The sequence below is a fragment of the Elephas maximus genome, chromosome 12, assembly GCF_024166365.1.
Source record: "Elephas maximus indicus isolate mEleMax1 chromosome 12, mEleMax1 primary haplotype, whole genome shotgun sequence".
In the NCBI taxonomy this organism is placed as follows: domain Eukaryota; kingdom Metazoa; phylum Chordata; class Mammalia; order Proboscidea; family Elephantidae; genus Elephas; species Elephas maximus.
Genome location: NC_064830.1, coordinates 85,982,715 through 86,559,430, shown reverse-complemented (window position 1 = coordinate 86,559,430; position 576,716 = coordinate 85,982,715). Strand labels below are relative to the sequence as shown.

Below are 576,716 nucleotides of genomic sequence, written 5' to 3'. Positions count from 1 at the left end.
CTGATGATATTGAGCTTTTCCAACATCTCTTTCCACAGATGTAGTCAATTTGATTCTTGCGTGTTCCATCTTGCAAGGTCCATGGGTAGTCACTGTTTATGTTGTTGAAATAAGGTATTTGCAATGAAGAAGTTGCTGGTCTTGCAAAATTCTATCATTTGATCCCTGGCATTGTTTCTACCACCAAGGCCATATTTTCCAACTACTGATCCTTCTTTGTTTCCAACTTTTGCATTCCAATCACCAGTAATTATCAGTGCATCCTGACTGCATGTTCAGTCAATTTCATACTGCAGAAGCTGATAAAAATCTTCTATTTCTTCATCTTTGACCTTAGTGGTTGGTGCCGAAATTTGAATAATAGTAGTATTAACTGGTCTTCCTTGTAGGCATATGGATGTTATCCCATCACTGACAGCGTTGTACTTCAAGATAGCTCTCAAAATATTATTTTTGACAATGAATGCAACACCATTCCTCTTCACGTTGTCATTCCCAGCATAGTAGACTATATGATTGTCTGATTCAAAATGGCCAACACCAGTCCATTTCAGCTCACTAATGCCTAGGATATCGATGTTTATGTGTTTTTTCATTCACTACATGTTAATTCAGCACCTACTATGTGCCCAGCACTGATCTAGGCCCTGGGAATGCAATAGTGTGCAAGAGAACCCTGGTCCCTGCTACTTTCAAAGAGATAATAAGTAATAATCTATCAGTTATAAAGATGATAAAGTTTATAAAAGGCATGGTATATGACACCAAGACAGTTTAAAGCAAGTACACCTCACTGTTAAAGAGGTCCAGCAAATGCCTCCATGAGAGAGTGATTTTCAGATGAGGCTTGAAAGAAGAGTAGGAGAAGGTCAGGTGGAGAGGTGAAGCTCAGAAAATGGAAAGAGACCCATGCCAAATCTATACCTTTATAGCCTACTAATTATACAGTGGTCTTAAAGCGGAAGCCCAAATTGCTGACGGTCTATGTGTTTATCCTGTAGAGATCTGAGGGAATAAACGAGCTTGATCTTCACATAAAGGCATGAAAAGGCAGCCCTGGTGGCTCAGTGGTCAAGAGCTTGGCTGCCAATCAAAAGGTCGGCAGTTCAAATCCACCAGCCACTTCTCGGAAACCCCATGGGGCAGTTCTACTCTGTCCTACAGGATCACTATGAGTTGGAATCAACTCGATGGCAATGGGTTTTTGGGCTATATGGTAAATCACAGTAGTTAAGGCCTCCATAGTCAGATAGACGTGGGTTAGAATTCTACCTTTTCATGCCAACAACTTTTTCTCTTCTCTGAAACATTTGAAATCCAGAGTCTGGGCTGGAGTGTGATGGCTTCTTCTAGCTTATGTCATACGTCTCTAACCAATGACTTAACTAAATTCAGTGAATCTCCCCTTGGATCAGCAGATCAGAATTTTATTCCTGCTTGCTGCTCTAAGACCTCTGTGGTTTGAATGACTTTTTAACCAAATTGGCTACTATTCTCAGCAACCTCCAGGCACTAAATTGTTATTTGTAGGTCAGTCCTCCATCCTGAAGTAAAATGGTGCCTAATCAGTGGGCCCATTGGCTGCAATTCTCTAATAGCCTTATCTCTGTAATTTCTACTGCATTATAATGGATTCAGGAAAATGGACTGTGATTGCACGAATACACACACGCATACATTATATATATAATATAAAAATGTAATATATATTATATATAATATATATTACATATATATATGCATACGTATAATCCTTAAGTCAAAGGCTCAAGTGAATTATGTGGATACCCAGCTTCCTCTGCATCTCTGTAAATGCTTGTTCTATACCATAAAGAAAGTGAAAAGATAAAACCACAAACTGAGAGAAGATATTTGCCACACAAATAACTAAGGAAGAATCTGTATCCAGAATATATAATGAGCTCCTACAAATCAATATGAAAAAGACTAACTGTAGTAGACAAATAAGCTTTCAAGTGAAAGAAAACATGAATAGCCCATAAATACATTAAAATATTTTTTAAAAATAATAATTAATCAAGGTAGTTCATTGAGATACCACTCTACCCTAATCAGACTGCCAATATTGGAAAAAGTCTATTATCAAGCATGGTGAAGATGAGGAAGAAGAGAAACTCATTCCTAACCAGCGGGTGCGTGAACTGATACATCCACTTAAGAAACAATCTGTCCTTCCCTGAAGTTCAACATGCATGTTTTCAGCGGCCTAGCAATTCCACTTCCGGGTATACACTCTTGAGAAACGCTTGCACATGTGTCCTAAGAGACATACTCAGTACTTTTTTCACAGCAGCAGTGGTTTTTAAGAATAATAATTTTTAAAACAGAAATATCCAATTTGTTTGGAATATTCAAAGAAATATATATATAAATTGTGGTATTTTTATGTAGTAGGATGTTATACAGCAATGGGAATGAACTACCAAACAGCTTATATGGCCCTAAAATTATTATTTTAGCCCCCAAAAAAGTAAGCCAAGAAAGGATGCATTCTATGTGATTCTTTGTATATTTTCTAAAAAATTTGGCAAATATATAAAATAAAGCAAGGAATGAATAACAGAAAATAGCTGAAGAGCAGTTACCTCTGAGAAAGAGGAAAATGAAGGAGTGATAAAAGAGGGGAACAAAGATGGCTTTAAAAGTTCTAATAATATTTAATATTCTATTTCTCAAGCTAAATCATAGATACATAAATGATCAAATGTTATTTTAAACTTCACACATTCTTATTGGGTATTCTTGTTATAAGATATATTTTATTAATAATAAGTAAAAGTATTTAAAAATAAAGTTGAGTTATGTGGCAGTAAGATTATTTCTAAAACATCATCAAGGTGGCTATTGTATAGTACCTGCTGGGGAAGGACATAGGTATGAGAATGGGCATTACTGAACTTGCTGTCAGGAATGCAACGAGAGGATGAAATAAAGAGAAGTTTATCCCACTGTGCACGTGGATATCCAACAATTTCCTCAGAGTTATGAGTCCTCTAGGATGCTTTTCCAAATCCACCATTTACAAATAGTGGTTGGGAACAGTAGAAAATCCTGCATTCTTTCAGAAAGGATTGAAGTAATTTTACCCCACTAGTAATAAATTCCCCCACTTTCCTGTCAGTTTGTCATACTGTGGGGGCTTGTAGTTACTGTGAGACTGAAAGATATGCCACAGGTATTCAAAAACCAGCAGGGTCACCCGTGGTGGACAGGTTTCAGCAGAGCTTCCAGACTAAGACAGACTAGGAAGAAGGACCTGGCAGTCTGCTTCTGAAAAAAAATTAGCCAGTGAAAACCTTATGAATAGCAAGAGAACATTGTCTGATATAGTGCCAGAAGACGGGATCCTTAGGTTGGAAGGCACTCAAAACTGCTGGGGAAGGGATGCCTCCTCAAAGTAGAGTCAACCTTAATGATGTGGATGGAGTCAGGCTTTTGGGACCTTCAGTTGCTGATGTGGCACAACTCAAAATGAGAAAAAACAGCCGCAAACATCCATTAATAATCAGAACATGGAATACGGAATGTACGAAATATAAATCTAGGAAAACTGGAAATCATCAAAAGTAAAATGGAATGCATAAACATTGATATCCTAGGCATGAGTGAGCTGAAATGGACTGGTATTGGCCATTCTGAATCAGACAATTGTATGGTCTACTATGCTGGGAATGACAGATTGTACAGGAATGGAGTCCTGTTCATTGTTAAAAAAAAAATTTCAAGATCGATTCTAAAATGCAACGCTGTCAGTGATAGAATAATACCCATACGCCTACAAGGAAGACCAATCAATACAACTATTATTCAAATTTGTGCACCAACCAGTAAGGCCGATGATGAAGAAATTGAAGATTTTTACCAACTTTTGTAGTCTGAAATTGATCAAACATGCAATCAAGTTGCACTGATAATTAATGGCAATTGGTATGTGAAAGTTGGAAACAAAGATGAAGGATTGGTAGCTGGAAAATATGGCCTTGGTAATAGAAACGATGCTGGAGATCGCATGATAGAAGTTTGCAAGACCAACGACTTCTTCATTGCAAATGCATTTTTCACCAACATAAATGACAGCTGTACACGTAGACCTCACCAGAAGGAATGCACAAGAATCAAATCGGCTACATCTGTGGAAAGATACAATGGAAAAGCTCAATATCATCAGTCGGAACAAGGCCAGGGGTTGACTGTGGGACAGACCATCAATTGCTCGTATGCAACTTCAAGTTGAAGATGAAGAAAATTAAAATAAGTCCACAAGAGCCAAAATACAAACTTGTGTACATCCTACCTGAATTGAGAGACCACATCAAGAACAGATTTGACACATTGAACACTGATGACAGAAGACCAGATGAGTTGTAGAATGACATCAAGGGCATCATACATGAAAAAAGCAAGACGTCATTAAAAAGAGAGGAAAGAAAGAAAAGACCAAAATGGATGTCAGAAGAGACTCTGAATCTTGGTCTTGAAAGTAGAGTAGCTAAAGTAAATGGAAGAAATGGTGAAATGAAAGAGCTGAACAGAAGATTTCAAAGGGTGGCTCAGGAAGACAAACTAAAGTATAATGACATGCGCAAAGGCCTGGAGTTAGAAAACTAAATGAGAAAAACGCTGTCGGATTTCTCAAGCTGAAAGAACTGAAGAAAAAATTCAAGCCTCGTGTTCCAATAGTGAAGGGTTCTATGGGGAAAATGTTAAATGATACAGGAAGCATCAAAAGAAGATGGAAGGAATACATGGAGTCACTATACCAAAAAGAACTTGTCGATGTTCGACCATTTCAAGAGGTAGCACACGATCAGGAACCCATGGTACTGAAGGAAGAAGTCCAAGATGCACTGAAGGCATTGGCGAAAAACATGCTTCCAGGAATTGACGGAATATCAGTTGAGGTCTTTCAGCAAATGGATGCAGCACTGATAGTGGCAAGAAATGTGGAAGACAGCTACCTGGCCAACCAACTGGAAGAGATCAATATTTATGCCTATTCCAAAGAAAGGTGATCCAGGAGAAAGCAGAAATTATTGAACAATATCATTAATATCACAAGCAAGTAGAATTTTGTTGAAGATCATTCAAAAGTGCCTGCAGCAATATATAGACAGGGAACTGCCAGAAATTCAAACTGGATTCAGAAGAGGATGTGAAACCAGGGATATCATTGCTGATGTCAGACGGATCCTGGCTGAAAGCAGAGAATACTAGAAAGATGTTTACCTGTGTTTTGTTGACTATGCAAACACACTCGACTGTGTGGATCATAACAAATTATGGATAACATTGAGAAGACTGGGAATTCCAGAACACTTAATTGTGCTCATGTAGAACCTGTACACAGATCAAGAGGCAGTTGCTCAAACAAAGGGATACTGAGTAGTTTAAAGTCAGGAAAGGTTTGTGTCAGGGTTGTATCATTTCATCATACCTATTCAATCTGTATGCTGAGCAAATAATCCGTGAAGCTGGACTCTGTGAAGAAGGACAGGGCATCAAGACTGGAGGAAGACTCATTAACAACCTAAGTTATGCAGATGACACAACCTTGCTTGCTGAAAGCAAAGAGGACTTGAAGCACTTACTTATGAAGATCAAAGACCACAGCCTTTGGTATGGATTACACCTCAACATAAAGAAAACAAAAATCCTCACAACAGGACCAATAAGGAACATCATGGTAAACGGAGAAAAGGTTGAGGTTGTCAAGAATTTCATTTTACTCAGATCCACAATCAATACCCATGGAAACAGCAGTCAAGAAATCAAAAGATACATTGCATTAGGCAAATCAGCTGCAAAAACCTCTTCAAAGTGTTGAAAAGCAAAGATGTCACCTTGAAGACTATGTACACCTGACCCGAGCCATGGTGTTTTTAATTGCCTCATATGCGTGGGAAAGCTGAACGATGAATAAGGAAGACGGAAGAAGAACTGACAGCTTTGAAATGTGACATTGGTGAAGAAAATAGAATATACCATGGACCAACCAAAGAAAGAACAAATCTGTCTTGGAGGAAGTACAACCAGAACGCTCCTTAGAAGCAAGGACAGTGAGACTACATTCCACATACTTTGGACAAGTTATCAGGAGGGATCAGTCCCTAGAGAAGGACATCATGCTTGGTAAAGTAGAGGATCAGTGAAAAAGAGGAAGACCCTCAAGGAGGTGGATTGACACAGTGGCTGCAACAATGGGCTCAAGCATAAAAAAGATTGTGAGGATGGCACAGAACCAGGCATTGTTTCCTTCTGTTTTACATACAGTCGTGTTATCACTTGGAAGTGACTTGACAGCACCTAACAACGATGACAACAACAACCAAGACGGAGGGAATATGGGAGGAGTTTTATGCCAAAACCCGTAACTCTATGAGATATGTAACCCTTTGCAGTCGGTTGATTCCAAATCATAGTGACCCTGTAGGGCAGAGTAGAATTACCCTATAGGGTCTCCAAGGAGTGGTTGGTGGATTCGAACTGCTCACCATTTGATTAGCAGCCAGGCTCTTAACCACTGCATTACAAGGGCACCTACGAAATACGTAGCTACTGCTTAAAGTAGGAGGCCCAAAACAGAAGAGGGTCAATGCATGTATTCCATTGTAATAAAAGAAATAAAACTTTTTGAACTTAGATTCTTATGTTTAAATGTTGAATTATTAAATTGTTAAATTATATAAATTATGTTAAATCAATGATAGAAAATGTGAAGAGACAGTTTAGTGTAGTGGTTAATCATAAAGGCTGTGAGGTCAAACATACACAGCTTGAGTTCAGGCTCTAATACTGCCTTCTTGTTTTTTGACGAATGATCGATCCTTCTGCGCTTCAGCTTCCTCACTGGTAAAACATGTCTAATAATTTGTACCTACCTTATAGGGCTTTTGTGAAGATTAAATAAAATAATTCTTATGAAGACATTTAGAAGAGTGGCTGGAATATAATAAGTGCTCAGGTAATTATCTCTTGTGTTAATTTATTACTGTTGTCGGTGTTGTCGAGTCTATTCCAACTCACAGCAACCCTGTATATGACAGAGTGGAACTGCCAAGTAGGGTTCCTCAAGCCGTAATATTCAAAGGAGCAGATTGCCAGGTCTTTTCTCTAGCTGAGTGGTTAGTGGGTTCAAACTACTGATCCTTTGGCTAGCAGCTGAGGGGTTAACCATTGTGGCACCTGAGCTCCTTAATTTATAACTAACCAGAAAAAAACAAAAACAAACAAAAACCACGTTGCCCTCAAATTGATTCCAACTCATGGCAACCCTATAAGACAGAGAAGAATTGCCCCATAGGGTTTCTAAGGAGCAGCTGGTGGATTCGAACTGCTGACCTTTTGCTTACCAGCTGAGCTCTCAAACACTGTGCCACCATGGCTCCAATTTGTTAATGTTTTTGTTGTTGTTAGGTGTCATTGAGTCTGTTCCAACTCATGGTGACACTATGTACAACAGAACGAAACACTGCCCGGTCCTATGACATCCTCATGATCATTGTTATGCTTGAGCCCATTATTGCAGCCACTGTTTCAATCCATCTTGTTGAGGGTCTTCCTCTTTTTCGACGACTCTCTACATTACCAAGCATGATGTCCTTCTACTGATAACGTGTCCAAAGTAAGTGAGACAAAGTCTCACCATCCTCGCTTCTAAGGAGCGTTGTAGCTGCACTTCTTCAAAACAGACTTGTTCGTTTTTATGACGGTGCATAGAATATTCAACATTTTTCGCCAACACCATAATTCAAAGGTGTCAATTCTTCTTCTGTCTTCCCTATTCATTGTCCAGCTTTCACATGCATAGGAGGCGATTGAAAATACCATGGCTTGTGTCAGGCGCACCTTAGTCTTCAAAGTGACACCTTTGCTTTTCAACACTTTAAAGAGGTCTTTCGCAGCAGATTTGCTCAATGCAAAGCATTGTTTGATTTCTTGACTGCTGCTTCCATGGGCATTGATTGTGGATGCAGGTAAAATGAAGTCCCTGAAAGCTTCGATCTTTTCTCCACTAATCATGATGTTGCTCATTGGCCCAACTGTGAGGATTTTTGTTTTCTTTATGTTAAGGTGTAATCCATACTGAAGGCTGTGGTTTTTGATCTTCATCAGTAAGTGCTTCAAGTCTTTTTCACTTTCAGCAAACAAGGTTGTGTCATCTGCATAATGCAGGTTGTTAATGAGTCTCCCTCTAATCCTGATGCCACCTTCTTCTTCATATAGTTCAGCTTCCTGATTCATTGCTCAGCATGCATATAGAACTGGTGTGGTGAAAGAATACAACCCTGACATACACTTTCCTGACTTTAAGCCAAGCAGTATCCCCTTGTTCTGTTCAAACGACTGCTTCTTGATCTATGTACAGGTTCCTCATGAGCACAATGAAGTGTTCTGGAATTCCCATTCTTCGAAATGTTATCCATAGTTTGTTATACCCACAAGGTGGAATGACTTCACATAGTCAACAAAACACAGGTAAACATCTTTCTAGTATTCTCTGCTTTTAGCCAGGATTCATCTGATGTCAGCAATGATATCCCTGGTTCCACATCCTCTTCCGAATCCGGCTTGAATTTTTGGCAGTTCCTTGTTGATGTACTGCTATAACTGCTTTTGAATGATCCTCAGTAATACTTTACTTGTGTGTGATATTAATGATATTCTTTGATAATTTCTGCATTCTACTGGATCATCTTTCTTTGGAATAGGCATAAATATGTATCTCTTTCAGTCAGCTCTTTCAGTCAGGTAGCTGTCTTCTAGATTTCTTGGCATAGACCAGTAGCACTTCCAGCACTGCATCCCTTTGTTGAAACATCTCAGTAGGTAATCTGTCAATTCCTGGAGCCTTGTTTTTTCGCCAATGCCTTCGGTGCAGCTTGGATTTCTTCCTTCAGTACCATCAGTTCCTGATCATATGCTATCTCTTGAAATGGTTGAACATCGACCAATTCTTTTTGGTGTAGTGACTCTGTGTATTCCTTCCATCTTCTTTTGATGTTTCCTGCATCATTTAATATTTTCCCAGTAGAATCCTTCACTATTGCAACACGAGTCTTGAATTTTTTCTTCCTTTCTCTCTGCTGGAGAAATGGTGAGTATGTTCTTCCCTTTTGGTTTTCTAACACCAGCTGTTTGTACATTTCATTATAATACTTTACTTTGTCTTCCGGAGCTGTCCTTTGGGTGACAACTTCCGTTCAGCTCTTTTTCTTTATCATTTCTTCCTTTTCCTTTAGCTACTCGACGTTCAAGAGCAAGTTTCAGAGTCTCTTCTGACATCCCTTTTGGTCCTTTCTTTCTTTCCTGTCTTTGTAATGACCTGTTGCTTTCTTCACCCATGATGTCCTTGATGTCCTTCCACAACTCACTTGGTCTTTGGTCATTAGTGTCCTATGCATCACACCTATTCTTGAAATGGTCTCTAAATTCAGGTGGGATATACTCAAGGTCCTACTTTGGTTCTCATGGATTTTTTCTAATTTTGTTTAAGTTCGGCTTGAACTTGCATGTGAGCAGTCGATGGTCTCTTCCACAGTCAGCCCCTGGCCTTGTTCTGACTGATGATATTCAGCTTTTCCATCATCTCTTTCCACAGATGTAGTCAATTTGGTTCTTGTGCATTCCATCTGGTGAGGTCCATGTGTTTAGTTGCTGTTTATGTAGATGAAAAAAGGTATTTGCAGTGAAGAAGTCGTTGGTCTTGCAAACTTCTATCGTGCTATCTCCAGCATCATTTCTATCGCCAAGGCCATATTTTCCAACTACCAATCTTTCTTCTTTGTTTCCAGCTTTTGCATTCCAATCACCAGTAATTATCAACGCACCCTGATTGCATGTTCGAACAATGTCAGACTACAGAAGTAGGTAAAAATCTTCAGTTTCTTCATCTTTGACCTTAGTGGTTGGTGTGTAAATTTGAATAATAGTTGTATTGACTGGTCTTCCTTGTAGGCATATGGATATTATCCTATCACTGATAATGTTGTTCTTCTGGTTAGATCTTGAAATGTTCTTTTTGATGACGAATGCAATGCCATTCCTCTTCAAGTTTTCATTCCTGCCATTGTAGATTACATGATCGTTCAATTCAAAATGGTCAATACCAGTCAATTTCAGCTCACTAATGCCTAGGATATCAATGTTTATGTGTTCCATTTCATTTTTTGACTATGTCCAGTTTTCCTAGATTCTTACTTTGTACTTTCCAGATTCCGATTATTAATGGATGTTTGCAGCTGTGTCTTCCCATTTTGAGTCATGCCACATCAGCAAATGAAGTTTCCGAAAGCTTGACTGCATCCACATAATTAAGGTCGACTCTACCCTTCCTCAGTCCAATTTTGAGTGCCTTCCGAAGTTGGGGGCTCATAATCCAGCACTGCATCAGACTATGTTCTGCTGCCATTCATAAGGTTTTCACTGGCTAATTATTTTCAGAAGTAGACCACCGAATTCTTTTTCATAGTCTGTCTTAGTCTGGAAGCACAGCTGACACCTGTCTGCCACTGGTGACCCTGCTGGTATTTGGATACTGGTGGCATAGCTTCCAGCATTATAGCAACACGCAAGCCCCCACAGTATGGCAAACTGACAGACACGTGGGGGCTTGTCTTGGTGTAGCTCTAAAACATAAATGTGAAAGGCAGAATGGGATAAACTTCCTGGGATTTCTTTTAACAACCTATTATTATAAATAATAACTTTATTAGCTTTTCAGTTGCCAATAAATTTTTCATTATTTAGAAAATTAAAAGAAAAAAAGTTTACCTCCTCCTAACTACTCAATTTATTTCTAGGAATTTAACCTAAGAAATATTTAGATAAGTATATTATGGTGTTATTTTCAGTTGCCCAGTATCCATTAAGTAGCCCTGGTGACGTCATGGTTAAGCACTCAGCTGCCAAATAAAAGGTCAGTGGTTCAAACTTACCAGCCACTCTGAGGGAGAAAGATGTGGAAGTCTGCTTCCGTAAAGATTACAGCCTAGGAAACCCTATGGAGCAGTTCTACTATGTCCTATAGGGTCATTATGAATCAGAATCAACTTGATGGCAACAGACTTACCACAATTACTTATTTTTCCAATAAAATCCTTGCAGTTTTATGAGGGAAACTATTCTTTCTCCTTTGTCTTTTATTTTGGTGGGATTATCAATACAGATGACATATTTCCCTTGGCCAAATGGTGGTCACAGGCCCAAAGTAAACCTTATAGACCCACCTTCCTGGAATTCAGTAGAGGTGGTTCAAAGCCAGAAAATGATTGAAGCTGATGCATCTTCATGGTAGCAACCTCAATAGACTTTCCATTAGTTCCTGGGACTTGTATACTCAGAGCCTCCCAGGACCATCTTCTTTCTAATGTCTAGTTTTTCAGTCTGAGATTCAAATTTGTGAATCCTTCCAATTCTTTCTTGCCTCTTTCAAGTTAGCCATGACTAGTTTCTCTTTCTTACAATTAATGGATAACTGAAATGTGGTACAAAAATACATATGAAGACATTCGTTGTTATATTGCTCAGAATAGTGAAAAATTGGAAATGATCTAAATGCCTTATATGAGAATAATTTAAATAAATAAGGGTTTATTCAAGTTCTATAACTATTTAAATCAGTGATGTAGATTTATAATTGTTGACTTATAAAATATTTGCAACAGGCTAAGTGAGAAAACCAAGTTACAGAGTGGGAAGCACAATATGATCCATTATATAATATAGCTATACATCAACACGTATTACTTCATTATATTTTCTAATATAATGTTTCATCAATAAACTTGGATTGTTTTTAAGGGAAATATTATTTCAATTTATACTCATTTGAAAAAGTAACAAATTTTCCTGGAGGAGTTTTTAAGACATAGCTCTAGGAAGTTAAAAGAGAGAATCCAAGTATATTGTTGCTGACAGCTCTAAATTTTCATGGGCCTACATTCCTGTTCCATGTTTTCTGTAGCTTAAGTGATGAGCCAAATCAAAAACAATGAGAATTCCTTGAAAGGTAAGTATCAGTGTCTTAGAGAAGGGATAAACTCCTGGCCAGCTTTAGCACAAATCAGATGCTAATTAGTTAGCCTTTAAAAAGAGTCAGAGTTCTGTGGAGGGAAAATCACCGAACTGGAGTCAAGAGAAATGGGTTTATGTCCTGGATCTGTCACTAACCAGCTCTATATCATTGAGCAAATCACTTAACCTTTTAGTCCTGCTCATATATAAAAGGATTTTAGTCCTGTTCATATATAAAAGGAGGGGCAGAAATAGATTTCCTCTGTAGTCTCCAGACCCTAAGAATCTTTGACTTATAAAAGGATATGTGAACTAATTTATGCATACAAACTGTTACATTATTTATCCAACATCTCTTCTGGTTAAATGACATGGGAAACCACCCCTTCCTCAATCTTAGACCATGAGGTGTTGATAAATCAGGCACAGCCAATAAACTTATTCTTATCTAATGGTGAGTCAATGTTTGGTCATCTTCCCAGCTAAGGGTTCCATTGCCAGTGAAGGGGGGAAATAGGTATTGGGGACAAGTATCAGTACCTACCACCACAGGTTTTTTGTAAAGAATAAATCATTGCAAATGTCCAATATATTTGGCAAAAACTCAATGTTATATGATAAATGTTATATTACAACCCAAAGGAAAAGTGAAACATGAAAACTCAATCTCAGCTCTGTAAACAAGTCTCAGGAGAAACAAATAATTAGAAAATTGTCAATCACTGACCAATCTTTGTTTTTCCCAAAGTAAGGCAAATTTACTTATCTTGGGCAGCTATTTCAAATCATTAAGCCTCATATTTTTAGTCCATAAAATGAAGATAATATCTACTTGCCAATGTTTTTGTGAGAGTGAGGATGAAATGAGTGGTCCCCTAAGCAGGTAGATTTATTATGGTAGAGTTGATTTTTGGAATACATAATTTTCAAATTTAATCCTTACAGAGGTTTTTAGGTCTATTTTTTAAAAACGATGTAAGATTTGTTGTTGCGAGAGTTGTTGTTGTTGTAGGTGTTGTAAGTCAGTTCTGACTCATAGCCACCATATGTACAACAGAATGAAACACTGCCCGGTCCTGCACCGTCCTCATGATCATTGTTACGCTTGACCCCATTGTTGCAGCCACCTTGTCAAACCATCTCATTGAGGGTCTTCCTCTTTTTTCACTGACCCTCTACTTTACCAAGCATGATGTCCTTCTCCAGGGACTGATCCTTCCTGATAACCTGTCCAAAATACGTGAGACGAAGTCTTGCCATTCTCGCTTCTAAGGAGCACTCTGGTTGTACTTCTTCCAAGACTGATTTTTCGTTCTTTTGGCAGTCCATGGCATATTCAATGTTCTTCACCAACACCAAAATTCAAAGGTATCAATTCTTCTGTCTTCCTTATTCATTGTCCAGCTTTCGTATGCATATGAGGCAATTGAAAACACCATGGTTTCACTCAGGAGCATCTTAGACCTGAAAGTGACGTCTTTGCTTTCTAACATTTAAAGAAGTCTTTCGTAGCAGATTTGTCCAACGCAATGCATTGTTTGATTTCTTGACTGCTGCTTCCATGGGTGTTGAGTGTGGATCTAAGTAAAATGAAATACTTGACAACTTCAATCTTTTCTCCATTTATCATGATGTTCCTAACTGGCCCAGCTGTGAGGATTTTTGTTTTCTTTATGTTGAGGTTTAATCTATACTGAAGTCTTTGTCAGTAAGCGCTTGAAGTCCTTTTTGCTTTCCGCAAGCAAGATTGTGTCATCTGCATAACGCGGGTTGTTAATAAGACTTCCTCCAATCCTGATGCCTCATTCTTCTTCATATCATCCAACTTCTTGGATTATTTGCTCAGCATACAGATTGAACAAACATGGTGAAAAGATACAACCTTGTCGCACACATTTCCTGACTTTAAACCATGCAGTATCCCCTTGTTCTGTTGGAAAGACTGCCTCTTGATCTACGTACAAGTTCCTCATGAGCACAATTAAGTGTTCTGAAATTCCCATTCTTCAAAATGTTACTAGTAATTTGTTATGATCCACACAGTCTAATGCCTTTACATAGTCAATAAAACACGGGTAAACATCTTTTTGTATTCTCTGCTTTCAGCCAGGATCCCTCATTCCACGTCCTCTACTGAATTCAGTTTGAATTTCTGGCTGTTTCCTGTCAATGTACTATTGGAACCACTTTTTAACGGCCTTCAGTAAAATTTTACTTGTGTGTGATATTAATGATATTGTTCATTAATTTCTGCATTCTGTTGGATCACATTTCTTTGAAATAAGCACAAATATGGATCTCTTCCAGTCAGTTGGCCTGGTAGCTGTCTTTCAAATTTCTTGGCATAGACAAGTGAGCACTTCCAGAGCTGGATCTGTTTGTTGAAACATCTCAATTGGTATTCTGTCAATTCTTAGAGCCTTGTTTTTCACCAGTGTCTTCTGTGCAGCTTGGACTTCTCTTCCTTCTGTACCATTGGTTCTTGATCATATGCTACCTCCTGAAATGACTGAACATGAATCAATTCTTTTTGGTACAGTGACTCTGTATTTCTTCCATCTTCTTTTGATGCTTCCTGCATCTTTCAGTATTTTGCCTATTAAAAAAAAAAAAATTTTTTTTTTTTTTTTTTTGCCTATAGAATCCTTCAATATTGCAAATGCCGAATGTGTCCATGTGTCTGTCAGTTTGTTGTACTGTGGGGGCTTGTGTGTTGCTGTGATGCTGGAAGGTATGCCACTGGTATTCAAATACCAGCAGAGTCACCCATGGTGGACAGGTTTCAAGTGAGCTTCCAAACTAAGACAGACCAGGAAGAAGAACCTACCAGTCTACTTGTGAAAACAATTAGCCAGTGAATACCATATGAATAGCAGTGGTTGCTAGAGAGGGTAACCCAATTTATACAAACTTCCAAAAAATCAACCAGTGAAACCATTATGGGTCACAATGGTCTGATCCTGTTTCACATGAGGCTTCCAAGCATTGAGGGCCAACTCAAGGGCAGCTAACAACAACAACAAAAGCATGCTTGACAAAAGGGAAAATAATTGATTGGTTATTTTAATGATTTCAGGAATGACTGGATTATTTGTTCACATGGTATCATCAGAGTTTTCTCTCTCTTCTCGTCTTAGACCCACTTGCCTCTTTATTGGTGTAATTTTCATCCAGGCACTCTTCTTGTGGTGGTAAAGATAGCGCCAATGCTACTATCTTGCCAGATTATTAATTCTAGCAGAAAGAAAGTACTTCTTTCCCAATATTTCCAAAAATGCCCTTGGTGTTAGTCTCATTGGCTGTTCTCAGCCTCCCAAGTGCTCTGGGTTCCCATTGCATCCCTGATTTCCCCCACTGCCCTACAATCTCCCTAGGAATTTTTTCCCCCCAGACTAATTGTTCCCTTTAGCTCCTGATATGATTCACGAGGATAATTCAGCTTTGGTGTGGAGCTGGACTAAAGGAAGATTAGTAGTGGAAGCTAAGACGCTAATTAGGACCTTTTAGGGCCATAGACAAGTCTTATAACTTTGTAGAATGACCCTTGCTTATTGAACCTGTTAATATGAATGAATATTGAAGCACACATTGCAAGGCTATTGTGGAAATGAAACTAATGTCATAAAAAAAGAAACCGGCATGTGTCTAGCATGGAATAGGCACTGGCAAATATCATTCCTTCTGCTTCTAAATCTGAGTGGCAGGAAGTTCTGTTGTTATTAGGAGTTAGCTGGGAGTGAAAGAAGGATCGTGTCATAAAGTGCTTTCAGGTATGATATTTTAAGTGCATTAAAGACAGTAGCCTTCCTCTAATCCATCTGTGTCCCCTGTAGTGCCTGGGGCTGTGTTTGGCATATAGCATATAGTAGGGTCAATAATTGTTTGTTGAATGAAAGGCTTCCCAAGGAAGAAATGCCAAGCCCTATCATCTCTCTTAAGTCCCCCTACAATTGCAGAAAGCTTAGTCTAGTGGTCTAAAGCATAGAGTCTAGAGTTAGACCATCTGGGATTAAACCCTGCCTGGGTTTAAAACACTATCTGTGTGACCCGAGGCAAGTTACTTAATGTCTCTGTGTCTCAACTTCTTCATCTGTAAAATAGGGATGATAACATTCCAACATCATAGGGTTGTCCTGAGAATTTAATGAATTCATATTTGTACTATGCTTAGAAAAGTACCTGGTACTATCCTCCACTCATCTATCAGTTCATTGTACTGTGGTGGCCTGCATGTTGCTGTGATGCTGAAAGCTACGCCACTGGTATTTCAAATACCAGCAGGGTCACCTAGACAGACTAGGAAGACAGGCCTGGTGATCTACATCCAAAAATTAGCCAATGGAAACCTTATGGGTTACACCAGAGCATTGTCTGACTCCCTTTGCTTTGGGTATGTCATTAAAAAAAGAAGTTATTTTTTTTTTTATGTCATTTTTTATGTCATTAGGAGGGATTCATTGCTGGAGAAGTAGAGGGCCAAGGATGGTGAGAGAGCCTGGTGGGATGGATTGGCATAGTAGCAGCAACAGTGGACTCCAATATGCCGGTGATTGTTAGGATGACACAGGACTAGGCAATGTTTCATTCTGTTGTTCATAAAATCGCCATGAGTCAGTGTCAACTTCGAGGCATCTATGTACCTGTCTATCTATCTATCTGTCTGTCTATCTATCATCCACCTATCTACCTGTCTCTCTGAAGGAGCCCTGATGGTGCAGTGGTTAACTCAGCTGTTAACCAAAAGGTCGATGGTTCGAACCCACCAACCACTCTGTGGAAGAAAGATGTGTTAGTCTGCTTCTGTAAAGATTACAGACAGCCTTGGAAACCCCATGGGGCAGTTCTGCTCTGTCCTATTAGGTGGATATGAGTTGGGATCAACAGCGGCAGGTTTATCTATCTATCTATCTATCTATCTATCTATCTATCTATCTATCTATCTATCTATCTATCTATCTATCTATCTATCTATCTATCTATCTATCCTCTATCCATCCTTCTATCCACCCATCCATCCATCCATCTATCCGTCCATCTATCCATCCATCTATCTGTCCATCTATCCGTCCATCTGTCCATCCATCTATCCATCCATCTATCTACCTATCTCATGGTACATGTAATAAAAGAGTCCATAATTGTCATGATTTTTATCTTCCCATTCTAAGGATGAGAAAGCTAAGGCTTGTCAAGTTGTCCCTTGGGTCTGAAGAGGTGCTATGGAGTACGGGAGGCAGGGAAAGAAGGAAGAAACCAAGCAGTTCCCAGAAAGGAGCCCCTTTTTCCTGGGAGACCAGTAAATGTTCCCTCTGCATCTTTCCCTGCCTTCTGCCACTCTACACACATTATAAACAGCTATTCTCACAGTCCGCTAGCAGCAGGATGCCAAACACCCATTGAAAGAAATGACCTATGCTAAGCACCCCGGTCTCAACACAGCTTTATTAAAAATTAAGTCGCAAATTATAACACTCACTGGGGAAGACTTGCTTTCCTCCCAATTACAGCTAATAGAAGAAAATTAATGTAGCAATTAATGTAGCTGCTCTTACAGCCCCCTGTAATATGTGCGGGGCCATGGCTCCCCTTCTTACCACGCCTGATAACGAGAGAACTAGGGCCTAGAACTTAATAAGGTTTTGCTTTTCCTGTGTTTAAACTCTCAGACCATAACTTACTTAAGAAACACACAAAAAAGAGATTATTTAACATTTTAGAGGTTCCCGTGAGCCATTAATCATTTTCACACATGCCATATTTGTTGAAAAGGACAGAATACATTCAATTTTACAGTATATTAAACTTCATCTAATTTGAACGTAAGAACAGACCAGCAAAATAAATGACCAATTTCTGAAGCAGAAATTACCATTTGGTTGGTGCCATTACAGAGCTGCTGGTATTTTATCATGTTCTTAACATAATATTGCTTGTCTAGCGATGCATAGTTATAATGCTATTCCAAATTAGAAGGCGGCGAAAGAGAAGCGCACACAGTTTTTTTTTAATAGACGTCATTTGTCAGATGTTATTCTGAGGGCTTTGTGCTGATGATAATATGCAGATTAAACGAAGAAGTAAATAGGGGAAAAAAGAGGTGCCACCAGGACGAAAGAGGTTCCCACTCCCAAGTTTATAGGAGCCTCAGCTGTCAGGAAGGAGAAGGATGGCCAGGTAGCCAGAGCTCCCGGACACAGATAACAGTAATTAATTTGCGCTGAAGATTTCCAGGGAAAGGAAGCCGGCCGTGTTCAACAAAAAGGAAAATGCCGCCTGGACCTCCAATATGGGATCTCAGCCTGCATAGTAACCGTTGTGATAAGCACACCTGGCAGAGTGCCCTGTCTTTTCGGAAACTCTTTCACGGCTGTTATCATGTTGGATGTGCAAAGAAACCCAGAGAGGTACTCACCTGGCTTTCTAATTTAACCTACTTTAGAGAGAAGAAAACCAAGGCCTGGTGGGGAGAAGGAACTTGCTGGAGTGGTCAAGGCTAGGAAATAACAGGGCAGTGAGGCAAAGCCAGACTGGCCAGGCTGTTCATCAACACAGCCATTCATTCAACAAATGGCAATTAAGCACCTAAGAGGTACCATACTCTGTGCCAGGTGCTATGAATAACGCAGATGTTAGGCACTGCCTTTCTGGAAAGCTCATGGTCTAATGAGGCAGCAAAGCCCAAGGTTTAAAAGCATGGAGCCTGGCACTAAACTGCCTGGGTTTGAATCCCAGCTCTGTCACTGAGAAGCTGGGTGACCTTAAGCAAATTACTTAACCTCTCTGTGCTTCATCTTCCTCACTGCAAAAATAGCATATTAGTAGCCACAGCCTTAAAAACCCTGTGGAAAAACTACAGTACACTTCTGTAAGAAACCAAAAGAGGCTTACATAAGTGGAAGAACATACCTTCCTCATGGATGGGAAGATTTAACATTATAAAAATGTCTATTCTACCAAAAGCAATCTATACATTTAATGCAACTCCGATCCAAATCCCAATGACATTCTTTAGTGAGATGGACAAACAAATCACCAATTTCATATGGAAGGGAAAGAGGTCCCGGATAAATAAGGCATTACTGAAAAAGAAGAACAAAGTAGGAGGCCTTACTTTACCTGATTTTAGAACCTATTATATTGCCACAGTAGTCAAAACAGCCTGGTACTGGTACAACAACAGATACATGGACCAACGGAACAGAATTGAGAACCCAGACATAAAGCTGTCGACATATGAGCAGTTGATATTTGACAAAGGCCCCAAAACAGTTAAATGGGGAAAAGACAGTCTTTTTAACAAATGGTGCTGGCATAACTGGATATCCATCTGCAAAAAAAATGAAACAAAACCCATATCTCACTCCATGCACAAAAACTAACTCAAAATGGATCAAAGATATAAATATAAAATCTAAAATGATAAAGATCATGGAAGAAAAAATAGGGACAAATTTAGGAGCCCTAATACATGGCATAAACAGTATACAAAACATTACAAAGAATGCAGAAGAAAAACTAGATAACTGGGAGCTCCTAAAAATCAAACACTTATGCTCATCCAAAAAAAAAAATTTTTTTTTCACCAAAAGAGTAAAAAGACTACCTATGGACTGGGAAAAAGTTTTTAGCTATGACATTTCTGATCAGTGTTTGATCTCTAAAATCTACATAATACGGCAAAAACTCAACTGCAAAAAGACAAATAACCCAATTAAAAAATGGGCAAAAGATATGAATAGACACTTCACCAAAGAAGACATTCAGGTAGCTAACAGATATATGAGGAAATGTTCACGATCATTAGCCATTAGAGAAATGCAGATCAAAACTACAATGAGATTTCATCTCACTCCAACAAGGCTGGCATTAATCCAAAAAACACAAAATAATAAATGTTGGAGAGGCTGTGGAGAGATTGGAACACTTCTACACTGCTGGTGGGAAAGTCAAATGGTACAACCCCACTTTGGAAATCGATTTGGTGATTCCTTAAAAAGCTAGAAATAGAACTACCATACGATCCAGCAATCCCACTCCCTGAAATATATGCTAGAGAAATAAGAGCCTTTACAAGAACAGATATATGCACACCCATGTTTATTGCAGCACTGTTTACAATAGCAAAAAGATGGACACAACCAAGGTGCCCATCAACAGATGAATGGATAAATAAATTATGGTATATTCACACAGTGGAATATTATGCATCGATAAAGAACAGTGAAGAATCTGTGAGACATTTCATAACATGGAGGAACCTGGAAGGCATTATGCTGAGTGAAATTAGTCAGTTGCAAAAGGACAAATATTATATAAGACCACTATTATAAGAACTTGAGAAATAGTTTAAACTGAGAAGAAAACATTCTTTTGTGGTTACGAGATGGGAGAGGGAGGGAGGGTGGGAGGGGGCATTCACTAATTAGACAGTAGATAAGAACTACTTTAGGTGCAAGGAAAGACAGCACACAGTACAGGGGAGATCAGCACAATTGGACTAAACCAAAAGCAAAGAAGTTTCCTGAATAAACTGAATGCTTTGAAGGCCAGCATAGCAGGGGCAGGGGCAGGGGCCTGGGGACCATGGTTTCAGGGGACATCTAAGTCAATTGGCATAATAAAATCTATTAACAAAACATTCTGCATCCCACTTTGAAGAGTGGTGTCTGGGGTCTTAAACGCTAGCAAGCAGCCATCTAAGATGCATCAATGGGTCTCAACCCACCTGGATCAAAGGAGAATGAAGAACACCAAGGACACAAGGTAGTTACGAGCCCAAGAGACACAAAGGGCCACATGAACCAGAGACTACATCATCCTGAGACCAGAAGAACTAGATGGTGCCTGGCTACAACCAATGAATGCCCTGACAGGGAGCACAACAGAGAACCCCCTGAGGGAGCAGGAGAGCAGTGGGATGCAGACCCCAAATTCTCATAAGACCAGACATAATGGTCTGACTGAGACTAGAAGGACCCCGGTGGTCACAGCCCCCAGACCTTCTGTTGTCCCAGGACAGGAACCATTCCCGAAGCCAACTCTTCAGACATGGATTGGATTGGACAATGGGTTGGAGAGGGATGCTGGTGAGGAATGAGCTTCTTGGGTCAGGTGGACACTTCAGACTATGTCGAGACTATGGGAAGATGAGAGGGTGGAGGGGGTTAGAGGCTGGCGAAATGGACATGAAAAGAGAGAGTGGAGGGAGAGAGCAGACTGTCTCATTACGGGGAGAGTAATTGGGAGTGTGTAGCAAGGCTTTTGTGTGAGAGACTGACTTGATTTGTAAACTTTCCCTTAAAGCACAATAAAAATTATTAAACAGACAAACAAGCCCTGTGGAGCAGTTCTGTTCTGCACACATGCGGTCATCATGAGTTATAATCAACTCCACAGCAAGTAACAGCAACAACAGTAGCCCCTACTGTTTAGACTTAACCCTTTGCTGTAGAGTAGATTCCGATTCATAATGACGCTATAGGACAGAGTAGAACTGCCCCATAGAGTTTCCAAGGAGCAGCTGTTGGGTTCAGACTGCCAACCTTTTGGTTTGCAGCTGAACTCTTAACCACTATGCCACTAGGGCTCCTACTGCTTAGACTTGGGAAGATTAAATCAGTTTTGAACAATGCTGGCATAGTAAATGCAGCTGTTATTATCTGCTTTATGCCTAATCTACAAATCCTATCCTAACCTAGGTCACCATCATCTCACCTGGCATACTCTGTCTCCAACCTGATCTTCCTGCTTCCTGCAGTATATTCTGCATAGAAAAGCCACTGGGAACTTTCTGAAGATCACACCATGCTCCTGCTTCAATAGCTTCCCATTGCCCTTTGACTGAAGTCCAAACTCTTTGGTACGGCTTAAAAAGTTCTCCACAAACAGGCTCCTGCTTGTTCCTCCAGTGTTTTCCCTCTCCACTCACTCTCTCTAATTCTGTTCTGCAGCTGTAACAAATGATCTGTTCTAGAATGTTCTATCTTCTCTCTCTTATGCTCTCATTCATTTCTTCAATTTTGCAAGTGCTATTCCCTCTTCCTAGAAGTTTCCTTCATGCCTCCACTTAGAGATTTCCTTTCATGGCCCAAGACTGGCTTCAATGCCCCTCCCCTGCCCCGACAGCACCTGTCTCCCTCATTCCAGCACTTCTCACACTCTAACATAGCATATTGGCCATCTTGTTGAATGCTCCCTACAGAGTATGAGTACCAAAAGAGTAGGGACTGTGTCTTTCATGCTTACCATTTCTACCACAAGTAACAAGCCCAGGGTCTGGCACATAGATCAGGCTCAACAAATACTGGCTGAAGAAATGAATGAATATATGGGACTCAGTGGCCTCAGAGCTGGGCCTTGCCTCTAACCTTCTGTAAGATCTGAACCCTGCTGTAAGGTGAGAAGGGACTTGTGCTTGGTGTTTTGCCAAAGTGTGCCAGACCGAATCAGGGTTCCCTGCAAACCTCAGATTTATGCTCTGTGTTCGGTGCTGTGGGGCCAGCCTCCCAGATCACATAAATCACCATGCCGCAATCTGGCTTCTGAGCTGGGGAGCCTCCTGAGCTCACAGCACTTTGCAGAGGAGCTGCTGGAATTAGGCATAAATCCACTTCTTGATTGAATAAGCAAACACCCCACCGCTTGGAATGATTTACTAAATTACAATGGATAGTGACAGACTTGGGAGATTCGAAGCATGGGTCTGCTTGCTAATCGGAGGTCTTCTCTACCTATGCTACTTCCTCCACCTCTGTCTGTGACTTCTATGCATTCATTCACCCATTCCATCAACACTCACTGAGCACTCACCCTGTGCCAGGCGCATCTGAATTATCTCAATTAAATGTAACGTCTGCAGCAATTCCAGAAAATTGTTTCATCTTTCTTTCATTTTTTAGGTGAGAGAACTGAGGTTCAGAGAGGTTAAGAAACTCATGCAATATCACACAGCCCATAAGTGTCAGTGTTGGGATTCAACCCTCAAAATATTCATCGACAAGTTCAAGGATTGGTCTGCCGCAATTTAGGTTCTCTGTGGCCATATTTCCTTCTTCTTTGTCCACAAACAACTCCTCCTGCTTCCTCTTTTTATGCTTCTCCTTTCTCATCTTCAACTTGTATGATTCAGGGTAGGGTAGGTTATACTGAGGTGACAAATTCTTCAAATCTCAATGGCTTAATACAATAAAAGTTTGTTCTATTTCTTGCTCCTCCTCCATGTTCAACACAATCCAGATTGAGGGCTCTATTCCATACAGTCATTTAGGCCCTTGGGCTGATAGACTCCTGCAGGGCTTCATCTCGAACACGGGGCCATCTTTGTTATTGCAGTAGAAAAAAAGAGAGAAGATGGAGGGTTTACACTGGCAATTAAATGCCTTTGTTTGAAAATGCCATCTGACCCTTCTGTTTACAGACCACTGAGCAGAACTAGTTACATGGTCCTGGCTAACCATAAGAGCATTAAGAAATACAGTCTTCCATGTTCCCAGAAGGTTATGATAACTGGATATTGGCAAGCACTACAATACCACCTTCATCTTCCCCCTCTTGCTGTCATTCACTTATATTCATTCATTCAACAGATACTTACTGAGCTCATGCAATATGCCAAAGCACTGAGCTGAATACTGGAAATACAGAGATGAAGCAAAACACACATGATCCCTACACTTAAGAAGATTTCAATAAGAGCTCAAAAGACAAAAAAGGCCACGTAAACCAAAGACTCCTTCAACCTGAGACCAGAAGAACTAGATGGTACCTGGCTACCACCAATGGCTGCCCTGACAGGGGACACAACAGAGAATCTCTGATGGAGCAGGAGAAAAGTGGGATGTAGAACTCAAATTCTAGTAAAAAGACAGACTAATGGTCTGACTGAGACTGGAGGGACCCTGGAGGGCATGGCTTCTGGACTCTCTGTTAGCCCAAAACTAAAACCATTCCCAAAGCCAACTCTTCAGACAAAGTTTAGACTGGACTATAAGACATAAAATGATACTGGTGAGGAGTGTGCTTCTTAGCTGAACTAGACACATGAGACTATGTGGGTAGCTCCTGTCCTGAGGTGAGATGAGAGGGCAGAGGGGGACAGGAGCTGGTTGAATGGACACAGTGAAAACAGTGTGGAGAGGAGGAGCGTGTTGTCTCATTAGGGGGAGAGCAGCTAGGAGTACATAGCAAGGTGTGTTTAAGTTTTTGCATGACAGACTGACTTGATTTGTAAACTTTCACTTAAAGCACAATAAATAAAAAGAGAAAAATAAATAAATATAAAAAAGATTTCAATCTGATTAGACATGTGTATTAATCGAATATACATGCAAATAATTTGGAGCTGTGACAAGTGCTATGAGAGCAAGCAAATGGTTTAGAAAAGTCTGTAACAGAGGCATCATGATGGCCAGTTTTACATGTCAACCTGGCTAGGCCGCAGTCTTCAGTTATTCAATCACGCACTGATCTAGGTGTTGCTATGAAGGTATTTTGAACGAAGCTGACGTTAAGTAGGGGAGATTATCCTAGATGATCTAGGTGGGCCTTATTCAATCAGTAAAAAGGCCTTCAGAACAGAGTTGAGCCTTCTCAGAAGAAGAAATTCCATGTGTGGAGAACAGCTTTGCGCCATCCTTAGAGTTCCCTTCCTGCCAGCTTGCCCTATGGATTTCAGACTTGCCTAGCCAGCTCCCACAATCACCTAAGCAAATTCCTTGCAATATGTATCTTGTACTCATTCTATTTCTGGCTGAAAACTTGACTGATATAGGAATGAACTAACTGGGAGTCAGAGAAAACTTTTGTGTAAGAATCCAACTCTGGCCAAATTAAGCAGACAAGGAAATTAATCAGAGGATATTGGGCAGCTGTGTAATTCCTAGGAGAGATAGAACAACAGGAGGGTGGTTTCATAACTAGGTGCAATGCCGACAATCACAGTGCAGAGTGGCCCAGTGGAGATACTTTTTTTTTGCTACTGATGGGCACAGACACTACAGCTCTCACCATCATACCAGTAGCATTGGACGTTGGACACCCCTGGTGGGACCTCCATCCCTGCTACCTCTGGAAACTCTTATCCATTCTGAATCTGCACAGTCCCTGACTCTTTTAATTTGAAATCTCGAGCAAGTGCATTTGTTTGGTGCCATCAGCATCTATGTCTCCTCCCTATCTGCAAGGAGTGCTGGAAACAAAAGCATGTGGCTTTTTCAGATGCCAGGAAGTAAAAAAGAATGACTAAAGTTCATTGCAACTACTATGAGAAAGTAACAGTTGAGCTGAGATTTAAAGGATTAGAAAGAATTAACAAATGGAAAGAGGAAAGGGAGGAATCATCTTATACCTTGCTTCTCACTTCATATATTTTTTTTTAATTCAAATACATACAAAAGCAGAGAAGATAACACTGAAACCCCATACACCTGTCAGCCAGCTTCAACAATTATCAACTCAATCTGATTTCATCTATATCTTTACCCACCCTTTAACCATTTAAAAAAATTTTTTAAATAGATAAAACCAAAACCAAACCCACTGCCATCAAGTCGATTCCGACTCATAGTGACCCTGTAGGACAGAGTTTAAAATAGATAGTTTAGTTTATATTTATGAAAGAAGAGGGCCTATTTAGAAAAATAGCATAACTATCATACAATTATCACAAGTAAAAAATAGCAATAATTCCTTGATATTACTGAACACCCAGTTAGTATTCATATTTCCCTGATTGTCTTAGAAAATGTTATAGTTTGATTAAATCAGAAGCCAATTTAAGTCCATAGATCATGATTGATACGTTTAAGTTTCTTTTAATATATTTTTCCTCCTTTATATTTTTCCTTGCAATAGATAAATAAGAAGCCATAGATAAAGTCAGTCATAGACAGAGACATAAAGCCACAGACATAGACATAAATACAGAGATTGATATAGACACATAGACATAGCCACAAAAATAGGCATAGATATAGAAATTTTTTATAGACATAGTCATAGTCCTAGGTATAGACATAGACACACACACAGTCATAGTCTTAGGTATAGACATAGACATAATCATAGATATAGATATAGACATTGAATTAGTCATAGACTTAGTCACGGAGACAGGCATAGACATAAACGTAGACAGCTACAAAAAACTGGATCATTTGTTCCCCAAGTTATTCCAATTTTTTTTCTAAGCTTGCCAGTTTTTCCTCTGTCTCCTGTATTTCCCACAAACTGGTGGTTAAATGGGTCTAACCACCCATCCTGAACAGATTCAGGTTCAAATTTTGGCAACACTACATTGTGGGAGATGTTGTGTACTTCCATTAGAAGGTACATAAGGTCTGGTTGTCTCCATTTTTGTCATGTATCAGCCATTGCTAATAAGGGACTAGATCCATTAATCCACCGGGAATTGCAAAATGGTGAGATTTGAATTATACCATTCCTTCTTTTTTTTATTGGCTGGGATACTTTTATAAAGACAAACATTCCCCCATTAACCAATTGATTGTCTGAGGCACAATTAACATAGCAAAGACAGGATAAATACTTGATTCTTACCTTTATTTCTAGATTTCAAAACAATGAGTTGGTCCCTTCATAGTTTCCACAGTAGTCAATGAAATCTTCATGTGTTTAGAACAACTCTCATCTCATGAATTTAAACACATCTGGAGCAGTTTACTCCATTGCAGTTATTCTAATTGATGCTCAAATTGCGCCATTTTTGGCTGTATTTGATCTTATTCCCAATTATTTCTGAGTTAACCTAGTAGTCTCTGACAGCTTCCTCACTTTCCAGAATGACCAGATGTTGCTCATTTTTTACTTCTGGACTCAACCATTTTGCCAAGACCTGGTAGTGAAAAATGGTATCTAGAGATCACAATATCATACCAGGCATGTTCGTTTCTACTGAGTTGGTCATTGTTTCTAGGCTTTTTCGGTAGACCCTTCTTCATACTTATTCTGCCTCTCCTCCCTTCTTCTCTTTAATCCACACTTCCTTTCCCTCATCACTTCTCGCCTTGTTGAGAGTAGAGAGAAGAACTTGTTTCACACCGCAGAGATGACCACCCAATATTTACTTCCTTCTGTATCATGCAGAAGACCATGTTTTTTTTTTTGAAAAAGAGTTAAGGATTCAATGAAGAAATATGGACACAAACTCTGGTTAGAGACAGTATTCAGAGTAGAGTCTGATAGTTTCTTACAATGACTAAGTCTCTATGAGACAGAAATTTTTAACATCCTGTATAACCTCGTGTCATCCCAGGTGGCTCAGTGGGGGGAGTTTTACATATAAATAAATCAACATAGTTCAGTATATAAGTGGTATTACAGAGATCTCTACAAGCGTATGGATTTAGCACAAAGGAGTGAGGGTCTGATTGGATGAGAGAAAGGAAATCCAGTCATTCCTCATGAAAGAAGTGATTTATACCATATTTAAGAATTAATGGAAGTGTGCCAAACACAGAAAAAGATTGATCGTCTAGGTATCAGTCAAAGGATTGAGTCAGGATACAAATTAAGTCTATAGATTGTGATTGATTGATACATACCTTAAGTCTTTTTTAATACCCGTGTGTTTACATATATATATATTTTTTTCCATGCAATAGATAGGAGTAGAGAGAAAGGAAGAAGAGAGTTAGCACAAAGAGGAATCCGCTGAAAAGGCCTAGAAACAATGACCAACTCAAGACTATGTCAAAAGAATAAAGTAATGAATAAGTATAATGGTAAAACAACAACAACAACAACAAAAAACCAAACCGGTTGCTGTCGAGTAAATTCTAACTCATAGTCACCCTATAGGACAGAGTAGAACTGCTTTGTAGAGCTTCTAAGGCTGTATAATGTTTATGGGAGCAGACTGCCACATTTTTCTCCCGTAGTATAATGGTATTTGTGTATAATGTGAGCTGGACAGGAATCAGCAAGATCATTCAGATTCTATTGCAATAGACCAGATGTGGAATGATAAGGGCCTAAATAGAGACAGTTGAATACCTGAGGCTGGAGCTTGGCTAAATTGGAGATGAGTTTAGGAACCTCAGAGTGTCCCTTGCATCTGTAGGTTCCTGCCAAACGGCCAGACCATAAGCAAATAGCTATCAATGCCGAACCATGGCCACAGATGATAGGATCAGGATTTGGCCATTTCTGACCAACAGCCAATGAAGTAAGTAGCCAGTGTGAGAATCCTGCCCAATGTGGACATTCTATATTGCAGAGTGACTAATTGGCTGTGCTTGAGAGTGATCAAATGACTCAATTAGATTGTTTTTCTTAGAGAGTTCACCTAAAAGATACAGACACAAAGGAAGTAAGAAGTCTAAAAATCCATAGAGGGAAGCAGTAAAAAGAAACAGAGACAGTGAGTACTGGGATGAAATCAAACAGATGCCCAGTAGACAGCACAAACAGAGATGGAGAAATTTGACTCCAGAGATCAATGAGACCTCAGAGATGCTGCTGAATTCTGAAAGGCCTTCCTGTTCTCTACAAGTGTTTGGAGGGGCAACTGCTGAAATGACTTCCTAATGTAGCAGGGCTGGGCTGGAACCGGAATTTAAATGCCTTTAACCAGTAGTAGATTTAAGCAAAACCCACCACATCCGCTAATACTCAGTATTCATTAACATGAATTGGCATGCCCAAGGAGGACTCATGGAAAGGTGGAGAGTAAGATTTCTGTGTACGGGGGAAATAAAGGGCATAGCGTGGTCTCAGCCCCTGGTGGATGTCAAAAGCTGAAGGATGTCAAAAGTTGAAGGACTCTGTGAAATACTGGGCACAGGCAGGCTGCTTTTTTGTTCAAAGCAATGTAGTCTGGCACAGAACTGGGGACAGAATTCTTACCAAACTTGCAGGGACTCCAACACTTCTTTGAAAACTTGAGAATGGGCCCTTTGGGGAAGATTAGGAAATAGTTCCTGAAAAAATTGGCTTTTCTCATATGTAGCACCAACTGTAGAAGACGGGACATCAGCCTCTTTGAGGGAAGGAGTTGACAGACCCTTTCAGAACAAGTCGAAGTTGCCCAAGGATAGATCAAAATCTGGCAAAGATCCTGTGGGGCGACCAAAGCATGGAACATTAACATGCTTATTTCCAAATTCCTTCGAGATGTGATCTCTCTAAGGGATCTGTGGAAAGGAGCAGTGCTTCCAAATACTAGGTGAGGCTGAGAGTCAGGGAGACTTGGATATTGTTCATGTGCTCTCATTTGTAATCACGGGATGGTCAGACCTAGGGCTTTATTGTTGCATGTACTTCGCTCGCATCCTTACAATAAGCTCCCTTGTCTCTACAGGGCCCTTCCCTTTGTAGTCTTAATGAGCCTAATTAACATCATTAGAGGAAATGAAAATATAGATTTGACTGTCACTGTCAGCATACAGGTTTAGCTAACAACTTTTCCAGTTAACTCTTTCATGCCTGACGCTTGATCTACTCTGGGCTTCCATTGATAGCTCAGGAATCTGACAGCTCAATTTATTGGGCCCTCTGCTTTGTAATACTTGCCCTCAAGCTCACTGATGTGGCAACCTTTGTACTATACTTACTCTTAGAGTTTCAGTAACGGTAGGCCTTTTCACGTCTTATTTTCCTTCCATAACATTTCTAGCACAGTAACAGGCCCAAGAAGATGTGAAAAAAATGTTTCTTGTTGATAATGAATTTTTCTTTCTTTTCTTTTTCCTGTACTGTTCTATGCTTTTTTAAAAATCAGGTAATCAGTCAGGTACCAGGTGCATGCAGAAAATTCTGGTCTCAAGTTAATTTAGCATAAATTCAATGTCTTTTCCATCTGTGCAGAGATTTCCCTTCCTCAGCATTTAGATTTGGAATACAGGTACTTGCTGGGGTATTTCTGAATTTCCACTGGTGCCTGTGGCACTGGCCAAAGCTGATGACAGGAGCAGCCTTTATTCTATTTTGTTACTTGGTGTAATTTTTCTTGTTCCCCTCTCGACCTCTCTGAGACATTCCCAATGCATTAGCTCTGAGCTGAGTGGCAGCTCTGTCAAGCTGCAGCTGGATTTGCATTCTGTGCCCTTGGGGAAAAAGTGGTGGGGTAGGGGGGCAGCCATTTCAGCCTGGAAAACCTGCCAACATATTTCAAAAGCTTCTACAGTCCAGGTGTTTTCCTTATGTTAATCCAAGCTCCCATCATCACAGTCAAACTAAGGCAATAGAGACACCCTGTCAAAACAAGTCTAAATTGCCCAAGGATAGGTCAAGATCTGGCAAGTATTCCATGGGAGGAGGGAGAAGAAACCAACTTTGTCGTGCCGGTATTTGATCAAATTATCTCACTTGGTCCACAGAACAACCCTGGGATTTCAATACTATTACTCCCATTTTACAGACTGGAAAATAAGGCTCATCCAGCCAGTAACTAGTCAATCCAATTCCAGATCTTCTTGACACCAAAAACCAAAAAACCAAACCAGTTGCCACTAAGTCGATTCTGACTTAGGGTTCCCTATGTGTGTCAGAGTAGAACTGTGCTCTGTAGGGTGTTTTGGTGGCTGACTTTTCAGGAATAGATTGCTAGGTCTTTCTTCTGAGCTAAAGACTGAGCTTTTACCACTAAACTGCTTATTGCCAGAACTCAAGCACCAGGCAGTAGCAACTCTAAGGACTTGTGGTAAAGATATTGCAGGTATCCTTATCATCCAAAGCACATCCCCACCGAATGAGAAGTGGGGGTAGGATTCAGACTCTTTGAGAGAAAGGGTTGGCAAGAAGTTAAGCACAGGTCCATTCTCCACCAAGCAACTAGAGTTCAGGGGATGGATGGAGACCCAGAAGAAACTTGAAGTCCCTGGCTGGGAAATAAGGCATTCCTCACCTTTTCTCACCACCACCACTGCTAGTTCCTGATCCAACCATCTGTCATTTTTCTCTGAGATATTATATAGCTGCCTAATTGTTCTCCCTATAGTCTATTATCAGCAGAGCAGCCAGAGTGAGGATTTTAAAAATTAGTGAGATCCTGCCCCTTCTCTACCCAAAACTCTCAAAAGGCTCCTCATCTTGCTCAGAGTAAAAGCCAAAGCTCTCACAATAATGTACATGGCTGTTAATTATCAGCATCGCTCCCCCCTATTTTCTCTATGACTTGGTTTACTGGCTTGTAGAAAGCACTCAATAAGTGTTTGTTCAATGAAGAATAAATGAATAAATGAGGAAGAAGTCCCTGTGGATCAGCATCTAAGGTTAATGTGGCAGGCTGCTTCTAGAATGGCTCTCAATTATTCTTGCCTCACGATATTCATGCCTTTTTGTAATCTCTTCCACTTGAGTGTAGACGTGATCTGTGACTTGCTTCCAACCAATAGAATACGACCAAGGTGACAGGATATATGGGATTACACATACATAATTGTGTACATAAGATTATAGTGCCCACCAACACTCATTCCTGATAAAACTCTCAGCAAAATAGGAATAGAAGGGAAATTCCTCCACAACATAATAAAGGGCATTTATACAAAATGAACAGCCAACACTATTCTCAATGGAGATAGACTGAAAGCATTTCCCTTAAGAACAGGAACCAGACAAGGATGCCCATTATTACCACTCTTATTCAATATCATACTAGAAGTCTCAGAGTAATAAAGCAAGAAAGGGAAATAAAGAGCATAGAATTCAGTAAGGAAGGAATAAAACTATCCCTATTTGCAAATGTATGATCCTATACATAGACTAACCCAGAGATTCTACCAAAAAGCTACTGTAACTAATAGAAGGATTCAGAGCAGTGGCAGAGTCCAAGATCAACATACAAAAATCAGTCAGATTCCTTTACACTAACAAAGAAACTCCAAAAAGGAAATTGTGAAAACGATATCATTTACAATAGCCCCACGAAAAGATAAAATACTTCAGAATAAATCTAACCAGGGATGTAAAAGACTTGTGCAAAGAAAAGTATAAAACTCTACTGCAAGAAAACAAAAGAGACCTACATAAATGGAAAAATATACCATGCTCATGGATAGGAAGACTTAACATTGTGACAATGTCAATACTATCCAAAGCAATCTATAGACATAATGCAATCCCAGCCCAAACCGTAACAACTTTCTTTAACGAGATGGAAATCTAATCACTAATTGTATATGGAAAGGAAAGAGGCCCTGGGTAAGCAAAGCATTACTGAAGAAGAACAAAGTAGGAGGCCTCACACTTCCCAATCTTAGGACCTACTACATAGCCATGGTAGTCAAAATAGTCTGGTACTAGTATGACGACAGACACATAGACCAATGGAACAAAATTGAGAACCCAGAAGTAAATTCATCCACCTATGGAGAGTCGACCTTCCACAAAGCATTGAAATCCATTAAATGGGGAAGACGTTGTCTGTGTAACAAAAGGTGCTGGCAAAATTGGAAATTCATTTGCAGAAAAATGAAACAGGATCTATATCTAGTGCCATATCTGAAAACTAACTCAAGATGATCAAAGACTTAATTGCAAAATCTAAAACTGTAAGATCATGGAAGAAAAAATAGGGCAAATCTAGGGACTCTAACTGTGGCATAAATAGACTATCAAACATAACTAAAAATGTACAAACATCAGAAGATAAACTAGATGCCTGGGACCTCCTAAAAATGAAATGCTTATGTGCATCAAAGGAATTCTCCAAAAGAGTAAAAAAGAACCTATGGACTGGGGAAAAAAAATTTCATAGTGATATATCTGACAAGTGACTAATCTCAAAAATTTATAGAAAACTTCAATAACCCAACAACAAAAACAACCCAATTAAAAATGGTCAAAAGACATGAACAGATGCTTCACCAAAGAAGACATTCAGATGGCCAACAAATACATGAAGAGATGCTCGCGATCATTAGCCAGAGCCACAAATCAAAACTACAATGAGACATCATTTCACCCTGGCAATAATGACATAGACTAAAAAAAAAAAAAAACAGAAAACAACAAATGCTGGAAGATTATGAGGAGATGGGAACTCTCATACACTGTTAGTGGGAATGTAAAATAGTATAACCACTGTAGAAAATGGTATAGCACTTCCCCAAAAAGCTAGAAATAGAAATACCATGTGATCCAGCAATCTCACTCTTAGGTATATATCCTAGAGAAATAAGAGTCATGACACAAATAGACATATGCACAGTCATGTTCGTCATTGTTGTTAGGTGCTTTTGAATCGATTCTGACTCGTAGTGACCCTAAGTACAACAGAAATAAACACTGTTAGGTCCTGCACCATCCTCACAATTGTTGTTGTACTTGAGCCCATTGTTGCAGCCACTGTGTCAATCTATCTCGTTGAGGGTCTTCCTCTTTTTCACTGACCTTCTACTTTGCCAAGCATGATGTCCCTCTTCACGGACTGGTCACTCCTGATAATATGTCCAAAGTATGTGGGATGAAGTCTCGCCATCCTTGCTTCTAAGGAGCATTCTGGCTGTACTTCTTCCAAGACAGATTTGTTCATCCTTCTGGAATTCCATGGAATATTCAATATTCTTCACCAAAAGCATAATTCAAAGGTGTCAATTCTTCAGTCTTCCTTATTCATTTTCCAGCTTTCACATGCATATGAAAAATGCATATGAGGTGACTGAAAATACCATAGCTTGAGTCAGTCACACCTTAATCCTCAAAGTGACATTTTTGCTTTTTAACATTTTAAAGAGGCCTTTTGCAGCTGTTTTGCCCAATGCAATGCATTGTTTGATTTCTTGACTGCTGCTTCCATGAACATTGATTGTGGATCTAAGTAAAATAAAATCCTTGACACTTGCAATGTTTTCTCCATTTGGCATGATTTTGCATATTGGTCTAGTTGTGGGGATTTTTGTTTTCTTAATGTTGAGGTGTAATCCATACTGAAAGCTGTAGTCTTTGATCTTCATCAGTAAGTGCTTCAAATCTTTTTCACTTTCAGAAAGGAAGTTGTGTCATCTGCATATTGCAGGTTGTTAGTGAGTCTCATGCCAATCCTGATGCCAAGTTCTTCTTCATATAGTCCAACTTCTCAGATAATTTGCTCACCATACAGAGGGAATAAATATAGTAAAAGGATAAAACCCTGATGCACACCTTTTCTGATTTTAAACCATATAGTATCTCCTTGTTCTGTTCGAATGACTGCCTCTTGTTCTACGTACAGATTCCTCATGAGCATAATTAAGTGTTCTGGGATTCCCTTCTTTGCAATGTAATCCACAATTTATTTTGATCCACACAGTCGAATGCCGTTGCGTAGTCAATAAAACACAGGTAACCATCTTTCTGGTATTCTCTGCTTTCAGCCAAGAGCCGTCTGTCATCTCATGTCCTCTTCTGAATTCGGATTGAACTTCTGGCAGTTTCCTGTTAATTGTACTGCTGCAACGACTTTTGAACGATCTTCAGAAAAAATTTACTTGTGTGACATTTATGATGTTGCTCGATAATTTCCACATTCTGTTGGATCACCTTTCTCTGGAATGGGCACAAATGTAGATCTCTTTCAGTCAGTTGGCCAGGAAGCTGTCTCCCAAACGTCTTGACATAGATGATTGAGAATCTCCAGCACTGAATCCATTTCTTGAAACATCTTAATTGGTATTCCATCAGTTCCTGGAGCCTTGTTTTTCACCATTGCATTTAGTGCAGCTGGACTTCTTCCTTCAGTACCATCGGTTCTTAAAGGAAAAAGTCCAAGCTGCACTGAAGGGGATGAACTTATGTTCATTTCAGGATTATTCACAATAGCAAAGAGATGGAAGTAACCTAAGTGCCCATCAACAGATGAATGGATAACTGTGGAACATACACGCAATGGAATACTACACAATGTTAAACAATGACAATGAATCTGTGAGATGTCTCACTACATGGATGAATCTGAAGGACATTATGCTGAATGAAATAGACAATCACAAAAGGACAAATACTATATGAGATCAGTATTATAAAAACTCAAGAAAAGGTTTACACAGAAAGAAACATTCTTTGGTGGTTAGAAAGTATGGGAGGGGAGGAAGTAAAAATCACTAACTCTCTAATAGACACGTATTAACTTTGGTGGAGGAAAAGACAATACACAATATGGGAGAAGTCAGCACGACATGAACAAGGCAAAGGAAGACACCGAGAGGTACACAAGAGTAAAAGGCAACAAAGGTAAATACTATTGCATATATAATCCTGCAATAAGAGTAATAACAAACAATAAATTATGAGTGGTTACATAGACTGATAAGCAAGCTGGACAAGTGTGAGATGGTGTATGGGAGTACACACTTGCATATATAAGCTTAGCAGTAGAAATTACTACATAAATATTTGTATGTGTTGCAAATATATCCATCTATACAATAAAGAATGCAGTTATGAAAACCTCTTAGTCAAAACCAAACACCTCTTGGGACCAAGTCACTGGGCTTGAGGGCTTAGGACCATAGTCTTGAGGGACATCTAGGTCAATTGGTACAACATAGTCTATAAAAGACAATGCTCTACATCCTACTTTGGTGAGTAGCAACTGGGGTCTTAAAAGCTTCAAGCCGCCATCTAAGATACTACTATAGGTCTTTTCCTGTCTGGAACAAAGAAGAGGGGAGAAAAACAAAGACCCAAGGAAACAATTAGTCCAAAGGACTAGTGGACCACAAGAACCACAGGCTGAGACCAGAAGAACTAGACAGTGCCTGGCTACCACTACCTGCCACTCTGACCAGAATCACAATAGAAGGTCCTGGACAGAGTGGAAGTAAAATATAGAACAAAACTCAAATGCATAAAAAAGACCAGACTTACTCGTGTGATAGAAACTGGTGGGACCCCCAAGAATATAGCCCTTAGATATTCTTCAAACTTGAAACTGAAAGCACTCCCAGTGATCACATTTCAGTCAAACAATAGACAGGCCTACAAAGTGAACAATAACACCTGTGAGAAAAGTACACCTTACAACAATCAACCATACAAGGCCAAAAGGGCAGTTGTGCCCAAAAGCAAATTTCAGAAGGCAGGAAAGGGCAGGAAACCTGGGCAAATGGAAATGTGGGCCCTAGGGAGGAAGTGGGAAAAGTGCTGACACATTGAGGGGATAGCAACCAATGTCACAAAACAAGCTGAGTATAAATTGTTGAATGGAAAATTAATTTGCTCTGCAAGCTATCACCTAAACCCCAATAAAAGGTTTAAGAAAAGACTACAGTGCCCATCTTACTGGCTTTAAATGAGCAAGTTGCCATGTTTTGGACTACCTGTGTTGGGAAGCCCCCATGTCAAAGAATTGAAGGTGACCTGTAGATGCTAAGGGAAGCCTCTACTGAAAGCCAGCAAGAAAGTGAAACTCTCAGTCCTATAATAGCAAGGAATTATAATACGTCGACAAAAGCAGATCATTCCGCAGTTTAGTCTCTGATGAAGCTGCAGCCCCAGCTGATATTTTGATTGAAACCTGTGAGATGCTGAGAACCCAGCTAACCCATATCAGACTCAGAACTGTAAGATGATAAATGTGTGTTGCTTCCAGCCACTAAATTTGTGGTAATTTTTTATGTAGGAATAGAAAACTAATGTTAGGCTGGCTATGCACATGATCTTTTACTCATCCATGACATGGAAGATTCCAGGTCTAAGGTGATGTATCAGTTAGCTTTTGCTGTATAACAAGCCACCCTAAGATTTTAGTGACTTAAAACAGCAACCACATTTAGTTTAGAATTTTGTGGCTTGGCTGAGTGATTCTTACGGTTTGGGTCAGCAGGACTAACCTGTGCTGAGCTATTTCTCACATTTGTGGGTAGCTAGCAAGTCATCTGAATGACCTACAGTGGCCTCACTCACGGGTATAATGTTTGGCAGCCTGTTGCTCATGTAGAGAAAAAACTGGGCCACATGACTTTCGTCATCCGGCAGGCTAGCTGGGGCTTCTTCACATGGTAGTTTGTGGGTTCCAAAGGCAGTAAAAGGGCGCAATCCCCAATGCCCTATGTGATGGTTAATGTCATGTGTCAAATTGCCTAGGCTATGGATCTCAGTGGTTTGGCATATACTGGACTGATTGCTCTTGCAAATGTAATATAATTACTTCCATGATGTGATTGGACGTCATTAGCCAACCAGCTGAAAGGGGAGTTTCCTTGGGTATGAGGCCTGCCTCCAGTATACAAATGGATGTTCCAGCAGGACTCTCTCTCTCAACCCCGCACTCTTCTCATCACCTGACCTCTGGTCCTTGGGACATAAGCCTGCAGAAGTCTTCAGCCTGACACGTGGCCTACAGATTTTGGATTCACCAGCTGCCACAACCCCTTGAGCCAGCAGAAGTCTTTAGCCTACCACCTGTTCCATGGATTTAGGACTTGCCAGCCCCCATAAAGGAGCCCTGGTGGTACAGTGGTTAAAGTACTTGGCTGCTAACCAAAAGATCAGTGATTCAAACCCACCAACTGCTCCACGCAAGAAAGACGTGGCAGTCTGCTTCCATAAAGATTTACAGCCCTGGAAATCCTATGGGAAAGTTGTACTCTGTCCTGTAGGGTTGCTTTGAGTTGGAATCAACCTGATGGTGGTGGGTTTGATTTTTGTGGTTTATCCCCCACAATGTGTGAGCCATTTCCTTCAAGTACCTCTCTCTAAATATATTTACATATACACTTCACTGGTTGTGCTGCTCTTCAGAACACAGACTAAGACACCCTGCTTACATCATATTTGCTAATATCATTTAGCCCAAGCAAGCCACGTGACCAACCAGGCTCATGTGTGGAGAAATAGACTCTTCCTCTTAATGAAAGGAGCTTCAAAGTCATATTGCAAAGGATCACTAGGATGGGTAGAATTTGTGTCCAGTTTTGCACTCCACTTCAAGAGGAAGAATTGTTCTTGCTTCCACTCACAGGTGGATTGAGACTAATATTTATTTACTTTTCCAGGTGAGGATGAGCTGAGATAGGGTAGGCTTTAATGGAAAGGAAGGGGCTAGAGCAGAAGCCAGCTTGGTGGTACTACAGAAATCTAGGATTGACTCTCTTCTTAGTTCTTTACCATGTTGTCGCCTCAGATGGTACCTCTTTCAGAACTTTCCATTCATCTATGATTCATCCTTCTCATCCCTCTTGCCTGTCTAGCCCAGGATCTGGTGCTCCTTCCTCCACATTTCCTTCCCCATTCATCATTTCATTCATTCATTGGTTCATTCATTTAATAAGTGTCTACAATGAACCAGACAGTACTCAAACCATCTTCACTTTCGCATACATAATAGCATGAGCACATGTAGCAAAGAAATTCACAAGCATAGAAAGATACACAGACATGCATATACACACACACACCCCTTCTTCTTTCAGACCCCCTTCTCTTTTTACATTTCCTTTCATACTTGACAAGTGAATCTGAAATAAAAGTAGCCTTTCAAAACCTGCTGTTCATTTGCAAAATTGCTGTGTAGGTGGAAGGAAATGCTTACAAGACAAAACATTCTGGAATCCAGGCTTCAGGGGGTAAAGATAGAACATCTACTGTTAGCCACCCTCCTTAGTATGCAGCAGGGAGAAGCCTGAGCTATAGCCATTATGATAGGGAGCATTCTAGACTGGGTCTTCAATTTTTTATTTTCTTGGAAGAATAGAAGCTCTGGTTGCCAATGAGACTTTCTGTGGGGGAGATAAGATTTGGGATTACTGAATTAACTCATTCAACAGATAGGTATTCAGCACTGTGCTGGGTGTTGGGGAGGTGGTGGTGAACTTGGCAGAGAGGGCCTGCCCTTGTAGAGCGTATACTCTAATAGAGAGAGATAGATGTTACATAAGTAAACACATTAGCTACAAAAGACACCTTTAAAGTGTGGTTAGTGTTATTTTGGAAATAAAATAAAGGGGCCAAGTGTGACAAAGGGAGAGTTTGGGGTGCTGTTTTTGCTTGAGGGGTCAGGGATGGCTTCTTTCTATGTTTATGGTTCCTATTCAGAATCTCTCTTTGAAGCAAGATAGTCCAGGCAAGGAGAGGTAATTTCTCCTGGACTTGGGTCTCCCATTCACACGGAACCTCATGGTAAGCAGCATAGAAAGAGTGGGGCAGGTACAGCTAAGGCATGTGGCTGAACAACGCCCAAGGTCAAGAAATAAAATACTGGGGACCTGGGGAAATAGACAGGGCCCAGTAGAGAGTCTCAATCCTGGCTTCCTGCTGGCTTCACCTGAGGAATTTTAAAACACACCACTATGTAAGCTCCATCCCTCAGTGAATCTGGGCAGTCACTGGTAAGAACCCTGGGTCAGGGAACATCCTGAAAATGTAACCTGTCTTGGGACAATCCAAATGAAATTTTGAATTCTTGGCTTGCCTCCCTTTTCTTAATGTCCCTTCATGTGTATCTTGTTTCCCTGACTCATTAGTCCTTCCACACTCCAGAAGGGTCAGTTCTCGTCTCTCCTCTCGTGGTTTTTTCATCCACTGCAGTCCAGTGTTTCTCATTTTCTTTCATAACCCAGTTAAGTAATATCACAATGCATGATGGAAAGAACAGGAATTTTGGTGACAATACGGAGGAAGATATGATAAAAAGCTAGCAGGGAGTTCAAAAGTGTAAGTACTATGTAGCAATTTGAAATAGGGACAAAAATCTAAATTATAGAGTAGTAAAAAAATTTTTTTTTTTTTTTTTATCATCTTGCTTGGTAAAATAGAGGGCCAGCAAAAAAAAGAAAGACCCTCAACGAGTTGGATTGATGCTGGCTGCAACAATGGGCTCAAGCATAGCAATGATTGTAAGCATGATGCAGGACCGGGCAGTGTTTCGTTCTGTGGTATATAGGGTCGCTATGAGTCGGAACCGACTCGACGACACCTAACAACAACAACAATATCATCTAGTACCCAAAACCAAACCCACTGCTGTCAATTCGATTCCGACTCATAGCAACCCTGTAGGACAGAGCAGAGCTGCCTCATAGGGCTTCCAAGGAGCAGCTGGTAGATTCGAACTGCCAACCTTTTGGTTAGCAGCCTGAACTCTTAACCACTACACCACCAGAGCACCATCATCAAGTACAGTGGTTCCCAAAGTATGATCCCCAGACCAATACCATCAGCATCACCTGGTAACTTGCTAGAAAGGCAAATCCCCTACCGCAGACCCATGAAATTAGAATTTCTGTAGGTGGGGTACAGGAATCGGTGTTTTAACCAATCTCCAAGTAATTCCAATGTGAGCTCAAAGCTGAGAACACATTGTTCTAGCAGATGTTCAAAATGATGGCTATCTAAGTGAAAAATTACATTATGCTCTGTGAAACCTGTATGTGTGCGATACGTTTTCACAAGACTTCCACCAACACATCTGAAGCCTACAATTTGGTGGCTATGATAAAGATGCTGTCCTATTTCCTTGGCTTCTATTCAGTTTTTCTCTTCATTCATTGAATAAGAAATGACTGAGCACTGACTTCCTCCTGGGCATGCAGTCCCTGTCCTCTTGTAGCCCGAGAGACTCATACACAAATGATCATAACACAGCAAGTAGAAGTCACTGGACCAGGGCTGTGCCTTTGAAGCCCAGTGGCTAGAGAGTCTGAAAACTCCGCTGCAGTGCTCCAGCAAGATCCACAGAGGAAGTCGGTTTGACCTGTGTCTTGAAAGGTGGGCCAGCATTCACAAGGCTCAGAAGGGGGCAGGGAGTCCAGGCAGCCAGAGCTGGTCAGGCAAGGCTTCAGAGACATGAAGGAACACAGCAGGCTGGAGGAGCAACCAGCCCCCTACTTCAAGGGGTGCCAGTGTCAGAAATAAGATGGAGAGCCTAGAATTCTGGGATGTGAATGAACACCAGAACAAGTTTTAATCAAGATTCTGCTGCAGTCAAATTTTGCACAGGGCAAGTGTAAGCTTCTCAGCCCAGGCTCACCCTCTCCTACCATTGGATCATTCGGTAAAAGCTGTCAGCTCCTGAGATCAATATTTCTGTTTCTTCTCCTCAGCCTGTCTACCAGCTTCTCTTATCACGATGCTTCAACCAGGGCTGTATCTTCCTTAACTCCCACCTGTCAGTGCTTGCTATGGAGGAGAAAGTCTGCATGGAAAGTGGGTCAAGACCTTAGAGGTGTGTCTCTTGGTGCTGTCTGTTCACAAGGGGTGTGTGTGTGTGTGCAAATTTAAAGCTGGCACAAGGGGACTGCCATAGTGGCAGACTTTTTGAGCAGGAAGTCCACTTGAAAATCACTCAGCCCTCCCTCTTTTTGTTGTAGACAAAGAAAAAGGTGACTAGAGACATCAGCAATTGTCTAACGTCACACAGCAATAATCACATTAGTAGGCAGCACGGAGTAATTAGTTGTTCCAAATCTAACTGTCTATTAGAAACACCTGAGAAACTTTAAAAATACAGATTTCTTGCCTCACTTAGGCCCGGTGACATAAATTTTTTTTTTTAGACAATCTGTATTTTTTATACCACTCCCTAGAAATTCTGCTGTGCAGGTGAGTTTGAGAGCCATGGTATGGAGAAAAAGCAAGGGACTTGGAATGCGATACATGAGGATGGATTTCATTCCAAGTTCTTTATTTATACTAGCAAAAGCCAAAATAGGAATTCATTGGCTCAGGAAACTATTCCACTATTAATGACTTCAGGCATGTCTGGATCCAGGAGGTCTGTATAACGTCTTCAACAATCTCTCTTCGTCTTTCAGCTCAGCCTCATTCTCAGGTGAGCTCTCCCCAATAATGGCAAGAATGGCCACTAAGGACTTGAAGTTTTCATTTTATCTTAGCAACCCTGGTAGCATAAGAGCATCTCTTTTACAACTCTGACAAAATTTCCAGGATCAGCTCTCACTGGCCTTCCCGTCTCAAGTCATATGCCTCTCCCTGAATCAAGCACTGTGGTGGGAAAAAAGAAATACTGCGATTCACCAGGCCTAAACTACATGCCAAACCCTGGAGACAAAGGTTACTAAACAAAGGATTCAGTGCAAGTCAAGAAACAAACAATAGATATTCACTACACATGGGTCCAAATATGGGGCCATATATGGGAGAACTGGGGCCATAACCCATGTTTCCTGAGTAGGGTCTCCCATTATAACACCAGGAGGAGGTGGGGTACTTAAATATCATCTTCTGTCATCACCAAACAAGATGCCAACCCAGTGTACATTACCTTTAAGTGCTGTATGAATGATTGGACTTTCAGCCTTGTCTGCTTTAAATAGATCCTGAACACCCGTCTCATATAATTCCAGTTTTAGATGTTGCCTCCTCACCCTCCTTGAAACAGCTTTCTAGCTGTCCTCCACTATCCATTCTGCCTTCCTAGTAATAGAATTTCAGCTGGACACATTTCCCAGCCTCCTTTGCAGCTATGCGTGTGGTCAGGTGACTAAACTAACCAATGCTAAACTAGGCAGGGGCTTCTCTGATTTCTTATCCTCTCCCCTCTGGCTGGAAGGAGAGAAAAAGAATAGCTTGATTTGAACCAGAAATAGAAGCCTTGTGTTGTGGGTGGTAGAGCTGCCTGCTCAACCTGTCTGCCAGCAGTCTACCCCTGGATTGTGATGTGAATGAGAACTAAAACTATTTTGTTTAAGTCACAGTGATGCAGGGTCTTTTTATATATAACTGAAATATCATCCTTGTAATTCATCCAAATCATGTCCCTCTAGGCCCTTTTAACATGCCAATCTTCATTCCACTCTTTGTTGTTGTTGTTAAGTGCCGTTGATTCGGTTCCAACTCATAGTGACCCGATGCACAACAGAACGAAACACTGCCTGGTCCTGCACCAACCTCACAATTGTTGCAGTGCTTGAGCCCATTGTTGCAGCCACCATGTCAATCCATCTCATTGAGGATCTTCCTCTTTTTCATTGACCCTCTACTTTACCAAGCAAGATGTCCTTCTCCGGGGACTGATCCCTCCTGATAACATGTCCAAAGTGTGTAAGACATAGCCTCAGTGTCCTTGCTTCTAAGCAACATTTTTGTACTTCTTCCAAGACAGACTTGTTCATTTTTCTGGCAGACCATGGTATATTCAATAGTCTTTGCCAAACCAAAATGCAAAGGCGTCAGTTCTTCTTCGGTCTTCCTTATTCATCATCCAGCATTCCTGTGCTTGTGAGGTGACTGAAAACACCATGGCTTGGGTCAGGTGCACCTTAGTCCTCAAGGTGACATCTTTGCTTTTCAATACTTTAAAGAAGTCTTTTGCAGCTGATTTGCCCAATGCAATGCATTGTTTGATTTCTTAACTGCTGCTTCCATGGGTGTTGATTGTGGATCCAAGAAAAATGAAATCCTTGACAACTTCAATCTTTTTTCTGTTTACCATGATGCTGCTTATTGGTCCAGTTGTGAAGATTTTTGTTTTCTTTATGTTGAGCTGTAATCCATAGTGAAGGCTGTGGTCTTTGATCTTCATCAGTAAGTGCTTCAAGTCCTCTTCAAATTCAGTAAGCAAGGTTGTGTCATCTGCATATCACAGGTTGTTAGTGAGTCTTCCTCCAATCGTGATGCCCCGTTCTTCTTCATATAGTCCAGCTTCTCAGATTATTTGATTAGATCAGCATACAGATTGAACAGGTATGGTGAAAGAATACAACACTGACACACACCTTTCCTGACTTTAAACCATACAGTATCTCATTGTTCTGATCGAATGACTGCCTCTTGATCCATGTTCAGGTTCCTCATGAGCACAATTAAGTATTCTGGAATTCCCATTCTTGACAATGTTTTTTATAATTTGTTATGATCCACACAGTCAAATGCCTTTCCATAATCAATAAAACATGGGTGAATATCTTTCTGGTATTCTCTGCTTTCAGCCAGGATCCATCTGACATCAGCATTGATACCCCTGGTTCCACATCCTCTTCTGAATCTGACTTGAATTTCTGCCAGTTCCCTGTTGATATACTGCTGCAGACACTTTGGAATGATCTTCAGCAAAGTTTTACTTGTGTGTGATATAAATAATATTGTTCAATAATTTCTGCATTCTGTTGGATTACCTTTCTTGGGAATAGGCATAAATATAGATCTCTTCCAGTCATTTGGTAAGGTAGCTGTCTTCCAAATCTCCTGGCATAGACAAGTGAGCACTTCCAGCACTATATCTGTTTGTTGAAACATCTCAATTGATATTCTGTCAATTCCTGGAGCCTTATTTTTCATCAATACCTTCAGTGCAGCTTAAACTTCTTCTTTCAGTACTGTCAGTTCTTAATCATATGCTACCTTTTGAAAGGGTTGAATGTCGACCAACTCTTTTTCATATAGTGACTCTGTATACTCCTTCCGTCTTCTTTTGATGCTTCCTGTGTCATTTAATACTTTCCCGGTAGAATCCTTCAGTATTGCAACTTGAGGCTTGAATTTTTTCTTCAGTGCTTTCTGTTTGAGAAATGCTGATCGTGTTCTTTCCTTTTGGTTTTCTTTCTCCAGGTTTTTGCACTTGTCATCATACTTTACTTTGTCTTCTTGAGCTGCCCTTTCAAAGCCTCTGTACAGCTCTTTTACTTTAACAATTTTTCTTTTTGCTTTACCTACTCGACGTTCAAGAGTAAGTTTCAGAGTCTCTTGACATCCATTTTGGTCTTTTCTTTCTCTCCTGTCTTTTTAATGGCATCTTGCTTTCTTCATATACGGTGTCCTTGATGTCATTCCACAGCTCATCTGCTGTTCGGTCATTAGTTTTTAACGAGTCAAATCTATTCTTGAGATGGTCTCCAAATTCAGGTAGGATGTACTCAAGATAGTACTTTGGCTCTCCTGGGCTTGTTCTAATTTTCTTCAGTTTCAGCTGGAACTTGCATATGAGCAATTATGGTCTGCTCCACAGTCAGCCCCTGGCCTTGTTCCAACGAATGATATTGAGCTTTTCCATAGTCTCTTTACACAGATGCAGTTGATGATTCCTGTGTACTCTGTCTGGCGAGGTCCACGTGTATAGTCACTGCTTATGTTGTTAAAAAAAATATATTTGCAATGAAGAAGTCATTGATCTTGCCAAATTCAATCATGCGATCTTTGGCGTCATTTCTATCACCAAGGCCATATTTTCCAACTACTGATCTTTCTTCGTTTCCAACTTTTGCATTCTAGTCACCAGTATCGATGCATCCTGACTGCATGTTGGATCAATTTCATACTGCAGAAGTTGGTAAAAATCTTTAGTTTCTTCATCTTTGGCCTTAGTGCTTGGCACATAAATTTGAATAATAGTATTAACTGGACTTCCTTGTAGGCATATGGATATTATCCTATGACCGAGAGCCTTGCACTTCAGGATAGATCTTGAAATGTTCTTTTTGACTATGAATGCAACACCATTACTCTTCAAGTTTTCATTCCTGGCGTAGTAGACTGTACGATTGTCCAATTCAAAATGGCCAGTACCAGTTCCCTTTCAGCTCACTAATGCCCAGGATATTGATGTTTATGCATTCCATTTCATTTTTGACAATTTCCAACTTTCCTGGATTCATACTTCCTACATTCCAGGTCCAGGTTATTAATGGATGTTTACAACTCTTTCTTCTCATTTTGAGTCATGCCACCTCAGCAAATGAAGGTCCCAAAAGCTTTACTCCATCCACATCATTAAGGTCGACTCTACTTTGAGGAGGCAGCTCTTCCCCAGTTGTATTTTGAGTGCCTTCCAACCTGAGGGGCTCATCTTTCAACACGCTCCACTGCTATTCATAAGGTTTTCACTGGCTAATTCTTTTCAGAAGTAGACCGCTGGGTCCTTCTGCCTAGTCTGTCTTAGTCTGGAACCTCAGCTGAAACCTATCCGCCATGGGTGATCCTGTTGGTATCTGAATACAGTGGCACAGCTTCCAGCATCACAGCAACACACATTCCATTCTTTACGACTATCTAATTCACTGGCGGGTTCATTTTATCTCATGGTATGCATCTCAGGGCCCTAGCTCTGAAGATCTGTTTTCCAGATGGGCAAACTAAGGATCAAAATCGTATGACCATTTAGTGCTAGAGAAGAAACAGAAGGTGGATTCCCTGCCTCCAACCAGTTCTTGGAATTTGTTTCTAAATGGCTTCCAATCACCTCAAGAGACAACACATCCCCGGGCACCTGGCTGATGTTCCCACATTCATAAGGATGTAGTTAGGAGGCCCTCTAACCACAGATCAAATCTCTATCTCTATTTAACACATAGTAAAATGAGGTCCCAAAGCAAAATCAATGGATTCATCTAAAGTTCTCTTTTGGGGTTTTTCTGAAGAGTGAATAAGAGCAAGGGGTTTATCAGCTGGGCCTTAGGGGTTTCATGAATCAAAAGAAGGGGAGAAAGGGGACAGAGCAAAAGGGGAGGGGTAATCTGGGAAGATGGTCTCTAGTTTTCATAAGATTCTTAAAGACAGCAATGATCCCAAATGTTTAAGTTCAATGATTAAAAGCAATATTGCTGAGTTGAAGTCCAGGACACATCATTTCTTTCTGTAATCTTGGATTAGTAATAAAACTCCCTCGGCCTCAGTTTTCTCATCTGGAAAGTGGAGAAAAAGGCACAACCATCCTTTATCCTGAGATTAAATGAGATAATGTAAATGAAAGCATTTCATTTGCTGGAAAACAATTTAGGTATTAGCTGGTTTACTGTCTCAAACGTATTCTTTCTGGTAACACTGAGCCCTCAGGGAAAGCAAGTCTATGATTTCCTCTAAAGTGGGTTGGGGAGACCCTACAGGGAACCAGGATGTTCTGTTTGCATCCCGCTGAAACAAGCCTGGCCACCATTCTCCCAGAAGTGAGTAGACTGTGAAGAGCAGGCAGAGGGCATGGGGAAGGTCTGCCTTCATGATCCAACTCTGCCCCTCTACCTGAAGTTTGCCCTCCTAGTTTTAGAAGCACCCAACGTTTAATTTTAACCAATCTGGATGGAAATGTCTCTCAGAGAATAGCACATGTAATGAACATTACCCAGTTTTTGTTTGTTTTTTTCATGTACATACAGTGGTTAAATAGACAAAATCTGAACATGGATGCCCTGGGTTCTAATTCCAGTTTTGTTTTTGTTTTTTTCACTTAAGACAAGTAAGTCAAACTCTTAAACAAGTGGCTCAAACAAGTTTCTTCACTTGGACAAGCTACTTAAACTCTCTGAGCCTTACTTTCCTCATCTGTAAAATGGGGACAACAAGATGACCCAGCCCACTGGCTCATTCATTCGTTACTAATACATGCTAATCACTTTTCATGTTCTGGGCTGTGTTCTAGGCACTGGTGATGCTACAGTGAAAGAGAAAAGATAAAAAGTCCTGCCCTTCAGTTCTTGAGAGGATTAAATGAGCTGTTACGTGTAAAATAGTTATACAATAGAGGCTATGTAAGTGTTAGCTGTGTAACTGCTGTTACGGCTGTTACAATTGCTGCTGGTGCTGCTATTTCTACTAATATCACTACTACTGTTACTACTCTGTGAGGGAAAGATGTGGCAATCTGCTTCCATAAAGGTTTACAGCCTTGGAAACCATATGAGGCAGCTCTACCCTGTCCTATAGGGTCACTATGAGTCGAAATTTACTCAATGGCAGTAGGAACTACTACTGCTACAGCTACTACTGTACCGCTACTACTGCTGCTACTACTATAGCAACTACTTCACTTACTACGATTTACACTGCCGCTGCTGCTATTGCTACTATGACTGTAACTATTACCACCACTACTAGTAGTAGTACTTCTACTACTATTACTACTACCATTATCACCACCACCACACTAATGCTGCTTTATCTACTACTACTACTACTACCACTACAACTATTTCTACTATTACTGCTATTGCTACTGTTACTGCTACTATATTAACAACAAATACTATGACTAAATACTGCTGCTACTACTAACACTACTGATTCTGCTATTACTACTACTATTGCTATCTTATTCCTATTGCTACTGTCAGTACTACTGTGACAACAACTACTACTACCATGATACTACTGCTACCACTGCTATTAATGCCATGACTACTACTGTTATGACTACTGCCATTAATGCTATTGCTACTACTACCACTGCTACTACAGTTGCTACTATTACTACCACTGCTACTGGTATTACTACCATTACTACTACTTCTACCACTGCTATTCCTGCTACTACTGCTACAACAAAAACTACTACCACTATGACCACTACGCTACTGCTACTATTACTTCTATTATTACAGCTACTGCTGCTATTGATGCTATTAAATCTACTGTTATTACTACTGCTATTGCTACTACTGCTGCTGCTTCTAATCCTGCGCTGCAATTACTACCACTACTCCCTCTACTTCTACTGTTACTATTATTGCTACTGTTTGACCACCTCTCAACGGAATCAAGGACCTGCTTCAGGAGATTTCCCCATATTTTGAGACAGAGTCTGCTTCCCAACCCTGAAATCTGAAAATGCCTGAGCTGCTTCCTCAGTCCACTTAGCTGCTCAGGTATGGGCATGCAGCCTGCACCAGCCACTCAGGGGGCATCAGTGATAACTTCAGAAGGAAAGCACTGTAATAATTTGGAGCATTCTTCTCTGACCCTCTGGAGAGCCTGACAACCACCTAAAATCCTTCAATACATTGTTGTCTGCTTAAAACAAGAACCTTGACAGAAACCTTATCCTATGTGCTCCCCTCTGTTGTTCTTTCATTGCTGCCACTATTGTCTGCTGGAAACAGTATAACCAAGACTACAAATCTTGACAAGCGGCCACTCATAATCCTACAACCACAATCAACTATTTCTACATTATGATCTTTCCATCCATTTCTCGTCCATGAACACATATATTTCATCACAATTTCAATCAATGTATGAATTGAATTTTACATTTGTTTTTTACATTTAACATTATATTATAAACACTTTACTATGTCTTGATCTATATAACTATTATTTAAAGTATACTTATTATTGGATCCAGTTGATGCACCATAATTCTTTAAAAACTCCCCTAAGCGATGAGCATTTCCATATCAAGGTTTGACTATTACAGTGTTTGCTTCGGCACCACATATACTAAAACTGGAATGATACAGAAAAGATTAGTCTGACCCCTGTGCAAGGATGACACATAAATTCATGAAGCATTCCATATTTTTTGAAGGGAAAGACAACACACAATATAGGGGAAGTCAGTGCAGCTTGACCAAGGCAAAGTCGTAGAAGCTTCCTAGACACATCCAAACACCTTGAGGAACTAAGTTGCTAGGGCCAAGGGCTGGGGACCATGGTCTCTCGGGGGACATCTAGGTCAATTGGCATAACATAGTTCATAAAGAAAATGCTCTACATCTGACTTTGATGAGTAGCACAAGGGTCTTAAAAGCTTGTGAGTGGCCATCTAGCATATATCTACCGGTCCCATCATGTCTGGAACAAAGGAGAATGAAGAAAACCAAAGACAAAGGAAACAATGCAAAGGACTGATGGACCACATGAATCAGAGCTTCCACCAGCCTAAGCCCAGAACTAGATGGTGCCCAGCTACCACCACTGACCACTCTGACAGGGATCATGATAGGGGGTCCCAGGCAGACTGGGAAAAAATGTAGAACAAAATTCAAATTCACAAAAAAAGACCTGACTTACTGGTCAGACAGTGACTGGAGGAACTCCGGAGACTATGGCGTGCAGATGCCCTGCTAACTCAGAACTGAAGCCACTCCCAAAGTCCACCTTTCAGCCAAAGATTAGACAGGCCTATAAGACAAACAGTAACACATGTGAGGAACATGCTTCTTGGTTCAGTCAAGTATATGAGACCAAACGGGTAACACCTGCCCAAAAGCAAAGACGAGAAGGCAGGGATAGGAAAACTGTACAGATGGACACGGAGAACCCAGGGTGGAAAGGGAAAGGGGGCGAGTACTGAAACATTGTGGGAATTGCAACTAATGTCACAAAAATATTTGTGTAAAAAATTTTTGAATGAAAAACTAAAAAAAAAAGATTTGACTATTATAGATGATATCGTAGTAAGTATATTTGTGCTGGTATATTTTTTATACAGAATTTTTTGAGAACTGAGATTATCCAGCAGGAATATATATATATATAGTTCTCGTTAGGCGCCGTCGAGTCGGTTCCGACTCATAGCAACCCTATGCACAACAGAGCTAAACACTGTCTGGTCCTGAGCCATCCTCACAACCGTTGTTATGCTTGAGCTCATTGTTGCAGCCACTGTGTCAATCCACCTCGTTGAGGGTCTTCCTCTTTTCCGCTGACCCTGTACTCTGCCAAGCATGATGTCCTCCAGAGACTGATCCCTCCTGACAACATGTACAAATTATATAAGACACAGTCTCGCCATCCTTGCCTCTAAGGAGCATTCTGGCAGCACTTCCTCCAAGACAGATTTGTTCGTTCTTTTGGTAGCCCATGGTATATTCAATATTCTTCGCCAACACCGCAATTCAAAGACGTCAACTCTTCTTCGGTCTTCCTTATTCATTGTCCAGCTTTCACATGCATATGAGGCGATTGAAAATACCATGGGGTGGGTCAGGTGCACCTTAGTCTTCAGGGTGACATTTTTGCTCTTCAACACTTTGAAGAAGTCCTTTGCAGCAGATTTATCCAATGCAATGTGTCTTTTGATTTCTTGACTGCTGTTTCCATGGCTGTTGATTGTGGATCCAAGTAAAATGAAATCCTTGGCAACGTCAATCTTTTCTCCGTTTATCATGTTGTTGCTCATTGGTCCAGTTGTGAAGATTTTTGTTTTCTTTATGTTGAGGTGTAATCCATACTGAAGGCTGTGGTCTTTGATCTTCATTAGTAAGTGCTTCAAGTCCTCTTCACTTTCAGCAAGCAAAGTTGTGTCATCTGCATAACGCAGGTTGTTAATGAGTATTCCTCCAATCCTGATGCCCCGTTCTTCTTCATATAGTCCAGTTTCTCATATTATCTGTCCAGCATACAGATTAAATAGGTGTGGTGAAAGAATACAACCCTGATGCACGCCTTTCCTGACTTTAAACCAATCAGTATCCTCTTGTTCTGTCTGAACAACTGCCTCTTGATCTATGTAAAGGTTCCTCACAAGCACAATTAAGTGTTCTGGAAATCCCATTCTTCGCAGTGTTATCCATAGTTTGTTATTATGATTCACACAGTTGAATGCCTTTGCATAATCAATAAAACACAGGTAAACATCCTTCTGGTATTCTCTGCTTTCAGCCAGGATCCATCTGACATCAGCAATGATATCCCTGGTTCCACGTCCTCTTCTGAAACAGGCCTGAATTTCTGACAGTTCCCTGTCGATATACTGCTACAGCCTTTTTTGAATGATCTTCAGCAAAATTTTGCTTGCGTGTGATATTAATGATATTGTTCTACAATTTCCACATTTGGTTGGATCATCTTTTTTGGGAATAGTCATAAATAGGGATCTCTTCTAATCAGTTGGCCAGGAAGCTGTCTTCCATATTTCTTGGCATAGGCAACTGAGCACCTCCAGTGCTGCATCTGTTTGTTGAAACATCTCAATTGATATTCCATCAATTCCTGGAGCCTTGTTTTTCGCCAGTGCCTTCAGAGAAGCCTGAACTTCTTCCTTCAGTACCATCGATTCCTGATCATATGCCACCTCTTGAAATGGTTGAATATCGACTAATTCTTTTTGATATAATGACTCTGTATTCCTTCCATCTTCTTTTGATGCTTCCTGCATCATTTAATATTTCCTTATGGAATCCTTCACTATTGCAACTTGAGGCTTGAATTTTTTGTTCATTTCTTTCAGCTTGAGAAATGCCGGGTGTGTTCTTTCCTTTTGTTTTTCCATCTCCAGCTCTTTGCACATGTCATTATAATACTTTACTTTGTCTTCTCAAGAGGCCTTTTGAAATCTTCTGTTCAGTTCTTTTACTTCATCAAATCTTCCTTTTGCTTTAGCTGCTTGACACTCAAGAGCAAGTTTCAGAGTCTCCTCTGACATCCATCTTGGTCTTTTCTTTCTTTCCTGTCTTTTCACTGACCTCTTGCTTTCTTTGTGTATGCTGTCCTTGATGTCATTCCACAACTGGTTTGGTCTTTGGTCATTACTGTTCAATGCGTCAATTCTATTCTTGAGATGGTCTCTAAATTCAGGTGGGATATACTCCAGGTCGTATTTTGGCTCTCGTGGACTTGCTCTGATTTTCTTCAGTTTCAGCTTGAACTTGCATATGAGCAATTGATGGTCTGTTCCACGGTCAGCCCCTGGCCTTGTTCTGACTGATGATATTGAGCTTTTCCATCGTCTCTTTCCACAGATGTAGTCAATTTGATTTCTGTGTGTTCCACCTGGAGAGGTCCATGTGTATAGTTGCCATTTATGTTCTTGAAAGAAGGTATTTGCAATGAAGAAGTCGTTGGTCTTGCAAAATTCTATCATTCGATCTCTGGCATTGTTTCTATTACCAAGGCCATATTTTTCAACTACTGATCCTTCTTTGTTTCCAACTTTCATATTCCAATTGCCAGTAATTATCAATGCATCTTGATTGCATGTTCGATCAATTTCAGACTACAGCAGCTGACAAAAATCTTTAGTTTCTTCATCTTTGGCCCTAGTGTTTGGTGCGTAAATTTGAATAATAGTCATATTAACTGGTCTTCTTTGTAGGCATATGGATATTATTCTATCACTGACAGCGTTGTACTTCAGGATAGATCTTGAAACGTTCCTTTTGACAATGAATGCGACACCGTTCCTCTTCAAGCTGTCCGATTCAAAATGGCCAATACCAGTCCATTTCAGCTCACTAATGCCTAGGATATCGATGTTTATGCATTCCATTTGATTTTTGACAATTTCCAATTTTCCTAGATTCATGCTTGGTACATTCATTCTAGGGTAAGTATGGAAAATGGAGATACTAGGGGTGGAAGCACAGGGGGTAGAGAATTCTGACCTAGGCAAATTCACCTGGTCTCAATATCTTCAAAAAATGGCAAAGATGGCTTAGAAAAGAGAGAGAATTCACATCGATTTACTCTGAGGAAGAAATAGAAGTTGAAAAATGTAGTTGAAAAGTCAAGTCTTTTTCCAGTTGCAGTTGATAAAGATCCAATTCAAATTGACTTAGGCCAAAAGGGACTTTATTTGTTCATGTAACTAAAAGCTACAGGAATGGTTCAGATTTGAGCCAAGCTTAATCCAAGGGCTCAGACAATGTCTTCAGGAATCTGACCATGTCAGCACCAATTTCCTCTGCATTACATCCATTTGATGTGAACTTTCTCCTCATGGTGACAAGATGGCTGCCAGTAGTTCCAGACCTACTGTTTGCTCTGAGACTCCAGCCAAAAGAGTGATTCTGTTCCCTAATATTTAAACAAAGTTTTCAGAAGTCTTCATGTAGTCAACTCCATTTAATCAAATGTACTGATGAGGGTGGAAGAGAAATGGTTCCACAAGGAAAATCAGAATGATGCTGTTTTTTTCTAAAACCAAACCAAACCCATTGCAGCTGAGTCAATTCTGACTCATAGCGACCCTATAGGACAGAGTAGAACCGCCCCATAGGGTTTCTAAGGAGGACCTTGTGTATTCAAACTGCCAGCCTTTTGGTTGGTAGCCCAGTTCTTAACCACTGTGCCACCAGATCTTCTTTTTCACTAAAGGAACAGAAAATGGATCCCCAATGAACAAAATGAATAAACGTTCTCTACAATGATTCCCACATTTTATTGGTGAGATATGGCTAGACCAGTGTTTCTCAACTGAGTGCAACGATTTTGTTTCCCAGGAGACATTCGGCATCTGAAGATATTTCTAACTGACACAACTGGGAGGAGTGCTGCTAGCATTAGAAAGTAAAGACTAAACCCTCTACAATGGACAGGACAGCACCCCTCCCTCCAACACACACACACACACACAACAAAGAATTACCTGGCCCAAAGCGTGAATCATACTGAAGCTGAGAAGCCCTGGTCTAAGTGATGCGTTGCTTTGGAACGTATGCAGTTTATCACCAAGAAAGGTGGTCAAGCAGAAACCATTTGGCAGTTCATCTGGCAGTTATGTGTTAGGGCTTCAAGGCCCCATGGAAGGCCAGAACACTCCAGAATTTCTCATCTCTTAATTTCTCCTCGGTGTGACATGCAGGCTGCAAGGATCCTGCAGGAGGAAGCTTGAACTACCTGTAATTCCCCACCCCCCACCCTACTTCAGAAACTACACATTCTCCCTCTTCCATCACGTATACAAAGATACAGACAGGTTCTTCCTCCCTAAGAAAGCATTCTCATCAAACAAACTTGAAAATCACTGGCTTATTACTGTAAGGTCCCTTCCAGCCCTGATGTTTTATTTTTCTGGAGAATGGCTCTTAAAAAGTGAGGACAATTTAGTGGAATTGCTTAAAAGGAGAGACTGTCAGCCCCTGGAATTCATTCATTCATTTATTCATGCATCCATTCCATCAACAGAAAGTTACTAAGCACTTTCTAAATGCCGTGAGTCCCTAGGTGGTGCAAAAAGTTAAATGCTTGACTACTAACAGAAAACTTGGCTGTGCTAAACCACCCAGAAGTCTGGAATCTTCCAAAAGATTACAGCCTTAAAAATCCTCTGGAGCACAGTTCTATTCTGCAACACATGGGGTCACCATGAGTTGGAATCAACTTGACAGCAACCTGCTTAGCTTTTATGTTTTTAAATCTATTTGCCAGGTGTTGTGCGAGGTACTAGGAGTCCCAGAGTGGTGCAAATGGTTAATGTGCTTAGCTGCTAACTGAAAAGTTAGTGGTTCAATTCCAGCCAGAGACACCTCGGAACAAAAGCCTGGCAATCTACTTCCAAAAAATAAGCCATCGAAAACCCTATGGAGCATACTTCTACTCTGATGACACACATGAAGTTGTCATGAGTCAGAAATGACTTGACAGCAGCTGGCTTGTTCGTTTTTGTTTTTCTTATGCTAGGTACTGGGGAAAAAGATAAAATATAAAAGGACCTTGCCCTCATGAGTATTTAGACTGGTAGGAGAGGCACATAAAACAAGTAAAACAAGAAAAATACAAGACACTGTGATCAGTATTTTAATAACCCACTCTTAGGGTCAGGGAAGGTTCCAGGGAAGTGACATTTAGGCTGAAGAATTTGTGGGAGTTGTCTAGGCAAAGTGAGGAAGAATGGCCAGAGGAAATGTGGGAGAAATGGCTTGGAGGTGAGAGAGATGCCAGTGGCGTGTTTGCCAACTTCCAAATCAGTACTGCCTTGAGACAGGTGGGAGCGGAGAAGGTACTGGATTTCCTAGCTCTGCCTGAGCTGCTCAGGAATCCAGAATATGGCCTGACCCATCCGTCTCGATATTTCCATCTCTCCAGAAGTGAGTAATTTCCCCCTTACTTTTGGGGTGACATTTTCTTCTCCAAAACCGTGATCTGTAAAATTAGATGTCTCAAGCAGCAATTCTCTCTGAAAGGAAGAAGGCATGCTCTGAGCCCAGGCTGGAAGATGTGTGTGTTTCTGCCTTCTGCCAGGAGAGCTGGACTAAGCCCAGACACAGCAGTTGCCAAAGACATTGGAGGAAAGAGAGAGCACGAAAGACACTGGGTTTTAGTAATGGGGTAGGCTTACATCTCTGACGCAGTAGGTATAAGAACCATTGGATGAAGAGTGGCTGAACTGGCAATAAATTGGGACCTGGATGTTGATTTTTTTTTAATTGCACTTTTTTTTCTTTTTATTTATCATTTTATTGTATTTTAGATAAAGATTTACAGAACAAACTAGCTTCTCATTAAACAGTTAGTACACACATTGTTTTATGACATTGGTTAAAAACCCCATGACAGGTTAACACTCTCCCTTCTTGACCTCAGGTTCCCTATTATCAGCTTTCCTGTTCCCTCTTGCCTTCTAGTCTGCCCCTGGGCTGGTGTGGCCTTTTAATCTGGTTTTGTTTTATGGGGCTGTCTAATCTTTGGATGAAGGATGAACTTCAGGAGTGACTTCGTTACTGAGCGAAAAGGGTGTCCAGGGACCATACTTTTGGGGTTTCTCCAGTTTCTGTCAGGCCAGTAAGTCTGGTCTTTTTTTGTGAGTTAGAATTTTGTTCTACATTTTTCTCCAGCTCTGTTTGGGACCGTCTATTGTGATCCCTGTTAGAGTAGTCAGTGGTGGTAGCTGGGCACCATCTAGTTGTACTGGACTCAGTCCAGTGGAGGCCGTGGTAGATGTGGTCCATTGTTCCCTTGGACTAATCTTTCCCTTCTATCTTTAGTTTTCTTCATTCTCCCTTGCTCCCGAAGGGATGAGACCATTGGAGTATCTTCAATGGCCACTCACAGGCTTTTAAGACCCCAGACGCTACTCACCAAAGTAGAATGTAGAACATTTTCTTTATAAACTCTGTATGCCAATTGAGCTAGATGTTCCCCAAGACCATGGTCCCCATAGCCCTCAGCCTAGTAATTCGGTCCCTCAGGGAGACTGGATGTGTCTATCGAGCTTCCATGACCTTGCCTTGTCCAAGTTGTGCTGGCTTCCCCAGTATTGTGTATTGTCTTACCCTTCACCAAAGTTACCACTTATCTATTGTCTATTTAGTGTTTTTCCATTCCCACCCCACCCCTCCTTTCCCTCGTAACCATCAAAGGTTGTTTCTTTTTGTGTGTAAACCTTTTCATGAGTTTTTATAGTAGTGGTCTCATACAATATTTGTCCTTTTGTGGTTGACTTATTTCACTCAGCATAATGCCCTTCAGATTCATCCATGTTGTGAAATGCTTCACAGATTCATCATTGTTGTTTATCATTGCATAGTTCTCCACTGTGTGTATGTACCATAGTTTGTTTATCCATTCATCTGTTGATGAGCATCTAGGTTGTTTCCATCTTTTTGCTATTGTGAACAATGCTGCAATAAACATGGGCACGCCTATGTCTATTCGTGTGATGGCTCGTATTTCTCTAGGATTTCAGGATCATATGGTATTTCTATTTCTAGCTTTCTAAGGAAGTGCCATTTCACTTTATGAAATGTTTGTACCATTTTGCATTCCCACCAGCAGTACATAAGAGTTCCAGCTTCTCCAACATTTGTTATTTCCTGTTTTTTTGATTCCTGCTGGTAATGCTAGGACGAGATTGTATCTCATTGTGGTTTGCATTTGCATTTCTCTAATGGCTAGTGATTGCAAGCATTTCCTCATGTGTCTGTTAGCCACTTGGATATCTTCTTTGGTGAAGTGTCTGTTCATTTCCTTTGCCCTTTTTTTAATTGGGTTGTCCTTTTTGTTGTAGAGGGGTTGGAGTTTTCTATAGAGTTTAGATGTTAGGCCTTTGTCAAATTTGTAATATCCAAAAATTTTTTCCCAGTCCGTAGGTTCTCTCTTTACTCTTTTGGTGAAGTCTTTTGATGAGCATAAGTGTTTAATTTTTAAAAGATCCCAGTATCATATCATCCACAACTACCCACCCACTGCCATCCAGTCGATTCATCCACAACTAGGGACAGTTTTACTTCTTCCTTACCAATCTGGATGTCTTTATTTCTTTTTCTTGCTTTATTGATCTAGCTAGGACTTTCAGCACAATATTAAATAGGAATGGTGGTATAAATGGCATCTTTGTCTTATTCCTGTTTTCAAGGGGAAGGTTTCCAGCCTCTCTTCATTAAGAGTGATGTTGGCTGTTGGTTTTCTACAGATACCTTTTATTATGTTGAGGAATGTCCCTTTTATACCTATTTTATTGAGAGTTTTTATCAGGAACGGGTGTTGGACTTTGTCGAATGACTTTTCTGCATTGATTGAGATGATCCTGTGATCCTTTTATTTATGTAGTGGATTAAGTTGATTGATTTTCTAATGTTGAACCATTCTTGTATACCTAGTATGAATCTTACTTGGTTGTGGTGTATTATTTTTCTGATATGATGCTGAATTCTATTGACTAGAATTTTGTTGATAATTTTTTCATCTATATTCATGAGAGATATTGGTCTGTAATTTTCTTTTTTTGTGGTGTCATTGCCTGGTTTCGGTATCAGTGTTATGCTAGCTTCATAGAATAAATTTGGAAGTGTCCTTTCCTTTTCTAAGTTCTGAAATAGTTTGAGTAGTACTGGTGTAAGCTCTTCTCTGAATGTTCGGTAGAATTCTCCAGTGAAGCCACCTGGACCACGGTCTTTTTTTTGGTTGTTGTTGGGAGTTTTTTTTTTTAATTGCCTTTTCAATCTCTACCATTGTTATGGGTCTGTTCAGATTTTCAATGTCATTTTGTATTAGTTTGGGTAGGTAGTGTGTTTCTAGAAATTTGTCCATTTCCTCTAGGTTTTCAAATTTGTTGGAGTATGGTTTTTCATATAATACTTTCTTATGATCCTTTTTATTTCAGTTGGGTCTGTTGTAATGGCCCCCATTTCATTTCTTATTTGGGTTATTCTATCCTCTCTTGTTTTTCTTTTGTCAATTTGGTCAGTGGTTTGTTGATTTTTTGATCCTTTCAAAGAACCAACTTCTGGTTTTGTTGATTCTTTCTATTGTTTTTCCATTCTTTATTTTTTTCGGCTCTGATCTTTATTATATCCTTTCTTTTGGTGGCTGTGGGCATCCTTTGCTGTTCTCCTTCTATTTGTTTGAGTTGTGTAGCTAATGTTTTGATTTTGTCCCTTTCTTATTTTTTGATGTGTACATCTATTGCTATAAATTGACCTCTGAGCACTGCTTTTGCTGTGCCCCAAAGGTTTTGGTATGATGTGTTTTCATTCTTGCTTGATTCAAGGAATTTTTTTATTCCATCTTAGATTTCTTCTATTACCTGGTGGTTTCTAAACAGGGTGTTATTCGGTTTTTATGTAATTGAATTTTTTTTCCCCTTGCTCTTCCTGTTGTTAATTTCTACTTTGATGGCATTGTGATCAGAGAAGATAAGTTGTATTATCTCAATGTCTTGGATGTTATTGAGGGTTTATTTGTGACCTAAGATGTGTCTGTTCTGGAGAATGTTCCATGTGCTTTGGAAAAGAGTGGGTACTTTGCAGCTATTGGGTGGAGTGTTCTATACATGTCTATGAGGTCAAGTTGGCTGATTATGCTCTTTAGGTCTTCTGTATCTTTGTCGAGTTTCTTTCTAGATGTTCCATCCTTTACTGAGAGTGGTGTGTTGAATTCTCCTACTATTATTTTGGAACTGTCAATTTCTCTTTTCAGTGCTGTTAGAGTTTGTTTTATGTATTTTGGAGCCCTGTCATTGGGTGCATAGATGTTTATTATGGTTAAGGCTTCATGATGGATTGTCCCTTTAATCATTATAGAGTGCCCTTCTTTGTCTTTCATGGTGGATTTTGTTTTAAAGTGTGTTTTTCTGAAATTAGTATTGCCACTCCTGCTCTTTTTGGGTAGCTATTTGCTTGATATATTTTTTCAATCCTTTGATTTTTAATAATTTATGTCTTTGTTTCTAAGGTGTGTCTCTTGTAGACAGATATTGATGGATCCTATTTTTTCATCCATTCTTTCACTCTGTGTCTCTCTATGGGTACATTTAGGCCATTTACGTTCAGCTTAGTTATTGATGGGTATGAGTTTATTACTGCCATTTTGTAGTGGTTTTTTTTGTGGTGCAGGCGTTTTCTTTGTTCCTCTTACTCTCCTGTGCTGAATTCCTTTGTTTGTGGATTTTCTTTTTCATTTCTTTTGTTTTTGTAGATTTTCTTTTTACTGAGGCTTCAAGTTTTTCTTCTTTATTTTGATGAGTAGGCTTGCTAACTTTCTTTGTGGTTACCTTGAAGCTTACCCTTATATTCCTAGGTTTGAACCAGTCTATTATTACTTGGTATTGTCTTACCTTCGTCTCCATTAGAAGGTTCCATACCTACACCGTTTATTCCCTCTTTTATTGTTTTGACATTGTTCTCATTTATAGATTAACCCCTCTGGTTCCCTGTTGTAGATCTTTTGGTTTTGAATAGTCCTTGAGAGTTCATTTCCTAGGTTGGTATCTGACTGGTGTGATCTTGCATCCTAGATTCAGGCTGTTGTTGTTGTTGTTTGCTCTCAAACTGAAGGACTCCCTTTAATATTTTTTGGAAACTTGGTTTAGCTTTTACATATTCCCTTAATTTCTGTTTATCTGAAAATGCCCTAATTTCACCATCATATTTGAATGAGAGTTTTCCAGAATATATTATTCTTGGTTGGCAATGTTTTTCTCTTTCGAGGTTTTGTATACATCATCCCATTGCCTTCTTGCCTGCATGATTTCTGTCGAGTAATCAGAGTTTAGTCTTATCTTTTCCCCTCTGTATGTGACTTTTCATTTTTCTTGAGCCGCTCTCAGGGTTCTTTCTCTGTCTTTGGTTTTAGCACTGTGATTATGATATGCCTTGGTGATTTTCTTTTGGGGTCTATGCTATATGGGATTCTTTGAGCTTTTTGGATGGTCACCTTCTCATCTTTCATGATATTAAGGAAGTTTTCTGTCAGCAATTCTTCAATGATCCTCTCTGTGTTTTCTGTTTTTTCCCCCTGTTTTGGAACTCTGATCACTCACAGGTTTTTGCTTTTGATTGTATCGCACATAATTCTCATGCTTTCTTCATTCTTTTTTCTAATATTTCCTCAAACAAAGTAGTAGCAAGTATTTTTCTTCAATTTTACTGATCCTGTCTTGCATTGTTTCTGACCTTCTATGACACTGCCCATTTCTGAAATCCTGTTGCTTATCTTTTGGATTTCTAATTGTTATTTTTGTATGATTTATAGTTGTGAATTTATTTTCACATTTTTTACTGTATTATTTTCCTGAGTTATTCTATTGTTTTGTCTGTATTTTCCCTGAATTTGTCTGTGTTTTCCATTGATTTTTCTATTTTTTTCCTCATTTTTGTCTGCTTTTTGCTTCAACTCTTGGATAGCTCTGAATATGGGAGATTTGGATTCCCTACCAGGTAGTTCCAGTGACTTTTCTTCTACTGGAAAGTCATCTGGTGTTTTATTTTGGATGCATACTGGAATCATCCTGTCCTTTTTAAAATATGTTTTGATATTGTCTGCTATCTTCAGGACATTCAGTAGTTATTTTCTTCATTTATTGATCGTAGATTTGATTTTTTTTTTTTTTCTTTTGCCCTGCTTTTTTGTTTTATTTGGTTACGTCTGAGCAGGTGGTCTGTGTGTTCTTTGCTGTTTGCTCATCTATGGGCACAATACTTTTCACCTCCTTGTCAAATGGGTTGCTCAGCTATTGTGCAGCAGGTGATATCTAGCTGAAGGGAAGGGGCTGGGATAGGTTGTTTGTGGTACATAGTGGGACCAACAAAGCCAGCCAGGGGTCATTGCAGGTCCAGTAGGTCATGCCTGTGCTGCTTGAGGGTGCAATGTTCAGCACATGGTGCAGATAGGTGGGGGGGAGTGTTGTAATGTGTGGAGCTAAGCTTAGTATGGGAAAGAAGAGAGAGGGGAGACGGAAATAGGAGCCAAAAAAAGAAAAAGTTCTAAGGGAGCCTGCCATTGGAGTGGAGAAACAAGAAATTGAGAAATGAAGAAAAACAAAAAAGGAAAAAAGAAGAGAAAATAAATAAAAGAAATGCCCCCAGAGATCCCACTAGTGACTGGATAAGTGGCTCCCAGGTCTCAGGGCACAGCTGTCTACAAGGGGCAGGGATGGAACACAGCACAACTACTCAGGAGACAGGAAAAGAAAGAAAGTAGAAAGAGATGAGAAACTGAGAAATGAAGGAAAAAATAAAGAAGGAAAGAAAAAAAAGAAATGCACCCAAGGATCCCACCAGCAATCAGGGAAGTTGATCCCTGGACTGTGAACAGAGCCCGTCTAGAAAGGGTAAAGATGGCACACAGCACCAGGAATTCAGGAGACAGAAAAAGAAGGAAAGTAGAGAGAGAGAGACAGGAAATAGAAATGAAGAAAAAGGAAAAGGAAAAAAGAAAAAAATAATAAAAAGAAAATAAATAAATAAAGGCCTCTGGGGATTACCTGTGAGGTTGCACAGACTGGGGGAGTGGCTCCCAAGCTGAGCAGTATAGCCTGGCTAGAAGGAGCAGAGATGGCACACAGTGCCAGGTATTCAGGAGACAGGAAAAGAAGGTGAGTAGAGAGAGACGAGAAATGGAAAGATGAAGAAAAACTAAAAAGAAAAAAGACAGAGAAAACAAACAAAAAAAGGCCCCAGGGAATGCACCAGAGTGGTGGCTCAGAACTAGGAAGCAGTTCCCCAGCCAAGAGGTGCTTCACAGCCTGTCAAGAAGGAGCAAAGATGGCACACAGAGCCAGGTGTTCCAGAGAAAGGAGGAAGAAGAGGTGAGAGGCAGGGAAGAAACCAAAAGAACCTGAAAAAAGCAACACCAGCAACAGAGAAATGGCACTGAAGGATCGGGCCAGTGTGAGTGGGAAGAATCCAAGCAGCATGGAGCTGACACCTCCTGGCCAAGCAACCTTGGCCTGCTGGGAAGCAGTGGAGGCAGAGCAAGGGGAGGAAAGTTGGGGGTGGAAAAGTGTGTATTGCTGGTTACCGGGTGCTCTGTCTTCTGCTGGGAGCTCCGTGAAGCTGCTTTCCCATATCCCTGTCCACCGGTCTTTGACAGGAGCCCAATATCCTGAATCTGTGCTGCATTAGCTGATAGGGGACTTCCGCTTCTATCTCTCCTTACTCTCTGTTCTCTGTCAGTTCATTATTCCATTTAGTGCTTGGTTGAGTTCTTTATCTCTTCATTTGACACTTAGGGTTCCAGGATTGATGTTTGTCTCATTTTATTTAGTTTTTTGGACCTTTGCTGTAAAGGGATGTCATGGTGTTTCTGTCTATAGCACAACATTGGCTTTGCCTCTCTGGATATTGAATACTGAAGAATTTTAACATGGAGTATAAGACCCTTGATGATCCAACTCCTCTTTGCATCTTCAGTCTCATATTCTGTCACTGCTCCTGAAATCCTTTGTCTTTCTTCAAACCACCATATTGTCTCCTTCTATTTTCTCATTCTATGCACCAGATATTGGAATATCTTTTCTGTGTGCCTTTACTAAACCAGCTCTTCTCAGCTCAAATGATTTCCTTGGACCTGCCCATCTCCCTAAAGGATATTATGCTTTATATGTTCATCCATGGTACACTCAATTTCTCTAATCACAGTATTTATTACATAACATTACAATTGCTTTAAAAATTGTCAATCTATCTTACTAGACAATACATTCCACAAAGACAAAATTGCATCTATCTTGCTAACCTCCATATTTCAGGCAAATAGTAAAATGCCTTATATATGTTCTCAATAAATATTTGATGAACAAACTAGTAAAGGGATGGGTGAAAAGATATGGAAGGAAATTTAGAGCTAAAATAAGTCAACTGCTCATGTTAAATATGGAGAAAGTGAAGTCATGCAACCAGTAAATGAAAGCCACGATTCAAACTCAGACCAGGCCACTTTCCACTAAAATGTGCAATTTGGGCCCAAGATAAGTTTTTCCCAGGATATTGTCATGTTTTGGTGATAGGGGACATGGTGTCTACCAATGGTAACTGGAGAATCACAAGGCTGTGGAATGAAGGCCTGAATAAGTTGCTGTAAGATGCACTTGATTATGGTCCATGGGATCCTTCCTCTGAGGAACATGCATCATTTGCATCTACCAGCCTTTGCTGCTCATGGCTTTACCATTCCCATTAAATCCCCACCAGGAGCCTCAGTGTCTCCACCCACGAGGCCAGTCTTCCTGCCCGAGGTACAGCACACATCAGCAACCTCAGCACTTGCCTTTTCCATTCAGAATGAAGTCACTTTCTCCCACATAGGCATCAAAAGCATATCGTTTTAGGACTTTCCAACCCCATTTATCCTGCCAATATTCTTCATGCCAAAAAATATATGAGTAGGGCACAGTAGGGATGTCTATGTAAGCACCATTCCTGCAATGGAAGTAAACAAATTAACTTTCCCATAGAACTTTCAAGCAATAAGTTAAAAATATTTATTGAATATTCATACTATGAATCTATCATAGTACCAATCCAGCATCTACAATAGTCCTATCCCAGGTACTATGATAGATGCTGAAGATAGAGGAGGGAACAAGGCATTCACAATCCCTGTCTTCATGGTGGTTCCAATCTAATGATAGCACATTTCAGCCTCTGCTAGTTACCTTCAATAGTCATGGCAATAGTAGCAGCTATCAGCTGTTGGGTACTTTCCCTGTGCTAGACCCAGTGCTAACCACTCTAACACAGACTGTTTCAGCATTCTCATAACAACACTATTATTCCCAATGTTGCCTTTATTGTAAAGATGAGAAAACAGGGGCCCAGAAAAATTAGTAACTTGCCCATGTCACACAGCCAGGCAGTGTCTGAATCCATGTGTATCAGATCTTAGAGCCTGGGCACTTTCCGCTATGAAACACTGTTCATTCCTCCACAAAACAGAGACACCCACAAGGTGGCCATAACGCTGGCTCCCTGACTTATGCCTTTCCTTCATAATTTCCAGCTCTTGCATCTTCTGAGGTGCTTGTGTTAATAAAATAAGAAAACAGGTAAATACCAAGCATTATGCAAGCTTATGATAGGCTAGAAGAATGTTAATTAGCTCTGCACTAAAAAGATCCATCAACATAGGTATACTAACTAGTCAAGTGAATCATTTAGATAGTGTCATGTAATGCTGAGTCACAAACTACCACAATACTCAGAGGCTTAAAATATCAAGCATATATTTAACTCATTAGTCTGTGGGTGAGTGAGTCAGGGTGAGCTCAGCAAATCTGCACTTCTTGTCTTAACTCATCTTCACTTACCTGACTTGAAGTTGGCTAGATGATCACGCACTAGGTGTTGGAGGTTCTGCCTTAGAGTGACACATCACTTCTGTCATATTTCATTGACCAAACCAAATCAATGGCAAAGAGGCAAGGAGAAGAAATATTTGGAGGACAGCACTAACAGCGATTACTATCACATCTGTGGTCTCTACAGGTAGGGTCTGAGTGGTCTGGGCCCCTCCCCCAAAAATAAATTTTTTTGCATCAGGCCTAATTCAGGGGGGAAAAAAAGATAAATTTATCAAAATAAATTATATCATCATATAAGAAAATTCAGTGTGTACAAATCTCCTTCATCATTTGTTTAGTCATCCCCATTATTGAAATGTTTTTAAAATTTTAAAAGATAAATATCAAAAATGATAGCTAGCGTGTTCTGCAGTACCTTGTTATAATTCCACGCCTTTGAAAAAAAAATTTGTTGATTAAAATATACTAAGCTGGTTTATTTTATAAATCTTTACTTGACTGTCTCTGTGATCTTATAAACTTAATGCAAAATAAGGTTTGATACACCATGACTGTCAGTATTACATTACAGACGGTCCCCAACTTACACCAGGATTCCATTCTCACAGCTCCTGTTGTAAGTCTGTTCTGACAAAAGCTAAAACTTCAATTTTTTTTTAGTTTTTTCGTTATTGCCATTTATTATCAATATCTTTATAAGTCATAGTATCGAATATCTGTGAGTGAATATCTGAGAATAATAACATCAGCCAATGACACGCTACAATGTTGTACAGAGTACGTATTACTAAGAATAAGATGTTCAAAAAAAAAAGAAGATGGTTGTAAATGCGATTTATCCTAACTTGAATCCTTCATAAGTCAGGGACTACCTGTATTTAAAATAAGGTATATCTTTTCCCATTGAGAGTAAAAATGGGAGTGCTTTGACACTCACAAAGGTTTAGTCCTTGATACACTTTCATTGAAACTTTCTTTCATTCATCCCATTTCTAGTATTGGCATTAACCGTAACAAATTATCAGACCAGAATCACTCTTCACCTTTCCCAGGTGAGATCTTCTTACTTCATATCTGGGCTTAGTCAGACCTTTCAGGTCCTGCATGATCTAGCCCCTGACTACTTCTCCCAACTCGTTCCCCTCTACCCCTTCTCTCAAAATACTCCAGCCACATTGTGTTTACTTCTGTTTTTCGGTTCATTTCCATTTCAAGTCTTTGCATCTGTCAGCAGTGGTTTTCCTCTTGCACTTCCCACATTTCTTCTCTTTATCCAGATCTCAACTCACTTATGAACTCAAGAAATCCCTTCCTAGCTGCCTTATCTACTGTAGCTTCCATTTCAGGTCACACTCATTTGCATTATTATGTCTATTCTATCTGTGAAACTTAGTACTTTCTCCAAGTATCTTGTTTATTCCTTTGCTTATGCCCTTTATTTTCTCCCTCTCCCCACTAGAGTATGTGCTCCATGAAGGCAAACAAACTCCTTGCACTGGTCTAGCTCCAGTGTCTTAAGAGTTCCTGGCACACAGTGTGTTTCCAATGAATAAAATAATCATGCTCCACTCCTCTGTGGGCATCTATCCAACCCTGGATATTCTAGAAGACTTCCTAAAGGAGGTGGCATTTGAGCTGAGCCTTTAAAAATGAGAAGAGTTTGTTGGATAGGAACAATTGCAAAGACCTGGGAGAAGGATTTACCATTGGATGGATTTGTGTCTGGGAAATACCAAGCAACTCCAGGCATCTTGAGTATAGCGATTGCCATGTGCCAAGCAAAGTGCTAAGCACTTTAGCAACATTACCTCAATTAATCCTCATAACAATGTTAGAGATGTGATAATACTATCATTACCATTTTCTAAATGAGGAGATAGATTACTTGTCAGAGGTCGCATTCAAGCCCAGTACTCTTATGTACTGTGCTTTACTGACTCTGTGAGTAGAAGCAGCAGGAAGAAAGAGCAGAAAGGTTGGGGGAGCTACATGGTTGGAATCTTTGTATGCCAAGCTAAGAAAGTTCGATTATTCTATCAGGAATTGGGGATCCTTTAAAGGTAAACAGCAGATAAATGTGACCAGTATTTCATTTTAGACAGATTGCTGTCCAGTGTGGCGATAAGTTGTGTGGCGGCAGAGATAAAATTAAGCTGTTAGAAAGCCTAGAAGAGAGATATAGTTTTGTCCTAAATAGTGGTACTAGAGCTACAGAAGAGGGTATGCATTTGTGTGATATTGGGAAGGTGGTTTGAAATCATCAACAGAACTCAGTAGCTTGTTGGATGAATAGGGAAATGTCATCCTTAAAAGGAAGAATTAAAGACGGTCAGTCTGTAAGAATCAGACTTCAGCGCTCAGCATCAAGTAATAGCCTGGTCACCCCACTCTCTGAAAGGCAGAGCCAAACTGTCACAAGTCCAGAAGATGCAGTCAGGCCTGTTATTTCAGTGCGGTGAGAGGTGCCATCCACCCACTCGCTCAAGACACTCCCTGCTTTCCCTCACTTCCCACCTTCAATTAGTCATAGTGCCCATCCTATTCTACCTTTGCTTAAATCTTCTAAATTCTTTCACACATCTCAATTTCCATGTCACTGCCACAGGCAGCTGCCATCACCTCTTGCCTGAGCTGAGTGGTCTCTCTTGATTCACTCAAGCCCAACATCTTTCAGTAGTTTTCAATTACTCCTACCTAAAAGTTGTAAAATGATGTATGAGGGCCTGCCTGATCTCTGCATTTGACAATGCCTCCTCTTTTTTTACTCACTATGAGTTGGAATCGACTAGATGGCAACAGGTTTTTTGTTTGCGAGCTCTCCAGTAAAGATTTCAGCCTAGGAAATCCTACATGCAGTTCTACTTTGCCATATAGGGTTGCTATGAGCTGAAATTAACTCCACAGCATACAACAACAGCTCTCCAGTTAAGCTTGATTTTGTAACTTTTTGTTTTGGTATTTTGGTATAATTTCAAATTCATAGAAAACTGTAAGACTAACACAATGAACTTTCATATTCTCTTCACTCAGGTTTATCAGTATTTCCACTTTGCCCCATTTGATTTATCATTTTATCTCTCCCTGTCTCTCTCTCTCTCTGTTTCTCTCTAGCTACACACACGTAACACACTTTGTTTCTGAGACATTTTATGTATTTTCAGTGTGTATTTCTAAGAAAAAGAGCATCATTTTTTTTTTTATTTATTGTGTTCTAAGTGAAAGTTTACAATTCAAGTCAATCTCTCATGGTAAAATTTATACACACCTTGTGTCATGAATTGAATTTTGTCCCCCCCAAAATATGTGTTAGCTTGGTTAGGCCATGTGTAGTTGTCCTCCATTTTGTGATTTTCCTATGTGTTACAAATCATAATCTCTACCTGTGGTTAAAGGGGATTAGGGTGGGATGTGACACCCCTGCTCAGGCCATATCCCTGATCCAATGTAAAGAGAGTTTCCCTGGGGTGTGGGCTGCACCACCTTTTATCTCCCAAGAGATAAAAAGAAAGGGAAGCAAGCAGAGAGTTGGGAACCTCATAAAACCAAGAAAGCAGCATTGGGAGCAGGGCGCGTCCTTTGGACCTGAGGTTCCTGTGCTAAAGGTGCTCCCAGGCCAAAGGAAGACTGATGCATCACAAGGACCTTCCTTCAGACCCAACAGAGAGAGAAAACCTTCCTCTGGAGCCAGCGCCCTGAATTTTGACTTCAAGCCTACTGGGCTGTGAGAGAATAAACTTCTCTTTGTTATAAGCCATCCACTTGTGGTATTTCGGTTATAGCAGCACTAGATGACCAAGACACCTTGCTATGTAACCCTAGCTGCTCTCCCCTTAATGTGACAGCACACTCCTCTTCTCCCTGTGTCCATTTAACCAGCTCCTGTCCCCCTCTACCTTCTCATCTCGCCTCCAGGCAGGAGCTGCCCACATAGTCTCATGTGTCTACTTGAGACAGTAAGCTCACTCCTCACCAGTATCATTTTCTGTCTTACAGTCCAGTCCTAACCCTGTCTGAAGAGCTGACTTTGGGAATGGTTCCAGTCTTGGGCTAACAGAGGATCCAGGGGGCCATGACCTCTGGGGTCCCTCCAGTCTCAGCCAGACCATTAAGTCTGGTCTGAAAAAGAACATTCTCTTATAAAGCTAATATCAAAATCAGGAAATTTAACACTGACTCCTTACCACCATCTACTTCACAGGCCATATTCAAAATTCATCAATTGTCTTAATAATGTCTTTTTAAGCTATTTTTATTTCTCAGTACCGGGTCCAATCCAGAAGCATCCACGGAATTCAGTTTTTGGTCTCCTTCAATCAAGAACAGTTTCTTGGCTTTGTCTTTCTTGACCTTGCCATTTTTCAAATGTGCAGCGCCGTTGTTTTGTAGAATGTCTCTCAATTTGAGTTTATCTGATGTTTTCTCATGACTGCATTTGAGTTAAGAATTTTAGTAGGAATTCCACAGAAATGATGTGTTCTTCTGAGTGCCTAATGTCAGGGCCACACGATGTCAGTTTGTTCCAATAGCTGTGATGCTAATTTTGATCAGTTGGTTAAAGTGGTAGGTTTCTCTTCTTTAAAGTTTCTATATTTCATTTTGTAACTAATAAGTATTTGGGGAGGAGATATGTAAATATCCTGTTCCTAATAATAATATTATGTGCTAGTTTTAGCATTCATTGATAATTTTCTAGCTCCATCATTGTTTCTCCACTTATTAGGGTCATTCTTCTATGAGGAAGAATTTCTCTCCTCTCCAGCATTTGCTTATTTGCTTATTTATTTATTCATCAATTTATATCAATATGATCCATAGATTTGTACTTCTTCTGGTGGGTTAGAAGATGTTTATATCATCATTTTGATGATCGAATTGCCCCTGACTTGGCCAAGTATTTCCCCTTGAAGTTGACACCTGTGTCTTTTCAATATGAATAAATGGTTACTGTTGCTATATAGGGTCCTATGAGTCGGAATCAACTAGACAGCACTGGGTTTGGTTTTTTGGTTGCTATATAAAGGAACCCTGGTGGTGTACTGGTTAAGTCACTTGGCTGGAAATCAAAAGTTTGATGGTTCTAACCCACCAGCAGCTCTGCAGGAGAAAGATGTAGCAGTCTGCTTCTGTAAAGATTAAAAAGTTCTGGAAAACCCATGTGGCAGTTCTACTCTGTCCTATAGGGTTGCTATGAGTTGGAATCGACTTGATGGCAATGGGTTTGATTTGGTTGCTATATAAGTGACATTGAGCAAATCACTTAAGCTCTTTGAACCTTATTCTCTACATCTATCAAACTGAGTGATAATAATACTTATCTCACACGGTTATGTTGAGGCGTCATTGCACTGAGGCACGTATAGGATCCTAGCTTACTGACACGCTCTGAGTAGATGATCAGTTGTGTTGATCAAAATTTAATCTGATGTGCAGCAACCTCTACAAGAGGAAAGTTTAGATTTTAGCAATATGGTGCTCTTTTAATTAAATTCTCAGACCGAAGATTGGCAAAATATGTATATATTTTTTCATGCAGCCTTTCCATTTACAAATTCATATCAGACAGGGCTTAATTGAAAAATACCTCTTTCTATTTGGTTTCCTAAATACGAAAGTAGCTAAAAGGCTGTGACATTTTTAAATATTTCTTATCAGACTGGGAAAATATTTTTCAATCCCAAGTGCTTTGGGCTTCTTGTTTTTACTAATGAGATTGCACTGGATGATAGAAATTGCTTTTGTGACAAGTCCGGGGTTGACTTGTCCTAACCTTCTTCCCCACTCTCCTCCCCGAGCCTGCTCTGTCCACAGACAGTGCCCTGAAGAATTCACCAGGCAGCTTGAAGTTGTACTTTGGGTTCTGTATGTAGTATGGGTCCCATATGTACTTTAGGTCTGAAATGTCCACTTCTACCACATTTCATAGGACTTACCATCCCCCTAGAATGCCCATTCTTATTGCCACTCCACTCATCTCTGTCCTTCTGGAAAATTCTTACTTTTCTTTCAAATCCCAGCTCAAGCAACTAACAATCTTTCCATAGTTTATTAAGCTTGAAAAGGAGTTTCAAAGTATACTGCTTGGATATGCAGAAGAGACCAGCTGGACTTAACAAGAATAGTGATACACCTATACAGGGAGAAAAGGAAGGGGTGAGAAAGTTTGTGTGTGGGGGTGACACAGATGTGTTATATTGCCATCTGTCACAGTGGGAGCTAATAGACGGTGTGTAAAGTTGATAGATCAAGAAATAATAGAATGAGATTGCTATTTTAAAATATGGAGGTAATAACAAAAATGTTTACAAGTGGTAGAAAAATGGGGTAAAGTTTCAGTAAATGATTGTTATTTTTTATTAGGGGCTATTCTATTATTTTGTACTTTTTATCCATATTCATATATTGCTAATAAATAAAATTAATAAAATAGAAAAAAATAAAATGTTAATAAATTAAGTCACTTCTCTCATGTCCCCAGGTAGTCACTTCTGGGTGCCTCTGGGCTCCCCAGATACTGTACCACATTGTCTCTAATTATGTTTTTATGTTTATCTCTTTTATCAAACTGTAAGGACCTCGTGGATAGGTATGATATCTTAGTTAGCTCAGTAGCTCTAATGTACCCAGTACATAGTAAAAACCAAAATCAAACCCATTGCCACCAAGTCGATTCTGACTCTTAGTGATTCTATAGGACAGAGTAGAACTGCTCCATAGGGTTTCCAAGGAGCAGCTGGTGGATTCAAACCGCCGACCTTTGGGTTAGCAGCAGTAGCACTTAACCACTATTCCACCGGTATATAGTAAGTATATAGAAAAAGTTTGTTGAATGAATTCCAGGACACTCAGGTGACAAAAAGGAAGTTAGACTGACATGCGGGTTACATTTACAATATGCATTAGATAATCATACTAGTGAATATGCAACAATGAACTGATGAACAATCTGGAGGTACACGCTGCTAGGTGACGGTAGAACAAAGGACTTGAGTTAGCTAGTGGTGATGGTAAGGATGGCCAGCAAGGTCTTCCTTAAGAAAATGATACCTGAACTGAAATCTGAAGTACAGCAGAGCCAAAATGAATAGAACGTACTCACTTGAAAGAAGGGAACAAAGGAATGGACACAAGTTTAGACTTAATAGCCTGCTCTCATTGTAACTGAAGGTTTTGAAACAGAGAAAAGGAGCCTTCAGCCAGATGTTTTCTGGTTTTGTTTTGTTTTAATTTACCATTTGCCATCGAGTCGATTCCAACTCAGGTTGACTCCATGTGTGTCAGAGTAGAACTGGGTTTTGTAGAGTTTTCAGTGGCTGACTTTTTAGAAGTAGATCACCAGGCCTTTCTTCCAAGGTACCTTTGGGTGGACTCAAACCTCCAAACTTTCATTTGGCAAGCAAGCACATTAACCATTTATACCACCCAGGAATTCCATATCATAATTAAAATAAAAAAACAAACCTGTTGCCATCAATTTCAACCAATGGCGACCCCATGTGTTACAGAGTAGAACAGCTCCATACGGCTTTCTTGGCTGTAATCTTTATGGAAGCAGATTTCCAGGCCTTTCATCCATGGTGTCACTGGAGGGGGGGGCTCAAACCGTCAACCTTTAGGCTAGTAGTTGAGTGCAAACCTCTTGCACCGCCATGGGACCTCTGTCATAACTAAGTAGGTTTTGTTCAAGGAATGCAAGGTCAGTTTAACACCTTTAAATCAATTAATATAACTCACCATATTAGGAGAAAAAAAGGAGGAAGACCATGCTCATTTTAATAGTTGCGGAAAAATAATTTGATAAAAATCTAACACTCATTCATGATAAAAACCTTCAGCAAGTTAGGAATAGAAGGGAATTTCCTCAACCTAAGAAAGGGAATCTATGGAAAACCTATAGTCAACATCATACTTATTTTGAAATACTGAGGGCTTCCCTCTTAAGCTGAAGGACAAGACAGGGATATTTGCTTTCACCACTTCAACATAGTCCTAGAAGTTCTAGCCAATGTAATAAAGCAAGAAAAATACATAAAAGTCATCAATATTGGAAAGGAAAAGTTAAAACTATCTCATTTGCCAGAAGAACTAAAAGTTAAATTTAGCAAGATTGCAGCATAAAAGTTAATATACAAAAATTGATTGTATTTTTGGTACTAGCAGAAAATACACAATAAAATTAGAATAATAACCCCATTCATATTAGTGTTAAAACTTAAAAGATTCAGAAGTAAATTTATCAAAAGATTCATACAATTCTTCTCTAAAAACTATAGAGCATTTCTAAGAGAATTAAAGACAATCTATATAAATAGTTACATACTGTATTCACAGATGTAAAGACTGAATATTGCTAAAATGTCCGTTCTCCCCAAATGTATCTATAGAGTTAATGAAATCCCAATGAAAATTCCAAAAGCCATTTTGTAGGACCTGTCAACATGATTCTAAATTTCGTATGGAAAAGTGAAGAAATTAGGATAGCCAAAATAATTTTGTAAAAGAGAGAACAAAAGTAGAGGTCTTATACTATATGATTTCAAGACTTAAGCTTAATTAAGACAGTGTAGTGCTGACAAAATGGGGAAGATATAGATCAGTGGAACCAGATGGAGAATCTGGGAATAGACCCGCACTTATACGGTCAACCAATTTTTGATCAAGGTGCTAATGCAATTCAATCAAGAAATGATTGTCTTTTCAAGAAACAATGATGGAATACCGGGATATCTGTATGGAGGAAAATAAATATCAATCTTTATCTCATGCCAAACACAAAAATAATTTGAAATGGACTGTAGACTGAAATGTCTTGTAGGGAAAAAAAAAATCACAAAGTTTAGTAAAGCAAAAAGAAAAAGTTTTATTCTGCATATATTCAAAGTGTCAAAAGTGAGAAGAAGACAAGCACGTTGCTAGAGCCATGTCTGCCCAAGTCTAAGGAAATTACAGAATAGACAGAAGTGGCAAAATGGGCAAGTATGCTGCCACAGTCATGTTTGTCTGAGTCCAAAGAAACGATAGAATAAGCGAGAATAACAGCCACGGCTAGCCCAAGTCCAAGGAACGTTCCAGAATCATTACAAACATTACAAATAGGCAAAACCATTGAAATCTTCACCTTTTCACAGATTGGCTAGAAACTGTGATCCTACATTTTGAATTGTCTTTCTTTAACAATAGTTGGTACAGGTTTCAGTAATGACAGTCAGGAGAGTCTTCACTGGTCCAACAAATCTTCTGTTCACTAAATGTTAATAGAAAAAGATAAGACTGGAAAGTATTCTGTGTTCGTCTGATTGGCTTATGTGAAAGGTTCCCTAAAGGATATTCTCCAAGATTACCCTAGCTATTGTCTTTACACCTCAGGGCCCAGTTGCTGTGTCCTTGTCAGTCCTTGTAAGCCCAGCTCCAGCTGGGTCACATTCTCTATGCTCAAGGACAGGGGATAATGATTCCTATATTATTCTCTAAATCAAATGTAAAAGCTAAAACTATAGAACAAAACAGCAGAAAATATTTCTGACCTTAGTTTAGACAAGGCTTCTTAGATAGAACACAGGAAATCAAAATCTTATCTCAAGCAAGCAGCAGTGATTTGAAGGAAATGCTCAAGTCCCAGTCACTTCAAGAAGGCATTTTTCAACTGGGGATTCCCAAAGAGCTGAGGAAGCTGGCAGACCTGAGGTATAAACTAAGAGATCTTCAAAGGGCTTTGAAGAAAATGTCAGCCCCACCCAAAGTTCTGGCCCACCTTCTTTTTGTTTCCTGCAGGTGGGACTTAAGACTCCCTGGGGATTAAACTTGATCCGGGAGCTAATTATTTCTCAGTTACTGTCTACTGAGTTCAGTTCAACAAATATTTCATGATGTCAATGTTGTGTTTGTGCACTAGGGTGAGCAAGCACCTGAATCACCTGGAGGGTTTGTTGAAACACAGATCGCTGCATCCCAACCCCCAGGTTTTCCAATTCTAATAAGAATTTCTAGTTCTAACATGTTCCTAGGTAAAGCTGATGGTGCTATTATTAGTCTGGGGGTCTCACTTTGAGAATTCCTGCTTTAAGGTAAGGATGAAGAGTTTATCAGACCAATGGTGTGCTGCAGCTGGCTTCCACCAGTCTGCAAGAGCCCGTTGTATGCATTTCTTTCCAACTGCACATCAGGGACTTCACATAGATTGGTTGACATCAGCTATGATGGGAGAATTTACACCACAGAAACTGGCCAACTCTACAAAGGAGGGTGGTTTTTGCTTCCTAAAAAACCTGTTATTTGCATTTGCCATCATATTACTGAGTCAGACACACCTTCTTCATTGTTCAAATCCTGTTTTTTCTATGTCTGTCACTATGTGAACCCTTGAGCAAGGCATTTAACTTTACTAAGCCTCATTTCCCCACCTACAAACAGGGACTACAATACCTATCCCTACAGCATCGTTGTGAGGATTAATTGATAATGAAGTAAAGCATTTAGCACAGTGCATGGTACATATTTATGCCATCATAATGGAGCTGTTGTTGTTATGTGCCTTCGATTTGGCTCCAACTCATAGCAACTCCACATATAACAGAATGAAATGTTGCCAAGTCCTGCACCATCCTTACTCGCTATGTTTCAGCTCATTGTTGCAGCCACTGTGTCAAAACATATTGTTATTATTCGTGGAGCAAGCTGAAATGTAAATATACAATGGAAATACAGTTTGACACATGCCCTCATAGAAGGACATGCAGGGTATTATCAGAGCACAAAGGAAGTCCTCTGCCTCCAGACTGAGGTGGGGAGTGGTCTGGGAAATCTTCCTTTACCATTTCTTTAGAATCCAGCAGGTTGGGTGTCTGGGCAAGCTGGAGAGGAGGGATTAGATACCCTGAGCTATCATCGAGCAACCTTATGAAATTAGGCAGTGGGAACTGATTCCCACCCAGCAAAATCCAGATTCTGCACATCGTTAAGCATGTGTCAGATTCAGTTTGTCATCTTTTATCACAAGGAGAGCCCTGTTCTTGTCACCTCAGGCTTCATAGCTGGTTGCTCCAGCATTACAGCTGTCTGCTCAAGACTTTAATAATGAAAATGAGTGGGGTTTGTACAACACTTTACAGTTTGCACAGCATTTCCACTTCCTTATCTCACTTTCACAAACAACATTGTAAGAATTATTTATTCATTTTATTTATTTAAAAAATATTTTTTGAGTACCAACAGTGTGCCACACACTATCCAACACACACATCTTGCAGGAAGGAACAAGAAAGACATGGTTCTTGCCCTCAAGGAATGTACAGATTTTAACCTAGTATTTGTTCTATCTCCTTACTTAATGAATGTTTGGAAAGTGCAATGTGAGCTCATAAATGGAAAACTCATATAGCCTGAGAAAATGACATTTAACCTGGTAGTGGAAAGATGAGAAGGAATTAGCCAGTAATGTGGGGTGGGAGATACCGAAGGCTTAGGAGGAACCTTATACCAAGGCAATGAGGCAAAAGGAGATTGGTGCCATCAAAGAACTAAAGTAAGGGCAGTGTGGCTGGAGATCAGCAAGCAAAAGCAAAATAGTGTGGAATGAGGCTAGAGAGAAAATTCCTAGGATGATTACACGTTGCCTTATAAGCCATGTTAAAGATTTGAGTCTTCATCCCAAGAGAATTAAGAATTCTAAGCAGGGGAGGGACATGAACAGATTTGCATTTTTAAAAACTCACTAATGCAACATTGAGAAGGGAAATGTTGGAGACAAAGTTGGAAGCAGAATTCGGAAGACTTGTTTATTCTTTGGATGTAGGTAGTGAGTGAGGGGGTATGGTCAAAGATTAGTTCTAGAATTTTGACATGAGTATCTTGGTGGGTGGAAGGGTATGTAGTGGTACTCAGAACACTGGGGGAAGACAAGTTTGGGAGGTGGATGTATAGGGGCCTGGGGTTATGAGTTCAATCTTGGCTCTACTGGGGGGCCTATGAGATACACAAGTAGTAATCATTATCAGTCAGTTGTTGTTTTTGTTGTTAGGTGCTGTTGAGTTGGTTCTGACTCATAGCAACCCAATGTACCCCAGAATGAAACACCACCCAGTCCTGTGTCATCCTTACAATCATTGTTATCCTTGAGCCATTTGTTGCAGGCACTGTGTCAATCCCTCTTATTGAGGGTCCTCCTCTTTTCTGCTGACTCTATACCACCAAGCATGATGTCCTTCTCGAGGGACTGACCCCTCCTGACAACATGTCCAAAGTATGTAAGACGCCGTCTCGCCATCCTTGCTTCTAAGGAGCATTCTGGTTTTATTTCTTCCAAGACAGATTTGTTCCTTCTTTTGGCAGTCCATGGTATATTCAATATTATTTTCCAACACCACAATTCAAAGGCGTCAATTCTTCTTCAATCTTCCTTATTCGTTGTCCAGCTTTTGCATGCATATGATGCAATTGAAAATACCATGGCTTGGGTCAGGCACACCTTAGTCTTCAAGGTGACATCTTTGCTTTTCAACACTTTAAAGAGGTCCTTTGCAGCAGATTTGCCCAATGCAATGTGTCTTTTGATTTCTTGACTGCTGCTTCCATGGCTGTTGATTGTGGATCCAAGTAAAATGAAATCCTTGACAACTTCAATCTTTTCTGTTCATCACGATGTGGATTATTGGTCCAGTTGTGAGGGATTTTGTTTTCTTTATATTGAGGTGTAATCCATGCTGAAGGCTGTGGTCTTTGATCTTCATCAGCAAGTGCTTCAAGTCCTCTTCACTTTCAGCAAACAAGGTTGTATCATCTGCATAACGCAGGTCGTTAATAAGTCTTCCTCCAATCTTGACACCTGTTCTTCTTCATATCAGTCAGATAATGGAAATGACTTCAGACTAAAGATCTCAGCTAGAATTATAAACCTTGGAGTTATCAGCAAATAGAGGACAATTAAAACTATGGATATAAATGATATCATCTAGAGAGAACAGATAGGCAGTGAGGAAACGGCTCTGAGATCGAGCTCTAAGTAATTACAATTAATGACCTGAAAAGAAGAGTCAGAGAGAGAAGTAAGGGAAGTGTTGCAATGAGTGTGGTGACAAGTAAGCCAAGGAAAGATACTATTTCCAGAAAGAGAAAGTGGTCAGTTATTCCAAATCAGCTAAGAGGTAAGTAAAATCGGTGTGGGAAGAATTCCTTGAACCTAGCCAAATGGCGATAACTGCTGTCCTCAGAGAGAAATCTTCTGGTGGGTTTTTGAAGGTATATTGGAGTAGATACGTAGTAAATGGGGGTGAAGAAGTGATTGTTGTTGAGTCTATTCCAACTCATGCTGACCCCGTGTGGTGGTAATTAATTAGCTAAGACCCTTCTTTTGAGTGGTTTGGCTATGAAGAAGAGGTAAGAAGTCAGTTGCTAAAGAGGAACTTGAGGGTCAGCATATTTTTGTTTCATGTTTCCATTTTGTATCAGTTGGTGTGCTTTATGCATCAAGTAACAGTGGCAAACTGGTCATTCAGTGAATTGATTTTTTTTTTTTTACTGTTTGGTTTTCAATGATTAGCTTTAGGGCAACTGATTTTCAGTAAACTGACCTACAGCCAAATAATAACCATCAACTATTGAGTACTTACATGTCAGGTGCCCTGCTGGGTACTCTATTATCTTGTTGTTCTGACTCATGGTGGCCTTACTGTTAAAAGGGTTAAAAGCTCGACTGCTAACCTAAAGTTTGATGGTTAGAACCCATCCAGTGACTTCACGAAAGAAAAGACCTGATGATCTGCTCCCATAAAGATTACAGCCTAGGAGACCATATGGGGAAATTCTACTCTGTCATATGGAGTCACTACAAGTATGAGTTATCTCATTCATTTTCCACAAAAAACTAGGAAGTAAGGCATTCTTTGTCCTAATTTACCAGCAAGGAGACTGAGGCACAAGAAGGTTATGTAAGTTGCCCAAGATCATACAGCAAGCAAGAAAGGAGCTTGGATTCAACCTGGACTGCCTGTGACCAAACCCACGGCTCTTATCGACAGGCCTCAGCGTGGTGCCAGGGCATAAGAGGGAAGGCCTGAGATGCCATGCCAACGAGGGTCAACATTGAGCAGCCACTTCAGATTCCTAAGTGAGATTTTGATCTTATGAAAACAATATTTTAAGATTTCTCAAATATCTGTGAGAAGAGTGGATTTATATCGGGGAGCTCTTCCTTTTTTTTTCACCTTTACTTACATATACTACTTCATCCGCCAGGTTTCTGCATGACTATCATTTTCTCAGGGGCACCTCCGCTGATCTTACTGTTGTTGTTAGGTGCCATTGAGTCGATTCCAACTCGTAGCAACCCTGTGTACAACAGGACAAAACATTGCCTGGTCCTGTGCCATCGTCACAATTGCTATGCTTGAGCCCATCTTTGCAGCCACTGCATCAATCCATCTCATTGAGGGTAGTCCTCTCTTTCAATGACCCTCTACTTTACCAAGCATGCTGTCTATCTCCATGGACATGTCGCTTCTGATAACATGTCCAAAGTATGCGAGACGAAGTCTTGCCATCCTTGCTTCTAAGGAGCACTCTACTGTACTTCTTCCAAGCCAGATTTGTGTGTTCTTTTGGCAGTCCATGGTATATTCAATATACTTTGCCAGCACCACAACTCAAAGGCATCAATCCTTCCTGGTCTTCCTTATTTGTTGTCCAACTTTTGCATGCATATGAGGCGACTAAAAATACCATGGCTTTGGCCAGGCACATCTTAGCCCTCAAAGTGACATCTTTGCTTTTTAACACTTTAAAGTCTTCTGCAGCAGATTTGCCCAATATAATGTGTCATTTGATTTCTTCACTGCTGCTTCCATGGCCATTGATTATGTATTCAAGTATGTAATCACAAATTCTGACCTCACTAGCAAGGGGGAATCCCATTATTAGTGTGGAGTCTCATTGCTCTGTGTTTCACTCCTTTTTCAGCACTTATTACAGTTTTCATTTTTATATTTATGTGTTGGCTATGAGGGAAGGTCCTTGTCTCCTTTCAACATCTGTAGGCCCAGCTTTCCTTGGAAATCTCCGTGCATTTTGGCATCAATCTTCCCCTGGGTCTACGAGGTTCTCAGCATAGGAACCCCAAGTCCAAAGGACAAGCTCCACTCTTTGGCTTTTCTTTCTTGGTGGTAGTGGGTCCCTCTCTCTCTGTTCACTTTTCTCTCCTTTTATTTCTTGGAAGATAAAAGGTGATGCAGGCCACACCCCAGGAAAACTCCCTTTATGTTGGATCAGGGCTGTGATTTGAGTAAGCGTGTTGCATTCTACCCTAACCTTCTTTAACATAACCTAATCTTGCCTCATTAACCACAGGCAGGGTTTAGGATTTACAACACATAGGACAATTACATCAGATCACAAAATAGAGGACAAGCATGCAATACTGGAAATCATGGCCTAGCCAAGTTGACACATATTTTGGGGGTACACAGTTCAATCCATAATAGGGATGGAAAGGTGGAGGGATGGCTCAATTATATCCAGAGATCTGTCTTAATGAATCAAATAGGCCAAACGGCCAAGCCATTGAAGGAGTGATTTAAACTCCTTGCTGTGGACTGCTAGATGATGAAATTTGCCTTAGAATCAAAAGGGTATTGAAAGGAAATAATCAGAGGTTTCTGCTGTGCTTTTTAAATTGAAGGACCTTTGGCATGTTTGATGGACTGTTTATACATACGTAAAATCTCTATTTGAGTGGGTGGAAGGGCCACTCCCAGGGTATCTGAGTTAACCTCTTAGTCATGCGAGAATTCTCTCTCTCCCTTCTTCCCTTTCCATGTACCCGTGTCTACGTATATTCACTGCACACTTATGGATTCTTCCTCATAAATCTCTTGCAAATATATCCTCTCTAAAACCCCATTGCTTTAGTTCAGAAACTCAGTATCTCTTACCTAGGCTTTTGCCTCAACCTACCACTGGTGTCATCTGCCACCAGGCTGTAGCCATCCATTCATTCAGCAGCAGTGATTTTCTGAAACACCAATCTGATCATGTCACTCCTCTCATAAAACGCTTCAGTGGTTCTCCATTACCCTTAGGATAGAGTGCAAACTCCCTAGACAGGCAGTAAAGTCTTCCCACAATCTAGTTCCATTGGACCCCTCCCACCTCATATCCTGCTGTTTTTCTAAAGTAGCCCTTCTGCTTTAGCCACAATGTATCTGCTACCCCCTGATTGCCTGCACTGTGAATATTTGAGTTGCTATGCCTCTGAAGAGGCTATTTCTTCCACCTAGAAAGCCAAGTCTGTGTAGCAAAATCCTGCTAATTTTTCAGGATTTAAGTCAGATGTTATCTTCTTTGCCACGTCATCCCCAAATCTCTAGGATAATTCATAGATCCCCTCACCTGTGTTCTCTTGGCACCTTATACAATAGTCTCAGAGCTCATAACACATCCTGTTGTATATACCTGCACATCTGACTCCTCCACTGGACTGTGGGAAAATTATGAGAGTTTCAAGGCACTGTAGCCCAGAGGTTGAGAATTCAGACTATGGCTTAAATCTAGGCTCCATCACAGTATGACCCTGAGGACTTATTTAAACTCCCTGTGCTTTAGTTATTTATAATCCATAAAATGGGCACACCAGCAACCAGTCTGCATTCTTCCTATGGATGATGTGTAGAGTGCTTAGCAATGAGAATGCATGGTTTAGCATGTGGCACGTAGCAAATGTTCAAAGGTAATCAGATGAAAATGATGATCAATGATAGGTTTCATGTCTGTTCTTCTCATCCCCATAACACAGTGCCTGGAACACAAAAGGCATTGAAAAAATATTGTTGAACAGATGAAGTAAGTTTTCATAGGGGGGTTCAGGGACTAGGAGATATCCTCTCATTTATTCATCTGTATCCACAGGCTGGAATTTTATTATCCGTCTTTGTGTTCCCCCAAGCACAGAGGTTGAAAGATTTGGCATTTTTCTAGACAACCGTTATTGAACCTTGTCTATGTTTCCGGCAATCTTCAATATGCTTTCAGGAGTAAGCTAGATGTGAACAATCTGTTTTTGACAAACCAGAAAACTGAAATGCAAAGAAGGTCAGTCAGCAAATGGCACTAGAAGGGTTTGAACCAGGATTTGCCTGAAATCCAAATTCTAAACTCCACCTTCTATAGCCAGCAGCAACATTATTATTCCCAACTGGAAAGCTCTCCCAGGTTTCCCAGGCAGCCTGGTATTCCTATGCAGAAAAAAGATTCAGAAGAAAGTCCATTACACTGATGCCATTGCCTTGAAACACAAATATTCACCCACTGTGGAACTGTTTGTTATGAAGAATGTGCAAGCTGGAGAGAAGTGAGACATAAAATCATTATTTCATGCAGAAAGACATTGCCAAAGGGATAGAATTACTTACTATATCAATTCTGTCCTTCAGTCCCCAGCTCATCTCTCTGCATAATGACTTAGTCACAGAATGTATTGCTGGCAACATTTTGGGACATTTCCACTATAATTTTTCGGAAATTTAGTAATCTAAGATTCTCCATTCTATTCCTTTTCCCTCTACCTCCCTTCTTCTTCTTCTTCTGTCGGTTCTTCCACTTTTTCCTCACCGTTCTGCCAGTCCCCACTTCTTCCTGTCAACCTCTGTTCCTTTAACCATCCACTATTAAAAAACCAAAAAAACCTGTTGTCATCAAGTTGATTCCGACTCATAGCAACCCTCTAGGGAGGAGTAGAACTGCCCTATAGAGTTTCCAAGGAATGACTGGTGGATTCGAACTGGCGACCTTTTGTTTAGCAACCATAGCACTTGACTACTACACCACCAGGGTTTCCAACTATCCACTATTATGCCACATTTATTCCCCCTTTACTTCCTCCAAACCCCTCTGTCAACCCCTTACTTTGTCTTTCTCACTTATCTAGTTGGCAACTGTCCATTTTATACAACAGGTTGGAGTACCTCCCCATGGAAATTCCACACTGGTCTTAAAACTGGTACCATGGAGAGAGTGCTCAGAGCTCATCATTTAGAATCACTATATAGAACCATCCTATAGAATCACCACATAAAATCACCATAGAGAACCATTATATAAGATTAACAGAGTTAGAATGGCTAGGATTAAGATGGTAGGGAGGTAAATAGCATCTGTTTACCCCTGTACTTTAATATTCATGAATCATATTTAATGGCCAAATCACATTTAATGACAAAATATGACAGGCATTTCCACTTCCATCAGAAATAAAACAGTTTTCATATGTCATGGATTGAATTATGTCCCCCCAATAATGTGTGTATCAACTTGGTTAGGCCATGATTGCCAGTACTGTGTGGTTGTTCTCCATTTTGTGATTGCAACTTTATGATAGAGAGGATTAGGGTGGGATTGTAACACCCTTACCAGGTCACACTCCTGATCCATTGTAAAGGGAGTTTCCTTGGGGTATGGCCTGTACCACCTTTTATCTTACAAGGGAAAAGGAAAAGGGAGCAAGCAGAGAATGAGACTTCATACCACCAGGAAAGCAGTGCCAGGAGCAGAGTGGACCTTCCTCCAGAGCCAACAGAGACAGAAAACTTTCCCTGGAGCTGACGCCCTGAATTTAGACTTCTAGCCCACTAGACTGTGAGAAAATAAATTTCTCTTTATTGAAGCCATCCATTTGTGGTACAACAGCTCTAGATGACTAAGACAACATACATGGTAGTGAACGTGAAACAAGGTTTAGCAAAAGTTGGAGCCACTATATCCCAACTTTGATTGTTGTTTACTCATTGTCTCATTGCCTCAGTTCAAAAGATTTATAGGTTAAATCATGGCCTAGAAAGTTGCCATGTGGAAGAGAAATTTTCTTTATGGTCCAGTATCATTGCAAGTATCAAATACTGTTCTACATTTTCTGTTAAACTAACAACTCTTACTACCACACGTTGAACACCTGGTGTGATGAGAACTGTGCTGGGAGCTATAAATTCACCACCTCATTTAATCCTCATAGCACCCATGAGGGGCTGGGGTGAACACGTCCAGTTTAAAGATGAACAAAGGGAATTCAGAGAGGTAGAACAATTTCCCTGTGATTACAAAGTATGGAATATAAATAGTAGTTGTATGTGTTGTAAAGGAGAACTCAAAATGCTCAAGACCTATTTAAAAGTGCTACAAATATTTACAGGGCGTTGAGAAAAGAGACTCTTTTTTGGACAAAAAATAATTTTTTAAATATTAACCCCCATGATTAATAGGTATAGATAATTTCCATCAAAATCCTAATGATTTTTACATCTTGACAAAATAATTCTTAAATTAAAAAAAAAAATTTAAAGGTCTGAAAGAGCTAAAAAACATTAGTAAGTAGTGATAAAATGTGTATTAATAAACTAATTGACTAATGTAACAGTGGAGCTCTGGTGGTGCAGTGGTTAAGAACTCAGCAGCTAACCAAAAGGTCAGTACTTTGAATCCACCAGCCGCTCCCTGGAAACACTATGGGGCAGTTCTACTCTCTCACATAGGGTCCCCATGAGTTGGAATTGACCCAATGGCAATGTTTTTTTTTTTAATTTGGTTTTGTTTTAGTATAGTAGTATAATAATAACTAATATACTAGCAAATTATAATGTTATATACTCATTAATAAGTATGGGATCTGGTTCAAGAATAGATAGCTTGATCAAAGAATAAGTATAGATAGCTTAGGAGGAGATCAAAATTAAATAAAAATATACAATATAATAAATATGACATTTCACCTTAGCAGAGAATGGAAGAATCTTTCAATATATGGTCTTGGGAAAGCCACTATCCATTTATAAAATAATAGTAAAAAGAAGAAAAGATAGAAAGAGAAGTGATTACTTTGAATAGATAAAATGAGAGATGGATTGAAACACTTTGTTAAAAATAATGAAAGATACTTAAGATAGGCAAACTTGATATACATAGGAAACACCTTTCTTAGCATAACTCAAAGGGGAAAAAAACAAAGGAGTATATTGATAGATTTTATTACATTAAATATTTTCTAAATGAAGTACTTACATCAAGAACACCATAAACAAAACTGAAAGACCAATTACAAACTCTGAAAAAGTATTTGCAAACTATGTAAGAGAAATAAGATATTTAAATTTGTTTAAATTTATGCTATTCCATTTTTATTTATATGTAACAGAAATAGAATATTTAAAATATCTATAGTGCCTATAAACAAATAAAAATTATATATGCCCAAATGGGAAAATGGGCAAAAGGCTTTTTGTCGAGGGTTCCTAAAACTACTCTCAGGCTTGATGATTCACTAGAAAGATTCACAGGACTCAGAAAAGCTGTTATACTCGTGGTAATGGTTTATTACAATGAAAAAAAGATACAGGTTAAAATCAGCAAAAGGAAAAGGTGCATTGAGACAAAGTCCAAGAGAAACTAAGTACAAGATTCCAGGGGTCCTCTCCCAGTGTAGTTGCAAGAGAACATGCTTAATTCAGCAATGATGTGACAATGCATGCATGTCAAGTGTTACTAACCAGGGAAGTTCATCCCAGTCTTGTGGTCCAGGGTTTTTTGGGGGGGCCAGTCATGTAGGCATGCAGCAACTGCGTGGTTAACCTCAACTACTTAGACTCCAGATACCTCCCATGCCCTTCCCACAGCAAAAACAGGAATTGAAGATAAATCATATTGACAGGATAAATTTATCTGGTGCAGCATGGCCCAAGGCTCAGGCATACAAATACGCTCTTATCAGGCAGAATATTCCAAGGACTCAAAGGTTATTTCCTAGAAACAGGCCAAGGGCCAGTCCTAGAGATGGACATCATTTGGTGTGTAGAATTTGAGCAACCCAGGCCTGCCAAGTTAATCCTTTCCTATCCAGGTATGAACTTAGCTGTTCACATAAAAAAAAAAAAAAGAAAAATTCTAAATTGTCAATAAATATATGACACATGTTATATCACTGTCATAGTTGTTTTTAGTTGCCATCAAGTTGATTCTAACTCATGGTGACCCCATGTGTGTAGGGTAGAACTGCTCCACAGGGTTTAAAGGCTGTGACCTTCTGAAAGCAGATCTCCAGGGCTGTCTCTTGAGGTATTTTGGGTGGTTTTGAACCATCAGCCTTTTGGTTAGTCGAACACTTAACTGTTTGTGTCACCCAGGGACCTATTATATCACTAACAATTAAAAAATAAAAATGTATTGTGATCTATGTCTTCACTCATCGAATTAGGAGTAAAGAATGATGAGTGTGTGGGGGAAAGGACATGTTCACACAGTACTGAAAGGGGTGGGGTACATGGCTACATCATTTCTGAAGGCATTATAGATTTATGTCAAAGAGCCTTGGTGGCAAAGTGGCTAAGTACCGGGCTGATAGCCAAAAAGTTGGTGGTTCGAACCCACCAGCTGCTCTGTGGGAGAAAGATGTGGCACTGTTTCTGTAAAGATTACAGTCATGAAAAGCCTGTGGGGCAGTTCTACTCTGTCATACAGGATCGTTATGAGTTGGAATTGACTTGACAGCAATAGCTTGTTTTTTATGTAGATTTATGAATCAAAAGCCTTACAAACATGCGTAACACTTGGCCTTGTGCAGCCTAAAGCATATCTGTAATTTAATCCAACAATTCTTCTAGAAAATGTATTCTAATTAAGCGATCAAAGCAGTCCTCAGATATATATGCGGATGTATATAGCTCCAGCAAAAAAGATACAGATAGTCACATTAACCTGTGGTAGGCAGCTTCCGAAATGGCTCCTAACAATCCCGTCTCCTGGTATTCAAGCCCTTGTGTAATCCCATTGAGTATGGGCTGGATTTAGGGACTTACTTCTATAACAAATAGAATACAGCACAGTGATGGATGTCTCTTCTGTGATTAGGTTACAAAAGACTGTAACTTCTGTCTTGATAACACTTTCTGTCTGGCACTCTCTTTTCCCCAAAGCCACCATGTTGTGAGCTTCCCTATGAATAGAACCATGTGGGAAGGAACAACAGTCAGCAAGGAACTGAGGCGCTCAGTCCAACTGAAACAGGTTGGTCGGCCATATCTTGAACAGAACCTGCGCCATTTTTCCTTTCCCTAGCCTGTCTCTGTCTCCAAGTATGATTTTACTGTTAATTCCCCTGAAAGTTAAATGTTAACTAATGTTTCCCCCAGGACCTTGAAAAACAAGTGTTACCTATCTAAGCCTGTCAAACAGGACGAAGGATGGCACCCACCACCCCCTCAGCTGATGGGATAATGGCAAGAAAAAAATCAACATGTTTGATATATGACCACTGAAACCAAACAGAAAGATAATGGACAGTCCACAAGTTCCTAAAACCCATGTCCCCCTTTCTCCTTAAAACTCCAGCTGGACTGCAGTTCCTCGAGACAGATAGTTTTAGGAGGAGGTCATTCCCCTCTGTCTCCATTTACCAGTATGTGTAATTAAGCTCTTGCTACCCACCTCACCCTGTCTCAAGAATTGGCTGTTTGAGGCTGGCGGCTCTAACTTACAAAATTGAGGTAACACAATTGTCCACGAGGAACTGAATTCTGCCAATAACACTGTGAATATTCTAGGAAGCCGATTCTTCACAAACAAACTTTGAGATGACTACACGTCCAGCCAACACCTTGATTACAGTCTGTGAGAAACCCGGAACCAGAAAACCAACCTGAACCACGTCCACATATTTGACCCAGCAAAACTGTGGGAAAATAAACGTTGCTTTAAGCAACTAAGTTTAGGGGTAATTGTTACATAGCAATTGATAACAAGTACGAAGCCTTGCTTATAAAGCGAGAAATTAGAAACAACAAAAATAATCATTATTCATCTTCCCTCCCCTCTTCCAGGCTGTTCCGTCAGTGTCTGATTTTATCCTTCTATCGCCTAGATTGGATTCTCCCTGATGTTTGGAGTCCCACCCAGGTAGCACTGTTTCCTGGTCTATACAGCCGTGCTTTCCCTCCAAGGCTGGCCTCTAAAACCGAATCTGCTACAATCCACCCACTGCATCCCTGCCAGGCCTGGCTTACTTCTTCCTCAGCCCTGCTATTCCTGAGCTTTGAGATAATAGAGGTGCAGTGGCAGTGCAAACCGTCGAGTGCAGAGTATACGGGGGCAATCCTCTGGGTGATGTGCACCACACAAGGTTTTTTCCCCTGAGTCCGTGTGTACAGCTTGTTGTTCAGTGCACAACCTGTGCAGCCCCATGTGGTGGCCCTGCCTCCCCTATTGGAGGTTTTGAGGTCTAATCCGTTGGTTTGCCAAAGCTAGGCTACACAGCAGAATCCTTTAAAATGCTTGTTTAAAAAATGAAACAGAATTCTCAGATCTCACCCAGACCCAGAAAATGACAATTGGAGAGTGGAACTGGGAATCTATAATTCAAACAAGCATTGCAGGAGATTTAAAGAGACCTCTCTGTGGTCAGACAATTCCTTTGCCTAAAGGGATGACGTGTATTGTGTAGGTCAGGTGACTGCACAGAGCTGATTATCCAGGAGGTGAATTGCCCAGACCCTCCCTCATTTTCCAGCCGTCATCCCCGGCTGACGGAGGCTTGCATAAGTCCTCTCTGGGCCTTCAAAAGAGACCGCAGAAGATGGATTCCTGGCTTGGTTAGTGAATCTGTGGAAGGTTGTGCTAAGATACTTGGGATTTTTGCTCTTAAAGGATGATTATTAAACAGACAGGTGGCTTTACTCCTGAGCTTCTCTTGTTCCTGAGTCCAGCCAGGAGTCCATGTTGCTCAGGGGCCTTAGAGACGTAAGGAGAGGGGCACTGGCTTCTCTGGAGGTTCTACTTTGCGCTAGACACTGGGCTGGGCACATTCACCCTTACGGAAGAGCTCAGAGGTAAACCCTGTGGTCTGCATTTTAAGGTGAGAAAACTGAGTCCTGGAAATTCAGCATCTAGTCATAATCCCAGGTAGAATGGGAAGGGCATACGAGATAAGAAGTTCTTCACAAGTTATCCCAGGGCCAGCCAACCAACCTCTTTTCCATCCATTTCCAACTCCAACTTTAATCAGTTTTGACAGAAATTGTGATACTAATGGGACCAAGCTCTCAGGCTTGTTGCGGCATGAGATAACCATGCCAAGCACTTAGCAAAGTGCTCTAAGCAGCGATGGCTTTTCTCATCATGATTATTTTTAAGCCTTGAAAACTTTAAGTGCAAGAAAAAGAGGCTATGAAATTGATTATTTTACCATCTGATTCTAGGCACCTAGGCAAACTCCAGGACACTGTATTGGGGCTGTTTTCAACACATTAGCCTCCTTGGGAAGGAAGCATCACTATTGTCTTTGATGTTGAACTCTGGTTTTACTTTTCCTAAACCTGTGGGGGGCCCAAGTGAAATGGAAAGTCTAAGGTTTATTATTTCACCTGAACAGTATCATCTAAATAGAAGTAACCCCTAACCTCTGGTACTATACCCTCCCCATCCCCACCCTCCCCCCCCACCACACACACACACACACACACACACACACACACACCACACCTCTAAGATTCCAGACTGTTCATTAGGCTGCTGCTCTGTAACACATTCCTGGAAACAGTAACTCACATTAAGGCTCTTTGCACCTAGGGAAAAGAAGTCCTCACCTTCCATTCCACCTCGAATCTTCCTTCAAATTTTCATTGGTCAAAGATTCTTGGCCTTGAAAGGTCAGACTCCTGCTTCAAGTGTCCCTGAAGAATCTCCAACATTGAGGAGAAGGGGGTAAACACCTAATAGACATTATTAGGCCTATGGTGGACCCTTCACACACCACAGTCTTTACTGTTTACAACTACTCTGTGAGGAGTCAGTCAGTTAGGTCCCTATTTTACAGAGGAGAAAAATGAGGTGGAAAGAAGGTCAGTAACTTGCCGAAGCCACCCGATCCGTAAGGGAAGACACAGGTAAGTCTAATTTCTAAATGCCCTACCAGTCAGGGCTCTCTGGCCTCTTGTGTACAGTACTAACCACTGATCTGGCCTACGACACCCATCTTTCCAGAATTTTTTGTTTTTGTTTTTACTGTATATAATTCTTAAATTTCCAATTAATTTTGCAGATAAGAAAACTGAATTTTGGATTAGCGTGGGACTTGATCAGTTATGTCCTAAGGCAGAGCTGGATTCTAAAACTGGTTCTTCTAATGCTAAATCCAACAGTCAAATCAGGAGTCACTTATTTATTCAACAAAAATGTCCTGAGCACCTACTATGCACCAGGTACTCTTCCGGACACTGAGAAATCAATCAGTGCCATCCTTCTCATTGGGAGCTTCTTTTCTAGTAGTGAGAAACAGACGATAAACAATAAAAATAACTAACAGTCTTAGTTATCTAAAAAAGTGCTGATATAATAGAAATATCACAAGTGGATGGCTTTAACAAACAGAAATTTATTCTCTCACAGTTTAGAAGGCTGGAAGACCAAATTCAGGGCACTGGCTCTATGGGAAGGCTTTCTATATCTGTCAGCTCTGGGGGATGGTCCTTATTTCCTTTCAACAACTGTGGGCCAGGTGCTCCTTAGAGATCTCCATGCGTCTTGGTATCAATCTTTCCCTGGGTCTAGGAAGTTCTCAGCACAGGGACCCCATGTCCAGGATGCACTCTGCTCCTAGCTCTTCTTTCTTGGTGATAATGAGGTCCCCCTCTCTCAGCTCAATTCTCTCTCCTTTTATCTCTTGTAAGATAAAAGGTGATATAGGCCACACCCCAGAGAAACACCCCTTACATCAGATCAGGGCTGTGACCTGAGTAAGGGTGTAGCATCCCACCTTAATCCTATTTAATATAACCTAGTCTTGCCTCATTACCCACAGACAGAGCTTAGAATTTACAACACACAGGACAATTACATCAGATCAAAAAATGGAAGACAACTACACAATATTGGGAATCATGGCCTAGCCAAGTTGACATATTTTGGGGGACACTATTCAATCCACGACACTACCTAACTAACTTACTAAATAAATAATCTCTACAGTATGATGAAAGGTAGTAGGTATACTATGGAAAGAATGGAGATGAGTCAAGAGACCTTGGAAGGGCTAGAGGCAGCACTGCCATTTTGAATGAGTGAGAGGATAGCCTTTGAGCAAAGACTTGGAGGAGAAGGAATGAGGCTTGTGGATGCTGGGGAGCAGGGCATTCCAGCAGAGGAAAGAGAGCATGTGCAAACACTGGGGCAGGTACATAGTGGTGTGCATGAGGGGCACCCAGGGGGTCAGTGTGATTGAAGCAATGGGAACAAAGAGGGTAGTTGGAGAGAATGTAAGAGAGAAAGTTGAGAGACAGATCCCTTAGAGCCATGTAAGCCATTGTAAAGATTTTTGCTTTTTTAACATCAGAAAAATAGGAAAGCTCGTAATCATAGACTTGGGTACACGTATGGGTCAGGCAGGTAATGTAATGAGCAACATAGCTCAGGGTGGACTGTGGCAAACAGGTGTGCCTGCATCATTTGAATGGGGTAGCCTGTATTTGACTTTGTCATTGCCACAGGACAGTCTGACGTTGCTTGATCTACTTTTCAAGAGAAGCCAGAAATCTGGACTTTTACACAAAGCCTCCTATTTTTTTTTTTTTAATATTAGCAATGAATTCCATTTTGTCTAAAAGTACTATGCCCTTCTGCTTCCAACTCCCCCCCCTCCAAAAAACCCTCTGCTTTTAGAATTGTGACAAATCACCCAGTCTGAGGTTTTCACATTATACCATGTTGCCATGTGATTCTAAAATCACCAGGTCTGGCTGATAGATTTTGAGGCATTAGGAAGAATCAGTCCATTATCTTCATTATTTATGTTCGGGAGTAAGACTGAACGCAGTTATTTTGTGTTGAAATGATCTGTGTATATGTCTGTTTCCCCAAATAAATTGTGGGTTAACCAAGGCCAGGGACTGAGTCTTCCTCAGCTTGACCCCCTAGCAGAAGGTTACACACATAATAGAGGTCCAGTAATTGCTTATTAAATAAAGTGATAGATGGCAGTTGTGTAAAAATAGTCTGCATATCTATTGTGGATGGAAGGGAAAGAAAAGATACAAACATAAAATCTGGGTTGCGTTGGAGGGTGGTATTAAAAGAAGTCATTTGCCTTTATTTTCCAAACTTCCCATATTGTTACTCTATTGCTTTTATAATATTTAGTGGGAGAAAATATTAGGATAAAAAAATCAATCTGTTAGACTGCTCCTTTGTGAGCAGTTTGCCATTGATACAGACCCTGATGGGGAGAATTCACTACCATATCCTACCTGCTGTCCCCCAGCACCCACTCACACTACTGAAGCATTTACAACCAAGGGATTTACTATTTGATATCACTATTGTATATGGGAATGTACATGCTCTCGTTGGTCTATATGTGTTATTAAAACTTGATGCCTCCCCTAGCACCAAAGACCCAGCCCTGCCCAACTCAGCCCAGGCAGTTCTCACTGATATTTCCAGGATCTACCTTATAAAGTCATGGTTAAGGAAAAGTGGAGCTTCTGAGGAAAGGATCAACTGGGAGAAAAACAGGGTCTGGCTGAATGGACAGAATGGATGACCGGTTGGCCTCAGAGATTATAACAGTGGTCCTGGCACCATGTCTAAGAGGGCACATTCAAGCCCTAATTCTAGAGAGTTGTGGGAGTCCAATTCAGCCACAAGACATGGCCAAGTGATGATCAAACACTTAAGGGCCAGATGCAGAGTAACCATCCATCCATTCCTCACCACTTTGTCCATCCTCATCTATTCAGAAAATGTGTGAGTTGGGTATTTATAATGGTCTTACAGTAGGAAATTCCCTACGTATGAGGTCCATTCCCTAGGTACTCTGATGCAAGAATAGAGGACTATTCTTGATCAGTCCTAACTGAGAACGCCTATGCAGAAGCTCTGTTATGTGGATTGAGCCAATAGAGTGAAAATGAAAATGGAATCAACTTGCTATGATGGATTCCGGTACTTAAGACCCATCTCACCAGTTCCTCAGGGTTTGCCTAAAGAAAATAAAGAAACTTACAGTCAAGTGAGAAGTGAGCCATCAGCTTTATTAATGCTCAAATCCCTTCTTGTTTCCTTCTGCCCAAAGAGGTAGATCATCCGGAGACCATGGTTTGGACCTGACCTCTCAAAAGAAGGCCTCTGATTCTATTCTCTATGGTTATGGGGCAGCCTTGTTTGATAGAGCAGACCCAGAATTGACATTACAGTTGAATGCAAAAAAAACCCTGAATTACAGTTTCCAAGAGAGCAAAGGACCAGGGTATACATAAGCACTGGCCACACCTACTAGCAAATGTTGTGCAAAAATGTCATGTTCACATCATTTATATTGGCTACTCTACCTCCTTTGGGGAAGAATAAGAAAGATGGGTGCAAGCTCCCCTTCCACCCTTTCTTGGAAGTTTAGAAGTATTGACAAAAGTTTTCTTTTCTGTGGAAACACAAAGCTGAGGAGGAAATTACCTACTGTGGATCAGATACTGTGGTGCACGCTCTCTATGGCGATTAGTATTGATTGAACTCATATGAGGTAACTAAGATGAGATGGAAACCCTGGTGGCGCAGTGGTTAAGAGCTATGGCTGCTAACCAAAAGTTCGACAGTTGGAATCAACCAGGTGCTCCTTGGAAACTCTATGGGGCAGTCCTAGTCTGTCCTATAGGGTCGCTATGAGTCAGAATAGACTCGACAGCAACAGGTAGGTAGGTGGGTAAGATGAGATAAGAAACTGAGGCATGCTGAGGCCAAAAAATACAGCTCTCGGGTGGCAGAGTCAGGCTACAGCAGAGCACACACTCTGAAGCTCTGCACGAGTGCTGATGCTTGCAGCCCTTCATTGTTTGACAGGTGAGGGACTTGAGATAGAAACAAAGATGAGCCTAGATAGAAATAAAGATGAGCCTAGAGCCTGGGCTTGCCAGAGCCGACAGCATGTTCAGTTCCGCCATGATCCAGTACTGCAAACAAGCAGTTATAAAGGCCCACAAGTCTTGCATTCTTGCATCTGCTAGCCAGATGGAGACTCACCTGAGAAGACCCCACAATTATAGTCGAGCCAGCAGACCATGGTTCTGGGTTGTTAGTTAATCCTAAACTTCAGCCAAGTGGAGGTTCAGGAGACAGCAGGAAGGCAAATGTTAATGAGCTGCCTGTCTCTCTGGTCTGGGGAGGCTGAGCCTGCAGCCAGGATGGCTGAGGCTGCAGTTGTCATACTTGGCTGAATGTTAGAATCACTTTAGATATGTTTAAAAACATTTTATTTTTTTTAAGGTTCCAATGTAATTAGTCTGGAGTGAGGTCCTGGCATAAAGGTTTTGTTTTGTTTTGTTTTTTTTAATGTTCCCCATGTGTGATCATCATAGAGAAACTGGGACACACACCCCAAGCTGACAATTAGAATTAAAATTTTCCCCTAAACTAACCTTTATCTAAGACACCTGGGGTTTGACTGAGCAATGACATTTGAAATGGAAACAATCTGTCATTATTTATGGAGTTTAATTTCCGCTCTTGATACTTATGCCGTGTTTATGAGGAGGGCTGGGGAAGGGGAGCTGAGGGTGAACCAGAAAGACAAGCCATACAGATGGGACAGGATCAGCAATGCACTGCTCTTGTTTGGTAAACACACCCAGTGCTTAATGGTGCCTAATGGCGCCTGTAATTGATATCTAAAGTTATTTAAAAGTAAATTTACTAGAAAATAATTAGCAATTTTATAGTTCACTACTTCCTAATTTTGTGGATAAAATTTCTTTTCGATGGTTTTGTCAGACACCTGTCCCAAAAAATGGAGGTAAACATGGTTCCCATCAAAAGATAAATAAAATATTTTGTATTGTTTGATTATTCAATTTCATCCATTGGAATGTAGGCTTCTATTTTCCCCCACTGCCATCCCCCACCCTCCCAATCTCCCATTTGAATCTGCAATAAATTATCCTTAATCAACACCAAGGGAAAGTTCCAGAAAGGCAGCTTTGGGATGGCTTATGTTTGACCTTGGGAGCTCTTAACCTTAGCAGTGGGAGTAGAGAAGAAAATTATTTCCTCATTAGGCCTGATACATCTTTTCTTAATGAGCTGGTAGAAATATTCATTATAACACATTAGTTCACCTCTTCCTCTCTCCATCCAGCCAGCCCAAAGCTACGAGGAGAAATGGAGTGTTGGGAATGAATGTACTAAAGGCAATTTGCTTGGATGTCTCTTTCTGGATACCCCTGCTCAAGACCCACAGGGAAACAAGATACAGGTACTACCGGTTTCAGCGTAGATGGAGGCTCTCAGTGTCCTTTATATACCTTCTGTAGGTGGTAGTCGGTTTCTGCATCTGTGAAATGGTATGATAAAAGTGTGGTCCTTGGACCAGCAGCACCAGCATCTTTGGAATCTTGTTATAATTGCAGAATCTCAGTCCCCACTTCAGTACGACAGACAAAGAATCTCTAGGGATTTGGGTTTTAACAAGTTTTTGGTCATTCTTAAGCATGTTGGAGTTTGAGAACTAATGTTTTACATGGATACTGTGAGCAGTAAGTAAGATAATACAACAAACAAACAAACAAAACCCAAACCTGTTGCTGTTGAGTCTATTCTGACTTACAGCAACCCTATAGGACAGAGTAGAACTGCCCACTAGGTTTTCCAAGGAGCAACTGGTGGGTTCCAACTGCTGACCTTTTGGTTAGCAGACAAGCTCTTGACTACTGAACCATCACGGCTCCGTAACAGGTGAGAATACACTATGGGAACAAAAAAAGGAAGAAGGTACCAAGATTCTGGGAATTATTGTTTCAATTCATAGTATTAAGTGTAAATGTCACAAAAATATTATGAGGCCTAGAAAATGGATCCTGTAGCTTCATGAAAACTCCCTATATGTGTTGCTAAATCTTGAACCGTTTAGAGGCAGGCACCTGTCATAGAGGCAGCTGGTGGAACACTAAGGATTTGTGGAAGTTGGGGGGAAATGGTGACCCACACCCTATCTACAAATATTCCATTTCAGTTTAAAAACAACAGAACCATTGAGGTCAATAAAATAATTCAGTGAGCTGAATTTGGCCCGAGAACTACTAATACTATGTATCCGGCAAACTTTTGGATGTCAAACAAAACATGTCCCCGGTATCCCTTCTACTACTTTAATTTTTGATATTATAGGAATTAACTGTTTTACACTCTGGTGTAGTCCAATAATTTTCCTCAGTGATAGATTATTTGGGTTGTGTTCTCATGGTCCAATAAAGTCATCTCTGATGAGATGCAGTCATTTCTCTCATGGTGTCATGGATTGAATTATGTCCTCCAAAAAAATGTGTGTATCTACTTGGCTAGGCCATGTGTAGTTGTCCTCCATTTTGTGATCATAATTTTATGTTGAGAGGATTAGCATGGGATTACAACACCACTCAGGTCACCTCCCTGATCCAAGGTAAAGGGAGCTTCCCTGGGGTGTGGCCTGTACCACCCTTTATCTCTCAAGAGATAAAACGAAAGGGAAGCAAGCAGAGAGTGGGGGACCTCATACCACCAAGAAAGCAGCATCAGGAGCAGAGCACGTTCTTTGGACACAGGGTCTGTATGCCTGAGAAGATCCTTGACCAGGGGAAGATTGAGGACAAGGACCTTCCTCCAGAGCCAAGAGAGAGAAAGGCTTCCCCTTGAGCTGACACCCTGGATTTGGATTTATAACCTATTAGACCGTGAGAAAATAAATTTGTCTTTGTTAAAGCCATCCACGTGTGGTATTTCTGTTAGGGTGGCACCAGATGACTAAGACACCTGGGTAAGAAGGCACTGTTCACTCTTTCTGGTCATAAAGCTCTTTAGAAGATCAAGAATCAAGGAGTTAGCTAGAATAGTGTCATGGGGGGACAGGTGGGGGACTCTTCCTAAGGTCATCCTTAGCAACACTAGCTATTCACAAAGACCAAACTCGCTGTTTACATGTAGTACAATGATGTAATGACTGTTTTAAAAAAGGAGTAACTCTGCAAAGGGAATGGGCCATATCCAGGAAGTTGAGTGCTATGAATTGAATTGTGACCCCCCAAAATGTGTGTTAACTTGTAAAAGCCATCATTTCCAGTATTGTGTGGATGTCCACCATTTTGTGATCTGATGTAATTTCCCTATGTGTTGTAAATCCTAATATCTATGATGTTAATGAGGCAGGATTAGAGGCAGGTATGTTAATGACGCAGGACTCAGTCTAACGGATTAGATTGTATCTTGAGTCAATCTCTTTTGAGGTATAAAAGAGCGAGTTGACTAGAGAGGAGAGGGGTCTCATTACCACTAAGCAAAAAGATCCAGGAGCACTGATGGCAATGGGTTTGGTTTCTTTTGTTTAAGTGGCATTGTAAAGTTTTAAAAGTATGTGGAAACACAGAGAATGGGACAACTAATTTCAGCCAGGGAATCACGGAAGGAACATTTTGACCAGATCTTTAAGCACGAGTAATGTTTTGCTGGAAAAGAAAGAGTTGGTACAGGAAGATACTACAAGTACAAGATGTATGCATAATGTGTGTAGGGAATGGTAACAAATCAGAGTAACAGGAACATTGAGTAGTGAGTAGTTCTCAGAGAGGAGGTCAGAGGGGTGGTTTGGGGCCACACTGTAAAAATCTTTGTGTGCTAAGCTGAGGAAATTTATCATGTAGGCAGTAGGGGACCATGAAAGACATATTGGTCTCCCCAGCATCTCTTATTTATAACCTTTTTCCCCATTCAATAATTATATTTCCCAAGCAATAGGAGTAGGTGCTGGCTGTGCCCTGTCCTTAAGTTCTCTAGCCCCCTGACCACAGTGATTGCTTCCTGAGAGGCCATCTAACCCATTCAATCCAATCCATGTTCTCCCTAAGAGCTTTGATGGAGCTCTTAGAAAAATACTTATTCTGTGGAATTGTTAAGGTGGTGTAGTCTGGGCTTCAAGCAGCTGTAATGATACCATGTAAAACAGATTAGTAGATGCAAAATATTGGAAGTTATTACTAATCTTCTGGATTCAGCTCTAACTGAAGCCACATCACCTTTTGGAAATCTGTTACATGAGCCAATAAACTTCCTTTATTTCTTGATTTTGTTTGAGTTGTACTGTCTCCATCACTTCTGTTAAAGAAAAAAAAATGGTAGACTAATAAGAGTTTATTAGAGGATGATGTAATCAGTTTCCTGTCAGTTAACATGTTCCTGGATTCAAGATGGGTTACAAATAGGAAAAGGACTAAAGGGACTGAAGACAGGGAGACCACTTGTGGAGAGACCTCGGAAGACCTAAGACCTAAATTAGGGCAGCGGCAGGGGAGATGGAGAAGAGGTCATGACAAGATACATTCCTGAGGCAAAGTGAACAGGTCTTCATGATTGGATAGAAGGCTGAGAAAAGGGACAGAGTCAAGATTGTCATGAGGGTGACTTGCTTAGGAGACAGTATAAATGGTGATGTCATTTTATCATTTACTAGGATCAAGGAGAGAGAGGATGGGGTATATCTGGAGTAAGAGGAGTCAAAGAAGTTGGATGTGTTGAATTTACTGTGACCAACAGATCATCCAGGTGGAAATGTCCATAAGCAGGAAGAAAGTAACTCACAAGAAAACTCAGTGCTAAATATGCATGCAAGCAGGGAATGGGGGATTAAAAAGGGAATGCGTCAACAAAACTGTGGTGAATTGGGTGTCAGGGAGATAACTTCAGGAGGCTTTACATTCACACAGAATCAGGAGGACTATCATCTCCTTCTTGCCACAGTGCAGTGGTTCTCAACCAAGGGCAGTGTTGCCCTTTCCCCTCCAAGGAAAACTGGCACTATCTGAAGACAGATTTGATTGTCACAAGTGGGGGGCAATGTGCTACTAACATCTAATGAGTAGAGTCCAGGGATGCTGCTAAACATCCTGCAATACACAGGACAGCTTCTCATAACAAAGACTACCCAGCTCCAAAAGTCAGTAGTGCTGAGACTGAGAACTTGTACACCTAGCTAAAGGCAACCATGATGAATAATTGCTTTTGCCAAGGCCCAAGATCTCAGTGTCATTTTTGCCCTATTAAAAAGCTTTCAACACTGAGAATAACTTACCATATTACAGGGTGGGAGGTAAGAGCTTAGACATGGGTCACACAGGTATGGGTTCAGATTCTAGCTCTACATTTACTCTGGGGCTTTGGGGAAGGTAGTTCATTTCTTTCTGCCTCCTTTCTGTATCAAATAAATGGGGCACTAGGCTTCATAAGAATTTTGTGAGATTCAAATGATTTAATATATTTAAGTGTCTTATCCTAATAATATTGAACTATTGAACACATATTATTTGGCTACATATGTGTCAGATGGAGTCCCTTGGTAGTGTAAATGGATAACATGCTTGACTATTAACTGAAAGATTGGAGGTTCGAGCCCACCCAGAGGCACCACAGAAGGAAGACCTGGTGACCTACTCCCAAAAAGTCAGCCACTGGAAACCCTACAGAGCACGGTTCTACTCTGAGACACGTAGGAACACGATGCATTAAAATTGACTTGATGGCAACTGTTTTTTGTTTTTCTTTTTTAATGTGCCAGGCACCATTCTAGGCACAGGAAGCAAAAAAAAAACAACCAAATAATAATTATTTTAATAACAATAGATAACACAAATAATGCTTATGATGTATCTACCTTGTTCCAAGTGATTTATGTATATTAATTGATTTAACCTTCACAACAACTGTATGAGGTAGGTACTCTTATTAGTGCAAATGGGTCTAAACTGAAACACATGGATCTTAGGTAATGTGTCCAAGGACACACAGTTAGGAAGTGGCAGAGCTGGGGACAGTGTGGCTCCAGAGACTATGCTCCTAACCACTGTGTTCTGTTGCTGACAACAGTGAACAAGTAAGACAAAAATCTCTGCCCTCCTAGAGCTTACATGCAAATAAGGAGAGACATAAATAATAAAATGTATATATATATTTTATTAGAATGCAATTAGACCTATGGAAAATAATGAAAGCTAGGAAGGGAGATGCAGAGACTGAGGGGGTATGGTAGATAGAATAATGCCCACATACCCATGATATCCACATCCCTGGAACCTGTAACTATGTTAACTTATGTGACAAAAAGTGACTTTGCAGATGTGATTACGTTAAGGATATTGAGATGGGGGAGAGTATCTTGAAATATCCAGGTGAACCTAATGTCTGCAATATGATGAATTTGTGTTGTTTTATGTCAGTAAATTTGTTGTAACTTGTTACAGCAGCAATAGGAGACTAATTCACTGGGGAATGTTATACTAAATTGGCTATCAAGAGCATTCGTCACTAAAAAAGTGCTATTTTAACAGATTTCTGAGGGAATAGAGTGGGCTAGCCATAGCCATTTCATTTTTGTGAAGAAAACAAAAATTCTCACAATTGAACTGATAAACATTATCATGATAAATGAAGAAAAAATTGAAGTTGTGAACTTTTTCATTCTACTTGGATCAACAATCAGCATCCATGGGAGCAGCAGTCAAGAAATCAAGTAACATACCGCATTGGATAAATCTACTACAAAAGACCTCTTTAAAGCTTTAAAAAGTGAAGATGTCACTTTAATGACTAAGGTGTGTCTGACTCAAGCTGTGGTCTTTTCAACTGCCTCATATGCATGTGGAAGCTGAACAATGAAAAGGGAAGAAAAAAGAAAGACGGATGCACTGAAATTGTGGTGTTCGTGAAGAATATTGACTATACCATGGACTGCCAGAAGAACAAATAAATCAGTCTTAGAAGAAATACGAACAGAATGCTCCTTAGAATTGAGGATGGTGAGACTTCAGCTCATTTATTTTGGGCACATCATCAGGAAAGACCAATTGCTAGAAAAGGACATCATCTTTGGTAAAGTAGAGAGTCAGCAAAAACAAAGGAAACCCTCAATAAGACAGACTGACACAATGGCCACAACAATGAACTCAAACATGTCAAAGATCATGAAGACAGCACAGGACAGAACAGTGTTTCGTTCTGTTATACATGAGGGTGTCAAAAGTATAACCTGATGACAACTTGTCAACATCAACAACAATAAGCCATAGAGTATTTGGAGGAAGAGAGATCCAGCCTGAAGCAAAAGTCAAGACTTGAGGCTAGAGTGGGTTTGGCACGCTCCAGGAATATCGAAAAAGAGGAAGACTTTCAATGAGATGGATTGACACGGTGGCTGCAGCAATGGGCTCAAGCAAAACGATTGTAAGGATGGTGCAGGACCTGAGAGAGTTTCATTCTGTTGTACCGTGAGCCAGAACTGACTCGATGGCACCTAACAACAACAGGAACAGCAAGGTTGTTAGTGTGGCTGGAGCACTGGTCATTGAGGAAGAGGGCAGGAAAAGATGGAGCCTGAAAGATAGTGAGATAGCAGATCAGCTAGGGGCTTATTGACAATTGTAAAGACTTTGACTTTTACCCTTAGTGAAATGAGATACCATTAGTGGGTTTTTCAGTAGAGGAATCATATGACCTGCCTACTGTTTAAAACAGGATGCTGTTTTGAGAATAGTCTGTAGGTGGATAAAGGAACAAGAAAAAAGACAAGTTTGGATGCTACTGCAAGAATCCAAGGGAAAATGATGGTGGCTTGGTCCAGAGTGGTAGCAGCAAAAGTAGGAATGCCAGATAAAATAGAGGACACCCAGCTACATTACAATTTAGTGAAAACAATGAATAAATGTTAAGTATAAATATGTCCTATGCAATTATTAAAAGACAGGAAAGAAAATACCAAGATGGATGTCAGAAGAGACTCTGAACCTTGCTCTTGGACACATAGTAGCTAAAGGAAATGGAAGAAACGATGAAGTAAAAAGCAGAACAGAAGATTTCAAAGGGCAGCTTGAGAGGAGAAAGTATTATAATGAAATGTGAAAAGGCCTGGAGTTAGAAAACCGAAAGGGAAGACCACACTCAGAATTTCTCAAGCTAAAAGAAACGAGGAAAAAATCAAGCCTCTGGTTGCAATTTTGAAGGATTCACGGGCAAAATATTGAATCACTACGGAAGTATCAAAAGAAGATGGAAGGAATACACCGATTCACTGCACCAGAAAAGAATTTGTTGGCATTCAACCATTTCAGAAGGTGTCTTAGTCATCCAGTGCTGTTGTAACAGAAATACCACAAGTGGATGGCTTTAACAAAGAGAAATGTATTTGTTCACAGTAAAGTAGGCTAAAAGTCCAAATTCAGGGTGTTGGCTCCAGGGGGAGGCTTTCTCTCTCTGTTGGCCTTCTCATCAATCTTCCTCTGGACTAGGAGCTTCTCCACACAGGGACCCCGGACCAAAGAACCTGCTCCACTCCCAGCACTGCTTTCTTGCTGGTATGAGGTCCCCCGTCTCTCTGCTCACTTCTCTCTTTTATATCTCCAGAGATTGCCTAAAAACACAATCCAATCTTGTAAATTGAGTCCTGCCTCATTAATACAACTGCCTCTTTAACATCATATAGGCAGTATTTACAATATACAGGAAAATCACACAATACCAGGAATCTCGGCCCAGCCAAATTGATACACGATTTTTGGGGGGGACATAATTCAACCTATGACAGAAGGTAACATATGATCAAGAACTAACGGTATTGAAGGAAGAAGTCCAAGCTGCACTGAAGGCACTGGTGAAAAACAAGTCTCCAGGAATTGACAGAATATCAACTGATATGTTTCAACAAATGGATGCAGCACTGGAAGTGCTCACTCATCTAAGACAAGAAATTTGGAAGACAGCTATCTGGCTAAGCTACTGGAAGAGATCCATATTTGTGCCCATTTCAAAGAAAGGTGATCCAGCCAAATGTGGAAATTAGTGAACAATATCATTAATATCACATGTAAGTAAAATTTTGCTGAAGATCATTCAAAAACATTTGCAGCAGAACATCAACAAGGAATTACCAGAAATTCAAGTTCAATTCAGAAGAGGGTGTGGAACAAGAGATATCATTGGTGATGTCAGATGGATCTTGGTTGAAATCAGAGAATACCAGAAAGATATTTGCCTGTGTTTTACTGACTGTGTAAAGGCATTCAACTGCGAGGATCATAACAAATTATGGATAACACTGAGAAGAACGGGAATTCCAGAACTCTTAATTGTGCTCATGCAGAACCTCTACATAGACAAAGAGCAGTTGTTTGAACAGAACAAGGGGATACTGCACGCTTTAAAATCAGGACAGTTGTGTTTCAGGGTTGGTTTCTTTCACCATATTAATTCAATCTGTATGCTGAGCAAATATCTGAGAAGCTGGACTCTATGAAGAAGAACGGTACATCAGGATTGGAGGAAGACTCCAATATGCAGATGATATGCAGATGACACAACCTTGCTTGTTGAAAGTGAAAAAGATTTGAAACACTGGTGAAGATCAAAAACTACAGCCTTCAGTATGGATTACACCTCAACATAAAGAAAACAAAAATCCTCACAACTGGACCAATAAGCAACATCAAGAAAAGGAGAAATAATTGAAGTTGTCAAAGATTTCATTTTACTTGGATCCACAATCAACATCCATAGAAGCAGCAGTCAAGAAATCAAATGACTTAGTGCACTGGGCAATTCTGCTGCAGAAGATCTCTTTCAAGTGTTACAAAGCAAAGATTTCACTTTGAGGACTAAGGTGTGCCTCACCCAAGCTATGACACTTTCAATTGCCTCATATGCATGCGAAAGCTGGACAATGAATAAGGAAGACCGGAGAAGAATTGATGCCTTTGAATTACAGTGTTGGTGAAGAATGTTAAATATACCATGGACTCCCAGAAGAATGAACAAGTCTGTCTTGGAAGAAGTAAAGCCAGAAAACTCCTTGGATTGTGAGGGTGGCGTAGGACTGGGCAGTGTTTCGTTATGTTGGACATAGGGTCACAATGGGTCGGAATTGACTCGATGGCACCTAACAACAACAACAATATAAGTATGTCCTATGCAATTATTTGCTGAGTCTGATAGCCATAAGTGGAGGTGATGAGATGTAGCTGAATTCTGGACATATTTGTTTTGAAATTGTTTGCAGGGTATAAGAGATAGAGGAGCAAGGATGAATATAATAAGGTTTTCGGTTTGGAAAGAGAGAGTAGCCATTTACTCAACTGGAGAAACACTGTTTAGGTGGGTTAGGAATCTCAAATTTGATTTGAATGTATTAAATTTGAGATATCTATTATACCCTCAAATGGACAAGTCAAGGGAAGTTTGATATATGAATATAAAGTTCAAAGGAGAGGTCTGGGGTAAAAATATGACATTGGGAGCCACCAGCTTAGAGATGGTGTTTAAAACCACGAGAGTGTATGAGATCACCTACAGTGAATGTAGAAAGAGAAGGCCTGAGCCCTGAGCATTCCAAAATATGGAGGTCATAAAAATGAGGAGCAACCCACAAGTAAGGGTAAAGAATGGCAGTGGTGTAAGGATAAATAAGGAGAGTGTGTTCTGGAAAGCCAAGTAAGATAGGTATTGCAAGGACAAATGAGTGATCAACTATATGAATGTTGTTGATAGGTTGAGTAACACGAATACATGATTGCTTAAGAGATATTAAACATTACTATTCTGAATATTTGGCCTTAACTCAAGATAGAATATTTGCATACTTTACCTTGAGGGGAGTTGTTTATAGTCTCATTTGCATTTAATAGAATTCATATATCTTGGGATGTTCTGGAGCCCTGGTGGCACAGTGATTAAGTGCTCAACTGCTAATGAAAAGGTCAGAGGTTCAACCATACCAGCTGCTCCACAGGAGGAAGATATGGCAGTCTGCTTCCGTAAAGTTTACAGCCTAGGAAACCCTATGGGGCAATTCTACTCTGCCTTACAGGGTCACTATGAGCTGGAATTCTACTCCATGGCTTCTGTTTTTTTTATCTTGGGATGTTAGATGTGCTGACCCTACATTTTGGAAGAAATCTATCTACAAGTTTGAAGTGGTATGTTAGCTCCCCAATATTTGAGAAATGTATGGGGAATCTGGTGGCACAGTGGTTAAAGCAATGAACTGCTAACCAAAGTGTCAGTGGTTTGAAACCACCAGCAGCTCTGCAGGAGGTACATGTGGCAGTTGGCTTCTGTAGAGATGTACAGCCTTGGAAACCCTATGAGATCACTATGAGTCAGAATCAACTCATCGGCAGTGGGTTTTTTTGTTTTTTCTGGAGAATCTCAAACATTTATAACCTTGATGGTTATGCCCATTGCCATTGAGTCTATTTCGACTTATATGATCCTACAGGACTGAGAAGAACTGCCCCATAAGGCTTCCAAGGCTTTAAATCTCTACAGAAGCAGACTGCCACATCTGCAGAGCAGCTGGTGGGTTCGACGTGCTGACCTCTCAGTTAGCAGCCAAGTGCTTAACCACTGTAGCACCAGGGATCCTTTCGATGGTTATAAAAGAAAAACAAACAAAAAAACCACTGCCATCGAGTCTATTCGGGCTCATAGTGCCCCTAAATGACAGGGTAGAACTGCCCTATAGGATTTCCAAGGATCAGCTAGTGGATTCGAACTACCAACCTTTTGGTTAGCAGCTGAGCTCTTAACCGCTACGCCACTAGGGCTCCTTGATGGTTAAAGAGGGGTAAAACTGAGAGAGGATGGGAACATGCATTATAATGTGAAAAAGAAGGCAAAGTCTATGTGTACCTGAGGCAAATTCTGCTCCTTTAATACATCTTTGAGATACCCTAAGCTGGTCCCTTGATGTCAGTTAGCCACATGAGGTTATAATGAGTTCCCCCAGATAATGAGGTCTACTGGCCCAAGCATTTTGTTTCTTGTCCTGTGGGCTTATCCTTTAGGATTTTTACATATGCAAAAAAATATGAACTGAGAGTACCTCATGCAATGAAGATATTTATTCTCTCACTTGAAAAGAAGCTTGGGGGTAGGTGACTGCCGGGTGGGATGATTCAGTATCTCAGTAATGTCAATAGCTCTTTTCTTCAGTCTTGCTCTGACATTCCCAGTGTTGGCCATGGTTGCCCTTATGGTCACAGTATGGCTGCCACAGCTCTAAATATGTCTCCTTCTCACAATAGAATTCAAATGAAGGAAAAGTGAATCCCCATCTTCTCATCACTGACCACTCTTTTTTTTTTTTTTTAATCAGCGAAAAGCCCTGAACAAGCAACTGCTCATGCCCCACTGGCATAAGCAGATCACATGCCAATTGGCAAGGGGAACGAAATGAGCATAATTGCTTAGACGATTACGGTTCATTCCTTGGGGGTGGGAAAGAGGTCCACTTTCCTTGAGTACCTCCCACTTCTTACCATGTCAAAACCAAGGTTCTGTTAATAAGGAAAAGGGGGTAGACAACTGTCGATAGGAAGCCAACAGTATCTGTCATAGGTATTACAATCATTAACAATATAGATTTGAGAGTTAGCTTGTTATTGGAGCCATGTGAGTAAATGAAGCCATCTAGAACATCCACATAAAATGAGAAATGTACCAAGGATACAATTTTCACCATTAATTAAAAATGAAAAATAAAACAAACAAAAAACAAAACAAAGAGGAGAAGGAGTCGGCAAAGAGAAAGGAAGAGAACAGAGGTGGGAAAAGTATAAGGGAGAGGAATACTATGGAAAAAGAAGCAGGAATACTTTACAGAGCAAGGGAGAGAGTGGCCAATGGTATCGAATGCTAAAGAGAGATCAAGTAGATGAGGCCTGCAAATAGCCTCTATATTTGGCAATTGGGACATTACTAGTGGCCTTATCAAGGATTTCGTTAGAATGATGGATGCAGACACCACGATGCAAGGGCGTAAGAAGAAGAAAAAAAAATCGAGTGGAGAGAGGATAGAATCTACTTTCAAAAACTTTACTATGAAAGGGGGATGCTGTTTGATATTTTGGAAAGTACTATGGCACATTTTTGTGTATTTTTTCTTAAATTAAGGATGGAATGATCTGTTTTGGACTGATGTTAAATATAAATTCCAAGTGAGGAGAGGGATAAATGAATAAATCACACAATTGTGGAGGAGGTTAATAGCTAGGGATCTAACACAAGAGTAGGAAATAATGAGACATGAGCAAAGGAATTAAGAATTCATGCCGTAACGAGTAATTCTTGACTTGGCTGCCCATCAACATTTTGTGCCTCTCAGGTTTATCGGGAAGATACTTTCCCACTGACAGTGAGTGCTACTGCAAGGCAGGACCCTTTATGACGGCTTAAAACCAAAGAAACAGGTGTGTGCCACAAATTACTGTCTCTATAAGATATTGCATGAGACTTGTACATTTTTGGTAGGAAAAATAGAAAATTTGAAAAAAATATCTGGGATGCATACATCCCAGCAGACTCTGGGGAGGACTTTGGGAGGGTAGGGTTAGTGGGACAAAGTTGGTCCCTCTGAACTCTAAGGGTAGTCTTGTGGGAGTTGGGAAGGAAAAAAAGTCCATACTGTCTACCAAAAATTCAGACACACTCAGTGATCCAGCATGTTTCCATGAATGAAAACACATGGTCTCAACAAAAAATTCAAAGCAGAAAATAATTAGGACTTGAAAGGGTTTAAAGTTTATAATAATATTTATAATAATTGCAGCTTTGTCGGGCTCTTTCTTTTCAGCAGTTCATCTATGAGCTCCTCACTTAGGCTTCACACTGCCCTCTGAGGCTGGTGCAGTCACTATTGCCATTGGATAGATGAGGGGGCACAAGTCTGGTGAAAGGCAGAGAGAGACCTCAACTTTTCTATGAAGGCCACTCACTTGGCCATAAGAACAAGGGGGGTGGATTGCGATAGAAAGCTTAAAAAAAAAAGGGGGAAATTTCTAAAACTAAACGGCCTGGGAAAGGGAGATGCCCAGGAATAAATAGAAGGAATGGATACCAAAACTGAGGGTCTTGCTGAAGTTACAGACCAGAAATTTATAGAGACCTCAATCAGCGTTCTCTGCGTAAGCACCAGAGCAAAATAAATGGATGATGGGATTCATCCTGGCTTGGGGACTGGTCTGTGAGTCTATGATTTAGACTCAGTTTTTGGCCTGCTGCATATGGCATAAACAGTTCCTATTTTATTCCTTGTCTTTCTTGCCTCTCAGCAGAGGTCTCACAAATGCCCGTTGTAATGAAAGTCCTTATTTCCAAAGTCTTGTCCCTAAAATTCCCAAAAGTGGTCCCTTTTCCCTGGCACAATTTCTAGGCAATTCCACTGGGATAAAAGCTAGGAAATCTTTTCTTCCTGAAATGGCAGAAAAGAGGTTCTCTCCTGCTCAGTCAGCAAGTGTTGCATTTGATTGTCAAAGCAGCAATGGATTCTGCTGGTGTCATTTCGAATGCTACCTGAACCTTTTCTCTGAAGACAGAACGAACCCAAAACCAAAAAACAAACCCGTTTCCATTGAGTCAATTCCAACTCATAGTGACCCTATAAGACAGAACTGCTCCATAGGGTTCCAAGGCTGAAATCTTGCCAGAAGTAGACTGCGACAACTTTCTCCTGTGGAATGGCTGGTGGGTTTGAATCACTGACCTTTCAATTAGCCGGTGAACACTTTAACCTCTGTACCACCAGGGCTCCTTAGAATGAACCCAAATGAATGCTAAATATCTACTTGTTCAGGAGTTATCAGAAAGAATGCACATTACTTTTTTTTTCTTTTTACCATTTATTGTATTTTATTGTCCCAAGGCTGTTCCCGTGTCATAGAGACAAACTGATAACAATGCTCATCCCCCCAAAATGTGTACATTTAGGGGGAAATGTCCGTTGTTCCAGACACAGGTGTAATTGAGTTGTGAGCAAACTTGACAGAAGTAGGTCTGCTACGGGGATTGCGGCTCCTTGAAATATTTTCGGCGGGAGAAGACCACGTTCTTCCAGCCAGCACACAGCAGTGTGAAGGCTACCGTGTTTTTACCCCTTTGCCTCTGCAGACCTACTGTAGAGACAAGTGGGACATGAACTGATGGACTCTCAAACTTTCAAGAACAACAATTTGCCATTTTCCCCAACGTGGTTCCAGCCTAACCCTGCAATTCCAGCTAATCTCTCTCGCTTACTTTTTTCTAGGACACTTTGTGTTTCTACCAGGTAGGGGAGGAGTTTAAAAAAAAAAAAAAAGTTAGAAAGTTTCAAAAAGCTTAATATCAATTCTTTTCTCAAGTTGAGATTTAAAGAAACATCCAATATCTTTTATAACCCAAGATCCTCTAATAATCAAATTCCAGAACTTTGTGTCCCCTGGGAAACCATCCTATCCATTCTCCCTTACTAGCAGGACTGCTTTTGCCCATTCCCATACAGATGATAATTTTCTTCTATTAAAACTTCACTACTCACAACTTTTTTCTAGCACCTAGCATAGTGACGGGACGTAAGTCCACAATAAACGCAAAATAAGCGAAGGAATGGAATCAATGGTGGAAATTTCCAGACTTCTTGCTTTGCTTTAACAACGATTACTGCCTTCAATTTCTTCCTGTATCTAACTTAGCTGATTGTGAAGATGATTCCCAGTGGCATCCTCAGGACCCCATCTGCCTACTTAGGCAAAGCTGCCTCTCTGAGTCCTGGTTGACGGATTGGATGTAGAGTTGGGTAAGAGCAGTGAAAAGGTATGTGCATTGGTCATGTATACAGAGGTCTAGTTTAACCCCAAGGTGTGCTCTTTGCAGAGCTTTGAAACATTCTCATCCCACCCTAGTCTATATCTCATGAGGTGGAGCCTCTGTCTTCGGGCACACCATTAGAAAAGTCTGGACGGCATGCAGGTGAGAAAGACTGGGGCATATTTGTATCAAACACATAATTACCTTTTGTATCCTGAAAAGCCTCCCTCTTAGCATTTGTAGAAGCATCTCATTTTTTAGACCAATCTGTCAGGCAAAGCTATTTTTAAATAACCTTTGTTTGTCTTTTGAATCTCTGCCATGAGATGCAGTAGGAAGTGTACTGGACAAGAAGTCAGTAGCTCCAGATTGGAATCCTGGATCTTCTATGTTACCTTAGGCAAGACAGGGTGCTATCTATTTCTATGTCTATAGAATGAGACATAAGACATAAACTCTGAGAGCTCTTTACACCAAATTTCTCGGTCTACCCTATTGAATTTTACCTGGATTCCTGGATCAATTCTTTCTAGTCCTCAGAGCAACCATAAAGGTTCTTCCTGACTCTTTCATTACCTTTTCCTCAAAACATCCTGTCCTGGCAAAAAGTCTAAGGAATCAGGTTCCTAAGGCACATGGGATAGCTAGCCTGGCATCTTTGTAAGGGAAGGTGTCTCTCACTAGAAACAAGGAGGGTGTGGGTACTAGAAGGCAAGAGGGAAGAGCAAGAAACTGAATAGGAAAATGAGCTGCCCAGGACTGATCCATCCAAGAGGCTAATGAGAGAAGTCTTTATTACTCTGACTGGGAGTCCAAAAAGTCTCAGTTTAAAGGTTAATCTCCATTTTCTCTTGGAAGAGGACCAAGAGATGAGTTTGTGATACTTGAGACTGGCCAGAGGGAGAAGTGAGAACTCAAATGAGCTCCATTTCTCACATTTAGTCCAATTTATGCCCCATACAACAGGGTATTATGGGGCCAATAAGAGCTAGAAAGCACTGTGATGAAGATCTTCCTTATCCCCAAAGATGAGTGACTCTTCTACTTCTAGTCCACTTGTGACCTCATGGACGATTTCTCAGCTGGTCGTTATTCTCTGCAACTAAAACCCAGTGCCCATTCTTCTATCTATTTCAGAACCATCTTTTTCCAAATGGCCCAGAATGATTAAATGGGATCACAGCTATACAAACTGACCTTTTCTGGGCTTAGAGAAACAATTATGAAAATACCCTTTCAAACCATGTTTACTGCTATTATTTAGGGCAGGCTGTACTGGCACTTCCCTCCCCGACCATCCCCAGCTCAGCAACTTTTGTTCTGGTTTTACAGTCATGATGTTTCCGTGGAACTTGGGAAAGTTACTTAAATTTTCAAGCCCTCAGGTACTTCATCTGTAAGACAAGGCTAAATCTTATTGATCATCCCTGAGCTAGTGAACAAGTCTATATTATCTTATAATCTAAGATGGGTGAAGGTGTTTGAAAGTATGATTTAATTGTAACTATTAATGATTTTAGCAAATTTTCAGAAAAGGTGAATTTCTGTTACTTTGGAGTTTCCCTCTTGATATATATTGATCAGTGAATGGCTGACAGCTAAGGGAAGAGGGTCACTCCTTTGGCCTTGGCCCTGGACAAGGCCAAGAAAGCTATCGGTGGCAGGGACCTCTGGAAGGATTTGTGTTTCCTATTGGCTGTGGTCTTTGTTATGGATTAAATTGTGTCCCCCAAAATATGTGTTGTAACTCCTAACATCTATGCCTGTGGTTATAATCCCATTTGGCAATGGGTTGTCTTTGTTATGTTAATGAGACAGGATTAGAATAGGGTGTGCATTGAGTCAATCTCTTTTGAAATATAAAAGAGATTTAACAAGCAAGCAAGAGAACCAGAGATGGGGGAAAGCTACATGAAGATTGCCCAAGAGAAGCTCAAAGAGACAAGGACCTTCCTCCAAAGCTGACAGGGAAAGAAAGCCTTCCCTTAGAGCCAGCACCCTGAATTCAGACTTCTAGCCTCCTAAACTGTGAGAAAATTAACTTCTGTTTGTGAAAACCACCCATTTATAGTATTTCTGTTATAGGAGCATTAGATAACTAAGTCACTTAGAGAAAACAGACAGCAGTTTCCTTTCTGGGGCAAGGTTATTCTTTGCAACAATATCTGTCATTCATACTTCTCTTTCCCAGGCACAGAGCTCATAGCCTGGAATCTTGAAAACTTCACCACCACTTCCATTCCAAGATTTCTGTTTGGCTCTGTATGAATGAACCTTGGCATGTTGTTTCTAAAAGAACCTTGAGCATGGAGTGAAGGAAAAAGCCAGAGTGAGGAGAAGTTGTTCATGTATAATGTAGGAGAAGGGCTCTGCCCTTGGGTAGAGGGGAGCTTTTACATTTGGATGTCTACAATTTAGCTAGTTTAGTGCTTTTCTTCCGGCCTGGCTCTGAACAAAATCCAATGGTGGTTCCGTTAGCACTTCCAGAGTTGTTCAGTCTCAGTAACACTGAAGTCACCCCCGAAGATACCTCCTTTGGAACACTATAAAGGTATATTGTCCTAGAAGGGGTATGCAAAACCAGGCCTCTTCTTCATCGTCATGATCATCATCATCATGACCATCATCATCTTCATCACCATGAGCTCTGCAGCATCAGCATCATCATTATCACCATCACCATCATCATCTTCGTCACCACTGTTTGTGTCAATCATTTTATTCCTTTAAATTCCTTCCCATCTATTAACTCATTTTAATCATCACAGCAACTCTGGGTGGTAGGCAGAGTAGCGGTTAAACAGACTCATTTTTGAGATGTAAAAACTCAAGTTCAGATTCATAGTGCTGCTTGTCTAAGACCCAAATAGAGGCAAGAATAAATCCCAACTACGTTTTTACCTGGAAACCCTGGTGGTATACTGGTTAAGTGCTAACCAAGAGGTCAGCAGTTTGAATCCACCAGGCACTCCCAGGAAACTCTATGGGGCAGTTCTACTCTGTCCCACAAGGTCGCTGTGAGTCAGAATGGGCTTGAGGTCCGTGGGTTTTTGAACCTGTCTCTTGCTGGTAGTGAGGCAATGGAGAGGGTTCTTTGGAGGATAACGTGGTTGGGGTAGGAAAATGGGAGGGGAGGGGGCAGGAAACTAGAAGAACCTAAGAGCTGAGGTTTTAAAGATATGAGGCTCAGATCAGGACTCCTAATACCGTGGGGCAGAGCAGGTCACAGTCTTCTGAGTATATCATTCTATCTGAAGGGGAGCTGAAGGTTTCAGGGAATTCCCTGTGATTGGCAACAGCCTTACTGCTCTGAAATTGTGGTTTTCATACGCAGTCTAAAGACAAATGGGGACACAGAAATGCGGCTGGTGAGTGTTTTTGTTATTGTTGTTTAAGCTAGTAGGTTTAAGTTGCAAGGTCAAAGTTTTCTTATCTGTCTAGTACGGAATGATACTGGCAAAGGGAGATGAATACGGGAGCGATGGCAGCTGCACTATTTGTAATTCTCCTGTTCTCATCTCTGAACCATGTGCAGCAGCCTTTCCTGAGCCATGAATCATCCATTCGAGGGAAGGGAGGGAGGTAGAAAATGAAATATAATTTATGCTTTGCTAATTGAAATCAAATACGAAATTCAATCTTCCGTGAGTTGCAATGCTCACGTTTAAATAAGGCAGACGTATTATCAACCTGACTCTTATTTTCACAGGTTAACTTAGATTTCTGGAATAGAAAATAATTCCTTTGTCAAGTTTCCCCACTGCAGAAGGCGACATGGTTTAGTGGTTCACTCCCAGAATCAAAAGGATCAAGCTAGTGTAGACACTGCAAAAAATAGGGCTTAAACATGTCAAGCTTGCTTTTCTTTACAGAACCAAGAGCTTTCAACCATATCACCAAACAGGCCCTTAAAAAGAAAAATTCTTAAGATCCCAAGGCTTAGGCCTCTGCTCTCTTTCTATAGAGAATTTCAGACTACAGGGAAACCCTGGCGGCATAGTGGTTAAGAGCTACAGCTGCTAACCAAAAGGTCGGCAGTTTGAATCCACTAGGCGCTCCGTGGAAACCCTATGGGGCAGTTCTACTCTGTCCTATAGGATTGCTATGAGTCGGAATCAACTGGATGGCAGTGGATTTTGGTTTATTTATGTGACACATTTACGTGACGAGAGTAGTCTCTGTCCCTCTCAGGACACATGCTTACCAGCTTTCTCTTGAAGCAGCTCTTAAGGTCTTGATGTCCATTCTTGAGGGGATAGCCTGAGAGATGGAAAATGTGATCAAAGGATTGAGTCGATGTGTGTCCACCCAAGATGGAAATAAGGGCAATAGTAATAGTCATTCTTAGCTGATAGGAAACATCTTTAAAGCTTTCGTATACCTAGACACTCCTTTGCCTGCCTAATTTATCATGTTACCCTTTAGCTATTTGCCATTGAACTACAAAAGAGACCATATTCCCCAAGGAAGCCATAAAACACTGGCGGTCTCTTCCCTTGCAAGTAATTCCCACAAGAGCATGAGGAAGGTAGGAGGGAGGAAGAGAGAGCAAAGAATACACACACACACACACACACACACAAACTATATGTATGTATATATGTGTCTGTATGTTTTTTATGCGTATTTTGATCTATATCTTCTTTTGCTTTGGTAGTGAAGTTGTTTCTGTAGCCTTCGGCTCAAATAACAATGTTCTTAGCTGAAAAACAGTTTTTATTTGTAAGGCCATTTCTAAATCTGGCCTGTAAGTCCATTCCTTGCCAGGACTGGTTAAGATCGGGAAAGTGGCACCCGTTTGGGGAGTGACATTCTTTGTGCTGTTCCAAGACCCATCCTGTCCTGCAGACAAAATTCTCTCAGGGTCTTTGGGCTTGGTCCTTCCGGCCATCTCAGAAAGTGTGCTCCCAGCAGTCTAGGTGAGGGGATGGGGGTGGAGGTAACCAACACAAACACGCCATCAGAACCCATTAATCAGGTTGCATTAAGCTTTATAACAACACAGTTTTCATTTAGCGGGAGAAATGACAGTTTAATAACAGCTGAACAAATTTAACTCCCCCCCCCTTCATACATCTTTCCAATTTTACGAGAACAATTCCTGGTTTTGGAGATTTGTGAACAAGTGCTTTATGTCAAATGCTGCATTTTAATTGAATCAAACTAATGGGAAGGGACACTATTTGGCAGCCCTTGATGGGGGTGTCTGCAGACAGCCCTTGTCCTCCCCCGCCCTCCCCATAAACTAGATCCAACAAATGGAGTCAGCTTCTAGCTGTGTCCCCATACATGCCATCTCTGAACAGGGCAAATGGAGCATGAGATGAGCGTGAGGGGCCATGGGTGGGGCAAATAGAAGGGACTACAGAATGGTAACTGCTCCCCTCCCCATTGTGTTCTAAGGGTTATTCGGGACAAGAGATATGCCAACTCTCTGGTCCTTGCCCCTCTGGGGACCCTAAGGGACAGATCCCACACGAATCGCATGACTCAGAATCATGGCACTGAAGGAGAGGGTCTTGAGGTAAGGACATCTCTCACCAGGAGGACTGGCTTTCTTCTTTCACCCTCATCTTTGCCAGCCTCAGGGCTCAGGTGCAATCAACCACTCTTAGATCAGCCCTGTAGGCCTGATTCCAACCTTAGGGCAAATGCTAAACATCTCCACAACCCAGGATACTTATGAGGAGAGAGACCCAACCCCCTTAGAGGGCTCTTAGAAATAGACTTATATGGTGTCAGCTTTTTTTTTTTTTGGTGAAGAACGTGCATGTCTCTGCCTTCATACTGATGGGGGACATGGGGCAAGTCAAGGAGTTGTGGGATAAGGACTTTAAGGAGAAGGCTAGAGACAACTTAGAGGGAGGATCTTTCTCCCTAGGGGTCCTAGAACACTCAGCCACAAATAGCATTCTGGAGAGACGCCAAAGCAGAGGTTTATACAGCAGGTAACTGTGCCAGGTACAGGGCTAGAACCCAAGCTCCCCAAACCGAAGTGAGAGCTCCCACCAAGGAGACCTTCCTTTCTAGCATTCAAATAAAACATTCATGGTACTGTCTCTGACCTTGACAACTATTTATCCTCTGTCTTCAGACTATTAACTAGCAGAAGACAAACATTAGCAGTGGGTTCTGGTGGCCATCTGGTCAACCAGATGCTGTTGTCCAGTTTTAGACAGCCCTGGGTCCTCTATGGGGATGTCATGGGATTCACTCCGGTGCCTAAACCAACAGCATTAGAGGCAATCCTGCTGGGATGAGAGAGGAAATATACTTGGCACTCCAGCAAGGCTGAGGCTGCAGACCCTGGGGAGTTTCAGGACTCAGGTAAGGAACCTCCACGGCTATTCACTAGCCTTCTCTCCACATCTCTAGCCTCATTTGTCACTCTCTTCCTGCTCCCACTGGAAATCTTGACCAGTCATTTGGTAAAACATCATGTTGAAGGGTTTGTAGAATTTCCGTAGTCTGTGGATCACATCTGGGTCGATGCGGGGATGAGTCCGACCTTTGCTCTTGCCTAAGCATCTTGGGGCGCTGCTGTCTTCTGGCTTCTTTAGGCAAGGGAACCCCTTGGTTTTGTTGAAATAGAAATGTTTATCAGTCACAACACGCTTGAGGCCAAGGAAATCCTGTACTTTGGCCATTTCCCCCGCGGGGTCTACTATGAGTCGCTCACCACTGACAAAGAGGATCTGAGAGAGGGGGAAATACTGCAGCCAGTTTTCCAGGTGCAGCGCATAGATCCCTATTCGAATGGCACTCCAGGATGCATCGATCAACCCCAGGGTCCTGTTTTTGAAAGCCAGCACCTCGAAGGTGGGGATCTCGGGTTTCTTTGACAGTGTCTGAGTGTAGTCGGAGATGGCCCTGGTCACGGGGTTTCTCACCACCACAATCAGTTTGATGTCCTTGGCCATGGAGTGGATGCGCTTGGGAGCTTCATTTGTCACAAAGTAACTTGGTGTCTTCTCCATGGTTATCTGCCCATCCAAGGTCTTAGGCATCACATTTCTGGAAGAGGGAAGAAAAGAGAAGTGAGTGGTTATTTCTATCTAGAAATATTCTAATGTTTTGCCTGGCACAAAATGTTTTATATGACCAACCTAGTGGTTAATTAAATTAATGGAAAACAGTTGTAAGGTCTTCCTAACGCTATGTCCTGACTATAGTTCTAACTATAGTGTTATCAGAAAAGGCAGCAAAAAAGCTTATGCATTCACTCTTGGGAACCATATACACCTATTACCAGTTATGTTTAACCTGGACATGTTCTTAACTTCTCCATTAGTTTTATAATCTCTAAAGCAGAGATAATAACAGCACCTACTTCACACTCTAGCATAAGGATTAAAGGAAATAATACCTGTAAAGCATTTAGCACAGAATGGGGTATGTATACGAGCTCAATAAACTAAACAAACAAAAAACCAAACCCACTGCCATTGAGTCAATTCTGACTCATAGTGACCCTATAGGAGAGAGTAGAACTGCCCCCATAGAGTTTCCAAGAAGTGCCTGGCGGATTCAAACTGCCAACCTCTTGGTTAGCAGCTGTAGCACTTAACCACTATGCCACCAGGGTTTCCCAATAAGCTAAGGCTATTATTATTGTTACAGTGGCTTTCAGAAAACGTTTGAGCTCAACAAGACCTCAAAGATGATCTAGTCCAGGGGCTGACAAACTACTGCCCAGCTCAGAATGATTTTTCCATCTTTCACTAGTTGAAAAAAATCAAAATGATAATTGTCTTTTGGGAGAAAGGTAAATTAAAGAAAATTCCAATTTCAGTGTCCATCAATCACCTTTCATGGGAACACAGCCATCCTCATTCATTTGTACATTGTTTATAGTTGGTTTTACACTACAATGGCAGAGTTGAGTAGTTGCAACAGAGACAGAGATCTTCCTGGACTGCAAAAAAACCAATATTTACTATCTGTCCCTTTAAGAAAAAGTTTGCTGACTTCTGATCTGGTCTGAAGGCAGAAGGCATTGCTGTGCAAATGAGGAAGCTGAAGCCCAAGAACAGGAATGAATAGGAGAATCAGACAAGCTTTGTGACCTCAGTATGTTGAGTCACAACCCCAGGCTTCAGTATCCTCATTGTAAAATGGTAAAACTGCCCTCAAGATGAAGCTGAGGAGAAAATGACAGACAGAGCAAGAGCACTTAACACAGGTCTGGTTAAATGCAAGGGAGTTTGGGAGTTGCCTTCTTTCTTTTCTCCTGAGGCGTCCACTCAGCCAGTGACAGATCTCACATTAGGGATCAGGTCTCCTGCTTCCCTTGCCAGGGTTGCTTCTTCACACCCACCCTCCATATGTGCCCATCTTCAGAATGGTCTTGTCTCATTTGGGAACTTCAAGATGTTAAAGGGGTTTAACACGATTTGTCCCCCAGTCCCAACTGTGGCAGGTCTCTCGATGATAACACAATGTCCAGTATCCTATTATACAGTCAATTTGCTATAGGCATATGTAGACCAAAGTTAATTGACAATAAACCTGTTCGATACCTGTTGCTACGGCAGACCATCTGCTACCACGTGCTCCATTAAGTCTATTCACTTCTAAGCCTTGCACCAAAGTGGTACATTTAGGATTATACAAGACCTCTTTGTTATGATGACATGCTTTTAAATGTCTCAGCTAATAAAACTTAATACAGACAAAGATCCCTTAGCTTCCCCTACCATAATTAAATTTATTTACTATCGCGTGTCTGGAGAAAGAATGACTTTTCTTTTATCTGTAATTCACATGCTCGGTCAATAATTAATTGCTACTGGGTTTTGAGCTTTCTCTGCAAGCACTTTTATTAGGCAAGAGGAATCAGCCTGGTTGAAAAATTAACATAGAGCTAGATGCTGTTAAAGTATAATGGTTGGGCAGCATGGACTTTTCGGATCAAAGCAATAGCCCTAGCCATTCACAATCATGCTTGTCTTGGACTGATATGTTCTCCAAAGTATTTTGAGGGTCTCTATGTGTGCGGAAACCCTGGTGGCATAGTGGTTAAGAACTACAGCTGCTAATCAAGAGGTCGGCAGTTCAAATCCACCAGGCATTCCTTGGAAACTCTACGGGGTAGTTCTACTCTATCCTATACGGTCGCTACGAGTCAGAATCAACTCCATAAAAATGGGTTTTTTTGGTATATGTGTGTGCCTGTCTGGCACTTGCCAGATCTAACTGTCTCCTTTGGAGTATCTGGCCTAAGGAGCACAGTTTTTGGGGGGTCAGAATTCCAGATTGAAGAGTCCTGACAACTCCCTTATCACCCCAATAAAGTCACTTAGCCAATTCTAAGCCTCAATATTCTTATCTAAAAAATGGGTTTAATAAGAATCCTTCCCTCGTAGGGTTGTAATGAAGATTAAATATAATGAAGTGTTAAATTATTATTTGCTATTTCTGTTGTGTGCTGTAGAATCAATTCTGACCCACAGAAACCCTATATGACTAAGTAGAACTGCCCCATAGGGTTTCCTAGGCTGTACTCTTTAAGGGAGCAGATCACTAGGTCTTTTCTTCGTGGAGCAGGTGGTAGGTTTGAACCACGGACCTTTAGGTTAGCAGCCAAGCGCTTATCCATTCTATCACCAGGGCTCCTTATTAATTTATTAGGGTGCCAAAACAACAAACCTATTGTCAGCAAGTCGATTCTGATTCGTGGCTACCCCATGTGTCATAAAGCAGAACTGCTCCATAGGGTTATCTTGGCTGTAATCTTTATGGAAGCAGATTGCCAGGCCTTTCTTCCACAGTGCCACTGGGTGAGTCCAAACCTCCAACCTTTAAGTTAGTAGTCAAGCACCAACTGTCTGCTCCACCTAGGGACCTAAAAATTATTAGGATGTTGTTGTCGTTACTCAATGCCACCTTACATACAACAGAACAAAACACTGCCCAGTCCTGTGCCATGCTCACAATTGTTGTTATGCTTGAGCCAATTGTTGCGACCACTGTATCAATCTATTTTGTTGAAGGTCTTCCTCTTTTTCAAGGACTCTCTACTTTACCAAGCATGATGTTCTTCTCCAGGGACTGCTCCTTCTTGATAACATGTCCAAGTACGTGAGATGCAGTCTCACCATCCTCACTCCTAAGGAGCACTCTGGCTGTACTTCTTCCAAGACAGATTTGTTCATTCTTCTGGCAGTTCATGGTATATTCAATACTCTTTGTCAACACCATAATTCAAAGGCATCAATTCTTCTTATTCATTGTCCAGCTTTTGGTGCATATGAGGCAACTGGAAATACCATGGTTTGGGTCAGGCACACCTTAGTCCTCAAAGTGACATCTTTGCTTTTGAACCCTTTAAAGAGGTTTTTTTTGCAGCAGATTTGCCCAATGCAATGCATCGTTTGATTTCTGGACTGCATATGAGGCAACTGGAAATACCATGGTTTGGGTCAGGCACACCTTAGTCCTCAAAGTGACATCTTTGCTTTTGAACCCTTTAAAGAGGTTTTTTTTCAGCAGATTTGCCCAATGCAATGCATCGTTTGATTTCTGGACTGCTGTTTCCATGGGTGTTGATTATGGATCCAAGTCAAATGAAACCTTTAACAACTTCAATGTTTTCTCCATTTATCATGATGTTGCTTATTGGCCCAGTTGTAAGGATTTCTGTTGTCTTTATGTTGAGATGTAATCCATATTGAAGACCGTAGTCTTTGATCTACACCAGTAAGTACTTCAAGTCCTCTTTACTTTCAGCAAGCAAGGTAGTGTCATCTGCATATTTCAGGTTGTTAATGAGTCTTTCTCCAATTCTTCTTCATATAGTCGAGCATCTAGAATTATTTGCTCAGCATACAGACTGAACAAGTATGGTGAAGGGATATAACCCTGATGCACATCTTTCCTGACTTTAAACCAAGCAGTATCCCTTTATTCACATCTTTCCTGACTTTAAACCAAGGAGTATCCCTTCATTCTGTTCAAACAAATGTCTCTTTGTCTATGTACAGGTTCCTCATGAGCACAATTAAAAAAAAAAAAAAAAACAATTAAGTGGTCTGGAAATCCTATTCTTCTCAATGTTATCCATAATTTGTTATGACCACATAGTCAAATGCCTTTGCATAGCCAATAAAGCACAGGCAAACGTCTTTCTGATATTCTCTGCTTTCAGCCAAGATCCATCTGACATCAGCAATGATATCCTTCCACATCCTCTTCTGAATCTGGCTTGAATTTCTGGCAGTTCTCTGTCAATATACTTATGCAACAGTTTTTCAATTATATTCAGCATAACTTAACTTGCATGGGATATTAATGATATCGTTCGACAGTTTCCGCATTCTGTTGGATCACCTTTCTTTGAAATGGGCATAGATATGGATTTCTCCCATTCGGTTGGCCGAGTAACTATCTTCCAAATTTCTTGGCATAGACAAGTGAGTGCTTCCAGTATTGCATCTGTTTGTTGAAACATCTCAATTGGTATTCTTTCAATTCCTGGAACCTTCTTTTTCAACAATGCCTTCAGTGCAGCTTGGACACTTGCCTTCAATTTAATCGGTTCTTAATCACATGCTACCTCCTGAAATGGTTGAAAGCCTACCAATTCTTTATGGTATAGTGACTCTATGTATTCCTTCTATCTTCTTTTGATGCTTCCTGTGTAGTTCAATATTTTGCCCATAGAATCCTTCAATATTGCAGCAGGATGCTTGAATTTTTTCCTCAATTCTTTCAGTTTGAGAAATGCTGAGCATGCTCTTCCCTTTTAGTTTTCTAACTCCAGGTCTTTACACATTTCATTATAATACTTTATTTTGTCTTCTCAAGCCTCCCTTTGAAATCTTCTATTCAGCTCTTTTACTGTATCATTTCTTTCATTTGCTTTAGCTACTTTACATTCAAGAACCTTTTGCTTTCTTCATATATGATATCCTTGATGTCATTCCACAACTTGTCTGGTCTTCAGTCATTAGTGTTCAATGCATCAAATCTTCTTGAGATGGTCTCTAAATTTAGGTGGGATACACTCAAGGTCATACTTTGGCTCTCATGTACTTGTTCTAATTTCCTTCAGCTTCAACTGGAACTTGCATATGAGCAATTGATTGTCCCGCTGTCGGCCCCTGGCCTTGTTCTGACTGACCATATTGAGCTTCTGCACCGTGTCTCTTTCCACAGATGTATTTGATTTGATTCCTGTGTATTCCATCTGGCAAGTCCCATATGTATAAAACCAAAACCCACTGCCATTGCATCAATTCTGACTCACAGCGACCCTGTAGGACAGAGTAGAACTGCCCTGTAGAGTTTCCAAGGAGCACCTGGCAGATTCGAACTGCTGACCTCTTGGTTAGCAGCCGTAGCACTTAACCACTATGCCACCACGGTTTCCCCCATATGCATAGTCACCATTTATGTTGTTGAAAAAAGGTATTTCTAATGAATAGGTTGTTGGTCTTGCAAAATTCTATCATTCTGTCTCCAGCATCATTTCTATCACCAAGGCCATATTTTCCAACTAGTGATCCTTCGCTATGAGTCAGAATCGACTTGACAGCAGTGGATTTTGGTTTTGGATCCTTCTTTGTTTCCAACTTTCGTGTTCCAATCACCAGTAATTATCGATGCATCTTGACTGCGTGTTTGTTCAACTTCAGATGCAGAAGTTGCTAAAAATCTTCAATTTCTTCATCTTTGGCATTAAAGGTTGGTGTATAAATTTGAATAATAGTCGTATTAACTGGTCTTCCTTGTAGGCTTATGGATATATCCTATCACTGACAGTGCTGTACTTCAGGATAGATCTTGAAATGTTCTTTTTGACATTGAACACAATGTCATTCATATTCAATTTCTCATTCTCGGCATAATAGACCATAAGATTGTCTCATTCAAAATGGCTAGTACCAGTCCTTTTCAGCTCATTAACGCCTAGGATATCAATCTTTATGTATTCCATTTCATTTTGACAACTTCCAATTTTCCTAGTTTCATACTTTGTACATTCCATGTTCCAAATATTAATGGATGTTTGCAGCTGTTTCTTCTCATCTTGAGTTGTGCCAGATTAGCCAATGAAGGTTCCAAAAGCTTTACTCCATCTGCATCATTAAGGTTCACTTTGAGGAGGTGGTTCTTTTCAGTCGTATTTTGAATGTCTTCCAATTTGAGGGGCTTATCTTCCGGCACTATATTGGACAATGTTATTCTGCTATTTATAAGGTTTTTACTGGCCAATTTCTTGGAAGTAGGCCACCAGGTCCTTCTTCCTAGTCTGTCTTAGTCTGGAAGCTTCACTGAAGCCTGTCCAGCATGGGTGACCCTACTGGTAATTGAAATACCAGTGGCATAGCTTCCAGCATCTCAGCAACACACAAGCTACCACAGTATGACAAACTGACAGATGAATGGTGTGGTGCTAATAAAAATTATTAGGATGGTGCCCAATTAATTCCAGAATTTTTTTAACAGGGTAGTTGCACAGGATCAGTCTCATCACAATTCTTAAAGAAGGGCAAGGAAAAATATTTACATTTCACCAAATGGAAAAGCTGAACCACACAGGAACTAAAGGACTGGCTGAGAACAAAGCATGTTTTGTTTCAAGCCAATATCATCAACTGTACTTCCTGATCTGGAGACTGGTGAGCAACAGGGGAGCCACTTAGTTCAATCTGAGTTTAGGAAGGTACTGATGTTCTACTTTTATTTCAACTGGAGAGATGACTTCCCTTATTTTATTATGAAATTCATATCCTAGCATAAAAATATTAAGTAAATGTTGATGTAAAAAATAATCACCCGAAGATAGCTATTTTCACATGGCCTTTCCAGATTTTAGTGTCTCAAATGTGCTTCTGTTTATTTTGTTGCATTTTCCTTTAGCACAAGCGCAGCTGCGAGGCTTTTCTTCTCACCCATTCTTTGCCATTCACTTCTTACACCTCAGTGTTTTTCTTTACATTGAGCCTCGTCCAAGTTCATCTCCTTCACATCAACTAATTGCTGCAGCCTGTCAAGATCTTTATGGGTATTAATGAAATGGGATGAAATGGAATCCAACCTATAAGCCAGTGGGTGCAGGACAGTAGGTGTGTTTCTAGCTCAATGCTGGGCTTAAAAGGGAGTGAGAGGGAGGATCACTGGTGAAGGTAGAGGGGAGCAGAGGGATCTAAATGGCTTTGTTTATTTTATGGACGAACGTTAAACCATGTAATTTAGGAGTGTTCCTGTATTTGGGGCACAAACGGTAAGACAAGATCCAACTGTTGTGGCGTGATTTACCCAGGATATTTTGCCAATTAAGAAGATACTCAGTAGCTGCTCAAAATCTATAAAGTAGCAGTTCACCCCCAAAACTAATTCTGAATCAGTTATATTCATTCATTTTATGAATGTGTAATGCTCACTTACTGGCAAACATGTTTCCTGCCTCTACATGTTATATAGAGAGAGCTCTTTATAGTCACATTGAGGTCCTGGGTGGCGCAAATGGTTAAGTGCTTGGCTACTAATAGAGCGGTTTGAATTCACCCAGAAGCAGCTCAGGAGAAGGGACTGGTGATCTCCTTCTGAAGGATCAGCCATTGAAAACCCTATGGAGCACATTTCCACTCTGATACTCGTGGGATTGCCATGAGTCGGGATTGACTAGACAGCACCGGTTTGTTTCTCTATAGCCAAAAACTTATTGAGAAACTGGCTCAGAACCTGTCATTTTTCAAGGTTTCACTAAGTATGTCACTTGGTTCTAAATCCAGGGGCCACGCAAAAGGAACTCAACTCCAGAGTCAGTGCCTAAAACCAGTTCCTGACAAATAGCAGGTGCTTAATTAGTATCTGGAAACCCTGGTGGCGTAGTGGTTAAGTGCTACAGCTGCTAACCAAAAGGTCAGCAGTTCGAATCCACCAGGGCCTCCTTGGAAACTCTATGGGGCAGTTCTACTCTGTCCTATAGGGTCACTATGAGTCAGACTAGACTCAAAGGCAATGGGTTTTGGGTTAAATTAGTATTTGTTGATTGAATGTATGAATAGCAAGCCAATTACCTCCTTTTTCCTGTTCTAGGGTGGAATCTTCCACATATCTGTCCTAAAGCTAGGTTTTTGTTATCACTGGTTTTGTTACTCTGCCTTTTCTTGGCCCTTATTCCCTCACCAGGGCTCTCACCTAGGCCCCAAACCAGTCTCAATTTCCACACTCATCCTAGTCTCTGTTTTCCTATAAAGCTTGAGGAGGCAACTCTCCTACTGTCTAAGGCCTCCACTTGGATTTTGGATCTCATCCCTCTACCTCCTCAGGAATTTCACCCCAATTTTCCTTCTCTCTTGGGTTTTAATTAAGTTTTACTCAACTGGATCTAACATTTGAACATGCTCATGTTCACATATCTGTGCTTGAGGATAAAGAAGATGACCAGTTTTGCTGGAGGGGAGTCAGTCAAGGCAAGAATGTTGGAAAGTAAGGTCAGGGAGATGGGCAGGGAACAGATCTTGGATGGCCTTCTAAGAAATGGGAACGACACTGGGTTTTATTCTAAATGGGATGAAAACTACTGAAGAATACTGACCAGAAGGGTATGACATGATTTATATTTTACAAGACATATTGTGGGGGTATTCTGTCTGATTTGATGACAACACAAGGGAGTGTGGTAAAAGGAGAAGGAAAGCAATCTGCTAAAAGTCCTTTTCAGGATGCCATGTTAGAGATGAGGGTGGCATGGAGGCGGTAGGGTGGGCAAAATGATAAAAAGCATTTAAATGTGGGATATATATTTTGAAAGTAGAGCCAAGAGGTTTTAATGATGGATAGAGCATAAGTGTGAGAAAAAAAGAGCTGTCATGGATAACTCCAAGATTGCTGGCCTGAGCAACTGGTTAAATGGTTAGTGTAATAATTGATATAGGGCCACCACCCATCTTTGTCATATTGCAGCGGCTTGCATGTTGCTGTAATGCTGGAAGCTATGCCACTGGTATTCCAAATACTAGCAGAATCCTCCATGGTGGACAGGTTCCAGTGGAGCTTCCAGACTAAGACCAGGAAAGGAATGTCTGGTAAGGTGCTTCTGTAAAATTTCCAGTGAAAATCTTATGGATCACAACAGAAGATTGTCCAGTGTAGTGCTGGAAGATGAGCCCCCTAAGTTAGAAGGCACTCAACAATGGACTCTGGACTCAAGAATACCAATGATGGAGTAGATGGCACAGAACTGGGCAATGTTTTATTCTGTTATACATAAGGTCATCATGAGTCAGAGCCAACTCAGCAGCAACAAACAACAAAAAAATTAATATGGAGAATGCTAGATAAGAAGCAGATTTGGGGAGAAAGATACCAAGTTTGATTTTAGGCTTGTTATTATGAGATATCTGTTTCACTTAGGCTCAAGTGGATCCGTTACGTAATCATCTTGATACAAGAGTTTGAATTCAAGGATGATACAGGTTGGAGGCGTACATTTATGTCAAGTGGTCACATTCCAGTTACCAGGCAGTAGGGAGAAGAAACATCTTCCTCTCTTTACCTTCACTAGTGGAAAATGAGACTTCTTTGCCTATTTTGGGAGTTCTTTTGTGTAAGAAGAGTGTTAAGTTGCTGGGTGTGCAAATCTTATTTTTAAATGTCCATTACAAAGATTAAGTTACTAATCTTTATTCCTAAAGTCCTTGATAACTAACTACCTGTGTTACAGAACTTAGCATAGTGACATAATATGATTCTTCTCCTTGCACTTCATGGCTAATCTCAGTCCCTTGAAGCCACGAGCAGAGTTCTATTCATTGCATCTCCAGTGCCTAACACTGTGCCTCCCACATGGTAACCAGACCCAAACCCAACTGTTGCCTCGAGTTGATTCTGACTCATAGCAACCCTATAGGACAGAGTAGAACTGCCCCATACAGTTTCCAAGGAGTGCCTGGTGGATTTGAACTGCTGACCTTTTGGTTAACAGCCATAGCACTTTAACCACTACACCGTCAGCCACATGGTAGATGCCCAATAATTTTTTATGATTATAGGATGGACAAACGAATGACAGGCAAATGCATAAATGGTCCCTGGAAGTCGAGAGAATTGGGGAAGTGTGGAGGATGGCCACTGCTCCTCTGAGTAGATTTTCCTTGGAGTGCCTGAGTCCCATGCCATTCCTGTCTGAAAGACCATGCACTTCAGTGTGGACCATATGGTGAGAAAACACTGCATCTGTGCTTGGAACAGCTCGTTAACAGTATCTTGGGTGCTCAGAGAAACCGTGACATCAGCGTCATCACAGTCCTGATGCGAGAATCATTCCACAAGATCACACAGCTGCTCTCACAGCCCCAAATGTTTATGAGACACTATCCAGCTCACTTCCTCCCACCTCCCCTGGTACTGGTGCTCTGCGAAGCACTAGCTCCATCTGAATGCAGGGCAGCATCTGGGGACGTCCTAGAAACAATGGTGCAATAGTCTTCACGTGGCATAGAGTGAGAGCCGCCATTCAGTGACTGCTCACTATAGGGTGTGCTCTGCAGCTGAGAGTTCAAGTTCTGATCTTAGATCGACTTCTGTAAACACTTTCAGAAGTTAGACTCTACAGCCTAGTGGTTAAGAACATGGACTCTCAGCCAAACTTATTGAGTTCAAATCTACCTACTACCTGTGTGACCCTGGGCAAATTACTTAACCCAAGTAATTTGTGTCACAGTTTCATTATCTGGAAAATGGGCATAATAATAATAATACCTTCCTTATCAATTTTTTATGAAGATGAAATGAGTATACTAGAAGGTTCTCAGTATGCTGGCTGTTAATTTTCACAACTGCTTTCTTAAAATGACACTATTATTATCCGCACTTCTTACCACTATTATTACCCTCGGGAAACTGAAGCCTGGTGTGACTGATTCGCTTGCCCAAAGTAACAAGAGGTAAAGTCCAGATTTGATCCTGGGGCTGTCTGACACCATGGCTCAAGACCTTAATTACTGCCCAATAATGCTTAACCAAACGGAAACAGACACTCAGCCCAGTTACATGTGTCTTGTCCAAGGTCACCCTGCTAGTAGGTGGTAAAGCTGAATCTTGAAATGAAACTCATTCTGTGTGCTGTAAAGGTGGGCTGTCACAGACATACCACTGAAAGTTACAGAAACACAGGCCAGAATCTCCAGAAATTCTTGCCAGATCAAGCTGCATCATTCAATTTGTGATATCTCTCTCCGGGGCCTCCTCAATCGAAGCAAATGGATATCATCATGAATGCCCAGGGAGAAAGCAATCACCCGTGTTAGCTATGAAGTGCCCGTTCTCTCTAGAAGGGTCACTGGAAGATCTTGCCTTTGGCTTGTCTGAATTAGAGGTACACAGGCCCCTTTCATTTTCCCAAATGTATTAATGGCACATAAATTACCAATCTTTTCTGGGCCCTCCTGATGAACTGTAGCCCAAGAGAATGGTGGTTAGAGCAACGGCATGAGATGAGTGAGGCCACTTCATCTGCATTGAGGCAAGAAACTTACTTAGAAATTCAGTTGAGCACGTCCTACTTGCCAAGCATGGGCAAGGCAGTTTCACATGTTATACTGGTTAAACCTCACAAGTAGTATATGTTTCACTGAGCACTTTATAGAGATGCGGAAGTTGAGGCTCAATGACACAATGAACCCTGTCCAAGGACGTGTAGCCAGGACCTTGTCCTGCCCAGTTATGATGAAAATTTCATTGTGCTTTCCAAACCCGAATTCATGTTCTTGGATCCATGAGGGAAAAAAAAAAAAAAAAAAAAAAAGCCATTTGGAAACCACTTTGCTTATATAGGGACCCAAGGCTGGAATCATGCCCCAGGGCCACATGGCTCTCAGCCAAACTGGGCTAAGAAGTGGGGATTCCTGAGTTGTAGTTCTGAATGAACAACTAACTTGCTGAATGACCTTAGGAAAGGGACTTCCCCTCTATGGACCTCAGATTCCTATACAATAAAGGACTGTTAATATTAAATCCCTAATTTATTACATTAAGTATTTATTATGCATCATATATTGGGTATAACCAAACCAAACACATTGCTGTCGAGTTGATTTTGACTCATAGCTAACCTGTAGGACAAAGTACAACTGCCCCATAGGACTTCCAAAGAGCAGATGGTGAATTCGAACTGCCTGCCTTTTGTTTAGTAGCTGTAGCTCTTAACTACTCTGCCACCAGGGCTCCTGTATGATAAAGGACTGTGTTAATAATTACTCCCTAATTTATTACATTAAGTATTTATTGGCACTTATGCAAAAAAAAAAAAAAATTTTTTTTTTTTATGCACTGCCCTGATGGCATAGTGGTTAAGAGCTTGGCCGCTAACCAAAAGGTCGGCAGTTCAAATCTACCAGCTGCTCCTTGGAAACCCTTTGGGGCAGTTCTACTCTTTCCTATAGGGTCACTATGAGTCAAAAACGACTCAACGGCAATGGGTTTAGTGTTTGCTTTTTGTTTTATTATGCACTATATGTTGGGTATATGTTGATGATAAAACAGGCATGATCCTTGCCTTTCAATAGACAGTCCGTTTTTTGAGGGAATGGACTGAATGTCCCCTTCTGTAAAGCAGTCTGTGGTTCAGATGGAACCTACATCTCTTGTGGGCAGAGATTTCTTCCAAACAGAGTGGTATCTGCTGAATCTCAGCCCTTTTCTAGATGTCAACAAGAGAGAGAACGAAGTGACAGAATTGTGTGGGACAGGAGAGGAAAAAGGAGGAAGGCGAGAGAAGTGAAAGATGAAGGAGATTAGAAAGGAGAAGTAGGAGAAATAAAACGGAAGGAAAAGAGTGAGAAGGAAGCAGGAGAAGAAAGAGAAGGAGTTAGGCTTGAAAACACAAACACAATTTAAATAACTGAAAGAGAGTGACAGCTTCATTCAAGTTTTTAAAAAGCACAGGACCAACGTGGAGTCCCAGGGTGGTGCAAACAGTTAACGTGCTTAGCTGCTAACCAAAACGTTGGAGGTTTGAATCCACCCTGAGACACCCCTGAAGAAAGGTCTGGGGATCTACTTCTGAAATATCAGCCACTGAAAACCCTACGGAGCACAGTTCTCCTCTGAGTCTGGGGTCACCAGGAGTCAGGATTGACTTGATGGCAACTGGAACTGGAAAACGAAAAAGTTGCAGATGAGCACAGCATACCTAGGTCTCAAGGATTATTTATTTCTTTATTTTTGCATGTTTATTTTAAAGTTGGTGCCAGGCAGGCACAACAGCTAATTTAGGATTAGAAGATTTATAATGAGGCACTAGGGAAAACTGACATTTGCCTCCCCTGAAGAGACATAATTATATGACAGACAGAAAAAGAGAAATAGAGACAGAGAGGGAGAGAAAGTCAGGCAGACAGGAGAAGAGAAAGAGATAGAATCTGAGAATTTACTATACTCTGAGGGGATGAGGAAAGAATACCCTGGAAAAATGATTCACGTCACTCACCATTCTCCTCTGAGGCTGCCCTAGTGCCTTGAACCCTGTTTGGTTGGGGTTTTTCTCGAAGGATCAGAAATGAAGGACACAGCCTATCCCATGGGGGAAACTTCCTCATATTTTGTGGCCAGAGACACAATAAAAGACAAAAATGGAAAAAGAGAAAGCCCATTTTCAGGCCATTTCCAGCTCTACAACAGGTTGTCTCACTGCTTTTCAAAGGTAGTTCTGCCTTTCCAAGTGAGGATGATAAGGACTTCATAATTTTCATCAACTCTAATGGCGTCTTCACTCCCTGAATGATCAGGAGCTGGTCACACAGAATATTAAGGCTCCCACATTTATGTCCTTGGGGCAGGTGGGATGAGAAACTGGCCTGGTAGGTTCAGAGCATGTGGTACCTTTTCTAGAGATCAGAAGAAGGCTTAGGTGTCACAGGTGTGTCCAACTACCCCTGGAGAGTATCGGAAATGCCAGTCTGTCACAGAGGGTTGAATGTCTTCACCCCCATGCTCTTAATAGACTTCCATATTAATCTCTTGTACTTTATATGTTTCCTTTCATGGGATCTAAATTTTGGAGTCAACCTCACTAATCCGAGTAATTATAAATGAGTTTTTCTTTATTTGTTTTTATATCAGGAATATGTACAATTGCTTATTAGTGTTTCTTACCAGGAGAAAACTACGTGACTATACTGAGACAAATTTGAGCCAAAAAAAAAAAAAGGAGACCGTTAATGGGGCAACTGAGGTGTGCCAGGCACTATGCCAGTATTAGGAGACAAAGTGAAGAGCAAGATCCTGCCCTCAAGAAGCTAGCATTTCCTGAAATAGTAAAAATGGTGTGAAGGGGTCTATGCTTATGCTTTAGGGCTCCTAGAGGTCCATGAGCTCCAGGCTAGGAATTACTGATTGAGGGCCAGCTTGGTTCCAGAGTCCACAATCACCTCCATCAGAAGTTTGCCAAGTTCATCATCCTCGCAAAAGGCATATGGCTAAGAGCTGAGCTTCTGCGTCCCATCATTCAACCATACTCACCTTGAGCTACTTTTATGCTTTCGATCCTCAGTTCCATCACCTGTCAAATAGGAATTACAACATCTCCTACTCATTCACAAGAAAAATATCAACACCCTGGCACAGAGCAGGTACTGGTAAATGTTCCCTCTTGTTGTCACAGCTAGTGTGATGTATCACTAGTAAGTGCAAACAAATGTATCTGCTGAGTGACTGAAGAATTGTTGTTGTTGTTAACGGAGTCGGCTCTGACTCTTGGAGACGTTATATATAACAGAACAAAATGGTGCCCAGTCCCGTGCCCTCTTCGTGATCACTGTTATTTTTGAATCCATTGTTGTAGCTATCGTGTCAATCCATCTCATTGAGAGTTTCTCTTGTTTTTGTTGACCCTCTCCTTGACCAAACATGATGTCCTTTCTTAGCAGTTGGTCTTTCCTAATAATCAAAGTAAGCCAGTCTCACCGTTCTCCCTTCTTTTAAGGAGCATTGTGGTCATATTTCTTCTAAGGCTGATTCGTTTGTTCTTCTGGCAGTCCAGGGTATATTCAATATTTTTGCCAACACCACAATTGGAATGCATCAATTCTTCTTCTGTCTTCCTTATTCATTGTCCAGATTTCAAATGTATATGAGGCTTGAATCCAAATGACTATTACTGGTTGCCTAATGTATGTACTCATATGTAAATAATAATGACTCTAGTTCACAGAAACTAACCTCTCAGTTTGGCATACATTCCAGTGAATTACTAGAAATCTCTGCTTGTGACTCCAGGTTGTCCAAGTATGTGTGAACTCTCATTGCTGGGCAGAGCTTGGCCAATCTATGGGGCAATGCCTCACACCACACAAGACACATGACTTTTATTTCTCCCTGCCGTGTCTGACCTACTCCAGTGTGATCCCTGGTTTTTAACATCAGTAGACCACCATATGACAGAAGTTAACTTTTTCATATGGTTTGATTTAGAAAACACATATGGACAGAAAGTAACTATGAATTCAACAAACCTTTAAAATAAATTTGTGATTGAGTCATCACCATTGCATCTACATTTTTGAAAAGCTGTCGTGTGTGTGTGTGTGCGTGTGTGTATGGGTGTTTGTATGAGATTTTTATTGGTTTAGTTTACAGTCAATGTTTGGTATCCATAGGGATATGGAGGCCTTCTGCAATAATTCCCAAGCCCACAGGTTGGGATGCATAAATCTAAAATGTGAATCACTGTCTGCCTACAACCTCAGCTTCCATCAGGGGCTTCATACAAACAATTCTCTTTCCACCCCTTTTTGTGTGTGGGTGATTGGACCAACCCACCCCAGAGGTTCTAAGGCAAGACTCTCCCTGATTTTGAATTAACAAGATTATGAAACACACTTACCTGACCCTGGCTGGGCATTCCACCTGGAGCACACCTCTCTGATACTTTATTCATATGAATTCAAAGAGTGCAGAGCCTCACGCACTGGCTTCTATTAGCTATTTTATTGTATTTTCTTTCCTCAGGCTCAGTGTTTCAAAGGGCAGGTGCAACAATTAAATGATGATTATGGAGGTGTCAGTATGTCTGCACAAGGCACCTTGTGCTCACAATTTAACCAACAGTGACAGAAGAAAGGCTCCTCTTGGGAAGCCTGCACTGCACTCCAGGTCTCTACGTCTCCTGCTTTACTCCCAGCTGTGTGTCAGCCCATCCCTGCCTCAGGGATGCTGCCAGCCCTGCTTCCTTCTCACCTGCATCCTGCTGCTGATCCAAGCCTGTTGGCTCTTGCTGAGTCTGCCTCTGTCACCCTTACGCATGTCAACCTCGACAGTCTCCAACTGTGTGGGCCATCACAACTCTCAGCCTTAGAATGATGAAGACACTGCTCTTTCTGACCATGACCACCAATCCACCAGGTTTTCACTGAAGTCTTGCTTTTTCTTGGACTACTCTTTGCTCTGCCCTACCTGCCTTTCAAGACATTCCCACATCCTCTTGATGGAGACCCCATCACCAGTTGCTTGCCTAGAGCATCGCTACTTGTTGACCACTTGTGGCCATGCCTCCCGAGCAATGTGTTCGCCCCACTTGGGTGCATGTCCCTCTAACTACAGCAGCTGGCTGCACTCACTATCTGTCCTGGATCCTGACTCTGCCATTCTCTCTCTAAATGACTGGAAAATGCACTTAACCATCTCAAACCTCAGTTCCCTCATAGTATAAAATAGGGAAGACAAGCAAGACTGATCTCAGAGTATGCTTTATGAGGGTTGAAAGGTCTGGCTCTGCTGAGGCACTAAGCACAGAGCCCAACAGGAATTAACTGCTCAGTGCAAGTGTTCATCACTGCTATTACACACAAAGCTTGCTGTCATTCTGCAATCTCAGAGAAGGCTGCCCAACGACCTGTGTTGGTGGTGAGCTCATTTTCTGTTTACCTCATGTGTGTCCTTAAAATAAACTTAGCTTTTTTGTAAGTAATGTGTTTGTGTTTCTTCCTTATGATCCAAGCCACCTGGTCAGCTGGACAGATAATGTTTAGTCAAAGCACTTGATGTTTTTTTGGTGAAAGAATTATTTGGGTCAACTCATGGCTGGCCAAGGAAACTTGTAAAAATGATTCAGTCAATATATGATCCAGCAATCCTGCTCTTAGATATATATATACTCAAAGGACCTGAAAGCAGTGATGTGAACAGACACATGTCCACCAGTGTTCATTGCAGCACTAGTCACAATAGCCAAAAAGTGAAAACAACTGCAATGTCCATCAACCGATGAATGGATAAACAAAACGTGGTACATACATATAATGGACTATTACTCAGCCATAAAGAGAAATTAAGTCCTGATGCATGGCACAACATGAATGAATCTAGAAAACATCATGCTGAGTGAAATAAGTCACAAAAGGGAAAATACTGTATGATCTCCCTTATATGAAATAAGCAAATACATAGAAACCAAAAATTATTAGTTATAATCGGGGGTGGTAGGGAGGGAGAAAGAGGGAGTTTTTCTTTGGACACATTGATACATGTTCCTGGTGGTGGGATAATTTGGAAAAACATCGTGAGAATGGTTGTACAACTAGAAGAATGTAATCAGTATCACTAAACGATACCAGGGCTTCGAACCAGTTCTTCCTGGTATAATCATGGCTGAGGAAGCAACACTGGAACAGATCTGACTTTTTAGAATTTGGGAGAACTGAACCATAAACGGAGTAGAAAAATTATGGGTGGGAGCCCTGCTAAAAACTTTAATCTCCCTCTTAGAAAACAGGGGCAGTGTACATGTTGCATCGCAACCAAATCTCTGGCCTGTTAGATTTGGCGCAAACAGTGGTCCCCCGCTCAAAGATGGCGGCTGAGCATGCTGCTTTGTGTGTAGCTTTCCTCAGTTCTGGCAGTAATCCAATCTCACACATGAGGCTCCTGAAAGGGCTCACTATGCCTCTTCTGAGTCTTCCATTTCAGGGCTTCAACCTGTAACTTTCCCCGTTCTGGTTATGGGTCCAGATAATCCAATCAAAAAAAAAAAAAAAAAAAAGGATCTGTTCCCATTTCGCTTCGTTGGCCACGACTGAATCGGTTTTAACCAGTTTGAAGCCCTACATCGTATATGTAGAAATCGTTGAATTGCTGTATGTTTTGTTCTGTATATTTTCACCACGATCAAAAGGAAAAAAATGGGTCAATCGAAATAGAAATATCCATCCATACGAATGGACAGGTGAGAATGATACCATGAAGAGAAGTGTGTTTTGACATACTGGCATGTACCAGCTCAAGTGTTTGGTTGCAATTCAGATACGGTGTTGAAGAGAACATGTACTCTCTGGTCTGTAGATGTAGCCCAGAAGCCCCCTTTTTCTATCCTTGGCCAGAAGGCAAGGCAACCTCTCCTCAAAAGTGCCCAGACAAGCACCTTCATGTTGTCCTTGAGCTATTTCCTTCAGAAAGTCACATCTCTGAATCAAGAGCTCTAGCTTCATTGATGTAAAATACAATCATAAATTAATTAGTGCATCCTACTGTGCCTGTATTTAGACCTGACTGTCACAGCTTGGGGCACATAAAATACTAAACAGATTTTCAAACCAATCAATCTGATCACCTAACAGATGGAGGAATGACAGACAGATAGGAAAGAGGACCAGTGCACACACAGATATACACGAACGTGCATATATGCAATCCTATGAAAACACAGTATCAGATACTCATGCACACCAATCCTCTAGAGTCTCTGTCTCCCTCTCTCCATCTCTTTCTGTTTCTTTCATCTCTCTCTGCCAATTGGCTTTACTCACACACACACACACACACACACACAAAGAAATACACACATATACACAAATTGAAGAATGGAAATACACATGTATACAAACACTTGTATCTCCTCTTCCCAACATCAGCTCCTTCTCATTCAGGTATCAGCTCTAATGTCACCTCCTCTGAGAGAAATGCCCTTATCTTACCCCAAGTATCCTTTCTAAAGATCACCTCCACATCTGTCTGTTTTGTTTCCTTCAGAGGGCTCAGTGTTATCTGCAATTACCTTGTTTTTATGTTAATTATATGTTGATTTTCTTGTGCATTGTGGGTCTATTCTCCAAAGAAGGAAGATAACTTTGCTCTTTTGTAGACTGCTATCTCCTCAACATCTCACGTAGTGCCTGGTACCAAATAAACCCACTGCTGTCCAGTCGATTTCGACTCATAGTGACAAAATAGGTCTCAATAAATATTTGTTGAGTGATGGAAGAAATGAAGGAAAGAAGAATAAGAGGGAAGGTGGTAGTAAGAACATAAAGTAGTAAGAAAGAAGGGGGAAAAGGTGGGGAAGGAAGGAAGGAAGGAGGGAGGGAGGGAGGAAAAGAAGGAAGGAAGGAAAAAGGACTGAGGGAGGGAGGGAGGGAGGGAGGGAGGGAGGGAGGGAGGGAGGGAGGGAGGGAGGGAGGGAGGGAGGGAGGGAGGAAGGAAGGAAGGAAGGAAGGAAGGAAGGAAGGAAGGAAGGAAGGAAGGAAGGAAGGAAGGAAGGAAGGAAGGAAGGAAGGAAGGAAGGAAGGAAGGAAGGAAGGAAGGAAGGAAGGAAGGAAGGAAGGAAGGAAAGACGTGCCCAAATTGAGACACAAAATTATGCCCAATAGATTTTCCAACACATCTCATTGTCTCTTCCTCTAACCTAGGTCTTACTCACCCACAGTCTTCCTAACCTCAGGAAAGGGTACTACCATTCACTAGGTTGCTCAATCCAAAACTTAGCAGCTATCACTGATTTCTTTTTTCCTCCTGCACCATATAGCACTTCAGTAAATCTTATCTGTTGCCTCAAAACACATTCTAAACTTAACCCCTTTTTCTCATTGCTCCATCATTCCTTTCCCTTGCTCCAAGGGCTGTCATTTCTAGTCTCTAATGTTTTCACCACTTGCTCCTCTCAGGTTGCTTCCTTGTACAGCATTATCCACATTGAGAAAGAGTTTTTAAAAACTACAGTAGCTAAGAGGAAGGCAGTGTTGTACGGTGGTGAAGAGCGTGGACGCTGGTGCCAACTTCTTGGATTCAGGTACCAATCCTGCTACTTGCGGACTGTGTGATGCATATTATTTGACGTCTTTATGTCTCAGTTCCCTCATCTAAAAATGAGATTTTAATAACAGTAATAGTTCATTAGTACTATTGTGAGGATTGAATGAGCCAATACACAAAGTCCTTATAATAATTTAAGCATTAGTTATTATTACTACGCTTATTGCATCACTATCCTTAAAAGGAGCCCTGGTGGTGCAATGGTTAAGCGCTAGGCTGCTAACCTAAAGGTCAGTAGTTTGAAGCCATCAGCTGCTATACAGGAGAAAAACCCTGGTGATCTGCTCCGGTAATGATTATAGCCTAGGAAACCCTATGGGGCAGTTCTACTCTGTCCTATAGCGTCACTATGAGTCAGAACTGTCTCGATGGCACACAACAACAACCCTGTTTAAATCCTTTCAATAACCGTTTATTTAAAAAAATCTAATCCCCTTCTAGTGGTCTACAAGGCCCTGTATGTATGCCCGCCAATGTCAAATCCATTTTGTCAAAGTCCCCCACCATTCTAAATTCTTTCCCTTCTAGGCACCTTGTGTTTTCTCTTTCCTCATCTTGGAATGGTCTCTCCCTAGAGTTTTGCAGAGTTAGGGTCTTCTTATCATTCAGGTCTTACATTGAATGTCTGGACCTGTGCTATTCAACATGGTAGCCACTAGCCACATGTGGCTATTTAAAATTTAATTAATTAAAATTAAAGATTCAATTCTTTAGTTATACTAGCCACATTTCAAGTGCTCCATAGCCACAAGTAGCTAGTGGCTGCTGTGCTGCAGATACAGATACAGAACACTTCCATTATCACAGAAAGTTCTATTGGACAATGCTGGTCTATGATATTTGTGTCATCTACGTAGCACCTAAAACAATCTCTCAGAGAGGCCTTTCCTGATCATTCTATTAAAAACAGCAACTGCCCAATTCGCTTGCTATACCATTGTTTTGCTTTATTTTCTTTATGGCACTTTGTGGTACTGGTCAGTATCTGGAATTATCTACTTATTAGTTTACATGAATGCCTCCCGGTCTGGAATTAAGCTCTATGAGGGCAGAACAATGTCTTTTTTTTTTTTTTTTAAATAATATTTTATTATGTTTTTGGTGAAAGTTCACACAGCAAGTTAGGTTTCTGTTTGACAATTTCCACACTAATTGATTAATGATATTACATTTTCCATATTGTGTCAACACTCCCTTTATTGCATTCTGGTTGTTCCATTTCTAGTAAGCTAGTTTCTCTGCCCCCTGATCTTCCCATCTTTGCTTTGGATTAAATGTCGACCTTTTGGACTCATACACATTTTTTTTTTAGTAGAGCACCAGTCTAACGGGTACAAAAAAAAACAAAAACAAACCCATTGCCATCGAGTCGATTTCGACTCATAGTGACCCTGTAGGGCAGAGTAGAACTGCCCCATAGGGTTTTTCCAAAGAGTGGCTGGGGGATTCAAACTGCTGACCATTTGGTTAGCAGCAGAGCTCATAACCATTATGCAACAAGGTCTAACAGGTAATAGCCTTTATTTTGTGTGTCACGCTGCTTTTCTGCTAAAAAATGACCTGAGGGGATAGTTTTAGTTCAAGGTTTGAAGAGTGTCTCAGGGCTATAGTCTCAGGGAGTCCTCTGGTCTCAGGTGGACCAATTAGTTCGGACTTTTTTAAGAATTTTAGTTTTGTTCTGCATTTTTCTCCCATTCTAACAGGGGTCATCTATTATGCCTCTAGTCGGATTGGTCAGTGGTGGCAGCCAGCCACCATATAGTTCTGATCTCAAGGTAGTTGAGCTCGTGGCTTGTGTAGACTATCACCCTTGTAGATTTGTTTCTTCTCTGTGACTTTGGTTGGTTACCTTCTTATTCTTTTGCTCCTGATGAGTAGAGACCAATAGTTATACCTTATATGGCTGCTTGCAAGCTTTTAAGACTCCAGATACAACTCACTTCGCTAGGATGCAAAACATGAACTTTGTGAGCATATCATGTCAATTGACTGAGTAGTCCCATGAGACTATGGTCCTAGGCTTTCAAACCTAGAAAATCGATCTTGGAAGGTGGTTGGTTATGTCTGACGAGTATCTGTAATTGTGTCTTTAATGAATATATGTGCCTGCCTACACTACATATGTGTATTTGCATGTACATATAGATAGTTCCGGAACTCTAGTGGCACAGTGGTTAAGACCTTGGCTGCTAACCAAGAGGTTGGCTGTTCAAATCTACCAGCCGCACCTTGGAAATCCTATGGGGCAGTTCTATTTTGTCCTATAGGGTCGCTATGAGTCAGAATCGACTCGATGGCACCAGGTTTTTTGTTTTTGTTTTTTGATAGATAGTTCCATCTGTGGCAGAATAATGTCTTGATCATTGATATCTCTTTAGTACTATTAATAGAGCGTGGACATAATAGGTGCTTAATAAATGAGCAGATGAATTAATTAGTGACCCTTTCTGGATATGCACATTCATGTCTTCAGACACAGACACACTCACTTGCTCTTTCATGCACTCAAAGGGGCCAGAAGTAGGCAGGGAAAAGGAAAGCAAGGACCGAGCTGGTGGTAGGTAGGTAGGCCTCCCATCTCTTTGCCCTCAGGCTGTGAGAAGGCAGAAAAGGCTGAGACTGATCTGCTGAAGATGCAGATGTCTACTCTAAGGCCTATCCAGGGCAGCAGACAAAGAAGAATTAGTTAGAAATGTAGAGACATCAACCAAGAAGTGCAGATGCAACACGGAACCACTTGCCTCCTTCCTCTGGGAAGGCAGAGCAGTAGAAGAGCAGGGGTCAGAGTTTTAACTAAAGGTTAGTTCTAGAGTTCATGCTGGAGGTCAGGTTACAGGCTAGGGGTAAAGTGAAAGAATAGACTGGAGTTCAGTGTAGGGTTCAGGCTATTTCCTTCTTAAATTCAACCACCTCCCTGGCGTCTGCATTCTCTAGAGGAGAAATAGGTTGAACTTGCTGGTTTGTTTGTGGTTGTGGGACTTACTGTCTTGTCTCCCACAATTCCTCCGTCTGCAATTCTGCTGCAAATAGATCAATGCCCTGAAGTCACCATGCCAGTGATCTCAACTCCGGCTGCACATTAGAAGTCCTTGAGTCCCACAGCTGGGGATTTGGATTCAATTGGTCTGGGATGGTGCCTGGTTATTGGTATTAGTTTCTAAATGCTCTCCAGGGGATTCTAATACGCAGCCAGGGTTTAGAAACACATCACTGAAGCAAATTCCCTGAAAGCCTTTTCCATTTCTATACCTCCCAGAGGACAGGGCAGGGCTAGACCTGGATTTATGAATAAATTGATGGATAGATGGATGGTCAGATGAATAAATGAATGAAGGAATTAAAAACCACTATGATTAGCACAGGAGTCCCTGGGTGGGGCAAACAGTTAACATGCTTGGCTGCTAACCAGAAGGTTGGCATTTGGAGTCTGCCCTGAGATGCCTTGTTAGAAAAGGCCTGGTGATCTCCTTCCAAACAATCAGCCATTGAAAACCCTCTGGAGCACAGTTCTAGTCTGACATGCATGGGGTCACCATGAGTTGGAATCCACTCAAAAGCCACTGGTGCTGGTATGTTAGAACATCCTGATAATCTTGAGTATTTCTCAATCTCTGGATGATATACCATCATTTCTGGGTATCAACCTACACTTGTGCTATGTGGATTCAACATTTTTTTTAAATCATTTTATTTCTTATTTGATTAAGTAAATCTATTTGAAGCAAGTATTGTATATCACCACCTTGAATGGAAAAGCAATTATTGTCAGTCTGTGGCAGGCAAACTCTAAGATGGCCCCCAATTGTCCCCACCTTCTGAAACTTAATGTCCTCTGTAATCTCCTCCTCTTGAGTATGAGGAATGGGACCTGTGACTTGCTACTTACCAACAGAATTTGGCAAAGAGGATAAAATGCTACTACCATAATTTATTACATAAGATTGTAACTTCTGTCTTGCTATCTTACTCTCCCTATTGGCTCTCTCCCTTGCTGGCTTTGAGAAAGTATGCTGCCACAAAGAGAGGTCAACTTGGAAAGGAACTGAGGGTGGCCTGTAGCCAGCAAGGGACTGAGGTCCTCAGTCAACAACCTGCAAGGAACTGAATCATGACAACCACCAGATCAGCTTGGAAGTAGGTCCTTCCCTAGTTGAGCTTCAGATGAGACCCCAATCACAGCAAACATGTTAATGGAAGCCTCTTGAGAGACTCTGAAGCAGAGGACCCACAGAAATTGTGTTCTTTCAAGCTCCTAAGTTAGTAATGGTTATACAGCAATAGATAACCATAAAACAAAGAAACAATAATACAGGTGCCTAGTAGTGCAGTGGTGAAGCACTCAGCTGCGGACCGAAAGGTCAGTAGTTTGAACCTACCAGCTGCTCTGTGGGAGAAAGATATGGCAGTCTGCTTCCATGAAGATTGGAGACCCTATGGGGGCAGTTCTACTCTGTCCTATAGGGCCGCTATGAGTTGGAATCATCTTGATGGCAGTGGGTTGTTGTTGCCCTAGACTCTGAGTTCGATATCTCCTTTTGATAAGGAAAATTAGCAAACGTTAGAGAGTTATTAAATAAGTAAAAAGAAGCAAACAAACAAACAAAATACAGTACAGTTAATCCTGACTCAGTGATCCTATGTGTACAGAGTAGAATTACACTCCATAGGGTTTTCATGGCTGTGACCTCTCAGAAGCAGATTACCAGGCCTTTCTTCAGAGGTACTTCTGGGTGGGTTTGAGCTGTCATCCTCTCAGTAGCCATGTGCTTAACTCTTTGCACCACACAGTGACTCCTTAAAAAAAAAAACAACCAAAAAAAATCCGCTGCCGTTGAATCGATTCTGACTCATAACGACCCTATAAGACAGAGTAGAATTCCCCCACAGAGTTTCCAAGAAGCACCTGGTGGATTCAAACCACCGACCTTTTGGTTAGCAGCCATAGCTCTTAACCACTACGCCACCAGGGTTTCCAGTGATTACTTACTAGCACTAAAATAAGATTTTCTCCTTTGACTTTAATGAAATCTTTTCAGAAAGATTGAAATAGAATCACTTTCTCTCCAGTATCTGCCTAGTTACATGGTTCTAGTCTTTCTCAGAAGTCCCTTGGTGCTGCAAACAATTAAGAGCTAGCCAAAAGGTTGGCAGGTAGAACACACCCAGAGGCATCTTGGAAGACAGATCTGGTGATCTGCTTGCAAAAGTTCACAGCCTTGAAAACCCCATGGAGCAATTCTACTTTGCAAACATGGGATTTCCATGAGTCAAAATTCACCTGATGACAACTAATAAAAACAACAGTCTTCCTTATTTCCTACAGTCAATCACACCCATCAAAGGGCCTCAGGCCACCAGGCAGTAATCCAGCTCGGTCAGGCTGGGAATATGTCAGCAGGCTCAGTGCCCCCACCAGATGGAAGCTGGAGACAATGGATGGGCTCCAACTGAGTACCTGTCACACCTACATAGAGCTCCTCCACCTGAGAGATCCTGTATTTCCTATATTTCCACCATTTGGACTCTATCTGTAGGAGGGGGGTTTTTAGTTTGTGCCCCAGTTTTTCTGCTCAACATTTCGGCCCTCCACTGGGTTGGAAGCATATGTTGACCCGATACTCCTTAACTGAGGTCCTACATATTTTGCCAGGCTCTTTTCAGGGGCTGGACTTGAAATCCTAGCCAGGCTTAGCACCTAGGAGAGACAGCCTCTGGAAGATCCAGTCCCGGAGGGTGGGACTTGTGCTGGTGGCTGGTGGGGGAGGGGCACACTATTATCATCTCACCTGGCATGTCAAGGAAGCTCCACTTGTTCTCAGGGTGAATAACTATCCCCTGGCGGTTCTCTTCCCAATTCTTCCTTCCCCAAAGTGCTGCTTCCTGGCCCTCTCATAGTAGCCTCATTCTACTTTGGCTGAAAGATCACAGGGAAGCAAGCCACTGCCTCTAGCTGGCTTGAGATCTCATCTTCTACCTTGACTCACTCTGCATGGTCCACAGGTTTTTTTTTTTTTTTTTTTGGTCCCATTCCAGAGTTCAGCACACCTTTTATATGCTGCCTTGGGGACTGGCTTCCTCTCCTCTTTGTCAGCGGATACATTCTCATTAAGCCTCAATCCTGTCCACCCTGAGTTTGGACAGAAATGCAACTCTTAACTTAGGTGAATAAAGTGTTGCTCTTCCCAGGTTCCAATGACTGGGTTAGCCCACAGAGTAAATAAATACCCATGGACTCCTTTCTGGATAGGCGTTTCTCACCTTCCCAGGGTTCTGCAGGAGCCTTCAGACAAACCTCTATCCCTGACCCTCCTTTGTCATTAGTCTTACAGCTTGCCACTTCTTCCTCCAAGCTCTGGGTCTGAGTTAAAGTCTCCTTTGAAAAACTATCTCCCCATCTCTGTGCACTCTTCAGAGGAACTATGGGTCATCATTTTGGCATCTTTCTGGAAATTCTTCCTACGTATTTACATATATATGCATGTGGCCACAGAAACTACATAGAATACATACTATTGTTTGGTATGACAGAGTGTGTGTAGGAGTGCTTTGACACAAATAGTATCATATTCTACGTAGCATTCTACAACTGGGATTTTTATTTAATAATACTTCTCAGTATCTTTCCATATCAGCACACATTTCTTTCTTTCTTTTTTAGCGAATGTTGCATTCTATGGCATATGCACACCACCATTTACTTAGCTATTCGCCTTTAGTTTTAACCACTTTTCCCTTATGACAAATAAGGGTATTGACTAAACTGAACACCCTTGTACATGTCTCTTTATGTACTTGTTTGAGTGTTTCCTTCTCTAACTAACTATAGAGATGTTGAATTGCTAGATCATGGGGTTTATGTATTATACGTTTTGATAGATACTGGCCAAGTGCCCTCCATGGTGGGTATGTCAAATTATGCTCCCATTAACAATATATGATAATAGTATTAAACCTCTTTATTTCTATCAATCTGGTGTTAGTCATCCTTCAGGACTCAGATCAAGTGTCCTGTCTTCCCCAGCTTGACGGGACACACTCCCTGCTCTGGTCGCTACTGCCTATGGCTAACACTCTAATTCCATCATAGACCCATCACACCATATGCTACTGGTAGATTTCCTTGTCTTCTCTGCTAGACTGGGAGCTCATTGGAAAGAAGGCCAAAGTAGACTTCCAGGAAAGATTTGCATTGTTGGACCAGATTAATCCCCTGCTTTGTCCAGATGCTGTAATATGTCTTCACCAGAAATTCTTGTGCCCCTGAAAGCATCAAGGACAGGTGGAGCTTCATGTGAGCTTTTTGGAAGTGAGAAATATTGATGTGAAAATAATTGTATGTGGAAATTAATATGGTCTGGTGTATCTGAGCAGAAAGAGCAGAAATGGACTCCCTTCAAGTTGATTAACAGACCATTTTTCTCTCCGCAAGGAACTTCTAGTCTAGTGGAAGAAGACAGTATCGATAATCAAGTAGGAATTATGTCAAGTGGTGATGATTATTAAGAAGAAAAATAAAACAGGATAGAGCAGTAGGGTACTGTTTTATGTAGAGTAATCAGAGAAAGACTCTGAAAGGGAACATTTGAGCAGACTGAAGGAAATGAAGGAGCAAACGATGTGGCTCTCCAGGGGAAACTTGTTCTAAACAGAGACAACCATGTTAAGGTCCTCCGGTAGGAGAGTTCTCAGTGTGTTCACAGACAAGAAGGGAGGACAGTGTGGTTGAAGAGGATGAGGGATGGAAAAAGTGGCAGGAGATGAGGTCAGAGAGGTAGTGGAAGGCCAGATGATAAAACTTTATTCTGAGTGAGATGAGAAGTCATTGGGGGTTTCTGAGCAAAGGACTAAAGTGTTATGATCTGAACTGCAGCTTATCGGGAACCCTTTAACTGATGCACTGGAAGTTGACTTGTATAGGGAAACAGAAACTGGGAAACCTGTGAGGAGGCAATTGCAGCAGTCCAGTAAGAGATGACGGTGGGAGTGGTGAACTGGGCAAATTCTGGACATATCTGGGAGAAAGAGCCAATAGAATTTTCTGATGCATTATATGTGGAGTGTAAGAGGAACGGCGGTATCAGGGTTGACTCCAATGTATTAGGCCTGAGATGTCACCTTGAAGACTAAGGTGCACATGACCCAAACCATGGTATTTTAAATCGCCTCATATGCATGTGAAAGCTGGACCACGAATAAGGAAGACCGAAGAAGAACTGATGCATTTTAATTATGGTGTGGGTGAAGAATATTGAATATACTGCCAGAACAACGAATAAATCTGTGTTGGAAGAAGTACAGCCAGAATGTTCCTTAGAAGTGAGGATGGCGAGAGTTCATCGCATGTACTTTGGACATGCTATCAGGAGGGACCAGTTCCTGGAGAAGGACATCATGCCTGGTAAAGTGGAGGGTCAGTGAAAAAATGAGATGGATTGACATAGTGGCTACAACGATAGGCTCACGCATAACAATGATTTTGAGGACGGCACAGGACAGGGCAGTGTTTTGTTCTGTTGTACGTAGGGTGGCTATGCCTCGGAGGTGACTCAATGCCCTTAACAGCAACAACAACTGGAAAAATAAAGTTGTTATTCACAAAGGTGAAGAAGGAGGCTTGGGCGTGGAGTGGGATGAAGATCAGGAGCTCTGATTCAGAGATGCACACATCAGGTAGGCAGTGAGTATACAAGTCTGGAAGAGATCTGGGCTGGATAAATATTTAGGTGTTGCCAGCACACACAAATGATATAAAACTGGAGTGTACATTTAGAAGAGAAATGGTCCAAGGACTACATCCAGGGGAACTTCTACATTGATCTCATGGGTTGTAAGTGTGGGGAGAGACACATGGCAGGAGATGAGCCTGGGAGAGCAGGTGCCTCCAGGTGGATAGGACATTTCTTCCCAAGCTGCTGATTCTCCATTCCAGGTTCCTGATATACTGCCAGGGAACCAGTGCCATGCTTGGTTGCTCCTGCCCTTCTCTTCCTCCACCCCTAGATGAATTCTAGCACTAGTAAACGTTTGCTCTGGCTCATAAATGCATAATGCCTACCACACAAACCTCAACTGCCGGTAATCAAAACTCACGTACAAGCAGAAAAGATTGTGTGTGTGGAAGATATAAATGACGCCGTCGCCCGAGGTTGCTGCGGGAAATGGGGCCACAGAAATGGAAATTGCATCCTGCATTTACTACCCAGAAAACCAGCTTCCCTTTGCCACCGCCACCCTGGAAGGGAGAGGGAATTAGTTGTAAATATTTTACAGTTGGTAATTGCTAGAGTAAATCACAGTTCATTTTACTGGAGAGTGCACTGAGTGAGGGTGAGTTTCTGTTGCTTCTAGGAATTATTTGTGATGTCATCTTCCTGGTTTCATCCAACACTTAATTTAGTCATCAACAAGTTTATGTTTTTGCTAACCAGGTTACCACATGCTTCTAGGATGAGCTTGGTGGAGGTGAGGGCAATATTCCTCTTAGCGCTCCAAGGCCAGGGCCCACTGGGTACCAAAGGGTTTAGCTCATTGCCCAGGACATAGTTACTTACTCTTTTACTAAGCAGTGCCTGATTGTTCACTGTATGCCTGATACTCTGCTAAATCCTAGGATATAAAGATCAATATTACACAGTCACTGTCACCAAGGAATTCACAGTCTATTTGAGAGAGTCCTGATAACAACAAACACTTACTCAGACCAATAAATATTGTATATCAATACGTTTACTGTATGTCAGGCACTGTTCCAAGTGTTTTACAAGAATAAACTCATTTAATCCTTACAACAAACCTCTGTGATGACAATCACTTTTAACCTTATTTTACCAATAAGGAAACTAAGGCCCAGGGCAGTTCAGTAGCTGGTCCAAGGTCACACAGCTGGGAGGGCTCTAAGGGACCATTTCACCCAATCTCTTCACTTTAGAATTCTCACTTTCCATACGGGAAACCCCGGTTGGATTGCTGGCCAATGCACGTCATGCGTAGCCACCACTCATCTATCAGTCTGGCAGTGGAGGTTAACATGTTGTTATGATGCTGAACAGGTTTCAGCAGAGCTTCCTCACTAACACAGACTAGGAAGAAAGGCCTGGCAACCTACTTCCAAAAATCAGCCAGTGAAAACCCTATGAATCACAACAGTGTGGCTGACAACCAATCCTGGGGCTGGCACAGGACTGGGCAGCATTTACTTGCATCGTGTGTGGGGTTGCCACGAGTCTGGGGCTAACTCAACAGCAATTAGCAACAACTTCATTTTATAACCTCTTTTCTCTCGTACCTCCATATGATTGCACATGCTGTGCCATCTGCCTAGAAAGTCTTTTCCTCTCCTCTGTTTTAGCAAAGTTATCCTTCAAAACCCAGTGTCACTGATACTTCTTTAATAACCGTAACAATGATAATGACAGTAATAATTGCTATTATTACTATTATTTATTGGCAAGGCATTTCACAGCTGATCAAAACACACTGGGGTAGTTCCCTTGGTTGTCAATTCCTGCTTTCTTCTGGTTAAAAGTATCCCAGTTTGCACATGGGGAATTGCCTCTATCCCACCATGTGTAGTTTGGTGGGACTGTCATGTACTTGGAACCTAAACTAGGACAATCAGATGTTTTCTGCCAAGACTTTGAATCTGTATCAGAGTGGTGCAGAAAACAAACAAGAGGGGAAAGAATAAGAGATAAACAAGGTAAGAAAGAAGGATAAAGTGAAAGAGAAAGGAGCCAGCTGAAACTGGCTCATCCCAAGGGTGGTGTACCCTAACAAGACTGTTGATCAGGTCTTGCAGCCTCGGTTCCCAGAGGATCCCCATTTCCCAACTCTTCCAAGCCTATTCATAAGCTATTCCTTAGGAGTCACCTCTATGTTCTTCCAATAAATTTCTTTATACAACAGTTAAAACAAGAACAATAACAAACAAAAAAACTCACAGCCGTCAAGTCGACAAGTAGAACTGCCCCATAGGGTTTACAAAGCTGTAATCTTTGCAGAAGCAGACTGCCACGTCTTTCTCCCATGGGGCCTCTGGTGGGTTCCGACTGATCTTTCAGTTAACAGCTGAGTGCTTAACCACTGTTAACTACTGGTTGGGGTAGGCTAATGCTAGTTAAAACCAAACCAAAACTCATGATGAGGTAACTAGAGTCCCTGGGTGGCACAAACAGTTAAGTACCTGACTACTAGCTGAAAGCCTGGCAGTTCAAACCCAGCCAGGGTGCCTCAGAAGGCAGGCCTGGCAATCTGCTTCCAGAAGGTCACAGTCTTGAAAACCCTATGGAGCGGTTCTACTCTTCACACATGGTATCATCATGAGTCGGAACTGACTCGATGGCAACTACCAACAACAAAAAAACCATAAAAGCACTGGAGTCCAGGTGGTAGAGTTGGACTAGCTACTCTCTAAAACCCACTTCCTCCGTCTCCTGGACACATAACTATACTATAGGACGTGATCATGTAACTGAGCTCTAGCCAATGGAATATGAGCCAAAATGATGTGTTCATTCTCAGGCCTGCCCCACACAAATGTCCCACTCATGAACCCCCATCTTCTCTCCTCTTTGGCATGGCGGATGTTTACACCCAAAGAAATCTTGGAAGCTAGATGTTTAAGATGTCACAGCCTGTATCACCCTGGGCTCCTGAATCCCTGTGTGGAACAAGCTCCTTGACAATTTATGTGAGCTAAAAAAAAAAAAGAAAATTCCTGCTGCGTTAGCCTACCCCAACCAGTAGAAGGAATCTGACACCTCATAAATGCTAAATAAATGTTTATTTCCTTTCACATTCATCCTTATGGAAGAACATGGGCAAATGAGCTAAAACCCAGAGAGAGTAAATCTGTAGGACTATACAAGAGAGATGGCAGGTAGACATAGTGAACGGCAATTCTTGGGAGGAGGCGTAATGTATTTGTTTTGTACATGAGAGATCTTGAATGAGATAACGAGCTTCATGCTTCCCAAAGGACAACTATTTCAAAGAATGGTGCTTTACTTTGATTTGTTACCATGTGAGGGAGTGGGTGGGAAGAAAATGGCAACACCAAGGGAGAAAGAAAGAAAGAGAAACTGTAGTGGTACTGACAAGAAACCCATAGGGTTTTCCCTCAGCAACTTGGAGAATTTGAGGGGCCACCACTTGAGGGCCTGCGGGATTAATGAGAAATGCCACAGCAGGGAATATCAGAAATAGGATTCTGGGTGATGATGGTGTCAAATGCATTGGAGGTCATCTTGATAGGAAAGATCTTTCCTGTGACTGCATCATGGGACCCTACAAAGACTGAGTTTTTGCATGATTTTAGGTTTTTGTGTCCTACGTGCCAGTTTCAGAATTAATGTTTGTTATAGTGATTCCCCCTACTTCCTGTACCCATACACTAACAGTGCTTGTAGGAAGGATACACTTTTGGATCACATAATTTTTTTTGGTCTTTTATATGACTGAAAGAAGGTAATTAATGTCAAAAGAAATGTGGCACATTTAGAAAACAACTTGTGATATGTCCTTTTCTGTCTGGGTCCCATTGCCTATAAGGACAATACAACCCTGAAACAGGCTGCCAAAGGGAGGTGGTGGGGGGTGGGTATTATAAAAGGGAGGGGTGATCACAAAAGGAATACGAGTTTGGTTAAAAAAAAAAAAAAAACGAAGAAAAGAAAAAAAATCTGTGAGAGCAAAAAGTGAGAAGCATATATTCAATCAATCACTTATTTATTCATTCATTTAAGAATCACTGGTTGTCATTTTTTAATGTGATGGAGAAACAAATCACTAACTTCATATGGAAGGGGAAGAAGCCTCGGACAAGTAAAGCATTACTGAAAAAGAAGAAGAAAGTGGGAGGCCTCACTCTACCTGATTTCAGAACCTATTATACAGCCACAGTAGTCAAAACAGCCTGGTACTGGTACAACAACAGACACATAGACCAATGGAACAGAATTGAGAACCCAGATATAAATCCATCCACATATGAGCAGCTGATATTTGACAAAGGCCCAGTGTCAGTTAATTGGGGAAAAGATAGTCTTTTTAACAAATGGTGCTGGCATAACTGGATATCCATTTGCAAAAAAATGAAACAGGACCCATACCTCACACCATGCACAAAAACTAACTCCAAGTGGATCAAAGACCTAAACGTAAAGACTAAAACGATAAAGATCATGGAAGAAAAAATAGGAACAACCTTAGGAGCCCTAATACAAGGCATAAACAGAATACAAAACATTACCAAAAATGCCGAAGAGAAACCAGATAACTGGGAGCTCCTAAAATTCAAACACTTATGCTCATCTAAAGACTTCACCAAAAGAGTTAAAAGACCACCTACGGACTGGGAAAGAATTTTCAGCTATGACATCTCCGACCAGCGCCTGATCTCTAAAATCTATATGATTCTGTTAAAACTCAACCACAAAAAGACAAACAACCCAATCAAGAAGTGGGCAAAGGATATGAACACGCACTTCACTAAAGAAGATATTCAGGCAGCTAACAGATACATGAGAAAATGCTCTCGATCATTAGCCATTAGAGAAATGCAAATGAAAACTACGATGAGATTCCATCTCACTCCAACAAGGCTGGCATTAATCCAAAAAAGACAAAATACTAAATGTTGGAGAGGCTGCGGAGAGATTGGAACTCTTATACACTACTGGTGGGAATGTAAAATGGTACAACCACTTTGGAAATCTATCTGGCGTTATCTTAAACAGTTAGAAATAGAACTACCATACAACCCAGAAATCCCACTCCTCTGAATATACCCTAGAGAAATAAGACCCTTCACACAAACAGATATACGCACACCCATGTTTATTGCAGCTCTGTTTACAATAGCAAAAAGTTGGAAGCAACCAAGGTGTCCATCAACTGATGAACGGTTAAATAAATTGTGGTATAGTCACACAATGGAATACTACACATCGATAAAGAACAGTGATGAATCTGTGAAACATTTCATAACATGGAGGAAACTGGAAGGCATTATGCTGAGCGAAATTAGAGACAAAAGGACAAATATTGCATAAGACCACTATTATAAGATCTTGAGAAATAGTATAAACTGAGAAGAACACATACTTTCGTGGTTACGGGGGGGGAGGGAGGGTGGGAGAGGGTTTTTTACTGATTAATTAGTAGATAAGAACTGCTTTAGGTGAAGGGAAGGACAATACTCAATACATGGAAGGTCAGCTCAACTGGACTGGACCAAAAGCAAAGAAGTTTCCGGGATAAAATGAATGCTTCAAAGGTCAGCGGAGCAAGGGCGGGGGTTTGGGGACCATGGTTTAAGGGGACTTCTAAGTCAATTGGCATAATAAACTCTATTATGAAAACATTCTGCATCCCACTTTGAAATGTGGCGTCTGGGGTCTTAAATGCTAACAAGCGGCCATCTAAGGTGCATCAATTGGTCTCAACCCACCTGGATCAAAGGAGAATGAAGAACACCAAGGTCACACGATAACTATGAGCCCAAGAAACAGAAAGGGCCACATGAACCAGAGACCTACATCATCCTGAGACCAGAAGAACTAGCTGGTGCCCAGCCACAGTCGATGACTGCCCTGACAGGGAGCACAACAGAGAACTTCTGAGGGAGCAGGAGATCAGTGGGATGCAGACCCCAAATTCTCACAAAAAGGCCATACTTAATGGTCTGACTGAGACTAGAGGAATCCCGGTGGTCATGGTCCCCAAACCTTCTGCTGGCCCAGAACAGGAACCATTCCTGAAGACAACTCATCAGATATGAAAGGGACTGGACAGTGGGTAGGAGAGAGATGCTGATGCAGAGTGAGCTATTTGTATCAGGTGGACACTTGAGACTGTGTTGGCATCTCCTGTCTGGAGGGGGGATGGGAGGATAGAGAGAGTTGGAAGCTGGCAAAATTGTCCCGAATGGAGAGACTGGAAGGGCTGACTCATTAGGGGGAGAGCAAGTGGGACTACGGAGTAAGGTGTATATAAACTTATATGTGACAGTTTGACTTGATTTGTAAACGTTCACTTGAAGCTCAATAAAAGTTAATAAAAAAAAAAAGAATCATTGGTTGCCACATGCTAGGTCACAAAGCAAGTCTTGATAAATTTTAAAAGATTGAAATCATACAAAATATTTTCTCTGACCATAACAGAGTAAAGCTAGAAATCAATAACAGAAAAAAAAAAGACTTGAAAATACGCAAAAATATGGAAATTAAACAACACACTATTAAACTACCAATAGGTCAAGGAGGAAATCACAAATTTCTTAGAGTCAAATGAAAATGAAAGCACAACATATCAAAACTTATGGAATTCAGTGAAGGCAGAGGGAAATTTATAGCAATAAATATCTACATTAAAAAAAAGAGAGAAAGAAAACGATCACAAATCAACAGCCTAACTCTACAACTTGAGGAACTAGAAAGAAAACTAAGCCAAATTGCCAGAAGAAACGAAACAACAAAGATCATAGCTGGTAACAATAAAACTGAAAACAGAAAGGCAATAGAAAGAATCAACAAAACCAGAAGTTGGTTCTTTGGAAAACATCAATAAAATTAAACATTTAGCTAAAATGACAAAAGAAAAAAAAAAAAAAAGAGAGAGAGAGAGAGAAAAGATGCAAATAACCAAAGTAGGAAATAAAATAGGAGACATTACAATTGACCCGATTGAAATAAAGAAAATTATGATGGAATATTATGAAGAACTATATGGCAACAAACTGGATAACCTAGATAAAGTCGAAGAATTCTAAGAAGCACACCACCTACTCAAACTGACTCAAGAGGAAATAGGAAATCTCAAGAGAACCATAATAAATGAAGAGATCGATGCTGCGATCAAAAACCTCCCGACAAAAAAAGTCCTGGACCAGATGGCTTCACTGGGGAATTCTACCAAACATTTACAGAATAACCAACACCAATCCTGTTTAAACTCTTCCAAAATACGGAGAAGGAAAGAATACTCCCTAATTAATTCTATGAAGCAAATATAACCCTGATGCCAAAACAAAACAAAGACAGTATAAGAAAAGAAAAGTATTGGCCAATATCCCTTATGACTATAGAATAAAAAATCCTCAACAAAACACTAGTGAACAGAATCCAACAACATATTAAAAGAATCATACACCATAACCAAATGGTACTTATTCCAGGAATGTAGGGATGGTTTACCATTAGAAAATCAATCAGTGTGATATACCACATCAATAGAACAAAGGAAAAGAACCACATAATCATGTCTATTAAAAACCCATTGCTGTCCAGTCAATTCTGACTCATATTGACCCTATAGGACAGAGTAGAACTGCCTCACAGTGTTTCCAAGGCTGTAATCTTCACAGAAGCAGAGTCCTGCATCTTTCTCCCATGGAGCAGCTGCTAGGTTCGAACCACCAGCCTTTTGGTTAGTAGCTGAGTACTTAGCCACTGAACTACCAGGGCTCCTTGATCATCTTTATGGATGCAGAAAAAGCATTTGATAAAATCCAATGCCCTTTTTTGATGAAAACCCTCAGGAAGACTGGAATTAGAAGTTCCTCAATATGATTCAGGACACATATGAAAAACCAACAGCCAACATTATACTTCATGGAGGAGGATTGAGAGCTTTCCCATTGAAATCAGGAAAAAGACAAGGGTGCCCACTCTCACCACCTGTATTCAATATCATATTAGAAGTTCCAGCCGAAGCAATAAGACAAGAGAAAGAAATAAAAGGATTGGGAAAACAAACAAACAAAAAAACAAACCCACTGCGGTCGAGTTGATTCTGACTCACAGTGACCCTATAGGACCTCATAGTGACCCTAAAGGACAGAGTAGAGCTGCCTCCATGGTTTCCAGTGGTTTCCAAGGCTGTAAATATTTACAGAAGCAGATTGCCACATCTTTCTCCAATGGAGTGGTTGGTAGGTTTGAATCACCAACCTTTTGGTTAGCAGTTGAGTACTTCAACCATCACTCCACCAGGGACCCTCATATTAGAAAAAAAGTAAAATTATCTCTATTTGCAGATGATCCTATATATAGAAAATCACAAAGAGTCTGTAAGAAAGTTTCTAGAGCTTATAGAGGAATTCAGCAAAGTTGCAGGGTACAAGGTCAACAAACAAAAATCAGCTGGGTTTCTATACATCAGCAATGAGAAACCTGAAAGGCAAATTAGGGAAGCAATTCCATTAACAATAGTATCTAAGAGAATAAAACACCTAGTAATAAATTAATCAGGGATGTGACTGATATAATAAAAATTACAAAACACTGCTTAAAGAGATTAAAGAAGACTTAACTAAATGCAAAGATGTTCCATGTTCATGGATTAGAAGATTTAATATTGTTAAGATGTTAATATTACCTAAAATGATCTAGAGATTCAATGCAATCCCAATCAAAATTCCAACAGCCTTCTTTACAGAAATGGAAAAACCAATCCTCAACTTTATATGGAATGGCAAGAGGCCCGGAATAGCTAATGCAATGTTAAAAGAGATCAAAGTAGGAGTACTCACCATTCCTGATTTGGAAACATATGATACAGTAATCAAAACAGCCCGGTACTGGTTTAACAATAAACAGACCAATGGAACAGAATTGAGCGTCCAGAAGTAAACCCATACATCTATGGTCAACTGATTTTTGACAAGAATGCTAAGTCCATTTGATGGGGAAAGAAGAGTCCCTTCAATAAAAGATGTTGGGAAAACTGGATTTCTACCTGCAGAAAAATGAAATACGATCCATGCCTCACATCATGCACAAAAAACAATTAAAATGGATTGAAGACCTAAGTGGGAAAACTAAAACAATAAATTCTTAGAAGAAAATGCAGGGGCAAGGCTGTTGGGCCTAGCTTTTAACAATGAATTATCTAATATAATGAAATAAAAGCATAAACAGCTGGAGAAAAAAAAATCAATGGAATCTCATAAAGAGATTCAAAAGACTTTCAAAAAAAGTGAAAAGACAAGCTACTGACTGGAAGAATGTCTTTGGAAACCACATATTTGATAAAAATCTAATAATCAAAATGTATATAAAACTTTGACAACTTAACAACAAAAAGACAAATAACCCAATAATAAAATGGGCAAAAGACTTGAATAGACCTTTTACCAAAGAGGACATTCAAATGGCCACCAAACACATGAAAAGGTGCTCAACATCATTAGCCACCAGAGAGATGCAAATCAAAATCACTGTGATATACCATTTCACTCCTACTAGGATGGCTAAGATAATAATAAAACGGAAAACAACAAATGTCAGCGAGGATGTGGCGAAACTGGAACCCTTATTCATTGCTGGTGGGAATGCAAAATGATACAGCCATTTGTGGAAAACCGTGTGGCAGCTCCTCAAAAAACTAAAAATAGAACTACCGTAACCCAACCAACCAACTCACTGCCGTCGAGTTGATTCTGACTCATAGTGGCCCTATAGGACAGAGTAGAACTGCCCGATAGAGTTTCCAAGGAGTGCCTGGCAGATTCGAACTGCCGACCTCTTGGTTAGCAGCCGTAGCACTTAACCACTACACCACCAGGGTTTCCAGAGCTACCATGTGGCCCAGCAATTTCACTCCTACATATATACCCCAAAGACTTGAAAGCACAGACTCAGATACTTGTACACCAATGTTCACTGCCGTATGATTCACATTAGCCAAAAGGTGGAAACAACCTAAATGCCCATCGACAGATGGATGAACAAAATGTGGTACACACTTAAAATAGAATACTACTCAGCCTGTAAGAGAAATGAAGTCTTGATACGTGCTACAAAGAATCACTAGTAGAGGACCTTATATGTGTAGGTACTACGCATACAAGTGCAAAAGTATCAGAAAAAAAAATTCATTAGGTATCTTATGGAAAAGGACATATTGATGTTAATACATATAACCCACTTAATGTTTCATTTCACCCATTTAAGTTTCTTCATTTATTCCATAAGTGTTCACTGAGAACCTCCTGGGTTCTCGGCACTGAGTTGATACACAAGGTCCCTGTCCTCATGGATCCTACACTCCAGTGGTAGCAGGTGTGTGGTGGACTGACCACGAACAAGTAAACACATTGCAGAAAACAGGACTGATAAGTTATAAGCTTTATCAAGGGAATAGACATGGTGATAACATGGAGATAGTGCTGTCAGGAAACCTGCTTTCAGATGTGATATTTGTGCTGATATCAGAAAGATGAGAGAGCCAACTACAGGAAAAGCGAGATAGGGATTATGCAAGAGCATGTGTTTAGGCTCTGAGTCAAGAAAATAAAGAGTAGCCAACTGGCAACAGCATAATCGTTAAGGAACAAAATTATGCCTACTGAGGCTGGAGACAGGGGCAGACGCCATGTAGGGCTAAAGAGTTTGGATTTCAACGGAAATCCCTTTATATATAGGGATGACTACTTGATGCGTGTCCATTTTTAAGAGTTCTCCCAAGCTCCTGTGTGTTGGAGAGGGGTGTTGAGAATGGAAGCTAGAAGACCATTTAAGTGAGAAATGATAGTGGCTTAGACTGTGGTGGTGGCAGAGGAGCTGATGGTAACGATAGAAGATGGTTTGGAGGTACATATCAGAGTAAACAGAGTTTTCTGAGAGGCTGGATATAACCAATGAGGAACATGGTGACAGCAAGGACAATTCCCAGGCTTTGGGCGCTTGTTACAGGGCAGATGGTAGTGACATTTACAGAGCTGGGGAATACGACAAGGCTCAGCTCTCTCATCTGCTACCTTTGAGCTTTGGCTGAGTCGGTGCATCGCCATAGCCTCATCTGTAAAATGGGGATAATAATAGCTTCCTTTTCTACCTCATAAAACTATTATTATTAAGAGGATTGAATGAGGCAACATAATAATAACAAAAACACTAATAAAAGAGTTATGGGAAGAACAAAACTCTCTACAAATGCCAAGTGGTGGCTCAAGTCAATTTCTTTTAGTCCTACTAATGACTCCTGTTAGGTTGGAGGAGATTTAAGAGGCCTGGAAATAAGGCTACGGGACTAATTTTCATAAATCAGAGTGAAAAAAATTTCTTATTACTTCACAGTTGCACCACGGATTCAGAACAGGTGTAAAGGAGGGTACAAATAGTGACTCAACCACACTGTTATGAGCCCCTGTAGTTCTAAAAATCTAGGGCAACTAACCAAGTCATCTTTAGAAGCTTCATAAAGGGAACTGAGAAGGCACCTGCATGTGAGCATGAACTTGGAGGGTCTGACAGGGCCCCACACTGAATTTGTGGCTAAGAGTGGGCAGGCTTGTTCCAAATACACCACTGCTCTGTGACCATTACTAATCACACCGTTTCTTACATTACACTAAGAATAACAATACCTTCCAGGCACCACTGTGGTGAGAATTAAATGATATAATAGGTAGGAAGACCCTTCCCCCAGATGGCCACAGGGCCTCTCGCGCTTTTCCTTCTCAAGGAGCCCTCTCTCGTCTCTACTGAATAGCTCAACCCCTACAGTCTATATTTTCTTCCTAACATTTAACCATTGACTATCACATATGTGTTTATCTATTCTTTGTCTGCCTCCCCCACTAGAATGTAAGAACCATAAGGACAGGGATCTGTGCCTCTGTTCATGAATCTAGTCCCGGTACCTGGCACCGAGTTGGCCCTCAGTAAATACCTGCTAAATGGATGAGGAACTGAGTGTGAATAAACCTCCCATGGAGTGTGAAGATGACAGGTGTTCAGTGCATGCTGGTTTTCCCTCTTCTTATTCCCCCATTGACTGTCAGCAGTGTTTACTCCAGTTCACCCCAGATCTGTCTTTAATCTAACGGCTTAAATGCAAGGATAGAGCCTGACTGCCGAGGTTCAAATCCTAGCTCTGCTACATACCAGACTTTTGGCCCGAGACAAATTACTTAACCACTCTGAGCCTCTGCTTCCTCTTCTATAAAATAAGGACGATGATAGTACCTACACAGTAGGGTGGTTGTGAATGTAGGGGTTCAGAAGCCACGGGCAGGGTTTCCTCCCACTGCACTTCCATTACACTACCTGTACCCTTTCTGGTCTTTATGGAGTCCTTGCATGGCACAATTGGAGTCCTGGTGGCACAGTAGTTAAAGTGCTTGGCTGTTGACTGAAAGGTCAATGACTTGAACCCACAAACTGCTCCACGGGACAAAGACGTGGCAGTCTGATTCTGTAAAAATTTAAAGCCTTAGAAACCCTGTGGGGCAGTTCTATTCTGCTCTATAGGGGTTGCTATGAGTTGGAATCGACTTGAGGCAACGGGTTTGGTTTGGGTTTGGGTGGCATAAATGGTTAACTGCTTGATGACTAGCTGGAAGGTTGGCAGTTCGTACCCATTTAGAGGCACCTTGAAAAAAAGGCCTGGCAATCTGCTTCTGAAAACCCTATGGAGTGCAGTTCTACTCTGCACACATGGTTGCTATGAGTGCTTTTAGGTTTTTTATGTTTGGTGCCCTTGGATTCCTATATCAGCCATTAGCCCGAACCATAACTAAAAATCACCTTGGACAGAATTGACTGGCTTGCTAACTCTCAGTAGTTAGATGTATCAACCGCTCCCTTCTCTCCTCCACCCATCAGTCTTTCCATTCATCTGTCCATCTGTATATCCCTCCATCCATCATCCACACACTCAAACTTCCATACGTCTGTCCTTCTTATGTTTCATTCATTTATTTAATAAACATGTACTGAGCACCTACTGTGTGCCAGACCCTGGGTCATATCTTGGTGATTCAGAGGTACATAAGACAATGCTCCCGCCTACATGATCTACAGCCAGGGCCTAGTGCCTCCACCCTCTGGGTCTGACAAATCACCATATGTTATACCTTGGGGCTGTGTGGTAAGTGGACATCAGGCAGTGGGAGCCACATTACCTACCTGGGGCATGTCTCTTAGTGACATCCTCACAATTCCTGGCTGGTCAAATACATAAAACTTTTCTCTCCAAGCCAAATGGAGCTGAGAATTGTCCTGTAGAGAAGCTTATTATGGCCAATTCTCTGCCATATTTTTCCTGTTTGGGGAAGTGCACTATTTATAGGGTCAGGAACAGGCCAAAAAAACACAAACCCTTGAACAATACTCAGGAGGAGGGTTTTGGAGGCTCTAGGATACCATTTCCTGTGCCTGTCTCTTTCTGGCCTCTTTGAGAGGACCCAGGCTGTCCCACACACTGGTGCTAGGAGAATGCAAATAATCACCAAGGACCTTAGTTTGGCATTTCCAGGTTTCATCCAAAACTTCTTCCCCCTTGCTGTTCTACCACTCTTAATTCTAGAATGTGATCCCCCAGTAGAATGTAACAGAGCATGGATTTTCATCTCTTTTGTTCACAGCTGTGTCCCCAAACCTAGAGCAGTACTTGGCACGTAGCAGGCACTCAATAAATATTTATCGAAATAAAGAACTTCTTGAATTTTTTGCTTCCTGGATCCTACTTATATTTGGAGTACTGAGCCTAAACCCTCTATGGGTAAATTTCTTGGAACAGGGTGGGCACTTAATACATGTCAATTTCTTCTTGGTTTCCTCCCTAAATGATCATGATACTAGTTAGTGTCTGGGATTCCTAGTGTCTTAGAATGGCGAATGGGTTTGAATGTGCCATTTGCTGACTTCATTTGACATTCCTGCAGGTTATGGTATTTTCCCTCTGTATCTGCACCTGTGGTTCAGTAGCACCTCACTTCATTCTGACCCTTGCACAGGGGTCCCTAGCAATAGAGGCCAAAGGAGGGCTGGGCATCATAGTGTATCAAAGGGTTCAAGAAGCCAGTATCCAAGAACATGAAAACCCATTGCTGTTGAGTCAATTCCAACTCATAATGACCTTATAAAACAGGGCATAACTGCCCATAAAGTTCCCAAAGAGCACCTGGTGGATTCGAACTGCTGACCTTTTGGTTAGCAGCCGAGCTCTTAACCACTGTGCCACCAGGGCTCCAAGAACATGCAAGAGGGGTCACAATAACAAATCTCACCTTGGAAAGGCAGAGAGCACGTGACCAAGTTTTTCTCTGACACTTTAAAAAACAGTATGTATATGGATCCTATCAAGCAAGATTCTTATCCAATAGACATTCATTGAATATCCATTATGTGTCAGGCCCTATGTTAGATGGTTTCAATATATTGATTGTTTAATTTACCCAACAACAAACCCGATAACGCGTATTAAAGTTATAACCCGTTGCCATCGAGTTGATTCCAACTCATAGCGATCATATAGAGGCTTAATATTAACACAGAACAGAGTACACATTACAAGTCAGCAAAAAATACTTCATCATCTCCATCTATCCTCCTTTTTTATTAGGCATTGGTGGCGACAACAACAATTATCTTGAAGGCAGACTGGTTGAAATGTCCAGCCATCTGCATAAAGGCCTTGCTTTTACTTCTTTCTGTAGCCCATCTTAGTGGTTATCAAACTTTAGTGTACCTAAGAAAAACTTCACAGGGTTGTATAAATAAAACCACACAGACTGTACTTTATGGGCGATTTAAGGAATGCTCAAGGGTGATATTGATTCTATATGCTGAGTTAGCCTCATGTGTTGACTTCAGAACTTAAACGTAGCCTAGGAAACTGAGACTCTATTACTAGTGGTCTAGACACACACCTCATCATTCCACTCTGGGCTCCTTGCTCTTGACATGTTCTCAGGGTCCAGGGGAAGGGTGGGGAGAGGGCAGGGTGGTGAAGAACTTTCCTGCTCTCTCTGGCATGATGCCACCCTTTCCTATAACTCAGTTTTACTGATTTTCTTTGTTGTTGCTTGGAGGCTCAGCATCTCCAAATTAAAACCTCTTATGACTATTTATGATTGTCTGCCCTTTGAATGGTGGTACAAATCTTCCATATGGCCCCCCTGGGTCTCCATGGGGAAGGCTACAGTGCAGTGGTGGAAGATTTGTAGGTCACCTTTATGAATCTAGTTGCTTTGATGGGCTCAGCTCTTTGGTTCTCATCAGTTCTCAAGAACTATCCTATTCCCGGGGGAAAGTTGGTATACCCTTCCCATGCTTCTCTGCAGAACAGAAAGAATCACGGTCCTCTAGCGAAGGTCCTGAGTGCTTTATAGACCATCTCCCCCAGTGTCTGCCAGCCCATGTACCTTGGGAATCCTGGCCAATATGGACATAGATCAATGATGAATGACTTCTGGAGGAGGTATGAAAGGATTATAAACATGGAAACACTGGGAAGTTTTGTGTGACTTACTCAACTCCTTCCTCTCAAGGAGAACACTGGCACCGAGGAAGATGGATATGGGTTTCAAATCCAGTTCTGCTATCTCCCAGCTCTGTGCCCTTGAAACAGTTTCTCAACTAACCTGAGTCCCAGTTTCACTTTCTTTTAAATTCCCTACAGAATAGTTGTGAAAATTTGGGGAAGGGAAAAGAAGGAGCTGACACTTATTAAGATCCTACTACGTGCTTAAGGGGAAACCCTGGTGGCTTAGTGGTTAAGAGCTATGGCTGCTAACCAAAAGGTCAGCAGTTTGAATCCACCAGGCACTTCTTGGAAACCCTATGGTGCAGTGCTACTCTGTCTTATAGGGCCACTATGAGTTGGAGTCAACTCAACGGCTACGGTTTTTTTTTTTTTTTTGGTTTTATGTGCTTAAGGAGCACTGGTGGCAAAGAGGTTAAGTACTCAGCTGCAAACTGAAGTGCCAGTTAGTTCGAATTCACCAGCCACTCTGCAGGACAAAAATGTGGCAATCTGCTTCTGTAAAAATTACAGTCTTGGAAACCCCATAGGCAGTTCTACCTTGTCAGATAGGGTCACTATGAGTCAGAATCAACTCAATGGCAACAGGCTTTACTACGTCCTTGACAAGGTCCCTGGGTGGTGCAAATGATTTGCATCTGACTACCAACCTAAAGGTTGGCAGTTCGAACCCACTCAGTGGTGCCAGGAAAGGAAACCTGACGATCTACTTCTGTAAAGACTATAGCCAAGAAAACCCTGTGGAGCAGTTCTACTCTGTAACACGCGGGGTTGCCATGAGTTGGGGTTGACTCAGTGGCAACTGGTTTATGTGCTTGATACTTCATAAACATAATTTCACATGAGGCCTATTAACAAAACTGTAAGAATTAGTAACATCATGATGAGAGCAAAAATAGATTGCTTACTATGATCTTGGTACCAGGCTATCTATGGTTTTTTTTTTTTTTTTTTTTTTTAAATATAGTTTACAGAGTGCTACAAGATAGATAGGGCTATTAGTCCTGTTTTACAGAGAAGACTGGCTGAGGCACAGAGAGGTTAAAGGACTTGCCCAAAATTGCCTAGTCCAAAAGTAGAGGAGCCAGGACTCAAACTCACAACTCACTGGCTCAGAAACCCACGTGTGCTATGCTATGTCATCCTATCATTGCTTCAATTTTGTGGATGTGGAAAATGAAGTTAAGAGGGGCAGAACAAATGGCCTCAAGTGACACTGCCTGCAAATCGCAGATATGGCACCCAAACCCAACTCTGCCTGCTCCCAAAGCATGCTACCTCTGGGATTAAATAAAGCCAAGTGTGTGAATGCCAACAGACCAATTCCTGACATTAAGGGAGCACTCAGCACACGTAAGGATCCTTCCCTCTTTCCTTCAAGTGTTCTTGGCTTTTTATCTGCTCTTCAGACCTTCTCTGCAGTGACACTTTACATCTAGTCTCTTTTCACAAACCCTAAAGCCTCTGCCTCCTATATCACACCCTCCTCCTCTGCCAGGCTGGATAACAGACTATAACCATCAGGCTGGGCGCACCCTCCATCATTACTGTCAGGGTCGTAATACCCTCTCTTCTCAGCTGCCACAGTCTGGGAGCTGCCCTCCCACCTCCCAGCTTGAAGGAGTCAACCTTCACAATCTGGAGACCTACATGGTCCTGTTCTGATTTCTAGTTGTCCTTAGGTTGCTTCCTCATATGTCCTTCTCTGGGAGATGCTGCGGGTCTCTGGCTACAGGTCTTCTGGGAGCATAGTGAGGCTGAGACCACTACATTGTATCTTCTCAGAAAAACTGCTGCTGCTAGGTGCTCAGGTGTGCATACACACACACACACACACACACACACACGAAGCCCCAGCAAGAACCCTGGAGCCACTCTACAGGCAGGCAACAAGCAAGAGGAAACATGTCCTCTGGGCAGACTATCATTCAGGGACAACTAAGCTCTAGCTATTTGCCTGGCTGAACCATACCAGAAAAAAAAAAAAATGACGGTGGATTTTACAGAATTTTCAGGGTATATTTTGAATTATGTGACTTAAAATACAGTATATATAGCCCATGAAAAAATGAATGTCAGGGAGCCTAGTAAGAACCCCAAATAGAAAGACAACCTTTCTCCAGAGCAGCTGAAACTGAGAGACAATGAGAATCCTATGTGATTGCTAATTGGAGGAGACATGGCATACATGGTAAGATGCCAAGGACAAATAAAACAAGCTGCAATTTTACATATGAGATGAAGTTCTGAATCCCAGGCGTTGGGTTGTGATGAGCTGCCTTTCACATGCACAGCCACCCACTGCAAGTTCCTTTCTTGTTCAATCATTGAGCGTAACTGAAGTGGGCATGATTTTTGGATTTGTACCTTTAGAGCTGTGTGAGCTCATCAGCCTCCCATTCACTCCAGTGAGCAACCAGTGAGCAACCACCACAACCAACCAACCAACCGACCACCACAACCAACCAGCCACTACCACAACAAATCAGCCAATCAGTAACCACCACAACCAACCAGCCACCGCAACCAAACAACTGCCACTACAACCAACCAACACAATAATCAACCACGATCACGACTAACCATCCACCATTAAATCCAATTAAGCATCACAACCAAGCAAATACCACACAAAACCAGCTATCACCACAACCAGCTACCACCTCATCCAACCATCTACTACAACCAACATACAACACCACGAACAACAACGACCACACCAATCACCACAACAATCATGACAATGACAAATCAACCACTATCACAGCTAACCAACCACCACCACAACTAACCACCAACACAACCAACCATCCACTACTGTATTCAACCAGTCACCACAACAACCATCCACCACAACCATTCACCACCACAGCCAACCAAAAACTAGCAATATCCAAGAGCTACCACTATCAGCTAACTTTTACTTAGCATTTACCACGTGTCAGGAATGTGCTACGTACTCTCTATAGATTGACTCCTGTTACCCTCACACTGATCCAATCAGGTAGTGTTGCTACTGCTGCTGCTGTTACTTCTGCTACACTACTATATTATGTTACATTATATTACACCCATTTTGTTGTTGTTAAGAGTCATCCAGTTGATTCTGACTCCTAGTGACCCTATGTGACAGAGTAGAAATGCCCCACAGGGTTTTCTAGTCTGTAATCTGCATGAGACCAGATTTTCTGGTCTTTCTCCTACAGAGCCACTGGGTGGGTTCAAAGCACCAACCTATTAGTAAGCAGCTGGGCACTTACCCATTGCACCACCAGGGCTCCCATGCCCATTTTACTGTTGCAAAAATTGAGCTGTAGAGAGGTTAAGTAATTTTCCCAGGGTCACACAGACAGTAAATGGTAAATATCAAATCCAGCCAGTCTGGCTTGAACCAAAACATTTATCCACAAAATAAAACTACATGGCAGTATCATTTACTGAGCATCTACCCATTGCCAGGTGCCATGTTGTTGTTGTTGTTGTTAGGTGCCGTCGAGTCGGTTCCAACTCATAGCGACCCTATGCACAACAGAACGAAGCACTGCCTGGTCCTGCGCCATCCTTACAATTGTTGTTATGCTTGAGCCCATTGTTGCAGCCACTGTGTCAATCCACCTCTTTGAGGATCTTCCTCTTTTCTGCTGACCCTGTACTCTGCCAGGCATGATGTCCTTCTCCAGGGACTGATCCCTCCTGACAACATGTCCAAAGAATGTAAGACGCAGTCTCGCCATCCTTGCTTCTAAGGAGCATTCTGGTTGTACTTCTTCCAAGACAGATTTGTTCGTTCTTCTGGCAGTCCACGGTATATTCAATTTTCTTCACCAACACCACAATTTAAAGGCATCAATTCTTCTTCAGTCGTCCTTATTCATTGTCCAGCTTTCACATGCATATGATGTGGTCGAAAATACCATGGCTTGGGTCAGGCACATCTTAGTCTTCAAGGTGACATCTTTGCTATTCAATACTTTAAAGAGGTCCTTTGCAGCAGATTTACCCAATGCAATGCATCTTTTGATTTCTTGACTGCTGCTTCCATGGCTGTTGATTGTGGATCCGAGTAAAATGAAATCCTTGACAACTTCAGACTTTTCTCCATTTATCAGGATGTTGCTCATTGGTCCAGTTGTGAGGATTTTTGTTTTCTTTATGTTGAGGTGCTATCCATACTGAAGGCTATGGTCTTTGGTCTTCATTAGTGCTTCAAGTCCTCTTCACTTTCACCAAGCAAGGTTGTGTCACCTGCATAACGCAGGTTGTTAATGAGTCTTCCTCCAATCCTGATGCCCCATTCTTCTTCATATAGTCCAGCTTCTCGGATAATTTGCTCAGCATACAGATTGAATAGGTATGGTGAAAGAATACAACCCTGACGCACACCTTTCCTGACTTTAAACCAATCAGTATCCCCTTGTTCTGTCTGAACAACTACCTCTTGATCTATGTAAAGTTTCCTCATAAGCACAATTAAGTGTTCTGGAATTCCCATTCTTTGCAATGTTATCCATAATTTCTTATGATCCACACAGTCGAATGCCTTTGCATAGTCAATAAATCACAGGTAAACATCCTTCTGGTATTCTCTGCTTTCAGCCAGGATCCATCTGACATCAGCAATGATATCCCTGGTTCCACGTCCTCTTCTGAAAGTGCCATGCTAAGCACTTTCTATGCATTACATCAATTAATTTCTTTCCTACCCTAATATAAAAACACCAGGATCCAGTTTTTTAGGGTGAAGAAGCTGGAGATCCCAGAGTTAATGAGACTTGCTTAAAACCAAACCAAACCCAACCCACTGCCATGAAACTGATTTTGACTTACAGTGACCCTGTAGGACAGAGTAGAACAGCCCCACAGAGTTTCCAATGCGGTACATCTTTACGGAAGAAGACTGCCACCTCTTTCTTCTGTGGAACAGCTGGTTGGGTTCAAACTGCTGACCTTTTGGTTAATAGCCGAGTGCCTTAACCACTGTGCAACCAGGGCTCCCATGCATAATGGTCTGTTTAAAAGGACAACAGGGGTCGCACCAAATATTACCAAATATTATAGACTGGGGTTTGGTCACAGTGTTATGGTCCTTTTATCACAGCCTAGTGGAGTCAGATAGCTGGAAGAAGAAGAAACAGCTTAAGATGTGGGCTTGGAGCTAAAGACCTTGATCTGGTTCTGGAGGGGTAGGTTATAGGAAAGGCCCAAAGTCCAAGGGGAGACATCAGGCTCTGGCATAGCTCCAGAAACACTCAGCACCTGAAGATTCATAAGAAAGAGGTCACAGGAGTGTCTTGATGGCCAAAAGCATCAGTCAGGCCTGGATTCAAAATCTGGATCCTGGCTCTGTTACCCATTAGCTGTCTTGACGTCTCTGAGATAGTCTTCTCATCCATGAAGTGCATCTAATGATACCTGCTCCACAGGCTGACTTCCTAAGTGTGAGGGTTTTGTCATGCTTCCTGAAGGCTATGCGTCTTGGGCACTCTAGGAAAACCTGATTGGAAGAGTGGCTTTCAGTCATTCTCTCAGCCAACAAACACCATGTGAGCACCTATTTTGTTTTAACAATGAGATACATATTCACATCACAATTTTAGCTATTCAGCAATATATCTGAAGCTATGGATTAATAAGGTCAAGTGATTTGTTCAAGGTCACACAGGCTATAAGCCTGTGAGCTAAGATTTGAACCTTATCTCCTGAGTTTCAGGTGCTCTGCACTGTGCCACTTTGGTTCAGGAGTTTGAAGCTGCCTTGGGGCTCTGCCACCTCAAGGAATATCTGTTCACTTGGTGGGGACATTGTCTCATTGAATGCTATGGTAATGCTGTCACTATGGTAGGTACTGGGTGAGGCAGCCCGCCATGGGTCTTGAGCAACCCTGAATGTTCTTGCCGAGTGTCCAAACCGCAGGACTTACCTGCTACTGCTTGGATAATGAGCAGTTTCTTTATTTAGCAAGTCACACAAACAACTAAATAAGTCAAGGTGACTGCAGTGTGACTACCAAGCACCTGCTCATTCTCCAGAGGACGGGATGGCATTGTTGACTGCTTCCTTCTAAAGGTGTTTGGCCTTGGATCTTCGGTTCCTCAGTCATGGCACAACTTGGGCAGCATCTATCCGGGCCCAATTACATTGCCCATGGGACTTGGGGGCAAGGGGAACCCATGTAGATATACTGACACTCCTGCGGTTCACAGTGCTGTGAGTAATAAATTGTCCTGCTCTGATCTATTAAGGCTCATTGTCTACTCTCAGCACTTCTGAAAATGAGTCAGGTTTACTCCTTCCAATCCATCTTAAGGTTGGGGTTCTTCCTTGACAGTAGACATTGTAGATAAAATATGGGCACAAATGGTACAGTCCCTGTCCTCATGGAGCTTAAAGTCTACTATGGGAGACAGACATAAAATCAAAATAAGTAAATAAATATAAAACCATAATGGTTAAAAGTGCTGCAAAGGTGAAGTACAGTCAACTGTAAAAGCCTATAGTTTAGAGATTTGACTAGCCAGGGAAGACAGTGAAAGCTTTCCTGAAGAAGAGCTTCAGTTGAGCTGAGATTTGAAGGATGAATGGTATTGACTAGAGGAAAAGGAATACATGTCCCCGAGAAGGAAACAGTACTTGCAAAGATTGTGCAGTCACGGTGAACAGGGCCAAGGTGAGTGGCTGCAACCAAGAAAGGGCCAGTGTGGCTGCAGCCAAGAGAGCAACGTGGAGGCAGGGGCTGACTCTTGCAGGACCTTGGAGGAGGACATGCTCATTAAGGAATTTTATCTTTATCAAACATGTCACTCTGAGGGATAAGGTGCGCCTGACTCCAGCCATAATATTTTCAATCGCCTCATATGCATCCAAAAGCCGGACAATGAATAGGGAAGATCGAAGAGGAACTGATACATTTGAATTATGGTGTTGGCAAAGAATATTGAATGGACTGCCAGAAGAACAAACACATCTGTCTTGGAAGAAGTACAGCCAGAATTCTCTTTAGAAGTGAGTGTGGTGAGACTTCGTTTCACATACTTTGGACATATTATCAGGTGAGACCAGTGCCTGAAGAAGGATATCATGCTTGGTAAAGAAGAGGGTCAGCAAAAAAGAGGAAGGCCCTCAAAGAGCTGAATTGACAGTGGCTGCAACAATGGCCTCAAATATAGCAACGATTGTGAGGATGGCACAGGACCAGGTGACATTTTGTTGTGTTATACATAAGGTTGCTCTGAGTCAGAACCAACTAGATGGCTCCTGACAACAACAGCATCTTTATCTCGAGGGAAATGGTAAGGCGTCATAGGGTTTTAAGCAACAGGGGATATAAGAGGTATAATTATTGTATGTGTTTAAATCATCAGTCTAGCTGCTGTGGGGAATGGACTGGGTGGCAACAATGCCAAGGTGGAATGGATCGAAAGGATGGGAGGGACCACAGCTCTTGCAATAATCCAAGCAAGAGGTGTCCTCAGCTTGGCCTAAGGTGGTGAGAACAGAAGTGCGGTGGTTTTAGCAGAATTTAAGAGTTTAAATCAGAGGAGCTGCTGATAGCTTGGATGTGGGGGAACAAGGGAGCCAGAGGTGTGACAGCAGGTCCTGGGCTGCAAGTTTGCTCAACAGAGTGACAGGTGTCCCTGCTAAGGAAGCCTTGGTTTGGTTGAATCCCAATTCCAGTGCCAGCGTGTCCCTTAACAGGAAGGAAAAAGCCCCTGGTGAGCAGGTGGCTGATTGTTTACCTTCCAGAGCAGCTTAGGGCTTGCTCTAACCAAGTCAAGGTGATTGAAATCCTATTCATTGTAAGTAAATACATCTGAGCTGCACGGAGGGGCCTACTCTGCTTGGCCAGCCAATGTGCCTGCAGCTGACTTTAATGGTCACATTACATAAGCCTGAACCCCATCAGGAGCTTGGGAAAGAAATGCCAGCAAACTCTTAATTACCACTGCTTTCCCAGGTGTCACAATAACAAACAGATGCGAGAAATGGAACCCAGAAGTGTTTAAAGAACAATTAATCAGCGCATTTCACATTAAAGGCTAAAAAAAAAAAAGGAAAATACGGAAGAAATATTTCACTTAACAGTGACAGCAGGGAAGTGGAGCAGAAGGGAAGGAAGGCGACAGCCCAGGCAGTGCCTACTTTACATCTGGGTTAATAAATGTCGATGCTCATGATCCAACTAAATCAGGGTCATGTTATCAGAAAATGCACAGAAAGGACTTAGAAGTGCAGTTATGAAAGAAGCAATCATAGATGGACTGGGGGGAGGATAAAGATGTGAAGGAAGATGTTGTTATTTTCTAAGGGTAAAATGGCTTTCTGCACTTCACTCATTCATCAACTATTTCTTGTACACATTCTAAGTGTCAGGCACTGTTCTAGGTGTTTGGAATACACCCAAACAAACAGCAGTGACCAAAACAGATGCAATCCCTACCCTGTCAGACAATAGACAAATAAGCACATAGGCATAACGTATTGTTGTTGTTGTCGGGTGCTGTCCATTCTGTTCCGACTCATAGCGACCCTATGTACAACAGAACGAAACACTGCCCAGTTCTGTGACATCCTCACAATGGTTATGCTTGAGCTCACTGTTGCAGCCACTGTGTCAATCCCTTTTGTTGAGGGTCTTCCTCTTTTTCTCTGACCCTCTACCAAGTGTGATGTCCTTCTCCAGGTACTGATCCCTCCTGATAACATGTCCAAAGTATGTGAGACATAGTCTTCCCATCCTCGTTTCTAAGGAGCATTCTGGTTATACTTCTTCCAAGACAGGTTTGTTCGTTCTTTGGGCAGTCCGTGGTATATTCAACATTCTTTGCCAACACCATAATTCAAAGTCATCAATTCTTCTTTGGTCTTTCTTATTCATTGTCCAGCTTTCACATGCATATAAGGTGATTGAAAACACCAAGGCTGTCAGACAACAGACAAATAAGCACATAAGCATATGATATACTCTTACATAATTGTATGGACTATAAAGAAAAATAAAAGCCAGAGGTTAGAGAGTGAGGGTGTTATCTTAAACAGAGCAATGGGGGAGGTAAGGTTTGAGCAGAGGCCCTGCGTGAAGTGAGAGAATGGGCCTTGCGAAAAATCAGGGATAACATTCCAGGCATATTCCAGGTAAATTCCATTTAATGTAACAACCACAGGTTTTATTAACCCCATTTTTCAAATGAGAATATTAAGGGCAGGTGGAATGAGTTGATACGTTGAGGATTAGAAAGCTTGTTATTAGTAAAACTGAGGTTTGAACTTGGGCTGGCCTGACTTTAAATCAACTACCCTTTCAGCTATACCAAACTAGCTATCTGCTTAAGTTTCATTTAGATTTATGTCAGTTGATGCAGGAGTTTAGTTTTTTTTCAAATAACTAAACATGGTCAGACCAGTCTTTTAGAAATTACTTAGTAAAGAACCAGGTTTCAACTGAGGAAAAAAATAGAGGGGAATGGAGATGGGCAAGGCAGACAAGGAAAGAGGAAGTCCCTGTTCTTAATTTCATTCTCAGGTAAACTCCTATGAGATTCAGTCCTTACACTGTATAATGTACCTACCTCCTAGGGTTAGAAAGAACATCAAGGAGATCACGAATGTAAACAAAGTGCCCATTGAACGATAGCTACTGCTATGACTAGAAAACATTTTATGCATCAAGACCCAAGCCAAATATCACCCCCTTTATGAGATTTTCTGGATCCCTCCAAACAGAATTAATCTCTCCTTTTCTTTTTTGTTGTTGTTGAAAATGCACACAGCATAACATACATCAATTCAACAATTTTTACGTGTATAATACAATGACTTTGACTGCATTCTTCAAATTGTGCAGCCCTTCTCATCCTCCTTTTCTGATTTGCTCCTTGCCTAATGACGCAAATGCGCTTCCCCTTAAACTTCCTATCTAACCTTTTGAGTTGCTGTTACCAATTTGATCCCATATAATAAGTTTTTTAAAAGAGCACAATGCTCATGGCAGACATTCTTTACCAGTTAAGCTAGACTGTTGTTTGGTTTAAAGAAGGCTTCAGGGGATATTTTTGGTTTATGGTTTCAGGGTTAAAGATGATCTCAGGGCAGTAGTTTAGGGAGGTTCATCCACCTCCTTTTCTTGTTTTACTAATCATTATCGAAATTTCCTTTTCTTTAAATAGATGCATAAAGTGTTTCCAGAGGGGGAGACCTAAGATTTCTACATGGCTTTGGAGGCCTCCGTGATACCCTGGGAGCCCTGGTGGTACAGTGGTTATGAGCTCGGCTGCTAACTAAATGTCAGCAGTTCGAATCCACCAGCCACTCCTTGGAAACCCTATGGGGCAGTTCTACTCTTTCTTATAGGGTTCCTATGAGTCGAAATCAACTCAACAACAATGGGTTGGCAATGGGTGATACCCTGTGGAGTTCTAATAAATGCCATTAAGGTTAATATATCATATATAGTCCAACATGCTATAAGACGCCCTTATGCATGGTATACATGAATTTCTGAAAATAGGAAGAACTGGGGCATGAATTAAAGACTCTAAATAATCATAAGGATCATTTAAGAGGAGTCCGTCCCCACCCTAGAAAAGCAAGACAAAATAAAACAAAACCCTAGTGCCAGATACACAAAGCATGTTTTCCAGGAGTTTAATTGGAATGAAATACCTTCCTATCCTGCACAAAGTCTTCAGTTACAGTAAGTGAGTTCTATCACATTTTTGACTCTAATTAGGCAGCACATCTTATTGGTTAAGGGCACTGGTTTTAGAGACAGAAAGATCGACCTGGGCTGAAATCCTCACTCTGTCCCTTATTATATGTTGAACTTGCCCAAGTTCTATATTTTCTTTTAAAATCAATTTTCTGATACATACACAGAGGCTAATACATACAATTTATAAGATTGCTTAAGGATTCCTTGTGATGATACATGTGCTAGCACAATGCGTGGTTCAAATAACGTTCAAGAATGGCAGGGTATCGTTATTCTTTCCTCTAAGAGTGGAAGTCTCATAAAGGGCGTGACTGTGCCCATATTGTTCACTGATAATCTATGATACTCCTTGGATATCTGGATACCAACAGACCAAACCAAACCAGTTGCCATCTAGTCACTTCCGACTCATGGCAGCCCCACGTGTTGCAGAGTAGAACTGCGCTCCAGGGTTTTTAACACTGGGATCTTTCAGAACCAGATCGCCAGGCCTTTCTTCTGAGGTGCCTCTGGGTGGGTTCGAACTGGCAACCTTTCAGTTAGTAGTCGAGTGCTTAACCATTTGCACCACCGAGAGCCTCCTTTGGAAACGAATACAGGTCTAGCATATAATAGACATCCAATAAACATTTTCTGAATGAATAAATGAGTGAACTCACTTTTACACGTCCAATCATAATTACTCACCACCCAACTCTGTGGCTGCAACAATGGGCTCAGGCATAACAATGACTGTAAGGATGGCGCAGGACCAGGCTGTGTTTCGTTCTGTGGTACACAGGGTCACTATGAGTCGGGATCAACTCAATGGCATGTAACAACAACACCCCTGTGAATGGGTATTATCAGTATTATGGATATGGTCCCCCATGTTAGAGATGAGATAATTGAGGTTTCCGGAAAGGCGTGAATTAACTTGCTCAAAATCACAGAGTTGCTAGGGAAGAGTCAGGATTGGAGTCTAATTTTTCTGGACTCAAACCTCAGTCTCATTTCACCATTCTGAACTCTCTCCCGCAAGTTGCCAGAACACTGGATAAGAGAGAAGTCAACAGACACAGCTTTTCATCAAAGAGTCCTATCTGGGAGGGCCCCATGTGTGCGTCTCACTGTGCGAGCCACTGAATTGATGAAAGGAATGTTCAGAGGCAGAGTCTGTGTGGAGCATTACAGAGCCATTAGCGCTCAAGGGATTTGTAAAGAAGAAAGAAAATGCTAACAAACTCCAGCTCTCTGGTTGGCAGAATAGGGACCTTAGGAGACAAAGACTGTGATGGAGGCATGATCACTGTTTAGACTGGGACAAATTTAATTCCTCAATCCCTACAACCTTGTAGGAAAAAGACATTGGAGATGAGCTGGGGTGTGAGCTTTGAGGCTTAGCTTCAAAAAGAAAAGCAAGAGGAAGAAAGGCTAGGGAGAGGGAATCTCAGTGGGCAGGCTATTTCTGAAGGACCCTGGTGGCCTTAAGAAAGAGAAATCCCCTAATATCTCTGTAGAAAGCACATGGCTGGAGGCCCTGAAACATCAGCAAGGGATTAATCAAGTAACATCTGTTCAGCTTCGATAAACAGGGCCCAAGGGAGGGTGTAATAACCACTTTGCCAACAGCTGGAGGAAGAGATGCTCTGAAGGAACAGATGTTATAGAAGCTAGCACATGGGAATGGCCAGAAACAAAGGGCCATCAGAGCAAAGTCCAAATTTGTCAGGAAGACCATCTCACCAGGAACTACTTGCCCCCATTTGGTTGCTCAAGATACTATGCTCATTCCTATCTCAGGGCCTTTGCACTTGCCACTCCTCTGCCTGTAATCCTCTTCTTCCCAGATACCGCAAGGCTGGTTAAGGTTTGACTTTCAGGCATAATTCACATGTTTATCTCCTTTAGAGAGGCCATCACTGACTTTACAGTCCATGTAAATACTTCTATAACCTCTCCACACCAATTGTCAACTTATACTCTGCTTTGTCTTATTCAGGGCACTTGTAACATGTAAAATTATTGTACTTATTTAACTCGTTTCTTTTTATCTTCCTGAACAAGAAGAATGTAAGCTCCCGTTTAGACCAGGGATCAGCAAACTACTTTCCATGGGCTAAATTCGGCCCATTGCTAGTTTTTGTAAAAAAAGTTTTACTGGGACATAGGAACACCCCTGCATTTACATGTTGTCTGTGGTCACTTTCACTCTACCTATCAAATCTGAGTAGTTGTGGCAGAGAGCTTATGGTTTGAAAGCTTAATATATTTACTACCTGGCCCTTTACAGAAAAAATTTGCTACCCCTAGTCTAGATCAGCACTGAATACTCAGAACCTAAAACAAGTATTGAAATCACACACACACATAAACATACCCACACATATATACACACATACCTATATGTCCACTGTCCATAATGGGGGCAGACTGGAAGTGCCTTAGAGTTAACACGCCCAAGGAGCGGTCATCTACCAATGACTGGTGAGTGCTGGTGAATATACCAGACTCCTCATGTCTTGGTTGGAATAACTCTGAGCCATGCTCATTGGTGTCTTTCAGAGTTTCCCAATGGGATCGTGCTTCTGTTGTCCACGTGGTAATCTGCTTGACAGCACATCTGCTCTTTGCTTTCTTCCCTTCTCTGTCTCACTTCCATGCTCTACTGATCCTGGGATCAGTACCTAAATAAACAACGTCCAGTTACATCATTGTCTCAGGATCTGCTTTCAGGGGAAAGAAACCTATATATTTGAGATGGGTATTATTAGTATTATTCATATACTCCCCCATAACAGTAGGACAATAGTTCTAAAACTTTAGTTACCTGCTTTGTCTGCCCTTAGGTTTCTATTAGGTATTCATTCATTCATTCATTCATTCCACAGGTAGGTATGTGGTGAAAGATCAAGCAATACTTGAGGGTAAGGACTCATTTTTTTTCTTTTCTGTGTTCCCAGTTCCTAGCAGAAGAAGAGGCAAAAAATTTCTCCAGAAAATGTTGGTCAGCAAAGGAAGGAAGGAAAGAAAAGAGGGTGGGAAGAAAGAAGAAAGGGGAAGAAAGGAAAGAAGGAATGAAGGAAGGGGGCAAGGAAGCAACGAGGGAGTGAAGGAGGGAGGGGAGGAGGGAGAAAGAAAGGAAGGAAGGAAATGAAGGAAGGAAGGAAAGGGCTATTCTTCTCTGACTTGAATCCTGCCTTGGTCATGGAGGGTTGAGCTATGCAGGTAGTAGGTGGGGCCATGATGAGGAGCATTTCTGGAGAGGCAGAGTCCATAATAATTAGGGCCATCAGGCAGATGAGTTCAAATTTTCCTTTTTCCGGTAACTCACAAGTTACATGAATTCTCTGTGCTTTGGTGTCATCTTTAACATGAGAAGGTCAATTAGAACCTAGTTTTTGGTAGGATTATTATGAAGATCAAATGAAGTAATGAATGCTGACTTCCTAAAACATACTGACACCCAGCGCTCTGAAAGTAAGAGATCCTATTTCTGTTGCTGTTCTCATTGGCTGCCTCCAATAAGCTGCTCCTGTGTCTAAAAGCCTTTATGACTATTTTGAAACAGAGTCCAGGACAGAGACAGGCAGCCGAGCTACATGCATGGACCCCAAGAGGATGCTTTCCTTTCCTCCAGAACTTGACCAAGAATCACTCTGCCTATTTCCGTGGGGGTTCTAGAACCAGCCATGCCTGTGCTCAAATCCCAGCTCTGCTACTGGTGACTTGGAGCAATTAACCTCTCTGAGTCTCAGTTTTCTCATCTGTATAATGGGGATAACATTAATGCCCACCTCATAATAATCAGGTTATTATGATGTTTAAACGGCATAATGCATACATAATCCCTGACAAATAATAAGAGTTGAATAAATGCTTGCAGTTGACATGGCACTCATTGCTGTTATTATTATGTGATAGATCTATGAAGCTACTGGGCTTTCAGTATTGCCAACATTTGCACCTAAACGTATCCAGGAATGTAGGCTTGACTAGTTTTCCTTGACTGCCAGCTTCAAAAGACCTCTTCATTTTCAAAGAATACATTTGATAAGTCTGTGAATTTGCATGCTGCCAAAGGCCCCCCATGGTTTCTGTAAGTCCAGATTATTCTGTTTATTTCTTCAGTCACAGCTGTCGTTTATCGTGTGGAGGCAGCTCGTTTATTATGTCTCCGGCCTCCCAGGCGCCTGCTCAGGAGAGCCTTTCTAAACTCTGCCTGCCTCCATCACTGAGTGAGACATTGATAGTGGCTCCCTCGGTCCTGGTCACCAGCAACTGGGCCTGAGAACATGTTGGGGCTGAGGAGTCCCTGAGGAAAGCCCCATCTTTTCACCCCGCTGGGCCCACACACAAGGAGCATCGTCTGCTTTGCTATCATTTTTCCAAATAGGGACCAGCAGCTGCTTTCATCCTCATACAAGACAGTCGTTTCCCTATTTTATTATTAACACATTCTGGCGTAATTGCCTGGGCTCTCAACTGTGACCTGTTAGAGATTCACTCAGCCGTGGGATTTTCAAAGGGAATACAGCATCGCGGTTAAAGACTGCAATATGCCTTTTCCCCAAACAAATTTATTTGTCTGTAAGCCCCCAAGTCAAATCTCTTGTTGAATTTGTTCAAACATAAATTAATCGTTGAATTTACATAGATTTAATGTCTTATAATCGTTCTGGGCTGGGAATCTATATTCAAGACTAGATGCCGTCGCTCAGATACATCACGTTTAATACTGAAAATAATTTTAATCCCTCTAAAGTCCAATCCTTTTGCACATTACCAAGCCAGAGCAGCCAATCCTTTCTAATAAGATACACAAAACCTGCTGCTGCCAACTAATAAACACACATTTCTAGGATTGGGGCCATGTGCATGGGTCTGTTAAAAAAAAAAAAAAATGAAGCACAAACAACTTTTGCAAGAGAAATGATTTGGTCACTTGTTATCCCTATGGCCCTCCAACTGCTATTTCTGTGCTTCGGTGCCCCGTCCCCCACCCCCGCCACAGAAATGAACATCATTCATTTTTTAGGGTTATTGAAAGTGCTTGGGCTATCACGTTCTTTCAATCAAATCCACACAAATGTCACTTGAATGAACTCAAGTCATGGATGCAATCAATATTCACTGAGTCCCTGGTATGTGCCAGGCACTGTTTTGGGTGCTGGACACATAGCAGTGAACAAAATTGACAAAAAAAAAAAACTCACACTCTTGGAGGTGACATTTCAATGGGGGAGGCAAACAAACGCAAGTAAATGTGTAACACGTCAGGTAGTGATAAGTGCTCTGAAAAAAAGTTCAGCACAGTAGTAAGAGGTTAGTGTGAAGTGGTGGTGGGGCCTGGTAGCAATGCAGCCTATTCTATCAAGGGTGGTCACGGAGGGCCTCCTCGAGATGCTGAATGGAACGCGGGAGAGATCCATGCAGATACACAGGCGTTACAGATTGTTATAATCATACCGCCAGTTGCCTTTGAGTTGACTATGACTCACGGTGACCCCATGTGTGTCAGCGAGGAACTGTACTCCACAGGATTTTCAATGACTGATTTTTGGGCAGTAGATCACCAGGCCTTTCTTCCAAGGCACCTCTGGGTGAACTCGAACCTCCAACCTTTTGGTTAGCAGCCGAGAGCATTAACCATTTGTACTACCCAGAGACTCTTGTTATAATTATGGCCTCTGATAAATCACACCTGTTGCTGCTCTTCCATCAAGAGGTGGAGTCTATGTCGCCAGTCCCTTGAATCTGGGCTGGCCTTATGACTTGCTTTAACCACTAGAATGTAGGAGGAATGATGTTATACAAATCCATGAGCCTAGGTCTTAAGAGACCCAGAAGCTTCTGCCTCCACTCTCGTGGAACCTTGAAGCCACCATGATGTGAAGAAGCCTGCTGGAGGCTGAGATGCCCCAGCAAAGAGCCAGCACAATGCAAAGAGAAGTGAGGCCATGATGGAGCCTCCAGTCACACCTGAGCCATCAGAGGACGTAGCTGCATGAATGATTCCAGGTGAGAGGAGCAGAAGAGCCATTCGGGTGCCATCCCACAGAAACATGAGGAAATAATAAATCAGTGTCGTTGCAAGGGAACCCTGGTGGCATAGTGGTTAAGAGCTCGGTCACTAGCAAAAAGGTCGGCAGTCTGAATCCACCAGCCTCTCCTTGTTCCTTGGAAGCCCTATGGGGCAGTTCGATAGGCAACAGGTGTGCGTGCGTGTGTGTGTGTGTGTGTGTGTGTGTGTGTTGGAAGACGTTAAGTTTTAGGATGGTCTTTTATGCAGCAATAGCTAACTACATCCTCAGGGAAAGAACATTCCCAGAAGACAGAACAGTATAACACAAAGGTCTTGAGGCAAACTGTACTTGGCAGGGGTGGGGTGCAGGGATTAGGGAACCACAAAGTGCCTTATGTAACTAGCATGGAATATGCAAGAATTCTTAATCAATCTGAATAATGTCTAAGAAATTCAGAGTTTCTACTTTACGAACCTATAAAAGTTAAAAGCAGTGGCTACCCCTGTCTCCTACCATCCTATATTCTAAAAACAATAGCTGCACTGATTGAGGTATTTTTGGTCACCTCATTTAATCCTCGAAGTAGTCCTATATAAAACATATCATTATTCCCAATTTAGAGATGAGGAACCTTTGCTTGGAGAGAAGTTGGTGCCCAGCATTACCCAGCTAGCATCGAAGAACCAAAAATTGAAGTTGTTCTAACTTCAAAGCCCATGTACTAATCACTGTGATTGTCTGGTGTTCCATCCTCAGTTCCTCTCCATGCTCAAACACTGGAGTAGTTTCTGCACTGAAGGAGTTCTCACAATACTGATGAGCCTATGACACTCCTTGTCCGCCCAACACTTCATCTGATACCAACACATTTAGCTATTTGAATGCAATTTTTCAGGTATAGCAAGCTCAGCTCAACCAGTTGGATGGCTTGAATATACTCCGAGTCACTGCTCTAACCATATAAACCCAAATATTGTGTTCCTACTGAATAACTGGGATACCCATCCTCCATCCCACCAAATCCACATAGCCATAAGCAAGTTATGCCACCCTCTGGTTCCTGCCCTGGGTCTCTTGTTTGTACCTAGAAATGCTTTTGTACTTTAACAAAGGTTGTAGACTCCAGCCACCACCTCCAATGCAACCAAGATTGCTAAGAAGATACTATAATTTAAAGTATATCCATAAAAATCAGCCTGGGACTGACAAGGGGTGAAGGTTGGAGGATTTTTTGTCATTGATGGAGAAATGAATTATACTCACAAAATAAGGCTAGAGAAAAATGATTAAACTTTTAGATGACAATACATAAGCATCACAGACCTCCCAGGAAGAACTATTGGGACTAATCAGTTTAAAATATTGCAAATTATTTCAGAAATGAAAATGTCCAATGTTGTAGAAAATAATACATTCCTTTTAGTATTAAAAAACCAGGCTGGCATGGATGAATAATTGGTGCGTGTGAGATAGTGTGAGGATGCCTTTTGGAAGGTATTAGGCAGTATATTTAAGGAAAAATAATTCCAACTACACTTATGTTGCAGCCAGTTGAGAAAGGATCTGAACTTCATGGTATATTGTCTCCTGAGCACTTGAGTCTAGTTTACTGCTGTGTTCCCAAAGGTCCACAGGGTAGTTGCATGAAACTGCATGAGACCACATCCCGGGATAATGAGTACAGGTCTCCAGTCAGGTTTGTAAGTGGCAAGAAGGGGTTCCAGTGGAAAATATTCAGATACTTATTCATTCTTTTAGGACACCTCTGTTGAACATCTGTTATTAATCAGGATCTATGCTGAGTAGTAGAAATGCATTGCCCCTGCCCTCAGGGAATTGCCCTCTAATAACAGAAGAGACAAGTATATTAGTGATTATAATAGAGCGTTCTCAGTACTGTGGCTGATATGAATAGATGCTATGCAATCACGTAGGAGGGATGCTAACACCTATTATGAGCAAGAGAGTAAGCAAAGAGGGTGGTCTGGAAAAGTTTCCTGGATATAACAGCACTTGATTTGAGTGCTGAAGTAGAAATTAGCCAGACAAAAAAATAGGGAAGGCATTCCCCCAAAAAGAGCAGCTTGCTTACAGGCTCAGACTTAGGATGCTAGCATAATGCTTATAGGATGAATAATTCAAGGATAGCATGCAGGAGATAAAATGCTTTGAGTGCTAAAGCTAAGAATTAAAAGGCTTTATTCTGATGTCAAAGATCAGGAATTTTACATTAAGAATGGGTATGCAGCTGCTAAACAATGCTGTTATAGATTGAATTGTGGCCCCCCAAAATATGTCTATCAGTTTGGCTAGGCCATGATTCCCAGTATTAGGTGACTGTCCACCATTTTGTGGCGTGATGTGATTTCCCTACGTGTTGTAAATCCTATCACTATGATGTTAATGAGATGAATTCTTGACAGTTATATTGATGAGATCTACAAGGTTAGATTGTGTGTTAAGCTAAACTCTTTTGAGATATAAAAGAGAGAAGGTAGCAGAGAGACAGGGGAACCACCAAGATAGCAATGTAGGGAGCACAGAGTGTTCTTTGGACCTGAGGTTCCTGTGTGGAGAAGCTCCTAGACCAAGGGAAGATTGATGACAAGGACCTTCCTCCAGAACCAACAGAGAGAAAGCCTTCCCTTAGAGTTGTCACCCTGAATTCAGACTTCTAGCCAATTAGACTGTGAGAGAATAAACTTCTGTTTGTCAAAGCCATCCACTGATCGTATTTCTGTTATAGCAGCATTAGATAACTAAGACAAATGCATTTTAGGGATCTAGCCTCTTTCTACTCTCCCCTTCACCATTGCTGGCATGTTGGCTTTTCTCTCTGTTGCCTATCATTGCAAGATGGCTACTCTAGCTCCAGACATCCCATCAGCATTCAAAATAGGAAGATGGCAGGAAGGAGGTGGCACCATTCCTAAGTGTCCTGTTTATCTAGAAATCAACAGAATTCCCAGAACTGCCCCCAATAGCTCTGGGAACTGCCACATTCTCCAGAACATACCACAGGGCCTCTACCTAGTTGCAAAGAAGGCTGAAAAGGTAGTAAGTTTCTGCAGCCACAAAGTAGAAAGACAGTTGTTTGGGAGTGGTTCAAACAATTGTGTCTGCTGCGAGATTTTAAGCAGAATTTTTTATTTTGAAAAAAATAAAGCTCTTCTGGAAGCAGTGGGGAAGCTAAAAGAAGGGTTCCTGTCCTTAGAGAGTCCTAAGACGTGATGTAGGAGTGGGAGAGAGATGTATAGAAATGCCAACAAGAAAGTAATGAGTTTTTAGTTTGGAAACTAGAAGGCTGAGAAGGGATGACTAAAATATTCAGTTAAAATAATCGAAATTGGAAAAATAACACAGGCAATTGATGGCGAAAACATGGGCTTCTCTACCAATTTCTGTAATTAAAATACCTACGTAGTACTTTAGATAAGAAGCAAAAATGTCACTTCGGTGTCACTAAGGTGTTCCTGACCCAAGCCACGATCTTTTCAGTTGCCTCATATGCAGGCAAAAGCGGAACAATGAAAAAGACAGATAGAATAAGAATTGATACATTCGAATTGTGGTGTTGGTAAAGAATATTAAATGTACAGTGGACTGCCAGAAGAAGGAATAAATCAGTCTTAGGAGAAATACAGACAGAATATTCCTTAGAAGTCTTGAACTTGCTTACTTTGGACACACCATCAGGAAAGACCAATCACTGGAAAAGGACACCACGTTTGCTAAAGTAGAGGGTCAGTGAAAACAAGGAAAACCTTCAGTGAGATGGGCTGACAGAACAGCCACAAGAACGTACTCAAGTGTACCAAAGACCATCAAGATGGCACAAGACTGGGCAACACTTTGTTCTGTTACACATAAGGTCACAATGAGTTGACGCTGACTTGATGGCAACCAAAAAACAACAGGACTTTAGAGCTTACAACAAAAAAATAGTTCTGTGTTGTATTTTGTTAAGTCCTAGCTGAAGGCTGGTGATTCAAACTTACCCAGAGGTGTCTCCGAAGACAGGCCTGGTGATCTGCTTCTGAAAGATCACGGCCTTGAAAATCCTATGGTGTGGTTCTTCTCTGCACACATGGTGTCACCACAAGTTGGGATCAACTCAAGGGCAACTAACAACCACAGCAACATGACAACCCCAGATTTGGTAAATGGCATCTACATCAGAATTGGTACATGGCATCAAACCAGTGGTCTCTATAACCTCTGCTGCGGTCAGAAGGAATATCTGTGTGATGGTAGCTTCAGTCCGAGCAATGTAGAGAAAACTAAGGAATCAAAGACTGGAAGCAATAAAATATCCACCAAACGGTGACACAGCTAATAATTAAAAAAATAAATAAATAAATAATAATTAGCAAAAGCCAATTCAAAGCCAGGACTTGATACCATATCTCTTTGATAAAACGTCAAGGAAATGTAATGATAAGTAGAGTTTGTATGATATTTAAGAGTATTTGGATGTTAAAAGTATAGGTTTTGGAGTAAAAAACAGTATAGGTCTCCAAGTTTGTGTAATCCTAAGGCATTTTCAAGGGTAATTTTGTCTACACAAATGTCACTCCCAGCATTGACATCAGAACTTAAGCTCCGTGTAAAATGGAACTAGACTCTTTACAAAGGCCACTATGAAGATGAGATAAAATAGTGCATTAAAGGGCTCAGCATAGTGTCTGGCATAAAGTAGGTGTGCCACAATGTCTATTAAATAAATAAATGGATAAAAAAGTAAGCACTTATATACTGTATACTATGTGCAGACACTACTCTAAGTCTTTAACATATATTATCTCATTTAAGCCTATGAGGTCAAAACAAAACAAAACAAAAGCCTGTGAGAAAATAGTAATATTTTGCCTCATTTCATAAATGTGATTTAATCAGTATTCTATACTGCCTCCCATGTACAAGAAGGGGAAGTTACCGTCACTAGGGTGCCATCTTAAATCTCTAAGACTGAAGCTACCATCACACAGGTTTTTCTTCTAATCATAGCAGAGGTTGTAGAAACCGCTGGTGTGATACCATGTACCAATTGTGATGGTCCGTATCTCATACCAAAGCTATCAACAGCTCATCCTCTAGAATACAAGATTCCAGATGGAAGATAGAAGGTGGAACATACTTCTTCCTAGGTTGCCTTACTCTTTTAAAAGCTAACCACATCTCAACTAGGATTGTGTTGTTATGTGCCATTGAGTTGGTTCCAACTCATAGTGACCCTATGTGCAACAGAATGAAACACTGCTTGGTCCTGTGCCAACCTCAAAATCCTTGTTATGCTTGAGCCCATTGTTGCAGCCACGGTGTCAATCTATCTCATTGAGGGTCTTCCTCTTTTTCACTGACCCTCTACTTTACCGAGCATGATGTTCTTCTCCAGGGACTGATCCCTCCTGATGACAGGTCCAAAGTATATGAGACAAAGTCTTGCTTCTAAGAAGCATTCTGGCTGTACTTCTTCCAAGACAGGTTTGTTCATTCTTTTGGCAGTCCATGGTATATTCAACATTCTCTGCCAACACCACCACTCAAAGGTGTCAATTCTTCTTCCATCTTCCTTATTCATTGTCCAGCTTTTGCATGCATATGAGGTGACTGAAAACACCATGGCTTGGGTCAGGTGCAACTTAGTCTTCCAGGTGACATCCTTGTTTTTTAACACTTTAAAGAGGTTTTTTGCAGCAGATTTGCCCAACGCAATACATCGTTTGATTTCTTGACTGTTGATTCCGTGGATGTTGATTGTGGATCGAAGGAAAATGAAATCCTTGACAACCTCAATATTTTCTCTGTTTATCATGATGTTGCTTATTGGTCCAGCTGTGGGGATTTTTGTTTTCTTTATGTTGAAGATTCTAGATAATCAAAATCAGAATGGCTCGAAGAAATAGTTCATTGCAGTCTTTTCTGAGAACTGAGGACACAAAGGCCCATGAAGGAAAGGTCCTTGCCCAAGGTCACACAAGTGAGTGGTCCAACTGCATCCAGAACCCAGGCCTTCTGGTGCTGAAGTGTCTACATCACTCTGCTGACTTTTTCATGCAATCCTCTCCTCCATGTCTGACAGTTCTTCCTTCAGCTGCATTAAAACTGAACAACAGCAAAGGTGGGGCCGTTGAAGGGGAAGGCAGGAGGCCCAAGGCACACATTTTCAATTGGCCTCAATTTTAGACTTCTGATGAATATTTCATATGGGATTATGCATTCAGTAATAGTGACATGCTAATATGAACAAAGAAGTAAGGGTACACTCCAGGGAAGGAACGAGGGTGAGGACAGTGAAGTGCCTAAATTTAAGGAGATGCCATCCTGAGAGTGACCACCTCCTTAGATTATGCATCTGAGGCACCTCACTTGCCTCATGCTAGTCCTGGCCCTGGTGTATCTGACGTCTTTAAACCTGAGTCCTATGTATTAGACAGAGATATATAGATTGCTGTTGAGTTGACTCTGACTCAGGGCCACCTTATACACAACAGGACAAAATGTTGCTTGGTTCTGCATCACCCTCACCCTTGCCAGCATGTTCTAGTCCATCGTTGTGTCTACTGTGTCATCCATCTCACATAGGGTCTTCATTGCCCTCGCTGGCCCCCTGCTTCACCAAACATGATGTCCTCCGCTAGCTATTGATCCCTCCTGATGATGTGTCCAAAGCAAGTGAGCTGGTCAATGTTCTGTTGTGATCTGTACAGTTTTTATTGGCTAATTTTCAGGAGTAGGGTACTGGGCCTTTCTTCCTAGTCTGTCTTAGTCTGGAAGCTCTGTTGAAACCTGCCCCCCATGGGTGATCTTGCTGGTGTTTTAAATACTGGTGGCATAGCTTCCAGCATCACGGCAACACATGAACTACCACAGTACAACACACTCATAGACAGGTGGTGCTACTAATTAATATATATATTTTTTCCTCTAAATTTTATTTATTTTGCTTTTGTTGTTGGAAATATACACAGCGAAGCATACACTAATTCAAGTTTCTACGTGTATAATTTAGTGACACTGATGATAATCTTTGAGTTGTGCAACCATTCTCACCCTCTTTTTCTGAGTTATTCCTCTCATTAACATAAACTCACTGCCTCCTATCTAATCTTTTGAGCTGCTGTTGTCAATTTGATTCTGTATAGGTAGATCTTGAAGGATCCTGATGCTCAAGGCAGGGCTTTCTTATCAATTAAGCTAAACTATCGTTCAGCTTTAAGAAGACTTCAGGGGATATTATTGGTTTAAGGTATAAAGATTATCTCAGGGCAATAGTTTCAGGTATTCATCCACCCTCTATGGCTCCAGAAAGTCTAGAGTCCATGAGAATGTGAAATGCTGTTCTGCATTTTCTCCCTTTTGATCAGGATTCATCTGTGGAATCTTTGATCAAAATGTTCAGTAATGGTAGCTGGATACCATCCGGCTCTCTGGGTCTCATGGCAAAGGAGGCAGTTATTCACTGAGGCAATTAGCCACACATTTTATATCCTACTCCTATTCCTGACTCTTCTTCTTCCTCTGTTGCTCTAGGTGAATAGAGACCGATTGCTTTGCCTTGAATGGCTGCTTATAGGCTTTTAATACTTCAGACTCTACACAAAGAAGTAGGAATTTTTTTAAATATACTTTTTAATTAAAAAATCACACTCTTGTGAAGAGTGTGATTATATTGCATCATATTTTTAGGAATAAAAGCATTCTATGTAAACATCTGATATATGCCACCATAGGACAGAACAGGACTGCCCCTTAGGGTTTCCAAGGAGCAGCTGGTAGATTTGAACTGCTGACCTTTTGGTTAGCAGCCAAGTGCTTAACCACTGCACTACCATGGCTCCTTTAATATAGCATAAGCCTCAAAAAATGTCAGTGCCCTGGGCTTCTCGGAAATAGAGACATCCCTAAGCACAGAAATACTTTATTTTCACTCTGGGGTCTACTTTGGGCTTAGATTCCTCCGCCCCTCGCTCCCTTCCCACACTCTGCTCTCCTAAATTAGTACTTTTGGCCTCAAGCTCCCTCCCCTTCTGTGGCCCATAGCTCCTTCCCCTTGGCCTTCCACGCCTGACCTTCTTTCTCCCTAGCCCCGCACCTATTCCCGCTGATGTTTTCACAGTGGGATCTGTTTCATGTACCTCCTCCTCAGATCACAAAGAATTTCATCTCCAGGGTTTGTGGAGCTCTGTGTAGGGATGCCTATGGGCTTCATACATAATTAATGACAATTCAGCTACACATGTTTTCTATTAGCAATTCAGACTCTTTTAGGACTTTTTAAAACATACTTTGCGATTCACCAAAATTCCAAGAGGCATTTAAATAGGAAAAATCCATAAAAGCACAGAATGTTGGAGGTTTCTGGAAGGAGGCTTTAATGAAGAATTTCTCCCCAGAGAGGCGTTTCCTGAAATGCTTTGCTCTGTACCACGAGTTTCTCCAGATGAGTACAAGACTAAATTGCAGGTCTCCTCAAAAACAATGTCAATGGAACACATTTTTTAAAAAATGGTCCCAGGTTACCATAACAACCAAGGTTCCAACATCATGTTGACTAACTGCAAAGTGATATGATCAGGAAGACCAGAGCAGGGAACAAAAGTATCAGGTTGCTATGGCAACTGGATATACAGAAAATAAGAGTTGTTTCAATAGGCAAGTTTTCAGTGTAAAAGTAAATGTAAAGCATCTTTCTGGGGTGAATGATCACCCAGGAAATTTTTGCATTAGCCAAGAGTTATCCCATCATTTTCTTTGGTGGCCAAAGCTCTAAGAAGCTGTATCAGTTAGCTATTGCTACATAACGAATTGAATTTAAACAATAACCACATATTATTTCTCATGAGTCAAGAACTTGCTGGCGATTTCTGTGGATCTGGACCCAGCCTGGGCTATCTGGCCATGCTCAGTTGGACTTGTTCGGGAGTCTGCAGTCAACTAGCAGGTCAGCTGGGCACTGACTCATCTAGGACTTAGCTTTGTTCCATGTACTCTTTCATCTTCCAGCAGGCTAACCTGGATTTGCTCTCATTGTGAAGCAGGGTTCCAAAAGAAAGAGCCGAATTTTCAAGACCTCTTCAGGCATAGGCTCAAACAGGCATACCATCACTTCCACTACTTTCTACCAGCTAAAGCAAGGTACAAGGGAGACAGACTGCATTTCTTGAAGGGAGAGGGTAATGCCCCAGTGCAAAGGGAGTGGATACAGAGAAGAGTAGAGAACTGTGGTCATTTTTTAAAACAGTATATCGAGGTGCCAACTTTTGTACATAAGATTCTATCGCAATAACACAGAAAAGTTGAATATACAAAAATCAAACAATACACCTAAATACCAAAAGGTCTCCCAGAGAGCAAAATACATCATAAAATGTCAAATTGTAGCTCATGTACCAGACATGATTTTTGACAATGTATTTTTAGGATTTCATACTTGTTCTTTCATTCCATTCACTTCCTTCAAAACTGAACAGAGTCAAGTGACCACTTGAGCCCCAAAGGGAATATAATTGAGGCTGGAGATAAGATTGCCTGCAACATTCATCAGCTTATGCAAGCAGTTTAGTTGTGATTAAAAGTGCCAGTTTTGAAGTCAAATTGCCTGGTTTCAAATTTTCTCTCAATCTCTGACTAGTTATTTGAATAGGTAAGACAGTGACCTCTAATGAACCCCAATATGCTCATTTATAAAAGGAGGGTAAAATATTACAGTATTTTTTTTTTATCCTAAAATACACTTTCTACTTTTTAACATATCTGAAATTAGGGTGCACCATACAATTGATGCTACGTTACAGTCATAAATAAAAGAGTTGTGTATCCTACAACTGATGGCATCTTAGGCTCAACGAATATTGTGGTGCTTTCCTCATGTTGTTGTTGTTATTGTTAGCTACCATGGAGTCAGCCTGCCTCAAATGGTTAATCTATGTCCTGATTAGAACAGTGCCTGTCCCAGTATTTGTTTAGTAAAAGTGAGTTATTATGATAATGAGGAAGAAAGTTCACATTGGACATATATATTGGAGGTTTAGGAAAACAGATATACAGTGTATGTACATTCAAGGTGTCCACAGTTTGAACATTTGCAAATGAAGGATAGGCTATGTCTTCTTTGAATAGGGTCTGTCTTAGTCATCTACTGCTGCTATAACAGAAATACCATAAGTGAATGTCTGCAACAAACAGAAGTTTATTCTCCCACAGTCTAGTAGGCTAGAAACCTAAATTCAGGGCATCAGCTCCAGGGGAAGGTTTTCTCTCTAGTGGCTCTGGAGGGAGGTCCTTGTCATCGATTTTCCCCTGGTCTAGTTGATTCTCCTGCATAGGGACCCTGAGTCTAAAGGATGCACTCTGCTCCCTGAGCTGATTTCTTGGTGGTATGAGGTCCCCATGTCTCTTTGCTCACTTCTCTCTCTTATATATCAACGGAGATTGGCTCAAGACACGATCCAATCTTGTAGATTGAGTCCTGCCTCATTAAAATAACTGCTGCCTTTCATACCTCATTGACATCATGGACGTAGGATTTACAACACAAAGGAAAATCACATCAGATGACAAAATGGTGGACAATCACACAATACTGAGAATCATGGCCTAGCCAAATTGATACACATATTTTTGGGGGACACAACTCAATCCATGACAGGGTCTTTTAGGAGAAGTGAAGAAAACTGAACTTTCCTGACTACTGGTTAGTGCCAGCAGCAATTTTGCTTGATTGGCTTTAATTATCACTTAACCCTGGAAAAAGAGTATCATCTGCCCATTTTATTGAAGAGTAAACTGAGAATCAATGAGGTAAAAAAGGCACACTTAGAGTCACAAAGTTCATTAGTGCAGAGAGAAGCTGAACTCAGATATCTCTGACTCTAAAGGTGTTCATTCAACTCCCTGGAGGCAAGACCTAGAAGAGAAGGGAGCAGCAGAGGACCATGCCAAGCATGAGAACCCTCATGTCCAGTGTTCAGAATTATTGGGTTAAAGAGTAGAAGCAGCTGGTCAATGCTAACTCAGAAGTTCTCTCTAGGAGGAACTCAGAGACACCAATTTGGTTGGAAGAGGGCTAGGGACTTTGTCTGGAAACTGCATAGGAAGCACATGATTTTTATTTAGATTGCATGTTTCTTTGTAGGTGGCTTGGAAGAGTTGTTAAGAGTGATTATGAAGGGCAAACCACCTTTCGGGGCAACCACTGCAATCTGTGAAATGCTGCTGAGTTCTCTCTACCTCCTGGATCCATATGCTTAGAAGAACCTTCCTACCCAATCAAACTCCTTTGAGCTCTCCACCGTACATGTCTTCATCCATATCTGCATCCCTGGTCCTTGGCACAGACCTTCCACTGACTACTAACTACATAAAATTTGCTGATGCCTAAACCATCCCACAGGAACTTATTCCATATATAGACTTCATGTCCAAGGAAGAGATATCCCTAAATTTTCCACGCAAAGGAATCCTCTTCCTTTGGTCATAGAAAGCCTCTAGAGTGAGATCCTCATTCTAAAGTGAGAAACAAGAAATCATTTGGAATTTTGTAGTGCCAATTAGGTAAGAAGAACACAGCACTTTACTCCAACTCCACTTCTGCCAGTGTACACTGTCTTTTTGTAATTAACCTCTCAGGCATCTCAACATTGCAGTTGCTAGTAGTGACTCTCATATCAGTTAGATGTCCATATACTTGATGATCAGGTTTCTGTTGGGAGCCAGCCAGGTTTTTAGCAGATGCTCAGTGACCGGGTAGAAGGAAGAAGGAAGGGAGGAAGGGATGGATGAAGAGAAAGAAAGAAAAAGGGAGGTAGGGGAAAAGGAAGGGATTAAAATGTCCAACTTTGCTCATTTCTGATGTAGAAAAGTTTCATTTTTTTCAAATAAACAGGTCATGCAAAATGATGCAGTAATAATATTCTTGCTCTGAATGGAACATCCGACAAGATGTTCAATGTCTCTTGCAGAGAAAATGCCTTTCCCCCACCCCTATCTCCTTTGTCAAACACTTTTTGAAGCAGAGGGTCAGGAAAAAGCAAATCTCATGTGATGGGCATGTATGACTTCTTTTATCTAAAAATTAGTTGTGTTCCCTTGCATTGCCTGTGAGAACTCTTAACCATTTCTGCTGTTACCCCATTGTTGTTAGTTAGTTGCCATTGAGTTGGCTCCGATTCACAGTGACCTTATGTATGACAGAATGAAACATGTCCTAGTCCTGCACCATCCTCATGATTATTGGAGCTTGAGTCCATTGTTGAGGCTATTGTATCAACCATCTCATGAGTTTTTCCCTTGTTTTTGCTGACCCTCTACCAAACATGACATCCCTTTCCAGTGACTGGTCTTTTCCATGACATACCCAAAGCAAGAGAGTAAAAGTCTTGCCATCTTCACTTCTAAGGAGCATTCTGGTTGCAGTTCTTCTAAAACTGATTTGTTTGTTTTTCTGATGTATTCAATATTCTTCGTCAACACTACAATTGGAATGCATTGATTCTTCTGTCTCCCTTTTTCATTGTCCAGCTTTTGCATGCATATGAGGTGATTAAAAAGACCATGGATTGGATCAGGTGCACCTTAGTCATCAAAGTGACATCTTTGCTTTATAAAACTTTCAAGAAGTCTTTTGTAGCCAATTTTCCCAATGCAATGTGTCATTTGATTTCTCAACTATTGCTTCCATGAATGTTGATTGTTGATCCAAGTAGAATGAAATCATTGACAACTTCAACTTCTTCTTTAACTCATCCATCAGGACCTACTTAATGTCCCTTGTACAGGGAAGACTTCTCAGGTTGCCATCAACTATATTAAAATAACCTTACATACTTTCTGCACAGGACTGTGGCCTTCTACCCTGGACCTCTAGCAAAATGTCCCTCTCTAACTCCTCTAACATACTTCCCATTCTTGCTTGGTTCCAGGTCTCTGTGTCTTTTCTCTTCACACAGACATATAAAGACTCAAATTGTTCTACCTGTAAGACACTAGATCACAGTACCCAGACACTAGATAACTAACTTAATCTTCCTGAGCCTTGATTTTCCCTATAATCAAATGGGGATAATAACAACTTAACAAGGGCATTGTAAGATTAAATATGACAATATAATGTAAACTACTTAATAAAGTATACTTGGTGCTAATTATAAATATTAGTATGTTTTATAATAATAATAAAGATACAGATATTGAATTTGTAAGGTCTAAGATATCGACATGACACAGAATGCCAAGTACAGGTCAATCTTTGTTACCACGAAAATCAAGAAAAAGCAATAAATGAATAAATGAATGCCTGTGTGTCATTATTGGGGCGGGGGTAGAATACAATGATTCTCTTTATGATTTTTTAGGAGTCTGGGTGGGAGAGCAGTAGCAGAAGCTCTGACTAGTGAATAAGAGGAGAAGAGGCTGAGCGATGCATAAAGGGCAGTCAGAAAAAGCCACCTCATCCTAGAGAACCCTGCCTGAACACCCTTATTTTGCTCCCTGAGAGAAGGCTCTCACAGCATCTCTGTGCTTCTGCTCCTATCTATGCACTCCTGGAACCCATGACCACACACCCCCAGACCTCAGCTCAGGAACACTCTTGGATCTTTGGACAGATAACAGCGGCTGATCCACTGTAGCTCCCAGTCCTCACTTTCAATTTCATTTGGTGAGGATAGTCATTCTTCTTGCATGACCCGTTTAATACTAGATCTCGAAAATCTCCACCTTGGTCCACTGGCCATTGGTTCTGAAATTCACCCACCATCTTTCCTTGCCCTTTGATAGAAATTGACAAGGACTCATGGGAGGGAGATGTTTGGCTCTTGTGCTGGTAGGTAAACCAAGTCAACTGAGAAACAAAAAAAACAAACCCACTACCATCAAGTCAATTCTGACTTAGAGCGACCTTATAAGTCAGAGGTGAACTGCCCCACAGGGTTTCCAAGGAGTGACTGGTAGATTCCAACTGCTTACCAGCCAATTGGGAAGGGAAAGTTAATTTGAGTAGACAAGATTTAGCATCCTTCTGAAAAATAAGAGATCTTCATATATTCTCTGTCTCTGTCTTTCTCTCCCCACCTTTAAGTTGAGGATACATTAAGATGTAAAATTCAGCCTGTCAGGTACGGTATAATATTTATATTCTGAGGGGATCTTTATCAAATGTCCAGTGAGCCTGAAACATTTAGATAGACAAGTGAGGTAATTTAGAACTCTTGGCCCAAACTGTAAAGCTTCACTGTTGACATGAATCAAATCAATTAGATGGTTAGCATGTCACTTCTTTTTGGTCATTGTATATTCAATCATTGTGGATTATAATATATTATTATATTATCCATCCCCAGACCTTCTGAGAGGAAACGAAGGACACAGATATTCCATATGCACCCTCATACAATGGTCTACAGAGTAGAAGACATTTAGTAAAGAGACAATGACCAAGCTCAGGGGATTTGAACAGTTTGGTGATTTGTAATGTGGGAAAATTTTCTTGAAAACTATAAGCATTGCCATGTATTTGCAGCCTCAGTTGTGAATTGGTAACATCTAGAACTAAGCTTCCTGCCATATTCCAGTAGCAGTTGTACCTGGGCCTTCTCTGATAGCCACTGTGCCCACCAAATCATTGCGTTCCCTCATTCCTGGCCAAGACAACCCAGCCAGTGTGTATGGGCTTCTACCCAAGTTTCCCCTACTGGCACCCAAGCTCCCTTATTATCATCACCATTGCTTGAGTGCCTGTTATGAGCTAGGCAAAGGACAATGCTTAACAAATAACATCTCCTTTGGTCTTTATAACTGGGCATTGAGCCTCAGAGAGACTAAATTACTTAGCCAAACTTAATACCAGAGTTGAGATTTTTGGCAGGCCAGTCCAACTTCAAATTCTGTGCACTCCTCTTCCACCTTAGCAAGCTGTCCCCCTTCCCTACTGGGAGCCCTGCCCCTCTCATTAGTGATTCACATTAAAGAGTAATTTTGGATGACCAAAAAAGACCAACTCAACAAACTTAAGAAAGGATAATGGTGACCTGACAGGGGTGAGTAACCCTGAATTCAATCTTATTGGAAAAAATAGAACAATCAGATCTAATCTTTGTCAGGTCCTCAGATAACATCTAGTCCAGGGTTTGAAAATGCCCCTGAATTTAGGGGCCAGCTGTGAGGTAATGGGAGCCCTGGTGGCACAGTGGTTAATAGCTATGGCTGCTGAACAAAAGTCTGAACCCACCACCCACTCCTTGGAAACTCTATGGGACAATACTACCCTGTACTATAGGGTCACTATGAATCGGAATCGACTCAATAGCAATGAGTTGGTTTGGGAGGAAAAAAATACCCTGCTGTGGCCACAGTTAGGACCCTTCACAAATATGTGGTCTCTCGCCCTGGGCACAGGTAAGATCACATATCTCCAGCCTACTTAAACTCAGGCATGGCCATATGACTTGCTTTGACCAATGGAATGTGGGAGGAAGTGACTTGTGTCATTGAAGAGTTCATGAATTTTCTGCCCTGCTTTCCTTGCCTTGCCTTTATGGTAGTAGAAGCCTGTGCTATAAGGTCATTTATGTCAGCCTAGATCCTTAAACACCTATGCTGAATAGTTCCCCTCTGCTGATGCATGGTAGGCAGTGAGAAATAAATGTTATTTTAAATGGAGACTTTGTCATGGTTGTTACTGCAACATAATCTAACCCATACTGACTGTGATGGTCCCTGGGTGGTGCAAGTGGTTTGTGCTCAACTACTAACCAAAAGATTGGCAGTTTGAACCCACCCAGCAGCATTGCAGAAGAAAGTCCTGGCATTCCACTTCTGTAAAGATTACAGATGAGAAAACCCTATGAAGCAATTCTACTCTGTAACACATGTGGTCACCATGAGTCAGAATTGACTCGATGGCAATGTGTGACACTTTCTTAAGCATCCATAGTAAAGGATACTCAAAACATAATAAATAAATATTAAGTAAATAAAGAATTATGTTGGCTAAAAAAAAAAAAAGCATATACATGTTAGATTCAGTTTCTGGGTCTCCTGGCAAGCAAATTGAGCTCAGAGTGGTAGATTACTTGACAGGGTCATGTACAGTTACATACATGGTGGGCCCAAATCTAGAATCAAGATCTCCTTATCCCAGGTGGATTAAAACCAAACTTTCTAGGGTTTCAATTTATGTCTTCCCGAAAAAGAATGGGGCATGTCCCCTTTCAGAATACTACCTATATTATTGTAAGATTTCTTGGTGGAATCTTCTTGAACCCACAAAAAATTTTCTTTGTATGATATTTCTGTGACTTTGGAGGTTCATGCTAGATAATAATAGCAACACGTATGAACATTAATTAGCTGTTCTCTGTACTGTGGTAAGCATTTAAAATGACTTGCTTCATTTTGTCTTTGTCATTGAGAGATCTGACTTTTGCCTTCTGTCACAGACCATTGTAGAAAGGCAAAACATAGTCAACAATTTATGTGGGAATGTGAATTTTTCAGAGGAGTGTCTTACGTTGCCAGGGTAAACATGTAGATTGCAGAGTTGGAAGGATTCCTAGAGAGCGCCCCCTTCCTTTACTGATGGGGAAACTGAGGCCAAGAGAAGGGAATAGTCTTGCCCAAGGGTACACAATGAGCTACTGACCTACGACTTGAGCTTAGGTGTCCTGTCTTGTGGTCCAGATTTCCCTCTCCCTCAAACTTCATGGAACCATCTGAAGGTAGCTAACAACATATGTTACTTAAGAGGAAAAAAGTTAAAGAAACTAGACAAAGCATATTTTTAGCGAATCGGAAGTTCCCACCCCAAATCAGAAATGGTCTACAGAGATGAAGGCCTGCCCATGGAGGCAAAGCAGCACAAACAGCAAAGAAGAAGAAAGAACTGCACTCTGGCCCCAGGGTCTGAGGAACATTAGGGAGTGGTGAGGATGGGGGCAAAGCACACATCCCATTTGAAATGGTCTGCACTTACATGCTGTAACTGACTGTCACCCTGAAGAAATACAGCCTCAACATTGGCAGATAATTTGAGTTTTTCAGAAGAAGGCAAAAATCTGGATTTTACGTTTTTTGTTTTTTTAAACAAAGGTTCCTGACTTTTAAAAGTTGGCTAAAAAAAATAAAACAAAACAAAAACACCATTACGTAGGCCAAACAAAACATTTGTAACATCTGGGAAGCAGAAGCCGGGTTGGGCTGGTTCACAGCAAACCAAAGGGGAAGGTGCAGACAGTAGGGTCTCCAAGTGCCCTGTCTTATCTAACAGATCCCACCCAACACATGCAAGTTCCCTCTGCCTTGGCCCACAAGGCTGTAAGTGACCTGCTCCACAACGCATCTCCCCATTGCTCCCTCTGGTCCAGCCACACAGACCTTCTCGCTGTTCCTCAAACACAACAAGTTCATTCCTATATCAGCATCCCTGTACTTCCTGCTTCCTCCACATTCGGCTCTCACAGTGCAGACTTCACAGCATAGCTTATTCTGTTACCCTACTCGGACCTTGGATCACATGTCGCCTTCACAGGCAGGCCTTCTGTGGCCCACCACTCTAAAGGAGCTTGCTTGTCTTCGCTCCCTGGAATCCCTGAAAGGCGCCAATGGTTAACATGCTCAGGTGCTAACCAAAAGGTTGAAGGTTCAAGACCACCTAGAGGCACCTCGAAAGAAAGGCCTGGTGACATAAAAAAACATACTTCTGAAAAATCAGTTACTGAAAACCCTACAGAGCACAGTTCCACTCTGACACACATAGAATCACCATGAGTCAGAGTTGACCCAGTGGCAACTGATAACTGGTCTTGGCTCCCCATCACATTACATTTTTCTGAACTTATTTTGCATGTTTATTTACTTATGTTATTTTTGTTGATTCCTCATCTATTTCCTCCAATTACAATGCAAATTCATGAAAGCAAAGGCTTGGCACGTGTTTTTTTTTATTTTTTTATTTCTGTATCTGCTGTGCTTACACTAGCGCAGATAGGCGTCCAGTTAACATTTGTTGAAAAACAAAGAAGGAAAAGAAACAAGAAAGGATGGGTGAAAGGACTGGAGGAAGGGACAGAAGTAGGGAGGGGTGGAAGGACAGAGAAAGAAAGAGAAAAAAGATATTTACATATATATAAAAATAAACACAAGACAAGAGGAAGAGGAAAGGAACTAGAAGAAAGGAGGGAGGGAAGGGAAATTAAGTTTGGCACTTTGGCTACATGGGATACTGGAACAAATGTAGTTTTGTGTTCAGACAGACCTGAGTTCAACTTCCAGCCGTCCTACTTCCGACTTGTGTGATCCTGGATGTATCATTTAACGTCTAACCAAAACCAAACCAAACCCAGTGCCCTTGAGTGGATTCCGACTCATAGCGACCCTATAGGACACAGTAGAGCTGCCCCATAGAGTTTCCAAGGAGCGCCTGGGGGATTCAAACTGCCAACCCTTTGGTTAGCAGCCGTAGCGCTTAACCACTACGCAACCAGGGTTTCCATTTAACATCTAGAAGCCTAAATTTCTTCCTGAGTAAATAAACACAAAGATCTTGCCCTTGCAGGGTTTGTTGTGATGATGAAAAGAGACACCCTATGAGAAAAATGCCGTTTGGTTCCGTTGTCCTGTGTAAGTGTTGGCTTCCTGGAATAGCACTGTTGGTCCTAGTCACAGAAGCTTGTGGGAGGGCAGCTGTGTTCTCTGTGGGGAGCAGCCCAGGAAATCTGCATATGACTCAGAGAAGTGTCAGCCTCTGCCTGCAGTGTGCAGGGTAATTAAAGGCACAGTAGGCAGGTGTCATTAACTTGTTAACCTGAAGCTTTCTCTCTCCCCACCCCCACCCCACTGGGAGAGAGACTGCAAAGGAATTCAGATGAACAGGTCTGACTTAGATAGCTCCCTTTCAATTATTCTCCCTGGAGCCCTGTGCATTTGTTGGGCTCATTATTAAAATTCTGGGGCTGGGATGTATCAATCCACAATTCCTCTCTAGATGAACACACCAGGTGCCTGTCTCCTTAAAACTCACTGCTCCCAAAAGAGGACTCTGACTTCCTGACTGCGTGGTCCCAACCCAGCTCCTAATTCTGCTGGGAGGGTTTTTAACATTTCCATCTAGATTGCCAAATTATGCAATTAGCTCTTCCCAGTAGTAGCTGTATCCTTTCAAGCTTGTGAGGACCAGAAAGGCAAGGATTCTCTGAATGGCACCTCTAAATCCCTGAGTGTAACGCTCATAGCACCTTGCAGTGTCTGGCACACGTGGTCAGTGCTCAATGACTATGTGTTGATAGCTATTTTCTTCTGGAGAAACAAGGAGTATTCATATCATTTTGTATTTCAGAGCATGTAGATATACTCAATTCTGTACATACAGAGAAAACAAAGGCATAACCAATCTTCCTCTTTCATCTTGGGTGATGAGATGATGCCAGGGAACGAGAACACACACCCACACTGCATACCCTCACACAAAGGCACACAGGCCCCCCACCCTACAGACACACACACAGGTGACATGCACAGGCGCTTGTATGAACACACACACGTTTATTCACAACTACATCACTGATTTTCCCAACAGTTGGTGCCATTTTTCTCCCTCCCTTGCCTTGCCTTAGTTCTCAAGTATTTCCTAGGGTTTAGGTTTTTGCAACCTTCACAATTTTTGCCACGGCTTATAAGACTGGTTCTAGTTTTTCCCCAATATTTTATTTAAATTAATGCACTTAAAAAAAAAAAAACAGAAAAAACATCATCAACCTAGCTACATTTAGGTAAAAACGGGACTTTTCTATCATTATTGCAAAACAAAGTTCAGAATCACTTGCCGTAAATAAAGGGCAACCTTAAAAATCAAGATGACGATATGTGTATAAATTTTTGTATGAGAAATTAACTTGAGCTCTAAACTTTCACCTAAAGCACAATAATTTAAAAAAAAAAGAAGAAATTAAGATAAAACCAAAGGGTATTATCAAATTCTAGCTTGATACCATTATCTTCCAAGGCCCCTAGTCTTCCTCTTTGCTCAGTCGTGGACTTAAGCAATTGCTGAATTCAGCTTCTAGTCCAAAACCAAAACCAAACCCACTGCCCTCGAGTCAATTCAGACTCATAGCGACCCTATAGGACAGAGTAGAACTGCCCCATAAAGTTTCCAAGGAGCACCTGGCGGATTCAAACTGCCAACCCTTTGGTTAGCAGCCATAGCACCTAAGCACTACACCACCAGGGTTTCCTTAGCTTCTAGCAGCTGCCAGCAATCCTTGTAGATTCTTGTGTCTCTGTCTTCTGTCTTTCTCTTCCCCTGTCCATGTCTCTGTGTATATTCTGGTCTTTGTGTAACTCAGAAGAAGTGGTTGGGTTTAAGATTCACCCTATCCTGGTATGGCCTCATTACCATAATAAAAGAAAAACTGTATTTCCAAACAGGAATCCATGGATACAAAAAAAAAACAAAAAACCCGTTGCCGTTGAGTAGATTCCAACTTAGAGTAGACTTGCCCCTAGAGGGTTTCCAAGGAGCAGCTGGGGGACTCAAACTGCCGACCTTTTGACTAGCAGCCGAGCTCTTAACCACTGCACCACCATGGCTCCATGTCCATGGGTACAGGGGCCATGAATTCAACACTTATTTTGGGGGGACACAATTCAATTCAAAACACCATCATTTTCTATCTCTTCTTTTTGTGAGTTTCTTGAGGGCAAAACCCGGGTCTTGCTCATAAAATGCATCTTCAATAAGACTGAATAAAGTAAAATGGGCTGGAAATTGGAGGAAGTAATAGCTGAGAATACAAGGACTTTGGAGACAAGACCCCTGGCTTGGATTCTGCCTTTGTCATTTGCAGACTGTGTGACCCTCAGTGACTTCCAAAGCACTCAGAGCTTTTCTTTCCTCGCCTGTAAAGCAGGGTTAATAACAACACCCTGCAAGGTTGTTTTAAGGATTAAACTAGATAATGGGAGCTTCCAGGGCAAGAAATCAGCTGGCAAATGACTAGATTCACTTTCCACCAACTTCCCACTGAAGAATTCATGAAAACACACACACTAATAAATGCAAAGTTGCTGCAACCCTGGGAACAAGAAATACTGATCAAAATCTTTCAGACCCCTGAGGAATTTCCACTAATCAAAGAGGGGCTGGGTACCCAATGCAGAAAAGCGAGGCCAGGTACTTCCTTCACAGCCTCTCAGCCACAGGGGCTCAGAGAAAGGTGCCCTTTGCCAGCTGAGGCAGGGGTGTTCCCCCCATGGTGTGGGACTCTTAGAGGAAATGGCCGGGGTCTATTTTCTCCCTCCGTTCCTCTAACTAGTGCATCACTTTCTACACCCATTCAAGACCATGATCCCTAGTATGGAATACAGCTATGATCCGATTTCTTGTACACTGAAAAGGACAGAGACAAGAAAATTAAGGTAGCTGTAGCTTTTCACACTTTTTTGCTGCTGCTGCTGCTTCTTTTTTGTTGGCAAAAAAGGAATCAAAAGGAAGCATCTCCTAATAGTTTGGAGCTCAGACTCCAGCACCAGTTTGCTTAGGCTTAGATGCTGGCTCTGATAGTTACTAGCCATATGACTGAAGACCTGCTGGTGCAGTGGTTAAGAGCTCAGCTGCTAACCAAAAGGTGGACAGTTCGAATCCAGCAGCTGCTCCTTGGAAATCCTATGGGGCAGTTCAACTCTGTCCCACAGGGTCACTATGAGTCAGAATTAACTCAACAGTCATGGGTTTGATTTTTCTTTTGACTTCAGCTATATGATATTGGGCAAATTATAGTGACTCAGTTTCCTCATCTGTCAAATGGGAATACGGAGAGTATCAACCTCATAGCGTTACTGTGTGAATTAAATGTATGCAAAGGGTTTTGAAATAGTGTCTATTACCCCAGTAAGCACCCTGTAATGCTTGTTAAATAAATAAAACCAGTTGTCATCAAAATGATTCCGACTTTTGGTGACCCCATGTGTTTCAGGGTAGAACTGTTCTTCATAGGTTTTTTAATGGCTGATTTTTGGAAGCAGATTGACAGGCCATTCTTCTGAGGTACCTCTGGGTGGATTTGAGCCACCAACAATTCGGTTCCTAGCCATATGCTTAACTATTTTTGCCATCCAGCAAATGATACACACACACACACACACACTCTCACACATTTTTCTACATGAAATAGAGGTAGGAAATTTCTTCCTGGGTCTTCAAGAACCACAGAGGCTAAAAGACTTCTAAGATAATAGAAATCTGGTTCAGAATTGTATCACTGGTATAAAAGGAAGGTTCTAGCAGCAAGCAGGAGTATCCTGTGAGAAATAAAGATGAATCCACAGAGCCTAGCATGAGCAAACAACAGGCTTGAATAAGAACGCTTCTTGTCTTTCTGTGAGGAAATACAAGTACAGCCAAAACATTTACTGGATTTACTTGCCACCAACTTCCCACTGAAAGAAGATAGCACCCATGATGCCCAGGTAGAATACGCCTCTGGAGAAGAGGTACTATAGGAAACCAAGTAAATTTTTGAAGGCATATTTTTTTGGTCTCTACAAAAATTCAAAAACATAGGCTCAATGAAATAAGAAGCTGAAACGATGAAACAACGGACTGAAATGAAAAGAGAGTTGTTCGAGATAAGCTAGATGTTACAAAAATCAAAAATAAAATAAGACAAAATACGCATTAAATGTGGTAAAGGAAAAGGTAGCCTTCGATGCACAAAAAATATAATCATTCAAGTGAAAGGAAAATTGGAATGGAGGTACAGAGAAACCACAAAAAAGATGAAAATGTTGAAAACCTAAAACCTATTGCCATTGAGTTAATTCTGACTTATAGTGACCCCATAGGACAGGCTAGAACTGCCCAGAGGGTTTCCAAGGCTGTAATCTTTATGGAAGCAGACTACCACATCTTTCTCCCTACGAGTGGCTGATAGGTTTGAGCCACCGACCTTTCGATTAGCAGCCAAGCACTTTAACTGCTGCATCACCAGGGCCCCACCGAAAATGTTGAGATGTTGGGAAATTCACGAATAACAGTCATTCCAGAAGAAGAAGCCGCAACACAAGAAATCAGCAAAGACTTAGGAAGATTCAACAGTGAACAAGTCAGACACGATGCCTGCATTAACAGCCCTCACAGTCTAGTGTGGGAGAATTCTGGGAATCAGGTAAAACTCACCAGGGGAGAGAATCTACACCAGTGAGCCTGCTAATTATCTTCTTCCTGTGTTCTGCCAGTTCTAGTGTTATGTCAAACTAGCCTAAGTGTTCCCCAAACTGAATCCTGAGGGACAATGTCTGCCATCTTACTGGGTGCTCTGGCAAAAACGGTTCTCCAGTCAGCTAAGTTTGGACAACGACAGGTTAAACTGAACTAAAAGAGAATTCTTTAAACCAGAATGTTCATGCTAAGACTCATTATGAATGTTGAAGAGAGTCACAGGTTATGTTGTATTTTTAAATTCAGAAAGGGTAGAGGTCCTTTGTTTTTTTTTTCTGATACTTTTGACCATGATGCCAACTCTCCCTTTCCTTCTCATCTCTTCTAATAGTGACTGACATCACTCAGACACAGTTGAGAAATGCCAAGGTAGACCCTGGGCAAGCAAATGCCAGGATCATCGTAAGTTAGGCTCTCGCTAGTGTGCTGTCAGCAACCCCCACACACACCCTTCCAAGCCAGCTGATACACAAACTATACACCCACACGAGCTCTCAGTGTCTTTTGCAAAATCATGGTTGAGGAGACCATTGTCAGCTTCACAGGAGAACATTGAGAGCCAAGACTTGTCAGCAACTAATCCTGACCAGAACCGTAAGTAGCTCAGTTTACTGAGTGCTGGTGACCACAGGACTTGGGAAGTCCTGGGCCTCTACTTCCATCAAGTTGCCCCTTACACTAGGATATGGATGGTTTGTCCTTATGGTACTAGAGTATGGCATCTGTCTACCTGGGATCTTGCTCCAAACAAGCAGCCTGTGCTACCCTGCAGTATCCAAGAATCACCCCAACTTGGAAAACCCCCACCTACTGGGCTACATCCCTCTCCATGTTCAAATTGATTTGAATTCCTACTCTGTCCATCCTAGTCCAGTTGCCTCCTTTTTGTACCCGACTGAGGTCTGCTTCTAGACAGCATGCCCACAAGGAGAGAGTCTCCACGGGAGCCCATTTGTGGACTCCAGGCTCTTCCTGGAGGGATGGCCACTCAGCTGTTCTTGGAATTCCTGCAGAGCCAAGGTAAAAATCAGAGCAGCTCTGATGGAAAATCTGGTGAGGGAGAAATAGGGCTAAAGGGAGATGCAAGTAGGAGGTCTTCCTCATCTAAATAATGTACCATGCCCAATATCTCAAGGTAAGAAAGAGCAGAGATCAAGGAGCCAGACTGCCTGGGTTGGAATCCCAGTAACACCACCTGCTAGCTGTGTGACTTTGGGCTATTTATTAAGCCTCTCTTTGTATCAACTTTCTAATCTGCAAAACAGAGCTAATAATTAATCATAGAAACACCAAGCTGAAGACAGTGAATTGGTTAGAAGGTTCTTGCAGCAATATAGACAAAAGCTAATAAGGATCTGTCTTGGTTTCTTAGTGCTGCTGTAACGAAAACACCACAAACTGGTGGCTTTAACAAACAGGTATTTATTTCCTCACAGTTGAGGAGGCTAGAAGTCTGAATTCAGGGTGCCGGCTCTAGGGGAAGGTCTTCTCTGTCTGCTCTGGGGGAAAATCCTCGCCTCAGCTTCTCTAGCGTTCTTCTCAGCATTCCTTGGAGATCTTCAGGGGGCATCTGTCTTTTCCCCATCTGTGCTTGCTTCTCTGTGCCTCATCTGCTCTTTCTATATCTCAAAATCGGGTTTAAAATACTCTACTGATAAGACCTCTACTGATATGGCCTCGTTAAAACATACCAGAGAAAACCCTATTCCCCAGTGGGATTACATCCACAGGTATAGGGGCTAGAATTCCAAAACTTATTTTTGAGGGACACGATTCAATCCATAACAGGATCTGAACTGAAACAATGGTAAGGGGGATGAAGATGAGGCAAAATTTGAGTGAGATTTAGGACGTTGAATGGCAGAATTTGGTGGCCGATTGACGATGGGGCTGAGGCACAGAGAGGAACGGAGGAGTAGAACGAGAAGCAATTCACGCGCAGCTCAAGGATCTGAGTAAATGTTGGTACCGTTACCCAAGAGTTCATGAACGAGGTATATAATTTGCTGTGTGCCACAGAGGAGGGTATGTTCCAAAGGATGGCTAATGTGATGATTACTTATTTCATCCTCACAACCACACAGTGGTCACAATCAGCAGAAGAGGAAACTGTGTCTGGGGCTTGACATCTGTTTCCTCATTTAATCCTCACAAGAGCCCCAGGAAGTAAGTCTTCTACTATTATCCTTGTAATGTAGCAAAGCCACCATCTACCTGCTTGTTGTACTCTGGTGGCTTTTGTATTGCTGTAATGCTATGCCACTGGTATTTCAAATATCAGCAGGGTCCCCCATAATTGACAGGTTTCAGCAGTGTTTCCAGACTAAGACAGAAAGAAAGGCCCAGTGACCTACTTCCTCAAATCAGGCAATGAAACCTTATTGATAACAAAAAAAAGGCATTGTCCAACTTGCTTGCTTTGGACACACCATCAGGAGGGATCAGTCACTAGAGGAGGACATCATGTTTGATAAAGTAGAGGGCCAATGAGGATGATGGAGACCCTTGGTGAGATACACTGGCTTGGTAGCTGCAAGAATGGACTCAAACATGCCAGCAACTCTGAGGATCACAGGGGACCAGACAACGTTTCCTTCTATTATACTTGAACTTGTCATGAGTGGGACTAGACTCATACCAACTAACAACAGCAACAATGTAACAGGGCAGCTAAGCCTCCGAGAGATAAAGCAATTTCCCTGAGATCACACAGTGCCTAGGCTGGGATTTAAACCCAAGAGGATTTAACTCCAAGTGTTTGTGGTACAGTAGTTAAGAGCTCAGGCTGGTAACAAAAAGGCTGGTAATTCTAATCCACCAGCTGCTCCTTGGAAACCCTATGGGGCACTTCTACTCTGTCCTATCGGGTTACTATGAGTTGGAATCAACTTGATGGCGATGGGTTTGGGTTTTTCAGGCGCGGCTACCCCACTTCTAGTATTGCACACTATTCCCAAACACACACTACCCGAGAGGCATTCCAGGTATTATCATCTGTGCAGTCTTTCTGCATGAAATAGCTCTGATTCTTCTACATAATTTTTCTTTGAACTCTCTTTGTGTACTCTAGAATTTGCCTGAGCTAGTGCAAAGGTGTTTTACCATATTACCCGTCTGTCACAGCTGCTCTCCAAAACTGTGTGTGTGCATTCTGTTTGCACTGTGTGGCTTCTGTGTCTAATTGCAGCTTTGAAAGCTACTACATACACAATAGATATGTATACAGAGATTAGGAACACACAGCAACACCATTTTAACATAAAAGGGTATGTGCTTCAGAGGAAGAATAGCATATTTTTAACTCTTGGGCACTATTTGCTTTGCTGATAGCTAAATGAAATTGGGGGGTGTTAGAAAGCTGTGACTAATGTTCAATATTAATATTATAGGCTACCTGGGAAAAGGGGGTTTTATGATGTAAAATGATACTGCCAAATTCCGGCAAAAGGCTTCAAGTCCAAATCACTCTAAATATGGATTTGACTCAATTGTGCAATTTAGAACATTCCTCTTTCCCTGGAGAAGAGTCATTCCCGAGGAAAATTGTGAAAATGGAATGTAAAAAAAGAGAGAGGAGAAAAAGTAATATTGCAGATCTCTGCTGAACAGAGTTCACTTTCATCTTCTGGGAAATTTATTTCCACCCTTCTCCCCCCAAAAGAGAGCTGCAAATAACGGTTCTCCCGATGAAACCACCCCAGCTGGATCATGCTAAAAAGCTTTTAGGAGGGAAACAGTAAGTAAATTCAACTGCTCAGATGCATTTGGATGTAATCCTAAAGCGGTAGCCCAGGTAATCGGCAAACCATCAACAACTAAAAGCATTGAGACTATTAGATGCGGACAACAGAGAAATAATGGATGTTAAAGAGGTCGGGAAACAGAAATGATTGCATTCACCCACCACATAGCTCGAAAGCGGATGACGGGAGAATGAAGGCTCCATTTTGTAACTACTAAACTATTAAAACACACACACACACACACACACACACACAGCAGACTGAAAAATGCCAGCATCAGTTTTATTATGTAGGTAGTTAAACAGTCACTTTCTTCTTCAATGTTTCGAAATATACAAGGACCTTGTCCTTTGGCTAATTCCCCAGTTAAAGAGGAAGGGTAGCTGTCAATGCTTAGTCTGGGAGGGTTTGATGCTGAGGCATCAAAGTTTCCAGAACCTTGGAGGCAGGATGCTGGAACATAAGGCAGGCAGGGACACGCAAAATGTCTATCTGTGATCTTAAGGAATTTGGGGATAAAAGCCAGCTCTGCTTCCCCAGCCAAGCTTTCGCCACTTGCCGAGAACATCATGCATGCTTCAGTAGAATATCATGACCCTTCCAGTGTGGCCATGAAGCCTACCTGCAGCAGAATCACCTGCCCTGCTTGTTAAAATGGCCAGTAAGCCTAGGCCTAGAAGCAGAATCTCTTGAGATGGGACAGAGAATCTTCACTAAGCCTTGAGAATTACTGCATGATCAGCTACCATGGTTTGGATGGGACAATCTTAAATTGCAGACTTTTCCAGATATCATGATATAGACCAGGGGTCAGTCAACTATATATAGCCCATGGCCAAATTTGGCTGCCACTTGTTTTTCTAAAGAAGGTTTTATTGGAACACGGACATGCTCATTCACTCTGTCTGTGGGTGCTTTTGCCCGGTAACAGCAAATCTGAGTGAATGCCGTGGGGACCATATGGCCTGCAAGGCCTAAAATATTTACCCATTGGCCCTTTGCAGAAAAAGTCTGCTGACTCCTGAGGTAGACCAATAGTTTTCAACCATTACGGTGGATCAGAATGACCTACTAAACTTTAGAAAAAAGCCTCTTCCCCAACTTTATTCCCAGAGATTCTGAGTCAATTGGCCTGGACTAGTAGTATGAGGATGTAGGCATCTTTTAAACAGCTGTTCAGGGGATTCTAACGCACAGCTGGGATTGAGAATCACTGCTGTAAAGAGGTTTGCTCATACTTTGGAACCTGGCTGAAAAGGACTTGCTTTTCCTGTAAAACAGAGATACCAGTGATCACCTTGTTGGGTGAGGCGTTGTGAAGATTAGAGACAATGTACATCAATCTCCCAGGACAGGGCTTAGCATACAGTTGGTCTAAATAAATGGTGGTGGCGGTGATGATGCTAATGATAACTATGACAACTATGATGGGGGGCAATGCTTATGGCAGCAACAGTGCAATTAGATATGCATTCATTAAGCACCAGCTGTGTGCTCTGGAAGGGGGGAGGGAGATAAATAGGATGACCACTCTGAAGGAGCTTACAGTTTAATACGACAAATAGCAAGTACAAAGGTATCGACAGCAATAGAAAGGAAAAAAGGGACCAAAAAACAAGCAAGTCACAGAAGACGAGAAACTAATCTCCAATAAATACACAAAAACATGTTCAACTTCACTAATAATCAGAGAAATGAAAAATAAAACTTCAATGAGATATCTTCTCCCAATAAATATTCAAATATTGCAAATATTCTGCTTTCATGAAATTGTAATTTTTACAGGCTTTGTAGAGGGCCAATTGGCAGTTTAAAAGCTGTACACCTTTCAAACCCTCTATTCACCTTCTGGAGTCCCTGGGTGGTGCAAACAGTTAATGTGTTCAGCTGCTAACTGAACTGTTGAAGGTTCGAGTCCACCCAGAGGCACCTCAGAAGGAAAGTCTGGTGATCTACTTCTGAAAAATCAGCCACAGGAACCCAGTTTACTGTGACACACTAGCAACTGGTTTAACTGGTATTCCCCTTCTAGATACCTAGTCTACAGAAGTATATAGGCACTTAGAGATTGATGACAGAGCATCACTGGGGCATTGTTGTACCAACGGAAACCATCTAAATATCCATAGATGGGTACAACTAAATAAGTCATCAGGTCTCCATCCTATTCAATTTCATGTCGACGTTTTTAAAAATGAGGAATCTACATATAGGTGTAAAATGGACAGTCATCGGAACCATTTTGTGGAGAAGTTGTAAATAACCGAAAATGTAAGAACACACATCTGATAAGGCACACGTGCACGCTCACAACAAAACACTACCTTTTTATGCCCACGTATGTATGTAAATTCCCAGACAATATTACTCTGGAAAGGAAAGGTAGATTTACAGTAGAATAGAGGAAATCTTTCACTTTACCTACATTGCTGGAATATTTAATAACGTGAATATATTCATGTACTACTTAGATCCATTTTTTAAAAGAAGGAAAGCAGGATAATAATTTAATATGATGAGCATTATGATAAAAATATGTGTAAATTATTATGGCAATACCAAAAAGAAAGTGAAGACTCCTGCTGGGATAGGATGGAGAAGAAGGGACGTCAGAGAAATAAGGTAACACTGAAGGATGAGCCGTTGGAGAAGCGTATGATGTCATTCCAGATAGAATGGAGACCAGGAGCAGAGGCTCAGGGGCATGGACAGGTTTGCTTTCATTCATTCATTCATTGAACAAACATTCTTGGAGTGGGCTCTGAGTCCAAGACTGTTGTTGGTGCTGAGGATACAGCTGGGAACAGATGGACAAAAGACTTTGCCCTTGGGATGCTTCCATTCTAGTCTGTCTAGACAGACAATGTACAAATAACAAGTAAACTACTCATCAGTATGCTGATGAATGCTATTGGGGAGAACAATGCAGGGAAGAGGGGTGGGAAGTGCTGGGGTGGGGTGGGGTCTCCTACTTGAGTTGGGGTCATCAGAGAGGACCTGACCATATTCAGAGAACTGAAGGAGCTGTGAGAACTGGCCCTGGGGACACTCAGGGCAAGAACAGGACACAGCAAGTGCAAAGGACCTGATGTAGGACTGTTCTTGATGGGTTTGAGGAACAAGCAGGAGGACAGTGCAGCTGAAGTGGAGTAAGCCGGGATACAGTGGTAAGAGAGGAGGTCAGAGAGTGGGTGGGGGCTGAGGCAATACTGCATAAGGCCTTATAAAATATGAAAAGGACTTTGGATTTTTCTCTGACAGAGATGGGGAATCATCGGAGGCTCTTGAGCCAAGAAGTGGCTTGATGTCTCATATTTTCAAAAAGATCTCTGTCATGGATTGAATTATGTCCCCCCAAAAATGTGTGTATTAACTTGGTTATGCCATGATTCCCAGTATTCTGTGGTTGTCCTCCATTTTGTGATTGTAATTTTATGCTAAAGAGGATTAGGGTGGGATTGTAATACCCTTACCAGGTCAAATCCCTGATCCAATATAAAGGGAGTTTCCTTGGATTGTGGCCTGCACCACCTTTTATCTCTCAAGAGATAAAAGGAAAGGGTTGGGGACCTCATACCACCAAGAAGGCAGCTCCAGGAGCAGAGCACATCCTTTGGCCCTGAGGTTCCTGCGCCGAGATGCTCCCAGACCAAGGGAAGACTGATGCATCACAAGGACCTTCCTCCACAGCCAACACAGAGAGAAAGCCTTCTCCTGGAGCTGACGTGCTGCATTTGGACTTGTAGCCTACTGGACTGCGAGAGAATAAACTTCTCTTTGTTAAAGCCATCCACTTGCGGCATTTCTGTTATAGCAGCACTAGATGACTAAGACAATCACTGTGGCTGCTGTGCTAAGAAAAGATGCTAGGGGCCAAGAGTGGAAGCAGGGAGAACAGCTGGGAGACTACTGCATTTCCAAGATATGCTGAGTGTCAAAGTGATGGAGTATGTTGGGGGCGAGCCATTAGATTCGGGTCTGTGGAAATGAAATCTGAGCACCCTATCTATGAACACCTCTGGTGCCCCTTCTTTAGTTAAAAAAAAAAAAAACCTATTGCAGTCAAGTTGATTCTGACTCATAGCAACCCTATAGGGCAGAGCAGAACTGCCCCATAGGGTTTCCAAAGAGCAGCTGGTGGATGTGAACTGCCAACCTTTTTGATTACCAGCTCTTAACCACTATGCCACCAGGGTTTCCAATTCTCTTTGAAGAGTCTGCCTATAACATTTTCAGGGCTTGGGATAAAAGCACAAATGAAGGACCATCTAGCACATGCGTAAGTATTTAAAGTTATAAATCAATCTAATAATCTGTTAAATAAACTATGCACCACCCTCCTACCTTCATAATGACAGGGAACGCCAAGTTCAAATTTAGAATTCTCTGACTTCTCAGATTTCCTTGCCAAAACAGAGCAGCACAAGGAGAGCTAGTTCTTGGCTCATGGCTCCTGGCTCCCTGCCCTCAACCTGTTCCCACTTCTCTTCCTACCCCCAGCTCTGACCCTCACTGGGAGTGGCTTTTTGCACATGTGTAAGCACACCACAACACACACATTTAAAATGGTCAACAACAGCTCTACAAACAGCCACCCCTTGTCCATCTGCTCAGACCTTGACACACAGTCTCCTCTGGAGGGCAAGTCCAGAGAAGAGGTCACTCAGCTGGGAAGTCAAAGGCTCTGCTACTGAGAGAATGGTCCAGCAGGGAGAGTGAAGGTTCTGGTGGGTATGTGCCCTTGGCTTGTGGCCTCCTTACCCTATGAGAAGACATGGGGTAGTGAAGAGCTTGTGTGGAGTCCATTAAAGTGTGTGGTCCAGGGCACAGGAAATTTTTGCCTGGGCAAAAGAATGGAACGGTCCTTCTTAATCAAGTTGGTCAAGCTTAGGTTACTGTTCTTTACCCAAGGGAAGTAGGATAACTTGATTGATATCCCTCCCAAGAAGCCCCACAATGAGGGGGAAAAAAGAATCCTAGAAATTGGAATCATGACTGGAAGGGCTGAAGAAAAAGTTCTTGGAGCTGGTTCTTGTCAGATCCAGGGTCTGGAAGAGACTGTCTCTTAATTCTTATTCCCTGGCTGATTGGAGTTCCTCTCTATCCTGTCTTTTCTCAGATATCTTCATTCATCTTTTTCTTCCTTTCAGTGAGCTTTCCCCAACTCATTCTTTTAAGGCTTGCATCGTTCAGAAATAGTCTCTGTGGTCCGCAACCAAGATGGTCTATGAGATGTAAGACATTGTCTTAGTCATCTACTGCTGCTATAACAGAAATACCACAAGTGGATGGCTTTAACAAAGAGAAATTTATTTCCTCACAGTAAAGTAGGCTAAAAGTCCAAATTTAAGGCGTCAGCTCCAGGGGAAGGCTTTCTTTCTCTGTCGGCTCTGGAGGAAGGTCCTTGTCCTCAATCTTCCCATGGTCAAGGAGCTTCTCAGGCGCAGGGACTGCTCTGCTCGTGGTGCTGCTTTCTTGATGGTATGAGGCCCTTAACTCTCTGCTTGTTTCCCTTTCCTTTTTATCTCTTGAGAGATAAAAAGTGGTGCAGGCTCCACCCCAGGGAAACTCCCTTTATACTGGATCAGGGAGGTGACCCGAGCAAGGGTGGTGTTACAATCCCACTCTAATCCTCTTTAGCATAAAATTACAATCACAAAATGGAGGACAACCACACAATACTGGGAATCATGGCCTAACCAAGTTGACACATATTTTTTGGTGGACACAGTTCAATCCATGACAGTCATGTTATAAAAAATCTGATACATTAGGACACCTGAAGTTTAGTTTGTAGAAAATTAGAGGCTGTTGAACAGGAGAGTGTCCTAATACCTATCTACCTATCCTCCTTCCTTCCTTCCTTCCTTCCTTCCTTCCTTTTTTTAATTTCCCTATAGAGGCATGGAAGATGGGTTGGAAGGAAGGAAAATATGTCTGAACTTGCTTTTTCCCCCAGCACTTCTAACAGTGGCTTAAACAAAGGAATTCATCATTAAATTTAAGTTAAACTTGAAAAAAAAAAAAAGGAAAGAAGAAAAAAAATTAGGGGTAGGTGGGTGAGAAAGATACCAGGAGATTGGAAATGGGCAAATGAGTGCATTTTCAGGTAAGACTAAACCACAAGGCTGAATCCCAGGAATTATAGATCGGGCAATGCAACATCAAACCCCAGTTCAATTCTAGAAGACATTACAGAACAGATAGTTATTGAGCATGGAGAAGCCAACAGAGGTTCAATATGACCAAGTCATGCCAAACTCCTGTCAGCCCCAGCTTTCTCCAGGCCTGTTTAGCTCCATGAGCTGAAAGGCTTCAGCAGCAGGGTGTACGTTAGGTGCCTTGACCTCACCAGGTAGTTCAATCTAGACTTAACGGGGCTGCCATAGACTTGGTATTACGTGCCTGATTTCACTTAGTCATAACTTTTCCCTAACTCCTAACAGTATCTCAGCCTGCCTGTATAGTTAATCCCTTGTAAGGTTCTCCCTTGAGAGATTCTATCCACCGAGAAAGTGCTCTTATAGTGGATGTCTCTTGTATTTATCTCTCCAGCATCCGCTTCCCCTTGTTCTGGCTTTGAGGAAAGACACTTGTCCACTCACAGTACCCATATTCAGTCAGGTGAGATTGACTTTACCTCCAGCTACAGTGCATGCGGATGTACTTTTGAAGAATCCATCATTGAAAACTATGGAGCATAGTTCTATTATGACATACACAGGGTTGCCATGAGCCAAAATCAACTCCACAACAATGATCTAAGAGACACCACTGGAATTTTAAGTCTGTATCTCTTGAGGACAGAATCAATGGCAGGATGATGGGATCAGCTTAGCATTTGGGAAAAATCACTCTGGCTTCAGTGTGCAGAGATTGTATGCAAACAGACCAACTGGGAAACTACTAAGAGTTCTGGTGAAAGAAGATGGCAGTTTGGACTAGGGTACTAGTAGGAGGTGGAAGAGAAGTAGATAAAGTCAAATGACATTTAGTCATTAAAATCAGCAGGCTAGTGATGAACTGGATAAGGGGGATTGAGGGAGAAAGAGGTGTCAAAGCCATTCCTAAGTTAGTGCTTTGTGTAAGTGAAGGGATATGGTGGGAAACCGGTTAGTGAAGAACGTTGCTTCAATTTAGGATATTTTGAAACATTGAAGAGGAAGTGTTAAGAAGCAGTGGGGGATACAAATATGGTACACTGAGGATGTGTCTGAGCTGGAGATATTAATTTGCTAGTCCACATAACAGTGGTAACTGAAGCCAAAGATGAGCGTAATATCAATGAGAGAAGAAAGAGCCAGAGACCAAGCCAACGATCGCTCCCTCTATCTTCACGTTGACAAATCTCTCATTCTATTTTATATTCTTGCTGTTGGTTTTCCTCCCTCTCAAAACGTACCCGCTCATGACTTGTTCCTGCTTAAACCCAATTTTCCCCACTCTTAATTTCTGGGAATGGTATTTTAAGTTTGTTAGATATTTTGCACAGCATGATTATATCATTGTCTTACATAGAGATGATCTGGGCAGATGATGACGCTAACTCTGTTTTTTGAATGGTTCTTCTAATGAAGATACCAAGCATCTCTAATCTGAAACCCTGTACTCTGTGCTGGTGAGACCCCTTCTCTTCCCCCCATCCACTTCATGGAACATCTCCAGTTCTGGGTGGGGTTATAACGTTAGGGCAGAAATGGATGAGCAAGCGAGATTATGTCTTCTGGACTGGGGGCAGTCTGGAAGCTGTGTTGGATGGGGGTGAGATAATGTGGGGATTTTATCACTCCCTCAATTATTAATATGTCTGGTAAGGAGAAGAGAAAGCAAATTTATTCTGTGTGATCCCTAGAATGTAGAACCAGTTTAAATGGGCACCATTTTTAATGAAGAAATGTGCAGGAAAAAGAAATTCTATTTGAACAAAGCTGTGATGTAGTGAGCCCCCTGTCCATGGTGAACTTCTATTTTTTCTTGAAGACACTGCAAGAATTATCTTCATGAGAGCAGGATCCACGACTTATGCCTCTCCTGTTCTCAGGCCAGCCCAGGTCTGGCACAAAGCAGGCTTCAGTAAAAGTGTGTAGACACAATGGATGAATGTACGGAGCACACAGTGATCGCGCTGAAGATACCATTCAGGCATCGAGCGTGTGCTGTGGTTAGCTGCTGCTGAGTCAGCCCCGACTCATGGCGACCTTGTGCACAATGGAACTAAATGCTTCCTAGTTCTGCATCATCTCCATGATTGGTTGCAGATCAGACAATGTTCCATTATGATCTGTAGGGTTTTCATTGGCTTATTTTTTGGAAGCGATCATCAGTTCTCTCTTCTGTCTTAGTCTGAAAACGCCACTGAAACTTGTTCAACATCATAGCAACATAAAGCCACCACTGACAGATGGGTGGTAGCTGTGTATGAGGTACATTAGGCAAGAATCGAATATGGGTCTCCAGCATGGGAGGCAAGAATTCCACCATTGAACTACCAAAGCCTCACATCACAAGTGTACATTGCCCTAAAGTGCTGCCTGGGTGGCTGGGCACCTGCATCTAGAACGCACCATATTCTTGCTCTGGATATCATTATGTCCATGGGACTGCCTCCAGCCAGTTCCTTTCTCTGATTGCTCTCCTCCCAGGAACCTGTGGGAGCCAGAGTCAGACAGCAGGGACCCCAGAAAGGTCCTGGAGAAGAGGCAACTGGAGTGGAGAAGCTCTGCATCATTTGTTGCAGCTCTCATTGTCTTTCCCTGGATCACCCAGAAATGAGGGAACTGAAGCTCAGAGAGGCTGGGACTTGTCCAGCTTGCAAGCCATGGAACATGGATCAAAATCCAGGCCTGCCCAACTCTACAGTCTGTGTTCTTCCCACTCAACCTTACACTCTCAATTCCAGGTCTTAATGAGTGGGTCTCCCATCACATACACCCTCCAGTGAGTGTAAAAAGGTGCCTGAGCTAGGGCCACATTTTTCCAACTTATTCTGAGGGTGCTTAGGATCAGAATCTATACCAGGGCTAAAAGCACACCTCACTCTTCAGCTGTGCTGTGCTGCTATTGAACCAGAGGCCCTTTATTGACATGCTTTCTAAAGGATCATTCTTGCCTTCTGGTTTTTTAATTTGGAACCAATTTGCTCCTCTCTTCTGCATTAGGATCTAACACTTGCCTAGTCAAAATAAACCCAACAATCATCAGAACCGGCTTTTGTTGAGTGTTTTTCAGCCCCCTCCCTGGCTGGAGTACAAACGTCCTCCTTGGGGAAGCTACATCCTACCACAAGTCTGATAGAAATCAGTGAGTCAGGAGCCTCGTCCTTGCCAGAGAGAGTGGGGACTGGACTTGTTCCTGCTGCTGCATAGCCAAGTGCTCTGCAGCTCTCTCTTTCCCCTGGTTCTACTAGGCTGGTCCACGTGCCTGGGTTTCTGCTTCGTGCCCCTCTGCTCACCATCGCTGTGTCAGATACCTGGGTTGCATCCTGCTTAGGATGGAGCACCGGCTGCAGCCACAGTGTTGCACACACTGCACTTAATAATACCCAGAGCCATTGCTTTACTGGTTTCTGCTATGCAGGTATCCATCTCTACGCTAGGTATTTTACATAAGCGATCTTATTTAATTCTCCCATTTCCTTTGTGCCGGACACTGTCCAAGAGACGCAGCAGTGATCAAAGCAGGCACAAACCCCTGCTCTTATGGAGCTAGCTGCCGCTCTCTAATGAAGTGAGCATCCATCTGAATGAGTATTACTATCCCCATTTTTTAAAGAGAAAAGTAAGGCTCAGGGTTTTTATAACTTGGAATTTCACATGGCTCATAAGCAGATGAGATGAAATTCAAACACTGGTGTCTAAGAACAATGCCCATGTTTATTTTATTATATCCTACTACTTTCAGCTGGCCGAGGGGTTAGTGCGTCAGTGGTAGAATCTTTGCCTTCCATGCGGGAGACCCGGGTTCAATTCCTGACCGACGCACCTCATGCACAGATATCATCCATCTGTTGGTGGAGGCCTGCATGTTGCTGTGATGCTGTACAAGTTTCAGTAACGCTTCCAGACTAAAATGGACTAGGAAGAAAGGTCTGGTGATCTGCTTCTGAAAAATCAGCCAATGAAAACCCTATGGATCACACAGTCTGATCCCTATCGGACCATGGGGATGGTGCACGACCAGGTAGCATTTCATTCCATTGTGCATGGGGTCCCTGTGAGTCAGGGGCAGACTCAACAGCAGCTAACAACCATAACAGCTCATGGCATGTTTTACTCCTGGAATTCCTAGGAATGAGGTGTGAGACTCAAGATATACCACAGCTTGTGCCTAGGCTACAGAGCTCCAAGCAGAGGTTGTGAACTGGCTCTGAGTGGCTTAAAGGTCTTTCATTAATCAAGTTACAGAGGGAAAAAATAAGCATATTAATCATAGCTTATAAATAACAGTGCCTACTATGTACCAGGTAGGGCTCTGGCTGCTTTATTTACATTGATTGCTTTGGTCCTTATAAGTAACATATGAATATAGGTAATTTTAGTATTATTCCCATTTTACAAATGAGGACACCAAGGGACTGAGTGTTTAAATAACACTTCCAAAGTCTCAGAGCTAGAAGTGACAGAGCTGGGGCTTGAATCCAGGCCAGCTGGTGCTGGAGTCTAGTTCTTCGCCACCTAATTGCAATGAATTGCATAAATAAGAGACAAAAATCAATTTCGCATTGAAGGAGCCTGAATGTCCAGCTGTACCTAGAACCATGTTACTGTATTACCTGCTCACAAGTTTGATGGATCTTGCTCTTAGAAAGAACAAAAGTTGTGGATGACTAGGAATCTGGTCTTGACAGTTGCTCAGAGGGAAGGTGTTGTCAGCAGAAGACTGCGTGTGCAAAGGTACAGGGGTAAGAAAGAGGATATCTTAGCTTTCAAAAAACCAAGCCAAAGTATCACTCACCCCTTTGGACACTGGATGCGGGAACAGCGGCCACCCCATCAGGAAAGCCTTTTGCTGGTTAGTTCCGTCTTCGGGGCAGCATCTTCTCCTGGGACCTGGGCAGCAGGAGCACCAACCACTGTCCCAGGCAGAAGCAGCTACATGTTTTGCTGGACCCAGTGCAAAATGAAAATGTCGGGGCCCTTGTACCAACATTATTAAGATTCTCAAGACAGCAGCAGTACATCATTAAACCAAGCACAGGGCCCTTCTAAGAGCAGGGCTCTGTACAACCCCATAGGTCACATGCCCGTGAGGCCAGCCCTGCTCCCAGATCTCCCTGAGCAATGACAATGGCACATCCCTGATCTCAGGTTTTTCTTGTGACAATTCTGGAAGCTGAGTATTAGCGTGCCTAATTTCAGGTTGAGAAAGCTGAGTCTCTAGGGCAAAGAGTGATTTGATCAAGTTCTCATAATTAGTGAATCACTGTATCAGGGCTGGAGCCCTGGTGGCATAGTGGTTAAGAGCTCAGCTGCTAACCAAAAGATCAGCAGTTCGAATCTACCAGCCGCTCCTTGGAAAGCCCATGGGGCAGTTCTGCTCTGTCTTATAGGGTCTCTATGAGTTGGAATTGATTCAGTGGCAACCGGTTCAATGGGCGTCAGGGCTGGGATAATAACAAAACAACAAATAACACTTAACATTAGTGAGTGCCAGGACCCAAACCTAACATTCTCTGCCACCAAAACCCACGTTTTTACCCATTCTGCTACCCTGTCACCTGCCTGTAGCTCTGGGCTCCTAGGTCTAACCCAGAGCTTAGATGGTTATTGCCTGAATGATAGAAAGTGCTCTGGGCCAGGGATGCTCTTGCCCAGAGATGGAATCAATACACATATCAAAAACAACATGTCCAGTGCCATAAATATCTTCCCCAAAGCCCCGATGGAGATACTGGATGGCTTGGGCTTCTCAACAAACCATGTTGCTGCTACCAAGTCAACCTCATCCCCAGGCTGGCACACATACCCAGCCATCACTCTGCACTCAATGAATGGATCAGAAAACCTCTCTCTTTGGTAACTCAACACATCCACTCAAGGGAATCGTTTCTTATTTAATTATCATGATTTTTTTAGTTGTTCAAAAAAAATAGTCCTACCTCATATTTTCTTACTCTTTTACCCTATGTAATCTTTCCACAAAATTAAAAAGAGTCTTCATTATCCAGATTGTTTTCTTGCCTGTGTGATAGAATACAATCCAGCCATCATTAGTTCTGCAAAGTGCTTAAGACTGTGAAGTCCCCCATTACTCAGTTTAAGGCCCACTCCTCATGTTACTAGGTGCCAACTTGAGCCAGTATTGAACCTCCTGAACCTCAGTTTTTCTATCTGTAAAATCAGAATCATAAAAGAATGCCTACTTTGTAGGGTTGTTGTGAGTATTAAGTGTCTGGCATATTAGTAAGTTGTGTAATAAATGCTAACAATTTGTGGTAGTAATTGTCAATAGCACTAGCAAGTTGTTCCTATCTAATTTCTCTGCTGGCTCATTCACTTATTCATTCTTTTATTCCACATAAAGAAATATGGCTGCATACTTCCCATGTGCCAGACCCATATCATAGTTTGGAAAAACAGATTGGGACAGAGGCACCGATCTAGAGGGGCTCACACGCAGGGCAGCCAGGAGGAGGTAAATGTGGACCTCCTCAAATAATCATACCACAAAATAGACAGCATTCACCAAGTGATACAGGAATATGAAGACAGCAATTCAGGCTAGGTAAACCAAGGAAGGTTTCTTGGAAGAGGGAGCATTAAGCTGGAGCTTTAGATTGAATAGTATGTAGCTCACTGGCTAGTGTTTCAGCTACTGAAACACTACCCAGTGACACAGACACTTTCTATGCATTGAACTCTCTCTGGCTTCCTGATAGCAGAGCTACAGTCCAAATTAATTCCCAGTTCAGAGTGATCAGAATGTCTGCCCCTTCAGGCTTTACTTTTGAGAGTAAAACAGATATTTCTTCATATTCCAAAGGTCTGCAGTTGGCACTTAACCCATTGCTATCACATCCATTCTGCCCCATATCAACCCTACAGGATAGGGTAGAACTTCCCCATAGGGTTTCTCCACATCTTTCTCCCACGGAGTGGCTGGTGGGTTCTAACCGCTGACCTTAATCACTGCACCACCAGGGCTCCTTTGTTGGCATTTAGGCAGTAGATATTTATAAGGGGCACTATGAAGGTGGTGGAGGAGTCCTGGTGGCGAAATGGTTAAGAGCTCGGCTGCTAACCAAAAGGTTGGTAGTTCTAATCCACCAGCTGCTACTTGGAAACCCTATGGGCAGTTCTACTCTGTCCTGTAGGGTCGCTATGAGTCAGAATTGACTCAATGGCAACGGGTTTGGTCCTTGGTTTTAATGATGTCCTGGTGAATGACACGGACTGCCCATGCCAGGCTGCTGACCCGAAGCTGCTCCCCATCCGCCTCCAGGGTCGCCTCCGGAGAAACCCATCCCTCGGCACTCCTTGCCTCCACAAGCACGTGGCGTTCTGTTCACTTGGGCGGCAGGTCAGTCTGCCTCACCTCGGGAAGATTCAACACAGCTGATATCCTGAATTTAGACTTTCAGCCTCCAGAACTGTGAGACAATACATTTCTGTTTTTCAAAACCACCCACTTTGTGACATTTTGTTATGGCAGCACAAGGAAATGAATATGTGGAATGGGAGAAGGGGACCCACAGAACAAAGACAAGTCATATCCCATAAATAGGCTCCTAGTTAGCTGGCCACCTAACTCTAAGCAGACCACTTAGATAATCTGACCTTTGGTTTACCCACCAAAGCTAGGAATGCTACACTTGACTCATGGGCTATGCTGGGTTATGTTTTATCATCTTGGCTAAGACTGAGAACTCTGAAGATGAACTAAAGAGGTGTTGATGTGCTTTATAAACCATGAAGCACTACGTGAAATAAGACTTGCTTTAAAAAAAAAATAAAAGAACGAACAAAGAAAATAGCTCTAGGGTGCTCTTCCCATATGTGACTCTGATAGCATAATTCTGGACGGAAGTTGGATGATTTAACTGGACCATGATATCACGATAATTCGTGGCCTATTGTAATAATCAGGGAAACCCTGGTGGTGTAGTGGTTAAGAACTGTGGCTGCTAACCAAAAGGTCGGCAGTTCGAATCCACCAGGCACTCCTTGGAAACCCTATGGGGCAGTTCTCCTCTGTCCTATATGGTTGCTATGAGTCGGAATTGACTTGAAAGCAATGTTTTTTTTTTTTTTTTTTAAATAATAATAATCAGAACTCTCACTAATGGACACCTCTGAATGCCAAGCACTGGGCTAAGCCAAGTGCTTTATACACATTGTCTCTAATGCCAAGAACCACCTGGCAGGGGAGGCATTTTCAGATAAGATGACTGAGACTCAGGTTAAACAACTTCAGGAGGTCACACTGTGCCTAAGTGACAAAGCCAGGAGGCAAGCTCACCTGTGTCAGCTGCAAACCTCGTGTTCATTACTCTACTGTGCTGTGTCAACTAGAATGTCAGAGATAAGAACTGGCTACGACAGCTCCTTATGCATACTGGATTTTCAAAGAAGTCAAATTTTTTTTTAATCCATTTCAATGTCCTTTCTCTTAAAAGACTGGCCACGCCAATGTTTGGGGCAGAAAAATGTGTGCGTGTGTGTGTGTGTGTATAGTACCCTACATATGACCTATGGATATATACATAGTCTTGAAGGGGGAGTAAGTGGCACAAATAGTACATCCATATGACATAATCTGCAGCCACTAACAATGAGCATTGTTAAGATGTTTTAAAAGCATGGGAAAGTGCTTGAGAAATAAAGAAAAAAGAAAGAAAGAAAAAAAAAGCCAAATGGTATGTACACTGAAGTAACTATAATTATTTAAAAAGCGTTTTCATAGAATAGAAAGTACTATGCACAAATGGACCTTCTTATTGACTTTGAGCAAAGTTGGAAAACTAAGGGCCATGGGCCAGATCTGACCTGCCGCATCTTTCGTACAGCCTGTAAATATCACCACACTCATTTGTTTCCAGATAGTCTATGACTGCTTTCAAGTTACAGTGGTAGAGAAGGTAGCCCCGTGGCCTGCACAGCCAAAAATATTTACTACTTGCACTGTACAGAAAAAGTTTGCTAACTGAACCCATGACTTAGAGGAGTTGGATTACAAACACGTTCCCTCCCCCAATTTTCATGTTAGTACTATAGTAACGGAAGGAGAATTGATGAGTTCAAGCTGTGGTGTTGGCAAAAAATATTGAATATACCGTGGACTGCCAAAAGAACGAATGAATCAGTCTTAGAAGAAATACATCAAGAATATTCCTTAGAAACAAGGATGACAAGACTTTGGCTCACTTACTTTGGGCACATCATGAGGAAAGCCCATTGGCTAGAAAAAGACATCATGGTTGGTAAAGTAGAGGGCCAACAAAAATAAGGGAAACCCTCAATAAAGCAGAATGACAGAATAGGTGCAGCAATGTACTGAAACATACCAACAATCGTGAATATGGTGCAGGACCAGGGAACGTTTCATTCTGTTACACATAAGGTCACCGTGAGTCGAAGGCAACTAACAAAAATAGAATAAGCCAACAGAGACCATCTATCACTAACGCTTTTAGATTTAGTGTTATTTACTTCACCCAAGGTTCACCCATGATTTTACTGAGAACTTGGATTGGATGGGTTCAGAGGTGGTCTATTTAGAAGGTTCAGAAGGTTGCCGCATGGCCAGTGCGTGAGTCTAGTGCACTGCCGAGCACCTTCATAGCATTCTTGCTCTTTGGGTCCCTGGTGCAGACACATAACTCTCACAAAGGGCCATTGTACATCACTTTCAGGGAAACTTCCATTACAGTGTGCAGGGATTGCTAACTCAAAGGTGTACAGGGTTTAGACGGGTAATGCAAAAGTGAGCTGTGTATAAGACAACAGGGAGTGGTGGGTACAATGGCGAACCAGAAAGAATGCCCATTCCGTCCCATCTAATGCTGGCGGCTGCTACAGATCCCCAGCTAGTCACTGCTGTCAGGAATGCAGGTCCAGTGTGGTCAGATCATCTAACGTTTCTGCTGAAGCTAAAAATCTAGATATTTATGTAAAACTCCCCATATTTAAAAATTGGCAAATAATTCCATTTTGTTTCAAGACATCACTGTATGGAATAAAAGAAATTTGGCAGATAACTTTGGCCCATGGACTGACAGTTGTCCATCTCTGCTGAAATTAAACTCACAAATATGCGAGTTTGCAATGGTCTTAGAAAGTATACCTTTATGAATATTGGTGAAGTCCTTATGCAAGGTCTAGTTTGAAGTTTTAAAGACCTAGACACAAATAAATATTAGCAATCATATTTAATTAATGCTTACAACGTACCAGGCACTGCTGCAAGTGCTTTACATATATCGACACATTTATTCCTTTATCAAGCAAGGACCATCTTCACCACCCCCACTTTACAGATATGGAAACTGAGGCACACAGATAGGCTCATTGATTCACCAAAGGTTACACAACTATTAAGTGTACAGGTTGGGTTTGAACCTGGGCTGTGTGGATCCCAGAGTCTGTTCTTAGTCAGCATCTCTCACACCTTAAGGTGTACATGTATCTCCTGAAGGTCTACTTAAACGCAGTTTCTGGCTGAGAAGTTCTGGGGTGGGGCTTAAGAGTCATTGTTTCTAACACTTTCTCTTGTGATTCTGATGCTGCTGGCCCATGAACCCCACATGGAGTGGCAAAGCTCTTAATCACTACACCCAACCAAACCCACTGCTGTGGAGTCAATTGTAATTCATAAAGGACCCTATAGGGCTAAGTAGAACTACCCCATACTGTTTCCAAGGATGTAAATCCTTATGGAAGCAGACTGCCACTTCTTTCTCCCAGGGAGCGGCTGGTAGGTTTCAACTGCTGACCTTTCGTTAGCAGCTGAGTGCTTTATCCACCGCACCACCAAGTCTCCAGTAGTGGATTGAACTGTGTCCCACAAAAGTGTTTGTCATCTTGGCTAGGCCATGATTCCCAGTATTGCATGGTTGTCTTACATTTTGTGATCTTATGTAATTATCCTGTGTGTAAATCCTAGCCTCTGTGAGGTTAATGAGGCAGGATTAGAGGCAGTTATGTTAATGGCCAGGATACAATCTACAAGATTAGGTTGTATCTTGAGTCAGTCTCTTTTGAGATATAAAAAAAAAGAGAAGTGAGCAGAGAGAAGACAGACTTCATAAGGCCAAGAAAGAAGAGCCAGGAACAGAGGGTGTCCTTTGGACCCGGGGTCCCTGCCCTGAGAAACTACTAGACCAGGGGAAGATTGATGATAAGAACCTTCCTCCAGAGGTGACAGAGAGAGAAAGCCTTCCCCTGGACTGGCACCCTGAATTCGAACTTCTAGCCTCCGAGACTCTGATAGAATAAATTTGTTTGTTAAAGCCATCCGCTTGTGATATCCCTGTTATGGTAACCCTAGATAGCTAATATGACAGCTCCTATAGGGTTGCTGAGTCGGAATCGACTCGACGGCACTGGGTTTTTGTTTTTAATCACTACACCAGAGGACCTGAAAGTGTGATCCCTAGAGCAGCACCTCGGAGCTTGTCAGAAATGTGATTCATTAGGCCCTACCCCAGACCTCCTGAATTGGAAACTGTGGGTAGTGCCCAGAAATCTGTGTGTCTAACAAGCCTTCCTGAGCCATTGCTGAAATACCAGGTCTAGGGCCCTGCAGCCCTTCCCTTTATGACCATCCCTAGTTTGGCTGCTAGAATAGTCAGAGTGAACCCTCCCTCTGTCTTAGGACAGTTATGCTTGCTTGGGAAGGGGAGACATAGTAGAGGGTGCCAGTGACTCCTAGTCTGTCTGTACTTCCTGGTGCCCAATAAGGAGCAATGCATATTTGAATAGAAGCAAGGTCTGTGGCCCTAGGCTCTCTCCTTTTTGCACAGTTACATTCCATTCAGGTAAAGGTCAAGAGAGAAAATCATCCCAGTTCGACCCAAGTCACCATTTTGATTCGTTCACAAGTGTCGAAGGTGACGGCCACTGTGTTCTCTGGGCTTGACACACCTTCTCAGGAGGTCCCCATGTCCTGGGCCTTAGGCACTCATAGCCTTTGGAAGCTGGGTGTTGGTGGGAGTATGGGGGAAGCACAGAAAGAGCACAGCTGTTATCTGCAGCACCAGAAGTGTTTTGACAGTTTGCAAGACGGACATTAAATCACTCGCTGGAGAGAAAGTGAAGTGGGTGTCAGTCAGCCTGGGAAGGGGGGAGGCGGCTGGTGAGTTGCAATCGCGGCGGCTGTGTGATGGGAGTCAGAATGAGAATCATAAATCTTGATTATTCTCTGTCTCAGCCGATTTGAACCAAATGCCTTGGACAGGGATAGAGTTCACATCTCGCAGAATACGGTAAAAAAAAACCTGATTAAATGTACAAACTGATATAAATAGCCCTCGATCCCTGTTAATGTCCAAACTGTCACCACTGAGGGAAAGGGGTTCCATTTTGCAAAGTAGGGATCTGTTGCGATGAAAAGTGGCATTTCTGATCCCTGGGAACTAGAAGGACCCAGTGGCCCTTCCTGTTGCTTCTGCTCTAGACCCCATGAATGTATCTCATGCTGCTGTCAGAGTGCTAGCTGCTCGTATAATAAAGGCAATTAGAATTAGTCCAGCCAGTCCTCCTGATGTTGATTGCCCTCCTGTTAAAATTAGGCACCCTATAGGAAAATGGAAATGTAGAGTCGTTACCATAAAGCAATAATAAGTAAACCATTCAATTATGGATGGAAAAAAAGGCACTTGGATTAATAAGAATATTGTATGCTTAAGAGCATTAAAATACTGGCATATTACCATTTTTGCATACATAATCAATGAACTTAGAGATCAGAGTGATTAGGATATAAAAATATTAAATGATAGTGCCCTTTCTCAGAAGCCAAAGCTGCTTCTTGGGGCCTGGGGTTGGAGGGACATGTGAACACCACGGGTCCTGCCTGGGCAGTCATGCCTGGACATTCATGCCACTGGTTGGAGGTAGGGATTGAGGGGCTAGACGGAGGGGGAATGGATGGGAAAGAAGGTTGGGTAGCTGGCAGCATCCACTCGCAGGATGGGAAAGTGATGTTTTCTACCCTTTGTTAAAGATCTTGAAGAATCCTTAGCATCAAGGTGAGAAAGTGAAGGCTAACAAGGTATAGAGCAGGGATCCCAAAATCATATAACCACATCAGACAGGCAGGTAACATAAACAGGTAAACTGCGCCCACCAGTTGCCATCCTGTTCATTCCGACTCATGATTACACTGTGAGCATCAGAGGAGAACTGTACTCCATAGGGTTTTTCAAGGGCTGGTTTTGTGGAAGTAGATCACCAGGACCTTATTCTCAGAACCTCTGGGTGGAGTCAAAGCTCCAATCTTTTGGTTAGCATCATTGTACCACCCAGGGACTCCTGAAGTGGGCCAGGAGCAAGGTATTTGAGAATGGCCTGAACTGTAGTGAAAGCCAACAACTGCTTGTTAGTTAGCTCCAGCCCTTTTTTACCTTGAGAAAGCATGAGTCCAGTGTGGCCAGATGTTCTGATTTTCAAGAAAGGGTAGAAACGTTGATGTTTGCTGGAAATTTCCCTATGTTAAAAAGATGATGTGACCAAACATAAGGTTTGTGAGCACCAATATGGCTCCTGGGTCATCGGTGTGTGGTCCTTGCCGTAGCGTCACATACTTAAAAGTAAGTGGTCGGAATATTGTGTCCTTTCCCGACTTTGTCAATATGTGGTTGTGTTACTCTAGATAAATCACATAGCTGGCCCAGCAGTTAAAGCAAAAGTTCGGTGGTTTGAAACCACCAGCAGCTCCTCCAAAGACAGATGTGGCAGTCTGCTTCCATAGATTTACAGCCTTGGAAACCCTAAGGGGTCGCTCTGAGTCAGAATCGACTCGATGGTAGTGGGTTTGGTTGTTTGGTCTGAGACTGAGTTTCCTTGTATGTAAAACGTCTTCTGGGCTGTAAATGCTTTAAGAAAAACTACTCTCTTTTGCTTACCCAGTATCCTCAGAAATAGCAACATGCCTGTAACATAGTAGGTGCTCAGAAAATGTTTGTTGAATGACTGAATAAATGAAAGACTGCATGAGGGTTACCATGGAACAACTAGTCCTTCTCTGAATTCCCATACCCAGTCTCCGGGTTTCTTACTGCTATTTCTGACCTCTCACTCCTGTTCTGTTGACCAACATGTAAAACCCGGTTCCTAGCTGGGATGAAATGAGTTCCTTTATGTAGCCTTTTGCCTTTAATCTTTAGAAAAACAGCCTTAGAAATTTTTTCCCTAAGCCCTGAGGCTCCCCAAACCTTTACCCTGGTTTTCTACCCTAGAGGATTTGTTACTTTTGTCCAGGCTGATTTACATGTCTTGGGTAAGCTGTAAACAACTTGTGGTATGATACTTTTGTCCAGTCCTGGGCTGCAGTCTGCTCTGTGATTGATATGCACCTTGCACTGATTGATCAATAGACTATGCAAAGGAGGTGACTATAGCCTACTATGCAAATGAAGTGTTTGTGGCCTACCGAGAAGAGATTGGTCAACTTGTGGCCTCTGCTGAGAGGCCTATGCCTTGAAATGGACAAGGAGTTGTGAATATATGCAGCCAACTCCACAGTGGTTTTTGAGACAGAAGGAAGCAGGAAGGAAGAAAGAAGAGAGAGAGAAAGGAGGCAAGGAACCTCCTAAAAGAGCTGTAACACGGGTCAAGGGTTGGAACACTGAAGACAAGAGGCCCAGAAGGGATCCAGTGGCAGAGCCAGCAGTAACAGGCCTGGCAAGGGCCCAGCAGGAGAGCTGGTGGCAACAGGCCTGTGGCAAAGTTGATGGTGACAGCATGGCCAAGAGGAACCTGTCCTGGAGGGGCAGAGAGGAGCCTGTCCTGAGGGGACTGAAAGGAGCCTGTCCTGAGGGGACTGAAAGGAACCTGTCTTCAGGGGGCAGAGAGGAGGCTGGTCCTCAGGGGGCCAAGGAAAGGACTCCATGGCTGAGAGAGCCGTCTTGCAATGAAGAAGACTACCTGCATGCTTCCTGATCCTGATCCCAGGTTGTACCCTGCTGCTTCCTTAATAAACTACTTAACTATAAGTATGTTCTGTGAGTTCTGTGTGGCCATTGCAATAGATTACTTAACCCAGAAGAGAAGTAGAGAGTACTGTGGGAGCAACAGGTGGTGTCAGAATTGATAAAAAGTTTGGAGGGTGGAGGTATATCTGACCTCCACCTCATAAGGATAAGCCTTGCGCTGATTTTGATTCCATTTTCCTCACTGAAGTTGGAGAGGTTTTGACGACGCTACTACTACTCCTACTATTTCATACTAGCTCTGTCGCTCACTCAATTTATACTTTATTTTAGCCACTTTTGTTCATTGAGTCATTCATTCATCTGTGAAACATTAATGTAGTCTCATTGTGCTGGCTTAGGTCCTGAGCTGGGCAGTGGGCATTCCGAGATAAAAAGGTGTTAGCCCTACAATCAAGCTGCATCCAAAATAGACGGGTCAAATAGCAAGTGAACATAAAAATGGAATACAATGTGATATGCCCTCTAATGGAGATGTGTGCAAAGGGCCATGTTGACTTATCTCTTTGATGCATATGCCTAACTCACCTCTAATCTCGCCTTAGAAAAGATTCTAGAATCCTGTTGCTGCTACCTGACTTCCAAATATTCATGTCAGAACTTGCTCTCTGCCCTTTCCAGATAGTCTTTCTCACCCTAACTCTGGCTATCCCAAATCTCCCACTTGTGCCATCTGTGGGGTCTGCCTTTCCTTCCAGATTGTTTTTTTCTGGGCTCTTTCCTCCAGTTCTTCATATGTAAACATCCTGGACCTATATCCTAGCCTTAGTCCCTAAGGACTCTTTCCAACTTGAAAATGCTAATAACTGATATTGAAGAAGTGGGGATATAGGGGGATTTTCATTTAACAGAAACTCCTAGACAGAAAGTGTTGCCGTGGTACAGTGTTGCCATTAAAGCTTTTCAATTTTTGCCAGCTCTACTGTTTTATCACTATGCAAACAATTTCTGGAATCTATTTTCTGACGTTTATGACTGCAAACGGGACAATTTTTTTTCCTAGCTCATTTCTTTCATGTAATACATTGTCACATGCAGGCAATATCATCAGCTAATGCACACTACTAATGTCCTACTTTACAGACTCTTTCCTTAGAGCCACAAGCTAATCAGGCACATAGCCTACCTCCCAAGTTATTGTAAGGGGCAGTTTTACTAAGTATTTGTCACTGCATAACATGGATTAGTGGTTAAGTGCTACGGCTGCTAACCAAAAAATGTCGGCAGTTTGAATCCACCAGGCGTTCCTTGGAAACTCTATGGGGCAGTTCTACTCTGTCCTATAGGGTCACCACGAGTCGGAATCAACTCGATGGCAGTGGGTTTGGTTTTTTGGTTAACATGGATTGCCATGGAACTAGCCTCCAGTTGCAGTTTCCTTGCCCCTCACCTGTGACTGCAAAACAAATGCTATATATTTTGGGTTTCTGTTATGACATCACCCCACTCCTGGTACCTTTTTTTTTTTTTAATGTGTGTATCAGTTGGGCTGGGCCATGATTTCCAGTGCTGTGTGATTTTCTTATATGTTGCAAATCCTGCCTCTATGATGTTAACGAAGGAGGATGGGTGGCAGTGGTGTTAGTGAGGCAGAACTCAACCTACAGGATTAGATTGTCTTGAGGCAATCTCTTGAGATATAAAAGACAGAAGCAAGCAGAGAGAAAGGGAGACCTCATACCACCAAGAAAGCAGTGCCAGGAGCAAAGCGTTTCCTTTGGACCGGGGGTTCCTGTGCAAAGAAGCTCCTAGTCCGGGGCAAGATTGATAAGAAGGCTGACAGAGAGAGAAGGCCTTCCCCTGGAGCTGACACCCTGAATTTGGACTTTTAGTCTACTTACTGTGAAGAAATAAATTTGTCTTTGTTAAAGCCATCCACTTGTGGTATTTCTGTTATAGCAGCACTAGATGACTAAGACACTATGTTAGGAAGGAGGCTAGGTTATGTTGTGCGATTCCAGTCAAAAAAAACCAAACTCATTGCCATCGAGTCAATTCCAACTCACAGTGACCCTATAGGAGACAGTAGAACTGTCCCATAAGGTTTCCAACGAGCGACTGGTAGATTCAAATTGCCAATTGAGCTCTTAACCACTGTGCCACCAAGGCTCAGGTAGATAATGCAATAAAGGTTTATTTATTGCCCATGCTATATGCCCAGTGTTGGTTGGCAAGAGGCTTTATTCTACATTCCTGCTCTTTTCATATAGGCTGGTTAGAAAATGCCCAACTTGGGAGGGAGTGTTTGTGCAAAGGCCCTGAGATGGGATCATGTTTGGCATATTTGAAGTACAGGAAAACATGATCATTGAGGATTAAATGATATGAAGCCTATGGGATGGATGAGCTTACTGATGAATTTGATAGGCACTGAAGTGCAAATTTAAGCAACAGTAAGGGGACTATCTCTATAAATGTATGCTGAATATTAACTGGAAAACATCCCCAGGAATAATAATGTGAATTATTAAATAATAATAAATGTTGAATAAACAACGCTGAACTCTGTTGTGCGCTCACCACATATTTTATGTTAATTAACTTATTTGATGCTCGCAACAAACTCCTGAGGCAGATAATGTTATCTTCGTCATTTTTATAGAGGAGGTAATTGAGTCATACAGTATTAAGTAAATTGCCCAAATTCATACAGCTTCTTGGTGGTAAAAAACAGGAATTTGTTTTAAAAACAATGTCTCTAGCCTATGATCTAGTCTCCTTTATCTGAACTCTGAAAACACACTTGAACCTTTCCAGTGAATTCCTTATTTAATAAATGTATTTATTCCATCAGCATTTATCAAATACCTGCCAAGTTGCTGGCCCTTGAATAGGTACTGAGAATATAAAGAATGTGACCCAGCCTCTGTACATACTAAAGTGTGGGGAAAAGACAAGTGCGAAATTATAATGCACTCTTTCAAAGCCTGAAAACCCATTTTGCTGTCTCATGTGTCTTCAGCTTGTCTCCCCAACAGGGACGTGTCAGCAGAGGTTGTGATGTATAAAAATTATTGCTAGTGTATCTGAACATTTTCATAAACAATGGAAAAAATATGAGTGGCTCTGGGTAACCAAAAAACTACAGTAATGGAATTACAAATTACCAGGAAATTGTCAATGTTGCTTAGAAGAGACTCCGCTAGCCAGGTATCCTCAGCTGCCCAAATACTGGTTTTTCTCCCTTCATCGTTCCTCTTTGTTGGAGTATTTGGTTGATTGGGTAAGGAGCAAACCTTTCTTTTTTGGTGTTGTTGCATATAATTTTGGCTTTCCCTGGTCTTCACGCTTGTACGCTCTGACGGGAAGATGCTGAGTTCTTTTCCCATACACCACACGAAAGGAGGTAGGACATGCATCTCTGCCTTCTTGTTTTACAGTAAAACAGGACTGTCTGCAAACCGTACCCTCCTGGCTTATCTATTGAGACGGAGGTCCTGTTGCCTGGTTGATTAATTCTTGAAATTGATCTGGAATTTGTACATATCTCCTTCACAATCATTAAAGAGTAATTAATTGATTATTCAGGTATAGAATCCATTCTCCTCTCCAACTTTATAGCCCTCTCAATCTCTTCTACAAACTGCAAGGTCTGTTTGGCGCTGGCCTGGCTTTCATTAATCTTGGCCTGAGTAATCCATGGGAAGGGAAGCCTAGCCTCTCTAGACTACATATCCTCATTTCTGTAACTTAAATCTCAACCTCAGATCCCTGGTAATATTTTTAAGAGATTAGTAAATCATAGATTTGGCTTCCCCTTCTATTATAATTTCCACAGTGTCTCTATTTCAACCCCCTTTCCTGCCAGGTGCATACAGATACACACATTTACACACACACACAATCACACAACTCTTGCTCACCAATGGTTGTAAATGACAGTCCACCAGCCAAACCCAGACTGAAGTCGTTGGAGTTATGTTTTATTGAACCTGTACATGTGGTTTAAGCCATTAAATTTGAATGTCTGTAAGTAATACCAGGGTCTCCAGTTTGTCCTAGTCTCCACCTTTCCTTATTCTCTGGTTTCATGTATTTATCTGACCTGCCTGACCACTGGAGGAACTTGAATTTGCAATCTCCATCTCTAGTCGCATGGAACTTGTAGTGGGATGAATGGTGGCCCCCCCAAAAAGATATGCTGACATCGTAATCCCCAGAATCTGTGAATTTACTTTATATGGCAAAAGAATGACTATTGTTTAATATGACAATAGGTGTGATTAAATTAAGGATCTTGAAAGAAGAAACTTATCCAGGAATACCCAGGTGGACCTTCAATGCAATTGCATGTATCTTTAAAAGAGAGTCAAAGGGAATTTAGAGACTGAAGAGAAGACAGAGAGATGCACAGAGGAGATGGTGTGAGAAGATGAAGGTAGAGATTGGAATGATGTGGCCACAAACCAAGGATACCAATGGCCAGGCAGCCACCAGAAGACAGAAGAGGCAAGGAAAGATTCTCTTCCAGTCACTGGAGGGGAGCATGGCCATGCTGACACCTTGATTTCCGACTTTTGGCCTCCAGAACTGTGAGAGAATAAATTTTTTTTTTTTTATTAACTTTTATTGAGCTTCAAGTGAACGTTTACAAATCAAGTCAAACTGTCACATATAAGTTTATATACACCTTACTCCGTAGTCCCACTTGCTCTCCCCCTAATGAGTCAGCCCTTCCAGTCTCTCCTTTCGTGACATTTTTGCCAGCTTCCAACTCTCTCTATCCTCCCATCCCCCCTCCAGACAGGAGATGCCAACACAGTCTCAAGTGTCCGCCTGATATAATTAGCTCGCTCTTCATCAGCATCTCTCTCCTACCCACTGTCCAGTCCCTTTCATGTCTGATGAGTTGTCTTTGGGGATGGTTCCTGTCCTGCGCCAACAGAAGGTTTGGGGACCATGACCGCCGGGATTCCTCTAGTCTCAGTCAGACCATTAAGTATGGTCTTTTTGTGAGAATTTGGGGTCTGCATCCCACTGATCTCTTGCTCCCTCAGGGGTTCTCTGCTGTGCTCCCTGTCAGGGCAGTCATTGATTGTGGCCGGGCACCAACTAGTTTTTCTGGTCTGAGGATGATGTAGGTCTCTGGTTCATGTGGCCCTTTCTGTCTCTTGGGCTCTTAGTTGTTGTGTAACCTTGGTGTTCTTCATTCTCCGTTGCTCCAGGTGGATTGAGACCAATTGATGCATCTTAGATGGCCGCTTGTTAGCATTTAAGACCCCGGACGCCACATTTCAAAGTGGGATGCAGAATGTTTTCATAATAGAATTATTTTGCCAATTGACTTAGAAGTCCCCTTAAACAAATTTCTCTTGTTTTAAGTCACAAAGCTTATGGTGATTTCTTCCAGCAATCATGGGAAACTAAAAGGAACTGTTTCCAACTTTCTAACTATGTAAATTGTGTCTTACCTTTATGCCACTGTACATGTTCTTACCCATGCCTGGGCCCTGTCCTTCCCAGGCTAGTAATAATACCTGAGGACATCATGGCAGGGCACTAGGCTAAGCCCCCCATATACATTTGCTACTGTAATCTTCATGACAAACCTGTGGCAGAGGGACTATTGTCATCCCCATTCTATAGAAGAGGAAATTGAGGCTTAGAGAGATTAAAAGAATCATTCAATATCACATAGCTAATAAGTAGTAAATCCTAAATTCGAAGTCAGGCCATCAATTACATAGAACATATTCTCTTTTGTTTGACTGTTTAAGCATAAAAGCTATCCAACAAGCTACCTGAGTAATTCTGTCTTACCGTTCAATGCTCAATTCACACAATCCCTCCATTGTGAAGCCTTCTTTGAGTTCCTAAAAGCAGAATCAGTTATTTCCTCGAGTATTCCCTAAGCATATACACAACGTCTCTTTATGAAGTTACCAGACTCTATCGCATTTACTGATTCCATGTAAATATTCCACTAGATCAGTATTTCTCAAACTCAAAAATTGCAGACACCCAAGAATACACACACAAATTGCCAGGTTTCTGTGTACCTGAGTTAAAAAATCATATCCTAAAAAAAAACCCAAAAATATATCAACAATAAATTATTCAAACTGTAAAGCCACTTAGACTACAGAAAGATTGAAAACTCCTGCCGGCCCTACTACAGACTTCTTGAGGGCAGGGATCATGTCTTACTCATCTTTGTATCCTTACTACTTAGCATAGGGCTAGCCCAGAATTCAGGTTCTGTGATAGTTAGTTAAACGAATAAATTTATGGATGAAAGAATGAGTGATAATCTGATCTGGTCCCTCTGAGAACACAAGGAGATGTGGCCCAAGCTGCTAGGATAAACTACGCTGCAAGGCTGACTTTACAGAGCTGATTCTCGAAGGTCAGTGGTTGTAGTTCGTGTACATCTTATGGCTGGAACAGCTGAACTAGTTCTTAGACACATTTCTGGTTCTCCTGCAACATAGTAGAATTTCACTTCCCAGCTCCAAGGATGTTAGGTGAGAACATGTGACCTGCTTTAGTCATTGAATTATGAGTGGAAGTGAACTATGTCACACTTGATGGAAGGCCTTAAGAGCATGTGTACCATTTCTCATTCTCTTTCCCTTGGAGACCACGACTATGCAAAATTCCAGATGGCAGAGATGGCATCAGCCTACGTACCTGAGGAGAATGACAGGAGGAAGAGGGTCCAGTCTACTGCTATGGATGTGAAGCATGAGCAAGAATGCCCCTTTGCTGTGTTAAGGCCCTGGTATTTGGAGACTGTTACTGCAGCAGCAAAACTTAGCCTATCCCAACTGATACGAAAGCCTTATGTGTGTTCATTTACCCCCTCATTTAACAAATACTTATTGAGCACCAAGTATATTCTAGGAGCTAAGAATATAATGATGAGCAAAAGCATTTATGGTCGACCTCAGAGAGGTCAGACTGTATCGGGGAAGACAAGACATTTATCAAAGAAAGACACATATTTAAATTTACAAAAGTGACAAATGCGTTGGGAAGAGAAGCATGATGCCATGAAATAAGCTAATATAATCACGCCATCAGGGAAGACTTTCCTGATGAATCAAGGAAAAGAAAGAGCAACTAGGTAAAGGATTTATGGGAGGAGAGAACATTTGAGACAGAGGGAAAAAATCGCATGTACAAAGACCAGATGAGAAGACCCCACGGGCTCAAGGAACAAACTAAAGGTCCACGTAGCTACAGCAAGACTAACTTGGAACTTCCCTACTTCCTCTGACCACCACCAAGATGGACCCACTAGCATGCTATTCATAGATGCTTTGTGAGATGGTACATGTGAAGTTACTGAAGGCCCCAAGGGTGACTAGAACCTAGTAGGTACTTAACATATGCCAGCTGGATCTGAATATGTGGCTGCGTGTACAAAATTCCTGACTTTTTTTTTTTTGCCATACTAGCCCTGTTGAGACCTGCGGCCTGTCTGCCATCTTAAATAGGCAAAGGGTGTGCCTGCCATCTTCTCTGATATAGGAACTAACTCCCTGTCTTTAAACTATCTCCTTATGTGGGTATGCTTCCGGTTCTGCCCCAGTTAAGAAAAATAAGAGACTGGGGTCTCGAGACCAGTCAAAACCAGTCTTGAACCAGGTCTGGCCCACCTGACATGTACAGTACCGACAACCATGTCCTTTGGATGACGTATTGAAGTCAGAGGCCAAAAAATACACCCCTGTCTAAGCCGTGGAAACTCTGGTGGTATAGCAGTTAAGTGCTATGGCTGCTAACCAAAAGGCTGGCTGTTGGAATCCACCAGGCACTCCTTGGAAACCCTATAGGGCAGTTCTATTCTGTCCTATAGGGTCGCTATGAATCAGAGTTGACTTGATGGCAATGGGCTTGGTTTGGTTTTGGTTGGTCTAATCCCTGGACATAGGCAAAACGCCATCTTTGTGACCCCTCTTCCAGCCTGAACAGGCACAGAAGACCACATTGCCCCAGGAACGCCTTTTCAAGCCAAACTAATCAGTAAGCTGGCTCCACCTTGAGGCATTCCTGAAGACCCCCAGACCCAATTTACTTTCCTCATATAAAACCCTTGAGTTACTGTTTGGGGAGCCATCTTGGCGACACAGTCCCAGCGTGTTCCTTTACTTCACCGACTAAAGCTTCTTCTTTCGCTTTCATTGGCTTTGTGCCTTTATAGCTGCGACAAACAGACCTGGATGAGTCTGGTTACAGTGTATCTAAATGCCTTGGGCCCCATATGTTTATGTCCTTGGGGCGAAAGAAAAGCTGCGTGGTGAAGCAGCCTCCCTTGATATTGCTTCATAAACCCCCACTTCCACTCATAGTTCATGAAAACAAAGTGTGACGTCCCTGAAGGACATTGTCATCTGATGGATAGAGGCGGCTGCCTTCATTGCCTGAAATTGCAAATTAGAGAAGAAGGAAATGACCTAGGCTGTGCATCTGCACACCCTGTGAGCTGGTATGTGAGCAGAACTCTGGGGAGATTCGCAAAAAAATGGAACAGGGCAGCAGTATTTTATTGAATGCGAGGGCACTTTTCACATAACACTCTTTTTAATTCCCTAACTTCCCTAAAATGTGTATGTTAGCACTCCCATTGTGCACATGCTTGCAGAGGCTAAATGAGGCAACAGATAAGGAAACTGAGGCACAGAGAACTCATAAAGCTGGTGAAATAGTAAAGCTAAGATCCGAATCCAGTTCCATTTAATTTCGAATCTTCTCTTGTTTTCCTGGTGCAAAGGGACGAGCTTTGGATTCTACAAAGGTTAACCCCACTGCAGTCAAGTTGATTCTGACTCATAGCGACCCCACAGGGTTTGCAAGGCTGTAAATCTTTATGGAAGCAGACTGCCACATCTTTGTCACACGGAGCTGCTGGTGGTTTCAAACCACCGACCTTTTGGTTAGCAGTCAATTGCTTTACCCACTGCGCCACCAAGGGCTCCTTACAAAGTTTAAAGCAGGAGTTATAAAGGCACATACTTCCAGGAGCTTGTGCAGGGTAAATAAGGGTCACAGATAGGGAGAAACTCAGTAGGGAGGGGTGGGAACCGTGGGAACCTGGAGGACATGCGCCTTTTCAAAAAGGGGCAGCTACTTATTGGCTCCTATTAGTAATGGCTGTGTGCCATTGAGGATCCAGGTTTCCTAGATATCCCTATTTTCAAAAACATCCCTAAATCCAGATAATTATGTAAAATCTCCATGCCGCTAAAATGCTAGTATCCAATTAAGCACACACACAACTCTGCACATACCAAACAAAATTGCTGTTATGCCTCATTTAACCCGGTGATTCTCAAACTGGATTTACCCCTTTTCCTCCAAGAGCTATGTGGAGCCCTCGTGGCCCAGTGGTTAAGAGCAAGGCTACTAACCAAAAGGTTGGCAGTTTGAATCCACCAGCTGCTCCTTGGAAACCCTATGGGGCCATTCTACTCTGTCCTATAGGATCACTGTGAGTCGGAATCAACTCGACGGAGTGGTTAGGTTTTTAGTTTGTAAGAGGTATGTGACACTGTGTGGAAACATTATTAGCTGCCACAAGTGGGAGCAGGAGGTGCTAGTGTCGTCTGGTCGGAAGAGGCCAGGGATGCTTCCAAGCATCCTACAGTGTACAGGAAAGGCCTCCACAGAGAGAAATTATCCAGCCCCAAATGGCAACAGTGCCAGAGTTGAGAGACCCTGGTTTAACCTGTGGTTCCTCAAGCTTGATCTCTGATTTAAAGGGGTCTTCACCCAGCTCAGTCTCCTCAAGTCTCATATCCCCTCACAGCTGTCCTACACTGGAATGCCACAATCTTCACTTGCTTTTCATTTGGCTCGTCTTGTTCCAGACCTGGGCTAATTCTTACTAATGCTGAAGGTCTTGAGTTATATTTGCAAATCCAGCTTAATGTTCAAGTGTATAAGAAACAGGGGCAGTTCAACGCCCGTCAATAATGTAAACAAAGCCTGGTTTAGATAAACCCCATTACTAGGCCTGAAGTGGCCCAGGGCACCCCTGCTACTGCTGATTAGCGTAAATGCTAAACACAAACCAATTAACACACTCCAAGGCTGCTAATCTCCTGTCACTGAGTGTGGAAATAAAGCCCAATGCTAAATACACATATTGATTTAGCCATTAAATCCAGCATCACTCAAAATAAAACTCGTTATGTTATAGAGTAAAACAAAGTCACCTTAGTTTTCAAGATGGACCGTATTATAAAGAAATTTCACTTTTCAACTTTTCCCTTGATTTCCCAAACCAGACTGAGCACTTCCTCCTATTGTGGGTCTTAACCAGCTCTGGGACCAACCGAGAAAATTCTAGCCAAATTACACATTCATTTTAACATGATCTTTGCTTTGAGCCCTAAAAACACACACTTAGATGGGAATCCTTTTTCTTTAAGATGTTATTTCAGTGTACAAGAGGAAATTTTATGCTTGGGAGAAAGGACATTAAATGGGAAGATGAACTGGAATATTAAAAAACACCAACAAATCCAAAAACCACAGGCAGTATAATAAAAATGGGTTAATGTTGAATACCATGCGTACCGATTTGGTGCTTGTAGAGACAAAAACTAGAAATGTTATCCCAGTTCAGGTGTAAACAACTGACTGAGAAGTCTAGAAACATGTAATCATGAAATGATGCCAAATAACTATTTTAATTTATTCCACATAAGGTGTTATATGCCACATGGCACATTGTACATCCTACCATCAAGGCAGCAAATTACATTTTACTCAAATCACTTGTTTCAGTCTTCCCAGTTGGAAACAGTGCTTCACTGAAGGCTGTCTTATTGACTTTCATATCCCCCAGACGCTAGCTCAGGGTGCTGGCATGTAGAGGACATTACTGTATATGTGCAACACAGAAACATTGGCCATTAACGCTCATGAAATGCATGCTTCTAGAAATTTCCATAGTATTTAAGTGTCTGTTCCTTGTGTTACAGCTCCCCATAGACTTTACTTGATTGTCATTGTTCTTCTTTGCCATATACATGGTCTTCCCCGTTGCAGGTGTCTCTACCAAATGCTGTCCATACTACCACACCTTCTACTTAATAACCAGTTTATTTATCAGCTGCTCTTAAAGCATGGTTCTGGTGTGCTAAAGATCAATGGTGGAGAAAAAGGTATACTTACTGCTCAACGAAGTATATCTAATCCATAGTATCTTCTATTTATCTAGCACATCTTATGGATGGAAATCCATTATGCCCGAGGGCATGCTTTGTCAGAATGGTTAAGAACCGCTGCCTTAAGAAAACCCTCTGTAGAGACTAAGGAAGGAACCCTGGTTGCATAGTGGTTAAGTGCTTAGCTGCTAACCGAAAGGTCGGTGGTTCGAACCCACCAGCTGCTCTGTGGGAAAAAGATATGGCAGCCTGCTTCTGTAAAGATTACAGCCTAGGAAACCCTGTGGGGCAGTTCTACTCTGCCCTGTAGCATCACTATGAGTCAGAATCAACTCAAAAGTAAGAGGTTTGGTTTTCTTACAAATTTGGGATTACAAAGTGGAGGGAGCACATGCATTTGGCTCCTTTTCCTTGTGGAAGACCACTAAAATGACAGTAAGTAAACACTAAAAGCCACAAATACACAGGGACAAAGATAACTGGAGAAAGATAAGAGTGGATGAAGAAACCAACTTGGCAGGATGTAAAAAGCTGTAACTAAACAGGCGCGGTGGTGGATACCAAGGAGGAGCTAGCAAATTTGTTCCAAAGAAACATAGAATGCCCAGGCGCTGGAGGCACCAGCACCCTAGAAGGGGTGGGGAACATGACATGAGGCTAAATACAGCGGCGTTGGTTGAAAGTCCATTTCGCCTGCTCTGCATTGCCAGGAGAAACCCTGGTGGCGTACTGGTTAAGTGCTACAGCTGCTAACCAAAAGGTCAGCAGTTTGAGTCCACCAGGTGCTCCTTGGAAATCCTATGGGCAGTTCTACTCTGTCCTATAGGGTCACTATAAGTCAGAATTGACTCGATGGCAATGGGTTTGGTTTTTGGTTTTTTGCATTGCCAGGCAGTTACCTGCACCGCCCCCACCTCCAACCCACCCTCTCAAATGCCATGTTGAAAACGCCTCCAACATGGAAGAGATCAAAACAAACACAGTCCATGGCTTCAGAGTGTGGATGCTATCAGTCTGGTTCATCCCACTGCCCATGGTGACTGGTTCAGGGATGGCCATACTAACCAGCTGTTTCAATGAAAGTACCCCTTGGAACTTTTGCTGGAATTATTAGGCAAAAGACATACTCCTGTTGGAATTACTAAACTGGGTGCATCTGTGCCTGTAGTTCCTAGTGGTCATCTTTCCTCAGGGGAGAGCTTGGCTGTGAATAAAGTCCACAAGGGAGTAACTAAAAAATAGAGAAAGGCAGATTTATGTTGGACTTCATTTGAGCACCAGGATCCAGCCATGCCTGAAACCAGCCATCCTTGGATAAAGTTAGTTAACACTTATTAAGTAGATGCTACATGTCAGACATTGTTCTAAGATATTTACTTATATTAAATCAATTTACCCTGACTGCAGCCTGATGGTACAGGTACTATAATTATCTCTGTTTTACTGATGAGAAAGCTGTTTGGGCAAATTAAGTCAGGATTCCAACTCAGGAAGTCAGACTCCAGAGCCTGTAAGTTTAAACATTGTGGTTGTTAGTTCTGTAAACCAATAAATTCTTTTTTTACTTCAAGCTAGTTTAAGTTGAACTTTGTCCCTTCTACTCAAGACAGACTTAACCAATCCACTGTCTTGTCCACCCAGCAATCCTACTGATGGGAATCTGCTAAGCTTGTAAACACTTTTTGTCTGAAGGCAGAAGCCACTGCCTTTATAAACTCTTCTATGAATTGTTTTCAGTAAGGAATTCTAGACATATACCTGGGAAGCCTAAGTCTTTTCCCTGAAAAGCCCTGTAGAGGATGAATAATGTCAAACATCAGATAACCCAAATAGTACGTTCTTTCTAAAGTCCAAATGCCTAATATCTCTTATTTCTGGATTTCCCCTAACATCGAGGCCCACCCATCCATCATTCACCTGTATTTGTCAACTCATCAGATTTCTGGTTAGCTACAAGTTTAGGTTTTAATCTCTTCCAGTATTTCTGGTTTACTTCCTCTATAATGAACAATCAAGAACTTTGTTCAACTTTGTCCCACCTGATCTCATGAGATATATTTTAATTGTGAATATTGTCCCAGGTGCTCTGGGGTGATCCAGTAAAAAAAAAAAAAAAATACTCCCAGGGCCTTAAATTAGCCCACCTCTTTTTTTATCCTCCTGGTTTTTCTAAGTAATCCCAACTATTTCCCAAGATTTTCGTTACCACTTATGCACTGATAGGAGCCCTGGGCACACAGTGGTTAAGGGCTCCACTTGTAACCAAAAGGTGGCTGTTCGAATTCATCAGCTGCTCCTTGGAAACCCTATGGGGCAGTTCTACTGTGTCCTACAGGGTCACTATGAGTCAGAATAGACTTGATGACAACGGGTTTTATGCACTAATGATTCCCGCATGTCCCAGGAAGCCTTCGTTCTTAACACCATACCTATAATTCGGATTTCCTACTAAAAAACCAAACCAAACCCATTGCCATCAAGTCAATTCCGACTCATAGAGACCCTATAGGGCCAAGTAGAACTGCCCCATAGAATTCCCAAGGAGCACCTGATGGATTCCAACTGCCGATCCAATCCTATGGTTAGCAGCCATAGCGCTTAACTACTACGCCACCAGGGTTTCCAATTTCCTACTAAATATGTGAAATTGGAAATCCCATAGAACTGACACCACCGAAACATCTCATTCTCTTCCCTGATGCTCCTGAAGCCCCATCCACCTACTCCTCTACCTGCATTTCATTTCTGTTATACATATTATCATTTCTAAAGCAAAGAACTTGGCTTGCTCATCTTCCTCACCCTGACCCCCATGTTCAGTTAGTTATCAATCAAAGCCTGACAATTCTCCCTTAAAATACTTCCCAAAAATGCCCTATCCTTACATATATTTCCTCCTATGTTTTCTTCTAGAAGTTTAATAGCCTTTTTAGGTCTAAGATCCAATTCTTTTCTAAGATATGAGGTTCATTTTTCGTTTTTGTTTCTTTGCATACAGAAGTCCAATTATTCCAGAACTATTTGTTGAAATAATTTTAATTTCCTTTATTAAATGTTACAACTACCAAAAAAGAAAAAATGGCCTTATCTTCTCTTTTCCTTATTCTTTCTTGTACTAACTACTGCAATAGCCCCCTCCCCACCACCAGGTTGTCTCTCTTCCAATCTGTCCTCCGATTTTCAGAGCCTTGGAAAAAATGGCAAAGTAGGTGCAAGAAGTGAGGACACCCTTTCTCAAATTCCCTTAAAAATGCCCTCAGACGACCAATAAGAGAATGGCATGACATCTCTGCTAACAGGATAAAATCAATCGCGTTCTCAATCAGGTACGGCCTTACATTAATTATAGGATCTTCTGAAATAGATTTAAAAACATCTCTCTTTATAGCAGGAGCTTATTGGAAAACTTCAATTACTTTGCTATTGCCTAAAGAAAGATTAAGCCCAAATATTTTTAAAATATTTATTTGGAAATAATTTCAAACTTACAGAAAAGCTGCCAAAATAAGAGTAGTACAAATAATGAATGTATACTCTTTACCTGGATTCACTTATTGTTAACATTTTCTCTCTTTTGCTTTATCATTAATTCTATATAAATGCATACACACACGCACATAATTTTTTTTCTAGAACCATTTTAGAGTACATTGTATATATTATGGCCTTAATACATTAGCTTGTATTTCTAAAAATAAGAAATGTTTTTATACAATCACAGTATGGTTATCCTCTTTCCTAAACTTAACACTGATACAATATTATTATCTAACCTGCCATCCACATTCCAATATTGTCAATTGACCCAATAATATGCTTTATTGATTTTTTTGCCTCCAGTACAGGAGCCAATTGAGGATCAAGGACTGCATTTAGTGGTCATGTCTCTTTAGACTCCGTTATTCTGGCACATTTCCACAACCTTACTTTATCTTTTAGGACATTGACACTTGGAAGAATACAGGGTTATAATCCCTTTTTTCTTTTTTAAAAAGAACTGTCCTCATTTGGGGTTTGTCTAATGTTTCCTCATGATTAGGTTTAAATTCACCATTCGCAGATGGAATATTACATAAATGACATGGTCACCTCAGGGTATCAGCTATATATTTAAAAAACCTTAAATGTGACATTGAAGGGCCTTTAAATTTTGACCCTTCCAAGTGTCCATATGCCCCTCCTTTTGACATTATCTACTGAACCTGTGCGGCTGCCGTCCTAGAGAAAAGCCACTGTAGAACCTGTTTCCAGAACCAACAGCCACACCTTTGGGGAGCAATCCCTCCACCCCATTCCTTACTAACACTGCTTAATCCTCATGGTTCACATGGAGCTGATCCCATTTTTCTGGTTCTAGGGTTATTATTAGGGACCTGACTTCAACTCCTTAGTCACAGAAATGCAGTCAAGAATGGGCACATATCCCAAGTTAGGCCATCCTAGACTTTCTCTGCATCTCTCTGGACATAGCCCTTTTTCTTTGAGCTTTGTGAATTACGAGGAGCACATACATTTCAGTCTGTGCAGTGGAGGACATCTTATTGCAATGAGGGAAATGCAAAGGAAAATGTAGTTTTAGGGTAAACTGTGTACATGTGAAGCGGAGGGGGGAAAGATACCTGATGGCATCATTTAAGCACCTGATTCCTGGTATACCTGAAGCCCTCTATAACCAGGACTTCTCAATTTCAGTGACTTTTAAATGTCTGCCACTGCTTAAACTAAGATTAGGTATCTATGTCTTAAAAGTGGCAAGGGTCTGACTTTTATCTTTTTCGCACTGATCTGTGTTGGTGAAGGCCCAGGATAATGGTTGACTGAGCAATAACACAGCATACTTTGTTAACATTTGTTGTACACATTTATCCTCAGAATAGATCAACATTTCTTAGATTCTGTGTTCACATATTCCTGTACGATATAACTCAATATGACTCAGAAATGTAATGTGGTTAGCAAAAAGGTGACATGATCTTAGGTCACATTAACAGGAGTGTAATATCTAGAAAGAAGAAGGTGACAGTATCGCTCTACAGTGCTCAGTTCAGGCCAAACCTTGATATAGTACTCAGTTTTGAAAGGAATATATATATTTAAAGAGAGAGTATTCAGAGAAAGACTAGGATAACGGGGAGGTACTAGATGAAGTCTGTTGTTTTACTTAATCCTGTTCTTTACAAAATAACAACTCAGTTCTCCTTAGGGAAGCACTCCCCCCCCCCTCCTTTTTGAGCCCAGCTGAGGTCTCAAAAATCAGAGCAGTAGGTACATGACCCAAGCATGTCTAATCACTGTCTTTTATCTCCATGCCAAGAGTGACTGATTCATTTTTAGGCTCATGACCACCAAATTAAGTCAGGATTTCAGTTGGAGCTATTAAGAAAAAAGATGACTTTCTGCTTAGGTTGCAAAGTTGAGACGAAATAAGTCTGGGGATACCAGGCAACATAATGACCATAAAACCAGTGGAGTAAATATAAGAGAATAAGGGCTTCCTGATGCCCTTGAATGAGGACCTTAATCCAGTCTTTCTTGAAGCCGTAACCTCTGAATGTTCCAGTTATGTGACTCTACAAATGCTCTTTAACTAGTTTGAGTTCTGTTTCTGTTACTTGCCACCAAAAGATATCTAGCTAACTCAGCCTTAAAAACATGTTTATGGGAAATAATTAAAGGAATTCCTGGTTTTGAAATTGAAACGGCACGTGGAATCATGACTGCTATTTTTAAACTCTTAAAAACCATTTCATTGAAATCAAGAACATGGCAAGAATGGCCTACATTTTCTCTGAAGGCTTTATAAAATAAGCCAAGAAAATAAATTAATTGCTGAAATATTGGGAAAGAGGTAGCATTTTTTTTTCTCTTTGCTGATATGATTGTAAATCTAGAAAGTCCAAGAGGCTCCAGTTAAAAATCTTTTTAATTTGACAAAGTAGATGAATGTAAGATAAATAAACAAAAATTAATATATTTTCTAATTCAGCCACTCACGAGCTAGAAATGAAACTGAAAAAAGCAATAATATATTTATAAGCATGATAAAAGCTAAAAATTACTTAGAAATGCATTAAGTTAAAAAGATATAGGACTTTATATGAAGAAACCCATAACCTGTATTTAGACCATCGATCAAAATATCAGTAAGTGGGAAGATACATCATGTCCATGGATTGGATGATTTAATGTAATAAAATATCAATTATCCCAAAATTTTCATATTAATTCAATGCAATTTCAATTAGGATACCATTTTTTTGTTATTTTTATAAAATCATGTTCATTTTCATATGGGAGAATAAATTTCCAAAGATAATAATATGAGTAAAGAAGAACAGCAAGGAATGACTTGCTTTGACAGATATTAAAACACACTGTGAAATTACTGTAATCAAAACAACATGGCATTGATACAAATAAATAGATTGGTGGGGAATACAAACTCTGAAATAAATTGCCAGTAACTAAAGCAATTATAAAACCAAACCAAACACCAAACCCACTGTCATCGGCTCGAGTCCAACTCATATAGTGACCCTATAGGACAGAGCAGAACTGCCCCATAGGGTTTCCAAGGAACAGCTGGTGGAGTTGAACTGTTGACCTTTTAGTTAGCAGCGGAATTCTTAACCTCTGTGTCACAAGGGCCCCAAAGCAATTATATATAATATAAATACCAGTAACTAATTATTCAATAAATGGTGCTGGCACAACTGACTATTATTTGGAAGAAAATAAAAAGGAACCTACTACCTCATAAAAAATAAAAATTAAAAAAAAAAAACAAAACTGTTGCTGTCGAGTTGATTTCAACTCATAGCAACCCTATAGAACAAAGGTAGAACTGCCCTATAGAACAGAGGTAGAACTGCCCCATAGGGTTTCCAAGGAGCACCTGGTGGATTCGAACTGCTGACCTTTTGGTTAGCAGTTGTAGCTCTTAACCAGTACACCACCAGGGTTTCCTACAACCTCATACTATATATTAAATTCTAGCTGGATTAAAAACTCAAATGTAAAATACTGAAGTAGTTAAAATCCCAGATTATAATTTAAAATTATATGCATTTATACAGATGTTTAAATTATACAAAAACATCAGGAGCTATAAATGCCTCCCCTGGCACTCTCTCTTGTCCTTAGTCTTACTTTGGCCCTCAATTGGTGGTGGGGGGGGGTACGTAAATGCCCCTCTTCTGAACTCCAAAGGCCATGCTCTTCCCACCGCGCCATTCCTCCTGGAGAAGCGTCATTGACTAGCTGGAGAAACAGCATGATTCACAAAACAATCTGATGTAACATCTGACAAGTCCGTATCCACTGTGAACTCTACTCCATCTTGGATGAGTAGAATTAGGAAAACAACATTTGGGAAAGGAGATGGAAATGAGACAAGAACTATTTTGAAAAAAGAAAGAAAGAAATTTAGTTTGCAAAGATTGGTCTTATTGAATAACTACATGGTAGTTGAACAAAAGAATGTGTTGAAGCAGAATGCACAATGGGATGTGAGTCCAAAGAGCAGAAACATAATTCAGCATCTGCCTGGCTTCAGGCAAGAGGGTGTAGTTCCCTGAGTCTCACTTCTTTCATCTTTAAAATGGGTATCAGACTAACTTCTTTGCACAGCTTTTGGGAGACGAAAAGGAAATCCTGGCTCTGAAAGTGCTTTTATTTTCTTTTAAATTTTTATTGTGTTTTAGGTGAAAGTTTACACAGCAAATTAGTTTCTCATTCAACAATTTATAAACAAATTCTTCCAAGACATTCGCTGCTGTCCCCGGAATGTGTTAGCACTCTCCCTATTTCCACCCTGCCTTCCCTGTTTTCATCCCTCCGGTTTCACTGCTCCTCCCTGCTTCCTCATCTTTGCTTTTGGGCAAATGTTGCCCATTTGGTCTCTTATAGTTGATTGTCCTAAGAAGTGCATTCCTCCGGGGTGTTATTGTTTATTTTATAGGCCAATCTGTTATTTGGCTGAAAAGTGGCCTCTGAGAATAGCTTCAGTTCCAGGTTCAAAGCGTGTCTTAGGGCGATAGTCTCAGGTATTTTTTTTTCTTTAATTGCAAAGGGATATAATGTAATATTATTAAATGTTGCTTGGGCACATTTTAGATTTCCTGTGCCATTATTACAACATAAAATGGTGAGTCTTTTGACTCGGCATTAAAAACAAATAACATGTTTAAGGAAATGAATATTGGTTAAAAAATAAATAAGATCAAGTTAATTGCATTTACCAATAGAAGAAATTAGCTAAAAGGCAGTGTTGGGAAGATAAAAACGGCGACTCACAAATAAACAGTATATATTATGTTACATTTACCAATATTACATGAAATGGTAAGATAAGTAGATAATGTTACATTTACCAATATTACATGAAATGGTAAGATAAGTAGATAATGTAAATAAGATAAAGTAAGCAAACAAAAAGAATAAATTATGATAAGGTTTAAAAAATAAATCTCAAGGGTTAAAAATGCCAACCCAGTGCCGTCGAGTCGATTCCAACTCACAGCAACCCTATAGGACAGAGGAGAACTGCCCATTAGAGTTACCAAGGAGTGCCTGGAGGATTTGAACTGCCAACCCTTTGGTTAGCAGCCATAGCACTTAACCACTACAACGCCAGGGTTTCCTTAAAAATGCCAAACAAGACTATACAGAATAAGAATAAAAATTAAAATAAAATAAAGTGATAACAGGTGGAAAGGCAGCATATTGTAAAGCTAAAAGAGTTAAATAAAATCATGGACTAAGAGGAATGGAGGGAATCCAAAGCCAGGTAGCAATCTGAATCTGTTGGAGGTACCTGACGTTTACTGAGTGCTTACTATGTGCCAGGTGCTAGATGTTTTCTATTCAGTATCTCATTTAATCCTGACAATAACACTAGAGCTTGGTATTGAAATTCGCATTTTACAAATGTGAAAGCTGAGGCCCAGAGCAGTTAAGTAACCCTTCAGAGGTCACACAGCAGGTATAGGTAGAGCTGAGGCTGAAACTTCTTCAGTCTTTCCATTCTGAAGCACGAGTGTTTTCCTCCACACCACCTCCTCAGTAGGGTACCCCCATAACCACTCTCTTAAGGGCTTGCTGTGGGTATCACTGGGATTTCAAAGCAGAAGGGAAGACTGGACATAGCCTGGAGCCAGCCCACATTATTTCAGTAATAGCCCCAGTTTTTCCTTTGGAATTCACCCCTATTTCACTCTCAGCCCAGGATGCTCACATGGGGCCTCATCCCAGCTCTGGAGGGAGCACATACCCAGGCTTCAGCCAATCAGCCAGTCACATTCCCCTGACAACAATGATTGGTTCCATGGTGGGCAGCTGACTCCAGCCAGGCCAGTCAGAACCAGCAAGCTTGAATGTTGAGAATTGTGGAGCTTTGGTTTGAGTCCACAGAGGATTAGATTCTCACACCCATCCCAACCCACTCCATGTCCATTTGGCTGAATTTGAACCTAAAAATAAGCAGCACCACAACTGTGGCAGCCATCTGACCACCACATAGGTAGACCCTGTTTAGAATGGGGAAAAAGAGCAACCAAGTCCTGATGGCATTGCTTAACCCTTGATCCATCCAAGCCTAAAGCAAAGTTACCCCTGAATCTTACAAGGACTTCAGCATTTCGTGTTATGCTTAAGCTCTTGTGGTCTGGGGTTTCCATTCCTCACAACCTAAAATTTACAAATGGACACATCCACTTGAAACCTTATGACCCTATTGTAGAATTCCACGTTCCCACATTCAAATCTCCACCGAGATGTTGACTCTAACGTGGGGCCAGGGTGTCGTTGTCAGACCACTATGGCCCTGGCTGGGGGCTCCAGCATACCTCAAACTACTTGGATGCTACCTTTGAAGATGGGTGTTTTATGTACCTAGGAAGATCACAGATTCTCTTTCGTGTTGGGTATCAATAAACAGAATCAGATAAACCTGGGTTCAAATGCTAGCTTTGTTACAGGATAGAAGGGTGATCACTGGGAAAGTAGTGGCTATCTCCTACCTCTGTGCCTTCATAATACTTTCCCTCTACCTGGGATAGTCTTCCATCCCTCTTCACCTCCCCCATTTACGTAGCTAAGCATTGGTCATCATCCAGGTCTCAGCTCAGACATCATTTCCTCCAGGAAGCTCTCCTGGACTTCTCATCCTAAAGTCTAAATCAAGTTCACGTTTTCTAGGTTCCCAAAGCACCTCCATTCCCCCTAGTCCCAGCACTTATCTCATTACAATTATAAACATTTGGTTCACCCATCAGAATAGAAACTTTGAGAAGAAAGGGGGTGTGTCATATTATTCACCAACGGATTGCCAGCACTTAGCACAGAGCAGGTAGTGGGCACTTTAGAAAAATTTTGATGACTGAAGACATACCCCGCCATTCCATTTCTCACATGTATCATGGACATAATTATAGCCAGCCTCATGGGATTGCCAGGAGATTAAATTCAGTAGGTAGACTGCTCAGCACAGCCTGGCACACAGTAGGTGTAGTTAAATGCTGGCTCCATTTATCCATTCCAAGAAACGTGCTTCTTAGAGCGCCCTCTTTCACTCATCACTAACTTGATGTCCCTGATGGTCATCACTATTTCCTCAGGACACCATGACAATTCAGGGGTTACTGACGATCTGTCTCAGCTTGACAGTAATTCCTGGGTCACAATCACCAGAGGAAGCTCTTTTTCTCTCAGTCACTATCAACATGGAAATAAAATGATTAAAAACGGTAAATATCATATATAACAAAAGATGCCAATATAAAACTTAATGCCCCTAATATTTCCTTTAAGTTGCTACCTTTCGCATTAATTGAAGCAAGAAATGGTCCACTTAGTTAAAATATCTACTTAGTGTCCTGCTCATGAACACATCTGCAGCCCCAGTTCACCGGTTCAGTGGGTTTAAATTAGTTGGTATCAATGTTTATTGATGATACCAGGACTCAGAGAGCATGCTGAGGCTGGAATGAGGCCGGTGAAGCTCTGGGCTCTGTCTGAATTCTCCAACAGGCATGGGGTCAGGGTCAGGGCTCTGTTCTGTGTGCAGCTGAGCAGACTGCAGGGATCTGAGAATAACAAAAGTTACAAGGAGGACCACAACAAACCCCACGGTGACAGGTAAGAATTAAGAACTTTATGAAGAATCTGAATTCCTGGGGACTGCCTTTGCTGAAATGAGTGGAAAATGGTCCTGCTGGGTGTTCGGGACAGAAGAATGACATTTTTATTGAGCATCTATTATATATGATGTAATGCATAGCACAGCAGCTAACGGCACTGGCCCTAGAGTCAGGCAGTTTTGGATTTGAATCCAGCTCAGCCACTCCCTTGGGCAGTGTACTTAATGTCTCTAGTCCACTGTTTTTTATCTGCAAAATGGAGGTAATTATAATACTTGAGTCATGGGATTATCATGAGAATTAAAAACCAAAAACCAAACCATTTGCCCTTGAGTCAATTCCAACTCATGGCAACCCCATGTGTGTCAGAGTAGAACTGTGCTCCATAGGGTTTTCAATGGCTGTGATCTTTCAGTAGATTGCCACGCCTTTCTTCTGAGGTACGTGTGCATGGACTCAGACTGACAACCCTTTTGGTTAGAAGCCAAGTGTTTAACCATTTGCAATGTGAATTCGCCTAAATCAGCACAGTCCCTGGCACACGGCAAATGTTAAGATACTATCATTATCATAATACATGTAGGATGTCACTTAATCTTCACATTGGTCCCGTTTGATATGGATCCTTACGCTCCTAGAAGGGTCACTGGATTTAGACCCAAAACATCAGGGTCTAAAATCTGTCCCAGAGGTAAAGTAGCTGTGTCACCTTAGACCATGTATTCAATCTCCCCAAAAGTCAGTGTTCTTATCCATAAAATGGAAATAAATCACACATGTGAGGTCACCATGACGTTAAATGAGGTCATGCATGTGAAAATCCCTGGCTCACAGCAAGCAATCAACAAGTAATTGTTAAACCCAGGGGACTAACAGCACCCAGGGTCCCTCCTGGCCTCTGGGGGAAAGTGTCTGTTTCAAGAGGCTCAGCCCTGAATGGGGGGAGCCAGAGGTGGGCACCAAGCCAGCCCTGACTGAGGAAGCCAGAGTTGTTTACATTCCTAATTACAGGAACCAAGGCTTCAGCACAGCCAGGTGTCATTCCAACAGACAAGGTTAATAGGATGTAAGCGGGCCCAGCTGCCACCACGCCGCTCAAGGACGACAGGCGTGGAGGCGAAGTCAGATGAATTAGCCCACAGCCTGGACATACTGGTCAGCTTCAGCCGTTGGGAGACATAGGGTAAAATTCAATCTTGCAGATTCTGAGCTTTTCCTACAACCCCCTCAAGGTTCTGGGGGGAGTCCATGGAAGGCCACAGGGAGGCAGTGGCCGAGTCAGACAATTGGTGGCTTCATATGTTGTCCTCCCACTTCCAGGATGTAAAGCTTTGGAAGGAGGAATGGGTGTGTCCATTAAAAGCACAAGGTTCTGAGTCAAAACACTTGGGTTGGGATCCTGACTCAACCACTTTCAAGTTATATTAACTACAAAAGCATTCTGGCATTCAACTTCAATTCTGGAGTTCAATTTCCTCATCTGTAATATGGGAATGGAGTCCCCGGGTGGCACAAACTGTTAAGCACTTGGCTGCTAGGTTGGTTGTTTGAGTCCACCCAGAGGTGCCCCGGAAGAAAGGCCTGGCAATCTCCTTCTGGAAGGTCACAGTCAATGAAACCTCTATGGGAGCATAGTTCTATTCTGACACACATGGGGTCACCATGACAGAATCGACTCGAAGGCATTTTTTTTTTTTTTTTAATATGGGAATAGTCCTTTTAGGGTTGCCGTGAGGATACAGTGCTTACAGGCGCACAGGAAGAGGGCTCAATAAATATTAGTGAAAATTATTAGCACTATTGCTTTAACGGGCTACCTGGGCAAGTTCTGAGCCCAAGCATCCATCAATTTGCAGTTCGTGCCCTGCCAGCCGGCAGATACTTTAGCCAGAACTATTAACAACCTGTTTCTGATCAATGATTTATGGCTTATGTTGCTCTGTTAATGAAACGTAATTGCCAAGCCTGAGATGTAACGCAGTGGCAAAACAAACCACCATTCGAAAATTATATCCTGAGTCCCCTAAGTAAAGTTGCAGCCACACACTGGAATGTCTTATTATCAGAGTCCACTGCCACCAGTCACTCCTTGGAGGAGCATGTTCTGTTTGAAGGTGGAAAACACACTCCTTGCCAGTGTCTTCTTCTCCATAAAAATTAATGCCGTGACAGGACGCCAAATGGCTTCAGCTAACGTGCTTTTGAAGGAGGACTGAATTTTATTCATAAGCGTCAGTGTCAGGACTAAAATAACATTTTTATGGGCACTCTGAGCACAAACAGCAGCGCAGACTCAACGAGGGCTGCCACTGAAATTGACTTGTTTCCCTCAGTGTGGTTGCTGGGAGACACCAGGGGATTGGCGACAAGAAAAGGTAGGGATGCCTCTGTCTGCTTCTGGCTTTGTGACATTGGAGGCGAGTTAACTAAAAACAAAAACATCCTCCCCCTGACCTTCAGGCTCATCATCTGTTAAAATGGGGATAATAATACAATCAACTTCCTGGAGAGGTTATAAATATTAAGCTCATTTTTTCATTCATCCATAACGCCAGTTTCTATTTTTTGGTTCTGGGGATACAACAGTAATCAAACAGAAAACAGCCTGCTCTCGTGGAACTTACATTTTAGTGGTTAGAAGACAGAAATAGAACAATGAATAAATACAGTGCATACTATGTTAAATGAAAAAATCAAAGCCATTGCCATCAAGTTGGTTTCAACTCATAGCTACCCTATTGGATAGAGTAGAACTGCTCCCTAGGGTTTCCAAGGAGCGACTGGTGGATTCGAACTGCCAACTTTTTGGTTAGCAGCTGTAGCACTTAACCACTACACCACCAGGGTTTCCACATACTGTATTAGGTAGAGATAAATGTTATTGGGAAAATAAACCAAAAGAAGGAAATTATTAGTGCTGAAGGAGTTTTAGGAGATGCAGGCAATTTTTACTAAGGTGGTCAGGGCAGGACGTACTGAGAAGGTGACATTTAGGCAAACCTGGACAAGGTGAGACCATATAGATCAGGAATTCAGCAGAGCTGGCCTCACATAGTACACACCCTATTAATGGTAGCTATGGCTGACTTTGATGTGTTGTTGTTACCAGTGAGTATGTATGTGAAGGACCTTTCAAAACAGCAAAGATTCATGCAAACCAAAAAAACCCAAACTCACTGTTGATTCCGACTCATAGCAACCCCGTAGGGTTTCCAAGGCTATAAATCTCCGCGGAAGCAGACTGCCACATCTTTCTCATGGAGCTGCTGGCAGTTTTTAACCGTCCACCTTTCAGTTAGCAGTCAATCGCTTTAACCACCGTACCACCAGGGCTCCCTAAACCAAAACTTTGTTGTCAAGTTGATTCTGGCTCGTAGCGAGCTGGATGGTGGATTTGAACTGCTGACCCAAGTCAGTGGATTAATATAATTAAATGTCCCTGCTATTAAGAGTAAATCTAAGACTAGTGCAGTTGGCACAAAAAAAGCTATATCGATCCATCAAAGCCTAGGGTGTCTTGATTCATTTGGTTAACACTGGATCCCCTCCACCACTAGCACGTCCTGTATGTGGTGGGCATGCAGATAATTACCCAATGGCTAAAAGAAGCCAAGGGCTATGGGGAAGCCAGGAGGAGGTTTGGTTTCCCAAAAGCCACCTAAATCCTTGAGGGCGTTTAAGGACGAAGTTGCATATACCTTGTTATTTTAGTCCTTGAATATCTAGTCTCCTAAAGAGTTGAAACTCTTAGGTTGTGGTTTTCCCCTTCTGGAATCAGAAGTCCAAAGTTCATATCTAGGCTTTGACACTTCCTAACTATATGGTCTTGGAGAACATCACTTACCCTAACATGTGAATTAAAGAAACTTATGTGAAACGGTGCACTATAGATTAGTATGTAAACACGAGTACGCCTGTGGTACCTTGCTTACTGGTTGGTTAATCAGCCCCTGACGTTGAGTCAATTCAGACTTATGGTGACTTCATGGGTTACAGAGTAGAACTGAGCTCTAAAGGGCTTTCTTGGCTGTAATCTTTATGTACATATTATCAGGAGGGACCAATACCTGGAAAAAGGACATCACGCTTGGTAAAGTAGAGGGTCAGAGAAAAAGAGTAAGACCCTCAATGAGACGGCTGCAACAATGCACTCAAACATAGCAACGATGGTTAGGATGGTGCAGGACTGGGCAACGTTTAGTTTTGTGATACATAAGGTAGCTGTGAGTTGGCTCTGACTTGATGGCACCTAACAATGATCTCTGTGGAAGCCTATTACCAGGCCTTTTTTCACGGAGCTACTGGGTGGATTCAAAAGGTCAACCTTTGGGTTAGTAGTCAAGCACAAACTGCTTGAGCCACCCAGGGACCTATTTCAACACAATATCCTCCATGTTTATCAAGGCTCAAGAGATCTACTTTGTCAGTGAAGCCAATAGGGATTATAATGGGATTACTAGGTTGAACTTGAAGTCCAAATATTCTACCTGTCGTGGACATTTGTATATGTGTTTGTTGTTTTATTGCTTGCCTATTTCCTTTTCTTCTGGAAACTACTCTTAATTTTCCATCCAAATTTCAGTTCCTGTGGTTGATCTATCTGAAATTAAACTCCAACCCCAGACTCCAAGAATGAGCTGGGCCAACCAGTGTACCTCAGGACATATGCTAAAATTATAGGTAAACAACCACAGTGTTTCTGCTGGTTGGACAAGCTGGTAGAGTATAAAGCCAGGAAATGCCTCTGCCTATCTTTTCCCTTACTGAGGAAAGCCTTCCTGAGAATCAAGAGTAAAAGAGAAGATACATATCTGATGATATCATTTGAACTCCTTGATCCAGCCATACCTTAATCTCACTAAGTAGAAATTCCCAGTTAAATGATCCATTATATATATATATATATTTTTTTTTTCAGAACCACTCTGAATTGAGTTTCTGTCACTTGCAGCTAAATGAGTCTTAATGCACACATTTTTGACCGTTTTAGCCCTGAAGACTAATCTTTTATAATATTCTATTACAAAGAATACATTCTACTATCCCAGAAATTTTACAGACTCCTTAAGGACAGCAGCAGATTCCTCTCCCAGAGCAGTGAGAACTTACCAGAGATTCAAGGGTACCCTAACCCTAACCAAGTTAATTAAAATAACTTGTTGAGCAGCCTTGAGACTTGATGCTTATAGCATCTATAGTATTATGGACAAAGACGGGAATACAGAATTGAGTTCTAGTTCTGGTTCTGCAATTTACTAACAGGAAGTCCTTTCACCTCTCTAAGTCACAGCGTCTTCATATAATTTGGAGAAAATAACATATAGGCCTGTGGGTGTAAAAAGTGAAGGGATAGGACTGATTTCTTGAGAAAGGAAGTTTCTCCCACTTCGTTCCTCCTTTCTTGGCCCCTTCCTCTGTCTCTATCCACACTGGCAAATGAACCTACTGTTGCAGGCAAATGAAAGAGTGGAAATTAATTTACCCAGACAGACATGCCAACTCTGCTTGGAAACACAATGGAGGCCTATTGGACTGTTGTCTATTGTCCAACAGGGAAAGCACCAGCAACACCTACCACAAAGGGGTCTTCTGAGAATTAAATGAAACGATGCTTGGGAAAATCATTTGCTAGCTGCAAATCATGATACTGACACACATCAAGAGAATTAGGTAACTAAATGGCTTAAGCTTTCTGTAGGTCAGCAAGGTGCTATGAATGAATCTTACCAACAGATAAAACAAATCCATGAGTACATTTTTTCCTTCCCCAATAAAGTGCAGTAAAATAAAATTTAAAAAAAATCATAGAGCACCTTCTAAGTGTTAGACACCATGCTAAACATTTATGTATATCTCTAATCATCACAATGCATTCATTTAAAAGACATGTGCTAAGGACTTATATGATCCTTACTGGCGAGATGAGATTAAAGTAATGGCCCCCAAAAGCTCACAGACTAGTGAAGGAGGGAAGAAGAATGTATAAACTAATGCACAAACAGAGGCCTGTTCAAGGTACAGTGAGGTCCCTGTTTAGCAATCCCTGTTAGTATTTGCTCATATCCCTGGGACACACCAGCCAGGACCAGTGGCTGATGGGAGTTGATGTATAAATACCTCAGCTCCTTCACCTCTCAGGAAGGATAACCTTGAGGCACAGGTTCTACATGGGCTGCCAGAGTTCCCCAGAGGGATTAAGCCCCCAAAACCCACAATGGTAACTTGGTAACACACCTATATCAGCTGTCTTCCCTTTCTTCTCTCTCCCTTCCCCACTCCCCTCTCTGGCCTCCTGGAATTACTTTCCAAATATAATGTTTGCACTTGCGTCACTGTCTCAGAGTCTGCTCTGGGGCAACTCAAATCGACACCCTATGAGGTAAGAATCATTGTCTTCACTTTCCAAATGAGGGAACTGAGGCTCAAAGTCACACAGCTGCTTCCCCTACCCTCTCCCAGTTGGATACTGAGGTTCACAACCAGGTTTTTCAATTGCATGCACACTCAGCAAGCTGTAGGGCACCTTCAGATGGGAGGATCTTTCCTGGAATTCGCCACCATAACTCCAATAATGGCAAATATTGTTCATTTCTCTTCTACAGACAAAAAACTAGGTAGCATTAAGTGGTGAATAATTCACTTTAATCATCTTCATTAATATGTACTGAAGGCCCACTGAATATCAAGCACTGAACCATTTCATGTAATAAATATTGACTCAGGTCGATGCCTCGATCATTACCTCAGACACGTGGTTGTGGAAATGGAGGCAGACAGTTATCACCAGATTCCACAGCTCTGAGGAAGCAACTGAAAAGGGTGATGAGAACTGGTTTTACAAAGAAGGCAAGAATGCCGAAGGCCCGCAAAGGGTGTCTTCCCATGCCCTCCTAGAGTAGGTCACCACCATTATCTTTTCTCAACAGTCCCAGCCCCAACTGGGCTCTGAGTCATTCTTGAGCAGCCTCATTTCCACCAACAGGGAGTCTCTGGAATTACTGCTGCTGCTGAGGCAGGTGGCTTCTACGATGGCCCCAGTGATCCCCGCCTCCTGGTGTTCATGCCCTGGTGTAATCCCTAGAGTGTGGGCTGGACTCACCAACTTACTTCTAACAAACAGAATACAGCAGAAGTGATGGGATGTCTCTTCTGAGATTAGGACACAAGCGACGGTGACTTTTGTCTTGCTCACTCTGAGGAAAGCCATGTTGCAAGCTGCCCTGTGGAGAGGTCTATTGGCAAGGAACTGAAGACAGCCTCTGGCCAACAGCCAGGGAAGGTTTCTGCTGGCTATGGTGGAAATAAAGCTTTCTCTTTTCTCTCTTGTTTTTACTGGCCTTACTTTAGGACCCACCCCACCATATCCACCGCCATGGAGTTGATTCCATCTCACAGCAACCCTACAGATCAGAGTAGAACTGTCCCATAGGGTTTCCAAGATGGTAAATCTTTACAGAAGCAGACTGCCACATCTTTCTCCATAGGAGCGGGTGTGGGTTCGGATGGCTGAACATTTCTTTGGCAGCTGAGCACTTTAGCCACTGCAACACCAGGACTCCTTTACTTTAGGACAGTGGTTTCCAAAGGTGATCCCAGCATCACTTGAGAGCTTGTTAGAAATTGAAATTATTGGCCCCCAAGCCTGACTGACTAAATCAGAAACTGCCGAGAGGGGCCCAGCGATCTGTGTTTTAATAAGGCCTCCAGGTGATTCTGGTGCATGCTCAGATTTGCCAACCAAAGCCCAACAATAGACTGACTATTGGACTGGCCCCCTGCACCACAGCGTCTCCCCAGGCAGAGCTGTTCAGCAGAGGATGCTAGCTTCAAGAAAGGGTTTAGAGATCACGACTGGGATTAGTGGCTCACTCTCTGAGCAGACGAGTCCTGGTGGCAAATCATTAAAGGCTTGGTTGTTAACCAAAAGGTCGGCGGTTCGAATCCACCAGCCACTCCTGGAAACACTATGGGACAGTACTACTCTGTCCGATAGGGTCACTATGAGTCAGAATGAACTCCATGGTAATGGGTTTAGCTTTTTGTTTGGTCTCAGAGCAGAGAGTAAAACCAAGATCATGGATGAAATTCATGAAGAAGAAAGGAAAGAATGAAAAAAGAGAACTGTATCTTGGCAGATGTACCCTTTAAGGGGAAAGAAAGAAATTAAATAGATACAGAAAGATTAGCCAGAGAGTATGAAGAAAAGCAGGAGAGTTGTGTTGCATTATGGAAGCAAAGGGAGAAAGTGGACTTGAAGTGAGGGAATGATGACCTCAAGAATCTCTGCCTCCTGGTGTTCACGCCCTGATGTGACCTGTTCCGTTGGAGGTGGGCTGGACTCACCAACTCACTTCAAACAAACAGAATATAGCAGAATATCCAGGCTCCACCCTCTGCCATTACCTATCTGGTGAACTCAAGAAAATGCTTCACTTCTCTGGAATGTTTTTTACAACACATTTTTTTTTTTTTTTTACCACTTCACTGAAGTCACTCTCTATAGAACCACAAGCAACCATCTAAATTCTGCCTAAGCCAATAATCTTGATACACTTTCCATCTTACTTGAACTCCCCTTCTTCTACAACCACTGACCCCCTCTTTGCTTCACTGAAACTCTTCCTTTACATTGTCTCAATTCACTTGTATTGGGCAACTCTTAAATACCAAACACTTAACTAGGTATTTTCACATGTCTGATTTCATACAGGTTCCACAGCAGCCTTTTGATATAAACATGAAATACCCATGTGTAAATGAAGAAAGTTACGCAGAGAACACTTAAGTAACTTGCCGAATGTCATAGGATGGTAATTGGTGGATCTGGAATTTGAACCCAATGGCATTGGTGGTTCAGCAGTAGAATGCCCACCTGGGCTTGATTCCTGGCCAGTGAACCTCATGAACAGCCACCACCCATCTGTAAGGGGAGGCTTACATGTTGCTATGATGCTGAAAAGGTTTCAGTTGAGCTTCCAGACTAAGACTATGAAAAAAGGCCTGGCAATCTACTTCTAAAAATCAGCTAATTAATAGGTTTCCATTCACCTGAAGCAGCAAAGGAAGAAGGAGAGTCAGGAATTAGAGGAGAAAACAGATTGCATGTCTAGTTACCTCCATAAATAACTGCCTCCTTTGCCATGAGACAAGAAGAACTGGATGGTGCCTGGCTACTGTTATTGTTTTGATTAAAGATTCTATAGACGAATCCTGATCAAAAGGGGGAAGAGTATGGAACAGAATTTTGAATTCTTAATGGAGTCCAGACTTTCTGGAGTCATTGAGGCTGTATGAACACCTGAATCTATTACCCTGAGATAATCTTTAAACTTTAAGCCTTAAACCAAAACTATCCCCTGAAGTGTTCTTTGAACCAAATACAGTTTACCTCAACAAGTAAAGTACATCTACCTTGAATATTGTGCTATTTTAAAGAATTACCTGTGTGAAATGAAGCTGACAACAGCAACTCGAAAGGATAGATGAGAAGCTTAGGGGGCAGTGAGTTTAAGTCAATGGTGGTGGAACAATTTGGAGAAGGATGGACAGAGTACATACACAACTTGAAGAATGTAATCAATGTTACTGAGTTGTACATATAAAAATTGTTGAAATCATGAATGACTGGATATTTTCACATACACACAAAAAAATCTTATTGATCACAGTGGTCTGACCCACAACCTATCATGAGGAAGGCACAGGACTAAGCACCATTTCGCTCTGTTGTACACGGGGTTGCCATGAGTCAGGGGCCAACCTGAAAGCAGGTAACAACAACAACAGGCTAATTTCAGAGGCTACACGTTTAACTGCTCTATCTATCCTACCTCCATATTATGATGCCTACGTGGCACTGAGATCTTCCACCCTGAGATTAAGAGTCTCCTTCTCTACTGCCCAGCTAGGAGGTAGGTTAGCAATGTTCACCTGCTGTGCCTTGTTATCTTAGAACAATTCCAGGCTGCAGTTCTAGTTAATTTTGAAGCAAGCTGTGTGTCCCACTGGAATCCTAAGTCACCTAAGGACTGAAGATAAAAGAAGCCACACAAGCCCCACATCTGACGCTTTCCTTTAATAAACCACCATCTCTGAAAATACTAGCTATTTGAGTCTATTCTTCGGGGTTTTCAGGAACTCGATTCACAGGCCGGTGAATCATGTGCCTTATACACGCATTTCACGCTTTCATTCATTCAACACATGGATAGAGCCAAGCTTGGTGTGTACTAGACTCTGCTAAGACTGGGGAGTCAGAGCTGAATCAGACAGAGTTTCTGCCCTCTGGGGACTCAGGCATCCACCAAGAATTACAACACACAGAGGGGACTGCAGCAAGAAAAATAGTTAAAGGATGTTTAGGGAGCTTGTAGTAAGGAGCGGCAACCTAAGGGAGATGAGAGACACTGCTTAAGGAGATAGAAGAGTAGGTGTGAGGATTCCAGGTACAGGATGAGAAGATATGAATGGTATGAGAACATGAATACTGAGGGCAAATGAATGACTGGCCAAGCCTGGCCCTAAGGATTTTACATGCTTCACCCAAATTATCATCCCCAAAAATGACAGGATGTAGGTATTATTATTCTCCTCATTTTACAGATGAGGTTAAGTCTAAAGTCATATAAGGCAAGGAGAGCAGTTCTAACTCATTCTACCACCTCAGCATGCTTGAGGAAGGGGGAAAATGTTGGTAAGGCTGGAGCATAAGCAGGTCAGGGTGGAAAGTGGTGAAGAAGGACGTTGGGCTCTGTCTTAGTCATCTAGTGCTGCTATAACAGAAATACCACAAGTGGATGGCTTTAACAAAGAGAAATTTTCTCACAGTCTAGTAGGCTAGAGGTCCAAATTCAGGGCATCAGCTCCAGGGGAAGGCATTCTTTCTCTGTCGGTTCTGGAGGAAGGTCCTTGCCATCAATCTTCCCCTGGACCAGGAGTTTCTCCGTGCAGGAACCCAGGGTCCAAAGGACGCGCTCTGCTCCTAGCACTGCTTTCTTGTTGGTATGAGTTCCCCCCTCTCTGCTCGCTTCCCTTTCCTTTTTATCCCTTGAGAGACAAAAGGTAGTACAGACCACACCCCAGGGAAACTGCCTTTACATTGGATCAGGAATGTGACCTGGGTAAGGGCGTTAAAATCCCACCTTAATCCTCTTTAACATAAAATTACAATCACAAAATGGAGGACAACCACACAGTACTGAGAATCATGGCCTAACCAAGTTAACACATATTTTGGGGGGACGTAATTCAATCCATGACAGGTTCAGATGGCGAAGGGACTTGAATAGCAGCCCCCACTCCCTATCCATTGCTCTCTATTCACCCTATTCATTTTTCTTCATGGCACTTACCATCATCCACCACAGCAAACATTTACTTATTTATTTGATTACACGGGTGTGTAAGCCCCACAAGGGCAGGATTTTCACCTGTTTTATTGACTCTTGTATCCTTAGTGCCTAGAACAGTGCCTGGCACCCAGGCAGTACTCAATGAAAATTTGTTCAATAAGTATATGGCTGCATCAAACTAAGTCCTGGGACTTTATCTGTAGACACAATTTTTTAAACAAGGATTGAAGGTTCTTTAACATCGAGAACTTCAGAATCCAGCAGGGCGAACGAAGAGCATAATGAAGATGGAATCGTCAGTTTATCTCTCCTATGTGCTCTCGATTCTGACTCATAGCGACCCTATAGGACAGAGTTGAACTGCCCGATAGAGTTTCAAGGAGCGCCTGGGGGATTCGAACTGCCAACCTCTTGGTTAGCAGCCGTAGCACTTAACCACTACGCCACCAGGGTTTCCTTTTTATGTGCTCCAGAAGCCTCAGGTGGCTCGTGGGCCAAGATGGATGCTCCTTATTCTTCTGGAGAAGCTTTCCTAATGTCAGGGTGGGTAGGTGCAACAAGGACCAATGGGCACATGGAGGGAAATCCTGTATGTGTGTGCATATGTGGGTACACACACATGCCGGTGTGCTCTCAAGTACATTCTCTTCAAATCCACATTAAGTGTGACTGCAGCTGTTAATCAGGTGAAATTATACCAGAGGCCATTTGTTGAGCACTAGCGGACATTGGTGGCGTGGTAGATAAAAGCTACGGCAAGCTACGGCTGTTAACGAAAAGGTGGCCAGATGCAATCCAACAGCCGCTCCTTGGAAACCTCATAGGGCAGTTCTACTCTGTCCTATAGGGTTGGTATGAGTCAGAAATGACTTAATGGCAATGGGTTAGGGGACACTGGTGGTTCAGTGGTAGAATTACTGCCTTCCATACCATACACCTTATGCACAGCTACCATCCATCTGTCAGAGAGTATATTGATTGTGTGTTGTCATGATGCTGAACAGGTTTCACTACAGTCTCCAGACTAAGAAAGACTAGGAACAAAAGCCTGGCAATCTACTTCAGGAAATCAGGTGATGACAGCCCTATGGGTCACAATGGTCCAATCTGCAACTGATCACGGGGATGGTGCACCTTCAGGCAGCATTTCTTTCCATTGTGCATGGTGTCACCATAAGTCAGGGACCAACTCAGTGATGGCTAACAACAACAAAAAAAACCCAACTACATGCCACAGTTATGCTGGGCATGTTCCATTTACTACCTATAAGATAGGTATTATTACCATTATCCTCGTTTCGTCAATCAGGGATTGGGGCTCCAAGATGTGTAGTGCCTACATGGAGAACCAGGACTCAAAGCTGTTCTGCCTTACTCCAGAGGCCAAGCCTTTGAAAAGCACACATACTGCCTCCTTGTGAGGGCTTGGCTCCTTCACTTCAGTCTTTCTTCAATCAGAGCCACCACTGTGATGTGTCCAATGATGTGGCACAGGAAGCCTGTGGACCCCATACCATCTACACAGCAGCACTGGACAGATCACAGATCAAAGCTCTGAGATCCTGAAGCCTTGCTACACAAGGACCTCTGGATTTATAGGGCTCACTCTGCCCAAGTTTGGCCTGTAATCTCTGAATGATCGCCACCATAGTGTCATCCTTACTCTCCATAGCTGGGGTCAGCTTGTTTTTGTAAATAAAGTTTCTCTGCAACACAGCCACACTCATTCATTTGTATATCATCTGTGGCTGCTTCCACACAACAACAGCAGAGTTAAGTAGTTGAGACAGAGACTGTATGACTGCAAAGCCTAAAATATGTATTACCTGGCCCTTTAAGATAAAGTTGGACAACCTTGATCTATTGGATACTTCCCTAGGACGGTTGGAGATAAGAATGGGAATCAGTGTTTTCTGAGCACCTATTGTTTGCTATGAGCCCTGGTGGTGCAGTGGTTAAAAGCTTAGCTGCTAACCAAAAGGTCATCGACTTGAATCCACCAGTCTCTCCTTGGAAACCCTATGGGGCAGTTCTGCTCTGTCCTATAGGCTCACTATGAGTCGGAATCGACTCAGTGGCAACAGGCTTACTATTTGCTAGGCCTTTAAAAACTCATAAGCAATAGCGGATTTGTTTGTTTTAAACAAAGTGAATTTAACACTTCTAATAAAATGGCCACCTGTTCAGTGTTGAAAATTCAAATTAAAAAAAAAAAAAGAATGAGATTATATGTGTATATGTGAAATTACTTATCACAGGAATTTTCACCATCCAAAAATATTGTTAACATTTTGTTGAAAAATCATTTTAGAAACACGTGTGGTTATTGTTGAGTACCACCCAGTTGATTCCAACGCATGATGACCCATGTGTGTTCAAGCAGAACTGAGCTCTGTAGAGTTTTCTTGGCTGTGGTCTTTATGAAAGTAGATCACCAGGCCTTTCTTCCACAGCACCCCTGGGTGCTGGGTGGGTTTGCAACACCAACCTTTCAGATAGTAGTCGAGTGCAAACCATCTCAGCCACCCAAAAGACTCTTTAGATAAATTAATAAGATCATACTAAATATGCTCTTTTGTAACCTGCTCTTTGCACTTAACACTATATTTCAGAGCTCTTTCCATGTGGATGAATATAGATATAACTGGATTAAATTAAAGCAGAAGAAAGGCATTTTATCGCCATTTTGCAGATGAAACAGAGGCTACAGAATTTTAAGGTCCTTGATTGAGATTGGAGCCCTAGTGGTACAGTGGTTAAAGAACTTGGCTGCTAACCAGTTCAAATCCACCAACCACTCCTTGGAAACCCTAAGGGGCAGCTCTACTCTGTCCTATAGGGTCTTTATGAGTTGGAATTGACTTGAAGGCAACAGATTGCTCGAGATTATCACAGCTGATAAGCGGTGAGGCCAACTGCACACACAGGTCAGCCTCTCTCCAAAGGCCTTGCGCTTTCCTTGCTCTTGCCGACCTCCAAGAAAGATCTCTGGCTGGAGGCTCTGGGCTGGGGGAGGCGATCTGTGTCTAACATCACTGGACACAGCAGGACACCCATGCGGAAATACCTGGATCCCCACTTCCTTCCCAAGGAGTTTAAATTAGACTGCCAAGAGCTGTAGCTGTGATTGCTTTAATTAAAGAATAAACAATGCCCTTCTATTTTCCTTTTTAGGCCAAGTATCATGGGACTGGAGTTTTGAATTCCAAAGAAGCCAGCAACTTGCTACAGTGTTCCCTTATCATGTTTGGGGATGGGGTCTTCAAAATCATTCAAGGGCAAGTTTAGAAAACTTGGATGTAACTCTTCGTCCGTTACCCCTTCTTTATGAACCAAAAAAACCAAACCTGTTGCTGTCAAGTCAATTCTGACTCGTAGCCACTCTATGAGACAGAGTAGAGCTGCCCCATAGGGTTTCCAAGGAGCGGCTGGTGGATTCAAACTGCTGACTTTTTGGTTAGCATCCAAGGTCTTAACCACTGTGCCACCAGGGTTCCACCCCTTCTTTACATCGAGGTTTGAACGTTCCCTTTCATATTAAACCCACTGCCATTGAGTCTACTGTGACTCGCAGCAAACCCACAGGATAGAGTAGAACTGCCCCATAGGGTTTCCAAAGCATGCCTGGTGGATTTGAACTGCCAACCTTTTCGTTAACAACCGAGCTCTTAACCACTGTGCCACTAGGGCTCCCCTTCCATATTGGGAACACATTGAAAAAAGAAAGAAAGAGAGCAAGGGGAGTGAAAGGGAGAGAGAGAAGGAAGGAAAAAAAGAAAGGAAGAAAAAGGAAGGAAGGTAGAAAAGAATGAAGGGAGGGACGGATGGAGAGAGGGAGGGAAGGAGGGGGGAAGGGAAACTTTGGGTTGGATAATACAAGGCTGGATGTGTAAGGTCCATGTGTGTGTATTTAGGTCCTAGGGCCCAGTTAGTATTAAACATTAAGAGGTAACTGGTTGGGCCATGTTTGAAGAATTAAGACCTAGAATGTAAAGAGAATTAAAAACGATTTCAAAAAAGAGGGCATGGTGTGTTCAGAGAGCTAAAAGGGTTTTAATACAGTCAGCATAGAATGCAACAGGAGAGCAGCAAAGAATTAGGCTGGGGACATATTAGCTGCATTCACACAGGAAAAAAGAAACAAAATCATTAAATGCCTATGATGTACCAGGCTGTCCACACAAATTATTCTAGCCATGCTCCAGTAAGTAAGGTGAGAATTAGCCCTCGTTTAAAAAATGAGAACTTTGATATTACAAAAATGCATTAATACAATAAAGATAATAATGATCCATGCTAATGAATGCTAAGCACATAGTCTGTGCCAAGCAATGTGCTGAGTTACTTACAGATATCTTCTCATTCAATCTACCCAAGACTATGAGAGGGGTTGGCAAACTACAACCAATGGGCCAAGTCCCACCTAGGAGCTAAGGCTGGTTTTTACATTTCGAAGAGTTAAAAAAATCAAAACAAGAATATTTTGTGACATGTGAAAATAAAATGAAATTCCAATTTCAGTGTCCATACGTAAAGTTTTATTGGAACACTGCCATGCTCATTTGTTTACAGATCATCTATGGCTCCTTTCGCACCATAACAGCAGAGTTGAGCGGTTTTAACAGAGACCGTCTGGCCTGCAAAGCTGAAAACATTTACTCTCTCGTGCTTTACAGAAAATGTTGCTAACTCTGGCCCTATAAGACAGGTGGGTACTGTTCTTAGCCTCATGCTACCAGTGAGGGAACAAAACTATTGGAAGGGTAATCTGACCAAGTTTGCCTAGTCAGCATGCAATAGAGCAGCGGTTTGAAACCAACAGGCTGATTCTAGATGCTGCATGGCTAAATAAACCCCATTCCCTGCTCCCCACAAGCACTGCTCCTTAGTGAGGATAAGTTTCACAAAGCACCAGAAATTCTTCAGGCGATTCAGGGAGAAGAATACAGTAAAGAAATACAGATACTCCTGGAGAAATATGGGCAAACCATACCAATAGACAATCCGCAAAATGATCAATAAGGGATTGACAAAAAAATGTACATGAGCCAACTCGTAATAAAATAAACGCAACCTTTAAAAACCAGAGACTTTTTTAATTATCAAATTGGGGTTCTAAAAAGACAAACAAACCTGTTGCCTTTGAGTCAATTCCAACTCATAGCCACCCTATAGGACAGAGCAGAACTGCTTCATAGGGTTTAAAAGAACAGCTGGTGGATTAGGACTGCCAATCTTTTGGTTAGCAGCCTGGGCTCTTAACCACAGCACCACTAGGGCTCCAACAAAATAAATGTAATCTTTAAAAACTAGAGTTTTTGGTTTTTTTTTTAATTATCACATTGGGATACAGGACAAATTCATAAAATTCACTGCTGGTAAGGGTACAGTTTTACAGATATTCTCATACAGTTTGGGTGGAAATATGAACAAGGACAATCTTTCAGAGAAATTGAGCCGACAACATTCATTAACTTCTCTCTCTCCCCAGTGAAGTTAATATTGTTTTATTTAATGATTTTACTTCTACAAGTTCATCTTAGATAAATCTATCATTGGTAGAAAAGGACCAATGCTGAAGGATGTGCATCCTGGCACATTTTTTGATAAACGAAAAAAAAAAAAAAACTAAATGTCCAACATTGGTGAGTAATTAAATCAATTATGATATGTCACACAATTTCAACATTATAGCATTTAGATCATCATGTTTTTGAAAACCATTAAATGATATGGGGAAATGTGCATAATATAATGTGACATCAGAAAAGCAAGATACAAAACTACATATATGGCAAGTCACCAATTTTGTTTTAAAATAATATATACATATAAATGAGCATCGTGTGTGTGTGTGTGTGTGTGTGTGTGTGTGTGTGACTAGAGGGGAAAATGCAAAAACGCTAGCAGTGGCTATCTTCTGGGATCAGTGGGGAGTGACAGTACATGCCACTTTTTAAATTTTTCTTTGTTTTCTAAATTCTCTAAGTGAATTAGCTATTTTCTAACTTTTATAAAATTTTAAATAAAAAAATTATTATTAAAAATGATATACTTTTGGTCTTTAAATAACTTGGAGATCACAGACATATTCAAAATTACAGAATCACATGAAAGGACTATAATAATCATTTTGAGCCCTTGTGGCTCAGTGGTTAAGAGCTACAGTTGGTAACCAAAAGGTCGGCAGTTCGAATTCATCAATGGCTCCTTGGAAACTCTATTGGGGCAGTTCTAATCTCTCCTGTAGGGTCACTATGAGTCGGAATTGACTTGATGGCAATGGGTTTTGTTTTTTTTTTTTGTATCCAAACCAAACCCTTTTTTTTTTCCCCTTACCAAATCTCCCCCATGCCAGTTTCTCCATTTCTGTAAATGACCACTCCATTCATCCACGTGCTTAGACCCAATACCTTGGACTCATCTGTAACTTCTCTTACCGTTTACCTTCGGCAACTACATCAGCAAATCCTGTCATCTCTACTTTTGAAAAATATCCAGATAATGACTTCTTTCCACTATAATCACTCTCGTTCAAGCCACCATCATTTCTTGCCTAGAACGTTGCAATGGCCTGTGAATTGGTGATCTTGCTCCTCCTTCAATTTATTCCTCACATGACAGGGAAAGAGAGCCTTCTTAAATGTCAGATCCAAGCATGTCCCTTCTCTGTCAAGATTTTCGATTGGCTTCTCACCTCACTAATGGTATTATCATTCGAAGTCCTTAGTCTACACGGTCAAATATGGATGGGTTCCTGGCCACCCCCATCTCTTGCCCATGAACGCTGGCCTCCTTGCTAGTCCTTGAACAACTGATCATACTCGTACCTCAAGGTCTTTGCACTTTCGGTTTCCTCCTTCCAGCCCCCATTCTTCGTTCAGATAGCCACATACAACAACCTCCATCATGGGATCTGGGTTCTACTAAAATGTCACCTCCTCACTAAGGTCCTTCCTGACCACCTTACACATAAAAGCAGCCCATCATTTGTTACCCACATGCAGTGTTTCATCATAGCAGTGTTACCAACCTGGCATACTGTCTGTTTATTTGCAACAGAAAATTAGTGACTTTGTCTTACTGACTTCTGAGTTTTCTTCCTTGCACAGATTGGGGAATTTTCACAGAGTGTGACCCTGGGTTGGGTATTTGAAAGAGACAGGAGTCAAATCACACACACACACAAAAAGACCAGGCTTACTGGTCTGACAGAGACTGGAGGGACCCCTGAGACTATGGCCCCTAGACAACCTGCTAACTCAGAACTGAAATCACTCCCCAAGTCCGCCTTTCAGGCAAAGATCTGACAGGCCTGCCTGTGAAACAAACAATAACACACATGAGGAACAAGCTTCCTAGTTCAATCAAGTACAGGATACCTAACGGGCAACACCGGACCAAAAGCAAAGACGAGGAGGCAGGAAGGGACAGGAAACCTGGATGAATGGACACTGGGAACCTGGGATGTAAATGGAAAGGGGGAGAGTGCTGACACACTGTGGGGATTTCATTCAATGTCAGGAAACAATTTGGGTATACATTTTTGAATGAGAAACTAATTTGCAACTGTAAACTTTTACCTAAAATGCAATTTAAAAAAATGTATTAAAAAAAAAAAAGAAGAAGTATTTTTAGGTTTGGAGGGAGAAGAATGGATTTCTGAGCATGGATAACCTATAATAATTTATGTGACTTCTGTTTATGATAGGATAATAAAGATTTCCAATATTAATATACTTCTTAGAATTAATTACATGCCCAGAAAATGAAGAATTTAACTACACTTCTGAGGATAATCGTTCTGTCCACTTAGCCTCTTGCCTCTGGACAAGACCCTCCATCCTACCTTCTTGGGACATGATCCTCCAATCACTCCTGCCTACAAACACCTTCAAAGGAGAGAGTTTCTCATTGTCCTGAGCTTTCAGGATCTAGCGTCTTTCTTTGCTGGCTCCTCAACCAGGACGTGTTTTCCATCCTCAAATCCAGATTAAAGGGCCCCTCTGCAGGAACTTGCATTATTTAGATTCTGAGCCTCACTTTCAACCTCATTTTCATGTGATAACAGAGGCCTTCCCAGGATGCAGTGTTGGAAAGTGACTAAGAAGCTTAGCTCCTCCTGCCCCATAATGCGATCCAAGACATCACAGAGGGGGAGTTAAGATAGCTTTAGAGGCAAACAATACTGGAGACTACTCAGAGCCCTCTGATGTCTTATCAAACCTAGTGTCAGATAAAATAGTAACAACTAATGGCTGGGTGATGTGATAAAAAGGTATTTACATAAATACAGCTCAGAGAGATTTAAAGGCAAGGTTTCAAAAAGAGATGCTGGCAGATTATGGAGAATATACACCTTTTAAATTCATTCAGTCATGAACGAAAGCCTAGTCTGTGATCAGAGCTGGGGAAGGAGCTGGAAGAAGTCTGATCTGGCTGGCCCTTGCACTAACAAAGCATACCGTCTTGTATGTAACATTCTTAGGCAGATACAGAGATCTCTCCTTTTCTCTGATAGCTTGTTTGCAGAGAGGGAGGGACCATTTGTTAAGCATTGAGATACCAGCACTACAGAAGAGAGTTTAGGAACTTAGACTACGAAGTCAAACAGCCTGGGTTCGTGCTCTGCCAATTATTAGCAAGTTACATCTCTCAGTTTTCTTACCTGTAAAATGGGAATAAATAGGACTTCTTTAAAAAAAAAAAGCACTCAATAAATGCTTGCATTTGTGTGTGTGTGTGTGTGCGCGCATGCACGTGGGTGTTTGTGCATGCACGTGGGTGTGTGTGCACACGCATGCACCCATACGTGATTGTCAAAGTAGTCAAGACCAGCAAAATCATCCCATTTTCAGTTGAGAAATTTGAGATGCAAGACGGTTAAAAGGCATGCCCAAGATCACAGAAGTAGGAGGAGACTGACCCATTAATGTTAGCCCTGGGTTCTTGGGGTTATTTTCTAGGAGTCAAGCAGTACTCAGCTGGGAGGAAAACAATGGTGCTCTCTTTATGGGCACATCTTGGAGAAAGGTATTAAAGGAGAGATGGTCAGGCTTCTTGTGCTGGATTTTCTCCCACTGGATTGTCACCACCAAGAAAGATCTCCCCTTTTCTGAACTTTAATAGGTGGCTTCAGAGCCTCCCATCTTGTCCCTCCCCTCTAGGTTACCCCGCACCTATGCCTATGAGACTCATCTTAAAAATCCTTCCTGGCTACCCACTTGGTAGGACATGGAGCCCAAACTCCTGTCACGATGTGGCACTAACCTAATTCTCCAACCTTGAAGTGTCCTGTTTTCACACAAACAGAGCCATTGCTAATCCCTGTGCACACCCAGGACCTTCTAGCTTGCATCTCTGCCGTCCCGTGACAATGCAACACTCATTTTCAGTTATGCAGTCTTTATTCATTTAATTAGCCTCCATCCCCCAGTGACTTTTGAGGAAGGACTTACTTATATTCCATCTGCTCCCAGGTGTTGTTATTGTTGTGTGCTGCCAAGTTGATTCCACCTCATGGCAACCCTACAGACGGAGGAAAACTGCCCTACAGGGTTTGCCTGAGCTGTAATCTTTATGGTAGCAGATTGCCAGGTCTTTTCTTCCACAGAGCTGCTGGTGGGTTCGAATCACTGACCTTTCAGTTAGCAGGTACGCCTTGACCATTGCACCACCAAAGCACCTTTCCCTTGAATAATCCCCAATAGTTATGAGCATGGTGCCTTTGATATAGTAGAAAACTCAATGAGTATTTGCTGGAAAAAAAAATAGTAATAATAACTAAGAGCTATTAAGTATGAACAGTGTCTAATTGCTTTCCATGCATAACTCATTTAATCCCCAACCGCTGTAGAAGGCAGCTTATACCATATTTCCTAACGATCCCCACCTCCTGGTATTCAAGCTCTGTGTAACCTCCTCCCTTGAGTGTGGGCTGGACCTAATGATTCGGTTCTAATTAACAGAACACAGCAAAGGTGATCGGATGCTGTTTCTGAGATTAGGTAACAAAAGACTGTGATTTCTGTCCTGCTGGCACTCTGTCTTCTTCCTTCCTTCTTCACTGTTCACACTGATGAATCAAGCCAACATGTTGTGAGATGCACTATGGAAAGGCCAGCGTGAAAGCCAGTGCCACTAGCTAACAGCATGTGAGGAACTGAGGTCCTCAGTCCAGCAACCCACAAGGAACTGAAGCCTGACATCGCTCTCTTGAGTGAGCTTGGAAGCTGGTCTACCTCAAGTCTTAAGATGACTGAGGTCCCAGGTGACACCTTTATTGCAGCCTTAAGAGAGACCTACAGACAGAGGACACAGGTAAGCCAGGCCTGGATCCTGATCCATAAGAACTGTAAGATGATAAATGTTACTGTTTCAAACTACTAAATTTTGGGGTAGTTTGTTACACTGCAATGGATAGCTAATACAACCATCTTAGGTACCTTCACTGCCCTCATTGTAGATTAGGAAACCAAGGCCCAGAATGGTTAAGTAGTTTGATACAAATCATGAACCTAGTAAGTAGCAGAGCCAGAACTGGAACAAGGCAATCTGGCTCCAGAATTTTCACTCTTCACCACTGGGCTGTAATAACAACAGGGGATGGCTGGATGAATGAATAGTTGGATGTTTTTCTCCTTTCCCTCACTGAGAGAGCCAAGAGAACTGGTGATCTTACTACTGATCTCATCACACTATACCCACAGACCCAGACAGAGCATTTCACTAAAAAATAGCCTCTGTGAGAACGTCTCAGTCTTGCTGAAGGCAAAGTTTGGGCAGGAGAGGAGTAGACAATGAGTGGGAAGCCAATTTTCTGAGTTGAGAAATGATGCAATTGTGCAACACTGGCAAGCTTGGGGCAGACTTCTATTAGATATTCTACCTTATAAATTTATAGTATTAGTCGCTATTTTCTTTCTCTTTCAAAAGAATGCCAAGTTCTCAAGCGAAGAATTTGGTATTAGGAATGTTTACATCCCCAGTGCCTAGTAAAGAGCTTATTGTATAAAGGGTGCTCAGAAAGACTTGTCAAAAGTATGAATAAGTAAACAGATGAAAGGAAAAATGAATGAATGAATGAATGAACGAAGGATATGAGCATATGATGATTAGCACATGGAGGTATCTAGCCATGAGCTTCTTTACTATCTAATCCAATTCATGAATATGGTGACAATTCAGACACCTAAACTCTCCCTTCACTTTAAAAAAACTAAGGAAAGGGGAGAAGGAAACCAACATTTGTTGAGCACCTAGTAAGTTCCAGAGCCCTAGTGGTACAGTGGTTAAGAGCTACTAACCAAAATGGCTGGCAGTTCGAATCCATCAGCTGCTCCTTGGAAACCCTATAGGGTAGTTCTCCTCTGTCCTATAGGGTCACTATGAGTCAGAATCAATTCAACGGTAATAGGCTTTTTTTTTTTTTTTTTTTGGTTTTACTAAGTTCCAGGTCTTGTTGGAATCATATTTAATCCTCAAAATAGCTTACATTTTTTAAAGGGGAACATGAGGCTCGGACAAAGTAAAGTGGCCTAGCTAGAGTCACACAGAGTACCAGACTTCTGAATCCTCCACCTCAGCCTCCAAAGGCCATTCCTTTGCCTACCCTACTAGGAGAGCTGTGTGGAAGGACTAGCTGGGAAAAGGAATATGTGTTGATGTTTAGAGTGAAGGAGTTTCATGCTAGCCTACTCCTGATGGTAAAGATATTGTTTATTTACTTGCTCACATATTCATTCGGTCCACAAGTACTGCTCTAGGCACTGGGGCAATGTGCTTGTTTTGGCTCAAAGTGTAGGATGGATCCTCCCATGAAAACTCAACATGGTGGCTGAGCTTAGAGCTCAGCCAGAGTAGAGCCCGTATGCTGAATAATTAGCTCCGCTTCCCAGGCTCCTAGATGATCTGGAATGGAGACCATCTGTTCCTTATCAGTACATGATGAGCTCAAGTTCAAGCACATGCTATGGCAAGCCCTTTATTTTCCCTTAGGAAAGAGGGAAAGGGCCACAAAACGATCACATCTGAGTGTGTCAGCCTCCTGCATGCACAGGTCTCATTCACCACTGACAAGAGCTGGCAAGTTATCACCGCTCTCATTTCACAGAGGAGAAAGCTGGCACTCAAGGAGGCTAAGGGACTGAACCTGGTCATAGCTAAAGAGAAGGGGGATTGGAATAAAGTAAAGGCCATGTAGTTCCAGAGCCCAGACTCTTCCCCCAATGCTATAATGCCCTTCAATTGCTTTGCAAAGCATATTAACATATATACACACACTTCAGACCATGTATCGACACCCACCAGTTCTGTACAGGTAGATTTCCAGGGCCCCCACCAGGGCCCATGCCAGCAGAAGAGGATGACATTATTCTTGAATGAATTAAGTTGTATACTCCATATGGCCAGGATCCCAGAAAACTCCCTGTCTGAAGGAATAAAATGTCTATTCCAGACAGGAAAGTGTCCCAAGCTTTGCACTCAGAAGGCGTTGGGCCCGTGGTGTGAGCACATGAAGGGAGCACTAAAAACAGACAAAATCCATAGTCAGTAACCCAAATATTGATGTGGCAGGTATAAAATGCAAATAATGAATAGTAGTGCTAAAAAGCAAAGATGTCACTCTGAGGACTAAGGCACGCTTGACTGAAGCCATGGTATTTTCAATTGCCTCATACACATGCGAAAGCTGGACAGTGAATGAGAAGACCAAGGAAGAATCGATGCCTTTGAATTATGGTGTTGGAGAAGAATATTGAATATACCAGGGGCTGCAGAAAGAACAAACAAATCTGTCCTGGAAGAAGTACAGCCAGAACGGTCCTTAGAAGTGAGGATGGCGAAGCTTTGTCTCACTCACTTTGGACATGCTATCAGGAGGGATCAGTCCCTGGAGAAGGTCATCATGCTTGGTAAAATAGACGGTCAGCAAAAAAGAGGAAGACCCTCAACCTCTCAACAAGATGGAACGACACAGTGGCTGCAACGATGGGCTCAAGCATAGCAACAATTATGAGGATGGTGCGGGACTGGGTAGTGTTGCGTTCTATTGTACGTAGGGTGACTATGAGTTGGAATGGACTCAAGGGCACCTCACAACAACTGCAGTGATCAGTATCAACGTCCATGGAAGTACTAGTGAAAAAAATCAAGCTATGTATTACACTGGGCAAATTTTCTGCAATAGACATTTCTAAAGTTCTAAAAAGCAAAGACATCACTTTCATGACTAAGGTGTGCCTGACCCAAGCCATGGTCTTTTCAGTCACATCATATGCATGGGAAAGCTGGACAATGAAAAAAGAAGACAGAGGAAGAACTGATGCATTTGAATTGTGGTGCTGGCAAAGAATATTGAATATACCATGGGCTGCCAGAAGAACAAATAAGACTTAGAAGTTCCTTAGAAGCAAGAATGGGGAGACTTCATCTTGCTTACTTTGAATAAGTCATCAGGAAAGACCAATTGTTAAGAGAAGGACATCATAGTTGGTAGAGAGTCAGCAAAAATGAGGAAAACCCTCAGTGAGGTGGATTCACACATTAGCCTCAACAACAGACTCAAACATATCAAAGATCACGGAAACAACCCAGTACTACTCAGTGTTTTATCCTGTTATACACAAAGTTGCCATCAGTAGGAGCCAACTCAATGGCAACTAACAATGACAAAGTAGGGATAATAATCACTAGTGGTAATAATTATCTACCAGCCATCTGTCAGTTTGTCATACTGTGATGGCATGCATGTTGCTATGATGCTGGAAGCTATGCCACCAGTATTTCAAATACTAGTAGGATCACCCATGATGGACAGGTTTCAGTGGAGCTTCCAAGACAGACTAGGAAGAAAGGCCTGGCCAAAGAAAACCTTATGGATCAGAACAGAATATTGTCCAACTGGGCTCAAAAATGCTAAGGACTGTGAAGATGGTGTGGGATGGGGAAAATTTCTTTCTGTTTACATAGGGTCACCATGAGTTAGAACCAGCTCAACGGCAGCCAACAACAGTGATAATTATAGACTTTGTTGAAGAGTGAGTAACAACCAGACACTGTTCTATGCTCCTCACCTATATTAATTTGTTTCTCATGTTCTATTAATTTTTTAAAATAATTTTTATTGTGCTTTAAGTGAAAGTTTACAAATCAAGTCAGTTTCTCACATATAAACTTATATACACCTTACTACATACTCCCACTTACTCTCCCCCTAATGAGTCAGCCCGCTCCCTCCTTCCAGTCTCTCCTTTCGTGACCATTTTGCCAGTTTCTAACCCCCTCTACTCTCCTATCTCCCCTCCAGACAGGAGATGCCAACATAGTCTCAAGTGTCCACCTGATACAAGTAGCTTACTCCTCATCAGCATCTCTCTCCAACCCATTATCCAGTCCAATCCATGTCTGATGAGTTGGCTTCGGGAATGGTTCCTGTCCTGGGCCAACAGAAGGTTTGGGGACCATGACCGCTGGGATTCTTCTAGTCTTAGTCAGACCATTAAGTCTGGTCTTTTTATGAGAATTTGTGGTCTGCATCCCACTGTTCTCCTGCTCCCTCAGGGGTTCTCTGTTGTGTTCCCTGTCAGGGCAGTCATCGGTTGTAGCCAGGCACCATCTAGTTCTTCTGGTCTCAGGATGATGTAGTCTCTAGTTCATGTAGCCCTTTCTGTCTCTTGGGCTCAGTTTTATTAATTTTTAAAGGAGGAATTCCAAGGCATAGAGAAGATCCCAAGGCCACATAGCCAGCAAGGGCCAGGATTTGAACTCAGTCAATCTGGACCTAGAATCCACATTCTCAAATGCTGCATCATGCTGTCATTGTGTTGTTAGGTGCTGTCAAGTTGGTTCTGACACATAGTGACTCTATGTACAATAGAACGAAACACTACCTGGTCCTATGCCATCATCACAATCTTTGTTACGCTGGAGCCCATTGTTGCAGCCACTGTGTCAATCCATCTCATCGAGAGGTTAAGGGTCTTCCTCTTTTTCGCTGACCCTCTGCTTCAAGCATGATGTCCTTCTCCAGGGACTGGTCCCTCCTGATAACATGTCCAAAGTACAGGAGATGAATTCTTGCCATTTTCGCTTCTAAGGAGCATTCTGGCTGTGCTTCTTCCAAGACAGATTTGTTGGTTCTTCTGGCAGTCATGGTATATTCAATATTCTTCACCAACTACATAATTATGCTACTGACCATTAATATAAATACAGGAAGGAGGCCGTGTGTAGGACAAAGACACCCAAATCAAATGATAATTGGCACCTGTCAGTCAGTGTCAGGGAAACGAGCAACTGGTGAAAGTTGGGGAGGCAAATCGGGGGCACATGCCTCATCTCAAGGGACATCCCTTGCTCCCTTTCCTGCTTGTTGCTGCGTAGGGATATAGCTGCTGTGTTTCCAGAATGTCTCTATTTTCAAGAGACACCAGAAATCTGGAGTTTCAGGTGAAATTTCTGGATTTTAAATGCTGGCACTGTGCTGGCCATCCAGAACACATTGGGAGGTTACGTTTAGCTTGCGTGCTGCTAGTTGGTAATTTATGCTCAGGAACAATGGGCGTCTGGTAACGGGGACTCTGCTGGACTAATCTCAGGGCCATGAGCCCTTGCTCCAGGAGCCAGCCATTCTGTGTTTAATTTTGATTTCAAGGGTTCTTCTTGAGTTAGAATTGGCCCCATCCAGCATCGATCCCTCCTCCTCCTCCCCTCCACTGAATGAGCCTCCCACCTCTCCAGCCATCAAGCTGAGAGATTAATCCCTCTTCCCCATGACAGCCCTCCACATATTTTGATCACTGGGATGATTTCTGAACTGACATAAATATTAGCCCACCTAAGGAGAATGATAAAGAGAGGGATGCACTCACAGCAGATTACAGCTGCTAAGGGCCAGTGGCCCTGGGCAGGGGCAGATTAACCAGTAAGCACAGGGCATACCGGTTTACATTAAGCAGGGTACAAGCACATTAAGCAAAGTACAAGCTTACTTGTGTTTACTCACTAATCTGTAGTGAACAATTTCACATGGGTTTCACCACAACTCCGATGTGGTTTCATTGCTACTGGTGTTTTTATAGTTGCTGATATTGTCAAATTTTCTGGTGTTTTAGCTATAGTATTACGGTAATTAGCATTTGTGAACCTATATCAATAACATTTTTGAGAATGGAGTAGTAATTAAAGGAAAAGAAGGAGTGATATACAGGAATTACAATTTACGAGTAACATTAGTACAAAAGACACTACTAAGGATTCTGTATGGTCTGGTACAGGAGGAGGTCCATGGTGGGCGGGAAAAACACCATGAGTTACCGCACTGGGTGACACCAACCCTAGTAACACCACTGTGGCTGATACCTGTAGGAGCTTATGCTACCCCATTTGACTCAAACAATCCCCCAGTGGCAGACCACAGGACACCTCAGGTCACGATTAGTGGGTGGGAATGCCAGAAGAAGTCTCCAAGGAGCAGTGAGCATGATGCTTGGCATGGAACATCTGGCCGTGTTATGAGTCAGAAGATGGTTTCTTGGGCTTATTGCTGGGAAACGTACTGGTTCCCAGTAGCCTTACAATGGGGAAGAATTACAACATAATTGTAGAGTGAGAGGCAGATAGAGCCCAGTGGTTAAGTGTGCACACACTGAAGTCAGAACTGCATGACTTCAAAACAACCTACTCCATTATCTTTTAGCCATGTAACCTTGGGCATGTCCCTTAATCTCTCTGGGCCTCAGTTTCTTCATCTGTAAAATAGGTATAATAACCATACCATCTTAATGGATTACTGTGAGAATTAAATGAGTTACTCCATATAACACTTTAGAACAGTGCCTTGGTCCATGGGAAGCACTCAACAAACGTCAGCTGCCATTTTCAAAATAGGGACCCAGTGTTAAATAATATGTACAGGGGATGTACCTGTGAAAAGGTCTGTATGTAAACAGGCAGAATGTTACAATCAGGTATATTTGTGAATGTTTTGTCTATTATGATTTGGGGTAAAGAAAAAATGATTTGGGGTAAAGAAAAAAACTATCTCAAGTCAGTACAGGTAGGTGAACGTGATGTGGAGAGTGAGAAGGAAACGACTCAGTTAACAAGAGATTTGAAGGTAGGCATGATACAAAGGAAGGGACTTGCCAGGAGGGGGTGTCCAGAAGACAGTGATGGGAGAGTCAATGCCGAAGGGTCGGAGTCATCCATAAAAGGTACACGCTCATTAAGTTCTTGGGCACAAAATACTACAAATTAGAAATTCACACTGCCCCACCTGTCCTGACTGTTGACGTCACTGTGTGAAAGGAATTCTGGTCTCAGAGACAGCAGAGTCCCCTCTGCTCATGGCTTCATGATCCTGAGAGGACTGGCATTACCAAGGGGCCTGGATGCTGAAGCCAATAGTCTACTCCTTCTAGCTGCACCTCCTCCAAAGGAACCAGCCTCCCTGAGTCTGCAGGGCAGGGAATCCTTCCACCTCCAGCTTCCTCACTCCTCTTCTCTACAGAATACTCCACGCACAGGTCTAGATCCGAACTCACTGCCCTCTTTTATCTGTTACAATGTCCCTTATGAACTTGTGAATGTCTTTTGAACAGACTCTTTCTAATTCGTCTTTGTGTACCCAGTGCTTAGCCTATACCCTGGCACATACCTACTACCCATTGCCATTGAGTCAATTCTGACTCATAGTGACCGTATAGGACAGAGTAGAACTGCCCCACAGGGTTTCCAAGGAGCACTTGGTAGATGTTGAACTGCCGACCTTTTGGTTAGCAACCATAGCTCTTAACCACTCTGCCACCAGGGTTTCCTTTCCCTGGCATATAGTAGGGCCTTATTAAATATTTGAGGAATAGGTGAAAGAAAATGAATAAATGGTTAAATAACTGTAATACTGTAAAGCCTGTGAAAGCCAGAACCTGTGTAAGGCAGAACCTGTCAGAGAAGGAAAACATAAATGTTCTCCACTACAATGAGCAATAGGAAAGCGGTAAGTGGTTTGACAGGTGGAAAACTTTTGAGTCCTGCAAAAACCAGGCAGTCCTGCCAAGTTCGGGCTCTCACAGGTTTCACTATACAGGTAGTCCTCGACTTACGACAGGGTTCTGTTCTGATGAGTCCGTCGTAAGTCAGTTCTGACGTAAGTTGAGTATCTCTCTCTTCTTTTTTTTTAGTTTTCATAGCCTGCCATACGGCAGTGTTTTGAACAGTAAATCATAACACTGAACATCTTTGAGTGAACATCTGAGAATGATAATATCAGCAAATTATACTTTGCAACACTGTATACAGTACATGTTACTAACGATAAGATGTAAAAAAACAGTCTTAAGTGTGATTTGCTGTAACTTGAATACATCGTAAGTCAGGGACTACCTGTATATACATTTTGAGAATATCATGTAATCATTTAAAATAGTATCAGTGAGATAATTAGCATTACTAACTAATGTTTACTAGAAAATGTTAATTAAAAGTATAAGAAACAAAATAAAGTGTGCACTATGATTGAACCGATGGGGAAATGTTTACTTTTAGAGCAAAACTAGAAAAAGAATATTCGAAAAGCATGTATTGATGAGTGATTGCTTACTCAGTGGCAGTAATCGCAGAGTTAAAAGTACGGGCTCTGCAGCCAGCCTTCCTGTAATCAAATCCCCGTTCCACCATTTCCTAGCTGTGGGACTTTGGGCAAATATGCCTCAAACATGCCTCAGTTTCCTCTTTCGCAAAACGGCAATAACAACACACCAAAACCAAATCCGTTGCCGTCAAGTCGATTCCAACTCAGAGCGACCCTGTAGGACAGAGTAGAACTGTCTCATAGGGTTTCCACGGAGCACCTGGTAGATTCAAACTGCTGACCTTTTGATTCGCAGCTGTAGCTCTTAGCCATTATGCCACCAGGGTTTCTGGCAATAACAATAGAGCCTACATTATAGGGTTGTCATGAGGATTAACACTGAAACCTGTTACACACTTAAAACTATGTCTGTCACATGGTAAGGACCCAATGTCACATACATTTTTTTTGCCTTTCATATGCTTTTTTTTAATTGCAGTGCAAATATACACAACAAAACATTCACCAATTCAACAGTCCCTACATGTACAATTCGATGACACTGATTACACTCTTCATGGTGTCACATACATTTTCACGGCAGGAGGGTTTGGGACTTTTTTTTTAATTTAACGTTCTTTACTTTCGCTATATTGACTGGTCCGTTCTCAAAAGTCTATCCTGCCCACAAAGAACTCGCCGACTCCTCCTCTCCACTGCAAGCTCTGCATTTCCCCAGCAGAGCTGTCCTGACTCCACTAACGTGTCTCCAGGTCTGCTAAGGACAAGGCTGTAGAGCTAAAACGGAAGGACGTTTGCCTCCAGCATTACAGCACTAACTTCTTTGATGATTTTGAGAATAAAATGCTGATGAAATCCCTATGGGAGTACACACCGTTGTGTCAAAATCACTGAAGATACTTGGTCTGTCATGGAATGGAGAATTCACAGGCCAGCAAGAAGTAGTAAAAACAGCCCTGGATGGGAAGTCAGAGGACAAGCTTCATGCCTGGCTGTACCAATAACTGGCTGGGTTTTTTTTTCTTTTTTTTTTTTTAATAATATAATGGGCATAGTTCCACTATTCCAGGGCCATACGTGCCAAGATTGCCCATGGAGGAGTATTGCGGATAGTCAGTCTGAGATACTAAATAAGGAAGGGATAGAAAAGTTAGAGTCCCTGTGTGGAGCAAACAGTTAACATGCTTGGCTGCTAACCAGAAGGTTGTAGGTTCGAGTTTACCTAGAGGCCACTTGGAAAAACGGCCTGGTGATCTATTTCTAAAAAATCAGCCACTGAATACTTTACGGAGTACAGTTCTCCTGTGGCACACATGAGGTACCATGAATCAGTATCAACTCAACAGCAACCGGTAGTAATTAGAAAAGCTACAGGCTGGAGGAGAAGGTTAATCAATTGCTGCAGGCGTAGTGGTTTAGCAATTAGGAACATAAAGAACTGCAGTGAGGTTAGGAAGGGGCAGAGATGGGTGAAGCTTGCATGGGGGAAGGGTATAGGTTCATGAGCAAAATTTCTAAAGTTCAAGGTTCAGGCTGCTGCATCTCTCTACTGGCAACTTGGGGTGCAAGGGTGAAGCCCATGCAACATCATGTGATTTTGCATTTGTCTGGGAAGTCCACCATTGCATTCTATAATGGATTTTTCTCTTTTGTTTCCGTTATAGAATGCGATGGTGGACTTCCCAGACAAATTATGGGGCATCTGCTACTGATGCCCCAGAATTTGGCCCTGGGATTATCCCAGTGTTGATATTACAACACTCTCCCCTATACCTTGGATAGCAGTAGTAGTATAGTAGTTATATTAATACAGTGAAACCTGTGAAAGCCGGAACGTGCCGGGACTGCCTTGTTTTTCTGGGTCTCACAAGTTTTCCACTTTTGACAGGGTGAAGTCTTGCCACTTTTCTATCACTCTCTATTAGCGGAAAATATAGTAAAACCTGTGCAGGTTGGAAACTGTGTAAGGCGGAAACCTGCCAGAGAAGAGAAATGTAAATATTTTCCACTAAAATGAGCAATAGAAAACTGCTAAGAAAAATGGTAAAAGTGTTAAAGGAAGAAAACTTGTGAGACTCAGAAAAAACAAGGCAGTCCCATCGAGTTCCGGCTCTCACAGATTTCACTGTATTTGAGTTCTCCTTCTCTGACACGTTTCTGCCTTACACAGGTTCCAGCTTTCACAGGATTTACTGTAGTAGTTATTTTAAGTGATTGTACATGTGTTAAGTCATTTAATCATCACAATCACCCTATAACGTAGTGTGACAGAGATTCTTTGTGTCCACTACTAACTGCCTGGAGTTACGTTGACAGTGTTATCTTATGCTGGAGGGAGCAGAACAAAGTGTGTGACCCCAGGTTGAGCTGGCTAAGAATTCAACTTGCTTCCCCATGTCTTCACAGCTGGAGTTCATGGCTAAGGATTCCAAAGTTTAAAAAAAACCTTGCCATCAAGTCGATTCCAACTCATGGTAACCCTGTGTGTTACAGCGTAGAACTGCTTCATAGGGTTTTCTTGGCTGTAGTCTTTATGGAAGCATATTGCCAGGTCTTTTTTTCCGTGGAGCCACTGGGTAGGTTTGAACTGTCAACCTTTCAGCTAGTAGTTAAGCGCTTAATCATCTGCACTACCCAGGGACTCCAGGACCTAAATGGTGAAGCCAAATGATGGAAAGAGCTGGATCCCTGAGTTACTACTTGAAGGGGAGCCATCCAGGAAAGCTGTAAGACCCTCGTCAGTTTGTATGAGCAAGAAGTAATATGGTAAGGCACTGACATAATTCAGTTTGTCTGCAGTGGCAATTAGCATCAACAAATTACTCTGACTAAATTAGGTAGGTACTGTTGTTATGCCCACTTTACAGGTAAGACCGCTGAGGCCAAAGAGGATAAGCAACATATTCACGGTCACACGACCAGTGAGTGGCAGAGCTGGGATTTGAATGCAGGTCTGTTTGGCTCCCAAATCTATGTCGTTCCTTTTTTCTTTCCTTATTCCTATCTGTGGCTCTCTTCACATTTTCCATAATGGATTAATCTTGTATCATCTTCAACAGTTAAAGCAAGACCTTGGGCTAATCCTGCCCTTTTTTCCTGGATATTTTGGAATGAGATCCATGACATTCTACCTCGCATCCACTTTGGGTGTGTATGAGAGCTTCCCACACCAGACATTCTAACTGACATGCTATTAGTCTTTAAGAACTATTTGTCAGAAATATCCTTCCTTCATAATCACAGACTATATCACCCCTGACTAAAAAAGAGAATTAGCAACCAAATTGTCCTGCTAACTGTCTCAAAGCCTAAAAAAGTTTGGTTTTCTAAATATCATAAAATCATCATATCTTGAATATTACACATTCATGGTAGAGAGCTGAGAGGTGGCATAGAGGATCATGGCAACTTTTCGAGTCCGGAAAAGCTATGTTTGTGTCCAACTCTTTTATTTAGCTGCACTGTGACCAGAGGCAAGTCACATAATCTATCTGTGCTTCAATCTACTCCATTCTAGTAACAAATTTATCTCACCAGGTTGCTCTGACAATTCAACAAAATAAAACTTGGGATCACTAGGCTTGGGTGAGGGTAAGCTGGAATGAAATCAGCAATGTGCACAGGCATATCACTCCTTCCCCAAGGTCAGAAATATGCTCTGTGTAACTATTATCAATTCTAATGATTAGTTATTCCTTGAGGGTAGGAAACACATCACGTTCTCTCTGTAGGTCCATTGTCTATCAGAAGGTGGGCAGAATAAGTGTTTAATGAATGTTTTGGAAAAGGGATGGCTGGATAAATCACAAGGGTATAAAAAAAAAAACATGAGTATAGACAGAAGGAATTCTACTTAGAAAAGCAAAACAGGTTGGGGTCACAAACCCTAAAGACAAAAAAAATGCTAACGGACATTTTCAGCATGTTCTTATCACGGCTAGCTTATATAGGAGAAGTTTCCGTATTCTTCTCCTTACCTCGATTTAACACTCCCCTGGACTAATGATGAGTATTAGGGGTAATTATGCATTTGACAGTGTCATGGATTGAATCGTGTCACCCCAAAATATGTGTCAACTTGGTTAGGCCATGATTCCCAGTATCGTGTGGTTGTCCTCCGTTTTGTGAGTTCTCTATATGTTATAATCTCTACCTGTGGTTAAAGAGGAGGGTTGCTATGAGTCGGAATTGACTCAACGGCACTGGGTCTGGGTCTGGGTAACACCCTTGCTCAGGTCACATCCCTGAGCCAATGTAAAGGGAGTTTCCCTGGGGTGTGGCCTGCACCAGCTTTTGTCTTACAAGAGATGAAAGAAAAGGGAAGCAAGCAGAGAGTTGGGGGATCTCATATCACCAAGTAAGCAGCACCAGGAGCAGAGCGTGTCCTTTGGAGCTGGGGTTCCTGCAAGGAGAAGCTCCTAGTCCAGGGAAAGATTGATAAGAAGGACCTTCCTCCAGAGAGAGAAAGTCTTCCCCTGGAGCTGATGCCCTGAATTTGGACTTCTGGCCTACTATACTGCGGGGAAATAAATTTGTCTTTGCTAAAGGCATCCACTTGTGATATTTCTGTTATGGCAGCACTAGATGACTAAGACAGACAGATTGCAGGATACTAATTGGTGCACTTTTGTTAGCGGGGGTGGCCATTGTCCATACACTAATGGGTTAGCTCGAGAATGGACCTTGCTCTCTCCTCTCTTCTAGCCATGCAGAGGATGGAAGACATGATAAACTACCCCAGCAACTGTCCTGCGATCAGCTCAGCACCCTGTAAGAAGTCTGAAACTGCCATGCTGTGAGAACCCAACCTCGCCATGAAGAGAAGAGCCACCCTGCCAAAAGCTGAGCTCCCAGCCAACAGACAGCATTCACCTGCCAGCCTCTGAGTGAGACCATCTTAGCAGTAGCTGCTCCTCCAGCCCTGACTGAGCTGCCCTAGCTGATACCAAATGGATCAAAGCAAAGTCTTCCCACTGAGCCCTACTGAAATTGCAGAACCATGAACAAAAAATGATTGTTATTATTTAAGCCACTAAGTTTTGAGGTGGCTTGTTATACAGCAACAGGAAACCATAACTTTCCATGGCATTTGTCCCATCAGAGCAGTTACTATTCCGAACATTTCTTGTTGCCTCATTACTTGTTTCTCCCTAGTTTGACTCCCTGTGGGCTTATTCCCTGTGAAGCATGCAGGTTCTGGAACAGGGTCTGGCACATAGTAAGCATGCGTGGAATTCTTGCAGAAAGAAGTACACTGTGGCTTTGAGCAAGGTTTCACTCTGCTTGGCCTGTGGCATACACACCACGGTGATAACTGCAATATCACTGCCTGGCTCTGACCGATGGCTGCACGGTGTTTTGAAGCTTCCTGAAAAAATGAGTCTAAAAAAACACAAATACTTGGTGATCCCCACAGCCACCAATGACCATCCAACAGTTTCCACTGCTACCTGAATCTCAGAATTCACAGCAGGCTCATAGAAAACACTGGACTTATTAAATAACCAGCTTCTTTCCTTCACGTGGCGCTTTGTGATTTAGAGCGTGTGTGTTAAGTACGCTGTGGAAGGTTCGCTGATTTTTCATAGGCTTCCTAGCTGGAGATAAAATTTAATTAAACAGATCCCTGCAGTGTTGGGCCCACTGCTCCAAATCAAGTACAATTATTTTCCTTTCCTAGCCTTTACCACAAGAGATACAGGGGAAGGGTCTCAGGCTGGTGATACACTGTGTGGTTGAGACAGGGAGGGGCCCTTCTCTCCAAAGGAGGAGTGGGGAACCCTACCCAGGCCTGGCCCCAATGTATTCACAATGTATTCCAGAGAGTCCTCATTCTCTAACCTCCTCACATTCTCACCATTACTATCTGCATCCAAGCCCTGATCTTCTCTCACCTGAAGAGCTGCAATAGCCTCCTTGTCTCTAGTTTCACCCAGATCCAAAACCAAACCCATGCTTAAGCCAGATTTTCCTGTTTTAAAGACACAAATCTAAGCTTTCCATCCTCTTGCTTCTGGAAGGAATCCACAGGAAATCAAGGTATGTCATATTCTGGCCTGCCATTCTCACCAAAACCACATATAATGAACCCTCCTGCCCTTAAGCCCCCCAATCCATCTCCTATCACTCCCTCCTGTGTTCACTCTACTCCTGCCATACTGGTCTTCTTACTATTCTGCAAACATGCCAAGCTTATCTCCACCCCAGGGCCTTTGCACTAACTGTGCCTTCTACCTACCAAGATTTTCGCATGGCTTGCTTTGTCACCTTATACGTGCCTCTGCTGAAATCTCCCCCCATCAGACAGACCTTTCCTGGCCACCCAATTTAAGATAAGACAGTCACTCCTGTACTCCAAGCAGTGGCTCTCAACCTTAGCTGAGCATTAAAATTCACCTGGGAAACTTTTAATAAATCCTGATGCCCAGGATTGCTTTCCAGACGAGCTGAACATGAATCTCTGGGAACAATCCAAACATCTGTGGGTTTTTTGTTTTGTTTTGTTTTAATCTCCCCCATGAGATTCTGATGCACAGAGAAGGTTGAAAAGCACCAAGGACAGGAACTTTGTCCATCTTGTTCACCACTCTATGCCCAGTACTTAAAATAGTGATAAGCACACGGAAAGAATTCAACAATTATTTGTTGAATCAATGAATAAATACGTGGCTTTGCTTATCTCTCTAGATGCAGGCTCATAATATGCCTCCCTTGTAACACCCTACCCTAAACATTTCATCATTCTTCAAACACATCTATGCCTTTGCACATATTGGTCTCTTTGTCTAGACACCTTTTCTATTGTTCTTGCCAAAATCTTACTCATATTCCAAGACTCTGACAGCCTATATTGGTAGCCTATGCAACAGTTTTTCCCCTTTCTTCCCTGATTACAGAACCTTGTTTGGGGAGAAATGGCGGCACTTCAGGGAGGTCAAGCTCTGGTGATAAAGCTTGGTTGAAATAAACAAAACATAGCATCCAATTCCCCTTGGCCAACTAAGAATTGGCCAGTGAGACTTAAGAGTTGGCTTCTAAGAAGGGTATGAATCCATAATAAAAAGAGAGACAGCAGGGAGGCCTGTCTCTTCTTCCTGCCATGAGTACAGTTGTGTAAGAGTGTGATGCTCAGACTTGAGGCAGCCACCGTGTCACTATGTGACAACAAGTCAACATTTGGGAGGAAGGCAGAGTGGAAACACAGACAGAGAGCCCTGGTGCTTAATGACATGTCTCAGCCGCCGTAATAATTCTAGAAATTTCTACCTCCAGACTTCACTTTATGTAAGACAATTCAATGTCTTTGGTGTCCAAACTCCCAACGGCCATGTGTTTTGCAGCCAAACACAACTTTACTAATAAAGTATAACATCACTTATATAATGAATTCTCCATGAACCCTTCTCTAACTTCTTCAGGTAAACTTAATTACTCCTTCTTTTATACAATTCTATAGAGTTACCATGTCTTATTCATATTGGTGTCATCTTCTACTGTCCAGTGCCTAAGACACAATAACCACTCCAGTAAATTCTTTTTGAATAAATACATGAATGGCATTATAGTAGAAGGCTCAAAAATATTATTAGAAATGCCCTGGAGTATAGTTGTCACTGAGCAACCTGTGGTCAAATTTTTAGAGCACAAGGACTAGAATGGTGATCACGCAGGACAGCAATATAATTTGGATAGTCATCTGTCTTAGATATCTAGTGCTGCTCTAACAGAAATACCACAGATGGGTGGCTTTGACAACCAAGTTTATCCTCTCACAGTTTAGGAGACCAGAAGTCTGCATCTAGGGTGCTGGCTCTTCAGGAAGGCTTTCTCTCTCTGTGGGCTCTGGAAGAAGGTCCTTGTCTCTTCTGAGCTTTTGTGCTTCCTGGTTCCTTGGAGCTCTCCATGTGTCTTGGCTTCTCTCTTATCCCATCTCTGATTGTTTAACCTATTTTATATCTCAAAAGAGATTGACTCAAAATACATCCTAATTCTGCATCATTAACATGATAAACATAACCTAATCCTTATTGATATAACCCAATCCTGCCTCATTAACATAACACAACCCATTCACAAATGGGATTATAACCACAGGAAGAGTTTAAGGTTTACAATACATATTTTGGGGGGACACAATTCAATCCATAACATCATCTATTTACACAGCCATTGTAAAGCTTCCTAACGGGAAATGCTAACAGTACCAGCAACTGCTTAAAAATCTAGACTTGAATGGGTTTCCTGGAGACAAACTATGAGTGAATGAAAACTTGGACTAAGCCAAAAAGGAGGCCTGTCTTTTTTTGTGGACTGGAAAGTCATTCTAAGGCCATAAAGCTACAGATGAGGTTTGCTGCACCTTTAGGACATCCTGCAGAGCCTGTTTTTCTAGTCCAGTGTCATAACCCTGTACAGCACCCCTGACCATTTGCCAACCTAGCCTTTGTTTTAATAGTTCTAGGGTGAACACCACTGTGTTAATAATCAAGAGTTGTCTTTGTGATTGTCTGGCCAGAGATTCAGCAGCTCAAAAAGAGGAGCTTCGAGTGCTTAGAGTGGAATGTACAAGGGCTTCCAGACATACTTTGTGCCCAGAGCCATACTGCTAGACAGCAACACCCTGAACGGGACTACGTGTGCCTAGCTTCACGCTGGCCTTTACAGATCCTTCAGGTGAAGAGCTGCTGCCACCCTTTACTTCAAGCCTCTGATCCAGCTCCTCATAAAAAAGCTATCAAGTTCACAAGTATGTTCATTGCTTCATCCCACCCCAGGTTTCTATCTTTGTCACGATTCAGTCTCTCTGGCATTATAATGGATTCCTTCAATCACTCGCCTACCAAGGATCACTTTGAAAATAACCTGCTCTCAAATCTATTCAGGGTCTGCTTCTGGGTTCTAAGGCGGTCATACATGATATGGTCTAAAAGATGGTCATTCAGGTTCCAACCCTTCCATTCACATTCCATCCCACAGGAAGGAGGAAACAGGGAAAATCTGTGAGTCCTCCTCCCTTTAAAGAATACTTCCTGGGAGTTTCTAAAGGACACCTCTGCTGACATGCCATTGGACAGAATTTACATACGTTATTGAGTAGCAAAGGAGGCTAGGAAGGGGTGTTTTTATTCTGGGTGGTCCTGTGCCCTGCTAGAAATCGGGCATCCTATAACTGAGAAAAAGGGGATAACGATTATGATAAGCAGTTTGTCAATGTCCAGCAGACGGAAAGCCAAAGCCTTGTGGATTCAGCTGAGGAACCATGAGCAGGTGTTTGAGTTCCAGACGAACCATAAATAGCACTACACAAAGATCCTCCCTGGCAGCCCCTCTAGCCATCACACCTTGGTGCCTGCCTCTGCACCTGCTCCCCAACACGGGCTAAGCATAACTTACTCAGTCTCTCCAATACAGGAAGAAAAACCAGGGCTTACCTACATCAAATCCTGCCAGGATGCAATTTGTATATTAAAATCATTCGAGGTGGCTTTTATTTCACCTTAATTTTAGATTAATAAGAAATACCACCCAGGACCCCAGCTCTGAAAGGGCTTTGATGATCCATAGGGAGGCATGATGGACACAGTCAATAAGATGTGGCATGGCACATGACTAGTGACAACAGGTGGTCCAGAGGTGAAGCCATATGAGGATGCTCTGATGACATTGCAGACTCACAGAAGCTCAGAATTGCAAGGAAATGGGAGGTTTAAGAAAATATCCACTGAAAGCTGATGGCACATGCCAATGTGCTATGAAGACATGTAAACTTCCTAACTGCTCCATTGAGTAGGTTTCATTATTGGTACCCATTTTAAAGATGAAGAAACTAAGTCTTCAATAGATAGAATATCTTGCTCACAGTTACACAGCTGGTAAGAGACAGACTGAGAATAATATTAACAAAATATTAGTAACAACAATGAATACCTGATTTAACTCTTTGCTATACCAGGAACTGTACTGGGTGCCATGATAACGCAATTTAAATCTCACAGGAGCCTTCAAGGTATGTTTGTTATTTGTGTTTTATGAATGAAGAAACTGAGGTTTAGAGAAATTAAAAAGCTAGTAAAGAATGACTGAATTCCCTTTATGGAATTGTCTACATGGCCACACGGCCATCCTCTAAAATGTCCAAGGTTGAAGGATGCAGTTCCTCCTAGACCCGTCCATTCCTTTCCTGGATGTGGCCAGATGGATAGTTACTGCTTTTGATGCCCTGGATTGTGAGCTCCCATGGCAAAGACCATTTCTTATACTGAATAAATATCCCACAGAAGATCTGTCCTAAGACAGGCTTGACAAGCTTTTCTGTAAAAGACCAGATAGTAAATATTTTCAGCTTGGCTGCCCATGTTGTCTCTGTTGCAACTCAGCTTGCTATTGTAACACAAAAGCAGCCATAGACAACACATATACAGATGGGCATGGGTGTGTTCCAATAAAACTTTATTTATAAACTCTGAAATTTGCATTTCATACGATTTTTATATAGCAACAAAACACTATTCTTCTTTTATTTTTTTAGCCATTAACACATGTGAAAACAATTCTTAGCTCATGGCTTAGCTCTTGGGCTGTACCTTGCTAACTCCTAGGATCTAGAACTGTGTATGGAACAAAACCGGTGCTTAGGAAACTGATTTTCCTTCACGTTTATAGAGGCACTGAAGGATATGGAACTGCATTGCCTTTTTTTTTTTTCTGGAATGGGAAAAAGTTTACATAAATGGAGTACGTTTTTGGCCTAGCCCCCCCCAACTCCACTTGGTTGAAGTAATGATGCCTGCAACCTGCAGACTAGAATAAAAAGTGGGGTCCATATAGTGAGGGCCCCATTAGCCTTGCTAAGGAGGGTGTATTTCTTTGTTTTTTTTATTAATTTTTATTAAATGAAAGTTTACCAATCAAGTCATTCTCTCATACAAAAATTTATATACACCTTTTTTGCTATATACTCCTAGTTGCTCTCCCCCTAATGAGACAGCACACTCCTTCTCTCCACTCTCTATTTTCATGTCCATTCAGCCAGCTTCTGACCCCCTCTGCTCTCTCATCTCCCCACCAGACAGGATCTGCCCACATAGTCTCATGTGTCTACTTGATCCAAGAAGCTCACTCCTCACCAGTATCATGGTTGTATTTCTTTAACTTGTCTTTTGGGTGCATAGTACCATGTGACAGTTACTGTGATAGGTATGTTAGTGTTTTGTTGCATTGTATCCTCATCACAGCTCAGTCTGGAATGTATTCTTATCTTCATTCCACAGGAAAGGAAACCAAAATGCAGAGAGGTTAAGTGACTTGCCTGCTATCACTCAGTTCAAAGCAGGAACTGACACCCAGGGTTGCCTAACTCCAGCTTCTATGCACTGTGTATCTTGCTTTGGATGGGCAGAGACACCAAACCAAGTCAGCTTCCCCAACAAGACTGACAGTGACTCCAGCTAGCCTCTTGCATATTCATTGCTTCAGGCATGATCGAGGCATACCCACTGCTGACTGTAGCCTCTGATCTAAATCCCCTCTCATCTTTTTGAGTTCAGCCTAGCACCAAATGATGCTGGGAGGCCTAAGCCCTACCAGCAGGTTCAGGTCAACATTTGTAGGAGGAGGGATTAATTAGAAGACCTGCTGGGACATCCCTGGCTATAATCATTGCTTCCTACACAAACAGCATGTGCTGGGAGTCCACCTGCTGCTCAGGACAAGGAGTGCCTGGTGGGGTGAGGGGCAGAGGATTTGACTCACAGGCTGTGTTTTCAGTAATAATGGGAACAGTGATCAAAGCTAGCATCATGGAGTGCCCATCCCATGATGGGCCTTGGTCAAGGTGTATCACATATGTTATCTTATTTAATCCTCGTGACAACTCCATAAAGCTTATTGCACTTACTTTGCAGATGAAGGAACTGAAGCTCAGCTGATCAATATTACATGCTGAGCAAGTCTGTTGGACTCCAAAGTCCATGCTCTTCAACCTGCACTGTGCTCAGGAATGTTGCTCCAATGTGTCAAACCCGGACCTTTATCTTCCTTCAGCTTGCAATGGCTCAACAGCCATTAACCCAGATATGTTTGAGATGACCCAACAGAACTGGTTGAAATAAACATGTAAGGTAAAGAGTAGTTGGATCTATCTGGCACCGAAGAAGCAGTTAGACAGTCATAATTCATTAATCTCTTCATCCATTCACCCAATTACCCATCCATCCATCCATCCATCCATCCATCCATCCATCCATCCATCCATCCATCCATCCATCCATCCATCCATCCACCCACCCAGCCATCCAACCATCTAATGGCTCAATCATTCATTCAATTAACCAATATTGTCTATGTGCCCTCTGTCAGTTAGGTTCTACGCTAGGCCTTAGGGAGGAAAAGTATAAAGGTGAATAAGACCTAGTCCCTGTCTGTTCAAAGGAGGCATCCATATGAGATAACATTAAAAGTACAACACTTCTGAGTGTATTTATGGGAGTGAGTTGTGGGAAAGAAAGGCTGGTGAAGACCCTCAGAGAAGGGTCACTCAAGTCCCGGGAGTCAGATGGGTGGTTTACCTGGACATCAATGAATTTGTGCCTTTTGATTACTTTCATCTCTTCTCCCTCTAGCTCACTGCTCTCACTGATGCCAAAGTTATTTTTCTCCAAGCATAATTTGGTGCAGTGAGTAGACGTCATAAGTTTGCAAAACACAGTTCACTTGGGAAGTTGTGAAAAAGAATTCTTAGTCAGAACTGTCCTGCAATGGGACACGCACTCAGAGGTGTCACGTGCTCTGTCGCCGGGTGTGTTTAAGGGGACTCTAAGAACCATCCCCACGGATGCCATGGAAGGAGGGGTCCCATGAAAAGAGGATCATTCCTCTATTCCAAAACCTATTTGGAAAAGCAGTGCATCCCAGTGGTTCTGACTCGGAGGGAGTAACAAGTAACATCTGGACATGTAAAGCTTTTGTGCCAGTTGTCAGTTCAATGCTATCACCCCCAGACTACAGCATTTATTAAATGGCAAAGCATTAAGTTTTTCTTTCTTTCATTTTTCTCATCTGTAAAATCAGCATAACAGCATTACTGCATAGGACCGTAGTAAGGATCAAAACGGGTACTGAGTGAAGTGCTTAGCACAGTGGATGGTATACTCTAAGTGTTCAGTAAACACTAGCAATGGTAACTACAAACCCATTGCAGTCGAGTCGATTCCAACTCATAGCGACCCTGTAGAAGAGAATAGAACTGCCCCACAGGATTTCCAAGGAGCTCCTGGAGGATTCAAACTGCTGACCCTTCGGTTAGCAGCCAAGCTCTTCGCCACTGCGCTACCAGGGCTTCAATAGTAGTAAAAAAAAAAAAAAAAAACACAGAAACCATTACTTTCTAGTACTAGTCATTAGTATTCGATGTGAGAGAAGGGCCTAGGTGATGGTGGCACATAGAATATGAGTCAAAGAACGTGTATGGTGCACCTGGAGTATTACACAATCCCCAGACTCCAGAATCAATGCAAGTAACTAGAACAAGGGAGTACAGAGTGATGAATGCTGTGAGAGTACAACAGCAGGAGAAGTTATTTCCAGCTTGGGGAGAACACGTCTGCAAAGGATGAAGTGACGGCTGGGCACAAACCGCAGCTAGAATTCATACATGAAGGATCTGGAGGGCACGTCAGGAGGGGAGATCAGCATGCACAAAGGAAGATCCACCAGCACACACGTGCACACGAGCTTCCAAGCTAACACTGGCCACCATCCTTTATCCATGAATCTAAAATCCAAAAATCTACAAAGCTATGAAACCCCCCAAAAGGGTCACAATTAATTCTGTGACAAACCTGAGATGATCTGATACAAAAGTGTCTATAAATTTTTTTTCCCCCACTTTGCGTGAATGATCATGTTTCCTGGCAGAATATTCAAGGGTTTGGTTATGGGCTATTTTCTCAGGCCCTACTGGGATGTTATGTGTTATATAGTATATGTACCATGTTAACTTTCTAAAACAGGAATAATTCTGAGTTTCAAAATACACTTGGTTTTGGATAAGAGAGTTCGATTGTATTAATAATAGTTTCTATTATTAATCTGTTAGTTTGTTGTACTGTGGTTGCTCGTGTGCTGCTCTGATGCTGAAAACTATGTCACAGGTCTGTCAAATACCAGCAGGGTCACCCATGGTGGACAGATTTTAGCAGAGCTTCCAGGCTCAGACAGACTAGAGAGAAAGGCCTGATGATCTGCTTTGGAAAATGACCCAAAGAAAATCTAATGGATAGCAACAGAATGATGCGGGACTGGGCAATGTCTCATTGGAGGTGACTTAACGGCAACTAACAACAACAATGTTGACTGAGCACTTACTATATTCTAGGCACTGCTCCAAGCACTTAAATAATGCAATCTTCCTAATACACAGTGAGGTAGGTATCTCTCTTTTACACAGATAAAGAAACTTACGTACAGGGAGGTTAATAACTTGCCAGATGCACACATCTGGGGAGCTGTAAACCTAGGATTCAAAGCCACAAAGCCTTGCTTTAAGCCCTATACTCTTAAACACTATACGCAACCATCTGTATATGCTATGTTTTTAAATAAAAGCAAGTACGGTTGGTTTATTATTTACTCACCTTTCTTCCTTCCCCTCTCTTCCCATGGTCCCCTTCAAAGGAGGACAATACTTATCATCCCATGGTTGTTGGGCGTGCATCAGCCAATGGAATATTAGCAGTGGCAATATGCGCAGAGGATTTAAATGTGTTTTTGTGGTTCGGCTTGGTCTCTAATGTTCGTGTGATTATGAGAAAAGCACGTCTCAGGTAGCTGCATGGGTCTCAGACATGACCCCAGCCCACAGCCTGAAGCAGAACTGCCCCAGCCAACTTGCACATTCGTGGCAAAGAAAAATAAACGTTTGTGACTGTAAACTGCTGCGATTTGGAGACTGTTTGTTATCCCATATTATCAGCAAACACAGCAAATCATCTGAATTTCGAGGATATGCAATGGATAATGGAGTATGTTCTGAGATGTGGATGTAAAGTTGGGCCTGGCCATTTGGGGAAGTGGCCTGAAAACAATGTGAAGGATTTTGGATTTCATCCCAACAGCAATGGAAATTCTTCAAATGCTTCTATGCAGGGGAATAAAATTATATGACTTCTGTTTTCTACATGGCAGTTGGAATCATTTTTTCAAAACATAAACTGATCACCACCACCCCACAAACACTTGCCTAATACCTATCAATGACTTCCCATTGCTCTTAGGATACAACCCCAAGCCCTTAGCATAACCCAAGACCTGGCTCAGCTCCCCAGCCTCATCACATAGGTTGCTCCCCCAAGCACTGTGCTTCTAACCATACAGGCCTTTTTTCAGTTCATTGAATGTACACTCCTCTCTCTTGCCACAGGACTTTTGCACATGCTTTTCTTGCTATCAGAAATGCTCTTCCACCAGCTCTTTGCCTATTTCTCAGTTTAATTGTCACTTCTTTCTAGAACCCTTCCCTTCATCACTTTAAATCAATGGTCCCAATCATATGCTCTCTTAAAAACCAAAAACCAAACCCATTGCCGTGGGATCTATTCTGATTCATAGGGGCCAGTGGTTAAGTGCTCAGCTGCTAACCGAAAGGTTGATAGTCCAAACCCACCAGCCGCTCCATGGGAGAAAGATGTGGTGGTCTGCTTCTGTGAAGATTTACAGCCTTGGGAACTCTATGGGGCAGTTCTACTCTGTCCAATAAGGTCGCTGAGTCTATGAGATATGCTCTCCTAGTACCACGCATTTCTCTTTCATTTTACTTATTACCTTTGTAATTTTACATTTGTTCATAAAGCTTGATTAGTGTCAATCTCTGCCACTGAACTCTATTTCCTGAGACAGTGTCTTTCTTCCCTTATCTTTGTATCCCCAGTGTTAGCACAGCCTCTGATGCATTGCTGATGCTTTAATAAAGTCTGCTGAATGAAAGAATGCTGTAGAATGATTGCTTAGATAGCAGTGAGGACAATGGATTATTTTGGTTGCCTAAAGCACACCACAACAGAACTAATCCTTCTTCCTTACATCAGCCCTTTCAACTCCTGTTTGATTTTTCTGAGACTTTGCCAAGACAGATCTCTCACGAAACAACGGTGTGGTGGGAATGCATTATCAATCTGTTATGACCAAGCGGGAAATATGACCTCAACACAGTGCAATATGGTCAATCTAGATGGCAGGTGTTCATTCCATGTCCCTTAAAATCCACACTGTAATTATACAATCCAAAAGCTTTCCATAATTGGAAGAGGATGAAACATCTGGATGTTGCAAACTCTCTCGACAGGTTGTCTATACCATCACCTTCAAAATCGATAAACAAGAAATGAGAGTTTCTTGAGCAGCAGAAATAGCAGCTGGCTGCTGAACATGCTGTATAAGTCCCTTCCTGTATTAAGCAAAAGTTGTCTGGATTTCCTTTGGCAGTGACTGGGAATCTGGGATCCAACAAGGAAAGAGGAATGTGGTTAAGACAAAATGATGGCTTCATTTTGAATGTACTTCTATGGGAAAAGGACAACCCATCACCCACATCATATTTATAAGATGATGAAATCAATTCATTCATTCATTCATCAATATCCTAGAATCATAAGATGGAAGAAAGTATCTGAATAAAGGTGAAATCAGGAAGAGTTGAGGGTGGGCGTAAGGGCAACATGGAGAAACTGGATGGAAAATGGGCAGTAGGCAAGTAAAGAGCTGGGATCTATGATCTAAACTCATTACGACCCCCAGATCAACTGCAATGGTACCAAAGGGTGACTACATTTAGGAGAGCAGAACAATCAAGTTGGTGATATGCCAAGTTGGTGAGGATATCGTGGGAGTAGAAATTGGTCGTATTGGAAGACACTTAAAAAGTAAGACACATATATACTGTGACATAGCAATTCTGCTTCCCAGAATATACCTAGAGAAACACTCAGGCAGGTGAAAAGGAAGGCACAGTGTGAGAAGCCTCGCACAGTACTGTCTGCCACAGCAGAAAGCTGGAAACAACCTAGCTACCCATTATTAGACGATAGGCTAAACCAATCTGATGCAGTCATCTGTGAAACGCTGTGCAACAATGAAAAATGCATTTGTGATGGTTAATTTTATGTGCCAACTTGCCCAAGCTATGGGTCCCAGTGGTTTGGCCAAATACTAGACAAGCTGCTATTCCACAATGTAAGCCAATACGGAGAAATCACCTTTCATAATGTAATCAAATGTAATGTAATCAATCAATCCATTGAAAAAGGAATTGTTTTAGGGTGTGTTCTGCCTTCAGACAGTAAAGAGATATTTTGGCAGAACTTGTTCTCTCTTCATTCTACACTCTTTCATTCGCCTGACCTACAGGTCTTGGGATGCAAGCCTTCAGAATTTTTCAGTTGCCTCCTGAACTATGGATGTTAGGCTTGCAGCCCCTATAGCCGCCTAATCTAATCCCTTGAAGTAAATTTACACAGGTATAGATGGTAGAGCTAATGGTAGAGGTGAGAGGTAAGAGGCAAAGGTAGAGATAGAGATATATAACTGGTTCTGTTTCTCTACAGAACTGTAAGACAGCATTCACACATTAAGTAGGTCCAAAATATATCATTGAGAGAAAAAAATGCAAGTTGCCAAATGACATGTCAGGCATGTTGAAATTTTCTTAAACACACATCTTTAAACTAACAATAGTGTCAGGGCTTCGAATTGCTTTGTTCCAGTTTGAACCCCTGCTGAGAATTTGCATTTCCACCCCAGATATACTGAATCAGAATCTACATTTTAACAAGATCCCCAGGTCTTTCTTAGGTATAACAAATTTTGTGAACCACTGCTCTACCTGTGGTTCTCAGAATTGGTCCCTACCAGCATCATCAGCACCGCCTGGGAACTTGTTAGAAAAGCCAATTATCAGCAGGGGTTTGAACCATAATAAGTCAGTTCAAAGCCCTGAACAGTGTGCATTGTTTGTTTTCTGCTGTGTAAAGGTGTAGCAAACAGTCTAACAGATTACACCCCAATTTGTTAACAGTAGTCACCTTTGGGAATGGAGTGGGGACTGGAATTGGGTGTGGGGGCAAGGGGACATTTTAGCACTCTCTAATGTCCTGTTTTGTTTCATTTGGTCAAGGACAATAACTTGTGGAGTTAACAATAAAAATTTTAAAAATCAAGTTTTTCAAATCAACATGAACCAGTAACAAGGAAGCTGAGAAACTGAGCTGAGTGAAAATCAGGGACATTTGAAATCACAGCCAGGGGAAAGGGAGTATTGCCCCGAACGACACAAACTTTACTGATGCCTAGATGCAGTTCTGAGGGCTTTTATAGATGGCTGGTCTACCTGTGGAGCCCTGGTGGCACAGTAGTTAAGATCTCGGCTGCTAACCAAAGGCCAGCAGTTCAAATCCACCAGCTGCTCCTTGGAAACCATATGGAGCAGTTCTACTCTGTCCTATAGGGTCACTGTGACTCGGAATCGACTCGATGGCAACAGGTATGGGCGTTCTTGGCCCTGTGTTACTTCCAGTATAAAGAAGAGTCTGACAATGTAGAAAAGGAGGCTGTTTTGTTATGGATCAGCAACTTGGGAGGAAGAAAGGCAACAAGGGGTGGGGAAATTACCACATCTGTTAGCTAGAAAGAGAAGTTTCTCCATAATCATTTCTGACATTGGGCTTATTTAGTGTTTCTATAAATCATCTGAAAGAGATTTACAGTTAAATACCTAAATGTACAAGCTCTGGTGTAGGAAAACGTCAAGCAGATAAGGATAAATCACTGAGCAGAAGTGACCGCAGGCCTGACCCAGTCGAATAATTCTCATATCTCACCAGGTTGTTGTGAGGATTAAATACCACTGCTATGAATGCCCTTGGAAAACTGTAAAGAAGTATACAAATGTTGCTTATTACTATGATTATGCGGTAGTTGGTTTTACATCAGAATTAGGTAACAGAGCTAAAAATGGAATCCATGATGGAGTCTGATATTCTATTTAGCATCTACCCTGACTGTGAGAACTTTATGAGAATGATTTTATTTCTAAAAGGTATCATCCTTTTTTTTGTCTTCTTTTTTAACAAAAGTATTATATCCAAATTTAAAAGTTTGGCAAATAGAATAGAAATAAAGCTATGCATATTTTCAGTAGCCCCCAAATGTCACAAAATATTTGCTATATGAATGATTAAATTAATGAAAGAATGAATCCATTTTTATCATGGTGCTGCCCTCCCTTCCAGGCTTTTCTCAGGAGCATGTCCTACATGGTGCTAAGTACAGTGTAGCTCTCCACTTTTATACCCTGCACTTTTCACTGATATTGTAAACAGTTTTTCATTTCGCACCGTAGTCCTTAGAACCATGCAGTATTTCATGGATTTGACGTACTATAACATCTTTAACCCATCCTCCACCTTGGAGCTCTGCTGGCACAGCGGGTAGGTGTTCGGCTGCTAACCAAAAGGTCAGCAGTTCGAATCCACCAGCCACTCCTTGGAAACCCTATGGAGCAGTTCTACTCTGTCCTATAGGATTGCTATGAGGCAGAATCGACTTGACAACAGCAACAGGTTTGGTTATTTATTTATTTTTGGTTTTCACCTTGGAACAGTTGGATGGATATCCTCCATATACTTTTTCAGTGGATATCTTCGTACACAAAGTTTTCCATGCTTTGACCTGCCCTTTTACTTAAGAATGTTCCAATGCTTAAAAGATGGTGGATGGTTTGCCATTGACAGGGGCTTCATTTTACAGACTTTATAATTAGCGTTATTGTTATGGTTATTCAGCTTTAATGAAGTGGGTTGTTTCCTGAACTGCTTAGTTTATTTGCCTTTTTTTAATATAAAGAGAGAAAACACTCTTTAGCTACTACAAAGTTTATTTTAAAAAAAAAGGAGATAAGGCAGAGATTGCACATTATAGTAAATTTTAATATAAAATAAAGGTTAAAAAATAGAACTCTATGGAAAGGCAGTCCATTTCAAAGAGTAAATCAGCTCTATTCCTCAGTGCTTTTCGAGAAAGACTATGGAATGATGAAGGGTACCTCTGTACTTGAAGATGACTCTTCTCCTTCAGGCTGTCTCAGAGAAGGCAAATGCAGTAAAGCGTGTGGTTATAACCCAGTGAAACTAATTGCCTAGCAAACATTCAGAATTCGTTTATTGATGACATGTTTCCTCCAAGGATCCTGTTATTGGCCATGTTTTTCAGGATCCACTCTTTATATCGCCCTACTTCTCATGACTATGGATATGCCTTAAAAGGAGAGCTCTCCCAGCCCACAGCATAGCCTGACTTGACTACAACATTCTGGTCCATTCTGTAATCGCCTGCTCATACTGGGCCTCTTGAACTATGTGCAATTCTGCTTTGTCTTTTGGGCTTAGCACTTGAAGTACTTTGGAACCAAGTGAGCACACCCCTACCCCATTTCAGATCCTTAATAAGCAGGATTCTACCTGGCCCTGTTTCCTTCCTCACCACTGACCCCGTGCCTGATTCCAGCATGCCTTGCCCTGGCCCTACTCTTGTTAAGGGTTAATCTCACATTGCAGTGGCCCCAAAACGGTACTGTTGAGCTTAATCATCGGACTAATTCACTGAATTTAGCTCCAAATAACACTTGGCCGTTTCGGAAAATCAAATCTGGAGATTTGTCACAACTGAGGACATTTAAAAATTATGTTCCAGGCTCTGGTGACAATTTTCAAAGAGCAATTCCCAGAATAGCTGGGCAATTGCCATGTAATTGCAATAAAGCTATGACCTCCTCAAGGGTCTACTTGGAAGAAGGACCACATCCACGTGGGTACATAAGAAGTAATGTATTTGTTAATAATTGGCCTCATTACCTACCTACCACCCTGTGTGTTTGTGGTCATAAATCTTGAGGCACTTTGGGTTCCAGATTCTTATCTTGTAAATTAGGCATCAAACTGGGAGAGCCAGGGCAGCAAAGCTGAAAAGTAACATTAAATATTTGCATTTTGGCCAACAGCTCCTTTCATGGCATGATTTCCAGACTCTTCATCATTCTGGCTGCCCTATTTAGCTTCTGGTTTTCAATAGCACTTTTAAAAATGGTACCAAGGGCTGAATTCTCCTCTCCTAGTGAGGCTGGAGGCAGGCAAAGAGGCATGCATGGTGACTTCTCTCCAAGAAGGTAAGCCAGTGATCCACAGGCCAAATCCAGCTCCCAAATGTGATTGCTTTGACCAACATAGTGTTTACTTTTTAAAAATACCGCTGTCCACATCTTAGAATCAGTTTGTCATACTGTGGGTAACTGTGTGCTGCTGTGATCTGGAAGCTATGACACTGGTATTCAAATACCAGAGGGGTCACCCATACCAGACAGTTTTCAGTTGAGCTTCCAGATTAAGACAGGCTACGAATAAGGACCTGGCGGTCTATTTCTAAAAGAAGTAGCCAGTGAAAACCTTATGAATAACAGCAGAACAGTGTCTGATATAGTGCTGAATTGGTTAACATTCAACCATTTCAGGAGGTAACATATGATCAGGAACCGATGGTACTGAAGGAAGAAGTCCAAGCTGCACTGAAGGCGTTGGCAAAAAACAAGGCTTCAGGAATTCATGGAATACCAATTGAGATGTTTCAGCAAAAGGATGCAGTGCTCACTAGTCTATGCCAAGAAATATGGAAGACAGGTACTTGGCAAACCAACTGGAAGAGATCCATATTTATGCTTATTCTCAAGAGAGGTGATCTAACCGAATGCAGCAATTATCAAACAATATCATTAATTTTGCTGAAGATCGTTAAAAAACAGCTGTAGCAGCATATTGACAGGGAACTGCCAAAGACAAGCCAGATTTAGAAGGGAACATGGAACCAGGGCTATCATTGCTGATGTCAGATGGATCCTGGCTGAAAGCAGAGAATACCAGAAAGATGTTTACCTGTGTTTTACTGACTATGCTAAGGCATTCAACTGTGTGGATCATAACAAATTATGGATAACATTTCGGAGAATGGGAATTCTGGAGCGCTTAATTGTGCTCATGAGGAGTCTGTACATGGATCAAGAGACAGTCATTTGAACAGAACAAGGGGTACTGCATTATTTACTGTCAGGAAAGGTGTGCTTCAGGGTTGTATACTTTCACCATACCTATTCAATCTGTATGCTGAGCAAATAATCCAAGAAGCTGGACCATATGAAGAAGAACGGGGCATCAGGATTGGAGGAAGACTCATTAACAACCTGTGTTATACAGATGACACAGCCTTGCTTGCTGAAAGGGAAGAGGACTTGAAGCACTTACTGATGAAGATCAAAGACCACAGCCTTCAGTATGGATTGCACCTCAACATAAAGAAAACAAAAATCCTCACAACTGGACCAATAAGCAACATTATGATAAATGGAGAGGGGATTGAGATTATCAAGGATTTAATTTTACTGGGATTCATGATCAACACCCATGGAAGCGGCAGTCAAGAAATCAAAAGATGAATTGCATTGGACAAATCAGCTGCAAAAGACCTCCTTAAAGTGTTGAAAAGCAAGGATGTCACCATGAGGACTAAGGTGCGCCTGACTCAAGCCATGGTGTTTTCAATTGCCTCGTGTGTACTCGAAAGCTGGACAATGAATAAGGAAGACTGAAGAAGAACTGATGTCTTTGAATTGTGGTGTTGGGGAGTTGGGGAAGAATATTGAATATAACATGGACTGCCAAAAGAATGAACAAATCTGTCTTGGAAAAAGTACAACCAGAATGCTCCTTAGAAGCAATGATGGTGAGACTACATCTTACATACTTTGGATGTGTTGTCAGGAGGGATCAGTCCCTGGAGAAGGACATCATGCATGGTAAAGAAGAGGGTCAGCAAAAAAGAGGAAGACCCTCAACGAGATGGGTTGACACAGTAGCTGCAACAATGGGTTCGAGCATAGCAACAATTGTAAGGATGGCGCAGGACCAGGCAGTGTTTCATTCTGTTGTACATAGGGTTGCTATGAGTCAGAACTGTCTTGACAGCACCTAACAAAAAAAAAATCTTAAAATTGGGATACTACAGCCTGAGAGGCGGAGCCAAGATGGCGGACTAGGCAGACGCTACCTCGGATCCCTCTTACAACAAAGACACGGAAAAACAAGTGAATCGATCACATACATAACAATCTACGAACCCTGAACAACAAACACAGATTTAGAGACGGAGAACGAACTAATACGGGGAAGCAGCGATTGTTTCCAGAGCCTGGAGCCAGCATACCAGTCAGGTACGGCACAAGCACAGAGACCTGCTCCACCCCCCTGAACTAACCCCGGGAGGGGGACTAGCCGGTTCCACGGGCGGCGTGGGACGCAGCCGTTAGGAGAAGTCCCCGGGAGGCAGTGACTGATCTTGGAGCAGAAAGAGCAGCATCCGAGCCGGGGAACCGTCCCACAGGGATTTGGACTGCACGCAGGCGGCTTCATTAACATCTGAATAGCCTGAGCCAGAGGGAGAACTCTGATAGGGATCTGACTGCAGTTTTTTTTTAGCGGATTTTCTGGAAAAACTAGTTTCCCAGTGATGGCTCGGAGACAACAATCCATATCAAACCACTTAAAGAAGCAGACCGTGACAGCTTCTCCAACTCCCCAAACAAAAGAATCAAAATCTTTCCCAAATGAAGATACAATTTTGAAATTATCAGATACAGAATATAAAAAACTAATTTACAGAATGCTTAATGATATCACAAATGAAATTAGGATATCTGCAGAAAAAGCCAAGGAACACACTGATAAAACTGTTGAAGAACTCAAAAAGATTATTCAAGAACATACTGGAAAAATTAATAAGTTGCAAGAATCCATAGAGAGACAACATGTAGAAATCCAAAAGATTAACAATAAAATAACAGAATTAGACAACACACTAGGAAGTCAGAGGAGCAGACTCGAGCAATTAGAATGCAGACTGGGACATCTGGAGGACCAGGGAATCAACACCAACATAGCTGAAAAAAAATCAGATAAAAGAATTAAAAAAAATGAAGAAACCCTAAGAATTATGTGGGACTCTATCAAGAAGGATAACCTGCGGGTGATTGGAGTCCCAGAACAGGGAGGGGGGACAGAAAACACAGAGAAAATAGTTGAAGAACTTCTGACAGAAAACTTCCCTGACATCATGAAAGACGAAAGGATATCTATCCAAGATGCTCATCGAACCCCATTTAAGAATGATCCAAAAAGAAAAACACCAAGACATATTATCATCAAACTCACCAAAACCAAAGATAAACAGAAAATTTTAAAAGCAGCCAGGGAGAAAAGAAAGGTTTCCTTCAAGGGAGAATCAATAAGAATATGTTCTGACTACTCAGCAGAAACCATGCAGGCAAGAAGGGAATGGGACGACATATACAGAACACTGAAGGAGAAAAACTGCCAACCAAGGATCATATATCCAGCAAAACTCTCTCTGAAATATGAAGGCGAAATTAAGATATTTACAGACAAACACAAGTTTAGAGAATTTGCAAAAACCAAACCAAAGCTACAAGAAATACTAAAGGATATTGTTTGGTCAGAGAACCAATAATATCAGATATCAGCACAACACAAGGTCACAAAACAGAACGTCCTGATATCAACTCAAATAGGGAAATCACAAAAACAAACAAATTAAGATTAATTAAAAAAAAAAATACACATAACAGGGAATCATGGAAGTCAATAGGTAAAAGATCACAATAATCAAAAAGAGGGACTAAATACAGGAGGCATTGAACTTCCATATGGAGAGTGATACAAGGCGATATAGAACAATACAAGTTAGGTTTTTACTTAGAAAAATAGGGGTATATAATGAGGTAACCACAAAAAGGTATAACAACTCTATAACTCAAGACAAAAACCAAGAAAAACGTAACGACTCAACTAACATAAAGTCAAACACTATGAAAGTGAGGATCTCACAATTTACTAAGAAAAACGCCTCAGCACAAAAAAGCATGTGGAAAAATGAAATTGTCAACAACACACATAAAAAGGCATCAAAATGACAGCACTAAAAACTTATTTATCTATAATTACCCTGAATGTAAATGGACTAAATGCACCAATAAAGAGACAGAGAGTCACAGACTGGATAAAGAAACACGATCCATCTATATGCTGCCTACAAGAGACACACCTTAGACTTAGAGACACAAACAAACTAAAACTCAAAGGATGGAAAAAAGTATATCAAGCAAACAATAAGCAAAAAAGAAGAGGAGTAGCAATATTAATTTCTGACAAAATAGACTTTAGACTTAAATCCACCACAAAGGATAAAGAAGGACACTATATAATGATAAAAGGGACAATTGATCAGGAAGACATAACCATATTAAATATTTACGCACCCAATGACAGGGCTGCAAGATATATAAATCAAATTTTAACAGAACTGAAAAGCGAGATAGATACCTCCACAATTATAGTAGGAGACTTCAACACACCCCTTTCGGAGAAGGACAGGACATCCAGTAAGAAGCTCAACAGAGACACGGAAGATCTAATTACAACAATCAACCAACTTGACCTCATTGACTTATACAGAACTCTCCACCCAACTGCTGCAAAATATACTTTTTTTTCTAGCGCACATGGAACATTCTCTAGAATAGACCACATATTAGGTCATAAAACAAACCTTTGCAGAGTCCAAAACATCGAAATATTACAAAGCATCTTCTCAGACCACAAGGCAATAAAACTAGAGATCAATAACAGAAGAACGAGGGAAAAGAAATCAAATACTTGGAAAATGAACAATACCCTCCTGAAAAAAGACTGGGTTATAGAAGACATCAAGGAGGGAATAAGGAAATTCATAGAAAGCAACGAGAATGAAAATACTTCCTATCAAAACCTCTGGGACACAGCAAAAGCAGTGCTCAGAGGTCAATTTATATCAATAAATGCACACATACAAAAAGAAGAAAGAGCCAAAATCAGAGAACTGTCCCTACAACTTGAACAAATAGAAAGTGAGCAACAAAAGAATCCATCAGGCACCAGAAGAAAACAAATAATAAAAATTAGAGCTGAACTAAATGAATTAGAGAACAGAAAAACAATTGAAAGAATTAACAAAGCCAAAAGCTGGTTCTTTGAAAAAATTAACAAAATTGATAAACCATTGGCTAGACTGACTAAAGAAATACAGGAAAGGAAACAAATAACCCGAATAAGAAATGAGAAGGACCACATCACAACAGAACCAAATGAAATTAAAAGAATCATTTCAGATTATTATGAAAAATTGTACTCTAACAAATTTGAAAACCTAGAAGAAATGGATGAATTCCTTGAAAAACACTACCTACCTAAACTAACACATTCAGAAGCAGAACAACTAAATAGACCCATAACAAAAAAAGAGATTGAAACGGTAATCAAAAAACTCCCAACAAAAAAAAGTCCTGGCCCGGACGGCTTCACTGCAGAGTTCTACCAAATTTTCAGAGAAGAGTTAACACCACTACTACTAAAGGTATTCCAAAGCATAGAAAATGACGGAATACTACCCAACTCATTCTATGAAGCCACCATCTCCCTGATACCAAAACCAGGTAAAGACATTACAAAAAAAGAAAATTATAGACCTATATCCCTCATGAACATTGATGCAAAAATCCTCAACAAAATTCTAGCCAATAGAATCCAACAACACATCAAAAAAATAATTCACCCTGATCAAGTGGGATTTATACCAGGTATGCAAGGCTGGTTTAATATCAGAAAAACCATTAATGTAATCCATCACATAAATAAAACAAAAGACAAAAACCACATGATCTTATCAATTGATGCAGAAAAGGCATTTGACAAAGTCCAACACCCATTTATGATAAAAACTCTTACCAAAATAGGAATTGAAGGAAAATTCCTCAACATAATAAAGGGCATCTATGCAAAGCCAACAGCCAATATCACTCTAAATGGAGAGAACCTGAAAGCATTTCCCTTGAGAACGGGAACCAGACAAGGATGCCCTTTATCACCGCTCTTATTCAACATCGTGTTGGAAGTCTTAGCCAGGGCAATCAGGCTAGACAAAGAAATAAAAGGTATCCGGATTGGCAAGGAAGAAGTAAAGTTATCACTATTTGCAGATGACATGATTATATACACAGAAAACCCTAAGGAATCCTCCAGAAAACTACTGAAACTAATAGAAGAGTTTGGCAGAGTCTCAGGTTATAAAATAAACATACAAAAATCACTTGGATTCCTCTACATCAACAAAAAGAACACCGAAGAGGAAATAACCAAATCAATACCATTCACGGTAGCCCCCAAGAAGATAAGATACTTAGGAATAAATCTTACCAAGGATGTAAAAGACCTATACAAAGAAAACTACAAAGCTCTACTACAAGAAATTCAAAAGGACATACTTAAGTGGAAAAACATACCTTGCTCATGGATAGGAAGACTTAACATAGTAAAAATGTCTATTCTACCAAAAGCCATCTATACATTTAACGCACTTCCGATCCAAATTCCAATGTCATATTTTAAGGGGATAGAGAAACAAATCACCAATTTCATATGGAAGGGAAAGAAGCCCCGGATAAGCAAAGCACTACTGAAAAAGAAGAAGAAAGTGGGAGGCCTCACCTTACCTGACTTCAGAACCTATTATACAGCCACAGTAGTCAAAACAGCCTGGTATTGGTACAACAACAGACACATAGACCAATGGAACAGAATTGAGAACCCAGACATAGATCCATCCACGTATAAGCAGCTGATATTTGACAAAGGACCAGTGTCAATTAACTGGGGAAAAGACAGCCTTTTTAACAAATGGTGCTGGCATAACTGGATATCCATTTGCAAAAAAATGAAACAGGACCCATACCTCACACCATGCACAAAAACTAACTCCAAGTGGATCAAAGACCTAAACATAAAGACTAAAACGATAAAGATCATGGAAGAAAAAATTGGGACAACCCTAGGAGCCCTAATACAAGGTATAAACAGAATACAAAACATTACCAAAAATGATGAAGAGAAACCCGATAACTGGGAGCTCCTAAAAATCAAACACCTATGCTCATCTAAAGACTTCACCAAAAGAGTAAAAAGACCACCTACAGATTGGGAAAGAATTTTCAGCTATGACATCTCCGACCAGCGCCTGATCTCTAAAATCTACATGATTCTGTCAAAACTCAACCACAAAAAGACAAACAACCCAATCAAGAAGTGGGCAAAGGATATGAACACACATTTCTCTAAAGAAGATATTCAGGCAGCCAACAGATACATGAGAAAATGCTCTCGATCATTAGCCATTAGAGAAATGCAAATTAAAACTACGATGAGATTCCATCTCACACCAGCAAGGCTGGCATTAATCCAAAAAACACAAAATAATAAATGTTGGAGAGGCTGCGGAGAGATTGGAACTCTCATACACTGCTGGTGGGAATGTAAAATGGTACAACCACTTTGGAAATCTATCTGGCGTTATCTTAAACAGTTAGAAATAGAACTACCATACAACCCAGAAATCCCACTCCTCGGAATACACCCTAGAGAAACAAGAGCCTTCACACAAACAGATATATGCACACCCATGTTTATTGCAGCTCTGTTTACAATAGCAAAAAGTTGGAAGCAACCAAGGTGTCCATCAACGGATGAATGGGTAAATAAATTGTGGTATATTCACACAATGGAATACTACGCATCGATAAAGAACAGTGACGAATCTCTGAAACATTTCATAACATGGAGGAACCTGGAAGGCATTATGCTGAGCGAAATGAGTCAGAGGCAAAAGGACAAATACTGTATAAGACCACTATTATAAGATCTTGAGAAATAGTAAACCTGAGAAGAACACATACTTTTGTGGTTACGAGGGGGGGAGGGAGGGAGGGTGGGAGAGGGTTTTTTTATTGATTAATCAGTAGATAAGAACTGCTTTAGGTGAAGGGAAAGACAACACTCAATACATGGAAGGTCAGCTCAATTGGACTGGACCAAAAGCAAAGAAGTTTCCGGGATAAAATGAATGTTTCAAAGCTCAGCGGAGCAAGCGCGGGGGTCTGGGGAACATGGTTTGCGGGGACTTCTAAGTCAATTGGCAAAATAATTCTATTATGAAATCATTCTGCATCCCACTTTGAAATGTGGCGTCTGGGGTCTTAAATGCTAACAAGCAGCCATCTAAGATGCAGCAATTGGTCTCAACCCACCTGGAGCAAAGGAAAATGAAGAACACCAAGCCCACATGACAACTAAGAGCCCAAGAGACAGAAAGGGCCACATGAACCAGAGACCTACATCATCCTGAGACCAGAAGAACTAGTTGGTGCCCGGCCACAATCGAAGACTGCCCTGACAGGGAGCTCAGCAGAGGACCCCTGAGGGAGCAGGAGAGCAGTGGGATGCAGACCCCAAATTCTCATAAGAAGACCAAACTTAATGGTCTGACTGAGACTGGAGGAATCCCGGCGGTCATGCTCTCCAGACCTTCTGTTGACACAGGACAGGAACCATCCCTGAAGACAACTCATCAGACATGAAAGGGACTGGTCAGCGGGTGGGAGAGAGACGCTGATGAAGAGTGAGCTAATTATATCAGGTGTACACTTGAGATTGTGTTGGCAACTCTTGTCTGGAGGGGGGATGGGAGGATAGAGAGAGAGGGAAGCCGGCAAAATTGTCAAGAAAGGAGAGACTGAAAGGGCTGACTCAAGACGGGGAGAGTAAGTGGGAGTAGGGAGTGAGATGTATGTAAACTTATATGTGACAGACTGATTGGATTTGTAAATGTTCACTTGAAGCTTAATAAAAGTTATTATAAAAAAAAAAAAAAAATTGGGATACTAGTAGTCAGTTTTGACTCATGGCGACCCCATGTGTGTTGGAGTAGAACTCTGCTCCAGAGGGTTTTCAAAGGCTGATTTTTCTGAAGTAGCTTTCTTTCGAGGCATCCCTGGGTGGCCTGGAAGCTCCAATCTTTTGATTAGCAGCCAAGCGCATTAAACCGTTTGTACCACCCAAGGATTTCGAACTTGGAATGGTACCCATAAAATCAAGATTTCAAAACTTTCTTATCAAAATCATAAGATCTTATAACACTGGGTCCACTTTGCTTGTAAGGCAATAAACAGCCAATGCACTGTACCATCTTCTCCCCTTGGACAAGGGCATGAGTGTCTGAGCTCCCATTTGCCACAGTCACCACCTGGTCCAATGAGGTCTATGTGTTTATGACATCTGTATTCAGATGTGGCAAGCAAACAAAAATAGTGGCAAGAGCACTGCTAACTTCATACATTTGACCAAGAAAAAATATATACATATATATATATATCATTATTGACCACTTATTAGGTGTGGGACATCACACTAGACTCTATGAATGCAGCCATGAACAAAAGGCAAAGCTGCCACCCAAGCAGAGCTTATAGTTTAGTATGGAAGAAAGGCCATACACAAATAGTTTCCTGGTTTACCTAATAATTGCAAAGGTGAGTAGCGCTTCAAAGGAAAACCAGAGACCACCATTAAAATAAATAACAGGGAGATGTGCCTTTTCCAAGAGATTGGGGAAGACTTCTGTGGTAGGTAGACATTCAAGCTGAGACAAGAAGGACAAGTGCAAGGAGAGAGGAGATGTGGAAAATGGAGGAAGGATGGCTAGAGGCTGAGGGAATAGCAGGTACACCAGCACAGAGGCAAGGAGGAGGCCAGCACATCTTGGAAACTAAAAGATGGACTTTTTCTTTTTATAATACTGTAGATAAGACCTTGGAAGGATTTTATTACTATTTCTTTCTTAAGAACAGGCACCGGCTCCCTATCACAACTGCAATCTTTCCAATGTACTCAGAGCAGCGTTGAACAAGAGATAGGTGTGTATGTTCCTGCCTGTGTTTTGACACAAATGCACCCTGACAGAAGATGCACACTTCTTTTTTGTATTCCTAAAAAGACAATGAAATATAAGTAACTCATAAGTCCCCAGCCTCATCAGCCTGTGACTACAAAATGAGATTACGCCTCTCTTTCACACACAAAGTATTATGGCCTGAGGCCCTCCAACTGTCTTCCAGCTGTTTCTGAGAGTTTCCCCGGGTCTCTTGTGTGTCCAGAATTACACTCTTCCTTTCTTTTTGCTCTGAGCTTCTTGTCTTGCTGGGGCCAGCTGTTCTCATTGGTGACTATTGCTAATCCCACACTCGGCTTTGGGGAGGACATACAGTTGTTTGACTCCACAGGGAGAGCCCTGGTGGGTTTCAACACTTCCTAGTGGAGTCTGAACTCAGAATCACTCCTGAAGCTGGAAAAGTTTGCCACTGCTGCTCCTAAATGCTGGCTGACCCTAGAAAGTTCACGAGCCCATGCAGATGTGATGCCTCCATCAATGCTTACACCCTCTCCTGCCTCCTTGTGGCCAGAGGCAGCTGGCTTCTACCAGTGGACCTGTCAAGCCTGATGGCTGGCAATCTCCCCTAGGTAACCTTGGGCTAATTGCTAAATCTTTCCACTCCCGTTTCTGTGTTTGCAAAACTGGTAAACTCACCCACATCACTATGTCATTGGGAAGACAGAATGAGCAAAGGAATGTAGAAGCATTCTGTACATTCTGAACAATAGCCATATAAGCCTCATGCAACAGATCAGAACTCTGCCCCATTAAAAGCTGCAATTAGTGCCTCAGTGCTGACCGGACAACAGGGGTCCATGCAGGTCATCATAACTTTGCCTTTACCCATCTCTGCAGCTCCATCTCCCACCAATACCCTCTGCACACCCATAACACACAACCGCCAGAGATTTCATGAATAGACAGTGCTTTCCTGTACCTCCAATTTTCACACAAGCTGTTCTTCTGCCTGGAATGTCCATTCCTTCCTATGACCACTACTGGTAAAGAGTATTATATAGGATTCTTTTTATTTGAAAATGACAGAAAATGCATATAATAAGAGAAAATCAAATTGACAGATCTATGTAACTAAACATTTGATGGGCACTATTTCAAGCACAACTTTCTCTGGCATTCAAATGGTATCAGTGGGACAGGGATTCTCTTTCTTCATCTCCTGTCTCTGTTTTCTTGATATTAATTCCATTCTTACCCCCCATACAGTCACCATATGGTTCCAGTAGTTCCTATACCTATTTCCTCTCTTGTTGGCAATCAATTGGACAGATGTTCAACTTTCCAATTAACCCCAAAAGTAGTCCCAGAAAACAATCTTTCTGACCCTGAATGGTCCAACCTGGGTCATGTACCCATCTGTGAACCAAGAATAAAGATCAAGAGATGGAATGCCTCGACTGTCTGAATTTAGTCGTGCATTCTACCCTGAGGCCCAGAAGCTGAGTTAACTACATCCAAAAGCCCAAAGATTGGATTATGCCCATGTTCTCCCAAAGTCAAATGTGAAATACTGGGTGGCAAAAAGCACAACTATCTACTACTACTGCTCCTGCAACCACACTGTCCATTTTTTTCTCCTGAAAAACTCCTAGATTTCCTTCAGAACCTCTATTTTTCCTCCTATGTGAAATTATATAGCACTACAAAGTCAGGCATTGTATATTCTGGACTTCCATAGCATGCTACAGAAACCTCTTCTGTAGCATTTATCCTTTTGGACTATAATGTACCCAAATCTGTTGCTGGGAGTTCCTTAAGGGCAAGGGCCTAGACTTATTCATCTCTGCATTTCTTGAATGTAGCATGCTTCTTGGCACAGAGAAAATGCTAAGTAAGAGTTGATAAATGGATGACCACCTATATATTTTCAGCCTCACTCTTTAATTATCTTTATCAAACTGCTGGATATATTCAACTCGTGGTCACACAAAACCTTCTAGATCTTATGTTTTCCCTTTTACATAAACACATTCCAACTTAGTTTTTTTTTCTTGGCAAGAATACAATTCATATTTTAAGCCTAAACACAAGACTTTGCCTTAGCCCCTATGAAATTTCAACTTACTGATGTTTCTCTAGCTCTCCAAACTGATCAGATATTTTTTAATTCTTATTTATCATTCATCTTAGTAACTATCATACCCAGCTTTGCATCATCTGCATATCTGATTAGCAGTCCTTGTAGATCTTCATCAAATCATTGATTAAAATGTTTAGTAGGACAGAACCGAACACAGATTTCCATGGATCATTTATGGAAGTCTCTCCAGGTGCAAAAAGGACTATCCATCACATCCCCGTATTCAACCATCTGGAAATACACATAATGGTATCATCATCAACTAACTACAAAGCTGTCTAACCAACAAGGGCATCATGGGGCTCCTTCCTCAGTTATTCAGCAGAAGGTAAAAGATTCCAGTGTCTCAATATATTTTGTTGATCTCACACATTTTTTTTTATTGTGGTAAATATATATGTAACAAATCATTTGCCATTTCAACACTCTTCACATGTCCAATTCAGTGAGATTAGTTATATTTATCTTGTTGTTCAACCAACACCATTATCCATTTCCAAATTTTCCCATAACCCTTAACAGAAACTCAGTGTTCCCTAAGCAGTGAGTTCCCCCTTTTTCCCTCCCTCCTCCTGCCTGCCACTGTTAACCACTAATAAACTTTGATCTTTACACACTTGCCTATTGAAAACCCTATCGAGTGAAGTTCTACTCTGACACACATGGCGTCACTATGAGTCAGAACCAACTCAATGGCAACAGGTTTAGTTTTGGAGTCTCTGGGTGACAACAACGGTTAAGCCCTCGGCTGCTAACCAAAACAGTGGCAGTTCAAGTCACCCAGAGGCATCTGGGAAGAAAAATGTGGCAGTCTACCTTTGAAAAATCAGCCATTGAAACTCTATTGAATGCAGTTCTACTCTGACATACATGGGGCCACCATGGGTCAGAATTGATTCAATGGTAAGTGGTTATCTTAGAAATATAAACCACATATTTTAAAAACTTAAATAATTTGAATTTTTTTTTTTTTTTTTTTTTATGTAGAAGATTTCACATGAAAGTCTCCATTTTGTGTTTTAAGAAAAGTCCTGAAGTGTGGCAACATGGGGGACATGTTACCACATTGTAGCAATCAGTAAAGCTCAGTATTGAGAGAAATGCTTTCCAGTTTGCCATAGTCCACAGCCTTCCTCTCACTGGTTGGCCCATGTCAGCACTGGAATTCATAAGCCCTGCTCTTCGGCCTTTCTCTAATATGCTAAATTGACTACGGAGGACTTGGGGGATCACCATGTCCAGATTCCCATGCAGGTACCTCAACCAAGGCGCCATCAAGAAGTCAAACATCCTCAGCCTGAGCATTCCCAGTATGCAGGTGGCCACACCACCACACAGCAGGCTGTGTCTGTTCTAACAGAGCTGACCATTAATGGTCTTTCTCATAATGAGTTAAAATTGCACCCTCAAAATCTCTTTTTACCCATTAGACTTGATTCTGTCCTCTGGAGCCATACTGGAAATAATTACCATTTCTTTCACATGACTGAGCACCTATTTTATGAAGATTTGTTCTCCTAGGGCTCCCCAGGTAAGAGTGGGCCTTTTCTTTTCATGTGTAAACAACCTCCATTCATTCAATAATTTTTAATGGGTAATGGTTTCTAGAAGAAGTCCTGGCGGTGCAGTGGTTAAGCACTCAGCTGTTAACTGAAAGGTCGGGGGTTCGAACCCACCAGCCGCTCTGCAGGAGAAAGATGTGGCAGTCTGTTCCCATAAAGATATCAGCCTTGGAAACCTTATGGGCAGTTCTACTCTGTCCTATAGGGTCTCTATGAGTTGAATCGACTCAACAGCAACGGGTTTGGGTAATGGCTTCTAGGGGGGCAGGGGTGGTTCAGTGATAGAATTCTCACCCACCATGTGGGAGGCTGGGTTCAATTCTTGGTCAATACACATTATGCACAGCCACCGCCTGTCTGTCAGCCACGGCTTGTGTGTTACCATGGTGCTGAACAGGTTTCAGTAGAGCTTCCAGACTGAGACAGATAAGAAAGAAAGGCCTGACAATCTATCTTATAAAATCAGTAAATGAAAACGCTATGAATTGCAATGGCCGAATCCCATTGTACATGGGGTCGCCATGATTTGGGTCAGATTGGACAGGAGCTAACAATAACAATGGCTTCTAGACCCTACATACCATCCTGGTCACCTACTCTTGACCCATGAACGTTGGGCAGTATTCAGAGGACAGAGTGGCATAAAGGACTGAACCGGAAGCAGACACTTACAGACAAGTCAAAGAATACCTAACTGAGAAGCAACGACCTCGTCCCAGGAATCAAGAAGCCTCAAGCTTGGAAGGATTCTCAGCAATCACCCGGCTTTTTCTAAGATAAACTCTAAGAGACTCACAGGCATAGGGAACGATCTGTTGTGATCTACCCTCCTTCAGGTGGGCAGAAGAAATGGCAGGCAGAATTTGACAACAAATGTCCTTGTGGAAACTACCAGAGAGTTCATGAAGTGGGGTCAGCCTTTACCATGGAATCCAAATGTTGTTTTCTGCCTCGAGAAACAAACAGAAATACAGATTTTTCAACTGTGATAAACTTCACGTCAAATGCAACTGAAGGTGGAAAACCAATGCAAGATGCTTCTGTTGGGAAGATGTCTCACCTGGGAGGCAATTATCACCAGGAAGAGTGTTAGAGAATTAGGGAAACTAACCTGCTCTAATCCCCTGTCTAACAGAAACCTCTGGGCAGCCAATCAATAATGACTGTGGTGGAGAGTCACACGTGAAGTCTCTCTTCATCTCCACATCAGTAATTAAAGCCAGTTTAATGAGATTGCCCGAAAGCCGGGTGCCTGAGTGCAGGAGAGAGAGACAGCAGCATTGAGTGAGTCAGGCTTTTCAGGAAGAAGTGGATATTGAAGCAAAATATGATGAATTGGAACTGTTGGGTGTGAAAACACCTCAAACCTTTCAGGCAAAATGTGGGATGAGAGGTTGTGGAAACAGACACCTGAACAAAGATTACCTGTGATTAAAAAAAAAAAAAAAAAAACTGCTGTAAAGTTGATTCCAACTCATAGCGACCCTATAAGACAGAGTAGAACTGCTCCATAGGGTTTCCAAGGAGCGCCTGGTGGATTCGAACTGCCAGCCTTTTGGTTAGCAGCTGTAGCACACCGTAGCTCTTAACCATGTGCCACCAGGGCGAGAGTTAACAGCAAAAAATCCAAATTCAAACCAGTTGCCATCGAGCTGATTCAGACCCACAGCGACACCATGCATTGCAGAATAGAACTACATTCCATAAGGTTTCCAAGGCTGTGAACTTTTGGGAAGCAGATCTCCAGCCTTTCTTCTAAGGTACCCCTTGGTAGGTTCGAACAACCAACCTTTCAGAGAGTAGTTGAGAGCTTAACCATTTTCACCACCTAGGAATTATGTTAACAGCAAAGTAGAAATTGAAAAAGAACTATGTTGTCCGGAATCTGTTTCCTTTTCCAAAGTTCGGAGAAAACCCAATTCCCAAATATCCCTCTCCCTCTCTGGGAAGAGCCTGGGTTTAGAAAATAGGCTAAACTGAATATAGAGGCCAATTCTTCCACTTAGGAGCTGTGATGCCTTGAGAAGGGAAGTCCCTTCAGTGTTTGAAGCCTCAGTGCCCTCTTCCGTAAAATGGGATAATAACACTAAGTACCTCTTAGCGATTCTGTGAAGGGTACGTGGAGATCACGCATTTAAAGTGCACAGTGCCTGACTCCCAGAGAGTATTTAATAAATTATCAAATATAGTTATTAGCTGTTTTTGTCCCTTGGAGTCCTGGGTTCCTCTTCTAGGTAACAGAAGCAATAATATCTCTCTTGGGGATGTTGTTAGCCTGACATGAGATGCAAGCATGAAGATCTCAACCATGCTCAGCATGAAAATAAAAAAATAAAAAAAACCCGTTGCCATCGAGTCAATTCTGACTCGTAGCGATCCTATAAGGTACAACTGTCCCATAGAGTTTCCAAGGAGTGCCTGGTGGATTCGAACTGCTGGCCTTTCGGTTAGCAACCGTAGCTCTTAACCACTATGCCACGGAGGATTTCCTGCTCAGCATGAAGCAGGTGTTAAAAATGGCTGCTCCCATACCTTCCCTGGGCTAAAAATTGCAGAAAGGGCATTAGCAAAGTACTAACAGTTGCTCAGCTATTTCACAAGGTCCCTCAGTGGTGTAAACTGTTTGAGCTCCCCTACTAACCTGAAGGTTGCAGGTTTGAACTCATCCAATGGCATCTCGGAAGGTGATTGGCTTCTGAAAGATTACAGCCAAGAAAACCCTATGGAGCATTTCTACTCTGTAACACATGGGGACACCATGAGTCAGACTCAATGGCAACAAGGTTTTTTGTTTGTTTTGTTTTTATTTTAAGGGCTTTAGCCCTGGTGGCACAGTGGTTAAAAGCTGGGTTGCTAACCAAAAGGTCAGCAGTTCGAATTCACCAGCGGCTCCCTCGAAGCCCTACAGAGCAGTTCTGCTCTGTCCTGTAGGGTTGCTATGAGTTAAAATCAACTTGACAACAACAGGTATGGTGGAACTTGTATGTTATATATGTGAGGGTGGGGAGTGGGGAGATGAACTTTCAAGGAAACTTTTAGCTCTTTTCTTTTCAAAAACCTCCCCTAGAGGGAAATGCAGTCTTTGGGGACCAAGTCCCTTCCCATAGGATCATTTCCCATATTCCACCCACTGGAAGCAGTGAGGTGGCCCTCTGCCATGATGCTACTCAGCACTGGAAGCCTGGGAGGTAGAACGACAGCAGCCAGGGGTGCTGGCAGCCCCCCGACAGGACCATATGGCTTGCTACACGTTACACATAAATTACCTTTTGGCACTGAGCTAAACCAAAGGACTTAAAATAATTCTGCATTTTAATAACAGAATCCCTTTCTGCAGCACTGTTTCCCACCCAGCAGAATCTATCTGCATATGTGTGCCAAATGCATCCTGGTCAGCTGCCCTGTGATTTAAGACCAGCTCGCTCTTGTCTCCATCCTACATAATGAAGTCAGTCACATTTTATTGCCAAATGGCCCTGGTAATGCCTCTGTAATTGACCATCAAAGGTGCTTTTGCTTTCGAGAATAAAGCAGGAATCTGAATTTCACCAAGATAAACTTGTGAGTGGGTCAATACATTGAATGGTTATTGTTCGTGCCCTGCACTTTATCAATTCTTAGGCCTTGTTCCAGCAAAGAAATAAAAATGTATTACCTGAGTGCATAAAAGTCACAGGCCTGGGAGGAGGGGAGGAGCATTTGTTAACTGTTCTCTGTAGTGCAGGGGAGAGCAGGGAACAAGCTTGGCTTCACTGCTGGAAGAAAAAAAATGCAGCAGGGGTTGGGGGTGTCTTAGTCACTTAGTGCTACTGTAACAGAAACAACACAAGTGGATGGCTTTAACAAAGAGAAATTTATTCTCTCACAGTCTAGGAGGCTCGAAGTCCAAATTCAGGGTACCAGCTTCAGGGGAAGGCTTCCTCTCTCTGTTTGCCCTGGGGGAAGGTCCTTGTCATCAATTTTCCCTTGGGTCTAGGAGTTTCTCAGCGCAGGGACCCTGGGTCCAAAGGATGTGGCGTTCTCTTGGCTCTTCTTTCTTGGTGGTATGTGGCCCCTCTCTTCTCTTTTCACTTCTCTCTTTTATATCTCAAAAAAGATTCACTCAAGATACAACTTAATCCTGTAGATTGAGTCTTGCTCATTAACATAATCTTGCCTCATTATCGTCACAGAGGTTAGGATTTATAACACATATGATAATCATATCAGATCACAAAATGGTGGACAACCACACAATACTGGGAATTACAGCCTAACCAAATTGACACACATTTTGGGGGGACGGGGGCAATAGAAAGATGGAAAAATCACTTACAGCAGCTCCAACTTTGCATTTTACACAGCCCTCTGTGTTCATGGATAACTTCTAATCCTCTAAGGGTTTCCTGTGATTATCCCATGTTATACAAAGGGAAACTGAGGAGCAGAGGTAGAAACGGACTTCTTCAAGGTCACACAGGGATGGTGGACTATAAATGAAAACCACATTTTCGGTCTTCTCTCCTTTCGGATACATGGAAGGTCACACTCCCCTGCCCCTTTCGAGTTAGGTGTGGTCTGTGACTCACTTTGGCCCATGGGGTGTGACCAAAGGGAAGTGTGTCACTTCCACCAGAAGCTTTAAGAGCCAGGGTGCAATGCCCAGTTTCTTCTCCATGGTGGCAACACCAATATTGCAGATGGTGGCTAACCTATTCGCCTGGGTCTGGAGTGGAGATGTGAAGCAAAGCCCCAGGTAAGCCAGGATGGACAAGAATGAGAGTGTGAAATAGCACTTTTTAGATCATTACACTGGGATCCAGTGGCTATTTGTTACTGCAGCACAACCTAGCCCATCTTGACTCTCCAACTTCAATGCTGAGGCTTTTACCCCACAAAGCAAAGCCAGAACTTGAGCTCAGGTCTCCCAAATTCAAGCTTACAATTTTTCTTTGGTCTCTCTTCCATTGAATCCCTCAATTTTTTTATCTCCTCTTTGTAGAATGAAGTCACAGAGCCAATAAGTAGCCTCCCAATGTCTTTCTTAGTATCAGAGCTTCTCTGAGCTTCCTCCCCTTTGACTTTCTATTCCTTACCTCATGGGAAATCACATAACTTAGAGATCAGTAGTACTGTCTTTACAGTTAGCCTGCCTAGATTCAAATGTGACTTTGACAAAGTGTCTAATCTTTCTGAGCCTTAATTTCATCATCTATAAAATGGGGATGGCAGCAATAATAGTACCTACCCCATGGTGTTACCATGACACATGTGAACCGCTTATTGCAGTTCATGGCATATATATTAGGCACACAACGTATGCTAGCCATGATCATTTCTCCTGCTTCAGTCACCAGTTCTCTAGCACTCATAGAGTATGCCAGCTTTCTTTGATCATTGCTATTGCTAACTCAGTTCTCCCCTTATGTCCGCCAGTCTGTACATCTGAGATGACAGCTAGACAGTCCCTAAACCCCAATTAGCATGGGACGGGGGCCTTGTTTCCAATAAGCACCCTGGGTTAGCATGAACAGGTGACTTCTGGCCTTGGGCCAAGTTTCTCCAAACTTTTATCCATCATTGCTCATTAAACTTCATAAACGATAGTCATTTGTCTTAACACTGTTCTCATTACTTCCAGATATCTAAGAACTTTTATTCTTTTTTTATTCTGCTTTCATTTAAATATTTACTGAGTGCCTACCATGTACCAGTCAGAGTGCTAGATGGCAGAAATACAAATGGTGATTAAGTCACAGCCCTCAAGGACTCCCAGTGTGGTGATGGAGGCAGGCCCATAGGATAAGCAATTCTGAAACACTCTGATTACCACTTATGAGGAAGGGAGTATAGAGTACTATGGGGACACGTTGCTTTATTTGACAAATTTATGGAGCAACTATTTTGTGTCTGCCATTTTGCTTGGCACTAGAGGTAGAGTGGTATAAAGGTCAAGCACTACTCATTCTCATATGGAGTTTAGAATCTCTTATCTGTACCAGTATCCATTCTCCTCACCCTGTTTTCTCCTATTCCCAATCTATATGGCTCAGGTTGTGACTGAATGCACTATGAATCCCAGATTGAGTTTGTAACCAAAGCTTGGCCAATGAGAGTTTGTTCAGTCATTGGTTCAGTGGTGGGTGTATATTCTAAGCTGCTTCACTGAGAGACAGCACCAGGACTTTTGCAGGAGCTGCTGAAAAAGAGGCCACCTCAAAATGGGGAAAATGCAGAACAGAATTTCAAATTCTCATGGACTCCAGACTTTCTGGAGCCATGGGGGCTGGATAAAGCCCTGAAATTATTGCCCTGAGATAATCTTTAAAACTTAAACCAAAAATATCCAATGAAGTCTTCTTAAACCTAAACAATAGTTTAGGCTTGCCTAGGAAAAAATGTCTGCCTTGAACATTATGCTCTTTTAAGAGCTACGTATACAGGATCAAAGTGACAACAACAACTCGAAAGATTAGATGGGAACCTTAAGAAGCAGTGAGTTTATGTTAGCAGGAGAGGACAACTCAGAAAAGGAGGGTGAGAATGGTTGCACAACTCGAAGAATGTAATTAATGTCACTGAATTGTACATGTAGAAATGGTTGACTTGGTGTATGTTTTGCTGTATATAGTCTCAACAACAACAACAAAATTAAAAAAGAGTCTACCTCTTTTTGCTGGCATTGCTATGTTGGTAGGATGTAAACCTGGAGTGACCCATGTTATCTTTATTAATATTTAGGAAGGACCAGGCTACGAATGAAACCAGCAGACAGGAAAAGAGGGGCATCAGACGAAGAAAGAGATATTTCTGCTGATAACCTCTAAGCTGCAGTCATCCTGAATTATACTGGCACTGAATCGACTCGACGGCAGTGGGTTTGGTTTTTTTACCATTCCTGAAGCCACTATTACACTTCAGGCTTTTTTAGTTAATTGAGCCCTTTTTTGCTTAAGTTAGTTGGAGTGGGTGTCTGTCACTTACAGATAGAAGAATCCTGATAGACTAGGCAAAGAAAGAAGAAGTAGAAAGTTCTGTAAAGAGATGACAGCATTTCCCAGACCTGGATTTTAACAGATCTCATGGTGGATTTGGGACTGAATTCCATTTCAATATTTCTGTAGCATAACGGACCAGGAGAGGAGTGGTTAGACTGTGGACAAGGCAGACCCAGAACTGTTTGTGGAAAGTAAAAGCCTCACCCAGGCTTCATCCAAAAACACTGGCTTCCCTCAGGTAAGACCACTGCCACTTGGCTTCGGAAATGTCGGCAAATAGGAGCAAGTTTTTGTTTTCTCTAAGTGGACAAAGCTGAACACAAAGTGGTGCCAAACTTCTCTGTGGTCCCTCTGGCTAAGCCTTTGAGATTTTAGTGTTGAAAACTGAGCTTCCAAGTGCTTCCTTGGAATCTAGCCCAAGTCTCCTGAGACCCGCAGCCTCAGAGACAGCCTACTCTCTTCTTGCCTTTGGTCTTCATGTTGGGTAAGGGGGCCAGGCAGGGGGCCTACTGCACTGGTGGATGGGATACGAGATTAGAAATCGGGAAACCTGGGTATAGTTCAGCCCCCTTCTGTGCGCCCTTGAAGGTATCCTTTAACCTTCCTCAGACTCAGTTTCTTCATCTGTCATTTGCCAAATGGAGATGCTTTCACCATCTTTCCCCTTTCTATTTTTTCTGTTTTTGTTGTCCACTTTTCACTCCTTCACAGCCTGGGCTGAAACTTTCCCTGAATTATTTGCTGTTCTCTAAAAGTTCTCTCATACTTCTCTGACTTCTGCCATCTTCAAGCACAACACAAAACATCTACCACCACCACAGTTAGCTTTGTTCTTCACCTTCTCAGGCTCCATGTAGAATATACCTAGGCTGGATCAACTTATAACTCAGGAATGCTCATGTCCTAGGGTGGACTACAAGGGACATTGACTGGGGGCATTCCTTATGGCTAAGTGGGAAAGCTAGAGGTAAGTATTGGGAAATAATGTTTGGACCCTGGGACACTGGACTAAGAACCTCTCAAAATGTACCAGTACCAGTGCCATCAAGTCAGTTACAACCATCTAACTCTTCCCTATGAGTCGGAATTAATTTGATGGCAACGGTTTTTTGTTTTTTAACTCTTCCCTGCTGTCCTCCTCCTCCAGGAAGCCTTCTCTGGCTGATGTTCCTGCTTTGGCTCCCTGTCCTTTCCATTCATTCACTCATTAAACATGCATTAGACACATTGTGTGCTAGGCCCATGTGTGTCAGAGTAGAACTGTGCTCCACAGGGTTTTCAATGGCTGTGACCTTCTGGAAGAAGATTGCCAAGGCTTTCTTCCGAGGTCCCCCTGGGTAGACTCAAACCACCAACTTTCCCTTAGCAGCCAAGCACATTAACCTTTGCACCACCCAGGGACTCTCCAAAAGTAGGAGTGGGCAATTATTGCTCCCAGGTTCAAAGGAGATACCTGGGGAGTTAAGAGAATACGCAGCTTGAGAGAAAATATTTAAGTTATTAAGGTTAGAGGGTTCAATCTTGGAGCAAAAGATAGCAGGCCACTTGCATACTTTGGGAGATGGTGCATGGTTTGGAGGTGTGATAGTTATATTAAAAAATTTTCATATTTAAAATTCTGCATCTACATTATAATAGAAGTTTTTTGTTGTTGTTGTTGTTATTTCATCTTTGGTTTTGTGCCAGTCCTGGTATGACCAATCTCTTTCATCTGAAAATTGGGTCCTTTGATGTCTGTTTAAAAAACAGCAAAGTTAAGTGTGTGCAGTCCTTTTTGCAAGCTTTACAATGGACTTCCTTTACTAAGTTTTCTTTTTTAACACAGCATCTATGTTGACGGCAGTGGGTTTTGGTGGGTCTATGCAAGCATAGAGCTGGAGTTTGCAGAAAGGCACGTTTACCAAGGTGAACACATGCATTATGGGTGATTTGTGGTCAGTGGACAACATAGTATGGGTGTGAAATGGGGCTGTCCTGTAATTTCTCGAGAGGGCGCTGTAGAGCTAGACTAAGCTCTATGGAACTGAAAGGACACGCTGTGAACAATGGTGGGGAAAGAGCCCTACCCCCTCACAAAGTACACAGTTGTTAGAGACCTTTGAGTGTCCAGGGATTGACACCCCATGTGGGTAGCAGAGAAAGCACCCATCAGCCCTCAAGTACATGGCAAGGAGAAGCCATCATGTTCCAGTGATTCCACTGAACGGGCTCTAGAGCCTAAGCCAGGGGCATGGCCCATGGGCTGAATCTGTCCTGCAAATATAACTCATTTTTCCTACATGTTTCCAATTGACTTAGCAGGATAAAGGCTTTGTCTTTTCTGTTTACAGTTTACATCCTCAGCACCTAGAACAGAATCTGGCACATAGTAGGTGTTCAATAACACTTACTGAATTGGTAAACGAATGGATAAAGCAATCTCATCAACATCCAGATTTGCAGCTTCTCTTGAAAAATCAAAAGGTCTGGCAATATTGAGCCTTCAGGTGGGGCTGAGTTGTGATTGCCCCTGAAGACAGGAGCTGTTCTCTCTATTTCACCTCAGTCTTCACCACTCCCTATTGTGTTATACTGGGCCCACCTCACTTATATGCATCACCTGTCAGCATGTAAGCGTTTATGTTTATCAACCATGGCCTAAGCCACTGTGGAAATTACCCATGTCAAGTCTACTCCGGTCCCTGAAGAGGGTACAGCTGGAAGAGTCAAGGTCATAACTCACATTGCTAGCCCCTATAAGCATTCCTCCCAAGAGAACTGGGGCCTCCTCTCTGCCAATGTCTGAGGACCACAGGAGCACAGGAACAGGTCTCCTGAGAGGTCAAAACGCTACACACCACATCCCAGCCTGCCTTGCTTTTACCGATAACTGTTTACTTCCTACATTCCAAAACATTAAACATGAATCCTCCAAAAATTCAAAAGAATCCAGTTCAGTTTTTCTAGTAAGCACTTGGGCAGTTGTTTTATTTATTTATTGTTTCCTCAGAATGCTTTACAAATGCTAAGTTCATTATCATTACTTCATATTCCACTGGGTCATGGCCTGCAAGGAATCAATGGGGAAGGAAAGCATGCCATTGATTTAGCTGATCAGAAAAAGCAAATGGCTTCCCACTAAATTAAAGACCTTCAAGTATTCTGAACAGCCCCACCTCTTTCAGAGGGACCCCACAGTGAATGCAGTGGGGGGTGGGGGGGGGTTCACTGACCAAACCACAAACTAAAGTCTAAGGGGCACAAACCTATTGAGATAGAAGGAAAGCTATCAGGAGTGGTTTTCATGGACACACACTCAGCAGCTGGGAGGCAGTGCAGCTTTGTGGTTAAGAGAATGGATTTCCAGGTTAATGGAACCAGGTCAGTGGTCTGGCTCTGTCGTTTGCTATCTGCAAATTCTTTGCCTCCCTTAACCTCAGCCTCCTCATCTGTAAATGCCAATAATAATAAACAAAACCCAACCCGTTGCGGTCGAGTCGATTCCAACTCATAGCGACCCTACAGAACAGAGGAGAACTTCCCCCATAGGGTTTCCAAGTCTGTAAATCTTTACAGAAGCAGACTGCCACATCTTTCTCTCATGGAGCGGCTGGTGGGTTCCAACTTCCAACCTTTCCTTTAGCAGCCGAGTGCTTAACCACAATAATCATAGTAACTACTTTTTCAATTAAAGCGAAGGTTAAATAAGACCGTGAGGTTTCAATATTAAAATAAACACTTCATGAAGAATCCAGTATATACTGAATGCTCAGTAAATGTTAGCTATGCTATTCTAAAAAAGAAATGGTACGAAAAAACGGTATGAAGATCAAGCTAAAGCCTTAATTTAGGTTTGTGTTCAGGCACACGTAGACTGTTGTAGTCTACCACCAGACACAGGGATTCTGCTAAGCCCCCAGGGTAACACAAAGTGGTCAGACAGCAGCCCTGATCTCTTGATATTTTAATTCTAGTTGGAGAAATGTACACATAAGCAACAATCCCCAGATCATTTTACAGTTACTTACAAAAGACTTTAGAAGCCTAGAGGACAAGAATTACTCTGCCAGGCAGACTCAGATCTACAGAGACAAAGAATACATCGGTGGTTGCCTGGGGCTGGGGGTAGGAATGGGACTGACTGCAAAAAGGCATGAGACATCTTTTGGGGGAGAAAGAAACGTTCTATACTGGATTATGGTGATGGTAGCACAACTCTTACCAATTTACTAAAAACCACTGGGTTGTACAATTAAAACCAGTGAATTTTATAATATGTAATCATAGCTCAATAGAGTGGCTAAAAAAAAAAAAAAAAATTCCCAGAAGAAGTGCCATTTGAGCTAAAGGTGGGTAGGATTCACAAGAGAGAGAGAAGAGGGATTTGGTTTCCTCCCAGAGAGAGGGGGTACTGGCATAGGGGCAAAGGCGGGCAGCTGGTAGTACTTAACCTGATCAGAGAACAGCCACATTGCAGGTGGGAGGAGAGACCGAAGTTGTGGATGAAGAGGCTGGGTGAGGTGTTCTAAACCTATAAATGAAACCCACTGCCATCCAGTTGAATTCTGACTCATAATGACCTTATAGACAGAGTAGAACTGCCCCATAGGATTTCCAAGGCTGCAATCTTTATGGGAGCAGACTGACACATCTTTGTTCCATGGAGTGGCTGGATGGGTTTGAACTGCCAGCCTCTCAGTTAGCAGCCAGGCACTTAACCACTGCACTACCCAGGCTCCTCCCAGGGTTAAACCTTACTGTGTGGGGCTTCCAGCAGCATGGTTTGTTTTACTCCCCCTTCAGCAATGCCTGGCCTCTGCTCTTACACATTCTATCTCCTGCATGAATGGTGGGCATTGGTTTTACAAGCAACACATCTGAGCTCACTGTTCCAAACCAGAAATCCCTCACAGAACATGAGAACAGAGTGAAGTGTTTGATTTCTCGCATGTTTCCCTAGCCGAAGCTTCCCCTTCACTGGCACTTAGGGGATTTGTAGCTTCTTTGCTGAAAAGGCACAAGAGGTTTCTCTGCTTAATCCCCAGATCTTTAGAGTTTGGGCTGCATTTGGTTTGTGTTTCAAGAGCGTCACAGTGTAATCTGTGATAGCGAGCTCCAAACTCTTTGCTTGGGAATCGAGCTGTAAAAAATCAAAGCGCTCAGAAAGCTTTTAAAGGTGAAAAAGCTGAGGCCAAAGCAGGTTTCTTCCCAGACCATAATTTCCTTTCCAACAGCCCCACCTTCCACCTTAGCCCACAGGGTCATATTCTGTGACCCCATCCTCCTGGCCTTAGATGCTCAGGATCCCTGGCCCCAGCTGTGCCTACCAGTTGATTTTCCCCAGAGTCTGGAACTGAACTGAGGAGTATTAGTTATTCTGAGCTGGTCACTCAACATGAGCTCTTGTAGAATTGGGAGCTGTGTGCATCCCAAGCACTGAAGTCCGGTCCGGAGAGACAGAGAGATGCAGGTGACCTCCACCCTCCGTCTTGACTGCTGTCTGGTTTCTGGGTCTAGTCCTCCGAGGCTGCATTCACTTTATACACCTGGGATCTATTAGGTGTTCTTATACACGTCCATCCAGTAAATTCCTATATTTTTTTTCCTAAAGCAAGTTGGAAATGGGTTCCTGTTACTTGCAATCAAAGTGTTCTAATTGAGTCAAAGAGTGGTCTGCCCAGATCATAATGGAAAATTGACACACGAGCCCCATCCACCTGCCAGACCAGGGACCTCAATGTTCCTAACCCACAGTGGCAGAAGATTAGTGGTTCATCAATCTGGGCCCCTCTGCAGAATCAACATGGTCATTTCCAGAAGCAAGTCCACTTCAAGTCCAACATGAGAAGGGACCGTTTTCCACAGTAAAGAAAAATGTTCCAGTGTGAAAATCAGAAATACAAATATCCAGTGTGGAAATCACAAGCACAAAAGAATGAGACAAGCCAGGAGAGGCGAGCTGGGGCCATGTCTTCAGGAACTGATGATCATGGCGAGGATTTTGGTTTTGCATAAATGGGCTAATATATGAAAATGGGTTAAAATATGTAAAATACTTAGAACAGTGCCTGGTACAAAATAAGCAGTAGTTCTATTAATAAGTAACAGTATTATTATGTTGAAGATAATGGGAAGCATTTCAAGGATTTTTAGCAGGGATTTTAAAATGTTCTCCTGGGAGTGGGGTTGAGAAAGGATTGGCCAAGAGCAACAGAGGGTACAGGAGACAGAAGGTTGCTGGCATCCTCAAAATAAGAGAGGATAGTACCTTTTAGATAGATTAGTAAGTATCTACATAGACAGGAACATACATATATACACACACACACACACACAGAATCTGATGGATTGGAGACATTTGGAAGGTGGAATTGACAGGACTTGGTGATAGATGGCTAAATGGAATAAAGCAGCGAGCAGGCTCAAAGATGACTCTGATTTTGGAACGAACAATTGGATAAACAGTGGTGTCACTTAACTGAGGCAGTGAACACTGGAAGAGAACTAAGTTGTGTAAAAAAGGTTATGAATTTAGCATTTGAGCATGCTGAATGTCAGGTGAATTTAAGATATCCAAATGACAATGTCAAGTAAGCATTTGGATATTGATGTCTCAGGCTCAGAGAAGAATCCTAAAAGGGAAGCATTTGGAGTCATCGGAGTTCCAAAGTTGCAGCCCTGGGTGCACATAAGATGCTCCGGAGGGATTGTCCAGGGTCACCCTCCCAGAGAAAACCAATGGGATCGGCTTAATCATGACAAATGCTATAGCTCACCTAGAAGGATCATCCCATGCCTCGGACCAGAGCTCAATAAATATTTACTTGTTGAATAAACAAATCAATCAATCCACGAACAAGACTGAAAGCTAGACTTGCACTTCAGACTACAAACAATGAGAGGGCCCGTGGCCTAGAACACGCTTTTATTTCCTAAATCCTAGACTCTCCTTCAGGGCCCTGGTGGTGCAGTAAAGAGCTTGGCTGCTAACCAAAAGGTCAGCAGTTTGAATCTACCAGCTGCTCCTTGGGAACCCTATGAGGCTGTTCTCTACTCTGTCCTATAGGGTTGCTATGAATCAGAATCGACTCAATAGCAATGGATTTTGTTTTGGTTTCTTTTAGACTCTCTTTGACTACCTTCTATATATTTGTTTTTAATTTTTAGAATAAACATAGAGCCCAAACTTGCAGGTAAATAAAACATATTTGAAACCTCATTCTGAAAAAAGAAACAACTTCAGTTATAAAAATCTGTTCACTACTATTTCTGCCAAGATTTCTTCCTCTTTGATGGATGCCTTGAATTGCAGGTAATGGAATTCCCTTAGGCAGTCCCTGTTTAGTAGTCCTGGAAGACTTGCAGAGCTAAGCCCTGCGCCTTCCGTAAATAGAAGAGGATCACGGCAAGCTTGGTTGACAGTAGGCATTTACTAACTTTGTTTCATAAGAATAAGAAATATATGCCTGGAGTTTTGTGGCTATCTTCCAATTAGCACCATTTTTTTTTTTTTCCTCCCAAATCAAGAAGGATTTCTCAAGAAATCCTAGCACCTCCTCAGAGGAAGTTCCAGTAAAGGGAAAATTGGAATTTGAGGAGTCATCCTAGAATATCCTCTTTGAAATTCTCTTAGTATATGCATTTATGCAACAGTGGTTAAGAAATAAGCAAAAGTAATAAAATCAACGTTGGTGAACTTTATGTAGAGGAGTTAGAAAACCTAATTTTTAAGGGTGGCTACTGTCGTCACCGGAAACCCTGGTGGTGTAGCGGTTAAGCGTTACGGCTGCTAACCAAAGGGTCGGCAGTTCGAATCCGCCAGGCACTCCTTGGAAACTCTAGGGGGCAGTTCTACTCTGTCCTATAGGGTCGCTATGAGTCGGAATCGACTCAATGGCACTGGGTTTGGTTTTTTTTGGTTTTACTGTCGTCACCAAGCAATTGTGTTTTTATCAGAGAAGTTTATATTATGTTCTAGATGTCTGTCAGTCCAACAGGCCCTTCAGAGAGAAACTGACCAACTTCCCTGACGTGTAACAACAGCTAACTGAACCAGGGAGGCCCTACAGGCCAAGGGAAGTCATTCTATATGGCAATGGTTCTTAAACTTAAAAATACAAAAGAATCATCTGAAAAGCTAGCTAAAACATAGTTTCCTGGGACCCATGCTTAGAGAATGGGTATCAGTAAGTCTAAATGCATGAATTTGCATTTGTAATGAGCTTCCAGGTAACACTAATGTTGGGGGTCCCCAGAACTATTGCAAGCATTTTACTTAACAGCCATTATCGCTGGAAGGACAGAAATATTCATGTATCCAACATGCTTGGAACAGTGCCAGGCCACATTGATTGCTCAATAAATATTTGTTGAATAAGCAATCCTCTCTCTTGAGGAGTTTCAATATTTAGAGACGGCCAGTTAACAGAGAGGAGAAAGCCAAAAGACATAAATAGAGAAGACAGTATGACAAAGATTTGAGGCAGCAGAATCCATAAGGCAACCAAAGGCATGAGTCTGCTGTAATCATGAAGGACCCAAAACTCAGAAGAGGGAAATTAATCACAGTATCCAGGGTAGTGGAGGCAGAAGCTAAGATTTGTTGAGTTGCCATATTTCCAAAAGGTTACAACAGGCACCAAAAACCTGCTGATGAGGTGACAAGAATACCAGATTGCATTAAGTTCTAGTTTTTGAAAAATCTGTCATTCTCCATAAGGGATGGTCACAATGGTTTCTTGTCTTCTTGTTTTCTCCACATGTCCTTACTATCCTCCCTCCCCCAGTAACATGGAAACTGTGCCCCAGTACCAGAAAGAGCCTAACATCAACCCAACTTAGGCCAGGAGACCTAGATTCAAAGCCTGAGTTTATGACTTATTTCTTGAAAAGCCAGGAAAAAAAAAATCAATAAATCCTTCAAATCCGAGTTCGTTCATCTGTGAAGTTGAGATAGGACTGCAACTTCACAAGACTAATGGACATTAGATTGCAAGATACAATAGCTAACACACAGTGAGAACTCAGTAATTGTGGATTCTGGATCTCTTTACCGAACCTTGCACAACTTTGAGATTTTGAGAACACATTGTAATCAACTCATTCGTTCATTTATTTTCCAATTGATTTTTGAGGAGCCCTGGTGGTGAAGCGGTTAAGAGCTACGGCTACTAACCAAAAGGTGAGCAGTTCGAATCCACCAGCCGCTCCTTGGAAACCCTATGGGACAGTTGTACTCTCTGAGTCGGAATCGACTCGATGGCAATGGGTTTTTGTTTTTTTTTTTTAAATATATAGGACACTTTTAAGTCCCCATTTCCCAGCAACATTCAGGCATAATCAATTATTCTATCCTTTTCAACACCATCTTCTCTTGTCTTTGGTGGCACCAGCTCTCCCAATTTTCCTCCAAAGGATCTGGTCATTCTCAGTCTCCTAACCTGGCTCCACCTCTTCTTCCTAGTATATCAGAATTTGCAAAGGCTCAACTGGATCTCTTCTCTTCTTACTCCAAATCATCTCCTTAATTAATGTCATCAAGTCTCATGGCTTGCCATAACACCTACTGCCAGTGTTTTAGTTATCTAGTGCTGCCATAAGAGATACCACAGGTAGGTGGCTTTAAAGAACAGAAATGTATTGTATCACAATTTTGAAGTCTAGAAGTCCAAATCAGGGTATCAACTCTAGGAGAGGATCCTTCCTTGTCAGTCCCAGGAGTTCCTTGGTGTTCCCTGATGTTGCTTGTACCTGCCTTCCCCCAGTATGTCTCTGTGTCTATTCTGCTCTTTTGATAATTTACAAGTGATTAGGTTTCAGACCCACCCTATGCTGGTATGGCTTCATTACATAAAAAACAAAATTCCTATTTCCAAACAGGATCATATCCATAGGCACAGGGACCAGGATTTCAATACGTATTTTGGAGGGATGCAATTCAATTCATAATAGCCAGTAATTCCTCAATTTATATTTGTGCTCTGGCTGTAGACTGATATATATAACTGTTTTCTCAACCACACTATTAGGGCATTTAATAGGCCCTGGTAGCACAGTGGTTAAACTTTTGGCTGCTAACCAAAAGGTTGGCAGTTCAAATCTACAAGTCGGTTCTTGGAAACTCTATGCGGCAGTACTACTCTGTCCTACAGGGTCGCTATGAGTCAGAATCGACTTGATGGCAGTGAGTAATAGGTATCTCAGACTTAACATATCCGAACAAAATCCCTGATATCTATTCCACCCTGATATCTATTCCACGTCCCATCTACTGTAGTTACCTCCTGTAATGACAACTTCATTGCCAGTCTTTAAAAATCATGAAAGTTCTTGGAAAAAATGGAAAGATTTGCTAACATCTGGCCCCTATTCTCACATAGGGTGACAGTTTGCTATGAGAGGCCCACATGTGGCTCATTTTTCAAGTTCCTGGCTGGTTCATTTCACTCAAATTTATCACCTACCTGACCCCTGTAGGCATTTGGGATGACAACCCTTACACTAGCCTTCTCTTAAATCTTTCTCCTTCAGATTTCAATCAAATGTCACTTCCCATTATCCCCATTACTAGATCCTGTCTAAATTACCCTTGTCATATGTTCCTTCCTAATACTCATTACAACTTCTGATTCTATGCCCATGTGTGCTTAACGATTTAGTGCCCTCTCCCCAGGCTCAGGCTGTAAACTCCATAACTCCATTATAGGTGGTGTTCCTCACTGGATACCCAGTGCCTGCCATATAATAAGTAACCAATAAACATTGCTTTAATGAGTGAATGAATGAATGTCACCTGCTTTATAAAATGCTGAGAATCAGTTTCCTCATCTATAAAATGGTGACAATGATATTTGTCTTTCTGTATGCACATATTACTTGATGGACCAAATAAAATCATGAGGTAGCATACCATTTTATTACATTTTTATATTCCAGGAGACAAAGACTCTTCTACCTATATTTGCATCACCAGCACCTGGTATAGGGTTACTGTCCGACAAATAATGTGTTAAATTGCATTTCTGTTAATATGTCTGCAGAAAAATTAAAAAAAAAAAAGTTGATGTCAGGTCCCTGGTTCACGGTCAGTGCTCCCTCAAAAAGATGCTTTGACCAGATCATAAAGCTTAGAGATATCAGAGTAAGTATGTTTGGGGTGGATCAATAAATTTATGACCCAGGGCAAAGTTGTTTTGCCCTGAACAAGTTTTTGTGTCTTACCTGTTTGCTTTATTTTTTGAAAGGTTCCTGAATTTGTTGATAAAGGTGATGCTTACTGAAGGTTTGGCAGGCAAAGGGAAACAGTTGCAGATCATAGAAAATCCATCTTCAACCAAAACCAAAAACGAAACCCAGTGCCATTGAGTCGATTCCAACTCATAGCAACCCTATAGGACAGAGCAGAACTGCCCCATAGAGTTTCCAAGGAGCACCTGGAGGATGCGAGCTGCCGATCCTTTGGTTAGCAGCCGTAGCACTTAACCACTATGCCACCAGGGTTTCCTCTTCAACCAAAGAAAGCTAAAAATTTCAAGTGTCTACTTCACACATCCAGCAAAGGTTAAGGTTAGTGATGGCGCAGGGAGGCACAAAGCTGCTGTCTGTTGGTGTAGTCCGTGGAAGGATACCTGCATTATTCTGAAAGGCGTCCAAAATCAACCTCCACAACTCTCCCCCCCACACACACTCAGTAGTCCACACGGATTCATTCCACGGGGTTTAATCTATGTCCCCCTATCCAATTCACACCCTGATCTGTCTGGGAGGATGATAATAAAATGAATGTTTATTGAGCTTCTGCTATGAACCAGAACTAGGCTAGATGCCCCCTCTTACTACAAGACATTGAACTCCCACTTAGGAGGAACTGTTATCTCTTTTTAGAGGTGCAGAAACTGAGATTCAGATGTAAACACGATATCCAAAGTCATAAAATTGGCAAATGGTGGAAGGCAGTGATGCCTGCATTGAGCAATGTATTCAAAGAACAACAGGAACAAGAAACTAGTAAACTAGGCACATGTGAGTTTCACAGTTTACGCTGCTGCACAGGGCGGCAAATATCCAATCGTTTATCATGCAAGTCTGCATCACCATATCCTGAGAATTCAACACGATGTTGCTGAAGGCACATGAGTATTGGAGTCAGGCAGATCTAGATCTGCATTCTTCTGCTGCTACTGAGGAGCTATGTGATGTCAAGGGATTTGGCTTAATTTCTCTGTACCTTCCCTTTACCTTCTCCCCATCCCAAACAACTGAGAACCACTGTGATGTTTATCTTATAAACTGATGCCGATAGCTTTCCGTTTCTGAGTGCGTGCTACCTGCCAGGTGTCCAGCTGAGCCCTTTACATGCTGTTCGCCATTTAATCCTCACGATAGCCTCTTTTTCTTCCATATCATGAAACTCTGAGCCTTGGAGAAGTTAAATAGCTTGGAGCCGGGACTCAAATCTGAGTCTATTTTCAGCTGAAGCCAAAACTTTTAACTATTATACTACCTCCCTCACTACACTCTAAAAACTAAACTCTAAGACAATAAATATTAAGAAAATATAAGCCCTTTTTGTTACAATAGCTTTGTGGAAGAGAATCAGCATAAAGCCAATTCCCAGAAGGTGGCGATCAATCTTATCCCTGCTTCCCCACTTCTCCATTGTTTGACACCAGCCACCCACGTGGCACACTCCCTCTCTCTGACCTTCACCACCTGGAGACAAGGCAGATCTCACAAGTTAAGATAACACCGTCCTTAGGTTCATCTATTCACTTGAATGACTCATAGAGCTCATGCAAGATACTATGACACCAATTTCGTTATAGTAAAAGGACATAAATCAACACCATCATAAGGAAGAGATGCCCGGAAGAGGTCTCCTAAGGTTCTCAACGCGAAGCTGCTGTGTCTTAGAGAGGGCATGTCGTCCTCCCTTCGCTAACGAGGAAGGTCTGCAAACATTAGTGTTCTGGGCATTTATCAGCCCGTCCTGCATGATAGACTAAATCCTTCCTCGTAAGTTGATATGAGTCTCTCAGGTGAGTCTCTTCTAGTCTGCCCAGTCCCCACTCGCCAGCACAAATCTTCAGGTGTAGGCTGGAAGTCCCAGACCTCAATTACTCCAAGGGTTCTCTCTCCAACGCCAAGGACAAAGGCCACCTTACTTAGGGCAAAATCTAATCTTTTACTCCACACTTGTTCATTCATGTTTTTCACAGTCATATTCTCTGACCTATTTTTTTTTATACATGGCATTCTACATTTATGCACAAACACCAGAAACAATGACAAAGGTAGGAAGTTAGGCCAAGTGACATCAGCTCAGGCCATGTAAAACTCAGTCAGTCTGATCTGACACCGTGGTGGACAGGAAATTACTAAAAGTTCAGTATCATCCGTGCAAGTCTACTTTCTGTATTATTTTACTTTGAAGAGATTCTTAGCGATCCAAAAGCATCCACAGGTGGTAAGCGCTTGGAATCTTCCTTATTTTCAACTGCATTTCCCTCAACAATTCCTTGAGCATCACGAAGACAGAAAAGGTGAAGAAATGGAGAGCAGTAAATAATTTCATTATTTTTAAAATGGAATTTATAAGCCGGTGTGCTTGCGTTTCTCTCTCCAGGCCAGGCTTCTCTTCTAGCTGCTGCCTCAGAGAACCAGCAAACGGATCAATATGGCTCGGAGGTGATCTCTTCCAGCACATGTGTACCAGGAGTCTTGGGGGCTACTGAATATTTGAAGGGTCTTGGCTTTGATGAAGCAAATACAAAGAAGAATGAAGCATTTCATGCTTTAGAGCGGTGGTTGTCAGCCAGGAGTGGTTTTGCACCCCCGGGGGACATTTGGCAATGTCTAGAGTCCGTTTTGGTCCTCACAATAATGGGGGAGGATGCTACTGGCATTTAGCATGGAGCTGGTAGTAAACATTCCTAATGCCCAGGACAGCCCGGACCCCCCAGAACAAAGCATTATCCAGCTGAAATGTCACCAGTACCAAGGTCAAGAAAACCTGCTTTAGAGCGGATGTTTCCGCTTTTGATTTTTCTTGATTTTATCTTTCTGAAAAGCAAATTGTTAACCGTCACCCAGTCAATAACATAATTTTTCTAAACATACTCCATGAGATTATTTCCCTTAATGAATCTCCATGGATCCCTGTCCCTTACAGGATGGTGTGAATCCCTCAGCACAGCATTCAGGAATCCCTATGACCTGGTTTCTGCTACCTTCCTACTCTCACCGTCTACCACTCTAACAGCCCATCGTGTTAGACTTCCTACAATTCCCCCAAACCAGCCTTGAGCCTTCACGCCCCCACTCCTTTGCACACCATTTCCTCCTGGCCAGGTGACTCTCTTTCTCTACTTTGCAAAACTCTAGGCTTAGTCACATGTCACTTTCTTCTTTGAAGCCTTTCTGAAAACATTCACTACTGAAAGTGGGATTCTTGGACTAACAGCATCAGCGTCACCTGGGGGCTTATTAGAATTTCAGGCCCCACCCTAACCCATTGCCGTTGATTCCGACTCATAGAGATCCTATAGGACACAGCAGAACTGCCCCATACAGTTTCCAAGGAACGGCTGATGGATTTGAACTTTTGACCTTCTGGTTAGCAACGAAACGCTTAACCACTGTTCTACCAGGCCCCACTCTAGACCTAGTGAATCAAAACATGCCTTTCAACAAGATCCCTAAGTCATCCATATGCACGTTAAAGTTTGAGAAGCACTGCTGTAAACAATGTTAGGTACCACATCCTCTACCCTCTCAGAACACCCAAACTAGTACTCCAAACCAAAAACCAAACCCACTGCTGTCCAGTCAGTTCCAACTCCACCCTGTGTGACAGAGTAGAACTGGCCCATAGGGTTTCCAGGACTGCTAATCTTTACAAGCAGACTGCCATATCTTTCTCCCTCAGAGCACGTGATAGGTTTGAAAAGCTGACCTTTCAGTTCACAGCTGAGTGCTTTAACCACTGCACCACCAGGTCTTCTTTAACTAGTTCTAGTTTCCACCAGTTTGACTCTGACTCATGGTGACCCCATGTGTATCAGAGCATAACTGTGCTCCAAAGGGTTTTCAGTGGCAAATTTGGGGGAGTAAAAAAAAAAAAATTTTTTTTTTTTTAGATAGCCAGGACTTTCTTCCAAGGTGCCTCTAAGTAGACTCAAACCTCCCATCTTTTGGTTAGTAGTTGAGCACTTCAACCGTTTGCATTACACAGGCACTCCAATAGACCCCTAAGCAATTTTCTGTTTGTGTGTCTGTCTTTCTCTCCACTTTGGGATCCTGATCAGGGAAAGAACGATATTTTATTCATCTTTGTGTCCCTGGCATCAAAACAGAACTGACACATAGCAGGCGCTCAATATATCATGGCTAAATAAATCTATCAACCTTTTCCCCAATCCCTGCCAGACAGAAACATTGATGTCCTTCTCCAGATGCTGAATCCAGTGTAGCTCCAGGGACAGCCACAGGGGTATGTTAACATCTTCAGCACCACTACTGATGGTGCCCAGAATTAAGAAAACCCAGGACCCATTCTGTAAAAACCCACTAAAGCTACTCTGTACCACGCCCTGTGATTGGCGCTGGAGATACAGCAATGAATAAAACAGACCTGGTTCTACTTTTGCAGGGGCTGATATTCTGGTGGGAAGGCAGTGAATGAGGATGTAATCATGAGGGCGGTGAGTGCTATCAAAGAGGAAGCTTGGGGTGCTGTGGGAGTGGGCGTGATATGTGTTAGGTGGTGGCGGTGTTCCTGCTAGCTGCTTGACTTCATTGAAAAAGTGAAATTTTAGTTTAAGGATGAAGAGCGAACAACAGCTAGCCAGAAGAAATGAGGTAAAATGCCATCCAGGATGGCATCCAAAGAGAAGAGACGGCAAAATGGGTTCACAGAAGTTCAAGAACAGTAGCACGGCTAGGGTTCCTCAAGATGGACAGAGAACTAAAGCAAGACACAAGCCTGTTGATATAGACCAGACCTAGGAGAATTTTCACCATGGAGACAAGGCCAATCTCCTAATTACAATAATCTCCACTCCCACCTTTGCTCCCATCTGATCTACTTAGTAAGAACGAAGATGGGCTTTATCTCCTCTGCTTGACTACAGATTTCTTTGCTGGCTGGACGTGAGAACTTCTGAATCAACAGCCTCTTAGCCAAGGTCTTCCCACCCATTCTAGGCTCTTCAGAAGACTGGGTCTTGAGTTTTCTAAGCCCCATCATTTCCCTGTTACCCACTGCATCTAGGTAAGTGTCTCAGGCCATTCACTCATTCATATTCTTTCTCCATCACTCACTCACTGGTTCAACATTGAGTTCTTCCATATGCCAAGCATGAGGCCCTGGTGGTGCAGTGGTTACGAGTTTGGCTGCTAACCAAAAGGTCTGTAATTTGAATCCACCAGCTGCTCCTTGGAAACCCTATGGGGCAGCTCAACTCTGTCCTATAGGATCGCTATGAGTCAGCATCGACATGATGGCAACGAGTTTGGGTTTGTTTGGTTTGGGGACAAAGAGGTAAACTAAAGAGATATGAAGAAAACAAAACCAGATACCTGCCTCCCTCTGGACTCCACCAGGGCTAGGGAATGGGGTATAGAGGAAAGAAGGGCAGAATCCCCCAGAGATGCCAGGCAGGCTTGGACTCAGTGCCTGAGCCAGCCCTGAAGACACCCTACCTTCTCACACTGAGCAGGCTGTAGTGGGCCCTCAGACCCTTCTCACCATCTCCTCCAGTCCCCACTGCAGAAATCCCCATTCCTGCATCCCCCCCGCCCATAATAAATGGGGGTGAGGAGACCCTCTCATGGGACCTGATTCTGTGATTCTTTAGTTGTTATCAGGCATGGGAATCACCCAGGACAGAGCAGCCAGCTTGACTGATAGCACTTATCTGGTGTACTCTGCCTCAGAGAGATTCATGCTGTAATTCTGGGGCCTCCAAGGGAATGTCTTCATATTTCTCAATACAATAAACTGCAGCCATGTCGCTATTCATTGGCCCTAACAGCTCCATTTCCAAGGAGTCCGATATTACCGGGCATTAAGTTACCTACAATTATTTTGTTTTATTCTTCATTTTGGGGAGATAAGCCGTTCAGACAGGGCAGAACCAGAGCATCATCTGCCATTTGTATGTGAGTGAAAGAACGCCTCTCTTTAGCATAGACAGTTATTTACCTCCTCCCTGTCTCTCTCATCTGACCTCTCTCTCTGCCACCTTCTTAGAAAGGGTATGATTATAATAATACTCTATAATGGGGGTCAGCAAACTACGGCCCACAGGCCAAATCGGGCCTGTCACCTGTGTCTGTCAATGGGATTGTACTGGAACACAGGCCCACTCATTCGTTTACTTATCGTATGCGCTGCTTTAACGCTAAATCAGCAGAACTGAATAGCTGTAACAGAGACACTACAGCCTTCAAAGCCTAAAATATTTACTAGCTGGTCTTTTTACAGAGAAAGTTTGCCTACTCCTGCATAATAGCTCACATTTTTAGGGTGCAAACACCATGTGAAAAACTTTACATGGTTTGTATCCTTTAATCCATATAGTACCCCATTTTACAGGTGGGACAAGGAGCCCTGGTGGCACAGTGGATAAGCGCTTGGCTGCTAACCGAGAGGTTGGAGGTTTGAACCCACCAGTAGCTCCATGGGAAAAAATACCCGACATCATGGGAGAAAATACCCGGTGACCTGCTGGTGTAAAGATTGTTGTTGTTAGGTACTGTCGAGTCGGTTCCGACTCATAACGACCCTATGCACAACAGAAAGAAACACTGACTTGTCCTGCGCCATCGTCACAGTTATTGTTATGCTGGAGCCCACTGTTGCAGCCACTGTGTCAATCCATCTCGTTGAGGGTCTCCCTCTTTTTCACTGACCCTCTACTTTACCAAGCATGATGTCCTTCTCCAGGGGCCGATCCCTCCTGATAACAGACGGACTGTAAAGATTACAGCCTATGAAACTCCATGGGGCAGTTCTACTCTGTGATATAAAGTTGCTATGAGTCGGAATCAACGCAATGGTACACAACAACAACACAGATGAGACAATCAAGGCTCAGAATGGTTAAGTGATTCCCTAGAGTCCCATAGCTGCTAAGTAGCAGAATCAGGGTTCATACCTACTGTTGCATGGGCTTGTCTGATTTATACTCCACATTCTGCTGTTGCTGAAATCTTGACATGTGAACCAGCACTGACCCTTACTAGCTAGGGGACCTTGTTAAATGAGGCAAGTCTCTTTGCCTCAGTTGGCACATTTGTCCAAAGGGGTTAATAATAAAACATACTTGGCAGTGTTGTTATGGAAGTTAGACAAAGTATGGCGGGTAAAAACATGCTCAAAAAATAAAATAAAATAAAAACATGCTCAGTTTGGGTTAAATATTCCCTGGTAGCCACTTCACAGATGATACTATAGATGGTGGGTTATGTCCTCTAGCCTGTCACAGTTACATCTTTCTGATATGACTACTCCCTCGTGTCTCAAAATGTGGTTCACAAACTACTAGGGAGCTTGTCAGAAATGCAGACTCTCAGGCCCCATCCCAGATCTACAGCATTTTAACAAGATCCCCAGGTGACGCGTGTGCACACTAAGGTTTGCGACGCTCTGTTCCAATCCCTGCCCTGATGAAATCCTGACCTGAACAGAAGGATGCCATCAGCCTCAGCCCAGTGTTGGTGGAGTGGGGGCTTATGATGAATGTTGGCTCTGTGCCCCAGGACAGCCCGGTACACCACGGAGTGTCTTGCCACCTCACCATTTGGCCAAATGGACTTCTGTCTTGCTTTCCTCTCCTTAACCCTTTGTAAAAAGGCACCCCATTCTGTCTCTCAAGGTCATGTGGTTGGACTCTGATGTCTTCCTTGGGTCTTACAAGCCTCCTCTCTTAAGGACCTACTCCTTTCCCTATATCCCCTTCACCTTCTACACTGTACTTCCTGACACTTAGTGACAATACACTCTTGGCATGAATATCATATTAGGTCACGCCAGGGAAAGATATGTCCCCTGGTCAGTCATAGAGATAAGCTGATCCTGCTCTCCTACACTTGGGCTTGGGGGCTCGTCCTCACCCTGGCTCATGTTCCTGATACCCTAGTCAGCTCCTTATGACCCTAATGACCCTAGTCATTATCCTTACTGGATAATGGAAGGAACACGTACTCTCACCTTATGGTGAGATGCCTTATCTGTGAGGATCTGGAATATGCCTTATGCCATCCATGTTCCCAGTGTGGGGCTGGGTGTATAATAGATGCTCAAACATGGCTTGTTGATTAGCCAACTGACCTCCATACTCTATGAATCCTGAAGCTGCTATTTCTGACCTCAGATCTCCTACTACCCACTTTCATCCCCGTATCTCTTAAGAGTGTCAGAAGGTAAGTGTCAGCTAGTGGCCTGAGCAATTGGGCAACACCAAAGTCAGGTCAGTGAAAGAGAGGAAGACCCTCAGTGGGAAGAACTGACACAATGGCTGCAACAATGGGCTCAAGCATAACAATTGTGAAGATGGCACAGGACTGGGCAAAGTTTCATTTTGTTGTACCTGGGGTGGCTATGAGTCGGAACCGACTTAACTGCACCTAACAACAAGGACAAAGTCAGACGATGCCAGAAAACCTGACATCATTCTATAAATTTGACCCCTTCTTTGCCCCGTTATTTGGCATTTTGGTTTCCTTGGGACTCAGCTGTAGCAAATGCCACAGATCCAAACAGACCCAGCCTGGCTGAGCTTGCACTGTTTGCCAACCTCCTAAAATCAGTCAGATGTTCCTCCGGAGATGCCAGGAGGTTTCACATATCTCTCCACACCTATGATTCATTCCCTCCTCCCCTTTTTCTATCACAAACACACATCTGTTCCGACTTAGGATAACTAAAGGAAAATTAAATGAATCTGTTTTGTGTGTCGCCATGGTTATTTATAGGACTTTAATACAGGCTGATACAAAATAAAGGCAGAAATAAAAATAAGTTATCTTCTCAGGAAGCCAAGCAAAGTTCAAGGAAGAGGAAAATAAGTCATGTCCTTTGGGTTGATGAAGCTGTAAGCATCTTTGGTTTATTACAATCTTTCTTCCAGGTCCTGTGAAAATCAATGAGGCTTGTTGGATTGTGAGAGATCAATATTAAAAATATACACTTTGCAATACAGAACATGTGCACCCTGCGTGTGTTTCAAGGGGCTGGTGTGCTGATGGAATTATCCTAATCAAGCACTTGGAGGAGTGTAAATATTGACTGTTGGGATAAGGGCACTGCCAGGTCCTTCTCTGCATTGCCCCTCAGACTTCCCTCTGTGTGTTTTGTGCTGCTAGCAATAGAGGTGACTAAGGCTTTGGTCATTTGATGAACCTTCAGCTTTCTTTACCCCCTGCATTTGATGATACCTTTCAGACATAGCTCAGAGAATCATAACCTCCAAAGGAAACGGCTGGAATGTGAGAAAATAGGTAGCAGGCCCACATCTACATTATCTTTGACTTGCATCCCTTCCTCTTCTCCTCCCCTTGGCCATTCATTCACCAAGTTTCCCTCCTGAAGCTCCGCTGGAACCAGCCCCCAAATCCCAGTCTCTCCATCCCTTCTGCCAAGGGCTTGGCCAATTCTTCCATTGTGTCCACAACTTCCATCTTCTGTGTAAGTGCCAGCATAATCTTTTAATAAGACAGGCATCTTCTCATGTCTCTCCCTTGCTTGAAATCTAAAATCATTGGCAATTCATTCGGAATCTACTTCATTTCACCCTTTGGGAGCTCTCTCCAAACAAACTCCCTGGATATCACTCACACTGGCACTTAGCACGTCTTGTATTTTCATACCCCTGTACATTTGCTTAGTAAACAACTAGTTATCAATGCCCAGTTCTACTGCTTTTCTCTGTTCTCAGTTCTTGATTTTCTTCCTACTCAATGCCGTGGAATCGATTTCGACTTATATTGACTCTATAGAACAGAGTAGAACTGCCCCCTAGGATTTCCCAGGAGTGGCTGGTGGATTCAAACTGCCAACGTTTTGTTTAGTAGTTGAGCTCTTACCCACTATGCCACCAGGGTTCCTTGATTTTCTTAGGCATAGAGAAATGTTTATTTATTTTTCGTGTGATTCCCATAGGAAATAACTCCATTTCGGTATTTACTACATCACATTATATTTTATATTTATCTGTTTATTTGTTTTATTATGTCTTCCTTCACAGGAAAACAAATTCTTCGAGGACAGGGACTTTGTCTTGTTTACTGTTCTAACTCCAGCAACCTGGAATTAGTGGCTGGCATATAATGAGCACTCATAACATATTTGCTGAATGAATGAAGTTTACTTCCCAGGCTAGATTATAAGTTCACTGAAATCAGAATTCCTTGTTCGTTTTGTATTCTGTGTACACAGTTAAGTGCCTGGCACAGGGTTAGAGTCAAAAAATTGTTTTGTTGAACTGAATTGGCTTGAAAAGTACTTTGTAGGAGGAGCTTATCAAGTGGTTCTCAGACTTACATCTTCGTCTCTGTGAAGAAAGCCAGATAGAAAGATAAAAAGTGAGACTGTCTCCTACAGAAAGAGAAGGAAGGCTTGCCATGAGGATCAAGGACAAAAGATCCCCAAGTCTCAACACCCCAAATTGCCAATTATGCTTCTCAGGCTTCACAATTCTATTTATGAACGTAAATCCTCACCTTATCTCAAGGAAACATACTGCAATGTCAACTCGATTTTAAAAGACCTTTACAGTCGCCACAACTTTGATATATACATTTTATTGTGGCACCATGTGCACTGCCAAAGTTAAGGTTGAGTCAGCACTTCCAGTAAGAAATCCATGTTCTGGGGATTTATAACTCAGCCATAAACACTTAGCTATGGCTTTGGTGATAAAGAAATAAAACTCACCCTGATGTGGAAAGATGTATATATGAACCCTTTTTTTTTTTTTTAGGGCTGTGACCCCACTGGGCTCAAGGAGAAAAAACAGGTCTCTCTTTTGTAACTCTAAATTAATATCAAGGAATTAAAATCATTAATGAGGGCTATATCCTTCCACCATTTCTCAAGAAGCAAAATCCAGTATGTGTGTTTGGAGCCCTGGTGGCACAGTGGTTAAGAGCTTGGCTGCTGACCAAAAAGGTCAGCAGTTTGAATCCACCAGCTTCTCCTTGGAAACCCTATGGAGCAGTTCTACTCTTTCCTATACGGTCACTATGAGTCAGAATTGACCAGGTGCTTGATTTTGTGAACTCCCTAATTCTTGATTAGTTATTATCTCTTTTGCCCCATGTCTAGGAGGTCACTAAATCCTATTGAGCTTACCTACAGTGCTTCTCAAGCCTTAATGCACCTACAATGCATATGGAATCTTGTTTCCATGCATTTTATGGCCCAGGAGGTTTGGGTGGAGAATGAGAGTCTACATTTCTAACAAGGTCCCAGGGGATGTTGATGCTGCTAGTCTGAGGACCACTCTTTGAGGGGCAAGATTAGAGACCCTCCAATGTGTCTCCTCCTCTGCATCCCCCCACCCATCTCTCTCAATGCAGGTCCTTTTCTTTTCATATCTGGCCTGCTGTAACACCTGTCTACCTGATCTACTTTTCTGTAACCCCACCTGCCTTTATTTCATCCTCCGTTATACTTCTAGGAAAGCTTTTAGGAGAAAATCTAATTACACTACTTTCCAGCTTAGAGCATTTTGATAATTCCAAAGTTACCATCCCTACACAAGTAAGCCAGAATTCTTTAGCTCTGCCCAGCATGCCACCCACCTTCCCACAGAGAGGGTAAGTCACTCCCTTCTTTGTCCTGCCACTTCCTACACCCACCAGTTTTCTAATTATTGACCCTGGTATCTGTCGACCTCAAAGGACTGTGAAGTCTTAAAAAGCAAGAGCATGTTTTATTCAGCTCAAGGGCTGGTGTTCAATAGGCGTTCAATAAAGGTTTGATGACAGGAGGAATTAATGAATTAGGGAATTTCTAATAAGAGCATTTACTCTGTACCCTACAGTATGCAATGGGATTTACCTTTATTAACTCATTTCATGCTCGGGAACAATCCCGAGAGTTAAACACGGTAAGCCCAGCTTACACCTGAGCAAGCCAAGGCCCAGAAAAGCTACCAAACTGTCCAGAGGATGCACGGCTGGTAAGTGGCAAAACAGAATCTGAACTCAATTTTATGAAAAGTCCGAGGTCCTTTCTCTTAATTATCAAGCTATATTGAAAGGCTGACTGGAGAGATGAATGAGGACAGGAGTGAATGAATGAGTGACTACTGTTGCCCTTGAGGGCCTGTGAAGCCAGGCAACCTCTCCCTACAATTCAGTGAAAGTACCCCATTCAGATGGCCAAGTGTTAATAAATGAAAACAAAAGGGGTGATTTATGCCTCCGGTTTACTGCTCTGACCTCTGGCAGCTCAAAATAAGATTTGATTTTAAAAGCAAATGCCTCCACCTCTTATTTCAGCTCCTTGAGAATGAGATGAAGGACGGCTTGAAGATGCCTGACCAGCAAAGTTGGACCCAAGTTGTAGAACCGTGAATTTTTTTACGTCACAAAGGCATGAAAGGCCAGAAATGCCAAGCATCATTCATTCATTCAGTCATCTGTCAATTCATTCACTCATCTATTCATTTATCCATTCATTGATTCATTCTGACACGCATTCTTTCACTCACCAAATATTTATTGGGCCTTGGTATATTTTATGGGAGCCCTGGTGGTACAGTGGTTAAGGGCTTGGCTGTTAACTGAAAGGTCAGTGGTTGGAACCCACAAGCTGCTCCACAGGAAAAAGAAGTGGCAGCCTGCTTCCATAAAGATTTACGGCCTTGGAAGCCCTATGGGGCACTTCTACTCTGTCCTACAGGGTCAATATGAGTTACAATCGACTCAATGGGGATTGAGGGATTTTTGGTTTTTAGTATATTTTAGAAGTGCCTGGATGGTTCAACCAGTGAATGTGATCTGCTGCTAACCCAAAGGTTGGCATTTTGAGTCCACCCAGAGTTGCCTCAAAAGAAAGACCTGGCAATCTACTTCTGAAAAGTCAGCCATTGCAAACCCTGGGAGCACAGTTCTACTCTCACACCTGGGGTCACCATGAGCGGGAACAGGCTCAACGACAATATTTTAGGAACTATTTCAGGTGCTAGAAATACCTCAAGGTTCGGAGGAAGTGAATTTCCTGTTGAAAATTATCTCTCAACTGAAATCTAAAGGATAAATAAAAATTATTCAAGTAAACAAGTATGTGGATCAGTGTGGACGTGGTGTAATGGGTGGGGGCAGGGGCATGGAGGTCATTTAGACAGCAGTGACAACATGTGTGCAGGCTGTGTGCGTGAGTCTAGTGTGCTCAAGACACTGAAGGCAGTTCAGGACGGCTGAGCAGAGACTCAAGCATATGGGAGAAAGATGGAGTGAAGACATAAGCCAGGACAAGTATGCCTGGTCCTCACTCTTACTCCTAATAATTAAGGATGTCAGTGGCTATGTGGATATGAAAAGGATGCCTCGAAAAAGGATGGTGCAAAACCGAATGGACTTAATACAACTAGATCCGTATCTATATCCATGTACATATCTGTAATGGCTAATTCGATATGAATTACATCACTCTAATATCGTTCTGTAAAGTAGCTTCAATTCTAACCATACGCCACTATTAATGCACAGTGTGGAAATAAATTTTTTTTTATTTTTGGTGTAGTAGGGAAAAATTCCTACTTCTTCCTAAGGTCTTCAGCCCACCTTGAGGTTCAATGCCAAGCAAGGTACTGGAGCTTGGGGCAGGAAGCTGTGAACTTCAGATAGTAACCAAAAACCAAACCTGTTGCCCTCGAGTCGATTCTGACTCATAGCGACCCTATAGGACACAGTAGAATTGCCCCCTAAGGTTTCCAAGGAGCAGCTGGTGGATTTGAACTGGTGACCTTTTGGTTAGGAGCTGAATGCTTAACCACTATACCACCAGGGCTCCACTCATATGGCTGACATAAAAAAAAAAAAACCCTCAAACTCGTTGCTGTCCAGTCTATTCCAGCTCATGGTGATCCTATAAGACAGAGTAGAACTGCCCTGTAAGGTTTCCAAGGAGCACCTGGCAGATTTGAACTGCTGACCTTTTTGTTAGCAGCCGAGCTCCTAACTACTACGCCACTATAAGAAAAACCAAACCCAGTGCTGTCAAGTCGATTCCGACTCATAGCGACCCTATAGGGCAGAGTCGAACTGCCCCATAGAGCTTCCAAGGAGCGCCTGGCAGATTTGAACTGCTGACCCTTTGGTTAGCAGCTGTGGCACTTAACCACTACGCCACCAGGGTTTCCACAGACATATGAAAAAATAAAGCAATGTTAATTGTGGGGTTTTAAACATATCCAATATGGATACTGTCTATGAAGTACTCTGGGATTGAACAAGAGTAACTAACTGACTGGACTCAGTTAGGCAGGGACATTAACCAGACTCCTCTCTCTTCCCCCTCCCTCTGGGACGAGCAGCTACTGATGATGGGCCTCTAAGTGGAAATCCAGCTCTCAATTAGCAAAGTAAACTTCTTGGAGGCTATCCTTCACTCCAGGTTCTCAGACTTTACTTCCCCGTCCCTTTCCCTTGGGATACCAATGCCACATTCTTTCCCCCTTTGTAATTCACCCACTCTTTGAATATATAATTGTGAGAACAAAAGCCCTTGAGGTGTGTCAATATCACAATGTAGGTTAATTGTCAGTGTTTTGCAGTGGCTTCGCAGGATTCAGCCCTGCCCCATCTACGTAATTTTCTCCTTATTAAAAGCCTGTAGCCCAAACAACATGTCTGTTACTGCCTTTGTTGGGAATTGGAACAAGCCTTTCAGAGCATTTCAGGGCTGCTTTACCCACCCCACCAGCCCACTCCCCACCCACCCTGTGACTTCAGTTTACACCTTTAGTGCTGCCCTGACTGCTGGCCAGACAGGACACTGTCATTAATATACTTGTGTTTTCAAATTCCCTCCAGCCCCTGCAGGCTAAAGAAGATGCCAGTTTGAGCCAATTGCTTTTTTTGTTTGTTTTTCATTTCCCAAATCTCTAAGGTCCTGCGCTGCCAGAGAGTTGTTTGTTCTTGTTTGTTTGTTCTTGTTTCTGGGAGGTAGGGGTTAGTTGTTATGGAAAAAATGAAAGGAGGGGGTAGAAGACAAGTAACAAAAAAGTATGAAGGAAGCAAGGGCCAAAGAACACTGGTAAGTACTGTAAGCAGTCAGGTGCTGAAACAGTTCTTTTGTGTGAGAACAGGGAATGGAAAAGGGTGAAAGGCATTGAAGAACTGTTGCTGGACATTTCATTTTACTCCCTGGATCTGGACGTGGGATATTGCACTGCCAGCTCCCATGGGATTGGTTAGGTTTCCAAAGATGTTGAGAGTTTCTCTCAGACATATTTACACGACTCTGGGCCCTACGGACCCAGAGCTACTAAGTAAAGATATTGCAACAGAAACTAAGAAATGTTTTGGGGGTTAGGGGTGAATTTTGTCTCACATATCTTCACCAGGAACCTTCAAGAGAGGAAGGAAAGTAACTCCTGCTAAAACCCGTTGCCATCGAGTCAATTCTGACTCATAGTGACCCTGTAGGACAGAGTAGAGCTGCCCCATAGAGCTTCCAAGGAGCGCCTGGTAGATTCAAACTGCTGACCTTTTGCTTAGCAGCTGTAGCTCGTCAGTACGCCATCATGGTTTCCATATTTATATAACCTCAAGGAAGCCAGAGATTTCCTTGCAACACCACATAGGCACATACTCAGCCCCTTCACTCCAAGAATGCGCCAAATGGGTCCTTAGTCCTAACTCCCTAAGATGTCAGATCTAATTTCATTGGTGGGGATCTCAGCAGCTTCCCACCAAAACCAAATCAAACCCACTGCCATCGAGTCAATTCAGACTCACAGCAGCCCTATACAACAGAGTAGAACTGCCTCATAGGGTTTCCAAGGAGTGCCTGGTGGGTTCAAACTGCCGACCTTTCGGTTAGCAGCCATAACTCTTAACCATTGTGCCACCTGGGTTTCCAGCAGCTTCCAAGCAGTTGTTTTTCCAGTGATAGAGTAGGAGGAACATGGAACCCAGAGTGTCACAGGACTGCCTTAATATCAACCTCTCTAACTCTGAGGTTACTCTTCAGTAAAAAGAGAGTAGTAACAGCTACACCCAATACCGTTGCCTTACGTTAAGCCACATACCTAACACACCCGGCACATAAAGTAACCTAAATACATCCCAGGTGTCTCCCTTGAATGACTTTCCCCCCTTGTAAGCTCAAGAGTGAAAATATTCATGGGTGAGAATAAAGGAAGTAAAATTTTGTTTAAAAATAAAGAACAAATGACAGAGCTTCATTTTTCATACTAATACAAATTCTAATAAAGTCCTTGAATAAATTGGCAAAGAAACCAAATTCTGCAAATCCTCCTGCTGATGTGTTATTCGTTCCTTTATTAGTTCATTCCACTTGAATCAACTGACCAGCATTATACAGTAGGGGTTAAGGGTCCAGGCTCTGGAACCAGGCTGACATGGGGTTTGAATAAATATAAGCTGTTTTTGCTGATAACAATAATAATAATAATTGCTATAATTTGCCATGTCCTGTATGAGGTGAGAGGACTACAAAGACAGAAACACCATCTCTACTTAGAATTGCTCAAAACCCAGGAAGGGATAGAGACTGATTAAAAAAACAAACAAAAAAAACCCTCATTCTGTTAGGAATGTTTTCAATGGCAGCTGACAGAACTTCTGGTTAACAGGGGCTAAAACCATGAGGGCATTATTAATTTAACAAGAAGTTTGGAGGTTGGTGGCCCCAGGGATGGTGTGGCAGATACATGATCTCCTAATGCGGTACATGTATCTTTCTACTTCTCTTTCCTCATTACATTAGCTTCTTATTCTTAAGCTAGTTGCCGTGTGACCACATACCGCTGCCGCTGGGGCAGATACCATGTTTACTTTTGAGACAGGAAGAAAGAAGAAGGGACGGTTCTAGTGGTGGCATCTCTCATGTTTATCCTTACCACCAAGAAGCGAAATACCTTTCTAGAAGTCACTCAGTAGACTTGTCCTGAAATTTCTTTGGAGAGAAATGAATGTGTCACAATACCCATCCCCACAGGTTTAAGGGAGGCTAGGAAAGTGCATCTTGGGGTTTGCGGCTTCTACAGAGGAAAGCAGCAAGACAGAAGATGGTTGGAAATGGCTGTTGGGTTAGCCAACAGTATCGTTCTCCGATACTTGCAGCATATAGTAACAATTGATATAGGGGGAGTGCATTTAAATTGAGAACAGGGGAGTGACCGACTTACTCTACTATGGGTTTTGGAAAAGACTTCATAAAGAAGGCAACATTGGAACGACACCTGAAAGAAATGTATCTAAGTGTACCAGCTGAAGTTGGAAGAGCAGGGCCTTCCAGCCACAGAGAACTGTATATGCAAAGGCAGGAGGATGCGAAAGAGCTAAGATACAAAGGGAGAATGGTATGGTTGGGGTACAAAAAAGAAAAACCAAATCTGTTGCCACAGAGTTGATTCCAATCCATAGGGCCCTGTATGACAGAGTAGACCTGCCCCATAGGGTTTCCGAGGAGCACCTGGTAGATTAGAACTGCTGACCTTTTGACTAGCAGCCATAGTTCTTAACTACTGTACCACCAGGCAGAGAGAAAAGCAGCCATCGTTCTTAACTACTGTACCACCAGGAAGTGGAAAGAGATCTGGACAGTCAAACAGGTTAGGGTCCAACTGTACATTATCTTGACAAATAGTATTTTCCAAATGCGGTGTTTAAGAACTACGGCTGCTAATCTAAAGGCTGGCAATTCGAATCCATCAGCCCCTCCCTGGAAACCCTGAAATAGATTCCTATGAGCTAGAATCTATTTGATGGCAATGGGTTTGGGTTTTTTTTTTGGTGAATCTGAGACTTTAGGAGGCAGAGAACACAGCATTAAAGAACACTGGATCACACTGTGAGAAAGAGATTCCCTTGTAAATTCTCACATAAACCCAAACCCAGTGCTGTCGAGTCAATTCTGACTCATAGTGACCCTATAGGACAGAGTAGAACCACCCCATAGAGTTTCCAAGGAGCGCGTGGTGGATTTGAACTGCCGACCCTTTGGTTCGCAGCCATAGCACTTAACCACTACACCACCAGTGTTTCCAATTCTCACATTAGTCTTGTTTTTGAATCAAAGAGAAGTCTTGGTTTGGAGCTGCTATATCTGAGTTGGAATCAACTTGATGGCAACTAACAATTCACATTCATCTTCCTTTATAGCACAGAGAGAGCAAGCCCTAGGCAGACAGCCTTACTAACAGTACCCAGCTAGGATTTAATAACACTGCTTGGTTTTCATTGTATCTATGCTTATGGTTACCACCTATTGATGGCAAATGCCACTGTGCATTTGAATGAGTTAATTTTCAAACATTTTTCATCTATGTAAATTGTTTCAACCATGAGTTCAGTTACAGAAGAAGCTTGAGTAAATGACATAGATGGTATACAACACGAACAAAACCCATGTAATTGCCCACAGTGATGGCCATAGATGGCAAAAGCCATGAAGGTGATGTGCATGCGAGGGAAGTTGGGGAAATCTTACTCCAGTATATTAACCAGTTGCCCTCAAGTCAATTCCAGTTCATGACAACCCCATACATGTCAGAACAGAACTGTGCTCCGTAGGCTGATTTCCCAGAAGTAGATCCCCAGGTCTTTCTTTCGAGGTCCCTCTCAGTGAACTCCAACCTCCAACTTTTCAGTTAGTGGCCCAGCGTATGAACTGTTCCACGACCCAGGGGCTCTGGTATGTCAGGAGATGCTCCTGTTTTTGCAGTTAGGGAGGGAAATGATCAGATCTGTTTAACAAAGACTCTCTGTGCAGAGTAAACAAGTTCATACATGTAAAGACTCTTGCCTGGCACATCAAAGAAATATTAGCTATTAGAATACTATTGGGACAATTACTATTATCATTTTAGAAGGAATATGAATTTGAGGGTGGGAGACAGGACTCAGGAGATGTATCAAGAGGTTGGTAGACAAAATAAGCAAAATCTAGGAACCCAATCACAGCAGTGGGGATGGTGAGAGACTGGGAGACATTTAGGGAGAAGAATCTGTAGGTCTCCGTGATACAGAAGCCTGGGTGAGCACCTCCTCTCCTTCTGTTGGGGCTTAAAGCTGTCTGAGTCCCAGGCAGCTCGTTGTGACATACTGCCAGGTCTCTCCTGAACAGACTTACTCAGATGAACGCTGTGCACACACAGATAAAAATCCCCAAGCACATTCTGTCCCAAATAGGGTGCCTTGTCATTTTCAGAATTATCAGCTTTCTACACAGCAAGAGTCCTCATCTGCTAAAATCAGAAAGGATGAAAGGGGGAAAAAAGGACAATAAAAGAACCTGAACATCAACTAAAAAAAGATCTGAAACATAAATCTGAAGAACAGATCATCAGCCACAGAGCCCCTTCAACAGGCAGCCTACCCAGAAAAATAATCCAATGCTTAGCCAATGCAGGAGGAGGGAGGAATGGAAGAAAGAGGAGAAGGGAAGAAGCCTAACTGAGAAGACTCTACTGGGCCAGGAGTGGCCCTACCCACTCACTCTTTACGTTTTCTCTGACTTCAGCTCTTATCAAGGTCTTGCAAAGAAGACAGAGCTTGCTGAAATTAGGTAACTTGTCAATGGTCACACAGCTAGCTATATCTGATCAGCCCACATTCTGTCCAAAGTGCACCAGTGGGCCAGTATACAAAGAAATCTAAAGGTTAGGTGAAATAAGGGCTTGAAAGGTAACTGTTGCTATATTTTTGTATGCTGTGAAATGGATTCCAATTTATAGCGACCCTATAGGACAGAGTAGAACAGCCCCATAAGGTTTCCAAGGAGTGGCTCATGGATTCGAACTGCCAACCTTTTGGTTAGCAGCCAAGCTCTTAATGAATGCACAATCAGGGCTTCCTGAAAGGTAGTTAGAACCCCTTAATGTTATTTCTGACTTGACTATATTGGATTGAAGGAGCCCTGGTGGCTCAGTGGTTAAGCTAACTGAATGTTCAGCAGCTTGAACTCACCAGCTGCTCCATGGGGGAAAGATTTGGCAGTCTGCTTCCATAAAGATTACAGCCTTGGAAACCCTATGGGGCAGTTCTACTCTGTCCTATAGGGTCCCTGTGAGTTTGAATGAATTCAACAACAACGGGTTTGGTTTTTTGTTTTGGTATATTGAATCACTCAAAACATCCCCGCACTTCTCTGTAACATAATCACAACACCCTTTAGTATTTTCGTAGTTAAGTATGTGGTAGGTTAGATAAGCAACAGTGTACTGGAATCAGATAACACTGGTAGAATTCTCGCCTCCCATGCAGTAGACCCAGATTTGATTCCAGGCTAATACACCTCATTCATAGACACCACCCATCTGTCCATGGTGGCCTAAGTGTTGCTATGATGCTGAACACATTTCAGTGAAGATTCAAGACTAAGACAGAGAAGGAAGAAAGACCTAGTCTGAAAATCAGTCTGTGAAAACCCTATGGATCCCAGTGGTATGATCCAGAACCAATCATGGGCATGGCACAGCACCGGACAGCCTTTTATTTCATTATGCATGGGGTCCCCATGAGTCAGGGGCCAACTCCAAGACAGCTAATAACAATTTCAGGAGACTCTCTAAGAAGAGACTCAGATTCCATTGTTCTGGGGTGGAGCCTAGAAGGGATGAGAAGTGCAAAGTGTAGCCCACCACCTCCCACTCCCTCTACCAGTCACCCACCAAGGCTGTTGATGTTACTCTCACCCCATCTTGCAGCAGTCTCTCCTCATTCCCCTTTCCCCTTGGCCACTGTCTCCACTTTGTCTCATCCCTTCTCTGGTCTACTGCCTCCTCACGGAGCTCCTCTTGCCCATCTTTGCTCACCCAGCTTCCATCCACCCTCAACTAATGTATCAGAGTGAACTTTCTAAAACACAACTCTGATCAAGTCATCGTCCATGGTTGAAATCTTCAATCATTTCCCCACTGCCCTCGTATGGCATCCCTGGGCCTACATTGTCTGATCCTTGTCTACTGACCAAGCTTAATTTCCAGCTATATCCCATTCATCTGTCCTCCCAGTCATACATTAACTCATATCACCCTTTTCTCTTGAGCCTCTGTGCCTTTATAGGCACTGTTCCCACAGCCCAACACACACACACAGACACCCTGCCTCATCTATCTATCCTGCTCTCTCAGCCCAAGTCACATATACCTTCTACGAGGATCCCCCCCATAGCATATACTCTTGTTATAACCCAGATCACACTTACTTGCCATTACTGATGTTCTGATCTCTCACACCAGACTGAGTCTAGGAGATTTATTTGCTCATCTTTACATCTCTGTTGTCTAGTGCCTGGTACGCAGTAGGTGCTCAATGAATATTTGCTGAATGAATGCGTGATTGCCAAACATGAAGAATCCTATACCGGAGGTGAACACAACATGATATGGGGAAGAATATTTCTACCAACATTTCTCCTGTTTAAAAAAAAAAAAAAAAAGATCTACGACTACAAGATGTCACAGCAGAAAACCCAAAGGGACTCAGGACTATTTTCATGCTAGTAACTTCCCATTCTGCTTTTTGAGCTGCTTTTTTGCTCATCTTGCCACCCCCAACATCAATGATTTATTGACTATTGACTTCTTTGCCTAGAGCTGGAAACAAATTCATTTGCATACTATACTGCTTATTTCGACCTAAATCAGGCTGAAACTGAGAAATTAATCCAGTTCAACCAGGAATGCACTCCCTTGCACAGAACACTTGAAAATCTGATGATGTTCAGAGCCTTGAAGGAAAGTGTCTGGAATAGCAATGGAACCATGACCTGGGTAGAGAAAGCCATGAATTGAGTTTATTTAGGGTAAAAAGATAACTACTTGAGGGAGATGTTGCTACTCTCTTCAAAGGGGCTATGTGAGATAATATTTGGACCTGCCTAAACAAGTTCAGAAGGTTGACTAAGGAACAAATAGGTGGGAGGTAGCCTGGTTTAAAACCTGGAAGAAATGCCACACCATTCAAGCCATCCCATAGTGCTGCCCTGGTGTATGGTGGGGAGGGGACCCATTGTGGAGGAAGGGGTTCCCTACACATCACTGACTGTGCTGAAGCAGAGATGATGGGGTATCTACACTTCAGGGATGTCATTGAGGGGCACGAAGAACTTTTGTAATTTTTTTCCTATCCAGTATCCATCATCTCATTTGGTAATTTTACCCATAAATTTTCATTTGGGGAATTACCCTTTCTATTTTCAGTGGATAAGGGACTGGTGGCCCCATCTCCAGGCTCCAAGAGTGAGCATGTGACCTTAGCTGGGTCACTCAAAATACCACATCACCCTGGCCAGGTGATTGGTTCATGAGTTTGCATGTAACTTGGAGGCTAACCAATGAGATGTCTCCCTGGAACTTTTCCTGGAGGTGTTGCTAATCTGGAGAATGTCAGCCTAGACCAAAGATTTTCTGTCTTTGCCACGACATTCTACACAGAGCTGCAAGAACAATCTTTTGAATAGGCAAATAAAATCATACTGTTACCCTACTTAAAAACCAGCAATGACTTCCAACTATACCTAAAATACAAACTCTTTATCATAGCCCACAATCCCTGACATCTTTCTTTTACCTCTCTGACTTGTTTTCACATGACTTTCCTCTTTGGTCACTAAATTATGGTCCATTTCAGTCTCCTTTCAGTTATGCCAACACAGGAAGATCATCCTTGCCTTAAAGTCTTTCCAGGTGTCATTCCTTCTGTCTAAAACTTTTCCCCACATTAGTGCATGGCATGCCCCCTCTTACCACATCTCTGCCTTCCCAGATGTTACCGTCTCAGAGGGATTTTCTATGATTATTCTCTTTACTCTTACTCTATATCCCCTTACCCAACTTTATTTCTCCATAACACTAACTGAAATTATACATATGTTTTCATTTGTCTCCTTATTTGTTCTACCTTCTCCCTTAGAAAATAAGTTCCATGATTTAAAAAAAAAAAAAAAAACCAGTGCCACTGAGTTGATTTTGATTCATAGTGCCCTATAGGACAGAGTAGAACTGTCCCATAGGGTTTCCAAGGCTATAATCTTTACAGAAGCAGACTGCCACATCTTTCTCTCATGGAGCAGATAAGTTCACTTCTGTATCCCCAGTGCTTAAAACATGCCTAGAGTATGTTGTTGTTGGGTGCTGTTAAATCGATTCCAACTGATAGCAACCCTATTTGACAGAGTAAACCTGCCCCATACGGTTTCCTTGGCTGTAATCTTTATAACAGCAGATTACCAGGTCTTTTCTCCCACGGAACTGCTGGGTGGGTTCGAACCACTGACCTTTCAGTTAGCAATCAAGCATTTAACCATTGTGCCACTGGGGCTCTTATCAAAACCTGTTGCCGTCGTCGATTTCAACTCATAGTGACCCTATAGGAGAGAGGAGAACTGCCCCATAGGGTTTCCAAGGAGCAGCTGTTGGATTCGAACTGCTGAGCTTTTAGTTAGCAGCTGAGCTCTTAACCACTGCACTACCAGAGCTCTGCCTAGAGTATAGTAGGTCCTTAGTAAGTAGTCAAATGATGAATGAAGAATGAACAAATAAATGAACTTATACTAGCTAAACCAAAAAGAGAGAGAGAGAGATGGGTAAGTGGCTCTGAAAGAGAGAGACAGAATTCCTAACATCATCTGAGCATGTCAACCCAGCTAAGCCTGTTTCCTTGGACTTTTCAATTAAGTGAGCAAATAAACGCCCTTTTAGCATACTGGGTTTCTGTCACCTGCAACCAAAGAGTTCTGACTTATGCCAGAGATTCGTAAGCCCAGCAGCGGGGCCCAACCATGTGACTGATCTCTTCAGTCTCAACTCGTATATTTTCTAAACAGATTTAAACAAAGCTTTGTCACAAAGGCCTATTTCTCTCTGTCACTCACTATTGACTGAACATAGCTTAGTCTTGTGCCTTTCACCTGACAAGTAAGACGAGGTAAAATGCGATTCGGAGGGGCTAAGACAGCTAGGCAGAGATCAGGCCTTGTAGATGTGACAGAAGCAGGCCCTGTACTCTTCCTGTCTCTGGGGCCCTCCTCGCCCCTACAGAGGCCACTTAGCCTTGTTCCTTACCACATGCTAAATCACAGGCCCCAACTCTGGGGTCAATTCTGACCCAAAAGAGAAGTAATTAATCAGCACTAGCCTCACATTCTAAGCTTTAACCTCAGGTCATATTTTCTAGTAAGTTGGCCTTGAACCTGCTTTCTTGGTTTTGGTCACTGGATTCCTAGCTTTGCCCTAAGTCTGAGTATCTGTCTTGGTAACCTTCTTAGTGATCATATTAGTAGATGCTTGCCTTTATTGGGTGTTCCTCGTGCGCCAGGCTCTGTTCTAAGCATTCTTTGTGTTATGAGATCATTTCATCTTCACTGCAACACAATAAGGTGGATACCATCATTACTCTCATTTCACAGATGAGGAAGGCAAGACATGAAGAGTTGCAATGACTTTCCCAACATCACACAGCTACTAACTGGTACAGTTTGACTGCAAACCCAAGCAGTCTGGCTCCAGAGCCTGTGCTATTAGCAATCACAGTATAATAATTTCATAAGTCTGCAAATACCTGTGGTGTCACATTTTATGTCTCAAAGATGGATACGACACTATCTCCCATCCCACATGCTCTTCTTACAATGTGACTTTGACACATTAAGTAGCAGGGCCTATGTCCCTTTGCCTTGAATCTAGAGTACGTGATGCTATGCAGTTTCTGAGGCTAGATCATAAAAATGCCATGCATTTCTGCCTAGCTATCATGTAACACTCTGTCTTGATATCTAGTGCCATGCTGTGGGGAAGCCCAAACTGGCCCACGTAGAGAAGCTACAAGGAGATACCACATGTAGGTACTCTGCCTGACAACCCAGTTTAGGTCCCAGCTGATAGCCAGTATCTCCATTTGTCACGTGAGTGAAGATGGCTCCAAATGATTCCTGCTTCTAGTCGTTCAGTCTCCCTTACCCTTTGAGTCTTCCATCCAAGACCTCAGACATCATGGGGAAGTGATAACCCCTTCTAAAATGCTGACCCACAGAATGTGTAAGTATAATAAAATGGTCATGCTATAAAAAAAAAAAAAATTTTTTTTTTTTTTTTTTACCACTAGGTTTTTTAGTGGTTTGTAACACAGCAATAGTAACTGGAGCATCACCCCCCATCCACCACCTAGTATATACCCAGTCTATAGAGTTCTACCTCTGAACAGTATCTGGTTGAGTCCCTAATACCCACTGACAGGTTCATCATATTCTGCCAGCCTGATATGTCACCTCATCATTTCTTGAACTTCTTGAGTGCCAACAGCCAACCTCAATTACCACTTCTTGTCTGTAACCTGATCCTTGTGACACCAAGTGTTACCAGACTGAACTTGCCTTCACTTTCTAAAGCTGCTGCTGACCTCTCGGAGCTTGCCTAAGAGCTCAGTTTCCTGTCTCCCAGACAGCCCAATTCATTTTCAGGTGACCTAGTCAGAGTTCAGAAGTGGAGTTGATCCAACTTCTTCATTTGAGAGAAACAAAAATGGAGACCCAGCAAAATAGCCCTACAGAGCAGCAACTGACAAATATTGAACCCTTTATTGTACATCACTGCATTCAACTCCTGCAAATTATTCTATATAGGTGGTAACATTCTTGGTGCCATTACAGATGAAGAACCTGAGATTCAGAGAGAGTAAGTCATTTTTGGAAGGTCACGTAATTGTGTTAAGCTGCCTCAATTTCCCCAGAGAGGTCAGATTTTGGAAGGTTGAAGACAAGACAGATCATGGATCTCCAAGATAGAAAAAACCATCGAGTTTTTCTTTAAGCAGAAAGTTTACCTGAGAGTGGTGTCTGGGGTCTTTAAAGCTTGTGAGGAGCCATCTAAGATGCATCAATTGATCCCAACCCACTTGAAGCAAAGGAGAATGAAGAACACCAAAAACACAAGGAAAATATTAGCCCAAAAGACTAAAGGTGCACATAAACTCCACCAGCCTGAGACCAGAAGAACTAGATAGTGCCCAGCAACCACCAATGACCACCCTGACAGGGAACATAACAGAGTCCCAGATGCGGGGGGAGAAAAGTGCAGAGCAGAACTCAAATTCATGTAAAAAGATTAGCCTTAATTATTTGACAAAGGCTGGAGGAGCCCCCAAAACTATGGGCCCTGGATGCTCTGTTAACCCAGAACTGAAACTGAAACCGTTCCCAAAGCCCACTCTTCAGACAAACATTAGACAGGACTATAAAACAAAAAATAATGCACACGAGGAGTGTGCTTCTTAGTTCAATCAAATACACGAGACCAAATGGGCGGCTCCTGTCCGGAAGCAGGATGAGACGGCAGGAAGGGACAGGAACTGGTTGAATGGACACAGGGAACCTGGGATGGAAAGACAAAGGGTGCTGTCACATTATGGGAATTGCAACTAATGTCACAAAACAGTATGTGTATAATTTTAGGTGACAGTTTACAGCTCAAGCAGAAATTAGCTTGAGCTGTAAACTGTCACCTAAAGCACCATAAAAAGAAAAAAAAACCAAAAGAAGGTCTACCTGATGTCCCAACAAGCTAACAGTTCTTGTCCAGATCTCTTCGTCCTTGAAAACACAAATCACATCATAGACGCATCTAGGAAATGAAGATGGTCCTTCCCCATGAGTTGGTATGGCAGATGCGGCTAAGGATATTTGTATTGTCAAATCCCTCCAATTTTTATTTCTCTCCACGTGTCACAGACTTTTTTGTCTTTTTATGCTCCATAGAATCTAAAACTGTAATATCTTCTGGATCCTTATCCTAGGATCTAGTAACAAATCCATTTTTGATGAGTGCGCCATGGCTTCTCAGGGAAGGAAATATATGTCGTGGTGGTTAAAACAACAATCTTGGAGTCAGACAGAGGTATAAATACAGGCCGTGCTACTAGTGAGTGTGACTCGGGCAGGTTATAAAACCTCCATGAGTCTCTATGCCCTCATGGAGTGGGGACAATAACAGGACCCATCATGGGTTGTGATGTGAACAAAATTAGATAATGCTGAAAGCCTGGAATGTAATAAAAGCTAAAAAATTGACCATATCATTGTTACTGCATAAGGAAATGGAATGGATTCTTACAAAACAGGAGAATTTCACTCTCCTCTAGAAAAACCATCAATTTATAAACAATCTCTCAAACCCCACTAAGTGGCAAGAATGACAGATAACCCAAGTTAAGTATTCATTGACATGATTCCCACCACTGATCGCTCTCAAGTGGCTAAGACACATTTTGACACTAATCGTTCTCGGCAATCATAAGATGCTGATTTCTAAATTTCAATCTTCCCTAGTAAGTCTGGTGGCTGGAAGACCATACTTCTGATGTGAGGGCTGGACGTGGGAACCTTGACTTCCTTAGTCTCCAGTCCAAAAAATAATTAGAGAAATGATGAGATCAGAGTCCCATCCTTCTGGTAAAGAGGAGAGTCCATAAAAACAAGGGAGAAAAGATTCAATTGTAATCTGACTAATGCATCTCCAGAAGGGTTGCTATCTGCTGCAGAACACTCCCCATTAGAGAAATCAATTTAGCATTCAACTTCTCCTCCTGTGGCACATATTGAAGTGGCATCTGACAAGGGTGGAAAGCAGATTTGTGTTAAATACTGCCAATAAAGCCTGTAGCTCAAGGTTACAGCAGTCAACAGAAATCCAGTGCCTGGGAAACCCTGAGACCCTCATCCATCAGCTAGAACCAGTAGCTTTGAAAGGGAGCAGTAGATCTGTGTCATGAATGAGAAAAGTAATCAAGATGAGATCACTGGGGCCACCATAGCCTGAGATGGTGGTTTTGTATCAGTCCTTTGAAATAGGCCTGAGCTTCCAGGCCCCCCCGAATATCTTGTTGGTTTTTCTTGGTTGTAGTAGATATCTCTTGTCTTTGCTTGCCCAGTATCCATTCTGTCTTCTTTTTTCTATCAATAGCACCCACTTTACCTTGGGCAATAGTTCCTCTTCTACTTCCAGTCTATTAGATTTTGGTGGAATTTGTTGTTGTTGTTGTTGTTAGGTGCCGTCCAGTTGGTTCCAACTCATAGCGACCCTATGCACAACAGAATGAAACACTGCCCAGTCCTGAGCCATCCTTACAATCGTTGTTATGCTTGAGCTCATTGTTGAAGCCACTGTGTCAATCCACCTCGTTGAGGGTCTTCCTCTTTTCCGCTGACCCTGTACTCTGCCAAGCATGATGTCCTTCTCCAAGGACTAATCCCTCCTGACAACATGTCCAAAGTATGTAAGATGCAGTCTCACCATCCTTGCTTCTAAGGAGCATTCTGGTTGTACTTCTTCGAAGACAGATTTGTTTGTTCTTTTGGCAGTCCATGGTATATTCAATATTCTTTGCCAACACCACAATACAAAGCTGTCAAGTCTTCTTCGATCTTCCTTATTCACTGTCCAGCTTTCACATGAATATGATGTGATTGAAAATACCATGGCTTGGGTCAGGCGCGCCCTAGTCTTCAAGGTGACATCTTTGCTCTTCAACACTTTAAAGAGGTCCCTTGCAGCAGATTTACCCAATGCAGTGCGTCTTTTGATTTCTTGACTGCTGCTTCCATGGCTGTTGATTGTGGATCCAAGGAAAATGAAATCCTTGACAACTTCAATCTTTTCTCCGTTTATCATGATGTTGCTCATTGGTCCAGTGGTGAGGATTTTTGTTTTCTTTATGTTGAGGTGCAATCCATACTGAAGGCTGTGGTCTTTGATCTTCATTAGTAAGTGCTTCAAGTCCTCTTCACTTTCAGCAAGCAAGGCCATGTCATCTGTATAATGCAGGTTGTTAATGAGTCTTCCTCCAATCCTGATGCCCCATTCTTCTTCATATAGTCCAGCTTCTCAGATTATTTGCACAGCATACAGATTGTATAGGTATGGTGAAAGAATACGACCCTGACACACACCTTTCCTGACTTTAAACCAATCAATATCCCCTTGTTCTGTCCGAACAACTGCCTCTTGATCTCTGTAAGGGTTCCTCATGAGCACATTTAAGTGTTCTGAATTCCCATTCTTCACAATGTTATCCATAATTTGTTCTGATCCACATAGTCGAATGCCTTTGCATAGTCAGTAAAACACAGGTAAACATCCTTCTGGTATTCTCTGCTTTCAGCCAGGATCCTTCTGACATCAGGAGTGATATCCCTGGTTCCACGTCCCCTACTAAATCTGGCTTGACTTTCTGCTGTTCATAAGGGTTTCACTGGCTAATGCTTTTCAGAAGTAGACTGCTGAGTCCTTCTTCCTAGTCTGTCTTACTCTGGAAGCTCAGCTGAAACCTGTCCTCCATGGGAGACCCTGCTGGTATCTGAATACCCGTGGCATAGCCTCCAGCATCACAGCAACACGCAAGCCCCCACAGTACGACAAACTGACAGACAAGTGGAGTGACAAGTGGAATTTAGCCTACTTCAAACTCCAAGGGTAGGTAAACATGTGACCACAACCTGACCAATCAGAGGACCCTGCCCTCACTGAGAGCTTCAAGGATGGGCATGTGACCCAATGAAGGTCAATCAGAGTCAGTAAAACTCAATAATGGGATATATTGTAACTGGCTGTTACAAAGAAATCATCTTCCACTGGGGTGGCTAGGAAGATAGGATATAAACCAGAAGCTTTTGGTGGCAATTTTATTACCACGAAGATAGAATAAGACCAGAAAAACAGAAATAGGAGATGGAAAGAAAGAATTCAAAATCTGATTAAATCATTTGAGCTCCTAGACCCAGCTATGCCTGAATACCATCCCCTAAACTTTTCAGTTCCAAGAACCAGTAAGTTTTATTTTCTTGTTTTAAGCCGATTTGAACTGGGTTTTTGCCATTGTGACTAAGAAAGATCTGACTATTCCAATGTAATGTCACCCAGAAGAGGCAGGCCTGCTTGGACAACACCAGCTCTCCATGGAGCCCAATCTAAGGTCACACTCAGCAATTAGTCACATACAGATCCAATTTGCCAATGCATTAACAAGAAATGGGCACGTGATTGAAGATTTCATGTGATTGATGAGAAATGGGATACACATTCCAACCACACACAGCAGATGCTGGTGATGCTCCACCCATCTCCCCTCAGACTTCTCACCATTTCCATGCTCATCATTCTGACTTTCAACAATCAGAACCTCCATCTTTGGGCGAAGGCTGCCCTCAGGTGGCAGAAACCCTCTTTGCCCATGCCCATGACAGGTCAGGTTGTTGTGTGCCATTGAGTTGATTCCAACTTATAGCGATCCTGTAGGACAGAGTACAACTGCCCCCATAGGGTTTCCAAGGCTGTAATCTTTAAGGAAGCAGACTGCCACATCTTTCTCTCCTGGAGTCGCTGGTAGATTCGAACCACTGGCCCTTTGGTTAGCAGATGAGTGCTTAACAACTGTGCCACAAGGTCGGGAATTCCTGAGAATTTGTATCTCCCTGGGGGAATTAATATCACCCATTTTTTTTTTTTTCACCAGTCACTAAAAGGGCCTTCCCTTCCCTGTATCATCTCCCCACTTCCTTGATGGCGTTTGTACCTCCCAAAGCAACTACCAGTTAGCAGTTACTATTGAGTGAGTCAACTTCAGCTCGCGTGTGTCAGAGTAGAACCGTGCTCCGTAGGGTTTCCAATGGCTAACTTTTTGTAAACAGATCACCAGGCTTTTCTTCTGAAGCACCTCTGGGTGGACTCAAACCTCCAACCTTTCAGTTAGCAGCCCAGCATGTTCACCGTTTGCACCACCCAGGGGTTTCCCGAAAAAACTACACGTGCTCAGTCGTCAGTCTCAGTGTCTTCCTCTGAGAACAGAAACTTCACCAATTTCCCAGCAGACATCTTTGCTATTGCTAACTGAAAGTTCCTTCCCCTAACAGCCTCCTCATTGTGCCTTTTTTTCTTATGTCACCCAACCTTTTACAAATCCCCTTTTACGCTCCTTAGAAATCCATCTCTCGTATCAGCCTACATATCCCGTGAAGCAAATCGAAATCCTAGAAGCTCTCACACCCCTTCCACCTGCCCCAAAAGCTTATCAATATATTCATGCACCAAAAATAGATTCCTTCCAGAAGGGTATACTGTTGCCACTCAGATATGACTTACCTATAAATATCAGTGTAAATGACAAGCAACAGTTGAAAGTCAGGGGCACAGCCTGCTGGGTTTCCCCCTGGCTGGCTCATGACTACCCATCCAGCCTCCACTCTCCATCCTCCCTGCTTCCACCTTTTGCATTTTATTCCATTCCAGCCATACTGGATTAACTACTTGCATTTCCCCTAAAATAGGCCATGCTGTCTCTTTCCTTCTGTCTTTTTAAATGCTGTTCCATCTGCCTGAAATATCTTGTCTTCTCAGGGGTTCTTCAGGAACTTGTCTCCTTCTCACCCCCAACAAACTCATGTAATTCCAGGACTTTCTCACCCTAAAGGGTGAGAACTTGGAGTGGACTGCTTCAGAAGACTACTTTCATTGGAGCAGGTGGTAACTCGGCCAGCTGCTATAGACGGGATTAGAGGTTTGCATAATGAAGTGGTTCCCAAAGTTCAAGACAAATGCAGACACTATTTTAGGTATCTGGCCAGATGCTTCTAGGTGGCACATAAACACAGCTGTAGATAATATTAAATACACAGTAAGAAAGTTACTCTTTCCAATTTTTCTTCATTCTGACTACTTTAAAAAAAGAGAAAGTCTAATTTTGGATATCCCTATGTCTTTAACGCCTCTCTAGTATAGACTTCTCGCCTTCCGTGTTGGAGATCCGGGTTCAATTACCAGCCAGTGCCCCCTCATGCATAGCCGCCACCTGTCTGTCAGTGGAGGCTTGCATGTTGCTATGATGCTAAACAGGTTTCAGAGGAGCTTCCAGACTAAAATAGACTGAAAAAAAAAAAAAGGCCTGGAGATCTACTTCTGAAAATTCGTCAATGAAAACCCTATGGATCACACTAGTTTGATCCACAATCAATTATGGGGATGGTGCAGGACAGGGTATGGGCAGCATTTCTTTCCGTCGTGCATGAGTTGGGGCATTTGCTAAGCTCTCATTTATAACAGGCAAAATAATTCACGTTAATAATATTGTTTTCTTCTTATTTTATTGTTCTTATTCCTTCCTACTTACTGTAAGTCATGCAATTTGTTTCTTTTTCATTTATATTAATGATGTAAAGTTTTCCTTTAATAACTGATTTACTGAAGTGCAAAGACTCAAAATAAAAAAGATATTAAGTAAATATTTGTACACACACATTTATGCATATAGTCTTCCAAGCTCACTCCTTTTGCTTTCTGGACTCCACACCCCATGGAGTCCTAGGGTAGTATAAACAGTTAAAGTGCTCGGCTGCTAACCAGAAGTTTGAAGGTTCGAGTCTACCCACAGGCACCCCAGGAGAAAGACCTGACGACCTACTTCCAAAGAATCACCGTTGGAAACCCTGTGGTGCACGGTTCTGCGCTGACACACACAGGGTCCCCCTGAGTCAGAACCGACTTTTCGGCAACTGGGATAAAACCAAACCCGTTGTTGGCTCTGACTCATAGCAACCCTATAACATATTAAGGTGGTGCTTGGATATGACAAAATTTTACGAAAGTAATACTCAAATGAGTCAAGTTTGGTTTTAAAAAAAGCTAGAATAATGGTTGGAATACTTAACCTTTAAGATTACTTCCTCCCCAGATACCCAGTCATTACAAGAAGCCTTCCGGTGGGTAGTGATCTAAATCAAGTACATTCCCAAAAGCTCTGAAGACGCTGAACTAGAGAAATTGACTCAAGTTGGTCTTGCCACCTGCGTAGAGGGTTTTAGAAACCAACCAATAATTGAACTTTTCTCCCTATCCCCCTCCTTTCAGGGTGTCTAAGCTGAATTTTCACATTCCTGGATTATTTCAGAGTTGAAACACCACTGTTTTAACTAAATTTGGTTCCTCTGAAGTACAGGGCAGAGGAAGTTCCCATCTTGCTGAATCCCAGCTGTGATGTAGGACAAAAGCTTTCCTGTCTTTGATAAACAAATGAGGCTGAACATTAAAGGAGCTTTCTGATCCTCACTGAAGGAGGCAGCCCCAAAGCAAACCTTCCAGACCCTCCTAAGCAGCTTTTGATGCAAATGTTGAAAAGCAACAACTGCTTAAGCTTGTCATTTTTATTCTGAAATGCGGCTTAGAGCTATCCAAGAAGGGCTTTTCTCCTCCTAACCTTTCTGATTGCTCCTTCTCACACAACCAAATTCATTCAAATATATTTATCAAGTACCTTCCTGTGTGCCAGACTCTGTTATAAACACTGGGGATAAAGCAGCAGCCAGAACCTACAAAGTACCTACCCTCAAAAGCCCATGTTCTATCCTGGTCAAAAAAGGGGGAAATGTAAAGCAGAATCTCAAATTCTCAATAGAATCCAGACTTTCTGGAGCCATGGACGTTGGATGAACCCCTCAAAATATTACCCTGAGATAATCTTTAAACCTTAAACCAAAACTATCTTCTGATGTCTTCTTTGAACCAAAATCTAGCTTATCTTAATTAGTAAAACACATCTGCTTTGAGCATTGTGCTCTTTTAAAGAATTATCTATGTGAGATCAAACTGACAACAGCAACTTGAAAGGCTGGATGGGAAGCTTAGGGGGCAGTGAGTTTAAGATAATGGTGGTATAAAAGGTTTGGAAAAGGATAGCAAGAATGGTAGCACAACTTGAAGAATGTAATCAATGTCACTGAAAGGTACATATGGAAACTGTTCAGATGGTGTGTTTTTGGCTGGGTATACTGTCACCAGGGGAGATAGTAAATACATAAACACACCAACAAAATAAAGGGTGACTACAGTGGACATAATGCTATCTATAAGACAGAATTTGTCAGATGTATTTGTATGTATGTGTGTATGTGTACACGTGTAAGACGCAGTGGATGACCAGTACCAGGGTGGTCAATGATGACTTCTCTAACAATTTGATCTCAGCCTTGAATAATGAAAGCAGCCAGCCTTACAAGATCTGAGGACATTCCTGGTAAAGGGAACAGCAGGTGCAATTACCATGTGATGGAACTCCTTCAGTTTAACTCTTCCTCAAGTATTGGCCCTTTCCTATATTCTCTCCATTTTATTTTATTTTTTTTTAACATGGCTTAGCCATATAGTTCTGAACTGGGTTTCAGTCCTAGTTCCATCACTAACTAAACATGTCACTAAACCTTTTGAGTCTAAGTTTTTTGTTTTTGTTTTTCCATCTGTAAAACAGCAACAAGAATACTGGTAATAACACCTATTTAATAGGATTACTATGAAAATAAGATGATGTATGTAAAATGCTCAGCTTACTTCTTGGGTAAACACTCAACCACAGTTTCTCATCACTCTCATTTTACAGCTTTCCTTGGACAAACTCCAGGAGACATTTTGGTTCTCATGGGCTAAAGAGCACCTGGTGGATTCCAACAGCCGACCTTTTGGTTAGCTGCCGTAGCTTTTAACCAGTATGCCATCAGGGTTTCCAAAGTACGCCTAGTTCATGCAAAACCAGATCAAAATTTGAATTCTGAGCCTCTTCTTGTTTGAACAAGTTCGTGACTGATTGTTGTGAAATAGAAGCTGGTGTATTTTTTTGGTTCCAGGTATGTGCTGCTACCCCATTCAACAGAGCGGCTAGAACATTCCATGCTCACTGTCTTCAGCGTAGGGCTTTGTGTTTTGTTTTTTTTTTTTTTCCAGTAGGGATCCAAAGAGAAAAAGAGTCAGTACTTGTCCTTTGAGGTTCAAAATAAGCCTTTGAAACTCAAGGCAGGGGATAAGGTCTTCAGCAAAAAGGCCTTTTGAGTTTCAAGCACCTGTATCTTTTGAGTTTCCAAAGACCAAAATCCCAAGCTAAACAATAGGCATAGAAGAATACCTTCATTGATCTGTGAAAATGATTTTCGTCTGCCACAAAAAACCCCACAGGCTGGGGAGAAGAAGTGGAGGAGAAACCTAAGTGTTATAATCTGGTCAATGTACCCGGTGAAGCCGAGTCCAGCGGAAGATAGAGGTTAAGAATAAACCTACAGATATGAGGGTAAAGGAGAGTTGCTTCTTACTTTCCAAGTGGGGACCAGGAAAGTAAGCAAGGTCTGGGAGTTCTCCATCACCCTACCAGGGTCAGATCATTAGAGGAGAAACAACAGCCTGGTGTGATGAGTGTAAGAAGTTGGGGTCCCTGGATCTGGAGGAGCTATGTGGATAGAGACAGAAGTCAGCACCTACCTTCCCCCATTCACATGTGCATCTATATTACCATGTTATCTACTCTTCTCACGGGCCCGGGGTAAGGACAGCAGTCTGCATGTCTCCTGGACATGGTTCAACAAAGAGGTATCTGCCTGTGCCCCAAGACTTTGCTTAGCACCATTTGAATTCCCCCAGGTGGACAAAACTCTTTACGATGGCTCAGAGTAATCATGAACCCTCAAGATGGAACAGTGGCCCTAAAACTCTAGACAAATAAGCCCCAGCATCAATACTTCAGGGGGATAGAAAGGAATTAGCTTGAGTTCTCCCTGGAGCAAGAAGGGTACTAAAACACGCCTTCATTATACACTTGCAATCGAAAGAGATTTGCTGGAAAGACAACCCACCATCAATAAACTAATGGTCCAGGGAGAAGGCAGCCAACCACTGCCTGTCATGAAGTTTGCACAGCCCTCTGGGTTTCCTCCCATTCACCTTTTCTCTTAGAGCTGAAATGAAATTCCAGGGCCATAAACTTTTGCAGAGTAGAGCCAGACCAGGGTACGATGCCCCAGGGCCTTCCAAGCTCATTGCTTTTGCTTTCCTGATTCCAGACTCCAGAAAACTTTTACAAACAACTAACTTGACAAGGAAGGGATGGAGAAAGCTTCTCAAAGGTGTGTTCGATTCAGGAACTATATGAATCCTGGGCTGTCCTCTGAGCTCTGTGGCACACAGAAAACAAGCCACTAGCCACTCACTTGCCTGAATTTACAATAAATCTGTTTACATATAGACCAATAAGAAAGAAGGACCGAAGTAACTGCTTGAGTTTCCCCAAGGGGCTTGGTCCGGGGGTTTCCAAAAGCGAAACAATCTGGAGATTCCAAAAGCAAAATGGTAAGAAACGAAAGGTTAATCAGCTACCTCTGCTCAAAGGGAACTTTCCATCAAAACTGTCCCCCAAAAGAGCTGTTGGAGCCCAGCCTATGAATCTGAGGGTTTTTTCCTTCATAAAATAAAGTGTATCATCAATCTGGAGTCCCTGGGTGGTGCAGTTAAAACAGCTCGGCTGCTAACTGAAAGGTAGGAGGTTCTAGTCTACCCAGAGGTACCTCTGAAAAAAGGCCTGACAATCTACTCTTGAAAAATTGGTCACTGAGAATCCTATGTGAAAACCCCAATCAACACCCCTTCCCACCTATCCCCTCTTTCTTTGTCTCACTAACCACAAGCTTGTTTTGAGCAATATTTTTCAGGAAGTCGCAGCAGGTAGCTGCTCCATCCACTGAACTAGCCCAAGCTACGCTTTGAATCATGCGCAGATTGAAGAGATCACGTCCTTCAACCCACCCCAGATCTGACTGTCACCGGAGAGAACGATATTTCCCAGCCCATGATTTCACCAGATTCCATTTTAGAAGCGAGGACAGAAGATGATTTAATATCCAAACCTCCAAGTATGGGCATGGGAGAGCTAAGGGCAGAGAGTTCTGGGTACCAAACCCAGCCCCCAACGCCACTGGAAACAAAAAGCTCCCCAGCCCCCTTAGATGGTGAGCACGTGGCCTTATCATCACTAGACCCCACGTTGCTCCTTGTCTGAGCAGACAATAAATTTCCACTGTTTCCCTTGCAACTGGTGGTGTGGTGTCCGTCTTATTTCAATCGGCCACTAGGACAGGACTAGAACCCTCGTTCAGTTACACATGGAGCACTGTTCTCTCTGACACACATAGGGTCGTCACGAGTCAGAGTGGACTCAACAGGAACTGGTTGGGTGGTTGGCTGTAGTCAGTGTGGCCTGTACCCAGTATGCTCAAGCCCCATGGATTATTGAGTTCGTTCAGGTCCAACTTCTCAGTTTACCTTCTAAGGTCCTGATGTCCCAGGGAGTGTGTCTGCTCCAGTCCAGGTGTGGGCACTGAGATCCCACCCAGTGCGGCTGCCCCACCCAGTCTGAGACAGCATGGCAGAATATGTGAAGCTCGACAGTTCAACTTCTAGAAATGTATCCAAAGGAAATAACCATGCATAATCATAGAAGCAGATATGAAGGTATAGCTATGAGGATGTTCATTCCAGAATGAATTATAAAAATTAAAACAGTAAATAACTTAAATACCCAACAACTGGGGAGCGCTTAGGGAAATTATGGGAGATGCATGAGATGTTACATTGTCCTTAAATGTTCTGTTTGTAAAGTATCTAATAATGTGGGGAAATGCTTAATGTATCCCATAAACTACTGTGGAGTCGATTCTGACTCAGTGACCCTACAGGACAGAGTAGAACTATCCCATAGAGTTTCCAAGGCTATAATCTTTATGGAAGCAGACTGTCACATCTTTCTCCTGTGGAGCTGCTGGTGAGCTTGAACAGCTGACCTTCCATTTAGTAGCCGAGTGCTTTAACCACTGTGCCACCAGGGCTCCTTGCTTAAGGTGTAACATTTTTTAAATTATGTCACATATCACTGTATGTAGTGGGTACTGCACGGTTTGTAAATATTCATGCATACAAAGAAGTTCACCAATTTAAAACACTGACTCTGATGGTTGGCAGTTTTAATTTTTGCTTTATACAGGCAGTCCCTAAATTAGCATGAGGTATGTTCCTAGCTGTGTCTTTAAGCTGAATTTGTAGGTAAGTCGAAACAAGTACATACGGTTCTTGTTTAGCGTCAGTTAGTCAAACGTTTGTCTTAGTATAAGGCAGTCCCTGGGTTACAAATGAGATCCGTTCCTGACTGCGTCTTTAAGGTGAATTTGTAGGTAAGACAGTACAGGTGTATATAGTTCTTCTTTAACCTTACTTTAGTGCAAACAAAGTCTCAAAGCCTTTGCAATGATTTAAAAGCTGCACTTGCAGTAAGTGAAGGTGATTGTAATGAATAATTTGTGTCCAGTAGGGGTTTGTTCGGAGCCCTGGTGGCTCAGTGGTTAAGCGCTGAGCTGCTAACCAAAAGGTCAGCAGTTCGAATTCACCAGCTGCTCCTTGGAAACCCTATGGGGCAGTTCTACTCTGTCCTATAGTGTCGCTATGAGTTGGAATCCACTCGACGGGAACAGGTTTGGTTTAATTTAGGGGCTGGTTCAGTAATTTCAAAGTGAGGGCAAATTTACAGAACCTTAAAGGGCAAATATGAGTTATCCATAAGTCCGATGCTCGTAACTCAGGCACTTGCTGTACTCTTCATAGTTTCCTATCATAAACCATAAAAGTTTTAAAAATAATAATATTAAGAAGTATTCCTGCATGAGGTAACCAGTGTGTTTGACATCTGATCCTGACACCCAGAAAACCCTAGGAGCTGCCTCAGTCCCACCCCCACTACTTGGATGCTGTCTAAACAGGCTTCTGTCTTTCTATGGGCCACACCTGAGTTCTCAGTGGGGCTCTGACCCAGTTGCCGTTTTGGTGTTATTATATCACAACTTTAATAATATCAGTTATAATTACAGTATTCATTGCTATCATTTATTGATCACTGTGTTCCAAGTACTGGGCTGAACTTTTAACATACACAATCAAATATAAGTCTAATGAAAACCACTTCTGAGGTAGATGCTATTTTAGCCCCATTTTTCAGATAAGAAAACTGAGGAACAAAGAGATTTAAGCTCATTATCCCAAAGCTCACTGTTAGGAAGAGACAGAGCTTGGATTCGAGCTCAAATCTGTCTCACTCCAAGTGTTCTTGACTTTTCTTCTACACTGACAGCCCCTGCTCCCTTCTGGCCTGTTGATACAGAGTCCTATATCAACCCAGGAGGGCATTGGTGGTTCATTCGTAGAATTCTTGCCCTCCATAAGGGAGTTCCGGGTTTAATTCCAGGGCAGTCCTCCCCATGTGCAGCCACCATCCATCAGTGGAGACGTGTGTTGTTCTGATGCTGGACAGGTTTTAGTGGAGTTTCCAAACTAAGACACACTAGGAAGAAATGTCTGGCAATCTACTTCCAAAGGCCAGCCAATGAAAACCCTGTAGATCACAACAGTCCTAAATGTAACTGATCATGGGAATGGTGAAGGACCAGTTAGCATTTTGTTCCACCGTACACAGAGTCGTTATCAGTCAGGAGACGACTCCATGACAGCTAATAACAACAGATTACGTCAATCTAAGATGACCATGTAGAAAACCAGGTAGCCACTCAACTGAGACCAAGGATGAAGTCTCCTTTAACATATCAGATCCTTTTTGTAAGAAATCCATGCCAACCACAGGCTCCTTCAGCCTTGTTATCAGGACATTCGATGCCAAGGAGCAGCTCCCTGTCCACTGCACCCCAAAATCACTTCATCTGGACCCAGTTCGCCCCTCAAATTACCAATTCCTTCTGAGTGTCTCTCCATTCATCCAGCTGTCCTTTGCTAATCTCTGACATTCTCGGGACTGTTATAAAAATTAATTTGTCTAAGGACAGTTTCATCTAACTTTTACATGTCTAACACAAACTGAACACATTTCAAATAAGTTTCAGGAACGTTCCACATCCTTAGCGATTTCTTTATTTCCTTCCTACTTTGAGTCTCTAAAGAGTCAAGTTTTCACTAAGTTCCTTCAAAATTTATTCTAATTGGCATTGACACACAAAAGGATGTGAAAACACTCAAAGTGGGGTTGAATGTCTTGGTCATTAAGTGAGATGGTTTAGACAAGGCAGGCAGCTTTCACTAGGTGAGCTAGTCATCACCCCTGCCCCCTGGCTTCAACTGATCTTACATATTTATCTTTCCCACCAGACCAGTCCCTCCGTGAATTTCCAGGATATTTTTAAATCATTGGAAAGGCATCAGCAGCCACCGTTTTATTCCTGCACAAGAAGCCAGCTGTACCATCCATGTCCCTCTCTGTAGGTAAGCCAACTGTACTTTGTATCAGAGAGTGGGTGAGGACTCCCCCCCTCATCCCACAGGACTTCAGCCAGAACTAGAAGAGACCACCCATCAAGCACAGCTACTACATCCTCCCAGAAAACCACTGAACTATCCCAAAGTCTATAAAAATCCATTCTTGCAATCCTAGCTGGAGTCACACTCTATTTAAAAGACATACAAGCAGGCACAACCTCTGTGTCAGGATGTCTCTATTCATTCCACGTGCCTATTCCTGTTTTCACTCTATTATTTCATTTCTTAATTTAGCAACCCAAGCACTCTATGAGTTATTTAGCAATTACTGGGGGATGCACAGGTCTAACACAAAGTGGCAGAAGGAGGGGACTATGACAAATGCCCATTAGCACCAGGCCCTGTAATGGCCCCATAATGCTGCTTTGCACTTAGCCGGATGAAAGCAGCTATATATTGTAAGGAATTTTAAAGGGTGTCACAAACCTTAATTAATTCTCAATGCTCTGGGAGCAAAGTATTTACTCTGAATTTTACTCAAAAACTATTGCACAGAGAGGGTTACATGTCAAAATAAAAATATCTAAATCAAGTTCAATTATACTACAGAGAAGCGGTTGGAAGCACAGTTACATCTGGAGCCATTAGTTCATTCAACAAATTCCTACTGAAGTGTTAACACGTGCCAGAGGTAACTGGGTGATACAAACGGTTAACACTCAGCTACTAACCAAAAGGTTGGTGATTCAAATCTACCTAAAGGCTCCTCTGAAGAAAGGCCTGGCAATCTACTTCCAAAAGATCACAGCCATGGAAAGCCGTATGCAGCCCAGTTATACTCTGAAACACATGGGGTCATCATAAGTCAGAATCAACTTGACAGCAATTGGTTACTGGTATCCATGTGCCAGACATTTTGCTAGGCTCTGGAGGAACAAAGATGATCTAAACATACAGGGTCCCTAACCAAATGTAGCTTACAGTTTCATGCGTGAAACATCATTTCATTTATTGAATAATCACACAAATCTGTTGAATAACATAAAAGTTGCTTGATGATAGGTTGGAGAATTGCTTGTTCCAACCTGAAATCTCAAGGAAGACAAGCCTGGGTGTGAGTAACTGTACCAAGAACTATTAGCACTTACCCTTAGACTACCTTCTTAACCTTTCTTAGACTCGGTTTCCTCATCTGCCAACTAGTGCCCACATCAAAATTTTGTTCAAAGGATTAAGTGAGGCAACGCCTTATGTCTGCCCCAAAGGAAGTGCTAAATAAAGGTGAACAATTACAGCCATGACTATTATTCTCCAATAACCTCCTAAATGGTTGGTCCACTGTTCATCCAAAGATACATCAGTTAAAGCTGCAAAAGTTCTGGAATCATTCAGAATCAAATGTACCTCGAAAGGTCTGCTAAGTGCAGCTGTGTTTAGAGTTAACCTTTAATTAGATCCTGGTATCAGTGTCACTACCATTCCCTCCTGGGGCTGCCTGGGGGGTTTCCCTAGAGTATCAGCTGGGAGAGAGAGAAAAGGGGAATAGTTTCTTTCTGAAGCAGAGGACAGGCATTCTTGTAGTCCTTTCCAGACCCTACCACCAGGGGCCCTAAGATACTGCCAGAGGAGTGTCTTCTGTTCACTGCTTTAGCCAGGAGGGAGGGCGGTTTCAGCCTTTGGCCTGATATTCAACGTTTTTATCAAGGACTTGAATAAATGCTGATAAAAATCTGTAGATGATACAAAATTGGGACTTTATCTTGTAGGCAATATGCTCCATAATGGAATCAAGATCCCAGAAGACTTCTACCAGCTGGTGCAGAAGGCTGAGTTACACAACATGAAATTTAACAGAGATAAACACAAGGTCCTGCCCTTGGGGCTCAACAACCATCTGGACAAGTCCTTAATGGAGAAGCAGGTGCAAACACACCCGGTAGGTTTTCATCGCCTACAAGCTCAATACCAGTCAACAGTATCACGTGGCTTTCAAAGACACCATTTTGGGTTACATTACCTGAAGCAGAGGACAGCAACAAGGGAGGTGATGTGTCTGCTCTGCTTTGCCTTTTACTCTCATAGGTTTGGGCACAGTTTTGATAGATGGCACCCTTGAGCATCACTGAATAACGTAACCAGGGACATGATGAGGGCTTAAAATCATGCCTTTTGTGACTGAGGAAACTGAGAAGGACTAACAGGGAGAAGAGAAGACTTGGGACTGACATAACTACTATTTCCAAATTCTTAAGAAGTTATAAAAACAACAGCTTATGATGGTTCCTCAGGACAACTCCATTGTTACCCCCAATTTAAGATGCAGAAACTGAGGCAGACAGAGGTTAGAAGACAACTTACCGAAAATCATGGCTGATAAATGGTAGATCTAGAAATTCAGTTCAGGTCTTCTTGACTCCAGTTTCAGCATCTTTAATCATGACACTATGCACTATATGGAAGGAAGATTCCTTCCATGGAGACATATCATAGAATATGGCAAATAAATGTCTGTTTACCTGCCTGCCTTTTCTACTGGACTGGAAGCTCCTGGTAGGTACAGGCACTGACTTTTCATCATATCTCAAGTGCCTGACATGGAGTAAATACCTAATAAACAGTTCCTGAAGGAATCAATGAATTATCTAGCAGGGACAAGCTGCAGAGCTGCACAAGGAAGAACTCTCTACAATAAGAATCATCACTGAAGAGGATGAGCCATGTTAAGAGGCAGGACGTGGCTGAACCGTAGGAATGATCAGGCAGAGGTTTCAGAATTCAATACTGGGGACTCAGGCCATAAAATGAAAGGTCAATCTAGGATATTATCCTTTCATTCAACACACATTTATTAATGCCTACTGTGTACATATGGAAACCCCGGTGGTATAGTGGTTAGGAGCTAACCAAAAGGTCACCTGTTCGAATCTACCAGGTACTCCTTGGAAACCCTATGGGGCAGTTCTACTCTGTCCTATAGGGTCACTACGAGTCAGAATCAACTGGACAGCAACGGGTTTGGTTTTTGCGGGGTTTACTGTATACCTAGCACCAGGTCATAGAGTTGGGGCTTTCCAACATGACTAAGACACAGTTGTTCTCCTGATGAGTCTCAAAGCCTGGTGGGGTAGACAGGCCCAAAAAGGAACAACCAAAATATGATATAAGGAAGTTTTCTATGAAGAGCCATGGAAGGACAGAGGTTAAAGTAATTAACTCAGTGGTTAAGAGGTTGGCTGCTAACCAAAAGGTCGGCAGTTCGAATCCACCAGGCACTCCTTGGAAACCCTATGAGGCAGTTCTACTCTGTCCTATATAGGGTCGCTATGAGTTGGAATTGATTTGACAGCAACAGGTTTGGTTTCTGGTTGTGGAAGAGATAGGCAAAAAATAACCAACGTGTCAATGAGTGGAGTTTTCCAGACAGAAATCTGTGACAAAAATATGCTGTCTCCAGCCCAGCTTCCATTCCTCCTTCTAATAAAATCACAAAAATATTTTCTTTGGGAGGCCATCCTTCTCCATTTTCAGACCTGTGGATAGAGTGGGATGACCTCACTCGAAATTCTAGGGCTTTAAGCCAGTTGGTATATTCTATGTCTGTGTCTAATTAGAGCCAAGGAGAGATCAGGGGACAGTTGCTAGAGTTGTAGGAAAGAGAAGTATGGATTCTAATGCATTCGGTGCTATAAGAATGTGAGATTTGCAGCTGCTGGAACAATCCTGCAACCATAAGGGGAGAGCCTGCAAGCTGCCAAGAACACCATGCAGATCCTGGGAATGGGGCCATTCAGAAGAAGCATCACCAAAGGCTGAATGCTATTGGCATTATTTATGTCCTGAATCAAACCATACCTGAAAGCCAGACCTACCCATGGATCCTTCATTATGTGAGTCAGTAGATATGTTTTATTTTGCTTAAGTCAGTGTGAGCTGGATTTATTGGTACCTACCAAATGATTCCTAATTGATACAGTGGTTCAGGTTGCAAAAATGTCATGTGAGAAGTAACAGAGGTAAAATGAGCAGGGTGCATTCTGGAATGGTCATTCAGTGTGGGTGGTGAGTAAGGAGTGACTGAAGAGACTGATGGAGGTCTCATTAGAAGGGACTTTGGGTCAAGTTAAGGAGTCTAAATTCCATTGTGTAGGATATATCCCTTCCAATTCTGAAATCTCTTGGTTTTCTGAGTCTGTGTTCCCAAAATTCTTTGCACAAGAAAGAGAACATTAGCCCAAGAGTAGCAGCCTTGCCTGAGTTATGGCCACAGGTTCTAATGTGCCTGCTCTTGGGCATTTTATCTGTATCCATCAATCTGCAAAGAAGCAGGGAGTCAAGGGTAGGAATTACTGCCCTGGGCTCTGGGAGCCCATGATCCCTGGCTGATCATCCACCTGGCAATAACCCTCATAGACTTGCTTATAATCAGGTACTTGCAATTTAGTAATACTTAGGGCTGCCAGAAATTTCCACTTCTGAACTCCAGATCATTTGTAAGAGTAAGAAACAGAGCTGCAGCCTGAGGTCACATTGTAATGTGCACAGTCCCCCAGCCTCATACTGGTCTTAGAAGCTGTGAAACAGAGGGGTGACACTGCCCAGGGATTACCAGAAATTCATTCTGCCCACTCTGCATGGGGCACGCTGGTGTATCTTTCTAGGGCTGGGGCAGGACATGAAGTCTGCAGAGCCTGTAAGGACATGCATGCTGGAGTGGACACATGGACACCAAGAGACTACCTGGCATTCTCATCAGAGCTATAGATGATGAATGCTACCAGAAGGGGCAGTATCCCTTTCCTCCTCAAATGGGACCAATGAAAAGAGTAGCAAGGCTCCTGTGCCACCAAGCTTACAACCAGGTATCTATGAAGCAAGGGCAGAGACAAGGGAACAGTTTCAGATAAAGCTGAAGCTATAGGAGAGTGTGCTGACCTGGAATTGCCTGTTAATAAACCACTCTCAAATGTAAGATCTATGAGAGCGGTGATCTTGTCTTTTTTGATCAACACCGCACCGCATTTTTTTAATGATAATAAGTTAGCAACACTACAATGGGCCAGGCAATATTCTAAATATGTTGTACATACTAATATGCTTGATCTTCTCAATAATTCCATGAGGTAGGTGGTATCACTAGCTGTATGTACAGATGAGTAAGCTGAGGAAGAGGTCAAATAACCTGTACAAGACCAGTTAGTATATGGTGGAACCAGGATTTAAGCCCAAATCAACTGGCTCTAGAGTCAATATTCCTATTTTCACTACACTTATACTGCTTCCCAACTACCTGGGACATTCATTCAAGAAGTACTTACTGAGTATCTACTACATATCACACACTTTTTTAGGTGCTGGGGATTCAGTTGTGAACAAAACAGAATCAGGAGATCATTAAACATTGGATGGATGGATGCATGGACGGACGGACAGATGGACGGATGGACAAACTGATGAATGAATGAATATAAGGGCCTTGGCTTCTGGACCACTATGCATCCATCAGTTTGTCATACTGTGGTGGCTTGCCTGTTCCTGTGATACTGGAAGCTTTGCCATCGGTATTTCAAATATCAGTAGGGTCACCCTTGGTGGACAGGTTTCAACTGGGCTTCAAGACTAAGCCAGACTAGGAGGAAGGACCCGGCAGACTACTTCTGAAAAAAGTGGCCAGTGAAAACCTTATGAAAAGCAGTGGAAAATTGTCTGATATAGTGCCAGGAGATGAACCCCTCAGGTTGGAAGACACTCAAAGTACGATGGGGAAGAGCTGCCTCCTCCAAGTAAAGTTGACCCTGATGATGCGGATGGAGTCAAGCTTTGGGGGCCTTCATTTGCTGATGTGGCACGACTCAAATTGAGAAGAAACAGCTGCAACCACAGCTTCTGAAAATAGGAAGATGGGATTCACAGATATAGAAAAGACCTGCTGAATATCATGGATGAATCACTGATGGAAGACACGGTGGGTCTCTATTTCTCAGGGTTTTTTCCAGCATTCAGTTGTGATTTGTCAGTGGAACACATGCCGACCCTACAACCAGAAGCCCGGCTCCATCCTATTACCATCTGTGTAATCTGGAATCAATCACTCAACTTCCCAGAACCTGTTTCCACACTTCTAAAATAAGAATAACCCCAGTTACTCACGCAGTTACTCTAGATTAAATGTCATTTGCTATTGTTTGGAGCCCAGTTTAAACGTCATATCTTTTCTGTAGCTTTCAATTCAACAAATGTTTATGAAATGTGCCCCTATATACAGACATTGTGTGTGCTGGAGGCAGGGATACAACAACAGTAAGTAAGACAAATACGGTCCACGCATTCAAAGAAATTTTAATTTAGTAGGGAAACAGGAAAAAAATAACAAACATGAGTGTTGAGTAGTAAGTGTTGAGAAGAGGGATATTTGGGATTTTATGGGGATGTGTGACAAAGGTATATTCAAGCTCTCCTCTTTGATGTTTTCAAACTGCTTCCTTTGGGTTGGCTACTATTATGTATCCCTTGTCCAACATGGCTCTTAGAGAGGGGTTCATACAACCATTAAAGAAGAAACAATTGCACGAAGTGGATGTAAGGATGGATTAGGATAGATGAATGGATGAGTAAGTGGGTGGGTGGGTGGGTAGGTGGATGGACGGACGGATGGAAGCAAGAGCAATAGTCCATGTGAAAGGATTTAGGACTTCAAAACTATCAAGTTTAGGGGTAAAATACAGGCCATTCTGAGTTGATGTTCACATATTTGAGAACTAGAAGGAACAGGAAGCATCAGGGTCAGAACTCAGGTACAGCCAGTAACTCTAATTGAGATGACATGAGAAAGATGAGAAACAAGATCTAATTATAGGAGATGATGCTGGCAAAAAGAAGGATTCTTTGGATTGCTAGACCCAGAGTAACTGGTGTTGTATGCTGTTTAAAAAAAAAAAAATGGCCACAGATGCCTCCCACCCCTAAACATGCAACACTTTAAGATATGGCTTTGCAGCTCTCCCATCAAGAGGGGGAATTTATTTATCAACACTTGAATCTGGCCTTGCACATATTACTTGCTTTGATCAAAGGGGCTTTAGCATATGTGACACAAAGCAGAAACTTAAAAGCACTTGTACATTGAGGTCTGCTCTCTTGCTGCTTCAGGAGTCATGAGACCACTGCCATGTGAACCTCCATGTTAAGCCTGCTGGATGGTGGAAGACACGTGGCCTAGTTGTGCCTATTGCCCAGCCGACACTGAGCCAACTACCGGACATATGTGGGGCCATCCTGAGATCAGCTGAGCCAGCCCATAACCAGAACTACTCAACCAATCACAGAATCATGATAAATAATAAAATAGTTTTAAGCTGCTAAGTTTGGGGTGGTGTGTTATGGTCCAAAGGAGAACTGAAAAACAGGGAGTCATGAGTAGCCATGAACGCTCCCGCAGACTGAGTGAACACAGAGGAGTGGATGAAGCTACTCCTTCGTGTTTTCCAGTCCTTGAGCCAGAGGGATACTTTTAGCAGATACACTTCTCATCATTACTATCACAAGCTAACCACTGCCTGGAATGTGATAAACAGTTTCCCAGTGTGTATTTACTCAATCATTTTTAAAATAATTTATTCAACAATTATTGATTTAGCACCAATATAGTTTAAGCCCAAGACTTCCATAAAAAACCCGTGGCCGTGGAGTCAATTCCACCTATAGGATAGAGCAGAACTGCCCCACAGAGTTTCTAAGGAGTGGCTGGTGGATTCCAACTGCCAACCTTTTGGTTAGCAGCCAAGCTCTTAACCACTGAGCCACCAGGGCTCCGAGCCCTAGACTAGGCATTGCAAATACAGCAGAAGGTATTAGAGATATGGCTAAGTGATCATACTAAGGATTGGAATGGGGTTAGGTCAAGGTGGGGATACACCCAATCAACACCCACCATCACTATTCCTCTTTGTGCCCCTCAATGACAGGGGCCCCAGCTTTATATCGCCATTCCCAACACACAGTAGAGAAAATAATCAGGCTTTACTGACAGGACCACTGGAGAGTTTTTAGCAAGATGTGGAATTACAACAATTGTTTGGCCTGATCCTGTGCATTTATTCACTAAATTCCACCCACACACTGCTTGACCAACACCCATTATGGAGGAACTACAGCTGTCTTAGGTCTTAATACAGTTGTTAAGAGGGCAGACTCTGGAGTTACACTGTCTGAGTTTGAGTCCAGGATTTAGTATTTTGTTACTTTACTCAATCTCTGTGTTTCAGTTTTTGCATTTAAAAAACGGGAATAATATTAGTTGCTACCTATACGGTTGCTATGAGTTGGAACCAACTCAACGGTGCTTAACAACAACAACAACTCTGTAGAGTTGTTGGAAGTATTAAAAACATGTACAAAAAGTACCTGGCTCATTGTAGTGAGCACTACATATAGTACATGCTATTATTTTATTGTCCTTCTTCCTTGTTCTTATCCTGCTCTCAACCCTGACTCTATCAAACTTCTGATATGTGGTCCTGCCCTTTTGCACTAGGGTGGATCTGCCTTTGCAGATTTAGACCCTGGGAATCCTCTTTGTCTCAGCCATTAAAATATGCCTCTCAGGGAATGCACAATGCTTAGGGAACACTGAGCTTCTGTTAAGGATGGTGGAAAAAGCTGGGAAAGGATAAGGGTAATAGCTGAACATGATGGACATAAGTTAATGTCATTGAACTGTACTATGTTGAAATGGTAAATTTTTTGTTACATATACATTTACCACAATAAAAAATATACATATGGTTCTCAGATCCTCTCCTGCAGAAGCATAATTGATAGGCAACCCTGGTTTGAGGACTCCCCATCTGATCTGCCCGGGCAAAAATATTTTTAGAATTGTGCTGCAATCTATGACTCTTCCTATTCAATCCTCCATCCACTGCCCTCTCCTTTGCAAAATGTCAGACTCACACTGCAGTCTGAAGACACCCTGTCTCTCTACCTCCCTTCTTCAAGCACCCCCCAGAATCTCATTCTCATCCTTTCTTGGCATTTGCTTCTGTACCTTAGAGGACCCAAACTAACATACTTTTGGACAATGGATTCTACCTATGTTCTTTGAATTAATTCCTCTGCTTGTTGCTCCCCAGGCAAAATTCCCTCATTCACCGCCCAAGACCTAGAACATCTGTCTTCCTTCTCTATGGTACAGGATAGACTGGAACAGGAAGAGGTACCGTCTCTTCCTCACATCCCACAACCAGTCCATCAACAAACCTGTTTACCTTTACCTTACATCTGGAATCTGACCACTTCTCCCCATCTCCACGGCTACCACCTTGGTCTGGGGTGCCATTAGTCTTGCCTGGACTATTTCAGTAGCCTCCTAGCTGGTCTCCCTGTTTCTGCACTAGTAGTCTGCTCTGTTAAAACTAAGTAAGATTATTTAGTAGCTCTGCTTAATGCCTTCCAATGGATTCCCATGTCGCCCAGACTAAAAACCAAAGATCTTCCAACGGTCTAAAAGGCCCTACCTGACCTTCCCCCACTGTCCTTCTTGCTCATTCCACTATGTCTACAAAGGGCTCCTTTCTTTTCTTAAGCATCCTTCTCAGGCTTTATACACTTGCTATTCTCTCTGTCTGTAAAGCTCTCCCTGAAGACAACCCTTTGATTCACGCTTTCACCTCTTAAGTGTTTACTCAAATGCCACCTTCTTAGTGAGGTTCCCTCTGGCCACTCTCTCTGAAATTTCAAACTTCCCCTCCCAGGACTCATCCCTATATTGTGTTTGCCCCTTCCCTAATTTTTTTTTCATAACACTCATAGCTATGTAACATAGTTTATAATTTACTTATAAAATCTTAGTTATTATCCATCTCTCCCCCATAAAAATGTAAATTCTATGACAGCATATCATTATGTCTGTTTTGTTCATTGTTGTACTAATAGCACATGGAATGATATGTGACACGTGGGTATTGGATGGATGGAGGGAGGGAGGGAGGGATGGCTGGATGGTTGGATGGTTGGATGGTTGGATGGATGAGAAAAGGCCAGACCAGCTACTTGGAATGCCACTTGGTTCACTAGGGAGAAGAAAATTGACATCAGCAAGGACATAACTCATGCCCATGGAGGCTGAACTCATGGATTTATCCTGAAAACAAACACCCTGTTCTAACTGAACTTAATTCATCTTTCTAAGCCCTGAGTTGAATGGGACAACATAAGCTTGATGGCTTGTGACTTCTGCCTATGGGTATCCCAAAGATGGAGATGAACACACCAGGAAGACCTCGAGCTACAGAGTAAGGCAGACTGAGCTCTGAATCATGGTCCTGTGCAGTGTTCACCAAGTTACCTAACTTCTCTGAGCTTTATTTTCTTTCTCTCTCAAACTATGATAGCAATAACACTATGCTTATATGGAGATCACAGTTGAGCTGTTCTGAGAATTAAATGAGACCAAGTCCCACAGCTAGGGTAGAATAAGCAATAGGCTCCCTGTAACTTCTATGAGGCAGGTATAGTCATTATTTTGCATCTGAGGAAAAAACATGTCATAGAGGTTAAATAACCTGCCCGATGCCACATAGCCTACAAGTGGTAAAACCTGGATTTGAACCCAGGTGGACCTGCCTTCAACGTCCATGCACTCCCCAACCCCTTGAGGTCACTGTAACCATTCCCAGGCTGCATGGTGAAAGTTGTCACAATCTGTCGTTCTCCACTTAAAAGTGAGTGACAGTATTTTACAGTCCAGGCTTTCTCTCCCTCAAGGGGAAGCTCTGAACCCACATCAGTGTTGTTCCTCCATGGGAAGTAAACCACCAGCCTGGTCCCTCAGGCTGTGGCTCCGGATGCAAGCCCCTTCTGCTCCCCAGTACCAGATGGCTGCCTCTGAAGTCATCTTTCATTTAGCTCCTTCCTGGTACTCCAGGAACCTTCGGTAATTACTGATATTATTCTTACATTAAATAAGAGTTAATAACATTAGGATTCCAAAGGTACAGTATGAGAAATACACACACACATGCCCACGCATACATGCACACACACGCATGTACATGCACACAAACATGCATGCACACATGCACACACACAGGCACTTAGATGCCACAGGGATTTTTAGAAGCACTGTCCCCATCAGTCAACCTGCCTACACAGAAATCTTTTGATCTGATTTTCTCTCCCAGGCAGATGTAATGTTTATTAACCGCCTCATCCCCACTTTCCCTGCAAGGAACATGGCAGGGTTAGGCAATGACTATTGTTTACAAGGGCCATCTCTGCTTCTCTTGATTCCTAACTGGTTTTTAAAGTTGACAATCTGAATTATAACATTTGCTCCTTAAGGAAATTACTCACAAGGAGTTTAGCCTCCTGATGAAACACTGGGTTTTTCCTCTGTTTGTTTGAATTGCAAAGCTCTTCAAAGCAAGGGCCCACCAAATGGTCTCTGTTTACAAAATATTTCCTTCTCCAACTTAAACAGTGGTTGCATTTCTTTTTCTTTTAAAGCAACCCTGAAATCTAGGAGACTGCCGCTCTGTGTCAAGGTGCTCCGGGGCGTCTGCTGTGGGCTGGTGGAAGGGACATCTGTTGTCAGGGCCTTGGACTCCTACAGAAGGAAGGGGGAAAGAAGAGAAGGGAGAAGCAGGTTGTAGTGCCTGCTGTTCCATCCGGATTTAGTATCTTACAATGAATCTTCAATTAAAAAAAAAAAAAAAATCAGCTTTTGGCATAGAAGTCGTTACAGCCGCCAAAGTTCTGAGTCTGTTCCATTCCTTTAACAGGATTCTGAAGCAAGTGGTTTGGTCCTGGTTTTTCCATCTTGGTAGCACCCATCTTCCTTCAGGTGTGTCAGGGAGAGGGCGCGGGGGTGAGCAGAGGTACAAGAAGCAGGAGAAGCAAGACAAGCAAGGTGGGTAGAGATTCAAATTTAGTAGACACATACGCATCTAATATGAACTATCCTAGGATCACGCTTGGTAAAAGAGAGTCAGCAAAAAGAGGAAGACCCTTAACGAGATGGATTGACACAGTGACTGCAACAATGGGCTCAAGCATAGCAACAATTGTGAGGGTGGCACAGGACTAGGCAGCGTTTCGTTCTGTTGTGCACAGGGTCACTATGAGTCGGAACTGACTCAACAGCACCTAACAACAGGATCTTTATTTAACTTGTTGTCTTGATCATCTAGTGCTGCTACAGCAGAAATACCACAAGTGGATGGCTTTAACAAAGAGAAGTTTATTCTCTCACAGGCCGGTAGGCTACAAGTCTGAATTCAGGGTGCCAGCTCCAGGCAAGGCTTTTTCTCTCTGTTAGCTCTGGAGGAAGGTCCTTGTCATCAGTCTTCCCCTGGTCTGAAAGCATCTCAGCACAGGAACCTCAGGTCCAAAGATGCGCTCTGCTCCACACACTGCTTTCTTGGTGGTGTGAGGTCCCCCTGTCTCTCTGCTGGCTTCTCTTAAATCTCAAAAGAGATTGGCTTAAGACACTATCTAATCTTGTAGGCCTCATCAATATAACTGCCACTAATTCATCTCATTACATCACAGTGATAGGATTTACAACACATAGGGAAATCACCTCAGATGACAAAATGGTAGACAATCATACACTACTGGGAATCATGACCTAGCCAAGTTGACAGATATTCTGGGGCGACACAATCCAATCCATGACACTTGTCTAAATTTATTAATGTGCCAAAAGAACACTCTGAGGGAGACATCCTGGGTAGCACAAATAGTTAAGTCCTTGGTTAATAATTGAAAGGTTGACAGTTCTATTCCACTCAGAGGCATCTAGGAAGAAAGGCCTAGAGATCTAATTTTGAAAGATCACAGCCATTGAAAACCCTAGGGAGCACAGTTCTACGCTGACACACACAGGGTCGCCATGAGTCGAAATCGACTCAGTAGCAACAGGTTGGTTACTTATCTATCCATCAGTATGTATATTTTACAGCTGATTAAACTGAGGCTCAACCAATATTAAGGTCTTGCTACATGTCAGGCTCACTGAGGTTGAAAAACTTGCTTGTATATGAGTGAGTGGAGATTAACCCAGCTGTCCTGACTTCACTCTCATTGTTCTTCATCAGGACCCCACTGACTTAGTAATTTTTGGTCTTAACTGTAAAAGATTTCAGCATTTGCTCAACCTACATTTATTGAACGGATTGCTGGTGGTGCAGTGGTTAAGCATTCGGTTGCTAACTGAAAGGTCGGCGGTTCAAACCCACCAGCTGCTCGGCAGGAGAAAGATGTGGCAGTCTGCTTCCATAAAGATTACAGCCTTGGCATCTGGGGTCTTAAAGGCTAGCAAGCGGCCATCTAAGATGCATCAGTTGGTCTCAACCCACCTGGAGCAAAGGAGAATGCAGAACACCAAGGACACAAGGTAATTATGAGCCCAAGAGACAGAAAGGGCCACATAAACCAGAGACCAGAAGAACTAGATGGTGCCTGGCTACAACCGATGACTGCCCTGACAGGGAACACAACAGAGAACCCCTGAGTGGCAGTGGGATGCAGACCCCCAAATTCTCATAAAAAGACCAGACTTAATGAGTGAGACTAGAAGGACCCTGGTGGTCATGGCCCCCAGACCTTCTCTTAGCCCAAGATAGGAACCATTCCCAAAGCCAACTCTTCAGACAGGGATTGGACAGGGTAATGGGATAGAAAAAGATGCTGGTGAAGAATGAGCTTCTTAGATCAAGAGGCACTTGAGACTATGTTGGCATCTCCTATTCATGGAGGTGAGATGAAAGGGCAGAGGAGGTCAGAAACTGGCGGAATGAACATGAAAAGAGAGAGCGAAGGGAAGGAGCGGGTTGTCTCATTGGGGGAGAGCAATTAGGAGTATACAGTAAGGCGTATATAAATTTTTGTATGAGAGACTGACTTGATTTGTAAACTTTCACTTAAAGCACAACAAAAATTAAAAAAAAAAATTAGAGCCTTGGAAACTCTATGGGGCAGTTCTACTCTGTCCTATAAGGTCACTATAATTCAGTAACTGACTCAATGGCACACAAGGATGATGACATTTATTGAGCACCTAATAAGTGCCAGGCCCCACGGCTAGTGAGAGAGACATTGTCCGAATCCTAGGAGTTGAAATTCTCACAGAAAATGCTTTAGAGGCCCTGTATGCATTGAGCAATAGTGTGTCTGTGTATGGCATTATTTACTGACGATGAAGATGAAGATGTGAGTATCTAATGCAGAGTGATTACGCTGCAGCAGGACTTGACTGGATTAAAGGAACTCAGTCTTAAAAGTCTTACTAAACCCATGCCTGGGGCACTATAAGGGCAGCAGACTCACCTCTTAGAGACACTTTTAAATCTAGGTGTTGACAAAATTTCTCCCCTTTCAATTCTGCCAAGTCAACAACATAAGAGAAATAGTCACATTTGCTGTTTCCTTCAAGTGAATTGTTAACATCTCACTTAGCCTCTTTTCCCAGCCCCTCTAACCTGATTATCTTCTGTGATAATCGGGTATTTCGTAAAAAGATGGTAATTGCTCCATAAACTAGACCCTAGGATTCAAGGTGGACACAGAATTTAGAGTTTTACAGTTCTTCTTTAATCTCAGTGGATGGTAGGGTTTTAAGGATGGATTTTATTTATACTTTGTTTTAACTGTGTCAAAGAAAAGATAGCCTAGACTAAGATACATTCTCTGTGACTCATGGCCTGATAAGGTTCAACCGCACCCATCTTCTATGTGAACACTTGGATGAGTCTTCCAGAACATTAGGTGTTTTGGATTGAGTTGTGTTCCCCAAAAACATGTGTTGGAATGCTAACCTCATACCTGTAAATATCATTTCATTGTGGAATATGGTTTTCTTTGTTATGTTAATGAGGTCATGTCAGTATAAGGTGTGTCTTAAATCTAATGATTTTGGGGATATAAAAAGAGCAGATTTGACACAGAAACAAGCACAAACAGGAAAAGATAGATGGCACGAGGCAATAGCAAAGGAACAGAAGAACAAAAGCTGAAACATACAAAGATTCTCCCCCAGAGCCGACACAGAACGAGCCTTCTCCTAGAGCCTGCAGCCTAAATTCAGACTTCTAGCCTTTTGAGCTGTGAAAAAATAAATTTATATTCTTTAAAATCACTCACTCGTGGTATTTCTTTTATAGTAGCACTGAGAAACTAAGGTGCTAGGATCCCATAAGCATAGCATTATCAAGTGATGAAGGTAAGATTCAGAGAGGCCAATGATGTAGATATTGACCATGAAGTTTCTTCTATAAGATCCCAGTACATGGAAGAATAAACCTTACTGCTTCCTTGGCAATCCATGTTATTTTTGCCATAGAAGAATAAACCTTCTAAGCACCTAATATCTGTGTATTACTTAGAAGTACAAGGAATCTTCAACCAATATATGATATGTACGGTGTTTAGGGTTACTAGCTACTCAAAGATTTGACATCTTAGGTAAAATAAGGTAGTATCATTGGAGAATTTTACACCCAAAGTTTCTATGTTCAGGTCATCTTAAAAGACATTTTAAAACCTCTCCTGATCCAGATGAGAAGCCCTGGTGGCACAAAGTTAAGCATTCAGCTGCGAACTGCAAGGTTGTTGATTGGAACCCACCCAGCGGCTCCACAGGAAAAAGAACTAGCAATCTGCTCTTGTAAAGACTACAGCCTAGAAAACCCTATGGGGCAGTTCTACTGTGTCACGTGAGGTCCCTATGAGTCATAACTGCCTCAAAGGCATGCAACAACAACTATCCAGAGTAACTATCCAGATTAAATCTTTTTTAGCCCAGAAAAACACACTATATGATACTTCTCTATAAAATCAACATAAACCAAAAAACCCAGTGCCATCGAGTCATTTCCAACTCATAGTGACCCTACAGGACAGCGTAGGACTGCCCCATTGAGTTTCCAAGGAGTGCCTGGCAGATTCGAACTGCCGATCCTTTGGTGAGCAGCCATAGCACAGCACTTAACCACTACACCACCAGGGTTTCCAAAATCAACATATGTAATAGCTAATAACAAACAACCAAACAAAACAACAACCCAAAAATATATATAGAATATATAAAATAGCCTTTATATATATATATATATATATATATATATATATATATATATATATAAATTCCAACAACTTAACAACAAAAAGACAAATAACCCAATCATAAAATGGGCAAGGACTTGAATACACATTTCATCAAAGAGGAAATTCAACTGGCCACCAAACACATGGAAAGATGCTCAGTGACATTAGCCATTAGAGAGATGCAAACCAAAACCACAATGATACCACTTCACTCCAACTAAGATAGCTAAGATTTAAAAAAAAAAACTGAAAATAACAAATGTTGACAAGGATGTGGGGAAACTGGAACCCTTACCCATTGCTGGTGGGAATGCAAAATGGCACAGCCGCTACGGAAAACAGTGTGGCAGTTGCTCAAAAAACTAAAAATAGAACTATCACATGACCCAGCAATTCCACTCTGAGATATATAACCCAAAAGACATGAAAGTAGAGACTCTAACAGAGACTCGTACACCAATGTTCATTGTAGCACTATTCTTAATAGCTAAAGAAACAATCTAAATGCCCATCAACAGATGAATGAATAAACAAAATTTGGTACGTACATACAATGGAATCCTACTCAGCCAGTAGGAGAAACAAAGTCTTGATACATGCTATACTATGGATGGAACCAGAAGACATTATGCTGAGTGAAATACGTCAGTCACAAAAGGACAACCATTGTATGACCTCACTTATATAAAAAGATAAGAAAAGACATATGTATAGAGAACAAAGTTTATTAGTGGTTACCAGGGGAGGGACAGAGGTAGGGAGAAAGGGGGGGTAAACAGTGATGGAAATTGATTAAGGGTAGGGCTGCACAGCTGATTGTTATAATTACTGTCAATAAGTTGTATACCAGTAAAAAGTTGTGTGATAGATATAAAAAGAGCAGCTGCTAAGGATGCTTATGTAAAACCAAAAACCTCATGTGATTTGGTTTCCTGGTTTGGAGATTTAGGGTCATGGTTACATGGGATATCCCAGTCAAGCGGTCTAGTTTAGTGGTCATGTTTAGTGCCTCTATTCTGCCACCTAGTTTGCCAATGAAGTAGAGATTCTGACCAAAGTTTCTCTGTTCAGGTCTTAACATAGGAGACTTAAAAGCTTGCAAGCAGCCATCCAAGGCACAACAATTGCTCTCTATTTGCCTGGAGCAACAGAGAAAGAGCAAGCATCGGGAACAGAAGGAAGATACGGAATGTGTGGCTAATTGCCTCCATGAACAACTGCTTCCTCTGCCATGAGACCAGAAGAACTGGATGGTTCCTGGCTACTATTACCAAACATTTTGGTCAAAGATTCTATACAAGAATTCGGATCAAAAGGGGGAAAATGTAGAACATACTTTCAAATTCTCATGGCCTCCAGATGTCCTAGAGCCATAAAGGTTTGATACTGCCCTGAGATAATCTGTAAACCTTAAACCAAAAATATCCTCTGAAGTCATCATAAAACTAAACAATAGTTTAGCTTAAGCAAAAAAAAAAAAAAAAAAAGTCTGCTAAGAGCATTAAGCTTTTTTAAGAACTTTTTATCTATATGGCATCAAACTGACAATAAAAGCCAACTTGAAATATTAGATAGGAAGCTTACGGGGCAGTAAATTCACGTTAATGGGGGAGAAACAACTCAGAATGTAACCAATGTCACTAAATCATAGATGTAGAAACTGTTGAATTAGTGTATATTTTGCTGTGTATATTCTCAACAATAAAATAAATAAAATTACAAAAAAATAAAAATAAAGTTTAATTCTAATGAATGAACCAACCTTTTAAAGCATGATTCAATATTTTAAAAAATTCATTTGCTCAAAATTTTAAGGCTTTTAGAGGATAGTATTTATAGGATAATACCTTCTTACCCTCAGTGTAGAGAAACAATTCTTAAACAAGACACAAAGAGCTCTATTCATAAATTAAATAATAATAAATTTAATTACATTAAAATTAGTAAGTTCTGTTGCTGGTTTTGTTAGGTGCCACTGAGTCAGTTCTGACTCATAGTTACCCTATGTACTGCAGAAGGAAACACTGCTCAGTCCTGCGCCATCCTCACAATTGTTACTATGTTTGAGCTTGTAATGGGTAGGGTTGTGTGTCAGCTTGGCTGGGCCATGATTCTCAGTGCTTTGGCAGTTATGTAACGGTGTGGTTTGTCAATTACGCAATGATGTAGTTTGGCAGTTATATAATGATGTAGCTTGGCAGTTATGTAATGATGTAATTTGGCAGTTATGTAATTACGTAGTCATCCTCCATGATGTGATTTGATGTAATCAGCCAATCAGTTGTAAGGGGAGTTTCTTCAGGGGTGTGGCCTGCATACAATATACATATGGGTGTTTTAGCAAAGCTCACTCACTTGCCCTAGATCCTGCATCCAGCTCGTCATCATATGACCTCTGGCTCTTGGGACTGATCTGTGAGCTAGTAGTCTACTATTTAACCTGTGATCTTGGGGTTGCTGGCCTCTGCAATCTGTGAGCCAGCAGCCTGCCATCTCATCTGCCTATTTTGGATTCACCAACATCTGCAGCTGGTGAGCCATCAGCCTGCCATCTGACCTGCTGATCTTGGGTTCATCAGCCCCTGCAGTTATGTAAGTCAGGAGGAGACTCCAACCTGACACCTGACCCATGGACTTGGGACCTGCCAGCCTCTACAACCATATGAACCATTCCTTGAGGTAAATCTCCCCCCTCTCCCCCTAAATATATATATATATATATAATGTACTTCACTGGTTTTGCTTCTCTAGAGAACCAGTCTAAGACAGAGCCCATTGTTGCAGCCACTGTGTCAATCCATCTCATTGAGGGTCTTCCTCTTTTTCATTAACCCTCTACTTTACCAAGCATAATATTCTTCTCCAGGGACTAGTCCCTCCTGATAACATGTCCAAAGCACGTGAGATGAAGTCTAAGGAGAATTCTGGTTGTACTTCTTCTAAGACAGATTTATTCGTTCTTCTGGCAGTCCATAGTATATTCAATATCCTTAGCTAACACCAATGATTCAAAGGCATCAAATCTTTGGTCTTCCTTATTCATTGTCCAGCTTTCACATGCACAACGAGGAAAGTGAAAATATCATGGGTTCGGTCAAGCACACCTTAGTCTCAAGCTGACATCTTTGCTTTTTAACATTTTAAAGAGGTCTTTTGCAGCAGATTTGCCCAATGCAACATGTCATCTGATTTCTTGATTGCTGCTTCCAGGCACATTGATTGTGGATCTAAGTAAAATAAAATCCTTTTATTTCATTCCACCCCCATTAGATTGTCAAAAACTAATGTCTGATAGCTCCAAATTTTAGTTAGCATGTGAGGGAATAGGTACTTTTATATTGCTGACGAGAGCCTCAATTGTTGCAATCACATGGGAGAAAAAAAGGTCAATATCTGGTAAAAAATAAAATTGTGTCACCATACAATTCAACAACACTTTCTGGTGTCTACACTAGAAAATGTTCACTTGTACACACAAGGAAATATGTATAATGCTGCTTAACTTGTTTGAAATTTCAGCCCAAGAATGGCCCACACATCACTTCCACCTCCACTCCATTGGAACGTAGTCACATGCCACACCTTCCTGCAAGTTGCTTAGAAACATAGCCTCAATGTGTGCCCAAAGTGAGAAGGAAAACAGGATTTGGGTGAACCGCTAATGCCGCATTTTTACACAAATAACGCGTACCTTCTATATTTGTTTGCCAACCACACCCTCCCCCCATGAGGTATTTTTATAAGTGCCGCTGTGCCAATTATTTTTCACATGTTGCTGTGAAAACAAATTATCATAGAGTGCTCATGAATATGTCTCGCAGGGGGAGGCACGGTTGGCAGAAAAAAAACAGAAGATGTGCATTATTTGAGCAACAATATAGTAGTCTGTTTCATAACTAAGAATTTGAAATAATTAAATGCCACCTATGAAACCATATTAACTCCCTCAATATAAATTATCCAGCTTTTACCTTCAGCAACTCTCAGCTTTCATCTCACCTAATTCCTGCTATAAAATTCCAAATTTTAGACTCATTATTGTTTCTAAATTACTATTTTAACATTCCTATCTTTCTAAACCCTGATAGCATAGTGGTTAAGTGCTATGGCTGTTAACCAAGAGGCTGGCAATTCAAATCTGCCAGGTGCTCTTGGAAACTCTGTGGGGCAGTTCTATTCTGTCCTATACGGTCGCTATGAGTCTGAATCAACTCAACGGTAGTGGGTTTGGTTTTTGGTATCTTTCTCATCAGCAGCAGCTTCTTTTATATTTGCATGTATTTTCAACTCCTTCCATTGTTCATTCCAGCCTTTTTCCCTTCCCATGATGGTGTTATTCTGTTGCTCACATTGCAAAATGCCCACCACATAAGAGGTAATGTGCATTTCTTCATAATTCAGTTCTTGATGACATGTAGAGACTTAAGTCTAAAGCAATGTATAATTTTTATGAATGATCTGCAGGTCCATACTTGGTTCTCACATTGTGGAATCTGAATAATTTTAGTCCTTCGTTCACCAAAACTCACTGAGCACCGATGATGTTCCTGTATATTAGCACAGACATAATAAGAAGGAGAACTTTAAACAGCTGGTGCTCTTGCTCACACTGTATGGGTTGGCCAGGGACTCTGTCCTATGTGTCTTCTCTCCAGAATCCATCCTACTAGTCACCTTGACAGAGGAAAAAATGGGAGAAGTGTGAATATCTGAAATGTGTTATGTGACTGTGTGCCATTTAAAGTGGTTGGCTACAAAGCTAATAGCCAAAAATGGCCTCAGGACTCATTTTGTCTGGGTTTGAATCTCTACACCACCTCCTACTAACTGTATAACCCTGGAAAAATAATTTAACCTCTCTGTCTCTATTTTCTTATCTATAGAATGGGGACTATAATAGTAACTACTTCCTGAAGATTCAGGGAATCAATGTTCAGTGAATTAAATATGTTCTGTTCTCACCAAGGAGCACTGATGGCGCAGCGGTTAAGAACTCAGGCTGCTAACTAAAAGGTTGGCAGTTCAAATCCACCAGTCGCTCCTTGGAAACCCTGTGGGGGCAGCTCTGCTCTGTACTATAGGGTTGCTAGGAATTGGAATCGACTTGACAGCAATGTTTTTTTTTTTGGTATACTCACTGAAGAAGAATTGATTCATTTAAATTATGGTGTTGGAGATATTCAATATACCATTGACTGCCAGGAAAATGAACAAATCTGTCTTGGAGTAAGTTCAGCCAGTATGCTCCTTAGAAGCAAAGATGGCAAGACTTCATCTCACATACTTTGGACATGTTACCAGGAGGGGCCAATCCCTGGAGAAGGACATCATGCTTGGTAAAGCTGAGGGTCAGCGAAAGAGAGGGAGACCCTCAACAAGATGGATTGACACAGTGGCTGCAACAATGGGCTCAAACATAGTAACAATTGTGAGGATGGTGCAGGATGGGACAACGTTTTATCCTGTTGTACCTAGGGATGTTATGAGTCAGACTCAACTCAAAGGCACTAACAACAATACTCATCTGTTAGTGAAGGCTTGAGTGTTGCTATGATGCTGAACAAGTTTCAACAGAGCTTCCAGACTAAGATAGACTAGAAAGAAAGGGCTGGTGATGTACTTCTGAAAAATCAGCCAATGAAAACCCTATGGATCACAATGATTCAATCCCATTGGGCATGGGATTGCCATAAGTTGAGGGCCAACTTGATGGCAGCTAACAACAGCATGTTAAGTGTTTGTTAGGATCTTAAAAGTGATAGAGGACCATTTAAGGGTTTTAAATATGGTGTTATTTGACAATCACTGTAGATTTTAAAAAAAAGAAAACTCATTCTAGCTTTGCTGTGGAAAATGGCTTTGGTGGGGCACAGTGGATATTAAGTAGAGGCTAATTCGCTGTCCTTTGTCATGTGTGTGGATATGTTGGAGTAGTAAGGGAGTTGGGGCATCTAGCATGAATTTCAAGATTCTAACTAAGAAACTCCATGAGTCAAGACAGTTACCTAAATTTTGAGTTGAGGCTCTGTAGATCACCCAGATAAGGGAGCCCAACATACACTGGCTATATGGCTAGCGGAAAGTTCTAGGCTGTGGATATCAGTCTGGGCACAGTCAATATGTATGGGGTGAAATGAAAGAGTCTTCTAGAGTTGTAGAATGGGACATGAGCACATACATGTAAGGACTTTCAGAGGAAAAGGAGTTGTAGAGGAGATAGAGAAAGAGGAATCACAGAGAAACAAGTAAAACTGAGGGAGAGTGAGAATTTATGTGTCATGGGAGCCCCTGCTGCTTTTTTCACTTGGAAACATCTTAGCACACTGGCGTTAGACAGATCTGGTTCAAATCCAGGTACACCACCTACTTACTGGAATTTGGATAAGTCCTTTAAATTCCCTAGATATCACCTTCCTCGTCTATAAAATCAGACAACATAGAACCCACTGAATATTACTGTCACTGATGATTAATGAGTGAACGTATAAAGTGGACAAAGCACCACACGTAGCACATGGTCCTTAACTACCCACCATTGTTATCATATCATGGCCAGGTCCATTAGGAACTTCTCCAAAGTGTCTATAGGCATTTTTCATTAAAAGATCGTGTGTCACTGTCAAAACTGAACAACTGAATGGTAACTTTTGGAAGTAGTCTCAATGTATGATGAATACTGGGTCTAGTGCGAGTATTTGAAACACACTAGCTCCTGATACAGAGTCCCAGGGAGCACAGCTCTACTCTGAGACACGTGGGGATGCCATGAGTCAGAATCAACTGGATGACAACTGGGCTGAAAGGTTTAGCCCCTGATGTGACTGTTCATGCCCACCATTCTTCCGCTTTTACCCCACTCTCCCTCATTTAGGACAACAGAGATTATCTGCTCAGGTGCTCTCATTGTGCCCCACCAGCATAAGGTCTCTTTCAGAAGAGTGTATTTTTCAGGTAGCTCTGGCCACTAGAATGTGCAGAGGGAGAGGGCAGGCTCAAAAGTACCCATGAATAAGAACAGTGATGGGCATCATTTTGAAAAACAGAGAAGGTCATATGGTGACAGGAGTGAGCATGCAACAGAGACAGTGGAAGCTGGTTCTCTGCTGCAAAGGGCAAATGGGAGTCTCTTTACTCAAACAGTCTATTCTGTAGCATCACTGAAGCTGTAATGTTCATAGAGATAGGAAGGATGGGAAACAGTGGTGACAGCCATTTGCAACATGTCCTCCTCCATAGAATCAAGGACAGCGTACAAATAATAAACAGAAAATAAATTGTGCCCAATCTGCCAGGCAGCCACATGGAAAACCCAACATATAGTATCAACCTCAGTGGAAGCAAATGGTAGTACGGGATGGGGCTGAAAAATGGGGAAGTATTACATTATTTAATAGTGTCACAATTCTTGGCCATGCTTTAGTTAAAAAAAGGAAAAAAATGCCGACAAGTCCATTTGGACTCATAGCAAACCTACAGTACAGAACAGAACTGTCCCATAGGGTTTCCTAGACTGTCATCTTTACGTAAGCAGATCACCAGGTCTTTTGTCCAGTGGAACAGCTGGTGGGTTCGAACTAAGAAATTTTCTGTTAGCAGCTGAGCACTTAACCACTGCACCACCAGAGCTCCTTTGTTCCCTTAACAAAAGTTTCCTTCAGGAATTTCTCCAAGTCGACTTTCACTCTTTAGGACTCCAAGGATAACTAGGAGCTAAACTTTGGCAGTGAAATGAGAAATCCCTAGCTGAAAAGTCTAGGTGGACTTCCAAGAGACTTTGTGATGCACCAATAGACACAGTGTCTTCCTTTATGGGAAAAGAATGTTTCCACATGAAAATCTATTTCTTCTCCTTCCTCACCTCACCACTCCTTGCTCTCTCCCTCCTTAATGCAAAACAGATTCCAGTCACTTTGACCTTCTAGTAAAATGCCAAACAGGACCAGCACTTCCCTGCTTGTGTGCCTCTGTATAAAATACCCTTCATTCTCTTACTTTGAAATTCTTACAGAGGCAGCACAAATATACTTGGAATACTTAAGAGACTTCAGGGACTTTTTAGAGGTTACAAAACCAAGAGTAAAAAACCAGTTGTCGACAAGTTGATTTCAATTCATGGTGACCCCAGGTGTGTCAGAGTTGAACGGTGCTCAGTTGGGTTTTCAATGGCTGGATCTTTTGAAAGTAGATTTCCAGGCTTTGTTCTGAGGTGCCTCCATGTAGACTCGAACCTCTTGCCTTTTGGTTAACATTTGATCACATTAACCATTTGCATCATCCAAGGACTCCAGAACCAAGAATAGCAGTTGTAATTTTGGAGGGAGATAGGGTCAGGAGCAGAGACATTAAAGAAACAAAGAAATATGATTTGTTTTCCTTTTTCATGAATCAAGAAGAAAGTTAGGTGAGTAGATACTACAATACAATATCTGAGAGCAATGATTTAGATGTAATAAAGGGGCCTGGAAATAGAGAGGTGGGTTCCACTCATTTTCCAGGCCAGGAATTTCTGGAAGTGTTTCCCATTAGAGATGATATTTGAACTTCATCTTGAAAGCAGAGTAGAAGTTGTCAAGCAGCCAAGATGTGGGGTTTATTTCAGCCCCCACGGAATTTTCACATTTCTGATGCTCAAATAGGTGTGTGGGAGGGGAAAAAAAAAGCATCTATATGCTCATTATAAGACCTACTTCCAAAACAAAGTAAGTAAAAACTATTGAAAATAAAAGACAAAATGTCAGTCATATGTGAAAAAAATACAATGGAATTTGTAGTGTAAATACAAGCAAAAATACAATTAGAGCTGAAAGACATCGTAAGGGGCAGAGGAAGATATTCTATTGATAAAAGATATGAACCATTCAGAAGCTATAAAAGTCACAAAAAGTTATGCCCCAAACAACAAAATCACAAAATGAATACATCAAAAACATTTGGAATTTCAAAGAGAAACTGAAATGTTTCTTAATCAGAGATTCACAGATCAACAGAAAAATAAAAAAGGATTTGAATGTTGAAAATTAACAAGTCCAATTAAACACAGATTATGTTCATATTACATATGTTTATAAAGAGTGTATATTCTCTAGATTTATATACATATATATCTATATATAGATTTTTTTTTTTTTTTGCTACTGTTAGCTACCATCAAGTTGGCCCCCCAACTCATGCTGATTCTGTTGTCCATAAACTGCACAATGGAAGGAAACGCTGCCCAGTCCTGTGGCATCCCCATGATTGGTCAGTCCATTGTGATTCATACGCTTTCATTAGCTGATTTTTGGAAGTAGATCACCAGGCCTTTTATCCTAATCTTAGTCTGGAAGCTCTGCTGAAATGTGTTCATCATTACAGCAACAGGCTGGTGGTGGATGCACCATGAGGTACATTGGCCAGAAATCAAACCTGGGTCGCCCACATGGAAGGTCACCAGAGCCCACACACACAGAGACACACACACAGACACACACAACACACACACATCTATCTTATATGTAGGTTACGCACACATACAAACACAAAGAGTTTGTTCCCAGAGGACATACATTCTTTAAAAAATAAATTTACCAAAAAATTCCTACATTCGTATTGGGCCACAAATAAAATCTTAATAAATTCAAAGAAGTCAAAATTGTAAAGGGCATATACAAGCATTAATGTGGTAAATTTAAATTAACAAATAGATGACCCCCCCACAAAAAATTTAAGTAAATAACACCACCACAAAACTATCCATCTGGAGATGTGAAACAGTTTTCCAAATAACTCTTGGGTTAAGCAGATACTCAAAACTGAAATTACGACCTGTTTAAAAATGTACAACAACAGAAACACTACATACCTAATTTATGGGATGTGGCAGTACTCTGTGCGAAATTTACAAGTTTAAATGCTTGTATTAGAAAACAAGAAAGATTGAAAATAAATGAACTAAACATTCGACTCAGGGAAAAGAACAACAAAAACAACAATAATAAAACTAAAGAAAGTAAAAAGAAGGAATGAATAAAGATAAAAGCGTAAATAAATGAAATAGAAAACAAAAGAAAAACAAGTGACGGCAGCAATAAAACTAAAACCTAGCTCAGTAAAAGAGCAATAAAATAAACTTCTGGCAAGATGGATCAAGGAATATAAACAGCACAAATAACAGTTCTTAAGAATGATAAAGGGAGCACAGCTATGAATGGAAGAGCTTTATGCTCTATATAAATTTATATCAATAAATCTGAAAATCCAGATTAAATAGACTATTATTACAGATATTTAAATTACCAAAGTAAGCTCAATAAGACTTTAAAAAAACAAGTCCAAAAAAAAAAAAAATTAGCAAAATAACTGACCCCAAATCACCAGATCTGGAAAATTTTATGGATGAATTCTACCAACACTGTCATGACAGATAATCTGCACTTTATTCTGACACTTTCAGAACACTGGAAAAGATTAAAAGCTTCCCAAATCATTCTCAAAGACAAACAAAAAACTGATCCTAATACAAACTGTATTTCACCAGAAATAAAGAACCTTAAAAGCAACAGACCAATTTAATACATAAATATGGATGCCAACAATTATAGCCTAAGATAAGCAATTTTAATCTGTCAGGACCAAGTAGGGTTTTCTCAGGAATGCTATCATGGCTCACCATTAGGATTTCTGAATTTAATCACATTCATGAAATAAAGGAGAAACCCTATATGCTTACCACAATAGACAATTAAAAAAACTGATACATATTTACCTAAATTTCTAGAAATAAGCCCACTGCCATTGAGTTAATTCCAACTCATAGCAACCCCATAGGTCAGAGTAGAACTGCCCCATAGAGTTTCCAAGGAGTGGCTGGTGGATTCCAACTGCAGACCTTTTGGTTAGCAGCTGAACGCTTAACAACTGTGCCACCAGGGCTCCAAATTTCCAAGAAATACCCAACCCATTGCTATCGAGTCGATTCCGACTCCTAGTGACCCTATAGGACAGAGTAGAACCACCTCATATGGTTTCCAAGGAGTGCCTAGTGGACTTGAACTGCCGACTTTTTGGTTACCAGCTGTAGCACTTAACTACTACGCCACCAGGGTTTCCTTCCAAGAAATAAGAGATTTTATTTCATCTGATAAAGGGTATTAAGCAGAAACCTACTACAAACATTACACTTAGGAGTGAAACATTACAGGCATTCTAATTAAAATAAAGGATTTGAAAAAAAAATGTTGATCATCATTGCTATTATTCTGGATATTCTAAACAATGCACTGAGTCAAAAAAAAAAAAGGCAGCTGAGAGGAGTTAAAAATGTAAACAAAGCTGCAAAATGTCATTATCTGGATGTGTTATAATTCTTTACCCCCAAAAGTTTGCTAAAATCAACTTAATTTTTTAATTAATAAGAAAGTTATTAAGGTGGTCAATTAACAAACAAAAATTAATAGCTCCCCTAAACATCAATAAGAATTTACAATGGGAAAAAATTTCAATTATAATGATATAAAATTTCAATTAGCATAAAATACCTAGTTATAAATATAACAAAAAATGTACAAGTTTACTGAAGCGCATTAAAAATACTTAAATAAATTAAAAGATATACCGTGTTTCTTGCTTCGAAGATTATATATTAATCTTATTATTTCAATGCAATCCCCTTAAAAATCCTAATGAGATATTTTAATGAAACATAATAAACTGATTGTAAAATTTATCTGGAGAAGCAAATATGAGATGATATGTACACCCATTTATAAAAAACAAAACCCACTGCCATCAAGTCGATTCTGACTCATAGCGGCCTTTTAGGACAGAGTAGAACTGCCCCCACAGGGTTTCCAAGGAACAGCTTGTGGATTCAAACTGCCAAACTTTTGGTTAGCAGTCGAGCTCTTAACCACTGTACCACCAGGGCTCCAATATGCACACACGCACATACACACACGGACACAAATCCTGGAGTGGGGGAGGGAAATACAGGTAAGGATATTTGCCATCCCACATATTGTTGTTAGTGTGTGCCATCATGTCAATTCCAACTTAAAATGACCCTATAGGGCAGGGTAGAACTGCCCCTATAGAGCTGCTTCCATAAAAATTATAGCCTTGGAAACCCTATGGGGCAGTTCTGCCCTGTTCTATAGAGTTGCTGTGAGTCAGAATCAACTTGAGGGCAGCGGGTTTGATTTAGTTTTGGAATCTTTACAGGAGCAGATCACCAGGTCTCGTCTCTCAAGGAGGGGCTTGTGGGTTGCAACTACCAACCTTTCGGTTAGCAGCTGAGTGCCACCAGAGTTGGTAACTAACCAACAGTGCCTTCCACTTTGGAACTAACATCTTCTTTGTCATTTATGTCATATTGTTTCCCATCAATACCTGAATTAAGTTTATAGTATCTTTCAGCTCATAGGTATCTATGTTTTGAAAATAATATACTTATTAGTATATATAATAAACATACGAATTAAGTAATAGTATACTTATTAGTATATATAATAAGCTATAGAAATTTAAAAATATATACTTCTGTTACTGAGATGGATGAGTGGAACAGAACAGACAATACTGAAACACATCTCGAACGTATGGAAAGTTTGATAAAAGGGGCATTTCACATCAACGCAGAAAAAAATAATATATGATATTGAGAAAACTCAGTATCCATTGCAGGAGAAATGAAAATTATTTTACCACATTAGACCATAAATAAAATTAAATTCCAGACTGATTAAAGAAACAAACATCAAAATCAAAGCTACAAATATATTAGGAAATAAAAAATATATATATATTTTCAGAGCAGAAAAGCGTAAAAGCTAAAATCATAAACTATTATAAAACAGAATTTACTATCTTCAAAATGTCGATACCTGTGAGCTAAAAGATATTACAAACTTAATTAAGGTACTGATGGAAAAAAACACAACATAAATGACAAACAAGATGTTAACCCCAATGTGGGAGGCACAGTTGGTTAGTTACCAACTTCTTTTAACGTTTTTTGCTGCCACTCCAGACATAAGCAACTTCCTTGAAGGCTCTAGGAAAACTTTAACTTTCTGATAAAGGGACACATGTCACTGGCATGCCATGACGTAATCAAGAGGAAAAAGCCAAGAGACTTAACAGAGACACCACTTCTGACACCACTGAGCCACAGAGCCAATGCCAATAGCCTCATGTTTCTAGCCTACTTGTTATGCAAAACAAAATAAGCCCTTAACTTGCTGTTACTCAGGCTCCCTGTCCCTTGCAGGGGACACTTCCAAATACTATCAGTAACATAAAGAGAGCACAATCACTAAATGAAAGATAAAACAACTCAACAGAAAAATGAGCAAAGGTTAGGACAGGTAGTTCAGAAAAAAAGAGATACAAATGTGTATTAAACTCATAAGAAAGTGAAAATCAAAACCATGAGATAGTATTTTCAGACTGGCAAAAAAATAAAATGAAAAAGAGGGAAAATATAATACTCAGTTTTGGCCAAGATGTGCAGAATCACTGTTACCACACGCTTTTCCTTGGCACAGCCATTTTGAAAGTCAATTCTTAAGCATCATTTAATCAATATTTTAAATGTACCTTCCCTTTGACCCAGAATTTCCACTTCTTGGACTCCATGTTACAAAAAAAAAAAAAAAAACCCAGTTGTGCAGATCACTGTTGAATGTTTGCAATATCAAAAAAAAAGAAAAAATTTACATGAGCATCGTTAAAGGAATGGCTGAATGATCAAACATCTCTACTATGAAATCTCACACAGCAATTAAAAAAGAATGAAGGCAACTACAGTACCGATATAGAAGATTGGCCAAGACATTGCTTTAAAATAAAATTTCAGACACACTGGCACCCAGTAAATAATTTCTGAATGAATTAAAAATGAATTTGTAGTTGCATGAATGATTGACACCAATTTTGTTTAACGGGCAACAAAAATATATTTACTTGCAAATGCACAGAGAACAGTTGTAGAGGGTGCACATGTAGGTTTTGAAAACAGATCCATCTCAGTCCATCCGTGATGGACCAGGAGGGGAGTGAGAAGGGGCTTTCTGCTTTTACACTTCTATTTTGCTTTATTTTTTTAAATAAGCCCATATCAATTTGGGTGATTTAAAAATAAATATTAAAAAAATCTTCCTTGCTTGTTCAGCAGTTGGGAATTATTACTTTAACTCATCTGCAGGTGAGCTCAGGAATACCAACCTAAAGCCTACATGGGGCAAAATTCTGTTTCAAGAATCCGCGTGGTGGGGCCACCTGGAGAGAAGATGCCATTTCAAACCCATTAGAATGAAGCTGAAGAAGTATCATGGCAGATCACCTTGAATCCAGTGATCCTGATTCTTCACGTGATAACACAGCTCAAGGCTTGCATGGTAATCAGAGAATCCTGCATGCTATGTGCTATCGCCATGTATGCAACAGGACTCATTACAAGCCCCAAGGGAAAGATTAAAGCTGATTACAGGTATGAAATGTAGATATCATTAGCCAGATCCCCACTATGTTTATTTCCAACAATTCCTGGCCGAGAGGAGCTGGGTTCACTTTGTTCCCTGGTCTCTGCTCACTGCCCTTCCCCCACCCCCGTGAACCATGCCTCCCACTATTCAAACCCTGATAAAGTTCCCTCCTTTCAAAGCTGAGCTGGTCCTGGAGTTGCTTTTGGCCAATGGAATACTTCAGAATTGACACTGCAGGGCTTCTAAGTCTGGGTTATAAGAAGCTTTGTAACTTTCACTGGGTCTTTTGGAACGCTCCCTCTTGGAAATCAGCTGCCCTATAAAAAGGGCAACTTCCCTGAGAGCACCATGCTGTAAAAATCCCGAAGCATATGGAGAGGCCACGTGTAGACACTCCCCATGAACAGCCCCAGCTGAGCTCCCAGCCAACAGCCAGCATCAACTGCCAGCTGCGTGAGCTCAGGAGCTCAGTCTTCAGGAGATTCCAGCTCTAGCAACCATCTGACTAGAACCACTTTGGAGACCACAAATGAGAACTGCTCACCTAAACCAAATTAATCCACAGAACTGTGAAAAATAATAATAAATCATTGTTGGAATCCACTAAGTTTTGGTGTGGTCCATATATAGCGATGAATAACCAGAACAATCACTCATTTTCTAAGAAGACAATGGTTCTACAGGAGAAGTTAATGAAAGCTATGTTGTGGTGGCACGGGGACGTAGCCACCCTTCTTGTCAAGACTTAGTAAATAGTTTGTATGTACTAATATATTGTTAATAGCTTTATATGCTTCATCTCACGTAATCCCCTACTTCAGAGGTAGGTACTATTATTATTCCCATTTTATAGATAAAGAAACTGAAGATTTAGAGAATCTAAATAAATTGCTCAACGTCACAAGGCTAGTAAACAGTGGTGCCAGGAGATTGACTTATTCTCTCAGGAAATATAAATAGAGTCCTATATAATTTTTTTTTTTTTTTTTTTATAATTAGGCAAGCACAAATGGCACTAAGTCCCTTGAGTTCCAAATAGCTCTCGGTCCCTGATGATCTACGATTCTGGTGGAAGAGCTGTACGTCAATGACTGCCTAACAATGGCATTAATAAAGCACAAACTCAAAGAAAGGTTTCAGGGTTAACTCAATTAATTCACTGAGTATATAATACGTGCCAGTCCAGGTGCTGGATTTTGGGAATTAAAAAAAAAAAAAAAAAAAGGCAATTTCTGTCTCTCAGTCCAAGGTGATGGGGGAGACAGGCAGGAAAGAGAAAAGTCACAGTAAAGTGTGACCCTTACAATAATCGAAGACTGTACGATGTGTTTTAGAAGCAGTTTAGAAAAAGTATCCATTGTTTCAGTCTATCAATTGTCTCAGTTCTTTTAAATAAGAACTCAGATCTTTCAGTGTGACACCATTAGATTTCTACATCACCACTGCCAAGTATTTTGCTCAGCCTAAAAAAAGTGGCTCCTAGTACCCTGTGTAATTTCCAAACTTAAGCTCAAGCTTTAAGACTCCCTGAGGTGACCTTTCATTCAACAAAAGGCAATGTCACCTGAGCCACTTCCCTGCCCACTGGAAAAGGGCATGCTTTGTGGCTGGACTTGCCATATGATGAAGGGTCCAAAATGTCAAGGAGCCATTGACTTCCATGTTTCTGCCAATACATTGCAAATATGGCTTCTTGTAGTGTTGGGGCTGGGCTCAGCCCCAATGTGCCAGATGGTACCGAGTACTCAAGAATAAAGCCATCTGCAAAACAACTCCTTCTACGGCCGTTACAATTTGTACTGATTATAAGCCTCTATCAGAATGTCTTTAGGACTCTTATCCATGGATTATCCTACCCTCTTCATTACAGCTCTGGGTTTAAGACTATATTTTCAGCTATAAGAATGGGAAAAACATATTGAATGAATACTCCCAGCATTCTCCCTGATTCAGGTCCTAATTTGCATTATGCCACCTTCACTGGAAATACATAAGCTAGAAGACAACTTAGTTCCACTTTTTAAGGCTAATCTAATAATGCCCGGAGCTACATGAGGTTGACTCTGTTTTAGAAACAAACATGAAAGAATAAAATGTTAGAAGAATTAACCTGGATTTCATTTGACCCATTATAAGTCTCTTCTATATTAGGAAAAAAAAAAGCCCGCTTGACCACAGATGGCCTATGGATTAGAGTTAGCACTCCAGGCTCATTCGTGCTTAATATTTACATGGGTGTTCCCAGCATGGATAAAAATTCTGCATTGTTTATTTGATCCAGGCTGTAAGCATGTGGAATACCTTATAAGAGGATATTCGGTAGTTGATGAAATTCTTTTCTGAATCAATTCTGGCCCCAGTAGGTTGATACATGACTACCTCACAGTGCTCAAAGCGTTAAGGTACTCATAAAATGAGTTAATGGCCCATTTAAAAATGCCCTTTATAGTAAAAATCACTTTTCTATTCCAGGAAACTGACATTACATTATCTTTACCATTATAACGTGATACCATCTAAGAACTGTTTACATGGAATCACCAGCTAGGCTAGAAGTTAATGATGACCAACAATTTATTTGATATTGGGAGTAAAATAAAATATGGAAGTCATTATGAAAATACTCCCTAGTGGAATGGACAAGGCACCATACTGACATCACAGATCTATACCATGTGGGAAAACTTCTGGATTGTGGTAGATTGTGTCTCAAACTGGCTCAAAGGAATTTTAAACCCATCTCAAATTTCTACTGCAATGACTAAAGCTCTCTGTCAGCTATTTGCAACAGAGGGCTACCCAGGAATATTTTTAGGATATTTATGTCAAAGGGATTTAAGAAATTTGGGGCACGAACCTCACCTGACCTGTCTCCATCATATTCCATCACACTCTATCAGTCCAAAAGGGAGGCGCACGCGATCAAGGATGCCCTTTGTGGTTTACAAGAAGAGACCAACCAAAAAGAACATTCTGGCTTCCACTGATCAACAGGCCATGGCCAGTATAACTCAACCATATCACTCTGGGCTTAACCAATATATTAGAAGACAAATATTTCATAATGAAAACATTCCAAATAGGGTTTTTCTTTGCCTATAATTTCCACCTTTTAAACAGTAGAGCTACTTTCTTCTAGCAAAGGGCTATGTTGTTGTTAGGGCTGTTGAGTCAGCTCTGACTCATAGCAACCCTATGTACAACAGAACAAATGGTTGCCCAGTCCTGTGCCATCCTCACAATCATTGCTATGTTTGAGCCCATTTTTGCAGCCACTGCTGTAGCACGGCAGGGCCCTGATGAAGCAGTGGTTAAGTGCTCGGCTGCTAACTGAAAAGTCTGAGGTTCAGACCCACCAGTCATTCCATGGGAGAAAGATGTGGCAGTCTGCTTCCGTAAGGATTACTGCCTTAGAAAGTCTATGGTGCAGTTCTATCCTATCCTATAGGGTCTCTATGGGTCATAATCGATTCACCTACAATGAGTCTGGTTTAAAGGGACAATACCTGCCTTAAAATTGAGTCTCTAAAAGCCCAATGCCACATCAAATTCAAAGTGCTGATTGACTTTCAGGATCATTACTTTACTGATCAAATTAGATGTTCTACCAAGAGGGACATGACAAGGGAATAAAATCCTGTCTAGGGTTGCTTATGGTTGGTTGGTCTTGTAGCCCCTCACTCTGCTGCCTTATCATAGACAAAAAGTGAGGTGCCATAGTTCACCGGCCATTAGAGTTACTGAAGAGGCACCTGTATTTTCATAAACACTAGAATATAACAAATATCCTCTTGTCAGAAAAAAAAAAGAACCACGCAAATAACTCAAGGAGGAGTCTCCTGTATGTTAGAGATCACGGGTTCAATGATAACACTGTGTGAGCGTGTTATGCTCCTGTTTTCCTGTTATCCCCTCATAATCACTAAGAAACCATTACTAATTTTTACAAGGTAGAAAATTCTGAGACTATTCTGAGAAATAGGAGAAGGGAGGAGCAAATGGGTAGGTGTTAGGATCAATGCCATGTTTTATCTGTGTGAGTTGATGGTTCCCTTTGTCTCTCAAAGAGAAGGAGGTCACTGGTAGAACGACAAATAGTCTTCTCATCTAAGATTTCCTTTGTTTCCTTACCTGATGCCTTGATGTAACCAGATATTTCTTCACAAACAGCTACATAAATAATAAAGAGATACAGTCCCTACATTCCATAAATACATTATCTTTGTTCCAAGAAGTTAATCTTTAAAGACCTGTTTTTAAAGGATCAATACCAAAGAGGATATACACAGAGTACTGGATTTACGTGTCTCAGATACTTTAATTTCAAAGTCCTTTTTATGCAGGGTTGGTTCCTATACTACAGCCAGTCTTTAGGTGGCAGTGATGGTGACCTGACAACTCTGAAATGAGGAAGTACCTAAACCTGCCAGATCTCCTTAGCCAAAGGCCAAATTTCACAGTGCCATGGCCAATTTGGTTCCATTTTATTTATGTAAAACAGTGACACCTAGTGGCAGGGAAAGCAAATCACAAAAGAGAATTCTTTGGTGGCACCTCCCACTACTCAAAAAAAAAAAAAAAAAAATCCCACTACTCAAAAAGGGAGCCTTAATTTCTCATTGGGATTGGTGAAAAGAGTGGGCCAAAAGGGGCTTAACTCTTCTGTTGGCTCAGTACTGGCCTTCTCACGAAGATATCCACTAGCTCATGGTCAAGAAGCCATTTCAGTGGACCGGGCCTAGCCCAGCTTCTCTGAGATGGAACAGGAACGATACAAACTACTGGGGTGCTCAAGAAGGGTAGGGTCTATGAGAAGATACAAAAGGTTGTTGTTGTTAGCTGCCATCGCGTCAGCCCCAAATCATAGCAACTCCATGCATAATGGAACAAAATGCTGCCAGGTGTGATCCGTGGGGTTTTCATTAGCTGATTTTACAGTAGATTGCCAGGCCCTTCTTCCTAGTCTTAGTCTAGAAGCTCTGCTGAAATCTGTTCAGCATCATAGCAACATGCAAACCACCACTGACAGATGGGTGGTGGATGCCCATGTGGTTCACTGACCGGGAATCAAACTTGGGGTCTCTGGCACGGAAGGTGAGAAGTCTACCACGAATCAACATAGAAGGTACTGGTGTTTTAAGAAGGAACATGAGGAATTAGGGTACTGAAAGTCCAACTGAGAATACTGGGAGATTATCCAAAAGCTCTGGAGTAAATGACATGCTAAGGAAATTTTATCAGTAAAGGCAGAAGTGGAAAATGAATTGCTAATATGAATCACAATCATATACTCATTGGTTTTCTGACATTAGACGGTGAGTTCCCTGAGAGCTGAAATTATCTTTTCCTTTTGTTAGAACCAGCTACATACGTCTGATAAATGGCAGGTACACAGTAAACATTGAATGAAAGACAGAGAATAGAGAGAATGAATCAGGCTAGATAAGTACTTCTGGGAAGACTGAATAAGATAAGAAGCCTGCCATGCACTTCCACAAAAGCTAGGACAGCTTTTAGTAAACTTGATGTAGTTGAATAATAGTTGTATTAGTTTATATCCACTGAGTACTTACAATGCACTAACTCTCTATTAATATTCCCATTTAGCATGTGGGGAATCAAAGCATACTTTCACAGCTATTGAGCTGCAGTGCTGGGATTTAAACCGAGGTAAAAAAAAAAAAAAAAAATTCTTTTTTTTTTTAGCTATCTTAGGCGTAGTGGTTAAGTGCTACGGCTGCTAACCAAACAGTCGGCAATTCAAATCCGCCAGGTGCTCCTTGGAAACTCTATGGGGGCAGTTCTACTCTGTCCTATAGGGTCACTATGAGTCGGAATCGACTTGACAGCACTGGTTTTTTTTTTTTTTTTATCTTAGCCATCTAGTGCTGCTGTAACAGAAATACCACAAGTGGATGGCTTTAACAAAGAGAAGTTTATTCTCTCACAGTCCAGTAGGCTAGAAGTCCGGATTCAGGGCACCAGCTCCAAGAGAAGGCTCTCTCTCTATCAGCTCTGGAGGAAGGTTTTCATCATCAGTCTTCCCGTGGTCTGGGAGCATCTCAGCGCAGGAACCTCCGGTCCAAAGGACGTGCTCTGCTCCTGGCACTGCTTTCTTGGTGGTATGAGCTTCCCATGTCTCTCTGCTCACTTCTCTCTTTTATATCTCAAAAGAGACTGGCTTAAGACACAATCCAATTTTGAAGACCTCATCAATATAACTGCCACTAATCCATCCTGTTACATCATAGTTATGGGATTTCCAACACATAGGGAAATCACATCAGATGATAAAATGGCAGACAATCATACAAGGGAATCATGACCTAGCCAAGCTGACAGATGTTTTGGGGGGACACGATTCAATCCATGATACTAGGCAACCTGGCTCCAGAGCCCCAGCTCTTAACCATCATACTATGTTGCCTCTCTTCAATAAAAGTAGTTATTTAAAGTTCAAAAGAAGTATTTACACAACAGAACTTCTCTAAAGGGTGAGACCTATTGGTGCATTGAAAATACAATTTAAACACATTTCTTCAATGCCTCCATTGCATAGGGGGGGCCTACTCTTCCATGCTGTGTTCAATGGAATGTCCTAGCCAGAATAGTCACAATAAACTCAGCTGTTTTTTATAACTCTGACATGTTTGACGTGAGATGGATTCCCCTTTCCTCTACTCTCCCCCAAGTCTTTTTAAGACCAGGAGTCCATCATTTCTCATAAGTTCCCAGGAAATGTTTGGAAAGTGGCCTTCATCATTTTTTTTTCCACACACTCCTTATTCAGCAAAGACTATTTCCTCCTGTGAAATACACACAATCCAGGTTTGCCTTCCCAGTGCCTTGGTCAATCAGAGTGAAAGGAAAGCAGGCTCTGGTACATGCTTGCAGTCTGGTCCCTGTGTGTTTCTGAACATCAACAAGCTGGGTGGTATCCAACAAGAGGTATTTTGACTCATCAACATTCTGAAGTGGAAACTTCTCACCTGGCCCTAGTCCCCAAAATACAGCTAGCTAATATACCGTGGACTGCCAGAAAAGCAATTAAATTAGTCTTACAAGAAGTACAACCAGAATGCTCCTTAGAAGCAAGGATAGTAAGACTTTGGCTCGCTTACTTTAGACACGTCATCAGGCAAGGCCAATCACTAGAAAAAGGTATCATGTCTGGTAAAACAAGAGAGTCACTGAAAATGAGGAAATCCTCCATGAGATGGATTGACACAATTGCTACAAGAATGGACTCAAACATACCGATGATAATGAAGATGGCACAGGACTGGGCAGCATTTAGTGCTGCTGTACCTGAGGTCGCCATTCGTCAACGCAGACTCCACGGTAACTAACAACTCGACCATTATACTCGAGAAGGAAATCTAGATATCACCTAGGCTCCATCTGAAATCATCCATGAACTGCAGATTTGAGAATCAACCATGATTGGCACCAATCCGTACGGACCTGAGAAGATCTGGGAGTAAGAAAGGCCCCAGAAAGGGGGGGTGAGCACTTAACCCCAGAACAACTTCTCCTTAAATACTCTGTCTCCTTATCATCAGATCCAGTTTTACTGAGGAAGAACAGCTGCCAAGTGCACTTTTGGGGCACCTAGAGACCAGATCAATAGTCTTCAGGTCACCTTAACTGGAAATTGTGTAGGCTTCCTTTAATCAGAATTCTTGCTACCTTGGGTTTTCTGTTCCTCATATCCTTTATTCAAGAATTATGCAAGGTTAGTATTGTAATTTAGCATTTATACTCCACGGTGCCTTTGGGACTAGATTACCTCCCTGCATGATATTGTTTTTCATTTCTATGCTGACAAACACACCATTCCAAGCGTCACTTTAGCAGCCAGTTCAAGCTCTACAGTTATTTTAGCTCCATATTGTCAAATAGGTGGATTTATAAGTGTGTTACCTGAAGGAAATGTTCCCCCAAATAGCAGAAGTGGAGACTTTACTTATTTATAATTATTTGTTAGATTTGTAAAAATGTTCCTGTGGCTTAGAAAGCCTCTGGCTAAATACAAATTAAAACGCTTTTGCATGTAGTAAAAACAGCAGTGGCATCATTTTAATTACCCATTGGGGGACATCAGCTAGCAAAGACGTATTTCCTTCTTTCTTTCCTTAATGTGGCTGCCTGCTTAGGGATATGAACTTCCTGTCTGCATATCTGTGACACTGGCTACCTGGCCACCTAATACATCTTTGTGTAACTCAAGCATCAGTTTGGACCCCCACATCTGGGCTGAAGTCCAAAGGGAGACAGAAGGAACAGTGGATATTTATTTCATTACATTTTTGGCTCCCCAGCACCTGTTCCCTTCTTCCTAATAAAATCCTGATTGGTGGGAGGGGTGGAGATTATCTTGATGCATTTTGTAGGTTTGATAGGAGGGCAATTCAGGATGACTATCTCCCACCTACAAGTTGGAATTGACTCAATGGCAGTGGACATTTTTGTTTTTGTTTTGTTATCTCCCACAACAGAAGAGGGATGGATCAGCTCTTTCTTCTTCCTGGTCTAGACACAGTGACGGTTTTTACTGCCCAGCCCTCCAGAACACCCTTGGTTTCTGTCCATTTCCAAGAGTGGTCTTCCGGTCTTCCTTCTTTGGTCCCCTTGATATTTTCTCACTAAATTCTCTTCCACTTAAAGGAGCCAGCGTCAATTTCTGTTGCTTTCATTTAAGAAGCCTGACTTATATAGAGGGATAAAACAAAAATGAGGCAGTGGTGGTTCACTGGTAGAATTCTCACTTCCCATGCAGGAGACCCGGCTTCAATGTCCAGCCAATGCACCTCATGCATAGCCACCATCCATCTGTTGGTAGAAGCTTGTGTGCTGCTGCGATGCTAAACAGGTTTCAGCAGAGCTTCCAGACTACAATAGACCAGGAAGAAAGGCTTGGTGATCTACTTTGGGAAAAAAAAAAATTAGCCAGTGAAAACCTTATGGATCACAACAGTTCAATCTGCAACTAATTATGGGGATGGTACAGGACCAGGCAGCCTTTTCTTCCTTTGTGCATGAGGCCACCATGAGTCAGTGGCCTACCTGACAGCAGTTAACAACAACAAAACAAAAACAAGTGTGGCTCGCTCCTTGGAATAAGGGGGAACACGTAGTACTGTTTCAAATCCAAGTTATGGCAAGTGATGGAACCACACTGTTCTTCAGTGAAAAGAGACAGCAGAAAATAAATTGTTAAAGCCAGGTCCTGGCCTCATACAGACCTGGTTTTCACTTCTGGCGCTGCCACTTACTGGCCAGGAGTAAGTCCCTTAACCTCTTCTATGCCTCAGTTTCCTCATCTGTCAAATGAAGCCACTGGTGGCTATATGAGAAAATGAATGCAGAGCATTCCTCTCAGTACAACATACATGGTACAGTGCTCAGTAAATGTTAGCCAACGTTTTTTTTTTTTATCATCTGTCAACTGAGGAATAATAATATCCATACTCACTACAGAGTTATTTTCAGGATGAAATGTGTGAGGCAATACTTTGAAATATATAGAGAGACTACAAATAGAAAACCAGAAAAAAAATACATGAGCCGCCCTCTGGCTCATGCACGAAATTGAACTGGCTCATGTAACAGGGCAATGTTTGCCCAGTGGCTCTTCTGGTAGGGGATGGTTAGCAAGTAGATGGAACTTCTGATGCTCAAACAAAGATGGGGGATAGGAAGGTTCCCTGGACACTAAGAGGCATACTTTTGGAAGCCATCTCTTTTTTAAATTAATTAATAATGATATATTGTAGATATTCAAATAAGTATGAAGAATAACATAATAAAAACCAACATACCTATCACTCAGCTTAAGAAATAAAATTTTGCTAATGGAGATGAAACTCTTTGTATAGCTCCTCCTATCCAATTCTTCTCTCTCTCTCTTCTAATTTCTCTACACACATATACATCCCTAACTTATGGGTAACATTCATATATGTGTGTGTATGTATATATACACACACACATACATATACATATATTGTTTTACAGTTTTAAAATTGTAATATAAATCATGGCATACTACATATATTTTTATGCAACTTTTCTTTCCCTCTGAACATGGTATTTTTGAGATACAACCATGGTGATAGTCTTGTTCAGGGCTGGACACTATGATATTGTAGGAATATATCCTAACTATTCACATATCCTCCTGGTGAGGGACATTCAGATCACTTCCAATTCCAACACTCTTTCATCTACCTCCTTCGTGCCTCGGTGTGTCTCAATTCTCTGGGCCAGCTCTCAGCTTGAGTATTGACCAGATCGCCTGAAGGGCTTGTTATAATAAAATTGTTAGGCCCTACCCCCAGAGTGGAAACCCTGGTGGTGTAGTGGTTAAGTGCTACAACTGCTAGCCAAAAGGTTGGCAGTTCAAATCCACCTAGGCGCTCCTTGGAAACTCTAGGGGGCAGTTCTACTCTGTCCTCTAGGGTTGCTATAAGTCGGAGGCAACTCGAAGGCAACGGGTTTTACAGGTTACCCCCCAGAGTTTCTGATTCAATAAGTCTGAGGTGAGACCCAAGAATTTCCATTTTTAAGAAGTTGCCAGGTGATGCTGATGTTCCTGGTCCAGGGACAACACTTTGAGAACCACTGCTCTAGGCTATACCGAAGAAGGGAAATGCTGAGTCATAGAGTATAAACACTTTCAGTTTTGATACCTGTTGTCCTTGAGCTGACTGTGCCTCATGGTGAACCCATGTGCATCAGAGTAGAACTGTGCTCCAAAGGGTTTTCAGTGGCTGATTTTTCAGAAGTAGACTGCCAGGCCTCTCTTCCAAGGTGTCTCTGGGTAAACTCAAACCTCCAACCTTTCAATTAGCAGCCAAGTGCATTAATTATCTGCACTACCCTAGGCAAGATATTATCAAATCACTTTCTAAAGCAGTTGACCTGGCAATGTACGGAGTTCCCATTCTCTGAATTCTCTGCCACCTTGGAAAGCCTTTTTGCCCGCATTTTTTGAAAGCCACTAGTTAGTCTTCCCCACCAGACAGTAAGCCTTTCACATCTTATTAGTTTCATCAGACCTAGCACACAGCACACATGCTCTACAAACTTCGTTATGAATGGGTAAATGGTTGGCCAACTCTCTGAGTTCCCCCCACAGTGTCCTCACTCTGGGGATGGAGAAGATTTGGGTCTGTGAAGCAAGAATTGGAACGCCTCCGTCAACGAGGCATGTTTGGTGACTCTACTTATTAATTTCCTTGGATTTCAAATTTTGCCTGTGCTTCCAATAATCTTTTGTGCTTAACAAAAATGGAGCACGTGCTAGCTGATCCCCACCTGTCCCTTGGAGTTCATAGTAAATAAGCATCAAGTGCTCTGTCATAGGGGGGATTAGAGGAAACCCACACATACTGAGTTTCTACTATATGCCAAGCACATGATCTCACTTATTTTTCACAGAATTTATGTTGCAGGCATCATTATCTCCAATCCAAGTAACAACAATAAAAAAACAACAACAACATGTACAGCTACCAGTTAATGAGGGCTTACTGGTAAGGCATCAAGCACTATTCTAAGTTCCTTTTTTGGATTGACTCATTTAATTCTCACAAAAATTCATAGTATAAGCACTATAATTCTTGCCATTTAACTGGTGAAGTAAAGGGTTAGAGAAATAAAATAACTTGATCCAAGTCACACCACCAATAAAGGAAACCCAGATCTGGTTGACTCCAAGCTTGATATTTGTTCTTTTTGCAATCAGTCAGTATCATTCATTTCACTTTTTCATGGATAACATGGAATCCCAACTTTGGGGGATGACACCTCAGCACTGTTTCTATCAATTCTGCTGAAATTAGTCCCAAGGATCCCACACTATTAAAGGGAAACCAGAGAGAATTATTTGAACAACCTATTTTTTTCCCCCCAGAGGAAACTAGCTAGGTTCAGTGGACCAAAACTTCAACTGGAAAGCTGTTAAAGAGGGCTGAAAATAAACATGAAATTTAATTTGAAAATATATTTACCGACACCCCTCTGTCAATCAGATGTCCATCTGGTGTGCGCCCAGGTCTAATAGCTGTGAACTTCAGCTGAAGAGAGGCTTTATACCTCCAGTCAGGATTACTATAGTACAGACCACTCACATTCAGAAGCAGTTGCCTTTCCTGTACCTTATTTATTTATTTATTTTGTTTTGTTTTAGAAAATATTGAGAGAGTCTTGGCTGTAAATTGTGCTACTAGACAAGATAAATGATCATCAAAATACAGTCAGCAAAATTTAAAAATATGGATAAAGGGAAGATATTAATATCCTTTCTAAGGTAATCAGTACTTTTTGTTTGACAAAGAAATTGCACACTGTTTATGGTTTATGCAAATAATATATGTTAATGTCGAGGCCGCATAGTATATAGCTTTGCATATAAGTGTTTGTGGAAAATACATGCCAATACATTTTAAACCTCTCCCTCATATAAACACAACGCTTTCATAAATATACAGGACCTTGTTCTTAAAAACATTTATTATAATTTTATGCAATGCAAATAACGTTAGAATAAATTATTTTTTGCTAAAATGGCGAAGTCAGCAAAATTACAGGAAAACATAAAGCCTCAGCCATTGTGTGCTTCTCAATTACATCAAAATGAGCTGACACCTTCCCTGGGAGTCATTCCCTTGGATGTTCTTAGCCACTGGGGCCCCTGGCCTTTCAGCCAACCCAGGGACTCTCTGTGTTCACGTATCAGGCTTTACCCTTGCTGCTTGGAACACCTGAGAACAAATTTTCTTTATCACGAACTAGTAACAACAACTTCCAGTCAACATGATTTTCGAAGATGTGAAAACCAACCCTGATAACCAAGGAGCAGGCCCTGATGGAGTCTGTATTTAAAGGGATCAATAAGCAAGCCCTAAGACCATGTGGTACAGTGGTTAAAGTGCTCAGCTGCTAACTGAAGGGTGAGAGGTTTGAGCCTACCAGCTGCTCTAGGGAAGAAGGATGTGGCAGTCTGCTTCTATAAAGATTACAGGCTCTGAAATCCAGTTCTACTCCATCCATTAGTGTCCCTGTGAGTCAGAATTGACTCAATGGCAAAAGGTTTTGGTTTAGGACCACGTGGCCATGGAGGGTCACTAGTACCAACTCTAACCCTATCTTTGTTCATGTATTCACACACTTATTCATTCAACGAATAATTATTGAGCACTTACTATGTGCCAGGTAGGATTCTATCACTGGAGACAGAGTAATGAACATGACAGACAAGTCCCACGCCCTCATGGAATTTATACTCTAGAGAATATAGACCTCACGTAAGTGAGCAAATAAACATGATTATTTCATTTAGTGATAAGAGATGTACTTCATAGGTAAATTGAATGCCTGGTGTGGAGGTGGCCTGATGGGGTGTTAAGCGAAGGCTTTTTTGAGGAAGTGACATTTGAGGTAAGACTTTAATGAAGACATGGAGTCAAACATATCAAAATCTGGGGGAAGTTGCTGAAGACGCAGCAAAGTAAAAGCCTGCAGTAGGAATGAGGGCCACAAAGGTCCAGGTGACTGAAACAGAGTGAGGCAAGAAAAATGGGAAGAATATGGGGTTGGAAAAGTTAAAAGGGGCCAGGTTAGTGGAGTCCACAGGCCACAGTATGGAGTTTATTCTAAGGGTAATGGGAAGCTACTGAGTGTTTACAGAGGGGGCTGACATATTCTGAAACGTTATTGTAAGAAGAATGGATGGAAAAGTCAAAATGGTGAGCCCAACTGGAAGGCCATCACAGTATCCAGAGTGAGAGACAGTGGCGGGCTGGACTAGGGTTTTGACAATGGACAGTGTAAAATAAAAAAAAAAAAAACAAACTCGCTGCCGTCGAGTCGATTCCTACTCATAGTGGCCCTACAGGACAGAGTAGAAATACCCCATAGGGTTTCCAAGGAGCACCCGTTGGATTCAAACTGCCAACCTTGTGGTTAGCAGCCGTAGCACTTAACCATTATGCTACCAGGGTTTCCATGGACGGTATAGGTGTAGATAAATTGGAAATATATTTCAGCCCTAGAAAAAAAAAAAAACTGAAGTCACTGATAGATTGAAGGTGGACCTTGAAGGAAAAGATGGAATCAAGACTAATTTATCTACGCTTGACATATGACACATCAGACAACGGGGGCATCATTTACTGAGGAAGAAACAAGTTCGGAGGAAATCAAGACATCTGTTTTGTGATGCTTATGACATCTTGGAGTGCAAAGGTCAAGTCAGTAGTTGGATATACATGTGTGAACTCGAAAGAGTAGTCAGAGAGAGCCAGAGATTTTAATCTGGGGTGTTAAGAAAGAGAAAAGGTGAGTCCCTTACCTGTAGAGAAGGGAAGCTGTGAAAAGAAAATACAGGGAAAAGAGAAGTTTATTATACTCACACTTTCTAGTTCAGACAAGGAATCTTCACTAAAGTGACAAAATTCGCACAAGTCAAGATGACAGAAAAGAATGAAGTGAGAACAAAAAAGGGCCGTAACTGTGGTAGAGTAAATGTGCACTGATCTGAGACTTACAACTATTTTGGTTCTGTTTTTAGCTAACATTTATTGAGTGTCTACTATCTGCTATCACAACCCATCTGTCAGTGTGTCATACTACAGTGGCTATGTGTTGCTATGAGGCTGGAAGGTATGCCACCGGTATTTCCAATACCAGCAGGGTCACCCACGGTGGACAGGTTTCAGCAGAGCTTTCAGACTAAGACAGACTAGGAAGAAAGGCTTGACGATGTAGTTCAGAAAATTAGGCAACAACAGGATATTGTTTGATATAGTGCTAGGAGATGAACTCCTTAGGTTGGAAGACACTCAAAATACACAGTGGCCATGACAACGGACTTGAGTATATCAACAATCGTGAAGATGGTGCAGGAATGGGCAGTGTGCCATTCTGTTGTGCTTGGGGTCACCATGAGTTGAAGCTGACTCAATGGCAACCAGAACTATGACCACTACCTGCTTGGCACTGTAAAGGCTAACACCTTATCCCTTCTATTGATACTCCCTGCCATGTGGAGAAGGCTCAGTCCATGTGACACTCCTGGCCTCTCTCCACCCTTTTACTCACTCTGCCCTTAGAGAAATGGAGTGACTTTTGCTTGTTACATTCAGGAAAAATAAACTGAGCAGGCTCAGCTCAGCTCTGCCCTTTGTCCTCTCAGAGGCAAGCTGCCTACAGGATGCAGGACTTCCCCTCTGCCCCTTCATGCAGTAAAGCCTTATGGGGCAGGTTTCTATGAAGGGAGGCTTGTTCCAACCCAGTGTTATCCATGGCTGGTTGGGTGTTATTGTTGACATGCAGTAGACTCCAACTCACACGACCCCATGTGTGCACAGTAGAACTGCTCCACGGGGTTTTCAACGATGTGACCTTTTGGAAGCAGATCGTCAGATTTGTCTTCTGATGCATCTCTGGTGGGTTTAAACTGCCAACCTTTCAGCTAGTAGTGAAGTGCTTAGCCATCTGCGCCATCCAGGTAATCTGGGTAGGTATGTTAAAAAAAAAAAAAAAAAAACCCGTTGCCATTGAGTCGATTCCAACTCATAGTGACTCCATAGGACAGAGCAGAACTGCTCCAAGGAACAGCTGGTAAATTCCAACTGTGGACTTCTTGTTTAGCAGCTGAACACTAACCACTGTACCACTCCAGCAGGTAACTCAGTTTACTTCTGGGATTCAGCCAACAGACCCATTTGTCTCAAGCTAAGCTATGTTCCCCCACTTAGCCTTTATCATTAATAAAGGTGCCTCACTGGCCTCTGTCTACCTCTCCTTGGTCTTTGAACAGAATGCAGGCAAAAAATAAGGATGCGATTTGTTGTCCCTCCCCACCATCTCGAAGACCCCAACAGGCATTTTCACATGCATTAAATTCTCACATCAACTTTATACTGTGAATCCTATGATCTACCTTAAAGATAAGAAAACTAATGTCCAATGAGGTTCATTACTTGTTCACAAAGCTAACCAATGCAAGGGCTCTCAGAATCCAGAGCTTCTGAATCCAAAACTTGATTTAAATATCAGCTTTGCTGATTGCTAGTTCTGTACCTTGTGACAAGTTCCCTCATCTATTAAATGGGAGGTAATCATTTTGCAGAAGTTTATTCTGAAGATGACTGAGATAATGTACACAAAATCAATCTGGCACATAGTAAGCAACTAGCATTTACTTTTGAAAGAGGTTCCTATGAATTCATTTTAAATCTTTAAAATTATCCATACAGGAGATATCAGAATGCACCAAAGGTAGCATCTTCAATAGTTTTAATTCCTTTTTGCTAATTAACATCCAGTCAATTTCTTGGTTAAATAACGGAGTTCCATAAATATAGAAACAAAAAGACTGTTTTTTTGGGTTTTTTTGGATGAGCACTTTTTTATGTTTATTATATGGATAATTAACAGTAAGCTTAAAAGGCAGAAAAATCTTCAAAGGAATTTTAGAACTGCAGTTGATCCCAACCTCTCAGTAAATGTGGTGGCCACCCCCTGCTCCACCTGCATGATGTCTGCACCAGTGGTAGACACCTGGAGGTACGGATCAGGTAGGGTTGATAGTCACTCTTTGGATGCTGCTACAACAAAGGGTGTGCAAGCTCTGAGACTACTGCAGGGTCGATCTGCATGTAGGTGGACAAGGAGAAAGCCAATCTGTAGGAATAGAAGAATGTGGCTGACGCACAGAAAGAAACAAAATAAGGAAAGACCAAGTGGTTCAAAGAAAGAGGCTGAGAGAGTAGCTACCTTGACAGAAGTATACCTAGGATATGGTAGGTATGGTACGTGCCCTGGGTGCCGCATGGGATGGGAGGGCAGAAATGAGCAGTTTCTACTGACCATCCCAGTTTCCATCACCAGCTGTGAGTGAGCATTCAGCCATTTAAAACTAATGGCCATAGATGCTATTTTCCATAAATAAATGCCACTGATCCTTGGATCTAGTGGCTTTCTGATTCTTATTCCTGCTGAATTTCCAACTCCTGAGTCTAGCTTCTTGAGAGGTCTGGCTCTATTTCTCAATCTTCAGTTCCACTGTATACCTTGAATCCTTACAGTAGATTTCCATTTAATTTTCTCCTAATCTACTGTGAGTGATCCGTTATTTGCAAATACAGGCACCCTAAGGAATAGGAATACAGATTTTAATTGGGGTTGGAGGTGATACCGTGGATCATCACTGTCTTGAAAACCACTCATTCTGGAAGGCTTGAAAAGGCAAGCATGTTTGTGCCTTATGAAGACATAAGCCCACTTGTGGAGATTATATACCATGGAAGGTATTAAAAAATCACTTCTGAAATCACTAACATAATCACTCCATTTTTCAACCAGATCCTCCTATCTCTCCAACTTGCCTCTTCAACTACTCCCTCTTTGACCTCACCAAGGCATTTGGTCATTGATGCCTATACTATTCTGTTAGTGTCCTCCCCCACTCCCCATTCTTCATCTCTCTCTCTCTGTACATTAGGTCCGTGGTTCTTACTTCAGCATCTTCCCACTCTACCCATTTCTCATTCCACTACACCCACCAGGCAAAAACTCAGTCCTGAGTGAACCAGATCCTCCCCTTTTCCATACATGCACCTGAGCATCTAAGAGTTGCTGGATAAAACTGTACAACCAGGCAGAATGGCTTCACATTAAATTTATGATCACCACTTTAACTGGACCCTTGGCACTGCCTAAGAATCCTCCTACATCTCAAATTCTCGTAAAAATGACAGACTTAATGGTCTGACTGAGACTAGAGGGACCCTGGAGGTCATGGTCCCCGGACCCTCTGTTAGCCCAAGACTGGAACCATTCCCAAAGCCAACTCTTCAGATAGGGATTGGACTGAACTATAAAACAGAAAATGATACTGGTGATGAGTGAGCTTCTTGGCTCAAGTAGACACATGAGACTATGTGGGCAGCTCCTGTCTGGAGGCAAGATGAGAAGGCAGAGAGGGACAGGAGTTGGTTGATGGAAATGGGGAATATAGGGTGGAGAGGAGGCATGTGCTGTCTCATTAGGGAGAGAGCAGCTAGGGATACATGGCAACATGTGTATAAGTTTTTGTGTGAGAGACTGACTTGGTTTGTAAACTTTTACTTAAAGCACAATAAATAATAGTAAAAATAAAGAATCTTGCTACAATTCTCTGGGTAACTTTCTTTCCCACTCTTCTTAATGGCTATTTTCTAATTTTTTCCCATCTCTCAAATCTCCAAATGTTCCCCTTCTTTACTTCCCATCATTTCCACTGATGATCTTAACTCTGACATGACACCCAAATGAAGGTCACCAGAGGAAACCTACTTAAACTTCCTGCCCCTACACCTACTACTTACCTGCATGTGTTTTCTCTCCATTACTCCCTCCTTACACCTACTACTTACCTGCATGTGTTTCTCTCCATTACTCCCTTCTTCCTGCTGTGGCTCCCATTCCCTATCCCCCAGCCCCCACACCTGCCTTTTCAAAATTGTCCCTACTTTCAACCATGGCCTCTCTACCAGCTCATTCCCATTGATATAAAAAAATAAAAAAAGTGCTTCAGTTTCTCCCAGTTTCCTTTAGTGTAAAATGAGCACAGTCACAGCTACCCTGAATGGCTGTTATGCGTTGTGATCATTAAGGTTGTGTGTCAAGGTGGCTAGGCCATGATTCTTAGTGGTTTGGCATTTATGATGTAGTGTGGCAGTCAGATGATGATGTGATCACTTCCATGATGTGATCTGATATAATGTAATCACCTCCATGATGGGATCTTCTGTGAGTAGCCAATCAGTTGAAAGGCAGTTTCCTTGGGGGTGTGGACTGCATTGAACGTAAGTGAATTTTCTGGCAAGGCTCATGGGCTTTTGCTTGCTCTTGATCCTGCGGCTGGCTCCTGTTCATCTGACCTCCATTCTTGGGACTTGAGCTAGCAGCTTACCTGCCTTCCTGCCTGCCAGTTGTGGGATTTGTTGATCTTCACAGCCTGTGAGCAAGAGCCCTGCTGTCTGACTTGCCCACCTTGGGTTTGCCAGCCCCTGCAGCTATGTGAATCAAGAAAAGCCTCTATCTTGATCCACAGACTTGGGACATTTCAGCCTCTACAATCATTTGAGCCATTTCTTTGATATAAATCTCTCTCTATATATATTTATATGCTTTACTGGTTTTGCTTCTCTAGAAAACCCAGCCTAAGACATGCGTGTTATGTGCAAGTATCTAGCACATGCCCGTTACATCATAGACATACATGATCCTGGCTAAATTTCAATCAGAATTATTCTTTGATCAATACATAAAGGAGAAAAGTACATCATAGTTTTTTTTAATTAATTAATTTATTTATTTCAGATAAGGGAGAATATATAAACACAGCTCTTTCCTCGGAGGACTTTAAAGAAGTTAAAAAAATTTTTTTTTCCTCTCTGTACTCTGCCACTCTGATGCACCTGTACTTGATGAGACCCCCAGAGAATAAACAAGTTGAGTTCATATGAAGAAACCAAAGTGAGTTGTTTAGCACAAAATCGGTAAGGTTGCTGGTATTTCTTCTAATGATTTACATGCAGAGGTTGACACTATAAAGGAAATGCTTCCTCTGTTAAAATAAAGTACAGGTCCTTTTCCACATAAAGTGGAGGCAGCAAAAGGAGAAGGGAAATGGGAGGTACTGCTCTGGGGCAGTCGTGCTGGGAGGGGACCACCCACTGAAGCATGTGCCTCAGCAACAACTATCACCATCAGGAAAGTAACCTTCGCTTCCCTAGTCAACATCATCAGGAGAACCAAGAGGACCAACATACACAAATGTCAGTGCCGATGTCGTCCTCCTCTAGCTACTTTCCCCTGGAGGAGAAAGACAGTATGTTCGCTATCATCTATCCGTGCTGTTCTGACACAGCCAGTTTAGTCCACTCCCTTTACATCGAGTCTAGCATGCCCTGTTTCCCAAAGAGAGGGAGCCATTAGTGAAGTTCTGTGGCCAACTACGTGGCAGGGTGTGCAAGGACTAGGTGGTCACCACTGTGGACACATGTTCTATGGCAGTTGCACTTTGAAGCTAGAGCTATGTCCCAGGGCAACACCAGGCTGATGGTAGTGGTGAAGAACATCATGGTGGCTGAGCAGACTGAGGAGTTCTTCATCCACTGTAGACATGGCTGCTGGGCTGTGGAAGGTCAGCCCATGCAAATACCCCTCTGCCATCAAGCTCAATGCCTGGAAGGACCACAAGGGCACCTGTGAGTAAGGACCATCCTCTGTCCGAACAATACTGACTGCTTATCTCTTCTTGAGGTGTGCTTTGAGGCTCACCTCAAGGAAAACAAGCTCATTAAGTATCCCCAACTCCAAAGATGGGTGCAGGCTCATGGGGAACAAGGACACCTACAAGAGGAACCTGGACACATAGCTGGAGGTAGGTTGCTCTGAGGCTCTAAGAAGTTCTTGAGGTACTGAAGTAGACTCTGTAGTAGACAGGGCCATTTCTACAAGATGCACATAGTCCAGAAGGAGCAGAAGATTGGCTTTATGAGCTCCACAATGGACAAGCTCTTGGAGAAGCTCAGTCAGCTGAAGAAGAGCCTCAACCCAAGTCTGTCATCTTGGGCAAGATGCCAATTAGGCTCAGCAAGGACCTCATGGAGTTCTAGTGGGATGTGTCCAAGTTGAACAATGAACTACCCTAGAGCAACCTGTACAGGGAAATCCCTAGGATCCTATGTCCAAAGAATCCTTGCTTGGGCACCGGTGCCCCACCTGTTATCTCTAACCCAATTCCATGAGTGGCCTTCTCTTCAATGTCTCCTCTGACTAAACTACCAATGTATGGGACTCATGTACTACCTACAAATGGAAGAATACACCAAACAGCAATGTCAGCATCATGCTGGAATTCTACATCCAGGATGGTAAACACTAGAGCAATCTGCAGACTACACCGTCACCATCTGGGACATCTAGAATCTGAAGGAGGTAAACACAGCCTGTACCTATGAAAGTCTCATCTGCACACTGATCTCTGCACACAACATGTTCTTGAGTGGCTCCCTAAAAGTCAAAAGATCATGAATACCAATGTGAAGCTGAAGAAGGAGTTGAGAAGCCTCACTCAGTGACTCCTAGCCAGACAATCAAGATTTGACACCCTGGATCCTCAACTGCTTCCACGTCCTGCAGACATCCAGCAGGAATGTCTGCTGTATCACCATCACAAATCATTGCATAGTCTATGGACCTGCAAGAACCTCATCCATGTGTGAGATATCAAACACAAGGAACAGCAGCACAGCTGACAACCACTCGGGCACCACGTATGGCCTGGCAGTCACCTCCATGCCTGAACAGAACGCAGTCTACCAGTATGTTCTGCCCCGGAGCATGGACAATGTGATCCGCACACAGACCCACATTTGGCACCAGGCAGGATGAGGGCTGGCCGTCTCCCACATCTGGCTCTTCTCAGAGGCCATAAATAGGATCTAGAAAGTTTGGATTTGCTCACAGAGCATCCAGGCCAGGCCGCGGCTCTCCCTGAAGGGTCCTGAGTCTGTCTGAGCCAAGTCACCCATACCACCAGGCCTCCAGGTTTTTGTCTCTGCCCTACAGAAATGTGTACGGAAAGCTTAAGCAGGGCCCTGTTGTTGTTGTTGTTAGTTGCCATTGAGTTAATTTCAACTCATGGCAGCCCCATGTTTTGCAGAGTAGAAATGCTCCATAGGGTTTTCAAGGCTGCGACCTTTCAGAAGTAGATTGCCAGGCCTGTCTTCTAAGGCATCTCTGGGCGGGCTCGAACCGCCAACCTTTCAGCTAGTAGTCAAGAACTTAACCATCTGGGCTACCCAGGGACTCTACCAGCCTCAAACCCAGTGAGCTGCACTCCACACTCAACCTTGTTTCCCTCAGTGCTGCCAAGACAACACCAAGTTGCCTACACCCTGCTTGCCAGGTGCAATGCTAGTTCAGTCCACTCTTATTCCCCTCCCCAAATGGACTTCAAACCTCTTTACTCACATTTTCTACTGTTCTTTAGACTGTATATAAATCTGAATATTTCTGATTTAAATACAAGCTAAGAAGACAAAAATAAGCAAGTATATAAAGGACAGTGGTCTTGAAGAAGACTTCCTGAAAGTCTTCCCTCCCAATAAATCATCTCAAATGATTAAAAGAAAATCAAGATTGGGAGGGGTTGTGTAATGAGATGCACTCTCTCTCTGTATTTCCTTTTACCTATAGCCTTTCCTCCTTTCGGTCAGGCAAGCAGCCATTACCTTAGGGAGGTATGGTGTAACATAAACAGACAAAGAAAAATAAGGAGTCTTAATCTGGCTTTTGTCTTGCAAAAGTTTAGACCTTTCAATTTCATAAACCTAAGCCCTGAGGGAAATACGGGAAGCAGAAAATACACATGGTGTAAGAACATCCCCCAAACAGAAAGAATTCCCTGAACCAAGAGCACCTATTCCTTGGAATGACAGAAACATATTTATGGAGCCCAAATTTTCCAGGAATTTTTCCTAAACAAAGCAGGGATAGGACCAGATGTTACAAGGAAACTGGGCCCTGAATTGCTGCAAGTCCCTCCCTACGAAAGCAGTATGCTGTCACAAAAAGTAGAATTGAGAATCATAGTGGAGCACCACAGTTTCTGCCCCCTCCACTCCATATCGGGGAACCGGACAAGTGTTGCAGATAACGGCACACTATGGGGGGGTGGGGAGGGGTCTATTCAACTCAGTGGTTCTCAGCCAGTGGCGATTTTCTCTCCCAGACATCTGGCAATGGCTGGAGACATTTTTGGTATCACAACTGGAAGTGGAAGATGAAGTTTGCCAGTAGTGAGCCTCCGCTGGGGTAGGGGCCAGGGATGCTGCTAATCACCAACAATGCACAGTACCACCACCACCACACCCCCATCCCCACAACAAAGAGTGATCTGAACAAAATGTCAATTTAGGATAAGCTAAATTGCAGAGTACGTGTAAAATGAAAATGTGGGTCCCCTTGGTTAAAATGATTAAGAATTTCAAGATAGCAAAGCATTAAACCAAGCACATGGTCCTTCTAAGTGTGGATCTTGTGAAACTACATAGGCTACACATTCATGAAGAGAAACACTGTGCTGGAAGCTCTTTTATCATCAAAAGGCCAAGAGGCCATCCCAAGAAGATTGTGTGAGAAAGCTAGGCTTTCCTTGTCAGTCTCCTTCTGGCCTAGCTGCAGAAGCTCCAAGGAGGAGACTGGCCCTAGAGGACACACACACACACAAAAGACAAGAAGATCTAGAAAGCCAGTCCATAGGCATCAGATTCATCAAACTAGAAAACAGGCAGAGCTCTTCAACTGTGACTGCCCACAAGTGAAAGCCTCTCTAAAAACAATTACAAAGAAAGAAAGTATATCATAAAGACTGACATATTTAATCACATAAAAATCAAAAACATCTATATCCTAAAAGAAGAACTAATAAATACCTTTAAAAAGAAAATGACAGTTGAGAAAAATCTACTTGCAACATATCTGACAAATGCAGAGCTAAGACTATTACTATGCAAAGAGTTCTTACAAATCAATAAGAGCAAAACATCAGGAAAAAGAGTAGGTAAAGAACATGAGTAGAACTGTCAACCAAAAAATATGAAAAGACCATAATCAGATATGTAAAAACAAATTTAGCAACACTAAAAAATCCAAAGGTGCACATTTTAATTATAAGGAAACATTTTTCAGCTCTCATCTTTGCAGAGTATACAAAAATAATTATAATCTCTAGGGTTGGTGAAGAAAATGAAATTAGAACTTCTTATAAACTCTGCTGGTAAGTCTATATGACAGGAAATTTCTGGAGGGCAAAAAGAGAGTATGTATCAAAACCCCAAAATGAGTAAACTCTTCAGTCAACAGTTTGACTCATTTGAATTGGTACTGAGGAAATCACCAGGCAAGTGAATAAAAAATATAAATATAAAAATGTCTCATCACAGTATGATCTAATAACAGCAACACACTAATTAATCTCTGCCTTCATGGAACAGAGCCTGGTAGAAGAGAATTAGGTAAATATTATCACAAATATGTAACTATAAACTACAATACCACACAATAAAAACTAAGCATCCGATGTCAAAGTTTTGAGTTCATTATGATTTAGCGCATGTAATGGAATAGTTTGGAGATATTAAAAATACGTCTTAGAAAAATGTGTAATGACATGGGAAAATGTTCACACTGTATCACTGTGTGCAGGGGTAGGGGAAAGACGTGTAAAATTTTAAACATAATTTTTGTTAAAAAAAAAAAAAAGGCCAATGGTTCTGGGTGGCACAAACTGTGCTTGGCTAGTAACTGAAATAAGTAAGTGAAATAGTAAGCAACTATAGGGTCACTATGAGTTGGAACCGACTCGACGTCCATTGGGTTTGGTTTTTTTTTTTTTAGTAACCTAAAGGTTGGTGGTTCAAACCCACCCAGCAGCACCATGGACGACAAGCCTGGAGATCTGCTTCCATAAAGAATACGGCCAAGATAACCCCATGAAACACAGTTCTACTCTTTAATACATACGGTTGCCATGAGTCAGAATCTACTCTATGCCAATGGGTTTATACAACAAACATCTATCGGTGTTAAAAAAAAAAAAAAGATTAGAGGAAAATAAACCTTTTTCTTCCTTATAATCAAAGTTTTCCAAATATACACGCATTGATTTTTTTAATTAATAATAATAGTAGCAGTATCTATTATGATAACCCAGATAATAATAGCTAAATAACTAAGCGCCATGCACAGTGCCAAGTATTTTGCATTCATTTCAATGAACAGTCCAAAGCAATGCTATACCAGTGTTATCCCTATGTCACACAAAAAAGGAACTAAGGGTCAAAGAGGTTTCCTAACTTGCCTGAGTTCCCTCACCTGCTAAGTAGCAAAACAGGAGTTTGAACCCAGATTTGTCTTCTCCAGAACCCTGATCCTGACACATCAACAATAAATGGGCAAGACACAACACAAAGTTAAAGTCAACAAGCCACCGTCAGTCAGTCAAACTCAGGACTTCTACCATCCCTCCCTCTTTACGTTACCTGCGAATCATCGCGAGCTGGCGGGTTTGAAGAATGGTACATTTCTAGGGATCAAAACATTCAGGTGTAGGAGGGAGATACTTTAAACGTTTTCCTCTCCGTGGGCATCTCTTCAGGCATCTCAGTATCAGACGCTCCAATGAATGTCCAATCCCCTGGCCTGTTTGTTCTTCTACAAACAGCCAATACATGGTGTGACTAAAAGACATCTCTCCCATTAGGAAAAAGTCATTGTCTTATGGATGACAAATCACTTCCTTCCAGAGCAGCCCACTGAGTGCTCGCTTAGTGGAGATGAAATTTCACCGAGGACCACAGCTCTGTGAGTAATCGCTGACATCTGTGGAGTAATGACCCAAGAGCCTCCAGCACAAAACAGACAGGCCACACATATATTATTTCAGACAGAAGCAAGTCCAACAACCCCATTAAAATTAGAAAGGAATGGACATGAATCTTATAGGAGGAAATCCACAATCTCTTGGTGCATTTTGACTATGGAAGGATGCCTCCCAGGTGATCAGACACACATCGGTATAAACCACAAAAGGCTCTAGTGGAATCCTGATCCTTTGTGGTTTGAGACTTCTCCCCAAGGATATTTGGTTTGAAGGATGAGAGTGAAGGCCCAGACTGCAGTGGGCTGAGGGAAGAGTAATCTTTGTGCAGTAATACCCTGTACTTGTATCTGTTCTGGTTCTTCCCAGTCGCGCAGGTTTACAGACTCAGGGCCCTTACTGATGGATCAGACTTACTATGTTTTTCAAGCCAGGCCTTCAAGGGAAGTGGATGATCCATCCACCCAAGAGATGGGAATCGGAGACCCTGGGCTGATCCTTCCTGGCTTCCTTTCTTCTGCCTCAGTTTCCCTGCATCCATGCTAGGCCTTGGAGAGCCTGGAGTCATGCATGGAACCTCAGTCTATATGCCTGGAAAGTTCACCCCCTGTACAGCTCTTTGAAGTTATATTCTCCCAGGGAATTTGTATTCTGTCCTTTCCACCCCTCCCCTTTCCTAACTACAATTGGACCAATAAACAACATCATGGTAAATGAAGAAGAAACTGGAGCTCTGAATGATTTCATCCTACTTCAGTCAATAAACAAAGTTCACAGGAGCATCAGTCAAGAAATCAAATAATGGATAGCTCTGGGAAATCTCCTGCAAAAGACCTCTTTAAAGTGTTAAAAGGCAAAGATAACTAAGGTGCACGGACACAAGTCACAGACTTTTGAATCGCCTCACGTGCCTGCAAAACCTGGACATTGAAAAAGGAACACAGAAGAACTGATGCATAAGAATTGTGGTGGTGTTGGCGGAGAACAGTGTGTATTCCACAAACTTCTAGAAGAAACAAATCAATCTTAAAAGAAGTACAACCACAATGCTCCTTAGAAGCAAGGATGGTAAAACTTTGTCTTGCTAACTTTGCACACATCATCAAGGAAAAACCAATCACTAGAAAAGGACATCATGGTTGGTAAAGGAGAGGGTCAGCAAAAACAAGAGAAACCCTCAATGAGACAGACTGACACAAATAGCCACAACAATGAATTAAAACATACCGATGATCCTGAAGATGGTACAGGACTGGGCAATATTTACACAAGGTTGCCATGAGTCAGACAGAGCCCACTTGGAGGCAACTCACAACAACAACAACGCCTAGATGCCAACACAGGCTGTCTTCAGGTATCATCACTGCTGGGAATATCTCAAGATGGAAAAAAACCAAAATGGGCATGAAAATAGAAAAATAAAATAAAATTTAATTGAACAATCAAATGGGATATTAGGAGCGTCTACAGTGTCACATAGTTTTGATTTTATTTTCTAACTTTTCCAATTGTTTATCTAAGACTTTCATGGCAGCACTGTTTACTCCTCTATTGATATAGAACCAACATCTCTCATAGGAAATAGGCATATTCTCTCCTCGGCTAGCACGAACATAAACAACACATTAAGCCAAAAATAATGTCTAGTCACTCTGGTGATACATGAGATTCATACAGCAGTGACCTTGCAGTTTCCAAAGTCTTTTTACAAACCTCAGGCCATTCACCCCTCACACCATCCTGGATCCACATTTTACTGGTGAGGAAACTGTGGTTAGAAGAGGGTGACTAACTTCCCAATATGGTAGTGTGTGTTAGTTGGGCGAGAATTTTGATTTTGTATTTTACGACTCTTAAGTTCCAGGCATGTCCTGAGCAATACACATGAATTCCTGCCTTCATGAACCCTACATTCTGGCGGGGAGAATAGTATTAAGTAAATAAGGTCACAGAAATGTAATTATAAACCACCAAAAGGAAAATTGGATCTCTATCTCTAGCAACAGATGAATAGCTAAGTGATGGTTGGTCCACATGTAATGAATTAATAATGCAGGCAATAAAAACAAGGCTCTATAAATACATTTATTTACCTAAAATAAGTCCTTTATATGTTCATAAATAAAAATAAAACAGGTTACAGAACAGATTGCAAGATATGATCCTATTTTATTAAAAGAAAAATAAAAGACTGCTAGATTAAATTGCCTCTCTTCTGAGTACAAACATCCTAGGATCATACATATCCTTTAGCACTGGGTAGGCAAACAATGGCTCGTGGGCTGTATCCAGCCCACTGCCTGCTTTTGTAACTAAAGTTCTATTGGAACACAGCCACATCCACTCAATTACATATTGTCAACAGCAGCATTGAGAAGTTGCAGCAGAGACCAGGTAACAACAAAGCTTAAAATGTTGACTATCTGGCCCTTTACAGAAGAAGCTGGCTGACCCCTGTTCTAGTCTACCCAAGAATCTGGGAGTACAGACATTCTGAAATCACAGCCATTGTCACTAGGTGCCAGATCTTGTGTAATCACTTTGCAAGCATCTCTCGTTTCATTCTCTCAACAGCCCGCTGCAGTGGGAACTGTTATTTACTCCATTGTACAGATGAGGAAACTGAGGCATAGTGAGTTAACCTGCCCAAGGTCACACAGATGGTAAAGAAAGGAGCTTAGATTCAAATACCAGAGGAAAAAAAAAAAAAACATTGCCATCGAGTCAATTCCGACTCAAAGTGACCCTATAGGACAGAGTAGAAAGGCCCTATATAGGGTTTCCAAGGAGCACCTGATGGGTTCAAACTGCCAACCTTTTGGTTAGCAGCTGTAGCTCTAAATCACTACACCACCAGGGTTTCCTAGATTCAAATAGATTTTAAATGCAACGACATACGGCCTCTGAGGTCAACATAACAGAGCTCCACACCATGGCTTCTTGTCATTCTCTTTTCGCTTTACCATTCTGGGATCATAAAGATGGTTCTAAGGACTTTGTCTTACCTCTGCGTGAAGTCTTGCAATCTCCCACTGCCTCTGCCCATGGACATAAATAATGGATAATATTAATCAGAGCAGACATCAGGAGGAACAACGTGGTGCAGCTAGGGCAAACCACGAATCTGGACAGATGGCAAAGGTATCGATCACTTCTGGAGCACTTAGCTGTCAGTGGAAGCTTTTAGAAGGAGTGAGACAAGGGCCACTGTCTGGGCCTTGGTTCTGGAGGATTTTAGGAGATAAGACAATGGGAAAAGGCAGTACAACGAGAGAGTATAGGGCATGCTAAAAACCTGAATCCAAAATGACCTTTTGCAATGCTTCCCAATCCTGAAGGCAGTACGCCCTGGAGAGTTTGGTAATTCAAGGGGACATATTTGGCCTTTTGGTGTATCATGACCAAGTATTTGCATATTGCTCTACATATTATTTTATAATAAATTACTTTCATTTTACTTCTTTATATTACAATTAGATCATTATATTGATTTTTAAAATTATGCATGTGGATTGGTAATATTATCTATGAATTTCATTTCAGAAGGTCCAACAAAATATTTATTATTAAAAGGGGCATTGGGTCAAACAATGTTGAGAACCATTAGCCTAGTAAATTCAGAGAGAGTGGAAAGTTCCATGAAGCTGGAATTGGGTGGAGAGCTGGGGATATGAGCTATAAGGACACTAGTTGAGCAAGACAGGAACGAAGTAGATTATCTGAAAACCCTTGAGCACAGAGAACTTCACCTTAAAGGTTATGAAGCTGAAGCTCCAGGTAGCCCCTTACTGGGTTATAGGAGGGGCACTAAAGCATATTCGTACGGTCATATATGTCGGTATTTAAAATATATATATGAAATTTTTATCTCCTTTTTGCTTAGAGACGGTCCCCAAAATTGTTTTCAGAGGGCTCCACAAAACCTGGGTCCAACCCTGCTTGGGTGGAATTCACACTTGGACAATGGTAACGGCATGGGTGTCTTAAAGCAGAGAAGCAACACAACCTCTTGGGTAGAAAAATCACTGGGCACTCCTCCTTCAAGGAGAAACACTTTCTTGTTTCTAGCTTCCATCTTATAGTGGTGAAAGTGGAGATGGATTTCGATATTGCATTTTGCACCATTCACATGTAAGCCCATCCACCACCAGGTTCAATCCAACAAACACTGAAGTCTAACTGATTGAGGCACATTTCACTCACGGAACAAATGAACTATTTCTGGGGTGGGATTTCAAGGCCAGACTTTGCATCAACCATTGCATGAGGATGGTGGTATCGTTGTTAGATGCTGTCAAGTCAACTCATGGTGACCTTATGTAGAAGAGAAGGAAACATTGCCCAGCCCTGTGCCATCTTTATGATCACTGGTATGTTTGAGTCCATTGATATGGTTATTTTGTAGCACCTTCCAAACTAGGGGGCTCATCTTCCAGCACTATACTAGATAATATGCTCTTGTGATCTATAAGGTTTTCATTGGCTAATTTTCAGAAGTGGATTGCCAGGCCTTTCTTCCTGAGCATGAGGATACACCTCTATATTTCTTTTACCTTCATGAGTTTGTGATTCTATTACCTGGGTAAAGCACAACTATACCAGCACTCATCTGAAATGTGTTTATTCACTCTACAACTATTTATTGTACATGCACTGTGTGCCAGGCCTTATGATAGATGCTAGAAAGATGGGGTAACATTGGAGTTAATGCATAGTTGTCGGAGTCTTGCTCGACCACTTACTATGCTAACTTTCGCAAGCCATATGACTTCTCTGAGTCCAAACTTTACCCTAAAATGGGCATAATGACAAGAGCATGCATCTTCTATTTTTGCCTGTTCAGCAAGTCTTTCTCTTTCTTGTTTTATTTTCCACTGTACTCCTTAATTATTTTTTGAGGAACATTTTCCAAATAATAAAATGTACAGTTAAGTGTTCAGTTTGATAAGCTTTGGTAATTGCATATATCCGCCTAACCTCCAACGAAAACAAGATATAGAATGCATCCATTACTGCCAGAAAGTTGCTTTGTGCCCCTTTCAGATCAACTTCCCAGTCCCTCCAAAAATAAGCACTTAGGAATTTTATCATCATAAATGTCATCATGTTGTTGTTGTTGTTAGCTGCCGTCGAGTTGGTTCCGACTCATAGCGACCCTATGCACAACAGAATGAAACACTGCCTAGTCCTGTGCCATCCTTACAATCGTTGTTATGCTTGAGCTCATTGTTGCAGCCACTGTGTCAATCCACCTTGTTGAGGGTCTTCCTCTTTTCCGCTGACCCTGTACTCTGCCAAGCATGACGTCCTTCTCCAGGGACTCATCCCTCCCGACAACATGTCCAAAGTGTGTAAGACGCAGTCTCCCCATCCTTGCCTCTAAGGAGCATTCTGGCAACACTCCTTCCAAGACAGATTTGTTCGTTCTTTTGGCAGTCCATGGTATATTCAATATTCTTCGCCAACACCACAATTCGAAGGCGTCAACTCTTCTTCGGTCTTCCTTATTCATTGTCCAGCTTTCACATGCATATGATGCGATTGAAAATACCATGGCTTGGGTCAGGCACACCTTAGTCTTCAGGATGCCATCTATGCTCTTCAACACTTTGAAGAGGTCCTTTGCAGCAGATTTGCCCAATGCAATGCGTCTTTTGATTTCTTGACTGCTGCTTCCATGGCTGTTGATTGTGGATCCAAGGAAAATGAAATCCTTGAAAACTTCAATCTTTTCTCCGTTTATCATGATGTTGCTCATTGGTCCAGTTGTGAGGATTTTTGTTTTCTTTGAGGTATAATCCATACTGAAGGCTGTGGTCTTTGATCTTCATTAGTAAGTGCTTCAAGTCCTCTTCACTTTCAGCAAGCAAGGTTGTGTCATCTGCACAACACAGGTTGCTAATGAGTCTTCCTCCAATACTGATGCCCCGTTCTTCTTCATATAGTCCAGCTTCTTGTATTATTTGTTCTGCATACAGATTAAATAGGTATGGTGAAAGAATACAACCCTGATATACACCTTTCCTGACTTTAAACCAATTGGTATCCCCTTGTTCTGTCCGAACAACTGCCTCTTGATCCATGTAAAGGTTCCTCATGAGCACAGTTAAGTGTTTTGGAATTCTCATTCTTCGCAGTGTTATCCATAGTATGTTATGATCCACACAGTCGAATGCCTTTGCATAGTCAATAAAATACAGGTAAACATCCTTCTGGTATTCTCTGCTTTCAGCCAGGATCCATCTGACATCATAGATAAGTATTTTTGTCTGTTTCTGGATTCTTTTGCTCAACATAATGGTTTTACACTTCATTCATGTTGTATACATCAGTTGTTTGTGCTTCTTGTTGCTGACAGGCTTTCCATTGTGTGAATATAGACCATACTTTTTTTTTACTTATCCACTCACCCAATGATGGACCTTTGAGTTGTTTCTGGGTTTTAAGGATTGTGAATAATCCTGTTATGACCATTTGCATAGAAGTCATTTTGTGGACACATGATTACATTTCTCTTAGATAAATACGTAGGGAAATTCTCGGTCATTGATTATAAGGGTATTTAACTTCACAAGAAATTTAACAAAATAATTCCCCAATATGGTTGTATCATTTCACATTCTTACCAGCAATATAAGAGGGTTACAGTTGCCACCTGCTCCACATCCTAAACAACACTTGTTTTGACATTTTGGTTTTTTGGGGTTTATTTTTAGCCATTCTTGTAGATGTGGGGAGCCCTCGTGGCATAGCGGTTAAGAGCTCAGCTGCTAAACAAAAGATCGGCTGTTTGAATCCACCAGCTGCTCCTTGGAAACCCTACGGGGCAGTTATACTCTGTCCTATAGGATAGCTGTAAGTCAGAATCAACTTGATGGCAATGGGTTTGATATGGTTTTTTAGTAGATGTGGACTGGTATTTCATGGTACCAGTATTAGTATTAGTTTGCATTTCCTTTACCATTATGATGTTGGGCATGTTTTCATGCACTTCTTAGCTATTTGTATATGTTATTTTATGAAGTGTTTGTTTAACCCTTTTATCCATATTTTAATGAGCTTGTGTATTTGTATTGCAGATTGTAGGATTTGTAGACATTCTTTATATATTCTGGGCAGTAGCAGTAAGACATGGAAAGTAAGATGGTAGAGGAGGTATAATTTCTAATCAGTAGAAAGGGCATTGAAAAGTTCAAAGGCATGCAAAGAGTGCCTGTGGCATTTAGGCACAGCTGCAGTGTGTGGTGTGGACTGCGGCATGATGGAAGATGAGGTGAAAGACATAGCTGTCCAGGTTATTGAGGGTCTCTGCCACATATTGTTTTTGTTGTTAGGTGCCGTCGAGGCAGTTCCAACTCATAGCGACCCAATGCACAACAGAACGAGACACTGCCCGGTCCTGTGCCATCCTTACAATTGTTGTTATGCTTGAGCTCATTGTTAAAGCCACTGTGTCAATCCACCTCATTGAGGGTCTTCCTCTTTTCCGCTGACCCTGTACTCTGCCAAGCATGATGTCCTTCTCCAGGGACTGATCCCTTCTGACAACATGTCCAAAGTATGTAAGACACAGCCTCGCCATCCTTGCCTCTAAGGAGTATTCTGGCCGCACTTCTTCCAAGACAGATTTGTTCGTTCTTTTGGCAGTCCATGGTATATTCAATATTCTTCGCCAACACCACAATTCGAAGGCGTCAACTCTTCTTCGGTCTTCCTTATTCATTGTCCAGCTTTCACATGCATATGATGCGATTGAAAATACCATGGCTTGGGTCAGGCGCACCTTAGTCTTCAAGGTGACATCTTTGCTCTTCAACACTTTGAAGAGGTCCTTTGCAGCAGATTTGCTCAGTGCAATGCGTCTTTTGATTTCTTGACTGCTGCTTCCGTGGCTGTTGATTGTGGATCCGAGGAAAATGAAATCCTTGACAACTTCAATCTTTTCTCCATTTATCATGATGTTGCTCATTGGTCCATCTGTGAGGATTTCTGTTTTCTTTATGCTGAGGTGTAATCCATGCTGAAGGCTGTGGTCTTTGATCTTCATTAGTAAGTGCTTCAAGTCCTCTTCACTTTCAGCAAGCAAGGTTGCGTCATCTGCATAACACAGGTTGTTAATGAGTGTTCCTCCAATCCTGATGACCCGTTCTTCTTCATATAGTCCAGCCTCTCGTATTATTTGTTCAGCATACAGATTAAATAGGTATGGTGAAAGACTACAACCCTGAAGCACACCTTTCTTGACTCTAAACCAATCAGTATTCCTTTGTTCTGTCTGAACAACTGCCTCTTGATCTATGTACAGGTTCCTCATGAGCACAATTAAGTGTTCTGGAATTCCCATTCTTCACAGTGTTATCCATAGTTCGTTATGATCCACACAGTCGGATGCCTTTGCATAGTCAATTAAACACAGGTAAACATCATTCTAGTATTCTCTGCTTCAGCCAGGATCCATCTGACATCAGCAATGATATCCCTGGTTCCACGTCCTCTTCTGAAACCGACCTGAATTTCTGACAGTTCCCTGTCGATATACTACTGCAGCCATTCTTGAATGATCTTCAGCAGAATTTTGCTTGCGTGTGATATTAATGATATTGTTCTATAATTTCCAGATTTAGTTGGATCACCTTTCTTGGGAATAGACATAAATATGGATCTCTTCCAGTCAGTTGGCCAGGAAGCTGTCTTCCATATTTCTTGGCATAGGCGAGTGAGCACCTCCAGTGCTGCATCAGTTTGTTGAAACATCTCAATTGATATTCCATCAATTCCTGGAGCCTTGTTTTTCGCCAAAGCCTTCAGAGCAGCTTGGACTTCTTGCTTCATTACCATCGGTTCCTGATCATATGCCACCTCTTGAAATGGCTGAATATCGACTAATTCTTTTTGGTATAATGTCTCTGTGTACTCCTTCCATCTTCTTTTGATGCTTCCTGTGTTGTTTAATATTTTCCCCATGGAATCCTTCACTATTGCAACCCGAAGCTTGAATTTTTTCTTCAGTTCTTTCAGCTTGAGAAATGCCAAGCATGTTCCTCCCTTTTGGTTTTCCATCTCCAGCTCTTTGCACATGTCATTATAATGCTTTACTTTGTCTTCTCGAGAGGCCCTTTGAAATCTTCAGTTCTTTTACTTCATCAATTCTTCCTTTTGCTTTAGCTGCTCAATGCTCAAGAGCAAGTTTCAGAGTCTCCTCTGACATCCATCTTGGTCTTTTCTTTCTTTCCTGTCTTTTCAGTGACCTCTTGCTTTCTTCATGGATGATGTCCTTGATGTCATTCCACAACTCGTCTGGTCTGTGGTTACTAGGGCTCAATGCGTCAAATCTATTCTTGAGATGGTCTCTAAATTCAGGAGGGATATACTCAAGGTCATATTTTGGCTTTCGTGGACTTGCTCTGATTTTCTTCAGTTTCAGCTTGAACTTGCATATGAGCAATTGATGGTCTGTTCCACAGTCGGCCCCTGGCCTTGTTCTGACTGATGATATTGAGCTTTTCCATCATCTCTTTCCACAGATGTAGTCAATTTGATTTCTGTGTGTTCCATCTGGCGAGGTCCATGTGTATAGTCGCCGTTTATGTTGGTGAAAGAAGGTATTTGCAATGAAGAAGTCGTTGGTCTTGCAAAATTCTATCATTTGATCTCCGGCATTGTTTCTATCACCAAGACCATAGTTTCCAACTATGGATCCTTCTTCTTTGTTTCCAACTTTCGCATTCCAATCACCAGTAATTATCAATGCAGCTTGATTGCATCTTCGATCAATTTCAGGCTGCAGCAGCTAATAAAAATCTTCTATTTCTTCATCTTTGGCCCTAGTGGTTGGTGCGTTAATTTGAATAATAGCCATATTAACTGGTCTTCCTTATAGGTGTATGGATATTATCCTACCAATGACAGTGTTGTACTTCAGGATAGATCTCGAAATGTTGTTTTTGACAATGAATGCAACACCATTCCTCTTCTAGTTGTCATTCCCAGCGTAGTTGACTATATGATTGTCTGATTCAAAATGGCCAATATCAGTCCATTTCAGCTCACTAATGCCTAGGATATCCATGTTTATGTGTTCCATTTCATTTTTGATGAATTCCAATTTTCCTAAATTCATACTTCGTACATTCCAGGTTCCGAATATTAACGTATGTTTGCAGCTGTTTCTTCCCATTTTGAGTCGTGGCACATCAGCAAATGAAGGTCCCGAAAGCTTTACTCCATCCATGTCACTAAGGTCAACTCTACTTTGAGGAGGCAGCTCTTCCTCAGTCATCGTTTGAGTGCCTTCCAACCTGGGGGGCTCATCTTCCAGCACTATATCAGACAATGTTCCGCTGCTATTCATAAGGTTTTCACTGGCTAATGCTTTTCAGAAGTAGACTGCGGGTCCTTCTTCCTAGTTTGTCTTAGTCTGGAAGCTCAGCTGAAACCTGTCCTCCATGGGTGACCCTGCTGATATCTGAATACCAGTGGCATAGCTTCCAGCATCACAGCAACACACAAGCCCCCACAGTACGACAAACTGACAGACACGTGGGGGTTCTGCCACATAGAGTGTTCTTTTTCTTGTAGACCTAGGTACTAATGGAAACCCTGGTGTAGTGGTTAAATGCTGCAACTACTGACCAAAAGGTTGGCAGTTCAAATCCACCAGGCACTTCTTGGAAACTCTATGGGGCAGTTCTACTCTGTCCTGTAGGGTTGCTATGAGTCGGAATCGACTCAACAGTGAACGGGTTTGGGTTTTTTGTTTTTAAATGTTGAAAGTGCAATGCTCAGAGCAGCAGCGTCACCTGAGAATTTGTTAGAAATGAAGAATTGTGAGCCCCACCCCAGAGCCACCAAATCAAAATCTGTGTTTTAATAATACCTCGTATGATTCAAGTGCACATTAAAATCTGAAAAGCACTGCTGTAGACAATGGGAGCTATCAGAGGCTTCTGAGCAGGGGAGTGATGATCAGATTTACAGGTTAGGAATTTCACCCAGGTGGCAACAAGGAGAATGGTTTGGAGGGGCTAGACCACAGGCCATTAGTGGTTCAGTGGTGGGATTCTCTTGCTTTCCATGGAGGAGACCCAGTTTCCATTCCTGGCCAACACACTTCATGGACAGCTACCACCCATCCATCAGTGGAGGCTTGCATATCGCTATGATACTGAACAGGTTTTGGCAGAGCTTCCAGACGAAGACAGACTGGGAAGAAAGGTCTGGGGATCTACTTCTGAAAAATCAGCCAATGAAAACATTATAGATCATAATGATCCACAGCTGACTATGGGGGATGGCATAGGTCAAGGCAGCTGGTGTCGCCACGAGTTGATGGCAGCTAACAACAATAGGCCACAAGTAGAAAAATCAGTTGAACGCTCATAACACTAAGAAATTCTTCAACCATTTTTCATAAAAACTCTTTCAGGACTCAATGTACCTTGCAGGTATCCCTGCAGTATTGTCATTCTAAGAACTTAAGACATTTACTAATATTATTAAACTCTACAATAATCATCATCATTATAATATCAAGAGTTATTTGACATGTAACTAATAATGCCAGGAACTATAAAGGGTACCCTCTGCATTTTATTTCTAATCTTCATAAGAACCTTGAAAGATTGGTAACTGTGACAGATATGTGTTATGTGCCTCCCCAGCAACGATTCCCCTCTCAGACTCACAAAGGTCCCTATTTGCAGTCAAGTGGTTTGACCAGGACTTACACTAGCCTTAGCTCCATCTTGGTAGCCATGGTGATTGGTTAGAGAAGGTCCTGTGATTTAGGAAAAGCCAATGAGAAGAAAGAAAATATAGTGCTTCTGAGGAAGAAGCTCCTATGAAAGCTACTCAGAGACATGTTCACCCTTTCTATGTAAACCATGATGGGAGGGTGAGAACATGGGATGATGGGAGTCATTTTTGCTACTATGAGGGAAGCCACTCTGAGGATAATACTAGCACTGAGGGGAGAGCATAATCAGAGAATCACAGAGACAAAACAAACCTCTGGACTAGATCAAGCTGCACCTGAAATGAATTACTTCTGAAACTTACTGTTATGGAAACCAATGTTTTTGTCGTTTCAGCCAGCGGTTCTGTCACTTGCTGTTGACAGCTTTCTAATTGATAGAGTGCTATCATTCTCAATTTCCAAACTAAGAGCTGCAAATTAGAGAGACTAAGTTATCTGTTTTGGGCCACACAGCTGACATTCAAAACCGAATCTGTCTCACTCTAAAGACCATGCTTTTTCTACTAAGTTTAGAACCTTTTCAAATTTAAGAATTTTAAATCAACACTAAAAAACATAAATGAGGAACTAATAAGATTTAATTGAAAACTATATGACGCATAATTTATACAACCAGGAGGAAAATCACAGCTTGAGAAAGTGAAATATTTCCCATCTTCCATTTATGTACTTATTTAATTTTAACTTGTTAATTTATTCAGGGAATATTTACTGAGAACCTACATTATATGCTAGGCACTGTATTAGAAATACAAAAATGATTAAAAGAATGATTTTAAGTGTGTAATCACCAAAAACATAGCCTGGGAACAAATGAAGCAAAGACAGATAGCACTGAAAGGAGAAATAGGTAAATCCACAGTTAAGAGTTGGGACCGTGAACATACTCCTCTCAGTAAATGACAGAACTGCTAGACAGAAAATTGGCAAAGATATTGGAGAGCCAAAAAACATAAACAGCCCATACCACAACCTGGCAACAGCAGAATATCTATCTTTTTCAAGCACCATTGAACATTCACCAGGATAGATCATAACCTGGGATATAAAATAAACCTCAAAATTTTTTAAAGAATTAAAATAATACAGAGTATTTATCTGACCATAATGGTATCAAACTAAAAATCAATAACAGAAAAAATCTCTAAACACTTGGATATTAAACATCACACCTCTAAATAATTCATGGGTTAAAGAGGAAGTCCCAAAGGAAATTTAAGAAATATGTAAACCTAAATGAAAATTAAAACACAGCATATCAAAATGTATGGGATGCAGCTACACCAGCAACGACAGTGAAAATCATAGCACTAAATGCTCGCTTTAAAAAAACGAAAAGATCTCACATCAATACTCTAACTTCCTACCTCAAGAAACCAGAAAAGAAGAAGAAAATAAACCCAAGGCAAGCAGAAAGGAAGAAATAATAAAGAACAGAAATCCGTGTCATTGAAAGTAGGAAAACAATAGAGAAAATCAATGCAATAACAAGTTGGTTCTTTGAAAAAAAATCAATAAAGCTGATAAACCTCTAGCAAAAGTAACAAAAATAAAAAGAGAGAAGACACAAATCACTAATATCAAGAATAAAACAGGGATCCTGCAACCATTAAACGGGTAATATGGGAATTTCAGGCACTACTTTATACTCATAAATCTGACAACTTGGAAGAAATGGGCTAATTCCTCAAAAATCACAAACTACCAAAACTCAGACAAGATGAATTAGAAAATGTGAATAGTCCTATGGCCATTAAAGAAACTGAATATATAAAGTAAAAACTCACAAAAAAGGAAATCTCTAGACCCAATTGGTTTAACAATTGATTGTGTGCAATTAATAGCAATTGTACACAATCTCTTCCAGAAAGTTCATGAGGAGGTATCACTTCCCGACTCATTTTATGAGGCCAGTATTACCCTGATACCAGAACTAGACAAAGATAGTATCAAAAAAAAAAAAAAAGAGCAATATCTTTCAGGAACTTAGACATAAAAATTCCAGAATAAATATTAGCAAATTCAACAATGTATTAAAAGAATTATATGTCATGACCAGGCAGAATTTATTCCAGGTATGCATGGCTGAGTCAACATTCTAAAATCAATCAATGTAATCCATCACATCAACAGGCTAAAGAAGAAAAAAACTGATGGAGAAAACCATTTGACAAAACTCAGCACAATTCATGATAAAAACTTTCAACAAGTTAGCAGTAGAAAGTAACTACATCAACTTCCTAAGGATCATCTACAAAAAAAAAACAGCTAAAAATAATAATAATTTTTATTTTTTTAACGACAACGGCAATGGGTTTGATTTTTTGTTTTTGTTTATCATCATATTTAGTGGTGAAAGGCTACATGCTTTCTCACTTATATCGGAAACAAGGCAAGGATGTCCACTCTCATCACACTTTTTTAGCATAGTACCGGAAGCTCTAGCCACTGCAGTAAGATAAGGAAAAAAAATAAAGGGCATACAGATTGGAATGAAAAAACTAAAACTACTCCTATTTGCAGATGAAGGATTGTCAACATCGGAAATTCGAAGGACTCTACCAAAATACAGAACTTCTAAAACTAATGAGTGAGTTCAGCAAGGTCACATGGTACAAGATCAGCTCACAAAAAAATCGCATTTCTAACTAACAATGAAAATTAAAAGCACAATATCTCTTAATACTGTTTAATAAAATGTGCAGGATCTGCATGATAAAAATTACAAAATTATGGATAAGGAAATCAAAGAAGGCCTAAATAAATGAAGACATATATCATGTTCATAAACTGGAAGACTTAAGATAGTACACAAAAACCTGTGAAAGCTGGAACCTGTATAAGGTGGAAACCTGTCAGACAAGGAAAACTCAAATATTTTCCACTAAAATGAGTGATAAAAAACTGGTAAAACTGCACCCTGTTGAAGGCTGAAAAGTTTTGAGACCTGGAAAAACAAAGCAGTCCTGTCAATTCATCTCAAATTGATCTAAAGATTTAATGAATTCATATCAAAATGCCTACAAGTTTTTCTTTTTTTTTTTTTGTAAATGTAGACAAGCTTACTCGAAAACTTATATGTAAAGGTACAGTCATAAAAAAAAACTCGAAAACTTATATGTAAAGGTACAGTCATAGGACAGTTAAAACAATCTTGAAAAAGAAAAATGAGAGGAATCACTTTACTGGGTATTAAGGTTTACTGTCTAGCTACATAAATAATGACAGTTTTATGGTATTGGTGGAGGGATAGGCCCACTGATCAATGGTACAGAATAGAGAACCCAGCAATAAACACACACAAATATGCCCAAATGAATTTAGACAAAAGTGTAAAAGCCATTCAATGGAGGAAAGATAGACTGTTCAGTAAAGAGTGTTGAAACAAACACTCGCAGGCAAAAAAAAAAAAAAAAAAAGACCTAAACCTCACACCGTATAGGTAAATTAACTCAAAATGGACAATGGACTTAAAAGTAAAATGTAAAACTTTCAGAAAAAAGTAGGAGAAAATCTTTGGGATCTAGGCTAAGCAAAAAGTTCTTAGAATTGCCACCAAAATCACAAACCATAAAAGGTTATTTTGATAAACTGAACCTCATCGAAATTAAAAATTTTAGCTCTGCAACATAAGCTGTTTAGGGGATGAAAAGACAAACTACAGACTGGAAGAAAATATTTTCAAACCACCTATCAGACAAAGAACTAGTATATACAATATATAAAGAACTCTCAAAACTCAACATTAAAAAATCAAACAATTCAACTAGAAAATGGGCAAAAGACATGAATGAACATATCACTAAATAAGATATATAAATGGCAAATGAACACACGAAAAACTGTTAAACATCATTAACCATTAGGGAAAGGCAAATCAAAGCCACAATGAGATGTAACTACACAACTCCCAGAATAGCTAAAATAAAAAATAGTGACAACACCAATGATGGCAAAGATTGCACTCTAGGGCATTTATTCCATGTAAATGGTGTATCAGTCAGGGTTCTCCAGAGCAACAGAACCAATAGGATATATTGGTTCTCTCCCTCCACCCCCTGTATATAATCTGTATATAAACCAAACCCACTGCCATCGACTCGATTCTGACTCACAGCAAACCTATAGGACAGAGTAGAACTGCCCCATAGAGTTTACAAGGAGCACCTGCTGGATTTGAACTGCTGACCTTTTGGTTAGCAGCAGTAGCTCTTAACCACTGTGCCACCAGGGTGCCCAATCTGTATACATAGTCTATATAATCTGCCCTATATAGAGTATCTATGAGTCAGAATCAACTCCATGGCACACAACAACATATATAGTCCATTATACACACACATACACACACACATATACATATACATATTCTATAGATTGTGTATGCAGAGAGAATGAGAGATTTATTTTAAGGATCTAATTCACACAATTGTGGAGCTCCCTAATCTGAAATCTGTAGGGCAGGAGGGTAGGCTAGAAACTTATGCAGGATTTTTATGTTAAAACTTGAGAGAGAATTCCTTCTTTCAAGGAAAACTTCAGTTTTTGCTTTTAAGGCTTTTAACTGATTGGATAAGGCCCACCCATATTAGTGAGGATAATCTCCTTTACTTAAAGTCAACTGATTATAAAAGTTAATAACATTTTACAAAATACCTTCACAGCAAGATATAGACTAATATTTGACCAAACAAGTGGATACCATAGCCAAGTTGACACATAAAATTAACCGTCATAAATGGAAACCTATGTTCATGGAAAAATCTGTACATGGGTGTTCATGGCAGCTTTATTTGTAACAGTCAAACCTGGAATGAACCCAGAAGTCCTTTAATAGATGAATGGTTAAACAAATTGTGCTACAGCCACATCATGGAATACTACTCAGCAATAAAAAAGTATGAACTATTGATACATGCAACAGCTTGGACGAATTTCCAAGGAATTATGTTGAGTGAAAAAGCCAACCTCAAAAGGTTACACATTGTACGATTCCATTTAGATAATATTCTTGAAATGTCAAAATTATAGAAATGGGAGAACAGATTAGTGGTTGCCCAGGCATTAGGAATGAGGGGACTCTGATAGGGAAGTGAGTGTGGTTATAAAACAGCAACATGGGGTTTCCTTGTGGTAATAAAAACTATTCTGTATCTTGTCTGTGGTGGTAGATTCACTAACCTATGCATGTAATAAAACTGCACAGAGCTAAACACACATGTGCAAATGCGAACACACACAAATGAGTACAAGCAAAACTGGGGAAATCAGAGTAAAATCAATGTATTTTATCAATGTCAATATCCTGTTTGTGAGGTCACCAAGGGAACCCTCTGTATTATTTCTTCTCTTGTACATGATAATTTACAATTACCTCAAAATTAAAAGCTCAAATTAAAAACAATGAGTAAGAGCTGTCTCCACACTACGGACGTTCATGATCTTAGGCAGAAGACAACCATTTAAAGAAATAATTAGAACTGAGTTTGATAATTATCACAGGAGAAGTGTGTACAGTTGACACAGAGATTCAGAAGATGTAATGCCTAACTCTCTCTGCAGTGGTTGGGAAAGCATTTACAAAGGGAATGGCAACTGAGCTGGCACTCTACGAGTAAGGGATTTCTGGGAAAAACGGAGGTGTGAGGATTGGACCAATGTCCCATTTGAACACACATATACCCATGCGCTTACACACCAATGAGCTGACTACAGAGAAACCAAGCTGAGGGAACTTAGTCCTAGTGCTGAAGCTAACAAATGAAGCCCCCAATTCCTCAACACCTTGTGGAATGTAGACTATATACACTGCAGTAAGTTCACTGGGATACGTCAGCACGGACAACTTCCCTTTGCAGAAAATATTGATAACAAGAAATAACTTGAGGAAAATCAAAGAGACTGCCTCTTAGAGAAACAAGGAAAGTGGGCATAACCTCAATTCATTAGCCAGTAGCATCAAGCAGGGGTCTGATTCAGTCATACCCCTCATTCTACCAGACAGCCAAACACAGAGAGGCACACTAGTTTTAACAAACGCAGAGAAAGAGCTGTTGGGATTGCCGTAGTACCAAGTTCTTCCGTGTCCCACCTGAGGCTATGGTATACTTAACCTATTGATGACAACCTAGGTGATCCTTCTCTCCAGCTGGAGAAAATACTGTAATAACAATAATAGTAACTAACCCGTTACCATTGAGTAGATTCCAACTCATAGCGACCCTTAAGGAAAGAGTAGAACTGCCCCATAGAGTTTCCAAGGATCACCTGGTGTATTTGAATTTCTGACCTTCTGGTCAGCAACTGTAGCGCTTAACCACTACACCACCAGGGTTTCCATAAATAGTAACCAGCAAGTATTAAGTGCTAATATCAAGTGTCAGTCAATGGGTTAGGCTCATTAAACACATTATCTTACTTCATCACACAACAGTCTTAGAAAATCGAAGAGAAGGATCCCAGTGCCATAAGGGTGAACAGAACCAAACCCTTGAAAAATGCTGTGCAATTCTGGGGCAAATAACAAGCTGGGCTATAGCCGTCTACATCCAAGGGTAAATTTAAAAGGGAACCAACTCCACCACCACAAGGCTTATGAAAAGAACTTGTAACTTTGAAGGAGGATTTAAACATAATATACAAAAAAGTAGGGGAAGATCATATTTTCAAGAAAAATTGCTCAGGAAATTTCAGATACCATCTGCTTTTCACTCTCAAGGAAATCATAGAAAACACAGACTCTGTAAAATAAGAGGCACTAATAAGGCAATTTACTGAGGGAGAGAAAAGACAGCTGATAGAATTAAGGAATTAATTCAAGGAAAGAAAAATGATGTACCGAATTAAAACATTAAAAATGGTAAAGAGCTAAATTGATAACACAGGAAATTTAATAATCACCTTGTTGGGAAAACAAATTTAAGGAGCTCTTTCTGAATACCAAAGAAAAAAGGAAAAAGATAAAATTAATTAGAAATAATTTTATCACGGTTTCTACAGATTATATATTGATGATTGTGGTGGAAAATGTAAACTGGAGGCCTAAAGAACACACAATAATCAGTGGCACTTATATTGAACGACAACAATACACATAAATATGTCCACCACCAGCTGCTGTCAAGTCGACTCTGGCTCATGGCAACCTCATGTGTGTCAGAGTAGATAGAACTGTATTCCATCTTAGTCATCTAGTGCTGCTGTAACAGAAATACGACAAGTGGATGGCTTTAACCAAGAGAAATTTATTCTCTCACAGTCTAGTAGGCTACAAGTTCCAATTCAGGGCGTCAGCTCCAAGGGAAGTCTGTCTCTCACTGTTGGCTCTGGAGGAAGGTCCTTGTCACCGGTGTTCCCTTGGTCTGGGAACATCTCAGCACAGGAACCTCAGGTCCAAGGGACACCCTCTGCTCCTGGCACTGCTTTCTTAGTGGTAAGAGGTCCCCGTGTCTCTCTGCTCACTTCTCTCTTTTATATCTCAAAAGAGATTGGCTTAAGACACTATCTAATCTTTTAGACCTCATCATTATAAAAAAAAAACCTGCCATTAATCCATCTTATTACATCATAGTGATAGGATTTACAACACATAGGGAAATCACTTCAGAAAATAAAATGGGAAACAATCTTACAGGGGAATCATGACCTAGCCAAGTTGATAGACATTTTCGGGGGACACAATTCAATCCATGACAACAGCGTTTTCAATGGCTGATTTTTGGGAAGTAGATCTTCAGGTCTTTCCTCTGAGGTGCCTCTTGGTAGCCTTGAACTGTCAACCTTGAGGTTATTAGCCAGGCATGTTAACCATTTGCAACACCCAGGGACTCCTAATATGACCGCATTTTTTAACATTTATTGACCACCATTTTCCCTATAACATTCTAAGCACTTTATAAGCATTATCACATTTAATCCTCATTTCAAACATATGAGGTAAATAACCATTTTGTACTCATTATACAGATGAGAAAGCCGAGGCCTAGAGAAGTTAGTAGGAAACCTGCTCAGGGTTATCAAGCCTGTGAAAGGCAGAGGTGGGATCCATACTTAGATGATAAGTCTGCCTAAAAGAACACAAATTGAGAGGGCTCATTTTTTACCAAAGGAAAAGAAGTAAAAACAAAGAAACATCTAGACACACCTTAATATTTTTAATGTCCACCCAAGGAGGCAGAGGAAATGGTGGCAGTGTAGTGGTTAAGTGCTATAGCTCTTAACCAAAAGGTCGGCAGCTGAATCTACCAGTAGCTCATTGGAAACTCTATGGGGTGGTTCTACTCTGTCCTATAGGGTCGCTATGAGTGGGACCTGACTCGACTGCAATGGGTTTGGGTTTAAGGAGGCAGGGATCTTGGTCACATGCAGAGAAATGTAAATTAAACTGACTTCAATCTCCTCCACGTCAGCGCTGGTTGATGGAAACAAAAATAGGCAATTCTGATGAAAAACAGTTGTAACCCATGAACTTATATTCAGAAAAGTTGAAACGCCTTTGTGGAGTAATAAAAGAGAAATTCTCTGACAGAAAAGGACCAAAGAAATGAAACTCCCATTTACATTCCATAGAAGAAAAAAAAAAGTCTGTAAGAAAAACTAAGTAAAAATAAGACATGAATTAAAAAAAAAATCAAAAAAACCTTACTTATGGGGAAGGCATGTCATAAAAGGACCAAACGACCAGTAGTGAATGCTGAACACATCTAAACATAATATTCTCCTGATCCCCAGTACCTAGCTTAATGCACAGCCTGGAAAATATTAAGTGTTTAAGAAACGTCCGCTCCATCATACCTAATGATGATTCAATGAAGGAATTCCCATTTAAGTCAGGAACAAGAAATGGCAATTGTCTTAGTTTTTATTTAACATCATTCTGGAAATTGTAGGCAATATGAAAATATAAGATGAAGCAATAATTGTATAACTATTGAAAATGGAGAGCTAACCATAACAATTTTTGTGGATCATAGTATATTACTTAGAATCCAAAAGCTCCGACTGCAAACGCGTTACAAGTATTCAGTAGGGAGGCCAGGTGCATGCTCACGCTCAATCATGCATGTTCTCTATCTATATACATGTTTGTGTGTGCAGTTATGTATGTATATGTTAATGTGCATTATATAAAATATTATAGCCATTGATCTATATCGTATGTATATATGATGTATGTACGTATATGTATATACAGATAGTCCCCGACCTATAACATACTTGAATACAACAGCCCGTTTTGTTTTTGTTTTGTTTTTTGGCTTACATCACCTACTTACAACTGAAGCAGCAGGAAACGCTGATGTTGAAGTTATAAGTTTACATGCGATGTCTCCAACCCCCAAAGACAAATAAGGTTCAGATTTATGAAGATGTTGTTGTTGTTAGGTGCTGCCGAGTAGGTTTCGACAACAGAACGAAACACTGTCTAATCCTGTGCCATCCTCACAATCCTTGCTATGTTTGAGTCCACTGTTGCAGCCACTGTGTCAATCCATCTCATTGAGGGTCTTCCTCTTTTTCACTCACCCTTTTTTTTTTCTACTTTACCAAGCATGATGTCCTTCTCCAGGGACTGGTTCCTCCTGATAACATGTCCAAAGTACGTGAAATGAAGTCTCGCCATCCTCACTTCCAAGTAGCACTCTGGCTGTACTTCTTCCAAGACAGACTTGCTCATTCTTCTGGTAGTCTGTGGTATATTCAATATTCTTCGCCAACACCGTAATTCAAAGGCATGAATTCTTTTTCAGTCTTGCTTATTCATTGCCCACCTTTTCCATGCATATGAGCCAAAACACCATGGCTTGGGTCAGGTGCACCTTAGTCCTCAAAGTGACATCTTTGCTTTTTAACACTTGAAAGAGGTCTTTTGCAGCAGATTTTCCCAATGCCATACAGCGTTTGACTTCCTGACTGCTATTTCCATGGGTGTTGAAAGTGGATCCAAATAAAATGAAATCCCTGACCACTTCAATATTTTCTCCATTTTTCATGATGTTGTTTACTGGTCCAGTTGTGAGGACTTTTGTCTACTTTATGTTGAGGTGTAATCCATACTGAAGGCTGTCGTCTTTGATCTTCATCAGTAAATGCTTCAAGTCCTCTTCACTTTCAGGAAGCAAGGTTGTATCATGTGCATATCACAGGTTGTTAATGAGTCTTCCTCCAATCCTGATGCTACGTTCTTCTTCATATAGTCCAGCTTCTTGGATTATTTGCTCAGCATACAGATTAAATAAATATGGTGAAAGAATACATCCCTGATGATACTGAGCTTTTCCATTGTCTCTCTCCTCAGATGTAGTTGATTTGATTCCTGTATATTTCATTAAGTGAGGTCCACGTGTATAGTTGCCATTTATGTTGTCGAAAAAAGGCATTTGCAATGAATAAGTCATTGTGCTTGCAAAATTCTATCATGTAATCCCTGGTGACATTTCTGTCACCAAGGCCATATTTTCCAACTATCCTTCTTCCTTGCTTCCAACTTTCCATTCCAATCACCAGTAATTCTCAATGCATCTTGATTGCTCATTTTATCAATTTCAGACTGTAGAAGTTGGTAAAAATCTTAAATTTCTTCATCTTTGGCATTAGCCATCTTCATTGTCGGCATACTGATATTATCCTAGCACTGACAGTGTTGTATTTCAGGATAGATCTTGAAATGTTCTTTTTGATGATGAATTTGGTGCCATTCCTCTTCAATTTGTCATTCCTGGCAGAGTAGACCATATGACTGTCCAATACAAAATGGCAATACCAGTCTATTTCAGCTCCCTAATGCCTAGGATATTGATCTTTATGCATTCCACTTATTTTGACGACTTCCAATTTTCCTAGATTCACATTTTGTACATTCTAAGTTCCGATTACTAATGGATGTTTGCAGCTGTTTCTTCTCATTTTGAGTTATGGCATATTAGCAAATGAAGGTCCCAAAAGCTCTACTCCATCTATATCATTAAGGTCAACTCTACTTCGAGCGGGCAGCTCTTCCCCAGTCGTATCTTGAATGCCTTCCAACCTGAGGGGCTCATCTTCGGCTCCGTATCAAACAACGTTTCACTCCCACTCATAAGGTTTTCACTGGCTAATTTTTTCAGATATAGACTGCGAGGTCCTTCTCCCTAATCTATCTTAGTCTGGAGCCTCTACTGAAACCTGTCCACCATGGGTGACCCTGCTGGTATTTGAAACACCAGTAGCATAGCTTCCAGCATTACAGCAACACGGAAGTCCACAGTAAGACAAACTGACAGGCTTGTGGTGGATTTATAAAGATATTGATAATAAAAGGCAATAATGATGAAAACTTAAATTAAAAAAAGAGGTATTCCTCTTACATCAGAACCAACTTATGACACCAGGATGGAACCCCATCATAAGTCAGGGTCTACCTGTGTGTTTGTGTGTATGTGTGTTGTTCTGTTTTTTACTCTTAAAGACAGTGACTCCCCTATATGTCAATAATATCCAGTTAAATACAATAATAAAAAGAATATCACATTTACAAAAGGAACACAAATGTAAAACACCTTGAAATAAATTTACAGAGAAATGCACATGACCCGAATGAAAACATTTAAAACACTTTGATGGGGAATGTAAAGAAAAGGGAATACACTGCTATACAAGCCATGTCCCTAGATGGGACAACTCAATACTGTATTGATTTTAAGTTCTTAAACATTAATTTACAAATTTAATATTATTAAATAAAATTCCAAGGTGACTGTATTTGTAACTTGACAATATGATTCTAAAATTCATCTGCAAGTATAAGCAGATCAGAATAGCCCAAAAATGCTGAGAAGAAGAATGAGGGAAAAGTTAAAATATTAAAGAACACAACGTAACTTAAGGGAGCAATTTAAAAAAGTGTTCCTGAAGTCATGACAGAAGCAGATCAATGGAACAGAATAAAAAGGACAGAAAATAAACCCAAATATTTAAGTGTTTAGTGGACTCTAATGGTTTTTTTTGTTTTTTTTGTTTTTTAATGTTGGTATTTTGGATTTGTAGGTGAAAAACGACATAGTCAATAACTATATTTAGATAAAAGAAAGGTTAAAACCACGCATCAGGCCTCATACCAAGATAATCTGTAAATGAATTGAAAATTTAAAAATAAAATTGTAAAAGGAAAAGGAAAAAAATCTAAATAAATATTCATATCATCCTTTTCTGCTCCATTTTTCTCCATAGCACTCATCAGCTTCTAAGATGTTCTATCAATTCTTTATTATTTTGCTTACTATGTGTCTCCCCATCCTACAAGACAAGCTCCACGATAGCAAAGTTTTTAATTGTTTCCAAATGCCTTGGAAAGCTTCTAGTACCTAGTAGCTAAGCAACAAATATTTGTTGAATAAATGAATGAACAAATAATATATTTTGGAAAAGTCTAAGCATGAACTCAAAAGAAAAATAACATGAAAGAAAACAAAATATAAGGCATTTTACATTTTTCTCTGCATCAAAATTTTATGATTGAGTGAAAAACGTGTTTGCAATCTATATGTAAAGGCTAACTAACCAGACCAAAAAAAAAAAACCAAACCCATTGTGGTCAAGTTGATTCCAACTCATAGCAACCCTATAGGGTAGAGTAGAACAGTTCTTAACCATTTGCCACCAGGGCTCCAAAGGCTAACTATACATGATTAAATAAATAGCTATTATAAAACAGTATGAGTGAAAACTGTGCAAAGATGATGTCCAAAAGAGAAAATGTTAATGGTCTAAACAACTGAAATATGTAACATCATAGACGATAAAGGAAATATAATTAAAATAAGAATGAAATATAATTCTTCTCCCCACAGATTGGCAGTCTGATCATATTCTATGTTTAACAAGGGCATGAGGAAACAAAGTCTCCTATATTCAGTAAGCAGAAGTAAATTTTAATGCAATCTTTCTACAGAACAATGAAATGTGTCAAAATTTGATGTGTGCATTCTCAGTGACCACAAATCCCACTTCTAGGAAACTGTCCTACGGAAAGACCTACACAAGTACACTGATATACGTGAACAAGGATTTTTGATACATTGCTATAATAATAATGAAAAACGATAAAACACTTGAATGCCTATCTGATATCAAATAGTTTAGACCAAAAACATGGAATAATTTGTACTATGCTGCATACCCAGATGGGTCAGAACTACATGGAATAGTATCCATGATACATGAAGCAAAAGATAGGAAGTGACGGTGCTATCAGGGTACTGTGTCCTTGTGTGCATCAACAGAGCTTCTCAAAATGTGGTCTTCAGACCAGCAGCATCAGCATTACCTGGGAACCTGTTAAAAATGTAAATTGTTTGAACTTCTCCCAAACTTACTGAATCAGAAATTCTAGATATGGGACTTAGCAATCTGTTTTTAACAAGCCCTCCAAAGACAGTCTAAAGTTTGAGAGCCACTGGCAAATCTACAAAGACAAATACCAGATTGTTAATAATAGTTGTCTCAGGGTATAGTTTCAGGAGGAATTCCATTTTTTTTTTAATTTTTACATACTTCTGTATACCAAGTGCCATATACTGAATTCGAAATCAGAAAAAGAAAATAAATTTCCAACAGAAAAAAACGGAAAAGAGCCTGAAGAGGCAAAAATAGAGCAGAAAAGTGTGAACACCCAATAGAAAAACGAACAACAGACTTAAGTAGATGATTCTACCACCAATAAATTGCCTCCCAAAATGCCTAATAAAGGTATGTTTTAAACATTCAGTTTGACTAGAATTAAAAGAAATTGATATAAAAAATTTGACAACTTTTTCCACTTACAAAATAAACGACTTTTAAAAAAGAAACCCACCATGTGGCATCAAAGATGTAGGAAATTCTCAGTAACTTCTGGCAAACATTAGAGAGAACACTAGAAATTTACAGCATATATTATAAAACTGGGCATACATTTGATCTAATAATCCAAATTCTAAGGATTTCTCCTGGATATTGAAGGCATATTTCTCCCTGTAAGAGTAAAAAAAAAAAATTGAAAGCACTCTAAATATTCTATAATAGAATTTTGTTAAAAGAATTCTTACACAATATTATTGCAATATAATTCTTTCATCAAAAAAGGATGGCAAGAATGTAATTTACTGATACAGAAAAATATCTAATATATTATCAAGAAAAATACATCTATAATGTTAAGCACTTAGTATGTCAGACGCTATTGAGGAAACTGATAAAAAAAAATCATTTACTTAATCTTAACAGTCCTATGAGAGAAGTAAAATTACCGTTTTACAAATGTGGAAACACATTTGGAGACTTGAACTAATTTGCCCAAGATCGTTAAGTTAGGGAGTAGTGGAGTCAGCTACGATTCCAGAGAGTCAGGCTTCAGTGTCTACCTTTGTAGTCACTATGCTACCAACAGCAGGCACAATGTGATAGCATTTCAATTGTTGGGGATGGTTCCCAGAAAAGTCTGGAACCTTAGACACTAAAACATTAACAAATGGTTATCTCCGGGTCATGGAACTAAAGGTTATTTAAATGCTGCTTTCTCTTTGTAATTTCTTTTGTCTCTTAAGATAACATACTGCTTGTGCTTTATAAGTAATAAATATTTAATTGTGAACATATTTTTAGTTATATTAACAAAATAGAACGAGTAAGAGCTTACTAGGAGGAGAAGTCCTCCAAAATCCAACCAGCACAGAAAGAACCTTTGCAAGGCATGGAGATTTGAAAAGAACTGGTAATTCAAGGTAACAATGAGAAGATGAGTGTGGGTGGCATGGAAACCACTTGTAAAACCCATCATTCCACTGAAGACTGCAGTTACCAAAAAAAAGAAAAGGAAGGAAAAAGATAAAGCTCAGGGAAACTTTATTTCATAGTTCCAGTCTGTTCCATGAAAACGAATATACATCTTTTCCTCATTGAAGAGATACCTACAATTGGGATACTCAAATAGCATGGGCCCTTCATAGACACCTCCAACAGGGTTGCACTTGGTGTTGTAAAGAATGACTTTATGTGCCCCTTAGAGAGGTCACATATGTAATACCTGTGTTATCCCAGGAACAGTCTCATCACAATGCCCAGTGAAGTGCTGAAAGGACAACAGCAAGGCCAGGGTAGGTAGGTGCGCACTCATGATAAGTAAAGGTCTCCAGGTCAGAATATGTCACAATGAGATTGCAGGAGTCAGAAGAGAAGAGCTGGAGACAAGCATCTAAGTGATCTGGGTACTATGAAGCTTTATGTGACTTGGTACTTCCCAACTGCCAGCATGTAGAGTAATTGAAAATTCATGTCTTCTTCAATCATACCAACCCTAGGACATCTAACCTCTTTCTTTGGGAATGAACTTGTCCTTCTAGAAGATGGTATTACTGTTCAAAATACTCACTGCCTCTCAAAAAAAATTTTTTTTTTTTTTTTTAAACAAAAAATTTCTTTTTTTCTCCTTTGGAAGGATTTTATTTCTCCACCCCACTGACATCAGATTGTCCATCTGACTTGCTTTGGCCAATGGAATACAAGTGAAAGTTTCATGTAAACACTTCTGAGCAGAAGTTTTAAGATCCATTATGGTATTCTACTATGCTCTCTTTTCTCTCTGACATAATAGTAAAGGTTAAGCTCTATGAGCCTGGATCTCAGAGTAAAGAAGATGCATAGCATAATTACAGGTGGCCAAAAATAGGCATGCAACATGAATGAGAAATAAACCTCTGTGGCTATAAGCTAGAGAGTTGGCATTGATTTGTTTCTGAAGCACTTAACCATAAGCTGACTGATTATTACTGTATCCCTGCTTTTACACTTAGAGACTCACCATACATCAGGAATCAAAGCCTCCTAGAAGCTCACAGATAGAAAAGCTTATCTGGGTTCACCTTTCTTTTGGAATTGAGGGAATTTTTTACTCCTGTTTGGATTTGATGGTTTGAATTGCTGGTACCTCTCTAGAGTGGGGTACCAGACTGGATTCCTCATCCATTCTCTCCATTCCAAGGCCCCGACATATATAAAAAATTATTTTCCTTCCAGTATGCCACCTGGAGTCAGACACTCCTGTGTCGACGGGATATGAGAAACAATGGGTGACTTCACCAGGAGAGAATGAAGTGGGCCTTCAAAAAGCAGTCAAAGGCAGAAAAAACAGAAAATCCCTTGTTCCAGTCAATATCCTCAAGGACTCTTGGTTTTTCAAGTCTTGCATAAAGAAACTTACAGTTTGAGTAACACTGTTTCCCAAGAATCAGGATTCCGGCTATTATTCATAGCTCTAGCCACTGACAACAAAAGCATAGTTGTCACTGGCCATAAAACGCAAGCATCTGCTTTTTAAATGGTTTATGTGCAATACTTTTGAGTCTCTGCAAACCTACCACTTGATTACTACCAGGAAAGCTTTGGAAGGAAATGAAGAGACAGGGAAGATTGGGAATGGTCAAGAGGTACCAGTAACAACAACATCATCATTATCATTATTATCAACAACTACAAAGCTAACATTAGGCCTCACATACATTAACTCTTTTGGCATTTCTAATTAACCTAAGAATATGGTACCAATGTTAGCCAAACTTTAAAGGTAACTGGCAAAGAGCCATAAATATCATAGTTAGCTGGAAGGTTTCAACTCCTGGGCCCAAGCAGCTAATCACCATATTATACTATCTGGCACTGAGAATAAAAATATATATTAAGAAATATTAAGGAATATTCATGAATTCTTCCCTACCTAAAATCTTATTTCAAGAAAAGTTACATCGATGAAGGAAAAAGACTTTTTGTCTACATAGTTTGTATTTGAGTCCAAGCAATGGAATTTTTTTTCCTCTCTTTTTTTTTAATTGTACATTAGATGAAGATTTACAGAGCAAATTAGTTTCTTGTTAAACAATTAATACACATATTGTTTTGTGACATTGGTTGCCATCCTCACGACATGTTAACACTCCCCACTTCTCAACCTTGGGTTCCCCATTACCAGCTTTCCCGTCCCCTCCTGCCTTCTCATCCTTGCCCCTGAGTTAGTGTGCCCATTTAGTCTCATTTTGTTTTATGGGCCTGTCTAATCTTTGGCTGAAGGGTAACCTCAGGAGTGACTTCAGTACTGAGTTAAAAGAGTGTCTGGGGGACAGCAAAATTTTTTGACTGTGTGACCATAAACAACCCATTTAACCACTCTTGAAAGATTTGTTATCTCATCTATAGAATGAGAATAATCATGTTTTGTCATAGGGTTGCAATAAGGACAAAAAGTGGCAATAGATGGGAACAACTGTAAACTAAAAAAAATGTTAAATAAATGTAATTTATGATAATTTATTTTTTTGCAATGCCATAATTAGTTGCTCGGTGGCAACAATGAGTTTACACTGACAAACACTCTTCGACTGTAAGATAGGAAACCTCAGTATAATATCAAATTCTGAGCATGCAGTGTCTTCTAAAATGGAGTCACTTGTAACAGACCAACGCTCCCACCATGAGCAATTAGAAAAGTCAACAGCATATCAAAAATCATCTGTTTAAAAGCATCAGAGAGTTTCTGTGGCAGCCAGGATCACAGAAAAAAGGGAAGCTCACCGAGGCGAGTCCAATTTTCTGAACGTTAATATTTCCCTCAGGACATTTGCCAATTCTTGGCCGAGGGTAAGAGACTGAGAGGAAAGACAGAGAAAAATTGTTCAGAGGGAAATAAAATGACAGATATAGGCAACTGCATGGGTTTATGGTTAAAGGAGGAGTCCCTGGGTAGTTCAAATGGTTAAGTGCTCAGCTATTAACCAAAAGGCTGGCAGTTCAAATCTACCCAGAGGTACCTTGGAAGAAAGACCTAGTGATCTGCTTCCAAAAGGTCACAGCCATTGAAAATCCTATAAAGCACAATTCTTCTCTGAAACACATGGGGTCGCTATGAGTCAGAACTGAGTCAACAGCAACTGTTTTGGATTTGTCGTTGTTGCTGTTATTTACTTTTACTTTTACCTTGCTTTATTTTATTTCATCTTATTTTACTGGTGTAGTTAAAAGAAATCGGAATTCAGAGCTGCCAAGTTAGCAAGAACTTGAAGAGCAAAAATCAGAGAGACGAAAAAACAGAAGTGAGACCAACATTCAGCATCAGTTTTCCTCTTGCGTCATTTATCTATGAAGTGGCACAGGGCAGAAGACTAAGAAACAAAACAAAAAGAGTTAAAAAGAAGACAGAGTGCTGACAATCTCATAATACTATAGGGACAAAAATTTGATTTCAAGACCTGCCAAGGAGAAGAAGTCTAGGAAATACTAGAGACCCTCAGTTTGGATACCTAGAGGGTGATACCCCTAGGGGTGAAGAAAAGGTAGACTGAGCCTTACGAAGAATGCAATCCACTCTCAAGTCAGCTCCATCATGATGATACCGAGGTAATCTTCACTCCCCTCTGTTGCCCACCAGAGAAAAAGGTGAATCTTTACTAGAGGGTAATAATATCACCCAGAACTTCTACAATTCAACACATGATATAGCCAACATTCCATTTAAAATTACCAGGCGTATAAAAAAATAGTATCAAGAAAAGAAGAAGAAACAATAAAAAGACACCCACAAGTGACTTAGTGATTGGAGTTATGAGACCCAGACTTTACACTTTGATTAAAATGTTCACTAAAATAGATTACAAGTAAGATAATTTCACCAAACAACTAGAACACTTCAAAATAAGAAAATGGAAATTCTAGAAATTTAAACTATAATAATGAATTAAGAACTCAATAGATGGTGGCACAAATCAAAAAAAAAAAAAAACAGAAAATAACACATATTGGAGAGGCTGCAGGGTGACTGGAACTCTTACGCACTGCTGGCGGGATTGCAAAATGGTACAACCATCTTGGAAAATGATATGGAGCTTCCTGAAAAAGCTATAAACAAAAATACCATACGATCCAGCAATCCCACTCCTAGGAATATATCCTAAAGAAATAAGAGCTGTCATCACACTAATAGACATATGCACATCCATGTTCATTCCAGCATTATTCACAAAGCAAAAAGATGAAAGCAACGGACATACTCATCAACAGATGAATGGATAAACGAACTATGGTGTTGCTGTTCTGTTGTTAGGTGCCAGTGAGTCGGTTCTGACTCATAGCAATTCTATGCACAACAGAACAAAACATTGCCCGGTCTTGTGCCATCCTTACAACCGTTGTTATGCTTGAGCCCATTGTTGCAGCCGCTGTGTCAATCCAACTCGTTGAGGGTCTTCCTTTTTTCTGCTGACCCTGTACTTTACCAGGCATTATGTCCTTCTCCAGGGACTGGTCCCTCTGGACAACATGTCCAAAGTATGTAAGACACAGTCTCGCCATTCTTGCTTCTGAGAAGCATTCTGGTTGTATTTCTTCCAAGATAGATTTGTTCACTCTTTTGGCAGTCCATGGTATATTCAATATTCTTTGCCAACACCATAATTCAAAGGCATCAATTCTTCTTCAATCTTCTTATTCATTGTCCAGCTTTCACATGCATACGATGCCACTGAAAATACCATGGTTTGGGTCAGGCACACCCTAGTCTTCAAGGTGACATCTTTGCTTTTCAACGCTTTAAAGAGGTCTTTTGCAGCACATTTGCCCAAAGCAATTTGTCTTTTGATTTCTTGACTGCTGCTTCCATGGGTGTTGATTGTGGATCCAAGGAAAATGAAATCCTTGGCAACTTCGATCTTTTCTTCATTTATCATGATGTTGCTTATTGGTCCAGTTGTGAGGATTATTGTTTTCTTTACGTTGAAGTATAATCCATACTGAAGGTTGTGGTCTTTGATCTTCATTAGTAACTGTTTCAAGCCCTCTTCACTTTCAGCAAGCAAGGTTGTGTCATCTGCATAACGCAGGCTGTTAATAAGTCTCCCTCCAATCCTGATGCCCTGTTCTTCTTCATATAGTCCAGTTCTCGTATTATTTGCTCAGCATACAGATTGAATAGGTATGGTGAAGGAATACAACCCTGACGCACACTTTTCCTGACTTTAAACCAATCAGTATCCCTTGTTCTGTCTGAACAACTGCCTCTTGATCTATGTACGGGTTCCTCATAAGCACAATTAAGTGTTCTGGAATTCCCATTCTTTGCAATGTTATCCATAATTTGTTCTGATCCACACAGTCGAATGCCTTTGCATAGTCAATAAAACACAGGTAAACATCCTTCTGGTATTCTCTGCTTTCAGCCAGGATCCATCTGACATCAGCAACGATATCTCTGGTTCCACATCCTCTTCTGAATCTGTCCTGAATTTCTGGCAGATCCCCGTAAAATACTGCTGTACCCATATTTGAATGATCTTCAGCAAAATTTTGCTTGTGTGTGATATTAATGATATTCTTCGATATTTTCTGAATTCAGTTGGATCACCTTTCTTGGGAATAGGCATAAATATGGATCTCTTCCAGTCAGCTGGCCAGAAAGCTGTCTTCCATGTTTCTTGGCATAGGCAAGTGAGCACTTCCAGCACTGCATCCATTTGTTGAAACATCTCAATTGATATTCCATCAATTCCTGGAGCCTTGTTTTTCACCAATGCCTTCAGAGCAGCTTGGACTTCTTCCTTCAGTACCATCGGTTGCTGATCATATGCTACCTCTTGAAATGGTTCAACGTCGACTAATTCTTTTTGGAACAACGACTCTGTGTATGCTGTCACCTTCCATCTTCCTTTGATGCTTCCTGCGCCATTTAATATTTTCCACATAGAATCTGTCACTACTGCAACACAAGGCTTGAATTTTTTCTTCAGTTCTTTCAGCTTGAGAAATGCCGAGGGTGTTCTTGCCCTTTGGTTTTCTATCTCCAACTCTTTGCACATGTCGTTATAATACTTAACTTTGTCTTCTCAAGCCACCCTTTGAAATCTTCTGCTCAATTCTTTTACTTCATTTCTTCCTTTTGCTATGGCACATACACACAATGGAATACTATGCAAAGATAAAGAACAATAATAAATCTACAAAACATCTCACAACATGGATGAATCTGGAGGGCATTATGCTGAGTGAAATAAGTCAATCACAAAAGGACAAATACTGTATGAGACTATTATGATAAAAATTCATGAAAAGGTTTACACATAGAAAAAATATTTGACGGCTAGTATGGAGGGGATGGGTAGGGAGGGAAAAACACTAGACAATAGATAAATGGTAACTTTGGGGAAGAGTAAGACAGTACACAATACTGGGGAAGTTAGCACAACTTGATCAAGGCAAAGTAATAGAAGATTCATAGACACTTCCAAGCTCCCTGAAGGCTGGGGACCATGTTCTCAGGGGACATCTAGTTCAAGTGGCCTAACATAGTTTATGAGTAGCAACTCGGTTTTTAACAGATTGTGAGTGGCCATCTAACACACTCCACTGGTCCCATCCCATCTGGAGCAAGGGAGAATGAAGAAAACCAAAGACACATGGGAAAGGCTTGTCCAAAGGACTAATGGGCCACAACTACTATAGCCTCCACAAAACTGAGTTCAGCACAACTAGATGGTGCCTGGCTGCCACCACCAACTGCTGTGACAGGGATCCCAGTAAAGGGTCCCAGACAGGGTGGAGAAAAATGTAGAACAAAATTTAAACCCACAAAAAAGCACCCGACTTACTGATCTGACAGAGACTGGAGAAACCCCAAGAGTATTGCCCTGGACACCCTTTTAAATGAGTACTGAAGTCACTCCTGAGGTTCACCCTTCAGCCAAAGATTAGACAGGCCCATAAAACAAAAAATAATACATATAGCTCAACAATGTATATGAGACTAAATGGGGACACCAGCCCAGAAGTAAGGATGAGAAGGCAGGAAGGGACAGAAAAACTGGATGAATGGAAACGGAGAACCCAAGGTCAAGAAGAGGAGAGTATTGACATGTCGCAGGGATGGCAGTCAACGTCACAAGACAATATGTGTATTAACTGTTTAATAAGAAACTAATTTGCTCTGTAAATCTTCATCTAAAGCAGAATAAAAAAAAGAACACAATAGATTGGACAAAGCTGAGAGAGCTGGAAGATTAATGGGTAGAAATACCCAGACTAAAGAATGGAAAGTTAAAAAAAATTATATATATTATATATATGTACACATATATATAAAGATTATATATATATAAGGAAATTATATGCGCTAGAGCCCTGGTGGAACATTGGTTAAGAGCTCAGCTGCTAACTAAAATGTCGGCAGTTCAAATCCACCAACTGATTCTTGGAAACCCTATGGAGCAGTTCTACTCTCTCCTATAGGGTCGCTAAGAGTCAGAATCTACTCAACAGCAACAGATTTGGTTTTGGCTTTGGTATATACAAACACACACACGCATGCACACAAACACAAAGTGCAGAGAATAGCATGAAAAAGACATATGTAATCCTGGTAAAAGGTTAACACACACAGAACTTGAACTTCAGAAGGGAAGGATAGGAAGAAGGAGTCCAGATCAATATCTGAATAGATAACAGACCAGAATTTTCTAAAACTGGCGAAAGACATCAAGCATTGGTTCAAGAAATGGTATAAACTCGAAGAATAATAAATAAAAAGAAAAAAAAAGTAAGCGCCTCATAGTTGAACTGATGAAACCCAGACAGAGAAAATTTTCCAACTTTCAGGGGGAAAATGGCATATACCTTCAAAAGAGCAAATACTCAAACATAATCTAAGCCCTTAACAAACTCTCAAAGTAACTGGTAGGACAAGCAGAGCAAAAGATTACAAAGGATTTAAAAATATTAATAATTGTCCTAGTTATCCAGTGTTAGCATAACTGAAATATCACAACTGCATGACTTTAACGAAGAGAATAAATTTCTCTTCGTTAAAGCCATGCACTTGTGGTATTTCTGTTACAGCAGCACTAGATAACTAAGACATCACCCATGATAATATTTTAAGTAAATTATTGATAAAGAATGGAATTTTCTTAATCTGATAAAACGCTAGGGCAATCATCATAATTAAAGCTGAAATACTGAATATTTCCTCTCTAAATCAGGAACAAGACAAGGATACTTGCTATCCCCACTGTCATCCAACAGCATATTGGAGATATAGTGCCATAAGACAAGAAAAAGAAATAATAGGATTTCTAAGGGAAGAAATAAAACTGTTACTATTCATAGTTCAGCTGCTTATGTAGACAGAAAATCCAAAAGAATAATCAAATTATTAGAATGAAAAGCAAACTTGCTCAACAGCAAAAAAATCAATTGTATATACTAGCAATAAACAATTAGAAAATGAAATTTTTAAAACACACTATTCACAATAGCATCAAATACTGAGTACAAAACTTAACAAAAGATGTGTGAGACCTTTACATACCTTACTCATGGATAGGAAGACTTAACATTGTAAAAATGTCTATTCTACCAAAAGTGATCTATAGATACAATGCAATTCCGATCCAAATTCCAATGACATTTTTTAATGAGATGGAGAAACAAATCACTAACTTTATATGGAAGGGAAAGAGGCCCCAGATAAGTAAGGCATTACTGAAAAAGAAGAACAAAGTGGGAGGCCTCACACTATCTGATTTTGGAAACTATTATACTGCCATAGCAGTCAAAATAGTCTGGTACTGGCACAACAACAGATACATAGACAAATGGAACAGGATTGAGAATCCAGACATAAATCCATCTACATATGAGCAGCTGATATTTGACAAAGGCCCCAAAACAGTTAAATAGGGAAAAGACAGTCTTTTTAACAAATGGTGCTGGTGTAATCGGATACCCATCTGCAAAAACATGGAACCAGACCCATACCTCACACGCCAAAAACTAACTCAAAATGGATCAAGGGCCTAAATATAAAATCTAGAATGATAAAGATCATGGAAGAAAAAACAGGGACAATACTAGGAGCCCTAATACATGGCATAAACAGTATACAAAACATTACAACATTACTAACAATGCACAAACACCAAAAAGAGAAACTAGATAACTGGGAGCTCCTAAAAATCAAACACCTATGCTCATCCAAAGACTTTACCAAAAGAGTAAAAAGATTACCTACAGACTGGGAAAAAGTTTTTAGCTATGACATTTCTGATCAGCATCTGATCTCTAAAGTCTACATGATGCTGTAAAAACTCAACTACAAAAAGACAAATAATTTAATTAAAAAATGGGCAAAGGATATGAACAGGCATTTCACTAAAGAAGACACTGAGGTAGCTAACAGATACAGGAGGAAATGCTCACGATCGTTAGCCATTAGAGAAATGCAAATCAAAAGTACAATGAGATTCCATCTCACTCCAACAAGGCTGGCATTAATCCAAAAAACACAAAATAATAAATGTTGGAGAGGTTGTGGAGAGACTGGAACACTTATACACTGCTGGTGGGAATGTAAAATGGTACAACCACTTTGGAAATCGATTTGGTGCTTCCTTAAAATACTAGAAATAGAACTACAATATGATCCGGGAATCCCACTCCTTGGAATATATCCTAGAGAAATAAGAGCCTTTACTCGGACAGATATATGCACACCCACGTTCACGGCAGTATTGTTTACAACAGCAAAAAGATGGAAGCAACCAAGGTGCCCATCAACAGATGAATGGATAAATAAATTATGGTATATTCACACAATGGAATACTACGCATGGATAAGGAACAATCACGAATCCGTGAAAATACTTCGTAACATGGAGGAATCCGGAAGGCATTATGCTGAGTGAAATTAGTCAGTTGCAAAAGGACAAATATTGTATGAGACCACTATTATAAGAACTCAAGAAACAGTTTAAACAGAGAAGAAAATATTCTTTGATGGTTGCGAGAGTGGGGAGGAAGGGAGGGAGAGAGGGAGAGGGCTGTTCACTAATGAGATAGTAGACAAGAACTATTTTAGGTGAAGGCAAAGACAACACACAATACAGGAGAGGTCAGCACAACTGGACTAAACCAAAAGCAAAGAAGTTTCCTGAATAAACCGAATGCTTCAAAGGCCACTGTAGCAGGGGCGGGGACTTGGGGACCATGGTTTCAGGGGACATCTAGGTCAATTGGCATAATAAAATCTATTAAGAAAACATTCTGCATCCCACTTTGGAGAGTGGCTTCTGGGGTCTTAAATGCTAGCAAGCGGCCATCTAAGATGCATCAATTGGGTCTCAACCTACCTGGAGCAAAGAATGGAGAACACCAAAGACACAAAGTAATTACGAGCCCAGGAGACAGAAAGGGCCACATAAACCAGAGACTACATCAGCCTGAGACCAGAAGAACTAGATGGTGCCCAGCTACAACTGATGACTGCCCTGACAGGGAACACAACAGAGAACTCCTGAGGGAGCAGGAGATCAGTGAGATGCAGACCTCAAATTCTCATAAAAAGACCAGACTTAATGGTCAGACTGAGACTAGAAGGACCCCAGAGGCCATGGTCCCCAGACCTTCTGTTAGCCCAAGACAGGAATCATTCCCAAAGCCAATTCTTCAGACAGGGATTGGACTGGACTATAGGAGAGAAAATGATACTAGTGAGGAGTAAGCTTCTTGGATCAAGTAGACAGAGGAGACTTTGTGGGCAGCTCCTGTCTGGAGCGGAGATGAGAAGGCAGAGGGGGACAGAAGCTGGCTGAATGGACACAGAAATAGAGGATGGAGAGAAAGAGTGTGCTGTCTCATTAGGGGTAGAGCGACTAGGAGTATATAGCAAGGTGTATATAAATTTTTGTATGAGAGACTGACTTGATTTGTAAACTCTCACTTAAAGCACAATAAAAAATTTTTTTTAAATGTATGAGACCTTTAAACAGAAAACTATAAAACATAATTGACATAATTAAGAGACACCATAATAAATGGAAGGATATATTATGTTCATGGGTTAAGAAACAAATTAAGTAAAGATGCCAATTGTTCCTCAAATCAGATTATAGATTTCAATATAATTCTAATCAAAATCCAATAAGCTGTTTTTGTAGAAATTAACAACATGATTCTAAAATATATATGGAAAGAGAGAGGTCCGAGAGTATAGAAGACAATTTTGGAAAAAAAAGTACAAGCCTAGAGGGCTTAGACTTTCAAGTATCAAGACTTCGTTTAAAGCTACAGGAACTAAAATGGTGTGAAATTGGTTCAAAGATACACAAATAGACTATCAAAACAGAAAACAGAGTACAGAAATAGGCCAACATACATACAAACTCTTGATTTATGGTGAAAAAGTAACACTATATTACAGTGGGGAAAAGTGGCCTTTTCACTAAGTAGACCTGGGTCATCTGGATACCCATATTGGAGAAAAATGTAAAAAAAGAATCATCTCTACTTCATACCTTACAAAAAAATCAATAATGGATTCTGTATCTAAGTTTGAGAAGTATAACAATAATGTTCTAAGAATAGATAGGAGAATATCTTCACAACCTTGAGATAAAGTTTTCTTTAGACAGATGTGAAAAGTATTAAATATAAAGAAAATTAGGCTTTAGAAACTAAGCTATATAAAAATTAAGAAGGCACAATGACAATATGAAGAGAGTTAAAGGCATGTCTCACACTGGTTGAAGATACCTTCAGTACATACATCCAACAAAGAATTTTTATTCAGAATACGTAAAGAACACCAATAAATCAATAAGAAAAAAAGGCAAACCAATAAAATAAAATGGACAAAATACTTGAAGACAAACCTCATAAGAGTATAGCCAAGTGTTTAACAAACATGTGAAAAAAGTGCTCAGTCTCACTAGTCATCAGAGAAATGCAAATTAAAACCACAAGGAGAGATCACTACACCCACCAGAAAAGCAAAAACTGAAATGACTGACAATACCAAGTGCTGGCGAAGATGTGGAGCATCTAGTCCTCTCTCAAACACTTCTGGTGAAAGTTTAACTTGTTAAAAACAAATTTAGAAAACTCTGTAATATCAACTAAATTTGAAGGTAATTTTACATTACTGCCAAGGAAGTCCACTATTTGTAATATACCCAACAGGAATGTGTATCAAACCAAAAAACCCAAACCCATTGTCGACGAGTCGATTCCGACTCATAGTGATCCTGTGGGACAGAGTAGAACTGCCCCATAGGGTTTCCAAGGAGTGGCTAGTGAAGTCAAACTGCTGATTTTTTGGTTAGCAGCTGAGCTCCTAACCACTGTGCCACCAGGGCTCCTATTATAAACAGTCCTGCTATGAAATTCTTTAACATTTCTTTTGGGGCATATTTACAATAACCTAATCCAAGAATTATCCTAAATGTTCATCAATAGATTGGAATGGATCACTAATTTTCAGTATAGTCATGCAATGGAATACTATGTAGCAATGAAAAAATGAACTACAACAAGAATGAATCTTACAAACAGTGTGGTACTAATGAAACCAGACAGAGAAACTAAATACTTTATGATTTCATATATGTGAAGTTTAAATGGACAAAAGTAACCTGTGGTGACAGAAGTCAAGATAGTTGTAAAGGCTAAAATGTAATACCAGAAGGGCCAGAAGTGGGGGTCTTCTGGGTAATGTTCTATTTTTTTTTTTTTTAATCTAGGGTGGTGGTTACATGGGTGTATTCACCTTGTGGCAATTTATCATGCTGTACACATTATTTGTACACATTTCTGTAATGGATTGAATTGTGTCCCCCCAAAATATGTGTCAACTTGGGGGCCGTGTGTGGTTGTCCTCCATTTTGTGATTTTCCTATGTGTTATAAATCATAATCTCTGCCTGTGGTTAAAAAGGATTAGGGCGGGAAGTAACATTCTTGCTCGAGTCATATCCCTGATCCAATATAAAGGGGGTTTCCCTGGGGTATGGCCTGCACCACCTTTTATCTTACAAGTGATAAAAGGGAAGTAAGCTTACCACCAAGAAAGTAGTACTGGGAGCAAAGCGCGTCCTTTGGACCTGAGGTTCCTGCGCTGAGATGTTCCCAGACCAAGGGAAGTTTGATGATAAGGACCTTCCTCCAGAGCCGACAAAGAGAGAAAGCTTTTCCCTGGAGCTGACGCCCTGAATTTGGACTTGTAGCCTACTAGACAGTGAGAGAATAAATTTCTCTTTGTTAAAGCCATCTACTTGTGGTATTTCTGTTATAGCAGCACTAGATGACTAGGACAGTTATATCTCAATTAAAAAAAAAATCACTTCTAAAAATTCAGATCTTCAGATTCTTATTTTTCAGGAGACCAAAGAAGGGAGGAAAAAAAATAATCTCTTTGTTATAGCAGTAAAATTAAAAGCTGGGACTAAATAAGATCTTTTGTAGCTATCATTTCACCTTCTTCTGATGGGAAACATTCCTCCTCCCCTCCCAGTTCTGGTAGAATCTGACCCCAAACCCAAATGACCCAGGCTTGGCCAATTAGAGTATTCCATCTCCTGCATACCGCTGATTAAGAAATTATCATGTAGACCAAAGAGGGCCAATGAGACAGCTTTTCAATGGCATTACCTGGCAAGAACAGAAAATTCTGTCATTGAGATTGATAACTAATTGGTGGAAATAAGTCTAGCGCTGCTGTCACACTAAGAAGATCCTGCCTGAGAATGAAGCCAAAATAGAGGAAATCAGAGATGATGAGGATGCAGACGAGGGTGATGATGGGGATACACAGACAGACAATAGACAAAGGATGGATGGATGGGTGGATGGATGGGCGGGAGGGTGCGAAGGTCGGTAGGTAGGTTATACACAGAGACTGACTGATTCGTGATGACATTTTTTGGGGACCTGAACACAGTCACATCTAACCTTGGATTTTTCAACTTTGTGAACCAATAAACTCTCTCTTTAACTTGAGGCAGAAAGTTGGGTTTCTGCCGCTTAAAACCAAGAGCCCTGACTGTTACAATTTCCAAGGCCGCTTCTATGTTTAACATGCTATGACTTAGGATATGCATTTCAAACTTTTACCACTAAGCTAAGGAAAGTGCACAATACACTCAACGGTCTAGCCCCTTTATCAGCAAACTTGATGCTTCTTTGAAGTCTCATATCTTATCTTTAAAAACGAACAAAAAATATCACGTGAATTTTCTAACCTACTTGATTATATTTTGTCTTAATATGAAAATATTTCTCCAAATCATCATAAAAGTCACAACTCCAAGGAGATATGTCATATATTCTAAAGTTACCCAAGCCTCTTGTACACTCCTATGTACTCCAAGGGGCAACATATCCCTTTTTTAAAATAACAGACTTAGGGAAGGGGTTATAAAGTCAAATTCCTACTGGGTTCAGGCATGCAAGGTGAAGGAGACCAGCTGTGAGACAACAAGGTATAAAAAAGAGTAGGCACAACCCCAGTACAAGGTGGGCAGCTGCTACTCAGCTCCACTCAATTGTGGCTACATGGGAATGCTTTTTTATTTTATTTTATTTTTTAATCCCTATGCAGGCTAAAGACATCTGCAAATGGAAGAAAGTCTAGACATGGCCACTTCTCAGTCTCTGATTTTGTAATATACCTTGTCTTAGTCAAATAGTGCTGCCATAACAGAAATAGCACAAGTGGATGGCTTTAACAAAGAGAAATTTATTCTCTCACAGTCTAATAGGTTACAAGTCCAAATTCAGGGTGTCAGTTCCAGGGGAAGGCTTTCTCTCTCCATAGGCTCTGAAGGAAGGTCCTTATCCTCAATCTTCCCATGGTCAAGGAGCTTCTCAGGTGCAGGGACCCCAGGTCCAAAGGACATGCTCTGTTCCTGGTGCTGCTTTCTTGGTGGTATGAGGTCCCCAACTTTCTGCTTGCTTCCCTTTCCTTTCATCTCTTGAGAGATAAAAGGTGGTGCAGGCCACACCCCAGGGAAACTCCCTTTACACTGGATTTGAATAAGGGTGGTGTTAAAATCCCACCCTAATCCTCTCAACATAAAATTACAAGCACAAAATGGAGGACAACCACAGAAAGTGGGAATCATGACCTAACCATGTTAATATACACATTTTGGGGGAGACATAATTCAATCCATTATATAAATTTTTCTATTTTTCCATCTAAGTCATGGGCAATACTTGTAATATCCATCCTCCAAGCACACAGTATTTTTCTTCTTATAAAAGATCTTCCTTTCAAATAGAGATGAGGCATAGAAGCTTTGGCATATATTTATTTAGTGAAACTATATTCTATTTTTTGAAAATCAGATAGCGTTACTTATGCAATCTCTAGAAGGAAAATTACCTTTTCCAACAGGTACACTCACATTTTATCTGACATTTTTAACAGCCTCGAAGTTTCAACCACAACCAGCTATGTCTGAGTTGCTTTTAATTTAGCAAGTATGGAAAAGAGAATAATTTGGCAGCTACTTCTTGATATATGTCAGAGGCTGGGATCCTCCCATGAGAATCTGGTGTTCATTAAAGTAATTTTTTTTTTTTTTTCCCATTCATGCTGTTGAGAGCTATGCATTCAACTCACGCAGCCACAGTCATGTGGCTATCACTCTGAGGCAGGCACCACTCTCTGAAATTTTACGGTGGTTTGCTTTTTGGTTTTGTTTTTTGTTTGTTTGCTTGTTTTTTTGCTAACAATATAATCAAGAATTGATCTGAACTACTAAATAAAGGGAAAGAATTAATTTAAAAAGTGACAGTGGTGACCTTTCTAATTATGTGTTGTGGCTCTTGTACAACATGAATTCCAAGGCTGCTATGTGCCTGATTCACTTGTAATAAAAAAAGTGTCCTTTATAGGGAACAAGATCACATTGTTTAGAGGAGTCCACTGTTAAGTCAAGAAGAGGCTGAATTGGCATACAGTGAGAAAGTAAAGAGTTATCAACTCTGTTGTACAGAAGTCCTTTAGTATTTTCATTGCAAATCATCTTAAAATGGCAATGATGATAATGATATTGGTCTAGCTAACTTGATTGAGTACTTACTATCTGCAAACAGTTAATGCGCTAGGCTGCTAACCCAAAGGGTGGAGGTGCGAGCCCGCCCGGAGAACTTCAAAAGAAAGGTCTGCTCGGCCAAGAAATCCAGGTGCATTACTGATTCATATTCTCGCTCCCTCACCCCTCATATTTAATCCACCCCCAAGAGCTGTTAATTCTACCTCTTAAACAGTCATCGTACTGATTGACTTGTCTCTAACCCCACCACGACCAACCCTGTCCAAGTCATCATCATTTCTCAAACACCGCAATAGCCTCCAACTTTCTACTCTGGTCAATGTACAATTTGTTCTCAGTATGGTATTTTCAATCACATCATATGCTTGTGAAAGCCAGACAATGAGTAAGGAAGACAGAAAAAGAATTGATGCCTTTGAATTATGATGTTGGTGAAGAATATTGAATATACCATCGACTGTCAAAAGAACAAACGAATCTGTCTTGGAAGAAGTACAACAAGAATGCTCCGTAGAAGCAAGGATGGCAAGACTGCGTCTTACATACTTCAGACATGTTGTCAGGAGGGATCAGTCCCTGGAGAAGGACACCAGGCTTGGTAAAGTACCGGGTCAGCGGAAAAGAGGAAGACCCTCAACAAGATGGACTGACACAGTGGATGCAACGATGGGCTCAAGCATAACAATGATTGTAAGGATAACGCAGGACCGGGCAGTGTTTCATTTTGTGGTACACAGGGTCACTATGAGTCAGAACCGACTTGACAGCACCTAACAACAACATGAATGAGTGAGTGATCTTTTAGAAATGTAAATACCATCCCTCTGCTCAAAATAATTTCATGGCTTCCCAATACTCTTAAAATAAAGGCTAACATCTATAACATGGTATAACAGGCCTGTGCCTTGCCTGCCCTGGACCCTACCTCGCCCTACTGGTCTTGCTGACTTCCCCGCTTCCTCTTGGTGCTTAGCCACACTGGACTTTTAGGTTCTGGAAAGCTCTATGCTCCTTCTTATCATACAACTTTTGCACATGCTGTTCCCCTCTATCTAGAATTCCCTCCCTCCTTTTCTATTCACCTGGTTAAATGCTATTTACCCTTCACATCATATTTCTTATCATTATAATTTCCTCAGGGAAACTGAGACCAGGGAAGTTCAGACCAGGTCAAATCCCTCTCATAGAATGACATAACTCTCCTTCGAAATACTTAACACAATTGCAATTTTATATTTATGTGTGACTACATGATAAATGGATCGTTTCTCTGGACTAATTAAAAGCAAACGCTTTCTGAATTATTGATATTTCTGAATTAAATAACAGCCAGAGGCATCATGGTGAAATGGTAGTAATACATGCTTTGAGACCAGGAAACTGAGTTTGAATCTTGACTATTTAGCTGTGTGACTTTAACTGTGTGACCCTGGACAAAATCCTTGAACTCTCTGATCCTCAGTTTTCTCTTATAAATAATAAGGATGGTGCCAACATCCCTTCCTTCCCAGGGTTGTTGTTAAGTGAGGCAGACAGGGAAAAAATACCTAGCTCGTAGTTCCTGCCACACAGTAAGGACTCAATCAGCATTTGTTGAAGACTTGTATATAACAGTATGGATTGATTTCGAAGAATATTGTTGAATAAAAAAGCAAATTTCTCACCAATACATACACTGTGATACATTTATGTTTAAAAATCATGAAACAGTATTATGGAGTACATTTCTATAGAGAAAAAAGGGTGGAAGGATATGTTACAAATAAAATATTGAGCTACAGTTTGGGAAAGAAGCTGTAGTGGAGATCAGGAATGGAGGGAGAGGTAAGGGGGTTTTGGCTATAGATGTAGAGGACTCTATTTCTCTAAAAATGAAAATGTACTCATATACATATGTGTAATAAATAACTGCTAAATAGTTAAATAACAGGCATAGATCACTCCAGCCAGTCCACTGGACTGTATACTCCACTTCTTTAGTTATCACAAGGAAACCCTGGTGGCAGAGTGGTTAAGCACTATTGCTGCTAACCAAGAGATTGGCAGTTTAAATCTGCCAGGCGCTTCTTGGAAACTCTATCAAGCAGTTCTACTCTGTCTTATAGGGTCGCTATGAGTCAGAATCAACTGGACGGCAGTGGGTTTGGTTTGGTTTTGGTTTATAACCCCCAGTGCCTACAACTGTGCCTAGATTAGCATAAGTACTCAATAAATATACATGAAATGAATAAATGAATGAACAAACAAATGAGAGACATGTCTTAAAGGACAGATAAGAAATATGTAAATTATTTATAAGGTATCTTAAAAGTGTTCAACTAACTTAGTCACCTAAGTAGATCAAAACTTCTACTCCAAAATCTCTATCAAAAATGTTCATAAATATCTTCTGAGTGTAAAAAAAATCATTAGCCTCAATGTTTGAATTACCAGAATTTCTGAATTAATCATATTTTCTACTGTCACTTTGCCCTATACTTCAATACAACAGATTTCTCCTCAAGAGTGGTTGGAGCTTCAAAATGGCTCAAGTGTCTAGAAAGCAGGAAATAGTCATTACACCACAGGTAGAAGAAAACTAGAATTGGCTTGATTACCAAAGTGCTAGTAGAAAGCAGAAATGTGGTTTTCAGGGACAACTGACATGACAGAGCTGATGTTAAAACAAAGGGCAGGGAAGTCAAACTCCATGGTTTGATCTGCAAAAACTAGAAATAAGCGCAATCAACAGTGAATTTAAAAACTGAGTCCTTCTGGAAAATATTAGAAGGTCTGGAGGAGGAGCCACAATCTAGAAATAAAAGCAGCAGTGAGTTAAAGGGATAATTAGATTGGTGAAAAGAAACACAGCAGAAAATTGAAAAGAATCCTTTTTCCAACAATGACATCTTCAAATATATTTACAATCTACAGAATATAAAGAAAAAAAAAAAAAAGAAGAAGAAGAATGGGATTCCTCTGATATGAGAAACTGGAGCAAGGCAGATTGGCTAAATAACTTCCAATCCTCTTCTTTTTTTCAACAAAAGCAGCAAAATGAAGGTGGGTGAGGTGCGCTTTGTGTTAAGTGTAGAAAGAAAATGCTGATTACAATGAAAGCATCTGAGAGACCAATACCATTGAAACACATGAGCTATTACCACAAGAGAACTAAAAACCTTTGAAAAGTATTTTTAAATTATTAAGTCAATAAGCCTGGGTAGTTTGATTTCGTATGCCTATGTTTACAAAAATATATAAATCAATTTTATTTTAACCTTGAGTTTGGGTCTTTTAACATAAAACAATCTCATTCAGTTTAAAAGCGGTCAGAAAAATTAACACCAAACAAGCTGGATTTGAGTTCTTTGCACTGGATTGTCCAATATTTTCATTAAAGAGCAACGGGCTATCTAAGCAGCTGCAAGACGCGTTCTACTTTAACTAATTTGTTGTTGTTAGGTGTTGAGTTCGATTTTCAACTCATGGTGACCTCATGTGACAGAGTAGAACTGTCCCATAGGGTTTTCTAGGCTGTAATCTTTATGGAAGCACATCTCCAGGTTGTAAGCTAGAAGCATTAGAACTCGTCTAACTTCACAAGGAGAGATGAGAATCACCATGGGCACAAAGCTGATGCCCACAAGGTGGCCAGACATACCTCCTATGAGGTCAGACATACCTCTACTCCCCAACTTTTTTTTTACCAATTCTGACACCAGCCTTCCTCCCCATGGCACTCTCTACTTCTCTGTTGAGTTCGATAATTCATGGCATTGGCCACACAGAACTCACAGCCCATACTCACCATTATGTGGTTTATCTGGGAAGTAACAGGTTACAAATTGGGATCAGGATGAACTTGGAAATAACTGAATACAACTCAGGAGACAGGATATAGTTCTTCAATCAGGACTGCTTCTAACCAAGACAGCTCTCAGCTTCTTCTCGACCATGGTCACTGCCGGGCCTTTTCTTGGCCTCTGCCCTGCTTGGGCAAGTGTTACATCTCTTTTGTTCCACAGACAAGTGCCCAGGGGCACCCCACTCCACTGGCAAGTCTTCTGCCCAAAGGTGCCACTTGTGCTGCTGCCCTGTCTGTACCTTCTCTCACCACCTTCAGTGTCACAGCTCTCTCTCCTGTATCTAAGAGATTCTCAACACAGGGACCCTGGGGCCAAAGCTCCAGTCCAGGTTCTACTTCATGATGGTAATGAGGTCCCCTTCAACCTCTGTGGGATTGGTCCTTTTATAAGCCTACTCCTCCCACCAAGACCATAAACTGACCAATCCCCTTGTGCAGGCCATAGGTACATAATTTGCATAGTAACTGACCAATCCCCATAAGGGTTTTACCTACCTTATTTGCATAGCAAACTGTCCAGTATGTAAAATAGACCAGTCACAGGCTATGGCCCAACCAATTATTTCTGGCAGAATTATAAACCCAAAGCCAGAAAGGCCGTATATACAAGAAACCCACTGCACTACAAGGTCTTTCTCCCAGGGAATGGCTCAGTGGATTCAAATCACCAACCTTTAGCTTAGCAGCCAAGTACTTAACCATTGCACCACCAAGGCATTGCCTTAATCAGGTTTGTTTTGAAATAATTCTGAGACACCAGGGATATCAGTAAATAGATACAGAGAGTGCCTAACCAAGTGTAATATATTTTTCTTATAAATTGAATTCCGAACTACACTGTTAAGATCCAACAGTGGAGAAAATTTAAGCGTGAGCTAGACAGAATTGGTGTGAAACACACAGAAAAGGCAGGTGGCAAGAAGACTGCTCTTGGGGAGGAGACTCCACATCACTGAGCCCATAAAGTCAAGTGCCATGAAGCTGAGCAAATGGGCTTCAGTAACAGTTAAGGGGTGTTTCTGTTTAGTGGCTGAGTTTGCTTTTGTTTTCTATACGGTTAGATTTTTTGGAGGGAGAATCAGGAAGAGAGGAAACACTAAATGAAGATGAATGGAGAGTTGTCAGCCCCACAAGCAATAACCAGTTGCCGCTGAGTCAATCTCAACTCATGGTGACCCCATACAACCACCCAAAAAAGAAGAAAGAAAATTATACATAGCCTTTAAATACATTTTCTAAGGTAGGAAAGCAATATTACTAAGATTTTAGCTGAGTGGTATGATGTGGGTGGTTAAAACCTTGAGTTCTGACGAGGGACGGCCTGGATTAAGATTCCAACTTTATCACTTGCTAGGTGGGGGATCATGTTGAAATTACATATGCACTCAGTGCCTCAGTTTCTGCATCTGTAAAATGCCCATAATGATAATGCTCATCACCTAAGGGCAGGTGGATATTAAATGAGCTTGTGGGGAAGCTCTTGTTCCCATGACCAGATGTAGCAGCTTCCACCCCAGAGGAGGACTTGGAAAGAAAACAGAACCCCAACAGGAAGAGGATGGAAGTGAAATCGGGCCTTCCTTGGGGCTGAGGAGGAAGTCACAATTGAGAATGTAGAAATAAGGATGCAATTACTGTCATCGAGAGAACTGCAGGGGAGAGATCTCCAGCAATTAGGGGTGTGGGTGTATATGGGAACCACCAAAGAAACCCCAAAATCAGCCATGAGTGAATGCCTGCTTTGAACATGTGCCAACTCAAGGGCACTGATACCAGTGCATGACAGTTCCAGCCAAGCAAACACTTTCACACCCTCCTTTCCTCTCCTCTGGGGCCCCTCTCCAACCCTGGTCAGGACAGAAACTGGTTAGTAAGATGAGGGAGGAGATAGAGAAGTTAGTCACACCTCCCTTTCCTGACAACCAGCTGTCCTGTATGCAGCAAGCCCCAGATGGGAGGAGATGGAGAAGCCTTAACACTAAACCAGAATTTGCATTTCCACCCAATATACTGACTCAGAATCTACATTTTAACAAGATGCCCAAGTGATTCTTACAGATAACAAATTTTGAGAACCACTGCTCTACTAGTGGTTCTCAGACCTGATCTCTAACCAGCAGCATTAGCATTGCCTGGGTACTTGTTAGAAACGCAAATTCTCAGCAGGGGTTAAAACTGAAACAAACCGGTTCAAGGTCCTGCAATAAACCCAGTTCAAACTTTTGGCAATTACATTAGACTGGATATCGTAATTACTGATGCCCAACTGAGCATTGCGACTTACAGGGCCTGTAGGAATTTTATTACTGAATGGGTACCAGAAAGTTTTCATCCAGAGGCAGCAACAGAACCAGCCCCACTGAAAACATCTAGAAGGACAATGGAAGACAAAAAAGGTTCCTTTAGGATTACAACACACAAACCATGCTCATTTAACACAGCGGTTAAATGTTTTAAGGTTCATAAACCACTGCCTTCAAGATGATCCTGACTCACGGTGACCTCATGTACAGAAGACAACTGTGCTCCACAGGGTTTCCAACGTCTGATTTTTTGGAAGTAGATCGCCTGGCCATTCTTCCACAGCATCTCTGGGTGGACTCAAACCTCTAACCTTTCCGTTAGCAGTAGAGCACCATAACCGTTTCTACCACTCAGGGACTCCTTAAGGTTCATAGTTATAGTCAAATATTATTACGTCCATCGGGTATTTACTGTGCCAGGTGCTATGCTCAACACTCATGCAACAGGCCATTTAATCTTCACATCCACCTTATGGGGTGGGCACTATTATTATACCCATTTTATAGATGGCAGAAAAACTGACAACTTGTTCAAGGTCATGCTAGTTACTGGCAGAGCTGGGATTTCAAGCCACTATGCCAATTACTTGCTGCCCCTTCTATAAAAAAAAAAAAAAAATTGGGGGGGGATGGCTAAAATAATAAAGTAAAAAAAGTAATCATTTGTTTAGGACTTACCTCGTGCTTTACATGAATCAATTCAAATTCCTCTCCACAAGAGCTCCCTGCGATCACCCACACTTTACTGATGAAGAAACTGAGGTAGAGAGCGGCTTGCCCAAGATTACAGAGCCCACGGGGGTTAAAGAGGGATTTGAACCCAGGCAGTGGTCTACTGCCTCTCTGAAAGTACTTTATAAAGTGCTACACAAATGTTAAATGGGACCATCAGCATTATTATGAAAACCAGCTGCCATCAAGTCAATTCTGGCTCATGGCAACCCTATGTATGTCACAGTAGAACGGTGCTCCATAGGGTTTTCACTGGCTGATTTTTTTGGCAGTAGATTACCAAGTCTTTCTTCCAAGGCGCCTTTAGTTAGCAGCCGAGCACATTAATCATTTGTACCACCCACAGATTCCTATTATTATTATAGCTTGGCCATATGGGAACGGCAGGATTTGGACTGACCTAAAATAATAGGGAGGGCATGTCAGGCAAAAGGAAGAGCAAGGGCTCAGAGGCAGGACTGAGACTGGCATTTTCTAGGAGCTGTAAATCTGTGAATTGCTCTCACAGAGGAACTCATTCACAGGGACAGCCGGGAAAGCGAATCGAGTAGAGAATAAACAATAAATCCATGAAACAACTGTTCGCGCTCATTCGCCCACTTGCCTCCTAGGACACTCTCATCACTCACGTTAAGAAGTAATGAAGCAATAACCAACCCAGGGACCTCGGAATGAAATCAGTCGAAACCGACTCCTCCTTTGGCGACGCAGGAGCCATAAATTCACCACTTGCCAAGATGCCAAGCCAGCTCTGGCACACAGGTGCCGTACATCTTCCTCTGACCCATCAGGAATGTTTCCCTCTTGTAAACAGAAGTGGGTGGTGTTGTTGTTATTGTTGTTTTTACCCTCCTGTTTCTCTGCCTGACTTCATGTAGTGAATTGAAAACAAGTTAGCTTGGTGGAAAAAGAATTCGTATTCATCTCTGAAGACCAATCAGGATTTGAATGTACCTGCTCTGAGAAGCTCAAGAAGAGCGCGTTTTGTTCAGAATATCTGAAAACTGGGCTGCAGCACAGGAAACGTTTTCTCTTGCAAGGGATGTTTTTAAGGTCAGATGGCTTAGATTCCTTTGGTCCAGCACAGTCCATGCCTGTCAATAGTAGTAAATGTTAGTTTAATGGTGGGTTGGTGGTTGATGGATTTAAAAAAAAAAAAATGAAATAATTGTTACAGAGGAAAGAATGCAGGCTCTGGGAACAGGCTGACCTAGGTTTGAATCCTGCTCAATCACCAACTTCTTGTGTGGCTTTGGTCAAGCAACTTAACCTCTCTGCGCCTATTAATTCATTTGTAAAAGGGGATGATAATAGCTACAATGATGGACTAGTTTGCTGTTTTACTTGGTTTGTTTACTTCCAGTGTCCATTGATTTTACTTCCTGCAGTACTCTGATTTTGGTTTAACAACACACCCCTCTCTCATCTTCAGTCCCTCATGGTTTGGATGGATATAGCCCTAAGCAGTTTTTTGTTTGTTTGTTTTTACAGCTTCAGTCTAGTACAACCAGTGTGTTTCATTCCTGTGACTGCATCAGGTCAATCACAGCCAATATTCCATCCCAGCTCTTGTCTGAGCTATAAGAGACCTTCTCTTCTCTGTTGTATTACATCCTGAAAGAATGTGAGGGATAACTGTTGAAGACACCTCACCACCATAAGAAAAATTGTGCTGAGAGCAGTCACCTAAGATACAACTATTGGTCTCTATGTGTCCAAAGTAAGAGAATGAAGGAAACCAAAGGCTCAGAGAAGAAATTAGCCCATAGGACTAACAGTTTATACAAACTACAACCTCATCTACCCTAGGACCAGAAGAACTAGATGGTGTCCAACTACCAATACTGACCGTTCTGATCAGGAACACAATAGATGGATCCTGACAGAATGAGAGCCAAATGTGGAAGAGAACTCAGATTCTTAAAAAGCCCAGACGTACCAGACCAGTTGAGACTGAATGACTCCCTGAGACTATCACCCTGAGATATTCTTTAAACCTGGAACCAAAACTATTCCATGAGGTCATCTTTTGGCTAAATAACAGATTGGCTCATGAAATAAACACTATCACCCATGAAAAAACCAAACAAAAAAAATTATCAACCTAGTAATCCTTTGGTATGCTATATTTGTTGTCAATACTTTCCTCAGTTTGCCTTTTAACTTTTCACAACGTAGAGTAGCCAAGCAATAAATGTTTGTTGAATCAAAAGGAAAAGAAAAACAGCGCTGAAAAATGGAGGGATCCCAACTTTATTTGATCCCTGAATCCAACCATGTCGTCATTGTTGTTAGTTACCATGGAGTCAATTTTGACTCATGGCAGCCCCATTTGTGTGGAGTAGAAATGTTTCATAGGGTTTTTAAAGCTGTGACCTCTTCAGAGGCAGATCACTAGTCCTCTGGGTAGGTTTGAACCACCAACCTTTCAGTTAGTAGTCCAGCGCTTAGCCATTTGTGCCACCCAGGGAGTCCCTGAATCCTGCCACACTTGAAACAACCTCTACCCCTCAATTTTTCAGTTACATGAGTCAATAAATTAGCCCTCTCCCATTTTTCTTCTTAACCAAACCAAGTTGGATTTTCTACCATTTACAATCAAAATACCTCTAATTTATATGTCATAAAGGATTTTGGAGAAGATGATAATAATAATCGTTAACATTTATTGATAACTTAGTCAGATACTATTCAGTCCTCACAAAATTTACTCAGTACTCAGGCTTTAATCAATCCCATCACTTGCAACTTCAGAAGCCACAAAACCTTTTATGCAGAGAGTATCTTTCCTTGTGCCTAAGGCAGGAAGATCCCTGGGATCCTGAAATCTCTTGGACAATCCGTGCTTCAGGGAAAGTTCTCCAAATCGTCATCTCACTAAGCCAGACCTACCCAGAGTATGTGGCCAATGTGAAGTTGTGGTTTTGTCCACAACACCACTCTCTTCTGAGGAGTAGCTGGTGAGAGATGGCAGCCTATCACCAGCACTAACAGACTTGCCATTCCTGCCAAAATGACATGCGACAAAAGGCTTCTGGTTTGAAAAGAATATGTTCAGTGTTTGAATTCAGAAGACTGGACTTAAACCCCCAGATACTCCCTGTGCAATTTTAGGTAAGACAGTTCTCCTTTCTGAATTTGGATTTGCTCCTCTGTAAAGAAGAGAGTAAGACTTATCTCCCAGAGTTGTTATGAGGATTAGAAGAGACAGGAATAGACATGAAATCACTTGTTAACCTGTAGAAGGGTTAGTTATTATGACCACCATCATCATCACTGCCCCATCCATTACTATCACCATCATCACCACCATCACTACCATCATCATCTTTATCATCGCTGCCATCCCCCTCCTCGTCCTCTTCATCACAGTCTCCATCATCATCGTTATCACTGCATCCTACCTCATCATAAAGTTAACCCTGGGCACGTAAACTGTTGTTTCATCAAGCATATTTGTTGTTTGCTTTTCCGTTTATTTATTCCATCAGAAATATATCACAGCTGAAGAAAGAGCCCAAGATCATTTCATCCAATCCTCTAATTCTGCAGATGCATAACTGAGAACAAGAAAACTAAAGACACATTAAGGGAAGAGGCAGTTATATGATATTAAGACCACTGAGTCAATCGCTTTTGTATCAGTTTGATAAAAGAAATACTTGGTTTCTAACCTGATTCCCCAAAAAATCAGAGTCTGGAGTAAAACATTTATTTCTACTACTTATTAGGGAGTAAAAGGAAAATTGAGGGAAAGGGAGGAGGTGAGGCAACAAGAAGGAAAGGCAACAATGAGAGGGTGCAGTGCCAAGCTGCCCTCACTTGGTGTTAACCAAGATAGCTCACTCAATCTCACTTAACTATATTTCAAGGCCATGAAGGACAACAACTAAAAATTGGGGATAAAAAGGGGATAGAATTTACCTACCAGCCCGTCTCCCATTGGTCGATGGTTCAACCCACAGGCATTAGCTCTGTATTACAGGTTGAAAATATGTGAACGCCCAGCACATCAACAAAAAAAACCAAGGCAGGAAGTAAGAGACTCAAAGGGAAGACACGAAGCAACACACTACAGAGTTTCAACCTCAGGACGCTACTTGGTCCGTGGAGAGCTGATTGCCTCACTGGTGGCTATCCCAGACCAACTGACCCAAGTCCCCAGAGACAGGTGAGGCCATGAAGATTTGAAATGCTGAATGAGAGGTCAGCTACACTTGGGATGTACATTATTTTTAATTATGTAGGTTTTGTTAAAAACGTATGCGTGCACATGTGTGTGCGTGTACGTGTGTGTCTGACAGAGAGAGAGTTGGTTTATTTTTTAAAAAATCAAATAGCATAAAAGAATATAATAAAAAATGTCTCCCTCCCACCCATGTCCCCCAATACACCTGCCCAGCCTAAGAATCAAACATTGTTTCCAATATCTTATCAAACCTCTAGGACTAATCTAAGCATACATAGTGTGTGTCTGTATGTTTTTCTTTGAAAATGGCAACATACTATGCACAGTGCTTCATGTTAATTATTTTCACCTAATATATACCTAAGGAATCATACCATATCTGCATATTGGAGATTTCTTTTCAAGGCTAAACAGTACCTTACTATATTCATGTACCATAATGTCTTTACTTCCCCCATAAATGAACATTTATGTTGTTTCTAGTCTCCTGTTATTTCAAACAATGCTGCAGTGAACATCCTTACACATTTGTCTTTGCTCAAAATCACATTTTAGAATACAAATGAACATACAATTTTGTAGTTATTGCCAAATTGTGCACTAAAGAGGTTGTAACAGTATATATTCCCACCAAAAGAATATGAAAGTGCCTGTTTATGTGGGGGGATTTAAAAACAAGAACAACAAAAAACCAGATTCCCAAGCATTGGCACAGGCTTGCTGAATAAGAATCTCAGGGAAAGGTGTCTGGATTAAGTCTTTTTAACACACTCTGGAGTGAAATAAATATATATATATCATAAGATATATACATACACACACGTACATATGTATGTACGTGTGTGTATATATATATACACACACACATATTGCATATTGTTGTTGTTGTTAGGTACGTCGAGTCAGTTCCAACTCATAGTGACCCTATGTACAACAGAACAAAACACTGACTGGCCCTTTGCCATCCTCAAAATCATTCTATGTTTGAGCCCATTGTTAAAGCCACCATGTCAATCCATCTCTTTGAGGGTCTTCCTCTTTTTCACTCACCCTCTACTTTATCAAGCATGATGTTCTTCTCCAGAGACTGGTCCCTCGAACAAAGTACATGAGATGAAGTCTTGGCATCCTTGCTTCTAAGGAGCATTCTGGCTGTACTTCTTCCATGACAGATTTGTTCTTTCTTCTGGCAATCCATGGTGTATTCAATATTCTTCGCCAACACCAGAATTCAAAGGCATCAATGCTTCTTCTCTCTTCCTTATTCATTGTCCAGCTTTCACATGCATATGAAGTGATTGAAAATACCACAGCTTGGATCAGGTGCACTTTGCTTTTAACACCTTAAAGAGGTCTTTTGCAGCAGATTTATATATTTTTATATGTATATAAATACATATATATATACACATATATATGTATATATATATACACATATATATGTATATACACATATGTATTTATATATAAACCAAAAAAAAAAAAAAAACCCTTGCCATCGAGCAGATTCCAACTCATAGTGACCCTATAGGACAGAGTAGAACTACCCCATAGGGCTTCCAAGAAGTGCCTGGTGGATTCGAACTGCCGACCTTTTGGTTAGCAACCAAACTCTTAACCGCTACGTTACCAGGGTTTCCTATTTATATATAAAGACATATAAATATATATATATTTAGAGAGAGAGAGAGAAATGTAGCCAATGAGAAAATTCTAATTATTTTCTGAAGAAGTGAAATTACTCAGGAAACTCAGCCATCCCTTGCTAGATAGTCTGATAAGACCCAGGAATAAAAGGCACAACATTCTTCTCCAGATTTTATTTTATGCAGATAATCAGGAGTGATTGTTTCCCAATGGTTCAGTGGAATAGTATATCTTTGTAAAAATCACTTAACCTTCAAATCCCATACATCTGGGTTGGATTCCTTGTTCTGCCATTTACTGGCCACGTGACTTAACCACCAGAACCTCAGTTGCCTCATCTGTAAAATGGAGATGATATACACTTCACAAGGTTGTATGAGGATGAAACATAAGCAGTTAGCCCACTGTCATCATTATTTGATGATAGCATCAATTCGAGATCAGTTCCTTCCTATATCCTTTATACGCCCACCCCTGCAAAGGGCTCTTCTTTTAGGAATATGCATTTATTTTCCCGGCATGGCTGGAGAGAGATGACAAAACAGAGGAAATGATTTTTTCTGGCTCTTTTCTTCAAAGGCAAGAATAAGTATTTGTGTTTCCATCAGGGTAGCTTTTCCATGTGTGTCTGTTCTCTGATCTTGCCTACTATGTACGAGGCAGAGTATAAGTTCTTGGGAATTCATAAATGAATAACACCTCAGGATGTCCAAGTTAAGTACAATTAAAAAAAATTAATTACTATTACCAGTTGCCATGAAGTCAGTTCCAACTCATGGCAACTTCATGTGTCAGAGTAGAACTGTGCTCCACTGGGTTTTCAAAGGCTGAGTTTTCAGAAGTAGATCACCAGGCCTTTCTTCCTAAGTGCCTATGGGTGGAAACAAACCTCTAAACTTTTTGTTAGCAGCAACTGTTTATGTGATAATTGCTACTATAGGAGTTTTCACAAACTGTAATGAGAGCACAGAGGGAAGAAAGACACCCAACTACCCAACACAGGAAAGAGTTACAAAAGGAGGAGGACCCTGTAGAAAGAGTATGACAAGTTGGTGACAGAAGAGAGAGTAGAGGTGTCTTCAAGAACTTCAGAACACTGATGTCCAAACATCCATAATCTCTTAAGTGGATCATTGCACCAGCCTCCTACCTGGTCTATTTCCAACTTTGGCATTTTCAGTCTACTTTCAAGAGACCAACCAGAGCGAGGCTGTTAGACTATGAAGTCGGTTATGGTCCACTGCACAAAACCCTCCGCTGTCTTCCCACCTCACTCACATTCCAAGAGCTTACAATGATCTTCCACTCCTACATCATCTGCCTCCTTGATGTTCCTCAAACCTATGAGGCACTCTTCTACAGAGTCCTCGCACTTGCTGTTTCCTCTAACTAGACTGTTCTTCCCCCAAATATCTATAAGCCTCGCTTCTTCGCCTCCATTTTTCTACATAGCACTCTTATCTTCTATCATATTATTTAATTGACCTATGTGTTCTATATGTAAGCTCCTCCATAAGGACTTACACTTTGTTGTGTTTTCTAAGATTCCCCCGATGTTGACAGCTGTGCTGGACACAGAAAAAGCATACGATAAATATTTTCTGAACCAGTGAGTGATTAATTGAATCCTGGCAAAGCTGTGGAGGTGTGAAGGATATTGGCAGGTTTAGTGAAAGTCAGAAGATGAGGTAAAATAACCAAACCAAAAAGATAAAGTGGGTAGCTGTAAACCTGTTGCCGTTGAGTCGATCCCAACTTATAGCGACCCTATAGGACAGAGTAGAACTGCCCCATAGAGTTTCCAAGGAGCACCTGGTGGATTCAAACTGCCTACCTTTTGGTTAGCAGCTGTAGCACTTAACTACTACACCTCCAGGGTTTCCAAAGTGGGTCCAAGATGTGTTAATTCTAAGGTCGTGTTGATAGCACCACGTGTTTCACTTGCCCATGTGAAGAAACCAGTTGGAGCCCTGGCAGCATAGTGGTTCATGCGCTCGACTGCTAATCAAAAGGTCAGTGGGACAAAGATGTGGCAGTCTGCTTCCATAAATATTTATAGCCTTAGAAACCCTATGGGGCAGTCCTATTCTGTCCTATAGGGTCACTATAAGTCGAAATTGACTCAATGGCAGTGGAGTTATGTGGACAGATTAATGCACTTGAGTCAACAGAGAATCCCTGCCCTATTTCAGGGGGTGTCGGTGGTTCAGTGGTAGAATTCTCACCTTCTATGCAGAAGACTTGGGTTCTATTCCCAGCCAGTGCACCTCAAGCACAGCCACTACCCATCTGTCGATAAAGGCTTGCATGTTGCTATGATGCTGAACAGGTTTCAGTGGAGCTTCCAGACTAAGACAGAATGAGAAGAAGGGCCTGGCGATTTACTCCTGAAAATTAGTCAATGAAAGCCCTACGGATCGTGACAGTTCCATTTGCAACCAATCATGGGGATCAGGCAGCATTTCATGCCATTGTGTACGGGGTTGTCATGACTAGGGGGCTAATGACAACAGCTAACAGCAACAACAGTTCTATTCCAGCGGAGCATGAAAGTCACTTAATGCTTTTCAGGGAAGTAAGCACTGCAGAAAGGCATGTATGATGGCATGATTGGGGGGAGAGGATGGATTTAAAGTAAGAGAAATTATTGGCTCTAAGTAATACCAAAAAAAAAAAAAAAAACCAAACCCACTGCCGTCAAGTCAATTCTGACTCACAGTAACCCAAGAGGACAGAGTAGAACTGCCCCAGAGGGTTTCCAAGGCTGTAATCTTTATGAAAGTAGACTGCCACATCTCTCCCAGCTAAGTAACACATATGGAAAAATGTACTTTCTGATGGAGTCATGCAAATTTCGGAGTTTTTGTGTGTTATATTTTGTTGATAAAAATAGAATGTATTGAATCAGTTGAAATAGACAAACATGACTTAGTCAACATGAACATGTCTCCATCACCAACATATTTAGAGACTTAGGAATGAAACAGAGGAAGAGATCTTAGAGTTGTGACATTATTGTAACTACAAGAGAAAAGGTGAAACCAGTAAAGAGCTGAAGACAATGATTGAGATCATGTGGGCAAGGGCCTGAAATGTGGATATAAGGCAATGCACTGAGTATTCAAGTCAGAGAATCTATACAGCAGAGTACCTGACCATTTTTTCTCCCATGTGCATGATCTTAGCAAGTGTGATTAAGCCAAGTATAAGAAGACTCTCATTGTATCTCTCACCCCATGTCCTTGCACCACTGTGTAAAGAATCCCAAACAGGAGCAGGATGAGAAAGCCAGTAGGAGAAACCAGCCATCACTACTAAGGCTGCAGTTCAACCAAAGACTGTGGACTGGGAGGAGCAGCTTCTTTGCAGTATATCACTGCTGGGCCCCAGGCCGAGGCTCACCAAGTAGGAATGACCCTTCAGAATCCAGACTTCAAACCAGGATTTCTAACTCATTGCTCATTTCTATAATAAACACTAGGCTAGGGCTGTGTCAGGAGTTCAAAGACAAATGTTCTCTGCCATCTAGGAACATATTCTGGTGGAGAAACATAACAAGAAGTAGGTGCATTCCTTATCATATCAGAGAAAAGAGTGGCAGAAGATGACAGATGAGAGGAAAAGTAATTCCCCTTGGGGTCATTGCAGATGGCTTCTCAGAAGGAAGTGTTATCAGAACTGGGTTTTGAAGGGTGAGTAGGAGTTCACTTTTGGAGAAGAGAAGGAAGAGCATTCCTGGATAAATAGAGAGAGCATGCAAAGACAAAAGCTGTGAGAGAGTATAAACTATGTGAAGACCAATCAAGATATTCAGTGGCGAGAGATCACAAGGTACACATGGGAGGGTGGGGTGAGGTGGGTATCCCTTAGGACGCAGATAGAGATGGAGCTGCAGAGATTGTAAAAGCCTCATAAGCCTTGATAAAGGGTTTGGAGTTGATTCTGTGCATAATGGGTAGCTGGTACATGTCTGAAAGTAGGCTGGTGAGACTACTGGAATGGTGTCAAAAGGGTTTTCTCCACTAAACCATATAAGAAGCCTCAGTGCTTTTTAATGACAGAATCAGTGTCCCCTCATCCGCAGAACATTCTGCAGTCTTGTGCTGCTTTCTTTTATGGGAGGGCAAGAGGCAGCCAACAGCTGTTCATCCTGCAGACACACGCCAACAACTCATCATCCGGGTCCATCCTCTAGGATCCTCAGTATTAATGTCTGGCAAGCTGGGGGCCCTTTGCAAACCATCCTCCGGCACATCAAACAGACAGCACAGCCAAGGTCCTCATAGAATAACAGAATGAAATGTGCTTCCGCTCCTGGAACTCTTGATGGATCAATCTGCCAGTTCACAAACTGTACATAAACGTGGCGGGTAAGACAGCAGCTCGGTCGCCAAGGCCCCCGCATAAATAACACCCTACTTAGTCAGTGCTGAAAGAGAAATATCTGGGATGCATACTCTTGCTGAACAAAAAAACAATAACAAAGCTACCAGATATCGAGCTATGGGCTGGGACATTATGCAGCAAACATCTCTGTGTTCCTGGAAATTCAGTGCTGCCTGAGAAAGAGACAGCGGGTAAAGAGTACATTGTGATATGCAAACCAACTCTGCTGTCAGTCACTGGCTAATCAAGAAGATTAATACAAAGCTGCACAAGTAATACAACCAGCAGGTACTGTGTGCGCAGAAGAGGTGGTCCTATGTACTCAAAAGATACTTGTGCTGTGCTTGCTATATGCCAGGCACTGTTCTTGGCACTTCAGATATATTTCGTCACTTAGTCCTCACAATGAGGTAGGAGCTATTACCATGCCCACCTTACAGATGAGGAAACTGAAACCCAGAGATACTGAGTAACTTTTCCAAGGTCACACAGCTCATAGGCAATGGAGCTGAGATTAAAACCCAGGCATTTTTTTTTTTTTTAGCCTGGCTTCTGAATTCATGATCTAAACCACCACCACCATAGAAAAGAAAGAGACTATGTCTTGAAAGCAGAAGTCCCAGGTTTGAATCTTAACTGCTCCAGCTCTCTGGCTCCAAAAGTCTCTGGGATAGTTAATCATTTGAACCTCAGTCTTCCCAACTGTAGAATGGAAATAATGGTAATGCTTATCTCAGAAGGTCTGGAAGCAGCTAAGTACCTGGCACACAGTAGGCAAACAGTAGATGCTTGGTAAGTCCACAACAGAGAAATCATCCAAAGGGGTCTCACTGTGCCCGTCTCCCCTGATTTAATGGCTCACCCTTATTGAACGTTAATCACTACACAAAGTGCCTCCTTTAATGCATTCATCCTACCTTCCAATCCTACTATAAATGGATCAAACTTCCTACTTATCTACTTGTATGGCCATGGACTGGTTCTCAGTCTCAAAACCTTCAGATCTTGGAGTATTTCTTGAAGGGCTGCTCCCTTTCCTGCGACCCTCACAAGTAAAGCCCTGCAAGACTGACATTTGAAAATTACAGTGCACCCCGTGAGAAAACCATTCTCAACAGGTCTTTTGGTAACGTTGCCCTGGTCACCAAGATACTTACTGAGATTCATCAGGGGTTAGCAGGGCTGGTTTAGAAGGATGAGCCGCTCAACTTTAAGTCAGCACAAAACCCGTTCTTCTTGACAAGCAGTGTGTCAAGCCATTTTCAGTTTGTCAAGCGGCAAATAGCCCCAAATATATAATTTCCAGTTTGCAAATTCAGCAGCATTTATCAAGCCTCTTATTAAGTTCCCAGTACAAGAACTGAAAAGATTAATAAGATATGGCCCCTGTCTTCAAGGAGGTTTTTATCTATTAGGGAGAGGGATCCATCGCTAATGTTAATCCCACACGATCTGTGGTTTTACAAACACAGCGCAGTGGCGGCTGGACAGGCAGGAGCAGTCCAATCTGTGTGGGGGAAGGGCCAGGTCATGGTAGACCTCACTCCCGGATGATAAGGTATAAAAGATCACGAATGTGCAGTGGTAAAAACGTAGAAGACAGCAGAACTGAGGTGCATGGAAGTCAGCCTGGCCTGAACAGAGATATTCTGGAACATTCTGCAAAGATCCTGTCTGGGAACAGAAATGTGGAAGTGTGTGCACATGAGGGACCAGACAGCAGCAGTTCTGTGTGACATTTAGTTGCCCGATACCATCTACAGGGAGCTGTGGAACATATATATTACGGTACGGGGCGAGTATAGATACATAGCATGTTCTGCTCCAAGTTCTTTTTCCTAACAGAGAGTCTCAATAGTCACTGTCTCTGGCCTCAGAATTTTTCTGAGTCCCTTTGATACCTTGTGGGCTTCATTTCTACCCGCCTTGCTCAGCTTGCTCATCTCTGCCCTTGGTCTGCTGAACATTTACCCCGCAACCGTCCTTTCCCTGTCCCCTGACGTCAGAGCCTCCTTTGATTCCCAGGCTTGCATTAGACTTGAAACATTACAGGTGTGAAAATGAAATGTCAAATTTTTCTCACTCGCTCTCAGAGAAAATGGTGAGATAGTTAGAGAGGACGAATTCCTCAGACTTAAATGTCTCTCACTTTTCAAAGGCTTCTTTCTAGAATTCTAAAGACGCTGGGCCTGCCTGGGCTCCACTGGCTTTTACAGTTTACATTTCCATGTTTCAGCTGGAAGGTTGAGATTTTGAATAAAAGCCTTCAAGCAGGTAAAGTAACTAACATTGTGTGCCTGAAACATACTAAGTGTTTTCACATGGATCAGCCCATCAAAATCCTGCAAGGTAAGTATGATGACCTAAGTATCACTGATGACAAAACTGGGGCTCAGCAAGGTTCAGTAACTCACCCAGGACCCCACAGTCCCAATGCAGAGTTCAAACTAAATACATTTCACTAAAAAAGCATGGGCCCTTTCAACTGTAACACTCTGGTAAAACAACCTAAATGCGCTAGCAGAAATGCATTCAGAGTGGCCCCGTGCATGAAACCAAACAGGTAGCCCCTTCTTCAACACTCAATTTAAGCTAGTGGCTTAGACAACTAAGCTGAATCTGACTGTGATGAAAGAAATCCAAATACCATCTTCCAATACTTGCCACAACAAGAATATGCCAGAACAAGGGTGGAAAGGCTACGGTCTGCAGGCAAATCCGGATCACTGCCTTGTTTTGTAAATAAAGTTTTATTGGAACACAGCCATGCTCATTTGTTTACATGTTGTCCATGGCTGATTTCACACTACAACGGCTGAGCTGAGTAGTTATGACAGAGACCAGATGGCCTGCAGAGTTAAGAATACTTACTATCTGTCCCTTTACCAAAAAAAATTCTAACCCCTGGGCTAGAACCAGTTTTCCATCTTCCACTAAATGCTGTTTGAAGCCAGAGGATAATGAAGAGACGGGGGAGGAGGCAGAATGATGAGGGAAAAAAATCAACAAAAATGTACTAAGTACCTATCATATGTGCTCAGTTTTACTGCTACTGTCCTCTGAGCTAGGACTAGCAAGAGAGAGATTGACTCTCTCCACAAATATTTATTGAGCACCTGGGCACTTACTAGGTACCAGGCATTGGAGTAGGTACTGAGGAGGCAGTGATGAACATAAACTGCAGGGTCTAGTGAGATAAATACCTCATCTTCTCCACTTCAAAGAATTTATGCTTACACAGGGTACACAAATTACGACAACACAGAGTGAGGGAAATAAACAAGTTCTCAGAAGAAGTAACCAGTTCTTTCCACAGAAGATGAGAAAGGTCTCCTGGGAGTGACATCTGAACTGGGTCTGGAAGTATGGTTTGCCAAGAGGAGAAGAAGAGAAAAGGGGAGCCAAGCAGAGAGAACAGGCTGTGCAAAGGTCCTGAGGAAGAAATCATTTAGCTTGTTAAAGCAACAGCAAGGAGCCATCATGTGGCTGAAACAGACAGGGCATCAGACAGGAACAGAAGATGAGTTAGAACATGGTTGTTTAAATGGCAGTTTCTGAGGGCAGGCTCCACAGGTTCAAATCCTGACAGTACCAAATCCTGGTTCAAATTCTGCCTGCAGGATCGTGGTAAGTTTTTTCCATATACACTTCACAGGGTAACTGTTAGGACTCAATGTGAAAATGCACGTAAAGCATTTGAGACATTTCCTGACATGTTATAAACAAACAAACAAACAAAAACCATTGCCATCGAGTCAATTCCAACTCATAGTGATCCTACAGGACAGAGAAGAACTGCCCCAGAGGGTTTCCAAATGCCATAATCCTTACAGGAGCAGACAACCACATCTTTTTCCTGAGGTATGGCAGGTAGGTTTCAACCACTGACCTTTTGTTTAGCAGCCAAGCACTTAACCACTGCTCCACCAGGGCTCCTTTGACATGTTATAAACATTAATAAATATTTACCTTTATGGTTTAGTATTATTTTGTCATGGGCTGATCAGAAGTCATGCAAACCAACTGCTCCTCATAAATTGCAGCACTCACCCTCCTTGATGCTTTCATTGGTTGAGAGAAAAGTATCAGGAAAGATGTTGCAAAGAGTGGTAAGCTTAAGAGAATGTGCACCCCTTCCTCACTCTATGGCCTGAGAGGTCAACTTTAACTTCTGCATGCCTTGGTCCCTTGATCTGTAAACTGGAGATGATAATAGAACCAACTTTGTAAGGTGGTTATAAGGATTAAATGATATGATTACATGTGCCTGGCATATAGTGAGTGTTCAATAAATGTTGGCTATTATACTTACTGGAGCCCTAGTGGTGCAGTGGTTACTAATCAAAAGGTTCGCAGTTCGAATCCACCAGCTGCTCCTTGAAAACCCTATGGGGGAGTTCTACTCTGTCCTGTAGGGTCGCTAAAAGTTGGAATCAACTCAACGACAATGGATTTGGTTTGAGTTTTTATTATATTTATTATGCTCTTGTTGTTGTTAGGTGCCGTTGAGTCGATTTCGACTCACAGTGACTCCACGTGACAGAGTAGAGCTGTGTGATAGGATTTCTAGCCTGTCGTCTTTACGGGAGCAGATTGCCAGGACTTTCTCCCACAAAGCTGATGGGTGGGTTCAAAGCTTTTGGTTAGCAGCCGAAGACTTAACCATTGTACCACCAGGGCTCCTTATACTTACTATAGTAAGTATAATTTATACCACCAGCTGTCTATCAGTTTGTTGTACCGTGGTGTCTTGTGCATTGCTGTGATGTTGGAAGTTATACCACCAGTATTTTAAATATCAGCACAGTCACCCATCACAGACAGGTTTCAGTGAAGCTTCCAGACTAAGACAGACTAGGAATAAAGGCCTGGCAATTTACTTCCGAAAATTAGTCAATGAATACCTTATGGATCACAACAGAATACTGTTCATATAGTGCTGGAAAATGGGCCCCCTAGGTTGGAAGCTACTACACAACAGCTTCAACATGGACTCAAGCAAATCAACAACCAAGAAGATGGTGCAGGACCAGGCAATGTCTCGTTCTGTTATACCTGGATTTGCTATGAGTCAGAGCTGACCCAGGGGCAACTAACAACAACAACATTATATTTCTTATTTTCAGGGCCATCATGACTTGAGTGCAGTAATAATGGGTTCTCTTTCTCACTCTCTTAGAAGCCCTGATGGTGGAGCAGGGGATTTTAACCATCTTTTGGGAAAAAAACACCTTAGATTGTAGACATCCCGAGTGAAAGCAGGGGCAAATATTCACTGGATGGGAGGCAAGTGTAAATCCTGAAACTTCTAAGTTCCAGTCCAATATTAAATACCCTATTCCATCATCTTTACTGGAAATTCTAGAACTTCCGAGAAGCTGAACTATACAAAGAAGAATGCGGCATCACCATTGAAGGAAGACTCATTAACAACCTGGATATCCAGAAGATGTAACCTTGCTTGCTGAAAGTGAAGAGGTCTTGAAACATGTACTGATGTAGGTGAAAGACTACAGCTTTCAGTATGGATTACACCTTAACATAAAAAAAAGAAAGAAAGAAAACTAAAATCCTCACAAATGGACCAATAAGCAACATTATGATAAACGGAGAAAATACTGAGGTGGTCAAGGATTTATTTCATTTTACTTGGATCCGCAATCAACACCCATGGAAGCAGCATTCAAGAAATCAAAGGATGTACTGCATTGGGCAAATGTACTGCAAAAGATCTCTTTCAAGTGTTAAAAAGCAAAGATGTCACTTTGAGAACTAAGGTGCACTTGACCCAAGGTATGTATTTTCAATGGCTTCGCATGCATGCAGAAGCTGGACAATGAATAAGGAAGACAGAAGAACTGATGCCTTTGAATTATGGTGTTGGCAAAGAATACTGAACATACCATGAACTGCCAGAAGAACAAACAAATCTGTCTTGGAAGAAGTACAGCCAAAATGCTCCTTGGAAGTGAGGATGGTGAGGCTTTGTCTCATATACTATGGACATGTTATCAGGAGGGACCAGTCCCTGGAGAAGGACATCGTGCTTGGTAAAGTAGAGGGTCAGTGAAAAAAAGGACGATTCTCAATGGGATGGACTGACACAGTAGCTCCGACAATGGGCTGAAGCACAGCAATGATTGTGAGGACGGAGCAGAACCGGGCAGTGTTTTGTTCTGTTGTACATAGGGTCGCTACGTACATAGGATGGCACCTAACAACAACAACAACAGCAATCAAATAATGATTCTCAATTTACATATTGCACATAAAAGTGTGGTTAAGAAAACATTGGACTGGCCACCAAAAGTATGGCCACAAAACCAAAAGGGAAGATCGGGGCAGGACAAGAGTCTAACGGAGAAGGATCAGAGAGGGGAGAAAGAGTTCCCTCTGTACTCGCATTTGCTGTTGTCTCCCCACTCCCTTTTTTGGCAACAACCTTGTAAACCACTGTTGTCCCCAGGATCTACACAAAAGGAGGCTGCTGCAGAATTACCTGGAGACAGGCCACTTCCATTACCAAGGAGCGTTATCAGTTAGAATACTGTCTGCTTGCTGTAAGAATACAATGCAGTCTGTACTTAAAGCACCCACGGCTAAATATATAATTTTTTAAAAATCAAACTAAAAGTCCAGGTTTTCTTCTCAAATCCTTTCCATAGGAAAGGCAGCGGTGGAAGGATGGAGGAATAAAGCTCTGAGTAGGACCACCTGCTGAACACACATATCTCTTAGAAGACCAGCACAGATTTCAGATCATTGCAAATGTAAAACAAACAATGGGTCAAATGCCAAGACTGCCAGCCTCTCACCATGAATGGGAAGGCACCTGGTCCTTCCTGCGCCAATTAGCAAGAGACTGCTTCACCAAACCTGGGAGGCAGGGCCAACGACTGCAGAGCTAACTGCCTGTAAGCTGAAAGACCACCAGTTGTCTATCAGTTTGTCATACTGTGGCGGCTCTTGTGTTGCCGCGATTCTGGAAAGACCTGGCAATCTACGTCTGAAAATTAGCCAATGAAAACCTTATCCATCACGACAGAATACTGTCTGATATAGTGCTGGAAGATGAATCTCCAGGCTGGAAGGCACTCAGATAATTCTGACACAAGTCACAACAACAGACTCAAACATACCAATGTTTTGTTCCGTTATACATGAGGTCGCCATGAGTCAGAGACAACTCAATGGTGACTAACAACAACAGGCTGAAAGATGGATAGAAACACGGAAAAGATCAAACCTCCAGGACAAGCACACACATATGCATGCAAAACACATACGCACACACACCTTCCACCACAGGTACAGGTGCAGAGGTACCCATCATGAGTAGAGGTAAAAAGGGAACAGATCCCGGCTGGACAGACTTTGCTCCTGGGAGTTACTGCCTGTGTAGGGAGGACTAGACTCTGATTCCGGTTGCCAGTCCACACTGACTGTAGGGGAATGACCTTTTCATGGTTTGACCCAATGCAGATTTGAAACTGGGGTCACAAACTCAAATGCCTACAGGAGCCAGGGAGATGACAACAGTGAATGACGTGGGCCAGGTGTCAACAACAAGGAACAGAGGGGACTGTGGCAAAACTAGAGACGCCACTGAAACCAGCCGACTGTGGCAGAGCGAGAATGTGGACCCAGTATCAACCTTTTTATTTTTTTTTAAAGAAGCCAGAAATCCAGATTTTTCCATGAAATCTCCCAATTTTTAAATATTAGCCACCCATTCAAAATTGTTTTAAAATGTTCTGAGTCAAATAAAACTGAATCAGATCTCTGAAATAAACCCACCTCTTCACTCTACTGAGAATAGCAGGACCAAGATCCCTTTTATGATACAAGAAGCAGAGAAGCCATCCAGGTCGCAGAGCTGTGGATCTGAAGCCACCACTCGCAGGACTGGCAGGCCCTGTTTCACTCCCCGTCTGTTCTACAAAGTGTTTAACCTGCACCCTGAAAAAAACCATATTGTGGCTTCTCAGCTCCTGGCCTGCTCACAGCTGGTGGGATTCCCGTCCCTGAATTCCTATGACCCAGGAGCTAATCTGTTCAAGAGACAAGAGAGGAATGAGGAAGGGAAGGGAGGAGGGAGGGAGAAAGAGAGAGAGATCTAACCTGCTGCCCTCCACTTTCCCTTTTCAAGGGCTACAACAAGTTAAAAAGAAAAACGACACTGGAAAGCTGTATATGAGCTAGGGTAGGCATCTTCTTCTCACTTTAATAGTGTATTTATATGTGAGGCAGTGGTAGTTCAGTGGTAGAACTCTTACCTTCCAAGCAAGAGACCCGGGTTCGACTCCCAGCCAATGCACCTACCTCCTGCACACCCCCCACTCGTCTGTCAGTGGGGGCTTGTGTGTTGCTGTGACGCTGAACAGGTCTCGGTGGAGCTTCCAGACAAAGATGGACTAGGAAGAAAGGTCTGGTAAGCTACTTCTGAAAATCAGCCAGTGAAAACCCTACGGATCGTAAAGGTTCGATCTAAAACCCATCATGGTGGGGATGGAGCAGGACCAGAAGCATTTCATTCTGTCATGCATGGGCTGGCCCTGAGTCACAGGCAGGCTCAACAGCAGCCAGCAACTATACATAGGTAGAACATATCCTGGAGCCCTGGTGGCACAGTGGTTAAGAGCTCAGGCTGCTAACCAAAAAGTCAAGTCGGCAGTTTGAATCCACAAGTCACTCCTTAGAAACCCTATGGGGCAGTTCTACTCTGTCCTATAGGGTCCCTAGGAGTTGGAATCGATTTAATGGCAATGGGTTTGGTTTTTATACATACATATGTGTGTGTGTGTGTGTGTGTGTGTGTGTGTGTGTGTGTGTGTATGATGGGACCCTGGTGGCACAATGGTTAAGAGCTCGGCTACTAACCAAAAAGTTCCAGAGTTCAAATCCACCAGCCACTCCTTGGAAACCCCAATGGGACAGTTCTACTTTGTCCTACAGGGTTGCTATGAGTCAGGTTTATATACATGATTTCAGCTATATTAACTTGACATACGTGAGAGGAAAGGGCAGACAGAAAGGGCACACGTTTTGGGGATTGGAACGGGCACTGGCTCAAAACCAGAAGACCTAGTTCTGCACCCGGCTGCATCCTAGATATGTGATATTGGGCAAGTCCCTTCATCTCCCTTGGCTGCTGCTTCAGATGTAAGCAGGCCAGGAGCTGAGAAGCCACAATGTGGCTCGGTGTGCAGACTAAACATTCTGCAGAGCAGGAGTGGAGTGAAACAGGGCTGGCTGGGTCTGAGAGTGATGGCTGCAGACCCAGAGCTCTGCAACCTGGATGGCTTCTCTGCTTCTTGTATCAGGTCAAGCAGTAAGGCTGGGCCTTAAGTTTTGCATTTTTAATCTCCACTGTTAGCTTCTCAGAGACACAGACTTGGTCCTATTTCTCCGTGTACCAACCCCTAAGCATAGTGTCAGGCAGGAACATTCAGTATAGGCTATTTGCTGGGGTACCGTAAGAAACTGAAAAGCAGCAGTCAACGTGAATCTGAGTGGGAGCTTCATCACTTACCAGCTGTGCAATCCTGGGCAGGTGTCTTAACCTCTCTAAGTTTCCATTGAGAATTATTTATTGGGCATCTGCTATTTGCCTGGCATTGCCAAGTACTTAGCACATAGTAGGTGCTTAGAAGATGGCAGCTATTATTGTCCCATAACCAGTAACTGCGTCAATCCAGAGATGAGACGTTCTCAGCTAATGGTCCAAAATGGCCTGCAGCTGTTTTGTTTGGCCCACATTGGGTTATGTTTCGTTTTGTTTTGTTTCTAGACTCTGAGCTAAAATTTTTAAATCAAGGTATTTTATATACAAATTTGATTTATGTTTCTCTTTTAGAAGCGAAAAGCTCTGACAGTATTAAGCCTTCTCAACCCTACAGGGAAGTGGACAGAGTTGAGTTCTGCCGCCCCACTGCGGAGGCACTTCCGCTCTCTGCTTCACCACAGTACCCACCAAGGTCTCTTCACTCATTGACGACAACCTGCCTGGCCCCTCTGGGCATCCATGGTGCAGCTCCGGTCCCAGCTGAGGAGTTCTCAGGAACGCTGGACCAGTGCAAAGCTCCAGAGGGATGGGAGACGTTTTTTAATAAGACCATGGAGATGACTAAGGCATTTCCTGATCCATAAGGATAAACACTCGTCTAGTAATACAAGAAGCTAAAGTACCTCGAACCACTCAGAGGAAGCCTACTTTGGGTATTTAAAACCAGAAATGGAAATAGAAGTAACTAAGTGAGCCATTTTTCTCCCCCTTCCAATTCATGGAACTTCTTCAGGTTGACTTACAAACTCTTATTTTGAAAACCTTCCTTTTTTCTGTCACTTTGTATTTCTTTCTTCCCTCAAGAAGTTACCTTACAGGGAAGTCAAAAGAAGACAGGATATGGATTCTGGAGGCTCTCCCCCAGACTGCTGTGTGTGCCTGGTAAAACTGATGCACCTCTCTGAGTCTTAATTGCCTTATCTTTAGTATACGGATCCGGATGATTTTTTTTAAAAACAGAGCCCTGGTGGCACAGTGGTTAAGAGCTCAACTGCTAAGCAAAAGGTCGGCAGTTTGAATCCACCAGCCACTCCCTGGAAACCCTAGGGCGTAGCTCTACAGGTTGCTATGAGTCAGAATCAACTTGATGGCAATGTCCTTTTTTTTTTTTGGAGGATAAAATGAGGCAATGATGTGAAGCTCATTATACTGTCACTATCTGTAATGAGTGTGTTTTTATTCATCTTCTGTGTGTCACTCCCACCCCCAAATGTCAGGGTGTTTGTTTTCTTCATCACTCTACCCCCAGTGCTTAGAACAGCGCCTGGCATATAGTAAACGAACCAACCAACCCTTTGCCGTTGAGTCAATTCTGACTCATAGAGACCCAGCAGGACAGAGTAGAACTGCCCCCATAGGGTTTCCAAAGAGCGGCTGGTGGATTCAAACTCCTGACCTTTTGGTTAGCACCCGAGCTCTTTACTACTGTGCCGCCAGAGCTCCTGGCACATAGTAGGTGCTCAATAAATATTTCTTGATTAAAAGTAAGTCAATCACAAAAGGACAAATATTGTATGATCTCACTAATATAAAATATCTAGAACAGGCAAATTTATAGGTTGACTACTAACCTAAACACTGGTGGTTTGAAGCCATCCAGTGGTGTTGTGAAGCAAAGGCCTGAGGTTCTGTTTCCATAAATATTACAGCCAAGAAAACCCTATGCAGCATTTCTACTCTGTAACACACAGGGTGGCCATAAGTCAGAATCAACTCAGGGGCGACAGGTTTTTGTTTTGTTTTTGTTATAGAGATCAAAGTTTATTAGTGGTTACCAGCGGTGGGAGGGAAGGGCAAGAGGGGAGTCATTGTTTGGGAAGTATTGAGTTTCTGTTCATGGTGAAGGGAAATCTGGCAACATGGTTGCCAAATGGTTGCATGGTTGCACAACATGATTAATGTTATTGATGCCACTAAATTATATATGTGGAAAATGTTAAATAGGTGAATGTGATATATATCTTTTTACAAGAATAGAAAAGTTACGTGTGTATACAGACGACTGGTAGCTACAATAATAGAGATATATAATTAGACAGGTTAAAGTGACAGAGAAGTGAGTGACTGGGTAGCAAAGATAGAATTGCCATAAACCAATACCAGCTATGTCTTCCCTCTGATGTTGTTGTTATTGTTGCATACCATCGAGTCAATTCCAATTCATAGAGACCCTACATGACAGAGTAGAACTGCCCCAAAGGATTTCCAAGGAGCCTCGGTGGTACAATGGTTAAAGCATTCAGCTGCTAACCAAAAGATCAATGGTTCAAACCCACCAGCCGCTCCATGGGGGAAAGATGTGGCAGTCTGCTCCTGTAGAGATTACAGTCTGTCTGGATACCGAGCCAGAAAGTTGGGTAACAATCTGCAAATTCAGTCTGCAATGACCAAAATCTTTAGACAAGTTATATTCTACTCACTAGCCCCTGGTGAACGTGCTACTTCTACAATGCGTTGTGTACTGGATGGTTGCCTGGATTTCACTCGAAGGAGACTAGCAGCATCCTGTGCCTCCCAGGTGCCAGAAGCTGGGAGTAGGCACTTTAATTCATTCCATCCTCATAACCCTGGGAAGTGGGCATTGTTGTTACCCAGTCACAGCACAAGAGACTGAGTCTCTGACTGGTTAACTGAGTTGCCTAAAACCACTCAGCTAATAGGCGGTGGTGCTTCTTTTCGAATCTCGTCATTTTAATCCAAGTCCAGGCCTTTCTCATGTCCCTGACAAAACAGACCAGGTGACCCTGGGAAGGTCTTTGCATCTGCAACTCTTGACTTTCTACTCAATGCATGTAGGCTTCCTGGTACCACACTCCAACCAGAGCAGCGGATTAACAGACTGATCATTACCCAGTAAGGTAACTCACCTTTGAGCCAAGCCCTCTCTCTTCCATGACAAGAGATACTGACAGTGTGCATTAGATAAGTCAATCATGATCCAGTCAATTCCAACTCTCCCCTCCGGCAACCCCCTACGAAGTAACTTGCTTTGTCTGAAGCAACCACTGATTGGACTAGAATGGAGCACCTGACTCAAAGAAGATACATCTATAGGCTGGCCAACAACTTACCATGAGGCCTGTTATAGATGGCTCTGACCACTAGGGGGAAATGGTAATTAGTTAAGACAATCAGATTGTTCCCTCTGGACTGTTGTTAGCCACCAGTCAAGTGGGCCCCCAACTCGTGATGACCCCATGCACAACAAAATGAAATTCTGCCCAGTCCTGCACCACCTCCATGATCCGTTGCAGATTCAGCTATTGTGATCCATAGGGTTTTCATTGGCTGATTTTCAAAAGTAGATTGACAGGCATTTCTACCTAGTTTCTCTGTGTCTGGAAGCTCTGTTGAAATCTGTTCAACATTATTCCAACATGCGAGGTACCACTGACAGTGAGGAGACCTGAGACTAGTATCCAGGTCTCCCACATGGAAGGTGAGAATTCTACCACTGAACCACCAAAGACGCATTCCCTTTGGACTAAAAAAAAAAAAAATTTTTTTTTTTTTTTTAGTCCAAAGGGACTATTCGGGAGTAAATTCACTGAGATGCAGAGAAGTCAACAAGTCCCTATCCAGGGCCTAAAAGGGACATGAAGGGGGTCACAGCCTTGACTCAGGATGTGTTCCAGTCCTCCTGAACAGGCCAAAGGGTGGAACCAACACTCACTGAATTTCTGTCGTCAAAGCAAGGACATCGCCTCTTGTCTTTGGATCTGGACTAGAATTTCAGCTCAGGTGTTCCAAGCCCAGCACTTAGCAGAGTCTGAGATGGCTCTTGTGTCAGGAGCCTCTGGGGAATCAGCGTTTTCAGTCCTGGCTCTGCCCCAACAACAAGCCACAACCAGCTACACATGATTGGGCCTGGACAATCTGAACCCCTTAGAATAGGCTTCTCGCAGCATTTCTGGATTTTCATAATGCCTTGGCCTATTGAACAGAAGCATCTTTCAGAATAAATCCAGTGGAATGGAATTTCACACCAGGATTCATTTCCTTTTCACAAAAAAAGAAAAAAAGGCGGGGGGGGAGGGAGGGGATCTTCTTCTATGGATCAAAACATAACTTTTAATAAGGTTAGGGCTTCTGGAAACCCAGTGGCTGTGGTCTTGCTCTCTGCTATTTCACAAAATGTTTCACGCCAACTCCACTCTCTGTCATGCTCCCATAGCCAAGAGTACGCAAAAGCATGGCTATGCTACCAGTCTCAGCTATTTATTTCTTCCCTTGCCTCCATCTCTTCCCCTTAAGCTATTTTGCTTCTTTTATGTCTAAGCTTTTTTCTGGGTAAAAGAGCTCTCTGATGGGATCAGAAGGTGGCCTTTCACAAGGTTACCCTTACCTCAAATAATATGGTAGCCAGTTCATGCACACACAGCACTGAGCAGAATTATTTTCTGATCTCTTGTTCTTCAATAGAAAAGTTATTTCACCAAGATCTGTGTTCATGGCCACAGTAGCCACCCACATGGCAGAGTGCAAAAAAGAACCTTCTCAATCTAGCGTTCACCATTGCTGGTTATATTATTCTCTCCTTATTGTCGTACCCATCAAGCTAACACTAATTGGAGTCCTGGTATCAGTGTGTCATCCTTATCCCAGGCACAGTCGAAGGTAGATGTCCCAAAAAATTGAGCCAACGTGATACGCCAAGGTGGCAAAGACACTATGATATTTTCAAACACTGGCTGGCACAGGGAAGAGTGATGATAGGACTACCTATTGAAGAAAACACACGTGTGCGCACCCACGCACGAAGGGTTTGGGTCCAAATCTCAGCTGGAATACTTTCTAGTTGTGTGCGGAGTTCCTGGGTAGCACTCAACTACTGACTGAGAGGTTGGCAGGTCTAACTCACCCAGAGGTACTTCAGAAGAAAGAGCTGGCAATCTGCTTCTGAAAGCTCACAGCCTTGAAAACCCTATAGAGTACAGTCCTACTCTGAAACACATGGGGCCGCCCTGAGTCCGAATCAACTTGACAACAACTGGTTTGGATTTGGGGGGATATGTTTTCGTGTTTTTGGTGTGTGATCCTTGCTTTTTTGTGCCTCTTCTTTCTCATCTGTAAAACGGGGTTGTGAGTATAAAATGTCATGTGAGAAGCAAATGAAAAGACACTGATGAAAAGTGGATGCCCTGTGGTAGGCATGAGTATATCCTTTCCCAGCCTCCCTTCCTCTTGCAGCTCCACAACACCTCTCCAGTCCAGACCGACTGCTGAGCTCCAGACCTCTGAAGCTGACTGCCTGCAGGCACCTCCCTTCCATGTCCCGACACATCCCAAACAGAATTCATCATCTTCCCCCACACACCTGCTCGTCCTTCTGTGTTCCCTGAATCACTGGCGGGGACCACCTTCTACCCAGTTGACTAAGCCAGGAGTCAGCCTGGATGCTGCCCTCTCCTTCCCTGGGTCCTTTAGAATCTCCCTCTTCATTCTTGAATTCATACATTTTTCTCCATTCCTGCTTCTTCATCTCTGATTGAGACCAGGCTCCTACCTACACATTTTCTAACTGCTCTCCCTTCATCCTTTCTTGCCCCCGATCTAACCCATCCTCCAACCTCACAGCTAGAGCAATTTTGCTTAAGTTTCACATCGGAACAAGTCACTCTGTGGCTTAAAATTCTGCAGTGTCTCACCAGTGCCCTCAATGTAAAATACCATCTGTTTACATGGCATGGCTTATGAAGCCCTTCATTATCTGATCTTTTTCATTCCTCTCCCATCACAGCGTTTACCCCTCCCTGCTTGCTTTTAAGATCTAGGCACAATGAATTTCTTTCTGTCTTCTGAATGCACCCTTCACGGCCCTGCACATATTCCTGTCCTCTGCCTGAAATACTCCATCTCTCTCCCCCAGCCTCTAATTTTTCATCTGGCTAACTCCTCAACCTCCAGATATCAGCTAGATATCACTTTCTCCTGGGGGCTTTCCATAACTTCTTCCACTCCACCCCACCCCCCCCCAAAAAAGAAATTAGCACCTTATATGGTTTTTTTTCCTTGTTTTGCCCCCACTGGACTCTAAACATTGTAAGGTCAGGAGCAGGGTCTCCCCTGACCATCCTTATACCCCCAGCACCCACTACAGTGCCTGGTATTCAGTAGATATTTGTTGAATGAATGGATCATCTGAAACTCAAGAGTTTGACTGGAGGTGGAAGCAACTGAAATATCCATCAACAGATGAAAGGACAAACAAAATGTGGTATATACATAGAATGGACTACTACTCAGCCATAAACAGAAATGGAGTCCTGACGCAGGCCACAATGTGGATGAACCTTAGAAACACCATGCTGAGCAAAATAAGCCAGTTGCAAATACTGTATGATCTCACCTATATAAAATAAGCAAATACATAGGAACCAAAGATTTTTAGTGGTTGCCAGGGGTGGGAAGGAGGGAGAAAGAGGGAGTTTTTGCTTAGGGAGTTTATGTTAATGGTGGTGAAATGATTTGGAAAAAGGATACTAAGAATGGCTGCAGTGCTTGAAGAATGTAATCAATGTTACTGAGTTGTACGTGTAGAAATTGTTGACATGATATATGTTTTGTTAAGTATATTTTCACCACAATAAAATTTTTAAAAAAGATTTTGACTGGAGGTGGCAGAAAAATGTATACTCTGGACCCCCTGAGAGTCTTGACTGTGTTTACTTGTCCAAACTCCATTCTCATAATATGGTTGAAGCCCGAGTGAGGGTAAGTCTTGGGAGATAGCCATCAGGTGGAATTTCCTATTTCCTGGTCTGTCTTCCATCCCGGAGAAGCAGCTGAGCAGAACGCAAAACAATCTTTGAAATCAAAAGGCATTGCAACTTACCCAGGGGCAAGCTTCACCTATAAACCTGATGTTTTCTACCTTAACTCCTGGGCCTCAGATGACCCTGCCTGAAGTTGCAGCAGCCTACTTACCAGGCAGCCTGTGCTCAAAGGGTACTGCTGCTTTTAGATGGATATGGTGCACGTGCCAAAGGGGCAAGGATGTGGGCAGTGATCAAAATCAGGTAGATGAGACCAGCTCATCACCTTCCACACACACTCCTGCCTCCTGGGCACCTGGGTGTCTCGCCCTCCCCACCACATGCATTTTAAGATCCCAGCAGCTGAGCTGACTCATGCTCTTCACTGCATCTTGACTCCGTGCCCCTTTTGGCTTGCCATTTTGGGAATCAGCTTTCACCCTGGCTTTTGCACAAGTTAACCCCTTGTCAGATGCCTCTGGATGCCTTGCTCCCTATCATTCCCCTCCGTGAGCTGGTTCTCACAAGTCCCAGCACCTCTAGACGCCAACAAAATGTGCTCCTTCTTCCTCTGCTCTTCAATGAACTCCCCCTTCTACTCCCCTCACCTATACCCTCCTCTCAGATGGAAACTTCTAGAAGAGAATGGATATTATGAGTGCAGACTCTGGAGTCAGACCAACCTGGGTTCAAATCCAGCCTCTTCCAATTACTTGGGAAAGTCACTTAACCTGTCTGAAGCCCACTTTCCTTTGCTGTGAAATAAGAACGATAATATCTACCTCAGGGGACTTCTACGAGGATTAAGTTATGTAATGCATATAAAGTATGTGTACCTGGCACACGGCAACCACCCAGAAAATACCACAATAAGGTTATAACTATTAGTGGGGCACAATAATGATGCTAGAACAGAGGTGCGGAGTAGGCATTCAAGAAATAGTCGTTTATTGAATGAGTGACCAAGTGAGTGAATACTTCGACTATTGTCCCCTTCAGCTCTCAGCTTAGTCTTGGTGTCAAGCAGATGTGAACAAACTGTTCCATACAACAAGTCCAACTCTCAGAGGGGCTTGTCTCCAGCCCCACTTATGGAGATGCCAAATCCTTCCTGGCTGATGTACCAATCAGTGAAGATCCAGGTTGCACCACTCAGGACCACACTATCCAACAGGGTAGCCACAAGCCACATTTGGCTTTTCAAATTTAAAACAAAGAGTAAATAAAATTAAAATTCAGCTCTAAGTCATACTAGACACATTTCAAGTGCTCAGTGGCCACATGTGACTGGTGGCTACCATTTTGTACAATGCAGAACATTTTCATCATCATTGAAACTTCTATTGAACGATGCTGGTCCAGGAGCATCTGAGTTAGATGGTAGCTATGTAATGATACACAGTGGCATACCTCAGTGGTAATTAAAAGCAAGTCGTGGTAGAAGCAAACACACCTGGACAGGTCCTGACTAGGCTCTGGTTTCCCCCAGACCTGAAACTCACCCTGGCTCACTCCTGGTTCTGACTAGGTTCTCTTGGCTCTGGCATCTGATTTGGAGACCAGTCTCCATGCGCTTACTCATCTTGGCAAGAAAGCTCCAGTCACCTTCCACCTGTCTGGCTTGGTTTTCGTCAGTTGCCACATACTCCTGTTCTGCTTTTTTCACTGGGGACAGTCTAACAGTTGCTCTCCACCACTGCCTGTCAGTTTGTCATACTGTGGAGGCTTGTGTGTCGCTATGATGCTGGAGGCTATGCCCCCAGTATTTCAAATACCAGCAGGGTCACCCATGGTAGACATGTTTTTGTGGAGCATCCAGACTAAGACAGACCAGGAAGAAAGGCCTGTTGAAGCATTTCTGAAAATTAGCCAATGAAAACTCTATGGATCTCAATACAATATTGTCTGATATAGTGCTGGCGGAGGAGCCACTTAGGTTGGAGGGCGCTTGAAATTCACAGTGGCTGCAACAACGGGCCCAATCATGCCAATGATCCTGAGGATGGTGCAGGAGCAGGCAACATTTCACTCTGTTATACATAAGGTCACCATGAACCAGAGCTGACTCAATGGGAAATAGCAACAACAGTTGCTCTATCTTGTCTCTGGCTCAGCACCACCCCCATGCAGCCCCTTTTTGCTTCCTTAGACCATCCTAAGCTCCTCTTTTGGAAGAATCACACATTGTGAAGTTCAAGTCCTGGCTGTGCCATTCACCATGCCACCTTGGGCAGATTTCTGAACCTCTATTTCCCTCAGTTTTCCTACTCATAAAACAAGCAAAACACTTCCTATATCATGGGGCTTTAGTCCCTCATGCTCTCTCTTTCTCTCTGGCTGTTGACTCTGTTGGAGAAGCCTTTCCCTTCCTTCTTCAACTACCGAACACTTTTGATCCTTCACATCTCAACTTAGTCACTTCCCCAACCTCTGTGATGGGGTCAATTTAAGCTCTGGTAGCACCTGGCACTTGTCCTCATTTTAATTTTACATTTGCCTGTACGGTTATTTCATGAAAATCAGTTTGTGCCACGAGACTGTAAGCTACACAGGAGGGCCCTGTTTGCTTTCTCTCATCTTAACATCCCCAGCATCTAGCACTGTGTCTGGAACATGGCAGAGCTGGTAAATGAATAAAAGAAAGGGTTACTGGAAGGATTAAATTAGGTAGTCCATATAAATCACTTATCATAGTACCCAGTGCATAGAAACCTTGTCTTAAAAAAAAAAAAAAACTCTAGCTATTTTCATTTTTAATTATTTGCTTTAATTAATGGTGTTCTGATCGTTTGTTAGTCACCCGAATGACTTCAGCCCCTCATTTCCTATTTCCCAGCAGGCTGTCTCTTTGCCATGCTGACTCTTTTAGGCACATTCATTTACACTGACAGTCCTTTTTTTTTTAACTAAAGCTATTTGGAGCCCTGGTGGTGCAGTGGTTAAGGGTTTGGCTGCTGACCAAAAGGATGGCAGTCCAAATCTACCAGCCACTCCTTGGAAACCCTATGGGGCAGTTCTACTCTGTGCTATAGGGTCACCATGAGTCAGAATCAACTCCATGGCAACAGGTTTTTGGTATTTGGAGCCTAGGGGAACCCTGGGTGACACGCACAGTTAAGCACTTGACTATTAGCTGAAAAGCTGACGGTTCGAACCCAGCCAGAGTGCCTCAGAAGACGTGTCTGGCAATCTGCTTCTGAAAGGTCGCTGCCTTGGCAACCTTACGGAGGAGTTCTATTCTGCACACACGGGGTCACGAGTCAGAATCGACTTGAGGTCAACTAACAACAACAACATTTGGAGGTTATCAGGCAACTGTTAGCATCCAAATCAACCACTTTCCACGGCCTTCACTCGGCAGGGAAGGCTGCACATGGGGCCGGGTGCTCTGAGCCTGGGTGGGCTTTATATCTTTGCAGGGGATGAAGGATCAGCAAATGTATCCCCATTCCTAAGTTCAGATAAGTGAGAAAGGCCAGGTCTGTGGATGACTTGTCCCCTGTGAGGACTCTGGTGGTTGATACACCCACACAGAAAGACGGCTTCTGAAAGAAATAGGTTTGGTTCAGTGACAAGATGGGAGACAACAGGTTTGAGTGCCCTCAATAAGTCCTGACAATGGGTTAAATCTACAAAGGAACAGCGATTTGAGCACAGGTATTGAGAGCAGATACAATCTGTTAAGCAGAGACCATAATTAAGGTCTGTAACCAATTAGAAACAACTAAGAACAAGATCAATGCTATGATCAATACTGATATTGAATTGGAATGATAGAATGATTACACCAAAGGCATGCTTAAGTGGGAAAGAAAAAAGCAAGCAGCTCATTCTCCGTTCAGAACCTCTTGTCCCTCTCTCATCCTTGGGGTGGGAGAAGAGGAGGAAATGGGTAAAGGGATACTCAAAGAGGAATCTACCTGCCCTTATCCCACCATGGGTGCCACAAGAGTCTTCATGAGACATTCTGGAAAGGCTGCAAGTTATTCTGAGGGCTCAGGGGAGTGGGAGTATGTAGGAACTCAGCGCCCCTTAGCCAGTGACTTCTCTCTGCCGAACAAAGCTACCTTCCGTTTAAGGTCCCAACTCTGGAGTGTACATCTATTCAACAAACATGTATTGTGGTTCATCAACATTCCACACCCTGTGCTAGGGCTGAGGACCTAACAGTGAAGAAGACAGGCCCAGTCCTTGGCTCCCAAGGAGTTGGTTCTCCAGCAGCCCCACCTGAATTGACACCTAAACAGACAACATCTGTCTCACACCACGGAGAACGGCAGAGGGGTCTGATACCCTTCCCCTAACTTAAAAAGCAGTTGCCATTGAGTCAGTTCCGACTCACGGCAATCTCGTGTGTGTCAGGTCAGAGTAGAACTGTGCTCCAGGTGGTTTTCAGTGGCTGATTTTTCAGAAGTAGAATGCCAGGCCTTTCTTCCAAGGTGCTTCTAGGTGGACTCAAACTGTCAACCTTTTGATTAGCAGCGAAGCGCATTAACTGTTTGCACCACTGAGAGACTCCCCCTAACTTAGGCCCCTGAGAATAGGAGGAAGCAAAGGGAGAGGAATTCCAGAACAGACGAACAGGATGCAATGGAAGGAACTTTTTTTTTTTTTTGCTTTGTTTTGTTTTGTTTTTTCCATACACAGTCTCTCTAGGATCTGCCCAGCAAAGCAAAATCTTACAATCTCCAGCTTCAATTGTCTTTTCAAAACCCAATCCACATGCTTGTGTGGCATATAGCTGCTGCTCAATATACTGAACACCTACTACGTGCCAGGCCCCTGGACCTTCTCCAGATCCCTCTACAGAGCAGGCAGCAAGCTCTGTGGAAGACACAATATCTGAAACCAATAAAACAACAACATTTTGTTCTCCAAGTTAATAACCTTTACTGAGCTGTTATTATATGCCATACACTGCACCAAGCCTTACCATAGTAAGAGCTGGCATTTATTGAACACCTACTGTGTGCAGTGCTCCATTCTAAGCACTTGACATGTATTAACTCATGTAATCATCACAACAGCCCCATGAGGTATGTGCTATTATTACCCCCATTTTGCAGATGATAAAATGAAGAAACAAAGAGTTTATGTGCTCAATGTCACTCAACCAGGAGGTGGCAGGAGGAGGGCTCCAACCCAGGCAGTGTGGCTCCAGAGTCTAAGCTGACAGTACGTGCCACTACTGTGTCCTGGTTAAAAGATAATGAATGTAAGACCCAAAGTAGCTACAGAACTTGCCCAAGATCAAATCGTCTGTAAGTATGAGAACTATGGTTTAACCTCAGGTTTTCAAAAGTTAGGCTGACAGTCACACAAAAAGAAGAATGAATTTCAATAGAAATATAAAAATTTGTAAACAATGTCTCTAATTCCTGGCTCAGAGCTCAATATTCTTTTCCCCTGGATAAATCCATTAACTGAAAATCATTTATTTCATTTAAAATGGACATATCGCTATCACCTCATCAAGTGGCCCTGATCATTAATTTAACTAAATAGAGCTGTGAAGTATAGTTTTGCAGGTTGAGCGGGGCACAAAGCTACGGAGCACGGCTCACACTGGAATCTATGTGAATAGAGTTCCGCAAGGTGTGTGCAGTGCACAACATGGCAGTCCTCAATGTCTGGGAAACAGATTTTACTAAACTATAGCAGACTTGGCAGGTAAGGGGTTCTTAAAATAATTTAGGAAACACAGGCTGTGGTCCCTGCCCTGAGTTGCTCTTGGTCTTATTAAAGAGATAAGCCATAGTTACCGGATGAGAGTTGAAGGGAGCTACTACACCAAATTTTGCTTCAGTTCTTTCCATGAAGTTTCACAGGCTTTCACCATCAGGTGCAGGAAAGATTTGCAGCTTCAAAGCAGTTTTGCTTCTTTGCTGTGCTATGCTGTTAGGTTTTTTTTTTTTTAAACAGTGTTTTCAACTCCATTGTAATTCTTTATCTTTCCTCATCTTTCTGCACCAGCACCAGTGACATCTGTCTCAGACAGGGATCATTTTTATTCACAAAGCCATTTCACTACAAGGATGTACTGTGAGTTTCAGAGCTGCAGAGGCCTGGGCCTCCACAGGAAGGTCTGTAGTCAGTGCTGAATGTGAAGGCCTGGGTCCTTCTTCTGGGTGAGGCAAGAGCAGGGGAAGGGGTATCAATGCCTGTCATGTGATCCATCACTCGGGTATCCTGTCATTCTTCCTCTCAATCGCCATCCCTGCCCTTGCTCTCCATTGCTCCTGCTACTGGCTTGTCTGAATTCAGACTCTCATCTTTCCTCAACTCAATGATTGTAACTGCTTTTCAATCTGATCTTCCCAATTCTAGGTTTGCCCAGCCTTCTCACCTCCCCTGGCAAAATTATCACCATCATCCACAACCCTACCTGCTGTAGCCAGACTCGACTATATCACTGACCAAATAATAACGATGGCATTCCCCTGCTTAAAATTCTTCAAGACTCCCCGATCCCTGCAGGGAGGGTCAGAGGCCAGACAGGTAACACAGAGTGCGTGTGTGTGGGAGTGTGAGTGGGTGTGTGTGTGTCTTATGTATAACCGTGTCTGTGTTTATGTGAGTGTGTATGTATGAGAAAGTGAGTGTAAGAGTGTGTGTCTGTGAGTGGGACAGTGTGAATGTGTGTCTGTGAGTTGAGTGTCTTTGTGTGAGTGTGGTGTATGTGTTTCCATAATCCCACCTAGAGTTGTAGCCTTCTCACACTGACATACTTTGTTTGCATATTAAACAAGAAGGAATACTCTTCAATCCTGCAAAGAAATATGTTTCCTCTCTCACTTCTCTTGAAAGAGACAGACCTCTCAGTCTAGCTTTTGTTTTCCTCCTTTTGATAGAGACAAAAGTAAAGAAAATATTTCACTTTCCTCTTTAGTCTGAGACAAATCACTGTGCAAATGTGATGATAAAAGAAAACTGATAAACAGCTTCAGTGCTGGGGTTAGTTGGAGAGAGCAGAAGCAGTGGCAAATCAGGGACCATATGCCCCAGATGAAGAGGGCGGCCGTGATTTGAGGGCCAGCCCGTTGCTGTCTTGTAGGATGTGGACCAACCACCTATCTGTCAGTTTGTCGTAGTGTGGCAGCTTGTGTGTTGCTCTGAATGTGGGAGCTATGAAACCAGTACTTCATATACCAGCAGGGTCACCCATGGTGGACAGGTGTCAGCAGAGCGTCCAGATCTAGACAGACTAGGAAGAAAGCCCCAGCAACCTATTTCCAAAAATTAGCCAATGAAAACCCTACAGATTACAACAGAATATTGTGTGATATGGTGTTAGAACATAAGCCCCCTACTTTGGAGGGCAACAATGGACTCAAACGTACCAAGTGTCATGGGCATGGCATGGAACTCTAACTTTTTGCTCTGTTGGAGGGTTGCCATAAATGAAAGCTAACACATGACGACTAACAACAGGATGTGGGCCCAGTGTGGCCAGATACCCTGATTTCTCTAAGAGAAGCTGAAATACAGATTTGTATGTGTGAAGTGGAAACCCTGGTGGCATAGTAGCTAAGAGTTCAGCTGCTAACCAAAAGGTCAGCAGTTTGAATCTACCAGGCGATCTTTGGAAACAGTATGGGGCAGTTCTACCCGGTCCTATAGGGTCGCTCTGAGTCAGCAAAGGGTTTGGTTTGAGTTTTTATGTGTGAAATGGAGCCCTGGTCACACAGTGGTTAAGAGCTGGGCTGCTAGCCAAAAGGTCAGTTCAAACCCACCAGCCACTCCTCAGAAACCCTATGGGAGAGTTCTACTCTGTCCTACAGGGTCACTATGAGTCAGAATTGACTCGACAACACACACAACAACGCGTAAAATATCCTGATTAAAAACTGGGAAATTCATTTTTTTTAAACCCCAGTCCAGACTGAATAAAGCACATAGGCAAGCCTAACATAGTCTGGGGCTCCCACTTCATGACTCTGACCTAGAATACAAAGGTGTGCAAGGTTCTCATTCACACCCTTCAGCAGCGCCCTGTCTCCCTCAGCCCTCCACTCCATGCATGCCTTTGGGCGTGCTGTTTCCTCTTCTTCCTTTCTACCTGGAAAAACTCCCTCTTCTCCAAAACATGCCTCAAATGTCACCTCCTCAGTGAGGCTTTCCCTGACTCTCCTGCCAGAGTTCATCACTGCCCTTTCTCAGGTTCTTCAATACCCTGAATGTTACATTGTGAACCCATATTTTACATTACTCATGTTAATTTGTGCCTCTCTTAATAATTCGTGAGCTTCTTAAAGGCAAGAACTACGCCTTATTCATCTCTGTGGCTCCAATGCTCACAATGGGACTTGGGGTGGAGAAAGCCTACTTAGAAGGAGCATGATCCTTAGAAGCAAGGATGGCAAAACTTTAGATCACTCACTTGGGACACGTCATCAGGAAAGGCCAATCTCTAGAAAACGACATCATGCTTAGTAAAGAAGAAGGTCAGCAAAAGTGAGGGAAGCCTTCAATGCAATGGATTGACACAATAGCCGCAAAAATAGACTCAAACATACGAACAACCACGAGGATGGTGCAGGACTAGGCAACGTTTCCTTCTGTTATACATGAGGTCACCATGCGTCAGAACTGACTCTATGGCAATGAACAACAACAAAGGCCTACTTGAATTGTGTTGGGTGGATGAGTGAAGGTATAAATATAGGGATGGATGAATGGATGGATGGACGGATGGGTTGTGAGAATGGAAGCTCATTACCATGGCCTTAAATACAACTCAGTCCATACATTCTGGCTTTATTTAAGTTCTTAGAAGACACTAGGGCCTTTGAACTTGCTATTTTCCCAGCTCTTCCCAGGCTGGCTCCATCACACAATCCAGTCTTCAACTCAGATAAAACTTCTGAGAGTAGCCTTTCTCAACCATCCCAATCAAAATAACCATGACCAAGTCAATCATTATTACATCATCGTGCTTCTTAGTAATTCTCACTGTCTGAAACTGCCTTGTCTGTATTTCTGTTTAAGGAGCCCTGATGGCACAGTGGTTAAAACACTCAGCTGATAACCAAAAGGTCAGCAGTTTGAACCCACCAGCTGCTGTGTGGGAGAAAGATGTGACAGTCTGCTTCCATAAAGATTTACAGCCTTAGAAACCCTATGGGGCAGTTCTACTCTGTCCTACAGGGTCGCTATGAGTCAGAACTGACTCCATGGCAACAAGTTGTTTTGTTTCTGTTTACATGTTTATTTTATGTCTCCTATCCACCTCCACTAGAAACCTTCAAAAGGTCTTGCTATAGACCTATGCCTACCATTGCCTGGCATATTGTAGATGCTCAATAAAAAAAGAAAAATGAACAAACTGATTAACGAAGGAAGAAATAATCAATTGAACGAATGGAACCCACTTCTTTGGTGCCTTTGTGGCATAAACTATAACACTAAGAATAAGAAATCTCTTTTCTTTATTAGGAGTTCTTCTAGGAAACTGTATGCTAGTTATTAAGACCCTGGGGTTCAGAGCCAGACAGACCTGGGTTTGAGTCTAGGATTCATCATTTGCCCTCACTACACGATCTTGGCCAAATCACTTACTCTCACTAAGCCTCCATTTCCTCATCTGTCAAATTGGAAATAGTAATAATAACACAGACTCATAAAGCGCATGTGAGGATTAAATGACTCTGTGATGCATGAAAGGCACATAGCACAATCTCTGCCACATACTAAACACCCAGCTGAGATGCACCATCCCTAGGGAGCCTGGGGCCATTCTGCCCATTGACGCTAATGTTATGAGACCTGGCCTATGAAATAAAGATAGCAACACACCCCATTGATTGCCAAAGCATTTCCTGATTGGGGCTTTGCAAACCATTGGCCCTGTGGAAGTCTCCCAGGTTGGACACATGTCGTGAGGGACACATCACATACTCTGCTATTCATTAAGCTGTGAAGAAAGACTCAGTGGTTATTAGCACTACAGCAGAGGGAAGGGTACCCACACCCAGCACCAGTCTCAGGAGAAGCAAGGCATGCCAGGACAGTGGTTGTTTACAGCCTGATTTCGCCTTAGCAGTGCCATTTTCCTAGGGAACCATCTCCCGAGCCATCATATCTTCAAGCACAATTTCCTTGCAGGTCAGGTCACCACGTAACCGAATCTTCTTTGTAGGCCTGACATATGTCAACATGGTATTTTGCTAAAAAAACTCATAAAGAGGATTGCAGGCTGCAATATGACACGTACTCTATAATGCCGTCAGTCTAATTGTTTCCAGAAGCAAACAATTAAACCATTTATGAGAAAAACTCTATCTGTAATTGTGGGGGCCCTGCACAGCTGCTTCCAAAGTAAGGCAGTTGGAGACTAGCCGTTACAGCTATTAAAGTACAGTATGTATTTAGCAATATGGCACCTAAATGCATCATAGCAGACCTATTGGGGAAATAAACAACATTCAAGTGTATTGTCGGAAGACAAATACTCGATACTTCATTTAATGTATGGTTTGCAGTTAGTGGTTAATCTAAGACAATGAAGAGAAAGCCATGTTTCACGTGGCTATTGAGGAAATGCAGAATTGATTGTGCGAATGATTGAGGATTTTTAAAGAGCACAATTCCCAAGCCAGCAATGCCCTTTGTTGCTTTTTTCTCTGTCTTTTAAATCTGCCTATACTCCATTCAGACAAATCCTCTTATCGTGTTAATTTCCTCTTCTCATTATGAACAGTGTGATTAATTACTAAACTTTTCCCTCATTTTTGCCCAACTCTGAGATCTCATTTTTCATGTGCAAAATGGCCTTAGAGTCCAGGTACACATATTTGCACCCCTAATGCATCTCTATTGTATGTCTCCAGGTTATCAATAATAGTTTCGATCGGCCCATTCGGCTGGCCATTTGCAATTGTAAAATATATTCAGAGCTAGCTGAGCAATGTTGGAGACAAGCTCAATACCTGGATTTGACAATTAGTTGGCAAAATTAGTGACTGTGACCCCCAGAGTCTTTCAGGAAACTCCTCTTTCTGGAACGTATTTATTCACTGGGAACTGGAAGGCCCTTCCTGGTCCAGTCTCTACCTGTGTTCCCAAAGCTGGTGTGAATCACTCCCTGGACTGGAAGCATTCAGGCAGTCCCAGATTTAACGTTAGGATGAATAAAGGAAAGACAGTGGAAGCAATAGAGCAGATTTAAAACTTGCTGGTCACAGAAACACAGTGGGAACACTGTTTTTTAAATGATCTAATGCATAACATCTTATGGACTTCCTTTCATCCATCTTCAGCTGGGACTGCTACCAATGGACGGCAGCCGTATCAGGGCTTTACTCACTCTACCTTCGTGTAAACAGTCTAATCCCCAAAGACCACCACTATGTGTACGCCAAATAGCAGTGGAAAACATGAAGGGCAATTAGATTTAAATCCAGCTCTGCTTACTGCCCACCGATCTTCTCCCCGCTCGCCCCCCGCCACTAAGATGCTCTTCAGCGTAGTAACAAATATGATCCCTGTTTAGCAGTGTGAAGCGGGAACAAGATGCGTGTCTGTTAGCACTATTCAGCTACTTGATGGCATTTCAAACTCCTGAAAGGGGGCTCTAAACACAGATTACTAACAAAAACCCCAAGTGCTCTGTAATTATTGATATGTCATTCCTACATAATCAATGTCTCTTCGGCACTCACAGAGCTTAATTCCTCGCTTTGTACAACGTTCTCTGACATTCTGTGAGTCAAACTGCCAGGATCCTCATCTCGGTCTCTGCCACTGACTGCATTTCCCAGTGATGGCCGCCGTGAAAGAGCATTCCCATAATTCAAGCCTATGAAGGAGATGTGAATGGAGCCACGTACATATCCACACAAGCACACACTTAGACACACACCAGCATCCGTGCACACTTTCAGGGAAAACGCCCCTTTGAAAACAGAAAAAAAAAAAGGAGTCGTGGCATTCAGTTTGCACTGCAAGGTCGTGGGTCTCAGCAGGAGCGGAGACTGGAGTTGTGCCGTCTCAAGCATCCTTCATCAATTCTTTATGTTTCCATGAGTACATCAAGTGGCAGCTTCTTGGCACCTCTTCGGCAGCACTCTCACCACACAACAGGGACTCCCTGCAAATTAACATTCCTTTCCTCTCTCCTGCCCTGCCCTTAAGTTTTCAAACATAACAACAATCTAAATGAAATAATGAGAGAGACTCATTCTAATGCTGTGGAGGGAACTGTTTTATTGCTAAGGCAGCAAAGAGCCCTAATTGAATCCGCTGGAACGAAAGAACTAGAAGGGGAAAGGGGAAAAGGAGGGTGAAGCAATATGATGGGATGACAAAGACAAGAGAGGCTGACGCTGTGTGGGCACACGTACGCACACAAAGGTGCACACGGGCAAGGGAGGGGGAACCTGAATATTCATAGGAGGGAAACTGCGTAAGTGTGAATGCAAATCGCTTCCAAGATGGCAAGCCTGCCAAGTGATGAGTTCACAAGTGCTGAGAAAGCTCAAGGAGCTCATACTCTGAGCTCTTCAAGAGCTACACCACAGTGGATGGATCAGGCAGTAGCTGTCAATGTCCAGACACGCGGGTGACATCAAGTCTCAGCAGTATGTGGGGTGGTTATAACACATAGCTGCAAATTCTCTGACACTCCTCCCTTTGAGAAATGGGGTCTGCACCCTCCACCCTTGAATCTGGGTGCATTTGTGATCACTTTGACCCATACAGTACGAGCCCAGGTCATAAAAGGCATTTTTCACTAGAACATTCACACTTGTAGCCCTGAGCTGCCACATAAAAAGTCTGAATACCCTGAAGTCACCACGCTGTGAGGACGCCCAAGCCATATGGAGAGGCCAGGTGTGGGCATTCTAATCAACACAACCAGGCGAACATAGCCTTTGAGTCATATCGGGCCAAGCCCAAGACATGCAGGGTAAGACGCCTCCAGGGGATTCCAGCACCCAGCCATTTTGGTTCTCTCAGCTGAGGCCCCAGGCCCTGTGCAGCAGAGACAAATCAATCTTGCTGTGTGCTGTTCATATCCCTTCCCCCACAGAACCCATGAGCATGAAGTGGTTGTTGTCTTATGGCACTGTTTTATAGGTTTTTTACAAAGCAATAACAGGAAACCAAAATGGGAAAGGAAAAAAAAAATTTTTTTCCATGGAGTCGATCCTATCTCATGGTGACCCCATACGTTACAGAGTAGAACTGCTCTATAGGGTTTTCTTATCTGTAATCTTAACAGAAGCAGATTGCCAGGCCCTTCTTCCATGGTACCGCTAAGTGGGTTCGGGCGCCAGCCTTTAGGTTAATAGTCAAGAGCAAGCTGTTTGCACCATCTAGGCATTTTTCTCTGTTTCTTCAGGAAATATCTATTTCTACATTATTGATCTTAGTTCTGGCATCTGAAAAATGGGAATAGAAACAATAATATCTACTTCACGGGATTTTTTGAAGAGTCAACAAAATAAAATAATAATAATAAATAGCTGCAACTGACATTTATTTAGAGCTTTCTATATTCCAGGACTTATATATGTTACATCATTTAATTCTCTTAATAACCCAATGACATAGAGAGTTGTTTTATCATTATTACAAATGGGAAACTGAGGCACAGAGAGATTAGCATCTTACCCAAAGTCATACCATAAGAGACAGAAGAAGAAACTGAAACTAAGCCAGTCTTAGTCCAGTTTATTAACCACTATGAAAAGCTGCCTAAAGACGGTTAAGCACATAAGACAGTGCCTGACATATACTTGAGCTGAAGAAATGCTCTAGTGTTGTTATTATGGCTGTTGTCGTTTAAGAACCCAATATCTGAGAGACACAGGCTTGGGAAATACCAGAATGAGTTTTCCTACCTCTCCTGTTTTAGCATCAACAGGTGAGCTCTGGAATGGTCTGTCCATTCTTCATTATCCCCCATCCATCAGAAAACGGGAAGAATATCCATATTTGTACATTTTATATGCTAAAAAATATTTCAATTTCATGCTGTACTGAATATTAGAAATGCCCCTTTAATCCTGTTTTTATTCTAAACCAGTATAAAAACTTTAATATTTCCTAATGGAGTGTATAGGTATTCATTCCTACAATTGAATGGCAATTTATGAGAACTCAAGCAATAGCTAGTAAGATAAGCTTGAAGCTTTGGTTTCAAAAGTTCAATCAGTTAACGTAGGACAGCAATCACTTCTCCTGAATGAATAATGATGTGGAAATACATGTGGATGGAGATAAACCCTTTTTGCATAGAAAATTGCATTATCATGTGCAGTATCTCAGCTGGATATGTAAGTTCACCAATAAGGATCTTGCTTCATGCATTTTTATCATAGAGCTTTTTGATTCTGAGATTTCCAGAGGATTCTGCATTGAGGGAGGGATTCTTAACATTCGTATAATGTGTGATGCTCTCTGGGCAGCAGAGGCTGGGTTCTGCAGCTTCTGAAAAGCTGCCGCCACACTTTCCCAGCGGTTCATTCCACTTAGCAAGAGGGGAAATCTAGCAATGTACAGCCAGACTGAGTTCTTTAAAGAAACGGCATTGAAAATAACCATCATGTCAATTTCAGCTAATGTGGCACAGTATGGGCTCATTTTAAAGGGGAGGGGAGTGGCATGCAACCATTAAAAAAGAAATGCTTATGTCATTTGTGAGCATGCCCATCCAAGCACAGTGAAGAACCACTGACTCTGGAGAGACCTCAGTACATCTCCCCCACAGACTCCAAAATAGACCTCCTACTGACCCGCTCCCAGACTGCTATTAGGGAAGTATAATTATAAAAGAAATTAGTGAGAAAGTGGCCTTTTTTCCCCACTGGAGCTTCAAAGACTCCTACTGATATGAGAGACTTAATTCCTGAATTCCACTAACTTCCTTACACAGGTGCTATTGCTGGAACATTTCAGATGCACACACCTGCTTCCCAGCTGAAACATTTAGCTGAGAGCACCCTTTCAAACTCAGGAGGGGGTGAGCTAGAAGAAGCCCTCCCTCCTCCCACCACTCCCAGTATGGATGAGTTGGCTGTAGCAAGATTCCAGCTATGAATTGTCTGCAGTGCTGGTTCTCCACTGAGAAGATTGCCATGCTTGGGGGTCTTAGAGGAGTCGGAGATTTCCACAAGAGTCTTGGTGCTCACTACAAGACAAGTGTAGTGGCTAAGAGCACAGAAAATGGTGTCAGGATACCTAGGCATGAGTCTTGGAAGTGTACTCATCTCTTCTCTCTATGCCTCACCTCAGTTTCCTCACCTGTAAAAGCTAAGCAATAATGACATCTGCCTGATAAGAATTATTGTGAGGATTACATGAGGAATAGCATGTGCTACATATATCCCTGTGCCAGTGAAAGCAGCTGTAACTTCATACTGACCCTCTGCCACAACCATGGAGCTGTGAGTCCCATCCTGCCACAAGTCCTGCATGAGACAAACCAAATAAAAATCTTGGCTAATAGAGTAAAAAGCTCAGTTTTGCAAAGGGCGCTGTCCACGACCAACAGTGCTGAAAATGAGAATGAGCCTTCTCTCTGCCTTCTGAAATGCCTGCATGGGACACCACTCACAGCTATCTGACTACTATGTCCACAGCCTCTAATGGCCAGAAAGTTATGGAAAGTTGAGTAACCACCAGTATCAAGGAATAATGCAGAGGATATTTTTCTTTGCCAGTCATCAAGTTTCTCTCACTTCTTGTTGGTTAATCTTGACGACTGATAGCAACTTTTGACTCACAGTTTAATCCCCTTCATACCTTATGCTCTGATAACTCGCAACCCTTCTCTCCTCTTCAAACACCCCATATCCTTTCCACACTCCGATTGCTTTCCTCAGGATGCTCTAATCCCATTCTTTGCCTAGCAAATTCCTTTGAGGTCTAGATGATGACCTCTGCAAATCATTTTATGCATGTCCTCAGCCACATTCCCTGGCTATGAATGGCACTGATGACCCATAATACTTTGCAATTAATTCACTTGAAAATATTTTTCAAGTACTGCCATTGGACCAGGCATTGCCATAGGCATTGGGGATCCAATGATGAGCAAATAATAGGCATTGCACTTAACAAGCCCACAGTCTAATGGAGCAGGATGAGAGTAAGCTTAGAATCAATAGGTAAATCCACGGAACAATGGCAGCATATGGAACAGACATCCAATACACAATGGGAGGATTGGGGAAGGCTTTCCAGAGAAATGACATCTATACTAAGATCTGAAGGATGGCTTAATCAGGAGAAAATAAAGGCAAGAGGCAGTATGTAGTACAGATTATGTTTCAATTTTTGCCAAACATAACATCTGACAGATTGTCCCACGACACTATAGAGACCAGATGAAGAAATCAACACCAAATGAAACAAGTCAGAGTCGATTTTTATCCAGTACATGTAGATGGGTGGACCTCAAATTTTAATGGCATACAAAAGACTACATAATACTATATGATGCCTTTAATACAAAATTCCAGACAAAGCAAAACTAAACTGACATGAAGCAGATTGTCAGTGACCAGGGTGGGGTGGGGGGCCACAAAGGGGTTCAGGGGAACTTCATTAGGTGATGGAAAGATAGTTGTGTGACTACACATTTGTCAAGCGCACCAAATTTAGCACTTAAAATTTGTGAATGTTATTGTATGTAAATCATACCTCAATAAAACTGACTGAAAAGGGAGTAAAAAAATATTTAATGTGTATAAAAATATAGGACATGGACCAGTATCCTGCATCTTTAGTAGGCATCCCTGGCAAAGCTGATACGAATGATCTGAAAACAGCCATTTCAGGAATGTTAATGCATTGATCACTGTCCCAAAGTTATACCCAGAAGGGTTCTTACAGTGTGACACATGACCCAATCTTTGATCTTATAACACAAAGTGAGAGTCAGAAGGAGTTAGTACTAAGAAGACCCACTCAACAAAGCAATGAGCTACCTTACAGTATACTGACTTCCCTGATATGCTGATTGACTAATTTATTTACAATTCATCTTTTCCCCAAAATAAATATCTAACATTTTTAAAGTGATTATGTGCTAGCACTGTTCTGAGGGCTTTATATGTATAATTCATTTAGTTCACACAACGGCTGAAGTAGGTGCTATTATTATCCCTATTTTTATGTATGAGCAAACTGAGAGAGAAAGGCTTAATAATCTGTCCAGAGATAAGAGGATGCAAAGCCAAGACTCAAGGACAAAATTCTAGCTCTCAGAGTCCAAGCTCCTCATCATCAGGATGCTACTCTCCAACTTCTTCACTGAAACACGCAAAGCTTCCCATGAGTGCCCTGTGACTGGGACAGACCTGGACAGCTAATTGTTTGAAATATTGAGATGGCAATTGAGTACTAGGGACCTCTCCAATACCCTCAATGATGTAGGGCTTTGGGGAAACTCACAGGGACTCTAGTTTTGAGATACAGTTGATACGCTGGGTCTGGGACATGTAGCGGTTGATATGAATGTAACACAACTGGAAGTAGTTCATGAGAAGCACTGGGAATCAGAGATACCCGTTTGGCAGAATGGTCAATGTTAGAGATAAAAATTGGGAGTCAACCTTTGGATGTATGAAAACGAAAGCCACAGCATTTGCATATGAGAACGCAGGAAGGAGAGAACAAGAATGGTAGGTGTTAAGGCTCAAATCATGCACTACATGCAGAGAGCAGAAAGAAAAGCCGGGGCAGCTAAGTGTAGAAACAGCCTAATGTTGTAGTACATGAGAATTTCAAAAGACTGATGGTCAATAAGTGTAAGAGAATGCTATTATTTGATTTCCCAGCATCTATTACCCTTTATTCTTCTAACAGCATCTCCATTTTTCTCTGGAAAGCACCTCTTTCTGACTTCTGTGTTTTCTGATGCACTTGACCCCACTCTCCTGAATCCAAGGTTTCAGGCCTGGCCAATAAGTATAGGCTATTCCCCTGACCACCATGTTTGTTTAGGGCATAATCGTGACCCAAGTGGTTCCAATGATAATCAACATTAGGGTTTTCTGTCAGAATTAGTGGGAAGAAGACCTTCTCTTCTCTCTCAGAGAATGAGACCTTCTGTTTACCATTGGTTCCTAAGCTAGTAAGATGAAGGTATAGAGCTACTGGGAACCATCTTTGCCACTATGTGGGAAGATCCTCTTCATAAAGTTAACATGAAGGAAAGAAGAGCTAAGAGACATCTATTTATTTATATATAGCCTCTGAAATTTTCAGCTACATAAGCAAATAAATTCTCCTCTCAGTAGGTCTCTATTACTTATCATTAAGAGTGAGGGACAACGCCTCCATGCTTTAGAGACACTTCTACCACAATCATTTATGTACCCATGCATCTCTTTACATTATAAATTCTCTGACAGCAAGGACTGTACACCTTTAGCTCCACATCTAAGCACCCAGCATAGGTGCTTAGATTTAAAATCTGCAGAGCATCTTTTTATTATTTCACACAAAGATGACTGTCATGGTTTGAACTGTGTCCCTCCAAAATATCTGTCAACTTGGCTAGGTCATGATTCCATAATAGTCTACCATTTTGTCACCTGGTATGATTTCTCTATGTGTTGTAAATTCTGTCACTATAATGTTAATGAGATGGATTAGCAGCAGTTATAGTGATCTAAAAGATTAGATAGTGTCCTAAGCCAATCTCTTTTGAGATATAAAAGAGAGAAGTGAGCAGAGAGACATGGGGACCTCATACCACCAAGAAGGCAGTGCTGGGAACAGAGTGCGCCCTTTGGACCTGAGGTTCCTGTGCTGAGATGCTTCCAGACCAAGGGAAGACTGGTGTAGCACAAGGCCTTCCTCCAGAGCCGACAGAGAGAAAGTCTTCCCCTGGAGCTGTCACCCTGAATTTGGACTTGTAGCCCACTGGACTGTACGAGAATAAACTTCTCTTTGTTAAAGTCATACACTTGTGGTATTTCTGTTATCACAGCACTAGATAACCAACACAATGATATAATGGCCTCCCTTTATTTTTGAAATTTACTGAATCTGAAATTCAGTTAAGTTAATTGAGAAGAGGTATGCTCAAAGTACTATGTTTAGTTATATATATTCCAAACAATCTGGGCCCATTGCCTTTCTCCCTCTCTCTTTTTTTCGTGAATACATCCTTTAAGGAAATACAGTGCTGGTACTTAAAATCAAATCTTGGCAAGGTAAATGCTTTCCTTTATACAAAAACAAAAAAGATTGAAGAGTACACCATTTAAAATAATAAAAGAAAACAAATTTATGATCCATCTCTGATGTTCAGATGTAAAACGGGACCAAAAAAAGCCTGCATATAATGAAATTTGCAACATTTGCTAAAGTCTTGCATTGGAAAAAAAGAAGACAAATGATTCAAAAATAGAAATCCCTTCCATTCAAACACTTTTTAAAAAGTAAAGCAAGTGCACATACACACAAAAACTTTGTGCAGTGTAATCAAAAATGTAATAGCGACAGGTTCTGGACAGAAACTAAAAATCTATGATAGGCCCAGTCATGAGAAACTCTCAGCATCTCTTTGAACTGTATTTACTCATGCTCTCTTGGTGTTCATGGATCATAGCAAACAGAAGTAAATAAATGGGTTGTGGAGGACAGAGAAGTAATGAGTTCTCAATTCTGCACTGTGTGAGCTTGGGCAGGTCAATCCATGTCTCTGAGCCTCAATTTCCTCATCATTATAAGGAGCATTCATAGTAGTGCCCCCGAAGGTTGTTGGGATTGAAAGAGAGAACGCATGGAAAGTACTTACCACTATTGTCCTATGTCACTGATAAGGGAACTACAATCAGAATACCTGGTTGTTATTCATGGCTCTGTGTCTAAGACTGAGTCATATGGAGCCTAAGATCTTTGAGGCTCATACCATCTAAGAGACTGGACTTGTTCAGGGCAGACAAAAATGTATATTAAAGGAACAGGCTGAATGTGTCCTTGGCTTATAAGGATACTTGAGCACTGGTTAAACAGTCTCGTCCTATGTCTCATCTTACATCTCTGGGGAAGCCTTCAGTCACGGAGAGATGCCAATGCCTGAGTCACAATTTCCCCCCTTGCCATCAAAAGGTCTGTGAACCCAAACTTGGAAATTTCAAACAAAGCTTAAGTGGAAAGGACACCTTTCAATAACCAACATAATAATCTCCCCCATGAGTTGTCATCACAAATAAATACAGATGTCCAGGGTGTTTTGCTCTAGAAAGCACTTTTCAGCAAACAATCAGTGTAAGACATCACCCATCCAATTCACGTTGACACTAATGAACAAAGTCACTGTTCCTTAGAAAACAGGAACACGAATCGCAGACAGTCAGGATGACAGCCAACTATTAGGAAGTTTTTGAGTTTTTGTTCTTTGTTTGTTTGTTTTAAGCCTGTCATTCACTAAAGAAACAGGGAAAGTAGGCAGATACAAGTTGATGACTACCTAGTTGGAGGCTTAAGATAATTAGCAGACAATTCTAAGTCTTCATTCATTTACTCAGCAAATATTTATTAAGTACAAAGCACTGCACTGGGAGCTGAGGAGATAACAGTAAAGAAGATATGCAAGGTCCTTGTTCTTATGGGGTGTGTGTACTAGGGGAAGGAGATATAAAAAATATAATGAACCAAGCATATAAATAAACAAGATAATATCAGGCAGTGACAAGTGCTATGAGGGGCATACACTCAGTGGTATGAGAGAGGGTGACTTGGGCTGGAGGGAGCAGGGATGCAGCCTATGGTACAGGTTGGGATATGAACACCTCTAGAGGACATCATTCACACTGCAACAGAGTGCTAAGAGAGAAACAGCCAGGAAAGACAAGGGAAAGAGCCATCGAGATTCAGGTTTTCTCGAAGGTGTGCTATTGGCACTTGGATGGGGGACTGCTTTCTTTGTGTGTGTCTGTCCTGACTGTCGGAGGACATTTAGCATCTGTTATGGATTGAATAGGAGCCCTGGTGGTGTAACGGTTAAGCACTTGGCTGTTAACCAAAAGGTTGGTGGTTCAAACCCACCAGTGGCTCCATAGGAGAAAAGACTGATCAATCTGCTCCTGTAAAGATTACAGCCTAGGAGACCCTATGGGGCAGTTCTACTCTGTCCCATACAGTCACTATGAGTCAGAATCAACTCAACGGCACACAACAACAAAAACGAAAAGATTGAATTGTGCCCCTCCCCCAAAATATGTGTTGGAATCCTACCCCCTATACTTGGGAATACAATCTAATGTAACATAGTCAATCACTGGGGGTCACACCAGTGTAGGGTGGATCCTAAACGAACCACTTCTGATTTATATAAAAAGCGGCAGAGACACAGAGACACATGCTGAAACGGGGGAAACAAATGCTTTGTGAGGACCTTCTACAAGCCAAGGAACCATGGAATGCCCAGAACCACCAGTAAGGAAGGAATTCTCATGGCCAAGATCTGAACTTGGATTTCTAGCCTCCAGAACTGTAAGAAAATGGAGTTCTGTTCTTTAAAGCCACCCACTTGGGTTATTTGTTACAGCATCTCTTGACCCCACCTACCTAATATCTGTAAGGTCCCCTCCCTAGTTATCAGGACAGCCAAAAAGGCCCACAGTCACACCCCAAAAGGAGAGACAAAACCTCCCCTGGTTGAGAACCACTGCTAAAGGATAGAACAGTGGCAAATGTGCTGTGTCAGGAACAAGCTTGGGCTACTCAATGAACAGAGGGAAGGCCACCGCATCTTGTGAATAATGAGTGATTGGAAAAGAGGTAAGAGTTAAGTTTACAGCCATGAATGCTTAGCTGTGGCATGCTGAATTTCCATGTTACCAGCATGTGGAGCAGGGAGGCAGTGATGGCTAGAACTGTTAAGAAAGGCTTCATGCAGGAAACAGAGCAGGAGCAGGGCCCAGAAGCTAGTTCCCTCACAGTATCAGAAAAGGGACTATAATCCTGCAGGCAATTAGATTACTTTTTACTTCCTTGGTGCTGCTATTGGCGAAGGTGGGAGACGGTAAGGTCCCTGAGTAGTGCAAATGGTCTGTGCTCAACTACTAACCTAAAGGTTGGCATTTCAAACCCACCCAGCAGCTTCACAGAGAAAGGCCTGGTGACCTGCTTCTGCAAAGATTACAGCCAAGAAAACCCTATGGAGTTGTAACACATGGGGTCGCCATGAGTCAGAATTGACTCGTTGGCAACAGATTTTTTTTGTTTTTGTTTTTGGGAGAAGGTAGAGGGAATGAGCAAACTACCCTATTTCATCAATTTTAAAATGCATACTTTATTCATATTTTAATCTATCTAAGAACATGTCTTAGTCATCTGGTGCTGCTATAACAGAAATACCACAAGTGAATGGCTTTCTCAAAGAGGAAGTTATGCTCTCACAGTCTAGGAGGCTAGAAGTCCGAATGCAGGGTGCCAGCTCCAGGGAAGCCTTCCTCTCTCTGTCGGCTCTGGAAGAAGGTCCTTGTCATCAATCTTTCCTGGTCAAGGAGCTTCTCAGCACAAGAACCCGGGGTCCAAAGGCCATGCTATTCTCCTGGCTCTTGTTTCTTGGTGGTATGAGGTTTCCCCTTCTCTCTGCTCATTTCTCTATTTTATATCTCAACAGAGATTCACTTAAGACACAACCTAATCTTGCAGATTGAGTCCTGCCTTGTTAATGTAACTGCCTCTAACCCTGCCTAACATCACAGAGGCAGGATTTACAACATTTAGGAAAATCACATCAGCTGACAAAATGGTGGGCATCAGACGACACTGGGAATCATGGCCTAGCCAAGTTGATGTACATGTTGGGGGAAAATACTTTAATCCATAACAATGTCTTACAATTGCCCCTAGCCAGGTAGCAGTCATAACATAGTTGTCATTGCCTGAGCATATGCATCAAAGCAAGCAACAACTTAGAAGAAAATTCTGGAGACAATCATGGAGTACTCTTTAAGAAACGCTCAAGAGCAACATTTTGGATGGCACAAAGAACGATATTGGGGGGAGGGGAAGGGAAATGGCAACTGAGAGTATTTTAGAAAGGTCAAGCTTTGAACAGGGAATTTTAGAAATACTTGTCCCAATTTATTTCATTTGTATTTTCTGATGGACGAAGGTACAAGAGTGATAGAAGATAAATGTCAAAGTATAAGGGCTCTCTTTCAACAAATACAAAATTCTAAGATACAAAATATTTTTCCATGGTTTAATTAACAGTATTTTATTATTTCTTAGTGATTGTAAGATAAGAGTACATCTTACAAATCTGAGGAAATTTGGTAACATTTACTGCGTGTTCAATGAATGCCAAGAATTTTACATCTGCTATAAAAGGCTTAATCTTCACAGCAACACTCTCAAACGTCATCTCACAGATGTCAATAAGCTACTTCATGTAGCAGGGTTTGTTTCCGCACTTCAGATGAACTACATCCAATATTTAGAGAACCAAGGTCAGTCTACAGGGACATTATGACAAAGAACGGTCACATCCTAAAGACATGTTCTTCCAACACTGTTTGGAATTATCATTTCCATTAGCTTCCCCACTGTGCCTTGGATAATATCCTTTGGCCTCTACTCGGACATCTGGAGGCAACTCTGAGGCAGGAGATGAAAACCTAGACTAGGACAGATGAAGAAAGACTTGTGAGAAGCACTGCAAAGTAAGATGGAAGTTAGTTATTAAAGAAATTAAACTGTTATAAGAACTCAGGCAAAATATATGACCCATCAAAGCCTACTGCCCAGCTTTGATTCTTCCTTTTTTTGGTAATTTTTGTTGTTGTAAGCTGCTGTTAAGTCAGCCCCAGTCACTTATGGTGACCCCATGCACCATTCCCATGATTGGTTCAGTTTTCATTGGTTGATTTTAAGGAATTGATCACAGGCCTTTCTTCCCAGTCTACCTTAGTCTAGAAGCTCCAGTGAAACCTGTTCCACATTATAACCCATTGCACATTTGAGTCAACTCCAACTCACAGTGACCCTATAGGACAGAGTAGAACTGCCCCATTCAATTTCCAAGGAGCAGCTGATGGAATCAAAATGCCAGCCTTTTGGGTAGCAGCCGAGCTCTTAACCACTGCACCACCAGGGCTGCATTTCATATCATAGCAACAGGCAAACCTCCATGGACAGATGGGTGTGGCAGCTGCATATGGGGTAAGGTGTCCAGGAAATTAACCCAGGTTCCTGCATAGGAGAAGAGAATTATAGCATTGAAGCACCAATGCCCTCTTCTGGAAATTAGTATTCCAATTTTCCTTTAAAGGACAACTCTCCCTCCTCCCAGTTCATAATGCCTGGGTCAGGCAGGACTACTCCACCTGTTAACTGCAGGGGTGGAGGAGAGCCAGGTCTAAGCATTAGACTCATAGTGATTGGTTCAGGGATAAGTATGTAGCCCAGTCTGGGGGCCAATGAGGATCAGCCCTGGAACATTTGCAGAACCTCCTGGGAAAGCACTGCTTTTCCACTGGTATAGGTAAGCAAAGACCAAAAAAGAATTGATGGCTTTGAACTGTGGTGTTGGTGAAGAATACTGAATATACCATGGACTGCCAGAAGAACAAACAAGTCTGTCTTGGAAAAAGTACAGCCAGAGTACTCCTTGGAAGCGAGGATGTTGAGACTTCATCTCACATACTTGGGACATATTATCAGGAGGAACCAGTCCCTGGAAAAGGACATCATGCTTGGTAAAGTAGAGGGTCAGTAAAAAAGAGGAAGGCCATCAGAGAGATGGACTGACACAGATGGACTGACAACAATAGGCTCAGACATCGCAATGATTGTGAGGATGGCACAGGACTGGGCAGTGTTTTGTTCTGTCGTACACAGGGTCGCTATGAGTCAGAATGGACTCAACGGCACCTAACAACACCACCACGAGTAGGCCATGTGAAAGCAAGCCTGGAACTACTGGCAGGTACCGCATAAGGGAGGCCTGCCTTAGAATGGAGCTAACATAGAGCAGAGGACTCAGAGGGAGGCCAATCCCCGATATATTTGAGTCCCTGGTTCCAACTCTCCCTGTAACCTCTGGATGACTCTAGATTTTTCAGTTAGTTGAACAGATAAATTCCTTTGGAGGGAAGGGCGATTTCACAACAGAGTCCAGATTTATGCAAACACTACATCCTACTCTGTCCTATACTGCTGATGGCCTAAATGTTCAGGTGACGTCCCTGTGCAGTGCCCTGCTTAGCTGCTAACCAAAACGTTGGAGGATTGAGTCCACCCAGGGGTGCCTCAGAAGAAAGGCCTACTAAGCTCCTTCTAAAAAAATCGGCCACTGAAAACCCTACAGAGCACAATTCTACTCTGACACACTTGGAGCCACCATGAGCCAGAATCAACTTGATGGCAATTGGTAGATGTTCAGATAGGTAGACGATGTTGGACCCTTATCCAAGCTTTGAATGCTACTTCTTCTACAAGAGTGCAAGGGGTTGGTGGCCAGGCTCATTAATGTACAGGTACTAAATGTGTGCTTTCTACAATATCCTAGGGAATCAGTTACATGGCCAAGGGTTTTCTAAGTCACAGTCTGCTTCAGGAGTCACCAAGCATGCTCCATTGTTGAGCACACTCCCAGTGGGGTCAGCCCTCCCATAGACTGGCACGGGTGTCCCTGAGAAGCATAAAAAAAGCTCCACTGGGTCAACGCAGCCACTGGTCCTCACCTCACCCCAAAATAAGGCCCCAAATTCCCATCATCAGGTGTCCCTTTGGCTTCTAGCTCTCTTCCTCCCTCACATGGGAGTGGTCACCTGAATTCACTAGCTCACCTTGTCCATATCACACAGGTCTGCTCACTGGATTAGCTGGCAGCATCCTAGGGAAATCAAAAGAGCCTGGCCATTGTTTGCTTGCTTGTGGTCTGAGTCCTCTACTAGGCTGGAAATTCCTTAAGAGGGAGGAATCATGTCTTTCCTGGGTCCCACTGTACTGTAGCACCTAATACAGTGCCTGGAACTGAAGCACACAACAAATACTTATTGCAGAAGTGGTGTATGGTAGACAGCACTGGGGTTGGACATTAAGAGGCTTGGTTTCTGGTCCTATCTCACTCCAGTCTTTGTTGTTGTTTTTGGGTGCTGCCGAGTGGATTTTTCACTCATAGTGACCCCATGTGACAGAGGAGAGCTGCCCCATAGAGTTCTCTAGACTATAATCTTTACTGGAACAGATTGTCAGGTCTTTCTCCCCCGGCGTCGCTGGGTGGGTTTTAACTGCCAATCTTTCGGTTAGCAGCTGAGTGCTTAACCGTTGCGCCATGAGAGGTGCATAATCATATTCTCACCCCGCCTCTCTGGGGGCCTGTGTCCTCATCACAAGAAATGAGGAGGTGGGCCTGAGATCTGAAATAAAAGCAGGGAGGCCTGCACACCCTAATCAGGCCACAGGTGGCTTTGTTTAGCCTGTGCTGGGGGTTTTATACATTTGTGGTGATATAAAAATTGGAAGATTTCATACAACGGCTCAGATTTCTTGCTTTTCTTACAAAATGGAAGCTCTGGCAACACTAAGCCCACATTGCACATGGCAGCAAAGAACCAGAAAGTAGCAAGGGCTGCCCCTTTGCATGAGGCCCGAAATCTCTCACCTTCCACACCTTCCACACCTTCCATTGTAATCTCTTCTCACAGGCCAATGCCGGTTGCCATTTATGATCATATGGGCCCTATTTCTTTTATTTTAGTAGATAAATATTTATAAAGATAGACTAAGAGGGTCATGTTTAAAAATTTTAGAAAGAGCACGTTTCTTTTTAAGACTGGATTTCATCCCTACAATTTAATAACATGATCTAACATTCACTGTAGTGTGCCATCAAGTTGATTCCAACTCATAGTAACCCTACAGGACACAGTAGAACTGTCCCATTGCGTTTCATTGGCTGTAATCTTTAAGGAAGCAGGCTGCCAGGTTTTTTCTTCCATGTAGTGGCTGGTGGGTTCCATCCTTTCAGTTAACAGCCAAGCACTTAACCACTGAGCCACCAGGGCTCCTTATCCAATAATTTTATAGCATTTATTATATGTGCTTGGCACCATTCTAAGCATATTACATGTATTAGCCTATTCAATCCTCATAGCAACTCTATGAAACAAGTACTCTAAAGTTTTGAAATGAAACAAGTACTCTATTTTAAAAAAGAGCAAACTGAGGCACAGAGATGTTAAGCAATTTCCCTAAGGTGACACAGCCAGCTAGTGGCCAGGCTGGAGTTTGTACCCAGGCAGCCTACTTTTAGCCGTTACATGCCATCATAATGTGTTTCTGAGCTGACAGAACCCAGCCTAATTCCATCCAGTCCATTGCACTCATCTGTTAAGTGATTTCATCTCCCCTGTTCTCCTGCCATTTTTTCAGAGGGGGAAATTAGTACCCAGAAATGGAAAGTTATTTTTTTCCAAGTTTATACAATAAATTTGGGACAGGATAAAGACCAGAATTCCTCTCTCAGCGGCTCCTGACTCCCAGCCAATGTCCTTTCTTCTACATCATGCTGCTTAATCCTGCTTAACCTCTAACAGATTTAAATTCTCATGTAGCTTCTTTTTGAACCAAGAGAACTGAGTCATTTTGGACAGTCTCATTCACTACTTTGTAAAATGTGATGCTGCATAGTCAGGTTTGATGCTCAGGTATGCAGGGGCAGCAGAACCTAATGTAGAGGGTTATCCAGTGCCAGCTCACAGACAGGAGTCTTTTGGTAGGACAGGTGACTCCCAGTGAACTTCGGTCACCTGCACCAAGATGCTTCAGAGGGGAGAAATCTAACAAATCCAGTTACCCATGCACAGGCCCAGGATGAGAGAAAGAGTCAAGATTACTCAGAAGAACAACAACTAAAGATATGTATGCATCTCACATCAACAATTCATTGGTCCTTTTTCTAAAAAATAAGACGCATATGTTTCCATCTTGATGATCCTGAAAATACATTTTATACTGTTCCTATTTCCCCATATCCTGGAGGAAGAGGAAGCCTAGCAGAAGGTTCTGGAAATTACATACATGGGATAGATCTCAAAGATTGTCTCATTGAGAAGGCACCTCTAATTCTAGGGAAGAGCTAGAGATCCTTAGCTGCACCAGAGTGTATTATTTTATTATTAGTAGTAACGATGATAACAATATTGTTATTGTTAGCTTCTTTTTGAGTTGGCCCCTGATTCATGGCGGCCCCATGCACAACAGAATGAAACACTGCCTGGTCCCGCATCATTCACATGGCTGGCAGTAGATCAGACCACTGTAAGCCACAGGGGTTTCAGTGGCTGATTTTTGGAAGCAGATCACCAGGCCTTTCATCCTAGTCCATCTTCATCTGGAAACTCCACTGAAATCTGTTCAGCATCATAGCAACATAGCAAGACACAAGCCTCCACTGACAGACGGGTGGTGGCTGCATGTGAGGTGCCCTGGATGGGAATCGAACCTGGATCTCCCTCATGGAAGGCATTCTACCACTGACCCACCAATGTTCCCATGATAACAATAGATGTTCCCATTTTATGACTATTGATTATGTGCCAGACACAGTGCTGAAAGCGTCACATGCACTATCTCGCTTAATCATCACAGCCATGCTATGAAGTAGGTACTATTATTGTCTACTCATGTATCAGATGAGAAACTGAAAGCCTGCAGGGTTAAATAACATGTCCAACATCCCACAGCTAGAAAGTCGCAGGGTTAAGTTCAAGATTGCAAAGCTGATGCTTTCAATCATCACACACTTTTCTGCCTCCTTCTAGAAATCTAACTGGTCGCATTCAAGTAGTGTCATTGTTTTGGTTTTTTGTTGTTAAATCAGGTAAGACTGTGCAACAAGATTATCACCAAAAGGCATTTCTTGAGGCCTCTGCAAGAGCTCCACAAGGTCACTCAGACTTCAACCATCCATTGTGCCACCCAGAATGTCAGCTGAAGATCAATGGGTGTCACTGTGAAAAACTAGAAAAGGAATAGCCTGTTGCTTTACAGGGCTTGTTAGCATGAAAATAATCAGGCATTTCCTATTGTTTGGTGGCAGGGTTACTGGGGTCAGCCTAAGGGATGGCAGATCAACATGTCTCACCAAATGAGTCCGTCAGCATGGGAATATCAGTTTATTTAAGCAGACATGTGTCAATAGAATTCACACAAAGTAAAGAGTCAGCTGATGTACACTGCCTCCAAAAATACTACTCACTTGGCAATTGTCCTGAATGCTCATCGGGTGCCAAAGACTTCAGAGGCAGGAGAGGGGTGAGGAAAAGAGAATTCGAAATATTTGTTGTTAAGATGAAAGTTTCAAAAATGCAATGCCAGGAGCAGGATCCAGTTACTGTGACTGAAACAATTGTTCTCTGGATCCGAGGAAATGTGAGGCCATCTCTAGTCACGTCCCTTACAGGCTTTGCAATGTCTCTACTCCAGTCTTGGATTGGAAGAGGCCAACTGGAAATGCAGTAATGTGATTAAACTGCTCCTTTGCAAATGTTATGAAAAGGTTTATACTTCCAAGGTAGGCTCTGACCATTTTATTTGCTCACTGTGGGACATCAAAGAGAGAAAAGCAAATCTTCCATTAGTCGCAAGCAAGCCTTCAATTTGCACATAAAATAGAGGCATCTTTATTTTCCCAGCAGCTTGCATTGTACCTGATCTAGAGTCTCTGTTAAAAAAAAAAAAAAAGTGGTTTTTATGGCAGTTTGCAATAAAGTTTTGAGAGGTTCAAACCCTGCATATTCAAAGAAAGGGCTAGCCCTTGACCAATTCCTAGGAGGTAACCTCTGAGCCCTTGGAATATACTGCCTGAGACGTAGGGCCATGCCCAATTGTTGGTTCGCCTGGGGCCCCAGGCCATGCTCTATCAGTTTGGTCTGTGGTGGGTTCCAGAGACTGAGTGCCTAAGTTCAGCCACATGGATATTCCATGCCTACATGACTGACTTCCAGTACAAACCCTGGACACTGAGGCTCGGGTGAGCTTCCCTGGCTGGCAATACTTTACATATGTTGTCATACATAGCTGCTGGAAGAAGTAAGTTAAGCATTTTCTATGCAATTCTATTGGGAGAGGACAACTGGAAGCTCCTTCCTTGTTTCTCCCAGAATCCCTATGCACATTTTTCCTTTGCTGTATCCTTTCTCTGTAATTAACCATAACTGTGAGTATAACAGTTATACTCTAAGTTCTGAGTCCTTGGAGCAAATCATTGAACATGAGGGTGGTCTTGGGGACCCTGACACAGGTAGGGAGGGAGAAAAGAAGAGGAAAGATGGAAAGAAGTAGGGAGGGAAGAAGGAAGAAAGGGATGAGTAAGGAATAAAGTAAAAGAATGAAATAAAATAAGAAAACAACCTATGGAAATTGTTCTAGTACCAAATTCCCTACTGTTTGGGCTCAACGTAAGAACAGGAAAGAAAATGCCATATATACAAGATCCTGAAAGATATGGGAAGTAGATAAATATCCAAGGCTGCCTGTGGGACACCCAGGGCATAATTTAACACTCCACCATGCTGCCATTGAGACTGCTTTGTGTAACCATTTCCCCAATCCAACAACTAACCTCCACCTTTCAGAAGTAATAACTATTCCATTTTGATGAAAACATCCAGTTTCAGAAGTAAGATGAAACTTTCAAAAGTGATCTGGAAGAGACTTCAACAGATTATAGCATTAAATAACGCTTTGTTTTTTTTTATGTTTTGTGGTCGAACGAGAGAATAAAACAGATTGCTGCCTATTTATGTGCCACCAGTGCCATTGTATAGTCCACATTTAATGCTCTGGAAGGCTGAGGGCACATGCTTCATACCTGGATCCAATGCTAGGAGCTCGGTCCTCCATTCATACGCTCACCCTTCTCAATTCATTGAAAACCACTTCAAGCAAAAATCATTTGAAAGAAATTACCTCTGTGTATTACACCATGTGCAGTGAAAAATGTCCCACATGAGACTCGATGGTCCCGAAGCAATAAAATTTTTGCTGAAGTGCAAGATGTAAAAACTCAGGGAAAAGAAGTCCCCATGACAACATGAAGGCAAAGGAAATAAGTGAAAATCAGAGGCTTCAAGTCTCTTATAATACAAGGCATCCCTAGCTTATACTTGGAAATCTGTCCCTGGAATTGAAATCTGGGAAAGTAACTTCCTCTCTAGTGCTTTGCTGCCTGCCCAGGCGTCACTGTTAAACCTAACTACACTTCATCAAAAGAGGAAGGGGATCCAGGCCCTAGGATGAAACCTGAGTCTATTCCATGGTTTCTGCATCTCCAAAACCAGCATGATCTGAGTGTGCTGGACATTCATAAGAAGGCTGGAGTTTCAAAGGGTTCAACACACATATATTTAGAAGTTACGGCCAATGCAGGAAACCATAGGATTTTCACACCATTAGATGTCTGGGATCATATTCCTAGCACTGTGTCCATTTCATTTTCAGAAGTCTCAGGAACTTCTATTCCGTCTACTGGATGCCTTGGTTTACTGCTCCCAGCCTGGCTCCTGAGTGGGAGCCTCATCTGCCCAAATTCTTCTCTTTCTTTTCAAAGAAAACCCTAGGGATTAAAATTTCTTAAAGGTTTTACTAGTTACCATTACTGATAAACAGAAGACACAGAGAACAAATAGTGGGGACACTCCTGGAATCCTGGTTTGCACAGCCATCACCCCACTGAGTCTCTGATTATATGTTCCCGAAGGTGTTGCTGCTCTGCCCAACACATTCCCTCTCAGTCCAGATGCCTTCTTCAATTCCCACTAACACCTTCATAATTAAAAGGAGCTACCAATTATCCAGTGCCTACCAAAGAGCTGGCATTGGGCTAGACACATTATATACTTTATCTCATTTAATTCAATCATCAGGGCAATGGCAAAGGTATTATACTTTCCATTTGGCAGGATTGAAAAATAAAGCTTAGAGAAGCCAAGTGACTAGCCAAGGTCACACAGCTAGGACTTGGCAGACCTGAGATTTGAGTCTGGGTCAGAATATCCCTAAAATCTGAATATTGATCTACTGAAAATACCATCAGAATAGAAAAGAGTAGGTTAAATTCTGGTGACAAATTGTCTAAAGTGCAACATGTACCCTTCAAGGGCCTCCACACTAAGCTAAATTTTCTCTCCTCACGCTTCCTCCAGGGTGTCTACAGGTCCATAATGTTGAAGTCATAAATACTGACTTTATCATTGTAAAGTGTGTGCACAGGTATGGGTGTGTGTATCTTTTCCTAGTTTTAGTTCTTCATAAAACACTTGAATGATCAGCAACCCTGGAAACCAATCATAATTCTAGTCATGAGGTGCACCAACTGGCATAATTCAGCATTGAAAATTCTCCTTTTAAATGGATTAAGTATGATTGAACGATGCAGCTTCTCCCTGGTGCGAGCAACGTGGAAGTGAATGGGGCATTCTGGGAAGGACGGTTAACTCTTTCCAAGTGTCTATTTGGTTCCCACGGATTTCCTCCACTCTGGGAGAACTCAGCTCAAAATTTTCAACCAGGAACAAAAATCGCTAACTTTTATTTTGTTTTCCATTACCCATGTTTAATTGAAGTAATACAGACACATGGTTTTTTGTTTGTTTTAACAAATTCACATATAAAGGATTTAAACTGCATACTTCTCTGCACTTTGCTTGTCTCATCAATAGGTCTTGGAGATTGTTCCATGTCTGTCTGAATATATGATGCTCTCATTTTTTTTTTTTTTTAACAACTACAGTGTATCCCTCCTGTGAATATGCCAGAGTACTGCTGTACATTTAGGTGGTTTCCAGTCCTTTGCCATTACACATAAAATGGAACGTGTATACAGGAGACTCCAGGTTACAAACCAGATCCATTCCTAAGTCTGCCTTTAAGTCAAATTTGTAGGTAAGTCAGAACACGTACATACGCTTCTTATTTAGCATCAGTTAGTCAAATGTTTGTCTTTGTATATGGTATATATTTTACCTTTCTGTGTATATAAAATACTTTAGAAACACTTTCAACCTGCACAGTGTTTCCAAGAGCGTCACAAAGTAGTGCATGAGTTTGTTATTAGGGACCATTGTATTTAACTCAAATTTTTAATATAATAGGCTTTATTGGAAGTCTGTTCGTAAGTATGAGTCGTCCATGGTCAGAGGTTCATAATCCAGGGACTGCCTGCATGTACTTTTTGCTAGACAATAGAGATTTCTGCAAACTGAAGGTAGAGCAGAAGTTGTTCTAAATGTGAGTATATACCTGCACTATGAAAGGTGGTACTTTTTAACTCAAAAGTAGGGACAGCACGTAAGAAACATGAGTGGACCTATGGAGATCATGAGTATTGGAAATGAGATCTCTCCTGGGAATTTTGCAATGCATGGTCCCTGTATCCATACTCCTGAGACATTCAGGAGGATCCATGGCCACTGAGAACAGAAAATATAAGGGATCCATAAAGTATTGTGAAACTCTGAAAATACACATTTCTTTTCGGTGGCATACACAAGAAATATAAATGCTAAACCTCACCTGGAGCGCATACTGCATGGGACATTAACGTAATACAATTTAGACACCATAGCAATCTTTAGTCATAGATCAGACCAACTGCTACAGAAAACATTTCTTTCCTCAACGATGAGGGATGCCACAAATTTCATCTGTGATTCAGATTCTAAGTTAACTCAAACAATGCAATTTTTCCTTGGGCGGGCACGGAGAAATGGGCACCCCCAGACACAGCTAGCAAGTGTTAACATTCATATATTTTGCATCATAGATATATTCTCTACCCATTTGTTCACTGCAATTTTTTAGGACTAGGAAATCACTGAAAGCAATTTAAATGTCCAATTGCATGTGGCATCAGTTAAATACATAATGATACGCTTATACCATACAATGAACATTACACAGACTATAAACTTTATGTGGAAAAAAAAGGAGCAGTTTTCAAACTGTGGGTCATGTATCATAAATGATTTATGAAACCAATCTAGTGGGCCATGGCCATCTTTTTAAATAGAATAGAAAATATCGCCATGCATTACACATATTAAGAATGTTTTCATGAAACTTGTTTTTAATGCATGTGTGTGTTATGTTCTTATACAAAATGTATATGTTACTGTGGAATATAGTACAAAAAAAAAAAAACTTGAATGCCACTGCGCTGATGGAAGGTTCAGTAACATAGGAATAAGTCAATATTCTATGTTTAAGTGGAAAATAAGCCAAAACCAAACCAAACCCAGTGCCGTTGAGTCAATTCCAACTCATAGCGACCCTGTAGGACAGAGTAAAACTGCCCCATAGAGTTTCCAAGGAGCGCCTGGTGAATTCAAACTGCTGACCCTTTGGTTAGCAGCTGTAGCATTTAACCACTATGCCACCAGGGTTTCCAACTGGAAAATAGGTTTAAAAAAACTGTAAAGTATAATCCCAAATTTCATATAGTCCCAATAATAACAAATATGTTCAGCTATATGCAGAGAAAAACAAACATCCTCTGGGGAGTAGAATTAGAATTATAGGAGAATGTAAATTTATTCTGTGTACTTTTGGTATTTTCCAAATTTCCTAGCATGAACAATTACTATATTAATAACCAGATAAAATAAAGTCTCTATTTAAGAGTGGTTGCAATAAGTAAACCACACACTTGAGATGGCTCCTGTCAGTGAGTCAATGGTGACAGAATAAATGAATGAGATGACCAAACAACCCTCCCATCTTCTGATACACACCAATGAAAAACCATCTTTCAGAAATGCTCCACACCCAAGCATTTCCCCGAAAAAAGGCAGGCAGTATGTTTCTAAAACAAAGTGCATGTGAAAAATAAAATAGGGGTAGTTCAGAATTAAATGTAATCTATGTCATTATGTAAAAACATACACACACACCAAAAGTGGGGGACAGAAAAAAAGAAAAGCAGGGGAAGAACAAAAAGGAAGGAAAGTACCAAAAACATCTGACTTCCTGAGAAGAAAAGAAAAGCTTGTCTTTAAAAACTACCAGCAAAAAACTTGGTGGAGATTTAATATGAGGACTAGGGCTTTCGACTACCATATATCCTTCTGAAGTTATTAAATTTTAAAATGCCCAAGAACTCCATAAAGTCATTGTTTTAATTCATAATGAGTTAATGAAGTGGCCAATGACCTGACCTCTTTTAAAATTGGATGAGGGATTTTATGAGTGAGTTCTACTTCAGACTCAGGTGATGACTTCCTGTTAGGAGAACACATTTCATTAAAAAAGAGAAGGAGGTGTTTAGGGAGTGTGGGGGGGTTTAGTTTGAAAACATAATCATTAGTGACTTTATTAAAAATTCTGCTTCACAACAGAGAACCCCTGAGGCAGCAGGAGATCAGTGGGATGCAGACCCCAAATTCTCACAAAAAGACCATGCTTAATGGTCTGACGGAGACTAGAAGAATCCCGGCAGTCATGGTCCCCAAACCTTCTGTTGGCCCAGGACAGGAACCATTCCCGAAGACAACTCATCAGACATGGAAGGGACTGGACAGTGGGTAGGAGAGAGATGCTGAGGAAGAGTGAGCTATTTGTATCAGGTGGACAGTTGAGACTGTGTTGGCATCTCCTGTCTGGAGGGGGGATGAGAGGATAGAGAGAGTTGGAAGCTGGCAAAATTGTCACGAAAGGAGAGACTGGAAGGGCTGACTCATTAGGGGCAGAGCAAGTGAGAGTACGGAGTCAGGTGTATATAAATTATATGTAACAGTTTGTCTTGATTTGTAAACATTCACTTGAAGCTCAATAAAAGTTAATAAAAAAAAATTCTGCTTCACCCCAGCAGTACCCCCGTGTGGCATGTGGCTACTACACTGGGTCAAGATTGAACAAGGAAATGGTAGGTATTCTGTACTAACTCTCTTCCTTGGTTTTCCATGTCCTTCCCTAGCATAGATACATTCCTGCCCCCACGCTGTCCTCTGTTGAGGAAAACAATGACAGCTCCAAGATTTCTATTTAGGAGGGGACTCAGGATGATGATCTGACTGGAAGGCAATGTTTGCTGATGGAAATTATTAGCGAGAAGAGTTAAAACTGCCCTTCCTACTGCCACTTTAGAGAAGACATAACAAAATACAAAACACAGTGGGGTTACAGCATTATGACTCCAGAAGAATAAAATTGCAGACAGGCCACAGAAAAAAAAGCATTTAAGCTTCACTGGTTATATTTTGGGAACAAGAGGCAGAAAGCTGTTAGAAAGACAAACTCATCCTTTTGGATGTTATGTGAAAATTTGGGGCCAAGATAAAGTGACTTCGCTGGACACATGTGATTTTCAAAGGGTGTGTGGGTCAAATTGATACCTTTTTTTTCAAGTCATGTCATTTACTTGTGTATTTCTAGTACCTAGCACAGTGATCGAAACAGGAGACAGTGACAAAATAATCAATTCGATGTTGGGTAAATATGGTTGCTTGGCGTTTAAAAAAGAAAAAAAAGTTGCTGTCAAGTCGGTTCCAGCTCATGGAGACCCCACGTGTGTCAGAGTAGAGCTGTGCTCCCTAAGGTTTTCAAAGGTTGATTCCTCAGAGATAGATCATCAGGGCTTTCTTCCAAAGTGTCTCTGGGTGGACTCGAACCACCAACTTTTGGTGAGCAGCCGAGCACATTAACCATTCGCACCATGATTTTTAGTGGCATCCAACAGAGATTTAAGAAAAGAAACAGACATGCTTAAATAGCACAGCTGGTTTAAAAACAAACAAAAAACGAAGGCACCTGGATCAACTTGTTTATACTCACAGATAACTGACCATCTCGTTTTTGTTTTTTTATTTCTAAATTTGCTTTTTTAGTGTTTATTTGCCAGATCTTCTCCTAGGCTATCTCACTGAATTCTTATAACTATCCTATGAAGTGTAGGCTACTCATACCCCCATTTTACAGATGAGTAAACTGAGTCACAGAGCAGTTCAGTAACTCATCCAAGACCACTCAGCCTGCAGGCCCTACAGCCAATACCCATAACCAAGAAGTTGGTTCCAGAGTTCATGTTATCCCACTGCCACCCATTTCCAAGGCAGTCTAAACATACAGCAGATGGCACCCCATTCTCTCTCCCAAAAGCCGCATGCAATAGCTTGTTAAAATACTGTAACCTTCCCCAAGTCTCCCTGTATCCATATGCTCTTACAAGATACAGTCTGAGAAACCAAGGCAATTTCCCACAAGGCCAGCTTCATCCCTCACTAGCTGAAAAGCAAAGCAAATGGAACAAAAATAAAAGGAACTCAAAGATTCTGTGGGCAGTCTGTACTGAACATACACAAACAGAATGGTTTGAATAAAGCAAGATCAAGTAAGAATATAGATCAGTTGCCTGCTAACCTTCGTGGACAAGAGAGCCCTCCTTAAAGAGTCTCACGGACACAAAGAAAGAGACCCTTGTGTTCTGGGTTTTGTATCCTCTCAGATCTGATGGAGACCCACAGGTTTTAATGAAAACAATTTGCACCATAAGGTGCACAAGGTAGCAGGTTAATTTTAGTATGGAGTTAGTTGAGTAGTTTTAAGTCTACAGAAAAGCCTGATTACATCAACTCACTCTCAGTAGAATCCCCCAGACAGTTACCTAATAAGCTAGAGTTTCCTGAATGGGCCACACACTGCCAAAACAGAATGCTGACAACAAAGAGCTGGAATGTTCTTTTAGAATGGAATAAAATTGGGTGAGCAAAAGAATCCGGTCACAAATAAGGGGACCTATAAATGCTTTCCCACATCTTCTATGCCTTCCTTCCAGCTTGATGTTTCTTGTCAGGAGAAGGAATATTTTCAGTATAAATATGCATTTGAATCATAAAATAAATACACTTTTTTTTTTTTTTTCCAAAAAAGAGTAAGAGAAGTTCCAGGACAGTCTCATTTCTCCAAGATGCCCTTCTCCTCCTTCTCTTCCATCCTACCAGTGCTCCACCAGAACTTGGAAGATTTAAAACCCAGAACAAAGGGGTTTCTCCTGCACAGGGCAGTATTCTGTATTTGCATGTTACACAGATGTCAATCAATGGATGCCATTTGCACAGTCGACAGGTGCCACTGTGAAAACGGAGGGGGGAAAAACCAGCTCACAGCCTCTCTAGGATTGTCAGCACCAAACGACACTGGCTGGGGTTTTCAGTCTGGTGGTCAATGGGACTGGCCCACATGTGAGCATGCAAGCTTTTCCTGCCAAGGGAATCAGACAAACTGGGAATATTGATTTATTTGAATGGGTTTTGTGAAAAATCTGGCTTTTGGTAGGGAAAAAAAGGTTTCTTATTGCTATACAGGCATGTGCCACTAGGAAAAATATGGAGGGAAATAAAAAAGGCAAAGAAGGCTAAGGCTACCCCATAGGTGGGTCTTCAAGGCAACATTCAGTCCAGATATACGAGTGTGCCTCAGAGATCTCCAAGGTTAGGGTGGAGTTACAGCCTCCAGCCCCCCGTCAGCAATAACCTAGGCTGCAAAGACATCTAAAGAGATGAATCATGCTGTATCACCATGGGACAGTCACGTGCCCTGCACCCTCTCTTCTCCTTGCCTTTGCACACTCTGTTCCTTATGCCTTGACACTCTGCCCTCACTCTTAGACCTACGGATCCTTCACCTTTCAGCTTAGATGGCACTTCCTTTGGGACACTGTGGCAGGCACTGTTGCTTGCCTACCCAACAGGCATTCCCCCTTTATTCTTACTAACAGAACTTGACTTTTGCTTGGACAGCAATGTGTCCACTCTGCTTTCTGGAAGAAATTTTCTCCCCAATGAAAGACAAGGGCTGCCTGAAGAAAAAAATGCCCCTTTGCCATGTTTTGTTTCCTCCCTTTCTGCTTGGTATATTCTCAAGTGAGGATCTGTTGCATCTTGAGATCATGATGCAATGAGCCATAGCTCAAAATCCAACAGGCTGGCAATGGCAGAATGGAAGGATGTCTGCAGGCTGGATCCTTTATACACTGGTAAGCTGCTGACTCTATCCCAGGACCACGTATTTGGATTTCTTTTTAAGTTAACTGTAAATATCCTAAGCCAATGTTCAGGAGGCATTCTCTTGCTTACAGTCAGCAGCATTCAAACTGACACACTGAAAGCTTATTAACCTAAATTGCCATTTGCTTGTCTGTCTTCTTACCTAGACTGTGAGCTCCATAAGAAAAGCTGCCTTGTTATTTCCCATGTTCTTCACATCCAGTATAGGAGCGCTGGTGGCACAGAGCTCAGCTGCTAAGTAAATGGTCAGCAGTTTGAATCTATCAGCTGCTCCTTGGAAACCCTATGGAGCAGTTCTACTCTGTCCTATAGGGTCACTATGAATTGGAATTGACACAATGGCAATGAGTTTTTATTTATTTATTTATTTTTGTTCACATCTAGTACAGCACCTAGCAAAGAATGGAGCGTCTTAAATTATTTCTTAAATGAGTAACTAATTCCATTAACCCATTTCCCTCATTTCTGCCTTCCCAGGCTCCTAAAACTAAAAGCTGACCCATTTCTATCTTTCTGAACCTTTACAGATATCTTTAATGGTGAACCTGGCATCTCTCAGCTCTCAGAAAGCTAACAAAGTCAACTTTCTCTAATGTTATATCTAAATCGAAAGAGTCTTTTTCAGACTTCAATTTAGAAGATCTTTTAAGGACACGCAAAATGGCTGATCATTCCTTCCTTTCTAAGATGCCCAGTTCCCAGAAAACTGCATTTTTTCCTGATTTTCCTCCTACATTTGTTTCTTTTATAAGTTCATCTTTCCATATTTCCCACCCAGTCACAAGATCCAATTCTAAGTCCATTTCTTCTACTGCATCTTTGTTCCCTGTGTGAAATCATCATAGGCCATAGCTTCGATTACTGTTTTTATGCTGATGACTCCCAAATTTATATCTGCTATTCTTGTCTCCTCTTCTGAGCTCAGATACGTGCATTATTTGACATCAAAACACGGATGTCTCAAAACCATTTGAAACTCAACATTTCTGAAATTGAATTCACAATCTCACCTGGGCTAATCAAACACCAGATGAAGGTATATAAAATCCATCTCACTACGGTTTAAGGCGGTAAATGCATTGGCTCAAGTAACTAGAAAGTTCACGGACAGAACTGGTCTCGATCATGCCTAGATTCAGGAATTCAAACAACAAAATAAGGTTTCCATCTTTCTCTCCAACCCTCATCTCTGCTTATCTCCATTTGACTCTTGGCCACTGCAAATCAAGCTTTGTCTGTAGGAAATATGACCGGGAGCTGCTGCGGTTCACCATCCTTCCTGCTCCAAGACTACAAATGTGAGGCCCCTTTTCCTTCACCTCCAACCTTAAAAATCCATGAGAAGGACTCTCATTGGCCAAGCCTTGGTCACATGCCAATGCCTGCACCAATCATGTTGCCAGAATGACTTTGTGCCATGGCCGGCGAGCAGGGTTATTCTGAAGAGAAAGCCGTGCAAGATCATGACTGGATTAGCAGTCCTTCAAAGGAAGAGGCACAGGGTGTGCTGGATGGGTTAACTAAGCAGATGTCCTCTGCCTACCCTAAGCCTGTTCTTCCCTCTCCTTATGTTTCCTATCTTGATGAATAGTCATCATGCTAGTTGTATCTAGTTACACAAGCCAGAAACCTAGGAATCCCTGCTGATTTCACTCTCTCACCACCACCCCAAACCATCATAACCTTGTTTTCCTGGACTACTATGACAGCCTCCTAGCCGTATTTACTCTTGCCCCTCTAATTCAATCCCTACATATCAGCCAGATTGATCGTTTCAAAGTATAAATCTGGTCATATCACCTTTTTGCTAAAACTATTAAACAGCCCTCCATCTCTCCTAGGATAAAGTCCCAAATCTTTAACATGCCTGCATCCCCCTGCCTGCTTTGCCTCCCCAACCTCATCCTGAGCCAAGCCTCCCTCCCTCACTGGGCTCTAGCACTCTGGGTTCCTCCAATACCCCATGCACATTCCTGCAACAATGTCTTTTACATGCTATGCCTCTGCTTGGATTGCCCCCCACACACCTTCACTTCCTGTTCATCCTTCATGTTTCATCTCAAACGTCAGTTACTAAAGGAAGCTTTTCCAGACCCTTCACTGGGGTAGATCTCTCCCTGTTCGCTCAAACTGCAGCCTTCCGTCATATTCTCTTACAGCACTGGGTTCTGCTCCTTCGGAGCACTCATCATGCTTGCAATTTTAACTTTATTTACTTTGATTAATTAGTATTTTTCTCCCCCACTGGAGAGCGAGTGCCATGAGAGCATGACCTAATTGCTTTTGCTTACCTATGTATCCCTAGCACCAGGCACGGTGGGACGCCCTCAATATGGATAGAGAAATAGATGTCTAAATCATCTCTGGAAGGGATAGAAATTAAAAGTAGAGCTGTTGGGGTCTATTATGGATTGAACTGTGTCCCACAAAAATGTGTAGTAAATCCCAACCTCTATACCTGTGTTTATAATCCCATTTGGGAATGGGTTTTCTTTGTTATGTTAATGACGCAGTATTCATGTAGGATGTGTCCTAAATCAATCTCTTTTGAGATATAAGAGATTAAACAAGAAACCAGGCAAGCAGATGTGGTGGAAGAGAGATGCCAGGCCACATGAAGATCATCCAGGAACAGAAGCTCAAAAGAGACAAGGATCTTTCCCCAGAGCTGGCAGAGTGAGAAAGCCTTTTCCTGGAGCCAGCACCCTGAATTTAGACTTCTAAACCCTGGTGGTGTAGTGGTTAAGAAGTATGTCTGCTAACCAAAAGGTCAGCAGTTCAAATCCAGCAGGTGCTTCTTGGAAACTCTATGGGGCAGTTCTATTCTGTCCTATAGAGTCACTATGAGTTGGAATCGACTCGACGGCAATAGGTTTTAGGAGCTTCCTAAACTGTGAGAAAAAAAATTTCTGTTTGTGAAAGCCACCCATTTGTGGTATTTCTGTTACAGCAGTACTAGATAACTAGATAGGGTCTAACAGGTTAAAATCTTGGGTCAGTCATATACAAGGTGTGTCACCTTAGATAAGTCACTTATAACTTCCCTTCTCTACCTCAGTTTCCCCATCTGTAAAATGTGGGTGACAATAAAGGTTCTTATGAGAGTTCCATAAGACGATCCACCTAAAACACTCACCCCAATGCCTAAAACAGAGGACAGATGTATGCATTAGAATTAAGTTTAGCTGAGAACAACTGAAAACCCAAAATGATATGATTTAAGCCATACAGAAATGCATTTCTCACTTATCTAGAGGACTGCCATTGTGGCTCCTTCTATCTTGCTCCATCGTTCACAACGTGTGGCTTTCTCCACACAGTGCGGACTGTTCAAGCTCCAGCCGTCACATTCACATTCTGGCCAAGAGCAATGAGAAGGGCATCATCTTAAGGATATTTCTCAGAAGCTGCGCATGGCATCTACTCTCCAACTCCACTAACCAGAGCTGAGCCTCGTTAGCCACATTAAACAGAAAGAAAGCTGGGAAAGGTAGTCTTTGTTCCACATTGTCACGTGCCCAACTAAATATTGAGAGAAAAATAACAGTCTCTATCACAGCAACATAGGATTGCTATGAGTCGGAATCAACTCGACAGCAACAGGTTTTTTTTTTTTTTTTTGGTTTATCACAGCGACATACCAAATAAACAACAACAAAAAAACGTTACCGTGGAGCGTATTCTGACTCATAGCAACCCTATAGGACAGAGTAGAACTGCCCCATAGGGTTTCCAAGGAGCAGCTGGTGGATTTGAACTGCTGACCTTTTGGTTAACAGGCAAACACTTAACCACTGGACCACAGGGCTCCATCACAGCAATACCCAAACCCATTGCTGTCAAGTCAATTCTGACTCATAGCAACCCTATAGGGCAGGCAGAAATGGCCCCCATAGGATTTCCAAGGAGTGCCGGGTGGATTCAAACTGCCAACCTTTTGGTAACCACTATTCCACCAGGCTTTCCCACAGCAACACAGCGAAGGGGAAACCCTTTCATAGAAATTAGGCAGTTTACATCCAGAAGTAGCTCTATAAAGGGTGATATGGGCAAATGAGACCACAGAAAGACTATGCACAACATCACATCTTGTCACAGTAACAGGCACGTAAATGTATTTGTTGAATTTTAAAGAAAACAGCAGCAACCGCATCAAACGTGGCTTTTCTCAATCCATAGGCCCACGGATCTCTGGCTCCAGTGATGTTTGTTGCTCGGCTCTGGTCTTGCTCAAGCTCCCCCTTGCTCTTGTACCAGTCCTGCCTTTGTCATGGTGAGAGAGAAGCCTTCAGAGGGTTCTTCCAATTGTCACTTACACATGCCTGTCTTGGGATTTGTTCTCTGGACAGACACTAGAGGCTGACAGGTACCAGGCCAGACTTCTCAGGGAGCCCCAGGGAAGCCTTCTCCTGCCAGCAGAATCTCCCTACAGGGCATGCCATGGACAGGAGGACTCCAGCTTTGCCTGTCTCTGACAGGCTGAGGGCTTCCCTATCTGTCATTAACCACCACCTCGGAAATTTAATCTTGCTTTAGAGCTAAAGCAATCCTGTCACTCTGCTTAAATTCACTTGGGAAAGGTTAAAAAAGGAATCTTTGGCCTCTGAATTCTCCAGTCTTACAGAAAAATTATTCTGTAGCAGTTCAAAGAGAGAAGGGAAGTATTTACTTTTTCTTCCCCTTTCATGCAGAAGAGAAAGGTGCATTGAGTGTTATTTTGATAATAGAAACTAAACTCTAAATAAGAGCATCCAGGAGAGATAACGACACTCAAGCTGCATATTTTCTTTCATCTCATGGTAATTGTACATGGAATCATCATCCTTATTATTAAAAGCTTTTATCAAGGGCCAGTAGGCACTGAGGGCACAAAAGGGGCTGAGTTTTACTAAATCTATATCATCACATGGGGGCTACACTGAGGTCTTTCCCAAGAACTTAGAAAAAAAGATTGTCTTCCGGCAAATTATCAAAGTGTATCAAAATTTATCAAAATTTTATCAAAACTGGAAACATGCATACCCCTTCAGTTTACAGACACACAAGTTCAAGAGCACACAGGCTTCCTCTGCAGCTTTGTTTGTAAAAGCAAAAGACTGGAAGCCCCAGAGAAGCCCATCAAGAGGGGACTGGTCAGGTATAGCATGATACATCCCTACAGTGAAATACAAGGCACATGTTACAAAATAATGAGCTAGACCTCTATGTCTCGGAAAAGTGTTCACTGTCTACTAACAAGTAAAGCATATGCAGGCTCTGAAGTCAATCAGGTCTAGTTTAAGTCCTATAAGTGGTCTAGTCCACTTCCTGGCTATATGACTTTGGGTAAGTGTCTTAGTCAGGTAGTGCTGCTATAACAGAAATACCACAAGTGGATGGCTTTAACAAAAAGAAATTTATTCTCTCACAGTCTAGAAGGCTAAAAGTCCCAATTCAGGGTGCCAGTTCCAAGCTCTGTTGGTTCTGGGAGAAGGTCCTTGTCTTTGATCTTCCCCTGGTCCAGGAGCTCCTCAGCACAGGGACCCAGGGTCCAAAGGACACACTCTGTTCCCGGTGCTTCTTTACTGATAGTATGAGGTCCCTTTCCTCTCTGCTCACTTCTCTCTTTTACATCGCAGAGAGATTGACTCAAGATAAAACCTAATCCTGTAGTCCTGTAGATTGTGTCCAGCCTCATTCACATAACTACCTCTGGTCCTGCCGCTTTAACGTCATAAACACACACACACACACACACCCATTGACATGGAGTCAATTCTGACTCATAGTGACCCTATAGGACAGAGCAGAACTGCCCCATAGAGTTTCCAAGGAGAGACTGGTGGATTCAAACTGCTGACCTTTTTGGTTAGCAGCCATAGCTCTTAACCACTACACCATCAGGGTTTCCAGATAGAGGCAAGTATTTATAACACATAGGATAAACACATCAGATTACAAAATGGAGGCCAACCACACAATACTGGGAATCATGGCCTAGCCAAACTGACACACATTTTTGGGGGGACACAATTCAATCCATAACAGTCAGTTACTCAACCTCTCTAAGCTGGAGTCTCCTCACCTGAAAAATGGGACAATCAGAGCACTTACTTCACTGAGTTCTGTGAGGATGAAATAATAGCAATTAGCCTAGCAGATGGTGAGCTGGCATCTGGAAAGTGTTAACTACTAAAATCAGCAGCAGGGTTAGTGGTATCAATAATACCTCATCAATGACATCTGGCTATATTCATGACCACATCTTAACCTATGGCATGGATTATTCACAGTGAAGGAAAAGCAGCTGAAGGGAAACACAGACTGCCTTCTGGGGAATGGAGCTGCAGGGCGGGAAGAACAACGTGAGAGGTGGAGAGATAATAATGTCTTTCTTTTTATTTTTTTTATAATTTTTAGTGTGCTGTAAGTGAAAGTTTACAAATCAAGTCAGTCTCTCACACAAAAACTTATATACACCTTGCTACATACACCCAATTACTCTCCCCCTAAGAAGACAGCCCGCTCCCTTCCTCAGCTCTCTCTTTTCATGTCCATTTCGCCAGCTTCTAACTCCCTCTACCTTCTCATCTCCCCTCCAGGCAGGAGATGCCAACATAGTCTCAAGTGTCCATCTGATCCAAGAAGCTCACTCCTCACCAGCATCCCTCTCCAACCCATTGTCCAGTCCAATCCATGTCTGCTGAGTTGGCTTCGGGAATGGTTCCTGTCCTGGGCCAACAGAAGGTCTGGGGGCCATGACCACTGGGGTCCTTCTAGTCTCAGTCAGACCATTAAGTCTGGTCTTTTTATGAGAATTTGGGTCTGCATCCCACTCTTCTCCTGCTCCCTCGGGGGTTGTCTGTTGTGTTCCCTGTCTGGGCAGTCATCGGTTGTAGCCGGGCACCATCTAGTTCTTCTGGTCTCAGGCTGATGTAGTCTCTGACTTTTGTGGCCCTTTGTGTCTCTTGGCCTCCTAACTACCTTGTGTCCTTGGTGTTCTTTATTCTCCTTTGATCCAGGTGGGTTGAGACCCACTGATGCATCTTAGATGGCCGCTTGCTAGAGTTTAAGACTTCAGACACCACTCTTCAAAGTGGGATGCAGAATATTTTCTTAATAGATTTTATTATGCCAGTTGACCTAGATGTCCCCTGAAAGCATGGTCCCCAAACCCCTGCCCCTGCTACGCTGGCCTTCAAAACATTCAGTTTATTCAGGAAACTGCTTATGGTTTAGTCCAGTTGTGCTGACCTCCCCTGTATTGTGTGTTGTCTTTCCCTTCACCTAAAGTAGTTCTTATCTACTATCTAATTAGTGAATACCCCTCTCCCACCCTCCCTCTCTCCCCGCTCTTGTAACCACAGTGGAATGTTTTCTTCTCAGTTTAAACTATTTGTCAAGTTCTTATAATTGTGGTCTTATACAATATTTGTCCTTTTGCAACTAATTTCACTCAGCATAATGCCTTCCAGTTTCCTCCATCTTTTTATTTTCATTTATTAGTTTTTTTTTTTCTTTAACAAGAAGTTCATGTTACTTTTCTAATAAAAGTTATTTCTTAAGGTCAGCCTATGAGAATCCGTAATTGTAACTCTTAAAGGATTAAACCAGGTTCACGCAAAGCCCTGGCAAGATGACCCAATGGCCTCTAAGTTTCCAGGACTCGAAGGTGCCTTGATTAGAAATATAAACACGTTATCTAAAGAAAGAATGTGACTACTGATGGGCTGGGGGCAGGAGTAACAGCAGGTTTACATTAGAAACAAGTAAAGACAGGGGAAAGGAGACCTGGTGGTACAGTGGTTAAGCACTCAGTTGCTAACCTAAAGATTCGCAGTTCAAACCCATCAGCTGCTCCATGGGAGAGAGATGTGTCAACATGCTTTGTAAATTACTGACTTGGAAGCCTTATGGGGCAGTTCTATGAGTCGAATAGACTTAACTGCACACAACAACAAACACAGGGGAAGTGATGGGGCATCCAAGCAGCTAGCAGATGAGAGGGGATCTTGGCTCACTGGACTCCTATTTGCAAATGTGCCCTCCAGGCTGGTCACTGGGTTTCTGCTATAAGCAATTCTTTGTCATGCATTAATTTTACATTATCTACACGCAAATCAGAAACCCTTGTGGCGTAGTAGTTAAAAGCTACAGCTATTAACCAAAAGGTCAGCAGTTCAAATCCACCAGGCACTCCTTGGAAACCCTATAGGGCAGTTCTACTCTGTCCTACAGGGTTGCTATGAGTCCAAATCGACTCAAAGGCAATGGGTTTCGTTTTGGTTTTGATGTGCAGATCTCTAAACCTCTACTTTTACAATTCTGAGGGTTTTTTTTTTTTAATCTTCATTTGAAAGGATTTTGCTGTCCCAATATTATTAAGATATATCTTTATCACCTTCTGATACTCTCAGAATTTTTGTTGCCCTCCTTATTGTTGTATGGTGGTGTTCTTTTGTTTCATTCTTTATCTGCAGTTTGTGCGTGGTCAGGCTCTAACTTTGTGCAGTTTTTTTTTTTTTTTTTCAAAATGGACAGGAAATTGGATTAATTTTGTAATCACAAAAATGTTAAACTTTTGTTTGAGAAATTTATTTTTTATTTATTTTTATTGTGCTAAAGTATATATGTGTGTGTGTGTGTACTTTGGACATGTTATCAGGAGGGGCCAGTCCCTAAAGAGGGACACCATGCTTGGTAGAGAGTGAAAAAGAGGAAGACCCTTGACGAAATGGAGGGACACAGTGACTGCACCAACGGGCTCAAACATAACAAAGATTGTGAGGATGATGCAAGACCAGGCAGTGGTTCACTGCGTTGTACACCGGGGTTGCTGTGAGTCAGAACCAACTCGACAGCACCTAACAACAGCATATACATATAACAAAAAAAAAAAAAGGAGGTATTTTTGACAGAGAAATGTGTTCATGACACACTTTTAGGTGAAAAAGCAAATGATTAAAAAATACACATTTTGAAGGAAAATAATTTATATGTACTTTTTAAGTCTGAAAAGCCCATGGAAGAATATACACTATCAATAATAACTATTTTGGGGCAGTGGGATTATAGGTGGTTAGTGTTTTTGTTTCAGTATTCTCTAATTGTCTTCGCTGAATACGTATTTGTTGTTATTTTCAGCTGTCATACAGTCAGCCCCCAACTCAAGGTGACCTCATGCACAACGGAACAAAACGCTGCTGGTTCCTGCATCAACCCCGTGATCAGTTGTGGATCTGACCGTCGTTGTCCAGAGGGTTTTCACTGGCTGATTTTTTGAAAGTAGATTGCCAGGTCTTTCTTCCTAGTCCATCTTAATCAGCAAGCTCCTCTGAAACGTGTTCAGCATCACAGAAACACCCAAGCCTCCAACAACAGAAGGGTGGCGGCTGCGCATGAGATGCACTGGCCAGGAATTGAACCCGGATCTCCCACATGGAAGGTGAGAATTCTACCCCTGAACCGCCAATACTCCCCAAATATATACTACAATTTAAAAACCTCTCAACATCTACTGTGTCCCATATGCTCTACTGAGGGCTGGGCAGCTACGAACATCAGAACACATCTTCTACCAAAATAGAGCGTTTGACAGTGTAGACTCTGTGATTCAGACTGACTTGTGTTATATTTTTTGTGTGTGTGTGTGTTATAATCAGAGTGCCCTGGGCAAGTAATCTAACTTTTCTCTACCACGGTTTCCTCATGTGTAAAATGGGAGTAAGACTATGAAGACTGTTGTTTGGGAAGATAATGTATATAAAACTCTTGGAGGGTGTGAAGAGAAGGGGAAAGCCCCCAAAATCGCATGCATAAAGGCAGAGAAGTGGACAGAACGCGTCATAATCCAAATAGGAAAAAATTCTGTAGCAGTGATTCCAACGGTATGTGGTCAAGAAGGGCAAGATTTAAGCTGGGCTGCGCGAGGAGCCAGGTTTAGGAAGGTTTTCCATTCTTTATTAGACACGTTGACCTCTATTCTATAGAGATTGGGGAGCATTCTTGTCACAGAGCTTTGTCACAAAGGAGTGATATTATTACTAAAATTCTAGGCAAAGGACCATTCACAAAGACACTTTTCCAAAGACAGTTGTCCATCTCAGGGGAGAAAAAATTCTCCAACATTAAACAAGACTGTGGCATGAAATGGAAACCCTGGTGGCGTAGTGGCTAAGAGTTACAGCTGCTAAACAAAACACCGGCAGTTCAAATCCACCAGGCGCTCCTTGGAAACCCTATGGGTCAGTTCTACTCTGTCCTATAGGGTCCCTATGAGTTGGAATCGACTTGATGGCAATGGGTTTGGCTGTTTTTTGTTTTTTTTTTTTGGTATGTTGCTGTGATAAAAAAAAAAAAACTGTTATTTGTCTCTCAACGTTTAGTTGTTTCAACAGATAGCATGACATCACTGAGGAAATCACTGGTCTTCTCTGCCACTAGCCCCTCCCCGTGGAGACACATACACACACACACACACACACACACACACATACACATACAACCAAGGCAGCTGGGTCTGAAGCATCCCTAAGCAAGGTGAGGAAGAAGACCTGCTCCGCTGTTTCCCATATCTCATGCTGCCTTGAAACAGCCTAAGCTGAAAGAATTTTTTTTCTCCTTGTCTTTTTAAAGAATATAAAGCCTGGGGCAGTTCTCATACCTCAGCCACCACCCTCCCCTCTTCAAGCTGGGAAGGGGCAGCTGAGTCACTGGGGCTCTGAAGCTGCCAGCTCACAGCAGGGCTCAGAAAATCAATACCTCTCTCTGAAGTTATCCAAAGTGCTGAGGCCTTTAAACCAAACTACAGTAGGTAGACATTATCAACACGATCAACAGCTTTCACAGCATTAGAAGACGTGGGTTCATTTCCCAAACAGCCTTGGAATGAGGCAGCAGGAGCCATTCTCTAAGATGTAGACATGTTGCATTCAGCTGCCAGAAGTGGTGCCCAGAAAATCACAGCTTTGTCTGCAGACAGGTACGAGAGACAGCTGGACACTGTCAACAACACCCCTACTTTCAAGCAGAGGTTGTAGATGAAACAAAGCCTTGAGCATTTTGTCTCACAAAGAAGCAAGATAGCATTGTGGCTTAAAAAAAATAAATGCACCGTAAATGCTTAGGTTCGAATCCAGGTACCATTACCAATGACCTGTGTATCTTTGGGTATAACTATTCACCTCCACCTCCGTTTTCAGATAAATTCACAGTACGTTTAACTCAGTAAGGATTCCTAAGAAGCTAAAAGAAGGTAAAGGATGGAATACACGGGAATTTTCTTTTTATCACATAAGCACTCAATGGAAGCTAGGTATTGTTATTAAGAACGTATACTACGCAAAAGCACAACCGTTGGGAAGGAGAAATCACAAAAGCTAACTTCCTGTATAACATATTTGTTTTAAATTTTGTCTTTTTCAGAAAGTAGAGGATTTTAAGTGAGTCTTCCAAATATTAAAATAAGGCAAAAGGAATCTGGTGGAGAAATATCTTTCTGATGACAAGCATTCAAATATATGCAGCCTACCACATTTTTTTTTTTTACCACAGAATGTCAGTTGCCACGGAGTTGGCCCTGACTCACGGCGAATCCATGTGTGTCAGAGGAGAACTGTGCTCCACAGGGTTTTCAATGGCTGATTCTTTTAAAGTAGATCCTCAGGCCTTTCTTCCGAAATGCCTCTGGGTGGACTGGAACCTCCAACCTTTCGGTTAGCAGCTGAGTGTGTAACTGTTTCCAGCACCCATGGACTCCATCACAGAAGAGATGACCAATAAGAAGTATTACCATTGTGACTCCTCCTAGTTCCTCCGTTTGTGCTTCGCAACTTCCATCTCTTTCGTCTCCAGCAGGCAAAACCTTTAAAAGGAAAGGGTCTTTGACTTTCTCTTGAAGGAAATAAGGAAGGAGGTGGTGAGGAGCCTGACTCTCACTCTACAGCCAGAACAGTGGGAGGGACCCTAAGGTAAAAAGAGATGGTAGCAGAGCAACAGAGGGATAGATACAGGTTGAAGCCCTGGAGCCTTCAAGAAGTTCAAAGGTCACATGAGAAACTGGCCCGAACCTAATAAATGGCCCTAGGACTTAACTGTCCCAAGGGCCAAACCTTCCCCAAGGAATCCCTGCTAAGAAACCTCTAGAAAGAACCTTTGTGATACAGTTTTAACACACACACACACCCACTGAGTAAGAAAACATTGTGTGCTAATGAGAATCTCCCAGACAATACACGAGGCACATATTTTTAAACAAAACATCAGAACACTAGATTTGAGAATTTTTTTAATGTGGATTTATTTTCATGAAAAGTCTTACAAAAGCTTAACAAATTAAATCACATTTAATTCTATATTGTAGGCCTCGCCTTAAATGAAAATAGTAAAATGCCACAGTATCAGGGCTGTTGTAGAAATTCTGGGCTGTCTAGTTGTTATATTAAGACTGATCAAATGCCAAGTCATATCTCTCTCTCTCATTCTCTCTCTCTCTACCTGAAGTGAATCGGGCAGGAAGGCTTAATGTGATGAAACAATTTCACTTGCTATTTGAAGAATTCTCTTATAAGACATACAATCCCTTTAAATTTTCCCAGGCAGCTGCTAGGGGTTGCTAAGGAAGTGACAGAAATAGAAAATATTCTAAATAAATAATTAGTGATTTCTGAGGGACACGTTCTTTAGATTTCTTTTTTCCCCCCAGAATTTAACACATCTTGGAAACCCTGGTAGCACAGTGGATAAGAGCTACAGCTGCTAACCAAAAGGTCAGCAGTTCAAATCTACCAGGCACTCCTCGGATTTAACACATCTCAGGTACCAGACAAGTTTCCTTTCTTGCTTTTTCTCTCTCTTTTCCTTCTTCCCTTCTTTCTTCCCTTTCTGGGTTAAAGAAGAGATGCATAATATTCAGCCAGGGAGCTAGAAAGGGAGATTTAGAGCTTCTCTGCTCGTGTCCAAGTTGGTAGAAAGCCAGAACAGGAACCAAGGCCTCTACCTCCACGTAAACCGGTGGAACGCTCGGTGTGTCTTTTTTATTCGGTTGTATTTGGAAGAAAGATTGCATTTAAACCAAGAAGTCTCGACATAGACATCTGCCGTTTTGGCACCAGCTCCCATTTTCTTGGTTTGTGCAGAGAAAATGCCCCACATCTAATTCTATGTGTCTCCTGTGGAACTGTCGTGGAACTTTGCTCCAGAGAGGAACGCCTTGCACTTCCCACCCCATTTGCAAGAGTGACTGGTTTATGGGTGGGCATGTGACCCCATAAGAACCAACAAGTGACAGTGAGACTTTAGTTGAGCTTTCTGGGTCACAAGATGGGGCACTTTTCTGACTGCACTTGAGAAGAAAGAATTGGGCTGGTACCATTTACAACTGTAAAACCGGTTGCCATTGAGTTGACTCCAATTCCTGGAGATCCCAAGTGTGTCGGAGTAGAACTGTGCTCCATAGGGTTTTCAATGGCTGACTTTTCGGAAGTAGCTTGCCAACCTTTCGGTTAGCAGAATACAGTATTAAATGTTTGCACCACCCAGGATCTCCTTACAACCACAAAACCAAAAAACTCAAACCTGTTGCCGTCTAGTTTATTCCGACTCACAGCAACCCTATAGGACAGAGTAGAACTGCCCCGTAGCGTTTCCAAGGGGCAGCTGGTGGATTCGAACTATCAACCTTTTCGTTAGCAGCTGATCTCTTAACCACTGCGCCAGTGCAGCCAAGCACCCTAAAAAAAAAAAAAAAGCACCCTAGAGGCAATAAAATCCAGAAGCAGGAAACTGGTGACACAGTTTAAATTTTAATTAAGCCGTACCTGAAAGAAAGATTCCCCTAGGACTTTTCAGGTACATGAGTTATTAAATCCCCTTTTGGTTTATGCTTGGTTCAGTTTTGACCTGGAATTTCTATTTAACCAAAAGAATCCTAGCCAATAGAGTTCTCTAGCTGAAACTACGTTTCAAACCACAGGTAGAGATTTTCTTTAAACATGTCTAACATATTTTGACTTTTGGCAATTTCTTTCTCCTGGTGGATGAGGGGAAATACACTGGAAAAGAGACTCAATTTCAAGAAATCTAGGAGAACCAAGGCCAAGAGCTGAAGGTGAACTAAAAGAAGGAACTCTCAACACAGCAACGCATAAGTGAATGAGAACTAATAAGTACAAAACAAATTCATCGCTTCTTTCTAAATAAGGAAACCTAAACCACTGGGCCACTAACTGAAAGGTCAGGGTTGAAACCCACCAACTGCTCCAAGCAGTGTGCTTTCATAAAGATTTACTGCCTTGGGAACCCTATGGGGCAGTTCTACTGGGTACTATAAGGTCACTATGAGTCAGAAGCTACTTGACGGCAATGGCTTTTACGAGTTCACGGTTCTGGGTGAAGGCATGGGATTTGTTGGCTGAAATTACCATCCAATTTTCAGATTTTAAATTGCTAGTGTACCCATTTAATATCTGTCATATGTGCTTTAGTAATATTTCCTAACATTAAATGACTTAGCATATATTTATGGTAACATTGTTCATATTTAGACAGTCATAGGAGGGCTAAGAAAAAACGAAAAACACCACTTGGCAATACTTTCTCTTAATCAGAGTACAAATGAGGAAACTGGCAAAGAAGGGGTAGAGAAAGAAAGAAAGAAACAAACAAAAAAACCCCGTTGCTGTGGAGTTGATTCCAACTTGTAGCAACGCTAAAAGACAGAGTAGAACTGCCCCATACGGTTTCCAAGGAGCACCTGGTGGATTTGAACTGCCAACCTCTTGGTTAGCAGCCATAGCTCTTAACCGCTATGCCACTAGGGTTTCCGGAAAAAAGAGATACCTAATTAGATTATATTTGAGTTTGTTTGTTTTAAACATGGCTCTAAACATCTGTTTTACTGTCTGTTTGATGTTCACCAAAAGTGAGCCCTATCTTACAAAGCCTCTTACTTTCTGACATAGGGACACACTTGCAGAGTTAATCCATGCTGGAAGGTGCAAGGAGCTACTCACATCTTAAATCTCTGGAAATGCTTGACTTTGGACTCAGACTATGTCACGTAACCACCAACTGAGGCAGTGTACTAAAATAACGGGATAGCTGGAGTTATATTACCAAAATAAAACAAACAAACAAAAAGTTTCCATCAAGTTGATTCCAACTCATGGTGACCCCATCTGTTACAGAGTAGAACTGCTCCATAGGTTTTCTTGGCTGTAATCTTTATGGAACCAGATCACCAGGTCTGCCTTCCTTCCACGGTTCCACTGGCTGGGTTCGAACCCTCAATCTTTTGGTTAGTTTCAAGCGCAAACCGTCTGAGCCACCCAGTGACTTTTTAAATTGACCCCAGGAACGTTAAGGTCATTTTGTGGCACCAGATCAAAATTAGATCTTCTCTCCAAAAAGGGGGATTAAGAATCAGGACACTGAGACACCAGAAATCTGGACGAGGGTGGGTAACTATGGAATGTAGGCAAATATTAATGGCAGCAATGAATTTTATCAGCATTTTCCAAAAAGTGGAACTCTTACACGGACGAGTCCAGGAGATGCATGAAAAAGTCACACTGAGGAGGAAACAGCTGAGCAGAGGCCCGAATGAAGGGAGGACACAATCCATGCGATTATCCAAGGAAAGCACATGGCAAGTGGAGGAAGCAACAAGTGCAAAGGCCTTGGGACAGGACCGTGTTTGGCTTCTCAGGTACAGCAAGAACAGTGCACGTCAAGCAACGGAGCAAACAGAAGAGGACTAAGAAATGTGGTTGAAGACGTGGGCAGGGATGAAATTCTGCACAGCCTTGTGGATCAGGGCTTAGATATTTTTTCTATAACAAGAGTAAGTTACCGGAAAATTAAAATTAGAGGAGTGATGTCCTCTACTTTATGTTCTGTGAGGATCATGTACCCTGGTTACTGTGTGGAGAGTAGACCATAGGCAAGAATGTCGGCCAAGAGCAAGAAAAGAAGTCTAACACAGCAGCCCAGACAAGGCAAGATGACAGTTCCAAATCATTATGTATTTATTTAATGTGTATAACAAACAAGGAAACCCTGGTAGCGTCGTGGTTAAGAGCTACGGCTGCCAACCAAAAGATCAGCAGTTCAAATCCAGCAGGTGCTCCTTGGAAACCCTATGGGGCAGTTCTACTCTGTCCTATAGGGTCACTATAGGGTTGCTATGAGTTGGGATCAACTTGAGGGCAATGGGTTTGGTTTTTTGGTTTGGTTTATAACAAATAAATACATACATACATATCCATCTCATCATACACATTTGTGATAATGATGCAGTCTTTACAAATACTTTTTAAAATTTTTATTTTTCACATAAAAAAGCAATCTAGGTGGGTAGATTTATATGGTAAAAACTGCAAAAGTAACACTCACTGACCAAAGTTTAGAAGACACCAAACTCTTGATATCAAAATGCACTATTAAAGAATCAGGTAAATTTTCTGCGCTTTTCTAAATAAACTGTGATCTCATAAAATAGTCCTGTGTTCTAACTGCAAAAATGCGCCTACTCATTTACTTCATCCTCCCCATCAGACTCACTTCTTGACAGACGAGAATAAAAAGAGAAGATTATGACCATCTCCTTGTGTAGTTACTGTGGCAGAGAGCTGGCTGTTCCCAAACTCGTTCTCCCCTTTTCTTGGGCACAGGGCTATCTGACAGGTTCCCAGACTCCTTTGGAGCTGGATGTGGCTAGGCAATTAAATTCTCACCAACAGAATGTGAACAGAACTTACGTACGTAACTTCTGTCTTACTTGCTTGAGAGGAAATTGCTTCCTGAACTTTCGTTCTTTCCTCTCCTGCAGGCTGGAACGTGGATATGGTGGGATACCAGCCTTGATCATCTGGACTCCCTAAGGCAGGGGTTCTCAACCAGAGGCAATTCTGCCCCCCTCCCCAAGGAACTTTTGGCAATGTCTGGAGGCATTTTTGGTTGTCACAATTTGGAGTGGGGAGGGTGCTACTGGCATCTAATGGGTAGAGGCCAGGGATGCTGCTAAACGTCCTACATACACAGGCCAGCCCTCAACAACAGAGAATTATTCTGGTCACGATGTTGGTAGTGCCAAGGTTGAAAACTCATGCTCTAAGGTAATGTTTCTCAAACTATGTAGAGATGAACTACTCAGGTATCTCTTAAAATGTCAATTCTGATACCGGAAGTTTGGAATTAGAATTGAGATTCTGCTTTTCTAACATATTCCCTGGGTGATGATGGACCAACAAGATAGAAAGAACTCGGGTCTCTGAATGATCTCCTGGAACACAGCTGCCCACCAGTCTAGACTGGCTAGAGTGCTACCTGTAGGGCTGATAGACAGACATATGCACCTGTACACTGGAATGCACTGTTTTCAGCTTGTGCTCCCTCTGAGAGGTTGGTGTCCACAAAGCATGACTGCTACATACCTTCAATACCACCTTTCACTACATTGGATCTTATTCAGATCATTGCACACTGGGGTCTCTGTGTTACAGCTGTTTAGCTTTTACCCTGACCAAAACGGTTACCATCTGCAAATAGTCGTCATGCTTCTCCTCTCCAGATCTAAAGAGCCTAGGAATTGAAATTTTCCAGAAAGAGAAGAAAAGCAAGGCAGGAGGACAGGACAAAAAACAAGATCGTGATTGCTAGAGATATCGGAGGGGGTATAATAGTTTCCAATGGTGGCTTCAACAAATCGCCACAAACTTTGTGGCTTAATACGACACAAATATACTATCTTATAGTTCTGGAGGTCAGAAGTCTGCAATGGGTCTCGCTGGGCTAAAATCAAAGTATCGGCAGGGCTGGAGGCTCTGGAAAAGAATCTGTTTCCTTGCCTTCTCCAGCTTCTAGAGTTCTCCATATTCCTTGCCTTGTGGCCCTCTTCTCCCATCTTCAAAACCAGCAACAGCGGGTCGAGTCCTTCTCCACTGCCATCCCTCTGGTTCTCTTTCTTCTGTCTCCCTCTTTCATTTACAGAGATCCTTGTGATCACATTGGGCCCATCCAGATAGTCCAAGATACCCTCCCATCTCAAGGTCAGCTGTTTATGAACTTTAATTTCATCTGCAGTCTTAACTCCTCTTTGCCATATACCCAAACACATTCACAAAGTCTGGGGATTAGGTTGCAGACATCTTGGGGGGCCATTATTCTGTCTACCACACCCATTACCCATTGCCATCGAGTCGATTCTGATTCATAGTGACCCTACAGGACAGAGTAGAAGCACCCCATAGGGTTTCCAAGGAATAGCTGGTGAATTCGAACTGCCAACCTTTTGGTTAGCAGCCGTAACTCTTAACTACTGTGCTACCAGGGCTCCTTGTCTACCATAGATGGTTAGAAAGCAGGCTAGACAGGTGAGAAGTTAATACACCAACCTGGGAAACACAGCCAGGGTAAGTAGGAAAAAGGGATAACAAGTCAACTGAAAGCAGCATGAGGAAATGTTCTAGTTGCTTCCAAAGCTCATCAAATACATGGCAGTTCTAAGAAGCAAGTGTTCCCTATAGCTTTTGTATGTTCTTTCAGTGTGAAGGAAGGAAGCATCAATGGTCACAAGTCAGGTGGGAGAGTTATACAGACTGAGCTGTCCAGGAATTCTTGGGATCTTTATGCACTCTGCCCTCAGAGTGTTTGCTATCCATACTATATAATAAAATAGTTTCTGTAAATTAAACCTCTTAATCTATCTTTACGATAAGAGTGCTTGTCCTATATTTCAGATACTCCCTGGAGTGCAACATTCCAGAAAACCAATTACCTGGGGGAATTCATGAGAACGTGCATGGATTAATAACAACTAACTTTTGCAGACAAAGCAGTTCCCAGCATGTCAGGATCATTCCCCCCTTGCAAAAAATCTCTGGACTTGTTAGAGGCTGTTATTCCCATTTTAGAGATGAGAAAACAAAGGCCACACACACAAAGCAAGAACCCAGGACCAAATCGAAAACTTCTGATTCCACATGCAGCTTTCTTTTCAAAATACCACACAGCTCCGAACAGCCAAAGTGCCCTAGTTAGCTGGGCTCCCTCAGTTTGACTCAAATATTTCCTCGGCTCTAGGGACACCCAAAGCTCTAATTCCCTGCAGAAGCCTTAACTAGAAGGTCTAGGAAAAGTTGTATCCACACTCTACAGTGTGGAAATGAATCAAACAGGGGGCCTCTGTGTAATTGCTTGATTATTAAATTGCAATTATGTAATTTTGATAATGCACTTAGAGAAACATAATCCAATCCACTCTTGGAGCATAATGGTCTATCAGGAATAATCCAGGTTCTTCTCTTACATCTTTGGCTGCTACAGCAACCAAGGCCAGGAAGCCTAACCAGGTGTTACGGTGGAGACAGGTGGCTTGTAACAGCTTTCTCTGTGACCCTGGGATGGTCGCTTCCCCTTTCTAAGTCTCATTCTCTATATTTGTAAAACCAGGATGTGAAAGCATCTACTTCAGGAGGCTGTTGTGAAGAATAAATGAGATACTGTTGGGTGCTGTAGAAACCTTTTGGGGAAACTGTCTAGCCCACACAGCTTGTTCGAGTGGGTTTCTCTTTCTTTCACCCAAAATAGCCTTGCAAAAAATAGCATGTGAGAAAGCTTAAAACAATTCTTAGCCAGAGTTCCCAAGAAATTTGAGCGCTGTTGCTTGTCAGAAGCCTGGAGTTTTGCAAGAAAACCTAGCACAATGCCTTACACATTGAAGGCACTCCTTCATTCATTAATTCATTGACACTTTTAATAAACAGCCATGTATTCAGTGCCTGGAGCCCTGGTGGCACAGTGGTTAAGAGCTTGGCTGCTAACCAAAGGCTGGCAGTTGGAACCCACCAGCCGCTCCTTGAAAACCCTATAGGGCAGTTCTACTCTGTCCTATAGGGTCGCTATAAGTCGGAATCGACCTGACAGCAATGGGTATTGAGTGCCTACCATGTGCCAGGCACTGTTATAGGCACCAGCAAGGAACAACACAGACAAGAGTTCTGCTATCATGTAGTTCACAATCTGGTGAGGAGAGAAGTAATTAAGATAATTTTGGACAGTAATATACGCACTGGAGAAAACAAAACAAGGAAACAAGCTCAGAAGTAGAGTAGGGTCTTTTCAAGTTAAGTAGTCAAGGAAGGCCTTTTTGAGGAGCTGAAATTTTGCTAATACCTAAAGGACAGATAAGGACAGCCTGGCTGTTTAGGAATCTGGATACAGGGCATTCCAGGAAGAGGCAACAGAACAAAAAGACCCTGAAGCAGGGATGGGAGTCCCCGAGTGGTGCAAACAGTTAACATACGCAGCTGCTAACCCAAAGGTTGGTGGTTCAAGTCCACCCAGATGCACCTTGGACGAAAGGCCTGGTGATCTCCTGCCAAAAAGCCGGCCTATGAAAACCCTATGCAGCACGGTTCTTCTCTGTTCCATGAGTTGGCATTGTCTTGATGGCAACTGGTTTTTTGTTTGTTTCTTTTAGGTGGAAATGAGCTTGACATGGTCCCAGAACAGAAAGTAAGCCACTTACACAGATTATTTGCTGGGGCAAGGCCCCTCAGTTAGCCTGTCCTGTAGGTAGGCCAGTCCATCTGTGCTGGGGGAATCAAAAGCTTCTAGCAGAGAATGCTAAAACTTTGTATTCACTCCCATGATGCTGGAAGACAATACTCCCAATGGAAAAGAGGTCTGAGGCAAATGAAAGGAAACGCTGTATGTCTGGGTTTGAATCCTAACTCTACCATTTTGGGCAAGTTACTTAACCTCTCTGTACCTCAGTTCCCTCACCTGTAAAATGTGGGCAATAACAGTACCTACCTCATGTGGTTCTTTAAAGACTGAGTGAACTCAGTGTTTGGTGCAGTGCCTGGCACATGTAAGTACAATAGATGTTGACTACCACTACTGCTATTCTTCCAGATCCGAGCCTTCAGCTCCCTTTCCACTCCAAAATAACCATCATTTGTCCCCAATCTGGTTTTTGCTTTGTAACAATATGAGTAGATCTACATTTACTAATTTACACCAATTCAACTGCCAACCCTCACCTTCATCTTGTCCTCTTGTTGTTGTATGCAAATGAGTTGATTCCAACTCACAGCGAGACTGTTGGACAGAATGGAACTGCCCCATGGGGCTTCCTAGGCTGTACTCTTTATGGGAGCAGATTGCCAGGTCTTTCTTCCTGGAGAGCCTCTGGGTAGGTTCAAACTGCTGACCCTTCCATTAGCAGTCAAGTGCTTAACCACTGCTCCACCAGGGCTCCTTTTCATCTTGTCCTACCACCCCTGAATTTGGAATAGTGGCCATCAGCACTTCTTAAAGCTGTTTAAAGATAATAGGGCTATAAATCTGAACATTAACAGTGGTCTTGCCATCCTTTCCTCCATCAAACGAAATGTGGAAAAAAACCTGCATTGTTTAAGTACAGCATTTTAGTTATGCTCATATAAACAAGATTTTCAGACGACTCTCAAACACATGACCTAAATTTAGGCATCAAGTAATTTTAAAAATAACAATAATAAAAAGGGGGTAGTGAAAGAGAGAGGAGGAGGCAGAGGGGTGGGGAGAGAGAGAGAAAGAAAGGAAAAGAAAGGTATTCTATTCCAGAAAAGGGCTCTGTCTTTGTATTTACTCTTGCCTTCTTATTCAGTTTTTGTTTTTATAAGTCTATTGCAATTCTTGTGAAATTGATTCCTAGTTATTTGATCTCTTTGGTTGGTTCTATAAACAGAATATTTTCTTCCATAAAACCATTTTTCAAAATGGCTGATGTAAGCATATAGGAAGACTATAGTTTTTGCATAGTAATTTCCACAGCAGCCATCTTAACAACAGAATAATATATTCTATTATTTTTTCTAATAGATTCATAGTGAGACTGATTATCTTAAGATTTGTAAAAAAGATTTATAAAAAGAAATCAATTACTGGCGAATAGTGATAATTCTATCTCCCCCTTTCTTAATTCTATTTCTTCTCTAATTGCAATATCTAATAATTCCTGAACAACAGTAAATAATAACAATGATAACAGACATTCTGGTCTTCTTCTGGATTTAACGGAAATATTTCTAGTGTTACATCATTAAAGATGATGTTGACTTTGGACATGATTCTATTTAATTGGGAGGTTCTTCCAATGATAGATAGTTAATTTTATCAGAAGTCTTTTTAATATTCATAAAACACAAGACTTTTCTCCTTTGCCCATATTAACAGTAAATCGCATTATTAGATTTCCTAAGATTAAACCATCCTTCCATTCCCGGAATAATTCCCACTTTGCCACGGCTTACATTACCTTGTAATATAATCATTTACATGTCCATTTCCCTTCTCTATGAGCTCTTTCAGATTTGGCCATGATTAATTCATGTTTTACCCCAGCATATAGCCCAGAGTTGACAATCAATACATGTTTAATATATAAATAAATGAATGACAATAATAATGAATAAATAAATAACAAGTGCACTGAACCTCCCAAACTAATTGTACTTCCTCCAGTGTTAAAGTCTTGGATTAGCAAGATCATGCACCTGTCCCAGAGTGGACCTTTATATATTTAACCGATATCTGGTTTAATTGGCCCCCACCTCTTCCAGCAACAGAACACCTACTTAGGCCTCTTGTTCTCCACAGGGAAATTATTCCCTATAGTTTTAACAGTGCTAACCCTACTTCCCATTGCCACCACCACTCCAAGCCAAAGGGTGGCTACATGGCTGAGGCCTAATTAGAATATTACACAATTATTACTTTAGGAATCGATAGATGACCCAAGCTGGGCCAAAGACATTTCCCAGAATTCCCCACAGAAGCTCTTAAGAAAAATTCTTTCCAAAAGGGCTGATAAACATAAAATATAATTGCCTAAAGTTGCTGTGACCCTATAGGACAGAGTAGAACTGCCCCACAGAGCTTCCAAGGAGCGCCTGCCCTTTGGTTAGTACCCGTAGCACTTAACCACTACACGACCAGGGTTTCCAAAGTTGCTGCTAACCATCTTGCCTAAAATACTGTGACACAACCGCTATGAGAATGAAACAAGACAGAGACAAACATGGCGAAGTAAAGGAGACAGAGACCTAGTGACATCCTGTGAGCCCCCTGGATCCAGCTTTGCCTGAAGCCATTACCCTCTAGACTTCCCACTTACATAAGCCAATAAATTATCTTTTTGTGCTTATAATAGATTGTTTTATTTCTATCATTCGCAATGAAAAAGAATTACCTAACTGATGTGTTGCTTTGTTTCCCTGTAAATATATCTTGTACATTCTTTAGTAAAGGTTAAAAAAATATTTTAAAGGAAGGCAATCCTAACTAAAAAAAACTAGTGAATGTTTAAAAAAAAAATCAACTGCCTGCTTTTAATCAATGGCAAGATGGTCTGAATGGCTCCCTTAGTGAATTATAATTTCAGATTGAAATTCCCAAGACAGTTATACAGAAGCTTGTTAAACCACAGAAACCAATAGAATCAAGAGATTACTTTATCAGGGCAGTGTTTCAATCAGTTCCAGAGATACCATCCATTATGCAAAACCAAAACCTTTCAAGCTTTCTAATGTACAAACCTAGCAATCTTTCATTCACCTAAAGAATTGGTATGATACTTAAAAAAAAAAAAAAATCATGTTATGATGACTGGAGAGCAGCAATGAAAGCAGCCAGGTCTGAAGATAGGAAGTTTCATGGGGTCTCGCTGAACAGTCCTGCCTTCTCAAATGCTTTCGGTTCTTCAGAAAAACTGTACTTGGCATCCTCAATGCTTCTGGACTCATCCAGGGCTCACGGCATCAGTTCCTACTGGAAGCTCGAGAAACTGCCAGAGTCTGGGCCCTATCCAACACCCCTGCCCCATTCCATTTGTTGAGAATCCTGGCTGCAGTTACCTCGTGAAATCAGGCTCTTCTCCTTCAGCTCAAGTTACAATAGACCAATTCTGGAACCTGGTTTTGATTATTCTCTGGAGAGCTACTTAAGAACTGCTTCAGGGTTTGAAATCCCTCATTCGGACATAATCTTGAAATAAAAAACTATCTTCAAATGAAAAATGTATTACAGCTTTCTTTTTAAGGCCTTCAGCACTGATGGGCAGGATGAAAGGAAGGAACTGCAAGAAAATGAAGGGAAGAAAGGAATAATGGAAGAGAAAGAGACGGAAGAAAGTGCAAGAGAAATTTACTAAGTCACAGACTATGTGAAGCACTTTATGTAACGTTTTATTTCATCCTCACATAATCCTTTGGATGTAGACAATATTGAGCCCATTCTGCAGATGAAGAAATTGAGCCTTACTAATATTAAGTATTAATATTAAGAAACACTTCTAGATACACTAAAACATCTTTAACATAATACAGTAATAACAATGTTTTGATGCACATCACAAAGTAGCACCCATTTATTATTACAAACCATTGTACGTACCTCAAATTTTCAATATAAAAAATTTTAATATAGAGACTTTACAGGGGTTGATTCATAACTACGGGTTGTATGTAAATTGGATGTTCATCACCCAGGGACCATGCAGTCGAACACTGCCCAAACGGACATTATGTGGTTCATAACTCTATGTTAACAAGCCAAGAAAGGAACTCCTGGTAGCACAATAGTTAAGATCTAGGCTGCTAACCGAAAGGCTGGTGTTTAAAACCCACACACTCTGTAGGAGACAAGATCCAGCAATCCACTCCCGTAAAGAGTACAGCCTAGAAAAGCCAATGGGGCAGTTCTACTTTGTCACATGGGGTCACTATGAGTCAGAAATTGACTCCATGGTGCCTACCAACAACAAACATTAAGTAAGTTTTCTCAGGTCACAGTAGAGTCTGACTTAGAGATGCAAATACTTGCTCTAAGGCACCTTGCTTCTACTCTAAGGCATCTTGCTTCTACTCTATCAGCCTCCTCTCTCCGAAAGGTCTAATACAGAAGTATGCGCCAAATATTGTGGGTGAATGGACCCCATGTAGACAATACAGCATTGTCACCTAAGAAAATGAGGTTAAGACAATTTTAGTATCTTGATGTCCAAGAGAACTAGCATATGGCAAAGCAAAGCCTAGAGCCCAATTTTTCTAACTCCCTCCACCTGACCAGAATCTATTTTATAAGTACTAATCATCTACACAGAACAAATACAGGCTGTCCCAATTAATGAGTGAAAAGTTGAGAATTTTCCCCACCTTCAAGAAAATTTTAATTGGGAATAAAAGGAAAATATTCATGAATTTTATTTTTCTGCCTCAATGTTCCTGTTTATACCAAGCTCTTTTTGTTGTTGTTATCATGTATCTGGGAGGTTATTTCCCCCATGCTGTTGCAAAATCTGTAAAAGGGGAAAAAACTTAAGCTAAAACAGCACGTGCAAACCACAATTCTGGCAACTTCAAACATTATGGGTATGCCAGTTGCTTTCTGAAATGAGTTTAAACCAGAGGTCGCAAACTGGTAGCCAGCTGGCTCTATAGAGCCCACAGATGTGTTGTGTTTGTCCCACAGCATTGGCCCACACAGTGTTTTTAAGAAATATGAATTTGTTGCCAATATTAAAAATCTACAGTAGATTTCAGATCAAAACCTGGATTTCCATTTTCTCCTAGAAAGTTGAAGATCTAGCTAGAAGTGATCAGTGGCTGCCCTTTAGAGAGAGTCTATGCACCCCAGTTTCTCCCCACCTAGTCTGTGTCACTCATTTATAAGATCTGCATGGGTTTTTGACCCTTGGTTTAAAAAGTTAAGTGGATGCTGACTGCAAAGCGAATCATTATAAAGCTTTTCCCAAAACCACCCCCGATAAAAGATTCTTTCATCAATATTGCCACAGCTGTGATGGACAGTAAGGCATGCAAAGAACCAAAATGATGTGAGAAATGGAAAAATCTAGTCGTCATGTCTGTTTAGATTTCTGCTCTAGGATACTCATTTTGTTTAGAAAATGCATTCACTGGCATTGTTTCATTTATTCCACCTAACAATCCTGCAAGGAAGAAATTACTGTCCAATAAAGAAACGAAAACCAAAACCAAACCCAAACCCACTGCCATTGAGTCGATTCCGACTCGTAGCGACCCGATAAGACAGAGTAGAACTGCCCCATACGGTTTCCAAGGAGTGCCTGGTGGATTTGAACTGCTGACCTTTTGGTTAGCAGCCATAGCTCTTAACCACTATGCCACCAGGGTTTCCAAAGAAACTAAAGCTGAGGAAAAAGAAAAACAGAAATTAAAGCTGAGTGATATGAAATAAGCTATCCAACCAAAATCATCCAACTAGTCAGTAACAAAGCCAGTTTTTAAACCCAGTTTTGTCCAGCTACAAAGGCTATGCCTTTGGGAATTTAAAAAACACTTAGTAGAGCCTTGAAGCTTGTTTCGACCTCAGGGCCTTTGTACTTGCTGTTCCCTCTACTTGGTAACCTCTCCCCACAGATCTTCATATTAGAGGATCTTACTCTTCACTTCATTTAGGTCACTTCTACAGAGAGCTCTTCCCTAATCATCCTAGTTTAAAAAGCACATGTACACACACTATCCTCTAGCACTCTGCCATTCAAAGTGAAGCCCTGGACTGGCAGCATCAGCATCAGCTGGGAGTTCAGTAGAAATTCAGAATCTCATGCCCCACCCCAGACCTAGTGAATCAGGATCTGCACGTCAACAAGACCCCCAGGTGATTCCTGTTCACGTAAAGTGTGGAAGGCACTGCTCCACACGAGCACTGTGCAACAGAAATAACAATGGGAACCCCAGAGGCAATTTTTAATTTTAAATGTAGGAGCCACATTAAAGACAGTAAAAAGAAACAGGTGAAATTAATTTTACAATTTTACTTAACCCAATACGAATATTATCACTTCAACGTGTCATCAATATACAAATTATTCATAAGCAACGTAGCATTCTGTTTTTCAAACTGAGTCTTCCAAATCTGATTTGTACATTATACTCACAGCACATTTCAGTTCAGGCACTTCATACATTCAAGGCCACATGTGAAGAGTGGCTACTGGTGCTGGGCAGAAGAGTTCTGAACCATCAGAGACATTAGGTACTTTCTTTTTCTTTTTTTTCAAATAATTTTTATTGTGCTTTAAGTGAAAGTTTACAAATCACGTCAGTCTCTCACATATAAACTTATATACACCTTACTACATACTCCCACTTACTCTCCCCCTAATGAGTCAGCCTGCTCCCTCCTTCCAGTCTCTCCTTTTGTGACGATTTTGCCAGTTTCTAACCCTCTCTACCCTCCCATCTCCCCTCCAGACAGGAGATGCCAACACAGCCTCAAGTGTCCACCTGATACAAGTAGCTCACTCTTCATCAGCATCTCTCTCCAACCCATTGTCCAGTCCCTTCCGTGTCTGATGAGTTGTCTTCGGGGATGGTTCCTGTCCTGTGCCAACAGAAGGTTTGGGGACCATGGCCGCCGGGATTCCTCTAGTCTCAGTCAGACCATTAAGTCTGATCTTTTTATGAGAATTTGGGGTCTGCATCCCACTGATCTCCTGCTCCCTCAGGGGTTCTCTGTTGTGCTCCCTGACAGGGCAGTCATCGGTTGTGGCCGGGCACCATCCAGTTTACTTTATTTTTCTTTATAGCCTTTATCACAACCAGAAATCTCACTACAAATTTATTTGCTTTTTTATTTTCTGTCTCCCCTACTCCTCTGCTAAAGTCTCAGTTTTAGGGAAACAATTGCTTCATCTGTCTGTTCACCACTTTATCCCCAGCACCTAAAACAGTACAGGCACATAGTAAACATTTAGTAAATATTTGTCGAGCGAATGCATTGAATGATCTTTTTAGCGCTTAATGAGTAGCAATGTGATGGTAGTGGAAGAAACCAGCACTTTGAAACTAGACAGCTCAGCTCTGCCACTGACCAGCCCAGTGACCTTGGGCAAGTCATTAACCTCTCTGAGTCAGCTGTAAAACAGGGATGCTGCTATTTAACCCAAAGAGTTATCACGACACTCAAATAGCATATGTCTAGCAAGTGCCAACCACCACAATAGTAGGCGTTCCATAAACGCTAACGCCTTTCCTTCCTCCTTCACCTTCTCTACAAATACATATGCGAATAATGTCGCCACCAATTTCCTCTGGGTAGCATGAGCATGACTGTTGAAACCGGTCCTCCAGCCAATGGGATGTGTGCAGTAACTGTTGACTGTGAAGATAACTTGAAACCATGGACGGTCACTTCTCATCATCCTGGAGCAGTCATAGTTACTGCACAGCTTGTAAGCCTCAAGGCAGGACACAGCTGAAGTAGGTGCCATCACTTTGATGAGTCCTACAGGGGTGGTCAGTTGGCCTGCCCTGAGGTCCCCTCCCTTAGAAGAGTTTAAGCACTCTGAGTAGACAGCTCCTATCAGCTAATACTGAAGGGTATGTAGTGACTTTGCTTTTTCCAGTGGGGTGGGGAGAGGTGGGGTAGGGAAGAGGGTTAACCTATTCTCATGTATTGATCATTAGCCTCAACGCAACAAGCGAGGCTTGCTTCCCCAGAACTTTAACTCTTACATCCCAACCCGTAAATCTATCCTGGTCCTGGTGATCTGATGCACATCCTCTAATCACAGTCAATCAACAGCATAGGATCAAATCACAACTCAGATTTAGAGATAAGTGGAGTGACGCCAGGAGCCCCAGTGGTGCGGTGGTAAAGAGCTTGACTGCTAACCAAAACGTCGGCAGTTTGAATACACCAGCCACTCCCTGGAAACCCTAACGGGTAGCTCTATAGGGTCGCTATGAGTCAGAATTGACTCAAGGGCAAATTTTTTTTTTTTTTTTAATGGAGTGACACCAAGGAAATAAAAAAGTGAGGTCTCTTTTGTTGTATATGAAGAATGCACAAGCCAGCTCTGTGGACAGCAGCCCGATTTCTTCCCGCTCTCCCTCTTGCTGAAAACACAAGAACCAGAAACACTTGCAGAATTAGTAGGCTACTGGAAAGCATGCTGAAAACAAACAAACAAAAAAACAAATAAAACCCAGAAAAAAAAAATGTACAAGAAAAATATCAGAATCTTTAACCTGCGGTTCTCTAATTAGGCCAATAGGAGGATAAGATTCCTGGTAGGACAGGAGGTCCATCGGGAGGAAGCATACAGATGCTACCATCTAACAGATTCGGAGTTGGATCAGAGAACCCAGGGGAAGGGTTCCTATTATTGGTTTGAATCAATGTCTGTTTCCTTTTCTGCAGAATAGGGAGGATGTTGTCCCCTCTTCCCACACAGGAGAGAAAGAAGAGCCCAAAGAGATGGGGCTCATGAAAATCTCACAACTGCCCCCCCCCAAAGCACTGATGTCCATATTAAGACTAGAGAGAGAGCCATGCAAAATCAGTCCTGGCACACTTGGCTTCTGCGAGTGTAAGGACCTTCTGGGAGAATTCTGAACAGCCAGGTTTCCGCTGTTAGACACACATCGACAGGAAGCTTTCTGTCCTTAAGAGTGTTTCTTCACCAGCACTTCCAACATTTATCAACATTTATAAGGATCTATCATGAGCAACAGAGTCCCTGGGTGATGCAAATGGTTAAGTGCTCCCCTGCTAAATGAAAGATTGAAGGTCCCACTCCATCGAGCCACTTCTGAAGAAAGGCCCGGCAATCTACTTCCCCAAAAATCAGCCATTGGAAACTCTATAAAGCACACAGCTCTGCTATGACATATATGGGGTCCTCATGAGTAGGAATCAACTCCATGGCAACTGGTTTGTTTCTTTGTTTACCGTAAGCAACATGAGGGGTGGGGCATTGAGGACACACAGATGTCATATGGTCTTTCTAAGTGAGGATCAAGTGAATCCAGTTCTACCTATACCCCTTCAGTTTAACAGTTCTATGGGTGGCTTCCAAATATTGACACTGAGCCCCAAGTACCACAAGTGATTGCTGGGGGCTTCAGACTAGGGGTACCACTGCACCAGAACAATATCTTCAGGAGCCATGCTGTGACAGCCTCAGTATAAAAGAGCCTCAGTGTAAAAGAGCAAGGGAAAGTACAGCATGTTCTGCCCTTTCATTTAGAAACGCCTCCAAATCCTCGGATGGGACTTCCTGACATGCATTCCACCAAGTACCCTCCATCAACTTTAAGTCATTCCAGTAAAACACGTCTTCTGTATTTACAGCTGCTGCAAAAAAAAAAAGCAACCTAAAAACACATGTTGGAAAGATTTGATCCTCATGCCTCCGTCATCCCCAAAGAGCATCTGACACTTCTCACAAGACACACAGCTTTAAAATTAGAACTGGAAAAAGCCACAGTCACCCTCATAAGTCCAAAGCTACAGCACAGAAGAAACCAGAACATTCCTCTAATCAACAATTAAACAACTGAAACCTTCCCAGGCACCATACCCTTTCTGTATTTTGCTGTTGCTGCATTAATCATCCTAACACCTTTTTAATTATAATCACAAACTGGAAGCCATGGCTTGTGATGTTATAAACACTGATTTTCCAGTTAAATTAGGCATTCGCTGTTTTATGTTTTGATAGGAAGGGGCTGTTTGAAGCCTCCTGAAATATTGCAATTAGTTCTCGCTGTTGAAACAGACAAGCCATTAACAGACACATTGGCCGTTTCAGTGTGATCTGCTGGAATGTTTACGCCTAAATGTGCTCCTCTCAAGCTTTTAAAGCATAAGGCATATTTTTAAAAGTGGAAAGAAATCAATCACAATACACACATTTATTATATATTTCTGAAGTTATTTCTGAAACTTTTCCAGGCTGTAATTTAAACTTAGAAAGCACCCCTCTTGAACAGAGAGGCAACCTGTCAAGAAACAATCTTTACCTATTGGCTCTGTTAAGATGATAACATCACCTTAGTTGACAAAGCCTGTGTTTCTGTTTGACAATCGCAATTAATTACTGAAATGCAACCCAGATGGAGCCATCCATTCAGATTTGGTTCCCAGAGCAATACAAAATGGGAGGAAAAGGAAACAAACGTGAAGGACGTTTGCATTTTGGATATCTTAACCAGAGTTGTTTCGGATGTTACGGCTGGCAAGAAAGCTGGATCGTTAGTTTATTTTATCTGCACTTGACTTTCAAGCCCTCTCTTCTCACTTCCTCTCACTGCCAGGAGACGGTAGGAAATGGGAGAGATGAACATGTCACCAAACACAAGCTCCCATCTGTTGCAAAGGAAGAGCGGGTGGGAGAGGGCATGGGTGCAGGGCATGAAAACTCTTAGGGCACCAGCTATCATGCAGAAATTGATTCCCCTGACGCAAAATCAACTCCGTTCACTCAGCCAAGGAGGATAGAGAGTTCTGGAGGTGGAAACCATCCTCGGTCAAATTCACCAGCAACACATTTTTAACTGTTTCTATTCATTTTTCTCTGACCTGAAAATAATAAAGTTGCATTCCAGCCACGCAAATGCTTTTGGGGGCGATTTTGAGAGATTCCAGGGGATCTCAAAGCTCCGTAGTCAACCCAGCTATCCTGGGTCATTCCTCAGCTGTGTCCCCAAAGGCAACAGCCCAGAGCCCCCAGAGTGACTGGATTAGGGAACACCCCGAGGGCAAGAGGGCTGAGGGCTCCCGGGTTTGGAGCTAGGCAGACTAAGAAAGCCTATCTTTAGAAGAGGAGCCCGGGACAGGCAGGCGGATACCTCCTCCCCTCGCCCTGAAATTTCGTGATTCTTAGCCAGAGTCCAGACCTCTCAGCCGCTCCCCCTGAATAGCCCCGCCAGGGCTCGTTGAGCCCTTGTGGGGCCGAGGACACTCGGGACGGTGTTTGGATTTCTAAGGGAATCCAAAGTTGGGAGCTTCCCTCTCCACCGAGTCTCACCCACGCCTCTGTCCCATCCCGCCGAGCCCAGGGTCCTACCTGTACCACTCCAGCCCCTTTTCGTAGTTCCTGTCGAAGAAGTGCGGCTCTACACCCACCGCCCGCACGTCTGGGTGGACTCGGATGGCCTCCAGCAACGCGCGGGTCCCCCCTTTCTTGACCCCGATGATAAGCGCCTGTGGCAGCTTCTTCTCCCCGTAATCAGGGGTGCTGGCGGCGCCGCCCCTCTCGCTGCTCCCGTTGGCCGCCCTTCGGCCTGCGAGCTCCTCGTCGGTGGTGCTGGACTCCTGCGCTTCCCTCTCCAGCAGCGCGCTCTGCGCCGTGATCACCTCGCTGGGTGCCAGCGGGGTCCGGAGCCAGGCGTCCCGGGCGCCTCCGCCGCCGCTCGCCAGACCCCAGCCGTCGGCCCCGGGGGCTGCAGGCTGCTCGGTGGACTCGGGTGGCTCCCCGCGGCTTGCGTTGTCCGGCGGCGGCGCGGGCGGCTGCGAGGGGGCGCCGAGGCGCACGGGGGGAGGCACCAGAGAGGGTGCCGGCGGGCTCGGCGGGGGCGCGGCGGCGGAGCCCGGCGGCTCCTGCAGCGCCAAAGGGAATTGCAGGGAGCCCGAGCCGCCCAGGAGACTGTAGCACAGGTAGGTGACGGACAGGGACAAGGTGCACATAAAAAGCAGCTTGCGCGCCGGCGGCCCCTTAGCAGAGGCGCCGGGCGGCGGCGGCGCTGCCAGAGGTGGAGGCGGAGGCGGAGGCGGAGGAGGTGCGGGCCACGGGGCCATCGCGGCTCCCGGCTCGCAGCGGCGGCGGCGGCGGCAGCCCCCGGCGCTGCCCGGACATGGTTTCAGCCGCCGCCCCCGCCGCCGCCGCCGCTGCTGCTGCCCAGCCGCTCCGGCTGCATGAAGCGACGCCGCTGCGCCCCCGGCCCTGGCCGCTGTCCCGCTGCGCCAGGGGGAAGCCTGGCCGCATGGCCCCCCTCTCCACTCTCCCTGCGAAGTCCAGGGGGCCCCCCCACCACCCCCCTCAGCCTCTGGCCGGGGGACCGAGGGGGGCGCGCGGACCCGCCAGCAGCACCTGCTCCGTCTGCAGCGCCCCCGCTTCCCGGCTCCGCCGCGGCTCCTGCCTCAGCCTCTGCCGCCACCGCCGCGCGCTGTTGCAGCCCCGAGTTCCTTCCCCGCTGCTAACTTTCTGCGGGGAGAGAGGAGACGCACGGAGGGGAGAAGAAGGGGCCGGGCGCGCGCCCGGCGCCGCTGAGGGAAGGGGGGTGCGCCTCGCGCGCGCCTGCGAAGGGGGGCGCGGGAGCGGAGGCGTGCTCTAGGGCTGGGACACCCGGGAGATCCGAGATCTTGCCCCACCACACTTGAGCTGTTCCCGCCCAGCCCCGTGTGCTTCCCCTCCCCTGGGAGCCTGGGACTCCGGTTTCTCCATCCCTCTCCAATACTTTTAGGAACGTAGAGCCCAATGCCAGCCGCCGGTGCCGCGCCCTACGGAGCTTAAGGACAGCGGGTGGCCAGCTCACGCCTCCCTTTTTCCCCTGGGACTCCGGAGAAGCCCGGCCCATCCCTGAGCCGTCCTTCTCTCACTCTGGGTATAGCCTTGCCTTTGGTTCTGGAATGTTTCCTTCTCCACGTCAGCTTTCCCATCCCAACTTCCATCTTTCCAGTCTCCCCATCTTATCTTGAAGCTCCTGATGGGTGGAGCTTTGACACAAACCCCCCTGGTTTCCCAGTCCTAGAGCTTTTGCCTCTGTCTGGCCACCGGTGTCTGCTTTCTTCTCCTGAACGTCCAAAACCACAGGTGCACACACACCTCGTCCCTCGGGGGCATTGCCACCAAAGGAACTGAGGTTTCCCTGGACTCAAATAGACGGAGCCCATCATTGCTCTAAAAACCTAATAGGCAGAGACAAGCTGGGTTGCAGGGTGTCTGTGCAACGCCTCACTGAATTAAAAAAAAAAAGAAGAAGAAAAGTATTTTCTTTGCAAAGAGATTCCGCCCCTCACTTCTCTCTCTCCCTCCTGGGGGAAATGGTAAACATCAGAACGCTTTGGAAGATTCAAAACTAGACTCTGCTTCCTGTTGCCTTTCGCTGGGGCGCGGTGGGGGGGGGTGGTGGTGAGGAAAACAGGGGAGGCAGCATAATCAACTGAGGCACTCTAGAGAACTCTGCTTGCTGGAGACAGGGGCGACCCGTCATTCAGCTGGCCAGTTCCCTCTCCCTAGCTCAGTGAGCCCCGTTTACACTGCAAGCCTCAGCTGGGTGCCTGCTGAGCAGGTCTCTGCTTTCGCCTCTTGGGCTGATATGGTTGGCATCTCCGGTTTTGTTTGATCACATGATAGGAACAACAGTTGAAAGAATACAAAGTATATAAAGCCTAAATATTAACTAGATTCCTAATGCCAAAGAGAAAAGAAGGAACGTTAATCAAATATGATGAAGAACATGGACTTTTCCCTGAGTGAACAAAAGCTCACTGCTGCTCTCAGCTGGACATGGGTTTCCTTCACTGCAGCTTTAGTTCAGATAAAGATTATTCCTTTATAATATATTTTTTATGGTACACTGGAGACCTCTGAAATGCAGAGTCTGGTGTCCTGTAAATCATTCTGTGTAACTAGGGATGCTTTTTCAAACACCACACAACTGTATTACTGTAATGTTAATGGGAAAGGGCCAACCAGGGCTGAGAGAAAGTCTAGCTGTGCCCAGCCCTCCCTTCTGTTCCAAACCCAGCCCTGGGGTGGTCAGCCAGGAGGCCCAGATGGCAGCAGATATTGTCATTGCTGTGGTCTGTCTTCCTTATGGCTCTCAGGTACCAATACACCCAGCATGTGGCCCAGGGACTCCCTGCAGCTCACACCTACTGCCCAAACTTCTCCATCCACTCCCTGCAATTGAAGCAAATCTTCTCTGAATCTAGTGTTACTAAAGATGTGCTCTCAAATTCAGAAAGGTTTTTAGAAAATGGTATTAAAACTTAACCCAGAGGTGGCAAGCTGATGCCAAACTGGGAGCTGATTTGGCCAACACAGTAATATTAAGAAATTTGAACTGGTTGCAATATTTTAAAAATTGAGGGCTTTCTCAAAAACAGTCTGGATTTGAGGTTTCTGTTGAAAAATCAGCAGATCCAGCAACTTTGAGCCCTCAGCCAGAGCTGAGGAGCTGCTGGCCCTTTGGATGGAGCCCTTTGGATGCCCTGCTTTCATGGTGCCCACT

At 41.8% G+C, this 576,716-nt stretch overlaps 1 protein-coding gene and 2 non-coding genes across 3 annotated transcripts; 2 read left to right on the top strand and 1 right to left on the bottom strand.

Moving 5' to 3' along the window:
• Positions 1-49,050: 49,050 nt before the first annotated feature.
• LOC126087602 (U6 spliceosomal RNA) lies at positions 49,051-49,157 on the top strand. The gene has a single exon (XR_007519784.1). It is a non-coding gene; the product is annotated as a U6 spliceosomal RNA (small nuclear RNA).
• A 66,378-nt stretch (positions 49,158-115,535) lies between these two features.
• On the bottom strand, positions 115,536-574,278 carry HS3ST4 (heparan sulfate-glucosamine 3-sulfotransferase 4). Its single transcript, XM_049903467.1, has 2 exons — positions 573,548-574,278; positions 115,536-116,452 (listed from the first exon to the last, which is right to left on the bottom strand). Exons 1-2 carry the CDS (start codon positions 574,276-574,278, stop codon positions 115,816-115,818), a joined length of 1,368 nt encoding a protein of 455 aa, XP_049759424.1. The 3' UTR covers positions 115,536-115,815.
• Positions 494,629-494,699, top strand: TRNAG-UCC (transfer RNA glycine (anticodon UCC)). Its single transcript has one exon. It is a non-coding gene; the product is annotated as a tRNA-Gly (tRNA).
• Positions 574,279-576,716: the final 2,438 nt, after the last annotated feature.

Bases quoted from the DNA above. Each gene is read 5' to 3' on its own strand.
- HS3ST4 (XM_049903467.1), bottom strand. From the start codon at position 574,278: ATGGCCCCGTGGCCCGCACCTCCTCCGCCTCCGCCTCCGCCTCCACCT. The intron at 116,453-573,547 runs GTAGGACCCTGG...TCCCTCTTCCAG, and splicing joins AAGGGGCTGGAGTGGTACAG to AAATGTGATGCCTAAGACCT.